The sequence below is a fragment of the Cupressus sempervirens genome, chromosome 10 (assembly GCF_028749045.1).
Source record: "Cupressus sempervirens isolate cs-2001-9-10 chromosome 10, ASM2874904v1, whole genome shotgun sequence".
In the NCBI taxonomy this organism is placed as follows: Eukaryota; Viridiplantae; Streptophyta; class Pinopsida; order Cupressales; family Cupressaceae; genus Cupressus; species Cupressus sempervirens.
In genome coordinates this window covers 536,625,354-537,202,069 of record NC_143127.1, presented here as the reverse complement: position 1 = coordinate 537,202,069, position 576,716 = coordinate 536,625,354, and the positions used below count along the sequence as shown (strand labels likewise).

The following is a 576,716-nucleotide window of genomic DNA, read 5'->3' as shown; positions in this document are numbered from 1 at the left end:
CATCAACAAAAGTGACTTCCACTTCATCAACCAAGCTACAGATTCCTTCTTCATCTACTAAGTTGAGTTCTTCAGTCATCACCTCTTTAATTTTGAATTCTATAGTTTTGAGTGCATCCATGGTAAGCTCTCTAGTTTTGTCTACTTTAGTTTTGGATTTTACAAGTTTCACTTCATCAATTTTGGATCCTTCTAGCATCTCTATAAGTATTCCATCAATCAATACTACATTAGTTTTTACTGCAAGTCTGAGTATGTGTCTACTATTGTTTCCATTTTGAGAACTAAAGCAAAAAGTAACCTAAGGTTCAACCAAGTACACAATTTTTGAAAGGAAAGGAAATAGAAGAAGATATAGATTTGGATGAGGAAATAGAAATTCCCAAATGGGATATCTTCAATCTTTCTACAAACCAAATGCACATATTTGGTGAAATCCTCTAGAAAATAGCCAAACAACAAAGATTGAGAGAGGAGAGAGATAGAGAATACAAGATCATAGATGATGCCAAGAATATTTTGAATGAGGCTATTAGAATTGAGGTTGATTCTTCTCAACTTATTTTGTTTTACCTTGGAGAGGCAGTCCAAAAGTTTAATGATGAAAATGAAGGTCAAGAAAAGCTGGTTGAAAAGGCTAAAAATAAATTCAATAATAAAGTGCTAGAGCACATTACTCAGCAAATAGCCATTCATCAAGTTGAGCTTTTGACAATTTTGGTCAATCTTGAGGCATCTTGTTCAAATGTGTCATCGCTTTTGGCAAAACTATGTGATGTCACTGAGTATAATAAGGAAGTTAAGGACAAATTGTCCAAAATTGATATAGATCTTAAAGCAAGTGCACAATAGCTGCAACTTGACCCTAGTTCAAGCTCTACACATTTTAAGAAGATTAGATTTTTTTCAGACTTGCAAGCTGAACTATTAAGAGAAGAAGCAAGGATCCACTCATCATTGGTTGATATACAAAATATGATCCTTCCAGTCATAGATGCTCTACAAAAACACATTATATATTGAAAGACTCTGATTCATGATAACAACTTCTCTGTTGCTAACCACATGATTGAACTATCAATAGAAGTGTGAATTGCCATTCATACATGCAAGGTATCACAAGATAATAGGGATAAAAATTTGGCAATTACCCTCAAGGTACACTCTGAATTCTTATCTCATTTTGGTGTCTCCATGCAAATATGTTAGAACAAATCTTTGGCATTACTATCAAAAAGGGGGAGATGAGATATGGGATAAAATTTATAGGGGGAGATAGTTACTATATGAGAGAAAATTTACATGTAAATAGTGGAACATATTGTATGAGGGAGAAATATGCTATGGTGAAGAAATACTATGTATATACCTTACAAAGATCAATTTTGAAAAAACTCAAAAATAGACCAAGCTAGTATCACATGGTGATCAATACAAGGTATTCAGATTTGGGCTAATAAGTGTTTTTGTCAGTAATGCCAAAGGGGGAGATTGTTGACAAATTAGTCAAGTTTATTATTAGTGACACACACTTATTTAGATTTTGTATAGCTACTAAGCTCATTAAACAGTTTATAGTGTTTCCCATGTAATTCAGTAGCCACCAAGTTCTATAGTTGCTACCGAGCCTTTTGGACCAATCTTAGTGGTTACCAAGCATATTTAGTTAGTGTGAAGTTCAACAGTTCAAACCAAGCATTTCAGTGTACACCAAGTTTATCAGTGGTTATCGAGTTCATAGTTCATGTGATGTGAAGCCTATGTTTATTGAGCATTGCAGTATCTACCAAGTTTGCAATTCAAGTGATGTGAAGCCAATGTCAACTGAGCTACTTCATGATAACCAAGTGATTTTGTGTTTGTCAAGTTACACAATATCTACTGAGTCACCAATGCAAACCAAGTTCAAGACTACTTGAAAGTGATCAGTATGGACCAAGCTTCTATGTCTACCAAGAGCATGATGATGCCAAGCAGTGATAGTGGAAGCCGAGTATCAGAACCTCACCGAGTCAGTCGTTAGAACCTGAGTACCTTCATGTGGGTTGACTTTGTAATATTTGTGTTAACTTGTGTCATGGCCAACTTTGTAATTTTGTAAATTAGATTGGTATATATATATATGTGATATATTGTATCATATCCAATGTAATGAGAAAAAAAAGTAAGAGCAAGGAAGTGCAAGAATGTGAATATTGTGAATTATAAAGGCCATATCAGTACAAGGAGTAGTAGTGAAAAATCTATTACAAAAAGGTGATTAGTACACTAAGGAATCTCTATCAGAAAACTCAATTGCAAATCAGAGATCTACTACTTCATCCTAACAAGTGAACTAGTCAAAAACCTCTAACAAGGTAGACCTAATAGTCTTTTCTAAATCTCTTCAGCAAGTGCATACTTCATTGTATGTTTCTAAATCCTCTCACAAGGTGGACCTAGCAGTCCTATTTTCTCCTAACAGGGCAAATCATCATAAGTGATCACTGTAAACCTTAACATGCCAACTTTATGCTATTGTACTAAAGTTTGTGAGTATCATCCCCACCCCAGTTTTACTTTCTATTTGGAAGGGTTCTGGGTCACCAAATCATTGTGTTCAAGTGTTATGGATGGTTTCATGTGTTTAGTTTCTCATGCATACAATTAGATCAGATGTGACGAATTAAGTGCTAATTGATTTATTGGATTAAGAATTGAAAATTGTTAAAGTTTTAGAAGTTGCTAATTCACCCCTCCCCTCTCAATAACTTAGCATAGTCTTGAATATTTCCAACATAACCCTCTTGAACTGTTAAGATTTCAATGGAAGGATTCGAGAAGCTAAAAATAAACAATCATCAAAGTGTGTACGTGCATGAGTGATAGGACTATATGCCCCCCATGTTAAAATGATTGAAAATTCCTCAATGGGAAAAATAGCTTTAATATAAGTGTACATACATCCACTAGAAATGTTTCTACTATGAAATTCCCCCAAGGGAGGACACTTCAAGGGAAATAAACAAATGATAGATAAGAGAGCATGAGAGGAATCTACTCACTTTGGAGTTAGTATTACTATATCATAATATTTAATATTATAACATGTATAAAGTGTAATCATTCAACAAAGGAAGTAGAAATACAAAACAATAGAGTAAAAGCACATAAGAGATATAAAGAAGACTCTTTTTGTAGTGACAACATGGAGACCAAAATGAATCAGTGCTACCATGTCACAAGAATCCAATCAAACTATATAAGGGCATGTATACAACATAAAAATTTAATAAAAATTGAATAGTGGAGATACAAATAGAAGAATGTGTACAACATATTTTATTAGTTTATCACTTTGCACCAATAGAGAAATAAGGATTATTTAAAGCAATCTAAACAAAGCATATTAAAAATAATAAAGTATATGGGAAATACAATACAAACATACAATAATAATATGCTAGAGAAGTCCTCACCACCTATGCTTCCTAGCTTGTTCTATATCATTAGGTAAAGGTAGGAAAATTGTAAGAGGAATAATATCCAACATAGTAAGAACAACCAGATCCACAAAATGACTCTAGCGGGAGTCATTGTGCTCAATACTAGGAGTAAGTGTTGGTGAAGGGGCATCCAAGCAAGAAATTGGCCACATGGAGACTCAATGCATGTAGGAGGGCTCAAAATCATCATTGAGGTTTAATTAGGAGGCCTTGATGCCAATCATGGCCTATTGTAATGATCAAACCAATAAAATGTAATAAATCCCAAAGATCCTAATAAGGACCTTAGGATCTAATGGATGTAAAGGGGGAAAATAGTACCCACATGGGACAAAAAAAAATTTAAGGGTCTTAGAGAGGTTGAATTATCCTTAAAGTACATTTGGTATAAATTTGAACAAGTTTTCAATCTATTTAAAGAAGGAAATGTAAGTTAGAAATTCAATTTTTAAAATTTTGATAGTTAGTTAGTTTTTGGAGGGAAACATCAAAACTACATGTAATTTTATTTTGTTAAGAGATCCAAATCTTTGGGTTTATTGGGATATTTTATATCAATCCTATAAGAGTCATGGAAGGCCATTTGTATTGCAAAGAAGTTGGATGTATAGACTAGATGGTGTGAATGCAATAAAATGTTCATTATCCTTGAAATTTCTTATGGTTCTTTGGGTGTTTTCCATTCTTTCATCATTGTAATGATCTAAGAAACTTATATAAATTCTATTTGATCATTTTTCAATGTCTTGAAGTTATTATTGTTGTATTCAAACAAAACTTGTTAACAAGGCTTCGGAAATTACATTAGTTTTTAACTAGTTTTGGTTCCTTTCATGAATGTAAGATCCTAATACCTACATGAGATGACCATATCCTAACATGTATGATATTTTCTTATCCATATTATGTACATATAAAGTGCAGTAGTTAGTCGTGATCACCAAATACATGTGTTGAAGGAACGTTAATTTGATGCTAAGGTATAAGAGTAAGAGATCTATCCAAAGGAAAGTACCTTTTATGTTTGAAATAGTCAGTATATGTTGAGATAATGGGCAAACCATTTTTTTTTGTTAGAATTGATATTTGAAGGCCTATGTTGATAAAGCCCTCGTTTTGAGGGTTTCTAAGGACCAATTTGGGGATTTTGGGTCTAAATTGTTAGAAGATGCAAATTTATGTGATAATCCTTTAATTATGATTAATTTAAGGTTCTATAAGAATTTATAGAGTTTGGTAGTAAGTTTTGTGCATAGTTCCTTTGTAAATATTTCCTCTTTTTGGGTCAAAACAAGTCACAATTGATTGGTTCTAATATTTGGTCCAAAACACTTGGTAATTCATGTTGTCCTACATTTTTTCACCACAAAATGCAAGTAACAGTACGAAATTTTTTCACTTTAGTTTCACATTTCTCTGAGTTTAGTTTGTTATTTAATTGGTTAGTATTGATCAACCAATCAGTACCAATTGATATAATAAATCCTTTTACTAAAGGCCTTTGTCAAGTCTTTTTCATTTTTCTAATTGTCGAACCTATGCTTGATTTTTGAGGCCTTCATCATTCTTTTCTTGGCTTTTGAGTTTATGTTTGTTAGTTTTTAGTCCTTTGGTCTTGCTCATGTCATGCCTTTCACTTTCCCTTTGATTCAGTCTAACCTAGAGCTCAATCAGAGTTGTTAGTCAAAAGTTATGGTCATTTTAGTGCTCCAAAAGTGGACCTTTTGATGCAACAACATAGATTAAAAATATGATATTTTTTATTAGATAAATAGGTTTTACAAGGATTCTGAAACCCAAGAGTTAAAACAAAACATGCTGAAAATAAGCATTAGAAGCCCAGCCACAAAAGTAACAAGACTAAAGGCTAATAATAAGCACTAGGCCTAGCCAAATAAACAAAGGCCAAAGAAAAGGCCAAACAAAAAAGACAAGACAAACAAAATAGTCAAAAACTAGAACAAAAAGCCAGCCAAAAATGAAAAAGATAGGAACTAATCCTTGATCTTTCTTTCTAGCTCCTGCATGACCTAGGTAGCCTCTTGGGCCATCTAGTTCTCCTCAGCCTCTTGCTAGTGAGTCCTGTGATCTTTTTAGTCCAAAGTAGAAAAAGTGATACTAGTGGTATTATCTTCATCAAATCTGTCTTTACCCCTGTCTTTTCCATCCACATCCCCTTGCATGCCTCTATCTTTAAGCCAATCAATTAAAGATAGAATGTTGTTATTAATCGAGTTGAGCAATGAGATCATTTGGCTTGACAAATTGTGATTGTAATTTTCCAGATTGTGGATCCTCCTTTCTGCCAAGCTATGCCTATCATCATAATCTATCCCTTTCTTCAGGCCCTTAAGATTCCTGGCTCCTTCCATTTGAACCACCTTCTCCTTGACCTCCTCTAGCTCATGAAAAAGCCACTTGATTGACTTGTAATTTTCTATCATGTTGTTGTAGGAATTATTCAAGAGGTTCATCCTATATTCCCTGACATTATCAAAGATAGCCACAATTGTAGGGTTAATGAGCTCTTCAAGACACGGTTCCTCCTGATTGTCCACTAGGATCTGGGGGTTCAACACTTCTCTAAAAATACCCATTTTTGAAGTCCTCACATTGAAATTTCTCCAAGTTTTCCTCCTATCTTTGGCCAGCACCTCCCCCCACCCCTAGCTCCAAAACTATCCTTTATCTACTCCTCCGGGTGGGTTTGGGGATGGACAGGGGAGAGAGGGAGTGGAGAAGAGTCTGGGTCCTGCTGCAACCTCTCATCCTCTGTGCCCACCCTCTTGCATTTCTTCCCTCCCTAGGTTTCCTTTTCTTCCTCATGCCTCTCCTTTTCCTCATCTTCAGACTCCATAGCCTCCTCTTCATCGCAGGTTTCCTGCACCTCCTTCTCAAGCTTCTTCTCACCATGATCTCTAGGGATTTTTCTTCTAGGGGTAATGAGGGAGGGTGACTTCTTTACATTAGGTGTAGCTTTTTTTACTAGAGAAAGTAAGCCCCCCTTTCTTATAACTAATGCTCTGTATATCGTTCAAGTCAGAGGAGTAGCTAGAGCTTTCAATTTCCTCATTCCCAACCTATGAAGGGATGTTACTTATCGTCTGAGCCTTGAAGTGCTCATAGATGAGCAGTAACAACCCCTCATGCAAAGCAGGGTTAGCAGAGGGTTTCTTTTTGAAGTTTGACACTGCCTTGCTCATAGAGTTCAATAAATAGAAAGGGAAAGAAACTTTGCTATCATGCCAAAAATGATTCAAAAGAATGAAATGGTGGGTTCGAACATGATCAAACCTAGGGTCAAGAGTAATGTACTTAATGACAGCACAAAAAACATACCTCCAAATCTTCATTATAGAATCCAGATCATAAAACGTATCACTCTTTTTCAAGGCATTCAACTCCTTAGAGTTTTCAACAAAGTCCATTGCACTGGCCGAAAGCTTTTTGCCCCTAAAGAACTTAAAGCCCACCATCAAAATCTCAGTAATAGCCAAAATCACCTCCTCTGCTATCAGAAAAGCTATCCCATTCACCTTGACTCTACCATCCTTCCACAAATTGACCATGTTGTTAGTCACATTTTGGTCGTAACCATGCAGCTTCATTATATACCTTGAAATCCTGCCCTGAATCAGCTTCTCCCACACTTTCTCCCTGCTTCTCCATTTCTCCATTTTTCCCACTAGTTCTTTTCTGCACCTTTTGCCTACCATATCGACACTTTGCTCTCCCACAATTCTAATAAGCACAACCCTCTGAAACCTCACCAGTTGATAGGGTTCTCTGTGTTTTAGAGAGAGACTGTAGAAATAAGCCTTGTTGTTGCTCAGGTTAAAAATGCAAAAAAAGACCCATAAAGTGTGCCGAATAAACTATAATAATTCCCACTTCTTGCATTTACCAATACAACCTTTAAGAGTCGTACCCTTTCCCCATAAGCCTTTCCTATTCATAATTGCAGATTGATCTCCTCCATACTCCCTTAGAGCTTATCCAGCACGATTAGGATCTTGACATCCACCAAAAAACTCTTTCCTAGTTGCTCGATCATTTTTTGGTCAGATTGGACACCATTATTTGCAAACCAATCTGCCATTGGGTTTGCTTCTCAAAAAATGTGATCAGTGACATGGATTCTATCAAATTTAGCAAGAGTCTCATGTGTCTCATCAATAAGATTTGCAATCGACCACAAATAAAGAGATTTTCTATTTAAACATTTAATAATTTTATTTGAGTCCCCTTCAAGCCATAGATTAGTAACTCCAACTTCAAAAGCCAGTTTCACCACATGGAAGGCCGCATTTGCTTTCGCAAAGTGATTAGTTTGATATCTTAGTGGGAGAGAGAAGGCCACTATTCCATCCCTGAATTCATTCCTAATTATGCCTCCACATCTCGAGGAGCCAAGATTTCCCTTAGAGGCCCCGTCAAATTTGTCTTTATGCCATCCTTCTGGGGGGAGAAGCCACTTGGCTTCCTATCTTTTAAACATTCTTTCTTTTTCCTTCTCCATTTTCCTACCACCCACTTCGACATCTCCCCCCTTCCTTACTAGGTAGTTTTCCTTTATATTTATGTGGATCTTCTTCCTGAGAACAATGGTTGGCTCCTCTCTGTCTCTAAAGATTCTATTGTTTCTCTCCTTCCATATGCTCTAGCAGTAGTGGGGTAAGATCCAAGTTCCTAATTTCTGCAAAATAGGGGATTTGAACAAGGATTTCCATTGGCAGAAAAAATCCAAGAGATTATTTGGCATGCACCAGCTAATCCCTAAGTCTTGGGTCAGGAATTCCCAGACCTCCCTAGAGAAGGAACAGTGAATGAACAAGTGGTTGCCAAATATGATGTTATATTTCTAATTTCACTTTCACTTTTTGATAAATATGACTTAAATTCACTTTTTGTTATGTTTTTAAGTTACTTTATTTTTAAATTTTTAACTTAAAGTGACTATAGTGCACTTTATGTTATAATTTTAAGTTGAGTTACTTTTTAATTTTCACTTAAAGTGACTATATAACTATATAAATTCAATTTAATTTTTGATTTTTAAATCAAATACTCATTTAAATGTTACTTTTTAAATGATATTTATGTATTGTATTTATAAATATGATATATCAATATTGTTTATAACCCATTTAGTAACATTTCTATGAAATTAAATTGAATAAATAGTTTTAAGTTACTAAAAGTGCACCTTTTATATGCAATTACATGTAAAATCCATCAAAACTAGATATTTTACATGTCTTTACATATAAAGTTCAACTTGTTATCAAAAGTGAACCTTTTTGATGTCATTACATCAAAAGGTTAACATGTAAGTGGACCTTTTTGATGTAATTGCATCAAAAGTTAAGTTTTCATGTCTTTGTATCTAAAAAGAAAGATGTCACTTAAAATATGCAAGTGACTCAAAAAGGTCTGATTTTAACCAAAAACATATTTTAATATGTGCAATGACCTCCAAAAAGTTCAATTTTGGGGAAAAACATGTCTTTGCCCTCCAAGAACCCGATTTTGGAGATTGTAAGAGATTTACTTGATGATTTTGCATGAGATTTTCTTCAATAGGGTTGTTTTTTCTTGGCAATAGATTTTCTAACATAAAAAATGGATTTATCTTGCTAAAAAATGTTTTTCCAAACTCTCTCCAAGGGCACGTTTTTGGAAAAATATTCAAAAAACACCATTTTTGGCTCATGTTTTTGCCCAAAGAGGAATCAATTTGGCACTTTAAGTGTTTTTCATTGCTTTGTGATACACATTTTCAAGTTTAGAAGCCAAAACATTTTTGTTTCATGTCTTTTTGTTAATCACGTTTTTGCTTAAAATGCTCAGAAAATTGGGGGTTTAATCTACTTTTGTGCGTTTTGAAGCCAGTTTTTTCATTTTGATCCATGTATATAAATTTGAGAAAGTTGTTTCTGCATTCACAAGTCAAAAATGACTCAAAAACATGTATTTTTTGGCCACGTCTTTGCAAAAATGGCCTAGATTTTTGCATAAAAATGTCATGTTTTTGTTCAAAAAATGACATTTCAGCCCATACATTTGGATCAAGAGGGGTCATTTTTGAGTTTTAATGCATTCTCTTATCTTTGGAGACCACGTTTTTGGCCTTCTCAAGTCAAATTTGACCATTGAATGTCCATTACATGCATGTACAGAAAAAGTCAAAAAGTTGCTTAAAAATTTTGATTTGAGGAAGAACTGGTCTTTAAGTCCATAAAACTTGCTATTTTGGCTCACAACCTCCAAGTAAGTGGACATTTTGAAACTTTCTCATCAATTCATGCTTATCTTGCTATTTACATGCATATTATTGCTTGATGATTGCCACTTGTTGATTTTATTACCATGGAAAGTGCATTTTTTCCTTTAAAAATGAATAATTTGTTATTTTTCATGTTTTTGGTTCTTCCCCAAATTCCAATTTCAAATTTGTGCATTGAAGTGCATTACATCTTGGCATATTTGACTCACTCTCCAAAAGTACATTTTTCTTTGTGTTTTATGCTTTGTGTTTGTTTGTCTATTTTCTCCACTTGGAGAAATTGCAAGTTCTTTCCCAAGAACTTGTTCCTGTTTCACTTCATGCGAGAGCATCATCATGTTTCACTTCCATTTTCTATTTCATAATGCTTTGTATCTCATTGAAAAAATGTGATTAGATGTTTTCCATCTTATTGACCATCAACACATGCATGTAATCTCATTTTCTACTTCCATTTTCACTCATCTCACTTCCCGTATCCACTTGCATGACATGATTACAAGAAAGGTCTTATGTGTTATTGCATCCAAAAGGTCTAATTTTGATTAAAAGTCACTTTTTAAAAAGTCAAAAAGATGTCATTTTCATCTTGCATGTACTTTGATTTCACTTTTTCACCAAAGATAACTATAAAGTTCATTATCCCTCTTCCATTTTCCATTTTCATCTCTCCATATGCATTCGTGCCTTCATGAGAAATTACATGTTTTGCATCTTTCCATGCTTTCCATCTAATCTTCCATTGGCACTTCCATATAAAATCCCATCATCTGCCTTTGCATCTCATCTCACTTTCCATCTCCCATTACATGTTGCATTTACATGTAATCCATTTTTTTTGCAATGACATTTGAAAGCCCAAGTCACTTTTTTAAAATTATCATTTCTCATGTGCCAAGCACTTTACTTCAAAAAAAAAGGTAAAGGTTTTGATGGAAAGTTATTATAAGTGTACATCCAAACATTATCAACAAGGTTTTCAAAGTGTCAAAGAATCCAGTTTGTGCTGATCTACAAAGGAGAATTCACGACAACTTGAGTAAGAAAAGTTGCATCACACCATGTTTTCAAATGATAATGAACAATTCATCAAAGTCAAAGGGTATCAAAAGATGCAACATCATGGTTATCAAGGTGAATGCAGCTATCCAAAGTACTGAAACTTTTGATCCTGTGATCATTCAGGATTACATCACCAAGTATAAGGCCCTTCAAAACATCCTATTCTCTTTCGTCTTCTTTCTTCTTATTTCATATTTGTAATTGAAGAGGTTGTATTACATGAAGATGTGTAATTACATGTAATGCAAGTTCCATGTGTATGTAAAAGATGTAATGCGAGTTGCACATGCAGTTGCATTTAACCTTATAATTTCTCTTTTAGTTAGACTAGGTCAAAGTTGGTTGAGTTGCTCCCACTTTTTCCTCCACCTTTTTCTCAATTCCTATGCCTATATAAAGGAGTGCTCCCTCATTGTAAAAATCATCTTTTGTTGTATGCAAGAAAGCTTTGCCACATTCATGCAAGCATAACTTTGATTGCATAGCATGAATTTGGGAGAAAAGTGAATAAAAGAAGCAATTGGATTCGAAGCTTTGACTAGAAGCAATTGTGATAGAGAAAATTAGAAGCTTTGACTATAATTTGTGCCTATTTTCTTAATTCATATTTTTATTGTGTGTTCAATAAAAGAGCATAGTGATTTAAGAAGCAATCAGAGCCAAAGCTTTGACTAAGAGTTGTAGAAATATATAGCTACAAGCTTTGTTTATAGCTTATACTTCTTTCTTAATTCGCAAAATAGTTAAGTATTCTGACATTTAGGAGTCTTTGTGCCCTAATTGTAAAGTTTTTTCATATAGAAGTATGACCAGATTTAGAGCCAAACTGGTAAATTTTCAGCTAGCCTTTGAGATTGTGAAGGTTTATTGGTATCATTATTTCCAACTTTTGATAGAAGTGTAGTTAGAGATTCACCTTGCCCATTACTCGCTCAACGAGTAAGTGGATTCTTTCTTGAAAGTTAAGAAGAAAGGAAATTTGTAACACCCTTCAAACAAAATCTCTCAACTTCTTGCTTACCTTGAGTTGATCTAAGGAACAATGAGAAGGGGGGGCCTTCCCTTTAAGGTAGGAGAGACTTTGTCTCACACGTTGTGGCTGGTCATCCTATTTTGTGACTGAATTTTTACCCAAAACTATCAGTTGCAAATGTCATGACCCCTCCTAAAGAGAATCCTATGATTATAACTGGATAAAATATAATAATAATAATTCTATTATCGATCATTCAAGAAAGAAATAATATTGATAAATACTTATGATCTATTTATTTCACTTAATCATTTGAATTATTCATAGTAATAATATAAATTATTATTATTCATAATAATAAGATTGAGATATAAGAATAAATAAATGTTACAATTACATTATAAACAAAAAGATAATAACATATCTAGCTATTATCACATTTGAATATAGATACTATTAATAAACTAATGATAATGAAAAAATTAAAAAATTTAAATAATAAATATATTATCTATTAATAAATATGATGCAATAGTTAATGATAGTACAATATGAATAAAAAGTCTAAAATATATTTAAATATTATATAGCAATATATGAGTCTTATAAACTATATCTCATAAATTATATACAAGTACCTTTATGGTATACGAATTCTATATAGTTCTACACACCATAACAAATACAATAAAATAACATAGCCAATGAAAAAAACAATAAACAAACCCTACCAAAAGAAACATCCTCTCACTCACCTAGTCAGTGATATTTATGTGGGTAGGTAAAGACCGAATAAGGCAGCAAGATTTCAGATTTTGAAAAGAAGAAACAAACAATGGATTGAGGGGAAATATAGCGAAGTCAAAAGTACTAGAAAAACATTGAATACAAAAAGATATAAATCGAAGCAAACAGTGTACAATCGTTAGATCACATTGATCAGTCATGGTAGGACAACATGGAGGTACAAGCAACGTCAGGCCTTATAACCACGTGGAATGAGTATTCCTTGATGCTCGAGCTCACATTCAATACCATAATCAAGATACATTACTATTGTTTCAATCTTATCGATATAAGGGAGAATTATTGTGTAGACACCTAAATCTGATTACACTGCTTCCGTAATCCTATTTAGCTATCTCTAAAGGAATCATTAATTAAATTCCTAATTAATTAATCCTTTACCATCCCCTAGCTGATTAATTTAATTAATCATCTATACTCCTAATTGATAAATCAAATAACCCATCATTTATCAATTAAATCCTATTCTTCTATCTAAATTCCAAATCCCCATTTATTAAATAAATCTATTTAATAAATCTATCCCTCAAAATCTAATAGCCCCTAACTATCCTAAATTCTCCATTTAGCCTAATCCACCCCATCCACCCATACTAACCTAGCTTAGCCACTAACTCACCCACCCTCATGAATGCCATCCACTTGCATATCTCTAAAAAGCTTAGTTTGATCCTAAATCACCTCTAATCCCCCCCCTAACCTTGTCACATTCCCTAAGCAAGCTTAAGACTTTCCTAAGCCAAGCAAAGTCAACAATCTCAACTTCCTCCAAAATATCCCAAATACCCAACCATGAATGCTCTTACAAGGCCATAAAGACTCTTACAAACCCATTCATTGCTCTTACAAGCCATTTATGAGGGTCTTTAAAGCATTGAGCCTCCTTTGTTGACTCATCCTTTCCCTTTCTTCCATCCACTCACTCTGTGACATGTGTCACTCCCTTATTGGTGCTAAACAAGCACAATCCATGTGCTCCCCTTTAAGTGCATCCTATTCCTCCTTAAGCTTTCATTCTCCCTACATCTTAGCCCTCAAACCCTCAAGCCCTTAGCCTATAAATTGAATCCCCTCCCAAGCCATTTCATCACAATCCATCAAGTAAAGTTATAATGCTATTTTGCAAAACAAAGCCATCAATCATACCTTCATAATGCCAAATTGAGAGCTCATAAGGCTACCAATTTGTTATTATCCATCTCCACCATTGAAGTAACTTTGAAGCTTGAGCATATATCCCAAATCTACATAATAGACTCATCTCTAAATAAAGTGACCATCCTCATTGGGAGAGCCATTTCATGGCTCATATTCTCATTTGAGGACTTCACTTTGTCTATCTCATATGTTATGATTTTTATGCTAGTTAATGCTTTTGTTTTTGAATAGATTAGTATTACTTGCTATCATATTTTCTCATATACATTTTGGCACGCTCGATGGGACCCCGCATTTGGGGCAATCTAATCATTTTTTTGTTTTGTTTGATAAACTAACAAAACTAACATTGTTTGCTTATAATTTTTTGTGTTAGGTTTGCTGATTTTGTTGTAGGTACACAGGTCACTTTTGAGAAAATGCGCTCTCGGCCATCTCTTCACTTTTCACTTTAGAAGACTTCAAAACACAAAACTTTTTGCATCCCTATGACCCCAAGAACGCGATCTCGCAATGCGAGAATGCTTCTATTCACCAGCGGGGACGTGAACCCGTGACTACAAGTTCGTTGTTCATCCCCAACCAGTTTCTACCATGTTTCCACAAAAAAAATTGCATCCCCACCAAACGTTTCTCTGTGGAAACACGAATCCACTGACCTATATCTCTATGGGAATGCTCTTCCAAGAACCTGCGAGATCGTTGTTTCACAGGATCACTCTGCAACTTTTTAACCTGCGACCTCAATTTTTATTCACCAATTTTCTATTTTGCATCCCCGCTGATTGTTTTCGTAATCCCGCCAATGTGAGATCACTATATTAACCCATGGGAATGCTGATGAATCCGCTTGCGGGATCGCTTTGTCGTGGGATCACTCTATGATTTTTTATCCCACAGCCATCTTTCTATAACTTTTCACTAGTTTTCTGTACTCGTGGGATCGCTACCTAAACTTGCGAGATCGCTGTCTAAACCTGTGGGAACGCTATTCTACCTGCAGGAACACTATCTAAACCTGCGAAAATGTTATCCCGCTGCTTATCCCTGCATTCTCACATGTGGGATCGTCAACCTGCGAGATCGCTATCCTAACTCGTGGGATCCTTAGGATATGGACCATTCTAAGCATTTTTACGCATATCAAAAATAACAAAAAAAGTTAATTTTTTTTTTCTCCCATAGTTAAGCTTTTATTTTGGAAGATTTTGGGTGACTAATCAAATTGCCTTTTTGTAGCATTGCATGTTGGAGCGTCTTACTAACCTAATCATGTTTTTTGCAAGTTTTTCTTAGAATGAACTTGCATGTTTAAACACGTCTTTCATTGAATGAATGTTTCTCAAATCACTCTCGAATGCCATGGATTAAAATCAACTTTTTATTGGCATGCATGCTTCAAACAAAAAAACACAATCTTGAATGCAAAGGATCAATTAATCATTGCTATACCTCACACTTCAACTTTGGGTTTTAAAAAGAATTCACTCAATCTTGAATGCCTAAAAATCAATGAACCTTGCATGGTTTTGACACACTTCAATAACGCTCGCATTTCTTATGTTGACAATCTCTCGATTTCCATTACACTAACAACACTGTCAAGTTGGAATGAACATTGTATGTCATAAACATGAGTGTCTTCAATCATAGCTTACAAAATCTAAATCATCAATTGGAATAAACGCGTGTCTTTTAAACCCAAGATCACCTATGTGGTCTTGTTTTACACTTTTTAGGAGGCCTACTTGGAGATTTCATCACCCCTTAGGATGACCTCAACTCTAGCATTTTGACGGAGTATAAAGATCAAGAGGTGAATCCAATGACACCTCTCTTGGGATCAAAATTATGTCACTCAGGCTAAGCCTCAAGGAACTTTACACCCTTGAGAAGTGAAAGAGGAGAAGTGGGTTACCGCTCCTCTCGGCTGTGTGACATCTTTTTGGTTTCATCTATAGATTTGGACCTCACGTACCTTGCGTATATCGAGGACTCCCTAGCTAAAACAAATTTCATCCTTGTAGAAAGCTTCCTAGGATGTTGGTGTGTTTGACATGCTTGCTCCAAACTTTTGTCTACTTGTTTGTTCATAGCATTTGAATGAATGTTTGCCAACTTTGGTCAAAATCCTAGGAAAACAAAAATCTCCCAGCTCAAGGCATACTTAGCATAGTCACTGCCTCATCAAAAAATCATCCAAGCTCCCCCGCCGCAACCGAATCTATCTAGTTCCTTGCTTTAGGACAATCTCAAATCCAAAGTCCATCCAAATCACCCCCCCCCCCCCCCCCCCAGCTAGCTAGCAACCCAATCCAAAATCACCCAAACCTTTAAAGAGTTGTTGTCGCTCTACCAAAATTTTCTATCCAATCAATCTATCCAAATCCCTCAATCTCCCCAAGGTTATCCCTTTTATAGAGCTTTGTCTAGGGTAATCTAGCCTTGTCACTTGTCATCCCTCATCACCTTAAGCTAAAGGTTGGGATCCACAAGTGGTCAATCTCGTGTCATGCCCATAGGATCATTAGTCTATCCTCAAGTTGACACAGCCACCACCAAATCCAGCACATAGGAAAGCAAAACCCTCACTTTTGACATCATACCCTTGAAGTATTCCATCCTTAGAAAAGCCTAAAATCCCCAGCCAATCCTCCTTAGGTTTGTCATACAGCTTTGACTTTCCCTAAGAAATCTTTGCAAACCCAATCCAAAGTCTGAGCTTAATCCAAATCCAACCATGAGCTTCCATGTTCATCCATATTTAAGATCCCATCCCCATCCAACTCATCATCAAAACATGAAATCCCACTCCTATTATGATGAGTTTTTTCATCCCACCTTTTCTCCCACCTCATCCTATTCCAATGATGATGATGATCTTGTCGACTATGACATATATATTGAAAGCCTTAGAGATATTACCCCCACCATCCTCCAAAATCCAAACATTCCTCCCAACTACTCCATCCCTCCTCCAAACATACCCACTAGCACTCCTTACCATGTCTTTGACAAGGGAAATCCATTATTATCTTCATCCTTACCTCCTTCCTATATTGTTCCCATATATTCCTCTTATACATTAGTCATACCTTCATCTTCCTCTACCTTCATCTCCCAGCCTCCACCATTCCAGAACAATTCTAGTAGCTACATCCCTAGTCCAAATCCACCATCCCAATCTCTTCCAAATCCTCCACCCAATCCTAGTTCTACAATGCATCACCCAATCCCCTTACTCCTCCTAGTCCAACACACTCATCTCCAAATAATTTTATAGGGAAGCCCAAAGCAATTCCATCTCCCACACCCATCACTCCTCTTACCTCGTCCTATCGCTACCATCCCTATCATATCCACCCCACTTATCAAACCCCTTCCATCTCCTACCTCCCATCCATGGAATCCCTCCAAATCCCATCCCCATCTCCTCCTCCTAGCATTACCCAAATCCCATATAATGAACCTAATGAGTCCATCCTCCATCAAACCATCCTCATTGCAGAACCTCCTACCCATCCATCTACCTCACTACAAGAGACCATCCATACTTCTCCTATCATACCATCCACTCCCCTCCATTCCTATCAAGATCTTGTCCAAAAGCATGTTGAAATATCCCCTAACACAATAGAAGATATCGCCATCCCACTTATTCCCCTACATGATCCACTTTTACCATCCCTTCCATATCTGAATCCCACCATCACACCTACTCCATCTCAAGATCCATTTCCATCAACCCATCCCTATCAAGATCCTCTCCTTCCATCCCCTTTGCTCCATGATCATAGATCTCCCATAATCCATGGTGATAGATCCATCAAAGAAGAAATAACTATCATATATGAAGCTTCGACTCCTTCAGCTTGTAATGGATTCACATCTTGTATTCCAAATAATGAATATCATATTGAAGAAAGAAATAAAAATGTATCTCTAGATGTTGGTATCCCCTCTATCCCTGCATGGTCACAAGTCCTTCCATCTTCACCCCAAAGTTCCCATCCATCTTATTCCACATCTATTTTGAGCCCTTATCCTACTCCTTATCTCCAACCCTCCATTTTGGGTCCATATACTCCTTATCCAAATCCTCCACCCTCGCCATCCATTTTGGGTCCTTATATACTTAATATGAATCCTTTATCCCCCCCATCCATTTTAGGCCCATATCCTTCATTCTCTCTATCCATTTTGGGCAATTATATCCATCCATATCCTATGTTCCAATCTATCCTTCCATCCCCTCAAATCCACTAGCTAGATCATCAAAGGCACTCACCCTTGAATCCCTTCCAACCTTTAAACCCTATCACTCCATCCACAATCCTTCCATCTCCTCCATGTTGTTGTTCCCATTCCATGGCTAATACAAGCATATTGGATGCCAAAATAAAAAATCATAAATCCAAAAATCCACAAAAATCCACATCTCAACATGTCCCTTCTATAATACATGTTCAAGAAGAGAAACATTTGATCCAAATCAAAGAAAAAGTCAAGAGGCCACAAAGGGCCAAGATGAAAAAGTCAAAATTCATGTGGATACCCAAGATGCTCATAAAAGAAATGCATCTCAAAGAACAATCTCAATTGGCATCCATTCCTGCTACTCAAAAAGCCTCATCCATCCATCCTTTATCCAAATCCCCATATATGCATCCTTCATCCCCCCAACCCCCTCTTAGTCCATATGCTTCTTACCCTAAATTTCCAATCCTCCATCTTCCAACTTTACTTGTAGTCCTTATCTTTCTCTTCCTCCATTTTCTCCTCAACCTCGCTCAATACCATATTTCCCACTACTTCATCACCTCTCAAGGTGTGTGCCAATGGTGATCTTTCCACTTTCCTCATCCATTTCCCCACCTATCTTATGTCTTCCCATCCATTATCTGTCAAACTCCCACCCACCATTCCACTTGTTCAATCCAATCCTTTTCCATTCATCCTACCAACATCTATGAGTAAAAATGCATCAAAAAAATCAAAACAAAAAAAAAACAAAAAAAAAAATGAAAAAATATCGTCCAATGGTGAAAACTTGGCAATTCAGGTGCCTTGGACAAGTACCATGGTGAAAACTTGGCAAACAAGCGCCATGCGTAATCCCTCCATCCAAATGCTCTACACACTTGGGGGCCCATTCCTTCACCCATCATACCCATCTCATCCCACCATACCAACCGCATCCTATCCATTTCACCCACCATCCTCCTTTGGATCTTGATACAAATAAAGTCCACCACCAGATACATGCTTTTGGTCATCCCTTTGACATCCATTTTCCATCAAAGTTTGTATCCACCTATCCTTTATCTACCCACTCTTTTATCCATCCAATCCCTCCATTGGCCTCATCCACCCATCCTCCTTATCCTTTGCCTCATTCACCTTTCCCATCTCTCCCTCATCCTCTTGTTGACCAATATTCAATCCTATCACATCCCTCACAAAAAATCCTCTTGAATAGCATATTATACCTGGGGGCACTCTATTCCTTGGAGACCGTGTCATGTCCATCTTTCCATCAATCCTTATCTTGTTGCATTTCTCTACCCAAGTCCCTCTATTCATTGTTCCCTTTTTCATCTATCCTTGCATCTCCCAACATTACCTCCATCTTTCCATCACCTGGTACATCCCTTGTCATTGGTATCTACCCCTTAGCTATCCCTCATCCTGAGCTTCCATTCGCTATCCCTCATCCTGAGCTTCCATCCACTATCTCCTCATCCTAAGCTTTTTACTCCCACTATCTTAAGCTTTTCACAAACCATCTTCTCCTTTTGAGCTTTTCATCCCCTCTATCTCCTTATCCCATGATTTTCCACTATCTCCTCATCCCAAACCTTTCATCCACTATCTCTTCATCTTTATCTATCTTGCCGCTATCCTATCCTACTGCACTTTTGTCTAGTAACCCCTTGTACATCGTTTGATCCATCAGTTGTATATTCCTTGTTCATTAGTCCTTAGCTTGGTCCAATTTTATATCTCTCCTCTCTTCGTGTCAGTTCTTGCTTGATCATAACTTGTAGTCCTCTTGGTTAAGTGCTTTAGCGAATCCTTGTATGAGATCCCTTGTCATCAAAATGTTGTCTTAAAGAGTTCTGCTTGCCTAGCTCATCCTAGTCCTCGATATTACTGATAGATCCTTGCAGGATGTATCCTTCCTCTCATCTAATCTTGGTCTGTAAGTATCCAGTCCTAATGATCTCTTTGGCAAAAGGTTAACTTTTTTATGGGTTTGCATTTTCTTTCGATTTATTTTCTTTTTGGGATTTCAAGCATGATTCTTAATGTATCTCTTCCAAGTGATTTGGGTTGTTCCCTCCTCACGATCACCATGCTCTTTTATATCATGGTGTGCTATGAATGGGGCGATTCGAGTGTAAGGTCTTGATCAAGTCTTTTATTTGTTTGTTTTTTCTGCTTGTGGGTTACCCAATGTCGGTTCCATGCTACTTCCTCTGGGATTCATGTGTGATGCTGGGGCAATCCTTGCATGTTTGTTTTGAGTCAGTTTGTCAATCCTCAGGACGGTTGGTTACACGACCTTGTTGTTCTTGGTAACCTTGACAATTAACCAACAGTCCTATAGCAAATCTAGTGCTCAACTACATGGTGGTACTTCTCTTTGAAGTATCCCCCTGCTCAAAAAGCTTCAATGGATTCCCTTCATCTCCATTATCCCCCATCCATATCCAGCATCTGTCTCTCCTATCCCAACTTATGCATCAATATCTCTTTGAATCAATCTTCATTTTTAGTGTTAGGGATCCACAATCCTAGTCTTAGGGATCCACCAATCCAATCAATCCACCAAGCCTCATCTTTCAAGATCCACAATCCTAGTCCTAGGGATCTCTGAAACCCATCTTTCGCCAATTTGACTCTTTGAAATCCTGTTGCCTCAACTTTCTCATCCCCTCATCCATCTCCCTATCCTGGATTCCTTTTTATAGCACTCCACTCCTTCATCCTCCCCCCAATCCTAGAAAGTCTTATGCTTGCTTCCTTTTGTGAATCTAACCTCCCTTTATCATTCTCCCATAGTGAGAGTTTGAGCTAATTCAGCCCCTTCTCTTTGCCAATCTGAGTCTCATTGCTTATCCTAGATTCTTGTATTTTTCAAGAAACTGTCAGGCCTTGCCTTCTCTTCTTGCCACCTTCTTGAGGGGGCATCTCTAAGTCTAGTCTCGCCTCTTCTGATCCGAGACTAGGGCAACCTTGTTGCTAAAACATCTTCCTCATGTCATCTCCGTTCGAACTTCTTTGAAATAGTGTTGTCTCAACACTATGTCAAAGAGGGGCAAAATGTAGACACCTAAATCTGATTACACTGCTTCAATAATCTTATTTAGTTATCTCTAAAGGCATCATTAATTAAATTCCTATTTAATTAATCCTTTACCATCCCCTAGCTGATTAATTTAATCAATCATCTATACTCCTAATTGATAAATCAAATAACCCATCATTTATCAATTAAATCCTATTTTCCTATCTAAATTCCAAATCCCCATTTATTAAATAAATCTATTTAATAAATCTATCCCTCAAAATCTAATAGCCCCTAACTATCCTAAATTCTCCATTTAGCCTAATCCACCCCATCCACCCATACTAACCTAGCTTAGCCACTAACTCACCCACCCTCATGAATGCCATCCACTTGCATATCTCTAACAAGCTTAGTCTAATCCTAAATCACCTCTAATCTCCCCCCTAACCTTGTCACATTCCCTAAGCAAGCTTAAGACTTTCCTAAGCCAAGCAAAGTCAACAATCCCAACTCCCTCCAAAATATTCCAACCACCTAACCATGAATGCTCTTACAAGGCCATAAAGACTCTTACAAACCCATTCATTGCTCTTACAAGCCATTTTTTAGGGTCTTTAAGGCCTTGAGCCTCCTTTTTTGACTCATCCTTGCCCTTTCCTCCATCCACTCACTCTGTGACATGTGTCACTCCTTGATTGGTGCTAAACAAGCACAATCCATGTGCTCCCCTTTAAGTGCATCCTAGCCCTCCTTAAGCTTTCATCTCTCCTTGCATCTTAGCCCTCAAACCCTCAAGCCCTTAGCCTATAAATTGAATCCCCCCCCAAGCCATTTCATCACAATCCATCGAGTAAAGTTATAATGCCATTTTGCAAAACAAAGCCATCAATCATACCCTCATAATGCCAAATTGAGAGCTCACAAGGCTGCCAATTTTCTATTATCCATCTCCACCATTGAAATAACTTTGAAGCTTGAGCATATATCCCAAATCTACATAATAGACTCATCTCTAAATAAAGTGACCATCCTCATTGGGAGAGCCATTTCATGGCTCATATTCTCATTGAGGACTTCACTTTGTCTATCTCGTATGTTATGATTTTTATGCTAGTTAATGCTTTTTTCTTTGAATAGATTAGTATTACTTGCTATCATATTTTCTCATATACATATTGAAGTTGAATTAAATTATTAATAAGAAAAAAATATTAAATTGATATATATATATATATATATATATATATATATATATATATAAAAGATTGGAATTAAGTTGTTATACAATGAGGAGAAATTTATAATTATAAATATAATTTATCTCCAAGTTATCAATATATAAACTGATATATTTATGGATTTGATTGTGGAAATTTGATCTCTTTTATCAATATATATTTAAAAGATTGGAATTTCTTGAAGACAATTACAAATTCCATATAATTTCAAGTATAAAATTAATTTTTGAAGTCTTTAAACTGGAATTGAGAGCAACTTGAGGTATAGCCCAAATTGGGTTCATTACAAAAAAATATCCACCCAACAATTCTCTTTTGATATGTTAGAGTAGAGCCAAATGGGTATCCAAAAAGGATATATTATTAGAATTCCTCTAGATAGAGTTGTAGAAAATAATTGTTTTCAGTCACCAAAGGGATAATTGTCAATTAGGCCTAATGTATCAACATTTTGAGTTTTCCAATGGAATAGATTGTTAAAAAATTTCAATTGTATTGTTCTAATGTGATAGGGTTGGAAAAAATGCTAGGAAACATTAGGATCCTTTGTTGAAATTCTTAGCATGGTTGGGGCTTTGAAACCCTTAATAGCCCTTAACAATTCAATTCATTGCAACATTTCAAGGTTTCACACAAATAATTTTGAACAATACCTTTCAGTCCACTTCTTCTCTACATAAAGTGTAAAATATTTGAAAAACATGTTAGGAAAATAATGATCCATACCAATATTCTCATTTTCATCATTACCAACCTGTGTATTATCATTAGCATCAATAACATCATCATCAAGGGTGTCTTCTTGGTCAAGATTCATCACAATCGAACCTAATATATGAATAGAATCATCATGTTTATCCATGAGAATATTATTAATACAATTAAATTCCTCCAAGGGCTTACGCAATAGTTGATCAAAGGAAGGGAAAGGTTGAGAAGATGATGTGGTTTAAAAAGAAAGAGCATGAGCCTTGGCCTTAGCTTGACAATTCTTGTGACACTAATGAGCATATTGATTACAAATGGTCTTACAAGAAAAAGTTGAACGATTATGATCAACTAACATAGGTTCCAAATAGGGAAAAATTATTGTTTGAGAGATGATATATGAAGGGGGAATAGGTAGAGTAGGTAAGATAGCTAGAAAATTATCAGCCTTATGAAGTCTAAGTTCAGTAATCTTATCTACTTTGTATCATTGATAAGATCACTACAGATTATTATGATGACTAGGTGGTTTTTAAGGAAGAGAAGGCCAAAATAAGTTTGTTTTAGCAAAATATATAGGGATAGAAGGATGATAAAGAGAATGATTGATGGTTAAAAATTCTTCATTGGGGGGAAATTTAATATATTTATGGATAGGAGAATCTATAACTTGCATGGAAGAAAGCCACATGATACCAAGTTTAACTTGAAAATTATCAAAAGTAGGGATAAAAATGAAGGTGGTATCTACAACTTTACCATAAAGGGTCATACAAAGAGATATACAACCTTGACCAAAATAGAGAAAACAATTTTAAGTTTGAATTCACACTTTACAGGTGTCATCAATATACCTATGTAATAGTGTACTAAAAAGATACTATTTTGTGATAACATTAATTGTAGAAGAAGGTTCAATAAAAACACCATGGAAAGAGATATAAGAAACCATAGAAGTAATATAAAGAGGATTATCAAGTGCTTTGATTGTCTTAGAATGATCAAATGTGATAGAGAGTGAAGATTTAGGTTCAAGTCGAGGAACAATTGAAGGGTAAAGTTGAGATTCAATATGATTAACCACATTATTAGCTTCTTCCACCTTGTCATCATAAGTGATATTAGTAATAGAAGAATTCATGGGAAAATTAAATTATTAGAAAAAAAAAAAAAGAGAGAAAAAAAAAAAAAAAAAAAAAATTTGTGGAGGAGAGAGAAAGTGACGAAAATAGAAGGAAAAATAATAAAAAAACTAAAAAATGGAGAAAAGAGGAATTTCTATTTTCAAGGTGCATGGGTGGCATAAATAGAAAATAATAAAAATAGTTGTCATTCCATTAATCGAGGTGTATAGGTGGCATCTTAGAAGTTTGTGGAAAGTTCCTTAAATCATGCATTTAATATTTGTTGGGTGCTTAGTTGTATTTGGGTGGGATTTAATATTTATTTAAAGGTAGTTGTATTTACGTTTTATCCCACATTGGTTGTGTTTGTAATGTCTTGGGTTAGAAGTGCCTATTTAAGAAAGGCCTATTATCATTTGTAATCAAGTTCAAGAAGTTGAAGAAATGGAAGTTCAAGGAATGGAAGCTCTTCTAATGGAAGTTCGAGAAATAGAAGTTCTTGAATTGTAAGCTCTTCAAATGTAATCTCTTGTAATGGATTTCAAGTATTAATGGATGCTTTATGAAGCATTTTTTTGTCATCTCTCTATCTCCATCTTGTTGCATTTTTTGTTGTTAGTTGGTACGGGTGGTGTGGCCCGTCATCAGTGGTATCAGAGCGGGAGTTCCTGAGCGTGCGGACAGATCACCGAATGTGAGGCAGTTTGCACCAGGACCTTGAGTTGGTTGAAGTTTGTCAAGAAGTTCTTGATTGTGTAGATAGATCACCGATTGTGAGGCAGTTTGCACAAGGTTCTTGTGTTGCATGAGATTTGTCTTCTAAAGACTTGATTATGGAGAAGAGAAAGAAGAAGATGACTTTTGTGATTGGATGGATTCTAAGGATTCCTCGACTTGAGAAATTTAGAGCAAGAAATCAACAATCATTGCTATTTGATTTGCAGAAGCAAGTGAATGAATTAGAAGCTGAGTTGCGAAAACGAAGAGCATGTCACCAGAAAAGAGATGTTGATAATTCCTTGGATGTGGAAAAGAAAGATGATCCAGTAGAAGAGCAAGAGGATGTAGAGGATATTATTTGCGAACTTAAAGTTGAAGAAGATGAAAGAAAAGAGGAAGAGCATCAAGATGACAAGATTTATGAACCTGAAGTAGATCAAGATGATTTTAAGATTGCAGTAATGGAGGAAACATATAGTGCCTTCGTTGGAGATCAAGCAAGTGGAGTAGTTGCATGCATTGTTGACGACATAAAAGAGGCAAGCAAAGATGAAGATGTCAAACAGGTAAATTCTTATGAATCATGGGATGTTGTCTTTGATATGAGTTTAAAAGATATTGATGATGGTTTGCATGAGGATCTTGTTAGTCATGTGTGGTATGCAAAGGAAGATTGGTATGGTGTTGCTGGGTTTATTACAGGTGTGATTAATTCAACAAGATTGGATGAGGATGAGAGTTATACTTGGATAGAGTTCATTGCGAAGGAGTGTTTTCAGCAGCAAACACTTGTTCCAGCTAGGTGTTGGAAAAGAAGAAAAAAGGAAATATATCAGCATCGGATACTTGTTCCAGCTATGTGTTGGAGGAAGAGGAAAAAAAATCTGTCAACAGTGGCTACTTCATTTTGTGAATCCATATTCACAAAATTTTTCCTACCATGGGAGTCGGATGCAGGAGCATCATGCATCAGCAAAAAAAAATGTGGAAGATTTGCATGTTGGTTTTCTTGTCCCTATTGAGGTCATAGCTTGTGGTGAAGATGAAGATGGTGGTATATCATTCTTTTGGCATCAAAGTGTGGGACACACTTTTCTATCTACCAAGGGAGTCTGATGCAGGAGCATCTTGCATGGGAAAATTAAATTATTAGAAAAAAAAAAAGAGAGAAAAAAAAAAAAAAAAAAAATTTGTGGAGGAGAGAGAAAGTGACGAAAATGGAAGGAAAATAATTTAAAATAGAAAATAGGAAAAGTGGAGAAAAGAGGAATCTCTATTTTCGAGGCGCATAGGTGGCGTAAAAAGAAAAATAATAAAAATAGTTGTCATTCCATTAATCAAGGTGTATAGGTGGCAATTTAGAAGTTTTTGGAAAGATCCTTAAATCATGTATTTAATATTTGTTGGGTGCTTAGTTGTATTTGGGTGGGAATTTAATATTTATTTAAAGGTAGTTGTATTTACCTTTTATCCCACATTGGTTGTGTTTGTAATGTCTTGGGTTAGAAGTGCCTATTTAAGAAAGGCCTATTATCATTTGTAGTCAAGTTCAAGGAATGGAAGCTCTTCTAATGGAAGTTCGAGAAATAGAAGTTTTTGAATTGTAAGCTCTTCAAATGTAATCTCTTCTAATGAATTTCAAGTATTAATGGAATTTTTATGAAGCATTTTGTCATCTCTCTTGTCTCCATATTGTTGCATTTTTGGTTGTGAGTTGGTACGGGTGGTGTGGCATGCAGGAGCATCATGCATCAAGAATAAGGTTGATTAATGACATATTACTAATATAAAGGTAAATGATTAGTGGAAATTTGAAAGTTCTTATTAGGAGGTGCAACATAATTATTCATACGATTAACCTTAGTATCAATAAATATAGAATTAGAATCAATAATCTCTTGAATAACATTTTCAAATCATAACACCTTTGAATATCATAACCAAGCGGGCAATGATAGTGACAAAAAGCATTTTGATCAAATGACTTAGATATTGGTTCACTAGTATGAATAGGATACTTAAGAGGAAGTTTAATAATGTTAGAATTAATTAACTTTGACATTACCACATGAAAAGGTATAAAGATAAAGAAGTTTATTTATGATTAGGATGATATATAGAGGAAAAATTAGGTGTACAAAGATGTAGTAGCCACTTGCTCATCTACTATTATTTTTGTCTTGTTGATTTTGATGTAGTTGTTAGATGTTAAAAGGTTATTTTTATGAATGATTATGTCACTCTTATCAATAGTAACATGAGACATTGGAGTGGTGCTCTCAACATGACTCATTTGTAATTGATAATAGTGAAGCACTGCACAAAGATGTGAGAAGGAAGTATACTCAAAGGAGAATCTTATTTCTAATATATTTATGCAAATTACAAATTAAAATATGTTGAATATGATTATACAGAACAAGATAATATATTTGAGCATATAAATGTTTGAATCTACCAATAAATTCACTAACATTTTCTTTAATATTTTGTTTACAATGCATTAAATCAATAAAAGAAATTTGAGAATTGACATTATTTTGAAAGTATTGAATGAAAGCATTGTCAAGACTTTGAAAGGAACTAGTAGATAAGGATGTAAAGTGAAATACCATTGCAAGGATTCGTCCCTAAAATTTTGTGTGAACAACTTAGTGTGCATGAGCCTATAGTCATGAGAAAAATCACTAGATATAGTTTGGAAAGTCCTAACATGAATCATGGGATCAACATTGCCATGATAAGTTTCGAGATAGGGTACCTCAATGTGTTGCATGATAAAAACATGAAACATGTCTAAGGAAAGGGTATTAGAAACATCACATTTAAGAATGGTGTACTTATATTAAGTTAATTGATCTTCTTGTTATTGAAAATTGGTGACCATTTGACCCAAGTTAAAAATTTTGGGATTGGAAGATGCAATAGTAGGTATAAAAATGTTAGATTTGTTAGCAATGTTGTTGTAGGAAGTAGAGATAATATTCAAGAATTTTGGTGATAGATTAGAAGGAATAGGAAGAGAACTAGAATATTTTAAAGGGAAGATATTGTATGAAGGAAATGAAGAAGGTGTGGAAATGGGAGAAATACTCATGGGAATTGTGGGGTTGGAAGAACAACACTTAGAGGATTAGAGAATTGTGTATAATTTATTAGAAGAAGTGGAAAATAAGTGAGAATTCAAGGAATGGAGGTTCAAATAGGAGTATAATTTTCAATGGTTATGGATGGAGGAGTGTATTCTAACTCTAGTTGAGCATGTATTTCCAAGTGAGATATACCACAAAAAGACAAAACAATATTATCTATTAGAAAGTAAAGTTTGTGAAAATAACTGAGTAGAGGGGTGGGGGGTGAATTGGATATATTCTTTAAAAAAATTTGATAAACTTTAAAAATTTGAAAACATATAATCAAAATATACAATAACCACAAGATGATAACCATGGAAAGTGACACAAGATATGTTAACTAGGGAAACCCTTGATCAAAGAAAAAACCCCAATGGGAATGATGCCCACAAGATAGTTTACTAATATTGAAAATTAATTATGAAAGGATGTGACATTTTTTGGATTCGAATTAATACAATAATTACATATGAGTCCCTTTTTGTAGACTTTGAATCCCTGTTAGGAGATTCCAACCCTATTAGGAGTTGATAAGAAGGCAATTGAACCCACTATCTAAATTGCTTTAGAACTACTTACTAAACAATTCAAGATAACCTATCTAGGAAAATGAATTGATTGAAAAGAAAACTTATCTTTCCAATATATTACCTTTGAAGTTTACAACTTATCCTCAACATCAATCAATGCTCTAACTTTCACAAATTTGCATCCAAAGCTCGCATAACATTACATTACATATATGACCATATATGACACTTTACAATCAAGTAAACATATTTCCTTTATACTAAGTCCTAATAGACAATTGATTCATCCTTGATACTTTTCCAATGTATGATGAATAATATAATACCATCATAAAATATTACAATTAGGTTCTAGACATTACATTACAAATTACATCAATTACATAATACAATCAACCTTGAAATAGTAATCTACACGTTAACCTTCACAAGTATTCACAAATTGAAAACCAAATTCTACCATCTCAAAAATAGCTTCACCAACATGTCTCTGACCAAAATCTAAGCCCACTAAACAAGATTCAACCTTTCCAAAAAGATACAACATAAACAACATACAGTTTCCTAAAACTATCTGCAACCAAACGTCTGCAAAAATTTAGTAAATCATGTATAACTCAATAACTCTTTTCGTGAACATAGAAGTAATTTATATAAAAATAAAAGAACATATTATTAACCCTACTGAAAGAAACTCAACAAACTCTAACCTCTCCAAACAAAACCGTCTATACTACTCTACCAAAAATATCTAGAAAGCTAGATAGGTTGTAAAGAGTTTTTCCTATTCTAATCTCCCCCATTGATCAACAATATTTTTCATGTTTATCTATCACCCATTAACATCAATCATTAAAATTTCTATCATGCCAAATCAATCATATCCAAAATAATCTAAAAAATCTCACCAAGTGTCAAAAGACACTATTAGACATTGCTCAAAGAGTTATCAATAACTCTACCCAAAAATGACTACTCCCCCAAGGAAACATCACCAACATACAATCTAGATGTAAGAATAAGATATGGATTTACTAGACTAATGCAATCTTACATCAACTACTCTAAAGAATTTTTGGGCATAACCCTAAGAATGCTTCTCGAGTACTCAAATGTATCCTTAGCCAAAGGATTTGTGGAAGTGTCTACAATTTTCTCCTTTGTGCTAACATAATCCAATTTGATTTCCTTCTTTTCTACCTTCTCTCTCATGAAATGATACTTTATTGCAATGAGCATAGTCTTTGAATGTAATATTAGATTCTTTGACATACTGATTGTACTTGTGTTATCATAATGTATGATAATATGTTCAATAAACTCAATCCCCATATCTTGCAACATCTACTTCATCCAAATAATATAATTACAATTGTTTGTTGCCTCTACATACTCTGCTTCTACTATATACCATGATATGCAATTTTGTTTTTTACTTAGCCATGAAACCAATCTTCCTCCCAAGAAGAATGTTTCACCACTTCTTCTTTTCCTATCATCAATATTTCATGGCCAATCTATGTCTGTGTATACACATGAAGTAAATTCATGTGATATATCATACCATAACCCACAATCTAATGTACTTCCAATTATTTGAATATCCTCTTTATTTCTTCCAAATGTGTCTCTTTCAAATCTACTTGGAATCTTTCTAAAATCCCAACTACATTAGATATATTTGATCTTGTATGGTTCAAATATTGCAATCCTCCTATCATAGATCTATATCATGTTTGTTCAATACAAGGAGATTCATCCTTACTAGATAATTTGCATCTTGTAACCATAGATGTCCCAACTTGTTTACAATTATCCAAGCCAAACTTTGTCAACAAGTCCTTTAGATATTTACTCTATGATATAAAAATATTATCCTTATTCTAATTTATCTACAAACCCAAGAAATATTTCATCTCATCGATCATACTCATTTCAAATTCATTCTTCATTTCTTTTGAAAATTTCTTACTAACTTCATCAATTCCTCTATAAATATTGTTAGCAAAAAATAAAACAATACTCTATAATAAATCACTATTATTTCTCAAGTACATGTTACTATTTGCATTACCTTTCTTAAATCCTAATTTTTTAAAATGCTTATCAAATCTTCTATACCAAGCTCTAGGTGCTTTCTTTAATGCATGCAATTCTTTCTTCAATCTACAAACCATACCTTTGTCTTCTATCAAGGGAAATCTATTTGGTTGTTCCATGTAAACTTCTTCCTCAAGATATCCATTAAGAAAAGTGTACTTAACACCCATTTGATAAACCTTAAATTTCTTGTTAGCTCCATATGCCAAAAATATTATTATTGCTTCCAATCTAGCAACAAGGGAAAATGTTTTTTCAAAATCAATTCTCTCTTGATGTGAATAATCTTTGCATACTATCCTTGCTTTATTCCTTACCACTTCTCCTTTCTCATTCATTTTATTTTTGAACACCCACTTTTTTTCAATAACATTCTTATCTTTAGGTCTAGGGACCAATTCCCAAGTAATATTCTTTTCAATTTTCTCAAATTCTTCTTTCATAGCTTTAATCCAAAATTCATCTTAATTACAAGTTTCATTTGTAGTTTTAGGTTCAACTTGAGATATCAAACATAATTCTCCACTTACCTTATTTCTTTTCATCACTCCTTTTTTTGCACTTCCAATAATTGGATTCATAGTGTGATTCCCTATAATATCTTTAGGCATTCCTTGCTCAATTTTAACTTCTACTCTAGGTTTAGATCTAGGTTCTTCTCTTGGTTCTTTTTTCTGCAAGTCATTGTTAGTTTCATAAAAGATTCTTGCTCAATCTTTTGATTGTTAGGTATTTTCATCAGCATCATATTTAGTTATTCTTTCCTGAATTTTTAACTTCTGATCAACTTCCACATTAGCACTTTCAACAAGGGTCTTCAATATCTGATTAAACCATCTATATGTCATACTCTTTAATAGATATCCAAGAAATATTTCTTCATCACTTCTAGAATCAAAATTTTCAATATCATATTCTCTTTTGATATAACACTTACTTCCAAAGACTCTAAAGCATTTTGTAGTAGGTGTATGTCCAAACCAAAGTTCATAAGGTGTCTTTGTTGACAATTGGCTATATATAGATAGGAAAATATTGTCATTAATGGTAACACATGATGTACATACTTGTAGTAAACCTTAGTAATGAAGGTACTTAGCTTTTAGGTACTCAAAAAATTGTCTAAGTATGAAAATAGTTTACAATAGTATATTGTTTTATATGTAAAAGTTTTTGGCATCATATTATGACTAGTGAGGTTAGATGGAGATAGTTTACATATTGGTGATGACATGTATAACCTCAGACATTAGTATAGACAGTATGGAAGAATGATAATTAAGATGTACATGACATCAGAATGAAAGGTAAATGAATTTTTTTGTTTACAAAATAATTACTTAACCAATTAGGGGTGACATCCTAGATCTTTACTCTAAGTTGGAAAAGTATATTGTGGTCTTAGTTGACCTAGCAGAAATTTGTGAAAAGGCATGGTATTTATGCAAAGGATATCTTGTGAGGTTGTGTGTTTTTTATGTGAAAGTGATATGAGAACTTTTATGAAGTGATATATGTGAAGTTTTTCATAACCTGATTTTGTGACATGAGATCGAGCTAAGGTCAGAGATTAGCTGAGAAGAAGTTACAACATTTATACTTTTGTATTTAAGGAACTTAAAGTTTAGTTCCCTGTTTGGGCAGTGAGCTCTTCTTGTAATTGAAAGTGCATGTTTGGGTGGTGAGCTCTTCTTGCATACATTATATGTAGTGCCTCTCCCATTTGACTTTTGTAAGTCATCCTGATGGATGCAACCTTGTTGATCTTTTGTTGTGATGGATCATGATTGTGACCATGAGTGATCTACACTATAGAGGTGATTTGATGTATGTTTTTGTATCAGTTTCTTTGATTATGCTTATGGCTAATTTATGAGATCATGATGTGATTTATGGTTCACTAAGGTTTGTGCCAGTGGTTACCAAAAATCAATGTGGTATCATGAGGTTGTTTTTTTTATTACCTTGAGACGTGTGTAGAGATTACATTGTGTACTTTTTACCTGCTACCTTGGACTAGGTTCCTGTAGCAATGGTTAGTCATGTTTATGACTATGTTCACTTATGTATTTTAAGTGCCTTTTCATGTTGTGTTAACAACCATTATTAAATGCTTAAATAATTAGAAATGGATTGTCCATGTTGAATTCATTGGTTATGTGTTGTAGATATCTACTTATGTTATGATTTACATGTTATGATTTACATGTTAGATGACTTGAGGGTTAGATGTTTACCTTGATTTCAGTATCATAGATGTTAGACTACTATGCTATTCAGTTGATCATATTGCATGACGATGCCATTTTGAGACGATAGTGTATTTTATGATGATATTTGGTTATCCAACATTTGGGCATATCACTGGTTATGTTATGTGATGGATTTAATGCTATGGTTTTTTACTTCATTCCTGTATTGTTATGCTTTATGTGAATGTGAGTGATGTAAATGGATTATTTCAATATAATTAAATAAATTGTTAAATTAGGTGATTTAATGCATTTATTGTTTTGGCTATGTTATTATATGCAATTACACTTGATCACTTTGTTTAGTGTGCAGGATTTATATCCCTAGCAGTGGCACATAGAGTTAGTGATTCAACAATTCATATTTTACCAATGTCGTCCCTGTATGGTCAATGTATCCTTAATTAAATGTTTACATTAAAAAATTTGGTGATTATTAAATCCAAACTCATTTGCATTATGTGATTAGACCAGTGAGTGTGTCTATGCATTTAGAGTTTTGCATTGTCACAGAAGTTGTTAAGGAGATTTTTGTGTTTTTGGGTTTTTGGGCTTTGTATTTGATTTATTTTAATTTCTAGCAACTTTTCCATAGATAAATTCCTATTTCTAGGAATAGCCTATTTTTGTTTGGGTTGATTCAGGGTTTAACTAAATTAGCTGGTTAATTGCCCTAATTGATTATTCACTTGAAAAGTGAATAAATATCCAAAAAGGAATTTAATTCCTCACTTCTCACTTTTGAATTAGAAAGTTGGAGAGTAAAACCCAAAATCCTCTTCATGAGGATTTACTATTTTGTTCGTTGTGGGAGGTACAGGCATGGGATCATCGTGAGGTTGAGCTCATTGGATCCAGCTCGGGGAAACCTTGGATTGCCACAATTTTCAGCTACTTTTGTGGGCTATTTATTTTATGATTCAGATTCTTGTTTTTCCCTTTTGGTTGTGAGGTAGGGCTTTTCTGTTTTATCATTTCTACTTTGTTTCAGTTCTATTTTTGGTAGTTTTTTATTTGGAGGCTGAGAATTAGTGTTCCCCTCCATTTTTGTATGTTAGTTCTAACCAGTTGGGTGGGTATGAATATTTTGCTATATTTTGGGATGAGGGTTTGAGGTTTTTCACTGTTATGTTGACCATTTTTGCATACAGTGTTCGAACTTGTTAATTTTTGGATCTTTGGAGTTTTTGTACCCAAAGGCCAAATGGGGTTTAATTTTGAAGTTTTCCCAAAATTTGGAGTTTTTACCTCATTTTGCATGTTGCCCTATTTTCTCAGATTTTCTTGGCATAATGTGGATCATGGACCTGAATGATCTATTTGGATATTAGTCAGACCACTATTGCACTTTTATGTTGCATTGGGATGTGTGTCACACCCGTACTCCTAACTTTGAGTTCGGTTGAGTGATTTTATGCCTGGTGTTATGTTTTCTTTTGGACCTTTGATTTTGTTTCATGGACACTAGAATTTGCGTAGAATCCATACTCTCGGATTGAGGCCAGTTGAGTGAGTTCATGATGTTTGGTCTTGTTACATCATTGGGATTCATGTAGAATCCATACTCCTAGATTGAGGCTAGTAGAGTGATTTCATGATGTATGGCTTTATTTGGCTTTGGGATTTGTGTAGAATCTATCCTCCCAAGTTGCTTTTGGTTGGGTGTTATATTTTGCATTTTTTTCTCATCCTATCCTTTTGTTTTGATCTTCATGATGGTGGTGCGCCACACATGAGTACGTGCATGTATATTTGTCAAGTGACTTGCGAGGCTCGATCTTCTGTGGTACTTTCGAAAGTTATGATCATTGGGGTTGGGATGGGTGTATGCATGCCATAGGTGTATATGAGAAATAAGCATGCAAGAAATACTAAATTAAGAAATCAAAAGCATTTACAAACTTTAAAAGCATAACATATATGCTAGACAAAGACAAACCCTCAATTAAGAATATGAACCATTAAGAGGTTCTCTCAATGAGGCCTTTCTTGTTTTAGGGATGAGTCTATTTGATAAATTTAGGATGTATGCTCACTTGCTTGCTCAATTGCTTCAATGGAGATGGATAATGGCAAATTGGTAGCCTTGTGAGCTCTCAATTTGGCATTACGAGGGTATGGTTGATGCCTTTGTTTCTCAAACTAGCATGATAACTTTACTAAAGGGATTGTGTTTAAATGGCTTGGGAGGGGATTCAATTTATAGGCTAAGGGCTTGAGGGCTTGAGGGCTAAGATGCAAGGATGGGGAAAAGCTCATGGAGGGCTCAGATTGCATGAGAGGAGAGCACATGGATTCTGCTTCCTTACAACCAATTAGGGAGTGACACATGTCACAAGGTGAGTGGGTGGAGAAAATGGCAAGGATGAGTCAACAAGGGAGGCTCAAGGCCTTAAAGACCCTCATAATGGCTTGTAAGAGAAATGAATGGGTTTGTAAGAGTCTTTGATGGCTTTGCAAGAGCATTCATGGTTTGGTGGTTGGGATATTTTGAGGGAAGACTTTTGCTTGGCTTAAGAAAGTCTTAATCTTGTTTAGGATTGTGCAAATGATTAAAGGTAGGATTAGGGTTGGGCTTATGATTAGATTAGGAATGTTAGAGATGGGCAAGTGGATGGCATTTATGAAGGTGGGTGAGTTAGTAGCTAAGCTTGGTTAGTATGGGTGGATGGGGTGGATTAGGCTAAATGGAGGATTAGGGATAGGCTTAGGATGAGGATAAAGACTTTCTAGAAGAGTCTAGAACTTCCTAAGATGAGGATAAATAAAGTTTATTTATCTCAAAGGTTTGGGTTGAGGAGATATTTATTAAAATATTTTTAATAAATATGAGGATTAATATTTAATCTTAATTAAATATTTTGAGTTGGGATTAGGGGTAGGAAATGATGGGATTAGCCTTTAATCGAAATTAAAGAAGGATTAGAAAATTTTGGAAGAGGTTAGTGGTCTTAAGGAAATTGGCCAAGTTTTGAGCAAAAAATAAATAAACTATTTATTTTGGAATTTTTGGTCAATTTATTAATTAAATAATTAATAAATAAGAAAATAATGTTTAAATAAGATTTAAACATTTTTGGGAGGGATTCCTTAATTAAATATTTTTAATTAAGATAAAGGGATTTAATGGCATAAAAATAAATAAATAAATAATATAATTAATTAATTAATTAATTAATAATGATGATTTCATCAAGAACTTTTTTCAGAAAATAAAAATACTTTATTTTCTAAGGGATTTTGGTGTCTACATTTTGCCCCTCTTTAACATAGTATTGAAACAACACTATTTCAAAGAAGTTCAGATATAAATGACACGAGGAAGATATTTTTAGCAACAAAGTTGCCCCAGTCTCGGATAAGAAGAGGGGAGACTAGACTTAGATGATGCCCCCTCAAGAAGGCGGTGGGGAGAGAAAATGAGGCTCAACGGCTTCTTGAAAAATACAAGAATCCGAGATGAGCAAGGAGACTCAGAGTGGCAAAGAGAAGGGGCTAAATTAGCTCAAAATCTCACTACGGGAGAATGATAAAGGGAGAATCAGAGGCACAAGAGGAAGCAAGCGTAAGACTTTTAGGAAAGATGGAGGACGAAGGAGCGGAGTGCTATAAAAAGGAATCCAGGATAGGGAGAAGGATGAGGGGATTATAAAGCTGATGCAACAGGATTTCAAAGAGTCAGATTGGCGAAAGATGGGTTTTAGAGATCGCTAGGACTAGGATTGTGGATCTCAAAAGATGAGGCTTGGTGGATTGATTGGATTGGTGGATCCCTAAGACTAGGATTGTGGATCCCTAAAGCTAAAAGTGAAGATTGATTCAAAGAGATAGTGATGCATAAGCTGGGGTAGGAGAGATAGATGCTAGATGTGGATGGGGGATAATGGAGATGAAGGGAATCCATTGAAGCTTTTTGAGCAGGGGGATACTTCAAAAAGAAGTACCACCATGTAGTTGAGCACTAGATTTGCTATAGGACTATTGGTTAATTTCCAAGGTTACCAAAAACATCAAGTCCGTGTCACCAACCGACTGACGAACTGACTCAAAACAAACATGCAAGGATTGCCCCAGCAGCACACATGAATCTCAGAAGAATCAAAGTGGAACCGATACTGGATAACCCACAAGTAGAAAAGGAAAAAAAAAAAAGAGTTCATCAAGACCTTATGCCCAAATTGCCCCATTCGCAGTATACCATGATATAGATCATGGAAACCTTGAGGAGGGAACAAAAAGATTATTTGGAAAATATACTTCAAGACCCAAAAGGGAAGATTCCAAATCAAAAGAAAGCAAAAATCCAAAAGAGAACCGTTTGCCAATGAGATGGGTGTGACAAGGTACTAACGGACCAAGATTAGACATGAGGAAAGCTATATCCTAAAACGATCTATCGGAGAGCACCTAAGCTGATGGATCTGGATTAGTGATGCACTTGGCAAGCTGAACTAAGAAGGATAACACTTTGGTGATAGGAGATCTAGCTAAAGGATGCATTTGGAATAGCTAACCAAGGGTTGTGTGATGTGTGCAAGGTGCTGATCAAGGATGAACTGACACAAAAGTTGGATAGATATAATGGTACTAAGCTAAAGAGAATGTACAAGCTGACAGACCAAGGTATGGTACAAATGTACAAGGTTTTTCATGTTTTGGTTTTTGTGAGATGGAAATTTTTTAGAGTGTGTTGGATGGATAGTTGGAGTTGATAGGCGAATAGGTAGATGGTTTGTGAAAAGCTTAAGGAAAATGGTGTTCTTTGTGTGCATGTGATAGGATACAAACTAGGATACAAGCTTTGGTATATAATACAAGCTAGAATATGGTACAAGCTTTGAACAAGATTTGGATATACAAGCTATGATACAAGGGATGATACAAGATTTACAAGCTGGGGTACAAGATTTACAAGCTGAGGTACAAGATTTACAGGCTGTACAGGAGGTATTTACAAGCTTCATTAGATTTTGAATATTTGGTTGGAACACCAAGGGAACAAGTAGGTGTTTTATGGGATGGTGGGTGAATGGATGAGGGATAGGATAGTGATAGATAATGGATTAGTCTTAGTACACAAGGTGCCTGAATTACCAAGTTTTCACAAAGGTACCTATCCAAAGCGCTTGAATTGCCAAGTTTTCACCATTGGACGCTTATTTCTCTTTACTATTTTTTTGTATTTTTCAAAAGCTAGGTATACCAAGGATCATCAAGCATAGAACCTCTTGAGATGAATGATGTTGGTAGGATCATTCAAGAGTTCTCCTTCTGGTGTAGATAGCTGATAGGATCCAAAGCCAAAGGAGGTAGTGACAACATAAGGACCAAGCCATGTAGGTTCAAACTTGCCTTTCTTTTCTCAATCTTCTTGGACTTTCATATTTTCTTTAAGGACCATGTTGCTTGGCTGAAAGTGTCAGGGAAGCACCTTCTTAGTGAAGTTCCTTTTGAGATGAGTTTGGTAGACCATGAGGTGATCATAGGCATGTTGTCGCTTCTTGTCTAGGAGATCTAGCTAGGTGAGCCGAGCTACTTTGTATTCTTCATCTAATATTTGTCCTCACAAAGATATGTGCAAGGAGGGAAGTTCAACCTCTATATGTAGTACCACTTCAGCACCATAAACTAGGGAGTATGGAGTTGTGCCTGTGGATGTACAGAAGGAGGTTCATTAGGCCCATAGGGCTGGATTTATTTGTAGGTACCAATTGCGGTCGAAATCATTCACAACTTTCTTTAGAATTTTGAGGAGGGTTTTGTTAGTTGCCTCTACTTGGCCATTACCTTGTGGGAAATATGGGCTAGAAAAGTGGTGATGGATGCAAAGAGAAGTGCATAGTTCTTCCATGTTGAGATTTTTAAAGTTACCTCCGTGGTCAATAAAGATGGTGGATGGGATGCTAAAGCGGCAAACAATGTGGTACAAGATGAACTTGGAGACCTGAACTCTTGTAGCTGAGACTAGGGGGACTGCTTCCACCCACTTAGTGAAATAGTCTGTAGCTGTTATTATCCATTTATGTCCATCAGATGAGAGAGGTGTGATAGTTCCAGCTAGATCAAGGCCCCAACAAGCGAAAGGCCAAGGTGGTGCAATAGGTTGTAGATCCTGTGCTGGAGCATGCACGAGATTTGCATGCTGCTGACATGGGAGACACTTTCTGACAAAGTCATAGGAGTCTTCTTCAATGGTAGGCCAATAGTAGCCTGCTCTAAGGATTTGTCACACTAGGACAATACCACTTGTGTGGGCATCGCAAAGTCCAGAGTGTACTTCTTTTAATGCCATCGTGGCCTCATTTTCATCTAAACATCGAGAGAGAGTATTGTGATAGCCTCAATGATATAGGGTATTGGGTATGATAACATAGTGGGATGATTTTTGGATGAGGTTTTGGCATTGGGTTCGTGTGAGGTGAGGGGATAGGATACCATCTTTAAGGTAAGCGTGGATTTCATTGTACCAAAGGGATTGAGGACCAACCAAGATGCAAACACGATTTGAATCCTCATTCGCATAGGCGGGTGTGAGGAGCTGCTTGACTAAAAATTCATACTGGGTAGCCACTGGAGGAATTTCCAAGAGTGAGCCTATAGTAGCCATAGCATTCGCTACTTTGTTTTGCATTCGAAGCACTTGTGTAAACTGAAGCTTTGTAAAATGCTAGGTTAGCTGATCAACTAGATCTTTGTAGGGTAAGAGCTTTTCATCTTTGGTTTGATATACATTTAGGGCTTGCTTGATGATGAGCTGAGAATCGCCAAAGATTTGTAACTTAGTGATGTTCCATTCTACAGCTATCTTTAATCCTGCTATGAGATCCTCATATTTAGCTTTATTATTGGTGCTAGGGAATTATAGCTTGAAGGCTTTTGGAATGTAATCTCCTTCAGGTGTGACCAACAATATTCCTGCCCCTGATCCATGAGATGTGTATGAGCCATCAAAATAAAGTTTCCATGGGGGTTGTTCTTCAATTAGATAGATATGCTCATCTAAAAATTATGTGATCAAAGGATATGTATCTACTAGAGGCACATCAGCTAGGTGATCTGCTATAGCTTTCCCTTTGATTGCATTTCTATCCACATACTGGATGTCAAATTCTCTAAGGAGCATAACCCATTTGTCCAAATAGCCTATAAGTACTATTTTGGAGAGCATATACTTGAGAGGGTTGATCTTGGAGACTAGTTGGATCATATGACTTAGCATGTAGTGGAGAAGCTTTTGAGTTGAGAAAGAAACTTCCAAACAAGCTTTTTCCATAGGAGTATAATTGAGTTCATAACCAACTAGGGTTCTACTGATGTAGTAGATGGCTCTTTTTTTGTTGTAGTCATTGAGTTGTGCTAGAAGTGCCCCTAGAGCAGTAGTTGTTGCTGATATGTATAAGATCAAGGGATGACCAGGAACTGGTGGAACCAAGATAGGGGGATTGATGAGATACTGCTTGAGATTATCGAAGCTGCATTGACATAAAGGACCCCACTTGAAGTTTTCATCCTTCTTTAGTAAATGTGCAAATGGTGTACACTTATCTGCCAGTTGGGAGATGAAGCATCGAACGGATTGAAGCTTTCCCTGAAGAGTGCAAAGCTATCATAGTGTCTGGGGAGGAGGCATTTCTAAGATAGCCTTGACCTTCTTGGGGTTGATCTCTATACCTTGTTTAGAAACTATAAAGCCTAGAAGCTTGCCAGATGTGACCCCAAAGACACACTTCTTGGGATTCAGCATGAGATGATATGTGGCTAACCTATCAAAGAATTTCTCCAGGTCAGCAAGATGATCCATGAATGTATGAGATTTGACCAAGATATCATCCACATAATCCTCCAAAATGCTATGGATAAGATCATGGAAAATGGTTGTCAAAGCTATTTGATAGGTAGCCCCTACATTCTTTAGGCCAAAAGGCATCATGTTGTAGAAAAAGGTTCCCCAAGGGGTAGTGAATGTTGTCTTATCCTGATCTTCTGCTACAACTTGATTTGATTATACCTGGAAAATCCATCCATGAGGGACAAAATTTCATGTCTAGCTGTAAGATCTATAATCATATCTATGTTGGACAAGGGAAAATCATCTTTTGGACAAGCGTTGTTAAGATCTCTGAAATTAGTGCAGATTCTGATGTCACCGGAAGGCTTAATGATAGGGACCATGTTGGAGATCCACTCTGAGTAGTTGATAGGTCAGATAACCTTAGCAGCTAACATTCTTTCTAACTCAACTTTGACCAGTAATGCCACCTTGGGGTGCATTTTTCTAAGCTTTTGTCTAACGGGCTTGATCTTTGGATCGATTGCAAGATGATGAACTACAACCTTTGGATCAAGTCCTGGCATGTCCTGATATGACCATGCAAATCAGCCAAAGTTCTCTCTTAAGACCTCAAAGAGGAGGTTAGCTTGGTCTTGCGATAGGGTGCAGCAATGTGAACAAGTCTGGGGATCTCTAAAGAACCGATGTTGACTTATCTAGTATCCTTAATTAGAATAGAAGACACCTCTGGTCAATTATCTTGAGGAGGCAATGCTAAATCCTCATGTTCTGCTTGTGACTTTGGATTTTCTTGTTGAGGGGCTCTCTTCGCTGCCTTAGCTAGTCTCAGATTCACCTTAGTTCTAGTTTTGGGTGTATTGGAACTAGGTTGGGGATTTTCTCCAAAATATGCTTTTGGATCCAACTTGTAGATATATGTTGAGTCTAGCTTTGTTTGCTTGTGAGGTGTTTCAGCTCCCATGAATCTCAGAAGTGCTTCCTCTGATGTGAACTCATCAATGTGTATGACACTTGGTTGGTCCCAATCTATGAGTTGTGGATGGGCGAGTGGTAGGTCAATGAAATGGATGGATAGTTCTTGGAGAACAGAGTCTTCGAGGAAGATTTGGTCTGAGATATCATCGTAGGCTCTCTTTTCAACTTCCCCAAGAATGTCTTCGATTTTGACAAGGTCGCAGTGAATGTTCAAAAAAGTGTGACCGTCTGTATTGGTGCCCCCAGTTGTGGGTATGCCAAAGCCAAGACCTGACTTCATTTCCCACTTATGTGCATTGATGGGGCATTTCATGCCTCTTTCTTCCGGTCCTAGACCACCACCTTGATAGTTCCATTTGTTAGTGATGAGCTTATGTTCTTGGGGATACTTCTGGCTAAAGTGATCAAGGCATGCTTGATTTCTTGGAGGTGCATCCTTATGTAACCAATTATTGATATCTGGAGTGAGCTCCTCGTGAAGAGGGATTTTTGAGGATACAAAGGTTGTTGGGCCAAACTGTTTGTATCGAGGAGGTGGAATCTCCTTAGCTTTGTGATATGTTGGTCGTCCATGGGTGTGTGGATCAAGTGGGAGTGCCCTGACAGCAAATGCATTTGACAGACTATACTTTCCACAGCCTTTGTTATTATTCTTCGCGGTAGATAGGGTGGAGGCGAGGATGGTTTATAGGTCATTACAAGTGTGGGATGAACTAGCAATGGTTGTGCTGATATCAATTCTAGGGCAATGGTTTGCATATGAAGCTTCAACCGCATTGTAGTAAGCAAAGGGTTCTGGATCGGCATGGATGGTTACCTCAGTGCCCTGATGTGAAAATTTGACGCACTAATGGTAAGTGGATGGAACACTTTCATGGCATGAATCCATGGGCGATCAAGGAGGATGTTGAATGGTAGGTTTAGATCAATAACATGGCAGAGTGTTTCTTGGATGACTGGCCCAACCTTGATTGGCAACCTTCTGTGGTTCTTTCCAAGTTGTCATAAGCTTTGATGGTGATAACCCCACTGATGATATCTGCCCCAGTATACCCAGCTTGTTTTATGAATTTTAGGGTACAAATATTCAAGGCTGATCCATTATCTATCATTACTCTTTTTATGGAAAAATTGGATACCATGATGGCTATGCGAAGCAGAAGGGTGTGATCTGGCTCGACCACAGGTATGTTGGTGGGTTTGAATGATAGGGCACATGAGGAGGATAGGTGTCCAACGAGATTACAAAAATTAGTAGCATTGATATCTGAAGGGGCATGAGATTCTATGAGAGCACTTTCAAGGATGTTTTTGTACACAAGACTAGTGTGGAGAAGGTCTAAAATGGAGATTTGGGCTAGCATGTTCCCAAGGTGTTCCAAGATATTGTATTGGCTTTTGGATGGACCTGATGATACTGCTGGGGTTGATAGTGCTAATGGGACTGATGGGGCTATGATTTTCAATTGTGCTCTTCTAGTGGTGACTGCACACTCATTATTTGGGCCTTGGATATTGATAACATTGACAAAAGGCTCTTTTTCAGATATACAACCGCTAAGGCTACCATAGTCTATGTAGGATGAAGTGTGGTCATTGTTCTTCCCATGATGTTGGTTTGGCTAGCGGTTGTTGGTATTGTTGTTCTTGGTTTGAATAGGTGCTTTTTTAGGATTTTGGTTGTTAGGAGGAAAAGCATTTTGATAGATCTGTAAGCGTGCATTGGGAGAGGTTTGGGCACCAACGATGATTTCTTTCTGATCAATGAGGTCCTGCACATAATCTTTCAGTTTCATGCATCTGAGGGTGGTGTGACCTTTTAACCTATGAAATTTGCAGTACTCATTATCTTTGTACCATGCAGCTTTGGATTGGCCTGGGTCAATTTGCTGGGTAGGAGGAAATTTGATGAGGTTTTCCTTAGTCAATTTCTCAAAAATGACATCCAATGGCTCACCAAGGGGTGTATAGTTTCTAGATGCAAGTTGGAACTTAGGCTTTGGTCCTATAGCTACATTGATGGCATTAGCTTGATTGCTAGACCCTTGAAATTTGGGTCTTCGATTGTGGCTTTGATAGCTTTGGTGATTCTGCTGTTGGTAGTTGATAGCTTGTTGATTGTTTGGTTGATACGGTGGGTTGGACTAATTTTGGGAAGGACCAATAATATTCACATGTCTTGTATCAATAACCCCATCGGTTGCAACATGCTTGTTTTTGTTCCAATACCTAGACTTGTCATTGGAATGTGATGGATTTTGGTTGGCCTCCTTGTAAATCTTGACCACACCATCTTTAATGAGTCCTTGCTCAAGGATCATTCCTTTTTCTTTGATATCTTTGTAGGTCTGCAAATAGTTCATGGTCATGTGGTGAGCCAAGCTAAGATGGGCATTATCAATAAACATTTTCACCAAATGGTTCTCTGGCAAGGTGCAAGATATGTGGGTGGTAAGGGTTTGCCATCTTTGTAGATATTCGGGAAGGCTTTCTCCACCTTTTTGCTTAGTGTGGACAAGATCAACTACTAAGAGCTCTGTTTCAACAAGATGGGCATATTGGGCTACAAATGCCTTAGACAATTCAGCAAAGTTTTTAATTGTGCCATATGGGATTCTATAAAACCATTCAAGAGCTGGTCTAGCCAAGCTTTTGGGAAAGAGGCACAAGAGGAAGACATCACTATATGCCACTTCTTGGCAGTGCATATAGAATTCTTTGATGTGGGTGACTGGATCTCCTTTTCCTCTGAATTTGTCAAACTTGGGTATCTCAAAATGCTTGGGGAATGGAGTCATAGTAATGGCTCTATCAAATGGATAAGGACACACAGTCTCAAACTTGAATGTCTTCAGATCATTCCCTTCTTAGATGGCTTTTAGAGCCGTCTTCATTTCTTCCCATTTTGAATTGATGGATGATGGCTGGGGTGCCCCCAATGTAGGAGTGCCCTGAGGTAGGTATGTGCTAAATGGGGCTACTGAATATGGATGGTTGTGAGGAATTTGTTGATAGGGATTGTACATGGCTTGGGCAACTGAATGGTGGATGATGGGTTGTTGAGGTGGAGGTGGCACATATTGCTGCATGTGTTGTGAGGCTTGCTGTTGATATTGGATTTGAGGTTGGGATTGAGGAACATAAGATGGCTATGAGATAAATGGATTGCTTTGTGGAGGTAAGGTATAAGATGGTTGTGAAACTTGGGGAAAGGATTGGGGAGCTTGTGGAACTTGACTTTGGATTTGAGGAGTTTGACCAATATATGTGGGTTGTGCCCCCATTTGGGAAGGTATCTGCATGGAAAAAGAGGCCAAGTATTTGGTGGTTGGTGGTGGTGGATTTCCTCCTAGAAGTGGCATAGAAAAATAGTTGGTAATATGAGGTAATGGATTAGTTGGTGGTGGAGGTGGTGGGAATGGAACTGATGGGGTTTGATAGCTTGGTGGCAGGATTTGAAAGCTTGGTAGAGTGGTGGCAGGAGCTTGAGTCACTTGAGAGCTTGGCAAAACATTAGTAGTAGCTTGTGGGGTTTGATAGCTTTGTGGAGTGAGGGTAGTAGCTTGTGGATTTGTGGTTGATGGCACTGAGCTCCAAGGACCTAGTGGAAATGATGGAATTGTGTTATGAGTTGAGGTAAACAAGTTGGGGGTGATGAAAGGTTGATTACTTGGCCCCATGGGTGGCATCCCTGTTGTATATTGCTGAAGTTGGCCAAAGATACTAGCACTAATTTAGGAGATGGGTGGATTTGGAAGGCTGGGTTGGAGAGCAGCAGTAGCAATAGTGAAGGGAGTTAATGGTGAGGTGTTTTGCGCAAAGATAGTTTGGAGTGGAGTGGTATGGACCAATGGTGGACTGGTGGTGGCTGGATTGGCTTGCAAAATGGATATTTCAACTTGGGTGGAGGATGGTATGTTTGGGTCTATTGGATCAAAAGGATTGGCTTGAGGCTCTTCTTTTGGCACATACTGAGGATAATTTGAATCATAAGAGCCTATTGGGAGTGGTAGTTGCCCAAAAAATGGGTGAGATGGATCTAATAAGGGAGGAGGTCTTCCAAATTTGAAGGCTCCTATATTTTCCCTTTGAAAGTTAGCCATGATTGTTTCTTTGTTCTTGTCTATAATGGCGTTCACCAATACTGCATTTCTTGGTTGGTTCATGAAAACTTCGATGTTAGTAGGTGATGGTATAGCTTTCTCTGGGCTGAAGGATGGTTGAGTGCTCAAGGGGAGCGATGCTATTTGATCCAAATGATAGGGTTCCATTGTTTCCTTCTTCTTCTTGGCTAAGCGAGTGACGGGTGGCATAAAAATGTCACTAGGGATGAGATGCAACAATGTTGATGGATGCAAAGGGGGAAGGCTTTTCTATGCAAATGATTTCCTAGGTTGAGGCAAAGCTATATGACAAACCTAAGGAGGATTGGGTTGGGGATTCTAACTTCAAAGATATGTTGCCAAAGCATGAAAGGTTTGCTTTCCTATGTGCAAGCTTGGTGGTGATTGTGTCAACTTAAGGATAGACTGATGATCCTTTAGGAAAAACACAAGATTGACCACTTGTGGATCCCAACCTTTAGCTCAAGGTGATGAGGGATAACAAGTGACAAAAGCTAGATTACCCTAGACAAAGATTTTTCAAAGGGATAAACTTGGTGACATTGGTGGATTTGGAAGATGTTAGGAATGGCAAACTCTTGGCAAGGTGACAACAATCTTGAAGGCTTGGGTGTGAATTTTTTGATTGCTGGCTAGATGGTTTGGTTCTAAATGAGATGGATGAGCTAAAATGCTTTAAAGGGATAACTTAGAATGGTTGGATTTCCTACAAAGATTACTCTAAAGTGAAATTTATGCAAGAAGATGTGGAAAAACAAGGCAGCCTAATAATAGAAATCATGCCTAGTTGGTAAGACATAAGTAGGGTTAACTCCTGGATGCTTGCTAAATCTGATTGTGCGATCTAATCAAGTGTCTTGACAAGTTTCATTGACCACTTTTTCTTCTACTTTGTGGAGTTTGGCAATTCGAGCACTTGGTGTTACTTCCTTTCTCTTGGCTGAAATTTCTTGGTATGCTTGAGAGGGCTTGAGTTTGGCTTTGTGAAACTTCTATTTGGGTTTGGGTTGTTCTGACATAAATTCCTGAATCTGTTTGGCTTTGAGAGATCGTGGTTGTTTTGCTTCAACTTGTTCAACTTCTGAAATAGGTAGTGGCTACGCTAAGTGTGCCCTAAGCTAGGATTGACCAAGTTTGGCAAACATTCATTCAACAAGTAAAAGATCAAGCAATAGATAGGAACAACCAGATAGAAGTTTTTGATTCTCAGAATCTGATACATGTGCTAAGTAGTGTGTATATTCTACAAATATTTTCATCAGTCACTTCAAACACATTAACATCCTAGATGGTTGTCTACAAGGCTAACAGTTGGTTTAGCTAGGGATTCCTCGATATACCCAAGGTACGTGAGGCTCAAATTCGTAGATGAAACCAAAACAATGTCACACAGCCGAGAGGAGCGATAACCCACTTCTCCTCTTTCACTTCTCAAGGGTATAAAATTCTTTGAGGCTTAGCTCGAGTGATAGAATTTTGATCCCAAGAGAGGTGTCTTTGGATTCACCTCCTAATCTTTATACTCCGCTGGAATGCTGGAGTTGAGGTCATCCCAAGGGGTGATGAAATCCCCAAGCAGGCCTCCTAAAAGCTAAGACAAGATTTTGGATCTTAATCTTATGCACCCAAGATTGCCTTGAAAGACAACAACGGGAGAGAAGACTTGGATGATATTGGGCTAAAAGACAGAGTTCTTTTCCAACTGATGCTTTAAGTTTTCTAATCTAGACTTTTTGAAAACACGCATGATTTAAGATGCAAAGGTTCAATTCCAATTTGAAATGCGCCAACAAAAGAGAAGTGATCGAAGAATGAATACATCAAGAAGATTTAGGGTCAACAAAAAGTAAACTCGTGCGCCCGGAGGCCCTCCACATCAAGTATCGATTGATTTTTTTAAGGCATTCAAGATTGAGTGTGAGTTTGTTTTAAGCCCAAAAAAAAGATGTGTGTAAAGCTCAATTTCAAGCGTGTTCCCGGAGGCCCTCCACGTCAAGATTTGTTCAATTTTTTTATGCTCAAATGAAGTGTTAGCGAGACTAATGTGCATTCAAGAAATTTTCTATCTTAGAAAAATCAATAAAAACTCAAGTGAGTGGAATTTGATTTTTGTGGAGCACTTAACACCTTCTTAAGTAGACCCATCCCCATATCTGGCACTGATATTGCAACCAATGGTTAGAATGATGGGTGATTAAAGAGGGTGAGTCTAGCAAAAAATTCACTCAAAGTGTCTTTATTTGTTTTTATAACTTAGAAAGTTTCTAAAATGTGGATTCTTTTTATGCCCCAAAGGATGAAGTGTGAGATATTGTAATGATTAATTGACCTTTTGCATTCAAGATTGTGTTTGTTGTTTTAAGCATGCATTCCAAGAAAAAATTGATTTTAATCCATGGCATTCAAGATTGATTTAAGCGACATACATTCAAAGACAAGTGTTTAAACATTCAAGTTCATTTTAGCAACATGCATTCAAAGACAAGTGTTTAAACATTCAAGTTCATTTTAGCAACATGCATTCAAAGACAAGTGTTTAAATATTAAAGTTCATTTTTCAAGAGCATTAAACCATGTAAGGAGAACTTGCAAGAAATATGGTTAGTGGTTTTGTAGATGCTCCAATCTGCAAAGCTACAAAAGCCAATTTGATTTATCACCCAAAAATCTCAAAAATTGAAGCTTAACTATGGGAAAAATAAAATCAACTTTTTTTTTTCTTTTTCATAAGTGTGAAAATGCTTAGAAAAATCTCTACTCTATAGAACCACAAAAAGTTAAAATAACTAAGCCACACAGATGCTAAAACATAAATGATGATGGTGCAGAGAGGCAAAAATAATCAGGCGGAGACGTTGAACTGCGGAGATGCTAAACTACGGAGACAATAGTTAAGCAGGCGGAGATGACAATTAAGTTGGCAGAGATGACAGTTAACTAGGCAGAGACACTAAACTGTGAAGATGATAGTTAAGTTTTTGGAGATGACAGTTGATCAGGCAGAGACGCTGAACTGCGAAGACGATAGTTAAGTTGGCGGAGATGACAGTTGATCAGGCAGAGACGACACTACGCATAAACAAAATTGATGGGCGCAGGTTTTTTTTCAAAAAAAAAAAAAAAAATTTGGTGTTTTTTGGAATTTTTAGGATATGTTTTCTTCCCAAATGTGTCCTTCAACCTGCAAAAATCAGAAAAACACCCTACAACCCACTCAAACAACAACAAATGTTAGATTTTTAGTTTGTAAGAACAAAACATGGATTGAAATGGATGAATGAATGACCCATAGTGGGGTCCCACCGAGCGTGCCAAAATGTATATGAGAAATAAGCATGCAAAAAATACTAAATTAAGGAATCAAAAGCATTTACAAACTTAAAAAGCATAACATATATGCTAGACAAAGACAAACCCTCAATTAAGAATATGAACCATTAAGAGGTTCTCTCAATGAGGCCTTTCTTGTTTTAGGGATGAGTCTATTTGATAGATTTAGGATGTATGATCACTTGTTTGCTCAATTGCTTCAATGAAGATGGATAATGGCGAATTGGTAGCCTTGTGAGCTCTCAATTTGGCATTATGAGGGTATGGTTGATGGCTTTGTTTCTCAAACTAACATGATAACTTTACTAAAGGGATTGTGTTTAAATGGCTTGGGAGGGGATTCAATTTATAGACTAAGGGCTTGAGGGTTTGAGGGCTAAGATGCAAAGATGAGGAAAAGCTCATGGAGGGCTCAGATTGCATGAGAAGAGAGCACATGGATTGTGCTTTTTTACAGCTAATCAAGGAGTGACACATGTCATAGGGTGAGTGGGTGGAGGAAAGGGCAAGGATGAGTCAACAAAGGAGGCTCAAGGCCTTAAAGACTCTCATAATAGCTTGTAAGAGCAATGAATGGGTTTGTAAGAGTCTTTGATGGCTTTGTAAGAGCATTCGCAGTTTGGTGGTTGGGATATTTTGAGGGAAGACTTTGGCTTGACTTAGGAAAGTCTTAAGCTTGTTTAGGATTGTGCAAATGATTAAGGGTAGGATTAGGATTGGGTTTAGGATTAGATTAGGGATTTTAGAGATGGGCAAGTGGATGGCATTTATGAGGGTGGGTGAGTTAGTAGCTAAGCTTGGTTAGTATGGGTGGATGGGGTGGATTAGGTTAAATGGAGGATTAGAGATAGGCTTAGGATGAGGATGAAGACTTTCTAGAAGAGTCTAGAACTTCCTAGGATGAGGATAAATAAAGTTTATTTATCTCAAAGGTTTGGGTTGAGGAGATATTTATTAAAATATTTTTAATAAATATGAGGATTAATATTTAATCTTAATTAAATATTTTGAGTTGGGATTAGGGATAGGAAATGATGGGATTAGCCTTTAATCAAAATTAAAGAAGGATTAGAAGATTTTGGAAGAGGTTAGTGGTCTTAAAGAAATTGGCCAATTTTTGGGCAAAAAATAAATAAATTATTTATTTTGGAATTTTTGGTCAATTTATTAATTAAATAATTAATAAATAAGGAAATAATGTTTAAATAAGATTTAAACATTTTTGGGAGGGATTCCTTAATTAAATATTTTTAATTAAGATAAAGGAATTTAATGGCATAAAAATAAATAAATAAATAAATTAATTAATTAATTAATTAATGATGATGTCATCAAGAACTTTTTTAAGAAAATAAAAATACTTTATTTTCTAAGGGATTTTGGTGTCTACAATGGGCACTTGTCGTAAGATGAGCATGGGTAGGGTAGGGTACCATATGGAGGGGGCTTCTATCTCCACAACCCGGTGTCTATTTCCCTAGGGTTATCATGTAGAAGCTTTGTAATCAAGTGATAACTAAATAAAATGTGTGAGTGTTAATAAAACTTAAAGATAATAAAAAGGATTCGCGATGTGTTCCTTCCATTGGGAAGTGGAGAGCTACTAGTGCTAACATGGGATTGGCAATGCTAAGTGACTCTCCATGATGTCAGCACCTACTTAGTAGCCTATTGATTGTCTGACTAGGACCTGTACTCCTTACATTGTCTTAGCTTCTTGATTACATCCATCATACTATCTAGCGTGAGTGTTAGCCATGGATTTTTTTTGTGTGTTTGTGGTTGGATCATTATCTCCTTTAGCATGGTGAGTGTAGACCTATGGGTACCATGTGGTTGGGAGGCATAGCTACCTATATCACTGCTAAGGACTAGTGTACATAGACAATCTTTTGTCATAGTGCGACCATTGCTGGATGTTTTCACTTGGTACTTCAGGTTTCGGAGTATGCTTTCTTGTGATTTATGCTTTCATTGGAATGCTTAGATATCATTTTTAGATGATGTTAGTTTATTTAATGCATTCTCATATTATGATGTTTAGAAAATGACTAGATGATGTGAATTGATGTATTGGTTTATCTATTGCTTATTGATGTTTAGCATGTGATAGGTGATGTTATCTACTTATAGGATTATCTTATGCTTTATTACTAGCATGTTAGATTTCCTTATGCTTTTATTGTAGCATATTTTAGTAGTGATGTCCCTATTATGATAGTATCGATGATCCAGTTGGTGGCTTGGGATGTTACACACGGGGATGGCTAAGACCCATGATGGTCTTATGATGCTATTAATGGTTGGGAGGAACCATGTACTTAGTTTGGTTGTTTAGTTATTGAGATGTATTTCTGTACATTGCAATGTTGCTTCTACTCACTGTGATGTTGCTTTTAGTACGTTCTTTACCGCTTTGGTTTAGACGGATAGATGTTCCTCTTTCATTGTTGTTTATGCACTCGAGTGGTCATTCCTCAATTTACGTGGATCTAGTACTCCCCGGTGTGCAAGTTTTCATATTTTTATGCTTTTTGTTTTTTGTTTTTTTATCGCGCTAATGTGTTTTCTCATGTGGAAAGGCAGTTCCTCACGTGAGAATGTACTTCCTCGCACGAGAATGTATTTCCTTGTGCGATGTGCAGTGGATTGTGGCACGAAGCCATGCACTTTCTCATACACTGTAATGCAAGATCTCATGCAAAACTTGAGACTAGTGCACTTTCTTGTGCAAGAAACAAGGGGAAGTTAGGCTTGGCCGAGGAAGGTTTGAAAGTTGGTTTTGGACACCTTATTGGATTTCACACCTTTCCAATTCAAAATATTCTTTCTTAGGGGTTTAAAATATATCGTTTAAGTATAAGTTGCTTAAGATATATTTTAATATATGCAACAAATCTTTTCAGATAGGTTTTAGACCTCTCCATGTTAAGATAAAGATTCTAAGAAATTTTAGGGCTTTAGAAATTCAAACTTAGCCAAATTTTAGGATTTTGCATTTTACCCTAGCTTGGTGTTTTGTTGATGAGTGGTCATTTCTTTAAGCTCTCATCATGTGTGTGGTCATTGTTGGCTTTTGTTTGTGTGTGTTAGTTTGTTAGTGGCATTTGGAGATTCGTTGGTTGTCAGGATTGTGGTGAAGTCTTCCATTGCAATCTTTGTGATCCCTATATGATGTTGTCATTTGCATTCATACTTGTAAAAAATATATATTTGTGCTTGTATTTCATCCTTGTTTCCAAGGATCTCTGAGCAGGGCATTACATTATACCACAACTCCTAACATGGTTAGAATCTTCTAACAGGGATTCAAAGTCTCCTAACATGGATTCTATAAATTGAATTTTCTTATTGACTCCTAACAGAGTCCATTGTCTAACAAGGAACGTAGATATTAGTATATCTTTGTGGGCATCATTCCCATCAGGGTTTTCCCTTGGCCAAGGTTTTCCTAGTTAACAAAATATGGTGTTATGAGTTCTCTTTGTGTACTTTTTCTATTCAAAATTGTTTGTTTACTTTCTTATGCATGGTTCAAAGTAATTAATAATATCTAGTTGGAAAAAAAAAAATTTAGAATATTGATTCACCCCCCACTCTTAGTATTCCCTATTTCTAACAAGCTTACCAGTCCCTTGTCTAATCTACACTTTGTTCATTGTGTATACTACAATGTTCACTACTTATCTCCAAAAGATATGTGAAACATAATTTTCAAACATCATTTCTCTAGCTACCCCTCCAACTAATATATTTCTCATTTTTTCTATCTCTTTTTATTTTGACATATTAGGGGTTGAAACTTGTCTCTTTATTCTATTATCCTCGCAAAAGATGTTAAAATCATTTGAAATGAATTATCCTCATCTATCTTACCTTAAGCACTTATTCTTCAATCCTGATTCATTCTATACTATATTCTTAAATTACTTAAACTTCTCAAGGGCTTAAAACTTTTCTCTAAGAAACACTACCCACATCATCCTTATAAAATCATCAATAAAAAGCATAAAGTACCTTTCTCCATAGAATAATCTAGTTCTTGTAGGACCACTCAGATCTATGTGCACATTCTCCAACTTTTTTGATGTAGTAAACACATTTTTTGGAAATTAACTATTCTACTATTTAGGCATCACAAATTCCTCACAGATAATGTTAGAAGGTCTCACTATCTTAGGAAAATCTCTAATTGCATGTCTAGTACTTATCTTCACAATGTTATCAAAGTTAATGTGATAAAATATCTTATGCCATAACCAACTATCATCCAATTTTTCTACCAAACATGTAATCTCAATTTGATTCAATTGAACTGCAACACCTTTTGTCCTTGCATCATTACCAATTAGCTTACCATCTTTATCCTTGATTATATAAGTCTTTTCTATGAATTACAACTGATATCCTTTATCCATAAGTTGTCCAACATTCAAAAGATTATCTTTCAATCCATCAACAAAGTAAAAATCCTTAGTGTTAGTTTTCCCATCAAGTGTAATAGATCATTTTCCTTTAATCTAACATGGTGCATCACTTCCAACTCTAACTATTCCTCTGTCATAACCATTGAACACACCAAAATTATTCATATCTCATTTCATATGATGAGATCAACCACTATATATAATCCAATCAGACTTTGTATTCTCAACCTGTGGTACTAAGGCTTTCTCTTCTACTACTTCTATTGTCACTTCTGTGTAGGACTCTCTTCTTTAGCAATAAATCCAAGTTCATCATCATCATCATTACTCTCTAATAATTTATTACCTTAAAATTAAATTCATCATCTTCATCAACATAGAATCAATCTTGTGTAAACTTTGACTTATAAGGCTTCCTAGGTCTTGTCTTCTTTTCTCTTTTAGGATAGTATGATGAAAAATGACCAAGTTCTTTGCAAGTCCAACAACCAAAAAAATTCTTACCTTTAGGTTCCCTTTTCATAAGTAATGCCAATCCTTCATCAATCTTCTTATCTCCTTTTTTTGGATATCAATTCTCTAGCATAATCTCCACTAGTGCTCACACTCCTAGTTAGTTTAGCTCTATCTTTATGTACACTAAAAGTTGTTTCTATTCTTATTTTCCCTTGTTCCAATTTCAATCTCTATTCAAATGCCTATAACTTTCCCAACTAGAGTTTCTTTTGTAAAGTTAGGGAAATAGGAATAATCTCTTCGATAGTTTCTACCTTGTTCTTGTAAGTAGGTAGAAAATATTTCAGTATCTTCCAGACAATATCATCTTCAATTACAACTCTAGCACAACTTTTAATCCCTACAGCAATCTCAGACATCCTACCAAAATAACCTCTAATTGTTTCATCTTCCTACATCTTAGCACTCACAAACATATATTTCCAATTCTATGGTTTAGATTTATTTACAAATGTATCACCTTCAAATAGAATTTGTAACTTAATCCAAATAGCTTGAGCAAGGTGTAAACCTTCTATCTCAATATAATTTGATTTTGGAAGGGTTGATAACAAAGCTTCTCTAGCATACATATTGTACATGAATAGATCCTTTTTCTCCTGCAAACAATTCTCAAACTCTTTCTCTTCAATAATTGTCTTTGTGTCCCTTATAATCATCAAATAACCAATTCCCATCCATAACAGATGTGTCTTCATCTTGTCTTTCCAATTGACATAATGTGGCACATCAAACTTCAAACTTTCCTTCCTGAATGTCTCCATTAATATTCTTAAGCTATTTAACTTTTCCTTCAAGGACCTAATTCTTTTATACCAATTATTATAAATTAAAGTCAACCAATATAACTGGGGGGGGATTATATGCTGTAAACAACTTTTATAAACATTAACAATTTTGATATATATAACCAAAAGTTACAATAACCACAATATAATAACCATGTAAAGTGACACTAGATATGTTAACTAGGAAAACCCTTGATCAGAGGGAAAACCTTGATGGGAATGATTCCCACAAGATAATGTACTAGTATAGAAAGTTCCTCGTGAAAGGATGTGACACTATTAGGAGTCAGATTAATATAGTTAGTACATATAATGTTAGAATACATGGTCCACCAATATAACTAGGAGGGGGGGTTTGAATCAATTATCCAACTAATATCACAATTATCAACCTTATTAAACTTTAACCATATGAGCAATATAATTAGAAACCACAACAAAATACTCATACACAATTAACACCAAATATGTTAACTAGGGAAACCCTTGATCAGAGGGAAAACCCTGGTGGGGATGGTACCCACAAGATGATGTACTAATATAAATATTCCTTGTTAGAGGATGGACCTTTTTAGGACTCTATAACAACATTCAGTACATATCAATCCAAGTTAGGAGACTTTGAATCCCTATTAGGAGTTGTGGAAGACAACGGGACCCACTTTCCAAACAACTTCAAGGTTAAGATCAATGAACCCACTATCCAAATGATCTCTATATTATTCCTTATAGAATAATAGAAATTATATTTCCTTCCTTTTTCTATCTCTTTCCTATTAACCAGACTTTTGGTCCTTCAAATCTTGCAACTAGATCACAAAACTTGCATCCAATAATCCCTTGGAACACTTACTCACATTTAGTAAACTCTCTTCTCCTTTTTGTACTTCATTCACTTACAACTTCCTTTATAAACAAGGAAAAAATATTTCCTGTATACTGTATCTTCAAAATAATTCCTTGAGTTAGCCTTGAGGCTTTCCCAATTAATTATAATGGAGATGCCAAAAATAGAAGCTCCATCTTCACTAGGTGTCTGTAGTAGTTAAACTATCGTCAGAATGAGTTTCTAATGCAAGAAAAGCTCAAAATTTAGAACTAGGAGTTAACTATTGGCACACCTATAAATTCCTCAAAATCTTCCATAAAATTACTAGAAAATTTCCCTTGTGCACTAGCGCACCTTGGAAGAAGGCTCCAAAAAATGCAAACATTTCATTAAGTGTTAAAATTAAAATTTTGGCTTCTGGGTTTTGTTCCACTTTACACCAAAGCTCAACTTGGTGATAAGTCAATCAAATAAAATATTCCACCTTTGGTAGATGTAATACCTTCTCTATATTATTGGGTTAGAGACCCAAGATGATCTCTCCAATTATGCTCTTAATGACCCTTTCTTTGGGAACATATCTCTCTACCAATGTCATGATTAGTTCTGAAGATTGTACTAATATTGGATGTGATGTTGCACTAACTAGTCCCAATTAGATCAAGGTGGATAGCATGGAAGACCTTTCTATTAGTTTTTTGCACAATGTCAGGAATGCATCCAAATTTGTGTGACCTAACTTGGTATCCCAAATCTCAGAGTACTCATCTTGGAATCATGATTTTGTTAGCACTCCTTAAAACAAACTCAAACAAAACCCAAAAAACCTTATTATCCAAAAAAAAAAAAAACCTAAATTAAACTCTAAAATGTAAAAAAATGGTGCACTTGGCACACCTGATAGGTGCACCTGGTGTGCTATTTCTTTATGACAATTTTGAGATATAGGGTGTGCAACAATGCACCTCGTGGGGTGTGCTGATGAGCACGCTATAATCTTTTTAGCAAAAAAGGTTCTCTTTTTAGGGGGGGTGCACAACAAAGCACCTAATTAGGTATGCTACTACACACCCTAAATGCATGTATGTTTTTTACATTTAAGGATTTTTCTCTTTTTTAGTGTTTTGTTCTTGAAAAAGGTAAGGGGCGCAGGAGGCACACTTGGCTTAATGCGGTGCTATACTATTCAATATCTTCAAAATGAAAATGAATGGATAGAAGGGGAGTCCCCTTGATGTTGTGCAACTATGCATTACTAAGGTTTATGCCCCTCCATTGAGTATTTTGGTACACTAGCACACCTCATGAGGTGCACTTGTGCACCTTTTCCCTTTGCATAAAGACTTATCTCTCCAAAACCTTGATTTTTTTAACAACTAGAGTTTCTGAGTTGGGACCCAAACATGAACTAGGACACTAGATAAAACCTTAAAAAGACTCATACCCTAGACTAGGGTTCCAAAAAGCCAAAAATAAAGTAGGGGTTCTCTTTTCTAGATGAAATGGGGTGTGTATTTTCAAACCACAATAAATAGCCTCGAAAAAAGGAAGAAATGAAAAAGGCATTCTTCATCAGCAAACAGTCATCTGACATGTGTCAAACACCAACTGAATCATGAATACTGCAAGTGTAGTTCGGATCACTTAGCAGTGAAAACCTCAGAATCGTGAACTCCAAGTTTAGTGTGTGTTTAGAGTATCCATTTCCTTCAACCTCTCTAAATGCAATCTATCAAAATTTTCTAATAGTTGGGAAATAATCTTCCACCCCATCTAATCCATTTGTTGAGAATCTTAATGAAAGTTGTTTGTCAATACTTTGTATCACCAGATGACAGAATCAGTTCTAAGGGCTCTTGGTGGGTTCTCACTTTTTATTTGAAGTCCTAGGCAATCTTTTGAATATTCACTCCATGTAGCTCATAATGTCACCACTTGATTCTTCGATGAAGCAATGTTTTGATATTGGATAGCTTATTTAGAATGCATATCCCTATAGTCAGGTTATCTTTCTCAAATTTTGTATAATCTTTCATTCTTAACACCCTTTTCCTTTTTTTTTTTTTCTTTCTATACCCTGGCCATGCTTAGATTGTGTGGCCAAGACATTTGTGTTGTTTCTCAAATTCAATCTTTAGTGAATATCCCTTGCATTCCTCTTTTAAGAACTTTTAGAAACTCTCATGCCAAACAATGATCTTAGCAATTCCTTCGAGAAGACCCTTATGTTTGAACTGATAGGGTTTGGACTATCCCTTTCTGCCATAGACCTTGGTTTGAAAACACTTAAGATAGTCAATTTTTACATTTGTAAAGTGTTGAAAACTTTCCAATTTGGGATTCTAAATTCATGACTAAATGTCCCCTATTAATGCAAGTAACATCTGTTCCTTAGTTGGTATAAGAAACAAAATCATTAAAATGTTTTGAGAAAGAAATACCTCTTCCCAAAAGTCAAGACCAAAAAGTGGTTTAATGAGATACATCAAGATCATATCTTGAGTGCACCTAACCTCTAGACTGACACAACTTTGAAAGAAAAAGAAACGAAACCCAAAAAAAAGACTGGACTCAAAGCAAACTAACACCTAACTAGAAAGACTAAAAGAAAAAATTTTAAAAAAACTTATCTACGGAAAACCTTGAATAGTAAGAATTTTTGGTGGTTTTTAGTAGATTTATCATGATATTTAATACTAAGGAACCACCCCATATAGTCCTAAGAAAAGTTGATTTGTCTTTGTACTCAAAAAAAAAAAATTGGACAATCTTGGTTCAAATTCTGAGCACAAATCACACAAAATTAGAAGTTGTGATAACTCTTCATGACCATGATTAATCCAAAAATAAGTTCTCTTACCTTTAGCATCATATTCAAATTGAAAATCATTGAACTAAGAGGGATAATGGAAATATATCACTTGATCTAGCGAGTCTCCCACCATAGGGGCACACTCACACATTGTAATCTCTCCTTCTAGTGGTCCTATCTCATGGTACACAACTTGTAATGTCCCCATCTTTTATTTAATTAATTTAATTAATTACTATATTACAAGGGAGAAGCTTCTAGAATGTGTATTAATTATTGGAAAGGGGGAAGCCTCTAGTAATTTAATTCTCTAGAAGCACAATTAATTATTGTATTGCTAGGAAAGAGTTTCTAGAGAGTGCATTAATTATTGGAAGGGGGAAGCTTCTAGCACTTGCAATTAATTAATATTTGGTTTCCTTCTAAAAGGGGTTAGGGAAAGTATAAATAGAGGTGGGAGCCTCATTTTTTAGCATGGGATGATTGTGAATTGCATTTGATAAAAGCTTGGAGGTGTAGATTTGGTCTTGACATTAGAGGACATTCATCCTCTCTTGTAACATTCTAGACATCATTCCCTTAGGGTTTGGCCTTCGAAATACATTACTGTGTATTTGATCTTATCATTTCAGAACTAATATTATTTCAGCATCGGTTCAATCATCAATTTGCATAAATTCCTTCTTGCTCATGTTATGTGGATTGAAACCTATGCAAAGACATTAAAATCACTTTCAACAATTGGTTCAATTTTTTGGGCATTTCCAGGGTGCCCATTATAGAGGTATCAGAGCTTTCTTGCACAATGTTTCACAAAGTGGTATTAGAGCCATTACTACAGTATTAGAGCTAACCATTATAGTGGTGTCAGAGCTGTTTCTAGGGTCCACAACTGTAATGTCCCCATCTTTTATTTAATTAATTTAATTAATTACTATATTACAAGGGAGAAGCTTCTAAAGTGTGTATTAATTATTGGAAAGGGGGAAGCCTCTACTAATTTAATTTTCTAGAAGCACAATTAATTATTGTATTGCTAGGAAGGAGTTTTTAGAGAGCGCATTAATTATTTGAAATGGGAAGCATCTAGCACTTGCAATTAATTAATGTTTGGTTTCCTTCTAGAAGGGGGTAGGGAAAGTATAAATAGAGGTGGGAGCCTCATTGTTTAGTATCGGATGATTGTAAATTGCATTTGATAAAAGCTTGGAGATGTGAGTTAGAGATTTGGTTTTGGCATTAGAGGGCATTCATCCTCTCTTGTAACATTCTAGACATCATTCCCTTGGGGTTTTTCCTTTAGAATACATTGCTATGTACTTGATTTTATCATTGTGACAACAAATATTATTTCAGTAGCAGTTCAGTCTTCAAGTTGCATAAATTCCTTCTTGCTCATGCTGTGTGGATTGAAACCTATGCAAAGACATTTAAAATCGTTCTTAGCAATTGGTTTAGTTCTTGGGCATTTCCAAGGTGCCCATTATAGTGGTATTAGAGTAGGTTTATAGTGGTATTAAAGCTTCCCATTGCAGTGGTATTAGAGCCATTACAGTGGTATCAAAGCTTGCTTGTAAAGTGTTTCACGAAGTTATAATTAGTAGGTGCCCATTACAGTGGTATCAAAGCTACCCATTATAGTGGTATCAGAGCTATAAGTCATGCCATCCTATCGAGATCTTATAGGGAATTTGGAACAGCTAGATAGAGGGAAAAGTGTTTGAAAAAATGCTCAAATGATTATTGGGTACATTAGAGGTGGGATAGTGTTTGCAATAGGAGTAGAATAGGTGAATGGATATGATGTTGTAGCTTGGCCAGATATATGGGCATCAATATTGACGATTTGTATGCTACTCCAATGTGGGAGGTAGTTGATTCCTTAGGTGGGATCAAGACAAGTACAGAAATGCACAGCTCTGATGTTGGTGATTTGGGCATTTTAGTGGAATTAGTATATGTGGGTTTACGCTCTAGTATTATTGATTTGCAATCTAGTGTTGATTCATGTGTGTAGAGTCAGGAGTCCACATATGAAGCTTTGTCAGGGGATGGTGATGCAACAATAGTGGGATTAGGAGAATGCGAGGATGTTGTCATATTAGTAGCCACTTTTGTGTTCGTTGAACCATCTAACGAGGAGTTTAGCAGTATGCATGCAGTTGTAGATGTGTGCTCTAATGATAGTGAATTTTTTATTGCTAATGATGTGAGTGATATAGTGACAGACTCATATTATACTATTGATCAACAAAGTGTTGATGTTCAATTCTAGGAAAGTACTATGTTCAACATGGAGGCAACATTGTCTTATGATAATCTAATGTTTGAGGTTGATGTTGATCACTCACCTAAGTGGAGTTAGGCTTAATTTTCACCATCTACAAAGATTCAATTTTGTGTTGCAGTAGTTGGGAAGAAGAGATTTCATAGATCTTCTATGGAGCCGCCTTCTGGTGACATTCTGATTTCTACATCATTAGCACAAGTTTTGGGTCCTAGGCTACAAGACATGTGGTTGGTCCTAATGATGCTCATTTTTAATTGGTTTAATGTCCATAGGGATGTCACATACTACTTCAATTGGGATCCGGGTGGAGGTTGGAGTTCATTGTATTGCTAGATTGCTTGAGGACAAGCAATTTCAAGGAGGGCCGATTGTAATGTCCTCGTCTTTTATTTAATTAAGTAAATTAATTACTATATTACAAGGGAGAAGCTTCTAGAGTGTGTACTAATTATTGGAAAGGGGGAAGCCTCTAGTAATTTAATTTTCTAGAAGCACAATTAATTATTGTATTGCTAGGAAGGAGTTTCTAGAGAGTGCATTAATTATTGGAACAGAGAAGCTTCTAGCACTTGCAATTAATTAATATTTGGTTTCCTTGTAGAAGGGGGTAGGGAAAGTATAAATAGAGGTGGGAGCCTCATTGTTTAGGATAATTGTGAATTGCATTTGATAAAAGCTTGGAGGTGTAGATTTGGTCTTGGCATTAGAGGACGTTCATCCTCTCTTGTAACATTCTAGACGTCATTCCCTTGGGGTTTGGCCTTTGTAATACATTACTGTGTATTTGATCTTATCATTTGAGAACTAATATTATTTCAGCATTGGTTCAATATTCAATTTGCATAAATTCCTTCTTGCTCATGTTATGTGGATTGAAACCTATGCAAAGACATTAAAATCACTTTTAGCAATTGGTTCAATTTTTTGGGCATATCAAGGGTGCCCATTACAATAGTATCAGAGCTTGCTTGAACAATGTTTCACAAAGTTATAATTAGTAGGTGCTCATTACAGTGGTATCAGAGCTTGCTTGCAAAGTGTTTCAAGAAGTTATAATCAGTAGGTGCCCATTACAATGGTATGAGAGCTGCCCATTACACAACTCCACGCACATAGGGAAACACTTTGGGCTCTACTTTAGGCTCCTTCAAACTAGAAAACTCAATCATCAGCCTTCCTTTGGAATTAAAGGTTTCATTAATATCATTGATCAAGATGTTTTCTGCCTCATATCCCAAAGAAGCTTGTTCAAAATCATACTTTCCCTCCATTGAAATCTCCCAATGGATTCTACATGACTCATTTATTGCATGGTTTGATATAATGTAGAATACCCACAAATGGACATTTCCTCAGTCAAGCTTGAGACCAAATTGAGCACACTATCCATCTCTTTTAATGAAATATCTTGTTTTGAGGGAAGTATCTTATCATTATCCAATGAGGAACCAATACCACAATAGGAAGAATTGTTATCTTCATCTTGATGATTTTTTGATTCAAAAATCTCACCAACCTTGAGATCTTCTACATTTCCATCACTTTTTGCAACTTCGTGGAGTTTTAAAACTTCAAAATTTTTTGTGTTTCAAAATTTCTTAGTATATCCACACTTATTGAAACATCAACACTTGGAATAATTTCTTCATTAAATGGGAACACAAACTCCTCTTGATCACCTTCATCATTTTGTCCTCCTGCAGATTTATCACATGATTCAAACACCATTGCACTAAAATGAAAAGGTTGTTCCTCCATGATTTGGGGAGGCTGATCCAAAATATCATTATCCACATATCCATTTTCACTTAGACTCGTACCTATAATACCATTATTCTTGTTGTTGATGTTACTGTAAAGGCCAAAAATTTTGCTCTGATTTTGAGAATAATTGTTTTGGGATACAAGTTTTCTTGGATGATCACCTTGATTTCTTAAGGAATTAAAATTTATTTTGATGATTTCATTAGATAAAAGAGACATCATCTCCTTTGTGGCCTTAAACTCTCTAGCCATATTTTTTTCTGCTTCAGTGGATGCAGCTGCCTTCTACTCAAAGAAAGTAGTCTTTTGAGACTCATACCTTGAATATGTGATTGTTGGCATTGGAGAAATAGTAACCTACTTTGTGAATGCATTAGCCTCTTTGAAGACCTTTTCAATGGTATCAATGTCTCTAAGGGGAGCCTTCTTAGAAAAATAGAAGTTAATGAATCCATTGTCCCAAAATAGATATGGATGGTAGCCTCTTGTGGTACAGTGTATGAAAACTCCATTCTTTGATACATCCTATAGAAGCGATGATTAAACTGTGAAATAGTCTCATGGGGATCCCTCTTGATTGAAATGAACTGATGATGTAGGATAGTTGGATCAATATAGATCTTAAATTTTTCTAGAAACTTGCTCTTAAAAGAGTTCCAATCCCTTAGTGATGCTGGTGGAAGATTGAGTTACCAATTGAATTTTGTTTCCCCTAAAGTGTAAGGAAAAATGTAGAATACCACATCCATATGCTAAATCTAGTTTCAATTACAAATCTCCTTGAAATTTTTAATATGATCTTCTACTGTTTGTGATTCTCCATAGATGGACCATGGGCAAAACTTTTCAAGATTTTTGGGCAAGTCATGCAATGGACCAGTTAGATTCAAAGGTGAACTTTGGGCATTGAAGAAAGACATGGTGCATAATGATGTGAATGTGTGAAGTATAATGTAAAGAGAATTATGATGATGGAATATGTAATGCAAATGGATAGATTTCTTGGTATCTCTTTATCACAATGATGCTTGTGAAAGTGACTAACTTCTAGGAACTTGCATTTATTCTGGAAAAGTGCACCTCTGAAGAAGCACACTTTGTCAAAACAACACACTAGTGCACCTTATGAAAATTCTCAAACTTAGAATTTTTTTTTTTTTTTAATTATAGAATTTTCAAACAGTAACTTTGGTTTTTTAACACAAATGATTTTTAGGCCCTCCTTCTAGTACCACTTTTGTTGAGCTATCATTTTGCACAATGCTTAATGGCAGAAATCCTTTCAAACTCCTCTCTTGAAAAGCTAGTCCGAGGATAAACTCCAAGGTTCTGGGTGATCTTGTGACCTACTGGAATCTGCTCAGTTGAAGATAAATGTGTTTGTTCACAAGGAGGCCTTTGCTAGTTCAAACCAATTTTGGATAAGATGACCAATCTTCTTATTGTTTCAAAATTAACCACAAAAGAGATATGTTTTTTGGTATTTTCTATTTTAATATGAATGTAATCTAACAATGCAACTATATGAATTCCTAATTTGATTGAGGGGTTAGTAAAGAAAATAAAAAAGATAAGGTGATAAGAAATTTAAGCAAATAACATGAAAGTAAGTCCTAATAGACATAAGCTACAGAAACATGTCTATGAGTTAAGATTTTGAAACAATCGATGGGTAACCAATGGAAATAGGAGTAGTGCTTCCTTAATTCTACTAATGCAATTGTCAATGGAAATTCAGTAATCGTAAGATGTTTCACTTCTCATCAAATCACAAGGCTACGAAAAGTGCAGTCACATGAGATGAAAAGCTATGTAGGAACAATATGATGATCTCTTCTCGAACTAAGTACGTCAGTAGAATTTGTAAACCTGAAGCAAACACAAGAATTAAAAGATTGCATAACCAAAAATAACACAATAAACTTTTGGCTCAATTACATTCCATGAACATATATCCACAAAATATAACATGCTTAGGGAAGAATCACTACACTCCAAATGTGAGCACTAAAAGAATATATTATTGCAAAATAATGGCAGCGACCTCAAATACATGTTACATTCCTAAATTTATAAGAAATTATTCTCATCAATTTGTGTTGAGAGTGAGAGATTTCTTTATGCAAACATATGCTTCTGAACTAACAAAGCAAATTTATTTATGTACAAACTGACTCTCTAAATGGTGTTGAGTAGGACTCCACCCTTGTTTATATCATTTAATGGGTGCATGAACCTTTACATGTCTTTAAAAAAAGAATGAGAAAATAAGAAGAAGAAAGCTATCAGACAATGTAGGAGTCTTTAGAGATGCCAAAAATAGAAGCTCCATCTTCACTAGGTGTTTGTAGGAGTTAAACTGCCATTAGAATGAGTTTCTAATGCATGGAAAGCTCTAAATTTAGAATTGGGAGTCAACTATTAGTGCACCTCTGAATTCCTCAAAATCATCCATGGCATTACTGGAAAAGAACACCTACACACCTCAGAAGTAGGCTCCAAAAATGTAAAATTTCACTAAGTGTCAAAATCAAAATTTTGGCTTCTAGGTTTTGGTCCCCTTTATACCAAAGCTCAGCTTGGTGATAAGTCAATTGAATAAACTGATCTACCTTTGGTAGATGGAATACCTTCTCTATACTATTGGGTTAGAGATCCAAGATGATCTCTCAAGTTATGCTCTTGATGACCCTTTCTTCAGGAACATATCTCTCTGCCAATGTCATGATTAGTTATGAAGATTGTACTAATACTAGATGTGATGTTGTGTTAACTAGTCTTGATTAGATCAAGGCAGATACCATGGGAGACCTTTCTATTGGTTTTTTTCATAGTATCAGGAATGCACCCACATTTGTGTGACCTATCTCGACATCCCGGGTCTCAGAGTACTCATCTTGGAATCATGATTTTGTTGGCACACCCTAAAACTTGAATACCATCGGCTTTGGAACCATCTTGTCAGCAAGGGAGGACAATAAGGAAGCCATTGAATCTACACAACAAGCATGTCCATTAGTTCAGAATTGAAGAAAAAATGATATAATCAAACCCTAAAATAGACTCAAAAGAACCCAAAAAACCTTAATTAAACCCTAACATGTAAAAAAAATGGTGCGCACCTAGTGCACTATTTTTTTATGACAATTTTGAGATATAGGGTGCGCAATAGCATTGATGTGCACCCTATAATCTTTTTAGCAAAAAAGCTTGTCTTTTTGGGGGGTGAGTAGTAGCACACCTAGTTAGGTGCACTACTACACACCCCAAATGCATGTTTGTTTTTTAAATTTTAAGGCTTTTCTCTTTTTTAGTGTTTTTCTCTTGAAAAAAGTTAAGAGAAATACGAGGTGCACCTAGCTTAGTGCAGTGTTGCACAATTCAATATCTCTGAAATGCAAATGAATGGATAGAAAGGGAGTCCCCTTGGTGTTGTGTAGCTATACATCACTAAGGTTTATGCCCCTCCATTGAGTATTCTATTGCACTAGTGCACCTCATGAGGTGTACTAGTGTGCCTTTCCCCTTTGCATAAAGACTTATCTCTCTCAAACCTTAATTTTTTTGACAACTAGGGTTTTCAAATCGAGACCTAAACATGAACTAGGACACTAGATAAAATCTTAAAAAGACTCAGACCCTGGATTAGGGTTCTAGAAAGTTGAAAATAAATTAGGGGGTCTCATTTCTAGATGAAATGGGAGTGCATTGTAAAACCACAACACTATCAAAGGGAAATCTTTAGGCTACTCAATGTAGACTTATTCTTCAAGTTCCCCATTCAGGAAGGTTGACTTAACATCCATCTGATATACTTTGAACTTTTTATTTATTTCATAATCTAAGAACATTCTTGTTGCTTCCATTCTAGCTACAGGGGCATAAGTCTCCTCATAGTCTATGCCTTCTTGTTGTGAGTAACCTTTGCATACAAGTTTGGCCTTGTTTCTCACAACTAATCCTTGTTCATTCATCTTATTTATGAATACCCATTTGGTTCCTATCACATTCTTATCTTTAGGTCTAGGAACTAACTCCCATGTCTCATTCTTTATAGTTTGATCTAATTCTTTCTTTATTTCTTGAATCCAATGTTCATCTTTACATGCTTCATCTACACTCTTAGGTTGAACTTGAGAAATTAAACATATCTCTTGATTTACTATGTTTCTTATCATCACACCTTTGTCTTTGCTTCCAATTATCTTCTTAGGAGGGTGATTCTCTGTCAGATTCTTATTAGAGGTAGGATTTGACATCTCAACTCTTATCTCATCTCTAGGTTCATATATCTACTCTCCTCTTTTCTCAATAGTTAACACATCATTTTGCAGATCATTGTTAGTCTCAAAGAAAAATTTTTCATTTTGTCTACTAATTCCAAAATTATATTCTTCTTCATCTGAATTATAATCTACCATCTTTTCCTTAGTTTCAAACTTTTCATCAATTCTTACATTTGCACATTCAACTATTTTCTTAGTTTTATAGTTTAAACATATGTATGCCTTACTCTTCAATGAATAGGCAAGAAACATACCTCCATCACTTCTAGGATCAAACTTGCTAATATCACTATCTCTCTTAATGTAACACTTACTTCCAAATATTCAAAAATACTTAACTAATTGTGAATGAGAAAACCATAATTCATAAGGTGTCTTGCTCATACCTTTTATGATCTGTAATGTGTTTAGAGTGTATACTATTGTATTGACTACTTCTCTCCAGAATGTCTTAGAAACATCATTCTCAAACAACATTGTTCTTGCTATCTCTACTACTTATTTGTTTCTTCTTTCAAAAATCTAAATTTTCTTAGGTTTTCTAGGTGAGGATAGTTGTGTTTTGATTCCATTCTCTTCACAAAATATGTTAAACTCTCTAGAGGTGAACTCTCCTCCTCTATCTGATCTCAAACACTTTATCTTAACATTGGACTCATTCTCAACTCTATTCTTAAATATCTTAAACTTCTCAAAAGCTTAAAACTCTTCTTTAAGAAATGGTACCCACATCATTCTAGTGAAATCATCAATGAAAATCATAAATTACCTTTCACCATAGAAGCCTCTTGTTCTTGAAGGACCACTCAGGTCTATGTGAATGATCTCCAACTTCTCTGTGGCAGTGAACTTCTTGCTAGGACAAGATATTTTCTTTTGTTTAGCCAAAATACATTCTTTGCAAAAACATTAGTAGGCTTTGTTATCTTAGGAAATTTTCTAACTGCAAATGTGCTACTAACTTTCACAATATTATAAAAATTTATGTGACAAAATCTTCTATGCCACAACCAACTAGTGTCCACTTTAACTACTAAACATGACATTTTAGTAGGATTCAACTGAAATGCATTACCTCTAGATCTTTTCATTGTTTCAATCAACTTACCATCTCTATCTTTGATAATGCAAGTCTTCTTAGTAAATTGCAACTAATAACCTTGTCCACCAACTATCCTACACTCAATAAATTATGCTTCAATCCATCAACAAAATAAATATCATCAATGTTATTTTTACCATCAAGAGTAATGAATCCAATTCCTATTATATGATAGGTTGCATTGTTACCAACTCTAACAATACCTTCATCGTGATTCCTGAACTTAAAAAACTTATTCATATCACCAGTCATGTGATGTGAACAACCACTATCAATTATCCAATTAGATTTCTTTTCAACTTGGGAAATTAAAGCTCTTTCTTCTCTAATTTCTCTATCAAGATCATCCTCCTTGATAGCCACAAATATCAATTCATCATCACTTTCACTTTGGCCTCTCCCATCAAATTATTCATCTTCATTTGGATACAAATAATTTTCTATCTCTTCTAGGCTTGAATTTCCCCTTATACTTTTTCTCTCTTTTAGGACATCTCGATGCATAATGACTAAATTCATCACAAGTCCAACATTTAAAGATTTTCTTTGGATATTTTTCTCTTCTCACAAAAATGGATATACCTTCCTCAATATTCTTGTGTTCATTAGATCCATTGCTACTAGAAAAATCTCCACATGTGCTTGCACTTCTTATCATATTAGGTAAAATGTTAAGGGCACTTAAAATTTTTTGCATTCTTGCAAGATCTCTAGATTGTCTCAGATCTACTGCTGCAGCTTCCAATCTACCAAGCAATGTTTCCTTGGTGAAATCCTTAGTGCAAGGAATAAGTAGTTGAATCATCTCAACCACTTGCTTGAATGGTGGTGTCAAAATTTTCAAGATCTTCCATATAAACTTATCTTCTTCCTTGGTTCCACCATGAGTCTTGATTCTTGCAAAAATCTCTGATATCCCACCAACATAACTTCTTACACATTCATCTTCCATTATTTTAGCATCTTGAAATGCACATATCCAATTCTACAATCTTACTCTTTTTGCATGTGTATCACCTTCAAAAGTAGCTTCTAATTCTTTCCAAATTTCATGAGGTGTTTGAAGCATCTTTACCTGACTATATTGGTTCTTAGGATGACCTTACGGGAATGCTTCTCTTGCTCTCATATTGCACATGAATAGATCCCTTTCTACCTCACTACATTCTTCAAGCTTTTCTTCTTTTACAATGTTCTTCTTATCTTTCATCAAAAGCCAATAGCCTAAACCCATGCATAGTAGTTGAGCCTTCATCTTCTCCTTCCAAAGTTGGCCCCATTAAATCTAGGACTATCCTTTCTAAAAAGATTCACCATCGATATCCCAAAGCTATTATTCTTATCCTTCAAGGAATTAATGCTCAAATACCAATTGTTAGGATATATAGTCCACCAATATAACTAAGAGGGGGGGGTTTGAATTAGTTATCCAACTAATATCACAATTATCAACCTTATTAAACTTTAACCATATCAGCAAGGTACTCATAAACAATTAACACAAGATATATTAACTAGGGAAACCCTTGATCAAAGGGAAAACTCTGGTGGGGATGGTACCCACAAGATGATGTACTGATATAAATAGTCCTTGTTAGAGGATGAACCCTGTTTGGATTCTATAAAAACATTCAATACATATCAGTCCATGTTAGGAGACTTTGAATCCCTGTTAGGAGATTCCAACCTTATTAGGAGTTGTGCCAACCCTATTAGGAGTTGTGGAAGACAATGGGACCCACTGCCCAAATAGCTTCAAGGTTAAGATCCATGAACCCATTATCCAAATGATCTCTACATTATTCCTTGTAGAATAATAGAAATAAAATTTCCTTCCTTCCTCTATCTCTATCCTATCAACCAGACTTCTGCTCCTTCAAATCTTGTAACCAGATCACAAAACTCACATCCAATAATCCCTTAGATCACTTACTCGTATTTAGTAAACTCTCTTCTCCTTTTTGCACTTCATTTGTTTACGGCTTCATTTACAAACAAGGAAAACATATTTCCTCAATACTTTATCTTAAAAATAATTCCTTGAGTCAACCTTGAGGCTTTCCTAATTAATTATAATAAGATAATTAATTAATTATAACTGCAATAGTATTGTTAGCTCACATTCTATACAAAACTTCACACATGCAATACTAGGGCTTGCACACTTGTTGGGTTCACCATATGACTATCTTATGTCACTGGTTGACTATGCATTTCTTCATTGCATCTCAAATGTAAGATAGAAAACAAACATCAAAACATTGGTCTCCAGTACTCTATTTCTATACCACTCTATGTAAATTAGGTACAACTTTCGTACACCTTCAACTTAGAATATATGCACTTAACCATGTCATCAAGAAATAGTCTATAAAATTTCCTTGATGGCACATCACTAGACAATCAAACCATTATCTGTACCAATAAGATCTATGTCTGCTACTTTGCTAGTCTTCATAGACTTACTACTATGTTAACATCAATGACAAACACAGTCATGAATGCAACATGTCAATACTCTCCAATACTTAGGATACTCCCCAAATGTAATATCATCATCATTCATTCTAACATATGAGTCCCTGTTAGGATATTCTAGCCATGTTAAGAGTTGTTCTAACCCTTTTATGAGCTAATAAGAATAAAATTGAACCCACTATCCAAATTTCTTCAGAACTATTCTCATTGAACAATTCAATATAACCTATCTGGGAAAATAAACTGACTGGAAGAACAACTTATCTCGCTAATACAGTTCCTTTGAAGTTCACAACTTATAATTGACATCAATCACTACTTTGGCCTTTACAAATTTATATCTAAAGCTTGAATAACATTTCATTAAATAATATATGACCATATATGACACTTTACAATCAAGGAAACATGTTTCCTTTATACAAGTCATAATATCCAATTGAGTTAGCCTTCAGGCTTTCTTAATGTATAATGAATAAAATAGGACCATCATAGGATATTAAAATTAGGTTCCACAAGTTACATTACAAATTCTATTAATTACAAAGTATAGTTGACCTTCAAATAGTAATCTAAATGTTGACCTTCACAAGTCTTCACAAACTAAAAATTAGATTCCACCATATTTAACATAGCTTAACCAACATGCCTCTGACCAAACTACAAGCCCACTAAATAAGCTTGAACCTTGTCCAAAAGATACAACATGAACATCCTACAATTTTTTTGTAAACTATCCTACAACCAGTCCTCTGCAAAAATTATTTAAGACATGCATAACTCAATAACTCTTTTCACAAACATAGACATAGCATCTATAAACATCTAGAGCATAATGTTAACCCCACTGAAAGAAACTCAATAACCTCTAACCTCACAAACAAAACTGTCTCTACTACTCTACTAGAACTATATAGAAATATGATATGTTGACATCATCAACAAACTAAGTCATGAATGCCACATATATGCACTCAATCATCTCCAAAAAAATTCTTAAAATTTCCATAAGGAATTCATTCCATTATTATCACCATGAATAATAATCTTCTTAATATCCTCAATAGCAGTAATACTATTAGGATTTTTATTCTCTTGCAAAATCCAATGGCCCAAATTATCTAATTAATGATAAATCATGTCACTCTAGAAATGACAAACTCTTGAGGATTATTCTTCATAATGGGAAGTGTGAGAATATTTATTTTGCATGATAGGATTAATATCATCAAACTAAATGTTGGTACCATCATAGGTCCTAGGAAGGAAAGAGGAATCATGATCAAAAGATGCCATGGGTCTAAAACTTCTTCTAATGAGAATGCTATAGGTTAGACTTAATGTGATTGATCAAAACACAGTCCAAGAAGATGTAGAGGATTTTGGAACAAGAAAAAATGGGAAAATATTGAAATCCATTTTTTCAGTATTTTATATGTTCTAGTATTTTTCATTTTTGGAGGTCTTTGGGGAATTTTTGGGCTTTGGCAAGGCTAAGAATTCATAGCACTATGCTTAAGACTTTAGATAATAAATGTAGAACTCTAGAATATCTTTCTAGAAATTTTGATGGTTTGTGATTTCGAGCTACAAGTATAAATTTACGACTTTACAAGTAGACGTAAATTTTAATATGGTTTTTTATAGTTTTTATAGTTGTTAGAGTTTATTTTGTAATTAATTAGCTTGTGGACTTTTCATTTTCATATCCAATGGATAATGGTGACCCTTGGGGTCCATCAAACTTGTATAAACTCTATTTTTCAAAATGAATGGATCACTTTTTGGTTTGCAAAACATCTACTGTTGCATTTTAATTGCTTTCAATTTAGTCACAATACTGCAGGTTCTACACCAATTATTGTAACCTAATTTCATAATTCAGATCAGTAATAAATCTCATATAAGGGGAGATCATAAAAGGAGACTCTAATGAAATCAAAGCACAAAAAGGATGTAATGAATATCTATGTAACAAGAAGAATAAAAGATAGATATAAATACAACAAGATAGAACAATCTAACTCCAAAATGAAAGAAGTGTGATGTAAGAGCATCTTGGGTCAATGGCAAATCTTGCATCAACAAAAAATATTTCTTTATTTTTTGCACCATTTTGTTGTTCATGGAGTAGATGTTGCTACTCATGATTTTAATTTGTTCTTCATTGGCATCTTATGTAGGACTCATTGTTCATCCTTAGCCTAAGTGTGTGGAATCTAATGTCTTTTTTGTGTGGAGTTTTGTGCCCCTTTCTTTGCTCTCTTTTCACTTCTTAGTTCATCATGTATAAAAGAGAGTTTCTTTCTATGTAGTTTCCTATGATGATGTGGCATCTTGTGCAGTCAAGGAATGCCTCTTGGATCATGTGCAGACCTATCCTTAAGAGTGTGGATTCTCTTTTGGTCATTTTTTGGTTCTTTGTTTTGTTCTCTAAGGCATGACCTATTTTGTAATTAATTACCTGACATGAAAATTGTGGTCTTGTTAACTTTATAATGCCTTGGACTAGGTTTAGGAAAGTAAGTATGTAAGTCAGGTAGTAGAGAAAAGAAAGAAGTATCAAGATAGTGATCTTTGATCTCTAGACTTGTAATTCTTTTTACATACCACAATTAAGAAGGCCTTATAGCCTTGCATATATACTTTATCATGTGAGTTTTCTAATCAATTAGTATTGATTCATGAATAAAGTTAGTTCTTTACTACTAGATCTATGTTTTCTTTTGTGTGTACTCTTGGAGAGGTGTTAGGAGACTATAATTGGTTCCTTCCTTTTAAATATCTTGCATCAAAGTGTCGCATATTGGGTTCACCAAAAATTTTAGGTGAAAAATGGAAGTGGTCAATAAGATCTGTATCAAATAAAACTTCTACTTTCTAAACATTCAAATACAAGATAAAGAGGGGCTTTTCAAACATTATTTTCAAAATAACCTAAGTTAGATTAGAAAAATCAAAATAGGATGTAGTAATGTCAATAATAAACACAAGTTATACTTACAAAGTATACAAGTAAGCACTTTTTCATGCAATGTTAATTAATTATAAATGTGCAATGTGAGTGTAAATTGAACCAATTGATTAAATGAAAAGAGTAAAATATGTTTGGGAGTTATATGTGTGAAATCAATCCAATTAAACTATGAAAATAGGTCTATTAAGAGATAAAAATAAGTGTTGAAAACTTGCATTGAAATATGCAAAGGAAATGCTTTTTCACTTTGAAAATTGTGGATCTACAAGTATAGATAATAATTTGTCTACAAATTGGTGATCAAAATAAATAGCCCTAAAAATCTCATATCTCTAGTTACAAGTTGATTTGGGTGACATCTACAAATAGGTTTATGAGATGATGAACATATTCTTGGGGCACTATAACAAATTTGACCTAGATTTTTCTAAAACTAAATCCACAATTCTAATACCTATTCATGTACATAAGAAAAAATATTTTTGTTCGGGGAAGGGGCTTGAATTCTTCAAGCACCCATTTAGGAATTAAACATAAAAATAAATGAAATATAAATCATGTATGGAACCAAGACAAATGTAAACATTCACCTCATTTGATTGAAACCCTTGTCAATAAGGATCTTACAATGCTTGACTTTAGTAGATGTTGAATCTTTAATGGATGATGTAGGAAATCTCCACAAATGTAATGGATCTACCAAAATCAAATCATGGAGCCATGGACGTAAAATGTTCATGTTGGAAGATGAAGAAGATCAAATGTGAGAAATGTAGATATCCTCCCTTGATGACCGATTAATGATTTGAAGAGGAAATTACTACAATGGATCCTTAAATCTTGAAAACTCCTTGAATTCTTAATGAAACTTGAAAATGCGTTGATTTTTCTATCTTGAGTGTCCTTAAGAGTGGTTGAGGTTTCGTATTAATGTCTATTATATGTGAAAATGAAGTTCCTAGGCATCATTTTATAGTACTTTTTGGGTGCAAATATAAAGGAATGTGATGGGGTCACCTGATTTACTAACTTAAGTTCATAAGCCAGAATTAGTAATGGGACCAAAAATGTCTAGGATACAAGTGGACCTATTCAATATATACTTATATAGGCCAAATAGGTTGACCTATTCTAGGGTTATCCTAATAAGGGGTAACCCCAAGGTCTCAAAAACTACATAGATGAAACCAAAAAATAAGCAATTGAGATGGACAAATAGTTTACTGAACTCAAATGCATCTATGGTCCATAAAATCACTAAAGGGTAGGAGCTAAAAGGTCTTAAATAATGAGTTCTTCCATTATAAGATGATAAACATTGTATTCATTTAGATATAGCTCCATCCCCCTTTTATGCATCATGATAGTCTTTATTTACATTTTGTCGACATTTTTGCTTTCATTTCATTGCATCTTCCTTTCTTTTTCTTCCTTTACGTATTATGTTTTCTCACTTTGACTCTAACATATAGTATTATGGCTAGAGGAAATCATAGACTCATGGGTTCCTTTGATTTTTAACCTCCATTATTTCCTAGGAATTTTTATGATACCCATATGCATCCTAATGATTATATTCCTCTTATGGAGAATAAAGTTTCACATTCTTCCCATGATAAAGATGAAGCATTAAATATTTCTTCTAGTCAAGCCCAAAAACTCACTCATGATTTTGAAAAATTTAAACATTGGTTATCCCAAGAAAATCATAATCTTGAAGCTCTTTCCACTATAGAATTTGTTGACACAAAAGTCTCAACCCCTGTCTGACATGTTATCCCCTAGTGACTTTGTGTAACATGGAAACAATATCAAAAGTGTGGGGCTTTGCAATTATACATTGAATCTCTAGAGAATGTCAACTTCCTCATAATCTAGGTGTACCCAACTAATACTTAGAGGGAAAAGGGAAAAGGAAACAAAAATTCAAAATGCTAAAGGGGAAAATATGTTGATGCATTAGATAGATGGTTGATCTACTTCTTCTAATAACTGCACTAAAATCTAATAGACTCTACAAGATATACCACTATACGTATCTTTCAACCTTAACACCATAAAATAAGCCAAGAAATCAACATAACCATGCAAGGAATACAATAGATTCACTTAACAGATTAGTTAATTGAAATGAACATAATCGTAAGGTGCTACAATTGCCAAAATACATCCAAGAAAATGAGGTATAAAAGATTGCACAAATTTAACTAGCTAAGATTGGATGAAACAATAATAATTTCTATTGAATAAGAGGAAAAAGCATTTACAAAGAATAAATTTGCAAAAGATTAGAGAAATTTGATCCCAAGAATAACAATAAAACTTGTCATTATGATGTGTAGGCATAACCCAGATACAACCTTGAGTTTAAACTCCAGCAACAATAGAGTTGAGGTGCAAAGGAAAGCAATAATTGAATATTAGAATGAAATATGATCATAAGGTGTCATCTATTGTTGGAAGTGATACGAAGAGACCAAAACAAGTGCACCTAGCCGCAAGAGATCAAATAACCAAAAATATGATTATTTCATACATTAAAGAGGCATGGAGGGCACTGACATCGTGAAAACAAGGTCTAAAAAGTTACTCAACATTGAAGAACTTTCTCTGATAGTGTGACATGGCCACACGAAGTTGATTCATGCTACTAGCAAAAAATGTAGGGAGGGATAATAGGACGTGTTATCTTCCTATAGTTGATCATGGAGGGGGGAATCTAATTTCCCCAAAAATAAATGTTGGTCATCGATGTAAGGCTTCTCTTTGAAATGGATGGCCTAGATGCAATGGGAATCTCCCCAAAAAGAGATTAAAATATAGTCATCGATGATGATGGTTTTATTTTCCAATGAACGATTGAGTTGCAATGAGGAGAATCCTCCCAATGAAAGAAACAAATAACATGAAAGGTGGGGGGCCCCACCACATGGCACAGTTATGGGTCTCATAGCCTTGTGAAAGCACTGTGGAGTGAGGAAACATCATAAAGGCAACATGTGGTAGCATGATGCAATTATGGGCTTTAGACCATTGAAGAAATAATGCATCTTGAGGAAATGCTAGAATGGAAATGCATGGCAACATCTCATGCAATTCCAAGATTTGGAGTCTCACAGAGACACTAGCATATGAGGATATGTTGGAATGGTGACACTTGGAAGCATCTCACACATTTATGAGATGAGAAGACCATCTCATGAAAACATGTGGGCCATTGATGTACTTTATTGTTTGACAAAATAGACATTTATCTTTTAATCTTCTGTTGAATCTCCACCATTGGTTTGTACATGTGCATGTTGAGCTAACCTAAGAGCCAGAGATGGGACCCCTCTACCACATGGCACAATTCTAGGTTCTAAAACCTTGGGGAAGCATTGTGGTATGAAGAAACACTAGAATGGCAATGTGTGGCAACATATCATATCTTCATGAAACCCCAGTGAGAAAAACATGAAGTCACAACAACTATAGATCTATTCTACAAAGGAATCTAGCTCATTGAAGGTTTTTTATGATTGGATATTAGTGATGGGTCGAATGGAGGCAAAAATAGCCAACATTCTTTGTGACTTAGAGGGGATGCTTTCTTGCTAAGAATAGGTCAGTGGCCTCAAGCAATCCACTGGGTGTGTAGTCACCAAAAAGAACGACACGCCATTCCACCTATAACTCCACAAAATATGCAAGTAGCAAAAAAAAAGCTTCAAGGAGCTCTAGAAAGCTTGAGACTATACATTCAAAAGGTGTCACACTCTAAACCCTTCTATCCAAGTGATTCCATGGGATGGGAATGCTTAGATTCTAGCTAAGATCTCCCTATCCACAAAGTGCAAGAAAGTATGTTTCAAGTATATGAGGGCTCTCAGTTGAGCCTTATAGATACTTTTCTTGCTAGTAAACCATGTAATAGGAGGTTTCTTTGAGACAAGATGCAAGAATGCAAGTGTCCACAAGAACTCCTCAAATATGCAATGCAAGCATGAATCTACACTCGAATGAAATGAACAAATGTAGCTAGAGTAACCAAGATGATAGTATTACAAACCAGTCTAGTTATGCTATGTGAGCTAGATCATAGGAAAGGACACTAAACCATTATGCAATATGATTCTAAGCTAGAAATGATATGGATTCTAGAAATTAGAAAAGAAATTCTCCACAAAAGCTCTTAAGGATTCAAATGGTAAACCTGTAGCATAACAATACTCAAGAGTGTGGATCCTTTGAGAAGGGGAGAGCTCTTTCTCGTAAAGATGTACATGTGGTGGAGATCAAGATAAAATGATTGATGATCAAGGGTGGATTTTGAAAATGAGATTGATCCATGTGCACACACAAGTCAACCAATAAACAAAGAGTTGACTTTGCATACGAGACAAAAAGAGTATTTTCCTTTAATTTGTAAAATAGAAATAATGCTTCATGTGTGCACAATTAGTGGGTTAGAAGAATGGGGGCTTTTATTTAATTAAAAGGGGGCATGTTATTTTAATCAAATAATGAACTTAGGATAGTATAGTCAAACTATAGGTTATAATCAAATTGATTGATTTTTATCAATTTGGCCTAGATAAATGATTAATTAATTTTGCCAAAATGCTAAGAAGGGGGCTAATAGTCTAGATGATCATTTTTAGGTGATTAAAGGGACATCTTTAGAAAAAGAACATTGTGCACATGCACTTCTTAGAAGATAAGAAACCTACTCTAATATTTACATAAAACCTTTAACCTCCTCTAAAAGAAAGTTTTAAGGTGAATCCCATTGACTAGGATTGGGAAAACTTTAACATTAGGCTTGGATAGCTAAAAAGCATCAGCCTCTTTATAATTGGTAATAATAATGGGCCACTACACATAGCATAAGATTTGGAGTGCCTACCAGGATTATCTCTATCAACATCCCACTTGAGGACAAGGTCTCCCTCCTTAAAGACTTTGACCATGGCCTTCTTGTTGAAATTCCTTTTGACCTATTGTTGATGTGCCTCAAGTGCATGCATAACTTGCTATCTCTTTTCTTCTAGCTCCATTACTTCAGCCAACCTGACTATCATATCATCATTTTCAACAAGCTCCAATTGATGAGCTATTTCAAGAGAGGAAAACTCAAGTGAAATAGAAAGCCTTTCTTCAATTCCATGTACTAGCATAAAGGGTGAGTTCCCAATCACTCTCTTGGGTGTAATTCTATCAACCCAAAGTGCAATCCTCAACTTGGTATGCCAACACTTCTAATTTCCTTCAATTATCCTCTTTATTATTTTGACGAGGTCCTTATTGGATGACTTATCCAAGCCATTCCCTTGTGAATAATAATTTGAGGAAATGCTCAAATATATTCCATGTTCAATGACCTAAGATAATATATGAGTTCCAACAAAAGACTTGGCATTATCAAATATGATAGTTGAAGGAACATCAAATTTGGTCACTATCCCATCAAGGAACTCAAACATTGAAGCCTTTCTTGCATCTCTCAAAGATACTTCCTCTGTCCATCTTGTGAAGTAATATGTGGTTTCCAAGATCCATTTGTGACCAAAACTAGAGGGTGGGTTTATGGAACCAATGAAATCCAAACCTCATTGAGAAAATGTTGATCAAATTGAATAGGATTAATAGGAAGGGTAGTCAATATTTATTTTCCTAAGATAAAGACATATTTCTCACATTTCCTCACCCACTTATAAGAATCATTGTATAAGGTTGGCCAGTAATAACCAACCCTCATTATCTTCATCATTATAATCCTAGCTGAGAAATGATTTCCAACAAGGCCATTATGGCATTCTTTTTGTTGATATTAAGGTCAATTTGTCTATTAGTAACTCACACTTAGTCATTATATAGTTGCTACTGAGTTTCTTACTTTCTATCGAGCTTCAAAACCTATGTACAGTTCATGTCATATGTAGCAGTATCTACCGAGTTGTTCAGTAGAAGTGATGGAAACTCTAAGTTTAATCAAGCTCCATAGTATCAACTGAGTTATAAAATGTTAACCAAGTTATTAGTGTTAATCATGTTCTCCAATGTCTACCAATCTTGTAGTGTTAGCGATGTGAATCTAGTGTTGACCAAGCCATGGAGTGTTAACTAAGTGTTTAGTATATGTCAATTTTTGTAATGTTCACCAAGTCACATAGTGTTGACTGAGCTCAAGCTACTTGGAAGTGATCAGTATGAACTGAGCCTCTTCATCAACTAAGTGCTAGATGATATCCAGTGTTGACAGTGGTTGTCAAGTATCAAAACATCACCGATTTTGTCTTCAGAACATGAGATACAACAATTGGGTTGACTTTGTGGATTTTGGTGAAACTTGTATTGTAGCCGACTTTAGTAAGTTATGATTTGGATTGGTATATATGTAAAGCATTATATCATATCCAAATGAGAGTATCACATGAGCATGGAATAAAAAGAAAAAGTGTGAATCAAGAAGGCTACAAGAAATATAAGGGATAACAAAGATTTATCTATCATAGCAAGGTGATCATTACAATTCAAGGAATCTCAACCAGAAAACTAGAGTTGCAAATCAAAGATCAGTCACTGGTTCATCCTAATATGTGCATCTATCAAATCTTTTAACAAGGTAGACTTAAAAATCTTATGTAAAGTATCCTTACTGAGTGCATACTTCATTGTATGTTTTGTAAATCATTTCACAAGGTGGACCTCATAGTCCTTATTGCTCCTAACAAGACAGATCATCAAAAGTGATCAATTGTAAGCCTTAACAAGCCAACTTTATATTGTAGTACTAAAGCTTGTGGGTATCATCCCCACCCCAATCTCACTTTCTATTTGGAAGGTTTCTAGGTTACCATATCTTGTGTTAAGTGTTATGAATGTTTTACTACTTTCATTCTTTTATGCATGCAATTAGATCAACATATAATATGAAGGATTAATTGGTGAAATAAGATTAAGTTTTATTGGTTCTTGATTCACCCCTCCCCTCCCAGTAACCTATCTCATATTTCCAAAAATTGGTATCAGAGCATTCTGGTTCTCATAGAAGTAGTTTAACAACTTGAGAAAAGATCAGAAGCAATGGAGGTATATAGGCTAGATAAGGCTATTGACAATTAAAATTTGGATCTTGAATTGGCCATTGGAAAACTAAAGAAAGCAACAAAAGCTTAGAGAAGAGAAGTGAAAGAAAACCCAAATTCTTGAAGATATAAAGGACATATTTATAAATGCATTAAGTATTGAACTTGATAGTACTTGACCTATTTTGGACCAGTTAGCAGAAGTTGTCCAAAAATTCAATTAAGACTTGAATGGACAGGATAAGTTGCTACAAAGAGTAGAAAGAAAGTTTGAGAACAAGGTATTGGAACAAGTGGGGCAGAAAATTGCAATAAACCAAGTAGAATTGTCTACTATTCTTGTTTCACTAGAGACATATGTAAATAATGTCACTTCATTATTTGTTAGGTTGTGTGATACATCTACCTTCACATAAGAAATTGAAGATAAACTATCAAAGATAGATGAATACTTGAAGGCAAGTGCATACAAATTGTCACTTGACCCAAGCTAAAGTTCTACTCATTATTCAAAGATCAAATTTCTGAAAAAATTACAAGAAGATTTATTAAAGGAAGAATCTAGGATCAGGGCCACACTTTCCAAAATCCAAGGCATGATTCTTCCAAACATGGATGCATTACAAACACACATTGCACATGCTAAAACACTCATCCATGACAATAGCTTCTCCATAGTTGATCACATAATGGAGTTATTAGCAAAAGTTTAGATTGCATTGCATGAAAGTAAGGTGTTACTATAAAATTAGGACAAAGAAGATGACATTAATATTGAAAGTACACTTTGAATTCTTGTCACATTTTGGTATTAACATATAGTATAAACCTTTGGCATTTATGTCAAAAAAGGGGGAGAAGTATAGATGAATGTATATATGTATAAAGAGGGAGAAGTATATGTAAAGGCATGTAAAGAATATATGTATGGGGGAGTAGTACTCCAGATATATAAGGCTAATGTGTGGGGGATTAGTATAGTATTATATAGATACATGAACAAATAAGTAGAAAATATCTTTTACAAAAGCAATTTTGAAAAATCTGAAAAATAGAGTATGTTACAGAGTTGTAGACATAGAATGGTGATAAAAGAATGTTCTTGAAATTTTGAATATTCAATTTTTGGGATGATAAGGGTTTTTTTCACTAATGCCAAAGGGGGAAATTGTTGACATTAAGTTCAATTTGTCTATTAGTGACTCACACTTAGTCATCATGGAGTTACTACCAAGTTTTTCAGTTGCTACCAAGCTTTAGAACCTATGTACAATTCATGCCAAGTGTAGCAATTTCTACCAAATTGTTTAGTGCAAGTAATGGAAACTCTAGTGTTAACCAAACTCCATAGTGTCAACTAAGTTACATAATGTTAACTAAGTTATTTAGTGTTAATCATGTTCTCTAGTGTTAACCATGTTCTCTAGTGTCTATCGAGCATGTAGTGTTAGCGATGTGAATCTAATGTTGACCAAGCCATGGCGTGTCAACCAAGTGATTCAGTATATGCCAAGTTTCACAATGTTCATTGAGTTAGATAGTGTTGACTGAGTTCAAGCTACTTGGAAGTGATCAATATGAACCAAGCCTCTTTATCAACCGAGTGCCATATGATGTTGAGTGTTGATAGTGGTTGCCAAGTATTAGAACATCACCGAGTTTGACTTTAGAACCTAAGTTACAGCAGTTGGGCTAACTTTGTGGATTTTGGTGAAACTTGTATTGTAGATGACTTCAATAAGTTATGATTTGGATTAGTATATATGTAAAACATTGTGTCATATCCAAATGAGAGTATCACATGAGCATGGAATAAAAAGAAAATGTGTGAATCAAGAAGGCTACAAGAAGTATAAGGGACAACAAAGATTTATCTATCATAGCAAGGTGATCATTACAATTCAAGGAATCTCAACCAAAAAATCAAAGTTGTAGATCATAGATCAGCCATTGGTTCATCCTAATAGGTGCATCAGTCAAATCCTTTAATAAGGTAGACTTAACAGTCTTATGTAAAATCTCATTACTGAGTGCATACTTCATTGTATGTGTTGTAAATCCTTACACAAGGTGGACCTCACAATCCTTATAACTCCTAATAGGGAAAATCATCAAAAGTGATCAATTATAAGCCTTAACAGGCCAAATTTATACTGTAGTACTAGAGCTTGTGGGTATCATCCCCACCCTAGTTTTACTTTCTATTTGGAAGGTTTCTAGGTTACCATATCTTGTGTTAAGTGTTATGATTGTTTTACTACTTTCATTCTTTCATGCATGCAATTAGATCATAATATTATATGAAGGATTAACTAGTGAAATAAGATTAAGTTTTATTGGTTCTTGATTCACCCCTCCCCGCTTAGTAACCTTGCCTACCTTATATTTCCAAAAAATTAATAGCCTACTGATCTAATCTGTGTTGATACACCTCAATAGGACTCTGTTAGAATCCTTCCTGAATAATATTCCATCCACCAAGACATAAGGAATAGACTGCACCCTGAACTATCTTCTCTTAGCTCTATTTAGGCCTTATGGATATCTTCTTTCTACCAAGAAGGTATTCATGTCATACAACCAGTCAATCTAATTTTCATCCTATGTTGGTTTTTCATCTTGTATCAAGAGGGAAGCATCTTCAGATGTCTTGAAAGATGAGACAATTTTCTCACACAATCTTTTTCCTCTTACAATCTTGGTAATCTTAATTTCAATGTCATGTTCCATGACATTGGTGATCTATTTAGATCCCTTTTTAGTGATATCCTTGTTCAACAAGAATTCCTTTACACTTGAATGTGGAACCAAGAGTTTGACCTTGTTATGGAACAAAAAATGTTTGAACTTTTTGAGAGCCCTTACAATAGTAAGAACTTTCTTCTCTACATAGCTATATCTGCTTACATAGCTATATCTGCTCCCATACTCCTTAAGTCCTTCACTAAATAAAGTAATGGGATACTCCAAATTAGCTTCATTTAATTGTGTTAAAAAAACTAGTATACTTGATTCTCCTCTAAGAGAATAGAGGATCAAATCCTTATCAAAGTTGAGATTGACAAGAGTGGGAGTTGATGCAATTGATTTCTTGATCTCTTCAAAACTAGCATTTTCTTCCTTGGTCCAAGTAAACATCATATTCTTCTTCAATGTGGTTGTGAGAGGCTTCATTGTAGAAGCAAGATTAGGAATGAACCTTCTCACAAAGTTGATCCTACCAAGAATAATATGCAATCATTCCTTGTGATAGTAAGTGGGAGGGAGGGAGGGAGGGAATTGTTTCCACCCTTTTTAGATATTTCATTAACCCATCTATTAACACAATGTGTCCCAGGAGCTTTCCTTGATCAATAGAAAATACACATTTTTTGGATTAGAGACACACCATACTCTCTACATTTGATGAACACTTTCCTCAAATGACCAAAGTGATATGTTACATGCTTTAAAAAGATGGTTATATCATCAATATATATCAACAAAAAAAATTCTAGCACGCCCTTAAAAGCCATCTCCATAATTTTTTGAAATGTAGCACCTGCATTGGATAGTCCAAATGGAATTTTACAATAGGTATAAATACCCCATTTAGTGGTGAAGGTTGTCTTGTATCAGTCTAACTCCTAAACTAAAACTTGGTTATGTTGGTGTTTGAAAATGTTACCCATTTCCAATTACCCTGATAAGAACAAGATGCATCTAGGGGCAGCTAACTCCCATTATCAACACATCCATTCAGACACCAGGCCAACTATAAGGCATGACCCTTCTTCTACTTCAGGCTCTGCAAAACCTAGGCGGGTGAACCTCTAGATTCCTTATATGGTACCAGTTGTCAAAGCATACACTGAATCTAATGTAAAGCAGATAGAAACCCTTATTTATCCTAATAAATTATTAAATAATGTATATCTGTAGTAGCTAGATGCAAAACAATGAAATTCATAAGCTGAGTGATGGCATTCTGTTTAGAGCTCTTCAACATGAAAGGGAAATTCATTTGATTAAAGATGTTGATTCAACAAAACCTCAAAAATGCAACAGTATAACCAGTGATCCTATAAATGATCAGTGCCTAATCCATTGGGAAATTCCATGAATTTAAAACATACATCTGTGACATCAGGACGTATCTCATATACCCAGACATCAGATCTATCCAACCACCTTGTGATTTAGACATCAGTGTTCATTCAGGTCTCATTCTCACAAAATATCCTTCTCAAACAACCAGTAACCTTGTTTAAACATACTGAACATTTACTTGGCCCTTTGGTCCAATAGCAAAATACATCAAACATACAACCTGAATGGGATGCAAATGGGTCTCAAATCTTTGTTTCAAAACCACATAAGACTTACAGATTGCTGAGACAGGAGACAAGAACCAGAACAAAACTAGTGAGATTGTTGCTCATATGTATTCATTTCCTTGAACTATACATTCAGATGCATAAAATTAAAACATGAAACAACCTAATATATCAGAACTATCTATATTATCTCTACAATGCTGTTCACATGAGAGTTCTACTAAAGAAAATGGTGTCACAGTCATGGAAACATGTCAAAATACTGGAACCAATGGTCTCACAGTGCAAAAATTGGAATCCCTAATGGTATCACAACAATGAACTTCTTCTTCCTAGAAACTGGAACCTTACAAAGTATCAGAGAAAGAAAGATATAGACAAGAAAGAAATCCCGGATCTGTTCTAAAAATGACAAGTGTCCACTTGAAAATCAATCTTGTGGCAACTGAAAAACCTCTTTCTTCTTTCATCCCTTCTGATCTGATTTTGTTTCATCATTAATCTGTAACAAACTCCTTGCCTAATGATGAAAACCCTTTACTTGCCAAAATATCTGATAGAAAACCTCATGTAGCTCAAATTGACTCATACCTGTGCAAAAACTGACTCCAGAATCGAAAAGTTCGTCTTCTCCCAATTCCGGCGATATATAACATCGCCTATTTTGCCTCTAGGAACCCCCCAAAAAATTAGTTTGAAAATGACTCCTCTGACTGAAAGCTCATGCCTGCACTTCTTTGAATTTAAAATTCGCAAAATTTAAATATTTTATAAAGTTTAAACTTTATAAAATGAAACTCTTTTTATTTAAAAAGTAAAAAAGTGTACACCAATGTTATGAGAAAATGATAATAAAAAAATAAATTTTTTATTACTCTTCACATTTTCCTTGCTCCTTAAAACTGTGGTCAAACCTCTATTGACCGATGCCACGTGTCACCTCTTGATTCGCTCAGGCCTGCACCATCCGCCATGTCACCAACTACTCTGAAACCACTTGCCACATGTCATTTCCTAATTCTCCCTCGCTATGTCGCTATCTGACTCAACAACCTCCACGTCATTGGCAACATGGTGATAGAACAACACGTGTCATCCTCTGCCACCTCATCATCCATCTTGGAACTTGTGCCACGTCAGCCTCGCTATCTCGCTATAGTTAATTAGCAAGCATCTTCCCATGGCGAGCTAACGATGACCCTCCGATCAGGACACTTGTCATCATCTAAGCGCATTTGAAACTGGACGCCACATCATTACCCATGTGTGCTCTGTCAAAATTTGGCTTCGCCTTATTGATGATGTCGCTGTGGGACCCCCAAGCCTGCGTGAGCTTCTAAAAAGCCGTGTCTTTCAAGACACCTTGTTATGTGAGCATTGGGGTATAAAAAGACGTCGATGAACATCCACATAATGCATGTGGGATATTGCATTGCCAATGTTTTCCTTACTCTGCGTCTTTCCTTCAAAGGTGCAGCTCTCTCACTGCAAATTCGTGGACAAGCTGCCTCTTATGGCCTTGCGTTCTTATTACTTGCATGATCTTCATGATGGGACGGCTTCCAAATTCGCTCATTCTTCTTGGCAACGTTCTTTTTAGTCACAAGTGTGCTTGTCTTTGCTTTGACCTGCGTGTTCTGTTCATGCTGTTAGCATTTTTATAAAAAAATGTGTGCTACTCTTGGGAATCTTGAATACCACCCCAAGCTTCTTCTGCAGTATAATTTCCAACAGCTGAAGCATCCTCCTCTTGCCTACATGGGATTGTTCTATGCTTTCACTAGTGCTCCGCAACCCCATGGCACTCTCTATTTTTTTGAAAACAATTTACTCATTTTCAAAACGTGAATTCATCTTTTTTGACTACAGCATGCATTATGCATCAGTCTGCTTTTCTTGAGTATTGTTGAACGTGGTAGCTCTTTTTCTGAGACTAGCGGCTTCAGTGCTGACTACGCCTTTTTATTGCCGAGCTTCTCCATCATTGGATACTTGGCGGCTTCCATCAGCGAGTTCAATTTTTTTTACCACAGGGAGGCTTTTTTGACTGCGGGTTAACCTTTAAATATGCTTTTGTGGGATTCTTTGCGGACTTCTTTGACTGATGACGCCCTTGTTTTAAATTATTGTCATTTCTTTCTAATTTGCCCAAACTGTAATGGCTTTTACTGGCACTAACTGGCAGCTTGGATGTGTGATATGGTCTTTTTGGTTTTGGCTGAGATGTCTTCTGCCAATACATGGATCTGCATTGGATTTTAACCTCCCGTGCACTTCCCATGAGCTTCTCTGTTCACTGGCATGGGACTTCTACTACGAGTTCTTTGAAATAAAATGTAGCCTGCTGCTACAACCAACCATTTTCCTCAGTTTTCTCTTTAGCTTGAATTAACATATCTTCATGCTTCCAGTCATGGATCAAGCATGGGTGGATATTTCAATAAAATGGAGCTATGAAGCTTGAAAATTACAAATCCCATCAATGTCTCATGTCAACATGACACAAAAATTGCCATCACTGGGGAGAACTTGATATAAAACATGTGGTGTAAGTCATGTTACATTCTAGCCTGTGTTTGATTGCATTTGACTATTCGCCTTAATGTGCTTTGCGTGAGTTTGGAGCTGGACTTCTATCATTTGGTGGCTTCTCTTTTATTATGCATTGCCTCTTCTAATCACTGTGGGTTCTAAACATTTTAACCCCTAAGGCTTCCTCGACTCTCATTGATTTCCCAGCTTGGCGTGAGCATCCTTTTGTTTGGTGCTTGCTTGTGTAGGGTCTTCATTTTTTAACCTGTGAATTTAGTGCCAGAGGGTCCCTTGACTGCCTTTGAAAACTGATCCAAATAGACAATCAAATTCTGAAAACTGGCACATTGAATCTTCGTACCACATTCTTGCACTCCATCGAATCACGTCTCATGAAAAATTTGGAGTCAACAGATATTGACCACCAAACTCGCTTTCTCAAATTTACCTACAAACAAACATATCAGAAAGCACTCAACTGGATTTCGATTTGGCTCTGAAAACTAGGCAAACTGACACTTTGAAAGACGAAAACTAGGACATTCATTCTTTGTCATGAGGACATTATGGATCTACGATTTAGGCTCATGAAAAAACACAAGACGCAAATGGCGGACGTTCAAAGTGGGCTACTCAAAATTTTGTAAACTAGGCATGCTAACAGAAAGCATTTTTTGTGAATGGAATTGACCTGAAAAAGCATGCAAATGGATTCATCATAACTTGCAAACTGGAACACTTAAAGTACTTTCAGTATAGAAAACAGGGAAACCAACCATTTGATCACACCTATCATAGATCAGGAGATATGACATCCCGAACAGGGGTTACAATCAATCTGCAATTACTGACACCAGTTAAAACTTATAAATTGCATTTGGAATCACGCTTGAAAACTGACCAAACGGATTCGTCATGAGCTGAAACTTGGAACATAACAATTCTTTGACATCTACAATACAACGCAAAAGAAAATTTCTCATTTGGGTCAACTGGTCAAAAGTTATTGCACATCAAACAAGGCTTCCCAGAATTAGGTGCAAAGTACAAAAGCCTGAAAACAGTAACTAACCAACTTTGAGGGATTCAAAACCTATTCAAACGGACTCAAAATGACTCAAAATCTGAGACATAGGTTCTCAGGTATGGACACTAGACACTCCCAAGGTGGTGAATCACAAAACATTTTTGGCTGCGAGATATTCATTTACAAACAAAGCCTCTTGTCGCTGTTTGACACTTCGGTGAAAATTACAATTTTGACAAATGCTTGAAACAAAACTTCGCCAAATGACTCAGGATGACAATTGATCTTCATGAAACACTTAGATGCACTGAATTAAAGGTGCTAGAAGCATTAAACACCTAAGGGGTCTCGAATGGATAGTCGGGTACAACCAAGCACATATGCATTTTAAAAGCGTTCAAGGGCTTGATTGTTTGCAAAAGTGCTAAAATTTGACCACGCAATTTTTAGTGCCAACAAGTTATAGCCTAAAAATCCATCTAAGAAATAAAACCTCTCTGAACCACTAACCTTAAACAAAATTTATTCCATGGAAGGAAGGGGATCATGGTCTTTAAGAGAAGCCTTATTAAGGTCCCTAAAATCTACACATAATTTGATTTCTCCACTCTTCTTTCTAATAGGAACAAGATTGGCTACCCATGAAGAGTGCTTGATAGGAAAAATAATATTGGCTTCTATAAGTTTAGATATCTCTTTTCTAATCAAGGGTTCAATCTTGGGGTTAACTAGCCTTTTCTTTTGTCTAACAGGCTTTGCATCATGGTTTAAATCAATGGTGTGTTGAAATAACCTTGGGTCAAAACCCTTTAAGTCTTCATATGTCCAAGCAATAACATCACTAAATTCTTGACATAAATTAATGAAAACTTCTTGTTATATCTTAGTGTATACCTTTCCCAAGGAAAGAGTCTTTTCATCAAAAATAGTGACATATATGTAGTCATCCCTCCTTGCAGTCAGGTTCAAGCCTTTGCTTCTTTCTTGATCATCAAAATTAAATATGCCCTTTAAAGTGACTAGACCTTTAGGCAACTTGTTGGAATTAAGACTCATAATCTAATCTCCATACTGACTTTATAGCTTAGACTAAATTTTTGCAAAAAATTAACAATTTGCAAATTAGAATCAAAGACCTACCAATTTGTGCAATTTTCTAGGACAACAAGCCTTGTAACAAGTCTAATATGTTGTTCCTTTACATCAGCAACATGTTCTAGTCTATCATAGTGAGCACCGATTGCTGCAATTCTATCAACATGTTTGTTTTTACTGCTAGGAACACTGTAAATATTGAATGCTTGGAAACTCTCAAGTAGATCCCAAACTCTATACGTGTATGACTTAAGAAGGTAGTTCTTTATGACATTCTAATTTCTGATTTGATTCACAACCAACCCTTTATCCCCCAAATACTTTCAAGATTTTTATACCTCTTTTTCATGCAAGTTGGAGACCTTGAGTCAAGGCTTCATACTCAGCCACATTGTTAGTGTAGCTGAATTAGGGTCTATATGAAAAGTAATATTTCTCCAAAATAGGGGAAACAAGCATTACACTAGCACCTAACCATTCTTATTCCTTGAGCCATCATGAACATATTCCAATTCCATTAGTATCTTCTTGTGCTTTAATGAGATTAGGGATAGGAGCACCCTCCTCAAATATACAATAAGTTCCAAGGCCTATCTCTTCAAATTCTTATATTGGGTCAATTTGGAAAGCATTATCCCATTCATCTTAAAGATAATCAAGAACCTTGATTAAGAGAGTAGCATGTTCATGAGTTATGCATTCCTGATCTTCTTCATGGATTATGCAATTCATATTTATGGGGCTAGGAGTATAAGTCTCTATGTGATTAAGGGTCAATGGTTTTTCCTTTATGGAAGGTTGTATTCCATATCTAGTCTTAAAGAACATGTAGGACCAATCAGATGTAATATAGCCACCAATTTGTGCAGTGAAGTCCCTAGATAAGCAAATATCAAAATGTGGAGGAAGCTCAACAACTAATATGTCTTGTATAACTGTACAACCAGGACATGTATGAAATTCCATCTTTATATGTTTAAACACTTTAACAATTGTAATAGAACTACCATCCAACTAAATAACCCCTTTAGCCATTGCTTCATATTTAGTACCAAGAAGATTAGCCACACACTTTGGCATAACCAGGGTGTATCATACAATTGTGAACTAATTTATTCCCTATAATCAAAGAGAGGTAAAAGGGGGAAGCTTTACTCTTCTTACTTTTTTCTTCTTCTATTATAGGTTTCACAAATCTTGTTGCTCCATCCATTTTAGTTGGTCCATTCTGCACTTTGACAGTCTTTAATTCTTGTTGTAGTAATTCCAATTCAGATGGTATTGCAAGAATATCCCACATAGGGACACTGATATTAGTCCTCTTCATTTGATCTACAATACTGAGAGGAGTGTATGTTGACTTGGTTGGAACCTTGGTGACCACAAAGTCTGGTCTATGAATAAGAGCAACATGTGGCTCTTTAGTCTTCTTGTTGTTCTAATTTTGCAATGGAGTAGCAACATTGTGTTGTACATTTCTACTTGTGGCATGTGGAATAGCCTTCAAAGTTGCAGCTTGACTTGATGAAGAGGATGGAGTATTCTCTATAGATCTCTTTTTGTTCCTAGTCTTTTGAGTTATTTCATCATTACCATCATGATTTACATGACAGTAATCTTCAAGCTGATAATTCATGAAAATGAAGTCCCCATGTTGTTGGGATTGGAAACCAATAGTAGGCTAATTAGCATCATCTTGTTGCCCTATCATTTTTTCTTGTATAGCCAAAGCTTGAGAATATTCCACTCTATGGCATATACATTGCTTATATGAAAAGTTACAAATTGAACAATATTCTTGTTCTTGAGCCAAATTATTTTGAGCAACTAGCGTCCTTTTTGGATTTGTACTTTGCATTAGCAAGGAATAAATTACCCATGAGTCAGTTTTGGTTGTGTGGAGCTTGACCATGATTTGGTTTCCTACTGAATGAATTATTTTGATAATTGGGCTAAAAAGGCTTGCTACCTTGAGTTCGTTGCCTCTCCAAAGTCACCATCTTGTTGCTCATTTTTTGCATCACTAAATTTTGATCCTAAAATCTTTTATCCATATCTTACATCATAACCTACATCATGGCCTCAATTTTTCTATCTCATTCAAAGATGTAGAAGTTGAAGGAGCTTTAACAAGAGGCTGACTTGTAGTTGTAGTTGGGATGGGAGTAATTGCAGGTTGGTGTGTAGGCATGTCAGGAAATAGTGACATTGGAGGCCTTGGAGCTAGCTTTCCTCCTTGGATTAGAGTGTTCTATGCCCTTATAGAAATTTCATATGTAGCTGGAAAAGTCTCTCCTCTAATGGTTTGCAGTGTGGTAGCAATATCACTATTAAAAGCTCTAAGATAATGCAAGAAAGTGTCACCTAGAGTAGGCTTCACTATAGTGGGGATTTTATCCCATGTTTTTGGCATCTATAACTAAAATCTATCATAAACTCATGTGGTGCTTCTTCATTGTAGTTAGTTTCTCCAAAAGTGATAGATGGTCACTTTTATCTTTGAAATGCTTGTATAATCTTTCTCCTAGCTCATCTCAGTCATGGATAGAGTTATGTGTTGTACATATTTGAAACTTCTTGGATGTGCTCTATTGGGGGAATTAAAGTTTCACCGGTAAAATCTGGTAGATTCTAAAGAGAAAATACTGGTATATCATGTCTTTCAGCTAAAACAAGAGGTTTTCCACCATTAAAGGTAGCAAACACATGATTTCTAGGGAGGTCCATGTGAAATAATAATCTATTCAAATAAAAAGATGGTGCCCTAGGTTGTGATCTATCAATTGGAGAAGTGGAAAGAGATCTAGTAGGTATGTGCTATTTCTGAACTCCTAATTGGTGATAGAGAGAGTCTACTTTTTTTTCTAGGATTTGAAAATGAAAGCTTAGTAGACTAAAAAATTACCTGAAGAAGATGCCCTTGTTTGAACCTTCAGCATAAATCACAACAATTCTGGTCTAAAGACCAAGATGTAGAGATGGAGTCATCAAGTGCTTGAATGTGAGCCTCTTGAACACTGAAATACTAAGAGTAGCACTATCTTCTCAATGTAGAAGTTGAAGTCCTTTAATTGACACCAAAAAACTAGCAGACTTCTTAGTAAGCTTGAATATAGTCCCACCAGGTGTGCCAAAAATGTGGTATGACTGGTGGAGGTTCTAAAAACTAATTTGAATCTTTTAATATTTTTCCCACCAAGCGTGCCAAAAATTGTTGACACAAAATTTTGCACCCTTACCCAATGTGTTATCCTTGGATGACCTTGTATAACATGGAAAAAATCTTAGAAGTGTGGGACTTTGCAATAATAGACTTAAACTATGGAGAAGGCCAACTTCCTTATAATCTAGGTGCACCTAACTAAGAATTAGAGCAAAAAGGGAGAAGGAAATAAATATTCAAAATGTTGAAGGGGAAAATGCAGTGATGCACCAGATAGATGGTCGATTTACTTCTTCCAATAATTGCACTAAAATCCAATAGACCCTACAAGATATACCACTATTTGTATTCTTTGAATTTTAACACCATAAGATAAGCCAAGAAATCAACATAACCATGCAAGGAATACAACATATTCACTTTTAGATTAGTTAATTGAAATTAAAATAATCATAAGGTGCTACAATCACCAAAATATATCCAACAAAATGAGGCATAATAGATTGCACAAATTTAACTAACTAAGAATGGATGAAACATCAATAATTTCTTTGAATAAGAGGCAAAAGTTTTTACAGAGAATAAATCTACAAAAGTTCAGATAAAAATGATCCCAAGAATAACAACAAAACTTGCCTTTATGGGGTGTAGGCATAATCTAGATACAACCTTGAGTTCAAACTCCAAAAAATATGGAGTTGAGGTACAGAGGAAAGAAATAATTGAGTATCAAAATAAAATCTGATCATGAAGTGTGATCTTCTATTAGAAGTGATAGGAAGAGCCAAAACAAATGCACCCAACCATCAGAGATCAAATCGCCAAAAAATAATCATTTCATGCATTAAAGAGGCATAGAGGGCATTGGTGTCATGCAATCAAGGCACCAGAAGTTACTTGGCATTGAAGAAATGGCTCAAATAGTGTGGCATGGTCGTACGAAGTTGATTCATGTTGCTAGAAAAAAATGTGGGAGGGATAACAGGATGTGTTATCCACTCACAACATGCAGGGTTGACCATGGAGGTAAATTTGATTTCCCCAAAAATAAATGATGGCCATTGATGTAGGTCTTCTCTTTGAAATGGATAGCCCAGATGTAGCAGGAATCTCCCCAACAAGGGATTTAAAACATAGTCATTGATGAATATAGGCTTTATTTCCAATGGACAGCTAAGATACAATGAGAAGACTCCTCCAAATGAAAGAAAAAGATAGCACAAAAGGTGGGAACCCCTACCACATGGTGCAATTCTAGGTCTTAGAACCTCGCAGAAGTATTGTGGAGTGAGGAAACACTAGAAAGGTGATGTGTGGAAGCATGATGCAATTTTGGGCTTTGGAGCTTTAAATAAATAATGCATCTTGAGGAAACATTAGAATGGCAATGTGTGGCAACATTTTGTACAATTTTGGGCTTCAGAGTCTTGTAGAGACACTAGCAAATGAGAAAACATTGGAATGGTGACAATTGGAAACATCTCATAGTTTTGTAAGATGAGAACACCATCTCAAGAAAAAACATGGGTCATTGATGTATTTTATTGTCTGATAAAATAGAAAATGATCTTTTAATCTTCTGTTGAATCTCTGTCGTCAATCTATGAATGTGCATGTTGGGATAACCTAAGCACTAGAGATGGGACCCCTCCACCACGTGGCACAATTCTAGGTTTTGAAGCCTTAAGGAAGCACTATGATATGAAGAAATGTCAAAATGGAGATATGTGGCAACATCTCATATCTTTGTGAAACCCTGCTAAGCTGAACATGAAGACATGGAAACCTTTGATCTCCTTTGCAAAGGAACTCAGCCCATTGAAGGTTTTCTCTGATCAAATATCAATGATGGTTTAAATGGAGGTGAAAATAGCCAATAGAAGCCTTAAGGAATATTATTCATACTAATACAATGTTCACCTCTTACATATTATTTCTTATCACATTGATTCCAATGTCAAAAAGCTTAGAGAATGTGCTCAAGATTTAGGCTATTTTTTACTTACTACAGGTGTTAAAACCTCATTGCCTATCTCTATTCCTTTTCCTAGTATCTCTACTTATGCTCCACCTCTCATCACCTATTCAATCCAAATTTTTAATCATACACATGTGAGTTTCCCTGATCCTATTCTTACTTCTATTCCTTCAAGTGTCCCATAAGTTTCATTACCTTCATCTAACCCTACTTATGATAGTGTTCCTTTTTTATATTCAACCATTTATTCATTAACAACAATATCCCTAATATTTAAATTTTTTCTCCTCTTATCATTTCTTCCACTAATATCACCATTAATATCTTAACTTAAACTACATCTTCTTGGAACAAAAGCTTGCTTCCTTAACTTAATATAAGTTCAAAATTCCTACATGTGATATTGCTAGTCCTTTGTCTATGGACATTATCCAAGCTTGTATGCCACAAAATATTGAGATTCCTTATTGTAAGGCTTATAATGGTAAGGGTGATCCTATAAATTTTTCTAAGACTTTCCAAAGCTTGTGTAGTGTTTTTTTCTCATGATTTTAGGTTCAAGAAAAAGTAGAACACTAGAACCTTTCAATACAATGATTTACAATGGTATTGTTCTTTGCCTCCTTATTCCATTGATTCCTTCCATAATATTGTAAGTATTTTTTCAAATGTCCCTTTTCTGATTTTATATGATATTTCAAGCCTCTAATCAGATCTTTAAGAACAAACAACCAATCTTTCAAAGATCCACCAATTTCTCAATAAACCCCAAATCGGGTATGCCAGAAATAGTGCCAAAAACTTCACAGCTTCACATATTATTAGTAAATCAGAAAGTGGAAATTTTTATAGAAATTTCAATAGAATAAAAGCCTACAAAATGACATTTTTATATCTTTATAACATTTACACAACAGCTCCCAAACAGAGGATAAAAACAATGCTCATCAGGCTCCCAAAAACAACATAGAATAGCCCGAAAACACCACAAAAACACTAATAATCTATCACAGAAGTATAATCACAATAAAATAAATATATTCAGATCTATTTTAACATCTAAAAGTCTGAAATACAGCAGCAAATCAAACTGATATGAAATACTCAACCGAAAACACCAAACTCTTACAAAAAGACACACCCGAAAAATCACAAATCTGCACTGTTCAACACAAAGGCAAACTCTGCATGAGCATGCACATGGAATGGCTTCAAACTCCCATCCTTAGCCTTCCTAAAAACCTAAAAACTCCCATTCTTGGGTCTCCTTCTCCACAGGTTTGGTAACCTCTGAAGAATAACAAAGAAATGAGCAAAAATCAAGTTCTGGAATGAGCCCAAAATGCCTCCAAACTCCTTAAAAGAGGGCATAACCCTAACTCACGTCCAAAAGGGGTTAATAAAACATATTTTAATAATAATTTTCATTTATTATTCCATTAGCTTCCAAATATTATTCCCTTTTTTTGAAACTTCACCTTTTTGGGCTTGCCTGCCTTAGAAAAGATAATTATTTTTAATTATTTCAAAAGGGGACATGACAAGTCCTCCCCTTCCAAATATTTCTTGTCCTCAAGAAATGGCTGAAAAATAAACCAATCAATCCACCTAGATCCCAAATGTAATCATGAACTATACTATTGTCAATTAACACAGGCTCCTGCAATATCCTCTGCAATATAACCAAGAGGAATCCATAATCAAACTGACAATTACTGCTCAACCAAACTCCAAAGTCACAACTTCCACAGTTAGAAACCCACGAGACACAAACTCTTAGAACATCAAAACCCAAGTAAAGTGGACAAATCAAACTACTAACACAGTAAATACCATCAACGCATTCCACTGGCCTATACGAAATGTACAATCCAACTCTGCAACAATGGTGAATGCTCCCGAATGAAACTGTACCAAGTATGGAGAATTCATACACTATACAACTCCTATAGTCAACACAATTTTGTAGATCACCAACCACTGTCTCATAACCATAACTCTCATGCACCCCTAATGGTGAAGAGCCATCACAAGATAAATAGCAAGAATTGGAACCCAAACCAAATTTTCTTGCCATCAACTCCTTAACACAAGGATCAAATGCTAACTGATGTACATACCTTGCAATATAATGTTGATAAAAAAAACCAACCTCAGTCAACAGCTCACCATGAACAAGTGATACAACCCACTATGATTGATCACCAGCTAAGTCAAGAGATGTCATAGCCAAAGGAGTAGAATCAATAACAACACCTGCTGAAGCATCACTCCAAAACTCCTGCTCTAAGTCATGTATTATCAAGCTGTCAACTATAGAACCTATCGCCATGTCATGCCCATCACAACTCTCATCCTGGGGCATTAAACTATCCCATAACTGATGATAAGCACTAGGAACCAAGGTACATCTCTGTATCATCATCTCATCAACATGGTCATCAAAGGTAAATTGATGAGCATACCTCACAATATAATGCTAATAGAATGCGCCAATCTCAGTCAGTGGCTCAGACTGCAATCTAGAGGTAACTAACTACAATCGATCACTAGCCAAGTTGGAATTGACTACTACCTCTAAAGAAATTGCCAAGGGAGTAGTATTACTAGCAGGAACCATGCCAACTATCATCTCACCAACATCACACATGGTCTTTGATACAACATCTCTAGTCTTCGTGCCATTAGTGCTAGAGGTCACCACCATGTTAGGCATACCACCACAATCTACTGCAGCACCCAACTCAACTAAACCTGACTCTAGTGGGGATGAACCTGATATGCCAATGTTAGTATCAAGGATGGATGCATCCCCATCTCCACTATCTTTGACAATCTCGACCATGGACATCCTTCGATCATTAGACACCACAGCTTGTGACTGTACAGAATCTAGTATAGACTATAGTTGATCTAACTCCATGGTCACCCTAGCCAAATGAAACTGTGACTCCTTGAAAGCCAACTGTGTACTCTCAAGAATCTTAGAAGTCACCTCAAGCTGCTTAGTAAGCTCACTCACCTCATCTTCCTTGGCCAACAATGCATCATATGTTGTACTACCCCACTCCATAAGATAATCTCTGTCAACTACCAACTGCATATAATCCTATCTTAGAATCTAGATAGCCTCCCATAAAGAGTGGAACTCTGTCAAGGAAAGATAACTACCTCCCTACTCATCACTAGTAGGAGAACCCCATCCATAAACTGCTAATAATTGACGAGCAGCATCAAAATGTTGGCAAGAGATAGCAATGTCTCGCTCACTAACTCTCAACTGATTAGACACATGATGGCACTAGCTTGACTTTCTCCTACAAACCTCCTCTGATGCACTGTCTAAAGGAGTATCCTCAAAGTTACTAGTCTCTAGATTATTACCATCCATATCCTATGAATCAACTCTAAAGCTCATATCAAAAAATGGAGTATCAAAAATTGTAGCACTTCTGTCCAACTCCTTTGTACCCAAGGAAACTAAGTCTTCAAAATTGCCCACTGCATCCTCCTGGATGTCATCAATGCCAATATGATCCTGGGACTCATCTGTACACACTGCCAACTATGAAAGATCATCAACACATTCCAGCAAGTATGGTTGACTAGATATATGAACAAAGCCCAGCACCAGTGTATAAAAACTAATACCAACATCAGACAAGCTGCTAGCACAAGAAAAGACAACATCATGCAATCTGCTAATCAAATCCATGATAGCACCCAAACAAACACTACTACCAAAAAGTGTTAAAGATCTCCAGTCAACTAAATCCCAAATGCCAATATAACAATCTCGAGTCCATATCTGTAAATTAGAATCAGCTGGTAACTCAAGAAAAATCCTCACTTGAGGAATATGACCCATACCAACTAACTCCACATACCTGTCATGATGAGATAATGAAGTCACAATACTATCTTTATTCACTTTCAGTTGGCTGGAAAAATCGTGTGAAGTACTACTAGCCTCAACCTCATGTGACGAAGCATCTAACTGTGCCTGGTACTCTTTCTCAGCAAAGTCATGAATGCTCAATGTCTACTCATCTCTACCAGGTATCTCACCATCATGCACAACAACATCCTCATAATCATCATCTGAACCCACTATGCTATAGTCACTACCTGTTGTAACTATACCATCCTGAATACCTGTGATATCACCCTTTAATGACTTGTATACAATTGTCTCAATTTGAGTATCAAGTTGACCATTACTATCAATCTGTGTAATATCCTTTCTCACTACCTCTTGTGGTGGAGTAGAATTTGAGACCTCTGCCTGGCTATAAGCTAGTTTCTCAAACTCCTCATGCAAGTTCTTGGTAATTGTGTCACCTGCCCTGTGAGAAAATCTGCCAAATAGAAATTTGGTCAACTTATCCACCTTAGTTGGGTCAAACAACATGTCATTCATCATACATTGGTGCTCAACCAACTGTTCAGACATGTCATGGCTTATTTTCCTAAGTTTATCTCGAATGTCTAAATAACCATCCTTTCTACTATTCTGACTCTGGATATCAATTGTCCAAGATCCTATCCTCTGAGACTCTGTACTATACCTGTCCATTCTGGATAAAGTAGAGTGTAACCCCAATAGGTTATAACTTCTTCAAACACCAAGAACTAACATGAAAATGATTAGAAGTAGCATGCAACCATAGATTTTGATATGCAGCTGATTAGAAGCAACATGCAACCACCAAATTCACCAAGAACTAACATGCAAATGATTAGAAGTAGCATGCAACCATAGATTTTGACATGCAGCTGATTAGAAGCAACATGCAACCACATAATTCAACAAGAACTAATATGAAAATGATTAGAAGTAGCATGCAACCATAAATTTTGACATGCAGCTGATTAGAAGCAACATGCAACCATAAATTATGACATGCAAGATTTGGGTAGTTGTCAAAACTGACATGCAAACTTCTACAAACCCTCAGGCTGGCAAGATCATAGCTCTGATACCACTAAAATGTCCCTTTTCTAATTTTATATGATATTTCAAGCCTCTAATCAGATCTTTAAGATCAAATAACCAATCTTTCAAAGATCCACTAATTTCTCAATAAACCCCAAATCGGGTATGCCAGAAATAGTGCCAAAAACTTCACAGCTTCACATATTATTAGTAAATCTGAAAGTGGGAATTTTTATAGAAATTTCAACAGCATAACAGCCTACAAAATTACATTTTCATATCTGTATAACATTTACACAACAGCTCACAAATAGAGGATAAAAACAATGCTCATTGGGCTCCCGAAAACAACATAGAATAGCTCGAAAACACCACAAAAACACTAATAATCTATCACAGAAGTATAATCATGACCAAATACATATATTCAGATCTATTTTAACATCTAAAATTCTTAAATACAGCAGCAACTCAAACTGATATGAAATACTCAACCGGAAACACCAAACTCTTACAAAAAGACACACCCAAAAAATCACAAATCTGCACTGTTCAGCACAAAGGCAAACTCTGCATGAGCATGCACATGGAATGGCTTCAAACTCCCATCCTTAGCCTTCCTAAAAACCTACAAACTTCCATTATTGGGTCTCCTTCTCCACAGGTTTGGCAGCCTCTGAAGAATAACAAAGAAATGAGCAAAAATCAAGTTCTGGAATGAACCCAAAATGCCTCCAAACTCCTTAAAAGAGGGCATAACCCTAACTCACATCCAAAAGGGGTTAATAAAACATATTTTAATAATAATTTTCATTTATTATTCCATTAGCTTCCAAAGATTATTCCCTTTTTCCGAAACTTCACCTTTTTGGGCTTGCCTGCCTTAGAAAATATTATTATTTTTAATTATTTGAAAAGGGGACATGACATTTTCATTCAATAATTTTAAAACAACATTGGTCCTCAAATTTCTTTGACTGATTTGATGTTTTTCAATCAATGTGTTTAAGAAAATACTAGTTACTTTGTTGGTAGATTTAAGCATGTGTATCCTCAATATTTATCAGGTTCTCAATGTTGATATACAATGCATTTTTATTCCCTATTTACAAAATGACTTTATCGATAAGATTCTCCTTACTAAGTTCTCTTCCTTTTCAAAATGATATGCATTTCTTCATCATTATCAACTTAAGGTGAGTCATTTTGAATGGATCATTTTCCATTGATAAGAGCAATGGCACATCCAATTTAAACTAGTTTCACAAACCTAAAAACTACAATAAATTAAACAAATCATCTAACATTATAGATGAACAAGTGCAACTCATTTATCCTATAGTTTTAGATCTTCTTATTCTTTTAATCCAATTTCTAAATCTTTGTATAATGTGATGTTGAAGATGATGAATGAAACTATGATTAAACTTTATTTTATCAAACTAATTGAACCATCCAAACCTTTGTCTTTATTATTTGATCCAAAAGATTTTTGTCGATTTCGTCATTAATCTTGTCATGATACTAAAAAATGCCCTTCCTTGAAAAATGTGGTTCAAGGCCTTATTGATTCTAATGCTATATGTATAGATTTTAATATAATCATGGAAATAAATCATTTGCACCTCCTAATCATGATTTACAAATTTACACTAATCATTTTCTATGTCATTAAACCAAAACTATTTAGAAACCTTCTTCTCCCACACACATTGATTATGATAATAATGTTGGTGAAGCCAATCATGTGGTAAATCAAGTTGGATATGTTCAGCTTGTGACTCAACATCAACCTAAATCTCAATCTTGTATCATTTTTAATCCTACTAAACAAATTAAGGCACCTTATCGTCACCTTTGCAACGTCACCAGGGTTAGTAGTGTTCCTCTCTGTGGTACCCTTATTGATCACACTTCCTTGACAAATGTGATAAATGAAAATAATATTTTTAGTAGATGATAGCATAAATATTTCTATGATAAATCTGATGTCTTGATCTAAACTTGTAATGGTTTCCTCTATCTTTCCCATTGTTCTATTTCTTGAAGTTGGTGGTAAAACCTTGGATACTACTTTCATTGTCATTCCTACTTCCAATCAATTCTAATTAAAACTTGATATTCTTTAGATTATGTCATATCCCCATTTAAAGATAGAATTTTAATAATAATTATGTAATACATAATATTAAATAAATAATGATAATAAATTCATATTAAAACTAATATTAAAATATAAAAATAGGGAAATATTATTATTTAATCTATATTATCCATGAAATAATATTTAGCATAAATTTTTTAATAACTAGAGAATTATAAAGTTACAATGATTAAATTGATTAATTAAAATACAAGAGATAATATTGTAGAAAGTATGCTAACTTTCTAAATAAAAATGAATAATAAATAATAATAAACACAAAATAAGTAAGCGAATAAATAATATAACATATAATAATATAAGTTAATTAAATCCAATGAAAATTTAACATATATTTAATAAAGAAACATGACTCCTTGAAATTAAGATATAAAAGGGAGGAGAGGTAATTTTAGAGAGGAGAAAAAAAAGAGATGAGAAGATAAGAGTTGAAAAAGGAAAAATGGAAGAGGAAAGTAATATGAAGAAAAGAAGGAAGTGACTTTCTCAAAAGGTATTAGTGATATTGAAAGGATGTGAATCTTCAAAAGGTTCGTAGTTATGAATAGTTGTGACTGTTCAAAAATGTTGTAATTATAAAGTATTGGGACCTTTGCAAATGATTTTTAATTATGAAGTGTTTTGACTTTTAAAAATGATTATAACTAAATTTAACCCTAAGAAAATGCGAATGGAAAATGGTGAAGGGCAAATTGGTTTAGTCTGCTAGGGCCTGCATGCCCTAGCCTGACCTATTTCTCATGCATTGTCCGGTGCTGGGTGAGCTATGTGCTCATGGACTATGTCTGAGGGCATTTTTGCTAGTGTGTAGGGTCTTGGCACGTCTTTGGCTGCAAGATAGGGCTTGCAGTCAGGTGTCAAGTTACTCTTGTTGCAGGGTGAGTACGAGCCCATGAAGGTGGGGGATTGAGGGGCTTTTGCCCTTATTTCCCTTGCTAGATTGCCAAGCCTAAGCTCGGGTTAATGGGGGATCTAGGGGTTGCCTCTCCTCATCCTTCAGGTGAAGATTTAGTGATGGGAGAGCTTGTTTCAGGGATGCATGATAGTAGCAAGGGTATGAAGGGTAAATCCCAATCAAAGAAAGGAGAGTCCTCTTCATATGGAATGCTCCGACTTCAAAAAATTAATGGGTGTCTACAGAAATCCGAGGTTCATCCTATTCTAGTAGTTCAACCTGAACAAGTTTTGGAGGATGTTGAGTACTAGAATAATCATGCTCTTATATGCAAATTTTTGGGCCTCTGCCTTTCATTTTCGGTGCTGGATTCTTGGGCTCGTCGGGTGTGGAATTCAGAAGAAGAGATGGAGATTTTGCTAGCAGCTAATAACTACTTTATGGTTATATTCTCTTGCATGTCGGATAGGAATAAGGCTTTTGAAGGCAGCCCTTATTTCTTTCACCAGGTGGGGCTATTCATCAAGCCTTGGCACACAGGCTTTAATTTTGCTGACGAGATCCCCTCTCAGGTTTTGGTCTAGGTTTGCCTACCAAGACTTCCTTTGGAATTTTGGAGGGAGGATATTCTTCACTCAATTTCGATGCTTCTTGGAAAACTTGTGGGATCTTCTAGAAGGAGAGATGGAGATTCTGCTAGCAGCTAATAACTACTTTATGGTTATATTCTCTTGCATGTTGAATAGGAATAAGGCTTTTGAAGGAAGCCCTTATTTCTTTAACCAGGTGGGGCTATTCATCAAGCCTTGGCACATGAGCTTTAATTCTGCTGAGGAGATCCCCTCTCAAGTTCTGATCTGGGTTTGCCAGCCAAGACTTCCTTTAGAATTTTGGAGGGAGGATATTCTTCACTCAATTTCGATGCTTCATGGAAAACCTATGGGATCTTCTACCCATATGCAAGATCGTAAGGTAATCTATTTTTCTCATATTTGTGCTGAAGTTGATTTGAATAATCCATTGCTAGACTCTATGGAGATTTATATGGGCTCTGTTTCCTAGATCCAGCAGTTGGATTATGAGATCCTCCCATTCAAATGCAAAAAAATTCATGAGTATGGACACCTATTACGTTGTTGTCCCAAATATAAGAATCCCTCCCTGGATGCTCCAATTCCCCCTAGGGAGGACAAAGGAAAGGCTAAAGCTTCTAATGGACCTATTGCAGTGAGGGATTTACTCAAGTTAAATCTCACAACAAGGGCAAAGGAAAGAGGAGAACCTAGACAAAAAGACAGATCGATGACACTTTTAATAGGTTTGATGCTCTTGAAAACGTGGACCAAGAGGAAGGTATCCTAGTTGAGCTCTCCCTGGAGGCCATCATTCAGCAGGAGAATCATGAAGGAGATATGTAGAGAGAGAATTAGCTTCTTGGTACAGGGGACCTACAGGCCGAGTAGTTAGATAATGATGGACCTCCTCTTATTCAGAATATTAGGGATCTTTGTCGAGCATAGGGTCTACAGGGACCAACAGGGGTGTCCAATGAATCCCATAGGCCTAAAGGGGCATCTGATCTTGTTAAGAGTAATAAGGCTTCTCTTTCTTTAGGCATTCAATAGAAGTCCTTCAAAAAGGGGCCTTTAGATAAACCAATAAAAAGTGGTAGGAAGATTGATCAGGAGAAAGTGAAGATAATGGGTAAAAATTTGGTGGAGTCTAGGTCAATATGTCCCATTGATTCTCATTTATCTTAGCCCCATAAATGATTGTGGTATCATGGAATGTAAGGGGGTTGAATAGTATCCCCAAACAAAAGGTTGTTCGTAGATTAATTGAGTCTCAATCTCCTTATATGGTCTTTATTCAGGAAACTAAGCTTTCTTTGGATGGTTTGGCTAAGTGTGTTGCATATATTTGGCCTCATGGCTCTTGGTAGGGGGTGGATGCCTTGAATAGTTCTGGAGGGGTGGCTTGCTTTTGGGACCCTAGGAAAGTCTCCCTTTTATGGTGGTTCTCCAGTCAATCATCCATTTCTTTGATAGCCACTAGCTTTGAGAATGGTGAAAGGTGCTTCTTATCCAACATTTATGCTCCTACAGACTTTGCAGGTAAATTTCAGTTATGGGCCCATATTAGATCCATTCGGTCCTTGGAACCTCTTCTTCCATGGATTATGGCAGGAGACTTCAATGCAGTCATTAACCTGGAGGAAAAAAGGGGTGGGCTAGCAAAGCTGGATCAATCATCTAATCTGCTCAGAGATATGATTGGCTTATTATTTCTCATTGATGTGAAGCCAAATAATGGAGTCTTTACATGGAATAATCAGAGATACGGTGGTGAGGCTATCTCGAAAAGACTTGATAGATTTTTGGTTTCTTGCTATGGGATGGACAATAGGTGGGTTATCAGTTCTGAAATTCTTGATTGGAGGGGATCAGATCACTGGCCTATTAAGCTTTCCATCACTTCATATAGGATCATCAAGAATCCCTCTTTCAAATTCTAGTTGATGTGGTTATGAGACTCATCTTTACCTAATCTAATGGTTGATTGGTGGTATGAGGGGATGCCTGATCATGGTACGGCCATGTATACTTTTAGTAAGAGGCTTTAGCATGTGAAGCACAGGCTTAAGAGATGGAATAAACAATGTTTCAGCTATCTACATGATCAGAAGACTGCTGCTCAAACCAAGCTAGATAATATTACTCGGTAGATTTGAGACCATGGGTTGAGCTTTGAGATGAGTGAAGCTAAGACTCTAGCCCTTAAAGAGTTGGAAGAATGTGAGCTTAGGGAGGAGATTTTCTGGAAGCAGAAATCTCGTATTAATTGGCTTCAGTAGGGGGATAGGAAAACTGCTTTCTTCCACAACTTAGTTAAGGCTTGACAGAATGGGAATTCTCTTTCCTCTCTTGTATTATCAAATGGAACTCAGATCTATTCTTTTGAAGCTATCTCTAGGGAAGTAGTTAAGTACTTCTTTGATCTCTTTTCTAGGGAGGAGCCTGGAGCTGGGCATGAGGAGTGAGACATTTTGGATTGTATCCCTCATCTTGTCTCTGCAAAAATGAATGAAGCCTTATTATATCCTATCTCGCATCTAGAACTAGAGAAAATTGTGTTTAATATGAAGAAGGGTAAGGCCCCTGGTGCAGATGGGTTTCTAATTGATTTTTTCCAAGAATTCTGGGAGATAATAAAGTATGATCTTCTAGATGTGGTCCAGGAATCACACAGGAATAAACAGATGTTGAAGTCTTTGAACTCGACCTTCTTGGCCCTCATGCCTAAGAAGGAAGGTGCTGATAGGTTGGATCAGTTCAAGCCCATAGCATTGTGTCATTTGGTCTATAAGATCATCACCAAGCTGATTGTAGAGAGGCTCAAATCATTCCTAAATCCTTTAATCTTTACAGAACAGGATGGCTTTGTGGATAGAAGACAAATTTTGGATGGAGTTGTGATAGCAACGAAGTCTATCCATTCTATGGCCAGCTCTAAGGAGAAAGCTATGTTTATAAAGCTTGACATGGCCAAGGCTTATGATCAGGTGAGTTGGGAGTTCTTACAAAAAATTCTTTTGAATTTTGGGTTTGTGGTGGAATGGGTTGAATGGGTTCTTAGCTGCGTGACCTCATCCCCCTTCTTTGTTCTCATTAATGAAGAACCTTCTAAGCTCTTTAGTGCCTCTCAAGGACTTTGGCGAGGTGACCCTTTATCTCCCTACTTATTCATTATCATGGCAGAAGGGCTTGGTAGATTTTATAAAGCTCAAGTTCGGTAGGGGTTTATCCAAGGGTGGAGTTGGAGTAATAACCTTCCTTTGTATTATCATCTTCAATTTGTGGATGATACTGGGCTTTTGGGCAAGGCTAGAATTAGTGAGGTAGTTAATATCATGAAAGCTTTAGATATCTATTTGAAAGCCTTAGGTCAAAAAATTAATGATGATAAGTCTTCTATCTATTTCGTTAACACTCCTAGGCTTATTCAGAATAAGATTGATAGAATTCTTAGGTTCCAGATTGTCTCTCTCCCCTTAATGTATCTTGGGGTCCCTCTGTCCTTGGGTGCTTAGTGTAGGGATTATTGGTAGGGGATTTTGGATAAATTTAGAAGTAAGGTTAGTCATTGGACTTATAGATGGCTATCTTCTATTGGGAGAGTGGTTCTTCTTAAGATTGTGGTGCAGTCTCTTCCCATTTACAGGTGTAGTGTCTAGGTTCCCCCTTCTAGTTTTGTGAGAGATTTTGATGCTTTATCTCAGCAATTCCTTTGGTCTAGCAATCTTCTTTCCTCGAAGTGGAGTCTAGTCAAGTGGGAGGCTGTGTGTAGGCCAAAGCATTTGGGTGGCCTCGGGCTTCATTTGATGGACCTTGTTGTCACTACATTGGCTGCCAAATTATACTGGCATTGGTGTAACAGTCAAGATCAAGAGTGGGCCAAGATTATCACCCACAAGTACTTTCCTAGTGCAGATTTCTTCGAGGTGCCACGACTTCCTTTGGAGGGTAAAGGCTCTTGTATTTGGATACTCTCAAGAGGGGAGCAAAAATTGTTAAGGAGGGGCTCTTCTGCATTTGTAATAGAGGCTTGAAACTATATTTTGGCAAGACTCATGGGATGCCCATCCTCCTATTCTTTCTAGCTTTCCCCAACTTATCCCCCTCTCCCAAACCATTTCTAATGTTGGTTGGATTAAGGTAGATCACTTTAAGATGCTTAAGCGCCTAGGAAAAGTTGAGATAACTTGCTGGAAGGATCCTTAGGAGTGGCCGATGGATGGATCTGTTGAGGATTAGGCTCTCCTCTCTCGTGTTCTGGAGGGTAGATTTTGTAGCTCTCTCAATGGGAGGGACAACTTAGCTTGGAGTCCAAGTCCAAAAGGTAAATTTTCAGTGGCTCAAGGCTATGCTATTCTTGACAGGAACCTTCATGGGTGGGCTGAAGTGCACTGGTGGAAGAAAGTTTGGAATAGCTTTTCATGGCCCAAGTGTAAATTTTTCTTATGGGTGTTGGCTCACAAGAAATGCATTACTTGGGAGAATCTCTGCAAACGAGGTTTTTAGGGTCCCTCGATTTGTGTTCTTTGTCATCATAATGAGGAGTGTGTCTCACACTTATTTTTTCTCTGCCCCTTCTCAAGAGAGATATGGCATAGATGGTGGGAGGCTTGGGGTCATGGTTGCTTTCATGCTAATTCTCTTATCAAATTCTGGGAAAGCTTGGGTAGACCTCTTGTGAAGACTTCTTTCTTACAAGTTTCCTACTTGGTTGGTCCAGTCTTCATTCTTTGGAACCTTTGGCTGCAAAGGAATCATAGGATTTTTTGTGATGCCAAATCTAGCAGTACCTAATTGTGGAAGTTGATTCTTAATAGGATTCAGGTGATGATATATGTAAAGTGTGATATGTCTGTTAATATTGATCCTGGGGATCAAGCTATTGTGAATAATTTGAACCTAAAGGATAGTAGGTAGGGAGGCAGTCCTAGCAATAGATTGAGCCATTGGAAGTAACGGGTGTGTAGAGATGGGAGGTGTTCACCTCCCGAGACTGGGTTCCTAAAGATCAATACGAATGGGTGTTCTCGGGGGAATCCTAGGCATGCCAGTATTGGGGCTATTGGTAGAAATGATGTTGGAGGTGCAATTTTTCTCCTCTTTGTTTACAAGGGTAAGAATTCTAATAATCTGATGGAGGCCCTAGCCATTAAGGTTGCTATTGAGCATGGCTGCTCATTAGGGTGGCAGAATTTCATCTGTGAGTCTGACTCATAGATTGTTGTGGATATGTTGAACAACCAGAGGCTGGATAATTTAGTTGGAAACTTGCCTCTTTAGCCAAAAAAATTCTTGGTCTTTTTAGATTGGTGGACTCTATCTCCTTTCATCATATTCCTCGCGAGTGGAACAGAGTGGGCGACTGTCTGGCTAAATGGGCTTCAGAGAATATGGGTAAGTGGAATATTAATGGTAGGGATGATTTACCCACTAAGTACTGTGAGATTAATTATTAGATGGTTCTGGAGGATAGGAGTTTGTAGTGTTGTATTGGGCCTTTGGCCTTTGCTTTGTTCCTGGCTTTTGATTGAATAAATTTTTACCCCTCTTTTTTCAAAAAAAAAAAGATTATAACTATGAAGTATTGTGAATTTTCAAAGGATTAATGTCATAGGATTTCCACAATCCATTAGAAATACAAGAACTTTTTCTAAAATTTGATTGTGGATGAATTTTTAGCATCAACATTTTGGATCATACATAGTGATCCATCATTAGGATGAAGGAGAGTGCAAGAGAATAGAAAAATAAGTAGCAGACTAGAGCAAACACAAAGATATAAATAGAGGAAGAGAAAATGGGGGGGCAAGAAGATTGAGAGGGGAGATCACAAGATAATAATAGTAAGGTGTTTAAATGTAAAACAAAGCAAAAAGAATTTTTAAAAAAAATGAAAACTAGAAGTTAAGAAAATTGCAATTAAAAATAAATGAAAATGAGCAAATAGGCTAATAACTAAAAAACATAAAAAAGTAAACAAGCCAAAAGAAACTAAGAAAAGACAACAAAAAGTAATAAATAAAAATCCACATGCTAGAATATATATATATATATATATGAGGGTATATATGATGATATATGTATACAAATGAAAATGAGCATAAAAGAAAATGCAAACAAAAAAATGATATTTATACATATAAATAAATTAATATACTTAAATGTGTGTGTGTGTGTGTGTGTGTGTGTGTGTGTGTGTGTGTGTGTGTGTGTGTGTGTGTGTGTGTGTGTGTGTGTGTTAGTACATACATACATAAATATATATAAGAATGTGTGTGTGTGTGTGTGTGTGTGTGTGTACGCATATATATAAAAGAAATATATATTCTTAACCATGAGAATCTATATATATATATATATATATATATATATATATCTATATATATATATATATATCTATATATATATATATATATATATATATATATATATATATATATATATATATAGATTCTCATGGTTAAGAATATATATTTCTTTTATATATAAATGTAAATTTATAAATATTTATATCTATATATATATCTATATATATATATATATATATATAAGAATATATAAATAGATTCTCATGGTTAAGAATATATATTTATATATTTTTTCTATATATGTGCGCACACACACACACACATACTTTTATATATTTATGTATATATGTATGTACTAACATTTTGGGTATATATGTGTATGTATTTATATGTATATATATCCTTTTATATGTATGTATGTTCAAACATATTTGGGTATATTAATTTATTTATATGTATAAATATCATTTTTCTTTTTTTCTTTTTTCTTTTTGCATTTTTTTAATGCTCATTTTCATATATATATATATATATATATATATATATATATATATATATATATATATATATATATATATATATATATATATATATATATATATATATATATATATATATATATATATATATATATATATATATATATTGGCGTGTTTCTTTTTATTTATTACTTTTTGTTGTCTTTTCTTGATTTCTTTTGGCGTGTTTACCTTTTTATGTTCTTTACTTATTAGTCTATTTGCTCATTTTCATTTTTTTTAATTGCAATTTCCTTAGCTTCTATTTTTTTTTTAAAAAAAAAATTGTTTTAAATTTAAACACCTTACCATTATTATCTTTTGATTTTCTCTTCCTCTATTTATATCTTTGTTTTTGCTCTAGTTTGCTACTTATTTTTCTATTCTCTTGCGTTCTCCTCCATCCTGATGATGGATCATTGTGTGTGATCCAAAATGTTGATGGTAAAAATTTAGACACAATCAAATTCCAGAAAAAAAATCTTGTATTTTCAAAGGATGGTTATTATGAAATGTTGTGACTCTTGAGAAAGAAGAAACAAAAGAATATATTTTATATTTTACTTATAAATAGCAAGGGAAGAGTTTTAGAAAGTAAATATATAGTTAAGATAATCTAGTAGGAATAATTCATTGAAGGGTCAACCAAGGATAGAGCCATATAAACCAAGAAAAGATGAATGTAAAAAAGGTATGTTTATGAATTATATTTTTTTAATGATATTTATGAATATGTTTATAGTAATGAATCATGCTTATGGATAATTTATACATATGTATATATAAAGGTAGAATTCTAAATGGATAATACACATGACTTAAAGGTTAATGATTTAAGATCAAGAGAGTCCCTTTTATGGAAGAGAGTGATCTTAATATGACTCTCTAAGACTAGAATATTCTATTGAAGGTAACATATGCAAATGTAATAGAGGCCCTGGATAGAGGATATCTCTTTCAAGAAGGACCTTAGAGGGAGCACTTCATAGAAGATAGAAAAGCAACAAAGGCTAGTACTAGAATTAATGATATATCATTCATGACCTAGAGATCCTGAGGAGGGTTATTGATCTTGATGTGGAGAAGTATTTAAAGTTGGATTAGGATAAAGGGTAGAATGGTAAAATTTGAGTTATTATTGCATAAATTCTAATGTCAATTTTGTATGTATTCTTGTCCTACTTAGTGGGGACATTAAAGATTAGCTTCGTGAAAGTTATGGCCTCTTTTATTCATAAATGAGTTAAATTTCCTCATAATGGAGAGATCATGATGATCAACTATTGCGGTTTCACAACACACACCCTATTTTCAAGATAAAAAATGGGAACTCCCTTCTTTTTGGTTTGTGGACAATAGAATATGTTCTCTAGAATAGGAAATCTCTCTATGTGCCTTAGAGGGAAGAAATATTTTAGTCCTTGGTCAAAGTCCACTCATTTAACACTATTCAAAATTAGGTTATCAAAGAGTTAGGTTTTCTCACCGAGGTCAAAAGTGCACATTGGGTGCACTTGCACACCTTCATGAGGTGCACAATGTGCGCTCATACATCAACTACCTGAGAGGTGCATATGTGCACTTGTGCACCTTTCACACCCTCAAGGGTTTTCTAGGAATGTACCTCTCAAACCCCCACTTCTATAAATAGGAAGACCCCCCTCTCAATTTTCCATTTGCATTCATCAACCTCTAGGAAATTGTGCCTTCTCACCTTGGTTACTGCACAGCCTCTCTTTGAATGTATAAGATAAAGTGATGAGTGCACATGTGCACCCTCATAGGTGTGCAAAGTGAAACATGTGTGCATATTCTATTTTCAAAATGTTGATAATCATGCCAAATGCACAAACCCAAAATTGCATATGCGCACATGCGCATGTGTGCTAGTTGTGTAGAGTATGCACACATACACTAGATTATCTATAAGGTGCACTAAGCATACCTTTCACACCTAAGTAGGTGTCTTAGGTGCACTAGTGTGTTGAATACAATTTTTGACCTTGTTTATAATATTTATGTCAATTTCTTCCATGTGTACTTGTTTATTTGCACCACTTAGGGTCTTTTTCAAGCTTCCAACACTGGCTGAAATTTGTCTCCTATATAGATTAAAATTAAATCTTTATCATCATCCATGGCAACCAAGATTGCATCAAAACCAAATACATTCAAATATTAGGGTGCGCCCAAGAAGTCCTAATTCATGGATAAAAACTCAAAAATTTGTGACACTTAGATAGGACACATTGATTGGAATACATTCTTGGTCTTATGCAACAAACCAAGAGAAAGGTCACGGATGATCTCATCATTGATTCAAAGCAATTTGATGAATGCAACTTTGCATTCAGTTTTTTTCCAATCATTAGAATTGATCATAACACTAGCCACTCACTATATACCTAAAGAGAATATCATGCAAAGCATTACTAGAGAGACCATCTTAGACATCCTCCTTGATAATATTGAAAAGGTCTTTCACCTACCAGATTAGATCAATACCTAAAGATAAATTATTATATAGAAGAAAAATGGTACTAGGACTATCAACTAAAGGCCAAAGACTTGGTGCAAGAAAAATACATTCTTACTAGGACCCCACCTAGTAGAAGGGTTGGAAAGGTGGACATGACATGAGGATACATGATAGATTACATTGATTACTCTATAGTTCTTCTAAAAAGAGCCATGGGACTCTCTACAATAGGTCATTTGGAAACATGGATGGTCCACTTCATAGAGACCATTAGGAGAGGAACCATGTTGATTGACTAGGCCATAATCATTAGCAACAACTTGGATGATCATCTCATCTTAGTGAAGATGAACCTATGGTTCTACATGACTTCTTATGTTGTATATCTTATGGTAGAAATGCCACCAAATTATTTGAGGTTGGTGAAGAGAGGGAGCATATAAGATGCCAATGCATGGTTGTAATAGTGTACCCTCAATTGGTCAAGAAGAAGCTCCCATTCAAGATCTTAGAGTATAGATTGGTGAACGAAAATTTTATCTTTGCCATAATCTGGCTCATTGAAGGGGATATGCCAAGAGAATATATGTTGAATTTTCTACTAGAGTAGTAAAAGTAGGTATTTATTTTATTCATTTTAGTACATTCATGTATATCCAAGTTCTTTGGACCTTCATGTTCCCAAAGAATCTTCCTTGTTATCCATCAAATAGGTTGATATTTCTTGAGCTAGCTAGGTAATTGTCCTTAGCTTATGATAGAGTGTGAAAGTAGGACAAGAAGACATGGGTGTGGCTGATTAATCTTGGAACCTTTGAGGTTAAAAAAAAGTAAGACATAGCCACCTTTCAAGTTAAAAGGGATCAAAATCCCTTGGATGAATATCCAGTAGATATCCCCTATTTTTAAAATATTAGAATGTTTCAACACCTAGTAGGGAGAGATTTCATACCTAATGTGGTTATTGAAGATCACTGGATGAACTGCATAGATGACTAGAATATTTGAATCAAGAACTATTATAGGATGAATTAAAGCTCACAAAAAAGACACTTAATCTAACCATGCCCCTAAATGTGTGAAATAAAGATAGTCTCGTTATGTTGGACCCGATTTACAATAGAAATAAGATCTTCAAGTGATCTATTACGAATGCACATATTGGTCATGAAGAAAATAATGATATTCACCATAAGGCAAAGCATGTTGTTCAATTGACCAAGGATTGGGTCGGACAACCTTTCCACCTAGAGCCAACCCCCAATGCACAAACTCTGCAAGAAACTACAAGGCCTAAGAAGGGTAAAGGAGATAAGGTCACAGTGCCAACTTACTTAGAAAAATCACTTGTAAGGCCAAAGGTTGTGTACTAGCATGAACAAGAAGTAGCAAACTTTTGTACCAATAAGCTGAAAGAAAAAAGAAGAAATAAAGTTGTTCAAGAGGAGGAAGCTCAACTAGAAGAGACTTAGCCCAAATTAGGCCTTTCCCAGGAAAAGGCAACCATATTAGTGCCAAAGAAGGCTAGGACTAAAATCATGGTGCTAGGTGAGAAAAAAGAGGAAATTAGAAAAGAAATACACCCCATCTCCTCATATTCTAGAGACCATACCTGAGGTAGAGGAAGAAGAACAAGTGGAATATATTTAATATCTCCACTTAACAAGAGGACCTAGTCAGAAAAGGTCATAGAAGAGGAGAGATGAAGGAGTGTGACCTAGAAACTTCCCTCTATTCCAAAATAGCCAATTTAGCTTGAAGGGTCTAAAAACAAGGAATAAGAGGGATGGACCAAGTTTTTAGAGGGGGGTGTCTTTTATGTCTTTAATCTCTCTAATTTTTATTTCATACCTATTGGGACTCATCTAGAAGGAAGAGTAATAAGGGACACCCTATTAAGAGAATCATCGGGTGAGGATTGGTATCAATTACCTCCACTCCCACAAGGACCAATGGGCATACTACCTCCACCACTAGAAAACCCAAAATTGCCTCCTCCTCCTCAGCCATCAAAATAGGAGGCCATCCCACTACCACCACCAATCACTGAATTTGATATTCAGATAGTAGGAGGGGATGACTTCCAATAGCTCTACACTAATGAGGTTTTAGAGAAAGGATAAATTTTTGAAGAGAGGGAATAAACACCACCTGTACAGGAACCAAAAACCTCTCCTTCAAGGATGATAGTATCAACTCAAATAGTTGAGCCATCAAGAAAAGAGAAGACCTTGAAGAGGGGTGATAGAGGAAAGTAGCTAGCTTTAGAGACAACCTCATTATCAAGCCAATACATGTTTCCTATGGGCACTACTTTGACATGGTTAAAAGTGAGAGGTATTGAACCATCAAAGGAGATATGTAGAATACATAGAGGCACAAGGATTGGAAGAATTGACGAAGCGAGTGAAAAAAATTGGCACCCATTTAGGGTGATCCTAAGAAATTGGCATTTGTCATGAGGAATCAAAGCTACAACAATTTGATAGCACATCTTGATATTCATCCTGTAGTGCCTACCCTCATTCACATCTTTTCTGGACATATTATTGCTATTATTATCAGACTATGATGGACTAGTTTTATGTTGATGGATTAGTGGTATTGTTTTGACACTATCAGACATTATGTTATGGATTTAGAGGTTATGAGATGAGATCATTTAGACTTTACATTTCATGCATACATGATGATCATTATATTTTTTTTTGACTATTGTTGATGATTAGTTGATGGTTATTATCTCATGTGTCTTATTATGGATACTTACCCCATACTTGCATGTGTATGGTGTGCATGTTTTCTTATTGTATGGCATTTCTGATGTGGTTAGGGAAGGGAGTCGTAGTCACCTGCTTAGTCAGGATCTACATGATGTACCACTTCCTGCCATTGTCTATTTAGCTTAGCATTATATATATTGTATGTACATGCATGGTTTTTTTTCTGCAAGTTGCAGGTACCGGGTATCGACTTCCCTGAATTGCCATGATGAGCATACCCTATTATACTATCTCAATGATAAGAGAAGGGAGATAAATTCTCAAGTCCAAATCCCAAACCTTTAAGCCAATTGTCCTAGTGAGGTAGGACAAGTATCTGGATATTTTACCCACCGAATGTGTCGGATGACATGATTCGTGATTTTTAACCCTTTAGACTGATTTTGAGTGATTTTCTCTATGATGGGTTTTCATATTTTATTCTTGGAGGTCTATGGTGAATTTTCTATTAATTAAGTCTTAATAAATAGATTTAATTAATAAATTAATTATTTGAGAAAATTAATATAAAATATCATGTTATTTGATATTTTGATTATAATTAATTAAATGAGAATTAATTGAGGAAAAGAAATAAATAAATAAAATTAGAAATTAAAATTAATAATAATAATAAAATAATAATAATAAGTAATAAATAAATAATAATAATAAAAGTTATAAAAATTAAAATGAAAGTTATAAAGATTAAAATGGAAGTTATAAATATTTAAATAGAAATTATATAAAAACTGAATTGGAGTTATAAGCTTGCATGGGAGGTAACACACTTTTCTATTTCTCTTATGTCAACAACACGGGGGTTAGTGCATCAATTAAGCACATTGTGTCTACAACCCTATGACTCATCTAGAAGGTTGGAAAAGACACATGCTTAGTTGGTGACACCTTCTAGCTATTTCTAGAAGCATTCTAGATGTTCCCTGAGAGCTCTTTATATTCAAGCATTCCTAAAAGCTTAGACATAGCGGTTGGAGTGCAAATTGGAGCGTTGGAGGACTCGAGAACTCTGAAGAAGGGAGGAGCTTGCTCTGCGGGTTTCTGAGGAAGAGCAAATTAGCATCAGAATCTGGGTAGATTCTTGTGATTTTACTTATGCTATTTCCGCATCATGCATTCCCTGTCCTCTTCGTGTCTTCCATATGTCTTCTGAAAAATTTCATAATTTATTATGCATTCTCAATATGGGTGGATTAATTTGTTTGAGAATTTTTATATGCATGGATCTAAAAAGAACACAGGGCTAGGGTTGAGATTCATAGTCAAACCCATTAGATTAATTATTGGAAATTCTGGGAGATCAAAGGTTTATGGGGGAATTCTGAAAAATTGAAGTTGTATTGATATATTGTCAATTTGCTTATATATATATATATATATATATATATATATATATATATATATATATATATATATATATATATATATATATATATATATATATATATAGTGATATTATTAATTCTACATATATTTGTATATATATATATACATACATATATATATATATATATATATGTACCTTTATATATATACATATATATGTATATATAATATATATTTGTTAAAAAACCAGATAACATACCCGTGGGCGAAAACATTTTAAGAAACATTTTAAACCAAATCGCAAATGGAAATCGCGTTAGCGATTTTTTAAAAAAAATAATAATAATAAACATTATAAACATTGATTCGGGGGGGGGAGGACGAGACCCGCACCCCCCACTGTGGTCGCAGTGTACCGCCATCGCAGGTACTACGACGACAGTGGTACATAGTACCATTGATGTCACAGGCCCTGCGACCGCAGGGTCCTACGTACCGACAGTCATATTATATAAATGTGTGTTGTTTTTAGAAAAAAATGTTTGCCATATTCGATTTTTATTTTGGCATTAATCAAATTTGATTAATTCGATTTTGTTAAATGATAAAATAATTTATATATTCATATATGTATTTATATGTATATATTTTAATAAAATATATATATATAAGTATGTATATAATATGTAAATACGATTATTTGTTTTCTAATTGTAAATTGATAATTGATTTATATCAAAGGCTCATGATTTAAATTAATTGTTTTATTTAGTACATTAAATATTGATTTGGTGGGGAACATTTGGATTAAAATTATAATTAAAAGAATGGATTTGTATTTATTCTAAATGTATAAATGTTCCTTCAAATTCTTTCTCTAAACTTGGGAACGTAAATCGAGACTTTAGCATTTAAATTCAAATTGTAAATTTAGCAAAACCAAAACATGTGTTTACATTGTGGATTCTTTATGCTATTATTTTGGGTTTTGGGTTGACTAGTGTTGACCGGTTATAGGACGTCTACCAGAGGCTTGGGAGTTATGCGATTGTGATGTCATGATGATGTTTTAATTTTGATCTTTATAAACCCAACCATGGTTATGTGATGGAATGATCTATGTATTGGATGTGATTACTGATTGTTATAGTTGAGATTCTTACGTATGAGACACTTGACTTAACCATTATTTTTTGTCATCGATAAGTTATCCTTGGTTATTTTCTAGTCGCCATGATGGGACTGTGATGTGGATTTATTCTTGATGATGTCATGATGTGACATGTTTGACTCAACCATTTTTGGAGTCTTCGATCAGTTTGATTGAGATATACTTTGGTTATTGAGAACCATTGGATACTTTGATTATCAGTGATACTTCAGTTGCCAATAGAGAGTTGTTGTGTTCATGATTTTTTATGGATGTTAGCTCATGGAGATTGGATGCTTTTATGCATATTTGATGATTTTATTTTGGATTATCTTTTGTGATTTTGAGATTTATGATTCCATGAGCATTAGGGTAGGATATCTGCATGTAGTGACGGGAAGTGGCTTGCAATGGGGGTCGGGGCCCTAAGAGGTTGCCAGGGTAACTCATTGTAAGTTGGATTAATAGGTGATAACATTCACACCTAATACTAATTAAATGAATGTAAAAAGATAAGTGTTTTGTTCTTGCCCATGCCTTGAGTGCTTGTACAGGCTAGGATGGGAGTAGTGAGACGCATGGTTGCGACCTTGCATTTCATAGTATGCCTCGTCAGTATGAGAGGATACTAGTGGCCGCATGAAATCAGTATGGACCCGTGGAGTTTAGCTAACTGCCAGGATAACTTGTACGTGATAATTGCGATGACACTTTCCCGCTTGCATAGTAGGTTCCTACATGTCATTGTGTGCCTCTGGGATTAGATGTCAAATTTTGTGTTTGGAACCTTTAAGTTAGTATACTTTTAGGATTCCTAGACTTATGGAGATTTGTGTATGTGTTATGGATAGCCTATTTGGGACTTGAGATTATCTACTCAACATGGTGGGAGTGGACCACTTAGGTACCACGCGGTCGGGTGGTAGTGTATTTTCCACTCTTATCATTTTGAGTTTCATTGAGACATCGTGGCTGTTGCATCCTTCATGATGGTGGATATGTATCCTTTTTCATTGATGATTAGCATATGTTAGATGATGTTATCTTATGCTTTTATTTGCATGTTAAGATTACTTTCTACATATGATGTTGTATATGTTAGGAGTGACATTCCTACTATGTTAATACCGATGATCTCTTCGGTGATTTGGAATGTTACGCATGGAGGGATGGCTAGGATCCACAATGGTCTAATGATGCTATTAACAGTTGGGAGGAATTGTGCACTTAGTTTATTATGTTTGATCTTTATGATGGTGTATCATGTGATTATCTTTACTTTGATGTATCATGGATTAGAATAGGATGATGTACCTTATTTTATGTATGTATATTCTTTTGAGCTTGTCATACCCTGTGACATGTACAGTGGATGATTGAGTATTTGAAATGTAATGTATAAACATTGGACTTATCATTATTATTTCATGTATGATAGATGTTTCTAGATGTAATCCAACGTTAAGGGATCTTTAAGAATGTAACATGTTATGTATGTTATGTTTAATTTCAGATGGACATTGCTATTGCTTCTGTTATTGTGCATAAGTTATACGTGGTGTTTACTTTCATTTTTAAAAAAAATGCTACTAAGCTTAGTGAAATTCTAGGTTAATTCTTTGGATCCCTTGGCAGGGCATTACACATCCTCCCCATATAGATGTCAAGGAAATTTCTCCCAAGGATTGTCATGTGAAGGAAGTAGTGTTGGGAAAGGCCACCCAGGACATAGCCAGAGTTTTGACCACCACATGTCTTAAACAAGTTTTTCAACACTTAGATGAAGATGAGTATGAGATTTTGAAGTTGAGAAAGAAAAATGATCTTCTATAGGAGTACATAAAGGAGATAGTTGGTCCATTGGACCCTAACCTTGTTGAGGTTTCCCTATTGATTGCTCTCAACAAACAAGCTCTAGCCAAAGAAAAGATGACTCATTTTTGGATGCATGTAAGAGCTGATGTCATAGTTTGAAGATAAGGGTGTACAAATTATTGAGTCTAATATGGACTAACTGCTAGGTATACAGAAGAAAGCCAATAAGTTGGTTACTATAGTAGACCAAAATTTTGAGCTAATGGATGAAGTGGCCACCTAGACCAAAGACCTAGAAGTATTATGGAAAATTAAAGGCTAGAGATACTGAATGTTGTTAGATATATATTTAGTGGAAGAGTTAGATAAAATAGATGACTTGATAGAGAAAATAATGGTTGATGTTCAAGTTGTATGAAGATATTTAGGATGTGAAGAAAAGGGCCCTCAATCAAATTTTGGAATCTAATAGGGACTATAGTACAGGTTTGGAGATTTTTGAAGATGATTCTAGAACTTGATTGTGCTCAATTGAAGTAATAGTGTGATTTTCAAGCTTTTTTTGAGACAACATCTTCAGAAGATGATCTTAGGCATAATTTTAGAATTGAGGGAGCACTCATAGAGTTAGACTCCAAACTTGAGTATTTTGCAAGGATCAGGCAAGAAGTTTGAAAGTGTCACTAAGAGGTGAGAATGAAGTATGAATCTTTTGACTTTCCTAATACCCTAGAAATTGTCTTCCTAATTTAAAAGTTCAAGGTGACACATATAGACATCATTTTGGTTGAAAGGTCACAAAACCCAATGTTGGAAGTAGAAATTTTTATGCTTAGAAAAGTTTTATCATTTTTTGTCATGTCACCTCTAAAGGTTCATAGGTGAGATAGTGAAAATGTGTGCTATTTTGTAAGGTGTGTTTTGGATCAATTGGTGGCATGGATAGTTAACTGTCAGTTCTATTTTATGAGTCTTTCATGCACTAAAATATATATTTTGGTGATAGTTTAACTTGTAGAGACATGCAGTGGAGCCCGAGTTTGCATCTAAAGAAGTATTTGAGACTCCAGATTGTCTACAAACTTCTCTCTTCTTATTTTATTTTTTAGGATTTTTTAAGTCATGTAAAGGTCCATGCACCATGTAATTAATAAAATAAAGAGTGTATGCCTACTTAAAACCTAGTTAGGAGTTTATTTGTATAGAATTTGCTTTAAAACAATGATTTTAGCATACTTTTTGCAAGAAAAAATCCATAGCTCCAAAATTTTCATTAAGGACGAGGTTTCCTATAAATATACAGATGTATTATGTATTTAAGGCTAGTATTTTGATTTAATAAAGTATGTTATTAGTGCTCTCATTCTATATGTAATGTTTCTTGCTGGAATGTGCATTTAATTTGTGAATTTATGTTCATGAATAGTGATGGAGCCAATGGTTCTATTGTGTTTTAATTCTTGTGTAATCTTTTGGCTTTTTTTTTCATTTGCTAACAAACTCCTCTATTGTGATGAATTGGAGATAGGATCACCTTTGAGTTCTTGCATAGAAATTTGCCTCATGTAAGTGAACTTTTTGTGGCTATATGATTTGATGAGTTTTGAAACATCTTACAATTTTCATTGTTCCCTTTGATGATTGTGTTAGTGGAGTTGAGGATGCAGTACTCCTAATTTCATTGGTTTTCTACTTGATCCTTTTCGAAGATTTAATTTGCAAAAACATTGTGGCTTTAACTTATGTCCATTAGGAATTTTATTTTCAATAATTTCCATTAATTTCTTGTTACCTAACTCTATTATTTTCTTTTTAACACATGGTTAGGATAAGATTTCATATAGTTGCATTATTAGAACTTGCATTCATTATAAAACTCAAAAAATACAAAAAATACATTGGTTTGTGGATTGTATTATTTCAGAAGTTTTGCAGATTAAAGTTCTAGAAAAGGCCTCCTTGTGAACATTCACATTTATCTTCAATTGAGCTACCTAGTAGGTTGAAAAAAAACCATCCAAAACCTTGGAGTTGGCCAATTTGATCAACTTTTCAAGGAATAAATTCGTAAGAGTTTCTATCATTGGCATCGTGGAAAATAATTAGTCAACATCAACCATAGTATTTATCTAAATTTCATATTTTGAGACTCTTTTGACCTTTATTTCCTTTGGCCTTCCATGCTTCAATCAATTAAACATCATCCTAACTACCTCTTTCAACATACCAAGCCTTCAAGATTAAAAAGGTTTCTGAACTGAACAAACCTAAGGATGATCCTAGTCATGGACTTCTTCCTACATTGCTTATTCCTTATTTATATGCTTTCATCCCACCTCCTATTAATTATCTACATACACTTCCTATCATCTTTCAACATTGTGTGGCTCCTATAATTTTTCCTCATAAATAATAAAATGACCTAATGTCAATTCATCATATCCCAACCCAAATATCTAGCCAAACAAAATATAATCATCATGCTTGTGATTATTGTTACAAGCATCATTCTAGAGAATGTAAAAATGCTTCTTAAAATATTTTATAACTACATACACCTCCTCATAATTCACTTTCCTTTGACCAAGTCATGCTTGAGCCTATGTAGGAAGATAATTAAACAAAGTTCAAATGAATAAACATGAAAATGTTATTTGTATCTTATATTTTATTGCAATTAGTCTATATGAAGAAAATACTCTTGATGAAGATATTTATGATACCAAAAATCATATTCATGCTAGTGATTCTAATGATTTTTATGAGACTATTGATATTGATCATTTTTTACCAACTATGCTTTCACAATAGTTATTAATCATGCCTAGTAATGAACACAAACTATCTACAAAATATTGCCCTTGTTTAGAACTGGCCATTGTTCCATTTATTATGCTTGATGTTTATCCTCTTCCAATTTTCCCACCTTCTCTTAATACTATAGATTGATAATGGGGTGTAGGTGATATACTTGACTAGCTTCCCCTATGTGGTAAATTCTATGTGTTTTCCTTTTGTAATGTGCTTCCTCATGATGTGCTTCTTGTTATGTCTTTTTTAGATTAATTTAGATGGACCTTGTTGTTTTATTGGCTCAATATGCTAAAACAATTGAAACTATAACAATTGTTTTTTTATTTGTATCTTACTTCTTCTATATGTTCTTACATGTTATTTTGTGCATGTGTCATTATTTGTGATTGTACCTTTCTATTGTCTTCTTGTGACAATCTAAAATTATAGTTGTGTGCAATGAAAAACTACCTATGGAGATCAAGCTCAAATATTGTTTGTTTGTGTGTGTGTCTATATATATATATATATATATATATATATATATATATATATACACACACACACAACATGCATGGTATCAAAAACTTGAAGTGAGCTAAAAATATCTCATCATAACATTGGATGAGCTTGGACAAGGGCACCGAAACCTTGTTGATTAACTCTGTGGGAGGTTTGTAGGTATGCCCTCCCAACACAAATGAATATCCCACAAATATTGAATGATAATACAACTTAAATTTAATTTAAATGAAATTAGTTATATCTAGTTATCCTATAGGCCTTTCAAAAAACTTAGTACCAATTCAACTTCATAAACATCAAAATAAATAACTTGGTGATCTCATTCAACTTCACAACTCAATATTGTAATCAATTTACTTCAATTTTTTATCTCACTATTCATGTTATTATTGAGCATTAGAAATATAAATTAGCTTTTACCTTACTATTAACTAGTATTTATCGAGTTGTAGTATTAGGTAAATATCATGAAAATCAACTTACAACACAAAATCAATCACACATTTGATACCATGATTCAACATAGAAACCCTGTAAAGGGAAAAACAACCTAGGATCAGCAACCCAAATAATTTCACTCTTCTAAAGTGAGCTTTGCTAGGAGAAAATATTATTAAAGGTTTACATGGATATTTTTAGTGTAACCTAGTTAGAGGGTTTTATATAAAGATCATCTAGACCCTATCACTCCTTGACCTTGTCTAAAAGAGTGGCCTACTCTAAAGTACTTACAAACATCACTAATCAATGTTACCATATAGGATTTCATAGACTTGTTAGTGTTAGGATTAACCACAGACAAAAATGACAGTTACATGCAAATATAACCAATATCAAAAAATAATAGATCACACAAAATAGAACACAAGACACAAAGATTTAGCATGATTCACCTGATCCCTGGGCTACTAATAGCAAGTCCAATATTATTATTATTTAGTGATTACAATTTGCAATCCCTTATAGCTCAATACCACCACAAGAAGCTACAATATCATCATACATCATGAATTCCCTAACCCTAAGCCTTTTTATACAAGCTTTTTCTACTTAAAAAATTAGGGCTAGAATAAGTCATCCAATAGAAAAATAGCAACCAACACCTTTTACAATATAAGTTCATTTTTGGCTTCAGAAAAACCCTCGCAAGGGCATTACCCCTCAACCCCACTCTGTACTGTGATAGGGAATGCATCTAGGGAGAAATTGCACTGAATAAACCTTCGAGTCTAATTAGGCTCAACATCACAACAATCTCCCCCTTGGAGACTGATCAGACTCCACAACAATAACCTTCCACTTGGAGACTGATCATAGTATTGTTAAACTTGTAGCTCCCACTGGAATATCAACCCACCTAGTTGTTCTTTTATTCTATTCAGTCTAGAAGACCAACTAAAGTTGAAGAGGAGTTCCTATTCTCCCTTTTTACTACCTTGGTAAACATATCTACTAGATTATCATCTTCATGTATCTTCTCTAGCTTTAACTGTCCATCATCTAAAACTAGTTGAATGAAATGGTACCACAATTGTATGTGTTTTTTCTTTGAATGTAGAGAAAAATTCTTTGCAAGATGAATGGAACTTTGACTATATATATATATATATATCCCTTTTTGGGTGTCCAATTCTTCCATGAAGAACTAAAGCCATATCATCTCCTTGGTTGCCTCTATAGTAGCAACATACTATGTCTCTATATTAGATAAAGCATTAACCTTCTACAACTAAGAAATCCAACTCACTATTGTCCCACCAAAAATATATGCATAACCTATAGTACTTAACCTAGTATCAATATACGTTGCCAAATTTGAGTCAACATGGACCTGCAAATTAGTAGTAGAGCCTCCAAAATGTAAACACTTACTGGATGTTGCTTTGAAATATCTAAGAGTCCATTTAACTACATTCCAATGCTCAATTCCTAGATGACTCATATAATTGCTAACAACTCCCATTGTATATGTAATATCTGGCCTAGTACATACCATAGCATACATCAAGTTTCCTATAGATGAAGCATATGGTACCTTGGACATTTTTTCCTCTTCTTGTGTCTTTGGACACATCTCCTTAGTCAACTTGAAAAGACCAGGTAATGGTGTGCTATCAGCTTTGCCATTCTCCATAAAGAATGGCTGCAACACCTTTTCAATATAATTAGCCTAAGATAATGTCAATTTTATGTGCTTTCTATCTCTACAAATTTTCATACCAAAGATTTGTTTTGCTGCCCCCAAATCCTTCATAGCAAATGAATGTGCTAACTTTTGCTTTAGTTGCTTAATGTGATCCATGTTAGACCCAACTACAAGCATATCATCAATATATAAACATAAAATAATGTAGTTGGCATCATCCAACCTCTTAAAATAAATACAATGATATGAATGACACCTACTATATCCATGCTCATGCATAAAACTGTCAAATTTTAGATACTATTGCCGAGGTACTTGCTTCAAGCCATATAAACTTTTCTTCAATTTGCGCACTAAGTTCTCCTTACCTTTGATCTCAAATTCATGTGGTTGTGCCATATATATCTTGTAATTCAAATCACCATGAAGAAAGGTTGTTTTAGCATCAAGCTGCTCCAAATACAAATCTTCAATAGCCACAATACTTAAAACAGTGTGAATAGAAGTCATTTTAACAACAAGAGAGAATATCTCATTAAAATAAATGGCTTTTTTCTATGAAAAATCCTTTTACAACTAACTTGGATTTAAATTTTTTCTTACCTTCATCCTCTTCTTTCAACCTATAAACCTATTTATTCAATAAAGCCCTTTTACCTGCAAGGAACTTGCATAAATCCCATATCTGATTTTTTAGCAAAGAGTCCACTTATCCTTTCATTGTAGACTCCCACTGAATCTTTGTATCCACCTACATAGCTTCATCGTAAGATTCAAATTCACTAGCATCAATAATTAAAATAGAATACAAAAAGGAGCAAATCTTTCTAGAGGTCTACTTAGCCTTATTGATCATCTAACATTCATTGGGTGTATGGTATTTGTTGTTGTGGTTGTTGCAAATCATGAGAAACTGCCAAAATATCATATTTTGGAGTATCATCCTGCACTACATAATCATTTTCTTTCTTCTCATGATGTTGTAATAGATCTTTGTACAACACTTTCTCATTGAATATGATATCCCTGCTTAAAATTCTACAATTTTCAAAATCCCAAAGCCTATAACCAAATTCATCAATGTCATATCCAAAAAATACACATTTCCTTAACTTAGCTTTCATCTTGGTTCTTTTTTTAGAATCTATATGTGCAAATGTTTCACAACCAAAGGTTTTGAGAAAAGAATAACTCAACTTCTTACCAATCAATGCTTCCTTTGGAATACCATAGCCCAAAGGAGTAGATGCGACTCTATTAATCAAATATATAGTAGTATTGATAGCCTTTGCCCACATGTTTAAGGACAGCCCATCATGCAACCTCATTCTCCTTGCATGCTCCACTATTGTTATGTTCATGCATTCAACCACTCTATTTTCATGTGGATTCCTTGGAATAGGTTTTTGTCTATGAATACCATTAATGGAGCAATAATCTCCAAATTTATGACTGCAACACTCACCACCATTATCAAATTTGAGACATTTTAATCTCTTACCAGTCTCATTTTCAACTAAGCATTTCTATTTCTTAAAAGTTTGAAATATATCAAATTTATGTATAAGGAAATAAACCCATACTTTTCTAATTACATCATCAATAAATGTAACATAATAATGAGAACTACCAAGGGAAGATACCTGAGCTGGTCCCCATACATCAGTATGTACAAGCTCTAATTTCTCATTTTTATTTTCCTTCCCACTCTTCACAAAACTCACTCTCTTTTGTTTTCCACACACATAACTTTCATAGAAATCCATATTGGCACATTTTAGACCTAGTAAAACTTTCTTTGAATGAAGTAATTTTGTACCTTTCTCACTCATGTTCCCAAGTCTGTTGTGTCATAGCATTGTACTAGAATCTATAATTTTATTTTTTTCTCCTTGCTCAACTATAGCAACTGTTCTTAAATATTATTTTTTCTCTAAAATAATCAATGTAGAAGGGAATAATATGACCTATACAAAGATATAAGGTGCCTACTTTCACACCTTTTGCTACTATAAGGGAACCTTTTGAATCCATCAAATTTTTATCATTAAAAATAACTACACAACCCTCATCACTGAGTTTCCCTGCTGAAATTAAATTCCTACTTAGTCTTTGAACATGTCTAACCTCATGTAGTAGCCAATGATTCCCATTTTGCAACTTAATCTTAACTTTTCCTTTTCAAAAAATCTAATAAGGTTCATTATCCCCTAAATAAACAAGCCCAAAATCCCCTTGGACATAATCAATAAAATAAACTCTATGGGGTGTAGCATGAAATGAAGCACTAGAATCTAAAACCAATGAATCATCAACACTTTCAAAAGAAATAAGCAAAGCATCTTCTTTGAATTTTTTACTTGCCACATTTTCATCCTTGTTCCCTTTTGATTTATCTCCTTCATTATTCTTTCAAGTCCAATAATCTTTCTTCTTATGCCCTAGCTTTTCACAATACTAGCAATCTCTCGGTCCTCTATATTGAGACCTCTTTCCCTTTGAATCTCTTCTTGATTTCTCATGATTTTCAAAATTATTTCCTCTCTCATGCATTCTACCTCTGATTTGTGCATTCAAAGTACTTTCTAAAGTAGATCCACTTGAGTTTTTCCTATGAGTTTCCTCACTCAAAATAACACCAATCATGTCATCAAATTTTAGGATATTAGATCTAGAAACAAAATCCCTCACAACCATTACCAAGCCATTCCAACTTTCAAGAAAAGAACAAAAAATCAAGAGAGCCCTAATTTCTTCATAAAATTTGACATTTATAGAAGATAACTGACTAGTAACAATATTAAACTCATTTAAATGATCCACAATAGATCCACCTTCTGCTATCTTCATATTAAATAAATGCTTCATCAGAAATACCTTGTTTGAAGTGGAGGGATTTTCAAATTATTTTGCTAGGGTTTGCATCAACTCTTCTATCATCTTTTCTTTTGTAATGTTAAATGTTACTGATGGTTTCAAGCATGTTAGAAATAGGGATTACTGGGGGGGTTAATCAGTAATCTACAAACTCTTGTTGCCAACTGGATATTATTAATTACTTTGAACCATATATAAGAAAGTAATAAAGTAATGTTAAATAGTAATAGTAACCATGCACAAAGATAACTTATAACACCATATTTTGTTAAGTAGGGAAACCCTAGCCAAGGGAAAACCCCAGTGGGGATGATACCCACTAGATAATATACTAATATATAAGTTCATTGTTAGACGATGGACCCTATTAGGAGTTTTTCCAACCCTGTTAGAAGTTGTAGTACATTAGATGCAAGATGAGCCCACTGCTCAAACATGCACTTCCAATTACAAGAAGAGCTCACTACCCAAACAAGTAATTAGACTTCTAGAATATAGGTTCTATAACTTCTTTCTTGACTAATCTCTGATCTTCAGCTCAATTGTTTTACAAAACTTTGCATATATTGCTTTCACAAAAGTTCGCATATAATTGCTCAACACAACATATCACAACTTCTACATTTGAATTCATAAGATGTCCTTTGCATAAATACCATACCTTTACACAAATTGATGCTAGGTCAGCTAAGACCACAATATACTTTTCCAACTTAGAGTAAGCATCTAGAATGGCAGTCCTAATTGGTCAAGTAATTATTTTGTAAATAAAATAATTCCTTTCCTTCAATTTCGCTATCTTGTTTTGCTGGTGAAACACAAATATCTCTTTTTTGTATAGTTTGTACTAATTTACAAGTTTATACACTTCATCATCAACATGTATGCTATCTCCATCTAACTTCACTAGTCATAATATGATGTCAGTAACAAGTTACATACAAAACAATACACTGTTGTAAACCAAATTCATACTTAAACAATTTTTGAGTACCAAAAGCTAAGTATCTTTATTTTTAGGTTTCCTATGAGCATGTACATCATGTGTTTCCATAAATGAAAAAAATTACATATCTTGATTAGCCAAATGTCAACAATCTCTCCCTTTGGCATTGATGGCAACAAAATAGGGAAAATTGGCAAGTATCAAAAACTTGTCAAAAACAATAAGATTACATTAATTAACTATTACAACTTGTCCATCTTACATATGCTCCCCCTTACAATATAATTTCATATTTTATAGTCTATCTTCTACTTTCTTTACCTAATTTACAATTTTCTTATGTATCTTCTCCCCCTTTGACATCAATGACAAAGGTTAGAATGTCAAAAACTGTCAAAAAAACTCAATTCTTCTACCTTAAGCTGATAGTATCTTCATGCAATCATCAAAACTTTCCTTAATATTGTTCATACCTTTTGTCCATGTATCCTTGGCTAATTTAGTAGAGGTGAGAATTGTAGATAAGTCATATGATGCAATCTCAATTGCATTAAGGTCAGAGTATAAAAAGTTAGAATAAGTGTCCTTGGCCTTGACACATTCCTCCAACTATTTCTTAGCAATAGATATTTTTAGAGCAATAGTCTCTCTAAAATCTGATGCTCTCTTCAAAATTTGTTCCTTCTAAAGTTCCAATTTCCTAATATCACTATGAATGCTAGCCACTAGTCCTTCAAAATCATCAATTTTACTAGAAGTATGATGTATTTGCCTAGATAGGGCCTTTAGCTCACTCATCTTACCTTCAATCTAACTATCAATATCCTTAGTTAACTTGTGAGATAGGGTACACTTAATATAGAATATCTTGTCATCTTGTTGATGTTTACCAAGTTCCTTGATACAAGTATCAAGAATTATCAAATTGTCCTTCATGTTCTAAAAAATAGTGCTAAACAAGTTAGCATCATGTGAAATCTGTGCCTTAGATTCTGCAACATTCAGCAAATTTGTAAATTCCTCATCAAAATATTCTAGCACTGCCTATGCCCTCTATTCAAGATCTACCTTTTTATGATGGACTGCCAAAGTACTATGTAATTTGTCAGTAACCTCTATCAAGGTTCTCTACAAGCTCTTCACTATCTTGTTATTCTCAATAAATTTTGATAAAGATGAGATCAAGTCAGTTTGATCATCATCATCAGTTGTTAGGCTAGAAAGTGAAAGTGGAGTAGATGAACTAGAAGGTTGAGTGTCATCTTCCCTTTGCTTCTTTTTAGCTACCTCTTTGATTCTTCTTTCTTCTTTCTCTTTCTCTTCTCTTTCTTTTCTTTTTTTTTCCGTCTTTTCTTCCTCCTCTATTTTCTTCTTATCTACCTTTGATTTCCTCTTCTTTTCTTCCTCAACTCTTCTTTTCATCTCTTCTTCAAGCAATTTATGCTTGGCCTCTTCTATTTTCCTCTTTTCTTCTTCTAATAACCTCTTCTCTTCTTCAATTTGCTTCAATTGATCTTCAATATCCTCAATATGAGGTTCATTCTATTCTAAACTCTCAAAAGGGTTAGTATCATCAATGTTAATAGTAACATTGTTCTGATCTATTTGCATTGTGTCACCACTTATTGACACTTTTGAGGTTTTGGGTGCTGGTGAAGATGTTGCCTTGGATTCTATCAACATCTAACTTATAGTTGCCGCAATTTAAGTTCTTATCTTGTCCTTCTCACCAACTATAAAAACAAATGGTCTCACCTTGTTTCTCAAGGTGTTAGATTGTTAAACAATCTCTTGACTTCTTTTTCTTCATCAGTCTTACATATTGTTCTTGTCATAGACTTTTGAATTTCTATGCCTTCTTCTCGAGTTGGTGCCTTCTTTTCAATGAGTCTATCATAGACTTTCTGGTTTACCATGCCTCCAATATCTTTAAGTTTTAGATTGTTGGCTATCATGTATCTCATAGTAGAGATATCAATATGATCTTTCCCAAAATTATTATAGAAGTCATTAAAAATTTTCATCAGCACAAAGTTGCCTTCATCAGCAATAGTTGAATTAATCTTCTCTATCTTTGGCTCCCAAGGTTTTCGAGATTTTCTTGTTTATTGTTTAGAAGTAGTTACCTTCTCTGTCTATTTATCTTGTTGTTCTTCTTCCTCTTCTTCACTAGATTCAATAGTTGTCAACAATGTATTTTGTCTCTTTCTAGGTCCAGTGGCTTGTTGCTTGACCCTTTTAGTCTTGGTGATCATAGCTTCCACTAATCTCTCTGATTTCCTCTTTGGCTTACTTGGTTGTATATTTAATACTGTTGCATAAGGAATGCTTCGTTCTGAAGATTTCTCTACAACAGACACTAATAAAGGTTGCACATTCATTATACCTTATTTCATAGTCTGCCTAACTACATGTGACTCACTCTCAACCATACCAGCCTCTGATATATCTTTCTTCATTATTGTCTCTATCTTCTTTTGAGATGCTTTCTCCAAAGATGCTTGATGAGCTGATTGGGTAATTTCATCATAAGTTCCAAATCTATACTTAGCATGGTCCTTCTCAAATTTCAACAATAAATTAATGTATCCAACTACTACTTCATCACTCAATTCATAACCTAAGGGATCAAGCAATTTTTCCTAAGGTTCTACTACTTGAATATAAGTAAACTTTGTATCAACCATAACACAAATATCTTCTTTAAATTTGTATATAATTGTCCAAAAGCTAAACCAAAGCTTCATATGTGGTCTCTTGAATTTTCACGCATGTCTCTATTGACTCTGTCGAAATGCCCACATCATAGTTGGCTGGCTCTATACGTGTCTCGATCCCACCTGAGAAATCGACTACCTTCTGCTCTGGAGTAACATACAAATCATCAATGTTGATGCCCATCTGTCTAGCCATAAGTTGCAACATCATATCCATTCGCCTATTCTGCTCCTATTGCATACGTTGCCTCTTCTCTAATGTACCCAATAACTGTCTGAGCATCACATCTTGATTTGAACTAATATACATCTTTATCCGGCTATCAATATGATCTCTACAGGATGGCAGGACTTATAGCTTTGATACCACTGTAATGAGCACCCAGGAATGCCCAAAAGCTGAACCAAAGCTGAAATTATATTAATTCTAAAAATGCTGCAATCAAGTACAAAGAGATGTATTCCAAAGGCCAAACCCTAAGGGAATGATGCCTAGAATGTTACAAGAGAGGATGAACGTCCTCTAATGCCAAGAAAGATATGTGATTCACACATCCAAACTCTTATCAAATGCAATTCACAATCGTCCGATACAATAATCCCATGCTCAACAATGAGACTTTCAGCCCTATTTATCCTTTTCTTCATCCTTCTGGAAGGAACTAAAACATTAATTAATTGTAAGGGCTAGAAGCTTCCTCCTTCCAATAATTAATGCATACCCTAAAAACTCCTCCCTAGAAATAATTAATTAAATCGAGAGGCTTCCGTCCTTCCAATAATTAATACATACCCTAGAAGCTGCTTCCTTGTAATTAATAATTAAATTAATTAAATACAAAGTCAACTTTAAATTGAATGACTTTATAAGAAATTAATTTAATTTTTTCTTATCCTCCACTTAGACTTTGGAGAACGTGAATGCCAAAAGATGGGATCATTACAAATCCGCCCTCCTTGAAATTGCTTGTCCTCAAGCAATTAAGTAACATAATGGACTCCAACCTCCACCTGGATCCCGATATGTGATATCCATATGGACATTAAACAAACTACAAATGAACATCATTAAGATCAACCACATGTCCTGCAAATTAGCTCCCAAAAATTGTGCTGATGAAGTATAAGTCTGAATGTCACCAGAAGGCGGCTCCATAGAAGATCTATGAAACCTCTTCCTCCCAACTACTGCAACACAAAACTGAATCTTTGTAGATGGTGAAAACAAAGCCCAACTCCACTCAGGAGAGTGATCAATATCAACCACAAATATCAAATTGTCATAAGACAATGTGGCATCCATGTTGAACATAGTACTATCGCAGAAGTGAACATCTACACTTTGTTGATCAATAGTATAATATGACTCTGTCACTATATCACTCACCTCATTAGCAATAATAGGTGTACTATCATCAAAGCACACATCTACAACTGCATGCATACTGCTAAACTCCTTGTTGGATGGTTCAACGGACACAGAACTGGCTGCTGCTAGGACAGTATCCTCGCATTCTCCTAATCCCATTATTGTTGCATCGCCATCCTCTAACAAAGCTTCATATGTGGACTCCTGACTATCACCAATATCATAGCCTGGTGGTGTCTCGATCCCATCTGAAGAATCAACTACCTTCTACTCTGGAGTAACATACAAATCATCAATGTTGATGCCCATCTGTCTAGCCATAAGTTGCAACATCATATCCATTCGCCTATTATGCTCCTGTTGCATCTGTTGCCCCTCCTCTAATGAACTAAGTAACCTAAGCATTGCATTTTCTTGATCTGGACTGGTATACATTTTGTCAGACTCTTTTCCCTTTATCTCGCTGTTCCAAATTCTCTATAAGAACTCCACAGGATGGCAAGACTTATAGCTCTGATACCACTGTAATGGGCACCCAGGAATGCCCAAAAGCTGAACCAAAGCTGGAATTATATTAATTCTAAAAATGTTGCAATCAAGTACAAAGAGATGTATTCCAAAGGCCAAACCCTAAGGGAATGACGTCTAGAATGTTACAAGAGAGGATGAACATCCTCTAATGCCAAGAAAGATATGTGATTCACACATCCAAACTCTTATCAAATGCAATTCACAATCGTCTGATACAATAATCCCATGCTCAACAATGAGACTTTCAGCCCTATTTATCCTTTTCTTCATCCTTCTGGAAGGAACTAAAACATTAATTAATTGTAAGGGCTAGAAGCTTCCTCCTTCCAATAATTAATGCATACCCTAAAAACTCCTCCCTGGAAATAATTAATTAAATCGAGAGGCTTTCGTCCTTCCAATAATTAATACATACCCTAGAAGCTACTTCCTTGTAATTAATAATTAAATTAATTAAATACAAAGTCAACTTTAAATTGAATGACTTTATAAGAAATTAATTTAATTTTTTCTTATCCTCCACTTAGACTTTGGAGAACGTGAATGCCAAAAGATGGGATCATTACACATTTTCCCAACTTTGCTACCTCTAGTTCAATCTCTAGATGAAGTTTTCAAATTATGGTGTTGTGAATAAGCTTAATTCAACTTAATTGAATCAAACTCGATTACAGACTGTGATCTTACTATCTCATCATCTTCTAGTTGTTATTTTGAGATGTCTAATCCTTTTACGAATTCATCATTGAGTTCTTCTTAAATTTCATTGACTACATTTCTTTTTTCCTCGTTGTCTTTCTTAGTTCTAGAGTTTCTCTCATGGTTCCTTCTATTATTTCTGAAATTTCTTCCATCATTCATTCTATTTCATAAGTTTATTCCATTGTTTCTTCTATCTCTAAAGTTTCTATCCATTCTGCAATATGTTGTTGTATGTTTAAAATTGTTACTTAACTAACATACTAGATTTCTACTTCTAAGATTCTACTAATCATTAGGTGCATGATAATTCCAAACTCTATGTCCAAAGTTGTTACACTTATAACACACAATCTGTCTTCTTTCTTCACAAGGTCTTCCTTCTCTTGATGTCCTTTCATTAGATCTTCTTCTATTTGTAGGGTTAGTATTTCTAAACATTCTACTATTCCTTCTATCATTATCATATTTAGGTTTCCTACAATCAATTGCTTTATGACCCATACCATGACAATTATAATAATAAAAATCCTTAACATGATTAAATGACTTATTTGTAGAATCTTTTTTCATATGACCTATTTCATTACATGAAAAACACTTACCTGATATAAATTCATACCCGGTTTCCTTAGGAGATTCCACTTGCTTTGGTTCATCCAATATCTCAACTTCCTTGTCTTGTCCAACTTCTTTAGGTTTATTAGAAGATTGAATGGATTCAATCTTATCATTAGATTTTTCTTTTTCTTTCAGATCTGATCTAATACAAGTTTTCTTTGTAGACATCTTAAATAGATAACTAAGACCAGTTTTATCATAAGTAGGTCTCTGTATTGACATTGAATTATCAAGATTTTCTCTACTAGAATAAAGCTTCTCAAGTTGTTGCTTGCACTAAGTTATGAGTTAACTCACCTTTCACAATAGTTTTGTACTTATGAAGTTCTTCATGATCTTATCTCAATGTTTCAAATTTAAATGTCTTCTTTGCTAGACTTACTCTAAGATTTGTATTCTCAGTCTTCAAATTAGTTTCAACTTTACTAGGATCACTTCTCAAAGTCAACTTTAGATTCGTAATTTTTAGTTCATGCTTCAAGATCTTATACTCTATCTTTAGCTTTGAATAATCATCATGACTAATTTCAGATTCAGTAGATTCAGGCTTGGATTTGAGATGTTCAATCTTTTCCTTCAATTGTCCAATATATACTTGAGAGTCTTCATAGCTATCCTTCAACTTATCTCTTTCTTCAGTAAGGAGATAAATCTATTCAAGTGCTTCTTCAAGGTTCTTCATCAACTGTTCCATATCCATAGGGATCTTACTCAAGTTGTTAAGCCTCTTTTGAGTAATTGTGCTATGATACCAATTGTTAGAAATAGGAATTACTTTGTTGGGGGGGCGATGAATCAGTAATCTACAAAATTTTGTTGCTAACTAGATATTATTAAGTACTTTGAACCATACATGAGAAATTAATAAATGAATGTTGAATAGTAACAATAACCATGCATGTAGGAATTTTCCTTAGGGAAAAATAACACCAAGATCAAGAAGCTCAAACACTCGCACAATATGGACCAATAATGGTTGATCAGAATAACAATAATGAGAATATCATATCTACATACTATATGCACCCTAAAATGGTCACCTTGACTATGTGCCCCGGTTTCATAATTATCTCAAGCTTGAATTGATATTTACATCACCATTTCCTTTGATCATATAAAATTATTTGAATGATTCAATTTATTTGAATTACTTAATTAATCATTATTATTTTACATCAAATTTCTTTGAATAAACTGGAGTTAATTTATTTAATTAATTTTAAATAAATGGTTGGATCATCTTGATTTTTGTATTATTTAATTAAAGGAATTTTCTCCCTTTTAATTAAATAAAATCCCTTCTCACTTAATTAATGTACAACAATTATTATTTTAATAGAAATAATTAAATAAATGTCACACACTTTATTCTATAAGAAAAGGGATTATTTAATATTTAAATTAAATAAAAACATGCCTAATCTTATAATTTTTATGGAGTTTTACACTCCACATCTCTTAATTAAATGCTAATTGCACATTCTCTTATGTGGGTCACACCTTTTCATTTAATTTTCATTTTCCCTCTAATTTGAGAATGCGTCTTGGCTTTGGTATATAAGGAGACCTCCTTCCTTCACTTTGGAGGAGGCAATTTTATTATCACCATTATTTGGAGCTTTCATGTGATTTCCTTGAGGACTTGGAGCATTCTTATGAGAAGATCACGACTTCTTATGCTACCATTATGATAGACATTTTTGGAAGCTTTCTTGGAGACTTGGAGATATCTTGCATGTTCATGATCATTTGAATCTTCCATTCATTGGATGTACTTTTGAAGACCAATGTTAATGTTCATATGAGAGCCACCACTTCAAGGCTTTGAAGGTCTTTGCACATTGATGATAGGAAGCTATGAGTTGATTCTTGAGATCTTACACTATGATGGTAATATTTTGCAGGATTTCAAGTATAAGGATTCATAGAAGTGTGTTTGCATATTTGTCCAAATTTTTCACACACATTTTTGGTGCCCACCATGGGGCAACCCACCTCTTTCATGCTAGTTTTGGATATTTTTGGAGCTAACCCTTTGTGTAGAGTTGCTTGGAGAAGAAAATCCTAGATTTTCAAACATTCAATCATATCTCCAAAACAGCTTGGTATTTTGGTCTAAAATTTTTTTGTAGGTTGGCGACATATTAGAGAAGTTTTAGTGAAATTTTTAGATTTTGTTGAGGTATTTTCAATTTTTTATAATTTTTTCTTGATTTTTCATGAAAAATCATTTTAGGATGCAAATTAGGACATTTTTTGGAAAAAAAATATATTTTTGGAAAGGTCTCTAAATTCTAAATAGGGTTTGGTTCTTTGTGTTTTGATTTCAAAGATCATATTAAGGCTCAATAATTCAACTTGCAAAAACTTGTCTGTTTTGACAAAATGGCTCTCTAGGGAACAAATGAAATTTTTTTTTCAAAATTCTAACATTTTTGGAAATATCTTTGATTTTTTATAGGGGTCTCTTTTATGCATTTAGGGTTTTGGATCCGAATTCATATCATATAGGTCCAATCTTGATGACTAGGTCAAAAATCAATATTAAAAAAGGGCATTTAATAAATAGCTTGCACTTAATTTTCACAATGGATCAATGCATGATGTGAACTTTCATTTGGGTTATTTTTTTATTATTATCACTCTTAAAATCAGATTTTTAGATCTAACCCTAGTTTTGCATAAGTTGAATATATATTGCATATCTTGTGTTTGCTTGTTTTGCTTGTTGCTTTGTTTGTTGCAAGTGAGCGTTCAACGTAAATAAAAGGTACAATAGAGAAAAGATGCATTGCAAAGATTATCAGGTATTTTTTTGGATCTCTATAACATTTGGATTTGGAACTAAAACAAACATCTCATGTGTTTGACTTGAGTATTTTTACATACTTTCATAGATTCACACTTCCTTTGGTGCTCTAAAATTGGATCTAGATTTGCTTTCACGCATATATGTTTCACATAGTAATTAGGCCCTATGAACACTATTTGGCAATCTTGAGGGATTGAGCTTCATTCACTTGCTTTACATGTGAAGCTCCTCTTAATGACGGATCCCCTTGTAGGTAGGGAAAGATATTTGTCATTATCTCACTATTTCGCTTGGGTTTTTCCTCAACATCCATTGGTACTTTCTCTTTAGATATTGGTGATGTTTGTTGTTGACTTTTCCAAAAAATTGGTGAGGTGATTTTGAATTTGCATGTCAAAAAATCTTGTTTGCTATGTTTGGGTGAGGTGAAGAGGCTAGAGGAGTATGCTCTATTCCCTTTTGGGCACATCAGAAACTTGAAACCCTTGAATCCAAACCAATTCCCCTTGTGGTACAACTTTGTCAGTCTTCCTTGATTAGAGAGGTTTAGCCATAGTGGAGACTCACTTTATTGGGTCAACCACATGGATGGAACTTCAAGCGATAATAGCCATTTTTGATGTGGTAGTAGCAACCGTTATATAAATGTCCTTGTGGAGGAAATCCCCATGGGTGTAGTCTTTTTTTGGGTTGTCGAATCTCCTCAATATCTCCGATTAATTAAATTCTCAGAATATGTCAATACCCTGGTGCACCAAGATTGGATTTCGCCCACTCTAGATTGTAAAAGGTGCAGAGTTGACCATTACTAAAAACCTTAGTGTCGCCAAATTTTCTTTTCTAGGACTATGTGCATGATTGAAAAACATTTTGAGAACATTCACAGTAGTGGTTCTAGGGATTAGATTCATGCTATTACACTAGTCTTGTTCATGCACAAGGTTTCTTTGTCCCTTGCCCATTGCTTGTAGATGTTTTCTTGAAATCCCTAATTGTTGTTCTATGTGCATAATTATTATTTATAAATCTAAAATTTCTCTTCATTAAAAAAAGACAATTCATCATTCATCATTTGGACTCTAGGGTAATTGTGTTTTTGTCATTCCTGAGTTGATTTGACCATTGTGGACCTAATCTTGAGCATCTAAACTTTTTATCACTTTGGATCCTTGCATCATAGCTATCTTTGAGTTAGTAAGTCTTGTCTTATCTTGTTGCCAACATCAAAACTTGCAAAGTTAGAGATTTCCCTAGTGGAGAAAGTTTTCTTTGGGATTCTTTGATTTCATCCTTGGATTTTGGGTATTTTACTTGTCTAAAGATATTAATTTATCTCATATTATTACTTTTTATTACATAACATTACAACTCTTGGATAATTCCACAATTGTGAGACCAACATTGGTATATTGTGTTAACCAATCGTGAGACCTCTATTGGTTGATTAAGTTAACAAAATTGACATACAATTACATTATTACACCTTATTAATTGGACAAGTGATTACTTTACTACCCAAGAGTGATACTAACACTTCTTTGAGTCTTCCTATTTACTAGTGTTTTCCCTCTCGTGCTAGTTACAACTAAGTTTCAAGTGAGTCATGGTAAACAATCTCAAGTTAACTTTGGTCAATTACCCTTAGTTCCAACTTGTCAAAAAAGTAAAGGAAAAGAACCTATCTTTGATCAAACACCTAAGGGAAAAACAAAATTTGAGTTTACTACTCCTAGCAATCTTAGTAAATTGAACATACCTAGGCCCTCTTCACTTTTTAAGCAAGACATGTTATTCACTGGAAGCAAAGATAAAAGCATGGATGAGATGATGAATGATATATTAGTGAGGTAACATGGGGTTAAACCTTTGGGATCTCACATAACTCATGAAGATATTGATGGAACTACCTTAGCAAAAAAAAATTTGGAGGAAATCAACACTATTCTCCATTTCTTGCTCTTCCTAGATTATCACCTATATCTTCTCACCCAATGGATGATAAAATTAGACAAGATGAACTGGAAAAGATAGCATACTTGGAGAAGCAAGAGAAACAAGTAGCACAACAAATCAATGAAATTTTGGCTAGGTCTCAAGAATTTCTCAACAAAACTCCAAGAACACCTAATGGTCAGTTTAGTAAAGTGAGTATGTATACGGAAGCCCAAGCTAGAAAAATGGCTAAAGATATGGCTCAACAAATGGATAATGATATTTTTTCTCAAAGAGGTAATGTTTCCCGACCTCCTATATCTCCTAGAGGTGACAAGGAGAGATGTCTTCTATAAGAAAAACAAGCTTACATGGATGCATTCATACAACATGAGGCAGAAAAGAGAGCTCATGAAATAGCACATTAGAAACTTTTGCATGGTGGTGGTAATGGTTCTCCACTTCCTTCTCCTCCTCTCAGAGTTACTAGACATATGTCACCTTCACAATCTTCTAAGGGAAATAGGAGACAACCATCTCCTCCTCCTAGTTATTAGCAAAGGCAAATGTCTTCTCCAAGGAATTCACAACAACACCCTCAATTCACTACATGTCGTTTTAGTGTGGATTATGCTTTATTAGAGCAAGACTCAAAATTCCACAAGTACATGGATGAATACATTCAGATTAATAAGGATAAATACTTCATGGATTTAATCAAAAAAGATGTTCAAGTAGCTTATGATTTTGATGTGAATAAGAATATTCAGAGACAAAATCCTTCATTTCAAGAACAAACTGAGAAAAATATGAAGATGTTAATGGATAAAATTACACCTAAGAATCCATTTTCTCTACAGAGTGTTTGTACTCTACCTTTTGAGAGTATTCTAGAGGTTGAATTCCCTAAGAAAATAAAATTCCTCATTATGATAAGTATGATGGGAATGGAGACCCTAGTGATCATGTGAAACAGTGTAATGTTTTAACCTTGGAATTTGCACATAAAGATGCTTATCTTATAAGATTATTCCCGAGGAGTTTAAAGGGTCAATATATGGAATGGTTCACTAAGATTACTCCCCCAATTAAGAATTTTGAGGATGTTGTTGAAAAAATTATTCAACACTTCTCTTACAATGTTCAAAAACCAGTTTCTATGTTGGATTTATGCAACCTCAAACAAGATCAAGGAGAACCCTTTGTTACATTTTTGCAAAGATGGAGAAAGTTATGTTCTTGTTACTCTAGAGAAATTCTAGAAAAAGAGAAAATTGATATACTTGTGAGTAATTTGGTTCCTGAATTAAGAAATGAAATTGGCAAATGGGTGTTTGAGACTTTTCATAATATGGTAGAAATAACTTTCCGTATTAAAGATGTTTTGAAAAAACAAGCAATTATCAAGCATAATGGAAACAAGAATAATAACAACAATGGAAATAAGAATAGGAGTACTTCTTATAAAGGGAATCAACATGTGGTTAATGATGGTATAGTTGATGCGCCTAAACCAAGAAGTTTACAAGTTATCAGATAGTGTTCATGCTATGAAACTCAAGCATCTTCTCAGCAAAATAATAGAGATAATTCTAGATATAATTATAGAAATCCTCAAGAGAGAAGAACTTTTACAAAGATTGGTAGACCTTATGAGGATGTTTTGGAAGAGTTGGTTGATGGCAAGCTATTAACTTTGATTGAGAATTGGTAACCACCTCCTATGAAGGGTCCATGTTGGAATGATAATGCCTATTGTAAATATCATCAAAGCAAAACTGGTCATACTATGGAAAATTATCAAAGGTTAAAACACAATATTCAGAATTTGATTGATAATGGAAAGTTGGTAATTGGTGGTGCCAGTCATGCTACTAATAATGATTGTCAAGCTTATAAGGATCCATTGTCTAAGCATGAAAAGGGTGAATTATCTAAGAATGGGAAAGGTCAACTAAATTATACTTATTCTAATCAAAATTATGGATATTCTAATGCAAACAGTGTTATCAACATGGTTACAATTAAGGAAAATGATAAGGATTCAAATCATCCACATAATCTTTCCTTACATATTGAAGTCATGATTCATAGAACTCTTGTTAGACATGTGTTGATAGATGGGGGTGTAGGGTTCAATATTTTTCCTTTCAACATACTTGTGAAAAGTTGGGATATTCAGAACAAGATATTGATACTAGATAGAAGGTTAGTATTAGAGCTTATGATGGTAGTGAAAGACAATCTAAACGATTGGTTGTTTTACTTATTTGGATTGAGTCTGTTGAGAGAGATATTCTATTTCATGTGGTTGATACTAGTACCTTTTCTTATAACATTTTATTGGGTAGACCTTGGATACATGAAATTAAATCCATTCCTTCCACATATATTTGGTGTGTTACATTTTCACATAATGAAATTGAGATGTGTATTTTAGGAGTTAATACTTTGGCTATCAATAATATTTCAGCAAAATCACATATGCCTCTGGATAGAGTTTCAGATGAGATAGTTGAAGAATCTGTAGAATGTGTGACAGAATCTAAGACACTTAATAGTGAAATGGAGGGACATGCGGTTGTTTCTTTGGTTGAACCTTTACTTCCTATGTAAGAAGTGGAAGAAGGGAGTGTTGTTAGAGATTGGATTTACAAAGAAGAAAATGATGATGGACCCATCTTTGATGTTTATGATGATGATGAGGAAGTGTATATACTTGATCAACAAGATATATGTGATGATTTGATCCCTTTTACTAATCTTCTTTGGGGAGATGGATATGGTTCAGTTAATGAAGCTTCATCTTCAAAAATTCAAAATGATTCAGATATACAAAAAAATGATGAAAGAGAATATTCAAATAAGTATGAATTGGATTTATCTTTAGTGCCTTCTACAGTTGATTTGGGTATTGATTTGATTCATGCTTATGATTCTCAACCTAGTACAATTAATGAGATTTCAAACTCACATATTTCTCATGAGCTAGATTCTCCAGTTATTAGACAACTTTATGATTCAAGAGAAATTGAGAGGAACTTGATAGACTCTGATTCTACAGTTGCTAGCAAGGATGTTATTCATATTTATAATATTGAGCCTTTAGAGGATGAGATTCCATCATTGAGAGTTACTCTTAATGGATTAGTGAAAAATGAAGATTACAAAGTTATGAGATTACAAGAACTTAAGTTACTTGATGCAAAGAGAAAAATTGCTTTTGATCACATGAGATTTTATCAAAAAAGATTGTCTAAGACTTATGACAAGAAAGTTTTCCCTAGAGATTTTTTAGTGGGAGATCTTGTTTTACATGAGAATCCTAAGAATTAGAAAAATAGAGCTCAAAAGGGAAAATTTGAGCCTAATTGGTTGGGTCATTTTATTACTACATTTGCTTTTGGATCGGGTGCCTATTTGTTGTCTACACCTGAGGGAGATCAACTCCCTGATCCTATCGATGTGCTTGATTTGAAAAAGTTATATCCTTGATGTTCATTCTTGCTAGTGGCATCTATACATATTTATGAGTCCTAAAAAAAATTTAAAAAAGTGATATATTCCAAAAATACAAAAACAAATTATAAAAGAAAAAAGAAAAGTATGGCATTTTTCAATATCAACAATGGTGTTCCTTAAATATCTTAAACACCAAAATAGTGTTTCTTAACACTACCCTGATAGTCTTTTCTTGATTATCATGCTTTAGTTGATACTTAATGTTGAGCTATGCTTTGATCTTTCTTGGTATGATGATTTTTCATTGCTATATATACGTGCTTACTACACTAAATCTGTATGTTTTTTTTTTCTATTCCCTCCCTAGACATTTTTGCACTAGGGGCATGTGGTTTTTTTTTTTTTTATGAGTGATTTGATTAGTATTGATGAGTGTCTCTATGGTTTTCTCTGGGATGCATAGCTAGAGAACTATGGACCATGAGACACATTTTTGGTTGATTTCTTGCTTGTGTGGTTTTGATCTCAAGACTCGCAGTATTTCTCGACACTACCAGATCCCATTCATATCATCATAGTTTCCTTAGTGACTAGTGATGATTGGGGGAAGCTTTCAATCACATTCATATCTTCAAATTGCTTTGGTGATTATGTTATCATTATGATACATTTTTTTCATTAGTTACAACACTTATTGGATTCTGAATGTTTACCGAGCTCTCACCGGAAGCCAAGCTTTACCTAGTTCTCAGTGTTTACCGAGTAATCAAGGTGAACAAAGAAGTCAGTGTTTACCGAGTAATCAAGGTGAACAAAGAAGTCAGTGTTTACCGAGTAATCAAGGTGAACAAAGAAGTCATTGTATACCGAGTAATCAAGGTGAACAAAGAAGTCAGTATTTACCGAGTGATCAAGGTGAACAAAGCAGCCAATGTTTACCAAGTGTTCAAGGTAAAGAAAGGAATCAGTTTTGATCGAGTGAAGATGTACTAAGATGTAACCGAGAACTTCATGATAACCGAGCTCCTAAGGTTATCAAGGAAATTAATTTTTACCGAGCTCAGACGGATATCAAGGAAACTAACTATCACCAAGTCACAAGGTTCTATCAAGTGTTTCCTTTGATCACCGAGCTACAGTTCAGATAGAAGTATTCACCGAGTGACATCTCTTCTACCGAGTCTCTAGTGGTTACCGAGTTCAGAACTACTCGAAGTGTTTAGTATGGACCATGCCTTCACTTCTACCGAGTGCATGACGATGCCGAGTAACGCAGTGGACGCCGAGTATCAGAAGGACACCGAGTTAGTTCAGTGAACCCGAGTTTTTACCTTGGGCCGACTTTGTGTAGAGATTTGCACTTGTTGTTTTGGCCGACCTTGCATGTATTGTTTATATGGATGGTATATATATGCAATGTATTGTATCATTCAAATATAGTTGTTATGGCAATGGTAATGAATGGAAATGTGAAAGTGTAAAAGTGTGAAAGTGCGAAAGAAATACATGCGTGCGAAAGTATGTGGGCTGAATTGTGAAGATATTCAGCAGGTCGAGTTTTGGAGCAGAAAAGTTTTATCTATCACATCAAGGTGAATCAGAGCATAGCGGATCTTATCAGCAATCAGTTGTAATCAGATCCACTGTTTCATTCTAACAGGTGAATCAGTTTTTGTAAATCCTTTAACAAGGTAGACTTAACAGTCTTTTGTAAATCTCCTAACAGAGTGCATACTTTATTGTATGTTTGGAAATCCTCTAACAAGGTGGATCTAGCAATCCTTTGTGCTCCTAACAGGGCAGATCACCAGAAGTGGTCATTGTAAGCCTTAACCGGCCAACTTCATACTGCAGTAACGAAGCTTGTGGGTTTCATCCCCACCCCAGTTTTACTTTCTATTTGGAAGATTTTTGGGTCACCAAATCTGTGTGTTCAAGTGTTGCAAATGATTTTATTTCATGCTTACAGTAGGTTACTTGGATGAATGGTGAATATATCAATATACAGTTTTATTGTTTGAAATTTTAGAAGTTACTGATTCACCCCTCCCCTCTCAATAACTTGTCATATCTTGAATATTTCCAACAATTGGTATCAGAGCTATAAGGTTCTCAAGATAAAAGTTTCACAGCTTGAGCAAAGATCAAGGACAATGGAGATATTCAAACTTGACAAAACTATTGAGAATGAAAAGCTAGATCTAAAAATGGCCATGGCTCAACTCAATGAAGCAAAAGAGCATCTTTCACAATCCTTGAAAAGAAGAAAAGAACTTGCAAAGCAAATGAATGACCATCAGTATGTTGAAGAAAAGATTGAAGATCTCTCACCATCAAATAGTTCAGATGAAGCTGACAAAGCAATCAAAGAACTCTTAGAAACGAATGGATCTCTGTAAGAAGAAGTAAGAAAGCTCAAAAGGGAACAAGGAATCCAGTCCATCAGGCTATGTGAAATCTTGGAGCAAAGGAACAAGGCAGCTGAAGACTTAGAGGTAAGGAATAATCAATCCTCTCAGCTTGAAAATCTTGTAACTCAATTATCTAATGCAAATGAAGAAATTATGAATCTGAGATCTGAGAATGAGAATTTGAGAAATGACTTAATTACTGAAAGACAAATCAATGCAAGCTTACAAAGTGATCTAATCTCTGAAAAACAAGTCAATGAGAGAATGGTAAAATCTCAAAAGGACATGGATCAATTGAATCTGCAAAATGAAGAAAACTTTCATAAACAAAATGGTAAAGCAGGCCTTGGATACAAGGAAGAAGGTGAATCCTCCAAACAAGGTACTCAAAAGAATCAAAAACCTACTTGCAGCCACTGTGGTAAGTTAGGTCATACATCTAATGGATGTTGGAGCAATGGAAAAGGCAAATTTAATGGAAAGTGCTACAATTGCAATCAGCATGGACACAAAGCCAATGAATGCAAAAAGAAATCAAAATTTGAAGGTAAATGTCACAAATGCCAAAAGCAAGGTCATAAGGCATCACAATGCAAATTCAAATCATTTAATCCAGCTGAACAACTTGTCAAAGCAATATTTGGTTGGGACTACAACACTTGGTGCAGATGTCATTATTGTGGAGAATATGGTCATACTGGCATAAACTGTGCAAGGCATCACCTAAGAAAAAGGGATACCACTGTAAGATGTTATACATGTACAGAACTTGGTCATATAGCTAAAAACTGCATGAACATAAAGAAAGTCGAGGATGAAAAGAAAATCAAAGTGGAAAATATTCGAAAGCAAATGAAGCAGCAATGGATTTCTAAGTCTACCGAGCCAGATAATTCAAGTGATGGAATGGTCACTCAAGAAGTGAGTGACTCTACCATTTCCAATTAAGACTCATCAGGATAAGATCAGGACTGTATCTACAAAGCAAATTCCTAAGCAGTCCTAGAATGAAAATATGATCAAATCAGTATTTCAGATACATCAGGATCATGGTCGGTACATGACCTTACCGAGCTCAGTCGGGTGCAATAAGGCCTCTTTCACCAAGTTGCACTTACCGAGCATGGTTGGTTCTTCTCTTACCAAGTTAAGAGTGGTTTAACCTATTTTCTTTTGGTCACCGAGTTGCGAAGTTTAAGCCGAGCTAGTGGATGATAGCCTGTCGATCGCAGCTACCTCCGTACTGAACATTAATGGCAAATTTTTCATCAAAAGGGCAGATTTCAACCTCATTTTTCACCGCGAATTTGAGATTTACAAAAAAAGGGCTTTCAAGCGAATTCAAGTGAGTTGAAGAGATTTTCCAGCGAAGTATTCTTACGAAATCTTCTTACTCACCGAGCAGCAATGGCTTCCGCAAGCACCAGCAGCAGCAAGGCGAAGAAAGGATCTGAAATGCTTGTGAAGGGAACGGAATGGAAGGCACTGACGTTCAAGCTTGTTCCTGCCATCGCTGAATCACTCGACCCGCATGGAGCTCAATCACAGATTCCTCCAAAGGTACTTCTAATCAATGATATTCATACTCATTTCAAGTGTATTGTGCAAGAAATAGGGACACTAGATATGGATAGCACCCTAGCCGAGTTATGCGTGGATGGAACCTTAAAACCTGAGTTCAAACATTTGGAAACCAAAGGCTTAACCCATATCCCGCATCTGCCAAGAAGTTTCCAAGTGAAATGGGTGAGGTATATCTTGAGCCGAGTACATAATGGTCAGTTGTGGTTGGAACAACCAGTTTTGATAACCAAGAAGATGATTCACAAAATCACGGGTCTCCCAATGCTCAGCAAAGCCAAAACCACCAAAACCCTAGGACAGGATGAGTTACAAAAGAAAACCCAAGCTGAATGGGATGGCAGAGGTTTAAAACTCAACAATCTTTCAGATATAGAACTGAAATTTGGTATTTATGTTATTGCATACAAACTGTATAGTTCCAGCAGGCTGAATAGTGTACCTTGCGAGGCTGTAGATTTGGCATATAAAATTGTAAAGAAAAATATGGAGTTTGACCTAGCTGATGTGCTATTAAAACAATTCAATAAAAATATGGAAAGCATAAGGACTGCAAAGACAAACCCTTGTAAATTTGGTTCTTTGCTAGTTTGTTTATTTTTCTATGTACAGAAATTCTTTCCATCCAAAGGTACAGTTGTATGGAGGAAAGATACTCCAATTTTGTATCAAATAAATGAATTCATAGTAGAAATGGGTATGAATTTTGACAAAGTAATGGATAATTATTTTGAAGATTTCAAGGAAAGGATGAACAACAGATTTAGAATACCTCCAAAACTTGTTGAAGAGTATAAGGATGATGTTTGTTTCATGGTTGACTGTGACAAGGTATACATACAGGCAGTTAGACCCCGAGTTGCTTGGGTGAAACCTCTTCCATATGAGGTAAATATTGATGAAACAAGGGATATCATTGAAGCACTAGTAAATGAGCCAGTAGACCCAAGGCAACGAATTTTTGGTACTTATGATGAAGCAAAGGCCAGAATTGAACTGGAAATCAAAATTCCACAGGCCATCAGCAAAGGTAAGAGGAAAGTGGCCAAACTGAAAACTGAAATGAGTCCTCTTATGGTCACCGAGGGAAAAGGTGAAGATAAAGAAAGTGAAGAAGAAGAAGAAGGAGAAAAAGAATCAGAAAAAGAGCAACCGGCAAAGAAGAAAGGCAAGGTAATCATTACCAAGCCCAAGAAGCAGCCTACTGCAGTATTCACTCGGAGAACGAGAAAAGGTATTCAAGAACCTGTATTGGTCAAACCTGCACCTACATTCGAGCAAAGGCTCAAATCATTGGAAGAAGGAGCTGGCATCGCAAATTTCAAGGCATTAAGATTTGAGACAAGGACTGATGCAGAGAAAATGCAAATTGAGGAACTGGTACTTAACAAAATGGGAAAATGGAAATACTCCCCAGACCAGATTGCTCCTCATATCTCTAAAGAACTACTGGAGAGAGTATAGCCAAGATGGGAGTTAGCCACCAAGACGGTAAAAGATATATATGAGCAATCCCTGAAGAATCTTCGGCCTAGTCTCACTGGAGCAGAGGTAAAATCTGAATTGAAAACCTATGAAGGTAAAATGATGATCAGATTCCACACTTGTTTGGTTTTGATCAAAGATATAGAGCATGTTGTAAATGATGCTACAAACATGTGGAAAAACATCTATCATCTACATAAGCCCAGTGTAGACCCAGTAGAAATAAAGGATGATGACAGCGGTAGCAGTAGTGATGAATCAGATAGCACTCCATCCATCACAGTTACACCAGGAGAGTTGCATGCAATGATGGAAGAGAAAGAGGAAGAAGACAAAGAGGAAGAAGCTGAAGAGGAAGATAAGGAGGATGATACGGTAAAAATTGCAGCAGCAGTTATTGCATCTCTTCCTCACTCCCCAGCCAAACTTGTGACATCATCAAGGTTGGAGTCAGTTTCAGCAGGTTCATCTACACCAGATTTACCATCTACACCTGCCATATCTCAGCTCCAGGTATCATCAGTAGAAGTGACTACCACTTCATCTACTGAGCTGCATCCCTCTTCGACTACCGAGCTGCACCCCTTTTCATCTACCGAGTTAGCCTCCTCGACTCCATCATCATCAGTTGGTATTGCTGTAAGTTCTCAAATTTTGACAACTCAAATTTGTTCTACAATTTTGTCGCCATCTACTTCAGGCACAGTGAGCTCAGATACTATATTACCGAGTGTATTACCATTTTTGGACAGCACTCAAATTTTTGACCCTGTACATACTTCTATTGGCACTCAAACCTCAAGCATCCCAGTTTTTACTGCTAATCCTTCTGTCTCTACTATTGTGTCTATTCCAAAGGTCAAACCAGTCATCTCAGAAGTCAAAAAAAAGCAACCATTCAGACTTATGATCACTGGAAAGGAAATTCCTGAAGACATTGACTTGGACACAGAGATAGTAATTCCAAAGATTGACTTTGATAATGCTACCATTGAAGAAATGAGGTATGCTAGTCAACTTATTGAGAAAAAGGCTACTTAGATGCAGTTAAGATCAGAAAGGGATAAGGAATATAGGATAATTGAGGAAGCCCAGAACATAATTACTGAGGCTATAGGTATTGATGTTGATACTTCTCAACACATTTTGATTCAACTGGAAGAGGCAGTTAATAAATTCAATGAAGATGCCTCCGGACAAGAAAAGCTAATTGAGCGTGCAAAAAAGAAATTTGATAATAAGGTATTAGGGCACATTGCCCAGAACATTGCAATAAATCAGGTTGCATTAACCTCAGTTTTGGCAGATATGGAAAATTCTTTTAATAATGTAACATCTCTTTTTGCTAAGCTTTGTGATGTTACCGAGTACACTAAAAGAATAAGAGAGAAACTAAATAAAATTGATGAAGATCTAAAGGTAAGCACACAGAACTTGAAGCTTGACCCCAGTTCAAGCTCATCTCATCACCTCAGAATCAAATTTTTGTCAGAGAAGCAGGCAGAGCTGTTGAGGGAAGAGGCAAGGATCCGATCTACATTGATAGATATCCAAAACATGATCATTCCCATCATGGATTCAATGCAGAAGCATATTGCACATTCAAAGACATTAATCCATGATAATAACTTCTCCATTGCAGATCATGTGATTGAACTTTCGGCTGAAGTTCAAATAGCTCTTTCCACCTGCAAAATTTTGCAAGATAATTGGGATAAGACTCTCCAGCTTATTCTCCAGGTACATTCAGAGTTCATCTCTCATTTTGGTGTTTCTATATAAGTATATATATTCTTTTATTCTTTGGCATTATTGTCAAAAAGGGGGAGATTATTGTTGGATATGTATACTATGGGTGAATAAGTGTTTTCTGAAAAATTGTACAAAGGAAGAGATATACAGCTCATGTAAATAATGTATGTACATTCTATGGGGGAGTTGTATATAACAAAGCTATTCTATGGGGGAGTTGTATATAACGAAGCTATGTATATTTAGAATCAGTCATCAGCATGTCAGATAAATTTTGTCTCATAAGTGTTTTTGTCACTAATGCCAATGGGGGAGATTGTTGGCATTATGATACATTTTTGTCATTAGTTACAACACTTATTGGATTCTGAATGCTTACCGAGCTCTCACCAGAAGCCAAGCTTTACCTAGTTCTCAGTGTTTACCGAATAATCAAGGTGAACAAAGAAGTCAGTGTTTACCAAGTAATCAAGGTGAACAAAGAAGTCAGTGTTTACCGAGTAATCAAGGTGAACAAAGAAGTCAGTATTTACCGAGTGATCAAGGTGAACAAAGCAGCCAGTGTTTACCGAGTGTTCAAGGTAAAGAAAGGAATCAGTTTTGACCGAGTGAAGATGTACTAAGATGTAACCGAGAACTTCATGATAACCGAGCTCCTGAGGTTATCAAGGAAATTAATTTTTACCGAGCTCAAACGGATATCAAGGAAACTAACTATCACCGAGTCACAAGGTTCTATCAAGTGTTTCCTTTGATCACCGAGCTACAGTTCAGATAGAAGTATTCACCGAGTGACATCTCTTCTACTGAGTCTCCAGTGGTTATCGAGTTCAGAACTACTCGAAGTGTTTAGTATGGACCATGCCTTCACTTCTACCGAGTGCATGACGATGCCGAGTAACGCAGTGGACGTCGAGTATCAGAAGGACACCGAGTCAGTTCAGTGAACCCGAGTTTTTACCTTGGGCCGACTTTGTATAGAGATTTGCACTTGTTGTTTTAGCCGACCTTGCATGTATTGTTTAGCCGACCTTGCATGTACTATTTATATGGATGGTATATATATGCAATGTATTGTATCATTCAAATATAGTTGTTATGGCAATGGTAATGAATGGAAATGTGAAAGTGTAAAAGTGTTAAAGTGCGAAAGAAATACATGCGTGCGAAAGTATGTGGGCTGAATTGTGAAGATATTCAGCAGGTCGAGTTTTGGAGCAGAAAAGTTTTATCTATCACATCAAGGTGAATCAGAGCATAGCGGATCTTATCAGCAATCAGTTGTAATCAGATCCACTATTTCATTCTAACAGGTGAATCAGTTTTTGTAAATCCTTTAACAAGGTAGACTTAACAGTCTTTTGTAAATCTCCTAACAGAGTGCATACTTTATTGTATGTTTGGAAATCCTCTAACAAGGTGGATCTAGCAATCCTTTGTGCTCCTAACAGGGCAGATCACCAGAAGTGGTCATTGTAAGCCTTAACCGGCCAACTTCATACTGCAGTAACGAAGCTTGTGGGTTTCATCCCCACCCCAGTTTTACTTTCTATTTGGAAGATTTATGGGTCACCAAATCTGTGTGTTCAAGTGTTGCAAATGATTTTGTTTCATGCTTACAGTAGGTTACTTGGATGAATGGTGAATATATCAGTATACAGTTTTATTGTTTGAAATTTTAGAAGTTACTGATTCACCCCTCCCCTCTCAGTAACTTGTCCTATCTTGAATATTTCCAACAGATTAGTGATGATTGTGTGATCTTTCCAATAGAGTTGCATTCATATCTTCATGGTTCTGACTAGTGAAGGTTGTGTAGCTCAGCTCAATGATTAAAACTAGGATCTTAATCTTGGCCAAAATGAGTAAGTACATAGAATAGAAAGAAGTGTCATATGGACATGAACATGCATTTTATCCCCTTGTCTTTTTGGAGGTTTTGATTTGTTTGTTTACCTTTTGGAGGTCTCCTTCATCATTTCTTTTCTATTAGCTTTGATCACGATTGTGCTTTTTAGTACACGTCACTTGCTTGTGATCTCAATTGAAATGTCATATCTTTCATAGTTGATGGTTTTTGAGGCATCTTCCCTCTTCTTCTTTCCATCTTCTTGTCTTTAATTTTCCCCCCTTCTTTCTTTTGATTTGGGGCATGATTTTCATGCTTATTGATTTAACCTTGGTTTCTTGATCTATATCTTGCTTATCTTTCATCATAAACCTTTTTCAGATTTGATCATATCTATCTTGTTCTTGCTTAGCCTTTCCTTCGTTTCGATTTTGATCCCAAGGGGCAAAGAACACTCTATTGAGCTTTATTGTTTGCAAAGTTGATTCAAAATCTACTCATCCTTTTCTGCCTAGGTTGGGGCAGATGATAATTGTACCTAGGGCAAGTCAATGCATGATTTTCCATTTTTTGGGTGTTGATATTTGTCTTTTTCCTTTATATATATTTTATGAATTTTATAGTTGCTAAAAACTCTTTGGGCAGACCTACATCAACATATTGTGTTACAGGCACTATAAGACCCCAGATGGCATGTTGAGGGAACAAGAGTCGGATGCTTAATCTTTATATATTTTTGACATAAATCAATCTTTATATACACTTTATTTTATAGTTATTTGACTTAATGTGTTTGTCACGTATGTGGACACACATTAGTCAAAGAGGGGCAAATGTATGCACCCTAAAATGGTCGCCTTGACTATGTGCCTCGGTTTCATAATTTATCTCAATTGTTTCCTTTGATCAAATAAAATTATTTGAACTATTCAATTTATTTGAATTATTTAATTAATCATTATTATTTTACATCAATTTCCTTGATTAAATTGGAGTTAATTTATTTAATTAATTTTAAATAAATGGTTGGATCATCTTAATTTTTGTATTATTTAATTAAAGAAATTTTCTCCCTTTTAATTAAATAAAATCCCTCCTCACTTAATTTTATGTGCAACAATTATTATTTTAAAAGAAATAATTACATAAATGTCACACACTTTATTTTATAAGAAAAGGGATTATTTTACATTTAAATTAAATAAAAAAACCCCTCATCTTATAATTTTTATGGAGTTTTACACTCCACATCTCTTAACTAAATGTTAATTGCGCATTCTCTTATGTGGGTTACACCTTTTCATTTAATCTTCATTTTCCCTCCAATTTGGGAATGCCTCTTGGCTTTGGTATATAAGGAGACCTCCTTCCTTCATTTTGGAGGAGGCAATTTTATTATCACCATTATTTGGAGCTTTCATGCGATTTCCTTGAGGACTTGGAACATAAGCTATGATGAAAATGCATGATGGGTCCTAGCTACTAGGCCATGTTAGGTACCCATGTACAAATGCAATGTTGTACATATAATGCAATGCAATCTCTCTAAAAAATGGAGAAAGAGGGAAAACCTCATGAGAAAAACCCTCCCCTAAAAGGAGAGATAAGTACGATAAAGAAGATAAAAGAGAAGAAGATTGTATGTAAGGAAAAGATCCCTCCCATAAGAAAGAAGAGAGAAATAAAGGGACTCCCCTTTTTGAAATGTCCTACACCCCCAAGAGATCTAGCAAATGAAGATAATTGACCTTAGTGAAGGGTTTGGTAAACATATCTACAACTTTCTCTGGTGTAGGACAATACTACAATGCAATGACCTACTCATGTATCAGCTCTCTAATGTAGTGCATATGAACCTCAATATGTTTGGTCCACTAATTTTGAACTAGATGTTTTGAGATCTCAATAGCACTCTGATTATCACAATGAATGATTGTGGGTTTAGGTATGACAAATCCAAACTCCTTTAGAGTATGTTGTAACCAAATAGCTTCTATAGTTGTAGTACAGCTCCTTGATACTTAGCCTCAATTGAAGAAAGAGAAATAGTATTCTTCTTTTTACTCTACCAATAAATGGGGCTAAAACCAAGATGAAATATGTAACCTAAAGTAGACTTGCAAGAATCAAGATCCCCAACATAGTTTGAGTCTGTATATCTAACCAACTGAAGTCTAGTACCTATTGCATATTGTATCCCATGTGTATGTGTATCCTATATGTAGTGCAAGATGCATTTAGAGGCCTTCCAATGAAGCTCATGTGGCTCTTGCATGAAGTGGGAAACCATGCCAAATGAAAGAGCTATGTCTAGGTGTGTATGTGTCAAGTAGATGAGACTCTCAACCAACTGTCTATACAATGTAGCATCAACAAGTGGAGTGGAACACTTGGCCTCTAACTTAACACCTAAAAGAAATGGAGTAGGAGCAAGCTTACAATCACTCATGCAAAAGAAATCAAGTACATCAAGAGCATACTTGGGTTTATAAAGTGTGATCCCAACTGAAGACTGTGTGATTTCAATACCAAAGAAATAATGAAGTAAACCCAAGTCTATCATAGCAAATCTATCCTTCAAAGAAGTCTTGACACTGGCATTAATGGATGAAATACTTCCTATAATGATCAAGTCATCTACATAAAGCATGAGTATCAAGTGTGAGTCATCCCTTTGAAGAATGCAGACATTCATATCTAAATGACACCTAGTGAATCTTGTTGAGAGTAGGAAGGAATCCATCATGGCATACCAAGCTCAAGGAGTTTGCTTAAGACCATAGATAGACTTTTTCAACTTGAAAACCAAAGTAGTATCCTAAATGAAACCCTGTGGCTGCTCCATATAAATCTCCTCAAGAAGATCACCATTCAAGAAGGCACTCTTCACATCCATCTAATGTACAACCCAACCGTGAGCTGTAATAATAGCTAGTTTCAAACAAATGGAGTTCATCTTAGCTACCGATGCAAAGGTCTTAGTATAGTCAATACCCAGAACTTGTGAGAAACCTTTAGCAACAAGTCCAGCCTTATACTTATCCACACTTCCATCTGCTGCAAACTTGGTCTGATAGATCCACTTATACCAAACCAATTTTCTTCCCTTAGGATGAGGAACTAAGTCCCAAGTGTTTTTTATTATTATAGAGTTATATTCTTCATCCATGGCCTTTTCCCATTCAGGAATCCCTAATGCTTCCTTAAATGATTGTGGATCATAAGCAATGGAAATATAAGCATGTGGAAATTATTTGTGTTGTGACCTTGTCCTCCTAGTATCTGAAGGATTCCCCACTAATGAACCTATTGAATCAAGTGTTTGTTGTTCCCAATGAGGTCTAGTGGAAGAAGAAGAAGGAATATCCTCAAATATTTGTGGACCCTGTAAAGGTGGTGTCCTGCAAGTCAATGTTGAAGGAATATCATCTTCCAAGTCACTATCATCACTTTCCATAAAGGAGGAAGGAGGAGTTGAAGAAGCAAAACTTGGGAAATTTATTCAAAGTGAATACTCCTCTCAAAGAATATTTCATGTGTCTCTAGATCCATGAGTTTGTATGCGTTAATGTGGTTAGGATATCCAACAAATATACAAGGTTTGCTTTGAGGTTCCAATGCCTTCCATCTTTGTGGAGATATTCTTGCCCATGCTGGAAAACCAAAAACTTTAAAGTGTTTTACACTTGATTTTCTTCCACACCAAGCTTCAAAAGGTGTAATTCCATCTAAGGCCTTATGGGGACTTCTGTTTTGGATGTAACTGGCACAAAATATGGCTTCTACCCAAAAAAACTTGATCTAGAAACTTATGTTGTAGCATACAAGTGGTCATCTCCTTAAGGGTTCTATTCTTCCTTTCAACAACACCATTTTTTTGTGGAGTGTATGCAATTGAATGTTGAAGATCAATGCCCTCATAAGTACAAAAGTCTATAAGCCTTGAGTTCACATATTCCCTTCCATTATCTGTTTGAAGAATCTTGATGGCTTTCCCTGATTGCTTCTCAACTTGAGCTTTGAAGGTGATAAACTTATCAAACATTTTACTCTTATGAGCAAGAAAGAAGACCCAAGTGTAGCATTAAAAGTCATCAGTGAAGGTGAGAAAATAGAGAGCCTTTCCAAATAATGGTACTAGAAATGGACTAGCTACATCACTATGAACCAATTCAAGAACAATAGTAGCTCTCCAAGACTTCCCCTTGTCAAACTTCTCTTTGGGATGCTTGCTTGCTTCAATACTTGACTTGAGGTAGATGTATGACCATATCCTTGTTGCTAAGTTGTCCAAACCTCTCATGCCATAGTTTAATTTGTGAATTTGAGTGGGTCAACAAGGCAAGTGGGCTTAGGCACAAAATGAGAAAAAGAATAAAGTCTTGTCTCATGATTAGCCTTTCCAATTGCCACCATAGAATCATCCTTGAGATTTTTCACCACAACTAAATCAGGAAGGAACTCCACCTTGTTGCCACATCCATAGTGAGTTATTTGGTAGATTGAAAGAAGGTTGGTGCTAAGGTTGGGAACATGAAGAACATCCTTGAAGATGTCATTGTCCAACTTAACATTCCCTTTTCCTTCAACTTCCACTTGTGTATCATTTCCCACATAGATGTAAGGTACATGTGACAATTTCAAAGAGGAAAAATGCTCCCTTGAAGCACCCATATGATGTGTAGCTCCTGAATCAAGAATGCATTCCTAAAAATTATTTGTACTTTCTACCAAAGCTTTTCCCTTACCTTTTGAATTGGTTGAGGATACCTTATCCTTATAGGCATTTGGTACATCAATTTTATGTTTCCTCATTATGTTTAGCAACTCATCAATTTGCTTATCCTTACACTCATGTTCATCATGACCATTCTTCTTACAATAGGCACAAATTTTCTTCTCCCTTTTGTTGAAGTTGTTTCCCTTTTCATTGTTTTTACAAAAAAAACTTGCCTTGTTGTGAAGAATATTGTTGTGTGTCATCTTGTGGCTTATCCTTCCACTGCTTTTTCTTCTTGTTGGAATTTTTACCACCTGGATTCCCTTGATTAGTTACCAAGGCTTTGGTTTTGGAAGACTAGAGAATTCCCATACTCACTAACTTTTCATGTTTTGAGACCAGCATTCTTGAAAATGACTCAAATGAAGGCTTAGTAAAGGCACTACCCATTGTTAACTTGTGAGTATTATAACTTGAAACAAAAGCAGCATATTCAAGAGGAAAATGAGTCCTCACATGTTTGATCAACTTTCCATCCTTAATGGGTTCACCACAATCCTTAAGTTGTGCCCTATACATGTCTTCTTCGGTAAGATAATCTTTGATGGTGTCAAAATTCTTAGGATCCAATTTGAAAAGATTTTCCTCAATGGTGTAGGCCATATCTTCATCTACTATCCCATACAATGCTTCAAGTTTATCCCAGACTTCTATTGGATTGTTAAGGTTCCTGATGTGATATTTGACAGGATCTAAGATATGATTTAACAAGGTTCCTAGGGCCATTTCTTATTTTGATGCCCAATCTTCTTTACGAGACTCATCAACATCATCATTAGGTTTCTTTGCTACACTAGTTACATAATGTAGCAAACCTTTTTCAACTAATGGTTCCTTTATCTTTTCTTTCCAAGTAGCATAATTATGTGGTGTTAACTTTGAAAAAGAACCCATAATGCAAAAGAAAGAGCACAATATCAAGGAGACACAAGAACACAAGTCACACCCCTTCCCCCCCTTTCACTCAATCAAAGAACACACACTCCCCCACCCCCCCACAAAAAAAAAGCTTTAGGAACTCTATATGTGGTGCATTTACAATAGGCCACTTGTCAAAATGGACAAAAGTGCACTTTTAATTTTGTTGTTTACAACCTCCTCTTGGAGTTCAAATCTGGTACTTAGCAATGTAGCTCAGATATACAACAATTTTGAAGTTTAATCAAAGCAATACAATGCAAAAAGAGGACCTATTTCTGAAAGTGGTATTTTTGTCCACATAAGCCCCCATAATCTGATTGTAGATCTAGAAAGTAGATGAAAAATTATGCACTTTCAAAAAAATAGAACCTAAATATGTGTCCAGATGAGCCTGTACAGAGCATTTGAAGTTGCAAAAAGTAGGATTAGACAGATACAATCACCAAAAACTAATTTTTCAAAAAATTATATGCACCAAAACCAAAAAATAATAGCACCACTAAAAAATTAAAGAAATTCTAGCCTAAATCAGAAAAAATTGCACTTGATTTAGAGTTTGGATGACTGAGATATGGCCTCCTAAAGTTGGATTGTCAAATCAAAACTACATATGGAGAGGGGTCTACAAAGGAAACTACTAGGTTAAATTTGACATCCAAATGGATGTCACAGTAGTGCAATATGGCCTACTAGTGACCGTTAAATGACTGTCAAATTTAAGATAGTGAAATGGTGACATCAGCAAAGAAAAGGCTAGCCAGGTTGATTATGCAGTCCATACTATACGGACTGTTGATGTGTATGTTCATATGGTGCTTACATGGAAAATCTATATGATGATGTGGTAGTATAGATGCTAATTGTATAGGTCATATGGCTTATGTGGCCACTGACTATGCAGGTTGTTGACATGGCGGTGCCACATGTCTGCTGATGTAGCTGACGACATGGATTTGACTCAATGTCTGCATGGCGATAATGTGGCCAACTTACATTGGCATCGACTTGTTATTGGGGGCCACTGTATAGTAGGTTGCATTGGATGTTGTGTTGGTAGTGAATGGGCTATGCAACGAAAGTCATGTGGTGGCTTCAGAGTGGCTAGCAAAGGTAAGACGTGCTGGGAAGTGGAAGTTGCCAGAGGTTGCAAGGGTGGTGCTAGTGTCACTAGAGAGGGGAGTCACCAGAGGAGTTGATTCATTGGTGGGAGGGGAAGGTGGAAATTTTTCGGTAGTATGACCGATGATGTGGGATATTAATCCCACATGCACCAAATGAGAGGGTGTCGTAGTGTTAAAAAATTTGGAGCCGTAGGAAGTTGAAATGGCTTAGAAGCCATGGGTTTTGTAAGCCATTGTGTTTGTTGGATGTGTCAGTTTTCCAGTTGTCATGTGTTGTCACTAGTGGTATAGTAAGCCAGTATGTTGTGGTCGATGTCTGTCATTGGTTGGCAGGAATATGCCATGGAATATTCTACGGGTGTCGAGATTTGACCACCTAGTTTGCCTGCAATAAATGCTCCTATACAAGCATAATGGCAAAATAAATTTGTAGATACAAATCTAAAAAAATTGTAGAGAAATTGTAGAGATACAAATAATTTTAAAAATGTAAATCTAAAAATAAATTGCACAGGTCTAAAAGATCATACCAATTTCGCAAACCGAGCCTTCAGGTTCTAGTTTGCAAAACAATTTTGCCTCAAATTTGACTATGGCCTAGGATAGGAAAATTTATAGTCAAAATTCATTGAATCAACACTCTGGATCAATGGTGAGGTTTTTTTTGGCTCTAGATGCTTCCACTAACTACAGATACTCTGGATTTGAATCGAGGTCCTCCGAGAGGTGAAACGAAAAATGGTCTCTAATGGCTATGCGAAGAGAAGCTCCCTCATCTTTGATACCATGTAAGAATTTTCCTTAGGGAAAAATAACACCAAGATCAAGAAGTTCAAACACTAGCATAATATGGACCAATAATGGTTGATCAGAATAAGAATAATGAGAATATCATATGTACATACACACTAGAAGTGCCTATATATAAAGGCATCTAGAATGACTAGGAGTTAGCAAAGTGATAAGCCTTACAACTAAGCACATGTCCAACAATAGTGGATTATCCTCCATTGAACACAAAATTTAGTGTGATGATGAGAGGATAAGCTTACATAGGTGTATCTCGTAAAGAGATGTTGTAGACACCATGTGCTTGATTAGAGTACAAAAAACTGTGTTGTCTACATGACAACTCAGATGATTATGCAAACTCATGTTTTTTTAAGAAAACAACTCATATAACTATGCATACTCCTAGGTGTCTATATTATAATTAATAAAATAATGTATTTAACCTAAGTAAACTTAAGTAAAGTGTAATAATAATTAATCTTTTACACTAACAATGCACAAAGATAACTCATAACACCATATTTTGTTAACTAGGGAAATCCTAGCCAAGGGAAAACCCCGGTGGGGATGATACCCACTAGATAATATACTAATATATAAGTTCCTTGTTAGAGGATGGAACTTGTTAGGAGTCAATGAGTAGATTCAGTATAAAGAGTCCCTATTAGGAGATTTTGAATCCCTGTTAGGAGATTCCAACCCTGTTAGGAGTTGTGTCAACCCTATTATGAGTTGTGCCAACCCTATTAGGAGTTGTAGTACAGTAGATTCAAGATGAGCCCACTACCCAAACATGCACTTCCAATTACAAGAAGAGATCACTATCCAAACAAGTAATTAGACTTCTAGAATATAGGTTCTATAACTTCTTTGTTGACTGATCTCTGATCTTCACCTCAATCTCGGATCATAAAAATAGCTTTACAAAACTTTTCATATATCGCATTCAGGAAAGTTTACATATAATTTCTCAACACAACATATCAAAACTACATTTGAATTCACAAGATGTCTTTTGCATAAATTCCATGCCTTTACACAAATTTTTGCTAGGTCGACTAAGACCACAATATACTTTTCCAACTTAGATAAACATCTAGGATGTCAACCCTAATTGGTCAAGTAATTATTTTGTAAACAAAATAATTCCTTTCCTTCAATTTCACTGTCTTTTTTTGCTAGTGAAACATGAATATCTCTTTTCTATACAATTTGTACTAACTTTTGAGGTTATATATGTCATCATCAACATGTATACTATCTCCATCTAACTTCACTAGTCATAAAATGACATCAGTAACAAGTTACATACAAAACAATACCCTACTGTAAACCAAATTCATACTTTGACAATTTTTGAGTACCAAAAGCTAAGTATCTTTATTTTTGAGGTTCATGTAAGCATTTACATCATATATTACCATAAATGACAATAATTGCATATCTTCATTAGCCAATTATCAATAAAGCATAATCAAATACTTCCAAATGCCTTTATGTCTAAAATATCCTAGCCCTCATCTATCATAGTTCCCTATTTCTTAGTTTTTTCTTCCAATGGCTTCCATAAATCCTTCTGATAAAGATAGTCCTCCATTTTCATCTTGCATAACTAAAACTTTTGCCCATTAAACTTCTCAACGTTCATCTTACCCTCATCTTCCATGACTCCTACTCAACCGTGAAACTCCCACTCAATCGTGAGACCTTTCTATAGAGGATAGCTATAAATAAATGATGGCAGTCTGGCTAAAAATAATGACGATAGTCTAGCTCCGATACCACTTGTCAGGATTAACCACAAAGATAAATAAAATTTATATGCAAATATAGCCAATATCAAAAAATAATAAAGCACATAGAAGAGAACACAAGACACAAAGATTTAATGTGGTTCACCCAATCCTTGGGCTATGCCCACCAATAGCAAGTCCAATATTATTATTATCCAGTTATTACAATCGACAATCCCTTATAGCTTAATACTGCCACAAGAAGCTACAATATCACCATACATCATGAAATCCCTAACCCTAAGCCTTTTTTTTAAAAGCTTTTGTCACTTACAAAATTAGGGCTAGAATATGTATCCAATAGAAAAATAGTAGTTGATGCCTTTTACAATATAAGGTCATTTTTGGCTTTGGGGGCACTGCCCCCTAAAAACCCCCATGGGGTCATTTCCCCTCAACCCCACCCCATACTGCGATAGGGAGCGCATCTGGGGTGCTACCCCCAAACCCCTATAGAAATAATATGGGGAGAAACTACACTGAATAATCCTCTAAGTCTAATTAGGCTCCACATCATAATCGTTAGGTCTACTTGGTTAAGAGATTTTTCAATTGAAATGCTAAGAAAGTAAAAGTCAACTGATCTATAAGATTTAGCACTACCTTACTTGTTTATATCTTAGTATTGCTCTGTCTTCTTCCATATTTGATTTCTACTTGGGTGATTCACTCCTTAACACTTTCACTTTTCTCTAACTCTACTTGATCTTCCTTCAACTCTACTTGGTTCACCTTACTTCTCTCTTTCTATTTACTTCACACAAATATCCAACTAAATAATATTGATCAACAACGAAAAACATGTTACAATATCTCCTTAAATAGTAAACTCTCTACTTCCAAATTCTTCCATATTTTGCTACTTAACCACATCCATAGACCTCATATTCAATTTACTTAGTCACCTAGAAAATAGAACTTTCATTGAAATTTTTTCTCATCCTTATCTTTTTTCAATCTCCAACATTAGATCTTCATTGTATTCTTCCAATTGTTGATCTTGTAACAAACTTTGACTTTCACCTTTGAACTTCTCGAACATTTTTTATTCTCACCATAAGTTGGCCTCATATTCCATCTTTCTTAACTTGTTCTTCCAGCTCATGCTCGATGAACATTACATTTCACTTGGATGATACATCAGTCAGTTAACACATGAATTACTTGGTTAACACTCTAGTAGCTTGAGCAATACTATACTCCCTTCACCTTGTCACTTAGTGTAGCTTGTATACCTTAGTGAATGCATAGACTTCATTATTACATTTCATGATTGTATGTTTGTAGAAAAATAATACCAATATTATATTATTAGTGACCAACTCATTCAAGTTCCCATTGAACACCATACTGACCAACTTTGTTGTCATCATACTTTGTTCAAATCCTCTTCATCAATCAAATGATATGACACTCTATTGAATTAGCATAATGTCTAGCCAACTAAGACTCTAACATGAATTACAACATAATAATTGATATGACTCTTTCACATACATTCATAGAATTCTCTATTACATCATCACTTGGGGCTAACAATCTCCCCCTTTGGCATTGATGGCAACACATAAACGTATGATATTACATTACAAAACACTACATAATATAATAAAATGTATGCATTAACAAAAATACAAATTTGCAACTCCATATTTTCATTCAAGTTCTTTGCAATAAATTTCATCATTAGGTGTACTCAATCTAATTCTTCAACAACATTAACCTTCAACATGTTTCCCCCTTAGGATATGATCTCTTTCTATTTAGAAGCATCTTCAATCTTTAGTTACTCACTCCCTTTGGTCATTTTCTCTCTTCTTGTCATTCACTCCCCCTTTGATATCAATGCCTTTGGGTAACTAAAAGTTTGAATGTGAATCTTATAAAACCTTGTAGTTATACATTGTACCTTGCATGTATTATTTACATCAGTTTCATTACAATTATTTTCACCACCTTAAAACTTCTCCTAAAGCATGAACTCTTGCATCAACACCACAAAGATATATTTGTTCATCCATGAATTGATGCAACATGCATCTTCACTTAGAGAATTTTGGATAGGGGAAGGACCCCTAGTTTACCTCTTAGATACTTGAGAGAATTTTTAGGCAATGACTTGGTAAGATGTCTAAAATTTTCTCCTTAGAATTTGCATATTCAAGCCTTACTGGTTTGTCTTATACATGGTCCCTCAAGTAGTGATTCTTGATTGATATATGTTTTTTCTTTGCATGCATCACCAAATTCTTTGATATATTTTTTGCACTAGCATTATCACAAAATAGTAATAGGCTTGGTTATATCTTCTTGCATTCTTTCAAAAAATTTCTTAATCTAAACAATATTCAAATAATTGTAGTAGCAACATACTCAGCTTTAGTAGTAGGTTGTGAAATGTAGCTTTGTTTCTTGCTCTACCATGTTATGAATATTTCTCCTAAAAAGAAAGCTACACCACTTGTGCTCTTTTTATCATCAAATTTACCAACCTAATCAGCATCAGTATATACTTTAAGAGTAAAGTCACCATCTTGTTTATACCATAGTCCAACATCTTCAATCCCTTTAAGATATCTAAATATCCTCTTGACAATAGTCATGTGTGTTTCCTTTGGATTAGATGAAAATCTTGCAACAATGCCAATAACATGTGCAATATCTAGCCAACTATGCACAACATATTGCAATTTACCAATCATTGATCTTTATTTAGTTTCATCTACATCAGTAATAGTGTCTTATTTTGACAATTTCACTCTAGTCACCATAGGTGTACTAACTTGTCTTGACTCATCCATTCAAATGTTTTCAAGATTTCTTTTAATAGACTTAGACTGAGTTACATATATACCATTCTTTGTTTGATAAAATTGTAAGCCAATAAAAAAAATTAATATCACCAAACATTGACATCTCAAATCCTATACTCATTTGATCATAAAATGACTTACATAGCAACTTTTTTCCACCAAATATATAATATCATCCACAAAAAAATAGTAATTGACACCATATTTTCATATTCACTTTTAAATATAAATTACTATTCTCACTTATTATAGCTAATCCAATCTTAATCAAATTAGAATGTAACATTTCATACCATGCTCTCAGTGCTTGTTTTAGTCCATATAATGCCTTGTTCAACTTGAAAACTGAGTTCTTCTAATCAGGTTCAACAAATCCATTTGGTTGTTAAATGTAGACTTTTTCTTCAAGTATTCCATTCAAAAATGCAAATTTCACTTCCATTTGATGAAATTTGAACTTTCTATAAGTATCATAGACCAATAATTCTCTTATAGCTTCAAATCTTGCCATAGGTGCAAAAGTCTCATTCTAGTCAATTCTTTCTTCTTTGGCATAACCTTTTCAAACTAGTCTTGCTTTATTTCTTACCACTTCTCCATTTTCATTCAAATTTTTCCTACAAATCGATTATGTTCCTATCACATTCTTGTCTATGTCTTCATACTAGTTTTCATGTGGTTCTTCTCTATCTAATCAATATCTTCATTCATAACATTTATCTAATCCTCATTTTTAAATGCACCCTTAATTATTATAGGTTCAAAATCATAAATTAAACATGTATTTTCTTTCAACTTACTTCTTGTCATCACTCCAACACTATTGTCTCCAATGATTTGTTTAGGTGAATGATTATTTCTCACATATTTGGTTGACATAGATTCAGATCTCTAATTCTCGACATTATTATCACTCGGTTGGGGTTCAGCTTCCTACTCGGGTTGTATTGTGTATTGCTTGGGTAAACTAGGTTATTGCACAATAGCTCTCTATTGTAACTCAAGTAGTGTATCAGGTACTTCTTTATAAACATATACAAATATATTGTAGTCTTTAGGTTCCTTCTTACTTTCTACATCATTCTTATATGAAAACTCATCAATCCTTACATTTGCACTTTCAATCAGTGTGTTACTAGCTTTTTTTCAAACATTTATATGCTTTTCTCTTGGATGAATAGCCAAGGAAAATACCTTCATCTCATTTTGTATCAAATTTACCATTCCTTGCATCCTTATTAATGTAACACCTAATTCCAAAAATATTGAAATAACTTACATTAGGTGTATGACCATACCAAATTTCATAGGGTGTCTTGTTTATTCCTTTCTTCAACTAAACTCAGTTGAGAGTATAGACTGCAGTGCTTATGGATTCTCTCCAAAACATCCAAGAAACTTATTTTTTAATCAAAAATTTCCTTGCATGGTCCACAATTGATATGTTTCTTCTCTTAGAAAATATATTTTGTTGTGGTGTTCTCAATGTAGGTAACTGTCTTTTAATACCATTCTCAACACAAAAGTTAGAGAATTCAACATACATAAATTCAACACCTCTATCAAATCTTATACATTTCAATTATTTACCAATTTTTTTCTTGAATCTAACCTTATACCATTTGAACATATCAAAATCATGTGATTTTACCTTCATGAACATGAAAATTATCATTTTGATGTAATTATCAACAAATAATATGAAGTATATGTCACCCTAATAACTTTCCACTCTCGTTGTTCCATAGAAATCACTATGCACTAATTCCAAAATATCATTAGAAGTTTGTGACTTACTTGAGAAACTTGACTCTATCATCTTACTGAGCTGACTTTCTTTACACATAGCATTCTCAAGTTTATATAGATTCAGTGAGCCTCTAACTCTTTACTTTCTACTAACCTTCACCATGTTCTCAAAATGTACATGACACAACCTCTTATGCCAAAACCATACATCCTCAACTTTATAAAATAAACATGTATCCAAATAATTAAAAAGATTACCTTTATTTTTCATTCCAGTTCCAATCAAATTTCCTTCATCATCAAAGATCTTAACTTTTCCTATTCTAAACTCCATCTTGTGACCTTAATTGTTCAATTAAGTGATGTAGGAGCATCCAAGGGTAGTTGGCTATCCTACATGATTAAGGGATTTTATTAGAGTTGAGTGGAGCTATTTGGGTCTTTGTTAATTATTTTTGATGTATTTAATCAATGTTGTAAGCCTTTAAAGGCATTTGGTATTTAATTTATGTTGGAGGCCAACTTGTGGCTCTTCAATTAGTTAATGTAAGGGATATTTAATTTGTAGCTTGCTAGACTAACTTGTGGCTTAGTTTGGTATAAGTAGGGGGTATTGTGAAGTCTTTAGTCATTATTCATCCATCTTGGTGAAGAGGAGGTGGTAGAGGAGAAAATTTTGAGAAGGGCTAGTAGCTGAGGCTTGGGAATCAAGGAGATTTTTGGGTTGGATTGCCAATACCAGTTGGATCTTCCTTGGAGGTTTCTACCATAGTGTGGATCTAGACTAGCTAGGGTTTGGATTGGATCTTGAGGGATCTTGTAGAACTATTAATTGCTTTATATCTGGTTGTAACTAGGAAGGCCTTACAACCTGGCACATTACATGCAATAAGTTATTTTATGAATAAGGAGTTGTGATTTAATATTTGATCTTGCATTTTTATTGTATTTCTATTGTATGGTTATTTTTTGGGGACAAGGACATGTCCTTTGGAGATTCTCATACCTTGCACTACATCAAGTGGTATCAGAGTGAAGGTTGTTCCTAAGTGTGTAGATCGAGCATAGAAGTTGAGGACATTTGCACCAGGATCTTGATCTCAGAGGATTTGCAAAAGTATTGGAAGATGCATCCAAGAAGATCGGACCCTAGGGAAATTGGTGATCATGGTGATGATGTGGAGGAAAGGATCTCAGAGAAGATTAGAGAAGAATTCATATCTAAGATTGCATCAATGAAGAGTGACATGATCGCTGAAATTATGATTGCTTTAGGTGGTGTACCTTGGCATGTGGGTACTAAAGATGGTTATGAGGAATTTTTTGATGACTTTGAAGTTGCTAGATCAAATGGTGAGGAAAAAGTTGATCATGTGGAGAGACCTATGAGAAATAGGGTTGGTCAGTTTGCTAGACCTAGATCTTAGTTGAAGTTGAAGCATAAGATGAAAGTTTCTAATTTCTCGAGTACTTTGAATCCTAAGGAGCTAATTGATTAGATTAGTGAATCAGAAGACTAATTTGAGCTTGAGGATATTAAATATCCACTTAAAGTAAAGTTGGCACAAACTAAGTTGAAGGGACATGATGCTCGTAGGTGGAAAGAATTGCAAAGAGACAGAGAAGAAGAAGGGGAAATGAAGATCACTAGATGGAGATTGATGGAGACTAAGTTAAAGGATAAGTTCATTCCTACTAATTGTGAACTGGAGTTGTTTAAGAGGTTGCAAAATTTGAAGCAAAAAGATATGACTATGAAGGATTATACTAAGGAGTTCTACAAGTTAACTATTGGGTCTGGACATAGAGGATTGTCAAAGGAAAAGGTAGCTTAGTACATTAATGGTTTGAGATTCAATATTCAAAATGAGGTTGGTATGTTGAAGATTTCTTCAATTGAGGATGCTTATCAATATGCTATGAGAGCAAAAGAGAAGCTGAAGGGGAAGAATCAAGGTAGTTCTTGAGGGAAGGATAAGTAGGACTACTCAAAAAAGGCTAAACCAAGTACAGAAAATGAGCCAAAACCTATTGAGCATAAGAGAAGTACAAGTAGAGGTGAGTTTAAAGGTACTTGTTTCAAATGTCATGAAGAAGGACATAGATCTTGAGTGCCCATAGAAGGCTGGTGACATAAGAGTTGTAGTTGTGAATGAGGTTGAAGACCATGAACTTGAGCAAGAAGAAAGTTTATTGGCTCGATGAGTATTGGTTATTTAGAGGACATCAGAATCTTGCCAAAGGAGTAATCTATTTAGGACTCATTGTAAATCTGGTGGTAAAGTCTGCAATGAGATTATGGATGGTGGTAGTACTGATAACCTTGTTGCTAAGGAGATTATTTAGAAACTTGGTTTGAAGAGAGTGAGACATCCTTATCCTTATATGATTGGCTAGTTGTGAGGTGAGCATGCTTTGGAAGTGAGGGAGCAATGCCTTGTTGATTTCCAGATTGGGTAGTATAAGGATCAAGTGTTGTGTGATATTATTGGCATGAACAGTTGTCATGTGTTGCTTGGTAGATCTTGATAGTATGATTGGAAGGTTGTGCATGATTGTGTCAAGAATGTGTTTACAATTGTGAAAGGTGGCAGGGAGAATTCCCTAATTCCTTTGCAAAATGAAGAGGTCGATAGAAGGAACTTGAGTATTAGTATTCAAGTTGAGTTGATAAATTCTAAAAGGGTTAGCAATCAGTGTGGATAGAAAACATGTGGAACACTTAGGATGGAGGTGAAGAAGAAGAAGAAGAGAAAGGGAAAAAGTGTACAAGTTGAGGACTTGGGGGACATTAATGTGAAGAATCACTATGGGATTTATGTGTTGGATCATAGACGATGTTCTTCCAGCTATTGAGGGCATATTTTTGCACATGGGGAGTCTGTTGCAGGAGCATCCCAGGGTAGTTGGATATCCTACATGATTAAGGGATTTTATTAAAGTTGAGTGGAGCTATTTGGGTCTTTGTTCATTGTTTTTGATGTATTTAATAAAGTTTGTAAGCCTTTAAAGGCATTTGGTATTTAATTTCTATTGGAGGTTGACTTATGGCTCTTCAAGTAGTTAATGTAACTTGGGATATTTAATTTTTAACTTACTGGACTAACTTGTGGCTGAGTTGGGTATAAGTAGGGGGTATTATGAAGTCTTTAGTCATTATTCATCCATCTTGGAGAAGAGGAGGTGGTAGAGGAGCGAATTTTGAGAAGGGCTAGTAGCTGAGGATTGAGAAACAAGGAGATTGCTTGGTGGGATTGTGAGTACCAGTTGCATCTTCCTTGGAGGTTTCTACCAAAGTGTGGATCTAGACAAGCTAGGGTTTGGATTGGATCTTGAGGGATCTTACAGAACTATTACTTGCTTTGTATGTGGTTGTAACCGAGAAGGCCTTACAGCTCAACACATTGCATGTAATTAGTTATTTTATGAATAAAGAGTTCTGATTTAATATTAGATTTTGCATTATTATTGTGTTTCTGTTGTATGGTTATTTGTTGGGGATGGGGACATCTCTTTTGGGGATTCTCCTACCTTGTACTACATCATTGAGAAACACTCAAAATATTTCATTTTAGTCCTTATACCCAGTATGCATTATCACATATGATTTTATCATTCAACATTAATGACCTGAACATCATTACATAACTTGATAGTTCTGCCATCATCAATTTTTTCAAGTTTGTCAAACTTACTTATGTCATGTGATGTGAGCATCCACTATCTATGATCCATGTATCATTCTTACTAATATGTGAAATAAGATATTTTTCGCTCTCATTCCTTTCTCCATTCGGATCTTCTTTAATAGCAAGATAAGCCATCTCAACTATTTCTTTCTCATCATCAATACTGGACTTGACATGCTCCTCTTCAGCAATGTAGCATGATTTCTTTCCTTTGTCTTTGTAGTTCTTGTTCTTCCTATACTTGTGATCTTTCATGTCATTTATGTCACTCTTACTTTTTTTTAGGACACTAAAATGAACAACTTCATTGTTGCACTTAAAATAGATCAAGGGTGATTCACCTTTGTATTTACCTTTTCCTCTTAATAATCTCCTTACAAGAAATGTTTCAATATCATCCATACCATCTTCAAATTTAGGTTCAATTTCATCTTTACTACTCTTCTCTTTCTTTGAACTACCAATAGTTAGTGAAGACTTAAAATCATTTCCAAGTGTAACCAATTTGTTATCATAATTGCTCAACTTAAATGCAGTCAACCAACAAACTAAACTATTAAGTGTCAAATCATTGCAAATAAATTTATGGTATAGATGGGTAGAAGAGTTCTAATAACATTACTTACAATATCAAAATCACTAAAAACTCCTCCAACATATCTGATTGCACTAACAACTTTTTTGATTTGGTTTACATATTGTGCAAGATTCTCACCTTTTTTCATTCTCATTTCATCATACTTGCCTCTTAAAATCTTTGATTTAGCTCTCGGCATATTTGGATCTCCATCGTGTCCAAGTGCCAATTTGTCCCACATTTATTTAGCATTAGCGCAATTATTGACTTCATCAAATGCAAGATCATTCAAGTTATGTACAATCATCAGACTATTATGGTCTTTCTTCTCATTCATTTTCTCTAAGGTCATAGGAAGTAGAGGTGTAGTATGGGTTTTATCCTATCCTACCCAAAATGGTATCAAAATGTATGGGTGGGTAGATTTACTCTTCGGATAGTGTAAAACCAGTTATACTGCCCAAAATCTTTATTGACAAGGCCCTTGCCTATCCCATAGTTGGTTGGGTCTTTAAGGGTAGTCGGGTTAACTTGTATACCCTTTGAGACTATACAGGTTAAGAAATAGGTAACCTGTATACCCTTTGAGAGTATATAGGTTACGAAATATGTATACCAGCCCAATTTATGTATATAATGTACTATCTTATACAAGTTACAAAATGGGACTGATACTGACTGAAATGTACTTATGACAAAGGTAAAGATGCCAGCTCATAAATGTAATGTATGACGAAGGTCAAGATACCGACTCATGGCAAAGGGGATAGGGCAAGCAAGGGTCGACTATATAGGTTATGGGTTACGAAAGATCTCGACTCATGGCAAAGGGGACATAGGCTATGAAATAGGTATCCTGGCTCATGAGCTCATGAGGAGGATGAGGATGAGAGGGAATAGAGCTACTAATTGGGTTAATGGAAGCCAGCTCACAAGTATAACAAATCCAACTCATGAAGGTATCAGTACACTTTTTCGTTAGTTCATGGGGACCCTTGTAAAGGTCCATACCGGCTCATGATGAAGGAGTTTTATGGTTAGCCTACGTAAGAGGATCCCTAAAGAATATCAAATATGGGGGGCTGCCAACAAGGTGAGCTTAGCCATGGGGCCCTAATTATTCTTTAGAGGAAAAGCTATGAAAAGGTCTATATCCCTAAAGAATAACAAAAATGGTGGGGGTATTTTTTCATTATCCAACTAGTATGTAGTATTATCACCAATTCTAGACTAATATAGCCTCATTTTTATTTTTCATGATGAGAAATTCTCCTTGTTCATCTTTGGTACCTCTCTCTTATACATATTCATATCTTTAGCTCAAGATCCTTCGAAATTCTTCGTCCAAGCACTGTGCTTTGATACCAATTGTTAGATAAATTAGAGTGGGGGGAGGGGGTGAATCAATTATTTCTAGTTATCCTATAGACCTTTCAAACACTTCAGTACCAATTCAACTTCATAAATATAATGCCCACCCCTACTTGACTTTTCTGTTGTAGTGTCGAATTCTTTTAGCTCAGTTTTCTGATTATGTTTTATGATTATCAGTGCTTGGTTACTAAATTTCATTAGATGTTGTTTTATACTTAGTTGATTATATGTGATGAGTTACTAGTTATTTAATGTGTTTATGATTATTTTGATGATGACATAGGTATGTTCAGTTAGTGATTTTAGTTATCTCATGATGGTTAGATAGATGGATTTATTATATACAGTTTCTATGGTTACCTACCACATACTTGCATGTGTATGGTGTGCGTTTATGTTTTCATTATGTTTGACATTTCTGATGTGGTTAAGGAAGGGAATCATAGTCACCTGCTAGTCGAGATCTACATAATGTACGACTTCCTACCATTGTCTATTTAGTTTAGAATATTGTGTTTGTACATGCATAGATTTTATGCAAATTACAAGTATTGGGTATCAACTTCACTAAATTGTCAGGATGAGTGTACCCTATCGTGGTATTTTAATAGTATAAGTGGGGAGATAACTCTTGAGTCTAAATCCTAAACCCTAAGCCAATTGTCCTAGAAAGTAGGACAAGTATTTGAGTTAGTTTATCCGTCTAAATTCATCAAGTATCATGAATTTGTGATTTTAACCCTGGAGTTTGATTTTGTCCTTTGTCTTCAATTGAGTTGTCATTTTTGGTTTTGTGGGTATGTGATGATTTTCTGTTATGATTAAATCAAATCAAAAGATAATTTAATGAAAATTTTATAAAGAAATTTGATATTTAATTATATTTAATCAATTTTAGAAATTAATTAAATAAAAAGAATTAAATCGAAGAGATTTTATTAAAGTTCTATTTTTGACATATTTATATTTATTTAATCTAATGATAATTATTTAGGAGTTTATTTTAATAATAAACTCTAAATAATGTTATTAATTAAGTTAATAAATATATTATTAAAAAATGTCTCGTGAATTAATTAAATAAAAGAATTAAACTTAAAGATTTTATCAAAGTTCTAATTTAGGCATATTTATATTTATTTAATTTAATAATTATTATTTAGGAGTTGTATTTAAATAATATTATTAATTAAATTAATAAATACTATTAAAAGCGTCTCGTGATTTAATTAAAGTGAGTAAGCAATTATTTAATTTTTTTTTTAATTAAATTGCATAAAGCTTATGCATGAAATTAAAATATCTTAAATTAATTAAAGAGAGAAAGAAAATTAATTTAATAAAGATATTTTGTAATTAAATATCTAAAAGAGTTGGGCATGAAAAGGTAAAAGGTAATAAAGTAATAAACAATAATTGATCAACAAGTTCCCTCGCGTGATTACAGAATCAGAGCCCCAAATTAAGGGAGAACTCTTTATCAAAAATTGGGTGATTACACAATTAGAGCCCCAAATTAAGGGAGAATTCTTTATTAGAGATCTAGAGCTCATTTTGCAATTACACAAGTTTGAGAAAGCTAATTTCCAGGAAGAGGGTTTTCGAAAAAGAAAGAAATTCTTGTGTGTTTTGTGCATTTATAGTTTTAGCATTAGATCCAAGTAGGATCTCATGGTTTATTTGTATAATAGTTTTTTGTACTTCGAATTCTTGTCTTCTTTGTGTCTGGATAAATCTATTTTTTAGAATTTTAGATTTGGTTGAAACCCTTGTGTTGAAATTTATTGTTCTTGTTCTTGATTTTGTCTGTGAACGAATTAATTAAATTGAAACCCTTGTTTGTTAAATTGAGATTGGAAACCATCGTTTGATTTAAATTGGGTGATTCGTAATGATTTGATTAAATTCGAGATAGGGGTTCTAAAAAGAAAACTACTTTTAAATTACTAAATTTAAGTGTTTAAATTTCATTGCTCTATTAGATCTAGTTTGGAAAGTTTTCATTTTTAGTAAGTTTCCATTTTTGGAAAGTTTTCATTTTTAGTAAAGTTTTCATTTTGGAAAGTTTCCATTTTTAGTAAGTTTCCAATTTTTTGAAAGTTTCCATTTTTAGTAAGTTTATTTTTTTAGTAGATTTTAATTTTTGGAAAGTTTCTATTTTTAGTAGGCTTCTATTTTTGGAAAATTTATGTATTTAGCATGTTTCCATTTTTTTGAAAGTTTCCATTTTTTTAGCAAGTTTCCTTTTTGGAAATTTTTTTCCAAAGTTTAATAAATTTAAAATTATTATGATAATAATTGATAATAATAATTATTATTAATTTTAATAAGTATTGTTAAAATTTAAAATTTAATTATTTGAAATTTTGATTTATTACTTTATTATAAAAATATAATTCTAAAGTAAATTAAAAATCAAAGAAATTAATTAGGAGAATTAATGTTTTCTTTTATAAACTTGGATGTGTTTATATGGTTCAGATATATGAAAATGATTTGTAATACTAGGGAAATTTTATTATTCAAAAACCTTAGTAATTATAATACTTTGAGAAAATGAAAACTAAAACACTAATTGAGATCGAAAATATTATCAACTGTAATATTTGAAAATGAAAACTTGGAAACCGATAAGTGAAAATTAAATATGTGTGTCTTCCAAAACCTAATGTATTATGAAAAGTTACTATTGTATGTTTTGTATGAGATGTGTGATTTTACTGATGTTGGGTTTCGAGGTCGACTTAACTTTGACCAAATCAGGATGTTTACCAGAGGCTCAAGAGTTATGTTTTGTGATGTCATGATGATGTTTTAATCACGATCTTTTATACTCAACCATGGTAATGTGTCTTGTATGCTCTATGAGGTGTTTTGATCTATTGATTGTTATTGCTTTCCAGTATTCTTGTGTGAAACTAAGGTGAGTGGTGTGACCTATCTCATATAACCTTTGAGTCTTCAGTCGATTGTATTTGGATTACTTTTCAATTACTGGTATAGGACTAAGGTGTTTGTATGATTTGTTTTTGGTGATGTCATATTGTGACATGGAATTGGTTTGTGTAATTGATTTTGGGATCAGTCATGTTAGTATGATCATATTGGTGGAATATGTGATTATGATCAATGATTTTTGGTACTTTTTAGTTTCTTGTTTAAAAATTGATGTATGGTATGTGGTCTTTTGTAATCTTTTGATTGTATTGATCTTAGGGTAGGTTATTTGTATGTCATGTTGGGAAGTGGCTTGCAATGGAGGCCAGAGCACTAAAGAGGTTGCTTGGGTAACCCATTGCAGGTTATGTTAATAAGTGATAACATTTCATTAAATGGATTTAAAATGAAATAACAAGATATTGGTACTACAGAAAGTCACTAGGGGGTCGGAGGATTAAAAGACTACTCGGGTAACCTTAGAGCTGACTCGTTAGTATGCTTTGTTTATACGAAAGGATACTGATGCTGCATAGAGACAATAGGGGGCTGGAGTCCAAAGAGGTTGCCAGGATAACCTTAGAGTTGGATCATGCAATGACACTTACCCACTTACATAGTAGATTTACTACGTATATGTGTTGCCTCTAGGTTTAGTTGATACTTGTGTCTTGGTACCCTTTGAGATAGTTTTCTTTTAGTTGATTCCTTGAACCTAGATGTTGATTTTGACTTTTGAGTTTTTTATCATGCTTGGGACTTGAGTTTATCTCCTTAGCGCAGTGGGAGTGGACCTTTTGGGTTTCACGAGGCCAAGTGGTAGTGCATTTTCTTATACCATTGAGATCTGACTGTCAGATGTCATTGTTGGATGTGTTTGTGCAGATGTTTCTTTTTATTTGGTCTTGTATTTCTATGATGGATGGTTATACTCTAAGTGTATCTTATTTGATACCATAGATCTTACTAGATGATGTAATCTATTTCATAATGTATATTATTTCAGCATCTCATACCCTATGACTTGTATAGTGGATCATTGTGCATTCTGTTTATTGCCAAGTGGTATTCAAGATGACTGTATATTATTTAAATGGATTCATACATTTACATTATTCTTAGATGTGGATTTATTATATATTGGATTTAGTGTTAATTAAACTTAAACATGATTCATCGGCATGGGACCCTTAAGAGTTGTAACCTGTTTAAGTGATGTTGATAAATTTGTGTATGTTAATTGCTTCTGCTATTCTATAACTGTTGTTGTTGCATCTTTATCTTTAAAAAAATATGCTTGTCAAACTTAGTAAAACTTTAGGTTAACTTCTTTTGGGTCATATGATGGGGCGTTACAATAAACATCAAAATAAATAACTTGGGGATCTCATTCAACTTCATAATTCAATCTTGTAATCAATTTACTTCAAATTGTTATCTCACTATTTCTATTACTAATCTGTATTAGAAATATAACTTAGCTTTTACCTTATTATTACATAGTTGTTACCAAGTTGCAAAATTAAGTAAATATCATGCAAATTGACTTGCAACACAAAATCAATCACACATTTGACACCATGATTTAATACGAAAACTTTGTAAAGGTAAAAACCACCTAGGAATAGAAACTAAAATAATTTCACTGTTTTGAAGTGAGCTCTACTAGGAGCCAACCTTGTTAAAGGTTTACATGCATCTCTTTAGTGTAACCTAGTTAGAGGTTTTTAACATTGAGATCATCCAGACCCTATCACTCCTTGATCCTATATAAAGAGTGACCTACTCTGAAGGACTTACAAATATCACTAATTGATGTTACCATATAGGATTTCATAGACTTATTAGGTCCACTATGTTAAGATATTTTTCTACTACAATGGTAACAAAGTAACACTCAAATGATGTGTAAGATTTAGCACTACCTTACTTTCTTTGATCTTAGTTGTGTTGTGTCTTCTTCCTTTTCTAATTCTCTGCTTGGATAATTCTTTCCTTCACACTTTCACTTTTCTCTAACTCTTCTTGATCTTCCTTCATCTCTTCTCAATTCACCTTGATTTTCTCTTTCTCTTTGCTTTGCATAGACCTCAAACTAAACAATATCGATCATCAACCAAAAACTTGTTCAAGCATCTCCTTAAATAGTAAACTCTCTGCTTCCATATTCTTCCATATTTTGTTGCTTAACCACATTTTAAGATCTAATATTCAATGTACTTGATCATTTATAAAATATAACTTTCATTGAACATTTTTCTCATCCTTATCTTGTTTCAATCTCCATCATCAAATCTTCATTGTATTCTTCTAGTCATTTATATTGTAACAAACTTTGATTTGCATCTTTGAACTTCTTGAACATTCATTATTTTCACCATAAGTTGGCCTCAGATTCCATCTTTCTTAACTTATTCTTCCAACTCATACAAGGTGAATGTTAAATTTTAATCAAATAATTCAGTTAACACATGAATTGCTCGTTTAACATTGCAATAGCTTAAAAAATATTGTACTCCTTCTTTGACCTTGTCACTCAGTGTAGCTTGTATATCTCAATAAATACATAGACTTAATTATTACATTTCATAATTGTATGATTGTAAAACAATCAAACCAATATTGCATTGTCACTTTCTGACTCATTCAAGTGTCCATTGAATACCATACTTATCAGCCATGTCATCATCATATCAAATCCTCTTCATCAATCAAATGATATGGCACTCTACTAAGTTAGCACAATGTCTAGTCAACTAAGAATTTGACATCAACGACAACATAACTGATGTGACTCTTTCACATACACTCACAAAATTCTTAATTACATCATCAGTTGGGGCTAATAGATAGATTCTTGATAGATTGACTAGCATGACATACAACTTACTAAAACTTTCAATGTCATCTTTCATGTCACTTTATTTGTATGGTCTATAGTAGGATAGACAATATTCCTGAGCTATGCGGTCACACTTTGTGTAGTTCACTCCAAGCCATACAATCTTACTAGCTAAGGAAATCACCTCTCTCAAGCGAGTGAGCAATGTCTCTTTTATCTTAGTTTTGGATATGATGAGGACTTAAGTCACTTGGATTCCCATTGTTTTTCTTGTCTCCTTAAGCTTGATGAGATCATCTTATATATTTGATCTACTTTACCATGAACATGAGATTTCCTCACAATCCTGCTAAAGTGGGGGGTAAATATATAGTCTTAGAAAGATAGCACACATTATTTTGGAAGCTATAGGATAATTTGAGCCCCGTTTTAGTGATCTTCTTGATTTTGGATGTATTATTCTTGATTTTCCACTTTTTTAATTTTTCCCTCAAACTCTAAATTTCTTATGAATCTTGTGATTTCCATCTTCAAATTAACCCTTTTGGGTATACGTTAGACTTGGGTTGACCTATATTTGGGGGTTTCATTTCAGTGGGTTTTGGGCCCTATGCAGGGTATTTTCATGTTTTTGCCCAATTTGACCAAACTTTATAGTTTAACCTCCAAAGTCACTATAAAAGGAGGCATGCCTCCCCTCATTTTGACATCCACAATACACAAGCTATCTCATCTCAAGAAAGTCATCACACATTTAGAAGAGAAAGAAATCAAGTGCAAGGTGCATTCAAGAGGTTTTTGGCGACTTCTAGAATTCAAGTATTTGGCTCCAAGATTTGAAGACTATCATTTTTCCAAGATCTCCAAGTTCCTTTCCCATCTATTTCAAGGCAAATCTTCTATTTATTATGTGATTTTCATTTCAATGATGGATTATCAGAGGAATTCCTATTTGGTAAAGAACATCCACATCCATTATTTTTCTCCATACATCCTATCAAGCATACATACATCCATGATATACAATTTGGAAAGTGTATATCTATTTTAATTGTGAAGAAATCCTACAGTTTATCAATATGGCATCCAAGAAAGCTAGCATACAACTATTTAGATATAGAGGATTTGTGTCCATCCACAAGAGTCTGACAAGAAAGGTAAATAATTAAATTTATCTTGTTTTACATGCTTTATTTATTTCAGTTTAAGGTTAATTCCTCTATAGGGGCTTGACCAAAGTTAGCCCCATACCCCAAATAATTTCCCCTTTTCTTATGTGCAAGTGTATATCTGTAGAGTTTCACATTTAGAGTTGTAGATTTGGAAGTGCAATATCAAATAGAGTCCTAAGACCTTCATATTTGACCTTTCTAGTTATAAGTTGAATTTTTTTTGACCCATTCTAGGTCTATGTTGAACCTATTTTGACCCATGCTAGGTAAAGGTCGAACTTATTTTGACCTATCTGTGCAGTTCTTAGATTTTCGTTGTTGAAATGTACATAATTCAAGTTTCCAAATTTGGAACAATTTCTACTTCTAACACAGTTTGATAGGGTTTTTACAAATCTAAAGTTACTTCCTCAACTAGCTCTCAAGGTAAGTATTCCATCACTCTTTCCTTTTGTAGTACTTACTTTGATGTTTCATATATGATATCATTGCATGCGTACTTTCTTTCTGTTATGTGCACATACATTTGACTTCTATATTTTATCTCCTTACATAGATAGAAAGGACTCTATAATATACATCCCTCAAGACACTAGATCCTACATAACACCCTTTCATATACTTTGGTTGTGCTAATCAGATCCTGGTCTCCAAAGGGGTTATATTTCAGCACCCCTTCTAATGTATGTGTGAAGTGGTGGTGCACCATTGATTACCATTTCCCATATTACAATACTATAACCCAAATGAATCACATAGTTCAATGTTTGATCGTGCATCATCCATATAGCCAAAATAATAAACAAAGTCCACCTCCGATTAAAATAATAGTGAAAAAAATGTCACCATGTTAGGAAAGTTAGAAATTGTTATTTTATCAACTAATTAATCTATTCAGTTAACGTAATCATATAGTTGGTTAGATTTAATTAATTGTTTGTTAATTTTATTATTCTAGCCAATTAGTCTTATCACAATTAATGTTATCCATTCATTATCAGTCAAAACCCCTCAATCTGAACTATTTATTAAAGTCTAGAAATCTATTAAATGAAGGTGATTCTTTAGTAACCATGATTCTCAAATCTTTGGTTTATCATATCAAAGAGAAAATCTAAGATTCCACAAAAAGAAGAGACAAGGAAGAACTTTGGTGATATATCCACACTATTTTATTTGAATTATGTTAAGATGCATATATCATGTTTTCTTTCTTTCTTAAATGTGATAAGAATATATGCATAAAGTAGGATATATTGAGGTTACATAATCTAATTTATTTTTAAGCTATTATCCCTTTAATTCCCCAACTTTTCCTCTTTTTACAAGAATGATAGATCATAGTTAATGCATTGTAGAGTCTTTATGGGAAAACCTAGGCCAACAAGAAAATGGAAAATCAATTGTTTCTCTAAGGTCTATTAGAGTTTGTCAAGATATACAATGAAAGGGATCTTGGAGAGGAATGAAAATGGAAGACAAATAAACAAAGAAAAAAAAATTCACCAACAAAGGAAGCAATGTGGTTTATGAATAAGTTAACTCCAACATGGATCGATTTGTTAGAAAACAACTAAGGATTCTTGATGAACTTGAGCTTTATAGGGTAAGGAAGAACCTATAACTTACTATATGTCATACTTGTCATCCATACAACTTGATGTACTTAAAAATTTTCAATTTTATGTATACTCATAATAGTCATGTAATAGTTTAGTATCCACATACATTGAACATTGTAAGTTTGATGCTTTTGCATCCTCATTCATTGACTATTATAAGTTTTTCTACTTTTTATGCTCTGACAAGACCAAGATTGATCTTTTAATTCCTATTTTGCAAAACATTTATACACTACCTTTAGTATAAAAACCTCTATTCACATTGATTATCGATATATGGATTGTAGGCATTTATAAACACATAAATTTAAAATCTATTGGATATTATGGTTGAACATAGAATAGATTCTCTTTTAAGATTTTTGACTTAGATTTTCCATTAACATTTGATCGTTCCTATATCATTTAAATAAATAATTGAATTTCTCAATAGATTCTCTTTAAGTTATTTTACATAGATTTTCTACTTGGAATCCATTATTCCTATATCCTTTTAAATGCAAATTGATTAAATTCCTTTGAAGTCAACAAGGTACACAAACTTACATGTGCTTGGTCAATGACCAAAAGGATGGAGTCAATTGGATATAATAAATTAAATTAAATTTAAAAGTTCAAGATTGAAATCTATTATTAAAAGCCACCTTGATCAATTCGAAAAATTCAAATGTAGTCCATGGTATTAAATAATAGATCTAAGGTTTAAAAATATAAAGTTTTAATAATAAATTTTCAACAAGAGCTCTAAGCAAGCTTGATTCCATGCCTTAAGATATAATGTAAGTATTTGGGAGGTTTTGTAGACTTAGTGAGTCGTAAGGCAAAAGAAATATCCACAACCTAAGTAGGCAGTGGTGTTTGCATGTGTTAAAACACACAAATAATTATGTGAGATATTAATTTTGTAAAATTATGATTTCGATGATTTATTAATTAAAATCAAGAATAATTATTTTAAATACCTAAAATACCTCTAAAGATATATCAAATTTAAGTTGATATATTTGTATTAAAAATATTTTATTTTGTGTCATAAATTCTTTATAAGAAGTTTGAAGAATTACTTTTATTTGTATAAGAATTATTTTATTTATCTTTGTTTGTGAAAATTATATCTAATATTTGTTTATATATCTAGTAAGTTTGAGGGGTAGTATTAGTTTAACAATTTGTAAAATGATAATAAAAAATTAGAGCAAGATTATAAAATAGTAGCTAGTAAAACATAGTGTAAACTTAAAAGAAATAACATTTTACAATTGGCAAAAATAAACATCAATGTAAAAATAATAATAAATATATATATATATATATATATATATATATATATATATAATAAGAAATAAGAAATACTTAACTTAATATTTGAACTTGGGAAGAAAAATGAATTGTGATAATTAATATTGATTAGACGTTATTTTTGTTCAAACTATTGTGAGGTGGAAGATAAAAACATTACTTTTTTTTGAAAATCTAAAGAACTTGTCACAAATATGGAAAAGATAAAGTTGTAATTAATGCATTCATTAAAACATGATAAAGTTGTTGGAAAATATTTGTATTTTTGTTAGATAAAATTGAATTTTCTCCCTAGGAAAATACTCATTAGACAATTGAAAAAATAGATTTAAAAATATAGAAGCATATAATTTTAGAAATAGAACAATTGAAATAGTTCGAGACTATAATAATATCAAGACATCTAATATTGTGTGTTCAATTAACACAAAGTCATGTTAATTTATAAGGTCATTCCATTTTACACTTATTAAAATAATCTTAAAATATACACAATAAAAAAATGAGAATTTCTTTTATAAACATGTGTCTATAATGTAATATATAAAAAATAAACAAGTGTCAATAGTGAAAAGTACTTGCCTTTGCCTACACAATATTACAATGACAGTAAATTTATTTGCTTAGAAGTTCATGAGTTAGACATAGTAAATTAAAGATAGAGTTAACAATTATTTGAATCAAATTCATTATTAGAGGATCATAGATATATTTTTGTAAAATCTAGATATATTTTTGTAAATCTAAATATATTTTTGTAAAATCTAAAATAATATCTATTAAAGATGTTATAATTTTATTGATATTTATTTTATTTTTCAATACGTCCACTCTCAATGTTTATCCTATTCATATTCATATTCTAATAATAATTATAATGTTTTAAGGAGTATAATACTTAAGATTTTCATTTATGAAATATAAAAATTTTAGTTATTTTAATTTAATTTCTATTTATATTTATTAATTTATTTTTTAAAGATACTAAATTGTATACAATCAAATAATGCTAATGTTTGTAATAATAATGAAATGAACAACTTATTCTTTTATATTTATTTAGAGATATATGCTTTGATTTAATTTTTATTTGATTTTTTAAAAATATAAATTTAAATTCTTATATATTTTTTATTTGAAGACTTTGGTGGAAGGATGTGATGGCTCATACTCGTAATGCTCCCAAAGGAGAAACCACCATAAACAAAATTCAAAAAATAAGACTAGTTACTTGTCTAGGAAACCCGGCGTAACCCTTTCTTCCAACTTTTAAGGGACTTTTGACTTTAATTTTATTAGACGGTTGGATCCAAAAGTAGTTTTAGTTTTGTTAAAGGTAATTTAGAGATTTTAGATTTTGGTAAGTAAAGATTTAATTATGTGTGTTTAAGGGGGTATGTCTCCATATTATTAATATTTTTATTATAAATTATCATAAAGCATAATGCATATTTGTAAGTTACTATTAGTAAATTATTTGAAGTCTTATTTACATAATTACAATTAATTTATGAAATATATGAAAATACATCTTATTGTATTTGGCGTAGGTTAATATTAGTACAATCACTTTTACTTAAGTAGTGATTCATCTTTTTTCTTCCAACCAATCACATCTAAGTATTTTTATTTTAGATTTCAATTTTTATTTTTTCTAATGTATATATAAAAGAATTATAATTCCTAAAATTTCTAAAATTATTTTATTTCAATATGATTGGCTCATACATTTGGGTCTTATAGGAGTGGATTTCTATGAAGCATATCCATATCGTGAGGTAATATTTTGGGAAGGATAGATATATGAAAATATTAAATGATTCAAATATATCTTTAAGGGTTTTGAATTCAAATGCTAAGACACTAACTATATATTTATATTATAAATTATAAATTATTTTTAATGATAATCAAATATATTTTAAAAGCTTTTGAATTCAAACCAAATAAAATACAATGTCAATAGCTAAGATTGTTGGAATTCAAACACCATTGAGAGGGAGAGGGGGGGTGAATCAATGGTTTAAAATACTTTTCAAAACTTGAAACAATCTCAAGTTATAAAATTTAACACATGAGAAAGATAAGTAATGCATAACAAGGTGACAATATTTTAACGTGGAAAACCCCTTAGGGTAAAAAAACTACTTTAAATCTAAAACTTTATTGGCCTCTTGGGAAAATCTTTTAGAGCTACAACTTTGGGAAGCAAAAACACCCTTTTATGAAACACCAATTTCAAGGAACTCCAATCCCTTATACCTGAAGCACCAACTTCAAAAATATAAGAAGCACCAACTTCCAAGTTGAAGAAATGGGATACAAAATCAAAGGATCATCTCTGTTACAATACAAATTATAAATCAAGAGTTTAACTCCAAGTTGAAAACATAATGTAGGATATAGTTCTCTTCTTCTCTCTTTTGCTAATTCTTTTACATCAACGAATTACACCAAAGTGTACAAGTATCTTTCTGTAATGTCCCCATTTTAGCAGTTGACCAAGTGTGTGTGCGTTAGCCTTCTTCTACATGGTCCCGAGGGCTAACGAAGGGTTTAATGGGATCCTGGAGTGTTTTGGCCTAGTCATTTCCAGTTTGGGCCAAAATGAAGTTGATTTACTCAGTTTCAGGCATACTTACTATTTTTAGTAAGTCGGCAGGACACAATGCAGGTCAATTTTGGTGATTGGATTTGATACTCCTCGGTGATAGCTTTCCGATGAGCTATCACTCGCATTATTCAGAGTCCGATTGCTAATACATTTTAATGCCTGAAGTTTTATTAAAGTAACGTCTAATTTAATTGTAAAATATTAAAGTGTTACTTTAATATTTATTTTATGGGGATGTGTACCCAAGGGAGACATAAGGGGTATTTTAATATATGTTTTATATACTACACATCTTTTATCCCACATTGCCCATATGAGTTGAGCGGACCCTTAGAAATAGAATAAAAGGAAGCATTTGTGGCTTCATTAGCCAGGTTGAATATGAGAAGAAATTGGTGTGTGAGTTGAAGCTCCGTTCTTGGCATTTGAGGACGTCTATCCTCTCTTGTAACATTCTAGACCTCATTCCCTTGGGGTTTGGCCTTTGGAATTCTTTGTTATTGGCTTCATTATCAGGCAATTTAGTTGCATTTCCAGCTACAAGCAGATTTGGTATTTTGCTCATATCTTCTTCACTACTTTTCCGACGCTTATGCCGCTTTGAGGGAATGATATTACGAAGGTAGTGGACTGATTGAAGGACAAAGCACTGTAGCAGCAAGTTCAAAAGCATGGGTTGGAATATTATGTCAATACTGCCAAAGTAATTAGTGAGTTGATAAATCTGCCATGTATTTGGTTTTATGAATTCTGAAAATAACATTTTATTAGCAGCAGTTCATTTCCACTTTGCATATTATTGTAGTTTCTTTCTTGTTTATGTTGTATGATACCAATTTCATGCACAAAACACAACAAACAAATAAACATTTGATTTTCGGAGTTATAAGGGGTTTAAAACATTAAACGGAGAAATAAGAGGTTGAATGCAAACTGTTTGACAAAATTCCTTTCAGCAAATTGGTTTAGTTTTTTGGGACATCTAGGGGTGCCCATTCCAGTGGTATCAGAGCTATAAGTCCTGCCATCCTATGGAGGTCTTATGGGGAATTTGGAACAGCCGGATAGAGGGAAAAGTGTTTGATGAAATGTCAAAACACTAAAATCAGAAATAAAAAAAACACAGGCTAAGCATTTATGTTTGAGCATGCGACAGGGGCCTTATAATTTCCGTGATACCAGAGCAAGACAAAATAGGATTTCAGACTTGCAAAGCAAACAGTCTAGTACATTCGTGTAGGGGGACATTGAATCCAGCCATACAGACACAGAGGAGAGCAGCATTCCTAAGGATGATAGATCGTTGGCACGCTTGACAAGGGCCCAAAAGGCAATCACATTTAAGATCAAGGGTACTATCCAGGGGCAAAAAGTGATATCTCTTATTGACACTAGGGCTACACATAACTTCATAGATGCATAGTTGGTAGCCAGGAGAGGGTTACAGACAGAGAAGCATGATGGGTTTAGAGTCATGGTGGCTAACGGTGATAAATTATTATGCACTCGGAAAATATCTAATCTTCACATCAGGTTTGGAGATGGCTACGAGTTGAAGGATGAGTTCTATGTTGTGGACATGGGAGATTATGATGTCATCCTCGACATGACATGGATGGCTTCACTAGTGGAGTTTATACTCAACCTAGCAAAATTGGAGATGAGATTCCAGCATGAGGGCAGAACTATGGTACTTAGAGGTCTTTCAGATGGAGGTTGCAGAGTAGTGTCCTTGGCGAGAATGCAGAGACTTTTTCGTCATGATGACATAGAGTGGGCGACAGAATGCTACATTATGCAACTTCACCAGAGCCACAAGAAAAGAGTCATCCACCAGATATCCAGAAGATACTTGATAGACACGCTAAAGTATTTAGCGATATTCCTCATGGGGTTCCTCCTAACAGAGGGATGGAACATGTTATTGAGCTCGAGGAGGGAGCCAAACCAGTTATGATTACTCCCTATCATCATCCTAAGAAACACAAGGATGAGATAGACAAGGCGATTAAGGATTTGTTGGAGATGGGGCATATCAAGCCCAATAAGAGCCCCTTTGCTTCAGCAGTAGTATTGGTAAAGAAGAAGGATGGGACGATGCGCATGTGCATCGATTACAGGGCACTGAATAAGAAAACAATTAAAAACAGGTATCCCATTCCTAGGATTGATGAGCTGATTGATGAGTTGCATGGGGCATGCTTCTTCACCAAAATTGATTTGCGATCCGGATACCATCAGATCAGGATGAGAGCAAAGGACATTGAGAAAACAGCCTTCCGATGTCACTATGGCCACTTTGAGTTCATGGTTATGCCATTTGGTCTAACCAATGCACCCGCTACATTTCAAAGTTGTATGAACCAGGTATTCAGGAAGCAGCTGAGGAGATTTGTCTTGATCTTCTTTGATGACATCTTGGTCTTCAGTAAGACCTGGGAGGAGCACTTACATCATCTAGAGGAGGTGTTATCTATTCTGGAGAGAGAGTCATTGTATGCCAAGGAATCTAAATGTGAGTTTGGCATGACTGAGCTCCTTTACCTTGGGCATATCATTAGTGCAAATGGTATTCGGGTTGATCCCGAAAAGATTAGAGCTATTGTAGAGTGGCCTACTCCCACAAACCTTACACAGCTTAAGGGATTCTTTGGTTTATGTGATTTTTATAGGAGGTTTGTTAAGGGATTCTCATAGATTGCTACACCCTTGACAAATCTTACCAGGAAAGGAGCCTTCGTGTGGACAGGGGCAGCACAGAGGTGTTTTGAGCATTTCAAGCAGGTAATGTCTTCATGTCCAGTTCTAGCTCTATCGGATTTCACAAAGCCTTTTGAGCTTCATTGTGATGCATCAGGTGATGGGATTGGAGCAGTATTGATGCAGGAGAAACACCCCATTGCATTTGAGAGTAGGAAGCTCCGGGGAGTTGAGAAGAGTTATTCTGTCTATGACCGGGAGATGTTGGCCATAATGCATGCATTGGCCAAATTTCGATCATATTTGGTAGGTGGATGTTTTGTGATCAAGACTGATCACAACAGTATTAAATACTTCATGAGCCAGCGTGATCTTAATGACCGGCAACAAAAATGGGTGACTAAATTGCAGGCTTATGGATTTGACATAGAGTTTGTCAAAGGTAAGAAAAATGTGGTGGCTGATACCTTATCTCGGAGACCTCACTTATGTGCTCTGGCAGAGATTTCAGGAGATTGGAGAGATCGGATTATAGCAGAGTATGTCGGAGATGCTTGGGCTTCTGGATTGATTTCAGGTACCATACAGGATGATCACTATGAGGTGATAGATGGATTGATCAGAGTTTAGGACAGGGTTTATTTGATTCCGTCATCACATTTGAGAGAGGCGATACTGAAGGCATTTCATGATGCACCCACAGTTGGACATCCGGGGGTCTTCAAGACCTACAGGCAAATTCGAGAGCAATTTTCATGGAAAGGGCTCAAGGATGATGTTCAGAGGTATGTCAGGGAGTGTGTGGTTTGTCAACAGAATAAGGGAGAGCACACATTTCTTGAAGGTTTATTACAGCCCTTGCCCATTCCTAATAGGAAATGGGAAAGTATTTTGATGGACTTCATCACTGGTTTACCACGAGTGCAGGGAAGAGATTACATCTATGTGGTGGTGGACCACTTGATGAAGTTTGCTCACTTCTTTGCTATTTCGTCCACTTACACAGTAGCACGGGTGGCAGATCTTTTCTTTAGAGAGATATTCAGGTTACATGGGCTGCCCAGATTCATTGTCAGCGACCAGGATAGTAAGTTTATGAGTGTTTTTTGGCAAGAGTTGTTTAGGTTGTGTGGTACAGATCTTACACCTAGCACTAGTTATCATCCACAAACAGACGGGCAAACAGAGATTGTGAATAAATGGGTGGAAGGATATTTGAGGAACTATGTAACTGCACAGCAAAAGGCTTGGATCAGATGGTTGCATATGGGAGAGTATTGTTATAACACCACTTATCATATGTCCATCAAGATGACTCCTTTCATGGCACTCTATGGTTATGAAGCACCTAGCTTCATGGATTTAGTTTTGGGGGACAGTAGAGTGCCCAAAGCCAAAAACTTATTGCAGGATAGTCAGGACATCCTGAAAGTGCTCAAAGAGAATATACAACAGGCTCAGAATCAACATAAATTGTATGTTGATCAGCACCGAATAGAGCGTAGCTTCGAGGTAGGGGATATGGTGTACTTGAGGCTACAACCATATAAACAGTCATCGCTCAAGAAGAGCGGAGCTGAAAAGTTGAAACCTAGATTTTATGGTCCCTACAGGGTGATTCGCAAAGTGGGCAAAGTCGCCTATGAGCTTGAGCTTCCAGAGGGCAATCAAGTGCACAATGTGTTTCATGTGTCTAGGCTTAAGAAAGCCATTGGTCAGAATGTAGTGCCTTCTGCAGATTTACCCCCTTTGGATGAGGAGGGGAAGATTGTGTTAGTACCCGAGGCTATTCTGGACACCAAAGAGACGAAGCTTAGAAATAGGATAGTGAAGGAGTATTTGGTCAGATGGAGAGACCTGCCGGAGGAAGATTCTACATGGGAGAGTGAGCAGGTTATTTAGCAGGTTGGACTGAGATTGCTTGAGGACTATAATGTCCCCATTTTAAGGGGGACATTATAGTCCTCAAGCAATTTCAAGGGGGGCAAACTGTAATGTCCCCATTTTAGCAGTTGGCCAAGTGTGTGTGTGTTAGCCTTGTTCTACATGGTCTCGAGGGCTAACGAAGGGTTTAATGGGATCCTAGAGTGTTTTGGCCTAATCATTTCCAATTTGGGCCAAAATGAAGTTGATTTACTCAGTTTCAGGCATACTTACTATTTTTAGTAAGTCGGCAGGACACAATGCAAGTCAATTTTGGTGATTGGATTTGATACTCCTCGGTGAGAGCTTTCCGATGAGCTATCACTCACATTATTCAAAGTTCGATTGCTAATACATTTTAATGCCTGAATTTTTATTAAAGTAACGTCTAATTTAATTGTAAAATATTAAAGTGTTACTTTAATATTTATTTTATGGAGATGTGTACCCAAGGGAGACATAAGGTGTATTTTAATATATGTTTTATATACTACACATCTTTTATCCCACATTGCCCATATGAGTTGAGCAGACCCTTGGAAATAGAATAAAAGGAAGCATTTGTGGCTTCATTAGCCAGGTTGAATATGAGAAGAAATTGGTGTATGAGTCGTAGCTCCGTTCTTGGCATTTGAGGACGTCTATCCTCTCTTGTAACATTCTAGATGTCATTCCCTTGGGGTTTGGCCTTTGGAATTCTTTGTTATTGGCTTCATTATCAGGCAATTTAGTTGCATTTCCAGCTATAGGCAGATTTAGTATTTTGCTCATATCTTCTTCACTACTTTTTCGATGCTTATGCCGCTTTGAGGGAATGATATTACGAAGGTAGTGGACTGATTGAAGGACAAAGCACTGTAGCAGCAAGTTCGAAAGCATGGGCTAGAATATTATGTCAATACTGCTGAAGTAATTAGTGAGTTGATAAATCTACCATGTATTTGGTTTTATGAATTCTGAAAATAACATTTTATTAGCAGCAGTTCATTTCCACTTTGCATATTATTGTAGTTTCTTTCTTGTTTATGATGTATGATACCAATTCCATGCACAAAACACAACAAACAAATAAACATTTAATTTTTGGAGTTATAAGGGGTTTAAAACATCAAACGGAGAAATAAGAGGTTGAATGCAAACTGTTTGACAAAATTCCTTTCAGCAAATTGGTTTAGTTGTTTGGGACATCCAGGGGTGCCCATTACACTTTCAATGAAGTTACTAGATTATGAAATGTATAATCAGATCTCAAAACAACATATTTGAATGCAAGAAGATGACTTGAGTTAATGCCTTTCAAACTACCAACTTTTTTGAAGTGATAAATCCTTGTTTCTCTTCAAAATATTAAGTATCAAATTATGTAACAATTTGTCGTTAAAGGATCTGATTGAATATTCATGTAAGTTTCTCATATCTAAAGGTATATAAACCTTCTTCAACCTCTTATATACTTCTGCAATCAATATCAATTCATATATAACAAATTAGAAACAAATATCAATACCCTATCCTTTGATGTCTTGTTGATCTGCAATAAAACCTTCCAGTCTACAATCAATTTCTCACAATCTTTGTACGTTCCTGCAAGAACACATATACCATCTTTTCAAGGGATGAATCCCCTACTTATAAATGTTGATTGTAGAAATTTTGGAGATTGTTACATACCCCAAAATGTAATTAGACCAAAAACTGCCAAAACTTTCAAACTTCCATAACTAGTTTTTAACTGTCTATGGTCGACATTGTTTTTCTTTGTTTATACATGTGTTATCAAAACACTTACTCAAACCCATTTGAGAGGACACAGAGAGCTTTCTGAAAAGGTATGCTAGTTGGGGTCTAGTTGATAAAAAATTATGTCAGCTTTCACATAGACTAAAACTATTTTTTTAAACCACTTCTTAACCAAGATGAACATTAAGTGTTAATTGTATAACACTTAAGTGCATGTATTAAATTTGTTTAGAGCAATGTTGAAAGACATTAAATAAAATAATTGTGTGATATTAACCATACCATATGTCCATTAGAATTTCATTTTGTGTACTAAATGACTGATGACATTCTACATTGTATATACTAATATCACAATTAACTGTCATAATGATTAAGAGATCATATGGATGAATTATTGACATTAATGACAAAAATCAAATACCAAATACCAAGGGTTCAACATACTCCCCCTTTGGCATTGATGTCAATACCAACTTCTGCATTAATTTGTATCATCTAAATATCCATGTATACCTATATATCCATGTGCACCTCCCCATTGACATACCATATCAACTTCATTTTTCTCGCCCTTTCACATCAATGAAAAATGAGATATACCAAGGTTTCAGTGAAAAAATAATCTAAACATACTCCCCCTGACACCTATCGCTCACTAATTAACTTATTCAAGGGAAGAGAGGGATAAAACCCCCAATCTTGTTCTTAAAACTTCAAACACTTCCTTTGGTAAAGGCTTTGTAAAAATATCAGCCAACTAATCAGTGGAAGGAATAAACCCCAAAATTACTTTACCGTTTAACAAATACTCTATCCATAAATCATCAACTTTTGCCTCATTATAATTTTTTGGTTCTATTTCAGAAAGCAAGCAAAGGTTAGCATGTTCACCTGATTTAGATGCCATTTTTCTTGTTTGAATACCTGCACTTTTATCCCCTAAAATATGGTCTTTGGGATGATACTTCTTTAGCATTTTACCAATAGCTTTTGTTCCTGATAGATCTATGATAGGAGCCTTTTGTTCTCTTGTTCTTGTCATTTTTGCAATAGGAAAAGTCTATTTTTCTGTTTCGTCTTCATTCTCATCTGTTTCTTTTTCATATTCTAACTTGGCCTCACTTTTTCCCATATTTTTGAATAAGAGTATTTTATGGATTCACTTTCTTATCCTACACAACTTCATCCACTTTGACATGTATGCTTTCAATAATTTTATTCAACCTTTTGTTAAAACATTTGTAAGCTTTACGAATATCCTAAAAATATTCCTTCATCACAATGTGAATCAAAACTTCCAATCTTATCTTCCAAATTTTTAATAAGGCATTTACTACCAAAGATTTTAAAATTCTTAACTGAAGCAAGATACCCATACCAAAGTTCATATGGAGTATGCTTAGTTTTTACCTTGAGTTATGTCCTATTTAGTGTGTACATTATTGTATGAACAATGTCTTTCCAATACTTCTCTGAAAGTTTGGATTCATCTAACATAGTCCTTTCCATCTCTTTCACAATTCTATTCTTCCTTTCAACAACCCCATTTTTTTGAGGAGTCATGGATGTTGCATATTGTCTTTTGATGTCATGTTGTTCACAATAGTTAATGAACTCTTTAGAAGTAAATTTGCCACCTCTCTCTAATCTTAAACATTTGATCTTCATATACGATTCCTTCTCCACCATCTTCTTGAAAATCTTAAACTTGTTAAAGGCTTTTGATTTATGTTTCAAGAAAGTAACCCATGTCATCTTGTAATAATCAACAATTAATAACATAAAATACTTCTTGCCATTAATAGACAATGTCCTTGTAGGACCGCATAAATCAATATGCACCAATCATGATGGCTTAGAAGAATAATCTTCTTTAGATGAAACAAAAACATTTGTTTGTTTAACATGTAGACATCCTTCACAAGTAATATTGGTTGGTTTGTGTATGAGTGACATACCTCTTACTTTTGGGTACTTACTAACTCTCACCAAGTTGTCAAAATTTAAGTGTCCAAGCCTTTTGTGCCATAATTGACCTTCATCAACCTGTGCCATAATTGACCTTCATCAACCTGTCCCATAAGAAAAACACTTTCATGATTGTTAGTATTTGTGATGTCTTTCAAATTGTACACATTTCTTTTAGATCTTTTACCTTTTGCAACAAATTTTCCTATTTTTTATTTTATTTGACAACCATTTTCATCAAGTAATACTTCATAGCCATTATCACAAATCTAACTTACACTTAGAATATTGTATTTTAATCCTTCAACATAATAGATATCATGTATAGGAATTTTGTCACTAAGCATCAAGGAATCTAAACCTTTAATTTGTCTAGAGGAGTAATCACCAAAGCTTATACACTTGCCAAATTTGTAAACTTGTTCTTATCACCTGTCGTATGTTTAGAGAATCCACTATCTATAATCCATAGATCTTTCTTTTTAGAATATAAAGCAACTTGCACAAACATAGACTTATTCTTTAGCATCCATTTCTTAACCACGTTAACCTTTTTGTTGTGTTCTAAATCTGCATTTGATTGTTTTCTTTGAAACCACATAAATATACAATTTTTCTTAGTATGCCCAAAAAGGTTACATTTGTAGAACCTTAGAATATTCATCTTTGAAAAAGAATAACCATGGTAAAATACAGTAAATCTCTTTTACTCAAATCTACAATTTCTTAACCTGTGTCCATATTCATGGCATACAAAGCAATACCCATCAAAGGAAGGAGAAAATCTGATTTGTGATCTTTTATCCATGAAAGAAGAAATTGAAAACACTTGCTTTTTATTATCATTAGAGACTTGTCTAAAATATGTACATTTTACACAATCTAATTTTGGAGTAGTGGATTGCATATTTGAACTCATATTTTCAAACTTGAATATTTCAAAGAGAGGTTTATCCTTAGTGTTACTAGAACATTTCCCATATTCAAATCCAATTTCGGTTAGATTATATGACCTTCTTTGTTTACTTAACATTTCATCCAAAGTAGTATTTTCATATTTTTCAAGTTTCTTTTTGTGTGTTACTACTTCACTTTCCAACCTTGTACATTCTTCTTCTTTTGAATTCAATTTATTCTTAGTAACATCAATAATTCTTCTTTGTTCCTCTAATTGTAGTTTTAAATTTGCAATTTTATGATTTAAATTCTTAAAAATCTTTATCATAAACCTCTTTATCCTTTAATAATTTTTTTCTCTTGAATATTCAAATCTCCTTTTAGTTCTTTGATTTTCTTAAGTGCTTAAAAATACTCGCATTCAAGTTTAGACTCGACAAATTCTACATCACTGTCCCTTTCAAGTTCTTTACATGTAGTTTCTATAGCCATGAAAAATACTTCATTTTTACAACAATCAAGATCACTAGATTCACCATCTGTTAGATCAGCAATTAGACATTTCTTCTATTTAGAAACAAACTTTCTTTTTAAAAACTTCTTCTTACTAGTGCTTCTTTCATCTTCATCTTCATTAATAGGTGGACATTTAGAAACAAATTGTCCTATCTTACCACAATTAAAATACTATAAAGGATGTTTACCTTTGTATTTACTTGAACCTTTTCTCAGATTTCTCGAAAGATGTGCTTCGAGAACTTCAAGGCCCTCTAATTTAGATGAAGTCTTCTTATACTTCTTTTCAACCTTGAATTTTGCTTCTTTGCTTTTAGATTATTGTTTTCCATCTTTCCTGATCTCATAGGCTACTAGAGCTCCATGAATATCATCCATAGTGTACTTTTTTATGTCTTTGGCTTCGTCAATAGCATAGATCTTGGAATCAAACTTATCTGGAAGTGATCTTAAGACTTTCTTCACAACATCTATATCTTCCATCTTCTCTCCAAGTCCTCTTACGACATCTACTATTTCTTCAATCTTTACTAAGTAGTCTTCTACCTTTTCATTGTCTATCATCTTCAAATATTTCTTTTAGATCTTGGATCTTTGCTTCCTTAACTCTATCATTTGCATGATAAGTATTTCTCAATTTGTCCCACACTTCTTTAAAAGATTTGTAATGCATAACCTCTGAAAAAACATCTTTAGACAAACTGTTACAAATTGTAAATTTAGCCTTCATATCCATTTCATAATTCTTTTTAGCATTAGCATATATAGAAAAATTAGTAGGAACATTAAAAGCATTCTCAATTGAAGCTTATACATCAATACTAATAGACAATAAGTATGTTTTCATCATGACTTCCCAAAAGACATAATCTGACCCAACAAATATTGGAACTTTTGAAAAACTATCTTGAGCCATAATGACAAAGTATTCCACCCAACCAAGACCCACCCAAGGTGGTTAAATCTGACAAAGGGAACTTGGTTCTGATACCACTTGTTGGAATACAAACAACACTAAGAGGAGGGTTGAATCAGTGGTTTAAAATACTTTTAAAAACTTGAAACAATCACAAGTTATAAAATTTAACACATGAGAAAGATAGGTAATGCATAACAAGGTAACACAATATTTTAAAGTGGAAAACACCTTAGGGTAAAAAACCACTTTGAATTTGAAACTTTATTGGCCTCTTGGGTAAATAGTTTGGAGCTACAACTCTGGGAAGCACCAACAACCTTTTGGAAACACCAATTTCAAGGAACTCCAATCCCTTATACTTGAAGCATCAACTTCAAAAATATAAGAACCAACTCCCAAATTGAAGAAAAGAGATACAAAAACAAAGGATCATCTTTGTTACAATACAAATTATAAATCAAGAGTTCAACTCCAAGTTGAAAACATAAAGAAGGATATAGTTCTCTTCTTCTCTCTTTTGTTGATTCTTTTACATCAACAAATTACACCAAAGTGTATAAGTATCTTTCAATGAAGTTATCAAATTATGAAGTGTATAATTAGATATGAAAACAACAAATTGAATGCAAGAAGATGACTTGAGTTAATGCCTTTCAAACTACCATTTTTTTCAAGTGATAAATCCTTATTTCTCTTTAAAACATTAAGTATCAAATTATATAATCATTTGTCATTAAAGGATCTGATTGAATGTTGATGTAAATTTCTCATAAATCTATATATAAAACTTTTTCAACCTATGATATACTTATAAAATCAATATCAATTCATATATAACAAATTAGAAACAATATCATTACCCTATCCTTTGATGTCTTATTGATCTGCAATAAAACCTTTTGGAATACAACTAATTTCTCACAACATATGTACTTTCTTGCAAACACATGTACCATCTTTTGAAGGGATGAATACCCTACTTATAAATATTTATGGTTGAAAGTTTGGAGATTGTTACATACCCACAAAACATAATTAGACCAAAAACTACCAAAACAGTCAAACTGTCATAATTGTTTTTTAACTGTTTTGTGGTCAACAATATTTTTCTCTGTCTATACATGTGTTATAAAAAAAACTACTCAAACTCATTTGAAAGGACACGAAGATCTTTCCAAAAAGGTATGATAGTTGGGATCTAATTGATAAAAAAACTTTCACATAGAATAAAACTATTTTTTATAACCGTTTATCAACCAATAAGAACATTAGGTGTTAATTGAATAACACTTATGTGTGTGTCTTAAATTTGTTTAGAACAATGTTGAGAGACATTAAATAAGATAATTTCATGATGTTAACAATATCATATGTACATTAGATTTTCATTTTGTGTAATAAATGACTAAGATATCTAACATTTTGCATTGTATATATTATTATCACCACTAACCATCATAATGATTAAGAGATCATATGGACATTTTATTGACATCAATGACAATAATGAAAGACCAAATACCAAGGGTTCAATAAAGATATTGTTATATTTATATTATAAATTCTAAATCAATTTTCATGATGAATATTTTTATATTAAAAAAAAATATTTTATAAATATTAAATATAAAATTATTTTTAAAAATAGAATAATAGTTTTTTAAAAATTAGATATTGAATATTAGTATTTATTATATCTATTATTTTATGGAAAATATTAGAATTAGAATTTAATTATATTAAATATTAGTATTACAATCAAATAAATTGATTCTTTTATAATTATTAATTATTAAGTTTAATATACCATTCTATGTAATTAAACTATTTTAAGCTTAATATACTATTTTATCTAATTAAACTATTTTATGTTTAATATACTATTCTATTTTATTAAACTATTATAGTTTACAACAAATACAAGTCACTATGTGACACTTGTTATAATACTTTTCTTATTAAAAAATATTTTAAAACATAAATAATATAGAAATTATTATTAGATAAAATAATAATTTAAAACTATTCGACGTAAACTATTAATATTTGGCAAGATAGGTAATGTAATAAAAAATTGAATTAGTTCATATGCTTAAAACTCAGTTAGATTTCATAAGGTTGTGTCCACTCAAATTTTCTTCAAATCCACTCTATGCCTCATTGAATTTAACCAATAGAATGAAACATAAATAATTTTAACAATTAGAAAAGTTAACTATTATGCATCTTACTATATCAAATAAAAAATAATAATATAACAAAAAATAACTATAACATTTGATTAGTTAAAATTAACTATTTTAATTGCTATTTAAATTCACGAAACAAAATTATATTATATGATCTCATTTGAGTTTATACTTTTAATTACATTGTAAATAAAAATACTAATTTATTTATTCTAAAATATATATTTTAAATTTTATTAAATAAAATATTAAAGTTAAATAATTTGTATATGTTTTTAATTAAATAATTAAAGTAACTAAAAATAATAATTATAACTTCTTTACAATTTTTATACAATATATTTAACCATATAATTTTATATTATATAGATTTATACTAATAAAATATAATAAATATATTAAAATTAGAATTAAAATATTGGTAAAATAATATTTAACACTATAAGTAAATTTATAAATTTATTCAATTTAATTGAATGCATGTTCTATAGTATAGTTGGTAATAACTAGTTCATATATAATATAATATAATAAATGGAAGTCAAGAGTTATCAAGGCTTTAATTTTTATAATATACAAATTTTTAATCAATTATTAAATTAAAGCCTCAACAACTCTCACCTTTCATGTGTGTGTGTGTGTGTGTGTGTGTGTGTGTGTGTGTGTGTGTTTGTGTGTGTGCACGCATGTGCATGTGCATGTGCATGTGTATGTGTATATATGTATATGTGTGTGTGTGTGTGTGTGTGTGTGTGTGTGTGTGTGTGTGTGTGTGTACACACACGTTAGTAATGGTGGCATGTCAAAAGTGAAGAATCAAATTATTCTTTATTTAACTTTAAAATTAGTTTAGCTTACTAAATAGTGTGTGATGGTGAAGTGTTGAAGTTTTGGTTGCATTATTGTAATCAATTATTAAATTAAAGCCTCAACAACTCTCACCTTTCATGTGTGTGTGTGTGTGTGTGTGTGTGTGCACGCATGTGCATGTGCATGTGTATGTGTATATATGTATGTGTGTGTGTGTGTGTGTGTGTGTGTGTGTGTGTGTGTGTGTGTGTGTGTGTGTGTGTATTCACACACGTTAGTAATGGTGGCATGTCAAAAGTGAAGAATCAAATTATTCTTTATTTAACTTAAAAATTAGTTTAGCTTACTAAATAGTGTGTGATGGTGAAGTGTTGAAGTTTTGGTTGCATTATTGTGCCAACCAAGGTAGAAATCCCATTTGGGATGTTAACTTTTAATTCAATATATCATCTTAAGTATTTTATATTTAAAGATGAACACAATATTTTTCAAAATAGTATAACATATTTACTTTTAAAGTATATATATATATATTTGTATTATTTTATGAAATATAATTTAAAATAATTCAATTTAACAAATATTAATAATTAAACCAATAAATATTATATTGTATTTATAAAACTTTGAGAATAGAATTTGGACAACAATTTGTTTTCTTATGTCAATTGAGTTTAGAAATGGTATTTAATATTGTCAGTACTATGAATTAATTTAGTTTCATTTATTATTAATGTTAATAGTTAATTATGTCTAAAGAATCATGTCAGTTATCTATAAGAAAGAGGTTGAACTAAGTATCTAGTGCTTTATTCTATTTAAGATTGGGATCTAATATGGTTTTCTATTAGGAAACAAAATTGGAGTTTCTACCTAATAGTAAATTTGGTCTAATGCATTCTTATGGTTAGAGTTTAGTTTGGTTAAATTATCAAATATGTTTACAGTCAACTTATTATACATACAAGATATAGTTTTGATGTAGGAGCATCTTGGGGTAGTTAACAAGCTTGCATGTTGTTGATGTAGAAGCATCAAACTTGGATTTTGTTGATCTATGTTTTGCGTGGTTACGGTTATGTTCAAGGCATATTGGTGGACCTTGTCCTATGTGTTATAGTTTTTTTTATCAATAAAAGGCTTAATGCCTTATATATATATATATATATATATATATATATATATATATATATATATATATATATATATTATACAGTAAAAACTTTTACAAATTTTTATTCCCCATTCAAAGTGAAGATACTAGGGGGAAAAGAATGGGGAAGAAAACCTCCAATGTTGCCCGGGATATTTAGTGCCCTATATATATGTAGATACATTTGCCTTTCATGCATGTCAAAGGTCTTTGAGAGGGCATACACTCCCTTACATTTTCTTCTCATATATATTAGATGGATTAAAAAGGTATGTAATGCCCCATCTGGAGATCCTTGGAACAAGGATTCAATACAAGCCAAGGTTTTTTTTTTTGACAATTATGAATGCACATGACAACATCATACATGGATCACAAAGATTGCAACAAAAGACTTCACCAACAATCCCAACAACCAACGGATCTTCAAGTGCCACAACCTAACTGACACAACCAAACTAAAGAACAAAAACCCAAGACGACATTAGAATACAAAATCTTTGATCTATCAAATCATGGAACCACTAGCATTCCTAAAGGGTACTCAAAAGTCCAAACTACATTCTCTGAAAAACAATGGAGATGCCCCCTGTTTTTCACGCAAGAGAATAACAACTAATAGTTTCGCATGATGAAGTACCTCTTCACTTGAGAAAGTAAACTAAGCCACATGAGGAAACACCATCTTGCACGAGGACATGCTTGGCTCAGTAGCCAAAACACCAAAAGTAGTGTGGGGTTTCGCACGAGGTTTAACCAAGCCACACAAGGAAACCCAACACAACACACAAACATTTGCATTCTCGCACAAGAAAGTACAATTTCGCATGAAGATACAAATCAGTAAGCCAAAAAACATGAAGGTAAAAGGATAAGAAATATATTTCCTCCACACCAGGGAGTACTAGATCCATAATCGAGGCAAGGACACTTGAAACAATAGTTATAAGATAAAAACTGCATCTAACCATCTAACATAGCAGTAAAGGGAAAAAACTGAAAGAAACATCGTAGTGTATAGAAACAACATCACAATGTAGTAAAGTAATAAACTAAGTAAACAGTTCCTCCCAACCGTTAATAACATCATAAGACTATTGTGGGTCCTAGCCATCCCCCGCATGTAACATCCCAAACCATCGGCCAAATCGTCAAAGCTATCTTATGAGGACGTCACTACTAAAATGTGCTACAACATAAGAATAAGGAAATATAACATGCTATAAGTAAAGTATAAGATAATCCAATAAATCAACCACGTCATCTATCATATGCTAAACATCATATGAATAGGAAATATAGCATGCTAAATGCAAGCAATAGATACTCCAACAAAGCAATTCACATCATCTAATCATATGCTAAACATCATAATATAGGAATGTGTCAAATAAACTAGCTCATCATCTAAACATGATATCCAAGCATTCCAATGAAAGCATACTCTGGAATGCGAAGTATCAAGTGAAAACATCTAGCAATGGTCACACTAGGACAAAAGACCGTCTTTGTACACCAATGCCTAGTAGTGGTATAGATAGCTATGCCTCCCAACCATGTGGAACATGTAGGTCCACTCCCACTATGCTAATGGAGATAATGATCCAACCACAAACACACATAAAGCACAACGTCCATGGCTAACACTCACGCCAGATAGTATGATGACTGAAACCAAGATCATGGACAATGCAAGTACAAAAGGTCCTAGTCAGACACTCAATGGGCTACTAAGTAGGGGCAGACATCATGGAGAGTCACTTTGCATTAACAAGCCCAAGCTCAAATCGTACAGATTCAACTCCCTCAATGGAAAGGCTCTAGCACAGATTATTATCTAAAGTTTTATTACCACCTAGTGTTTTATTTAGTTATCACTTAATTAAAACTTCCTTTGCCAACCCTCTGGGAGCAATGGTCACACTAGGAAAAAAGACCATCTTTGTACACCAATGCCTAGTAGTGGTATAGATAGTTATGCCTCCCAACCATGTGGAACATGTAGGTCCACTTCCACTGTGTTGATGGAGATAATGATCCAACCACAAACACACATAAAGCACAACGTCCATGGCTAACACTCACACCAGATAGTATGATGACTGAAACCAAGATCATGGACAATGCAAGTACAAAAGGTCCTGGTCAGACACTCAATGGGCTACTAAGTAGGGGCTAACATCATGGAGAGTCACTTGGAATTGACAAGCCCAAGCTCAAATCGTGCAAATTCAACTCCCTCAATGGAAAGGCTCCAGCACAGATTATTATCTAAAGTTTTATTACCACCCAGTGTTTTATTTAGTTATCACTTAATTAAAACTTCCTTTTCCAACCCTTTAGGCACAACGATCACTAGGCTATGAGATAGAAGCCCCCTCCATATGCTACCCTACCCTACCCATGCTCATCCAATGATGAGTGCTCATAAGCATGCATATTCCCAACCCAACCCTAATGATCATAACTCTTGGAAGTACCACAAAAGATTGGGCCTCGCAAGTCACCCAAAAAATGTATGTGTTTGTACTCGTGTGTAGCACACCACCATCATGAAGATCATGACACAAGGAATAGATGAGAACACAAGATAAATATCACTCAACCAAAAATAAACTCGAGAGTACGAATTCTACACAAATCTCAAGAAAAATAAAACCATACATCATGAACTCACTCAATCGGCCTTAACTCAAGAGTATGGATTCTACATGAATCCCAATGATGCAACAAGACCAAACATCATGAACTCACCCAACTAGCCTCAATCTAGGAATATGGATTTGACACAAATCCTAGTGTCCATGGAACAACAACAAGGGTACAAAAGAAACAATAACACCAAGTATAAAACCACTCAACCAAACACAAAGTTAGGAGTACAGATGCAACATGCATCCCAATGCAAACTTAAAATTGCAACAATGGTTTGACTGAAATCCTATGGATAATCAAAGTCCATGACCAACATCATGCCAAAAAAACTCGAGAAAACTGGGTGACACACAAATCGAGGTGAAAGACCTCAAAACTCAAAAACTTTAAACATTAAAACCCATTTGGTCTTAAGGAAAAAAGCCACAAAAATCCAATAAAATCTGGGTTTGGAGTCTGTATGCAAAAATGACCAGCGTAATAGTGCAAAACCCCAAACCCTCATCTCGAAAAATAGGGAAATGCTCATACCCACCCAACTGGATAGAGCTAGCATACAAAAATGGAGGGGAAGACTAGTTCTTAGCCTCCTAACAAATGGCTACCAAAAACTAAAGCTAAAATGGAGTAGAAACAATAAAACGAGAGAGTCCTACCTCATAGCCAAAAGGGAAAAACGAGAATATAAACCATAAAATAAAAATCTTGCAAAAGTAGCCAAAAATCATGGCAATTTAGGTCTCCCTGAGCTGGATCCAACGAGGTCAACCTCGTGATGATCCCACGTCCGTATCTCCCACAATGAACAAAACAACAATTCCTCATGAAGAGGATTTTGGGTTTCACTCTAAAACTTTATAATTCAAAAGTGAGAAGTGAGGAATTAAATTCCTTTTTGGATACTTATTCACTTTTTGAGTGAATAATCGATTAGGGTAAATAAACAACCAACCTAGTTCAACCACGAATCAAGCCAAACAAAAATAGGTTATTCCTAGTAACAGGAATTCATCTATGGAAAAATTGCCATAAATTAAAATAAATAAAATAAAACCCCAAAATCACAGAATTTCCTTAACAATCTTCGCAACAATGTGAACCTCTAAATTCACAAACACGCTCACAGGTGTAGTCACATAATGCAAATGAGTCTGGATTTATCAAATCACTGGAAGGCTTAATTTAAATATTTAAATAAGATGTGTCAAACATACAAGGATGACATTGGTAAAATATGAATAGTTGAATCACTAACTCTATGTGCCACTGCCAAGGATATAAATCTTGCACACTAAAATACATGATCAAATGCAATTGCATATAATAACTTAGCTGAAGCAATGAATGCATTAAATCGCCTAATTTAACCATTTATTTAGTTATACTAAAATAATCCATTTATTTGCATAAAGCATAATAATGTAGGAATAAAGTAAATGACCATTGCCTTAAATCCATCACATAACTTAATCAGAGATATGTCCAAATACCAGATAATTAGATATCATCATAAAACATATTGTCATCTCAAAATGGCATCATCATACAATACGATCAAGTGAACAACATAATAGTCTAACAACTATGACATTGAAATCAAAGTATAACATCTGATCCTCGGGTCATCTCAAATGTAAAATATAACATGAGTAACAAGTATCTCTCAGATCAAAATATAACAAGGTAAATATCTGCAACACAAAATCAATAAATCCAACATGGACAATCCATTTCTAATTATTTAAGAATTTAATAATGGTTATTTAAACAACAAGAAAAGAGAACTTAAAACACATAACCAAACACAATCATAAACTTGACTAACCACTGCTACAGGAACCTAGCCCAATGTAGCAGGGTAAAAGTACATAGTGCAATCTCTGCACACATCTTAGGGTAATCCTAAAACATCATGATACCAAATTGATTCTAGTAACCACTAGCACAAACCTCAGTGAACCATCTAACACATCATAATCCCATAAATAAGCCATAAGCATAATCAAAGCAACTTATATGGTAACATAAATCAAATCGCCTCAAGGGTTTAGACCACTCATGGTCCCAATCACGATCCCTTCTCAAGGAGATATCAACAAAGTTGCATCCATCGAGATGACTTACAGAAGTCAAATGGGAGAGGCACTACAAGGTATACCTTCCTTTACACAATGATTGATTATTTATTTAAAAAAATATTTTGAAATTTAAGTGGTATATAGAATTGCTTTCACATACTCTCAAATCTTCTTTCTTATCTGATTCTTTACCTTCTCGCTTTTTCTTCATTGCATTTGAATTCTAGCTTCATATACCCTCTCTAAAATCCTTTGCACTTATATAAGAATCCTTCACCTCCCTTATTTTATAACTGTAGAACACAACTTATCTTGACTAGGATTGTTATTAGATAAAATCCACATCTTTTGATAGATAAATAAAATCCAAATCTTGTGAGTAAACTAAGAAAATAGTGCAAATTTTTGTATTAAGTTGCTACTTGATTATCTCGATGATATAATAAGAAAATATTTCCTCTACATTTTATATTATTTAAACCACATTTTTAGACATTTTTTAGATTTCTATGCATTTAAAGTTAATCATTAGATTTTATAATGAATAATTATTTAAATTAAACCTATTCATTAGCAACTGATAATTTGATATAAGATTCTAATTTATATTACTTCTTTGATGATTGGTTGGTATTTTTAATGTTAGATCTTCCCCATTAACTCCTAAATTTTCCAAAGCATCAGCTTCTATATTTCCTTCTTTGTATATGTCATCTATTAGTCTCCTATAATTTATCTAATAATTGAATGACTTCTTCCAATTTAGAATTTAAAATCCAATCCGAGATGTTTTTTTTCCTTAAGTGTAAAGGATAATTTGAGGTTCCCCTTCAATTATTAACTTAGAAATACATCCCTCCAAACTTAGCTTTAAACCTTCTATGAGAGCTTCTAATTCTACCATATTGTTGGAAATCTTCTATAGGTGTTTAGCTTGTTTGACCATCTAGGATCCAAGCTTATTTTGGATAACACATCCTAATCCAACAGCCCCAAGATTACCCCTTGAAGCACTATCAAAGTTTAATTTTGCCCATCCAGCTGGGGGAGGTTCTCATTTGCAATTGATCCTATCTTGTTTATAGGCCTTAGTATAAGTTATTGGAGGGTTGATTAAATTATGCCATTTTTTCCTCATATTTGTGCCTCAATCAGAGAAAGAGTCCTCTTATTTGTAAATATTTCCTAAGTGATTGTTTTCTACCTCCAATATACTTTCCTCCATTTTTTTGAGAAGTGTTTGGATATCCATCTTTTCTTTAGTGAGAATTATTTTGTTCCTTTCTTTCCATATTTTCCATAGGAGAATGGATGGTGAGATTTTCCATAAATCAGTGTATACCTTTGACGAATCTTTTTGAGGCCAAATTTTTTAGAAATTCCATAGATTGTTCATTAGATAAGTTTGCCAATTAAGCTTATTACATAACCATTTCAAGCATGGTTAGAGAATGATCATTGGAACAATAAATGTTCTGCAATTTCATATTTGTTTTCACATAACACACATCTTGATGGCCTCTCAAACCCTAATTCCATAAATCTATGTGCAGTTAGGATTATGCTTTGTAGAGAGACCCATAGGGAAATACCCGCCTTTGGGAGACATATTGTGTCCCAGCATAAGTTGAGTGCGATTTCCCTCTTTTCCCATCCTTGGGAATTCACTATTTTTTTATAACCTTTTTTGACACTATACTTTCCATTCTTTTCTCCTAACCAAATTAGTCAATCATTCCTTTCTTTATGATTTACTTGTCTATTATTCAAAAATTGTTCAAAGATTACTTTTTCTTCCTTTGATAAATTTGATTTTAGCATAGATTTCTAGCACCATCTTCGATATTTATCTTCTTTAATTTCTTCCTTATAATCTTTAACATTTGGGGTCTGTGTTTATCTTCCTATTCATGATTAGAAGGATGAGTTGGTGTGGGATAGGTGGATCAATGGTTAGTTCTCGATCAAGTCTATCTACTAGCTCATCTTCAAAAATGATTAGACTACGATAAGCTAGAGAAAGATTTGGGTTAGTTAGTTACTACCAAAAGTGAACTTTTTTGGTGGACAGTGATGCATGGCAAAATCCTCACAACAGATAACCTTCAAAGATAAGGCTTACTAATCACCAACAGATGTTATCTATGCAAGAAATTAGAGGAATGCATAACACACCTCTTTCTGGAATGCCCCTATACCCTTGAGGTCTGGTCCTACATCTAGAAAAAATTCTTGATTGATTAAGTCATGAATAGAGGAATGGAGCAATTCGTGGAGAACTAGAGTTGCCCATTCTACCATCCCCGCCTCAGAATCCTTTGGATTTTCCTCCCCCCACATGTTTTCTAGGGTGTTTGGAAGGAGAGAAACAACTGGGTCTTTTGTGAGGAGGAAAGGGGTGAGGAGATTGTGGGAGAGATCCTAGGCAAGCTCATTACTGAGAATGTTATGGCAGCTAAAGTCAGATTGCCATAGGAACCCCCGAGTAGGAAAGAGGAGGATATTATTGAGAGATGGAATATTCTTACCAATTTCCATAAGTTTGACAACTCAAAGGTGGTTTCTAGAAGAAATACATGTTGGAAACCCCCCACTAGCCCTACTGTCAAACTAAATTTTCATGGGGCAGCTCTTAAGGGGTTTGTAGCAACGGGTGGTGTGCTACAAGAAAAAAAAGTTGATGTGTTGGTTGCCTATTCGAGAAGTTTGGGTCAAGGAACCAACAATGTGGTAGAAGCCACCACCTTACTATGGGGGCTAAAAATTGTAATGGAAGTGAAGTTCAAAAGACTTACCATTCAAGGGGACTCTAAATCCATCATTGATTCGGTTCAAGGATGGGCTCAACCTAGTTGGACACTAAGGCACATCCTAGGGGACATATGGCATTATCTTATTATAGCACACTTATAGGGAAGGCAATGTGGTGGTAGATGCCTTAGTAGGGTGCGGTTTTGATTTCATGAACATTAAAAGTTGGAGGAGTACGAAAATGCTACCCAAGATTGTGCATTCCCTTGTTTGTAGGGAAAAGGCCTCACTAAATTAGGTTAGATGACTCTCCAACTTTGGAAAATGGGCATTTTTGGTGGGATTGCTATTACTATGATAGCTAAGGTTGCCATTATGTTGACAAGACATCTCGCAAAGGGAAATTATACTGATTGCATCATGAAAAGGCATGGAAAAGGTGAATTAATAAATAATACGAGATTTAAAATTAACACCATTATTGTATGGTGTTATGGCATGATTAAGGAAAAAGTTCACATTAATACCAAGGCCAGATATTTATGGTAATATGTGTGGAATCCTCACACTCGTCATAATGATACCACTAACTAGCCTATACATTGTATTCATAGGCTCGTGAAGAACAAAAAATGAAAGCTTTTATCCACCAGTTCTATTTTTAAGCCTGCCTTGGCAATTTTCTGGGTGCAAATGAGAATTACTAAGATTATGGAAGGAGATTTGGTTGAGGAGAAAGCTGCCACGGGTGAGGACCTTAATAGATTGGAGCCCACAAATTTGGAGGACTGCTCCAAGAGGAAAACCACTTAGATTATGCTTAAGGAAGGAGGGTTTGTCCCCTACATGTAGGCCATGATGGGGTACAATGAAAATTGTTCACAATAGTGTCATGCCCAGACTATGAGGCATAAACACACACAAATTTTTATTATTATTATTTTTTTAAATTAATAGTTAGAATGCTCTAAGTTTGATAAGTTTGCGATCACAATTTAAGTAAGGTTCTCTACACTAGTTAAATGAATACTCTTGTTATTAAATTGACATCGACAAAAGTTATAATATTACATTAACTTAAAACAATATGAAGATTAATTAATTAACAATGTAAATGAATTCGAGTTTAGTTTAATTTGAAAATATCTAATCAATAAAATCTACATTAAGCTTTAAATAACCAATCCACCCTTAAATTAAAACTAATTAATATTCAAGAATAACTAAATCAACATTAATATTAAAACAACTAAATTTTACTATCATAATAAATATATAAAATTTATTAACTTTAAACATTTTGACAATTTTAACATAATAATTAACTATCAAAATCTTACCAAATTTAAAATTTAAACAACTAACAACTAACTGAATTCTAACTAATCATGAAATTTAAAACTTTCTAAAAATTATTAAATAACTAAATTAATTTAAAAGTAAACTAACAAATCTAATACCTACTAACTAAAAAAAAACCTTTATTAAATTAAAACTAACATTACAAAAATTTAACATAAATCTAAACTTATTTAAATTTAAACTAACTAAAAAAAAGATAAATTACAATACTAACCTAACTAACCACAAACTTATAACTAAAATAATTAACAACTAACAATACAAAATAAACTAACTAAAAAACTAAACAAAAACAAAAACAACCTAACATCTATCTTCCCTTCACATCCTACCCTACTCCTTCCCTTGCATTTTCCAACGCCCTGCATGCTGTCCTACCCAACTGACATTGCGTCAGTAAGCCCCCAACAAAAGTGACCCACATCACATTCCCCCCCCATCCCATCCTTCCAAGCGCTTCCCCAAATGCTAAGCGCTCTGCCCAAAGCGCTACGCAGACCTGGCCTAAGGAAGAAAACATGCGTAGGTCCTTGCTTGGGAAGGGTGGCGGCTAAGTTGCAAGGGCAACCAAAGTTTTAAAAAAAAATTTAATCCTTGCTTAGCCTGCAAAAATTTAAGGAGAGGAGCAGGTGACATCATCCATATGATGATAGTTGACTTTGATAAAAAAAATTTAAATAAAACCATTTTAAAATGCATCTTCAGAAGTGACGCCCAAGGAGGAAGGGAATGGATTGATGACATAAAGTTTTAAAGGTAAAAAAAATAGATATTTAGGATATGATGTTTTATATATATATATATATATATATATATATATATATATATATATATATATATATATATATATATATATATATATATATATTTGAATTTTCTTTGTTAATTTAACATGTATATCTATGTTTTTCTTCTATTTTGTTTTACTCCAAAATTTAAATAAAAAGGATAATTTAAAGAATATTCTCTGTTGTCTATTGTAAATTAATTTGGTTTCCCATACAAAATACAGAGAGTTTTTACTCTCTTGAAACACTTTTTTTTTTGAAAATTTTTCTAAGTATAGATTTACAAGGCAATGTATTCTTGGATAGATTTAAACACATTGATACAATAGTTTGTGTCACATAAATACATGATTAATTTTATCTCCTAAACATCCTAAATTGAACTATCAACCATAATCATTTTTCTTTTGCTTAACATAAATTTTCATTTTGAACATATAAGGAAACTTGAAAATTTTGCTCAATTAAACCATTATCAAAAGATCTTATTTCTGATGTGCATCCATCTAATTTAAAATTATGATTGAATCACATGATAAACAATTATACTCAATCACCATTTTTATTGGAAAACCTGATTCAAAGGCTCAGCCGAGAAAGAACCGGGAAGAAAACTCGACTTCGTTGCCATTACAACAAAGTTTTAAATACAAATTACATAGGATATCAATCCCAAATTACAAAAATTTAATTGAATTTTCTTCATGACCCTCATCAAGGGATTCATAACAATTTCTGCAACACATTTCTAGAACCATGGAGGGAACATAATCTGATCAGGTGACCACAAGCATGACCAAGAACAAATCAAACATGCATATTCATACAAGGCTTTCACAATAGGATTCACAATGAATCAAAACTAGGGAAAGGTGGATTTTTCCAACAAGAGATGTCAGACACAACACCAAACTAGGTGTCGAATCAGGGCTATAAATCAAGAACTTCCGTTCTTCCATTCTTACATGTCAAAACTCATACATGGTTTGTGTTGAGAGGTAGGGGCCCATAACACCCTATCCGCTCTCCCTCTTCTCATCCTGAGAAGAGACTCTACACTGGTGGAGTCCAACTAAAAGGACCTTTCCCAAAATTGGCCACTTTTTCCCTCTCCAAGGGCGAGTAATGCCAAAACACCCATGCAAGAAAATCTCAAAATTCAAACATAAACAAGAAAAGAAAACAATAAAAAAAAACATGGTTTTCAAATCTTCCCAACATACCCACAATCATACAAGCATTCAAACATCAACAAGGTAGCATAAGCATGAGACAAACATGAAAATCTGAACAAGGGAGATGAGAATTCCTACCTGCACAAAGAGGTAATGACAAATGAACAAGTTTGAGTAGAGCTTTTCCCTTCCTTGCTTCAATCTTCCAAGACTCCTCTCTAAATGTAGAGATTGAGTAACAACCCCTACTACTCCAAGAAGGGCCTCTAAATAAGCCTCCGACTCAACAACCCAAAAGGATCAATAACTTCTCCCACCCACCTACAAATCTAGAAGCTCCTAACTCAACCCATACTATGGTTAACCACTAAGTGGAGGTGAGGTGAGACAAGTCATGGTAGCCATAGTCAATTTTCGCACAAAGGCAAAAATAGACTTTTTGAGTGACCTCAAAAGTCAATAAAAGGGGCTTAGGGGTTGGAAAAGACCCCCAACCCATACCCATACCCCTTGGGTATAAATATTTCATGTTTTAAAGCCTTTGGAATAGGTTTAGAGACAAACAAAAGCTAGGAATAAAATAGGATCATCTAGCAACTCAAAAATGTAGATTAAGCACTAATCTGGATCAAGGGTGACTAAACTCGATTAAGAACCCAATTAGCAAACTGACACTAACTTAATTCGACTTAGGTCCAGATGTTATATATCTAACCCTAATCAACACACTGAAGAGCATACACAATTCATGAGTGTCAAGCGACACTAAAAGAACATAGTTACGAACATTAACATTTACTGATCACAGAAAGATACATACATATATCTCACAATTAAAATACTTGAATTATGAACAACAAGGTTTCCAAAATTAGCACATAGAGATCAGTTCTGTTCCTTCGTCGATTTTCTCAGCTAAAATATCTGCACACTCATTGCACACATCAGTAGTCCCATAAAATCACACACACACACACACACACACACACACACATATACGTATCAAAAATTCACATAAATTGAAACATACATCAATCAAGGTTTCTTTCATCCTACTTATATCCTTAATCATAAAGATTCCAAAATCAATGTATTAATCCTATATTTTATTTTATTCATCAACATACTTATACATGAAACATTAAATGACAAACATCAAATATATTTGAAAGTAACATCGCACAGCATGAAATAATATAATATGTTCTAAGCATCAGATAATGTCTCGACATCTCGAGTCATGAGTATCAAAATGATAAAGTAACAACTAAGGCTACGAAGGGTCAGGGCGAGGCCTCACAAATAGTTTGTCGCTACCTAGAAGGATAGGTGAGTCACCATTATTGGCATTTATTTTTAGGTGAACGAAGAAACTATTGCTCTAGTGATAGGTTTAGAGATGAAGGGTAGGAAATGGTAGAAAATCATAAAGGTGGTAGATGAGGTGAGCCTGTCGAGTTTCTTCAGAAAGAATGAGGCTCTTGACTGGTACCGACAAGGATTTAGGAGAGACAAACTTTCAGAGCCCTAGGATGATGTATGTTTGATGGTAATGAAGTATTTGACACTGGAGGGTAGGTGCGATGTGTATTAATTTTATCATTTCCCTCTACTTAACCATTTTTGTAATAGGGAATTGTTAGTATTCTTTTCTTCTTGTTGCATGCCCTTGAGGACACTATCATTAATGTAAGAGATAAGAAGGAAAAAAGAGGCCAATTTCACCATTTTTCACCAAGGGCTCATGTTCCACCTCTTCTAATTCCACCTGGTCCTATGCCCTCCTAGTGTAATTTCCATCGATAATATCCTCCCATCTAGGCCCCCCCTGCATTTGGAATTTGCTAGTGGTAGCCAAGGCCCCACTCCTCAGACCTCTCCTAGCAAAACCCTTACTAAGGGAAGGAAAAAAAAAATTCTAACCCTTGAGTGAGAGCCCAATAAAAGAATTAAAATGAATAAGAGGGTGGAGGTTGAAATTAGTGACTCAGACGAGGAATTTTGTGGGAGTAGAAGAAGGTCGGGAAGAATTGCTAAGACCCGACGTCGATACAAACAAGTGGTGAGTCACTCTCATGAAGAGAAAGAGGATGATATCAACTCTTATGAGAGTGATAAGAATTTGGGGGATAGTGTGGATAAGGGGAAAGAGGAGATGGGTAAAGATGTGGAGAAATGGGATGATACCCTTGATGGTACCTGGGACTTTGAGGTAGATAACACTACGAAGGATCCCTACCCTAGTCCCGCACATGTCTCTGCCACCATCACCCTGCCTTCCATTGTCAACTAGGAGCACCCCAATATCACCAATGCCTTCCTTGACACTATTTCCTCCCTAGTTGGTAAAGAGGGCCAAGAGAACCTGAAAAGCCATGCTAACATGTTTGATGTGCAGGTTAAGCAGAACCCCTTAGAGAATTGTTGTAGGACCCTAAAGCTAGAAACCAAGGAGAATGAACTTATTACCCATAAGGAATACAAGGAGCTGATGGACAGGTGCATGGCAGTGGAAGAGGGATTCAACCTTTTCTCCAAGTTCACTTTCAAAGTGACGCACGCATTGGCTACCACTCTTCAGCTGTTGGCTAATAATTTAGAGGAGGAGAACCTTGGAAAGGAGGACATGAAGCTTCTTTATAGCTTCCTTGCTGCTAACTGGGCCAAGGTTCTCATGGCTGGGAAGGGAAAGGAAAAGGAGGCTAGTTAATGGCTTTTTGGTTTTTGGTACTCTTCTAGTCTCTCCCCATCTGTTGTTGATGGTTTTATTTTTTATGGTGAACTTGTTTATGGGATATAGCTGGTACAATGTGATGACCACCTACAAGCAGTTTGTTAATTTGTTAAATTATGCTGGTTTTAAAAGTAGGAATACTGGTAACTCTATATACTGTTATATTATTTTTTATGCTTTTGATATGAATTGTTAGGGGGACTGTTTGGTTGTGTGTTGGTTGTCATCTGGTCTTGTGCTAGTTGCCAGGAGGTTTTTGATGGTTTTTCCACCACTGTTGTAAAGGGCTAGCCCCCTAGTTTTTGGTTGCTTTTTTATCAAAAACATTTGGGACCCACTAACTAAATAGAAATTTTTTTATGTTGATGGGTAAATTAGATCTATCTAGAGGCTGTAAACCATTCCAAGAGTTCTTCCCAAAAGAGTGTTTCCTGCCCATTGCCTATATCCTAGATGAGATTGTTGGTTATTAGATGTTGACATTACATCATGAAATTCCATACTTTTGATCCTTTAGGTGGCTTTTTTGTTCAAAATAAGGATATGGTTATTTAGATATTTATAATAAAGGATTTTTGCCCATTTGCTTTCATGTTCATGATACATTCTCCATACTAATTTATCTCCTAGAGCTTCATTTTCCCAGCTTAAGTTTTTAATGCCTAATCCACCATGTTCTATAGGTTTACAAATTTGATCCCATTTTATTAAAGCTTTTTTATTTTTATCATCTTTACTTTGCCATAAAAAAATCCTTAATTTACTACCAAGTTGTCTTTTAATGCATTTTGGTAACAACAAACATGACATTTGATAAGTAGGTACATGACTAATAAAATTGCTTTGATCATCATTGATATACCAACCTTTGTTAGCCATTTCCCTTTCCAACTTTCTATTTTTTTCTCTAACTTTTTTGATATTTACTTCCATCTCTTACTCTCCCTCGATCCCTTTTCCACTTGAATCCCAAGGTACTTGCAAGGAAATGTTCCTTTATTGAAATACATTATGTTACATATATTCCTCTCTAGATCTGGATTGGTATTAAGGAAAAACATTTTTGATTTATCTGCATTTACTTTTTGACCTAATGCTTTCATATATGTTTTTATGATATCCTTATAATAGCTGGCTTCCTCAACTGTACTTTCACCTGATAAAATTGTATAATTTGTGAATTGTTGGTGTGTTATCCTAGCCATGTCCTCTATTACTTTGACTCCTTTAATTTTTCCATCAACTTTAGCTATCTTTATAGTTCTACCAAAGGCTTCTGCCATGATGATGAAGAGGAAAGGTGATATTGGATCACCTTGCCGTATTCCTATTGTTATGTTAAAAATTCTTTCAGATGTGCCATTGATTAGTAGGGATATCTTTGGAGTTGATATACAATTGAAAATTATGTTAATCTATTGCTTCGAGAAGCCAACTGTTTCCATTGCTTTACATAGAAATCTCTAATCCACTCTGTCATAAGTTTTTTGGATATCTAATTTCATTAACATACAAGGTTCCTTGTTAACTTGAGCTGAATGAATTAGTTCCTAAATAATAATTATCCCATTATAAATAGATCTATTAGGGGCGAAACTATATTGTTCCTCTGAGATTAGATCATTTAGTACTTTTGAAAGCCTATTTGCCAAAGCTTTTGACAATATTTTATATATATTGTATTACACAGTGCTATTGGTCTGAAGTCCCCTGGTGTTTCATGGTCGAGTTTCTTAAGAATAAGGGCAATGAATGTGTTATTAATCTCTGACAGTAATGTACCTAAATTTTCGGTTGCTTCTGTAGCCTCTGATATATCCTTACCTAGGACAGCCCAACATTTCCAAAGAAAAAAGCCTGAAAGTCATCCGATCCTAGAGAGTTATCTAGGTTAAGAGAAAATATTGCTTCTTTTATTTCTTCTAATATAAATTTCTTATTTAAATTTTTGTTGTCTTTAGTGGATATTAGTTTAGGAATATTTTTTAAACATTTTATCTTGTGCTTCATAATCAGAGTATTCATAATTGTTTAGGATATCCGAATTGTATTTGACAAAAGTTTCTGCGATTTGATTAGGGTTTTCTATTTCTTGATGCATGCTATCTTTTTTTTTCTGGAATTCCATTAATAATTTGTCTATTTATCATACTATTGTGGAAATTTTTTATGTTTCTATCTCCTTCTGTTAACCATATTTCTCTTGATTTTTGCTTCCAGCATATTTCTTCTTTAGCCAAAATAGTTTCTTGTTTTACTAATAACTCTTTTCACTTTATGTATTTATCATTGTCCATACCATTTTTTATGACTTCCTATGTGCTATAGTTAGTAGTAACTAGTATATATATCTTAAATAAATCTATCTAAAGAAATGCTGAAAGATATCCACAGTAAAATAATTCTAATTTAATTTACTTCATCTAAAATTATTTATATTTCCTTTATCTCCATTTATTTAGCTTTTTGCTAACTTAAGCTTTTTATTTTAATTTCTTAAAAAATGGATGATTTATATTTCCAGATATAATAATTTATATGGATATTTTATGTGGTATTTATTAAATTATTTTAAAAAGTATATTCTATTTATAATAAAATTTAAACTTTTGACATGTAGATGGTTGTCAAATTTAACCTAGAAGAATAAAAGTTAACATTAACACTATCACACCATCTCACTCTCCCATTCTACCATTGTAGAATGCCTATTGACATTAATAATTTATTATTTTTAACCAGTGTTAATTGTTAATAATCAACAAAATTTAATAGATTCCACAATCATTATTAGTAATGTAAAATAATAAAATACTCTCCTAAAATATACAAAATATGTAAGAAAGGATTAATATTATAATTAGATAAATTTGGTTATATAAATATGTAAAAAATTATGATATTTATCTTTTACTTTGATTGTAATTCAATGTCATGTGCACATTCCTAAAATCTTGCCGAAAAAAATGAAACATGGAGGAGCCTCCGAAAAAAGGGGCCCTATAAGACAAAACAAATCAACCAATTAATTTAACAAAAATAATTTTAATAATATATAAAATTAATAAAGAAGCATGATAACTTTAGAAATATTCCAATTACTAAAAAATAGTCTTTTATGATCAGTTGAAATCAATTTAGTAATTGTACTAATTGTGCACATGTGAATGCAATAGTGGCCTATGATAAGTACAAGATTAGTTCTATATGTTCGAAAGAATAGAAAACTTAAGGAGAATAAATATATAATATAATAAACAGTTGAAAATATATAATAGTTATAAATATTTAAAAATGTAATTTAATACAAAAATTATTTTAAATGACTATAATTTGAAATATTAATTTTGAATAAATATTCATTATATTGTGTTGTACAAAAGATTAAAAATACATTTTTTTTACAATTTATTAACTTAAAAAATGTGCATGTACACTATAAAAGAAATATTCATTTTTATTTAATAACTAGTTAAGAGTAACAATTCAAAATGACACAATAGTCTTTTCAAATTTAATTATGTAATTTATTAAGCTCTCAAACTAACATAAATTGAATGGGAAAAAAAAAGTTCTATTTTTTAATCTTCCTCCTAACATACAAAGTCACCATAATACACTTTAATCTCTTCAAAAAAATTTAAAAATATATTATACAAAATTAAAAACCTATATTCTGCATGAAAAAACATTATATAAGAAAGATAAACAATTATATATATATATATTGGAAAAGGGGTAAAAATTTATTCAATTAAAGCCAAAAATTACATGAGGCCTCAGGCCCAAAAGAACTAGACTCAAACACAAGAACAATTAAATCCTATCCTTTTTCACTACTGCTCAAAAATCCCAATATACTCAGTAGGAAGTCCATCCCTTCCTAAAATATCCCAACCATCTCCTTTCTTCAATGCCCATTTTGCCATGACATCAACCACTCCATTCCATTCCCTAGGAATATGATAGAAAAAGATCCAATCCAAAAAACTACTCAGATAAAAAATCTCTCTAATAATAGATGCTAATTGCTAGTTAACATCATCCACACTCTAGTTATTGATCATATCCACAACAATTTGATTATCTGACTCACACATAATCTTCCTCCAACCTAAAGAGCATCCGTGCTCAATAGCTATCTTAATGGCCAGGGCCTCCATTAGGTTATTGGAATGAATTCCTTTATAAACAAAGAACAGAAAGATAACATTACTGTCCTTACCTCTTCCAATCCCCCCCACACTTGCCTGCCTAGGGTTCTTGTAGGAGGATCCATTACTATTAACTTTAAGGATATCCATAAGCGGTAGTCTCCATCTCCCCACCCTACAAACCTTTCTCTTGAGCGACTGAGATCTCTTACCACTTGTGCATCCCAACCCTTTGTCCACCAGTCCCAAATTCCTGACTATACTATAGTCACTAGGGTACAGAAGTTCAGTCATATCACACTTGGCATAGATAGTTTCATGGAGTCTGCTCAGAATCATCTTCCACAGTCTAGTGACTCCCAAACTAGAGTTATAAAAAATCTTGTGATTATGTTCTAGCCAAAGATTCCAAAGAATAAAAGTAGGTCCAACAACCCAAGCCACCTGGAGGAACATTGTTTTTATCGGAGGTCTACTAAGGCTATCCTAAAATTCAATAAGAGACTTAGCATGAATGCACCCATGATACCATGCCTCCCACCACTTATGCCAAATTTCTCTAGAAAGAGGACATAAGAAGAATAAGTAAGAAACACTCTCTCCATTCAACATACAAAGGTAATAGAGAGAAGGTCCTTGGACCTCTCTTCTCTGAAGGTTATCCCAAGTAAGACATTTCTTCTGAATAATCAACCATAAGAAAAAATTACACTTTGACCAAGAAAATTTATTCCAAACCTTCTTCCACCAGGGAACTTCAATTATTCCATGACATTGATTATCCAACCAAGCATAACCTTGGGCCACACTAAACTTGCCTTCAGGACATGGACCCCAAGCAAGGATATCCTTGTCTTTAGAGGAGTTGCATAGCCTATCAGAGAGGAGACTAGCTAGTTCAGCTCAAATCTCTAAGGAACCCCCTAGAGGCCACTCACATGGATCCTTCCAACAAGCCACATCCACCAATCCACACCATTTGATAGCCTTGAAGTACACCACCTTGGTCCATCCTATAGCAATAAAAATATGACAAAGGGGATGGAAGTGGGGGTAACTAGAAAGAATGGGAGGATGACCATCCCAAGAATCCTACCCAAATAATGCACTCGATCCCTCGTTACATATCCAAGAAAGGCCTTCCTTGATAAGAGGGGATCCCTTTTTAAGAGTACCCCAAATAAAGGAACCATTTCCATCTAGAGCCAATCTAGGAATATCCTGATACTCCACTCTCAGAAAGTACTTTTGGGCCATAATCTTAGCCCAATCCTGATCCTAATTATTGCACCAACTCCAATATAACTTAGCATCTAAAGCCTTGGCATCAAGAGCCATACATTTAAGGCCCAGACCCCTAGCAAACTTCTGCAAGCAAACTATGTCCCAATTAACTAAGCTCCACTTTGAAGAGAGAAGATTGCTTGACCAAAGGAATTGTTGAGACAGAGCATCAAATTCTTTCATAACCCCAGAAGGAGGAGTTTGCACAAGACACCTATAAATGGGAAGAGCCTGAATCATTGTCTTGAGGAGGATAACTCTCCCAGCAAAAGAAAGCCACCTATGAGTCCAATGGCTCACCCTACTACAAAATTTGTCCAAAACATCTAGCCAATACTCCTTTTGCTAAGTCCCCAAAGCTAAGGGAACTCCAAGGTAAATCAAAGGAAGAGAGCCAATTTGAAACCTAAGAATCTTGGCAATCTTGAGTTGGATCGGCTGTGGAGTATTAAAGAAATAAATAGATGATTTACCTTGATTAATATTTTTCCCAAAAGCTTTCAAATAAGTGTCTAAAATCATTCTAATTTTTTTTGCCTCATTTATTGTAGTCAAGCCCATTAGTCCAGTATCATCCACAAATTGGAGATGCGTGTACGCTGGAATATTATTGTTCCACTTCCACCCATGTACAAGCCCTTGCTTGGCTTGAAATTTTATAAATTTGCCTAAGCCCTCTGCCATAATGGTAAAGAGATATGGAGAGAGAGGATCTCCCTATTAGAGTCCTCAAGAAGCAAAAAATAGCTTAGTAGGTTCTCCATTAATAAGAATTGAAAAGGATGGGGAAGTCACACAACTGAGAATCCACTCAACCCATTCCACATCAAATCCAAAAGCTAGAAGCACATGACTCAAGAACTCCCAACTAACTTGGTCATATGCTTTTGTTAAATCCAACTTAATAAACATAGCCTTTTCCTTAGACATGGCCATAGAGTGGATAGCCTATGAAGCAATAACCACCCCATCAAGAATCTATCTACCACCAACAAAGCCTCCCTGTTCCACAAATACCAAAGTAGCCAAATAAGACTTGAGCCTTTCAGCAATCAATTTGGTGATAATTTTGTAAGTAACATTGCATAAAGAAATAGTTCTAAACTGATCCAAACTATTAGCCCAATCAATCTTGTGAATGAGAGTCAGGAAGGTAGCATTCAAAGACTTGAGCATTTGTTTATTCTGATGTGATTCCTGGACTACATCAAGAAGATCAAATTTAATAATCTCCCAAAATTCTTGGAAAAATTTAATGGGAAAAGCATCTAGGCCTAGGGCTTTACCTTTCTTCATACCAAAAACCACCTTCTCCAGCTCTTCAAGAAAAATAGGCCTTAACAGATTCCTATTCATATTGCTATAAACAAGTTGGGGAATACAATCTAAAATAGTCCTTGTCTCCACCATTGAACTAGGTTCCTCCTTAGAGAAGAGTTGGGAAAATTATCTAATGGCCTCTAGAGAAATTGCCTCTTTGGATGACATTTGATCTCCATAAGTAGAAATGAGAGAAGAGATAGAATTACTAGATCTACGAGCTTTAATCGTGTTATGGAAAAAAGCAATGTTTCTATCTCCCTCCTACAACCAATCCACAAAACTTTTTCTTCCAAAATATTTCCTCCCAAAGCTCCCATTCCTCTAACACCCTTAGAGCTAAGGAGTCTTTAGAAATTAAATCTAGAGTCATTCCTTGGTCCCTGATTTGGTGAGTGACACTATCCAGCCTAGCCTAGGCCAACCACATTTGGTCTTTGAAGATTCCCAAAGCATTGTTTATTCTACATTTTAAGCCTAAATTTCACATGTTGAAGCCTCTTCTCGAAGGAGAACATGGTTGTACCATGAGGAGGCTTGCCTTCATGCCACCAGGCTATCATAAGATCCTGCAGAGAGGGATCCCTCAACCACATCAGATAAAACTTAAAAGAGGGATTTTTAGAAACCTTAAAAGGAGTGATAGAAAGCTTAATAGGCCAATGGTCAGAGCCTCTTCAATCAAGAAATTCTAATTTGGTAGACCATTTGATATCCATCCAAAAGCAATAAACTAGGAACCTATCCAACCTTTTTGAAATGGCCTCCATCTTGCTCCTTCTATTATTCCAAGTGAAGGTACCAGTGCCAAGTTTAACATCAATGAGGTTCAAAGAACCGATATTATCTCTAAGCATACTTGAAGAAGTGCCCAATCGAGCAATCCCACCTCTCTTTTCCTCTAAACTAGTAGCAACATTAAAATCTCCAACCACAATCCAAGGGAGGAAAGGATCTAAGGAGCGAAAAAAAGGTGATATGTGACCACATAAGAGATTTATCCTCCAAATCATTAGGAGCATAAATATTGGAGAACATGCACCTTTCTCCCGTCTCAAAGTGGGAAGCCAAAAAAGAGATAGAGGACCCAATTGAAATCCACCACAAAGTAATCACCTTCCTAGGATTCCAGAGACGGGCAAGTCCACCTAAGCTACCTTGAACACCCACTCCCTGCCAACTACCATGGGGCCATAACTTTAGCCCACAACTATCCAAATCATCAACTATAAGCTTAGTTTCCTGAATGAAAACAATATCCAAAGAATGAGATTCTATCAATCTACGAATAACCTTTTTTCTAGGGATGTTGTTCAACCCCCTCACATTCCAGGAGAGAATAATCGTTTAGAAGGTTGCGAGAAGTGGGAATTGATGGGCTTCACAAACCTTACCTCAACTAAAGTCTCTCCCATCATCTTAACCTTCTCTTGATCAGTCTTCCTTCCACTCTTAGCGGACTTCTTTGAGGGGCCTTTTTTTGAAGGGCTTTTGTTGTATGCCTAAAGAAGGTGTAGCTTTAGTACCTTTTGTGATGTCTAGCATCCCTTTCTAGATAGGGAGAATAGGATCTGTGATATTTGGGGTGCCCCTAGGTTGTGACCCTCTAGGGACATCACAATTTTTCTCTTGATCCAATCCATCCAAAAGAACTGGTTGACCTTGTTCCTCTTCTGATACCTAGGCTAGACTCCTTACCTCCCCCACCTAGGGCCCCTGTAGAGATCCATCCCTCGAGGGTAGCTCAACTGGTATGCCTTCCTCTTGTACAAAATTATCCATAACATTAAACCTGTTAAAAGTGCCATCATTTTGTCTGTCCATCTAGGTTCTCTTCTTCCCTTTTCCTTTATTGTGTGGCTTAACTGGGATAAAACCCTCCTTGTCTATAGACCCCTCCAACATAGGGGCCTTACCCTTATCATCCTTAGGGGTAATAGAAGCAAATGGTTGAGAGAATTTATTTCGGAGACACCTACGTTGTAAGTGCCCATACTCATGGCATATCTTGCATCTAAAAGGTAAAGTTTCATAGTCTAACTATTGAATCCATGAGGTAGGGCCCAAGCAAATTTACATAGAATCAAGCAATAGATTATTAAGATCAACCTCTACACAAATTTGTGCATATGAAATTACCTTATGATCTTGAGTTTGTGTGGCCAACCCTACTAGTTTCCCAAGCAAAAGCAAGATCGAATGAAGAATATCCTCTCTCCACAATTCTAGAGGTAGCCTTGGTAGACAAACCCACATTGGGACTCGAGAGGGAATCTCCTCAACAAAGTTAAACCCGATGTGCTAGGGTTTGATAAAAAGCTCAACTTGGTCAAAGAAATATGGACCACCATAAAACACCTTATTCTTGTCTATCATATTTGAAAAAATAACCATAAAATAGTTGTTGGTCGCTAGGAGAATCTCCATATCCCCTTCAAGATTCCAAATCCAATGCACCCATGGTTCCAACATAGGAAGAGAAAGACGGAGACCCAAAAACTTATAGATGAGTGCATGTTTGCCCTAGTATTTTACATCCTTTGAAATCCACTCTAGTTGAATAACCAATACTAGTCGACCATTAGATCGCTTCAGAAACCCATTCATCTTCTTAATACAGACAAAACCCTTCAATGATGAAGCATTCACCCCAAATGGGAGACTATCATTCTAGCCCTTAGCCCCCGCCCGCATCAACATGGAGGAATCAACCATCTCCATATCAGCAAACAAAGTTTGAGACACAAGAATATCTGATTGCCCTATGTCAAAAACCTGAGAAAACTCTAGCCCCAATCTGAAATCTTCTTACCTTCAAGCACTAGCAAATTACCCTCCACAAAGCACAATAGTAGAGAAGAGGCCACACACTCTAGGTAGCCCCAGTCGACCCCAATCCCACTCTTTGGCAAAAACCCTCAAATCCCCCAAAAAACCCCACACCAAACCTGCAAACACTTCCCAACCCCACCCTGCAACAACAACAAACCCTAGCACCGGAACGAAAGCAACAAACCCATCCAAAGGAGAGCAACAACAGCGAGTAGGAGTAGGCATAGGGCACGTAGGCCCTAGTCACACCTATCACCAATCGTCGAGAGAGCCATCACTGCTCTATGAAAAAATATAATAAACTATATTTTAAACATTATTACAAAAAGTATTTTTTTGTTCAAAATAAATAATAAATAATGTACTTGATATATTATTTATTAATACTCATTTAATTATTGTGTAGATTAGAAATGATAGTTAAAAATAATAGACAAGCTTAGAAATGTCTCTTTAGTTTTAAAAATAAATAAGAAATAATATATTTGTAAAAAGATAATTTGTAAATTAAGTAAAGCTGCAAAGTAATTATTCTTAAATGAATATGATTTGAAACAAAATTAAATGATCAAATATGATTTAATATTTTATTTTAATAAGAACTTAGTTAATGCAATTAATATTGTTAAATATCAAAATTTTATATAATATAAGTTATTTCATATAATTTTGAAAATGTACTAATTTTAATAAACATTTGAATTTTATAATTGAACTACTTTACAAAATTACTAGTTAATAATTACTATAATTGAATTTAATAGAAAATAAATCAATGATCTATAATCATCAATAAAATCTATTCAATATATAAATATTATATATTGATAATATCTAATATATATTATTTAAAAAATTTATTTAAATTTATAATTCTATAATAGTAATCTCAATTCTTATATAATAAAAAATTAATAAAAATATAGTAAAATAAATTATTGGTTAATACAAAATGTTTAATAGATTAATTAATTTGACCAATGAAAATTTATAAAATAGATTTTAGTGACAAAACTTTTTAACCAATGAGAATTATGGAAATTAATTTTAAAAAGTTAAAAATTGTATATTTTACTTTATAAATGTCATAATATAATAATATAATTAAATGACTATATTTTGCTTGGCTAATATTTTATTTATTAATCACTAGTTAAGTTTCTATCATTGGTTATAGCTCTAGGCCTTCCAAACTAAAAAAATGTTTGATTTATTTTGATATCAAGAGAAATAGTATAATAATTATATAGTAAAGAGACATGTTTTAGGTGGTCAAATATTTAACAATAATAAATATTAATATATTTTTAAAAATTTAATTAAAATTAAAATTAACAATTCTAATAAACTCACTATATTTATTGACTTCTATTATGGTAAAAATTTAAAAACACAATAAATATTGACAATAATAGTAGTTCTTTTGTAGTTAAATACTAGTTATATATATTATATAATATATATAAAGAAGGCTTTAATTTTAAATGTAATCTTTAAAAAAAAAAGTAAATTAAAGCCTCGATATATCTAGGCTTTCTTTATATGTAATATATAATAAATATAGCTAGTAGCATTTGGAGGGGAAAGCCTTGACAAGAAAATCACAAATTGGCTTTGTATTCATATATAGATTATATTTTTATAGGATTACACATATAACCAATCTTAGTGTTTTAGATTAAATTAAATTTTCAATGTATGGATTAAGGTTCCATGATATGCTATAATATTCAAATATGGTTAGCGTTAGTGTTTAGATTGGTTTATTATTCAATTAGCGTTTGAACTTAGGGTTATTGTTCAATTTTTTAATGGATATTATTTCATGTTCTCATTACCTCATATCTCTCCTCCCCCGCTTTTCTCTCTACCTCATCCTTTTCTCTCCCCTTCTATCCATATCTTCCTCTTAATTAACAAATATCTCCAATTAATGTTGAGTTTTGTGTAATATATAATTATAGAAAATGAGTCACTTTTTGTTTTATTATTTTATGAAATCACTTCACGTGTTATGATATGACATGTCTAAGATTTATTGCAAGATTTGTGTTTGTCTACTAATAACAATATAGTTCAATTATCTATAATGGCTAACTATATTTAGAATTACAAATAAAAAATACCGAGGGAATGAATTTCTATATGATATATGTAAAGGCATAACTTCATTCATGTTTAAATGAGATTTACACTTGCACTAAATTTTGAGTCAATATTTATATTTAGTGTTAAGAATCTATCAGCAATATAAATGAGAGTATGTTTATAGATAATAAATTAAAATACATTTCACTTTTATTTGTTTAATTATATAATGGTTTCGACTTAGGAGATTTTATATGATATATATTAAGATCTATATAGTTGTTACAAAAATAATTATAATTTAACAATGGATATTATAGAAGTGGGGTGAGTGTCAAAATAAGTATAACATTGTCATTTTACTTTTTCTAATGTTGGATTCCGTTTATGTTTAAATGATAAAATTATAAGTTGACATATTCATTCAAAGACATATGCATATAGTTACATATATTTTATATAATACACCTATATACGCAGAGGACATCTTTTAAAAATATAATTTATTAAAATTCATTTCTATTTTTAATATTGGCATGCTAACACAACCAAAGTTTTCAAGATTGAAGGATAATAAAATTAGATAAGTATTATTTGATTTTTTTGACTGATATTATTTGCAATCACATAAAATATTTCAACAATTCATTTCAATTTTATACCTTTAAAGTAATAAAAGTTACTTCTTCAATACATTTATTGGTAATGATTTCAATGGAAAAAGCACACTTATCACTTGTTTATTTTTATTATTAGTGCTTAGAAATTTTTTTGTTCTAAATATGATAGATATTTATTATAAAGAAATATATAATTATTTTTTATCTATAAATTATATCTATTGAATGAAATACTTTCAACCAAAAAAAATAGTGATCAGGATGTTTAAACAAACATATACATGATTCCAATTGAAATTATATGACAATCCAACATAGAATACTAAATATAAACTTCAATGATTCTATATATATTTCGACATAATGTCTTATTTCTTTTAAGGGTTTATACCAATTATATATAAAATCGTCAATTAATCAAAAAGAAAAATACTAACAACAAAGACTAATTGTTCCGACAGAGTGACTTAATGAAATAATCTCCAATTAGAATAATGTTCCGGCCTTCATTTTCATTATGATCATGCTAAACTTCTTCCATATATTCTAGAAATCGAGAAACTTGATTATACATCTCCTTCACCTTATCTGCAACAATTTGCATTTGCAAAATTTCATTATTAGAAACATAACCTATTAACAATGTTGTAGTTTCAAAATGCTCAATCATTTGGTAATAACATTGTAACACATAATTATCACATTTATCAATTGGTGTTTGAGGGAAGCCATTCGAGTTCACAGAAACACCAAGACTTGGCACAATAGTTTCAAATTAATTTTTTGAAAGATCCATTTTTTATAGATCTTTTCTAGAAACACAAATATTTAAAAAAAAATTGATTATAAATTATTAGTTTCACAGAAAAAATAAGATATAATCAAGATATAGAAAAACTCAATGAATAACAGGCAAGAGCCTAAAATATAACGATAAATTGTTGGCCTCTTATTTGGGGGGTCTTGGGTTTGAATCTACTTGAGTTAAATAAATAAATAGTAATAATTAACCAAATACATAATAATTAATCTTGGCTTCAATCTCTTATCGATTTAAAAAAAAACCTAATGACTAACAATAATAAAATATGACATAATTATATTGAGTTACACACATTGATCAAAGAACATTTTTTTTTGCAATGAATAGAAAGATACATACAATTAATGAACATTACATGGAGAAAATAAAATTTGATATGAAACTATAAAAATGTCACAAATATATGATTTTATGAAGCACATTGAAAAAATAAAAGATAAACTACCATTTTTTAATGAAAAATGGTAACCTTATGTGATCTTTTAATGTGAAACAAATAATGCATATATTTGCCAATTTACAAATTGTTAAATGAAATAAAATATGTAAATTGCACATTTGAAAAAATGAATATGATGTATAACACATGTCAATCCAAAAGTTAATGAAAAACTATTTCAAGTAAATATATTTAACTCTTATGTAAAATATCGATAGGTTCAATGATTTATTTTTAACACCATAATTGTATTGTTTTAGAAAAAAACAAAGATTCAATTTTTTAAATTAGAATCACTATCATAATCAAAATGAATAATGTTTCATTGAAACACATAAAAATTTGTGGGATACAAAACTGAAAACACAAAACATATGAAATTTCCAATATAAACTACCAAATTATATAAAAATTGAAAATATTTATGTAATCTTTTCTTGTGAAAGAAAAAATGTTTGCACTTGCCAATTCTCAAATTGTTAGACGAACAAAAAATCCAAATTGTGTATTTGTAAAAATAAATTTGACATTTAACATATGTCAATGAATTTTTTTCAACTAAATATATTATGTTGGAAATATAAAACAGGGAAAATAAGATGTTGAGGGGGGGGTGTGGGGAATCAAGATCTTCAAAACTTTTATCACTTTAAACATAAACCATGTTCATACATATTTCACCACACACATCTTTTCCTTAACCTTAAACTTTTGCATGCAACATCATATATCAACATGTAATACCGAATGTAACACCTAATAACATGAATAAAATATGTAATAAAAAAATCTGCACATGACACAAAGATTGGTAACGCATAGTCCCTCCAAGGTGAAGGTAAAATTGCGTTGGGGATGACACCCACAAAATCTTCACTATTGCAACAATAAAGTGTGCCTATTAGGGCTACAAAGTTTGGTCACTTCTGATGATCTACCCTGTAAGGGGTATTCCTTGTTAAAAGCTTACAAGACTTATTTAGTCTAACTTGATTAAAGGATTTTAACTACACAATTACATTGTTTAAAAAAAAATAAAGATTCAAAAATTCTAATTAGAATCACTATCATCATCAAAATGAACAATGTTTAATTGAAACACATCAAAATTTGTGGGATACAAAACTAAAAATGTTGAACATATGAAATTTCCAATATAAACTACCAAATTATATAAAAAATCAAAACGTTTATGTAATCTTTTATTGTGAAAGAAATAATGTTTACACTTGTCAATTCTCAAATTGTTACAAGAACACAAAATCTAAATTATATATTTGTAAAAATGAATTTGACATTTAACATATGTCAATCAAAATTACAATGATTTTTTTTTTCAACTAAATCTATAATACATTGGAAATCTAAAATAGCGAAAGTAAGATGCCAAGGATGGTGTGGCGGGGGTGGGGGGGGCAGGGTGTTGAATCGAGATCTTCAAAACATTTACCACTACAAACATAAACCATGTTCATACATTATTCACCGCACACATCTTTGCCTTAACTTTAAACTTTTGTATGCAACATCATATATCAACATGTAATACCAAATCTAACATCTAATAACATGAATAAAATATGTAAGAAATTGCAAATCTACACATGACACAAAGATTGGTAACACAAAGTCCCTCCAAGGTGAAGGTGAAATTGCAATGGGGATGACACCACAAAAGTTTCATTACTGCAACAATAAAGTGTGTCTGTTAGGGCTGCAAAGTTTAATCAAATTTGATGATCTACCTTGTGAGGGGTCTTCCATGTTAAAAGCTTACAAGACTTATTTAGTCTACCCTGATTAAAGGATTTTAACTACACAATTAAGTGAGCACTCTATTAGGAGATTTACATAGGCCTATTAGGACCACTTTGTTCAGAGATTTACCCTGAAATACTTGCTAAACTGTATCGATACCTTGATCCTTCAGTTTGCACCTGAATGCTAATGACAAATCTTTTGTTTACAATCTGATATCACGTCTTTGTGATAGATCTTCAATAGCTTCTCTCTCGACTGCTCGGTCATCTTACTATTCCTCAACACTAAACTCTACTAAATTCACCTTTAGCTTTGAATCCAAACTTCTAACTCACAACCACACAAATTAGGTCTAAAACTCTTCTTAAATAGCCATCTAATGAAGCTTCTAGATCTCAACAAATGATCTAAACTCATCCTTTTTTTCTCTTATTCCTTCCAAGTTTCTAATTGGTCAATCACCTTTCATAGGGATTAGTGCTCCTCAATTACATGCATAATTGACTACTTTATTAACTCCTCAATCTTAAGAATACACTTCAAGCTCAGAAAAAATGGTTTACATCAATGTTTGTTCCATTCCAAATATTTATACAAAACTTTGTTACTTGGCACATATACCTTACTAATGCTCGGCGCATACTGGTTCTTTATTTTATTACTCGGCTTCAACTATGCTTGAATTTCATTGAACTATTTGGATTCTTCATCACTTGGATCATATGTTTCCTCTTGAACAACTCAACAACTATTGGAGTACTCAACGACACTTAGTTTGCTTGATAGTAACTACTGCTTGACAACAACTAATTATTTATACTTCTGCTTTACATAGTTCGGCCTGTGTAGAGTGGCTTAGTTGAAGTGTTGATCGACAAACTCTGCCTTGTGAATGACTAAGTGTTTTGCACTAATTGACAATACTAGATTGCTTTTAGGGTCAACATATAATTCTTATATAAAACTTTGAAAAGTTCACTAATTTTATTTTAACATCACAATTACATTATTTTAGGATAAAATAAAAGAGTTAAATATTCTAATTAGAATCAATATCATCATCACATCAAATAATGTTTTGTTGAAACAATATAGAATTTGTCAGATCCAAAATGTCAAACCAACAGAGATGTTCATAAGTTTAATGTTGCAAATACCATGTGTTTGTAGCTCAACACCTTATTCTTTGAAAATCACAAGTAGTTTGTGTCCATGTTGGTATTTGATCTACGACAATCTTCCTTATTCTTTCACAAATTGGAAGAGTTGGGAAGACCCCTTGAGGTCCCCATCTATCTACCACATGTTGATTCCATAGGGTGTTTTGTAATCCACCAAACTATAACCTAAAAATTTGACCATGATAATGATAACTCGATAGACATTGAGTACTAGTTTGTAGAGATTGAAGCATTTTTTCTAACTAGTTAGAACCATTTTCTACAATCTGCATGGGATAAGGAGATTTCTCAATCTAAACCTTCGCAGGAACAAAATATAGTTCTACAAGATCACAATGTTCACAACAAACCAATTGTGAAAAAATAGGATCCTAGTAGAGTGATCAAAATTTCAAAGAGTTGGTAGATAAAACTTTAGCAAACTTTCTTCTAAAAGATATCTTTTAGAAGTCAAATAATTTGTTTTTTCCTCAATGTATATTCTTTGAAGATCAAAATGATGAAATGTGTATTCAACTTTAATCGTTCTTTGTCTCAACACTTTTATTCCCTTCTAATATCTAGAAAGAAAGAAAAATATAATAAAAGAGACAAAACATAGATTCTATCTATTTGAATAAATATTTTGGGTTCAATCAACTTGAATTCTCTCACATAATAACTTAAAAAAATTCATTGACAAGAATATTACAATATTCAATTAGAACAATGAGCTTTCAATGACCATTTATTTTGGTTAGAAGTAGTCTAAAAAAAATTCTTCTAATTTTTGGTGAATGTTATCATTTTTAATAAATAATACTAGTATACTTTGCTTATTTTGTCATAATATCGTAACTTCACAAAAAAATAAAAAAAGGAGAGTGCAATTCACAATGAGAAGGATGAACATCGAAGTAGAACAATCTTTCTTTTACAATTTTTGGCACCGAATTTTTTTATTATTTTTTGATGAAATACAATAAGTCCTAAGTTTATAACACGTCAATATACAAATGCATATAATTCAAGTGTTGTAGAAAGGACCGTATTATACCATACAAAAATGATATTTTATTTCAAAATGTTTTGTTAGTTTATTTCTAAAGCTTTAAGACTTCTTTCATCAACTTTTCTTTTTTCTAACTATTTCCCCTTCTTTAGTTTCTCATAATGGTCGTAAGAAAATGGTGGCATTATCTGTAGACCCTATAGTGATTTTACACGAGAAATCATAACAAATGTCATGCCTATTCTTTCTCTTGGTTCGATATCAATTGTTGCCTTTTCAAGTTTCAAACTCTGATATTTGTGTATTGTCATGCCTAGGCCAATCTCAATGGTATTTGAGTGGTAGAACCTCTTTGTACAACACTAACATGCACTGTTTAAGAATGTCCACTATGGAATGGCAAGCCATAGTAGATATCAAATTTAACCATGACATACAAGGGTAGTTCAGGTGGTGTACTAATTGGCTTGTAGAATATTTCCTCAACATAACCCAAAGCTCCATTTATAAGACCTGCTTCTATCCACAAATTTGATGCGAGCATAACTCCCGCTCTCCTTGTAATCAATAATTGAATATCAAGTTCATCTGTACAATTATCATCTACTGGACCATAGTTCGACAATTTTGTAGCAATAGCATGTGCAATAGGTTCTCTAAGAGAATGAAGCTTTGTTCGATTATGTTTGCGAACATGATCACTTATTGAAAATAAATGAACATTATTGTCAAAGTCTTCATTTATTATTGTTGGAATATTGCATGTTGTTCGTGACATCAGTAATTTCCAGTCATCAATTGTTGGTTGAGCATCTCTAAGATTTGCAAGCAATTAACGAAATTTATTCTGTTCTAGATCCTCTCCCTCTTGTCTATAAACTTTTCCAATGTGATTATGACCTTGAAGTCTTCCCATAGTAGCTTTGCACGTGTTCTACTATCATATGTTACTCTATCTTTTATGGGAAGGAGCTAACCAAGATCACCAACTAAAATCACTGAGATTCCTAAAAAAATGTAGCATATAATTAGTAACAATTTAGTAAATTAATAATTTAATCTACATGTTAATTTTTTTTCTTGTAATGTATTCAATATAAACTTAAAATAAGAACACCTCCAATTTTAATATTGGAATTTTGAGGAAATGTTTGACAAAGTCTGGAGCCTATAATCTCACTATATTTATTGACTTCTATTATGGTAAAAATTTAAAAAGCACTTAACTCTGTGAAGTTTAATGACTAGTTATTATGCTATTTGTCTATAGCTCTATAGTGAAACTAAAAATAAATATTAGTAATAGTAGTAGTTCTATTGTAATTAAATATTAAATGATTTGAAATAATTGACAATAAAAAATAAATATTCAAGTCCAAATCACTATTATAAGATAATTACATTTAATTAAAATCAATTGAATTTAAGCTTACTAATGTTAGAATTCTTATGAGATGAGCCCAATTGTACATTTAAGTTTTATACCCTTCTCTTCAATATAGTAGATACTTCTCCACAATTTAGGACTCTCTCTCAAGTTTAAGAGGCGACATTGAAATAAACTTAAAATAGCTAATAAATATAATTGATAAAAAATCATCTTGAATTTGTAATTAAAAACTGTACAAAGAAAAAAAAACGAGGAAATTACTAAAGTGATACGTGGTATCCAGTCCTTGGTAAAAATAACTAAGGCCGTGTCATGCTTTGTCCACGATGGTTGTGAATCGTATTTATAAATGCATATTGGCGCGTATAAAACAGTATCTGTATGTGTACTTGTACGTGGATAAGTAGGCATGGGAGCTTTAGCTGGAGTTGGTTGGGCGTGCCAAGTGCACTTCCATTCTTGGGCGGGCAGGAGGACTGGGAGCAGAAATATAGTTAGGACTGGGATTGGGACCAGGAAGATGCATAGGATTGGTACTCTTACTTCCATCTCCATCACCTGCAGTTGCCATGAAGAACAAAGCTCGACATTAAGAACAATTCAGAAATGTGGAGTTGTTGCTTGTCTTCGAGCAAATAGGTATTTTTTAACTTCTTCTGCATTTCTATTGTCCATATCGTTTTCACACTTGAATTTATATAGATTTTTAGTTAAAAAAATGAGAGATTTCATAAATAAAAGATAAATGACAATGACTATCATCTTAGTTACAATCATAAATAATCATTCGTGATCATTTTTATATTAGAGTAGAAAAGTTACAACGTCACTGGTATGAGAATGTGTGCATAGAAAAACCAATTTTTTCTTGAAGACAACACTCTCAGACATTTGGGTTGGTTGATAGTGTCATGCAAGTGTAGTAAGCAAGTCTTCGCACCGTGCTACTAATAGAACCCAAGAGTTTCTGGGGAAGTTATTCTTGGCACTGTACTTATGTGAGCTACTTATTCATAATTACTTCTAAGGTTCTGTTGCTGCATGCAAATTTTAAAGAAATTTGAAAGATACCGTGTTTGAAAATTTCCCAAGGGATGAAAAGAGCACCTCTGAACACTATTTGGAGAGGCCCCCATTCGACATTGAATATATGAGTACCCAGTGATTTTGATGAGAAAACTCTTGCTTGCAAGTGTGCTTTGCTCCTTTCATTTAGCTCACGCCTCCATTTGTAGCCCTTTACGAGCAGTTTTGGTAAGTTCTTGATATATCAAGGGGTTTATACCAATCTGCATCTTATCCAGAAATAATGTAACAGCCTAGTTTAGAGGCATGTATCTTGTTCCCAGTTGACTATCATGATTAAATAAGTGTTGCTCCATGTTTTAATCATAACAAATGCCCTCCAGGCTGATTTTCAGACTTTGGTCAATCCATTTGTCCTGTTTACCTAACTATTTCTAACTGCAATTTATTCAGATTCCCCGCATGTTCAGAATTGCACCTTCCAGATAGCCATTTTAATAAAGCCATATTCCACAACTGGTTGACTATCACGAGGTTCCTAGTGTTGCTCTATATTGTTGGTATCATAATGTACGAGTGTGTAAAATCTCAGACCCCAAGGAGTCCATTTAGACTTTTAGTATTTTGATCAAATTGAAATGAAATGTAGTTATTTGTGGACAGGTCATATTGCAGATGAAACGGAACAAGGGATCAAAAGCTTTCATCCTAGATGTAGTCAAAGGAAATCGCTTTGCAGGGTGAATCTTTGTATGTCAAATTGTGTGCATGCCAGTGGCTAGTGTTCAGTGATGTGATTTGGTCAGTTTTTAAGGGTGATTTTGGTGGCTATTTGCTTATTTTGTGAACTTTCTGGGAATGGTTGAAAATTGGACTTTTAACGATCAAATGTTGTGCAGATTTGATCCAGAGATATATGAAGTTGCTCAGATACTTTTCAGAGGCCAGGTCGTTTGCAAATGATTTTTTTAAAGCTGAGCCTGCCTGTGGACCGGACTTGCCTTATCAAGCTGCAGCTTCAAGGTGTTATATATATATATATATATATATATATATATATATATCAAGATTGGGGTATAAGAGAAATTCTGCAGATCAGTAAGCTAATTTATGATCTGCATGTGATTATACGGGTACCCAGACCTATTAGTAAAAAGGGGGTAGACATTTTAATTCATCGTTTGATAATGTTTTAAAGGGCATTGCTAAATATATTAGCAAACAGGCATAGTGCTGCCTGGCCCATGCAGATAAAGCATGTAGAAGGAAAGAATTTAATATTTGTCAAGCTCAAATGAGTTGCAGCAGTGTAGGTAATTTTAAAATATAAAAAATCAAAATGAGGGTTTAAGAATTCTAAGATTCGAAGTGGATAAACGTGGTGGGCAACTCTTCTTATTGGACATAGGAAATAGAATATATTTTTATTGCCACATGTTCACAGCTCGCTAGCTTGCAAGTCCATAACCAAAAATCCAAATTTGCCTGTGATGCTGTGATTAAAGGCTAAGACATTTAAGTGTTTTAAATAAATCTGGTGGGCCTAGATGTGTTCGAGGAGGAAAGGAATTTAAAAATCTTAAAATGCCCCTGCCACATGGCTTTGTAATATCCAACCCGGATATTCCCTCTAATTTTTCCTCAAATAAATTTCAGAATCATAAACAAGAATTATACATTAATAACTAGTAAATAACCAGCAACATTAACCAGTAAATGACCAACAAATATTCCAGAATTGGTTATTTCATTATAAACCAACAATACAATAACAATCCAATCATATAAGCAGCGGTAACAGTTATATTGGATAATCAGAAATGAACCTAAAATGCAACTATGAACTCCATCACAAATTCACCACAACTGATGAATTGGGGCTACATCTAATCCATCCAAGAAGAACTTGAGGGTTTGCGTCCTCGCTGAAGCTTTCTTAATTTCTCGAAGAGAAATCTCAAACCAAATCAATATCCAAGCATGCTCAAAATGAACTCCCCATCCTTCTTTTCTGCTCAAAACGGTGACCCTTCAGTTTCTTTCTGTTGTTCTTTCGTCTTTTTTCTTCTTGTCACCTTTAACCCACATTATAATATTAATCTGACCCATTTAATAAATTTGCATTAAGCTTTCTTAAGCCAAAATCAATATTTTATGAATTTGTCTTCAGAATTCCTAATGTCCCAAAAAGGGGACATTACAAGTCCTCCCTCCTTGAGATTGCTTGTCATGCAATCAGTGCTAGGATCCCATAAAAATCTGCAAGTAGCCCTATAGCCCAATCTAAAAATTACTGCTACACCCATCTGCTGTGCTACTTTGATTAAAACTACTCCAAGTTCAAGACTGTATAACAATTTGTCATAATCGTCAAGAGATAAAGCACTCCTCCTATCAACTCCTGGATCCTAAATCAACCTCAGAAAAATGTTCCAACAACCCACTATGCTACTCTGATATAAGTAATGGGTCCAAAATTGTGAAGCCACTCATTAATAGCTACTGAAGTAAAGTATTAATCATACCAATACCAGGATCCCTCACAATTATACTATCACGACCATCAGAAATGAGAAGATATAAATGTCTCGAGGAGCTATTAATACTGGACAACTCTCTATCTTTGAGTGATCTTTCATGAAAATGCATATTAATCTCCATCATAACTGTCCATCCTGAACTGCAGATGAATGAATCAAACTACTCAATAGTTGAAATCAATACCAAAGGTGCAGAGGGGCCATACATTCCATCATCAGTATGAAATACACCTGGGTACATCGCTGTCATGAGTAAAGAACGGACTAAGAATCCATCCCCTATGATCAAATTATAACTCCCATTAATTCTCAACCAAGATCTATTCAGCTGGTGAAGCAAGGAGTCTATCCAACTCATTTGTAAGTTAGAAACTTAAACCATGTGTAAGCTGATCGGAGAATGAGAAACATTGTTAAATCTGAAAATCGGGTCACCATACCAATCTTGTGAACAAAACTCACCACTAGGAACTGCAATTGGGTCCCACATTCTTCAGTCAAGATCATCCTCATCACGGAAATAAGAAAGATATTCTATATTCAGCTCAAAAAGTGGATTGTCAAATGTCCAATCAACATCCACCTCAAACAAAGAATTATCGACTAGCTTAATATGATCCAAAATTTTGTTACTTGATCTCTTGGGGCAGCTATCCAAGTCGTAAGTCTATTGAATGCTATCAAGTTCCTTAATCATTTCTTGGAAAAACTCATGCCTTCCTTTATCCTTCTGTTCCTTAGATTGTTTGGTGCCAACAATCTGATTTTCTGTTTCATGAAGAGCATCCAATGTATTATTCAATGCTTTCGGAACAACATTAAGCTTCTTGTTGAGCCTATTAACCTCATCTTTTTTTCCCTCAATTGCTTAGCATATATTCCAACAACCTTTATGATGGAATCTCTGTCTGAAAGTAGACACAAGTAATCTGATTCAAAAGTCTCCTAGGCTACTATAATCCTTATTCCCTTTTGCCTCTTTTCCATTTGTGCCTTCCTATAGAGATCCTCAACGATTATGTGAGTATTATCAAAACACACTAAGGCTGCAATAATCATATCTTCATCAACTTTCAATTGTTTTTTCAAAGACTCATTGTTACTCTAGCATACTTTTTCTAGTTGATCATCCATAACACTCATCTTGAAATTCTGTTCTTGATTGTTCCACTCAATTAGTATCATATGTGAGTTGCTGTCATAAAGAATACACGATTCAGCAGTCCTCACAAGGATGTCATCAGTGTCATCGTAGGCTTCAAGCTCCCTGTTTGATTGATTTGTGTTCAATGACAAGGTGGCTGTCATGTCATCAATTTCAAGTAAATTTTCATCATCTGAAGTCTCTAACACACTCTCTCTCATTTGACCATCCTTGCTTGGTATGTTTGACTTTGTCTGTGGCTTGTCCTCCATTTTGGATGTAACTTTGTCTTTAGCTTCTCCAAGCACTAGTAATGATTACACATTCAATTCAATATCATCTAGTGTGAAACCAAATCCACTCCCCTCCTCTATAGCCTGCCTCTCCAAATCATTTATGTCATCCACTTCAAAAGCTCTGCCTCAAATCTACCTTAAATCAATAGAAATCAATTTCAAGTGTTTGGAAGACTATTTCCCTCGACAAAATACAAGTGAAGAAATGAGAGTGATATTAATTTGGGCTGTTTTTTTCCTTTAAGAGCTGTTATAAAACTACGATTGAGTTTTTAACAATAACTTGCCGAGTTTTTGGCAAAAACTTGATGAGATTTTGCCAGAAATTTGTAATGAGTAGAAGTTGTAAAAACTTCCTAAGCTAGAAAACTCGACTAGTTTTTGCAACTCGGAGAGTACTGTACCAGTAGTACATCTATGCATTTAGTATTTTTACCAAATTAAAATGAAATGCAAATTATTATTTGTGGACAAGTCATATTGTAGATAAAACCGAACAAATGACTTCAAGGATCAAAAGCTTTCATCCCAGATATAGTCAAAGGAAACTGCTTTGTAGGGTGAATCTTTGTATGTCAAAATTATGTATATGCCAGTTGCTAGTATTCAGTGATGTGATTCGGTCAGTTTTTAAGGGTGACTTTGGTGGCTATTTGCTCATTTTGTGCACTTTTCGGGAATGGTTGAAAATTGGATTTTTAATGATCAAATGTTGTGCAGATTTGATCCAGAAGAATATGAAGTTGCTTTGATCCTTTTTAGAGGCCAGGTCATGTGAAAATGATTTATTTTAGCCGAGCCTGCCTACTAACCAAACTTACCTTATCAAGTTGCAGCTTCAAGATGTTTTGGATCTTGATATATATATAAAACAAGATTGGGGTATAAGAGAATTTTGCAGATCACTAAGCTAGTTTATGGTTTGCATGTGATTATACGGGTACCCAGACCTATTAGTAAAAAGGAGATAGACATATTAATTTATCATTTGATAATGTTTTAAAGGGCATTGATAAATGTATTAGCAAACATGCATAGTGCTTCCAGGCCCATGCAGAAGGAAATAATTTAATATTTGTCAAGCTTGAATGAGTTGTGGCTGTGTAGGTAATTTTAAAATATAAAAAAATCAAAATGAGGGTTTGAGAATTCTAAACTTCAAAGTTTATAAAGGTGGTGGGCAACTCTTCTTATCAAACATAGGAAATAGAATATGTTTTTATTGCCACATGTTTGCAGCTCACTAGCTTGCGAGTCCAGAATAAAAAATCCGAATTTGTCTGTGATGCTGTGATTAAAGGCTAAGACAATTAAGTGTTTTAAATAAATTTGGTGGGCCCAAACGTGTTAGAGGAGGAAAGGAATTTAAAAATTTAAAAATGCCCTTGCCACGTGGCTTCCTCTTGCATCCTCGCAAGCCAAATAGAGGAGGCTGAGAGAAGGTGGCAAGGCAGTGAGGAAGATCAGGTAGAGGGTTGTTTGCCCTAAATTTTGGCACTTAATGATTGTGTTGCTGTGGTAGGATACAAGGCGTGAGCATCCATCAATTTGTGAGCAAGGGTTCTGTTTCAATATTATTGCTTTAATGCTTTGGTAAATATGCTTGCAAGATGGGAAAGTACTAATAGGGAATGCCTTTGCTAGAGTATCTAAAAGAAATAATTAAACTCATGGTGCACAGTTGGGGCATTTCAAATCAGGTTTTGGCATATAGCATTGCATAGAACTGGGTGTGGGTCGAATATGTAAGAAATGATTGCCTCACACATTGCCACGATTATTGGATTTGTGCTTAATGGAATGCAACATTTGTAGGGTAGGCATTAATTGCAGGTTGCAATATGAATTTTTTGAAAAGGCCTATGAATCTCTCCAGTTAGTGCAAATTACAGGTGTAAAGTCGAACTCCACAACCCGTGCTAGAATCGTTCTTGCATGTTTGAAGGTGTTGAAAACTTTTGAGCAAATGCACAATGGCACAATTAGCAAGTACCGAGCTAGATTGAGTGGACCTTATTGGGATTAGAAATATTGTATAGACGCCCCTCATTGTGCAAATGTTGTTTTAACAAAACAACTTTGAGAAATGGGATCCATCAATGCTTGTTTTAACAAACATAGGAGCACCCCAACCAGATGTAGCTAGCATTTGATGGATCACATCATAATGCTAAAAACTTGAAGAGATGTCGCTTTCACTCACCTTTAGCTGACTGGTCACATGATGCTTATGTAACCTCTGCCTCGTATGTGTAATGTCCCCATTTCTATAATAGAATTTGATGATCAATATAAAAATAAAATAATAATAGCCTATTAAATAAATAATAATATTAAAAAACCAATAAAATAATATAATATGATATAACAATAGAAACAAATAAATAAATGAGATATAGTAATCTCAGTTGAATATATATAAGCTCAAAATATATAATAATAATATATTAGTATATTATTAACAATATATTAGTATATTATTAACAATATATTATTATATTATTAACAATATATTAGATAATAAATAATATTTTTCTAATGAATAGTATAAATACATATCCAACATAATTTATCATTGATGTATTATAGAAAATAAAATATTATCATTCTAATAATAATAATAATAAATGAATAAGATAATAAATCAACCTATCAATTTGAATAGGGCAAAAAAATCATTTTAATAATGAAGATAACGATTATATCTGAGGATTTATAATATGCATCTAATGACCTTGGACGTAAGCAAATCTATGAATTTGCTTCTTATTGACCATCACCAACAGAGATTGATATTAGCAATAATAGAAATTGAGATGAATTGGTCGATAATCGCAATTAATGGATAACCAATCTAGAACTAGTTATGTTAGGATGCATATATAATCAGTTGCTTACATCTCTAATCCACTAAGAGGGCTATGTCCCTTCCAACTTGTTGACTCATCTTCACCTCAAGATATAAGCGGTCAATCCCATATTTCATTCAAGGATGAAACTAGGGGAATGAAGTTTATCTTTGACAACAAGAATACTTTGTCTTTGACGGCAAGAAGAAACAAGGATCTCCTAATCATTGCATAGAGAACAGGATAACAAACAAAAAAGGAGGAAACCTCATTGAACAATACAAAAACTAATTTAAGCTCCTCACAGAGTGAACATGACAGTATTGAAAACGCAAAAGATTAGTCATCGAATTAGAAAGGACATTCAAAATAGAAATCAATAGTCGATAGGAAGAGCGTTTAGAGAAGTCAGATAACATACGAACATCAATTTGGTTCACATGTGAAGTCTTTGCTAATACAAGAAATGGAAATAGAAGGTGGTAAGAAAGGATAAGGTGACTTGATTGTCATGTCCTCAAATTTTAATGTTCTAATTTAGTTTAATTAATTAATTAATTAGTCCTAGAATATAAATAATATAATAAAAGGACCTTTAATTAGTTACTTTAATTAATAAATATAGGCCCCAAGTTAATAATATTTGTATTTGTGGTTTCGATTGATTTAGTATAGGTTGGACCCATTTTTATTTTAATTGTTTCTGTAGGTGTTGTTGTTGGCTATCTTTGTAAACCTTCGGGAGTTCCTCCGAAGGGTATTTAAGCACGACATGTAGGTGGTGGCATGCGATTTGGATTATTTTCTTTTTGCTGCAAATTCCTGTTGGAGTTCTCTATTCACCATTTTGGAAGTGAAGATCTTCCCTATTTGGCTAGTGCAGTTTCGGTAGGATTCAAATCTCACCCTATTTCGATTCTTTGTATTATTTTGCTTTGATCTGGCAAATTTGTGCACCATCTTCATTTGCGATTATAAATATTGTTTGTGGAACTTCCTCAATTCTATTGGCATCCATTTGTTCTTGCAATTTGGAGTACATATTTAATATCGTTGATCATTTGGAATCATCTGTGTATAAAATCAGTATTAGTGAACTCATTGGCATAAAAGCACCATATGGCTCCACATACTTCACCAAACTACCAGAGTCACTTCTGTATAGACTCACCCAACACCGTATGCCACTCTCTCTTCACTACTTCGTACCCTCCTAATACACCGCATAGGATCACCCTACTGCATGACCATTTGCATTATCGTACGACCTCCTGCATTATCCTACGACCTGTGCTCCACACCATAGAAACTACCTTGACTCTAGCCGTACGGTCTCCTAGGAAAACTGTATGGGTTGTTTGTTTACCAAATTAACAATGTTGAGTGTCGTTTCGAAGTGTGTTCAACTTGCAACCTGTGCGCTCCATTAGAGTATCTCAAAGTTTTCCTTCAGAACATTACAGTGGTAACAGGGCGATTGCCTTCAGATCGGGATTGCCTCTGGACAGAGATCCCCTTTAGTCAGATTGCATTCAGCCTGAGATCGCCTTCGGGCCGAGATCGCCAAGATCCCCTTTGGAAGTCATCGAGTTGAGTTCCCCTTTGGGCCGAGATTGCCTTCGGATCGAGATTGCCTCCGGACAGAGATCCCCTTCGGGTCGAGATTGCCTTCAGGGCAAGATCGTTGAGATCCCTTTTGGGAAGTCATTGCCTTCGGCTCGAGGTCTCCTTTGGCTTGAGATTGCCTTCGGATTGAGGTTGTCTCCGAATAGATATCCCCTTCAGGACGAGATCCCCTGTGGGTCAAGATTGCCTTCGGATTGAGATTGCCTCTGGACAGAGATCCCCTTCGGGTCGAGATTGCCTCCAGACATAGATCCCACTCGGGCTGAGATTGCCTTCAGGCCAAGATCATCGAGATTCCCTTCTGGAAGTCATTGCCTTTGGGTTGAGATCCCCTTTGGTTCGAGATTCCCTTTGGGTTGAGATTTGCTTCTGATCAAGATTGCCTCTGGACAGAGATCCCCTTCGGGTCAAGATTGCCTTCGGATAGAAATCCCCTTCGGGACGAGATCCCTTTCGGGCTGAGATTGCCTTCGGCCGAGATCGCCTTCAGGACATTACATTGGTATCAAAGCTGCTGATCTTGCTAGCTTGCTAGGATAATTGAAAGATTTTGGTATTTGGATCACACTATGGTGTTGAACAACGATGGAGAGTGGTGGTGGAAGGCACTACAAAAGATTTGCAGAGAGCTCAGTGAGGGCATTGATCTTCCCTTAGATTTATTGGAAGTATTTTTGTGTAAGGTGAACCAATTACCTTCAAGATTTATACAGAGAATCCTCTCGCTGATTAAGGGTGCCTTACGTCGACTGAGACTTTTGAGACACCATGACAGGAAAAAGAGGTTGGCAATTGCTGCATGTCTCAGTGAGGTTTTGAGAATTTCGGCTCCTAAAGCTCTGTATGATGATAACACCATGATAGAGATATTGCATTTGATAGTTGACAGCTTTTAGAGTTTTAATGACTTCAATAGTGACCCTTTTGGTAGATCTAGAATATTGGAGAATTGTGCGAATGTCAAAGTAACCTTCTCTTAGATTTCGAATTGCAAAATTTGGTCCATGATATGTTTCATTACTTCTTGGTCACCATCAAGGAAGATCATGATACTAAGATTTCAGTTGCTATGGAGAGTCTTATGATTTTGTGCATTGAAGAGATGGATGAAATATCCTAACCGGTCACATCTATGTTATGGGTTGTTAGTAATCTAGAATGCGTCCCCTCTATGGCAGCATATAGACTGGTCAGTAATGTTTTCAAGCATTGTGAAGAAAAACTAATATCTCATTTGCACAAGCGGGAGAAAATGGATGATAATGATAAGGGTGATGCATTACGTGAGGAGAATGAAGGCATGATTATAGGGATGCTCCAAGAGGATTTGCTAATTCTTTCTACTACACCAACATGGGGAGAACACCTAAAAAATGAAGATACTTGCATGGATCTTGTGAAGACATGGACAAATCAAGTTGTGCCCATCACCGAAGTTGTGCCCATCGTCGAGGCACTATTTGTCGTGGAGGTTCTATCAGTTGCTAAGGTTGTGTCCATCATAGAAGCTGTGTCTGTTGCTGAGGCTCAATCTGTCATTGAGGCTATGTCCGTCATTGAGGTCGTGTTTGTTGTCGAGGTTGTGTGTTTGTTGTTGCAGCTTTGGAAGAGTTTATAATCCTCCATCTGCTAGTGAAATAGTCCGTTTACCGAATCTAGATCATCGTCCTTTGATCCACCTTCCAACTATAGGACTCCTTCCTCATCCGGTTCCATCTGCTTCTTACCTTCATCCTCACCTTCTGAATCGAACAATCCAACTTCTTCTCCCAATTAAATGATCTGATCCTCACAATGCCCCAACTATGAACAACACTCACAAACATGGCTACGACTGCTAAACTCCCAGAAGAACCTAGGAAGGAGAAGGAAAACGGAGCAAGTGTAGTAGACCCAATAGTGCTAGCTCTCACATCAGGAAGGCATCTGGCGGTTGTAGAAATGGGTATATTGGGAACGATCCTCTTAGACACAATTGTGGACGAAGGTTCGGGTGTAAATGTCCTACCAGAAGATACCTGGAAGAAGTTGGGATAGCCAACATTGTGGCCACCCGCATTCCAATTGCTAACTGCAAACTAACATGACATTAGGCCTCTTGGGATCCTGATGGCACAACCAGTGACTATTGGAACACAACTGTTTCTGCTCGACTTTGTAGTCATACCGCTAAAAAGAAGGGGATATAATGCCATTCTGGGACGAGGATGGCTCATACAAGCAAAGGTTAAACATGACTAGAAGAAGAATACACTATCAATGGAGAGCAGAGGACGGAGATTCATTATTGATTTACACACAAATGGTGGGAGAAGAAGCTAGATTGTTTGATTCAAAAGGAGAGGACAAAGGGAAGAAGCAGATGGAACCGGATGAGGAAGGAGTCCTACAGTTGGAAGGTGGATCAAAGGATGATGATCTAGATTCAGTAAACGGACTATTTCACTGGCAGATGGAGGATTATGAACTCTTCCAAAGTTGCAACATACTAATGATAGCGTAAGACGGATTTTCAAAAGAATTTAGGGAAATAAAAGAAGGGAATGTACAGTTGGATGAAACACCTGCACATGTATTCAGTAAGGAAAAGCTAATAAAATATGAAGAGGCCACAGTACAAACCATGAATCTGAGAGATGATACCTAACCAAAGAACATATTGGTGGGAGATAACTGGAATCCAGTTTTAAAAACAATTGCATTTAAAATAGTATGGCCTTTTAGGAGAGCAAAGCAAGTACACCGTACAGATAAGCGTCAAAAGGAATTCTGTCCATACGGGCACGTGTGGAGGAGAGTAAAAGGGAGTACGGTCGCCATAAAATAGGGCCGTACAACCTATCAGGAGCGTAAGCAAGAAAGGAAGGTAGTAAAGAAAAACAAAATGCTGTATGACCTAGGAAGGATGCCGTATAGCTAGGCAAAAGACGGTAGGAAATCATAGGTGATCCACTGTATAGCCAGACAGGAGAAGATATTGTACATGACGCACCGTATAGCTCAAGAGGGGAATAAGTATCACCATATGGGTAATAACCAGCTAGTGAATTGGACAGTATGGACTCAAGGAGAACACAAGTTAATGCACCGTACGACCTTAGGGAAATCGCAAAGACTGTACGGTAATTTGGATGTTCAGGAAAGGTTGTACCAAAATCCAGAGAGAGGGATGACCCACACGGAGAAGAGAAGAATATACTGTATAGCATAGGGCAAGGGAAAATACGGTACGAACTGGAGGCACCATACGGACAAGAAGCATCACCGTACAAACGGTGAATTATAAAAAGGAAACTAGGAACAAATAGACCATACGACCGTATGGACAAAGAGAACACATGCGTATGGACCGTATAGACATATGGGCTTAAGGAGCACAAAAGGAGTGGAGCGTACAACACAAGGATAGTGACATACTCTGCCGTACAGGGTTAAGTGGTGATATAATAAAAGGGATCAGAGAAGGACAGAGGTACAGTAATAAAGTTACCCTTTGGAGGCCGTACCAGAGCATTCAAGAGGAAGGAGGAGCTGTACTCTTCAAGAAGCAGGAGGTTCTAAATAAAAAATGACGACAATTCAAAACAGTTCAGAATGAGTAACGTATGATACAGAAGGGAAGGGAAAGACATAAAAAAGTAGTAAAACATAAGCCATTGGTAGAAAGAGTATCAAATCGAAATAAAATCACAAAAAAAGTGTGTTCCATGGAGTTTTTGTGCATTTGAGAGTGCTAATTTGGTCTTGGCAGTGCGCTTGGGGCTCTGCCTCAGGACCCCGCGAGGGCGTTGCCCCTCAATCTTGCTGGGGGCGATACCCTTAGACCCCTAGTCAGTGCAGTTATCAGTCGTGGGAAGTGTGACCAGTTGATGAGACTTGGAGCCGCTGCAGGCATAGAGTGTTTGTGTGCCAGAGGTGGAGAGAGCACTAGAGCAAGCCTTTCGAGAAGGGTGCTACACTTCAAGGCACTCAGAGTAGGTGTTGGACATGAGATTGTCTTGGTGGATGTATGGAGAGCTCGAGAGGAGCTGACCATCCGGTTGGAGGTAGTGGAGCGACACTTGGCTCAACGTACCCAGGCGTTGGAAGCAAAGAAGGCGGCATGAGTGGCTATCAAGGTCAGATTGGCTAAGGTGACAGTGTTGTGTTAGTAGAGGCTACAAATGCAACGTGTTTTTGGAGACCAGTTTGGTGCAAGCACGGGAAGAATGTGAATATGATGTGACAACATTAAAAATAGATCTATCTTGTTATAGTTAGTTAATATTCCATTTTGTTAATTTGTCTCGAATATTTTGTAATTGTCGTCCAGAGACAACTTTTCTTTTGGGGGGATGATGTTGTCGGTAAAATCTATATTATAGTTGATGGGTAGAATAGTATCCTAACGGGCGTGTGACGGTTGAGTCACCCCTTCGGAAAGGTATATGTACACCATCTGGAATGGATTTTGGAGGGATCATTGTAATCAATCATATCGAATATTGTAGTATCAAATAATAAAATGAATACTTCTATGTTACATGTTCTTGTCTATTGTCTGAATGCATTAATAAATCGTTTACTTGTACGGTAAACATCTGTCACCGAAGCTATGGCCATTATCGTGGTCATGTCCGTTGCTAAGGTTGTATGTCTATAATAGTGGTTGTATCCGTCACCATAGTTGTGTTTTTTTTCATCACCGTCACCGTGTTTGTCAGTGTCATTGTGTCTGTTGTTGTCATCGCCGCCATGTCCATCATCGTCATTTGTTGTTGTCATCATTGCCATGTCCATCATCGTCATTGTGTCTGTTGTCATCACCCCCGCCATGTCCTTTGCCAAGTCCATCATCATGTCTATTATTGTCATTGTGTGCGTCACCAATGTTGATTCTGTGTTCTTCATCGAGTTTGTGTCCGTTGTCGTACTTGTGCTCATCAATGTTGTCATGGTTGTGTCCGTCATCATTGTGTGTTAGTCATTGTGGTTGCGTCCATCGCAATAGCTATGTTTGTTGCTAATGAGACATTGCTCGCTATCGAGGCTCTATCCATTGTTGAGGCTTCAGACAGGGTTTTGTGTGCCACCGAGGTCTTATCTGCAGCTAAAATTTTGTTTGCCGTCAAGGTACTCTCCGTCGAGACTTTCTCTGCCAAGGCTCCCTTAGCCGAGGTACTCATGGTTGGGGTTCCCTTTGTTGAGTTGGTTCCCTTCACTGAGGTAGTCTTCGTTGAGACTTCCATCGTCATGACAACCTTCATCGAGGCTCTTGTTGTCAAGGTACTCATGGCCGAGCCCCCTTCGTTGATATTTTCATCACCGAGGCTCTCTTTGTCGAGGTTTTGTCCATCGAGAATATAATCGTGGTTGTTGTAATTGTGTCAGTGGCTAAGTTTGTGCCAGCATCGGTGTCTAAGTGTATGACCATACCCAAAGAGATTTTTGAACATAATGACGTGAAAGATTTCATCAATTTGCGTGATTGGGATCCTGCTGAAGGGCACGACAATGTTTATATCAGAGTGGCGTAGCTGATGCCTAACAACAATGTGGTACAAGGTAGGTTTGATGACAATTCACTCATCTTGCTTGCATGCTTGGTTTGGGATCCTGGTGCTGACAACAAAACCAATGTTAAAGGGAACCCCCATAATGTTCTCAGTGTGTGGGATGAGAGCAAGGCTGCTAATCTTCAGGAGAGCATGGATAATAATCTGGAGTCACATAAATGGAATCATGAATCTAGAGAATAGGGCAAAGGTTGTTTGCAGGAACAATTGCTACTGTTGATTGATGATGGAGTCTATCTTCCAACTATGCTCAAGGTATGCATAACTGCAATCTTTCTGTATGAGGGACTTTTGCATGAGAGCAACATGATCTGTCTAAGTTATGAGTTTTCAGAAGAGATTGATGAACATGATGACATTGATGTATTTTATGATTGACATCTTTGGGATCTTGGTGACTCAGGACACTGTAATGTCTCGTTCCCCTATGTTTCCTCCACATGAGGATTTGGTCAATTCGCAATTCAAATTTCAGACTGAGGGAAACAAAAATTGAAATGGCCGTACAATGTAGGAAGGTTCGTACATGTGCCACAACAAGTTGGGAGGGGAGAGACAGAGGCCGTACGATGTATGGGAAGTTTGTATGCTGAGCTCCAAATGTCGTACGGAATGTAGTTGGGTGATGGTCGTATGGTGAGTGCCAAGGGAGTGTGAGCCATACGGTAGAGGGGTGTGGGGCTGGACATACGGTAAAGGGCTGTATGGTAGGAAGGAGTGGGCCGTACGGTGGTTGGAGAAGGTCATACAGTTGTTAGAGAGGGCCATACGGTTACTGGGGGTGAGTAGAATGATTGCCGTATAGTGGAGACAAGGAGATGGCTGTACGGAGTGGTGATGGGCTGATGTATGATGATTTGTGCTAATCCACAGTGACAGATGGTGTGCGGATCGGAGGAAAAGAACAAAGTCCTATAACCAAAACTTATAGATCAGAGTTTATGAAATAAATCCAAACAAGAATGGAGATTTGAACACAAACAATCTTTAATTAATATATGCCAAAAGATGATGCTCCGATTAGCCAAATCCGAGTGAAGTATTACATACAACGAAATAGGGTGAGAGTTGACTCCCACTGAAATTGAACAAGCCAAGTAGGGAAGATCTTTCACTTCCGAAATGACAAACAACAGAGAATCCCAATAGGAATTCACAGTACAAAATAAATATTTAGAATGCATACCTAAAGACTACCTACAAGCTGTGCTTAAATACTCATCAGGCAAAACTTTTTGAGGGTGTACAAAGATAGCCGATGGCAACACAAACTCCAAAAACAAAACAAAAATTGGTCCGAGATATATTAAATCAATCGGCCCATTAACAATAGTTTGATTAATGATTTATTTTATAACGGGAACATTACAGTCCTCCCGTCCCAAATTTTGCTTGTCCTCAAGCAAATGCAATGCTGGGTGTTGAAGAATGTGCTCGCCCTCCCATGTCGCGTTGACACACCAAATATTCCTTCACCAACGCAGGGCATTCTCACGTACTTTGATGATCGTAGTTGGTTTCAATATGAGCTTTCCTTCTTCATTGAGTGGCGAAAGGTTTGTGGCTATTGTGACGTTCTGCCCCATGGCCTTCTTCAGGCATGAAACATGAAAGACTTTATGAATACAACTCCCCTCCAAAAGTTTCAGCTCGTAAGTGACTTCACCAATGCAACGAACTACATGACAAGGGCCATAAAATTGTGGCTTCAGTTTTTCTTTCCCCTTTTCCTTCAATGAGGATTGTCGACATGGCTGGAGCCTAAGATAAACCAAGTCCCCTACTTCGAAACTCCTCTTTATACGGTGTCTGTCAGTGTACATCTTCTGTTGATTTTGTGCTCGTTGTAAGTTTTCCTTAAGGCATCTGAGGATGTCCTGTCTCTCTTGAAGCCAGTCCCTCGCCCTCAGTGCACGACTATCACCTAGAATTGTGTCAATGAAGGAAAGGGGTTCGTACCCGTATAGAGCTTTGAATGGTGCCATTCCGATGACATGTGGTACGTGGTATTGTAACAATATTCCCCTAGGTGTATCCATTTGACTCATGCCCTCTTTTGTGCCAAAATGTCGTTCTGAAGGTAACCTTTTAGCCACTTGTTCACAATCTCTGTTTGTCCATCTATCTGAGGGTGGTAACTAGTATTTGGTGACAATTCTGTCCCTGTCAACCGAAACAGTTCTGTCCAAAAAATACTAATGAATCACCCATCTCGATCACTGACAATGTTTCGAGGTAACACGTGCAGATGAAAGACTTCTTTATAAAACAGATTGACAACTTGTGTAGCTTGAAAATCTGTGGGGATGGCGAAGAAATGTGCGTACTTTGTCAATCTATCAACCACCATAAAGATACAATCTTTTTCGTTCACCTTGGGAAGTCCAGTTATGAAATCCATTGAGATACTTTTCCACTTATGTTCTAGAATTGGCAGAGGTTGCAGTAACCCAGGAGGTAAAGTATGTTCGGATTTGTTCTGTTGGCAGACTGCACACTATTACATTTTGAAGAAGCTTGAGTGTCCTGCCAAGGGTGAGTCGTGTACCTCATTCAAGATTTTCTACTTCTATTTGGATTCCGATACTAAAAATATCTGATTCTTATAGTAAATGATGTCATCCACCACTTTGTACGGATCATCCTGAGTGTTGCCATCCATTAGCTCATAGGCAAAGGTGTTTTTGGAATATTCTACCAACAAATGTGCATATTAGTGGGCTGAAATCTGAGTTAGTAAGCAGATGGCAGGTTTCTTGGATAAGGCATCTACAACCACATTGTTCTTTCCTTTCACATATTCAATGTCAAAATCAAAAGCCTAAACCTTGCTTACCCATTTTTGTTGCCTCTTGTTCAAATCCCATTACTCCAAAAAATATCTCAAACTATTGTGATCCATACGAACAACAAACTTGGCACCTACCAGATAATGTCGGAACTTGGTTAGTGCATGTATGATGGCCAACATCTCTTTGTCATAGATGGAATACAAGCGTTCTGTTTGCGTAAGCTTCCTGCTCTCATAGGCTATGGGGTGTCTATCTTGCATCAGTATTGCGCCAATGTCTTCTCCGGATGCGTCACACTCCATAATGAATGGTTGAGTGAAATTAGGTAAAGCTAGCATGGGACAAGTGCTCATTGCTTCCTTCAGCTTATCAAAGGTGAGTTGTGCCTTTTCATTCCATTTGAAGTACCCCTTTCTTTTCAGATCTGTTAGTGGTGCATTGACCTGAGAGAACCCTTTTACAAACCTCTGGTAATAACTGCATAGTCCAAAAAACCCTCACAACTCTGTGAGTGATTTTGGGGGAGGCCAATCAAGGATAGCCTGAATCTTCTCCTGATGAACTTGAACGCCATATTTATTGACACTATGTCCCAGGTACAATATTTCTATCATACTGAATTCACAATTGGATTGCTTGGGGAACAAAGACTGATCCTTCATGATCCTTAGGACTTTATCCAGATGTTTCAGGTGCTCTTCCCATGTCCTACTATAAATAAGAATGTCATCAAAAAATACTAGTATGTATGCAATTGTTTGTTGGAGATGTGATTCATGCATGATTGGAACATAGCAGGTGCATTCGTTAATTTGAATGGCATGAGCAGGAACTCATAATGCTTGTAGTGACAACGAAAGGTCGTCTTTTCCACATCTTCCTCCCTCATACGGATCTAATGGTATCCGAAATGAAGATCTATTTTCAAAAAATAGACTGCACCATGCAATTTATCCAGCAACTCAGCGATCCTTGGAATGGGATATCTATTCTTTATTGCTTTTTTGTTCAGCGCACGGTAGTCCACATACATGCGCATCGTCCTATTCTTTTTGACCAATACCACTGACGATGCGAAAGGGTTAGAATTGGGACGGATCCATCCTTTCTCTAGCAGTTCCTTGAATTGTCTTTTCAATCTCATCTTTGAATTTCTTGGGATGGTGGTACGGTGTGGTTATGATTGACTTGGCTTTTGCTATTAACTTGATAGTATGTTTAAACCCTCGATGAGGTGGTATGCCCGAAGGAATGTCTATAAATTTTTTATCATGGTTGGTCAAAATCTTCTGGAGATCATCATCCTGGGGAAGTGTCCATTGCCCTTTTATAGGTTCTGCCGAAACAAAATGATGTGCGGCCCAAGCAACATCATCACATCGAAAATTTGCCTCCATTGGCTGTGTAGAAACTTCCTTCGAACCCTTATTTGCCATTCCGTGGAGAACAACCTTTTTTCCATCGACAACAAAAGTGAAATCCATCCGTTTGCAACTCTGAGTGTATTCATGAAGTGTCTCCATCCACTGTATGCCCAAAATAATCTCCATGTCATCAAGGTCCACTATGAAGAAATCCTTGGTCATCGTATGATTCGCCATTGTGATACTTAGCTAAGGAACAAGGTGTGTGTAGGGCAGAAGAGTCCCTCCGACAACCTTGACCTGGAATCCTGCGTGTGTCTCCCTAGGTAGACCACTTCGCTTCACCAGAGATGAGTTTATGAAGTTTAGAGTGGCTCCTCTATCAAGCATCACCATAACCCTTTGTACTTGAAGGGTTCCTCGTACACGAAATGCTGTGCACCTCAGGCTATCAGGTAGGGCGATAGTTCCTCCTCGGCGTACTAATAGTACAATTCTTTCCATATGGTTCAAACTAACCATGTTGGTGTCGTCGTGATGTTGATTGTCTTTGGCGGGTATTTCTTCTTGTTTGTCTTCATCATCGGACACAACCTCAATGTAATGGATCTTTCCTTTTCCAAGGCATTTGTGGCCAGGTTCCCAAGGTCCCTTGCAATTGAAACATAGTTTCTTCCTTTGGAGCTCCTGTTTGGTGGCTTCGTCCAATGATGGCTTCTTGGGTAGAGGTTTGTTATCTTTGTCCTCGAAAACACCGATAGTTTGGAATGTGAGTAACTTCGCGAAGATGATGCCGATGATGCCATACTCTGTGCCTTCTTAATGGCCTTCGATAGGGTAGCAGGATTGAACCCTTTTACCCAACCTTTTAGTGGTTTTGTCAGTCCGTCCATGAAGAGCACTATCCGTCTTCTTTCAGAAATGTCTGTGATCAAAACAGAGTTTTTGAAATTCCGCAATGCACTAGTCAAACGATCCAGTTTGTCTCAGCTGTGCCAAATCTTTGAAATCGAGTTCCGGATCTTTACCATCAAATCGATCTATCAATCTTTTCAGCGAATTCCACATAAGTATTTATTTGATCATGCCCTAGTGTGATGGTGCCGTGGTGCCATCATTTATGCACTACTCCCTCCAAGTGCAATGCCACAAATTTAATTGCTTCTTCTTCTGGCATGGGATTAAGCTGGAAGTAAGTATCAGCCTTCATTACGCATGCTTGCACAGATATGGATCCAGACCTGTCAAATGGAGACAAATTTACTTTACTGAACTTCCTCCTGAGATCATCATTAAAATATCCTCTGTTTCTGCCTCCTGAATATCTCATTCTTAGATCTGCATAATCTTTGTAGGATATATCTTTCTCAAAATTTGTATTTTTCTAGTCTTTTCTTAGTTGTTCTTGCATTTCCTCAAAGGTCGGTTGCTTCCCTCTGGGTGGTGTCTCTGTCCGTGGGGGAAAAGACGGTATGGAAGGTCGAGAGCGTGTTGGATGAGGGTTTTCTTTACCTGACACCGAGTCTGGGCTGTGACCATTTTGTTCTCTGGATATTTTATTGTCTGCCAACTTCTTGAGAGTCTCTTCCATGAGTCGTTGAGGATCATTGATTTGTGCCTGATTCTTCGCAAGTTTTCTCAGTAGTGCCACGAGTTCTGCAGCTATGGGTTTCAGTTCGGCGGCCATTATATCAATTGAATGGGTTCTTCTCTTTCGGCTATGAACTCTCATTTATTTTCCACAGGCTGGCAGGATCGAAGCTCTAATACCACTGTAATGTCCCGTTCCCCTATGTTCCCTCCACATGAGGATTTTGTCAATTCGCAATTCAAATTTCAGACCGAGGGAAACAAAAAATGAAATGGTCGTACAATGCAAGAAGGTCCATACATGTGCCACACCAAGTTGGGAGGGGAGAGACTAAGGCCGTACGGTGTATGAGACGTCTGCATGCTGAGCTCTAGATGTTGTATGGAATGTAGTTGGGTGATGGTCATATGATGAGTGCCAAGGGAGTGTGAGCCGTACGGTAGAGGGGTTTGGGGTTGGACGTATGGTAAAGGGCCATACGGTAGGAAGGAGTGGGTCGTACGGTGGCTGGAGAGGGCCCTACGGTTGCTAGAGAGGGTCGTACAATTATTGGGGTGAGTAGAATGATTGTCATATGGTGGAGACAAGGAGATGGCCGTACGGAATGGTGATGGGCGGATGTACGATGATTTGTGCTAAGCCACGGTGATGGATGGTGTGCAGATCGGAGGAAAAGAACTAAGTCTTGTAACCAAAACTTATAGATCCGAGTTTATGAAATAAATCCAAACAAGAATGGAGATTTGAACACAAACAACCTTTAATTAATATATGCAAAATGATGATGCTCCGATTGGCCAGATCTGAGCGAAGTATTACATGCAACAGAATAGGGTGAGGGTTGAATCCCATTGAAACCGAACAAGTCAAATAGGGAAGATCTTTCACTTTCGAAATGATGAACAACAGAGAATCCCAACGGGAATTCGCAGTACAAAATAAATAATCAGAATGCATATCTAAAGACTACCTACAAGCCGTGTTTAAATACCCGTCGACAAAAACTTTATGAGGATGTACAAAGATAGCTGACGGTGACATAGATTACGGAAACGAAACAAAAATGGGTCCGAGATATATTAAATCAATTGGCCCATTAACAATAGTTTGATTAATGATTTATTTTATAACGGGAACATTACAGACATGACAATAATTTATATCAAAATGGCGCAGCGAAAGTTTGATGGCAATGTGGTGCTACAGAGGATTGATGTCATTTCACTCGTCTCGTCTGCATGTTTGATTTGGGAGCCGAGAGGTGTTGGTCTTTCGTTTGATGACAGATTGCTTGAGGGCAAGCAATCTTTGGGCAGCGAGGATTGATCATGTCCCCAAATCTTAATGTAATAATTTAGTTAAACTAGTTAATTAATTGGTCCTAGAATTTAAATAATATAATAAAATGACTTTTAATTAGTTACTTTAATTAATAAATATGGGCCTCAAGTTAATAATATTTGTATTTGTGGTTTTGATTGATTTAGTATATCTTGGACCCATTTTTATTTTAATTGTTTCTGTAGGTGTTGCCATTGGCTATCTTTGTAAACCCTCGGGAGTTCCTCCGAAGGGTATTTAAGCACGACATGTAGGTAGTAGTTGGCATGCAATTTGGATTATTTTCTTTGTGCTGTGAATTCCTGTTGGAGTTCTCTGTTGTTTTCCTTTTCAGAATTGAAAGATCTTGCCTACTTGGCTAGTGCGGTTTTGGTAGGATTCAACCCTCACTCTATTCTGATTCTTTGCATTACTTCGCTCGGATCTGGCAAATCCACACACCATCTTCATTTGCAATTATAAATATTGTTTGTGGAACTTCCTCAATTCTATTGGCATCCATTTGTTCTTGCAATCTGGAGTACATATTTAATATCGTTGATCATTTGGAATCATTTGTGCATAAAATCAGTTTTGCTGAACTCATTAGCGTAAAGGCATTGTACGACTCCACATAATTCAACAAACTACCAGAGTCACTTTTGTATGGACTCACCCAACACTGTACGTCACTCTCTCTTCACTACTTCATACTTGATACACCGCACAAGATCACCCTACCGTATGACCTCCTGCTTTACCATACGACCTGTGCTATGTGCACCACACCACAGGAACTACCTTGGCTCTATCTGTACGGTCTCCTAGGAAAACTGTACGGGCTATTTGTTTACTGTATTGACAATGTTGAGTGTTGTTTCAAAGTGTGTTCAACTTGCAACCTTTGTGCTAAGTCAGAGTATCTCAGAGTTTGCCTTCGAAACATTACAATGGTATTAGAGCGATTGCTGTTAGATTGAGATTGCCTTTGGACAAAGATCCCCTTTGGTCGAGATCGTCTTTAGAAGCCATCGAGTTGAGATCCCCTTCGGGTTGAGATTGCATTTGGATCGAGATTGCCTCCGGATAGAGATCCCCTTTAGGCCAAGATTGCCTTTAGGCCAAGATCGCCGAGATCCCCTTAGGGAAGTCATCGCCTTCGGGTCAAGATCCCCTTCGGGTCGAGATTGCCTTCGGATCGAAATTGTGTCCGAATAGAGATACCCTCGGGTCAAGATTGCCTTTTGGTCGAGATCATCGAGATTCCATTCGCATTGAGATCACCTTCGGATTGAGATTGTCTCCAGATAGAGAGCCGCTTCGGGTTGAGATTGCCTCCTGACAAAAATCCCTTTTGGGACGAGATCCCTTTTTGGCTGAGATTGCCTTCGGGCCGAGATCGCCTTCTGGCCGAGTTCGCCTTCGGGACATTAAACTGATAGAGAAGAACTAATTACATTAAAAGAAGATCCTTAGGCCACATCACCTCAATATATGGTGCATAAGCCATGTAATTAAAAGGAACAAAGATATATAACGTGACAACCCCCAATCATTATTACGGGTATATAAGGATTTTAGTGCATGTGTAGAGAGTGGTGTAAGACTACTTAGGTGAAGAAAAGGGGAGAACATTGGCTAGTAAAATAGAGGGAGCGTTGATGGTAATAAGAGATCAAGTTTTGAAAATAAATAAATAAATAAATATATATATATATACACACACATTTGAAGATTAAAGAAAAATAATTAAATCATTAATCATAACAAAATAGATTTCTAAATAATACTAAGGGTGATGTTGAGCAAGAAGCACATATACTACTATTAAATAGAACTCTATCAACTTATTAAATAATTAGAAGACTACCGTATGCATCTTTTATGAATCCAATTGGAAATTAAAAGTGGCATAAGAGTAAATCCTAATTAGGGACATTACACTATGCAAGCTCACTGCCTTACTATTTGCACTGTGATAGGAAATTGAATCAAAACCGCTCACCACAAGATTGCTCACTACATGTGTGCTACTATCCTTGCACACATCCACGACTGAGATACAACCAGTTGGTACCTCAACCGACCCCTCAGTAGGAGCGGAAACCCACACAGTATCACACTCCTCGCATGAATCTACTTTCCCCTGAATTGAAAGTCCCTATACATCATGATCTTGGGACCCATCCAAAAGCTCCTTAGAGTCATCACCTGATAAGGGATATCATACCCGGTGCAACTCATAGCATCATCCAACAAATCAATAGAGGTGTCCATACTCTTTGTATCTACATCTCCTAACAGATGCTCAATTGCCATCACTTGACTTTGCACACATGACTCAACATCATGCTGTGAATCAATAATGCTAGAGCATGATCCAACACCTATTGACTCTGCTGTAATACCCAGATCACCAACATCACAGCTGGGTGAATCCATACATGCATCGGTCCCACCTGAGGAAGTAGCTGCCTATCGCTTAGGAGCAACACTACGATAGATGACATACAAATCTCCATTAACAATCCCCTCTTTGAGAAAGTTTGAACAATCAGCAATAACTACAACATCAACTACCTCTTAACTAATCTCAACGACTATTCTGGGAGCCTCAACTTGCTGAAGCTTAGAGCTGCTGTCCACCAAGGGCATTGACACATCTACTGATCTTTATGAAATGAGTCCATCATCAACACTGTAGATAGGACTAGCAGGTCCTATACTAAATACAGGTACATCTGCATCATGGACACCTGTAGGGGAAAACTCACCTTCCTTCCTGCCGACCTTCTAAAGACGGAAACCATATACCTCACTGCCTTCTCAATCGTCTCTAGATTAGACAAGCTCTCTGTCATCCTTTTCTGATTAAGCATAAGTTTCTCCATACTCTCCCTGAAGGCATTTATTTTCTTGCTATTCTTTACATTGCTCCATCGGCTCACTAGAATTGCTAGTCCTCTTGTGTCTGTTCATGGTTGGAAACAACATGAGTGCCGAACACTCCAATTGCTACTGCAGATATGAAATAAGAAAGAACTTCCTACCCCACATAATGGTAGGAGATTGCTTTGATGCCACTGAAATGACCCCTGCCGCTACCAACTTGACAAATACCAATTTTCTTTACTTTTCAAATGTTTGACATTTTGTCAAACACTTTGCATGCAAGCTTAAACTTGCTGTACTTTATTTTCAGATTGTGCTCTTTAAGTTTGTAGGCTACAATTGAGGTCATTGAACTCTTCTAGCAATGCAAGGTTGTTATAAAAATGATATAATAGTTTTTTCAGATCTTTGAAAAACAATTACATGACTGAAATTAACTATTACAGCTAATAGACATAAAGATAAACATATGTCATGCGTCTCAATATGCACTTACAACCACTAGGCATTTCTACAAACACTTAGGCATGCATAATAATGACTGAAACACATAACTTCAACTTGACAATTTATCAAACAATTGTTATGCAATCTTGTAACCCCAAACCATTTACAATGACAATTAATAATAATTGCAACTTTGAAAATTCAACTACAATATAAACCAAATTACAATTTGCACCTGCAACCATCAATAGCGTTTGGTAGAAACTTGCAGTAGTACAATACCCACATACAGGTCAAAATTTGCAGGTCTTAAACATTATAATGACTGCCCTTAAAGTCCCACACAAATATGGAAACACAAACACCGATATGCAGCTGCCTTAGCGTGGAAAACTCTTAATTTCAGATGCTGGTATGCAACACACTCAGACATTCAATTTCAGGTATTATAGATGCCTGATTTTCTTGCACTTACACACCCTATATTGCAGATATCTCAGTGTACCAACAAACAACAGTTTGGGCATTGGGAATGCGGTAAAGACTCACAATTAGAATTGCGATGCTTGATGCCAAACTCAGAAACAACCAACAGCAAATACCAGATGCAAAATATGTGACAACCCTAGCAATTAAAAAGTCTTCCCAGTCACAAAAACCATAGAATGGAAGACACCAACCAATACTTTTCTCAGCCACGGTAGCAACAACAGAGAAGATGCTCAGAAAATCAGAGTTGAAATCGCAGTACAAAACCACTATACTTCAGCAGTGGAATTGAAAATTCAGAAATTCATAAACCCTCACCAAAAAAAAAAAAAAAAAAAGCCAAGAATGATTTCTTTTTCTCCACGAATTCTCTTTTATAGTGCAACTTGACTTCATCGCAATTTTCACTTAAATGCAAACTTTGCTTTTGGTTGCATATTTGAATTTGTAGTAATATAAAATGATAATCATTTCCTCCCAAAACTTTAATAACTTCCTTGGCATAGGCTTCCATGAATTAATTAAATAAATGTCCCCTTCCAATGATGACTCAACCCTCAACTTAAGTGAAATTATAACTTAATAATAAGCTATTTAATGATTTAATAATAATTTGGCCACTAAAACAATAATAACTCCCAAGATACTTATCCTTTAAATATGCTGTTTGAAATAGGAGTCACTCCTATTGTTTCCACATGTGACCAAATGCAATTTCCAAAAATAGAAAGTGTCCCTCTCAATGATCATCCAACTTGCCATAAATAGTAGGTGCATGAAACTAAGCCCAAACAAAGTCCAATCCGAGTCAAACGAAGAATAAATTGGAGCATAATGAATTTTGATGTAATGTTCCCATTTTTGGCCAGTTTGTGCGGTTGATAGAGTAAGCTCATCATAGCGACCCACGTGAACTGACAATTTGTTTTGGGGGTCTCAGTTATGGATTTACTATTTTTAGTAAGTCTATTTTAGTAGTTGCTATTCTTGGTAGTGCAGTGGGTGGCTTGGTAGTTGGTCGTCACCTGCGGTTGATTAGGCTAATAATTGCATGAGCTCTTATTTATTTATTATTCATTGAGTTGCATTATTATAATAATGCTTATATTATTATAATAATGACCTTTAGAGATATTTCTAAAAAGCAAGTTGGAAAGTTTCTAGTGTTGAGTTCTTTTGAGAAAATTCCACATTTTCTAAAGTCGAGTTTTATGAAAACTTTTGCCAATGAAAGCTTATAAATAAGAGTTCATTTCATTGGGAAAGACATGCTAGATTATATATTTGATTTTGTGCCTTGTGGCTTTTTCTTGGGTTCTTAACTATATGCCCTTGCTGATGTATAAGGGTTGGAAATTCTGAGAATTGCACTTACAATTTAGCTGCTGAGGTATAGCTACAATTGTCTAACTTCTCTACTATTCATCACTGTATCTAAGAAGTGGTTTCATTCCATTACTGAAGTATAGTGGATTTGTCATTGGTTAGATATTTTCTTTATTGTGTTCACTATGGCTAAGGAGATTGAAATATAGAGAGGAGTTGACTGTATTTGGGTTTCAAGACTTGGCGATTGAATTGAGGTATGATTGGGATATTGGTGATTTTCGTTTTTCATACTAGAGCTGCATGTGGGACTGAATTTAGTTTGGATGCTAAAATTTGCAAGTAGTACGGACTGCAGGACAAGCATTTGGCCTGGGAAGTATCTAACGCAGGCCTGGCACTTTGGAATTAGCCTGCGGCCAGCATGGTGCAAACTGTGATTTGATTGGGGCTGGATGTCCTTGATGTACTGTCCAAAATTTGCATTGGGAGCAATATAAATTGTCACCAGCTTAATGCGATCGAGTTTGGAATTGTGTGGGAGATGGAATTGGTTAACGTTGTGTTAGGGAGTCGCCTCTGATATGTATTTTGGATTTTCCTTTCAATTGGCAACACATAGGAATATGCTACAGGAGTCAAGTTTTCATTATTGATTGAATACTGGCATTCAGTTCATGATAAAAATTCTATCTTTCCATTCTCCTTTAAAAAATTATAGTAATTTTGGAAGTTGTGTTGTTAAATTAGTATTCTCTTTGCATTATACGTATCCTTAGAAAATTGAAATTAAAACAAGGGAACATAGAAACATTGTCCATAGGTACAGATAATTCTGTTGGGCTCAGTTTTTATCTTATTCGGTGCTGACTTTGAAGATTTTCAGATCTGATTTCTAGAATGTCCCACACTTTATTTTCTCTAGCTATGGACAGACATAGGACTGACAATTCTAGAAGTCAGTGGAGTAATGAGGAAGTTAGCGTAAAAATGAATGCTTTGTAGGAGAGTATGGAGAAACTTAAGCTTCATCAACAGAGGTTGGCAGAGAGCTTGTTAGATCCAACAATAGTTGAGAGAAAAACGAGGTATATGGTTTCTGCCTTTAGAAGGCCGATATTGAGGTTGCAGGGAAGGAAGCTTGAGTTTTCGTCGACAGGTGTCCATAATGTTGATGATGGACTTGTTTCACAAGGACATATGGATGTGTTGGTGCCTATGATGGATAGCAACATTGAGCTTCAACAGGTTGAGGCTCCCAAAGTAGTTGCTATGGTTAGTTCAGAGGCAGTTGATGATGTAGTTGTCAATAACTTTTCAGACTCACCAGAGGAGAGAGTTGTTATTGGTGACTTATATTGTAGTGTTGCTCTAGTACAGGAGGCGGTTGCTTCCTTAGGTAGGACTGAGGCACGTATGGAGTCACCCAACTATGATGCTAGTGATATAGGTGTCACAACGAAGTCGGGAGATGTGGATGCAGATGGTATGGACATATTTGATGATACTATGAGCTGCACTGGGTATGATATCCCTTATCAGCTATTGGGTGATGATTTCGAGGAGGTTTTTGATGAGTCTCGAGATCGATGTTTTCATGATCTTACGTTTGAGGTGGAAGATGAGACATGCGAGGATATCGATATTGCGAGGGATTCCATTTCTTCGGATGAGTTGTGCGAGGATGATGGCACACGTATGGGTGATCTTATAGTGGGCGGTTTTGATTCAGTTTCCTATCACAGTGCAGTTAGTGAGACAGAGAGATTGCATAGGAGTCAAGGTTATAGAGACATTATGTGATCAGTTAGTTGAAGGTGAGTGATAGTGACATTTCTTCAGCTCTTGGGCATCATGATGTTGTTCGTCAGATGCTAGCTACATCTAGTTGGGGTTCCCCTATGTTTGATGAGCACGGTGATGGTACTCTTTCTCTAGCAGAGGTTCATGCGCTTCGAGAGGTTGTTAGGATCTTGAAGCATAATTACTCGTAGCTAGTTGTTGACCGGGATTGCCTTCTGGAGTGGGTTAGCACTTGTCATGAGACATTGTAAAGAAATAGGAGGTGGTGGAGCTCACCCAAGAGCTTGAGGTGACTGTGGACTCTCCTCAGTGTACTTTGTTGGTTCCCAAAACCATAGATTGGAATCCTACGAGCCTTGTTCGCTCGATGCAGGGATATCCAACCGGTAATGGCCAACTTGATGGGATTGATCGATGCGATCCAAATCCCCTGCACTTTTGGCTCTGCAAAACCAAGGTGGATGTACTTAATCCTGAACAAAACACTTAAGTGCAAGATGCTTGTAACAGATCGATTACAATGCGAATGCGATGAAAGTTTTCCTAACGGAAAGAATTATAGAAAACTTTAAACTTGCAAATAAAGAATCAATAATAATGAATATATGAATTTTTTAAATAAAGGTAATTATTATAGATGATTGCAACAAATGAATATATTAATTCTTCAAAGGGAAGACATGAAATTATTGCGAGCATATGGATTATGAATCAAGAGTAATATAAAGACCAGTGCTTAATTAAATGGGCAAACATAGTCAATATTATAAGTTGAAACCTACAACTTTATAAAGTTCAATATACTTAAAACTATAAACAATTTTAACTATTCAGACGTGACGGATCGATTATATAAACGTAATTTTAAACTAGTCTAGGATGCACTTTAACTCATGTGATATAGAGACAAACTAGACATAAATACGGAAACAATTAAATATTTCACAATATCTATATTTATCAAATTTAAAATGCAATAATGACCCAGTCCACTTATCCGAATTTTAAAATGCCTATAGAAAATAAATAAAATATTTATAAAGGACACAACTTAATAATAATTTAAAGCTCCAATGCCAATAAATAAAGCAGATACACTTACAGATTATGCTAGAAATAAAACTTGCACCAGAGACACTCCTTATTTATGATCCATCCAATGCATTTCAATTCTAGAATCGCATATGAATACATTCAATAATCCACAATCCATGGGCTTAGTTCAAAACTTCGTTTCTTTACCAATGAAAGAATAAAATATATCAAAGCACACATGTATAACAAATTTTTAGAAAGTATATATGAATATGTCTATGAATTGTGTCTTTTTTTTACATCTATATTTATAAACGTGAAAAGATATGAGATTTTTCCAAAACGTCATACCATTTCCAAACTATAAAATAATTTGTATGTTTCATTAAATCATATGAAAAGTTAATGCCTACCGAACACTAACTTATATCCAATTTGATTAACGTTTGGAAGATAATAAAAACTTGGTAGGATTATTTCCGTGCTCCAATTGCACCAATGAGTTCTGTGCAATGAATCCCTATGTTCTTTCACGCACACGCCTTTCTCCTTCTGCACAAGCTCTACTCCGTTCGAACTCCAGTTTCTTCAACAATGTCAAATGTATTTTATCGGCATCTACAATCTTATAAAGGCACCATGCCATAAATACATTGCGCCTTTTCATGATTCTTCAAATTCCGAGTTCAAAAACTTCAATACTTTTGGTGCTAACTCCATACTTTGCCTCCGTAAGCATTCATTCAAAGGCACCCGATTGGAGGTATCGGGAGAGGGAAATCAACAATATGAGTTTTGAATCATCACTCTCGAGCCCGTCTGACTTGATTTTATGTACACAATTCCTCCTAAATACCCAGTAAAGCTTCATCCCGCTATGCAATCTTTAGACCTGTAAAAACAGAGAATGTCATCAAATATTTGCATCCGAACAATACCAGTATGTCAATACCTCAAAATCTTTGCAACTCTTATCAAAGAGTCTTTTGAATGCTCCTTCGTTGTGGTTTTCAGTCACTTGCGAAAATCATCAATGATGCTGCTTAGAATTCCTAGAATATGCTTCAGATGCTTCCAGAATTTAACAGGTCTCCCAACTCTATGAAATGATTATCTTTGCTTATTAAAGCCACTTCCCGTGGATACAATTAATGATGTAAACTTTCAGTTTTGCTGCTCTGTGGCATTAAATACCCCTATAATTGTCGCTTGAAGAATTAAAAGTGAAGATAATATAACACCTTCTGATTCTGGGACCATGTTTCTCCATATGCAGATTGCTTTGGACGCTTTTTAGTCCACGTGACAGAGATCCCATATTTGTTATAGGAATTTTAGTTGCTTTATCATGGCCCCATTCAGTAGATGAATGTCAAGCCTGATTTGATATTTCCTTCACATGCCCTATTAATGTTATCATTGAAAATATGCCAGAAAAATATTTCAACCAATCCCAGATTTAATATGCTTAAAGAAATTTTTGATAATGAATTGCTCCATAACACATATAGTATTCCTATAAAGAATACTCAATTTCTTCTATTGCTGCTTTCTTCAGGCAATAGCTTGATTCTTGTGTAGACAACATAAACATCCAATTCATAAATATTCAGAATACCCTGACTCTTCATGCTTACATGAACAATCTTTATAATATCTACAGGATGAAAACATGAAATAGGTTCTTAGAAAATGAATCACTGAACTATCCAAAATAGTAGCGACTTTAGGACTATAAGAAATTGGCATGAACTATATGATTTAGGAGTGTAGGGAATATATGTTAGATATAATCTTCAATGATATAAATATGAGAGAAAGATAAAAAAATTATAAAAGGTGCTCAAGTGGATGCCCAATATTTTGGGCTCCATCAGTGGCTCTCATTGGGGACATATGCCCCTTGTGGGCATAGTGAGAATTCCAGTTGTCTTTGGAGGAGCAGACTGAACATCCATGCTTAACATGGTGCACGGTGAAATTGGTGGCCCCAGGCCCCCCAAAATGAACACTGCACCTTTCCTCTATCGAATACATAATTCTGATCATCTAATATTCTGAACCTTGTTGAAGTAGATACATCATGTTGTTCCCTAGTAAAATCTGATCAGTTAGAAAATAACAAATAATCATCACATGACATATGCATCTCTTGTTCAAGATTATAATTTACATTTGCCTTACCAATAGGATCATTTGAGAAGAAATAAATTTCATCATCATTTAATCCAAAAATCTAATCTCTTGCTTTTTTGATTCAATCAATATACGTGGAAGAAAAATCTTCAAAAGAACGATGATGAAAACCTAAAAACATCTCCCTAAGCATATTGTTAACAAATATTACCACAGGGTCTTCAAGGATACTTACCTCGGTATACTGCTGATACTTCATACATGTATCAAATGCATTATTCTTTGTAAAGTGCCTTGACAATTTTTGAAGTTTTATCTCTGTTTTTTTGCCTTAGGAATTTTGTCAAACACTTCCCTTGCAGCCTCAGTTTGCTGATGTTTGTTGTTTTGCTATGATTTTTGAATGCCAATGATATTGATGAATACAAATGATTGCAAAATAACTAATTGGAAATCAAAGTGATATGCAACTTCTTTTTATTATTTTCCAAATGCAAGTACATGAAATTCTGACGTAAAATGCACAGCTACAGCCAAGAGTTATTTTCACAAACACTTGGCATGCATCCTATGAATGACTATGCAATGAGACGTTTTTACAAACATTTGGCATACAAACTGAACAGCTGAATTAAGTTGATTTCCTTTCAATACTTCAATGTTTGCAATGACTGAATACTTTGGTAACAAAAAGACATATATTACTTGTCAAATGTAACCATCTACAATTGCCAAATGTAAATACCAAAAGAACCTGGAATAAGTAGCTGAGATGACATGCTTTTTGGCTTTGCTTTTTTCGGATTTGCTTTTTCGAATTGCTTTTTCGCTTTGCTTTTTTAGACAGCTTTTTCGGATCTGCTTTTTTCGGCTTTGTTTTTTTGCTTTGCTTTTTCGGATCCGCTGCGAAAACTGAAACCTTTCTCCTTGCCAACTGATGTCAAAAATTAGATGCACGGGCTAAACAAAAATCACTGAATATTATCTCTCAGTTAATCACAAATCAATTGGCTGAATACCAATTCCTCCAGTCCCAACTAGGGTTGATATCTCACAACCGAAATTGGCACCTTAGAGTCTTCAAACCCTTAGGCAAGTATGCAAGCACTAAGGCTCTTAGCACAATAGATGAATATGCAACTCAAGATGTGTAAAATGACCCCTCAAAGGCTCTTTATAAAAATTTCACAAGCAACTCCAAGAAGCTTCTAGAGGAATCCAACACTTTATTCTTTTAAGTGACTTTTTGATATTTTATTATGTTAGTCACTTTAATATTAAATCAATTAAATATAAAGTTACTTTTTAATATTTCATTGTTTAGTAACCTTGTAAATAATTAATTTAATATATCTTTTCCCCCTTATTTCTTCCTTTTTAGCCTCCAGAGAAAATAAAGGCTAAAATAAAATAAGTAGCTGGTTCCTGTCAAAAAGGGGACATTACATTCTTTTGTGCAATACTTACTAATTGTGCTTCATCAATGCAGTCCTTGGTATTTGACTTTTGTTTTGTTGTTGAGAATTTATTAAGTGTATTGTGATCTTTGCCGAATGGAAGGTTCGTATGTATGTAATTAGTCATACTTGCATCAGAACGAGTCACCTTTTTTTTATTTTCCTTTTGCACACAATCTGCCCTACATTTTGAATGATTCTCCTCACAAGAAAATTTTGAATATAACCCGCATTCAAGCATTATTACTTCTGTTTTGTCAAGAATCTGATTAATTGAGATATTTGAAAAATTTTCAAGACTAACATCCAACACGTCCTCCTTATTATGTACATTCGATTCCAGCTCATCTTCACATTTTTAAATGCAAATATGGATCATAAAATGGATTGGAAAATGGCTCTTCCTCTGAATATATTTCTCCACACATGCTATGATTTTCATTATTTTTAGAATCATCCTTAGGCATGTTATCATAGTGCTGATATATTTGATATAAAAAATCTTCTTCAAACAATGGACTGAACATAGAATGCTCGGGCATATCTCTGAGAGATCCTTAATCTGACATTTTCTCATGCTGTTCTACTTCACTTTCACAAAATATTATGTCAGGATTCTCTATTGTTTCACCGCATAGGGTGTCTAAAATGATTTGGAAGTCCTTCTTGGATGCATTTTCTTTCTTTTCATATATGCTCACATTGTCCTTAAGATCTAGAAGTGTATAAGAGCTATATTATTTATTCTCTTCTACTAGTCCATCATATATGAGATCTGAAAATTCTTTGAAATTGTATCCAAATTGATCTGTTTCTATACATAGACCACAATGAACATCTTCAACAAATATATCATCTTTCTGAGAAGTGTATGATCCTTCTGGTTCATTGGTTTCCTCCTCATGAAAGTTGTATGGATTTGACAAGTTGAATGAATTTTCCTGTTCAATGAATCTATCATAGGGCACATTTATTGTCTTATTAGTTTGCTTTTCTTTGTGTACGAGAAGAAAAATTTGATCACCCTTTTCAATATATTTTTGATATTCCATGTCTAACAAGGTCGAAATCTCATCCACATCGAGAGAATCCTCTTCATCATTTCCATGATCTTTGTAGTCTAATCCCTTACTAGTTTCATCATGATCAGATTCTTCTTCGATTGGATCCAAAACTTCTTCTACATTCGAATCTGAAACATCATTATGCTCTTCTATTACTTTAGTATCCTTTTCATCATCTTTAATAGCTTCTTCCCATATCTGAAGAAGAAGCTTTATATTAGGGTCCTTTGGTGAGATTCTCAACTTAACAATTTTGTTCAGAAATTCCTTGTAAGGAGGTTTGAGGTTTAATGGAATCTCATGGTAAGTGTTCATCATCCTCAAAAACAAATGTGTTGAAGTCTCGCCTTCATATCTTTCTATATTGAAAAAGGCATCAAGTTGAGACATGTCAGGATCCTCTTCCATGCCGCAATTTTGATCTTCATATTGTTCATAACACATCTCTTATTCATGACCTGCATCATGAAATACAGCAAGGAACCACTTCTTCAATTCCCTCCATGATGAAATACTCTGTGTCGGCAATAGGTCAGATGCTTCCTTTGCAAAATCTTTCAAGGTTTTGACAAAAAGCCTCATTGCATGACTTTCCAAATCCATCTTGTATGCATGTAAGAATCCGTAAAAAGCATTTAAATGATTGAGAGCACATTCATTGCTATCTCCATAGAATTTGGGTGCAATAAGTGAGAGTCTTAAATATAAGCCATTAGGATCATATTTGAATCTTCCTAGGTCCAATGGTCTATCTTCACATAAAAAATATTTTTTCCTTTTCTTTGGTTGGAACATTTTGCAATAACAATATCTGCTCCTTCAAGAATAAGATAAGTACATCTCTTTGAGTCACTTCCCTCAGCTGAGTCACTAATGATCCGGGCACTCCTTTTGTTAAAGTACCAATCAAAATACAATAGGGTCGCCACCTCTAAATGGAGGAAATGAATAATCTTCAAGAATCTGAGTTCTTCCTTCTAGCAGAGTATACCTCACCAAAGATTCAATCTGTAGAAAAAGCTTAAAGAAAAACATACAATGCTTCTACAAGATCAAATCTTTATAAAGCAATTTAAGATTCACAAAAAATTCATGAGAGATCAAAATCTTCAAGGAAATTAAATGCATTGTAAAAAACTTATCAATTTAGGATTTCCAATATATCAAAATATTTCAACAAATTAAATAGAACCTAACTCTTACTGATCTTGAAATGAAAAACTCTTAGGGTTTTTTTTGCAACTCTCCCCAATAGAGTTGCCAATCTGTTGGTTCCCAAAACCACAGATCAAAATCTTACGAGCCTTGCTCGCTCGATGTTGGGATATCCAACTGGTTGGCCAATTTGACGGGATTGATCAATGCGATCCAAATCTCTTGCACTTCTAGTTTTGCAAAACCAAGGCAGATGTACCTAATCCTGAACAATACACTTAAGTGCAAGATGCTTATAGCAAATTGATTAGAATGTGAATGCGATGAAAGTTTTCCTAATGACAAGAATTACAGAAAACTTTAAACTTGCAACTAACGAATTAATAATAATGAATATATGAATGTTTTAAATAAAGGTAATTATTATAGATGATTGCAACAAATGAATATATTAATTCTCCAAAGGAAAGACATGAAATTATTGCCAGCATATGGATTATGAATCAAGAGTAATATAAAGACCAGTGCTTAATTAAATGGGCAAACAGAGTCAATATTATAAGTTGAAACGTACTTAAACTATAAACAATTTTAACTATTCAAACGCGATGGATCAATTATATGAACGCAATTTTAAACTAGTCTAGGATGCACTTCAACTCTTGTGACATGGAGACAAACTAGACATAAATACATAAACAATTTAATATTTTACAATATCTATGTTTATCAAATTTAAAATGCAATAATGACCCAGTCCACTTAACAGAATTTTAAGGTGTTTATAGAAAATAAATAAAAATATTTATAAAGGACACAACTTAATAATAATTTAAAACTCCAATGCAAATAAATAAAGTAGATACGCTTACAAATTATGCCAGAAATAAAAATTGCACTAGAGACACTCCTTACGAATGATCCATCTAATGCATTTCAATTCTAAAATCGTATATGAATATATTCAATAATCCACAATCCACGGGCTTAGTTCAAAACTTCATTTCTTTACCAATGAAAGAATAAAATATATCAAAGTGCATGTGTAACAAATTTTTAGAAAGTATATATGAATGTCTATGAATTGTGTCTTGTTTTTACATCTATATTTATAAATGTGAAAAGATATGAGATCTTTCCATAACGTCATACCATTTCCAAACTATAAAATAATTTGTATGTTTCATTAAATCATATGAAAAGTTAATGCCTATCGAACATTAACTTATATCCAATTTGATTAATGTTTGGGAGACAATAAAAGCTTGGTAGGATTATTTCCGTGCTCCAATCGCACCAATGAGTTTTGTGCAATGAATCCCTATGTTCTTTCACGCACATGCCTTTCTCCTTCTGCACAAGCTCTACTCTGTTCGAACTCCAGTTTCTTCAACAACGTCAAATGTATGCTATCGGCATCATAGGGGCTCTACAATCTTATAAAGGCACCATGCCATAAATACATTGCGCCTTTTCATGATTCTTCAAATTTCGAGTTCAAAAACTTCAATACTTTTGGTGCTAACTCCATACTTTGCCTCCGTAAGGGCCCGTTTGGTTGCTGGAATATAAATTAAGCATTGGCATTCGGAATGCTGACTTTGGGATTTTGGAATTCGGAATCAAGATTATGATTAGGGAATTTGATTTGAGACTGTTTGGTTGACCATGAATTCCTAATGAGAATACACATGTCCTCCGTTTGGTTGCACATTGTGGAATTGGAATACTAGCTAAAATAAACATTATCTTTTTTATTTATTTTTTAAACATATGAAATACATTTATAATATATCATTTTCACAATATATGATTTAATTAACTGATTAAAACCATCCAAACCAAAGAAACATATTGCATAAATCGTTACATTATAAATAATTTGCCAATCTTTTCTTTTATATACAACATATATTGTAGGCAATAGTTATAAAGTTTGAATCATGGTTGCTGTTCCGTTGCATGTGTGTGAATGGATACGTAGTTGTCGAGGTACTATGCGAGAGTGGTGGGCACAGACCCCAGTGAGAAGCAGATTCAACATGCAGAGCCCCGCCTAAATCATGCGTGGATCTGGTAACTGTCGCCACAGCCCTCCACTGGTTCAACACACATAATCATCCGTGGATCTGGTAATCGTTGAGAAGCAGATTCAGCACACAGAGCGGACCGACGTCAATACCCTCTTTTTCTACTGCTGCCAACGGATAGTTTTATGTCACCCAACCGATTAGAAAGACCGGATGAGAGAGAACGAGCCCAAACTTCAGGAAAGAAAATACCTGCATAGAGTAACCGCAAGTGGGAATAACCAGAGGTGGGAAAAACCAGAGGTGGGCAAAAAATCTGAGGAAGTGTGCTACGAAGATTAATACCCAAGAATCGAGCGGGAAACAACAGAGGTCATCCGGACCTCAAGAAAAATTTATGTTTAATTGTTGTGCAATGCTCGTTTTGTATAAAAATGGAATTAAAATGAGAATACCACCAATTTCACCTGTTTAGATGGAAGACCAAATCCAAGGTTTAGAGGTTAAATGGGCATACCGGATTCTCATTTTGTCTAATTCCAATTCCGGTTGTGCCGACCCAAACAACGAATTAAAACTTATAAGAATTTGAAATTCTAATTCCATTTCAAATCCGGCAACCAAACGGGCCCTAAGCGTTCATTCAAAGGCACCGGATTGGAGGTATTGGGAGAGGGAAATCAACAATATGAGTTTTGAATCATCACTCTTGAGCCCGTTTGACATGATTTTATGTACACAATTCCTCCTAAATACCCAGTAAATCTTCATCCCGCTATGCAATCTTCAGACCTGTAAAAACAGAGAATGTCATCAGATATTTGCATCCAACCAATACCAGTATGTCAATACGTCAGAATCTTTTCAACTCTTATCAAAGAGTCTTTTCAATGCTCCTTTGTTTTGGTTTTCAGTCACTTGCAAACTCCTATAATCATTAATGATGCTGCTTAGAATTCCCAGAATATGCTTCAGACGCTTCTAGAATTTAACAGGTCTCCCAACTCTATGAAATGATTATCTTTGCTTATTAAAGCCACTTCTTGTGGATACAATTAATGATGTAAACTTTCAGTTGTGCCGCTCTGTGGCATTAAATACCCCTGTAATTGTCGCTTGAAGAATTAAAAGTGAAGATAATATAACACCTTTTGGTTCTGGGATCACATTTCTCCATATGCAGATTGCTTTGGATGCTTTTTAATCCACGTGATAGAGATCCCATATTTGTTATAAGAATTTTAGTTGCTTTATCATGGCCCCATTTAGTAGATGAATGTCAAGCCTGATTTGATATTTCATTCACATGCCCTATTAATGTTATCATTGAAAATATGCCAGAAAAATATTTCAACCAATCCCAAATTTAATATGCTTAAAGAAATTTTTGATAATGACCTGCACCATAACACATACAGTATTCTTATAAAGAATACTCAATTTCTTCTATTGCTGCTCTCTTTAGGCAATATCCTGATTCTTGGGAAGACAGCATAAACATCCAATTCATAAATCTTCAGATTACCCTGACTCTTCATGCTTATATGAACAATCTTTATAATATCTGCAGGATGAAAACATGAAATAGGTTCTTAGAAAATAAATCACTAAACTATCCAAAATAGTAGCAACTTTAGGACTCTAAGAAATTGGCATGAACTATATGACTTAGGAGTGTAGGGAATATATATTAGATATAATCTTCAATGATATAAATATGAGAGAGAGATAAAAAGACTATAAAAGGTGCTCAAGTGGATGCCTAGAATTTTGGGCTCCATCATACTTAGTGGGCTCTTCAAGAGTCACAATCACGATTGGATGAGGTGATCGTGGAGTTGGAGCATGTTCAGACCACACCAGCCCTAGATCCAGTTCAGTTGCATATTGTGGTTGGTGGTGTGTTTGCTTCTATGGTTGGGGATGATGTACATGATGATATGGCTGACACATCCGTCCAAGATATGGGTGCAATAGTTACGGATGAGATGAGAGTATCAGGGAAGTTGGGTTCTCATGCTAATTTGCTTCCTTTTGCTGGAAGCGAATCTATTTCTATCTCATAGAACTGATAGCATTAGATAGTTGGCAGTGCCACATTTTCAGAGGGATCACCTGTGGGTTGCAAGGGAGCAGGTGGATGCTTCCACATATAATTTCTACTGCACAGTGTCCTTCATGGAGTATCTATTGGAGAGTTCAGATGTGAGGGAGGATTCATACATAGTGTTTGAGGGTACTCTCATTCGAGGCTCTCATGCTATTTAGAGGTTGGTGGGAAAGATTGTAGAGACTCTATTTGCTATGCTTCCCCACAAGGATTTTGAGGTTGGGTTTGTTGAGAGGGTTGCTCAGGGTCCTGCCTAACCAATATTTCGAAGTTAGAGATTGGAGCCATCTTTTGATTCCCAGTTTGATGATGATGAGCCCTTGATAGAGATTGAGAGTTTTTATTAGCATTACACTGTGAGGAGTGCTCATCATTTTTCTTTTGACCACAGGTAGGGGACTTTGTTTCATGTCGGTGTGGGTTGGCTCCAATTTCATACCATCAATTATAGGATGGGTTAGCACCATCTTTTGCAGATGGGATTGATAGTTGCTTCTAGTATCTACACACCCTGAACATTTTAGCAGAGGTTGGAGTTGGTGTTAGCGATTTAGGTACTTGTGGTTTTTACCATCTCTATAACGCAGTTGGGTGTGATTATCAGTTTGATGGGAACTCAAGTGCGGATAGAGTTGGTATTTCAGTTGTGTTGAGTTCCGATGGGTTGTTTCCTTCATTAGCACCTCAGGTCAGTTTTCAGATGATTTTGATGTTGATGTCCGTTATTTGGGTGTTGGTGCTATAGGAGTTGCTTGTACACAATAGGGATGGTACATAGTTCTACCTTTGGGATCCAGGTGGATTGTGTGTTCATTTTGCTCTAGGATTGCTTGGGGACAAGCAATCTTAGGGAGGGAGGATTGTAATGTCCCCGTTTTTGGCCAGTCTGTGCAATTGATATAGTTAGCTCATCATAGCGACCCTCGTGAGTTGACAGGGCATTTTGGGGGTCTCAGTTATGGATTTACTATTTTTAGTAAGCCTATTTTTAGTAGTTGCTATTCTTGGCAGAGTAGTGGGTGGCTTGGCAGTTGGTCGTCACTTGCGGTTGATTAGGCTAATAATTGCATAAGCTCTTATTTATTTATTTATTATTCATTGAGTTGCATTATTATAATAATGTTTATATTATTATAATAATGACTTTTAGAGATATTTCTAAAAAGCAAGTTGAAAAGTTTCTAGTGTTGAGTTCTTTTGGGAAACTTCCACATTTTTTGAAGTGGAGTTTTATGGAAACTTTTTGCCAATGAAAGCTTATAAATGAGAGTTCATTTCATTGGAAAAGACACGCTTGATTATATATTTGATTTTGTGCCTTGTGGCTTTTTCTTGGGTTCTAAAAAGTATCCCCTTGCTAATGTATAAGGGTTGGAAATTTTGAGAATTGCACTTGCAATTTAGTTGCTGAGGTATAGCTAAGATTGCCTAACTTCTCTACTGTTCATCACTATATCTGAGAAGTTGTTTTCATTCCATTGCTTAAGTATAGTGGATTTGTCATTGGTTAGATATTTTCCTTACTGTGTTCACTATGGCTAATGAGATTGAAATATAGAGAGGAGTTGACTGTATTTGGGTTTCAAGACTTGGCAATTGGAGTGAGGTACGATTGGAATATTGGTGACTGCCATTTTTCATACTGGAGCTGTGTGTGGGACATAATTCAGTTTGGATGCCAAAATTTGCAAGTAGTACGAACTGCAGGACAGGCATTTGGCTTGGGAAGTATCTAACGGAGGCCTGACACTTTGGAATTAGCCTGTGGCCAGCATGGTGCAACTTGCGATTTGATTGGGGCTGGACGTCCTTGATATACTGCCCAAAATCTGCATTGAGAGCAACATAAATCGTCACCAGCTTAATGTGATTGAGTTTTGAATTGTGTGGGAGATGGAATTGGTTAACGCTGTGTTAGGGAGCCGCCTCTGATATGTATTTTGGGTTCTCCTTTCAACTCGCAGCACATAGGAATATGCTACGGAAAGAATCAGGTTTTCATTATTGATTGAAAACTCTATCTTTCCATTCTCCATTAAAATTATAGTAATTCTGGAAGTTGTGTTGTTACATTAGTATTCTCTTTGCATTATATATATCCTTAGAAAATAGAAATTAAAACAAGGGAACATAGAGACATTGTCCATTGGTATAGGTAACTCTGTTGGAGTATACATAGGATTTTTACATGTGAAGAAGACAAAACCTTCCCATGGCCAAGCCTCTGCCTCAAAAAACCCTCTATCCACAATAATTAGCCTGTGAGGATCAGGATTCAGAATAATAGGCTAATCCCTCAAACTTTGATGGTGGCAAAAATGGGGACATTACAATTATAAACTGCAGAACATAGAGGCAAAGGTGATTTTTAGGCATCATATGTGTGAAGACAACACAAAGGTCTATTTTCTATTAGGCATCTCATATGGTGTTGAAAACTCTCGATAATATCATTCTTCTTCCTCCTTTCTCCTTTTTATGTCTTTTATCTCCTCTTTCCCTTTTTTGGTTAGATTGGCATATTTTTCACACATTCTTTGTTTCAATGTGCACATCTCTTTGCCATAGGCATTGGCTCTTCCATTGGTCACTTATTCTTCTTCCATCCATAAAAGTTTATCGTTTTCTTCATTCTTTCATTTTGTGTTGGTGATTTACTTTGGTCTCTTTGTTCATAATCCCTTCTTTCTCTTGTGGTTCACTCTTGTTATTTTTCCATTATTTTTAATGACACTTCACTTCTCCATCTGAACTTAATGCTCGTGTATTTTATCTGGATTTTGTAATCCAACTCCCATTTAGCTTCCGTTTTCGGATTGTTGCTATTGTGAATATAGACTAGTTGCCAATTCTTTCCTTTCTCTTCCTCTTTTGGCATTCTTTGTTGTATGTTTGTCCTTAACTATACATATTTTACATAGACTTAGTCACTTTAATGGTGTCTACTTGATCAATTGACCTTATTCATCTTCAATTTTTTTCCTTTTCCACTTACTTGGCTATGCAGTGCCCTCTCCAAGTGCTTGAGTTTCCATCTCTTCCATGAGTCATGATTCTGATCCTTGAAATTCACTAGCAGTAATGTACAAGTCCATTATATTCAACCCTAGTCAATTCTGCTGGTTGCTTTAAGCTTAGTCTTCAATAGTAATTTTTAACTCTTTGTTGCCCATTTAAAGTGTTCTTTTGTGAATTCAATTTGTAATTTTCCATATTTAAAGCAGAAATACAGAAGTGTTTACCGAGATTTTTGTGTAATCATACAAGCACAACCAGAATCTAAGAGCAGATATAAAAGATGATAAAAATACCACTGTTGAAACACGAAGCACACAAGGACTAGATATAAAAGAGGGTTTCATAGAAAATTCAAAGAATGTTTATGAGAAAATTGTTGGAGCATATTGCAGCAGAATTGTGTAAGAGAACGAGGAGAATGCAGATTAGATGAAGAAGATATAAGTATGACTAAAAAGATGTGTGAAGAATAAGAATGAATGTTATTATTCAAGAGAACTGAAAAAGATGTGTGAGTAGAGTCAAAGGAGATGCACGAGCAGAGTTAAAAGAGATTTATGGGCAGGTCTTTGAAGAGATTGTTGGTTCCCAAAAGCGCAGATTGGAATCCTACGAGTCTTGCCAACTTGATGTTAGGATATCCAACCGGTTATGGCCAACCTGATGGGATTGATCAATGCGATCCAAATCCCCTATGCTTCTGGCTCTGCAAAACCAAGGCGGGGGTACCTGATCTTGGACAACAACCTTAAATCCAAGATACTGAAAGCAGATTGGTTAGAACACAAATACAACGAAAGTTTTCCAAATGGCAAGAATTATAGAAAACTTCAAATTTACAAATTACGAATGAATATATGAATGTTTTTGAAATAAGGATAAGTATGGATTAATGCAACAAATGAATATATTTATTCTTCAAAGGAAAGATATGACATAATTGCCAGCATATGGATTGTGAATTATGAAAAATATAAAGACCAGTGTCAAAGGGTGATAGAGTCAATATTATACGTTTAAAACATACAACTTTATAAAATTTTTACGCACATCAATAATAAATGATTTAGTAATCAAGATGCTGTTGTCGGTAAAATGTATAGTGTAGCCGATGGGTAGAGTAGTATCCGAACGGGTGCATGATGCTTGAGTCACCCCTTCGGAAGGGTATATATACACGTCCGAGATGGACTTTGGAATCATCATTGTGATCATTGTAGTCATTGTATTCGGATTGTAATCATTGAGTGCATATATGAATAAAGTATCTGTTCTGCATTGAATCGTGTTATACTATGTGTTAAGTTTCTTATCCTGTACGGTAAACATTTGGCACCGTTGCCAGACGTACCTAGAATGAAGGAATGATATGAAAATTAATGCCGAATTTGCTTAACAAGGATAGGAACAAGGTGAAAGATAAGGAAACAGTACAACACATTTGAAAAAGAATTGAAGGAAGAGCAGTACTTCACCAAGCGCAAGGGAGTCATATAGTACAGACGCCAGGGAGAATTTCTAGCAAGTTGTGTATGGAAAATAACTGCCTAACGGTTTGTGACTTATTCACAAAACGATAAAGAAGTGACAGTGATGCAGTCAGCCCTAGAGCTTTAGATGGAAGCAGAAGCGGAATTGAAGATTAGGAAAGAACATGTTTACAGGCTACAGGTGGAGCTGAACGAGTTGAGGGCATGGACAACCACTACGCCAGGGATGCATCCCTTTGTCTAGTACTTATGCATTGATGTATTTTGTTATTTTGAATTTTGTTGTATTGTCGTCTGGAGACGACTTTTCTTTTGGGGGGGATAATGTTGTCGGTAAAATGTATAGTGTAGCTGATGGGTAGAGTAGTATCTGAACGGGCACGTGACACTTGAGTCACCCTTTCGGAAGGGTACATGTACACGTCCGAGATGGACTTTGGAATCATCATTGTCATCATTGTAGTCATTGTATTCGGATTGTAATCATTGAGTGCATATATGAATAAAGTATCTGTTCTGTGTTGAATTGTGCTATACTACATGTGTTAAGTTTCTTACCCTGTATGGTAAACAGATGCGACAGATCAAATATATGGGCGCAATTTTAAAATAGTCTAGATTGTATTTTAACTCATGTGGTTTGGAGACAAACCAGACATAGATTCAGAAACAATTAAATATTTCTTAATATCTATGATGTTTGATTTTGAAATGCTATAATTGATCATGTCCACTCATCTATCATATAAATTATTTATAAAATTAAAAATAATAATTATAAAAGACGAAACTATATAATATTTTAACTCTAGGGCTTTATGCAAATAAAATAAAAATTTCTTACTGATCATGCAGGAAATAAAATTGCACTGGAGACACTCCTTACGGATGATCCATCCAATGCAGTTTGACTCCAGAATCGCATAAGAATTTATTCAATAATCCATAATCCACGGGCTTAGTTCAAAAAATCATTTTTTTACCAATGAAAGAATAAAATATATCAAAGTGCATATATATAACTTGGATATGTAAAAATTTGTAGGAATATGAATTGTCCAAATTGTAGTTTACATCCCTTATTTATAGCCAAATAAAAAAGTGTGAAAGGTTCCCCAAACCATCGTGCCCCTTCAGAAATAAAACTAATCAATCTTATGATTTGTAATCATATATTTATCTTCCCTTCTCAAATAATTATGGATTAATAGAATGGAACACTTAATGAACTCCTCTAAAAGGAAACATTTATCTCTAACTGCACTATATGGTATTTCTTGAATTTATTCCTTTAACTAACATTCTCGTGGGAAGGCAATTTGCAGGGACCCTTCTAGATGATTCTAATCATTCCATGCCGAGCATCCTGCAAATATTCTTATCGTCCAAAATACTAGCCCTTGGGCGTCTTCAATACTGATAAGGAATCTGCGTATCTCTATATTTTAGAAGACATCGAGCAAGGCTAGCTCCAATCATCGTGCAACTGGGCTATTCATGTAGTGGGCATATCCTTTAAACCACTGAGTCTGCAAATCCTCCCCAAGTGGGATTTGATTCATGAATTTGTGCTTTCCTGTGGTTTTACTTGTAAGATTAATATTATGCTAATACTGGAGATGTTTGCTTTTGCGATATCACACATGTGGGCTTCAATATTTGTCTCCTTTCACTGGTGTGTCTTAGACATTTTTGCCTTCATCATCAACCGCAACAGACCCTTAAATACTCCTGCGAGATACCAAACTTTTTGGTGAAGGTTCCTTTCATCCTGAATGCATCATATATATACCTGCCGCAAAACATAAATATTCATTAGATGCAAGTCACTGAACAAGACACGAACCCATACTACACAATTAGAATTCATCATGATTTCTAGAATAGTTCCTTCCACTCCTCCAAACATGATATCTGACGTGGTCTATGAGAGGATAATATACTCTGTTCACCAAAACTATCTGTTTTATCCTCTTCATCCTCTGATATGGACGATTTGCTTGCAAAGTGACTTCATAACATTAGATGTTGATGCCTTAGATGATGTGTTCTTTACATCGAACATCTGAAAATGCCACCACAGGTGCTGCTACTACATAAAACTTATTACTTTGATCTACTTCTGTTATTCTAGCTTCTCCATTCTTAGTTACCGGTTAGACATTTGGGTCAAAGCTTGAACATTGTTACCACTATGCACCTGCTTCACATAAAACCAGTCCTAATGAAAACATCCCATACTTGCTGTTCATAATTTGCTCATCAGATCTACACACCCCTTCACTTGGCACCTGTTGTTGACAGTATATAATTTGATTGATTGGAATGTTTTCTCTTCCAACACTGATATGTTCCATTATAATCATTTCCATATTACTTTGTCATTTCCATATTACTTTGAAACAAGTGACAATTTCTGGACTAAATCGATTATAGTATCAAAACCAAAATTGTTTTGTTCCTGGCCATCACTGCTGTTTATATGATGTGATTGTGACTATAATTTTTTCTTGTTGTCTGTAGATAACAATACAATTGTTGATGCTGTAGGTAAATCTGGGTCTATATCTTTTATTATTGTACAATATATTAGTATTTCCCAAGTTCAGAAAAATACATACATATCCTTATCAATCAAGTAGTGCCCAAATTGTCCAAACTTCTTATATGTTCTTGCTGTTGAATGCACTACTTCATCTATATAATATATTCCAAGGATTGCTTTAAGATTGTTGATGTTGATTCATAACATTGATATTTATAAATCAAATCTACCAGTTCTCTTGGTGTCTTTGATGCACATCAATAAGTGCCCTGTTACCAGGCAGAATCATGGCTTTTCCTTCTATTATATCCTTTGTAACAAAAATATAAGGCTGTAGGTAATCGCCACCAATTTGGATGCTACTCATAGACAACTCAGTTCATGCTAATTTCCAATTTTTTTATATCCTCGTGCATATTTGCATAAATGAAAAATGTTGAGTGGAGACTATAATTTGCAAAAAAATTATGCTCCATCAGTGGCTCTTTCTAGGGATGTATGCTCCCTATGAGCATAGCGAGATTCCAACTATCTTTGGAGGAGCAGACCAAGCATCTATCCCTAACATGATGCAAGGTGAAAATTGGGTGGCCCTAGGCCTCCCAAAAAGTGAACACTACTTCTTTGCTCTGTCGAACACTTGATTTTGATCTCGTAATAATTCATTGCTTTTGATCGTGATATTATATCCTTGCTTTGCCTGATTAGCTATTCTAGCAAAATTTAGAACATTGCATAATCTTTCATCTTCTTTCATCACTTGTCTTGGATTAGAATTTATCTTTGTCTTATCAATAAGATTAATAGAAAAGAAATAAATTTCATCATCAATTAATTCAACTATATGATTTCTTGCTTCACTCATTTGATCAATATATATTGGAGAAAAATCTTCAAAAGAAATGTGACAAAATCTTAAAAGCATTTCCTTAAGCATATTATTAACAAGTGTCATCACAGAGTCTTTAGTGATACTTACCTTGGTATGCTGCTCATACTTTATACTTGTATCAAATACATTATCTTTATGAGCAATACTTATCAACTCTTCTTCATCAATGCAATCCTTGGTATATGACTCTTGTTTAACCTTTGAGAGATCCACATGCACGCTGTGTTGCTCACTATATAGAAAATTCCTTGAGTCGTGCTCTTGATTAGTAATACAAGCATCTGGATTAGTTTTTTCTGTACAACTTGCTTGATGTCCATACGCTAGATGTTGTTCCTTACAACAAAGAGGCTTTGAAGATTGCTCACATTCAGAAACTATTACTCCTCTTTTATCAAAAATCTGATCAGATATGACTGTTGGAGAATTTTCAGAATCACTCTCGTATGATTGTACTTGCTGATCATAAGATGAACTAATACGTATTTCATCTTCTAATTGCACATCATGAGTTTTATCCACTTCAAAATTGTCATCAGGCATGCTATCTTCATCATGATGCTGATGGATTTGATTGCAAAGAAAAGCCTCTTCAAACAATGGATTTGAGAAAGTAGAGACCTCGGGCATATCTTCAAGAGAACTTTCATCTGAAACTTCTTCATGTTCATATGTTGTACTTTGCTCTACTTTAACTTCACAAAATATTCTGTCAGGATTCACTATCACTTCACCACATGAGGGGCTTGAAATGATTTTGAAATAATTCTCGGATGCACTTTCTTCCTCTTCCTGAATGTTCACATTTTCCTCAAGATCTAGAAGTGTATAAGAGCTATATTGTTCATTCCCTTCTACTGGTTCATCATATATGGGATCTGAAAATTGTTTGAAATTGTATCCAAATAGATCTCTTACTATACTTAGACCATAATGCACATCTTCAACAAACATGTCAACCTCCTGAGAGTTGTATAGTCCTTTTGGTTCATTGGTTTCCTCCTTATGAAAGTTATTTGAAGAAAAAATTGACCACCCTTTTTAACATACTTTTCATATTCCATATCTAACAAGGTCGAAATCTCATCCACACTGAGAGAATCCTCTTCATCATTTCCATTTTCTTCACAATCTAATTCCTTTCTGATCTCATCATGATTGGATTCTTCTTCGATTTCTTCTACATTTGAATCTGAAACATCATTATGTTCTTGTTTTACTTTGGCATCCTTTTCTTCATCTTTAATAGCTTCATCCCATATTTGAAGAAGAAGCTTTACATTAGGTTCCTTTGGCGAGATTCTCAACTTGACAATTCTGTTCAGAAATTCCTTGAAAGGAGGCTTGAGGTTTGATGGAATCTCATGGTAAGCATTTAGCATCCTCAAAACAAATGTGCTGAAGTCTCGCTATATTGAAAAAGACATCAAGTAGAGACATGTTAGGATCCTCTTCCATGCTGTAGTTCTAATCTTCATATTGTTCATGGCACATCTCTTCTTCATGGCCCACATCATGAAATACAGAAAAGAACCACTCCTTCAATTCCCTCCATGATGAAATACTTTGCGTCGGCAATAGGTCAAATGCTTCCTTCGCGAAATCTTTCAAGGTTCTGACAAAAAGCCTCATTGCATAACTTTCCAAATCCACCTTGTATGCATGTAAGAATCCCTAGAAAGCATTCAAATAATTGAGAGCACATTCACTTCTATCTCCATAGAATTTGGGTGCAATAAGTGAGAATCTTAAATATAAACCATTAGGGTCATATTTGAATCTTCCCAGGTCGAGCGGTCTATCTTCACATAGAAATTATTGTTTCCTTTTCTTTGTTTGGAACATTTTGCAATAACAATGCCCACTCTTTCAAGAGTAAGAAAAGCACATCTCTCTGAGTCCTCAACAGAGTCACTAATGATCTGGGTACTCCTTTTGTTAAAGTACCAATCAAAATACAATAGAGTCAGACCTAGCAGAATTGTGTTGCAAAGCAAGGATATAATATCATAGAAAATATAAATATATCATGATCAAACCTATCTTCTAGAAAGAACATAGAAAATTCAGACCTATCTTCTATTACTTCTTCTTCGAACAATGGGTTCAAGAATATAGAGAATTCAGCCAAATTATCATGAGAGCTTTCATCTAGATCAGCAGATGTTTCATCAAATAGTGTACTAAATTCATCCTTCTGGGAATCATCATCTTCTTGACCAATAAGATGGATATCTTCATCAGCAATATATCCTAAGATTTGATTCGGGAATTTTTTTGGACCATTTATTTCAATATGTTTCCGATATTCCAGATCTAACAAGGCTGAATTCTCCTCCACACTAAGAGAATCCTCTTCCTCATTATCAAATTCACTATCATCTGTAGGCATATAAGTATCATCATGGGTTGATTCTCCTTCAGAATGTTCAAAATTTTCATCTCCATTTGAATCTGAAAGTTCATTTGACTCATATGTTACTTCAGTCTCGCATTCATTTTCCTCTGCAACTAGTTCATTATCCATAAGTTTGAGAAAGTTAAGAAACTGATGATCATATAAGCGGCCTAATTCTCGGATCCTGTTAAGAAGATCAGATGATGGAGATCTATATTCTAAAGGTATTTCTTGATAGGCATTAAACATCCTTATAAAGAATTGTGTTGCAGATTCATCTTCTTACTTTTCTAAGTTCAAAAATGCATCCAAAGGAGATATATAACTTAAACTTTCATCTAATATTTGAAAAAGAAGCTTCAAATCTGGATCATCTGGCGAAATTCTTGTTAAGTATTTAACCCAATAACATACAGGTCTGAAAGTGCAGACCGCACTAGACCTTCTTACCTTAAATATCCCAAGTGTTTCTTTGAATAATATAACCTTCTAGAGAGCCAGTGACTTCTTAGAAATTGTTTGGTAATAGTTAACTAATCTAACTCACTTTGTTAGTTAGCAAATGTTATAACTTTCCTTACTAATCGCCGATTTCTAGATGGGTTATATTTGTTAACTTAGGAAGGGATATGTCCCTCAAAGGGACATACCCTTAAGTATCGATATTTAAGGAGGTTATTGGTGTAGTTTTGAGGACACACAATTACAATCAGTCTACTGCTCTAAGCCTCAATATCCAACAATTACATTGCAGAGATACTCCCATTTAATCAAAGGTTGATTATTCCTTCTTGCATCGGCATAGAGAAGTTCAGTGTTCAAACACACATTACACAATTAGGTCCGTTTCTTCAAGCAATATCATCCTATTGATCTATTATAGAAGTATATAATTTTCTGATCAGAAATATAGGTGTCAACTTTCTCAATTTTCAGATTATTAGAAGACCATTCTTAGTGATCAAGGACTGAAATAAAAGTCTGATTCAAAGGATACTGAATTTGCAGAATCTTTACATGGTATTAGAGCTCTGGTAGTCTAACCTAGGCTTTGCAAAATTCAGTTATCAGACTTCATATATATCTAGCAACTATCTCCTATCTTCAATGGCATACACAATCAGACCCGAGGACAGGTTTGATGGAAAAGAACACTTTGAGGCCTGAAAATTCAGAATCATGATGATTCTTGAAGAGAATAATGTAAGACAGTTCATTGACAAAACATCCCAACAACCGTCAGTTAAACCTCATAAATCTATTTGGAGTAGAGGAAATAGAAAAGCCATTCAAATCATTTTAGATGGAGTAAAAAAATGATATCATACCTATGCTTACAAAACATCAAACTGCTTTTGATATGATGAATGCATTACGAAATGCATATGAAGTAAACAATGCAACTAGGGTTCTCACACTGAAAAGACAACTAAATCACATTTAGATAAAGAAAGGAGAATCGATAAATTCTTACTTCTTAAGGGTTGCTGGCATTAGAGATGAACTATCAAGTATAGGAACCACTATTAGTAACACAGAATTAGCACTAATGTCTATAGATGAATTGCTAGATTCATGGGAGACATTTGCACAAGGAATAAGTGCACGAGATAATCTTTTGGACTTCAATAGACTTAAGAACGATTGTCTTCAAGAGGAATTCAGAAAACTAAAAAAAGGAGGGAAACCGAAAATAGAAGATGAAGAACTTCATGTTCTTAATACAAACTCCTATAAGGGCAAGACGAAGCATTTCAAAAAGAAAAAGGGAAATCAAAAGAATGGGAAACCCAAGAAAGATCTATCTAAAATAAAGTGTTTCAAATGTGAAAAATTTGGACACTACAGATCGAATTGTCCTGAAAATTCAAAACAACAAGCAAATTGTACAAATGTTATTTGGAAGAAGATACCTATGATCTTGAGAACTGTGTTTTATACTCCTTACTATCAAATGAAATTTCAAACAAAGCATGGGTAATTGATAGTGGGTCTTCTAGACATATAACGAGATACAAAGAAACACTAGACTCTTTATTAGAGAAGGTTAACAGTGAAGTTACCATTGGTGACAATTCAACACACTTTGTTGAAGGAATTGGAAATTGCACCTAGAAACTAAAATCAGGAAATACTCTTCTTCTCAAAGGTGTACTCTACGTACCAAGAATTAAAAGAAATCTAATCTCAATTACAACACTTGAAAATGATGGGCGTAATGTTGCGTTCATGGATGGAAAAGTATTAACTTGGGAAAAGAACTCCTCCATTAAGAAAGTGAAGTTAATTAGTCAGAGAAAAGGATATTTGTATGAATTGAATACATAATCTAGTCGATCTATTCAAGCCTTAGTTCATGAAGCTGCAGACATAAATGAAATATGGCACAGAAGATTAGGGCATTTAAATTTCAAAACTTTATCAACTATGGAGAAGATGGTTACTGGATTACCTAAACTAAATAAAGACCATTCAAGTATTTGCAAAGGGTGTGCTCTGGGTAAGAAGACTTGAAGTCCTTTTCATGATAATATTAGAAAGACAAGTAATGTACTAGAATTAATTCATTTAGATTTACGTGGACCTATGTCTATTCCTTCTCTTGGAGGATTCTGGTATTATATCTTGTTTATAGATGACTTCTCTAGGAAACCATGGATTTACTTTTTAAAATGCAAAGAATCATAAGAAATCCTATAGAGATTTAAAGAATTCAAAACATTAACTGAAAACTTTTCAGGGCATAAAATTAAAACCTTTAGAATTGATAACGGAGGAGAATATACCTCAGACTTGTTTAAAAGGTTTTGTAAAGAACTAAGGATTAAGAGGGAGTACACTGTTCCTTATAATCCATGACAAAATGGGGTAGTAGAAAGAAAGAATAGGAAAATTATAGAAGCTGCTAGAGCCATGATTTTTGATCAAAATGTGGAATATTATCTTTGGGTAGAAACCTCTTGTACTGCTGCATATATTCAAAACAAAAGCCCTCACTCCTACCTTAGAGATAAAACTCCTAAAGAAGTATTTATTAAGGTTAAACCCAATATAAGTCATCTTAGGATTTTTGGATGCCTTGTATATATCCATGTTCCAAAAAAAAGAGAACCAAGTTAGAACCCTCTGGGAGGAAAGGTATTTTTGTAGGGTATAGTGAAACATCTAAGGCATATAGGATTTTCATACCTGGACAGAAAAGTATTTAACTTAGTAGGGATGTAATCTTTGAAGAAGATCTTGCATTTAAAAGAGCCATAAGTTCTGAAGAACCTTCTCCTTTATCTAGTTCTAAAAGAAATAGTGAATCTGGGTCCCAGAGGGAGAACTTAGAAGAAATCGAAGATGACGTTCAAAATATGAATCTTGAAGAAAATCAAAATTCAAAGAAAAAACCACTTTGGGCCATTAAAACAGTCAAGGCAGATCAAGACTTTGCTGCACCTTCCGAAACAGTTAGAGAAAGTAAAATACCTAAAAGATTCTCTAATTATACAACAAACATGAGTGATTTATCCAAATCAGAACCGACCAATCCTTTTGATGCTATTAAACATACAGCTTGGAGAGAAGCTATGACAAAAGAATAGCAATCTATTATGAAAAATAATGTTTGGAAAATTGTTTCAAGACCTAAAGGAAAATCTGTTGTTTCTTCCAAGTGGATATTTAAAATAAAGCATGTTGCTGACGGTAGCATTGAAAAGTATAAAGCTAGATTTGTAGCTAGAGGATTTCCTTAGAAGGAAGGGATTGATTATGAAGAAACCTTTGCTCCTGTTGCCAGATATACCTCCGTAAGAGTAGTCTTACCAATTGTAGCATCAAAGGGATGGAAAGTACATCAGATGGATGTAAAAACAACATTCCTAAATGGAAAGATTACAGAAGAAGTATATCTGGAGCAACTTGAAAGATTTGAAACTCATGATCCTAACGGTTTTGTTTGCAGGCTCAAGAAAGCTCTCTATGGGCTTAAACAGGCTCCCTAGGCCTAGTATGAAAGAATTGATAAATATCTCACCGGCTTAGGATTCTCCAAGAATGGAGCTGATCCCAATTTATATTATAAAAGAGATAAAGATGATATGGTAAGATACTGTATGTTGATGATTTACTAATAATAGGTGATGATCATCTCATAGATTAGTGCAAGAAAGATCTAACTAGAGAATTCGAGATGAAAGATTTGGGACTCCTTCATTACTTCCTAGGATTGGAAGTATGATAGAATTATGACAGTATCATACTTAATCAAGGGAAGTATACATCAGACATTTTGAAGAGATTTGAAATGTGGAATTGTAAACCTATGTCTTCTCCAATGGAGACTAATCTACATTAACTTAAGTAAGCAACAACAGAATCACCTTCCATAGATTCTACTCTCTACAGACAGATGATTGGGTCCCTTATGTACTTAGTAAATACAAGACTGGATATTTGCTATGCAATTAATGCCTTAAGTCAGTTTATGTGTGAACCAAGGGAGATTCACTTAGTTGCGGTTAAACACATTATGAGATTCTTACAAGACACTCTTAATTTTGGACTCAAATACAAGTTGGCTTATACTTACATGGATTCACTGATTCAGAGTGGGGTGGAAGTGTTAAAGACAGAAAAAGTACTTTAGGATGTTGTTTCAGTTTAGGATCAACGATGATATCTTGGATATGCAGAAAGTAGTCTTTAGTAGCTCAAAGCTCCACAGAAGCCAAATACATTGCAACAATGATGGCCTCTCGAGAAGCAGTCTGGCTAAGAAAGTTACTTGTACGATTATTTGAGCAAGCCATGAATCCTACGATTGTTCATTGTGATAATCAGAGTTCCATCAAGCTTTCAGTGAATCCAGTTTTCCATGACAGGTCCAAGCATATTGGAATTCCTTACTATTATGTAAGAGATATGGTAGACAAGAATTTTGAAAAATTAGAATACATTTGCACTGCAGATTAGACAACAGACATACTCACCAAACCTCTATCTAGAGTGAAGATAGAACACTTCAGGAGGAGACTTGGTATGGTTGAGTTGTAATCCATTTGTACTTTTTAAATTATTAATAAAATAATTTTATTTTTGTCAAGCTATTGACTGTTATGGGCTCCGCCATTTGTATTCATTATTTAAGAGGTGACGATCTCTGAGATAATGAACAATTGTATAAAAGACATTATGAGAGATGACGATCTCTTAGATAATGTGCTAAATAGTAGAGTTCTATTGCAAGATCTAGTTGAGTTTTAGATTGTATTGTGATGTGGACATTGCTATGCCTATGACTCACAATTTGGATAAAGAAAGAATTTTAGTATTCTCCGAGTTTATCTTGTATTCTGGTAGATCTTAAACTCAGGATCTTGTTGTGATATAGAAATACTAGTTTCTATGAGTCACAACTTCAATAAATGAAGAAATTAAATTACTCTTCAGATTTATCTTGTATCTTATCACTAGTAGCAGTGATTTGTCATATCACAAGTTTAGTAATATGACATTGTATCATGTGTTTTATGATACCAAATGCTAAGAAGATTCAAACAGATATAGAGTATTAATTCTTGCTTATTCATCTGTACTGATGTTGCTAGATATAATATCTCTTTGTATGATTATCAGGTTAAGAGGGAGTGTTAAGAATTTAACCCGATAACATACAGGTCTGAAAGTGCAGACCGCACTAGACCTTCTTACCTTAAATATCACAAGTGTTTCTTTGAATAATATAACCTTCTAGAGAGTCGGTGACTTCTTAGAAATTGTTTGGTAATACTTAACTAATCTAACTCGCTTTGTTAGTTAGCAAATGTTATAACTTTCCTTACTAATCGCCGATTTCTAGATGGGTTATATTTGTTAACTTAGGAAGGGACATGTCCCTTTGAGGGACATACCCTTTAGTATCGATATTTAAGGAGGTTATTGGTGTAGTTTTGATGACACACAGTTACAATTCAGTCTACTCCTCTAAGCATCAATATCCAACAATTACATTGCAGAGATACTCCCATTTAATTAAAGGTTGATTATCCCTTCTTGCATCGGCATAGAGAAGTTTAGTGTTCAAACACACATTACACAATTAGGTCGGTTTCTTCAAGCAATATCATCCTACTGATCTATTACAGAAGTATATAATTTTACGATCAGAAATATAGGTGTCAACTTCCTCAATTTTCAGATTATTAGAAGACCATTCTCAGCAATCAAGGATTGAAATAAAAGTCTGATTCAAAGGATATAGAATTTGCAGAATCTTTACAATTCCCAACTCACGAAACTTTCTTATCAATTCCTTGCGTGGAGGCATGATGTCTGAAGGGACCCCCTGAAAAATATTCACCATCCTTCTGAACAAATGTGTCGATGTCTCGCCTTCATATCTTTCTAGATTGAAAAAGGCATCAAGTGGGTGTATGTCTACTTCCTCCATGGTGTAACATAAATATGCTTCCTGGTGTACATATTCTCCATAGTACATGATCAAATTATTTTCTTCTGAGTCTTCTCCCTCAGCAGAGCTACCAACTAAAAATTGTATTGAATAGAGTTGCCACCTCTTTCGAGGAATGTATTGATTTGTTGATCTTTTGGGTTCTCACTTCCAACAGAGTACACCACTAAACAAACTGATATAACTCCTTTTTAATTCTAGTCTTATGAAATCTGAAACTCTGGGTAACTGCACAACACTTGTTGCAAGCAACTCTTTCCAGCGGAGTTGTCAATCTGTTGGTTCCCAAAACCGCAGATTGGAAATCCAAGAGCCTGCCACTTCTTTGATAGGATTCCGCAATCAGTTCTGGCCAACAAACGGGAATACTTCTCGATTCTCCTACACTTCAGGCTCCACTACACCTAGGTGCGTAGACCTTTTCCTCGAACTTGATCACTTGGTAGCGAATTTAAGCTTTGGAGTTCTCTGGCTAGCAAGGTCCTTGAATTCGATGAAACTAAAACTGAATGTTGAGTACTTGAAATAATTGAATGTTTTGTATAAGGTTTGTTAATAATGAAATTTGATGCTTGTAGGAAGGAAGATATAGATTTTTTGACTTAAATAATAGAAAGACTAGTGCCTTTGTTCATCCGGGCAATAGAGTCAACTTCAGTGAATTTTCACATACAACTTTATAAAGTTCTTAAGCACTTGAACTACCAACAATTAAATAATCAAGATGCGATAGACCAAATATTATGCAATCTTAAATTAGTCCAGATTAAGCTTTAACTCCTTTGGTAGGGAGACAAGCGGGACACAGATACAGAAACAATTTAATATCTCACAATATCTATGATGATCCAACTTAAAATGCTAAATGACCATGTCCACTTATCCAACATTTAAATTGTACACAAAATTCCAAAATATAATTACAAAGGACGATTCATCTGTAGTTTAAATCTCCATGCCATTTAAAAATAAACAAAAGACATCTTATTTTATTATAAAAATAAAATAATAGAATTTATATTACAAAGCCATATTGAGCCCTTATTCCTCCATACAAATAGATATAAAATGCTTTTGCTGAATGTGAATGTTCTTTGAATATCTTTTGTCTTCAACTTCTAACTTGCATTTATACCCTCCTAATGGCTTTGGATGTAACTTTTCAAATGAAAAGTCACATTTCTTTTAAATAGATATTACACCTCCTGATTAATTAATCACATTATTACAAACTCTACAACAGTTAACAATTATACTTTATCAAGTGATAATCACTTTACTTCTGAACATTACGGATGAGTATCATTTTAATATTTGATGATTGCCATAAGTCTCTTTGTCTTGTTCTTCTGAATATTTTTGGCGATGATATTTCATTCTCCCGTTTATATTTTCTAACCTCTGACAGCTCCTTGGATAACATGGATTTGAATGCTCGGTGCAATTTTCTTTCCAAATTCTACATCTGCCAATTGATTCATATTCAAAAGACTATGATTTTCGATTTCTAGAGGTATCGTTTGGCATTGAGTGTATGTATATTGCTTTTGCTTCTTACAAACCGTCCGACAGGTGGGCCAAATTTGCAGAAGCAAAATCCTCCTTATAGTCATGCTTCAATTCTCTGGAGATTCTTGAATGTTCAATGGACAGAAACTTCTGCTGCTTTGCATAAACTCGTATGCTCCTTGCTTGGCATGATGGGGTATCTTTCTGATTACCGTTTTAATATCCCATGTTTATTGGTTTATATAAGTTTTCAATATGCCATCCATATGCCAATCCTATTATGCTATATGCCGGCAATCTACTAGATGGAAAAAGTAAATTATCTTCAGATGGTTTTCATGTCTTCAATCTATATATGGTTAGGGAATATCGACATGAGACAGTCCACGTGATCCTTCTCTGACTTTCTTTTGTTCCTCTCCTGCCGTGGACTATAGATCCCTTGTTTATATTGCCACAAAATTTGCACAGACCAATCAAGGAAACTTCAAGGTATCGATTTTGCCTTATTACGTAATATATGATTTGAGAAATCATCGCACATCCCAACAGTGCTGGGGCCTGACTAAGCCAACTCGCAAATATTAAACTGAATCAATAACAAACATGTCTGGCCTTTCATGGATGCAGGTATATCTACAGCAAGTACGAGAATTCATATAGCTCCTTCATTTGACTGAATATTGTGTTGTTCCATACATATGCATGAGAACAGGGTCCTGATGAAATTACTGAGCCAGACATGCCATTAAATCTGCATTCATTTTTCTTGACAATCCTCAATTCTTAGTATGCTTCCATCTTATCTGTAGAATTTGTCCTGCATCTGCATATATCTCTGAGAGATTGCATTAGAGGCTGAATATGAACATAGGACTGCAATAGATTGATGATAGTTGTTTTTCTCTTAGATTTACAGTTTGAACATTGCTGTGAACTTATAATCAGTTGGAAAATGAAAATGGAAGGTACTGGTATGTTGTAATATGTTCTGGCTCAATAACTTAGAGATTTCAGAATAGACCATGTACATCATCTGATTTATCAAATGTCTCTTGAGACAACAAAACAAATTCAGGATAATGCATAAATGGAGACCCAAAATTTTGGGCTCCATCAGAGATTATGAGAAAAATTGTGAGCAGACTTTAAAAAGTTTTGTAGCAGACTTAGACAATAATTATTTCGAAAGAAGACATTGGTGAAAGTGCTATAAGCTGGTTTGTCAAAGAAGACATATATGATACATCATTGAAGAGCAGATATGTGAGAACAATGATATGTTCAATCAAACTCTATGAAGTTATGGTGAAATGCTCCTCAGTCATTGAAGAAGTTTTATTTAACAGGGCAGATATTATGTATGGAAGAATATAATAGAAGATTATTCCAGGAAGATTTGTGGAAGAATGACTTTCAGACTTATATGAGTAGAATTATAAAGCATGTATAAACGGATTTATGAGGCATATTTGAATATATTATTTAAGCATATATAAGGAGATACATAAAGAATATGTTAGCAGATTGGGAAGAAAGTCATGTAAAGATAGAACAATGATATGTTCAATCAAACTCACACAAAGTCATATGAAGACCAGATATGTGAAAACGATAACATGTTTAATCCAACTCTATGAATTTATTGTGAAATGCTCATCTATAATTGAATTAGTTTAATTTAATAGGGCAGAAATATGTATTAAGAATATAATAGAAGATCATTGAGTAGAATCATAAAGCATGTATAAACAGATTTATGAGACATATTTGAATATATTTATAAAGCATATAAGCAGATTCATAAAGAATATATTAGCAGATTGGGAAAAAAGTCATGAAGATTATTCTTCAAGGGACTGATTTCAAGAAGGAAAGTACATCTACCTTCAGATTTTGTGAAGACAAATATCATCCATTGAAGATTTTGGATGTTGGTGCTTCGTAAAGAAGAGATTGGTGTGTAAGAACCCCTATTGGCTCTAACTCCCAACTTGTACTTTCACTCAACACATTTACTCAAGCAGTTGGCATACATGCATTCTCTGATACCACTATAAAACCCCTGCTAGTTCTGATTCAAATTACATGCACATGACACATATATAGCATAGGCATTCGGTCAAACACTTGTCAAACAAGAATATGGTTATATCATTCTGGAATATAAATTTATTTCTCAAAGGCATTACATCAAACACTTTGTGTAATATCCTTTGTCAACAAGTAAATCGCTGTTCTGAACTTGATTCAAGTGGTTTGCTGTTGTAGACTGAGTAGAAAACCATGACATCATAGTACAAGTGTTTAAAATTTCATTGCTTTCAGACTTGCATATTAATAGTTTGTTCACAAAAGACAATAATGCAGATTTAAAATACTGTATCAGATTGTCACAACTTTAGCAGACATTAATTAGAGCTAGCAAAGGATGATGCCATTATCATACCCAGTGGGCATAAAGGACTCTTATATGGTCGGTTTGACCTCCATAGTAGGCCATCACTATTTGGAGCTGTTACTCTTCACCATCACTGTAGGGATGAGAGTTTTAATCATGGACAGAAAATATATTCACAGCACTTGAGATTTTGATAATGAGCAGCAATGGTTATACACAACACCTCAGACTTAGAGTGTCAGTGTCCCTTCTAAACCACCACTCTGACTCATAAGTAAATCTGGGCATTTTTATGTCCACAATCATCTGCAGATGTGGCTCTTGGTATTCACACCAGACTGTATTTACGACAGCAAAGATTTCAGCTATGGCTTCTTCATTTGCGACAAGGATAGCCAATAGAATTGCTCCTTTCTGATTTTTTTTGCCTAGAACTATATTCTAAAGTATTGAACACAATAATCCTTCAGCTGTAACCATAGTTCAAAATAGTGCCGATAAGTGGCCAATATATCAGTTTCTCGCAAGAAGTTTGAAGTGGCAAGAAAATACAAGGTTTTTGCACTAAAATCTCAGCCGAGAAGTGGCATACTTCTCCCGAGAGGTTGAAAAAATCCCACGGGCAGCCCAACGAGTTACCATTTAGTGGCCCATTTAAAAATTTGCAGCCTTTGGAGGAGAGGAGAAGGGTTTGGTTGAGAGAAATAGTCATTGAAGCCTTGTAGATTGATTGCAAGTGGATTTGAAGAGATTTTTCAAGAAAATACCGATTTGAAAGAGGGTGGTTTTGCTTCGAGATTGGATGACATTCAGGAGGAGGGTAGTGAGAGCGAGGACACTAAGAGTGAGGACAGAGATGATGAGGAGTCATTGATAGAGCCAACACTAAGCTACATCTAGGATAGATATTGAGACACAACTACAATCACAACCATAGTGGACAGTTAGGGCTAGACACCCTCCCACTCCCATAGTTTTTACTAGAGCTACTGGTAAGGGGAAGAGAAAGATGTAGAATAATTTTATATTGTACTTGACATTTGTATTTGTTTATCTTTTTACAATGACAATTTGCTATTTTTAGTTTGCTTCAGAGTTCAGAGTCTTTGACTACCTCGACATTCCACACGAGGATGGGATTTTGTTACATATTGCATTTATATGATATCTAGAATAGTTTGTTTGGTTTGTTTTCTCATTTACAAACTCATTAGATGCATCTCCTTATTGAATTTTGCAAAAAAAAAATGCATTTTAAATTAAATTTAAGTCATTTTAAAAATTCTTGATATTTCTCGAGAAGTTACCAATTTATCTCCAATATTTGCCGAGAAAACTTTTTTTTGCCTCGCTCATAAGTTGTAGAGAATGAGATTTTGAACTATGGCTATAACAGTAAAATCTAGAAATATTTCTCACAAAATCGAAACTTGCCTTTGAAATTCATGTGGGAACTCTAGATGAATCCATTCTTAATGATGGGACGGGTTTCCCTCCAACCTTCACTACTTCCAAGGGTTTTTGTCCTTCGAATATCCAGTCACTGATTTCCAGCAACAATGGAGAAATAGTTTCAATATCCCATTCTCATAACTAATGGAAAATGAAAGGACAACCTTGCTTATATAGATTTTTTAACTACTGAATGCTTGTCCTTTTAGCAATGTGGGATAAAACAATCATTATTTTAATTCACCCTTCTGAAGTAGCTTCTTGAACAAGCTGGAATAACTAAAGTGACTTTATATTATGACTTTATTGTAGTCGCTCCTTAATTCAATTGTATTATTATAACTCCATTAATCATCGCAAATCATTTCTAACTTCACTAGGAGGTAGCCCACTACATTCACTACTAACCAGAGTGTCTTACTAAAACTAGTGAAAGTCCATCTCTATCAACCCTCGGTTTACTATAATTAGTAAATCCTTGAATACTTGATCAAAACAAAGGTGCCAAGGGTCATCATCACAAGTGAGGCTGATCCAGGTGTCCTGCCAAGTATAGAAATGCTAGATAAATAACTTACTATAAATAGTAAGTGTACCAAACTTACCCATATGAAGAGCAATCTTGAACACTTTTGACCTTCGAAAGGGAAACTCTTGTTCTACCAATAGGGAACCCTCTAACCATCTGACTTAGCCTGTGAGGGCCAATGATAGGCTAATCCAAACAAACTCTAATGCTCACAAACATGGGGACATTATAGCAGAGTAACAAGACTTGCCACGAGTCAGGTGAGTTGTCCAAGTCGGCGAGTCGAGTTACCTTGGCCGGGTCAAAATGACTCGTGACCCTAACTCGGTGGTCAACTGGGTTGACTCGCCCGACTCTCATGACTCGCAGGTCACGATGCACGTGACTCGACACCAACTTGGAAAATCCGGACTCCAAAAAAATTAAAATTTTGCTTTTTTTTTTCTACATTTTTTTCCTACTTTTTTTAATGTTTCTTTTACTCATAACCCTTAAAGGGCTTTCATAACACTCTAATGCGAGTGTTGGTCCATGCTATCAGCAGTGTTTTTTCCCCTCATCTCCTTGAAATTCTCCCCCATTTTCTCCCACTAGCTCTTCTCCAACAAAGCCACAGACCTATGAAGCAATACCCCAACCTGAAAGATCCAATATACCTTTTGATAGAAAGGCTTCATAATTCTATGCTCCTGCCTATGAATATTCTCCACTCCTCCCTCACTTTGCTAAACCTTTAGATGAAGCTGAAGATGAAGATTATGTTGAGTGGTCAACTAATAGGACTCCAAGATCATTTTTTAGAAGATGGCATTTATTAATATTATTATTAAAGGGGCTTTCATAGACTTGTTTTAACTTAAAATATGTTTGGAACATTTGATGATGACTATTGGTGTGATGGATTTCATGGATTTGATATACATTTTGATGGATTTCATGGATTTTATATATCTTGTTTGCTATTTCCTTGAGCTACTATTTAGTATTTTACCTTTGTACTTATGTAATCAATGTATGTGAACAAATTACCTTCTATTTCATGATGTTGTTCTATCTTTAGGCTTTATTCAATAATGGGTGCATGGAATGTTCTTTAAATCCTAAAAAATCTCTAAATTTCAAAGGTTTTGTCACTTTGCCGAGTCATTGCCGAGTCATGTGCAAGTCTGAGCCAGGTTATGGGTTGAGTTACCCTTGCCGAGTCAGGGTTGGGTCCGAGTCTCATTACTTTGCATTATAGTCCACCCTCCCTCATATTGCTTTTCCCCATGCAATCATGATTGCAAAGAAACACCATTACATTTGAAGTAAGAAAACAGTGAAATATCCCACAGTAATACTGTTAAAGCACTAACATAAGAACAACTACACAAAAATGAACAACAACCCAACTATCCAATCTCTATGCATTGAAATTGTGCATTGGAAAAAAATCATGTACATGAGGATCGAAAGTGAAACTACAAGTAATTCTATAACATCCTATTTTTTCCCAACCTTAACTAACAACTATCATATCATTGAACACTGTTACTTTTTCATATTCATGAGCATGAGAAGGCAGTTGTAAGAGCTATTATACATGTTCATATGAAAGTGATCAATGGTTATAACATATTAATTGAATCCTAGATAATTGAAAGGAGAATAACTAGTTATTGGCTTGAATGGTTATAACAATATCAAGTATCTAAACATATCTTCAACTGAACTTGCAAGTGCATAAAAGTAAGATACCCGATGAAAGAAGATAACTTGAATACAGATCATAACTCTGTCTATTGCAAGTCCTGGCATCTAGTGGAGAGGGGAAGCATTGTTAGGGGCTTAACCTCCCAACCGTGGACCCTTAAGTATCCCCACACAATCTCAACTCAGAAAGGCCCTCCCTACCTAAGATTAGGCATGCGACACCCTTGTTCTGCCACTAAGCATCTTGGTGCAAGAGTGTCAATTATACAACTGGCTACGCTATGGAGTTCTTCCCATCAGCTCGCCATCCAATTGCAAGCTACCTGATCACCCATCGCTCGACTTGAAATCAACAATAGTACTATTTGATCACCATGAGATGACTCAGTCTATATTTATTTGTTGAAGTCCATCACCTATTTATTTTGTTTCCGATTTCTTCTCTTGTCTTGCAGGTGTTGATAGTCCTACAACAACAATTTAATTTGGGATTAGATAGTTATAAATATAAATATAAATATCACAAGATTAGATTTAAATTACTAAGAATGATTTTAAAGAGGGAATTTATCTTGATATATCGTGGTGCTCTCTTCTCTTTTGATAGGTGTTGCTTGACTATTATGAATAAGCTTATGAGATATAAGATCTCTAGAATGCTCTATCAATAATGACAACATTCTACAAGAATGCCTTTAACCACAAGTGGCAACAATCTCCAAGAATGCCCTTTGCCAAAAATGGTGACATTCTTCAAGAATGCCCTCTTCCACGAGTGGCAACGCTCACTAAGAACACCTTGATGAAGCCCTGATTTTTTGCTAAAAATTTGGGGACTCCACTTGAGAAATATTACTACTTGAGAAAAATGTCATTGATGTCTTTTGAAATCCCTGAAGATATATGTATATATATTTATTAGTTATTCTGTACTTTATGTAAAAAATCAAAGGATAGTTATATGCTCGAACCTGTGAATATCACTAGGCAGCAATATAAAGACATTGTGAATAAAGAATGAAAATATTTGCATAGGAAGGGATTCAAAGCAACACGTGTGAAGTGAAGGCTCTAATATTTCCTGCAAAGAATCAGAAGATGTGAGTTCAATTTCAAAATTCACTTCAAATACAATCACACAACAAACAAAATCCGAGCACATTGAGAGGGACTAGGATCTTATTATACAGAGCATCCAATTCTACAACAATAAGAAATTAATTTGGAAAGAGGTAAACTAAAGCCAAAAAAATATGTTGCTCCTGATCACGTTACCAAGGATGACACTTTTTCTCCAAAGGTTGAGAAAATTGATTCAGAATTATATGTTCAATCCAATGCAAGCATTTGCGTCTTCTTGATTGGTACAGAAAATATTCAGAGGTCACATTTGGGCATATTGGAGTTTACATTTTAAGATTTACAAAGCTTAGTGGATATGAGATTTGCTGAGAACAATGTCAGAGAAGATTGAGTATAGTTAAACTTCTATGTTCCGCGACATTTGGGGGACGGGGATGGGAGGACAGTAGGGGGCACATTTCCAGGACATTCCCTAGAGTGCCAAAAATAGGGGATAGTAAGGGACGACAATGTACAATTCATATATATGTATGTATGCATGTATGTATTTTTTTAAATGTATTAATATATTATACATTTTTTTTGTTCTATATAACTCTTAATAACAACATTTCTTAGGAAATCAGCAAATGTCTTGTCTGAAACACAAAATATGCTTGCAACTCCATCACTTTGATGCATGCATGAAACATATATTCAATTTAGTGACATCTTAGAACCATTAGTTAATATCAAAGCCCACTTGGATTTGTAAATTTGTTGTCTTAAAAAACACATTGACTTGTGTTGATTTTTAAAATGTTCTGCAGTATTTTGGGCAGGGGGGTGCGAAAATGACAGAGGACAGGTTTCCTGAACGTTTCCTAGAGGGCTGAAAATAGGGTGCTTGCCTTGTGTAACATAGTTAAAATTCTATTTTGCTGGTTGTATTCTCTCCTTGCTGGCCATATCTTTTCCAGCCAGCCAAATCGCTCCTTGAGGGTCAACATGAGGATCCTAGGACAACCATTGGTTTAAAGGAGCTGGTATCTGCAGTCACTAAAACTCTTAGCTATTGTTTGACACTTTTAGACCCATCCATACCACTAAGACCATGCTTTTGGAACTTTTACTTGCTGATTATTATAGCTGCAGTTATTTATATTCATTACCAGTGAAAGGGTACATTGTATTTTGTTTATTATCAGATTTATCCATTTGGGTATCTTCTGTTTTGTCTTTGTATCATACTTTCAGTTTTGGAGTGTTTTAGAAGAGAATATTGGAAGCATTTTCCTTTATATTTACTGCCATAGAATCACATATGTTGTAATGTAAATCATTCTTTCTATTCTATTTATCAAACATTCTTTAACTTGAAAGCAAAACTAAAATTTAGACTAGAATAGAGTTTCATATAACAAGAAAAATCTTGAAGAAACACTCTTCAAATAACTAAAACTAATCAATAGTGCTGCATATTACAAGCAAGATCCTAAAGAAACATTCTTCAAATAAGTACAATAAATCATGGTGGAGAGATGTAAGAAAAAGACCACTTCATTGCATCTTCTTGCGTTTGCATTGAGTCCCAAGTATTATAATCAACAACTCCCTACTTGCACAGGAGTTACCCCATGCAGAGATCCCAAAGTTGCTCAAGGGCAATCCAACACTTTGCAGACTCTTTCATCGTGACATACGACCTACAGTGAGGGTTGAATTCACAATTGTTGTAAGCACAAATGATTGTGGTCTTCAAAATTTTTGGGACAAGTATAGTGTTGATGCTTATATGGTAGTACTTCCATGGAGAATCATACTGGCACTTGCAACCTTTTTCCATCAAAACTTTGTTGCAAGCTCTTAGTTTTATAAAAAAATCTTCTATTTCGCTTTCAATTTTACCATCTTATTTACAAGTTCTGCTTAATCTGAGAGGAATTGGAGTAAATGGGAAGGACTCGGTGTTTTTGCATTCAAACATGTGGATTCTCACACAATTTTTTTTACAAATAGGGGGAGACAAAGTAAGGGATATTGATCCAAAGCATGCCTACTTGGATGTTTCAGTTTTTGGCCTTGCTGGGCTTGGAGTTGATGATGACCATAAGCCACCTAGTGATCATGAGACTGAGAATGCTAGTACTGCTACCAATGTTAGTGCCAATGTCACTAGGTGATTATTCTAATTTACCACAACATATGGAGGACGATGATATTTTTGATGACTGTAAGATATTTGATTAGTGATGGCTGATTGTTGGCGCTTGACAGTATTATTTTTTATTCTTGAATTAAATTATTAAAACATTAATATGGTGGTTTATTTTGCTATGTTTTTTGAACCAAAACTTTAATATATATCATGACAGTCGAGTTTTAAGTATTAATATGGTGGCATATTTTGCTGAGTTATTTGATTATCAGTATAGTGGTGTATTTTTAGCTTTATTACTGCTGCATAATGCAAATTATTATTATTATTTTTATATGTTTTCTACGTATGAACCCAAAACAAATCCAACCCCCTGAATTTTTTTTTACATAACTGTCAAACCCAAATTCGAGCCTGAACGTGAACTTGCGACTTAGGTGTTTTGTTCAAACCAAAAATTAAGCTCTCCATTCTCATTGTATTGTTTTCCTTTTTGCTGATGTTGAAAGCATAAAAGTTTTGGTCTTCTGCACGTTCATTATTGAAGGCCCCTTGCGGGATTAGAGTTGCTGTTATAGGTCCCTTACAACGGTAGCTTATAAAAGTCACTATAAGAGGGATGTCAATTCATTTGGGTTGGGAATATCTACATTATTTTAAGTGCATGGGGATAGTAGATACTAGAGACAGAATATTAATATGATTCTTTTATTCACATATACCAATTAGTATTGGAATTTACCTAAATACCACAAACTCTTCTGTTTGGTGAACATTTGGAAAACCCTTCTTGCTTGGCTTTAAGAAATTGAAATAATCCCTAGAAAATTTGAAATTTATTGCTTATCTGGATTTACATGAGTGAATATGCGTGGACTTTTATTCTGACAAAAATTAAAAATCCCAGAATATTTTATTTACAACTACCATATATCACAAGGAAAATTGGTACTGAAGAAAGAAGCCATTCTTTTAGAAAACAAGCTAAACAAATTTAACGATATCAAACCTTTATGTGAAATAAATTGGTATATTGAAATGAACTTACTCATTAAAGTCCTTCAAATTTATTCTTATATAAGATTTCCAGAAAATTAATCGTGAAATAATTTGGCTTGTAAATATTATTTGGACTATTTAAATAAATGTAGATTGACTGCCACTATGTAGAAATTTAGAATAATCTACTTCTTGTTAATTTTGTGCTAACTCTAACTTGATTTTGGATCTCAAATAAAACTTATAATCCCAGTTAAAATAAGTAATTATCTTAATATAGAGTAGAAAAAAAGAGTGTAGTTGATTTTATGTAGAAATTGCAGCAGTGAAATATTTAAATTATAATATATGATTTTACTACTTTTAATTGCTTGGTATGATAATGGTGCAAGTCCAAACATAACCTTCATTGTACATCAAACTTTATCTTGCATAATTCTTATTATGTCAGTTCTTTTTTTGTCCTTTTTAGTTTAATCCTCTACATTTTCTAGCAAAATGGTCTTTCATTGGGTATACTAGTAGCAGTTAGACTGTTGTTTCTTTAATTTCAGTGCAGGACTGGCACTAGAGATGGCACGCATGGCACTGGATGAAGGTATTTCTTTGGTATGATTCAGCCAACCCTCTATCTTGTATGCCTTTTGCACTTGAAAAACAAGATGGATGATGTTAAATAAAGTGAGTAGAAGACAGAATAGTGAAAGCTGTAAAGTTTCTGCAAATTCTGTGTGATCAAACTTAGATAATACCTTCTATTGTGCTTGCTGAACATGATCTTCCTTAGTTCTGACTTGTATAAAGAGATTTCAATAATATATATATTATTCTGAAATGTTTTACTTCTGCAAGTATTTGTATAGGGCAGACTTGCTTAAAGGAGCAGACTGTATGTTCTTTTTGTGTCCTTTCACTACAACCACACCCTATTAAATATAGTAACCAAGGGGCATGTCCTTACAAAGGACATGTCCCTTCCAAAGTCGGCTTTGAATGCTCTCTCAAAATCGGCAACTTTCCAAGGAGAATTTTAGTTTAAAACCTAAACTAACCAAGAAGATTAGTTAGTCATAAACCATGTTGTCCAAGAGAGATGCCGATACCTATCAAGTAGAGAAGACAAATATATAATGACTTAAGAAGGAATCTTATGCAAGAACAGATTAGTACAATCTGTAATCCGACTAGTATGATTTGAAGTTACAGAATTAACACTCCCTCTTAACTTGATAACCATACTGAGAGATATCATATCTAGCAACATCAATTAAGATGAACAAGCAAGGATTGATACTTTATATCTATTTGAATCTTTTTAGCATGCAGTATCATTGAACACATGATGCAATGTCATATTACTATACTTGTGATATGACTTATCACTTGTACTAGTGATATCAGTATTGCATGGAATGCAACATACAGGATAAAATACGGAGAATGATTAAATTCTTCCTTTATCCAAGTTGTGACTCATAGGTACTGGCAGGCCTACATCACAACACGATCCCGAGTTAAGATCTACTAGTTCGCAGAATAAATGCTGGAGAAAGATTAAATTCTTCCTTTATCCAAGTTGTGACTTATAGGCATTGTAATGTCTATATCACAATGTGATCTTAAACTCATCTAGATCTGATAGTAGTTCTCTACTATTCAACACATTATCTAAGAAATCATCATTTCTCATAATGTCTTTTATAATAGTGTTCATTATCTTAGAGATCGTCACCTCTTAAATAATGAATACAAATGGTGGAGCCCATAATAGTCAATAGCCTGACAATAAAATTATTTTAATAATAATTTAAAGAATACAAATGTATTACAATTCAACCATACCAAGTCTTTTCCTGAAGCGATCTATCTTCACTTGAGAGAGAGGTTTGGTAAGAATATCTGCTATTTGATCTGCAGTGCAAATGTATTTTAATTTTATAGTATTCCTATCCACCATATCTCTTACATAATGGTAAGGAATTTCAATATGCTTGGACTTGCCATGAAACACTGGATTCACAAAAAGCTTGATGGAACTCTGATTATCACAATGAATAATCATAGGTCTCATGGCTTGACCAAATAGTCCTACAAGTAACTTTCTAAGCCAAATTGCTTCCCGAGAGGCCATTGTTACTGCAATGTATTCGGCTTCTATGAAACTTTGTGCTACTGATGAATGCTTTCTACATATCCATGATATCGTCGTTGAGCCTAAACTGAAACAACATCTTGAAGTGCTTTTCCTATTAGTGAGTCTGTGTACTCATGAAGGTCCAATTCGACTTTCTCATACTTGAGCCCAAGGTTAAGAGTGCCTTGTAAGTATCTCATGATGTGTTTGACTGCAACTAGGCGAATCTTCTTTGGTTCACACATAAATTGACTTCAGGCATTATTAACAACATAGCAAATATCAAGTCTTGTATTTACCAAGCACATACGGGATCCAATCATCTGTCTCTAAAGAGTAGACTCTATAGAAGGTGATTCTGCTGCTGCTTCCTTAAGTTTATGTAGATTAGTCTCCATTTAAGAAGACATAGGCCTGCAGTTTCACATTCCAAATCTCTTCAAGATGTCTAATGTATACTTTCCTTGATTAAGTATGATGCTGTCAAAATTTTGCCATACTTCTAATCCTAGGAAGTAATTAAGGAGTCCTAAATCTTTCATCTCAAATTCTCTGATTAGATCTTTCATGCATTGATCTATGAGAGTATCATCACCCGTTATTAGTAAATCATCAACATACAGTATCAAAATTACCATATCATCTTTATCCCTTTTATAATATAGATTTGGATCAGCTTCATTCTTGGAGAATCCTAAGCTGGTGAGATAATTATCAATTCTTTCATACCAAGCCCTTGGAGCTTATTTAAACCCATAGAGAGCTTTCTTGAACCTGCAAACAAAAACTTTAGGGTTATGAGTTTCAAATCCTTAAGGTTGCTCTAAATATACCTCTTCTGTAATCTTTCCATTCAAAAATGTTTTTACATCCATCTGATGTACTTTCCATCGTTTCGATGCTGCAATAGCTAGGACTGCTCTTACAGAGGTGTATCTGGCAATAGGAGCAAATGTTTCTTCATAATCAATCCCCTCTTTCTGAGAGAATCCCTTGGCTATGAAGCTGGCTTTATATTTTTCAAGGCTATTATCAGCCGCATGCTTGATTTTAAATATCCACTTAGAAAAAACAATGGATTTTCCTTCAAATCTTGAAACATTTCGCAAACATCATTCTTCATAATGGATTGGTATTCTTCCATCATGGCATCCTTCCAAGCTGTATGTTTAATAGCATCTGAAACATTGGTTGGTTCTGATTTAGACAAATCACTCATGTTTGCTACATAACTAGAAAATCTTTTGGGTCTTTTGCTTTCTTTGAAGGTTCCAGATGGTGCAACGAAGTTTTGTGCTTCCTCTACTATCTTAATGGCCCAAAGTGGTCTTTTCTTTGAATTTTGAGTTTCCTCAAGAAAGAGATTTTGAATTTCATCTTCAATTTCTTCAATGTTCTCCCTCTAAAACTGAGATTCGGTATTTTCTTCAGAACTAGGTAAGGGAGAGGGATCTCCAAAACTTAGGGCTCTTTTGAAAGTTAAATCTTCTTCAAATATTACATCTCTACTAAGTTCAATATTTTTTTGACCAGGTATGAAAATCCTATATGCTTTAGATGTTTCATTATACTCAACAAAAATACCTTTCCTCCCGGAGGGTTCTAACTTCGTTCTCTTTTCTTTTGGAGCATGTATATATACTAGGCACCCAAAAATTCTAAGATGACTTACATTAGGTTTAACCTTGGTAAAGACTTCTTCGGGAATTTTATCTCTAAGGTAGGAGTGAGGACTTCTGTTTTGAATATAGATAGTAGTACAAGAGGCTTCTACCCAAAGATAATATTCTAGATTTTGATCAAATATCGTAGCTTTCGCAGCTTCTATAATTGTTATATTCTTCCTTTCTGCTACCTTGTTTTTGTTGTGGATTGTAAAGAATAGTATACTCCCTCTTAATTCCTGTTTCTTTACAAAAATCTTTAAACAAATTTGAGGTATATTCCCCTCCATTATCAGTCTTAAGAGTTTTAATTTTGTTTCCTGATAAGTTTTCAGTTAAGTTTTGAATTCTTTAAATCTCTTAAGTATTTCTTTTGATTCTTTACACTTTAAGAATTAAATCCAAGTTTTCCTAGAGAAGTCATCTATAAAAAGTATATAGTACGAGAATCCTCCAAGAGAAGGAACAAACATAAGTCCACATAAATCTGAGTGGATTAATTCCAAAACATTGTTAGTTTTTCTAGTGCTATCATGAAATGGACTTTTGGTGTTCTTACTTAGAGCGCATCCTTTGCATATGCTTGAGTGATCTTTATTCAACTTAGGTAAACCAGTTACCACCTTTTCCATAGTTGATAAGGTTTTAAAATTTAGATAACCTAACCTTTTGTGCCATATTTCGTTTATATCAGCAGCTTCATGAATTAAGGCTTGAATAGGTTGACTAGGCTCTGTATTTAATTCATACAAGTATCCCTTTCTTTGACCAATCAACTTTAATTTCTTAAATGAAGAGTTCTTAGACCAGGTCAATACTTTACCATCCATGAATGCAACATTATGTCCATCGTCTTCAAGTGCTATAACAAAGATTAGTTTCCTTTTTATTCTTGGTACATAGAGCACTCCTTTGAGATATAGAACACTACTCGACTTCAGTTTCAGGGTCCAATTTCCAATTCCTTTGACAGAATGTGCTGAATTATCACCGATGGTGACTTCGCCATCAACTTCTTTTGATATAGAGTTTAGTGCTTCTTTGTATCTTGTAATATGTTGAGATGATCCACTACATGCCTTACTTGAGACTTCATTCGCTAGTGCCGAATACAATACATGATTCTTAGGGTCATAATTATCTTCTTTCGTAGTAATGTTTGTACAGTTTACTTGCTGCTTAGAATTCTTAGGGCAATTAGATCTATAGTGTCCAAATTTTTCACATTTGAAACATTTTATGTTGGATAGATCTTTCTTAGGTTTGTCATTCTTTTGATGACCCTTTTTCTTCTTGAAGTGCTTCTTCTTACCTTTATAGGAATTTGTGTTGAGAACATGAAGTTCTTCATCTTCAGTTTTCAACTTTCCCCCCTTCTTAAGTTTTCTAGATTCTTCTTGAAGACAATCTCCCTTAAGTCTATTGAAGTCAAGAAGATTATCTCTAGCACTTACTCCTTGTGCGAATGTTTCGTATGAATCTGGTAACCCATCTATAGCCATCAGTGTTAGTTCCTTGTCATCAATTATGGTTCCTATACTTGCAAGTTCATCTCTTAGACTGGCAACCCTTAGGAAGTAAGAATTCATTGATTCTCCCTTCTTTATTTAGTTGCCTTTTTAGTATGAGGATTTTAGTTGCATTGTTGACCTCATATGCATTTAATAATGCATTCATCATATTAAATGTTGTTTGATGTTTCATTAGCATGGGTACTATTTCATTTTTCACTCCATCTAATATGATCTGCACGGCTTTCCTGTTTACTTTACTCTAGATAGTTTTATTAGGTTCAATAGCAGGTTGTTTGGAAGCTGAATCAACAAACTGTTTTACATCATTTTCTTCAAGAATCATCATGATTCTGAATTTCCAAGCATCAAAGTGTTCTTTCCCATCAAACTTGTCCTTGGGTCTGATTGTGTATGCCATTGAAGATAGAAGAATGATGCTAGATATATATTAAGTCTGATTGTTTAATTTGCAGAGCTTGGGTTCGACTACCAAAGCTTTGATACCATGTAAAGTCTCTGCAAATTCTGTGTGATCAAACTTAGATAATACCTTCTATTGTGCTTTCTGAAGATGATCTTCCTTAGTTTTGACTTGTATAAAGAGATGTCAATAATATATATATTATTCTGAAATGTTCTACTTCTGCAAGCATTTGTTTAGGGCAGACTTGCTTAAAGGAGCAGACTGTATGTTCTTTTTGTGTGTCCTTTAACTATGACCACACCTTGTTAAATATAGTAACCAAGGGGCATGTCCTTACAAAGGACATGTCCCTTCCAAAGTCGGCCTTGAATGCTCTTTCAAAATCGGCGACTTTCCAAGGAGAATTTTAGTTTAATACCTAAACTAACAAAGGAGATTAGTTAGTCATAAACCATGTTGTTCAAGAGAGACGCTGATACCTATCAAGTAGAGAAGAAAAATATTTAATGACTTAAGAAGGGATCTTATGCAAGAACAGATCAGTACGATCTGTAATCAGACCAGTATGATTTAAAGTTATAGAATTAACAAAAGCTATTTTGCTCTATTTATAATTCACCATTTTAATAGCTTTAAATTTCCTTCTTTCGAAAGATTGACTGATATTAAAATATCACAACTAGATTAGAATATAACCTTTACAACACAATACTTCCCTCTCCCACCCAAGGATTTCAAAAAGTAAATGCCCTATGCTTTACCTAAACTACTTTTTTTTTTGTTTTGATATAGGCAAAATAAAAATGAAAATAATGAGGGGTAGGGCTAGTATTGTAATGTCCCCGATTGGGAACCATAGGGCTATATGCATAGTTCCAAAAATCGCCATGAAATCGCCGAAATCGCCGAAATCGCGATAAGATTCATGGCTCTCGATTTTTTTGGAATCGGAAATCGCTGGTGGCGATTTTTTCGTGTGAATCACCTGAATCGCCTGAATTGGCGATTCATGGCAAAAATCGCCAAAATCGCCATCGTGAATCTCCAGAAATCGGCCGCGGCAGCAAGGATAGAAACTTCAATTTTTAAAAAAAAACACATGTTTTATTTGCTTTCTAAGTTGACTTTCCTCTTTGTTATAACCCAGGCCCTAGCGACATTCGTGAGCCCATCTTATATGCGGGAGATATGGCTCGACAGTCCTCTAGGACCTACATTAGACGCCTTGCTACTAGGCAGACTGGATACTCAGAGGCTGAGGCTGAGGCTGTAGCCGAGCTTGAGGATGATGTTGAGGATGATGATGACTATGAGCCTGAGGCTTGAGCTGGAGCCTTGTTTTTATATTTTGTTTACAGATATTGATACTGAATCATTGATAGACATATGTTTCAAAGTTTCAAACTTTCATGGATCTTCATCTTAGATTCTTACATAAATTTATGATTTGATGTCTTATGGATCATCTTACATACATTCTATGATTTAAATCATTATGATCATTTGATTTCTATTTACTTCAGCTAGCCTACAATTTACATTTTAGAATCTTAGATAACATAGTTACGTATGTGATGGATTTTATGTTTCATGTTTATGTATGTTAAGTTTTAACTTCTATTTGATGATGTTATAGTGTGCTTAAGTTATATTCAATAAAGGGTGCATGAAATAAGTTTTAAATTGTTAAAATCTTTAAATTTAAAGGGTTTTTTCAAATTTGCCGATTCATTGCCGATTCTTTGCCGATTCACGATTCGATTCGGCCTTGCCGATTCCGATCCGATTCCGATTCACGTTTCTATGGCTATATGTAATTCACCAAACATGTGCAAGCTAAAATGACGAATAAATGCCAAATTTGATGTCAAACTCTGCTAATAGTAATGCCAATCAGCAAATAACAATCTTATAAAACTCCTATCCATCAACTTGAAGTCCTTCAATAAACTGCTACAGCAATATTACTTAACTCACAGCCAATGATCAATACAAAAAAGTGTTACTTACCAAATCCTAACATGTATGCTAAACAACAATATGATAAACAACTTATACACTCAGATACACTCATGAAGATGACTGATAATGATTGATCAGAGACAACAAAAGTAGAATATCACTGCCAATTGAAATGTCCAACACAATATTTTCTGCAACAAAATGCTGAGCATGTATATATATGTCTGTGCAACTTAAATAATAATATTGACCAATGAATTTCAAATGCTGTTATGACTGCAAAATATTTAGAGGGAATCTGATCATCACTACTAATCCTTATAGCTGGACTGCATCTTATATGGCTGGATGGAGTGATGGAAAAATATTCACCTGAACCATATCCAGCTTGACAAATTTGTGGTATTCTTGACACCCTTCTATATCAGCAGGACAGAATCAGATTAAATGCTCACTCAGAATAAGGCACAAAACAGTTATCATACGCTGTGTCACAGAAGGCCAAATATGCTCAACAACTCAAATATAAACATATAATGCTTATTTAATATATAAGAGCAGCAATACAGTAAACACATCAGTGATGGGGAAATAACAGCACCATTTATGTTATGAAAATAGCATTGACTTACAAGAGGTGGTAGTACCACTAGAGATGAATTCTAAATCTTATAACTCACACCATGTTTACCGTATGGATTAATTAAGCAACGCACACAGGAATTCGATACGAACACCGAACAGCAAATAACAGAACTTCTATTATTATTCACATATGCCCACAGTACATCATGCTTTTCTCATATGATAATGATAATGATAAGATATGTTATATTTACAATGCTTCCCGAAGGGGTTATAAATACTTTCCGACGAACCTTCCCGAAGGTATCCGTCGGCCAGATACATTATGCCCGCTACAAACTGTTTACCGTCGGCTACATAACAAGAACTTTCCCAAAGGGACCCGTCGGCCGATACACAATTTCTACCGACGACATCATTCCCCCCAAAAAAGAAAAGTCGTCTCCTGACGACTACAAAACAAAACTCAAACAACTAATACAACAATATTGATCTGCCATATTACTTTTACATTCATCCCGTTGCATCTATAGCCTTTGTTAACACAATACTGACTCTTCAAGCTGACCTTGATAGCCACCTGTGCTGCTTTCTCTGCTTCCAACTCCTCGGTACCCTGAGCCAAGTGTCGCTGCACTGCCTCCAACTGCATGATCAACTCCTCCTGAGCTCTCTACGCATCCACCAAGACAGCCTCACAGCCAACACGTGCTCCCACTGCCTCTGGTACACAGAAGGTCCATGCCTGCAGCAACTTCAATTCTTCTCAACTGGTCAGACTCCCACGACTGATATCCGCAACGATTGGGGGTCCAGGGGGCAACGCCCCCGGCGGGGTCGAGGGGTAGCGCCCTCGCAGGGTCCTGGGGGTCGAGGGGCAGCGCCCCTCGTCGCCAAGACCAAATTAGCACTTCGTAATCCACACAGAAATGCACGGAACACACCATTTCTGTCATTATCTGCCGATTCTGCACTCTTTCTAGCAACCACGGATACATCCCCTTCCCTTTGGCATCATTTGTCACTCATTTTGAACAACTTGATTTTGTCGTCGTCTTTTTTTTTTTTAGAAAACCTCCTGTCATCCTTCTGTGACTAAATCCTTACGGCTTCCAACTTGACACAATCTAGATTCCAATCTGCTTTAAAAAAAACCGTACTGCAATATCCCACCGTCTGTACTTTGAAGGTGGCAACCGTACATTGCCTTAAAACCATACTTCAAATTTGAAACCCGTACTTTGTCTGAAAAAAAACAGTACTTCACAAACCGTACACCATTCTTCAGATGTTAAAACCGTACGGTATTCCTCCTTTTATTGTGAAATCCGTACGGTGGTGCTCCTTCCTGCATATATTGCATACCGTACAATGCCCTTCACTGTGAAATCTGTACGGTATCGCTAAAATCCGTACTTTTAACAATGAAAACCCATACGGTACTATGCAATCCGTATCTTACCAATGGAAAACCGTACGACGCTGAAAAATCCGTACCTTGCCAATGAAAAATCGTACGGTGCTTCAAAATCCGTACTTCACTTATAAAAACCGTATGGCACTTCAAGATCCGTACTTATGAAAAACCGTACGGTGCTTCAAAATCCGTACTACACTTTTGGAAAACCGTACGGTACTTCAAAATCCGTACTTGTGAAAAACCGTACGGTGCTTTTTTTTTTTTTTTGCAACAGATCTCACTTCTGGAACAATTATGTACAATATTTACATATATACAGTACTTACAGTCTTCTCTCAGTTATTCGTCCACGGGGGTGCGTTACTTCTTTCATTGCAGACATTCAACTTCGACCTCTTCACTACATCGAATACTTCCTTTCGGTCTAGCATCCACTGTTTTATTGCTCCGTTATTGCTTACTTCTCGCATCTGGTACGGTCCGACCCATTGAATTTTGAACTTGCCTGGTTTGATCTCATTCCGATCGTCGTACTTCAACACCCACTGTCCGAGTTGAAACCTGCTACGCCTGTTCTGTGTCATCTCCATATCGCCCAGTTTGTTCCCGAAGCCCCGTACCATGGACTCCGTCAATTGCCCCTTCTGTCCGTCAATAACACTTTCACTCTGTACTGCTACAACTTTTATTGAGCCCTTCCTCTTTGTTGCCTGTGCAGACGGTATTGTGTGTCTTCCTGGCTGTCGGTACCTTTCTGCTATATTTGTGGTTCGACGTAATACTTTCTTCCTGCGCAGTCGTACAGTAGAATTTTTCCTTCTTTTGGGTTCGTACTATATGTTCTGTCCTTCCATTTCAGTCATATCCGCATTTTCTTCTTCGGCTTCTCTATGTTGCTTCGAACATTCATTTCCTCCGTCGGCTTCTCTGTGTTCCTTCAGACATTCATTTCTTCCTTTCTTACCTTCGTCGATCCTTAGCATATTACAACTTGGAAAGAGCTCATAATCCTCTATCTGCCAGTGGTAAAGACCATTTACTGAATCCAGATCATCATCTCCTTCCAATCGTAGGACTCCCTCCTGATCGGGTTCCATACTCTGCCTCCTCTCATCATCTTCTCCTTCGGAATCCGATGATAGAGCTTCTTCTCCAACCATCTGAGTGTGTAGATCAATGACACACTTCCGGCCTTTGCTTTCAAGTGATAAAGTATTTTTCTTCCAATCGTGTTTTGCCTTGGCTTGTATCAACCACCCCCGGCCCAGAATGGCATCATATCCTCTCCGCTTCAGTGGGATCATGACAAAGTCCAACAGGAACGGTTGTGTTCAAATCGTCACTGGTTGTGCTGTCAGGACTCCCAATGGCTTGATTCCATGTTGATCGGCCATTAGCAGCTGGAATGTAGGTGGCCATAACGTCGGCTGTCCCAACTTTTTCCAAGTGTCTTCAGGCAACACATTGACACCGGACCCTCCGTCCACAATTGTTTCCGTCAATACAGTCCCGAGAATTCCCATTTCGACGACTGCTGGATGGCGTTCGGATGAGAGGGCTAACAACATCGGATCTTCTGCACTTGCGCCACTTTCCTTCTTTTTGTGCACTGTACTTGCTCCACTTTCTTGCTTCCTTCCATGTTCTCCTGGTAGTTGAGCAGCGGGAACAATGTTTGTGAGTGCCGATCGGAGCTGAGGCATAGTTAGCAACAGATCACTTATCCTGACAGGTATCTCGGCTTGCAAAATTTGCCGGACAATGTTCTGTTCTGCGCAGTCCCGTATGGAAGTACTCGGCGTGTCCTTCAGGTGTGCCGTTTCTGCCTATGTTGCTTTCTGGATCTCTACCCGTGCTTATTCCAGTCTCTTCTTTTCTTCCGCCGGGTCGGGGTACACTTTTGCTTGCTTCCGTGTGATGGCCAAAACCTCTTCTTCGTTCGTCCCAACGGTGATCAAGTTTACTCCCGACTTCGGACACCTAGCATCTTCATGATCACCAGGTCCACACCATCTACATAACAACTTCGGTGTGTTCTCTGTTGTACACTCTCGGGCGAAGTAACCCTACAGATTGCATGCGCGGCATTGAACTATCGGCCGACCATTCGCATCATACTGAATTCGACTCCTTCCGCCATTATTGTTGTTGCTGGTATTGTTGTTATTTTGACCGTGCCGGTTGTTTCTGTATCCACCCGATGTGGCACCTTCCGTACTGGTGTTCCCGTTCCCTCCGGACGGAGAGGCCTCCTGTGTCAGGAACACTTGCTGCGGTGTTCTTGTTTTCAAATTGAAAGGGCATTCCTTTATTGAGTGTCCCATAATCTGGCAGATCTCGCAAAATTGCTCTTTTGGGCAGGGTCCCTTCATATGGCCTTCCTTCTTGCACTCCGTGCACCATAGTTCATTGCCCTTAGTTTCCTTGTTCATGTTCTTGAATTCCTTCATCATCCGAATCATGTCTTTCTGAAGGGCACGAACCTTCTTGTTGCTTCCTTCGTCATTGCTGTTGCTATCTTCTCCTGAAGGCTCATCGTCATCTGAATCCGACGAGCTGGTCTTCTTCTTCTTCTTTGTCTTCTGGTCACTTTCGAGGTTCATTGCTCGGTTGTAAGCTTCAATGTATGTCGATGGTGGCACAATCTTCATCTTCTTCCGCAGCTTCGGGTGAAGGCCTTCAATGAACCATCGTTTCTGTAACCCGTCAGCTGGCTTATTCTCCATCTTACTGATTAAGTCCTTCAACCTCCTAGCAAAGACCCGTACAGTTTCATTCTTCTTTTGCTTGGTATTGAATATCTCTGCGACAATTTCATTGTCATCACGCAAAAGTTGAAATTCTGCGATGAACTCCTTAATGTTATCCCAACTATTCAATTTCTGTGGATCGGCATCAGTAAACCAATCAATGGCAACACCCCATAGGGTTGCGGGAAATTGTCGGATCCATTCGTTTGTATCTGTTATGCCATTCGCCCTCCAGATCGTTTCACATGTTTTACAATGTCGAATGGGATCAGCTGCTTCATCACCATCAAATTTAGGCAATTTTTCCTTCGGACCTGCCATTATTACTGTATGTCGAGGGTTTTGTTGTGTACCTGTGCTGTTTTGCACTCCCGCACTGTTTTGAGCACCCGCGCTGTTCTGTACACCCGCGCTGTTCTGTACACCCGCGCTGTTCTGCACACTCGGGTTGTTTTCTGCTTCCGCGCTGTTTTCAACACCCGCGCTATTTTCTGCTTCCGCGTAGTTTTCAACACCCGCGCAGTTCTTTGCTTCCGCGCTGTTTTCAACACCCGCGCAGTTTTTTGCTTCCGTGCTGTTTTCAACACCCGCACAGTTTTGGACTTTCGCGCTGTTTGGTGAAGAAGAGGGTTTGTCAACCGTAGCTGTCCGTTCCGGAAGTATATCTCGGACGAAGAGGTCACTCCACGCTCGTGCTCCTTCTGTACTCCGAGCCGTGCAAGTCGATCTGCTTCCGTCAGGATTCTCTTCCCGTGGCGTATGCAGGTTCAGAAACTCCTCCCTCGCTTCTTCCACCAAATCAAGCCGTTGTCGAGTCTCCTGCAACAATCCTTCCGCACTCTTGCTTCCGTTAGAAATCTTCTGAAACCTCCTTCGACGCTCTATCTGCTGAGCCAAAATTAAATTTTCCTGCGCAACGCGTATGCCATCTTTTTCCTTTAGCTTACTCTTGTCTTTGTTCAACTGATTCGGCATTTAATTCATCTCCGCCTGCTTGCGTGCCAGATCCATCGGGTAACGGCGCCAAATGTTTACCGTATGGATTAATTAAGCAACACACACAGGAATTCGATACGAACACCGAACAGTAAATAGCAGAACTTCTATTATTATTCGCATATGCCCACAGTACATCATGCTTTTCTCATATGATAATGATAATGATAAGATATGTTATATTTACAATGCTTCCCGAAGGGGTTATAAATACTTTCCGATGAACCTTCCCGAAGGTATCCGTCGGCCAGATACATTATGCCCGCTACAAACTGTTTACCGTCGGCTACATAACAAGAACTTTCCCGAAGGGACCCGTTGGCCGATACACAATTTCTACCGACGACACACCACACCAATTGAAATATTGAAATCAATACACTAATCATGATAATAATGGGGAAACAACAACACAATGTATGTAATGAAAATATCACTGAATTACAAGAGGTGGTATCATCACTAGATATGAATTCTAAGTCTTATAACTCACACCGCACCAACTGAAGTATTGATATCACACCACACTGCATTTATGACATCTGGAACTATGATTTGAACAAATCCAAATCTTCAGAGTAGCAACAACATCGAAATCTTTTCCAAATTGTCAAATCTATGATTGGGCAGGGGCAATAGGAGTAAAATGATGGCTGGAAACAACCAATCAATATACGAAAATGACAAAACTGGATTATTTTCTTTGAGCAATTGCTTTCTCTTATGTCTTTTGGGCCTTCTATTTGAATTTACCTTTTCCCTCCAAGCACTAAAAAAATAAAATTATTACATTTTTTAGGTACAAAACTAATTGGAAAAATTGAGCCCAAATATAATATCTCCTTGAGCCTAGTCAGCGGAGGTGACCGTCAGCCTTTTTATTGGGTTCTCATTGTCTTATGGATATTGGTAATAAGATTCCTCAAATCTTGGACTGCATTGGTTTAGTGTTTCTTGGTCTTCGTTGATGGCATTGAGTCAGGTTGGCATTATGTATTGTATTGATGCTTTTTGAAGCCTTTTTGGACTCCTGAGGTGTCCTCCAAACTTCTTGGAGAGCATGTCTATTTATAGTAATTCTTTGGGTTAGAACCAGTCTTCATCCCATTGTCTTAATTACTTCTTGACATTCTCATATTTGGTTTCCAATGCTTCCACAATTTTTTTTGCAACTCAATGAGAGTATTAAATTATACTTTTAACTTTTAAGTATTAATATTAATGTTATATTATTTCATTAAGTGTTATTTTTAAAAATAAAGTCACTTTATGCCCCTAAAGTTGATGCCTAGGGAAGGAGACTTTCCCATAAGACATTTTCATTTGTCAAAATATGCTTTTGGTGGGAAATTAATTATTTTAAATCTTGATTTGACTTATATTCCCTTTAAAGCTGTAAAAAGAGGTTTTGGCTCTTATTTTGGGTATTTAAAAGAGTGTGCTATGAAATGTTGTCGAATTGAACCTAGGAATTCCTCCTTGGATCTTGTGAGAATGAAAACCCTCATTCAATATCTAGTTTCAGATTTGGAATACTATCCCAAGCTAGTTTGTAGTGGTTTTACACTGGAGTCACCATTGTTATTCAAAACGAGGTTTTTTGAGGTATTTTAATTTGCATATTTGTAAAAGTTTATTGCTAATAATTTATAGTTTTGTTTGGTGTGTTTGATAAAGACTCGAGGTTGTTTCATTTAGCTGGCCCTACCATTCTAGGAGGAGATGGTATCACATGTTTTGAGTTGAAGAGGGTTGAGATTCGGTTCAAAATATTTGCTGATGTTTGTGCATATTTCTCAGTAGCTGGGAAATCACATTTGAGTGATTTGGGTGACCATTTGCAGGAGGATTGAATATTCTAAAGGGCCTACAATATGTCTTTAGCTAGGTATGATAGCTGTAGGCAAATGGCTTAAGTTTGGGGATTATTTTATGAGGGCTGGCTCCCAATCATTCCCCATCAATTCGATACCATTTGACATTGAATAAGTGAAGTTTGATATTCTTTCTAGCTGGTCGCCCCTATTTTAGTGTTTTTGACAATGCTGGGATTGGTTGAAATTAGTTAGCAATATTTTGAAATATCCCCGTGGATATTAAATGCTCCAGATTTTTCCAAATGTTCCACAAAATTTATACAAACATTTTACATGCAAAGTGACCTGTATTTATCCAGTAGATTATACTGAAAATTGTTTACCGTATGGGGTAAATAGATTAATGCATACAGACAATAGACAAGAACAATAGTACTCCTTTTATTATTCGCATATATGCCGAAGAGATTACATAGTGCTTCCAATGAGGATTACAATGATCTCGGATGGTGTATATATACTTCCCGAAGAACCTTCCCAAAGGGGCTCGTCAGCTACATAACAATTACCGAAGGGCCGGTCAGCTACATAACAAGAACCTCCCCGAAGGGGCTTGTTGGCTATTTTAGAATTTTATCGACAACATCATCCCCCCCAAAAAGAAAAGTTGTCTCTGGACAACAATACAACAAAACTCAAAATAACCAAAGTACATCAAGACATAAATACTAAACAGAGGGATGCGTCCCTGGTGTAGTGGCCGTCCGCGCTCTCAACTCGTTTAGCTCTGCCTGTAGCTTGTAGACTTTCTCTTTCCTAACCTTCAGTTCTGCTTTTGCCTCCATTTGAAGTTTTAGAGCTGACTGCTTTGCAATTTCACCCAACTCTTTCTCCTTTCCTGCTGCCACTTGTTCCTTTTCAGCTGCCAACTGTTCATTTTCTACTACCAACTTCTGTAGCTGACTTTGTCTATCTAACAGGGCTGCCCTCTCAGATTCCCAGGTTGTCCTCTCTGAGGCCAACCTGGCAGCTCACTCCTCTCGAGCCCTCTCAGCTGCTACCTCATCTGCTTGGCTCCTCCGAAGAGTGTAATATGCCTCCCTGTATAACTTCACTACCTCTTGAATCAAAGCCTCTACTTGGCTCTCCATCTCATAATCTCTCGTCATGGCCCAGTGTTGTCGCATCTCTGCAGTCTCCACATCCGACCATCCCCGCTCCTCAAAACAGACTGTAAAGGTAGCTAGGCATCCTAATCTCATAAAAGTTATGATTCCCTCCAACTCCTTCACTATTGCATCCAATGCCTGAGTCTCCGCCGAAGCTAACACCTGGCGAGCCCTCGTCACTAGAGCTGCTACATCAGCAAGAAATGCCTCTCCATCCCTATCTCCCGTGCTACTGGATGTTCCTGTTGCACACCCATAGCTGTCTCTACTGCTTCCGCCATACGTTCAACAACACTATACGACGGTCTCACATCTTGAACTGGCTTAGCTACCTGTGCCTGCTCAGTGTCTTCCTCTAGAATGTCGTCTTGTGTCGCTATCTGCATATAGGCCATCCGAGGGATTGAAGTATAGTGGAACCACGTACTCAAATAAGTACTCAACCTCTGAGTTCTACTCTCCCTATCACGTTCAGGTGATGCTGAGTGCTACATCTACTGTAACTACTGCATCCGACCCTACTACATCCAAGTGCACACCAGGTGTAATCTATGAAGGGGCTCGTCGGCTGTTTTACAATTTTACCGACAACAAAAATCATATAATATTCTGAAATAGAGATCTGAAATTAAATATGAAGATAAATCATGACAACCTTATTTTCCAAAGAGATATGGAATACCTCTATTACTGCAAGTTTATCTTCAGACAAAGACTTCACAAATTTTCCTATCTATGAACTCTATCACAAATCCACCAAAGAAATGAATTGGGTTTTCATTCAATCCACCAAAGAATCCCAAAGATTTCCGTCCTTAGATTGCAGAACTGAAAACTAGAAGCTCCCAAATTCTCCAAGAGAAAATAATAAACCAAGCGAGATCAAAATGAACCTCTCAATGTTATTTAATAGCACACCCTTGTGACTCTTGATTTTCCCTCTGCTCATCTCTTGGCACCTTTTCTTTGTGCCTTTATTACCATCCTTAAATTAGAATGACTTACAATAATTTTTCAGTAAGGTCCATTAAAGTCATTTTAATAATTAAATTAAGCTGCCATTAAATTTGATATATTTGGACAACTTAAATATTAAATTGACTTTTAATCTTCCCAAAGGGGGACATTACAGTTTACCCTTCCTGAAGTTTGCTTGTTTCAAGAAATTTGCACCTGCATACTGAAACCTGCTTGGATCCCATTTCAACCTCAGGAATTTTGCTCTGCCAATATGCTATGCTACTATGATATAAACATCTCTATGCTCGAAGTTGTGAGGCCACCCATCAAAATTCGACTAAAGTAATGTACCAAACATACCAATGCCAAGATCCCAAATATCATGCTATCACAACTGTCAAATATGAAGAGATAGTAGCATATCAAGGATCTATCAACACCGAACAACTCTTCAACATGGAAAACCATATCAACCCATCCTATGCTGATGGTGTAAAATAGAACATTTCCCGTAAGTCTGAAAACTCTAAGAGAGCTGAACTCGATGTCAAGTAATATGGTCTGCCAAGGTAACTCAAGAAAGACCACATCAATAAACTGCCTGCCAAGGTAACTCAAGAAAGACCACATCAACAAGCACCATGCCAATCATGATCTTGGGTAATTGAAAGAATAATCCATTTAACCGAAAAGTAAGAATCTCAGTATCTCCTCTCATGACATCCCAATGCTATGTAATATAGCCTGCCAAGATAACTCAAGAAAGACCACATCAACAAACTCTCAGCAAATCATGATCCCGGGTAACATAAGGAATAATCCATTCAACCAAAAAGTAAGAATCTCAGTATCTCCTCTCATGACACCCCAGAAAAGAATCTGATTCATCATTGTCGAGGGACTAGAATAGAAGTCGTATAACCAACCCTTACATTAAATACCAATTGTTACCTTTGTGGTCAATCATTAAAATTTAAAACCATGACACTAACAATCAACCTCCATATGCGAGTATCCCAACAATCCCAATTCTCTCCAATCAATTCATCATCCTTTGAAAGAACACATAATAATGCTATGAAGTGACTGTAGTAACTCAAATTATCCCATGTGAAAGTGAAGAATAACTGAGTTGTACCCACAAGATGTCTCACATCTAGCTATACTGATGTCTGCAAGTGTGCAAAAATAAATTGTTCAAAGGCTGAAGTCAATACCAATAGTGAAGAGGAACTAGTACAACAGTGATCAATCTGAAATGCCACCAAACACATAGAAATCATGAGTAGGGAAGTAGCTGAAATCTATCTCTTTTGATAAAATCATATCTTCCATTAATCCTTAACCAAGAAATTCTCAGCTGCTGAACCACAGTATCCATCCAACTCATCTGTACATAAAAATCCAAACCCATGTGTAAGCTGATTGAAAAAAGGGCAGCGGTACTTACTCTAGAAATTGATCCCACTACAATCCTGTGACCAAAAATTATCACTAGGAATTGCACATGGGCCCAAATCCTTCAATCAGATCTATTCTCATCACTGGAGTAAAAAAGAACTCCCTCATCCAATTTGAAGGGTGGTTTATCAAATATCCAATCAACATCCACCTCAAACATATAATTGTCAATCAACTAATAATTCTCCTTTACTTCAAACTCGTACAAAACCGGTCTAAATTTTTATTACTTGATCTTTGAGGACAACTATCAATTCATAAGTTTGTTGTAGGTTGTCAAGTTTCTTAATCACCTCCTTGAAAAACTCAACCTTTCATTGTAATTCCCCCTCTTCTAGTTTGAGGAATAAATGCTGAAACCTGCAGCAAAATCACGAGTACATGATAAAAATATATATAATCAGGAAATCAAGATCCTGCAATATGTTAGTAAATACTAAGATAATTTATTATTGATTTGGTACTACCCCTTACTAACCTTTTATAATCCTTAGAACGGACTCTTCTCAGATTTACCTAACCCTCTTGTGAGAACAATTCTCAATTAGGCAATCGTCATATGAGGAGCGCTTCCCTAAGGCCTCTGGGATCTCTATTAATGAGCATACTCATTAACAATCATTACTTGGTAGAGATCCCACCTCTATCCAACTCTAGTCTCTAACATATGCATATGATTAACCACTACAATACATATTGTCTCTAGAGATTCTCAATAAATCTCCCTTGGATGCGACTTTCATATAGAATGCCCTCTAATCTTTGAGCTCTCCTTATAGAGAAAGTCGACATTCAATGATGAATGTCCTCTGCCCATCTTGATGGGTCCCTATGAGACTATAATGTTATCATTGTAGTCGGTAAATAATTGTAATGAGCTGACGGGTAGGATAGTATATATTATTTGTTATGTAGCCAACTTGTGCCCGACGGGTTCCTTCGGGAACCTTCTGAAAGGCGCTTCGGTGAGTATTTATACCCCCTTCGGGAAGCATTGTAAATATATCATATCATCGAGCATAATGTATTGTTTTGGCATATGCGAATAAAGGAAGTAGTTTTGCTATATCCATCTATTGTTTGTGTACATCAATCAATTAATCTATGCGATAAACATTTGGTGCCGTTGCCCGATGGACCTTGTACGACAATAGAAGGATGAAGACTAAATGCCGAATCAATTGAACAAGAATAAAAAAAAAGTTAAAGGAAAAGGACGAATTACGCACAACGCATGAAAATTTAATTTTGGCACAACAGGCTGAACGTAGACGGAGATTTCAGCAAGTTACCGATGGACATAGAAGCACTGAAAAATTGTTGGAAGAGACTCGACAGTGGCTCGATTTGGTGGAAGAAGCAAGGGAGGAGTTTCTGAACCTGTATATGCTGAGGGAAGTGAATCTAGATGGAAGGGGATTGACTCGCACGGCTCAGAGTGCCGAGGGAGCACAAGCGTGGAGTGAACTCTTCGTTTGAGATATACTTCCGGAACAGACAGCTTCGGTTGACGAAAATCCTTCTTCACAAAACAGCGCGGGTGTCGGAAACAGTGCGGGTGTCGAAAACAGTGCGGGTGTCGGAAACAGCGCGGGTGTCGGAAATAGCGTGGGTATCAAAAACAACGCGGGTGTACAGAACAGTGCGAGTGTGTGGAACAACACGAGTGTGAATAGTATAGGTATACAGAACAGCGCGGGTATTCAGAATAATGCGGGAGCAAAACAATGCGGGAGTACAAAACAACGCGGGAGTGCAAAACAGCGCAGGTACACAACAAAACCCACATCAGTAATAATGGCAGGACCAAAAGAAAAGTTGCCTAAATTTGATGGTGAAGGAATCGTCGATCCGATTTGACATTATAAAACATGTGAAATGATCAAGAGGGCGAATGGCATAACAAATACAAACGAATGGGTTCGACAGTTTCCGACCACCCTACGGGGTGTTGCGATTGATTGGTTTATTGATACCGATTCACAAAAGTTAAACAGTTGGGATAACATTAAAAAGGAGTTCATCATAGAATTTCAATTCTTGCACGACAATAATGAAATTGTAGTGGAGATATTCAATACTAAGCAGGGGAAGAATGAAACAGTCCAAGTCTTCGCAAGGAAGTTGAAGGACTTGATCAATAAGATGGAGAATAAGCTGGCTAATGGGTTACAAAAAAGATGGTTCATTGAAGGCCTTCACCCGAAGCTGTGAAAGAAGATGAAGATCGTGCCACCATCGACATACATTGAAGCGTACAATCGGGCAATGAACCTTGAAAGTGACCGGAAGACAAAGAAGAAAAAGAGCAGCTCATCCGAATCAGATGACGATGCATCTTCAGGAGAAGATAGCAACGATGATGAGGGCAGCAGCAAGAAGGTCTGTGCCCTCCAGAAAGACATGATACGGATGATGGAGTTCAAGAACATGAACAAGGAGACTAAGGGCAATGAGCTATGGTGCACGGAGTGCAAGAAAGGCCATACGAAGGGATCCTGCTCGAAAGATCAATTTTGTGAGATTTGCCAGATTCTGGGACACTCGGTAAAGGAATGCCCTTTCAACTTGAAATCAAGAGCCCCACAACAAGTGTTCCTCACGTAGGAAGCGTCCGTGTTAGGAGGGAGCGGGAACACCAATACGGAAGGTGCCACATCGGGTGGATACAGAAACAACTGACGTGGTCAAAACAACAACAACAGTAGCAATAGCAGCAACAATAACAACAACAACAATAATGGCAGGACGAGTTGAATCAGTATGATGCGAATGGTCGGCTGATAGTCCAATGCCGCACATGCAATTTGTGGGGTCACTTCGCCCGAGAGTGCACAACGGCGAACACACCGAAGTTGTTATGCCGATGGTGTGGACTTGGCGATCATGACGATGCTAAGTGCCCGAAGTTTGGAGTAAACTTGATTACTGTCAGGACAGACGAAGAAGTTCTGGCAATCACGCAGAAGCAAGCGAAGCTCTATCCTGATCTGACGGAGGAAAAGAAGAGACTGGAGGAAGCTTGGGCAGAGATTTAGTGAGCAACATAGGTAGAAACAACACACCTCAAGAACTCGCCTGGTACCTTCGTACGGAACTGCGTAGAACAGAATATCGTACGGCAAATATTGCAAGCTGAGGTACCTGTCAAGATAAATGATCTATTACTCACTATGCCTCAACTCCGTACGACACTCACAAATATAGTCCCGAATGCTAACCAGTAGAGTAAGGAAAGGAGAAATAGGGGGCGCAAGTGCAGAAGACTTGATGCTATTAGCTCTTTCATTCGGACGCTATCCGATAGTTGTCGAAATGGGCATTCTCGAGACTGTGTTAACAGACATGATCGTGGATAGAGGATCTGGTGTCAATGTGCTACTAGAGGATATCTGGAAAAAGTTGGGATAGCTGACATTGTGGCCACCTACCTTCCAGTTGTTAACAACCGATCAACATGGAATCAAGCCATTGGGAGTACTCATAGCGCAACCAGTGACGATTGGAACACAACTGTTCTTCTTGGACTTCGTCGTGATTCCCCTGAGGCGGAAAGGATACGATACTATTTTGGGTCGGGGGTGGCTGATACAAGCCAAGGCAAAACACGATTGGAAGAAAAATACTTGATCACTTGAAAGCAAAGGCCGGAAGTATGTCATCGATCTACACACTTAAATGGTTGGAGAAGAAGCTCTATTGTCGGATTCCAAAGGAGAAAAGGATGAGAGGAGGTAGAGTATGAAATCAGATTAGGGGGGAGTCCTACGATTGGAAGGAGATGACGATTTGGATTTAGTAAATGGTCTTTACCATTGGCAGATAGAAGACTCTGAACTGTTTCAGAGCTGCAACGTACTGACGATAGAAGGACATGGTACTGATGAATTTTCAAAGGAATTCACCAAGATGAAGGAAGGAGATGCGCCATTGGATGTGACACCCGCACATAAGTTCACTGAAGGGGAACCCATCAAATATGTAATGTCCCTTTTTTGACAGGCACTAGCTACTTGTTTTTTTTAGCCTTTAATTTTCCCTGGAGGCTAAAAAGGGAAGAAATAAAGGGGAAAAAATATATTAGATTAATTACTTATAAGGATATTAAAAATAAAATATTAAAAAGTAACCTTATATTTAATTAATTTAATATTAAAGTGACTAAAGTAATAAAATATCAAAAAGTCACTTAAAAGAATAAAGTAATAGATTATTCTAGAAGTTTCTTGAAGTTACATATGAATTCTTTATAAGGAGCTTTTGGGGGGCATTTGAAACATCGGGAGTTGCATAATCATCTATTGTGTTGAGAGCTTTAGTGCTTGTAGGTTTGCTTGAGGGTTTGAAGACTCTAAGGTGCCAATTTCGGTTGTGAGATATCAACCCTAGTTGGAGGAGTGGAATTGGTATTCAGCAAATTCATTTGAGCTTCATTCGGTGTTAATTTTTGTAGGAGTTTAAGGCTGTATGGCTAGGCCTGGGAAGGCATTTTCGGTACCCATAAAAAAAATCACAAAAGTTGCTACATCAAATTCGCAATGTAGCTGGTTTGATGTGATTTTATCCTGGGCATATAACGTCACTTCCTAGCAATGATTATAACAGGTTGAAGAGGTGCAGGGTGACTTAGTTTGGTGCAGTTGTACATAGCAGAAGTTTCCAGCATCATAGTGGATAACAAGAAGGTACAGGTCTGTACTAGTTTAGTTCAGCAGTAGAGATACAACAGTGAAAGGAAGTAATGCACAGATCGAACTAGAAGACAGAGTGTGTAGAAGCAAATCCAGGGACAGCTAGTACTGTTGGTGGCTTTCCAAACTCAAGGGAGACTACTTAGCCATAAACATCTTCAATACTATTCCAGGTTCTCTCCTTGTTTTACAATTGTGAAAGGAGGTTCATTTTGATAGGAATTTATTGTCTTGCCAAGTATTTGTGCTAAACATTCAGTCATTTAAGGAAATCAGTTAAAATTAGCTGTTCAATTTGTATGCCAAATGTTCGATAGAATGCCTCATTGCATATTCATTCATGGAATGCATGCCAAGTATTTGTGAAAATACCTCTTGGCTGTAGGAGTACTTTTCATATCAGAATTTCATGTATTTGCATTGAAAAAAGAAATAAAAAGAAGTTACATATCATTAGCACTTCAAGCAGTTACTTTGCAATCATTTGTTTTTACCAAAACATCATTGGCATAAAAAAAACAAAACAAGCAAACATCAGCAAACCCAGGTTGCAGGGAAAATGTTTGACAAAATTACCAAGGCAGAAAACAGGGATAAAACTTCAAATTTGTCAAGGCACTTTGTAGTGGCATCAGAGCTAAAGTTCTTGCCATCCTGTACGGGTTATGAGTGGAGAGTTTCCAAATGTTCCATTCATAAATCCTTTGGATAAATTCTATAACAAGGCAAGAAAGGGCTTAAGTCCTTTAGAACTCATGGAAGAAAGAAGTACCCAGCAAATGCTTAATGCTCTTGCAAGAGAGCAACATGAGTTGAGAGATGAAATGGCAAGAGGAAGAGAAGAACTGTCACATATCCTTGGACAGCTAGTAGATAACAGAAACAATGGAAATGGGCAGAATGGACAAACTAGGGGTCAAGAAAACAATGACACAACTCAAAGCAGTGCTAGAACAGCAAGTAGAGCTACTCCTAGGCCTCTTATGCCTACATTTTTGAGAGAACAGGGTGCTGCAAATCAGGACCAGCAAGTAAGAGAAGAGGGATATGGTGATTATTTGAGGGAGTACAACTCTCTAGGTGACGATTTCAAGGCTGCCATGTCACTAGTAGACTTTTGTGGTCGTAAATTGAGAAATAGACCAAGAAACAATCAACGGGGAGTGCAAAATCAAGACTTGCAGCATAAGGTGGGAAAGCTAACCTTACCATCATTTGATGGAAGTAACAAAGGTACAGCTAGAGCTTGGGTTCAGAAGCTTGACACATATTTGCAGCTCAATCCTATGTTGGAAACAGAGGCTATCCAGTACGCCACACACCATTTGGAAGGTGAAGCACATGAATGGTGGTACCATGGACTTGTCACCTTGGGGCATGCCAACATTACTTCATATTTGGAATTCACCCAGAAGCTCATTGACAGGTTTGATTGTAAGGATCCTGAACTCCACTTTAGGGAGTTAGCACAACTCAGGAAGACTAATTCAGTGGATGCTTACATCACAGAGTTCCAACGGTTGGCAGTTATGATGACAGATATTTTAGAACAGCGGTTGGTTATGCTCTTCATTGAGGGATTGACAGAGCCTCTTCGTGGTTGGGTTAAGGCTTTCAAACTAGATTCTCTCTAGGATGCTATCATGAAGACTAGAGACATCGAATATTCTAAATCTAGCATCAGGGCTCCTAGCAAGCCTTTCACATCCCATAAGGATAAGGGGAAGAAGCCATTCCAAAAGAAGAGTAATAAGGCGAACTTTGATGAAGCCTATAGACAAGAGTGTAGGCTTAAGGGGATTTGCTATCATTGCAAGGAGAAATGGACTAGTGGGAAAGGCTTACTTAATTGAGGTGATATCAGATGATGAGAGCAGTTCTGAGGAAGAGGAACCTCAAAGGGAAGACAATAATGGTTCAGATGGGGAAAATCATGATGAGATCATTGCTTCTATCTCCAGTGCTCCTAAGTTCAGCTCTTTCAAAGTTCATGGGGTCCTACAAGGTCATCAGATAGCAGTATTGATTGACAGTGGAGCTACTCATAACTTCATTGATGCATCATTGGTGAACAAGCGACAAATTCCTCTAGAGGATTTTGAGGGATTCAGTGTGATGGTGGTTTATGGGCGTAAGATAGCTTGTACCCAGTGGATTCCACATTTGTCTATTACGATGGGTAACCACACAGTTACAGATGATTTCTATGTGGTTGACTTGGGTGATATCCATGCCATACTTGGGGTCCAATGGTTGCAGTCATTAGGGAAGTACTCATAGAACTTCCAAACCATGGAACTTAAGTTCAGAGATGCTGATGGGCGTAGAGTGGTGCTTAGAGGTATGGCATCTAAAGCACCTAAGATTGTTTCAGCTAGACGTATGGAGAGCATTTTTAGGCATGATGACATAGTTTGGGCAGCGGAGTGTGTGATCACTCTTAAGGAATCTACAGATTCAGGACAGCTAGTTCACATTGACATCAAGGAGCTATTGGGCAAACATGATAGGGTTTTTGGTGAGATACCCCCAGGGAGGCCACCAGACAGAGGCTTCGAGCATACTATTGAGTTGGAAGAAGGGCCCAAGCCAGTGATTACTACCCCTTATCATCATTCTAAGAAATATAAGGATGAGATCGAGAAAGCAATCAAGGAATTGCTTGATATGGGGCACATTCGTCCTAGCTCCAGCCCTTTCGCTTCTTCAGTGGTCCTGGTGAAGAAGAAAGATGGGACCATGAGAATGTGTATAGATTACCAAGCCCTCAATAAGAAAACAATCAAGAATAGGTATCCGATACCTAGGATCGATGAGTTATTAGATGAGTTACATGGGGCAGTATATTTTTCAAAGATTGATCTTTGATCAGGTTACCATCAGATTAGAGTGAGGGAACAAGATGTGCACAAGACTGCTTTCCGATGCCACTATGGGCACTATGAGTTCTTGGTGATGCCATTTGGATTAACTAACGTACCTGCCACATTCCAGTCTTCTATGAATCATATCTTCAACAAACAGTTGCGTAAGTTCCTCTTGGTATTCTTTGATGATTTGCTCATATACAGTAAAACTTTGGAAGAACACTTGTAGCAACTTGATGAGATCCTTACCATCATGGAGGAGCAGTCCTTGTACGCTAAGGCTTCAAAATGTGAGTTCGACCTTAGAGAGATTCTTTATTTGGGACACGTGATTAGTGCAGAGGGTGTCCAAGTGCACCAAGAGAAAATATAGGCTATTCTTGATTGGCCCACACCATGGTCACTTACAGAGCTATGGGGCTTCTTCGGACTGTGCAGTTACTATAGGCGTTTTGTTAAGGGGTTCTCACAGTTGGGGGCACCTTTGACAGATTTGACCAAGAAGGGTGCATTTTGTTGGATAGCAGAGGCGCAGTGAGCTTTTGATAAGCTCAAGGAGGTGATGAATAGTTGTCCAGTGTTGGCACTTCCTAATTTCACGCAGCCCTTCACTCTAGAGTGTGATGCTTCAGGGGAAGGTATTGGTGCAGAATCGACACCCTATCACCTTTGAGAGCCGTAAGTTGAAGGGAGTTGAGAGACTATACTCCATCTATGATAAGGAGATGCTTGCCATTATGCATGCCTGTATCTAGCTGGGGGTAAATTTGTGGTAAGGATAGATCATAACAGTCTCAGATACTTCTTAGGGTAGAAGGACTTGAACGAGAGACAGCAGAAGTGGGTTAGCAGGATACAGGCATATGATTTCGATATAGAGTATGTTAAGGGGAAGAAGAACATTGTTGCAGATGCTCTCTCCAGGAGGCCTTCAGCTTGGTCACTTTCTAAGATTTCGGCAGATTGGAAATCCATCTTACTGATGGAGTACTCCAAGAATACATTTGCTTGTGAGTTGATGGATGGACTGATTCAGGATGATAGGTACAGGATATTTGATGATGTGATTTACTACAAGGATAGGATCTACCTGGTACCAGAATCAAAATTGAAGGAGAAGATACTACAAGCTTGCCATGTTACACCCCTAACAGGCCATTAGGGCTACTTCAAAACATATAGACAGATTAGAGAGAGGTTTTCATGGAAAGGCCTCAAGGATGATGTGTTGAAGCATGTGAAGGAGTGCGTGACTTGCCAGTAGAATAAGTCCGAGCATACACATCTAGCTGGGTTACTTCAGCCTTTGCCCATTCTTGAGTAGAAGTGGGAGAGTATTTCAATGGACTTCATCACAAGCCTACCCAAGGTACAAGGAAGAGATAGCATCTTTGTTGTGGTAGACCGGCTCACAAAATACGCACATTTCTTTGCTATTCTGACAGAGTACAAGGCTTCACAAGTGGTTGAGCTATTTTTCAGGGAGATCTTTAGATTGCATGGGCTACCTAAGAACATAGTCAGCGACAGGGATAGCAGGTTTATGAGTGCTTTTTGGCAGGAGCTGTTTAGACTGACAGGCACTGAGTTGACACCTAGTACCAGTTATCACCCTCAAACTGATGGGCAAACATAAATTGTTAATAAGTGGGTTGAGGGGTACTTGCATAATTATGTGGTAGGACAACAACGAGCTTGGATCAGGTGGTTGCATTTAGGAGAGTATTGCTACAATACCACACACCATATGTCCATTGGAATGAGTCCTTTCAGAGCCTTGTACGGGTATGATGCACCTTCATTCATGGAGATGGCTTTTGATGAGAGTAGGGCACCTAAAGAAAAAATTGGATTCAGGAAAGCCAAGATATATTGAAGGCACTCAAGGATAATCTGGTGATGGCACAGAATCAGCAAAAGATTTGTGCAGATAAACACAAGGTTGAGCGCAGTTTTGAGATTGGTGATATGCTATATTTATGACTGTAGCCTTATAGACAGTCCTCTCTTAAGAATAGTGGACCAGAGAAACTGAGACCAAGGTTCTACGGTCCATGCAGGGTTACCAGGGTTACCAAGAGGATTGGGGAGGTAGCATATGAGTTAGAGCTGCCTGCGAGCAGCAAGATTCATAATGGATTTCATGTTTCATGCCTCGAGAAGGCATTAGGTCAGCAGGTTATCTCTTCCACAGACCTTCCACCATTGGATGAGGAGGGGCATTTGGTCTTGGTGCTTGAAGAGATCATAGATGTTAGAGAGAGGAAATTGCGGAACAGAGTGACTAAGGAGTACTTGGTGAGATGGAAGGAACTGCCTGCAAAGGATGCCACATGGGAGAATGAGCAGATTTTACAGCTCCTGAGTTTGCAATTGCTTGAGGACAAGCAATTTCGGGAAGGGAGGACTGTAATGTCCCCTTTTTGACAGGCACTAGCTACTTGTTTTTTTTAGCCTTTAATTTTCCCCGGAGGCTAAAAAGGGAAGAAATAAAGGGGAAAAAATTATATTAGATTAATTACTTATAAGGTTATTAAAAATAAAATATTAAAAAGTAACCTTATATTTAATTAATTTAATATTAAAGTGACTAAAGTAATAAAATATCAAAAAGTCACTTAAAAGAATAAAGTAATAGATTATTCTAGAAGTTTCTTGAAGTTACTTATGAATTCTTTATAAGGAGCTTTTGGTGGGCATTTGAAACATCGGGAGTTGCATAATCATCTATTGTGCTGAGAGCTTTAGTGCTTGCAGGTTTTCCTGAGGGTTTGAAGACTCTAAGGTGCCAATTTTGGTTGTGAGATATCAACCCTAGTTGGAGGAGTGGAATTGGTATTCAGCCAATTCATTTGAGCTTCATTCGGTGTTAATTTTTGTAGGAGTTTAAGGCTGTACGACTGGGCCTGGGAAGGCATTTTCGGAACCCATAAAAAAAATCACAAAAATTGCTACATCAAATTTGCAGTGTAGCTGTGTTGATGTGATTTTATCCTGGGCATATAACATTACTTCCTAGCAATGATTATAACAGGTTGAAGAGGTGAAGGGTGACTCAGTTTGGTGCAGCTGTACATAGCAGAAGTTTCCAGCCTCATAGTGGATAACAAGAAGGTACAGGTCTGTACTAGTTTAGTTCAGCAGTAGAGATACAGCAGTGAAAGGAAGTAATGCACAGATCGAACTAGAAGACAGAGTGTGTAGAAGCAAATCTAGGGACAGCTAGTACTGTTGGTGGCTTTCCAAACTCAAGGGAGACTACTCAGCCATAAACATCTTCAATACTATTCCAGGTTCTCTCCTTGTTTTACAATTGTGAAAGGAGGTTCATTTTGATAGGAATTTATTGTCTTGCCAAGTATTTGTGCTAAACATTCAGTCATTTAAGGAAATCAGTTAAAATTAGCTATTCAGTTTGTATGCCAAATGTTCAATAAAATGCCTCATTGCATATTCATTCATGGGATGCATGCCAAGTATTTGTGAAAATACCTCTTGGCTTTAGGAGTACTTTTCATATCAGAATTTCATGTATTTGCATTGAAAAAAGAAATAAAAAGAAGTTGCATATCATTAGCACTTCAAGCAGTTACTTTGCAATCATTTGTATTTACCAAAACATCATTGGCATCAAAAAAACAAAACAAGCAAATATCAGCAAACCCAGATTGCAGGGAAAGTGTTTGACAAAATTACCAAGGTAGAAAACAGGGATAAAACTTCAAATTTGTCAAGGCACTTTACAAAATATGATGAAGCCACGCTGCAAGCCATGAATTTAGGAGATGAAGCCGAACCACGAAACATACTGGTGGGAGATAACTGGGACCCAGTACTGAAGGCAACAACATTTAGGATATTTTTGGAGTATAATGATGTGTTTGCATGGACATACAAGGACCTGAAAGGAGTACCCCCAGAACTGTGTGTGCACTGCATCCCGTTGATCGAAGGCGCAGTACTTGTACGGAAGCGGCCCTACAGGATGAACAAGAACTATGCGGCACGGGTTACGAAGGAAATCAACTGGATGCTGGAGGCCGGCATTATCTTCAAGGTGCAGACTAGTGAATGGGTGTCCCTGATAGTAATCTCACTAAAGAAGGATACCACTCAGATTCGGATATGCGTTGATTTCAAATGCTTGAATGTAGTCACCATCAAGGATCCGTTCCCGATCCCATTCATGGACAACATCTTGGAGGAGGTAGCGGGGCATGAGATCTACTCATTTATGGATGGTTTTTCTGGATACAATCAAATTTCAATCGTAGAGGAGGATAAGTTGAAGACGACCTTTGTCGTAGAAGATGGGGTGTACGCCTATAATCGAATGCTGTTCGGTCTGTGCAATGCACTTGCGACATTCTACCGAATCATACTACACATCTTTGATAAGATGTCCGTCGGAAACTTCAAGGCATTTCTGGATGATTGGTCAGTGTTAAGTGCGGAGGAAAAACATCTGGTAGCATTGGGCGAATGTATGGAGAGATGCCGACGTGCGCGCCTGGCCCTCAACCCAAAGAAGTGCAGGTTTATGGTTCCCTAGGGAAGGTTGCTCGGACACATAGTCTATAAGGAGGGGTTGAAGACAGATCCGGATAAGGTGAGAGTGATATTGGAGATGTAGCTGTCTACCAATGTAACGAAGGTAAAATCTTTCCTCGGACATATAGGCTATTACAAACGCTTCATCAAATTTTTTGCCAAGGTAGCATATCCGCTGGACAGGTTAACGTGCAAGGGAGAATTATTCCGATGGGAAAAGGATCAAGATGAAGCATTTAAAGGGCTCAAAATGCAGTTGGCTACGACACCCATCCTGGCGTATCCGGATTGGAGCAGAGAATTTCATGTACATGTCGACGCGTCCAATTATGCAATTGGAGCAACACTGGCACAAACAGGTACCCACGGGCTGGATCAATCGATCTACTTTGCCAGTTGACTACTATCAAAAGCTGAACAGAATTGCAGTACGACCGAACAGGAGGCTTTGGGGATGGTCTATGCAGTACAAAAATTTCGTAATTACTTGTTGGCGACACCGTTTGTCTTCTATGTTGACCATTAGGCTCTACTGTATATGATCAACGAACCTGTCATTCAAGGAAGGATCAGCCGCTAGTTACTCTTGTTGTAGGTGTTTACCTTCAAGATCATTGTATAGCCAGGAAAGAAACACGTAAGCGTAGATCATCTGTCACGTATCAGAATAGGAGAACCGAAAAACGGTGTGAATGATGACTTTCTTGATGCACAATTGTTTCAGATTGCTGCACTACTAAAGTGATACACAAGCATTGGCAAGTACCTGTCGACAGGATAGTTTCCAAGTAGCATTCCACTGAATGAAAGACAGAAGTTGGTAATATGGAGCCAAACATTTCAGCTAATTAATGGGCTATTGTATAAAATGGGACCCGATCAGATCCTGAGCCGCTGTGTCCTAGAGGAAGAGATCCCACGGGTACTGAGGGAAGCGCATGAAGGACCGACAGGAGGACACATGGGGCCGGACACAACTGCACAAAAGATACTCCTGGCAAGATTATGGTGGCTAATGGTACACAACAACGCTAGGGAGTGGGTCGTTGCATGCAATACATGTTAGCGAGCTGGGAAACCTTTGAAGAGAGACTTCATGCCTCTGACTCCCTCTCATGCTCAGGAGCTCTTTGAACGATGGGGTTTGGACTTTATTGGACCTCTGAAGACGAGCAGAACTAGAAGGTGTTGTTATATCGTTGTCGCGATGGAGTAGTTGACCAAATGGGTGGAGGCACGTGCAGTACCAGACAACTCAGCGGTAAGCATAGCAAAGTTTATTTATGAACAAATTATTACTAGGTATGGATCCCATTGCAGTTAACGAGTGATAGAGGAGGACATTTTGTAAACCATGTTATCTGCCTGCTCACCATGGAGTTCAAAATTCATCATTCGTAATCAAGCCCGTACTACCCAAGAGCAAACGAATAGGCCAAGGCTACCAATAAAGTCCTGGTATCGATTATATACAAATCTTGCACGGTCGAAGGTGAGGACTGGGAGGAAAAATTACCCTCCGCCCTTTGGGCTTATCGCACGGCGTATAAAGTCACAACGGGGCACATGCCGTTTCAACTGATGTTCGGACAGGAGGTTATAGTACCAGCGGAATTCATGATACCAAGCCTAAGGATTGCACTGGAAAACAAGTTAGGAGACATGGAAAGCTTAAGGGAGCGACTATACAAACTAAACAGGCTAGAGGAGAAGCGATTATTGGTGCAGTGGGCAATTGAGGTAACACAAAACAGGTGGAAGGCATGGCACGATAAGCACTTGAAACTGAACAGGTTTCAACCCGGACAGTGGGTGTTGAAGTACGACGGCTGGAATGAGATCAAACCAGGCAAGTTCAAGGTTAAGTGAGTCGGGCTGTATCAAATCCGGGAGGTAGGCGACAATGGAGCGGTCAAGTTATGGACGCTCGATGGACAGGAAGTTCCTGACATAGTCAATGGGTGCAGGTTAAAAATTTATCGCACGCCTTCATCACCTCAAATTGTGAGGGAGTAATAGTATTGTATCGGGGAAAAAAACAAAAAACAAAAATGAGAGAGAGAAAAGATTGTACGGATTTTTAACCTTGCTCACCGTACGGATTTTTCATATTATAAAGTCTGGCAAGAGCGTACAGATTTTTTTTATATTAAGTCTGAAATTGGCATAAAACTGTACGGTTTCTTTGACACAAGAATGTACAGATTTTTTCTAAAGTACACACTTTCACAACTCCATTATCCGTACAACGTATGGACCCCCTCAGGTGCATGAAATTGTCGTACGACGTTTAGAGGTCTCAGGTAATAACAATCAGAATAGAGGGTTATAAATTTTTTAATACTTCTAAATATGAAGAGTCAAAAAGACGGCAAGAATTTTAAGGCTGATTGCAGAGGAGAGAGGGCTTTTGATGTATGGACGAAGACTACGAGTTTTTAGAGTTCCATTTGTTGTCATCAGAACCTCCGAAAGGGAATGATAGCCCTTGAATACAAACTTTGACTGATTTATTTGAAATACGGACTAGAAAGAACTTGATGATGCGAAGAATAAAGAAGCGAAGAGTATCTTTTGGAAAAAATGAATACTTAAGAATGAAGTCTGCAAGGTGGTCATTGAGGGTGGATCTGTCGACAATTTAGTTTCAGTCGGAGGAGGATGACAACGTACCTGAGGATCAATCTTGTCTTTTTGTTTTCAAAGATGACTTTCATGTGGACAAAATGCTATATGATGTGGTGCCAATAGATGCTTTTCATTTGTTAGCATTGGCGTCATGACAGAAGGTAATTAATTCATCGCGATTGAGGCAATACTTACGAGATACAACATGAAGGAAAGAAGCATCTCAAATTGTGGAAAGAGCAGAAGCACGTATCTCTTCCTGAAGCGACAAGCCAAGAACTAAGTTAATTGATTCAACTGCACCCTTTGCAATTTGCCGTACGAGTTTAGGGAGCAACCACAGAATTTGTCTAACTCACCGTATAGGTTTTTGAGGAAAGCCATTGGTAGTGTACGGATTTTGGTTGTACGGTGTGTGAATTTTGGAGAAAGTTAGACTTCGGCAGCGTACAGAAATTTCAATTTTGGATGCAATGTACAGATTTTTTTAAAGGAAGGCAGCATATGGAAATTTCAGTTTTCAATACAATGTACGGATTTCTAAAGGAATGGCCAGTGCACGGGTTTTAGCAAGCAGTATACGGCTTCTTTCATATAGTCACAAAACATATTTTTTCATGTATTCATAGTACGGATTTTTGGAGCTAGCACATGATTCAGCACAAAATTTTGGAGAAGATTGCAAAACTTAAGAGCCAGGCGTACGGATTTATTAGTTGGCCTTGGAGTGTTTCAGGAAATACCACCGTACTGAATTAAAATATTATTGCCGGACATTACCGTACTAATCCGTACGCTTGGAGAAAGAAGAATATAATAATTGACCTACACGAATATGGAGTCTGCAGGCAAGCAAAAGTGGAAAAAGCAATTTTAATAGTCTAAAGTTGGGGAGGGCATGAACATGTCTAGTGCGGGAAATCAGAATGAAGGCACCAGCAACAAGTAGAAGCGGAAACCCCTGACACCTGCAGCAGTCGAAATCACACCACAAACTACATAATTTGAGGGGTTGAGTGGAATAGATTGTAGAAGATGGTGGCAAGAAACCCTTGATACGCATCCAGTAAAAGCTAGCATCAGAAGAGCGCAAGTAGAATGGGCTATTCAAATGCCTGTTTTTTGCATTCGAGACTATGAAGGGTTCCTGCGCGCCATGATTGAGACCTATGGTAGAGCTTCACGAAGGAGCACATTTGAGTATTTAGATAGGGACTTGGTGGTCTCATTCAAGACAGCTGATTTCACACGAGTCTTTGGTATTCTAGAGCTGTAGGGCAAAAAGGTTCAACTGAAGAAAATTTCTAAGGAGGTAAAGCTATTTTTGATTAGATTGGTATGTGGAGATATGACGGAAGTAGAGCAGGTGGCATTGGCTGTGACATTGAAGGGGAGGGGTTAAAAAAAAACAGACATTTAGGAAGGACCATGGTGATGCCTGATGGACTTGGTCAAAAGCAGGCACGGGATCATCTAGGGCATCTGATATCTCATTTCCATAGGTATCTATGATGAATGGAATAATGAATGGAAAGGTGTACGATTGGGCGTCCATGCTGGCCGAGCGTATGCATGAGTTCATGGCCCTCCAGCATAAGACATTCTATATGCCTCACTATGCCATTGGCCTCTTCCTTGATGCGGCAACACGGATGATTCCAGTAGACGAGTTGGAGGCAAAACTAGGACCACTTGCTCTTGGAGAACCCTCGATCATGCGGTGGAAGCACTTGAATAAAGCCATGGGGTAGAAAGGTGCTGCAGGACAGAAGAGGCCTCGGATGGACATGGGTAGTGATACGGACAGCGGCTGTCAGGAGACATTTTCAGAGGAGAATAGTATAGGGGACGAAGGAGGGGAAGAAGATGATGATGAGGAGGTTCAGGTTGTCATGGCTACCCCCTTGTTGTTTCCGCGCAGTACAGTTCCTATTACTCCCTGTTTGGTGCCAGCAAGTCTACACATGGCTTACATTCCAGGGTTTGGACCCGAACAAGCAGTCACAGTAGGAGCACCATGGCAGCATGGGTAAGGACTTCTCCTATTCGGTCGGGAGTTGGGTTTGCCGTGGGATTTGCTTAGATGACAGCACCCGTCAACCGAGGGACTTTCTCAGCCCCTATTGAAGCACTTCCGGTAGCAGCACCCGTGGCACCTGCTGTATCTCAGCCAACAACAGATGTTGCCCTAGTGCAGCCAACAGGAGTTCCCGTAGCGCAAGAAGCAAGAGTTTCCGAGGCACAGCCAGCAGTGGAAGTCACTGTAGCTCAGCCAGCAGGAGTTCAAGAACCTTCAATAGAGAACGTACCTGACAGAGGGGGGGAGACGGCCATGGAGGTAGCCAATCTTCCAGCACTGGAGTTAGCAGACGAACATAGTACTTCGGGTGTACACTTGGAGGTCGTAGGATCGGATGCAGCGGTGATGGTGGATGCAACACTTTTGGCATCACCAGAGCATGATAGAGTTGCATTCGGGAGGTCAGTACTTTTTTTAGCACGCGGTTCCACCGTGCTCCGAATCCTAGGATGGCTTATGTACCGACTCCTACGCGAGATGATAGTTTCGAGGTAGACACTTAGCCACAGGTAGCACAGCCCGTTCCAGATATTGGACCGTCGCATTGTACTGTTGAGCGTATGGCTGACGCCATGAAGATGGTTATGCAGGGACATTCATCAGCATGGGAGGCAGGAATGAAGGAGGCATTTCTTGCCGACTTTGCAGCTCTAGCCTCACGGGCTCGTCAAGTGTTGGATTCCATGGAGACTCAGGCATTGGATTGGATTGTGAAGGAGCTAGAGGGAGTCATCTCGTTCATGCGAGTTGGATGCCCAACTGTCTTTACGGTCTGTTTTGAGGAGCGAGGTTGGCCGGATGTAGAGACTCATGAGATGCTTCAGGAGTGGGCCACCACAGCGGGTTTTGGTGTGGACAGCCGGGTTGAGGTTTTGTTCCAGGAGATAGTAAGGTTGCACAAGCAGGCGTACTACACTCTTTGGAAGGCTCAGGCAAATCAGGTAGCATCTGAGAGAGCTCGGGAGGAGTTAGCTGCCAGGTTGGCTTCAGAGAGAGCAGTCTGGGAATCTGAGAGGGCGGCCTAGCAATCCGAGAGAGAAGCCCTATTAGCAGAGAAGGAGCAGTTGGCAGCGGAGAAGGTGCAGGCAGCAGCGGACAAGGAGAAGGAGATGGGGGAAGTTGGAGCGATGATGCAGTCCGTGTTGGAGCTTCAGATGGAAGTGGAAGCAGAGCCGAAGGTTCGAAAGGAACAGGTTTACAAGCTTTGGGCCGAGTTGAGCGATCTGAGAGCACGGACCTGTCCCCCTGCATAGCATCTTGGTCATTCCTTGCACAATTTTGATGTATTGTCGTCAGGAGACGATTGTTTTTTTGGGAGGGGATGATGTAGTTGGTAAATAATTGTAATGAGCCGACGGGTAGGATAGTATATATTATTTGTTATGTAGCCGACTTGTGCCCGACGGGTTCCTTCGGGAACCTTCTGAAAGGCCCTTCGGTGAGTATTTATACCCCCTTCAGGAAGCATTGTAAATATATCATATCATCGAGCATAATGTACTGTTTTGGCATATGTGAATAAAGGAAGTAGTTTTGCTATATCCATCTATTGTCTGTGTGCATCAATCAATTAATCTATGTGGTAAACAATCATCTCTATTAATAAAAGATTAAACAATCTAACATATATAAGCCATACCTCTGTAGTATGTGACTACATGCTTCTCAAAACATGTAAATTGGTTATTCTTTAATTTTCTATCATCCCTGGAGTTTAAGTTATTCATCTTTGTAATATATTAGTGTTGTTGTCTTTGTATTTTTATCAGTCTCAATAATCCAGCTATTATCACTGTTTTGTGTCTCCCTGGTATAAGATCATTCTGCAAACTTGGCTATTTCCTCTTTTCCCTATTGGTTGTTCCTCCAACTGCTGTCCCTTTACTTCTTGTTGCAGTGACTTGAGATTACTATCACTATGGATATTTTCGTAGTGCTTGGTACTGTATTGATGTCTTTTTGTGGTGCTCAACTTCCAACTTATCGCCCTCTGTGTTCTGTATGCCTGATTTTATCGCTGTTTGTGCTGTCACATCTTGTATTAACTTGTGTATCCTCTTACGATTAATGTTTATTTTTCCGTGTAATGTTTGCTGGTGCCGAATGTCTTTTTATTCCGTTGAATTACTTAATAGTGACTTATTTATTCTGGTCACTGTTTATGTTTACTTTTCTTATAATAATCTTCACTTATAGTCACAAATCCAATTATATTACTGCTGAACGTTTCAATTAGAATCTCTGCTTATTTGCCGTCACTGTCTTTTATAGAATTGTCAATGTCTTTTTTTCATTCTGCTTTTGTTCGCTGGTGTCCAATTGGCTTCCCTGCTGTCCACTCTTATATGAGTGGCAGCAGTTACACTGGTAACCACTGGTCGCTAAGCAAGGTCGTGACCATTGGCCGCAGCTTGGTCATGCGACCAGTGGTCTCCCTCTTTTTTTGTTTGTCTTGTAATTTAATGTTTTATCTATTTTTTGTATTTATAATTTTTAATATCTTACTTGCATTATATATTACATATTTAATATATATCAATTATTTGTGTAGATTAATATGAACATCTAAAAGAGGATTTCATAGATTTATTCTTACATAATTTGTTTTAATAAATTACATACATATTCATTTTGGGGTTATTACATTCCTCCATTTTTCTGCTCCTTGAAATGATTAGCAACAACAATCTGATTTTTTTCTTCTTGAAGACCCATCTCTGTATTCTCCAACATCTTTTGTGTATCCTTAAGCTCCTTAATGAGTTTATTGACCTTATCTTCCTTTTCCTTCAATTTATCAGCATATACTTCAACAATCTTTAAAATATGATCAATGTCTGAAACAAAATAAAATAAAATTGATTTCATTGATTTCAGAGCCACTTTGACGACTTGCAAATCTTCAAAATAAGAATCACTTTACATATCCTTTTGCCTCCTTTAAATGTCAACCTTCCAGTTTCTTCAATGATCTTGTGTGTGTTATCAAAGTGTATTAAGGCTGAACCTATCATATCATTGGTGATCTTCGACTGATTTTTCAAAGTTTGTGTCACAAAACAATCATCTTGGAATGCATTGTTTGACTGGTTCCCCAAAGAACTGTCATGCATAAATGTATTGCTGCTAGAAAAAGCACATGACTTGTCATACCTTTCAAGGGCGATGTCAATGTAATCATAGACCTCAAACTCCTTCTTTGATTGACTTGTATGCAAAGTCAAGGATGCTGCTATGTCATCATTTTCAAGAAATTTCTTGTCATGTGAAGATTCATACACTTCATTGGAAACATCTGCAGGCTATAGCATGCTCTCTCCTTGGGTATGACCATCCTCGTCAAATGTTTTGTCAATAACTACTTTCAAGTCACCTATATAGAAATTTATATATCCGTTATATATAATCATAGCTGAATCCATCTCCTCACAAGCATTTGTGTTTTCCTGTTGAAATAAAACCTTGAGATTTCTTTCTTCTTCATCGTTGGTCCAAGCCTCTTTGGCTGCCTTATCCTCCTTACCAGCACCACAATTGTCACTAGCTGTCCAAGTGTCTTGACATGTGAAAGAAATCTGCTCCCTTCTCATTTGGTTCTTACTTTTTTGGGGAAATCTTGCAACCTATAAGCCTGTTGAGATAAGTTCATTTCAATCATATGCTTCTTAGACCTATCAATCTTCTTCTCAATCAAATCTTTGAGAGCTCATAAACCATAGATGAGATATTTGCCTCTTTCTTCAACTGGTCAACAGATTTGATTGGAACTGCTTGGAGATATCATCATCCTCATCTAAGATTAGGAACAATATTTTGCACACAAACCCTCACAATGTCTAGTTGTAGTTTTTTTATTTTAGTTAAAAAGAAATCAAACATTTTTGGAATTAATTTATCACATTTTAGATCCAACATAATTATTGGGGGATATTTTACTACTGGTAGTTTTGTGAAAATCAAGTCGCAAAATAGGTAGACCAGCTACAGCATGTGAGACAAAGTCTCTCCTACATTAAAGGGAAGGCTCCCCCTTCTCATTGTTCCTTGAATCAACTCAATCTAAGCAAGAAGTTGAGAGATTTGTGAGGGATGTTACCAACATTCTTTCCTCTTAACTTTCAGGAAAGAATCCACTTACCCGCGGAGCGAGTAATGGGCAAGATGAAATCTCTAACTACACTTCTATCTAGTAGCTGGAAACAATGATTCTAATAAACTAACACTAGCTCAAAGTTTAGCTGAAAGTGTACCAGTTTGGCTCTAGGTCCTGTTTGTCTAATTTATAAGAAGAATCAATACAATTGGGGTGCAAAGACTTCCAGAAGTAGATGATATCTATTCTATAAGATAAACCTCTACCATTAGGATGCTAAAACTTCCAGAAGTAGGGAAATTCAAACTATTTTTCATGAATTTGAGATGGTAACACAAGCCACAATCAAAGCTTCTAGTCTATGTATTACCACAATTGCTCCCAGTCAAAGCTTCGGCTCCGATTGCTTCTTAACTCACTATGCTTTATTATTGAATACACAATATTAACATGAATCAAACACAATATACACAAATTGTAGTCAAAGCTTCTAATTTTCTCTGTCACAATTGCTTCTAGTCAAAGCTTTGAATCCATTGCTTATTTTATTTATTTTTATCCCAAATTTATACTACAGAATCAAAGTTATGCTTGCACAAGTGTGGCAGAGCTTTCTTGCATACAAAAAAGATGGTTTTTACAATGAGAGGGCACTCTTTTCTATATGCAAAGGAGTTGAGAAAAAGGAGGAAAAACTGGGAGCAACTCAACCAACTTTGACCCGGTCTAACAAATAAGAGAAATTATTGGATTACATGTCATTACACATGTAAATTGTATTACATGTAATTACACATTTTCATGTAATAGATCCTCTTCAATTACAAACATGAAAGAAGAAGAAGAAAGACGGAAGAGAAAAGAAACAATCCTAGGGATTTTGTTCTAAAGGGCCTCGTACTTGGTGATGCTATCTCAGATGATCACATGATCGAGAGTTCTTGTATTTTGTGCCACTACATTCAGCTTTATAATCACGGTGTTACGTCTTTTGATAGCCTTTGACTCTCTTTGCTGAATTATCCGTTGTCATTTGAAAACTTGATGTGATCAAGCTTTTCCTCATTCGAGTTGTTATGAATTCTCCTTTGTAGATTGGCACATTATGGAGTCTCAAACACTTTGAAAACCTTCACGATGGTGTCTAGACACAAACTTGGAATAACTTTCCATCAACAACTTTAACTTTTCTTTTTTGTCTTTTTTAAGCAAAGTGCTTGGCGCATTCTATCACGAACTCAGGTTTTCAGACAACCATTGGGAAAATGGAGACCAAATGAATTGCCACTTCTTTGGTTTGAAGCATGCCTTCTTTATTGGATGTCTTCATTTTTTATAGAAATTCTAACATATCTTGACTTGCTGTAGCATGAAAGTTTCAATGGGATTGAATCCATCATTGGAAGATATGGATTCTGACTCCATGAGAATATTGACAAAACGAATCTCCAAGGAATAGTATATTTGGAGTATTGATTAGATACTCATAGAACATATGCAATGAATTGGATGTGATATGGAAAGTACATGCAGAGGGCTAAAATGAGACTTAGGAAGATGGATGGCATTTGGATGTGATATGGAAAGTACATGCAAAGGGCTAAAATGGGACTTAGGAAGATGGATGGCATGTAAATGCATATGGTAAATTGACGAGTTCTTATAAAGATGCCTTGAGGAATGAAGGATAGGCGCATGGCAATGCATGTAAATGATAACTTTTTACTTTAAAAATGTGACCTTTAGTAAAAGTCGGGTTCTTTGGATGTCATTCCATGTAAAGTGGATTACATGTAAAACAAACATGCATTTAGGTTCGGAAGATGGAAATGCATGTAAATGGGAACAAAGAATGAGATTGCATGTAAATGCAGATGGAGGGTGAGCTTACATGCATTCCCATGTGAAGAATGAGATGGAATGTGTTATAGCATGTAATGATGGAGGTGGAATGAAATGATGCACTTGCATGAAGAGGTGGAAGGTGGAGTGAAGTGAAATGTGCTCAAGTTCTTGGGAAAGAACTTGCAATTTCTTCCAAAAGAAGAAAAACGAGAAAGCAAGCAAACAAACAACGAAAACAAGCACAAAACACACACATGCCTTTGGTCTTAAATTCAAACATGTCAACAAGCAAGTTGCTTTCAAGTGCAAATTCGAATTTGGAGTTTGAGAAAAATCCAAAAAGTGTGAAAATGAGAGTTTCCATCATTTTTAAAGAAAAAATGCACTTTTAATCTTTTCATGGCATATATATGAACAAGTGAGCAACTTCAAGCTAAAATATGCTTGGAAATAGCAAGATAAGCGTGGATTGATGAGCAAGTTTGAAAAAGTCCACTTACTTGGAAATCAAAGAGCCAAAATAGCAAGAATCATAGATTTTAAAGACCAATTCTCCTCCAAATCCGGATTCTCAAACAATAATTTGACTTCTTCCACACTTGCATTCAATGAATATTAATGAGCAATGAAGGGTTGAATTTGACATCAAAATGCCAAAAACGTGATCTTCAAAGGCAATAGCATGCATTAGAACTCAAAAACAACCCCTATTGATCCAAATGTTTCGGCTGGAAATGTCATTTTTTGTGTTTTTAACAAACATGTGCCCTTTCATGCAAAAATCTGGGTCGTTTTCACAAAAACGTGGCCAAAAAATGCATGTAAATTGATCATTTTTGACTTGTGAATGCAAAAACAACTTCCCCAAATGCTAATACATGGATCCAAATGCAAAAATGTGGCTCCAAAATGCAAAAAGTGAATGAAGAACCCAAAATTTTGGGCATTTTTAGCAAAATCGTGATTCATAGAGGGCATGAAATGAAGCGTTTTTGACCTCTTAAGGAAAAAACGTGTTCTTCAATAGCAAATAAATGGATTAAAACCTCAAAACGACTTCTATTTGAGCCAAAAAGTGATCAAAATTGCCCTAAATCTGGGCATTTTTTCACAAAAACGTGGCTCAAAAATGCAAAAATCTCGGTCAATTTTGTCTTGGATATGCAAAATAATGAACCCCAAATGTATGTATATGCATTAGAACTCAAAAGCGCCCCCCTTGTGATGCATTTCAAGCCATTATATAGGCAGATCTAAGCATTTTTGATGAAAAACGTGTTCTTGGAGGAGGAAAACATCAAATTTTTTGCCCTTGAATCTTCAATTTCGTGTTCTACGAGGGCATATGCATATATTAAAGGAAAATTACACCTTTTGGGATGCATTGCATATTTTAAAAACATGTTATAGTCTCCTTATTCAAATCATACCTTTTGGGTGCAAATGCATGTTTTAAAAACATGTAATGGAGTCCTAGAGCAAAATTGCTTCTTTTGGGTGTAATTACATGTTTTAAAATCACCAAAAGAGACTCCTTGTTCAAATCACACCTTTTGGATGCAAGTACCTGTTTTAAAAACACATGTAATGGAGTCTATAAGAAAAATCACATGTTTTGGATGCATTTGCATATTTTAAAATTTGCTCTCAAATGACCCTTAGTGCAAAATCACACCTTTTGGGTGTCATTGCATGTTTTTAAAACACTGCATGTATCACCTTTTGGGAGTTATTGCATATTTTAAAACACATGTAATGAAATGTTTATGTGTTTAAAAATTGCCTTTTCATTTAAAATCACACCTTTTGCATGGAATTGAATATTTTGATGAAAATGTGCTTGTAGACATGTTCTGCACAACTTAAGTGATGAATTAAGCACATGTCAATTTAATTTTTGAAGAAATATTGCTCAAATGAGTCATAAATAATATTTACACTATATAGATAAATATATAATGTGTAGGCAAGAGCCTATAACTCAACGGTAAATTGTGAGCCTCTTATCCACGAGGTCTTGGGTTCAAATCCACTTGAGTTTAATAAATAATAATAATAATTAATCGACATATAATAATAATTACTCTTGGCTTTGGCCTCTTATATATATAATGTGCAAATATCGTTTTAAAAGTAATAGTTACTAAGATGTTTTGAATTAAAATTCAAAAATAAAATTAAACTTTATAGTTTTTTTTTTATTGGTAAACGATCGAAGCCTAGATTAATTATTGTTATTTATTGTAATTAATTATTTTTATGTGTTAAGCAAATTCGAACCCAAAACCTCCCACATGAGAGGCTCACAAGTTACTGTTGTGTTGTAGGCTCTTGCCTTATTAAACTATATAGTTAATATAGTCACTTAAGTAAAAAATTAAAAAACAACTCAACTTAAAAATATAAGATGAAGTATTCTATAGTTACTTTAAGTGAAAAATTAAAATGATAAAGTAACTTAACAACATAACAGAAAATGAATTTATGTTATATTTATCAAAAAGTGAATGTCAATTTCAAAATATAATATGATATTTTAATTCGTGCAGTTGCACCTAGAAAGTCCACTTTTGAGCACTAAAATGGTCATATCTTTTGATTGCCAACTCAAATCAAGCCCTAAGATATACCGAATCGAAGGGAAAATAAAAAGCAATAACTTGTGCAAAATCAAAAGACCAAAAGCCAACAAACACACTCAAAATGAGAAAAAAGATGTTAAAGGCCTAAAAAATAGGCATAGCCTCAACAAACAAAAATTAAAGACTCGACAAAAGCGTTCAGTAAAAAGATTCATTATATCAATTGGAATCAATTGGTTGATCAATACTAATTAATTAAATAATGAACTAAACTCAGAGAAATGCGAAACTAAGTTGAAAAGTTTCATATTGTTACCTAAACTTTGTGGTGACAAAATGAAGGACAACAATAATGACAAATCATTTGGTTCTTGCCATGATTTCTAAAATTGTAATGATTCAAGTGGATCTCAAAGACCTCAAAAATTCAACCCACTTAGAATCTCTAAAAAATTGGTATTGATGTATAGAGCACAATGAAATGTCCCAGATGCAACTTGAAGCATGTCAAAAGGATTTCATATGCTTGAGATATGATCAGTCAATAGTTTGGTCAAACAAACGAATAACAAGTTGACCAAAAAGGCAAAAAATTGATTGTCTCCAAATTGGTCAAAAAATGTCTCAAATCAAAGAGCTTGTCAAGAGCTTTCCGATGAATTTTGAGCGGACCAAATCTGAGTCCGTATGCAAAAGTTATGACCAAACAAAGTTCTGCAGTGAAAGGTTGACCATGTGGACCAGTGATGATGTCAGCATGACATAGAAAAAATGGTGACATGGAATTTGACTAATCATAAGGTGATGATACGTGGCAAGATGGTGAGTTTGTTGAGATGACATAGTCTAGTGCTGATATGTGGCAGCCTTCGAAAGCAATGAATGGAACACTCTTTGCATAATACCCGACCTTACCCATAGGCCTTAAAGGGCAAGAGTGATTTATGTCATAAGGCTCTTTACACCATCAAAAGTTTTTTTCTTCTCATCCTCATGAGTTACTCATTATGTTTCATAACTAATTTCTTTTTTTCATCAACTAGTGAGTGAACCTCATCTAAAGGTAAGGCGGTGGGTGAAATATCCCCAATGGATATCTTTCTCCAAATTTCTAGAAATGTATCACATAAATTTAAACATATGATTTCATGCAATGTATTTCAAATCAAGTGACAAAATACCAAAAAACACCTAGTTAACAATAGTCTCAGAAATATTATAGCATTTCAATCTTGAGAAGTACAATAACAAGATCCAATAGTAAACACATAAAACTACAGTTAGATAGGATAATATGAAATAAATATTCTAAGCACAACTGAGATACTTGTGTGATATCTACAACAGACAATGGGTTTTCATCTATTGCTCCAGGGGTGAGTGCTTTGGTCTTCAAATTGGTTGAAAGATGAGCTTCCAAATTCTCCAAGAGAAGAAATTAAAACATAATCCAAGAAAATCAAGTTTCCATCTTTTAATGGCCAATACAGTGACTTCAGTTTTCTTGCTTGTCTCTTCATCTTTTATTCTTTTAAGTAAAATGTCCTTTGCCCACTTAAGAGAAATAGAGCCCCTTTTAATAATAAAGTGACTTATATATGTGACACAGTGCAAGGCAGGAGAATCCCCAAAGGAGATGTCCTAGCCCCTAGCAATTAACCACACAGTGGAAACACAACAACAAGAAACAACGATGCGAGATCTGATACAAGTCACAACTCTTTATTCATGTAATAACTGATTACATGCAATATGCCTAGTTGTAATTCCTTCTGAGTTAGGGCCAAATACAAACAACAATTACAAAATCAGTTTTGCAAGATCCAACAAGATCCACTTACAAATCCAAACCCAGCTAGTCCAGATACACAACTGGATAAGAACACCAAGAAGAATCCACACTTGTACCCTCAAGTCCACCAAGCAAGTTTTCACACTGTAGCCCTAGCTCTTTAAATTTTGCATCTACCCTTCATCTCCTTCTCAAAGCTGGAATGATTACTACTTCCTAAAGACTCCACAAAACCCCTTACTTATACCCAACTAAGCCACAAGTTGGCCTAGCTCATTACAAGCTAAATTAAATCCCTTACATTAAATATAGGTCAAGCCACAAGTCGGCTACAACACTAAATTAAATACCCATAATTAAATGCCAAAAGTCGGCTCACAAACAACTCGACACCAACAAAAACCAAGACCAAGCCAAGCACCAATAAATTCCTAAGCAAAGCCAAGCTCCATAGACCATGCCGAGTTCCAGGCCATGCCGAGCAACTATAGACCATGCCGAGTTTCTAGATCCTGCCGAGTTTCTAGATCCTGCCGAGTTCCAAACCATGCCGAGTTCCCAGACCATGCCGAGCTTCCAGACCATGCTGATTTTCAGACCATGACGAGTTCCCAGACCATGCCGAGGTCCCAACACTTAACCAAAATCCCTCCAAACATGCAGGATTGCAAGCAAACCCAAGATGCTCCTGCATTAGACATCCCAAGTTCGGAAAGATGTTCTCAGTAGTTGGAAGAACATCTTCTGGGATTTAACACATAAATACTAAACTGGTTGTTCACATACATATCCATCAAGTCTTCAACTTGTACACTCTTTCCCTTGTTCTTCTTCTACTTCTTTACATCCATCCTTGGTGCGCTACAGGTCTGATTTCCATACTGATCTCCAACCTTCTTAGAATCCGCCAACTCAACTCGGCTACCAATACTTAGGTTCCTCCTACCGAGTTCTTCATTTTGCAAATGAATCAGGGAAAACTTCATGCCACCTTTCTCAATAGTAAATACATTCTTGACACAATCATGCACAGCCTTGCAATCAAACTACCAAGGTCTACCAAGCAACACATGACAACTGTTCATGTCCACAATATCACACAACACTTGATCCTTATACTGTCCAATCTGGAATTCAACAAGACATTGCTCTCTCACTTCCAAAGCATGTTAACCTTGCAACCAACCACTCCTGTAAGGATAAGGATGTCTTACTCTCTTCAAACCAAGTTTCTAAACCATCTCTTCAGCAATAACGTTATTAGTACTAACACCATCCACAATCACCTTGCAGACTTTACCACTAGACTTACAACAAGTCTTGAACAAACTAGTCCTCTGACAAGATTCCAATGTCCTCTCACTAACTAGTACTCACCGAGCCAACAAACTTTTTCGTTGCTCAGGCTGACTATCTTGAACTACAACCTCATTCGCAATAGCAGTTGTCCTACCAATCGGACATTGAAAAGACCTATGCCCTTCTTGACCACACTTGAAACAATTACCTCTGAAGCCACCTCCACCTGTTTGCCTTTTTTGATCAACAAGTTTCGGTTCACCCTTTGCACTCAGTTTAGCTTGTGCCAAGCTATCTTGCTTCTCCTTCCCTCTAGCATTACCTTGACTTTTCCTTTTCAACTTATCCTCTGCCTTTAGGGCATACTGATAAGCATTCTCAACTGAAGAAATATTCAGCATACCAACCTCATCCTAAATATTGAATCTCAAGCCATTAATGCACCGAGCTACCTTTTCCTTTGACAATTCCCTATGATCAGACTGAATAGTCAACTTGTAGAACTCTTCGGTATAATCCTTTACAGTCATATCTTTCTGTTTCAGATTTTGCAATCTCTTAAACAACTCAAGTTCATAATCCGCTAGAATGAACTTAGCCTTCAACTTAGTCACCATTAATCTCCATCTAGAGATCTTCATTTTACCTTCCTCTTCTCTGTCTCTTTGCAGTTCCTTCCACCAAAGAGGAGCTTGTCTTTTCAATTTAGTTTGTGCCAACCTTACTCTGAGTGGATCCTCAATATTCTCAAGCTCAAAGTAGTCTTCCAATTCACCAATCCAATCACTCAGGTCTTCAAGAGTCAAAGTATCTGAGAAATTAGAAACCTCCATCTTATGTTTCAGCTTCAACTGAGATCCAGGTCTAGTTCCAATAGGTCTCTCCACACGATCAGTTCTATCCTCACCACTAGATCCAACAACTTCAAAGTCTTCAACAACTTCCTCATAACTACCTTCAGTACCCACATGCTTAGGTATGCCACCTAAAGCACTTACAATTTCAGCAATCATGTCACTCTTCATCAATGCAATCTCAGATTTGAACTCTGCTCTTATCTTCTCTGAGATCCTTTCTTCCATAGCATCAATAAGATCATCAATTGCCCTATGGTCCAATCTTCTTGGTGGCATCTTCCAAAATTTATCAAACCCTAAGCAATAGATCCACCAATCCAGAAGATCAATCAACCACAAGATCAACCTTCTCTGCAAGTCCTAGTGCAGACTGCCTCAGCTTCAGTGATCTGTCTACACACTCAAGAAAATCTCACTCTGATACCACTTGACGCAGTGCAAGGCAGGAGAATCCCCAAAGGAGATGTCCTAGCCCCCAACAATTAACCACATAGTGGAAACACAACAACAAGATCTGATACCGGTCACAACTCTTTAGTTATATAAATAATTGATTACATGCAATATGCCCAGCTATAAGGCCTTCCGCGTTAGGGTCAAATACAAACAACAATTATAAAATCAGTTCTACAAGATCCAACAAGATCCTCTTGCAAATCCAATCCCAGCTAGTCCAGATACACAACTGGATAAGAACACCAAGAAGAATCCACATTTGTACCCTCAGGTCCACCGAGCAAGTTTTCATGCCGCAGCCCTAGCTCTTTAAATTTTCCATCTACTCTTCATCCCCTTCTCAAAGCTGGAATGATCACTACTGCCTAAGAACTCCACAAAACCCCTTACTTATACCCAACTAAGCCACAAGTCAGCCCAACTCATTACAAACTCAATTAAATCCCCTACATTAAATATAGGTTGAGCCACAAGTCGGCTATAACACTAAATTAAATACCCATACATAAATTAAATGTCAAAAGTCGGCTCGTAGACAACTCGGCACCAATAGAAACCAAGACCAAGCCGAGCACCAGTAAATTCTTAAGAAAAGTCGAGCTTCATAGACCATGCCGAGTTCCAGGCCATGCTGAGCAACTATAGACCATGCCGAGTTCTGAGACCCTGCCAAGTTCCAGACCATGCCAAGTTCCCAAACCATGCCAAGCTTCCAAACCATGTCGGGTTTCAGACCATGCCGAGTTCCCAGACCATTGAGCTCCCAACACTTAACCAAAATTCCTCTAAACATGCAAGATTGCAAGAAAACCCAAGATGCTCCTGCATTAATATGTGTGTCTTAATTTAATAGTCACTTTATTAAATAACTATTGAATCTTTTGTCATTAAAATAAATAACCAATTGAACTCAAAACATGTGCGAGGGCTCATTGGATAGGTCTTAGCGAGCCGCTCCAAGTCCAATACTGAAATGCCAAAAATACCAAACTCTGCTCACTATAAATATTAAGTATCTTGGAAACCTTCGAAAATCACTTTGATAGGATTGAAAATGGAAGTGCCAATGTTGAATCTTGCATTGGTCCCTGTGAAGTCTTGGTCATATGACCATGGTGAAAATAGCTAACGACGCGTTGGGAAATAATGGCCAGAGAAAGGGGACATTATAGTGGGTTTAGGCTGCTATCGAAGTCATAAGCTTGTTTAATGCTATCAAGTTCCTTGGTCACCTCTCGGAAAAATTCTGTCCTTTCCTTGCTCTCTTAAGAATCCTGGAAAACTTCAAAAATCACTTTGATAGGATTGAAAATAGAAGTACCAATGTTGAATCTTGCATCCCTGTGAAGTCTTGGTCATATGACCATGGTGAAAATAACTAATGACGCGTCGGGAAATAATGGCTAGAGAAACGGGACATTATAGTGAGTTTAAGCTGCTATCGAAGTCATAAGCTTGTTGAGCTATCAAGTTCCTTGGTCACCTCCCGGAAAAACTCAGTCCTTTCCCTACTTTCCTGTTCCCTGAACTGACTAGTGACCAAAATGTTATTTTTTGCTTCTTGAAGGGCAACGTGAATGTTATCCAATGTTTTCTATGCAACATTAAGCTCCTTGTTAAGCTTATGAATTTCATCCTCTTTTTTCCTCCATTGATCAACATATATTTCAGCAACCTTTAAAATGTAATCCATGTCTGAAAGTAGATATAAACAATCTGATTTCAAAGACTCAAAGGCTACTTTGACCCCCTAATTCAGCAACATAAGATTCACCTTTCATTCCCTTTTGCCTCTTTTCCAGTTGAGCCTTCCTGCAGAGATCCTCAATGGTTGCGAGGGTGTCATCATAACAAACTAAGGCTGCAATAATCACATCTTTAGTAATTTTCACCAACTTCTTCAAAGCATCCTCATTGTGAAGTGCATTTTTCGATTGGCCATCCAAAACATCATCATTCTGGAATACCATTTTTGTTTAGTCCTCTAAATTACTATCATGCCTAAATGAATTGCTGCTATAAAGAACACATGATTCATTACTCGTCACAAGCATGTCATCAATGTCATCATAGGCCTCAAATCCTTTTTTGATTGATTTGTATGCAAGGGCAAGGTTTTGGTCATGTCATCATTCTCAAACAGTTTGTCATGATCTTGAGATCCTAAGATGCTCTCACATTGAGTAAGACTATCCTCAACAAAATGCATATTAATTATAACCTCGAAATCACCAATGTAGAGGTTTGTATATCCCATACCTTTCACAAAAGTTGGAGTCATCTCCCTACCAATATTTGTGTTATTTTGTTGGGACAAATTTGTGAAATTCCTTTCTTCTTTATTGCTGATCTGAATTGCTTTGGCTGCATTATCTTCATCAGAATCCCCACAAACATGATTAGGTGTCCAAGTTTCCTAGCGAGTGAAACAAATCTGCTCTCTTCTCATTTATTCCTGCTCTTTTCTGGAGATCCCACAACTTGTAAGCCTATTAATTCAGTTTTAATCATGTGCTCCTTGAATTTTTCAATTTTATAACTATGCTCAACCAATCTTTTGGAGAATTCATATGCATCAGGTGATACGACGTGCTCCTTTCTCCAAATGGCTAACAAAGCTAATTGCAACTATTTGCATGTATCTCCATTTTCATCAATGATTAAGGACATCATGGTGTGCATGCAAGCCCTCATATTGTTTGGATGGATGCTTCCGGATTTCAGTTAAGAAGCAGTGAAACATTTGAAGAATTAAATGATTATATTTAAGGTCAATCATAATGACAAATGATTTGACCTTTGTCAGAACTTCTAAGATCTTAACCTTCTTAATAAATACAAGGCTTTTGTAATCATACAACCCTTGAAGGCTCTTCAGAATCAATCGTAAAACCTCTCTCAGTCTGTCATTGTTATAGGCTGCTATAGGAGCTGTTATCCGATTAATCTCACTGAGACATGAAGCAGCTGCAAGTCTAACATTGTTATGTGGATGTTCCATTAACTTGTGTTGGACCAAAGCAAGCATTGTAGGCTTCAAGGCCACATTCAGGAGCTTACAATCTGATTGATCAACTTTAGATAGATATGAATCTTATTTTTCTAATCAGGGAGAACACCATATAGGGATTTCATGGACTCCAATTGTAAGCCAATCATATACAACCAATTGCCCTCTTCCTGTTCTTTCTGCAAGTCTCATAGCTAATTATCATTGAATGTGTTATTAAATTCTTTCGAAAAAACATTTCTTTTCATATTTACCATCGTAAGACTTGAAGATTTCTCATTACCTTCCCAAATCACAAATTTGCTTGCAAGATGGAATGCTTAGTTTTGGATTTGCAGCTAATAAAACATGTAACATCAATGCATAAAAGAAAACATAGGAATTTTGCAAACTTCAAAATGAATATTAATCTAAGAGAATACCGTTCATCTTTTTCTGACCCTGAATATTATGTAATAGTGAGCAGAAAACTTCAGCTCTATGTCCTCCACTATATATGATAGTGAACAACAAGAAGTAAATTCCTTTAATCTCAATAACACTCGAGACTTGTTCCCCACATTAAACTCATTGTATATTGCCAAAGTCTGTAGATTTCATGGCTGAAATGTGAAACCCTTGACAGAGATTGAAGACTAGAAGATTCTAATTGGATGTCTCAAGAAATAGTGTTAGCATTGTTCTAAACAGAGATGTGTAGTTGAAGATATGGACTTTGAAACATTAATTCAGTTTCTCTTCTAGCGTATAGAGAATTCTTTTTGGCACTCTTGTTTACAAAAGGAAATTAGGATACAGGACAGAACCAACACACCACAACCATGAACAAACAGATCCAACAACTCTTCTATGATGTAAGCCAACCTTCAAAGAATTGTTTACCGTACAGGTAAAATAAATGAATGCATACAGACAATGAACATGAACAGCAAAATTCCTTAGATTATTTGCATATCCCAGACTCTTAAGATTAATGATAGAAGATGATGATGCTTTACAATGATCCCAGACGGGATATAAATACTACCGCCGAACCTTTCTGAAGGAGTCCGTCGGCCACAACATTACATCCGCTACAAACTATTTACCCGTCAGCTACAAAATACAAAACACCGACGAAAGTCATTCCGTCGGCTACAGAAACACCGCCAGAACCATCCAGTCGGCTGACACCATCCCCCCCAAAAAGAAAAGTCGTTTCCTGACGACAAAATATTCGAAACAAATTAACAAACAAAATATATTAACAAAGTGACTACAACAAGAGAAATCCGCTTCTGTCACATCACTTCCACATTCATCCCGACCGTCATACTTGAGTACCAACTACCCCAGCGGAAACTTGTTGAGTTTGAGATGTTTTTCATGCCAGGCCTTACGTCTGTTCTGTGTCACCTCTGTTGCCCACTGTGCCTGCGGTCGTCGCACATCTAACTTATTTCCTTGCTGTCGGCACCCTTCAACCAATTTTATGGTGCGATGCATTCTTTTCTTCTTGTGTGGTCCGTTCACCGTGTACCGGACGATGGAATTTTTCTTTTTTCTAGGTCTGTATTGTATGTCCTTCCCTTCTTCAGCCATAACCTCCTTTGCGTCATCTACTTCTCTGTATTCCTCCGAACACTCATTTTTCTCCTTTTTCTCACCTTCGTCGACCCTTAGCATATTACAACTCGGAAAGAGTTCGTAGTCTTCTATTTGCCAATGGTAAAGGCCATTCATCGAGTCTAGGTCGTCGTCATTCGGTCCTCTGTCTAGTCTCAATATTCCTTCTTCGTCCGGTTCCATTCTCCTCTTTCCTTCGTCGTCATTTCTTTCGTCGTCACTATCGGCTTCACCTTCTGAGTCTGACGATGCTGCCTCCTCACCTACCATTTGTGTGTGTAGGTCAATTATGAATTTTTTTCCTCCGTGCTCCTTTGATAGGGTATTTCGTTTCCAATCATGTTTTACTTTTGCTTGCACCAACTAAGTCCGTTCGAGAATAGCATCATATTCTTTTCTTTTCAATGGAATGACCACAAAATCCAATAGAAATGGTTGTGTTCCAATAGTTATCGGTTGTGCTTTCAAGATTCCCAACGGTTTGATTCCATGTTGGTCTACCGTGAGCAACTGAAATGTAGGTGGCCACAGCGTCGGCTTTCCCAATTTCTTCCAAGTATCCTCCGGTAAGACATTCACGCTGGACCCTCCGTCAACAATTGTCTCTGTCAAAACATTTCCCAAATTTCCCATCTCGACGATCGCCGGATGTCGTTCGGATGTGAGTGCCAGCAGCATTGGGTCTGTTGTCATCACTTCCCTACTATCCCTTCCTGTGTCCTCCGTTGCTTTCGAAAACGGTGTATGATTCAGAATGGCCATCCGTAACTGGGGCATTGTGAGAAGGAGGTCACTTATCTTGACCGGTATCTCCGTTTGTAAGATCTGTCGTACAATGTTTTGTTCTGCAAAGTTCTTTGCCAAGGTGCCGGTGATGTCCTAAAACTGAGATGTCCCTGCCGACGATGCCTTTCCAATTTCCGCCTGCATTTCCCCCAATTTTCTTTTTTCCTCCACTTGCCTCCGTGTAATTGCCAGTACCTCCTCTACATCCGTGCCGACAGTGATCAAGTTTACTGTAGACTTTGGACACTTGGAATCTTCATGATCACCGGGTTTGCACCATCTACATAATAATTTCGGTGTGTTTTCCGCTATACAATCCCGCACAAAATGACCCCACAAATTACATGCTCAGCATTGAATGATCGACCGTCCGTTTGCATCATACTGAGTTCGACTTCGGCTCCCATTATTATTGTTATTATTTGTATTGTTGTTATTTTGCCCTCTGTTATTATTCCTGTACCCTCTGGATGTGGCACCTGTGCTATTCGTATTTCTGCTAGTGCCCGACGAGGAAGCCTCCTGTGTAAGAAGCACCTGCGGAGATCCTCTTGTCTTCATGTTAAAGGGGCACTCCTTTGTTGAATGGCCCATGATTTGACAAATGTCGCAGAATTGGTTCTTTGGACATGATCCTTTAGTATGACCGTCGGTCTTACACTCCGTGCACCATAGCTCATTGCTCTTTGTCTCCTTCTGCATGTTTTTAAACTCCTTCATCATGCGGTTCATGTCCTTCTGTAAGGCATGGACCTTCTTGCTACTGCCTTCATCGTCGCTGCTATCTTCTCCGGCAGGCTCGTCGTCATTAGAATCAGATGAGCTAGTGTTCTTCTTCTTTGTTTTTTGCTCACTTTCGAGGTCCAATGCTCTGTTATAAGCTTCCGTGTATGACGACGGTGGCACAATTTTCATTTTCCTTCGCAACTTTGAGCGTAGGCCTTCTACGAACCATCTTTTCTGAAGTCCGTCTGCTGGCTTACTTTCCTTTTTGTTTATCAAGTCTTTTAATTTCCCAGCGTAGACGCGGACAGTTTCGTGCTTCCCCTGCTTGGTATTGAAAATCTCTGCTACGATTTCATTATCATCCCGCAAGAGTTTAAATTCCACCAGGAACTCCTTTTTAATGTTATCCTAGGTATTCAGCTTTTGTGGATCCGTATCCGAAAACCAATCAATCGCCACACCCCGTAGGGTTGCCGAAAATTGCCTGACCTATTCGTTGGCATCTGTGATTCCATTTGCTCGCTAAATCGTCTCACATGTCTTACAATGTCAGATAGGGTCGGTTGTACCATCACCCTCAAACTTCGGCAGCTTTTTCTTTGGGTCCCGCACTCCCACACTGGAGGTCTGCACTCCCACACCGGAGGTTTGCACTCCCACACCAGCGGTCGGCACTCCCACACCGACAGTCTGAACTCCCACACCGGCGGTCTGCACTCCCACACCGGCAGTATGAACTCCCACACCGATGGTCTGCACTCCCGCACCGGAGGCGTCGACAGTTATGAACCTTGGTGAAGAAGAAGGATCTTCTGAAGTTGTTTCCCGCGGAAGTCTATCCCAGACGAAGAGGTCTCTCTGCGCTCGTGCTCCCTCGGCACTGCAAGCCGTGCGAGTTGATGCTCTTCCGTCTGAATTTTCCTCCATCGGTGAACACAAATTCAAGAACTCCTCCCATGCTTCTTCCGCCAATTCCACCCGTTGCCGAGTCTCCTCCAACAATTCTTCGGTGCTCCAGTTTCCGTTGGCAATCTTCTGAAATCTCCGTCGACGTTCGGCTTGCTGTGCCAGAATTAAATTCTCTTGCGTAGTACGGGTTCCATCTTTTTCCTTGACCTTATTCCGATCTTTGTTAAGCTGATTTGGCATTAATCTTCATTCCTCCCACCTTCCAGATTCATAAGGCAATGGTGCCAAATGTTTACCGTACAGGTAAAATAAATGAACGCATACAAACAATGAACATGAACAGTAGAAATCCTTAGATTATTCGCATATCCCAGACTCCTAAGATTAATGATAGAAGATGATGATGCTTTACAATGATCCCAGACGAGATATAAATACTACCGCTGAACCTTCCTGAAGGAGTTCGTCGGCCACAACATTACATCCGCTACAAACTATTTACCTATCGGCTACAAAATACAAAACACCGACGACAGTCATTCCGTCGGCTACAAAAACACCGCCGGAACCATCCACTCGGCTGACAAGAATGGCATGTGATATCCATGGTCAACACTTTTATTCTGGTTTGCTAGGACTTCTGAATGAACTGCTTCAACTGTAATGGATTCATATAATACCAGTCCAAGGTATATATAGAACTATAAAATCCCACCTCTAGTACAACTAAGAACCCAACGTAATTTGGCCTAAAAGTCTTCCGCAACACTTGTGAAGTTCCCAGGACTCACACAGCTTGTATTAATGATAGATGACAGTCCTAACTCCCTGTAATACATATGGCCTACAAATTTTTGAAATTCATTGAATTATAACCTAGAATTTGTACAGACAGTGCCCACTTTTGGTGTTTTAAAACGTGACAAACAAGATTAGTTAAAATTTGACAAACAAGATTACTCTCTAATAAGGTGGTTTGTATTGGATTTTTGGTTTCTTGGTCCAAACATCTGATCTACCGAATCCATAAGGCTGGTTCTCTTTTTACCCTAGGAATTATAGGACTATTATGATCGGACACATATTTGCTACACTGTATGCTACGACCCTCAATGCTATGTTATCTAGAGAGCTTGACAAGAAAGGTTGTCGAGTTAGAGGTCAGGTTGGTTTCTGAGATGACTATTAGACCATGGATCATATTTTCACTTTATGGGCTATTATTGAGGAGGCTAGACACAAATTGGAGAAAGTTTGCTTTGTTGATTTTTGCAAGGCTTTTGATTTTGTTACTAGGATGGTGTTATTTCAGAGGCTTCGGGAGATTGGGATTTCTGAGATGTTACTAACTGCTATCATGAGATTATACGAGACTGTGGTGGGTAGATTCAGGACCCCTGATGGTTACTTAGATCCGATCCATAGCACCATTGGGGTTAAACAAGGCTGTCCTCTCTACCCCACTTTGTTTGGTTTGTATATCAATGAGCTTGAGGATTTCCTTTTGAAATCTTTGCTCCCAGGTGATGGTTGCTATTTACACCAGGTCTTGATCTCCATTCTTGTTTTTGCAAATGATGTGGTGATGGTTGCTACTTACACCAGGTCTTGATCTCCATTCTTGTTTTTGCAAATGATCACCTAGAATTTGTACAGACAGTGCCCACTTTTGGTGTTTTAAAACGTGACAAACAAGATTATTTAAAATTTGACAAACAAGATTACTTGAGCAAATAGGAAAGACTAATTTTGCACGAGTATGAATATTAAAACTGGATGTTCTCTAATTCCGTTCACTATTGAATAATATAAATAACCTCAGTTTGGTGCAATATAGAACCACTTTACTTCAAAAGACACAGACTTTGATATTCCTTTAATGCATATGATGTTGGGACAGGGTTCTTCAAGTGACCTCTTGAAGTCTGGTGCTATTCCTAGGAGAGACTCATTGCTGGAGATGTTTTCTCCTAATCAGAATTCGTGTAACACAGCTAATGTAATGATGGTGGCTTCAATGCACACTCTTTCCTTGTAATATCTAGGTCTCACAAATAATATCCATTCAAATCTTTCAATGAACTATTTGATTACAATGTTCTTGGCAAAAGGTTTTGAACTATAGTCGACCCTATATAAAATTTCAACCTTTATATTTCACACAATTGCTTGGAAACTCCTCCGTAAAGCCCAATCAACAACATATCCAAACACAGTGAAAATATTAAAGAAAAATAAATTTATAAGCTCAAGCGAAGGCTTCTAGTACTTTGTATTATCCCTGACCGGATATTTCCCCAAACCTTAAAAAAATCTCAGAATTTTTTAAACAAATAGTTTCATACAATGTATTTCAGATTTCATCAACAAAACCCCTAGTAAATAACTAGATAAGAAGAAGTCTCAAAATGTTATTGCCATAAATCTCCAACAAAAATACATTTTTCGTAAATAATATTTCATTGAAGTTCTTCAGAAAATTCTGAATCAAATCCATTTGAAGATACAATAACTACAAGAAGACTGGATAATAGAAAAGATAAACTCGGATTACAATGTGAACACTCGCACGATGTCTCCAACTAACAATGGGTTTCCATTCACTGCCCAAAATTGAAGGTTTCCATCTTCTCACTTGTTGGAAGCTGAAACTTTAAAAAATAACTGTCCAAGAGAGAAAAATGAAATCCAAACCATAAAACCAAGTATTGAAAATGGGCTCCCTCTGCCCTCTTCCCTTTTTAACCACAAACATGTGACTTTTCACATTCCCCTTTCTATTTCTTTATTTTCCTTTTTAATGTAATACTTTTCCCCCTCTTAAGGAAATAAAGTGCTCATAGATAATAAAGTGACATTAACGATATGAACCTAAGTTATAAAGTCATTTTATAATAAATCAGTTAATTCTTCAGGCATTAGGATCTCTAATCAGTTGGACTCGAATATGCATGTGTAATAGCTTGTTGGAAAGGACTCGACAAGATGCTCCTAGTCCAATCTTGAAATACTAAGAACGCTGAGCCTATTGACTAACTAAACATAGTAAGTGTCTAGAAACCCCACTGAAACAACTCAGTTGGCCAACAACTAAAACTATGTAGGCCAAAAACTGCTCTGATCTCATAGAGAATGTGGTTTTCCCACGACCGAGGTAAAATGGGCTAATCAAACTCACTTGCCTAGAAAGGGGACATGACATACTTCATCTTTAGTAATATTGTTTCTCACTGCACAACCCAACACTGCATACATGAGCTTCTCAGGTTGAGTCAGCACTAGACAATGATCCCCAACACTAGATGCACCAATACCAGCGCCCTCAATTTGCTCTTAGCAGATGAAACATTATTTGAACAAAACCGCTCCAATCCAAAAATATTTCAATTTTATAACATTAACCCATAAATTAAAAAAAACAGATTTTCTTCAAATATTTTTCCCACAACATAATCTCTGTAATGTTCGATATACTTGTTGTGGTTTACTTAAAATCCTGATAAATATATAATATTTCAGGATCTGTGCTTAACTTAAGAGTTTGAGACCCACCTTAAAAATAAACTGGTAGTAATAGAGGGACCTTTCAAATACTATATATGGCCCATAATTGATTAAAATCTTCTTCACTTTGCAACTATTAATCCACCATGATTTTCTCCAAAAATAATACGAAACGACAATAATGTAGCAACCCAAAGACACATTTAATAAATTAATTCCTTTGCTGACCCTAGTCAGTAACCTTTGTGAAATATGCCGATGAAGACATTTGTGCCCATTATTAATTATGGCCAAAAAAAAAATTACAAATGTTGAATTATAGTGAAATATGCCAGACTTTGATCGGCCCTACTCAATTAATGAACAAAAACAATATGTATATTCTTGATAGAAAACCCCACACTTCTATCTTTTCATAGCTTTAAGTTATTAAATAATCCTGTGTTATTTTTTCCAAACCCTAATAATTTGTTAATAAAAACAACTTTCTTCAATCCTGATGGAAGCAAAATTTGATTGTCCAGTATGCGCCTAAATTTTAGAATAGATGGCTCAAATAAGAATTTTATGTCCAACTTTAATCAAAATATGACTGCACTTTTGTGACTCTCGAAATCTCACAGGATGATAGGAAAAACTAGCGTTGATACCACTAAAATAACTTGAAAGGATATTTTTCCCCAAATTTCTCAAGCTATATCACAAAAATTTAAATATATGATTTCATGCAATGTATTTCAAATCAACCAGAAAAATATTAGAAAATATCTAGAAAAAATAGTCCTAGAAATATTATAGCATTTAAATCTTCAACTGTATAATGACATGATCCAATTGTAAACATTAAAATCTATAGTCAGATTGGTTAATATAAAATACAATTTTAAGCACACACGAGATAACCATGTGATATCTCCATTAGACAATGGGTTCCATCCACTGTCTCCAAGCTCAAGGCTTTTCATCCTCAAATTGGATGAAAGACGAGCTTCCTGTGAAAATTAACACTGTTGCAATCACTGATTATTAATCTCCTATTTTAAACGATTATTAAACTGCTAGAAACAAATTCACAGCTAATATCGAAAAATAACACAATTGCAACTTCACCAATAAAATATGGAAAGAAATTCATAACACAAAGAACACAATATTTTTGGAAAAACCCCTAAGGGAAAACCAGTTCTGTAGATGGAAAATATATTAACTTCAGAAAATCAAGAGATACAAAATTCCTTGCCTCTCACTGGTAGAATTCAGACAACCTCTTGATTTTTCTTGTTGATATCCTCCACTGCTATCCCCAACGCTATCACTACGCCCTTGCTAACACTGCAAGACTGTTTGCTATTCCCAACGCTATCATTGCGCCCTTGCTAACACTGCAAGATTGTTTGCTATCTTTGCAAACTCATTTGCTAACACTGCAAATGCTTTTACAACTCTTGTTGTTCTCTGTTCTGTTATGTTCTCCAAATGCCTCCCTTGACCCCCTTTTATACTACTTAACCAAGAGGTTTCTAGTTGCTTCTTGATAAAGGCAACTCAACCAAGAAGTATCTAGTTGTTTCCTAACCAAGAAGTTTCTAGTTGCTTGTCGATTAAAACAACTTAACCAATAGGTTACTAGTGGCTTCTAGGAGTCAATTGATTAACAAATAATTATTTTTTCGTAACTCTAATTATTTGCCAATTAATCACATGAGGACGAACAACTATCCAAGCTACCTAGAACTAACACTCCCTCTTAGTGAGGAAGCTGTTCTGCATGCACCCAACTCATCTCTAAAGAAGATGAATTGCACCTTCCCCAATGCTTTTGTTAGAATGTCTGCTACCTGCTCCTTCGTAGATATGTACTGTAGTTGAACAACCCCTCGTTGTACACAATCTCTGATGAAGTGATATCTGATGTCTATATGTTTAGACCTATCATGAAACACTGGATTCTCAAATAACTTGATGCAACTCTGATTGTCGTAGTGTATCACAGTACTCTCAACCTTTTGACCAAACAAAGCTACTAAAAACTTCCAAAGCCATATAGCTTCACATGTCGCCATGCTAGCTGCTATGTATTCTGCTTCTGTTGAACTTAGAGCCACGAATTTCTGCTTCCTGCTGAATCAAGATACAACTCCTAATCCCAAACTGAAACAACACCTTGAAGTGCTCCTTTTGTTTGTTGTACTTCTTACCCAATCTGCATTAGTATAGCCCATCAACCTGATATCTTCACCTCAGACATATCTGATACCATACTCAACTGTACCACGCAAGTAACGCAATACATGCTTGGCCGCTGTCCAATGCATTCTCTTTGGTTCAACCATGAATTGACTAAGAAAGTTTATTGCAAATGCTATATTTGGCCTAGTGTTGACCAAATACATAAGCAAATCAATCAACTGTCTGTATAAGGTGGGATCTACATCCTTCTCCTTAGATGTATCTACCTTCAGCGAATTCATGATCATGGGTGTAGACATGGCTTTGCAATCCTCCATCCCGAATCTCTTCAAGATTTCAATGCAATATTTCTGTTGACCAAGGAAAATCTCCCCATCTATTTGCCACACCTCCATGCCTAGAAAGTAGTGCACGAGTCCTAAGTCCTTCATCTCAAACTCTTCTGCAAGGTCCCTCGTGCAGTCTTCTATGAGCCCTAGTGAACCTATAAGAAGCAAGTCGTCCACATAGAGAACAAGAATGAGAATCTCACCCCCAACCACCAAGTAGTAGAGGTTAGCATCCGCTTCACTCTTCACAAAGTCCATTCCCTGCAAGTATGTATCAATGCGCTCATACCACGCTCTGGGAGCCTGCTTGAGTTTGTACAGTGCTTTCTTCAATTTGCACACGTGGGTCCCTTTGCTGTATGCTACTAAGCCTTCTGGTTGCTCTATGTATAGCTCCTCCTTTTAACTCACCATTAAGGAATGCTATCTTGACATCCATTTGATGGATCTGCCATCCTATCTGTGCTGCTAATGAGATCACAACTCGTATAGAAGTATACCTGGCCAGTGGAGCAAATGTCTTCTCATAGTATATTCCCTCCTTCTGAGAGAACCCCTTGGCCACAAACCTTGCCTTGTATTTCTCAATGCTGCCATCTGCACCATGCTTTATCTTATAGATCCAATGTGATCCAAGTACTGCTCTATTTGTTGGCCTAGGAACTACTTCCCACACATCATTCTGCATTATTGATAATACTCCTCAACCATAGCATCTCGCCATACATGATGCTCTGCAACCTCCTGATAGCTAGAAGGTTCACTATCTACCAAGTTGCTAACTAATGCCACATAGTCATTGAACTTGGCCGGTTGTTTCCGCTGTCTAGTACTCTTCCTAGGAGCTCCCACAAACTCCTGAGTATCCCTTTGTGCCTCTTGATTCTTGCTGCCAATTGTAGTGGATGAGATATCAACCTCTAAGTCTTCTAGATGCATTTCCTTTTGCACCTGCTGCTCCATGCTCTGTGAAACTTCACCACTTGAGCCTACACTTGTACTGGTAACCGTACTTGTGCTCTGTTGCCCTTGACTAGACCCTGGAGCTTTTGCTAGCTGCTTACTTTGATCATCTGCTAGCAAATCTCTAAACCTTCTAAATGCCTTGTCCTCCATGAACTTTACATCACGTCTGACAATAATTCTTTTGGTCCCTGGGATAAAAATCCTATATGCCTTTGAGGTTTCACTGTACCCAACAAAGTACCCCCTCTCTGCAGTCTGATCTAACTTGGTACGTGTATCACCTAGAATATGACAATATGCCAAACTCCCCAATATTCTGAAATGGCTAACATCAGGCTTCTTACCTATGAAAGCTTCCTTTGCTGTCATCCTCCTTGGCACCTTGTGTGGAACCCTATTTTGAATGTAGACTGCTGTACTACATGCCTCTACCCATAGGTAGCGGGGCATATCTTGGTCATGTACAGAACTTCTGGAAGTTATTTCCTTTGTACTCGCCTCCATTGTCTGACTGAAGAACCTTTATCTTCCTTCCTGTCAAGTTCACTAGAGCCTTGAGCTCTTGGAATCGACTGAAAACCTCATCCTTGATCTTCAAGAAGTATATCCAGGTCTTCCTGGAGATATCATCGATAAAAGCAACATAATACTCATATCCTTTGATAGACTTTGTCAACATCGGTCCACATACATCTGAATGTACTATATCAAGAACACTTTTAGATCTGGTGTCACTCCTTGGAAAAGATGCTTTTGCAAACTTCCCCAACACGCATCCTTTACATACATCATCTTGCTTTGTGCTCACCTCTACAATACGTGTCACCATCTCACGAAGCAATTTAAGTGCTCCATGATGAATATGGCCCATCCTCCTATGCCATAGCTCTCCAAGATCTCTAGGATTAGTGATGCTCATGAGTGCCTTTAGAGTATCAAACTGTAACTTGTAAAGGCAACCACTCATAACTCCAATAGTTATGGGTGATTATCAATCCTTGTGCTTGATCAACATGTGTCCCTTTAAAGAGTACATTATAACCCCTATCCTGAAGAACAAATATGGAAATCAAATTCATAACTAAGCCTAGCACATGTAATACATCATGAACTGGAATTATCTTTCCATTCTCCGTCTGAAACTGAACAGTCTCTTTCCCAATTGGGTTGAGCTTGGACAAGTTTCCCATAGAAATCTGGATATTGGTGCTCTCCTCCTTATAATTGGAGAAGTACTCTCTAACTCCTGTCATATGAAATGATGCCCCACTATCTATATAGCAGATAGTCTGTGAAGTTGAGCTCACCATACAAGCTATAAGTGCAAACTCATCTTCCATTCTACTGGAGAGTCCATCTACACTTGCTGAAGTTGTCACCTGCTTCTTTGCCTTCTTCCTTTCTGGGCAATCACTGACATAGTGACCATACTCGTGACAACCAAAGCACTTGACCTTAGAAAGGTCCTTCTTCTTCTTCTCACTTTGTGAGTTCGATCCTCTGCTAGATCCCTTCTTTGCTTTCCCTTTCCCCACTAGGGCAATGTTTTCCTATTCCACCTCACTTTTCTGACTCTTGTTGGCCCCATTGACAAGACTTAGTCTAAACTCCTCTTGAGTGAAATCAGTCCATAGTCGATCCCAACTTGGTAAGGTATCTCATCCACTGACAACATGAACAGAGACACTCCATTGTTTAGTAAACCCATTCAGGCTATTCTCAGTAGCTTGTCATCATGGGACTATCTCCAACAATTGCTAACTCGTCCTTGCCAAGTCTAAGCTTGGTGAGGCAACTTGTAACGTCTTCTCCCTGGTTCATTTGGGTATTCTTTAGCTTCTCTCTGAGAATCATCTTCCTGTTGATGGTAGCATTCTGGTATAGATTCAGAATGGCGTCCCACATCTTCTTTGCTTTATCTAGCTCTGCGATATGTGGAACAATATGATCCTTGACACCATCAAGGATAATCTTCCTCGCCTTGGCATCATCCTTATATGTTGCAAGTTGTATAGCATCTGTAGCTACGAGTGGTAGCATAATCCTTGATACCATTCTCTTCCAACAATAAAGAAATTTTGGCCTTCTAGACACCAAAATTTGAGGCACCATCCAATCTATCCTAATCTCTCAAACCAGCTGAAGCCATCTCAATGGATTAAAGCAATAATAATTCTGAAGAGATCACATTTTCTTTCCTAGGGCAAAACTTTTCTACCCTCAACAATGCTCTGATACCATGTGAAAATTAACACTGTTGCAATCACTAATTATTAATCTCCTATCTTAAACGATTATTAAACTGCTGAAAACAAATTCACAACTAATATCGAAAAATAACACAAATGCAACTTCACCAATAAAATATGAAAAGAAATTCATAACAGAAAGAACACAATATTTTTGGACAAATTGTCCTTGGAAAAACCCTCAAGGGAAAAGCTGTTCTGGAGATGGAAAATATATTAACTTAAGAAAATCAAGAGATATAAAATTCCTTGCCTCTCACTGGCAGAATTCAGACAACCTCCTAATTTCTCCTACTGATATCCTCCACTACTACCCCCAACGCTATCACTGTGCCCTTGCTAACACTGCAAGACTATTTGCTATCGCTACAAACTCATTTGCTACTATTTGAAATGCTTTTACAACGCTTGTTGTTCTTTGTTTTGTTCTGTTCTACAAATGCCTTCTTTGACCCCCTTTTATCCTACTTAACCAAGAGGTTTCTAGTTGCTTCTTGATAAAGACAACTCAACCAAGAAGTATCTAGTTGTTTCCTAACCAAGAAGTTTCTAGTTGCTTCTCAATTAAAACAACCTAACCAATAGGTTACTAGTGGCTTCTAGAAGGAGTCAATTAATTAACAAATAATTATTTTTTTGTAACTCTAATTATTTGCCAATTAATCACATGAGAACAAACAGTGTCCAAGCTACCTAAAACTAAAACTTCCAACTTCCCCATGAGAAGGAATCAAAACATCATCCAAGCATGTTGAAATAAATCAAGCTCCCTTCCATTAATGGCCAATGCAACAACTCTTCAATTTCCTCTGCCTGTCCCTTCATCTTTTATTCTTAAGTATAATGTCCTTTTTCCAATTAAGAGAAATAAAGCTCCTCTTAACAATAAAGTGACTTATATATGTGTGTGTGTGTTTCTTAATTTAACAAACAATCTTTTGGCATTAAAATAAATAACCAATTGAACTTGGAACATGTGTGTTGTCTCTTTGGAAAGGTATCAGTGAGACGCTCAAGTCCACTACTGAAATGGAAAAAATACTTAACTTTGTTGACTTACTATAAATAGTAAGTATCCTAGAAGCCCTAAAAAATCACTTTGAGAGGTTTGAAATTGAAATGTCAATGCTGAATCTCGCATTGATCCCTTTGAAGTCTTCGTTATCCCACATGACCATGGTGAAAAGGGCTAAGAACACATCAGGGAATAATGGCTAGAGAAATGGGACATTACAATGGGTTTAAGATGTGTTTGTCTCTTAGGAGCTAAAAGGTTCATGCTCCAATCCTTTTTAATGGCCCCATGTAGAAAATGTTGGTCAAATGCCTTGAGCCAACCTCTTTGTGGCTCTTGTAGTCCCTCTATAAATAGCATGACCAAGTATTTCTTTGTCACATTAAGAACCATTATAGAGTCTTAGAAACTCAATAATAAAGGACTCCAAACTGCCCATCTGTCTAAGATGGGCAGGTTCCCGAAACTATGATTCTGGATCCTCACAATCAAATCATCTTATCAACTTATCTGCAAGCTATTGCAATAATAAAATTATGATACAGGGTGACCATCCCATGATGCCACCACTTGTGGGCAGCCGCATCTAAATGCAATGCTGCAAAATTTATAGCATCCACCTCTGTCGTAAGCCTAAGTATCAAAAATGTATCAACCTTGCTGATTTATGCTCGAGCGGTGACCTTCCCATTACCATCAAACATGGGAAAAGTTAGCTTACTGGTAGTACGCTTCAAATCAGCTTTGTGATTCCTTTGCAATCTCTCCTGCTTGAGTGTACTATGCTCTTTCTTTAAAGTTAGAAATTTGTTAAAGGGCAAGTGATTCTTAACTACTTGAGGAAATACCTCCCACTCATCATGCATAGCCATCATATTATCAACAAAGTCTCCACCTTCCTCCTCCTCGACACTCCCTACCTCAAACTCGCTCCTACTGCCACTCTCTACATCGAGGAGTCCTAACTGCACTACCATGCTCATCTCTGTCTTGGTTTTGTCCTCTAGATAAAGACATTTGCTGAGTGGCAGTAGTAAGCTGCTGCAAAACAGTAGTCAACTGCTGCGAGATCTCTAAAAAATTCCATATCTTCCCTATCCCTATCATTATCTGCATTCTTGGGTGGGCTGCCCCTCCTCTTGTCACCCATTGAGCCTAACTATGTTTCTTGATCTATTCTGTTACATCCCAAATTTTTGGCCTAATTTTAAATTTATTTATAGCTGTTAGACTAAACGGATTTTCTTTGATAATCATGTGAAGAAGGTAGTTAAATATATCCGTTGTATTCATTATGTTAATTGTTTAATGAAGATGGTCATTATCCATTATTTGTCATGTGATGTTTAGCAATTGCTTGATTTTGGAATTATGGTTACTAATTTCTTTATCTATATTAAATGTTATTATGAAATTATTATGGAACTTGTTATTATTGTGGAAATATTGCATGAGTGATTGCAGGAGAAGATGAAGGTGGGAAGCATTGTTAAACGGGATCAACGGTATGGGATACTAGCTTAGTCCAATTATTAGGTTGATAGGTATGACCTTAAATTGCCTTGGTAAGGACCTAGTGACTTAAACTTCAGAATACAATTGATGGACCTGCATGAGCTATTAAATAAACATTTTAAAACATAAATTAATTTAGTTAAAAATAATACGTACCTCAAAAGATTTTTGATTGATCTTTCCACCACATCATTATAATGTATACCTATGTACATACACATAGATATAAGAATAAAGTGACACCATAATATTATTTTTATGATAATATGATGCCGCCTCATAAGTATATCTATGTGCAAGTAGATAGATATAAACTATAATTATTCATGATTTATAACCTTCAATCTTTTTCCATATTTATTCATTTTTTTTCTTTCTAGAAACTAATCGAACACTTGGCATATTTATTTGGCATCCAAGAGTCAAGTTTCTTCTTTTATGTTATGGCTTCTTGGAAGCCAAAGAGACATATAACCTCTTTATATTATGAAGTCGAGAGAGGTAGAAGACATGATTTTTCATCACCCGACTTCCTTGTTTATCACCCCGACTTCTTTCATAATACCCGACTACGGTTTTCATAACACCCAAATAGCTCTGTAGTATACCACTTAGTAACCATTGCATTACTTCCCTCCCATGATTTCCCTGTTATACTGATGTTTTGCTGAAATCATGAACAATAATCATACTGGGAATTAGCGTTCAAGATCTCTTCTATAAAGAGTGAGGCGGATTGGTAGCGTCCAGCGAGACTCCATTCTTTTTCCAGATTATACCAGGTTATGTGGTTATCCAAAATCCAAGCATTGCAATATGTTTTCTTTATCAGTTGTTACAACATTCCGATTTATATAGTAGTAAGCTACAGTTTATATCATGATGCAAATCATCCTGCTTAATATCATAGGTTAGACCTTCTCTAAGTTAGAGTTGTTTATGGAAAATAAAAGCCAAGTAACCATGTTATGAAATCATAATTTATTTATGCCACTGAAAGTCAGAATCAAATGATATTTTTTTGCAAGCCTTTAAGAACGCGTTCTTTAAATCACAGATTGTGATAAGATGGAAACGTATAATATTCATGAATCGGTTGAGGATCAATGGACAAAGCCGATTGCTCTGAGATTTGAGAACTTAGGACTCACCGGCTGTATAGCCATGTAAAAGGTGAAGAGGTGAGATGGAATCTGCTATGACATGAAAATAAAAGTCAGACATGATACAATAAATCTAAATTAATTTCATTTAATAGCTCATACTCGTCCATATTATTGTTCCCCTATTGTCAAGTCAAGCGGTGGTGATTGGGTCATTGAACCCATTAGAAAACCTTGGCCAAGATTGTTTTAAGGTATGTTTTCCATCTATGATCACTTGATGTCAGTAGAGCTAGTTATTTAGACATGTCCATCCATAACTGTGCGGACATTCTAAACATCAAAATGCTCAGGTGGTTGGACTAAAAGTATCCCAAGCCTAGTCCCGGGGTAGGGAGGACTTTTCTATTCAATAGATTGTGTGGGGATAAATATTGTCCGAAGTTGGGAGGTTAAGCCTAAGTCAATGCTTATCCTCTTATTGAAAGCCGAGGCTTGCACAACCAACTAAAGATTCACCGAATATTTCTTGTATGTTCTTTCTTTTTTATATTAAGCATTTACTTTACTTATATGTATGGAAGGATAGTAAATCGTTATTTCAGTTATTACAGTTATTTCAGTTAATCGTTATTTTAGTTATTACAGTTGATCATTGTTACAGTTAATTCAGTTAATCGTTATTATAGTTATTACAGTTGATCATTGTTACAGTTAATTCAATTAATCGTTATTATAGTTATTATAGTTGATCATTGTTTCAGTTGATCATTGATGTAGTTATTTCAGTTGAGCTTTGTTATTTAAATTAATCGTAGGTAGTTAAAAGCAGTTAATGTCCCATGAAAAGGAATTCAGTATATTTGTTCAATAAATTGTTAAGGAAAAATCCTTCTAGTTCGCCTTTATTTTGTTATGAAAATTCGTTTGTTACATATTCAATTAGATATCTCAATAAACTGTTCAAGATTCAACTAGGGTTTTCCATATTTCTAATCAAGAGGGAGTTTGTGAAAGGTAGAGAAATTTGGGCACTGTGAGGAGAAGATTCCCAAAATGGGCTTTGTTCATGAGGGAGCCTCTTGGAACTTGTTTCTACTTGACCACAATAATTCTACCATTCATTATGGAAATGGAAAAAAAATGACCAACAAAGATCCATCTAGTACTTAATATTTAGGATCATTGTTGGTAATACAGGCATAATAAATGGCTAACATTTTCTTAATTCATGTTTTCTTACTTGTGTCATCGCAAAACATGTATTTTGGTAGGGATCGTCACAATTGGTGCACTTCGTGTCTTCACATATTCATGCATATGTTTGACCTTCCTATATGATATAGTGGTATAATAAAAGTTTTATATCGAGTTTAATTCAATATATGAAAGATTTATTTTTATGAAGTTTATATGAATATAACCTTAATACAAAAGGGATTAAGATGTTTTAGCCAATTCTCTTGTTCACTCACTATACTCCCTCACTATACTCCTAGGAGTTGATAGATGGTGTTATGTAGGGGGTGCAAAGTAAAACAAAAGAATATATTGGTGTCATGTGCTCTATGATAAGTAAATCCACGCTCTCCTTAGGATGAGTATAGGAGCGAAGTAAGGAATCAAGGTTAAATTACATGTTAATCACTAGAGGCATATATCATTACATAAAAGTGAGTTGTTGACATTGTAATGGATGAATAGTTTGTGATCGTACTTTGAACGTGACTTTGTTTTAATAAATCCTGACTAAAATGATCAAGCCATAGGAATCACTTCACAAATAACCAAAGTCATTGATTTTAAGATTATAAGGTGTTGAGTGAAAATTAGAAATTGCTTGAGGGCAAGCAATTCGAGGAAGGGCAGACTTGTCATGAGCCCAAAATAATAGGATATATAAATATTTCAATAATATATTATTATAATAGTATTATAAAAATAATAACATTTAAGTATAATAGAATCTATTATATATAATGATGTATTTGCAACAATTTACAAAGATAAATTTAATGCAATTAAATATTAAATATTAAATATAGTTGATCATAAAATATGAAAATATTATAGTATATATAAATTTACAAATATAATAATATTATATTTAATAATGTAATAATATAAACATATATTATTTAGATTAACAATATAATAAAATTAAGGAGATGGAAAGAGACACCATTTTACATGTAAGAAAATAAATGGAGAATCATATCGTGAAAAAATGCGTTTAGAAAATGGGTTTATATCATAAATCGACAAAAACTAAAAGGATGATAGAAAAGGGTCATCATAGACTGCTCTTCTCCCGTGAGAATAATAGCTGTTTGGGTCAAATCTTTGTGTTTGCATGTATTACCCAACCTTGTAAGATGGTAGGAAACCGCTTTGATACCATTGTTAGAACCCCGATGGCTCGACTACTATCTCAACTGTGTCTGAATGTTGTTTTAGAATATATATTTTAAAAGATTCCTTTGACAAAATAACAAATGTTGGAATTCAAAATATAGGAAAACTATGCACCAAACCTCCCCTATCTATTCTTCATTAAATGAAAATATTTACAATGTACAATTCATGCAATTATAATTCACTAAATGCAAGATGCTGAAACCTGTCATCACACATGGGTTATAGGACTTCATAGAATGATTGTAAACAATTCTGAAAATGACGCCAAAGTTGGAAATAGATGTGAAATGCACAAACAGTCCCAAAACTTGACTCATTGTACCCTAATATCACCTATTTGTGCACTCACGTGGGCCCTTTATGACCTATGGCTTCCTCCAATTTCCAAATGCAGGTCTAAACACTTGCTGCAATCTGCATTCAAATCCTTCACATTGCCTTATTTCAAAATTCTGAATGATTACCATCTATTAGTCTTCAGTTCTTCCAACTATTGATCTCCAATCTTGGTCTCTGAATTAAGACCAATGCCTACACAATCTCACTGAGTATTTCACCAGCTCAAAGTTTTATAAGTTATAACTGAGTAGAATTTGACAAATTCTCAAAGCCTAAAACTCAAACCCTTGTCTCCAACTCTCAACCAAATCAACAAAAGCAAATGGACAAGTCAAGAATGAATCGTTTTTTACCAATGAAAGCTTTGATTATTGCCAAGAGGAAGTCAACCAAAAGGCTTCACTTTTACACCTTTCATAACTTAAAACCATACTTAGCTTTTATTTATTTGAAACTGCTGTTGATATTTTGAAATATAATATTCATTTATCTTTCCTCCAACACTTAGGTGCCCAAGTGACACTTTATTAAATAACCATTTAATGAACATGTCACCTTATAATAAGCTTACTTAATTATTAATTGAGTTTAACTTAATTATTAATTCAGTATAACTTAATTAATAATCATTGTTGAACCAATAGCTTATTGATTCCTCTGGATAAATAACTCGCAATCTAGATACTTACTGCCTAAGCCTGACGCCTAAGTGTGCTGCCAAAAATAGCAGCTAGCTTAAAATGACTTACTACAAATAGTAAGTCTCAGAATGAAAGCTCTGACAATGTCACCACAACTCCATACTGCTACCAACTATTCAAGTTCCCTGCTAAGGATAGAAACACTAACATTTTCTGAAATAATCACTTACTATAAATAGTAAGTGTCCAGTAAGTGTCCAATCTGACTCAAACAAAGAGCATTCCTAAACACCTCTGTCCTCTAGAGTGGGGAATTATCGTCTGACTCGACCAACTGAGACCCTCTATCCAACTGATTAGTCTATGAGGATCATTGATAGGCTAATCCTCAGTCCAACCCACAATGAGCTTAGATGGGGACATTACAATGTACCCTAGTGGAGTGGGGGTGTTCCCTGATTTTTCTTGCATAGATTGTGCCTTCCAATCTTTGGTTTTGCATATGTTTCCATCTATTTTTGAGCCATAATTTTCTGAATTTAATAGGAAAATTAGGCCAAATCCACAAAAAATAATTATATGTCGAAAAGAAAAAGTCTTTTAAATAAACCACCGATTTTTTTTGGTTTATGGAACCTAAGCCTAGGATTGACTGAAGCCTGGCTGACAAGCCTTGTTGAAAGCAAATAATCAGAATTTTTGGTGATTGATGTTGCCATGATCCATCATATTTGTGTTAAACCTATTTACAAGATGTAACCCAGCTTGTTTCGCTTCTTGAGGGAAAGCTTCTAGAAAATCACTCCACCAACATCAATGACACCACCTTACTTCCTGCAATTACTTCACAGATGGATCTCCTACTTGAGAATATGGCTGGGAGGAGAACTGGGGGTAAAACTTATAACTTTATAGACACAGGATATCACTGCCGCCAAGGTCTAGGCTATGTTTTAGTTTCATTTTCCTTCTCAAATGTGTAGAGATTATTTTCAAATGTTTCGTAATCCTGTTTAGGTCAAGGAAGCCTAATTTTGTGAGATAGGAAGTATAGTTTATAACCAGCAACATAAGCGGACCATTTGTTTAAAAGATGGTTCAAGTTGATCTGATAAGCTGTCCAATCCATTTTATTGCCATATATAATTTCAAGTTGTGTCCATCAAATCAGTCTATCTGTTTTCAGAGTTTGTTTTCTTCTGTTTGAGATTTTTTTTCCATTTTTCATTGTTATGTCTGCATTTGATGGACTTTGACTGTTTAAACTTTGTTTTGTGGAGAGCATCTTAACAGTTGGAGATAACAATGACTACACCAAATGCATTACAGGTAGGTTTTGCATTTCTTGAATAACTTTTTTTTTTAGACAAGGACTGGTCTTATTTGTTGATACAGTGAAATAATTTTATTTTACTATTAACTTACATACAATCATTTGATGTAGTTCAGGTGATAGCAGAACTTGTGCTTGATTATCCCTCTGCTTTGATTGGGGTAATTTACTGTTCAATCTCCTTTTATCTACGTTAAACTTGTAAGATATAAACAGTATGAAATAACTAGTTTGTATGCATGTGTAATTTAATAATTTAGTGTTGTGGTAGTGCTCTGCTGAGTTATGTGACAAAAGTATAATTTTTTAAAGCAAAATGAGGTGATGAGCTAACGCTAATTTATATCTTTGAGAGTCTTCCAATCTCTGTGAGTCTCACAGAATCTCAGACCAAGATGCCAATTGTGAGTGTTTGGGCCTTGACTACTGATTTGCTAGTTTTTGTATTTAGAAATATGACTTGTGGGGCTCCATTGCTAGTGTGAATTTAACTAATCTGATGTATTTTTTTATTTACACAATTCAACAAACTTATGATTTGGATAGCTGCCCCAAGAAATTGATGGAACCATTAGATCACCACGATGAGGTGGAAGACATTTAGTTGGTTAACTGTTTATTTGAGACAGATGCTGATTTGACTTTTGATAATCCAGTTTTTGAAGTGGATGAGGAAGATCCTATTGATTCACATGACGAGGATGAGATTGATTGCAAGATTTGGGGCCCAGGTCTATGCACTAGTGTTGGGACTTGGTCATGAGTTTATGACGATGGGGTGATTTCCAAACAAGATTGTAGGAGGATGCACATCTATTCCCATGATCGGATGGTTAGACTAGTTTGTGATCTAGGAGTTAACAAGATGGATACTATGCATTATGTGGAGCTGGACTATGTTGAGTTGCTTTAGTATTTGAGACTTGACACAATTTTGTTTAGAGTAGTGCAAAAGACAGAAGCAACAATATCTCTCAGGATGACATGGGACCTAGGGATTATAGTGATAGATGAGTTGCATTCTTATTTTGGGTACCACATTATGGCAGGTTCCGACTTCAGAGCTACCAATATGGGTTACATAGATGCTAGCAGATGTATATGGGATCATAGTATTGGTTTAAGGACTCATGATTGCTTGAGTGAAAGAAGTCTCAAGGAAGGAGGATTGCAATGTCCCCTTTTTGGGACATTAGGAAATGAAGGACATATTCATGTAATATTAAAATTGACTTATGAGAACATAATGTAACTTCATTAAAAGGGGTCAATTTAATGTTATAAAGTGGGCAAAAGTGACAGAGGAAAAAAACGAAAAGACATGAGAAGGCAGCCAAAGAGTCATTGTCTGAGTATTAAAGGAGGAAGTCCCATTCATTTTCGGCATGTTTGAATTTTGGAGTTTGTTTTCAGATTTCTCTTGACAAAAGGGGAAGCTTTAGCTTTCAATTTTCTAGCACCTGAGGACAAAAACTTTCAGGTTCTTCTCAGTTGATCGGACACCAACTTACTTCAGTTTGGAGTGGATTTGAGATGGAATTCACCATTGTGCTTACATGTTCTTTTTGAGTTTACCAATCTAACCATGTAACTATTTTTAAGATTTGATTTTATGCATGTTGTTGTATTGGTGGTTTGTAATACAATAACAACTGTAAAGTTGTGTCAAAATGAGTATTTTAGTGAGCATCCACTTGTTCATTTCCTGGTTTTTTTGCACTATATACCTGTTTATATTCTGAATTTTCTGTAAGAGAAAGATTGGGCAAAATATCCATTCGGGATATTGCACAACTGATGTTGAATTGAGTTTGCATCCAATTCACCACATAGAACCTGAAGGTTTCCATCCTCAAGATCCTAAAATGAAGATGAAGCTTGCCAAAGTCTCACCAGGAGATATCTGAAATCAAGTCACAAATCCAAGCGTAACTCAAATGAATGAAATCCTCATCTTTCAATGCCCAAGTAGCGACTCTTCAACTTCCCTTCCCTGTCTCCTTGTCTTCTTGCCAATTAGTCCCGTATTGATTCCTCTTTATTAAATAATATAGACTTAAAAAAAAAATCTGCCTTAAGTCCCCATAAGTCAGTTTTAATGTATATTTGGGCTGGTCTATTAATTTTCTAATGCCTCAGAGAAGGGGACAATATAATCCTCCCTCCTTGAGATTGCTTGTCCTCAAGCAATCAGTACCAGGATCCCATATCATTTTGCAAGTTGACTTGTAGCTCATACTAGTATCTGTGAAATAAGAATGCAACCCTTCTAACAATAAGATCCGTGGGTTTCATGCCAACCTGTAAAAAATTGATGCACCTATTTGCTACGTGACTCTAAATATGAATGCATCTAGTATCATACAGGGAGGTGACTTGTCGTAATCCACAAACTGAAAGGCATACATTTTGAACTCTTGGATCCTAGACAAGCCTATCAAATTGATCTTGGGCATAGAAATAGATGCCCAATAATCCACCATCCTCTTGAGTCAGCCAATTGAACAAATAGATGCCAAACACACTCCCCATATGCATGAAAATCAACTCATCAAATCTCCCAATGTCGCTACCATAACTTGGATCAACAACAAGAATGTCAACAATGTCGACACTGTGCCACTGAATTGGAAAGATAAACATCTCATATGGGATATCCCTCGAGTAAAGATCACTCCATAGATTTGCAAACAACTCAATACTCCTTGTAGACCATGCCAATTCTGAAAATATAACGATAGATCAAGTTGGAGAGTCACTGATAACTGAAGTAGGCATAAAGATAAAATCACCAATCGATAAATAGACTGCTGTCACGTCATAAGAACTCAGTGGCAAGTCTATAGTTGAGCAGTAGGAACCTTCATTGCTCACCAAATACAACTCTAGACTTTCTGATCCACCACAAAAGTTATCAATCAAATCATTCTGTTTACCAAAGAAATGATCGTCACCCAATTAAATTTCAGAATTGGTATCACTTGATTCATCCTCAACCTTATGTGGAAACATTGGTACCTCATGATAATGTGAAGGCATATAATTGTTGTTATAAAAAATCAGAATTTTTGAATCTAACTTCTTGCTGGTCATTTTGTTCATTGTTAGCATAAAATGTCTCCTTTGAATAAGGAGAGGTGGGAATTATTTGTTCGCTTTAATTTTCATCAATGGTGTTGATTCCCTCTAACATTTGTATGATCTCTTGGGTTTTTAAATCAAGATCACCTTCCTTGTGAGTGGTTGCCATAGAAATCTGATGTTCAGTGTTGTATAATGAAATATCTAATTGTAAACATAGCTCATCTATCTCCTCTTTATCTTCTGCATATATTTGATGGCCATATTTCTATCTTGGAGCAGCTTCAAGTAATCTGATTTCATTCTTTCTACTGTCTTTTTAAAAGTTTGAAGGTATACGCTATTGATTCCACTCACAATCCCTTTACTCTTTTCCCTAATTTGAACTATCCGAAAGGTTTCTTCACTGTTTTTAAAGGTGCACTTAAAATGCATTAAGGGTCCAATAACCTAATTATCCGATAGTTTCAGCTTGTCCTCCAAATTATACACCCCAAATTCCTCATCTAGACAAAGAAGTTCCGATTGACCCTTCATATTAGACTCTATATAAACCAAAGAACCAAAACTCGAAATTGGCAAGGCGTACTCGAATCGTGAATCGCCTATGAATTGGCTACGAGTCGGCAAAGTGAGAAAACCCTTGAAATTTAAAGATTTTAATGATTTAAAGCTTTAATCCATGCACCTTTTATTGAATATAACTTAAGAACACTATAACATTATCAAACAGAAGCTAATAGACATAAACAAGAAACATAATTGATAAATCCATCACATACGTAAAATGCAAAATGTAGCTTAAGTAAATAGAAATCGTAGGATCATAACGAGTCATGACATAGATATATAGAATTATAAATGTTGTCAAAACATAAATGTATGTAACATAAAGGTGCATAAAACTAATGACATAAAAATCATAAATGTATGTAAGATGAAGATCTATGAAACCTATGTCTATCTATAAACAAAATGAAAAAACAAGACTCTAGCTCAAGCCTCATTATCATCCTCAAGCTCGGTCGTAGCCTCAGCCTCTAAGTTTCCTGTATGCCTTCTACAAAGGCGACTAAGGTAGGTCCTAGAGGACCGATGAGCCATAGCCCCCGCATGTGAGATGGGTGTATGAACATCACTAGAGCCTGTGTCTATGGCATGCTCTGTGCGTGCACGTGTGCATCTGCGAGTGCCTGAATGTGCTCTAGCCTCCTCCTTTTCCATGGCCACAGCCTCAACCTCTCTATCTACCTGGTCAACCCACTCATGGTCTTCCTCATTGAAGACTATTGCATTTGTAGCCTCAGTGAGCCACTTTGACTCTGGATCAATCATTCTAGAATGATTGAAGAGGAGTTAGCAGCCAAAATATATCTGGGCCTAAGGCGGACGTTGGAATGAACAAATACAAGATTATTTGACCTCTGCACAAACAACTTGTTTCACCTCTTCGAATGGATATGCTAGAACATGGACCAATTGTGCTCACATCTAGAAGCGCTCCTAGGCTGACTCAAAATAGGGATGACAATCTTTTGAAGATTTGGGGTTGAGGGCCCAAACATTTGTCACCACCTGTCTAAAATAACAGAAAAGAAAAACAATTAGTCTCATTTACAAGTACAACTTTAAAGCTAAATTACAAAATCAAAAACTAAAAATGCATAAGTCATAACAATTAACTTTTAAGAATATATTATTTTACCTAGCTATAATGATGTTTGAGCCTCTATGGCTATCCTGCTAGAGAAAATCGACCCTTATTATTGAATTTGTCTAGCTTAATGATTGTAGCCGAGGCACTACCATCACTGTTCAATCTCTACTTGATTGTATATAGGCCGGTCAAAACCTCCTCATCTGCCTTGAAGTCAGGAAGGAAATGATATAATGGATTTAGGTAATAGGCAGCTGTATGGATGGGCCTGTGGAGCCAATTCTACCATCTCCTATCAATAATCTCCCAATGGGGCCATACTTCTCTGACTTTCTTGCATACTGGGCTCTAATGGCTTACTTGGCCCTATCCATGCCCTCATATATGTAGCCCATAGAGGGCTTCTCCCCATCAATTGTTTGTAGGAGAGATACAAGGCACTCACTGATCTGCATATAATGTAAAAAAAACATTTGGGTCAAAACTAAATGATTAAACAATTAAATAATAAATACTAATACTAAATGTTAAATTGTAAGAAATTTACCTTGATAATTTCTTTAGTAGGTGCCCAAAAACCATCCTCATCAAAGAGGCAATTTGCCACATCTATCCCTGCAGTGGTTGTAGCATAAGAAGAGGAAATCCACTCCTCCCCAACAACGGTGCGCCTCAATTCTTATGTTGATGTCATCAAGGTCTTCAGTGTGATGAAATTCAAGGCAAACCTTGTGATGTCAGGACGAGCTAACTCCCTATTTCTGATGTATTTCCTCATTGTGCCTTGCATGATTGTATATAAACTTGCATATATTTTTGGCCCTTTCTATGCATGATTTGATCCACTCAATCTTATCAATGTCCTCCAACATGAGGCCAATGCAATGTGCGGCACAAGGAGTCTAAATTATTGTGGGGTGGCTCTCCATCAATAGTTTACCTTTACACATGTTGAGAAACTTAGAATTAGAAAAGTTCAAAACTTGATAAGTTAAACTTAAAACTCAAAACTTTACTTGCAGCAACATAACTTGTTGCATTATCCGTCACCACTTGCACTACATTTTCTTTCCCTACCAGCTATGACTTCCTCAATAACCTCACATAAGTATGTGGCGTTTTTGACATGAGAGGAAGCATCAATAGATTTGATGAACATGGTGGATCTTACAAAATTTAAATACAACAAAACAATTAATAATCATGGATCATCAACAAATTATCAATCAACATATCAAAATTTAAATAATTCAATCACAGATCACAATGCATGTAGGAAAGTAGAATGATCAATCACCTCTATAGGAAACAAGAAAATTTAGGAGTGTTCTATTCCTCTTATCCATCCAACCATCAATCATGACAGTGCAACGCTTTACGGCCCATTGCTTTGGGTGGTCCTCTAGCTCAACCTTCATATCCTCTACCATCTCATCTAATTGGTAGCCACTCAACTCAACCTTAGTAGGGGCTTTAAAGCCCGAACCACAAATAGTTACCACATCTATCATGCCTTGCCAATAAGGAGACCTGTCACATGTATAGATTATGATTAAAAATTTAGTTGTCAAATCATCATGTAATATGAATCAATGATTACAAATATAAAAATAATTTAAATTTAACTTCAAACTTAAAGAAAACAAATAAAAAAGAGTCAATTACCTAGTTGCAATAAATGGAATGTTGCAGAAGTACTAAAATTTGCAATTTTTTTTTCTAGCAGCATCATGAATCTCCTTGTTCAAAGTACCCATGCTCTCAAGAGAGGGTTGTGAGCCAGGAGTAGTGCACAACACAGAGTAACTATCCAATCTGGACTTCTACACTCTAGGCTGAAATGTAATAGGCCTAGGCTCAGTATAAGAACAACTACCAGAAGCACAAGAACTAGCACTAGCACTAGCACTAGGACAAAAGGGAGGCCTAGAAGAACCCTTTCCAACACAACACACGGATGCGGATGTGAATGCCGTAGCATGGGAGCCAATAGCACCTAACTGTTCAAGTTGTCTTCTCTTATTTAACTTATCTTGTTCCAATGCCTCTAATACCATATAACATTTTCATTTTGCCTCAACGCTTTGTTGAGTGTACATGGTAATATCATGTCCAGGTATACCTACAATATGGTATTTGAATCTATAGATGCCATCTGAGTTTATTTCTTTACAACATTATGTTTGATGTTTTACTTTTCTAGGAAAATCTTTGGTATAGATCCAAGCTTCGTCCTTTTAGGCATTGTGAAAAATGAAAGTTAAGGCTGCTACAATAAGAAAAATCAATAAAAAACTTAAACTAAAAAAACAATAGCAAACCCTACATTATTTTTGAGCAAATTGTACAATGTAAAATTAAATAGAGGTTCACAAATTTGTTATAAAAACATTGTAAGGTTTGCAAGATTGCACCTTGCAATTTAGTCTAAAAACATGTAAAAACTAAAACACATTCAAGATTTACAAATGAAAACTAAAATCACTTGACAAAAGAATGAAAAATGCATTAACGTACAAAAAAAAATCAACACTTACCTCTTGCAAATGAGTTGAGGAGTGTTTTTCTTGGCTCCTTAATGCTCCCAATGCAATCTTATGGCCTCCCCAAATTGATTTTTGATCTCCTTGATTCTTTTCTTTCTTGCTGTTTGCAACCCAATGGTTTCTCCTTTCTCTTCTTCTCTCTCACTTTTCCTCTCTTCTTCTCATGCTAAATAATTAGAAGGCCTTTGAGGGTTATAATAAAGAAGAAAGGCAAAACAAAAAACATTATAAAAATATGCATTTTTAATGTTTTTAAGTCATCCCAATTCCTTGCCGCATGGCCGATCTTTCGAGTTGGTTTTTGGGCAAATTTTCTGGTTGTTGGATGAACTGACGGTTTAGGCGATTCAAGAGATTTTTGAGGCAAAAATCGATGATCCAATCTAATGAGTTAGCAAAAATTGCCCATGCCTAATTGGATCGCTAAATCACCAAAATTGACGAATCGCGATAATTTTCGTTACTCTAATATAAAATTCATCTTTCTCTAACTCTTGAATGCAAGATTGGGCATGCCTTAGGTTCTACAAATTTTCATTTTCACAATTGTTTTCCATTTGTAAATGTATTGTCTCGTCAACTATGATATTATGGTTTTCAAATAGTTCCTCCACATGGAGAGATTCATTTTCATCTTTAGAAATATCTTGTAGATATACATTCTCATTAAAAGACTTGTCAATAACCACTTTGAAGTCACCAAATAAGATGCTAGTATCATCCTTACTATCACCCATATTGGTTTCATCTCACAAAACTTTTTCCAGCCGCTGAGTAAGACACGCATTTTATCTCTGTCTCTTATTGTCATCTAGTTATGCCGACGTTGCTAGTTCTTTTGCTCGATATACAATGACGACGAACAAGCGCGCGCTTTATGTGCGCCGAGCCCTAGCTTAGCTGTAAATTATTCTGGACAGTGCACGGGGCAACTGCTGCAACTGGAGCTTCGAGGTTGAACGAGAAAAGGTTAAAAGGAAATAACAAGAAACAGCGTGGACGCTTCTGTAAGAAACAGTGGGACCAGGGCAGCAGACACAATACCAGACAGGGTTCAGATCCTAGGTAGGCCCGTTTCCAAGGGTAAAATGAAGACTGGGGCCCAGCCCACAGCAAGATAGTGGCAGGCCTTAAGCCAGGGGTTTCAAGGTGCACTTTCCGGTTTTGTTTTATATATTTGCTTTTGTTAGCTTTTGTTTCGCCCTTCTTTCTTTTGATCAATGGAAAAACAAATTGAGGATACACAAATGAGAAAACAAACGGTGGATATGCAAACCATGGAAAAACAAACCATCTCATTGGTAAAAAACGGTCAAGAAATTATGGTACACTTTGAAACTAACCATTTAGGGCAAGTCAAAATGGCATCACTTGGCAAGACAGGAAAATATATCTGGGTCAATGTTAAACAGTTCAAGGGCATTTTAAAACGTAGACTTGCTCGTATGAAAGGGTCACATGAAAAGCAGAAACACGGGTAGAGATTGCATAAACAAGTCAAAATGTGCCCTCCTCCACACTTAAGTGGTGACAGTCATCTGTATGGTAGCAATAACTTCGGTGAGTCTGTCAGTTACAGCCCTACCTCCACACCTCTCGCTTGGTGCCCAGATCTTTATGTGCAAGAACTTTTGAGGGCCAAGAGGAGGTTGGAGCTCCTAGAGGCTAAGGAGCAAGAAAGTTACCACAATATACAGGTGCTAATTGTAGCAAATAAAACTCTTGTAGACGATAACAACACTTTAAAAGCTCAAATCTCAACGCTGCAAGAAACACTTTTAGCTGGGAAGTTTAAATGGCAGAATATGAAGGATGAATGGAAAAACCTGAATGTGACATTGGAAACAAACAAGGTCACAGCAAATACCGAGTCATCTCATAATAAGGAGAAAACGATTCTTCACACTAGTTCGCCAGGAAAGGCAGATGGTGAAGAGAAGAGAAGGAGTTTTGCAGAAGTCACCAAAACTTGGGACAAAAACAGCAAACACCCTGATATGGCAAGAGAAGAGGCAAAGATTCGTGTGAACACGCAAGACAAAGAGGTCAAGGAAAGGCAGCTTAGGGCATCCAATATAATTATCAAGGGGATAAAAGACTATGGGGAAGGCGAACATACCCTTGACCTAACGAGGGATTTCCTACAAGATGTGCTGTTGTGGCAAGGACAAATCTGCCAAGCTTGGAGGGTTGGCAAACCACATGCTGAGAGAAATAGGCCAATCAAGGTAGTCATGCTCAGCATTAGCGACAAACAAAATCTACTTAACAAAAAACAGCTCTTGTGGGGTTCTCGCTTCGTTTTAGAGGAGGATTTAACTATGAGACAGCAAGTAGAAAGAAGGATGGAAATGGAAAAAATCAGAACAACTAGAAATGAAGGCAAAATAGCTTGGATGTTCAAGGGAAAAGCAGTTATTGCTCATTTTGGCCACCGCTACAATGAAGGGCAGCAAGAAGGCAACAAAGGTGCAACAAAAAACACCTTAACAGGCAGCGATACAACAAGATCCATAATAACACCTAGCGATAATAACTCAACTTTGAGTCTTTCGCATCAAAATAAATAGCAATCAAGCTTAACCCAGGCGTCCTTAAGTTTAGTTTGTTGGAATTGCAGAGGTTATCCGTGGAGACGTGGGCCTGGGTTAGGGCCTATTGCGGAAGGCAAAGACATTATTTGTCTCATAGAGACACATGAGCATGAGGGATGTAAGACCCCATTGTTTGGAGGCTACTGGAAGATGGCAGTGTGGAATGAGGCAGCGGGAAATGGTAAAGGTTATGGAGGTATAATGGTTCTAGTAAAAGAAAAAGAAGGTCGTGTCATTCAGCTGGAAAAGACTGATTCTAATAAACAATTTATATGGCTCAAAATCGTGGAAAATAACACTCTTCTCAGGATTGTAGCTTGTTACTTTGCTCCACAAGTATCTAAAATTTATAAAAAGTGTGGTTTAGATCACAATGACCCTTATGCTACGTTAAAGAAAGATGTTGCTGTTTTTTCACAACGTGGGGATGTCCTTCTCGTTGGAGATTTCAATGCTAAGACAGCAAATTGGCAAGCAAGTGTTTTCAGCTCTGAAGTAAGTGATAACCCTATTTGGCTCACAGAAGAGAGAAATCATCCATGGGATAGAATATCCGAAGATGCTAAAGGCTGCAATCATTTTGGGGAAGAATTGATCACTTTGTGTGGCACATTTGATCTAATAATCTGTAATGGTTTGGCTAGATGGGCTAAGTCGGGCAATTTCACTTGCAACACATACAACGGGGCAAGTGTGGTAGATTATGTAATTTGTTCGTAGCATTTGTATAACAATATTGAAGAAGTTGAAATTGGAGAGCACATTTGGGATCTCAAATCAGATCATAGACCACTGTACGTAAATTTGTATTGGGCAAAGGATAGACGGATTGGGGCAAAAATCCAAGGCCCTCAACACCCACCTTCTTAGGGCAGAATTTTGTTAACTTCAGAAAATAGTAACACTTTCAGGGCTACTCTTGAGGAACTTTGTATGGGACACCCTATGTATAAGCATGGTGTTAATAGTCATGATTTATCAAATCTGATTCACAAGGCTCTTTCAAAATGCAAGAGAGCAAAAATAAGAAAATCTGAAACTAATTGTTTTCTAGCCAATGCATGGTTTGATAAGGAATGCAAGAGGGCTAGGAGAAATCTAAGGGAGTCAAATAAAACTAACCTTGACATTAAGACCTACAAACAGATCCTGAAGAAGAAAAAAATCGATTTTATGTCCACAAGGAGAGAGGAGCTAATTTTCTTGGGCAGAAATAATCCCAAACGTTTTTGGAAAGAACTCCAACCAAGGAGGAAGCAAACTGAAAATAATATTACTGCCACCCAATGGTTTGATTATGCTAAGAAACTTTATGAACAAGAGGGTGGAGTGGGACAGCCACCTTTGGTCAATGATACCACAAATATTTTTACTGTGCAAGAGATAGAGACAGGGATTAAGAAGTTGGGTGGAGGCAAAGCAAAAGACCTTGTTGCGCTTCAAGCTGAATATTTGACGTGGGGTATGAAAACTCTTGCACCGCACATCACTGAAATCTTCAACAAAATCTGCCAGGAAGGGTTTCTGAAAGATTGGACAATCAGCCTTGCAATACCACTTTTTAAGAGTGGTGATGTTAACAATCCCTCCAACTACAGGACTATAATGATCAATCCCCTCTTTGCTAAACTTTTTGGCAGTATGATAGAAACTAGGATCAGCAAATGGGCAGAAGAAAATCATAAACGTGCTAAAGGGCAAGCTGGTTTTAGGCCAAAGCACTCGACAGTGGATCACTGTGTCACTCTGAGACACATTATTGAAAAAGAGTGGGAGAAAAAGGAAGAGGTTTTTTGTTGCTTTGTTGACTTCAAAAAGGCTTTTGATACCGTTCTGAGAGACAATCTTTGGTTGAGGATGGAAGAATTGGGTATTCCTAGGCATCTCAGAGCTGCTGCTCATAGGATGTACGAAGAGGTGAAAGTCAAAATCAGAACTTCAGATGGCATTTCAGAATGTTTTAGGAGCGATATTGGGGTCAAACAGGGCTGCCCTTTATCCCCTACTTTATTTGGTTTATATATTGACAAACTGGAAGAGTGGTTAAACACGCAAGAGCGTGAAGGCATTCGGCTAGGGGAATTTGTTATAAAGCTACTCCTATATGCGGACGACCTCATTTTAATTGCCAAATCTGCTTGTGGTTTGCAAGACCATCTATCTTCTCTTGAGCGCTTTTGTAGAATGGTGGGGATGCAGGTCAATATCAGCAAAACCAAGGTTATGATTTTCTCTAATAATAAAAAACAGCATCAACATGAATTTTATTACAATGGAAGTGTTCTCGAAGAAGTTGCGGAATATAAATACCTTGGCATCGATTTCAACAAAAAACTAAGCTGGTCTAGCTGCAGGTATAAAAGGACATTAGGTGGATGGAAGGCTTTCTACGCTCTTCAGAATAGGTGCCGTGAAGCGGAGTTGTGGGATTGGAAAACTATTCAAACCTTGTTCGGTCTTCTTGTGCTGCCAGTTGTTCTTTATGGGTGTGAATTATGGGCTAGCAGCACTACTATAGTACAATGGAAACAAATCGAAGGAATCCAAAAGTGCTTGATTACAAGCAAGTTTAAAGTTAAAAGCACTGTTCCATATGACATCATGCTAAGTGAAATGGGGGCTGCGCCTATCGAGGCACTTGCTATGGTTCGCCTTTTAAGCTATCTAAAAAGAATCGAAAAAATGGAAGAGGATAGATGCCCGAAAGTTGTCTTTAGGGACACACTATGTAAGCGAAAAAGGACATGGATGCAACAAAACATCAAGTGGATGAGTAAATGGAATATTCATTTCAATATGTGCCCCACAAATAATAAAGAAATAAAGGTCTTTGTTATGGAGAAATTCTACAAGAGAAATTGGGGAAGCGAGATTGGGAGGAAGAAACTATATTATATAAATGAGTTCAACCCCACTTGTGATCAACTCGAAAAAGTGTACATAGGAGCCAACATTTCTTGGAGAGCTAAAATTCTTATTGCTCAGCTGAGAACTAACTCTCACCAACTTCGTTGTGAGACCGGGCGTTGGAAGAGGCCAAAGGAGGCTTGGGAAGAGAAAATTTGCAGATTTTGCAATTCTGGGAAAGTGGAAACTGAACAGCACTTTATTCTAGAATGTGAGGCCTACAAGGATAGCAGGGATAAGTTTGCGGATACTATATGTGACAGTTCTTGGCATAACCTGTTCAACGAAGAGTACATTGAGCAATTGGGGGGGCTCATCATTAGTCTACACAAGAGGCGAACAGCGCTACTTAAGTCTGCTTGAGTTGTCTTGCTGTCCCATAGGCTATTTTTAGCCTCGTGGACGTTAAAATTTTATCTATCTCTATCTATCTATCTCATGGTTTTTGTTATGTTGAAGATGGACTATAGAGTTTTGAACTTCCTCAATGCTGATCTGCACTTCTTGAGCTGACTCTTCTTTCTTTTTCTTCTCACAAATGTTACCAAGAGACCAAACACTCTTGCAAGTGAAACAAAGTTTCTCTTTCCTCATTTGATTCTTGCTCAAATTCGAAGATCCTCTAGCTTGTATGCCCATAGAAAACAACTCATTGTCCATCATGCATACTTGAAACTTTTCAATTTTATGCTCAATTAATTCCTTTGCAAGCTTATAATTCATGAGTGAGATTTTATATTCGCTTTTCCAAAAAGCCAACAAATCTAATTGTAACTGTTTGCATAATTTATTATCCTCATCTATAGTTAGTGACATGATAGTTTTAATGGATATTCTGACATTGTCCGGATATTGCCTCCTAAATTCACTCAAAAAACTATGAAACAATTGAAGAATCATCCTTCATGACCGAGATCCAACATGAGGAAAAAATCTGGTTTTTGCCATAAGTTATAAAATACTCACTTTCTTACCAAAGGTAGGGCCCTTGATATCATGTATCCCACATAGGCTGTCCACAATAAGTTGTAATACCCCCTTTGATATGTTGTCATTGTAAGCTGTGACCGATGTTATCCTGATAATCTCATGGGAAAGAGGCAATCATTAGTCTCACATCTTCTCTTAGATGCTCCATTAACCCATATCACACAAAGGCAACCATTGAAGGCTGTAAGGCCCAATTTAATATCCTCCAATTGAACTAATTCACTTGGGTTAAGTGTAAATCCTGAGATTTCATGGACTCCAACTGCAAACCAAAGATATACAGCCCATTCTCTATTTTGGTCTCATTCTTTAGGTCTCTTAGCTGTTTTTTATTAAAAGTCTCATTAAATACTTTGGAGAGTACCTTGTGTTTCAGATTTTCCATTGTTTGAGTTTTGAAGATTGTCAAATGATTTGCACACAATCACCGAATGGTTTCACTTTGAACTTGTTTTGGATCACAAATAATTTGGATACATAAGTATTGAGAAATAAAAAACTGGAAGTTCTTTGCCCAAATTCGATTGGCTTTCACAGTAATAGTCACAGAAGGAATCCACAAGTATCATAGATTGATTATTTTGTGCTTCAAGAAAATTGGAGATAGAGTCATATTTACTCAGCTGACTTACTGAAAGTTTACTAGAGGTTTGCATTAATAGAGCTGCAAGTGAATGTCACATTTCAAAATGAATCTCGAGACTTATTCATGGCCATAGGCATAGGATAGTTCCAATGACAACTATCTCACTTAAAACCAATAAGAATTCAGTCTAATTACTTTCCAAATGCTGCAATGACATCATATATAGAAAATATATTTCCAAGTGTGGATAAAATGCTTGGTTCACTATATAAAATCTTGTATGATCTCTCTCTAATCTTAAGTTTGTGTAACAGAGACTCCTGATGTACCAAAGTTTCTTAGGAATTTTGAAAACAACCATGAGATTCATAACTTCAGAACATTCATTACTTTCGATTTAGAAATCATTTTTTGAATCCTCCAACAACGATCTTGAAGTGAGACCAAATCACCAATGAGAGATTGAGTTGCCTTATCTGGTTTGCTTCACAGCCTTTACTCAGTTAATATAAAACTCCTCCAAAGATGATCATGAAAGGGAGGCTGTAATTATTGTTGAAACTCATGACCATGGGAAAACCGTGATTGGAATGATGATTCCAGCATTAAAAGTAGAACCACCTACTTCCTAAAATCACAAATAATATTCTTGATTGATTGAAGCAGTTGGTATTTGGGTTTGATAAGAAAATCCCCATTGTGTAGCTCTTTTCTATTGATGTTCCAAGAGGACAGGGAGAAGAATACTCACAACTAGTCCTAGAAAGTATAACCAGCTGCTTTTCAATTAAACATACACAAGGCACACTGCCCTTTCCTCAGTTGTATGCTTTATATACTTCGAGCAATGAATACTGCTTAATTTATTGAAATAGTGTCTCTTGTACTCATGGATGTGCTTGACTCGAACATCAAACGTTGCATCAATGCTCAGCTTAAAACCATTTATTCCTTCGACATTGTGGAGATCCTCTTCCTAACCACCGTTAAAGAAACATGTAGGCTCATTTATCAAGACTGTCTTTCACTACAATTTGGGTCCCAAAGCTTGCTGAAGGAATCAACACTACACAATGAATTCCCTTATTGTCAATAATGGCTAGACTCGTTCAACATGTACTTGAACAATATATTTAAGAGGAAGGAACATGCTTCAAGAATTTTGAATACAAAAAATGGAAGCCAATAGATGCTCGAACTTCTTTATGTCTTCACACCGAATGTGTACCAAGGAGTCTTCGTCAAGATGTCTTGAGTTTGTATTAGAATAGACTCACGCTGCAACGCACAAACACCCAATATTCATAAAATGCACTGGCATTGATCAAGGCTCTTCTTGTGGATAAGAACCACAAAACCGTTTTATTTAAAGATGACACCTTTCACTGTTTGAACAAGTTGTTATACCTCAAGTACACCTTTTGCCAAAAATATCAAATTTATTTTCTGAGAAAATGTGAACAACACTTGTCGAATCCTTAACTCTTCTCTTCTCAGCACCACTTCACCCAAGGAAACACCTAGAGGTTCTGTAATGACATTGTCCATCTTTGTAGAGGAATGATATATACAATTGCCTAAAGTGATGCCAGAAAGTCTGGCTTTTTGCAGACACTCAATTACATAAACCAACACTTGCTTAACTAAATATTGTTTTCCAAAAAGATTAATTTAGAACTTTATAGAATATGCTTATTTCACGGGAAATATTGGTTGCCAATGCACTATTTTTGAGATGGCTTAAAATTTTATTTATGCCTCATTATTTCCGTACGACACTTTCACACAAGAAATGGTTTCCCCAATCCCACAAAGGCATCCATGGAAAAATCAAATATTATGATTTGAATACTAATCTATGAACAATATTTTATACTCCACCCGATGATAATAGATAAAACCCACTAAAATTTCTTCTCGTATTGGGCTCTGCAGATTTAATCTTCAAATTTCAAACTCCATATCTTAATGGATTTACTACATTGAAGGAAGAATTGGGGCCCACGTCTCCTTATAAATAATTCAGCTTCCTTAATTTTCCCAAAGAACCACCATGCTTTTTATTAGAATATTATTTATCCATGGCAATGTAATTACAACATACATTAGAAACTCCCAAATGTACGTGTAGTAAAGGAAATGAAACATCAACTTTTTCTCAATCTTGCTTGTGCCCTGCAACTTGGACAACCCTCAAAAGTTCCCACTATTAGAGTCAACTCTTAAAAAATTTAATCTTCATGTATCACATATTCAAACATCAATAGTTGGACTACTAAATCAATTCATTGAGCAACTTGGTAAGAATTATATGGTGCTTTGCTTCTTATGTCCAATGAGTTAGAATTGGTTCCATGACTTAGTTGTTCAACACCTTCCTTCACAGGTAGTTGTATCCTAGAAATATTTATATGTTTAGATACAAGGCCAACATTACTTTTAAAGTCAAACTCTAATATCTTCTCAAACTTGGTATTATTATTTTTCTACAAATTTCAATCCTTCAAGATGATAGGATACACTACTCTGATACTACTATAATACCCCACTCCAGATATTCTTCCAAAAATTTGGTGAATTAATTTCAAGAAAATCAATAAATAATTTCATTTATAGTTTTCAGCAAACACCAAAATAATGCCCAAATAAAATATACTCATGAAAAGCTATTGTATTATAATATTCAGCAATACAAGAACTTCATAAATGTTCCAATCTTAAAAACACTAACAACAGTCAGATTGGATAAGCAAGAACCTAAAATATAATTGTGAATTCCTTTGTGAATTCACTACAACTGATATTGAATTGGGTTTGCATCCAATCCACTACATAGAACCAAGTTTCTGTCCTCAGTATCCTGAAATGAAGTTGAAGCTTCCCACAAGTCTCACCAAGGGACATCTGAAATCAAATCACAAATGCAAGCATAGCTGAAATGAATGAAGATCTCATCTTCTAATACCCAAGCAATGACTCTTCATCTTTCCTTCCCTGTCTCCTTGTCTTCTTGCCAATTGTCTCTCATGAATCCTCTTAATAATAGTAAATTTTTTTTTTTATAGTTCTGCTTTAAGTTCCCATAAGTCAATTTTAATATATATTTGGGTTGGCCTCTTAATTTTCTAATATCCCAAAAAAGTAGACATAACAAAATTGTCTCAGATCACCTCAAAATGAACTACACTAAAAATTACCTAGGTCAAATGGCCTCTAAGTTCCTTTCATGTCTTGGTTAGCCTACGAGATCAAGGGGAAATAGGCTAACGGCAAACTCATACAACTCTTGCTAGAAAAGGGGACATTACATCGGTGTATTAATGCTTTTACAATCTATCATATAAAACTTCTTTAACATATCTTGCACATACCTAGCTTAACAAATAAAATCTAGCTATAAGATTGGTGTATCTTATGTCAATAAAATAAAGCATTACCAATTAATGAGTAACTTGAAATCCTTCTCATCATTGCCTCTTTGAATTCTTTCTTCACCATGCTTGAGCTTCTTGTATAGATTAGATCGTCAACATATAGATGCACATCAAATGTTTTCATTACCTTCTTGAAATATATTGTAAGCTCACCCTTGTTTCTTACATATTGATTGGCTGAAAATCATGTATCAATTATTGAATACGATGCTGTTGGTACTTGCACATTCCTTCATCGTTGTTTTCCTCAATTCCTATGGCTGATCCACATATACTTCCTATTCAAAGTATCTCGTAAAATGTGCATGGTTTGTATGTAGCTAGTATACTTTCCATCCTTTTTGTGCTGCTAATAATAATAACAATCTCATAGTATCACGGCTTTTAATAGGCATATAGATCTATTAAGTGTCAGCAGGATTTTGATGGTTTTGCTGTTGAAAGTAGGCATCTTTTAGATTATCTTTTTATTTGGGTCTATTCATAGTGCATTAGATGTATTCTATGCAGAATTTGTAGTTGTAGTTGAAAATGATGACATTAATGGTTGGCTTCCTATTTGTAGAGTTCTTAAAATTACCGCCTTTGCTAATTTCTTATGTGGCATATTTTAATCTTTTTAATGAGACATTTTTATTGATGCTTATATATGATGATTTATAATAGACAACAGTTGTTTTCAAATAGCTTTCCCTAATATGATTAATGGTTCATCCATGGATGGATTTTCTTGATAGGCTGGTACTGTATTGACATGTGAAGATGCAAAAAATGCTGAACTGGCTGGAGCTAAATTCCTGATGAGTCCTGCAATAGTCAGTGTATGCTCTCCAAAGATTCTTATTGCGTATTTTTAAGAAATTCAAAATTAGCATTATTGCACAAACATTTAATATGCATTGCTAGTAAAGGATTTGCACATATGTATATGACAGCGTACAAGTTATACAAATAATATAACCTTGGTAATATTACTAGTACTTTAACTTTGATGGTTGTTTTAGTAAATTGTAATCATAAAATATAATATCCCCATTTTTATGCCATCCCAATTCACAAGAATTGGCCAATTTTTAGGGTTTTACATTGTTTTGTGGTTTTGCTAGGAGTTTTCCAATGTTATTAAAGAGGTTAGATCTTTGTTTTAGGGGGTTTAATTTTTACTTCTATTTGTAGTAAGTGTTCGCATAGCATTGACCTTTCTAACTATTTTGGGGTTTGTTTGTCATCGGTAAATATTGTGTAGCCAACGGATTGATGCCATCGGTAAGTGTTATGTAGTTGACCGGCCCCTTCAGGAAGGTTCTTGTTATGTAGATGACTGACCCCTTTGGGAAGGTTCTTCGGAAAGTATATACACACTCTCTGAGATCATTGTAATCATCATCATAAGCATTATGTAATCTCTTGGCATATGAAAATAATAAAAGGAGTACTGCTGTTCTTGTTTATTGTCTGTATGCATTAATCTATTTACCCATACGGTAAACATTGTTCTCTTTGATCCCTTGAGAATATTGCTATTTATAGAAAGTGCTTGCAAGGCACCAACCTTTTTGAGTTTTTAGAGTTTGTTCTCTTTGATCCTTGGAGAAAATTGCTATTTATTGCAAGTGTTTGTATGTCACCAATTTTCTAGGTTTTCTTGGGTTTTGTCTCTTTGGTTCCTTGATGACATTGCTATTATAGTAGGTTCTTGCATGACACCAATCTTTTTGTGTTTGCTCGACATTGCTCTTTATTGTATGAGCTCAAGTTGGTCCTCAGAGAACATTTACTATATATATATATAGTCAAGTCTGAGTCAAAGCAAGGGGTATGTTTTTGTTTTGCTTGCTTATTTTTGAAGAAAGTTGGAGAGGTTTTCCCAAGAATGCAAGTGCATATCGCATCCATTTCACTTTCCACCTTTCAATGCAAATGCATCATATCTTTCCGTATCCCACCAATTCATGTCAAAGCATATTGCATCCATTTCCTTCATATGCAATTACATATTGAGAGCGATTACATGTAATCTCATTCTTCATCATCAATTACATATAATTCCATCCTTCATATGCATTTACATATAAATCCATTTTCCAAACCCACTTACATGTAATCTCATCCTTCAAACCTAATTGCATGATTACATCAAGTCATGATTACATCAAGTCATGATTACATGTAATCCACTTTACATGTAATTGCATTTGGAGAATTTGACTTTGGTAGGTGGTCACTCTGTAAACACCAAAGTTTCCATTCACACACATTCATATGTATCCCAACTTGCATTCTTGGTCATACCCATGAAAGCTCATCTTTGCCCACATACAATTCACCCTCGAGAGCCAGATTTTGACCCTTTTCGCCCAAATACATATGCTTGTCATGTAATATTCCCATCATTAAATAAATATTTAATCAAATTTTTGTTAATGGGCCGATTGATTTAGTATATCTTGGACCCATTTTTATCTTGTTTTCGTAGGTAGGTGTAGCCGTCGGCTATCTTTGTACACCCTCGAAAAGGTTTCCGTGATGGGTATTTAAGCATGGTTTGTATGTAGCTGTTGGTATGCAATTTGGATTATTTCTTTGCACTAAGAATTCCCATTGGGATTCTCTGTTGTTCGTCATTTCGGAAGTGAAAGACCTTCCCTACTTGGCTATTCCGGTTTCAGTGGGATTTATCCTCACCCTATTTTATTGTTGTTTACTTACTTGGGATCTAGCAAATCCGAAACACCATTCTTGTCTGGATAATATTTATCTGTTACTATCTTAATATATTTTGGTGTCTTCTATACATTTACTTCAAGTCTTAGCATTAGGGGAGAAGCAACACCATACTGCATCACTTTTGTCACCATACATCCACATCCCACGTCTCCAGCACACTACGACATCTTCCATACACCTCCTTGAGCTTTCCCACATACTATTGTACGACTACCACTGTTGACTACATGACTTCTTCTATCCTCCATTGCACAACTCCCCAACACAACTGTACGACCACCATCGTTAATTGTACGACCTTCCCTTACTTCCACCATACAGTCTTGTCCTTGATACTGTACGACCCCCTTGCAATATACTCTGCTCCCACCATATGACCTTGTCTCTAATACTGTACGACCTTGCAATACTCCCACCACACTGCCTGATCTGTGATACCGTACGGCTACCCACCCATCTCCCACTGTACGACCTCCATTATTCTCTCATTGTACGGACTCTGGAAGTCACCCATCAGCACTACGACAGTCGATTTCGGAGTTGCAGATTTGGTACAGAGAAAGGACTCTTTTGGTCATTCGGGGAAAAGAACATTACAGTGGTATCAAAGCTTAGTTATTCTGCTAGCCTGTGGAAGTGTATGCAAGTTTACACCAGACGGAGAAGGCAAAATAACCTTGTTGGTAGAATGATAGATCATTAGGATCCTATGAAATAACTCATGAATCTTTTAAGAGAGCTGAGTAGAAACCAAATGCATATCAACGAAACCCAAAGGCTTATGCGGGAAACTCTACAAAAACTGGCCAAGGGAAAGACAACAAGAGAAAAAAATGGGCATAGTGACAACTCTACTTCAAGAAGGACAAACTTTCAACCCGCTCACTCTCGACCCTTGATACCCATCTTCCTTCCAAGGACTGAAGCACTACACAGAGAAAGAGAGCCCCACTTTTCAGGAAATGCAAGAAAAACTTTGAGAAGATTGGAGGAACACGAATATGGAAGATGATATATCTTACAGAGACTATGTTGATCTAAGAATGAGATATACAGGTGGGGGAAATCAGGGTTATTTTAATGATGATCTTAGGAGAAAGATCAGAAAGGTAAACTTAGCACCATTTGATGGATTTGGAGCCATCACTACATAGGCATGGGTTCTAAGGGCAGACACCTATTTCCAACTCAACTCGATGCCCAAAGAGGAAGCAATCAAGTTCGCAACACTCCATTTGGAAGGAGTGACACAAGAATGGTGGCACCATGGATTGGATACTCTTGGCCACGACCAAGTAACACCTTATGTTGAGTTCATTGAGAGACTCATTGACTGTTTCGATGGGAAGGATCTTGAACTAAACTTCAAAGATCTAGCTCAGCTAAGGCAAATTGGTATGGTAGACAATTACATCACTGAGTTCCAAAGGTTGTTAGTATTAGTCATAGACATCTTTGAAAGACGTCAAATTGTGTTATTCATGGATGGGCTGAAAGAGCCTTTAAAAGGCTGGATCAAAGGGTTCAACCTATGCGAGCTCAACGAGGCTATTAAGAAGGTACGTGACATGACCACATCTTCCTCCAAAATTCACATAGCTACGCCAACACCGTCCCCACGGGAAGACAAAGACAAGGGGCCAATTCAGAAAAAACCTTCGTTTGATGAAGACTCTTGGCAAGAGCTCCGAATGAAAAAGCTTTGTTTCACGTGTAAGGAACCATGGGGACTAGGTCATCATTGCCTTGGGAAGGGAAAGATTCATTATTTTGAGGTGTTTCTTGATGATGACGAAGGACAAGTACTTATAGTGACTGGTGAAGAAAGTAACCAGTAGGAGAGAATAAGTGCCCTAATACAAAAAGGGTGTTCCATTGCTACCCTCACTACAATGGATGGAAGTAGTATCTTCAGGGTTCGTGGCACACTTCACGGGAAATCATAGTCATGATTGATAGTGGCGCCACACTCAATTTCATCATTTCATCTTTGGTCACCAGTGAGGGCTTGCATGCAGTAGAACATGGAGGATTTGAGGTTAAGGTTGCCAAAGGAACCTTGTTACCTTGCACTCATGTGATCCCACGACTAAAAATTTCCATGGGAAACTATACTTTGAAAGACGATTTCTTTGTCATAGACTTGGTTAATACTAATATCATATTGGGCATCCTGTGGATGGAGACCCTTGACCAGTACACCCAAAGTTTCAAGAGGATGGACTTTTCATTCAAAAAAATGGCAAGAAGGTGCTGCTAAGAGGAATGTCAAATAATCGAGGGAAGTCACAATGTCATGTCCCCATTTTGGAGGGAATTTGATTTAATTAATTTAATTAATTAGGTTGTCCAAAATAATGAATATTTTATGAGGATGACTAATTAATTATTTTAATTAAATAAATAAGTGGTATTAAGTTAATTATTTATAAAGTTATCAAATAAATAAATATTAAAAAGTAACTTTATATTTAATTAATTTAATAAAGTGACTTGAATTATAAAATATTTTATAAAGTCACTTAATAGATAAAATAAAATAATGTTTTAGAAGTTTCTAGAGAAAGTGGAGAAAAAAGAATAAATAGGCACCCCGGGCTTCATTCTGATCATCCAGTTGTTTATTTCTCTCTTGACATCATATTGTGATTCAGTCACATAGTCTATTGTGGAGCCAAGTGGTTTCAGATAGTCAGTTGATCTTTGGGAACGAAAACTCCCTTGGATTTGCATAACTGAGGAAGTGAAATATCTTCTGAAGGGTTGCACATTTGGAGGTGATACTTCAGTCACTTCAGCTAAGGCATCATTGGGCCTAAGGCCATTTTTTAGCATTTCAGCATTTCAGGAGGCATTTTTAGCAGGGCCGAAATTATTGGAGGTCATTTCTAGTAGGTCTGAAATTATAAGAAGCCATTTTAAAGCAGAACCAAAAAAACAGGCCAAAAAAGCAGTATGAAAAAGCAGGCCAAAAAAAGCAAAACCGAAAAAGCAGGCCGAAAAAGCAGCTTCGAAAAAAAGCAATCCGAAAAAGCAATTCGAAAAAGCAAAACGAAAAAAGCAAATCTGGAAAAAGCAAGTGGAAAAAGCAGATCAGAAAAAAAAAAAAAAACAAAGCAGAAGGGGCAGCATTGAAGAAAATTATTGCAGCCATCTACAATCAGGTTCACTTCTCATTTGGCATATTTTCTGAGAAATGTAGGTTTTCAGCTGAGTACAAAATATAGCTTCAACACTTCACTATTTCACATTGTACTTTTCTTTGTTTGCCATTTGGCATTATTGGTATCAAAGAAAGGCTAGGATTTTGCAATTGAAAGAGCATTGTAATTTTTAGACTATCTATATTGCAAATCTAGAGTTTGATGATCAACTTATTAGTTTGCATGCCAATTGTTTGACAAAATGTCAATTGGCTGTAAGTTCTCTTTTTGATATAAAGAATGTTATAATTTTGCATACTAAGTGTTTATATTAATGACACTTGGTTGTAAGTGCATTAATGCCATCTTAGGTTGCATCCAAAGTATTTGTCATAATCACTAGTTGCTGTAGCTGCATATTGCAAGTAGTTAAGTCTCATATTTCTATTGAATATTGTCAAAATTAGTTGCACATTCATGTTAGGTCATTGTTTAGATAATTTGGAGTTTTTTTTGTAAGCATTCTCTTTGATGCAAATCGAAACAAGAGTCATTGCAGCAATCTGAAAAGTTATATCAGTCATATGACCCCTTGTATGCAAAGTGTTTGACAAAATTCTTCGGGCCTTCAATCAGCATTTTAAGGTCAGAATTGAGAAGGATTATTACACAAGAAGATGGAGGCCATTTTAAAACATGATGAGATCCCAACCGTTGGAAGTAAAAACATGAAAATCAACGCCTTGCCCCATTCCTTGGATAATTGGCAGGCCCATCTATTGATCGAGTACTTCAAGAACCATTTTGTGTGTCAGTTGATGAATGACTATATACATGATGAAAGATACAAAGTTATTGATGATATCATTTACTACGGCAATAAGATCTACTTGGTACCTGACTCGAAACTGAAGAAGCTAATTACAAAAGGTTTCCAAGTATCGGATTTGCATTTGCTTGAGGACAAGAAAATTTTGGGACGGAAGGACTGTAATGTTCCCATAATTAAATAAATTTTTAATCAAGCCTTTGTTAATGGGCCGATTGATTTAGTATATCTCGGACCCATTTTTATTTTGTTTCCGTAGGTAGGTGTAGCCATGGGCTATCTTTGTACACCCTGGGAAAGGTTTCCTCGACAGGTATTTAAGCACGACTTGTAGGTAATTGTTGGTATGCGATTTAGATTATTTCTTTGCATTGTGAATTCCCGTTGGGATTCTTTGTTGTTCGCCATTTCGGAAGTGAAAGACCTTCTTCCCTACTTGGCTATTCTGGTTTCGGTGGGATTCATCCTCACTCTATTCCGGTGTTGTTTACTTTGCTTTGGATTTTGCAAATCTGGAACACTATTCTTGTCTGGAATATATTTATCTGTTACTATCTCAATTTATTTTGGTGTCTTCTATACATTTTACTTCAAGTCTTAGCATTATTGGAGAAGCAAAATCGTACTGCATCACCTTCATCACTATACATCCACATCCCTCGTCTCTAGCACACCACGACATCTTCCATACACCTTCACGAGCCTTCACACACACTACCGTAGGACAACCACTGTTGGCTACACAACTTCTTCTATCCTCCACTGTACAACTCCCCAACACAACTGTACTGCCACCATCATTAATCGTACCTTCCCTTACTTCCACTGCATGGTCTTGTCCTTAATACCGTACGATAGGCTGCTCCCACTATGCGATCTTGTCTCTAATACTGTACGGCTCTGCAATACTCATACCATACAGCCTGGATTGTGATACCGTACAGCTACCCACCCATCTCCCATTGTACGACCTTGTTGCTCATCTTTTCTGACTGTACAATCCTATAATCTGCTACACCATACAAATTCCATTATTCTCTCACCGTACGGACTTTCGAAGTCACCTATCAGCACCGTGGTGGTCGATTTTGAAGTTGCAGATTTGGTATAGAGAAAGTACTCTTTTGGTCATTTTGAGAAAAGAACATGACATTCCAGTTCATTTCCAGCCATTATACGTGCTCCATAAGTATCTAATCCATACTTCGAATACCCACCCTTCATGGATTTGTCATTGTAACTCAAATCCCAAAATTTTCAAGGATTCAATCTCATTGGAAGATGTTCTCATCTTCATATTGCGGCGCACTCTTCAAGACATGTCACAATTTCCTCAAAGAACAAACGACATCTTGTCAAGAAGATATGCTTTAGATCCGAAGAAGCAGTAATTCATTTTGTCTCCATTTTCCCAATGGTTGCCCGAGAACTTGAGTTTGAGTGTGAATGTGCTAAGCACTTAGCTTCAAAAAAAAAGATGTTAAAGGTGCTAATGGAAAGTTGTTTTGAGTTTATAGTTGGACACCATCAAGAAGGTTTTCCAGGTGTCAGAGATTCCAGAATGTGCCAATCTACAAAGGAGAATTCACAACAACTTGAATGAGGAAAGCTTGATCACATCAAGTTTTTAAATGACAACTAGAATCTCATCAAAGAGGATACAATGGTGCAGAATACAGGAATCTTCGATCCTATAAGTATCACCAAGTAAAAGGCCCTTCAGAAAAATCCCTAGGATTGTTTTAATTCACTTCTGTCTTCTTCTTTCTTTATTTTCATGCATGTAGGTTGGAGAGGATGTATTGCATGAAATTGTGTAATTACATTTAATTCGATTTACATGTGCTAATGGAAAGTTGTTTTGAGTTTATAGTCGGACACCATCGAGAAGGTTTTCCAAGTGTCAAAGATTCCAGAATGTGCCAATCTACAAAGGAGAATTCACAACAACTTGAACAAGGAAAGCTTGATCACATCAAGTTTTCAAATGACAACTAGAATCTCATCAAAGAGGATACAGTGGTGCAGAATACAGGAATCTTCGATCCTATAAGTATCACCAAGTACAAGGCCCTTCAGAAAAATCCCTAGGATTGTTTTAATTCACTTCTGTCTTCTTCTTTCTTTATTTTCATGCATGGAGGTTGGAGAGGATGTATTGCATGAAATTGTGTAATTACATTTAATTCGATTTACATGTCCTTATGACATGTAATGCAATAATTTCTCTAATTTAGTTAAAAAAGGTCAAAGTTGGTTGAGTTGCTCCCACTTTTTCCTCTTTTTTCCCAATTCCTTTTCCTATATAAAGGAGTGCCCCCCATTGTAAAAATCATCTTTTGTTGTATGTAAAATAGCTCTGCCAAACTTGTGCAAGCATAACTTTGATTTTGTAGTACCGATTTGGCAGAAAAGTGAATAAAAGAAGCAATTGGATTTGAAGCTTTGACTGGAAGCAATTGTGATAAAGCACATTAGAAGCTTTGATTGTAATTTGTGCCTATCGTCTTTGATTCGTGTTATTATTGTGTGTTCAATAATAGAGCATAGTGAGTTAAGAAGCAATTGGAGCCAAAGCTAGCGATTGTGGTGATACATAGACTAGGAGCTTTGAGTGTAGCTTGTATTACCATCTCAAATTTCAGGAAAAATAGTTAGAATTCCCTACTTTTAGAAGTCTTTGTGCCCCAATGGTCGAGGTTATTCTTATAGAATAGGTTAAAACAGGTCTTAGAGCCAAACTGGTATGTTTTCAGCCATCCTTTGAGTTAGTGTTGTTTATTGGTATCACCATTTACAACTTTAGATAGAAGTGTAGTTAGAGGTTTCATCTTGGCCATTACTCGCTCCGCAGGTAAGTGGATTCTTTTTCGAAAGATAAGAGGAAAGAGTCTTTGTGATACCCTTTCAAATCTCTCAACTTCTTGCTTACCTTGAGTTGATACAAGGAATGTTAAGAAGGGGGAACCTTCCCTCTAAGGTAGGAGAGACTTTGTCTCACACGCTGTAGCTGGTCTACCTATTTTGTGACTAAATTTTACCCAAATTGTTGCTTGCAAAATATCCACCCAACATATCATAAGTTGGAGGTCTACTGTTCAACCTTGCTTGGAGGCACTTGTAGAATTCACGTCAATCACTCTGCAAACTTATGGGGTTATAAGTTTTACAATGAGCGACATTGGAGAATAAATTTCAAATATCGACCTCCAGTGAAAAATTTATGCAATACCATAAATATGTTTTTCACAAAAATATTCAGACATGACTCTAAATGTATTCTGAGGCTCCCTTTGGCTTAGTCCTGCTGACTACTCTCATGGTTTTGCCATAAATTATTTATTCTTCATCAATGAGTGGGTTTATTTTGAAAAAATATTAATTTATCCAACCCTCAACTATAGTTAATGCTATAGATTTATATTATGTTCTTATTTCAAGCTCAATGAAAATAAGACATAACAATCATCTTTGCACTCAAAAATGACTTCCAAGAGGAAATTATTTGTTCGTCTTTACTTATTCTCCACAATGGTTATTTACTGATAACTCCAAAGCCTTCGTATTTATATTATTGTCCCAAAAATTGATCGCCGACTTAGATAATCTGTTAATTTAAGATCTTCTGTGAAATAAAATATTCAGAATGGCTGACCTTCCAAAGCCTTCGTATTAATATTATTGTCCCAAAATTTGATCACTGACTTAGATAGTCTGTTAATTTAAAATCTTCTAGGAAATAAAATATTCAAAATGACTGACCTTAATTTTTCAACTTGTGCAAGATAAAACTCCCAAAATCATCAAGATCTTCGTTTCCCATATTTTGACACGCTGGATCAGCTCTGATTAGAATTTTTCTATAAATATTTTTTTGATTGAAACCATTGACTGTGCCAAACAGGATGGCAAGATTGATGCTCCAATACCACTGTAATATTTTGGATGGATGTTCTCCCAAACTTATCTCAAGAACAAATTTCAGAATACTACCAGATCGCTCTTATGCAAAAAACTTTTAGATTTGACAAGCAAACAAATAACAATTGCTTATATAGAAAACCTTAGAAACTTCTATTGTATTATAATATTCAGCAATACAATATGTAACAACCACCTTTTCCAGGTTTTAACTAACAACTAGCATATCATAGAAATACAGTTACTTCTTCATTTTTATGGGAAGACAGTTATAACAGTTATGTTCATGTGAATGAGATTTATGGTTACAATCAGTGAATCCGAAATTTCATAACTAGCAATTGATAGAATCATCAATAAATCTAAATGAAAAAATTGAACTTTAAATACTCTAAATTCGGAAACCAGAATTCTGCCTAGGGCAACATCTACAAAACCCAGATTAATCCATATATACCGCTTAGGGAACAAATAGCTATACCACTTATTGTAAAGACAAATACCATCAAATGCCACTATATCATCTAGGGCATCAAATACCACTGTATCATTTAAGGCATCAAATACCATTGTATCATTCCTTTTCTTTCTATTGCTAACTATGGCAATAACATACAGTTAGAAGATATGCTCACATTCATTATTCACATAAATGAAAGATTGAAATAACAATCCATCAGATAAACCTAACTCTTGCATATAGATATATTCCATGTTCAGTTGGAAGATCAACTGATCTAACTGGTTATCAATTACATTGTTGAAAAATGTTGCTTTCATTAAAGAAAATAACTGAATCAATGATATAAATCAATCCATCATATCTTCTTCTTGTATAAACATTATAAAAGTAAAATACTTGTTACCAACAAATGTTTGAATGCATAATTTATCTTTGTCTGGTGCATGTCCTGACATCTTGTGGAGAGGGGAAACATTATCAAGGGCTTAACCTTCCAACCATGGACCTTTAAAATATCCCCACATAATCTCATTCGAGAAAGGCCTTCCCTACAAGGAAATTCTCCACAATTAAATCATATTCCTCAATATAATAATAATTATCATAACAAGTTATTAATCTAAATAATCACAACGACTAACCGCCTTTTCAATTTTCATGAATTCATGATGAATAACCAACTTTCCAAAATAGCATTAAAATATCATCATAACCATTAGCTAGCATGCCAATCTTCATATGAAATTATAACGATTAACCATCTTACCATTTTACATGATTGTAACTAATTTTATTTGTCAACAAACTTCACATGAAACCTCAATGGTTATTTGGACATTTCAAACGGAGCCAAAATTTGGGATGTAACAAGCATGACCAACAAAGTTCATATAAATTCTTAAGAATACCTTATTGCATTACACATCAACAATACAATAACCAATAATAAAAAATCCAATCTTAAATAGAGTATTATAGTCAGATTGAAAAACTAAGAAAGAACTTGTAAGCTCAACGTGAACTCGGTCTCGAATCCATTGCAATGATGCATCGAGTCTGTGTTCAATCCACCAGAAATGGCCTGAAGGTTTTTATCCTCAGGTTTGAATAGAAACCTATAGCTCTCCAAGAGAAACTCAAAAATCAAAATCGAAAATGATAAACTTAGCATAATCTAAGCATGACCAACCTTTCAAGGACCCAATATGCGACCCCTGAGCTTCGTTCTTCTCCTTTCATCTTTTTCTTTCTTTGTCACCTTTTAATCCCCTTTAAAATGTAAAATTGACCCGTTTTATAAATTTTTTTAAGCTCTCATAAGCCAAATTTAATATTTTATGAATTTAATGTTAGAATTCCCAATGTCCCTAAAAGGGGACATTACACTCTTTTGGCAATTTTGGGTTTTATTTTCTTGATTGCAAGTACTTGATTTGTGAAAGTCTTGAACTTGTAATTAGTTTTTCTTGTTTGTTTTGGTCTTTTTGATCTCCCTTTAGTGTCTTAGATACTTCATCCTTTTATTTTAATGTTTGAGTTAGTAAACACAAGTTATGTTTTGAAAACACGTGTTTTTCTTAAAGAAAAATATAACTTATAATACTTGTAATCAAGATTTGGATTTGTAAACCCTGGTTGCAAGTAATATATTCTTTAAGTTTGTAAAAACATGTTAATTGTAAAATGAATTCTGAAATTCCACTTATCTAGTTGGGTGTGATTTTTGGAATAAATTGCAAGGTAATAATGTGTAAATGGGATTCTAAACCCCGATTGCATATTATGATTGATGACTTCTGTTTACCGCATAAGTTAATTAAGAAATGAACACAGATAATGGACACGAACAATAGAACTCTTTAGATTATTCGCATATGCCAGAACATTACATTATGCTTCATTAGATAAGATGATTTACAATGATCTTAGACGGGGTATAAATACTCTTCGCCGAACCTTCTCGAAGGAGTCTGTCGGCCACAAACATTATGTCCGCTACAAACTATTTACCCGTCGGTTACAAAATACAAAACCACCGACGACAATCAAGTCGGCTGACACAGTTTCTACAGATGACATCAACCCGTCGGCTACACAATATTTACCGACATCATCCCCCCCAAAAGAAAAAGTCGTCTGCGGATGATAATTACAAAATATCTGAGACAAAATATATTAACGGACTAATTAGAACAAGATAAATCTGCTTCTAACACATCACTTTCACCTTCGTCCCATGCCTGTAGCCTTTGCTAACACAATACTGCCTCCTGAATGAAGCTGACCTTCATAACCACCCGTGCTGCTTTTTCTATTTTCAACTTCTCGGTACCCTGAGCCAAGTGTCGCTGCACTGCCTCCAACTGGATGATTAGCTCGTCCCAAGCTCTCCACGCATTCACCAAGACAGCCTCTCGGCCAACACCTACTCCCAGTGCCTCGGGTACACAGACACTTCATGCCTGCAGTAGCTTCAAGTCTTCTGAACTAGTCACACTTTACGACTGATATCCGCAACGATTGGGGGTCCAGCGGCGGGGTCGAGGGGCAGCGCCAAGACCAAATTAACACTCCGAAACCCACACAAAACTGCATGGAACACACCATTTCTGTCATTTTCTGCCGATTCCACACTCTTTCTGGCAACCACTGATGCTTCCCCTTCCCTTTGGCATTGTACATTACTTATTTTGAACTGCTTGAATCTGTCATCATTTTTTTTTTCTTTGGTTCCTCGCTCATCCGCTGTTGTGCCTCTTTCCTATCCTGCCGGTTACTCCCTCCGCTACAACATGCAACTACGTGGAACAATCTTCCTGTTCTGTATTTAAAATCGAAGGCAACAATGTTTACCCTAATGCAAACTGAACCTGAACTTGATTCCTCCAAATAGAGAGAAAATTATAGTCTAAAATCTCAAGGCCACCATGAAATTGAAGTGGAATAGAATACAAAACGCACGGAAGAGGAGTCTACAAAAGAACATAGAAAGCTCGCGAGAGAAAATTCGTGGGAAGCCAAAAAGAACCACACGGAAAAGGAATAAATCGCCGAAAAGAAGCCGGCGAAAAATGGACTCCACGCGCGCGGGAAGAAGGTCCGCGGACATATCTGCGGTGTCCATCACGCCAGACGGTCACACGCAGAAGAAAAGAACGTGGGAGGTTTAAAAAAGCCCGCGGAAAAGGATAGTGCCGGGAAGGGAAGAAGTTTAAAAAGCCAGCAGAAAGGGACCAATCTCACGTGGAAAGAGGAGACCCCACGAAAAATGTTTCCGCGGATAGTCTGCTCATGGGACATGTGTCCGCAGGACAGTCCGCTTGCGGGACAATCTGCTCGCAGAACACAGTCCGCGGGAAATTCATTCTTCTTTTCTTCTTTTCTTTTTTTTTGTTTTTTTCATTTTTTAATTTTTTTTAATAAATACAGAACCTTAATTTTGCCTCCAAGCGTCGCCGTTCTGCAATGACAATGACAAGGGAGTCATCTGTTCATTCTGTGACGGTGATGGCGACGGCATCTTCCTAGCACGGTAGGATCTGTTGATTGCGTGAGGTACATCTTGCCCTTTCAACATCCCCAACTTTATCACTCGATTGTCGCCGACCTCCCGGATCTGATATGGTCCAACCCATCTTGCCTTAAACCTTTCCTGTTTGATTTCATTCCGACTGTCGTACTTGAGTACCAACTGCCTCGGCTAAACCCTGTTGAGTTTGTCATGCCATGCCTTATGTCTGTTTTATGTCACCTTCGTCGCCCACTGTGCTTGCAGTCGTCGCACATCTAGCTTATTTCCTTGCTATCGGCACCCTTCAAGTAATTTTATGGTGCGATGCATTCTTTTCTTCCTGTGCGGTCCGTTCACCATGTACCGGACAGTGGAATTTTTCTTTTTTCTGGGTTTGTACTGTATGTCCTTCTCTTCTTCAGCCGTAACCTCCTTTGCATCATCTGCTTCTCTGTATTCCTTCAGACACTCATTTTCCTCTTTTTTCTCACCTTTGTCGACCCTTAGCATATTACAACTCAGAAAGAGTTCGTAGTCTTCTATTTGCCAATGGTAAAGGCCATTCACCGAGTCTAGGTCGTCATCATTCGATCCTCCTTCTAGTCTCAATACTCCTTTGTCATCCGGTTCCATTCTCCTCTTTCCTTCATCATCATTTCTTTCGTTGTCACTGTTGCCTTCACCTTCTGAGTCTGATGATGCTGCCTCCTCACCTACCATTTGTGTGTGCAGGTCAATTATGAATCTTTTGCCTCCGCACTCCATTGATAGGGTATTTTGTTTCCAATCATGTTTTACTTTTGCTTGTACCAACCAAGTCCATCCCAGAATAACATCATATCCTTTTCTTTTCAATGGAATGACCACGAAGTCCAATAAAAATGGCTGTGTTCCAATAGTTACCGGTTGCGCCCTTAAAGTTCCCAACGGTTTGATCCCGTGCTGGTCTGCCGTGAGCAACTGGAATGTAGGTGGCCACAATGTCGGCTTTCCCAACTTCTTCCAGGTTTCTTTCGACAATACATATACGCCAGACCCTCCGTCGACTATTGTGTCTGTCAAAACATGTCCCAAAATCCTCATCTCGACAACCATTGGATGCCTTCCAGTTGTGAGTGCCAGCAGCATTGGGTCTGTTGTCATCACTTCCCTACTGTCCCTTCCTGTGTCCTCCATTGCTTTAAAAAATGGTGTATGATTTAGAATGGCCGTCCGTAACTGGGGCATTGTGAGAAGGTCACTTATCTTGACCGATACCTCCGTTTGTAAAATCTTCCGTATGATGTTTTGTTCCGCGTAGTTCCTTGCCAAGGTGCCAGTGATGTCTTTTAATTGAGATGTCTTCGCGAACGATGCCTTCTCAATTTCCGCCCGTGCTTCCCCCAATTTTCTCTTTTCTTTCGTTGGGTCTGGGTACACCTTCGCTTGCCTCCGTGTAATTGCCAGAACCTCCTCTTCATCCGTGCCGACAGTGATCAAATTTATTCGAGACTTTGGGCACTTAGCATCTTCATAGTCGCCGGGTCCGCACCATCTGCATAATAGTTTCGGTGTGTTTTCCGTTGTACAATCCCACGCAAAATGACCCCACAAATTACATGCTCGGCATTGAACGATCGGCCGTCCGTTTGCATCATACTGGGTTCGACTTCGGCTGCCATTATTATTGTTATTGTTCGCATTGTTGTTATTTTGCCCTCTGCTATTATTCCTGTACCCACTCGGAGTGGCACCATCAATGTTTGCATTTCCGTTCCCTCATGACGTGGAAGTTGCCTGTGTAAGAAGCACCTGCGGAGATCCTTTGGTTTTCATGTTAAAGGGGCATTCCTTTGTCAAATGGCCCATAATCTGACAAATGTCACAGAATTGGTTCTTTGGACAGGATCCTTTAGTGTGACTGTCGGCTTTACACTCTGTGCACCACAGCTCACTGCTCTTTGTCTCCTTCTGCATATTTTTAAACTCCTTCATCATGTGGATCATGTCCTTCTGTAGGGCACAGACCTTCTTGCTACTGCCTTCATCGTCCCTGCTATCTTCTCCGGAAGGCTCGTCGTCATCAGAATCAGATGAGCTCGTCTTCTTCTTCTTCTTTGTCTTCTGCTCACTTTCCAAGTTCAATGCTCTATTGTATGCTTCTGTGTATGACGACGGCGGCACAATTTTCATTTTCTTCCGCAACTTTGGGTGTAGACCTTTCACAAACCATCTTTTCTAAAGTCTGTCCGTTGGCTTATTTTCCATTTTATTTATCAAATCTTTTAATTTCCTGGCGTAGACATGGATAGTTTCATTCTTCCCCTGCTTGGTATTGAAGATCTCGCCAACAATTTCATTATCATCACGCAACAGTTGAAATTTCGCCAAAAACTCCTTTTTAATGTTATTCCAACTGTCTAGCTTCTGCGGATCCGTACTAGTAAACCAGTCAATTGCCACACCCCGTAGGGTTGCCAAAAATTGTCTCATCCAGTCGTCTTCATCAGTTATGCCATTTGCCCTCCAGATCGTTTCACATGTCTTGTAGTGTTGAATGGGATCAGTCATACCATCGCCATCGAACTTTGGCAGTTTCTCTTTTGGTCTTGCCATCACGATTAGTTTCTGTAAACAGGCATTGCTCGGTCTTACAACACTGGTGCTCTTCACTCCCACACCGACGGACTGGTCTCCCACACCGGTGGACTGCACTCCCACATCGGCAGACTGGTCTCCGACACCGGTGGATTGCACTCCCACACCGGCGGACTGTTCTCCCACACCGACGAACTCAACAGCTGCAAACCTTGGTGAAGAAGGGTGTTCTGAAATTGTCCTCTGCGGAAGTATATCCCGAACGAAGAGTTCACTCCACGCTCTTGCTCCGTCGGCACTCCGAGCCGTGCGAGTTGATGCTCTCCCATCTAGATTCTCTTCCTTTGGCGAACACAAATTCAAAAACTCCTCCCATGCTTCTTCCACCAATTCCACCCGCTGCCGAGTTTCCTCCAACAATTCTTCCGTGCTCCAGTTTCCGTCGGCGATCTTCTGAAATCTCCGTCGGCATTCGGCTTGCTGTGCCAGAATTAAATTCTCTTGCGCAGTACAGATTCCATCTTTTTCCTTGGCCTTATTTCGATCCGTGTTAAGCTGATTTAGCATTAATCTTCATTCCTCCCACCTTCCAGGTTCATAGGGCAATGACGCCAAATGTTTGCCGCACAAGTTAATTAAGAAATGCACACAGATATTGGACATGAACAGTAGAACTCTTTAGATTATTCGCATATGCCAAAACATTACATTATGCTTCATCAGATAAGATGATTTACAATGATCTCAGACGGGGTATAAATACTCTCCGCCAAACCTTCTCGAAGGAGTCCGTCGGCCACAAACATTATGTCCGCTACAAACTATTTACCCGTTGGCTACAAAATCTTTACCGACGTCGGCTACAGAATACAAAAACACCGACGACAATCAAGTCGACTGACACAGTTTCTACCGACGACATCAACCCATCGACTACGCAATATTTACCGACGACAACTTCATTACTTTTAATCGGAATTTAAAAACTGGATTACAAATGAGTAATCATTTTTAAAGGTAATTAATCAAAATGCATGCAATTGAGGTTTTGTATCCCCAATCCAAGTGAGTCATTCTTCTAAATAAAAAGTCTTTTATAAAGCATTTTATATTAGGATTTTTGAACCGGAATGCATATTGATTTTTTTCCCTGAACACGCCAAAATAGGCTTTTGAAAGCTAAATGCAAGCTTTTTTCAGCATTTAACGCCAAGACTGAGTCTCTAGGATGCATATCTGTGTAGTAGAGACCCAATCATACTAAAATGCCTTGCATTCCCGTCATTTGTCCATGCATCTTTGACACACACAGGTTTTCATACATTGTTGCTTGGCGTTGGAAGACTTACTCAAGGCCATTGGTTTTTTTGAAGAGGGATTTGTGTTGTTTATTTTCTTTGGACATCCACACATTTCCAACTTTGGGCATTGAATTTCAGCCTTGATTTTTCTTAAAGTTTGGCATTTTTGTTTAGGTATTGTATTTCTTGTTTTTGTTGTTGTCTGATGGGTTTTTGTTTGCAATGTGGTTGCAATGTAAATAAATGCAAGATTTTGCAGTTGTTTTTAGTTCTTTCACCTCTTTGTTTTTCCCGAACAAGCTTCTCAATTTGAGAAAATAATGATTGCTGAGAGTGACATAGCTTGAGTAATTCCAATCTTAAAATTCCAAGTATATGGCATTTTTCTTAGATGCAATCGGGTTTCGAAAATCTGAATACATATTTAAATTTTCAAATGAGAATGTTCTTCCCAGTCTATACTTGGGATTTTGAATCCCGATTACGAATTCAATTCTCAAGTAAAGAGGAGCTTCCAAACACTGCCTCAAGGATGAAATTCCTAGATGATGTTCCCATTTGCAGTCATTTCCAAAATCCAAATTTGGATTTGAAATCATCTTCAATTAAAATACTAAAGTTTTTACCCTACTTGAAGTTGGGATTTTAGAAGTTGAATGCAGGTGAAAGCCCTTCTCCAATATACATATAATCCAGTTTCTAAATCCAGATTACAAGTAAAATTTATCTTCCACAATATATATATATATATATATATATATATACATATATATATATATACATATATATGTATATATATATATATATATATATATATGCATTTGCATTTCCCATAGCTGAGTCCAAATGTGTATGTTCTACCTGCAATGCCCGTCAAAAACTCCTAAATTCTTCATTGCCCTCATTATTAAAGTTGATTCTTTCCTTTTTCCTTCAAATTTGCTTGTTTAAAACCCCTATATTCGTGTTCTCCACATGCATAGCTCCAAGTGTGCAAAGTTAAAGCTTGAAAGATTATGTTATGGCTTCTTTGATAACTAAAGAATGACACAAAGCAAGAACAACATGATAGAGCCAACAAAGAGAGGGATAAGTGATAAAATGATTGAGACCATAAAATGCTTTCAAGACTGATACAGTCATGAAACATTCAAAAGATACTTTCCTAGTAAAGGCCATTGTGATGCAGGGCAATCAAGGATGCATATTCGTATTCGAGGTCAAGATGCTTCCACCAAATCTGAGTATGCCCAAAAATGGATGTATATTCATGAACAGGAAAACAGAACCCTCAACTCCCTCCTTGGTACATGCACTAAACACTTCTCATTAATCTGCAATGTGTTGTGCTTGTGGAAACAAGGCTACCAAGTGTGATAAACTTTATGCATATCTCTGCTATGTGGTGAATCTCTAAATCAATCAAACACTAAAAATGGAGACTTTTCTTTGCCAAAGCAAGACTTATTCAACAGCAGTAAAACAAAACCCTAGACCTCAATGCAACAATTTTCCTTCCTTTCTTTTGTGGCATATAGATGAATGACCAAAATTCATTAGTATTTGAACACTCTTATTTTTAAGAATTCTGAAAATGAACTAAAAACAATTAAGACATAATTTATGGAAGATTATCATATGCAACTTAAGGCTAAGCTAATATATACCTTCTAAAACTTTTACGGGACTATATAGTCTAAGAGACTAAAATATGTCAACAATTAATTTATGCTAGACTATGATATTTAATCACACAAAAGTCAGTTCTTTCTTTGTTCTTCCTAAAGTGAATTTCTAGCTCTTTCACGAGGTTTCTTCATGATTTTGTGTATCATCTTTAGGAATTGTCCATGGTTTTTGAACCATTTAATGCCATTTTAGCCATAGAACTCTTACACTTTTTTGAAGGTTAGTAAACACTTAATGAAAAATAGAACATGTTAGGGGCTCATGACTCCATAAGGACACCCTAACATTGCTGATGGAGGTCCCTGATTTGAGTACCACCTAGTCCATGCCCTATCAACATAGTAACTAAGGGAAGCTATTTCATCTAAGTTGGTGTGGTTTAGGCTAGGTGTTACAAGGTCACACATAAATGGGAAAATGGAACCTATGAATAACTGATAGGTCAGCAGTAGATAACCTGGCATAGTAAGAGGTGGTCCTGGGGTCAATGTGTTGGGTTTAAATGGTTTTCGACAATGTGTTGGGTTTACAAGGTTTACAACCTGTTTGAAAACACAATAGGTGAGAGAAAGATTGAGCCAAGTTTGCATCTAATATAAATAATGCAACACCGGTTTTCCAAATATAATTAGTTCCAGCAATCAATGGTTACAATTGTCTAGATTGAGTTGAATATTAGTGCAAAACCTATCAGATAGTAGCAAATACTACATTAATATCCTATGATTTTGAGATATTTGAATTATCAGTAGTAAATTGTAGATATTCCTCACAATTTTTATAGTAATGATAATACTTGTTTATAGCTAAATATATTTAGTTTTTGTTATATGCAATACTATTTTGTGAACACTTAGGTTTATTGGCTACAATTTTGATGTCCTCAGGATATTTTGGAGATTTTCAAAGACACTCATATTTTATACATCCCAGGTGCAATGACACCAACAGAGGTGACGATTTACTATAACTTTACTGTTTCCTTGAAACAGATACTAGATAATTGTTTTTTTGATTTTTTTTTTTATTGTTGTCAGGAGTTTATATGGAACAAATTGTGATCTTATTATGCATTGGAGAATGTATTGTTTGTACACTTTCCAATTCTGTGTCTTAATTCCAATAGATTAGTTATTAGAAATTCGAATTCTGTTTCTGCAAGTGACCTATTCAATTGTGCAGGTACTCAATGCTCATGCTTTTGGTGCTAGAATTATTAAGGTGTCGCTCTTTGTCATCTTAAGCTTTCTTTTACTGATTTCTTTTTGTTCTTTTGGGAAGCCCCCTATAACAAAAATTGAAGTTAAAAGACTCTAATCATAACAATATTCACTTGTTAATTATAGTTTTTAGAGGCTCTTCACACCTAGTGAATACAAATGGAAGTGTGTTTAAATATGCAATAGAAACAAATCTAAAATGAACCCTATAACTAACACAAGGACACAAACATTGTAATATCCTAGCGCATATAAAAGAAAACGATAGACAATGATAGACAAGCAGTTTCAATTTCAAACAATGGACATACAAATATGAGTTCTATTTCAATATAATACTGACTACAATACCAGGACAACAAGACGTTTTGCACCTTATTCTTTTAATGATGATTCCATGCGAGTTTGTCACGTCCCTTCCCATTGAGTAATATTGAACTCCTATTCTTAGCCTGTTTCCTACTGCATCCTGATAAGCTAAGAGATTTAATTATGTGGGATGTGGGAGTCGTAATATGGAGATTAATAATTTAATTTGTCAAAGGTGCATACCATAGTTTCACAAATCCTCACATTATGTACTCAAATTTTGGTTGACATTATTATCTGAGGTGCCATGCTGGACTTATCTGCCTGATGGATTGTACAGATGGCTTGGTTGAAAATAATGATTTTGGTCTTAGTAAACTGAACTACTGGCATCCACAGGCATTGACAATATCACTGATTACTGTTGTTACCATGTGACAACCTTCCTTGCTTGGTAACGCTCCTTGTATGGCCATTCGGTGTTGTAAGTGAATATTGGTGGTAAGTGATGCAAGTAAAGAGATACTAAGCCAAACTGCAATTCTTAATCGCATTTTACTCTCATAACATAGACAGAATAGAGGCAACTTTAAACAAAACCCATAAATCACTGAGATTCACATTCGTGTAGCAGGCCCAATTCAATTAACATTTCATATTAAATATCAGAGAACATACTCACAGTAATTCAATACCCAAGATACCACTTTGCAGAATTGACATCAAACTCAATTGGCTTCAAATTTACTACCACTGATATGGAATAATAAAAGCCAACAACATCAAATACAATTTCTGTCCGAGAAATGACAAAACCAATATCAAACAAAAGTGAATCCATACTACCGTCACATTCTTTTGAATCTTTGAAGTACATAATTGATTCATTAAAATCAATACAGTCATCTTTACCCAGTTTGTATAAAAAGTGATGCCCAATTCCATAGCATGATAAACCCTCTTGAGTTGGCTGTTATAGTTCTTACCATTATTCTTCACCTAAAATCTTGAATTGGTTTCCAAAGACATTATCAAAATCAGTTCTAAGAGCTCGTATTAAACCCACACCACATTATGTTATGAAAAAAAACCAAAATCAGAAGTTTCTAATGCCAAATCAGCTCTAAGAGCTCGTATTAGACCCACACCACATTATGTTATGAAAAAAAACCAAATCTTCATTAATATGGAATTGATTCCATGAAACATTTCAAAGCCCAAACAAAATCAAATTTTATTTCAAACTGATAGCAAGTAAATTTCAGTGCATATAAATAGGGCAGAAATATCTATCATTTGTATTTCAGATGAAATAAAAATCTTTCCATGGTAAGTATGAAAACTGATTTTTGAATTGATGACGTTTAATTTTCTATGCCCAATATCCTGAAGCAAAATCTGTTCTCACATAACTGATTCATATATATGAAATAAACAGATTTTGAATTGGTTCATATTCTAATCATATCATAGGTTATAATTTGCAGCCCATAATATGGTGAGAACAATGGCATTGTTTATGAATCAGTTTTGATGATAAGGAATTGATTAATGCAATTCCAACTTAATGAAAACCCGATAACAAACTGAAATTAATACAAGAGCAAAAGGGAACCAATGCAGATTTAAAACCAAATAAAAGCAGATCTCTTCCATTCGACAAAACTGACTTTTCCAAATTGAAATACTGACCACCGTGCAGGACAGCCAGAGGATTCAAATTTCACATTCTTTCTATCCTATGTTTTCTATTTCTGCAAATGATTTGCATCCTTTTATAAAACATGACATGGATTGACTCTTCGACTTCACGACTCTTCACTATATGACCCTTCAAATACCACGATTGTTCATAATATCCATGTGGTGCAATATTGCAAAATTAACATTTTGCAATATTGCACAATTGCATTTTCATTTAATAGAGTTTTACAAACAATTTTAACTGGAATTATTTTTGGGCTTTAATATAGATAGAAGATTAAAATGAAACCAAGGTGCTCCTTGCACCATACTCACAAATTTTGAAAAATTTCCATGTCCCATGGAAATGAACTGGAATGACCTGCAAGAAAACAAGCTGTTCTTTGTCTCTGCCTCTTCAACTTCTCTTCATCTTCATCTCCGCTGCTTTCACTCTGTGCAGCCAATGTTTTGTCCAATCTTTTGACGACTCCTACCAATGGAGTTAATGGTGGCTGTCCCCTAGGTGCTATACCAATCCACAAGTCTACTCCTTGAAATGCTGCATCACACAACAACAACTCTGTCCCTCACTTGGGAGTCCTCTCTTGCCTCTCTCCCCAGTCTGTTGGCGACATACTAGACCAACTCCTATGATCTTTTTGGTAGACCTCCATGTCCACCTCTTGCAGGGAGTGAATGTGCACCTACAACCAGAAAACTTCATAACAGGAATCCAATAACCAAATGACAAGGCTAGGTCCTGATGTGAGTCCATCCCTCACACTCTCAAGATCTTCCTGCTGTGATATCAAATTTGATGCAAGTAAAGAGAGACTAAACCAAATTGCAAATCTTAATCTGCATTTTATTGTCATAACATAGACAAAGTAGAGGCAACTTCAAACAAAACCCATATATTATATAAATTCACATTCCTGTAGTAGGCCTAATTCAATTGACATTCCATATTGAATATCAGAGAACATACTTCCACAGTAAATCAACACCCAAGATACGACTTTGCAGAATTGATATCAAACTCATTCGGCTTCAAACTTACTACCACTGATATGGAATAATAAAACCCAACACCATCAAATACAATTTCAGTTCAAGAAAAGACAAAACTGATACCAAAAAAAAAAAAGTGAATACAAGCTACCGATTCACATTCTTTTGAATCTTTGAAGTACATAACCGGTTCATTGAAATCAATACAGTCATCTTTAACCAGTTTGTATAAAAATTGATGCCAATTCCATGGCATGATAAACCCTCTTGAGTTGGCTATTATAGTTCTTTACCTATGTCACAAGGTTCGAGTTCGAGTTTGAAGACAATGAAATTCGAATGAAGTTCAGCAAGAGAAAAAAAAAAACTCCAAAAAAATTCGACATTAAATTCACTATATCTATATATATGTATATCAGTGTTTTGGGGCTCTGCGAGTTCGAGGCAGAGGTGGCCTTTCGGAGGCAAATGGCCTCTGGACTCTAACTCGGTTGAGTCCTAGCAGAGTCCACGTGGACTCGCCGAGTCCAAGGACTCTGCTGAGTCCCAAGCCCAGGACTCTCCCAAATTTTTAAAATTTTTTTTAAAATTTTAAAATTTGTTAAATTTATTTTAATTTTTAAATTAATTTTTTTAAAAGATAGAGATTTCTAGGGGGTGTTTTTTTTTTTTTAATTCAGTGTATATTAATTCTGAAAATGATGTTGTGGTATGTCAGAAATTTATTAAGGATTGAATCTTAAATCTTAAATCTTCAACTTTATATTATGTTATTCAATTTTTTTCCTTTAGAAATTCACTGTTATACATATGTGATCTATGCAAAATTGTGTATGAGTGTTAAGTAGCTTCTATTTATCTCAATTATTGTGTATTTGATGTTAATTGACTAATTGATGCATGAAAAATCGTTAAATCCTTAAAAATCTTTGAATTTCATGGGTTTTTTGATTTTTTCAGTCCTTGCCGAGTCTGAGCCGAGTCCGATTTTAACTTTCTAAGTCAAAGGTGAGTCCGAGTCCTGTAACTATGATATATATATATATATAATAATAATAATAATAATAATAATAATAATAATAATAATAATAATAATAATAATAATAATAATAATAATAATAAATCAATTAAGTTGTCAAAATAATTTTAAAATACTAATATGAAATTATATTATACTATCAAATTAAATAGTCAAATCTTTTATTTTATTGAAACAAATAAAATTATATTAATTGTACATGAATATAAATAGAAGTCACTTATTTAATTAAAATTATTAAAATTAAATCAACATTATTAAATTTGGATACATAATAATAAATTTAAAAATAATGTAATATAAATGTAGTAAAAATTAATATATCAATTGTATGTTAAAGTTTTTATAGGTCGCCAAGTTTAGACAGATTTTCAGTTCCGTCATATGTAGTGTGTGATGGAGTTTTCCTTCCAAGCTCGGGGCACAGTGATTTTTTTTTGTATAGGGTGTGACGATTTTTTGTGTGGAATACATCATTTTCCCCATCACTGCCCGAAAATTGGCTCTCGTGTAACCTACTTAGAAATGTTCCGGGTAAAACCAAATCATAGTGTTTGTTTCTAGCACAGTTTCTACTTGAATGGGCTCATATACTCATCGAAGTAGTTAGCAATGGATTTTTTATGAATCTTGAACACAAAAGCACACAAACTTTGTGTCGTATGAATATATAGATGAACGAATGTTTTTAGTTTTATAAGTTTGGCAATTTTCAAACTTCATACACAAAGTTTGGCGAACCCTGTGAATAGGTTCTTACCATTATTCTTCACCCACAATCTTGAATCGGTGTCGAAGACATTATCAAAATCAGAGTTTCTAATCCCAAATCAGCTCTAAGTGCTCATATCCAAATCAATGCCATTAACCCACACCAGATTATGTTATGAAAAAAAATCAATTTTGCATTAGTATGGAATTGATTCCATGAAACATTTCAAAGCCCAAGCAAAATCAGAATTTTCTGCAAACCAAATTCAAACCGATAGCAAGTAAGTTTCAATGCATATAAATAGGGCAGCGATATCTATCATTTGTATTTCGAATGAAATAATAACCTTGCCATAACAAGTATGAAAACTGATTTTTGAAACGACAACCTTTAATTTTCAATGGCCAATATCCTTAAGCAAAATTTGTTCTCACATAACTAGTTCACATATATTGACATAATCAGATTTCGAATCGGTTCATATTCTAAGTATATCATAGATTATAATTAGCAGTCCATAATATGGTGAGAACAATGACATTGTTTATGAATCAGATTTCAGAATAAGGAATCTATTAATCTAATTCCAACTCAATGAAAACCCGCTATAAAACTGAAATAATACAAGAACAAAAGGGAACCAATGCAGATTTAAAACCAAATAAAATCAGATTTCTTCCATTCAACAAAACTGACTTTTCCAAATTGAAATATTCAGCGCTCGGCAGGACAGCCAGTGCACAGAGTTTGGACGGATGGATTGTTGTTCATTTTTGTGCAGCTGTTATGATCGTTGTGCTTCATCAATGTTGCTGCACTGTGGGACATTTGACAGGTTTCATTTGGACCTCCGGTATAGTGGAATTTCTTGCAATCATGATTGCTTGAGGACACAATTTCAGAGGGCGGACCATAATGTCCCCATTTTCATGAGCCTTGGAGTTTGAGGGATTAGCTTATTTTTGTGTCCCTCATAGGCTAATTATTGTGGATAGAGGTTCTTCCAAGGTAGAGATTTTTTAAATGGAGGTTTCTATCTTTTCTAGAATTTTGTCTGTTCCATTTTGGTCTTTATTTGGCTCAGACTGGACTTCGTTTGGGCTCAGTTTCATATACTTACTATTTATAGTAAGCTTTCTGTTGATTGAAAAGGGCCCTTTCTATGTTTAGTAAGGCAGACCTACTGACAAAGGATGCAGTGATTGACTCCTTCATTCAGACAGAATCGAGAAATAATGAGTATTTATGGAGTTATGCTATTCTAATAAATAATAAAGTAATACTTTATTAATAATTAATCTTTAAAGGCATAATATAAAGTTTTATGTGCACTCTGTATTTAATGGGACCATGACCCTTCATTGAAGTGAATTAAAGTGCAAGTAATGATTTTAATAGTTGAAGCCCATTTATTGATGCATTATATAAAGTCAAAAAGAAAATATAATGTATGTTTTAAATGATTATTAAAAGCATTACTTTTGAGGGGAGATTTATTTCTGCATTGAATGAAGTTGGGCAAAAAAGAATTTATATCATTTTAAATGATTAAAACTGCACACGAAGGAAATAGAACCAAGTGGGAAAAATATATATAAAGCCTCTCCATGGAAATGATTTTACTATGTGATTAATGCACTTTGTTTGTGTTCTTGTGAAGACTGGAGTTTCCAAGGGTTTCACCATTTGCTTGAAGATGTAGGACTAAATAAAGACATAACATGCACACAAGAGAAACCATCAAACTCAAAGGCATGCACAATAAATCCTAACTATAACACTAAAGAAATTGAGATAAAAAGGTAAGAAAACAAGCCAACTCCCTCAATTTGACAATTGTGTGCTTTCTTGTTACTCCAAATGTATGGATGTAGCTACCATGTTGACAAAATGAAGGCAAGATGATAACTATAATGATGATGAGAATGTAATGTTCCTATTATAAAATAAACCATTAATCAAACTATCGTTAATGACCCATTTTTATTTTTCCGTAGTTTGTGTTGCTATCCGCTATCTTTGTATATCCTCGGAAAGATTGCCTTGACGGGTATTTAAGCACGGCTTGTAGGTAGTCATTACGTATGCAATTTTGATTATTTCTTTGTACTGCGAATTCCTATTGGGATTCTCTGTTGTTCGCCATTTCGGAAGTGGAAGACCTTCCCTACATGACTATTTTCGGTTTCGGTGGGATTCAACCCTCACCCTATTTTGTGGCATGTAATACTTTGCTCGGATCTGGCAAATCGGAGCATCATCTTTCAGCATATATATTACTTAAAGGATTATTCGTATTCAAGTCTCTAACATTGTGTTTGGATTTCATCTAAAGCTATTGTGTTTGTGTATGAACAAGATTGTATTCAAAGTTGGGCTTAGATACTTAATCGCATGACCTTCTGTCATTCCCTTACTGCTCACTCCTTGACAGTACGGCCTTCACCCATCTGTTCATCCATATTACTCTGTTTCATTTGTACGACTCTATGTTTCCGCCATTGTACAGCCTTGTCCACATCTTACCTTCCCACTGTACGACCTCCTATCCTCCACGTCCTCCCTATATCATTCGTACGACCTCCCTTGCAATTGTATGACCACCTCTAAGCACCGTACGACCACTTCTAAGCATCGCACGGGCTGCCCATACTACCGTACGAACATCTTCCTGCTCCACTGTAGATTACATATTGTAGGGCTCTCTTCCCTTGGCAATTGTACATCCTCTTCTTAATTTTGTACCACCTTCTAGCCCTCTGTATGGCCCCTCCAACAATGCCATTACAGTGGACATAAGACACAAGAACATTGCAGTGGTATCAAAGCTTCGATCCTGCTAGCTCGTGGACAATGAATGAGAGTTTATAGCCGAAAGAGAAAAAGAACCCATCACGTGGATAGAATGGTTGCCAAACTAGAACCCATAGCTGCCAAACTCGTGGTACTACTGAGAGAGCTTGCAAAGAATCGGGCACAGATCAATGACACTCAACGACTCATAGAAGAGACTCTTAAGAAGTTGGCAAACAATAAAAATATTTGGAGAACAAAATGGTCACAGTGCGGACTCAGTGTCGAGTAAAACAAATCATAAGACACAAGAACATTGTAGTGGTATCAGAGCTTCGATCTTGCTAGCCTGTGGATAATGAATGAGAGTTTATAGCCGAAAGAGAAAAAGAACCCATTCCGTGGATAGAATGGTTGCCAAACTAGAACCCATAGCTGCCAAACTCGTGGTACTACTGAGAGAGCTTGCAAAGAATCGAGCATAGATCAATGACACTCAACGACTCATGGAAGAGACTCTTAAGAAGTTGGCAAACAATAAAAATATTTGGAGAACAAAATGGTCATAGTGCGGACTCAGTGTCGAGTAAAACAAATCCTCATCTAGCACGCTCTCGACCCTCCATGCTATTTCTTCCCCCACGGACAGAGACAGCAGCCGGAGGGAAGCAACTGACCTTTGAAGAAATGCAAGAACAACTAAGAGAAGACTGGAAGAATGTGAATTTTGAGGAAGATATATCCTACAAGGATTATGCAGATCTGAGAATGAGATATTCGGCAGGTGGAAACAGAGGATATTTTAATGATGATCTTAGGAGGAAGTTGAGTAAAGTAAATTTGTCTCCATTTGACGGATCCAGATCTATATCCGCGCAAGTGTGGGTAATGAAGGCCGATACTGTAATGTTCCCGAACTGTTTCAGAGATGCTCTCGAAAGTTTCGAAAATTTTTCGGAATGGTTTCGGAGATGCTCCCGTGTTGCGCGGTCACAGCCCATGTTACGCGGCCACTTTCCCGAACGGTTTTGGAGATGCTCCCGATGATTTCTTTGATACCACTATAATCTTCTTGAACAGTTTCGGAGATGCTCCTGAAAGTTTCGAAAAATTTTCTAAACGGTTTCGGAGATGCTCCCGTACTACGCAGTCATAGCCCATGTTGTGCAGCCACTTTCCCGAATGGTTTCGAATATGCTCTCGATGATTTCTGCTTTGATACCACTGTAATGTTCTTGAACGGTTCCGAAGATGCTCCCAAAAGTTTCGAAAAATTTCTTGAATGATTTCAGAGATGCTCCTGTGCTACGCGGTCACAGCCCGTGTTGCATGGCCACTTTCCCGAATGGTTTCGGAGATGCTCCCGATGATTTCTGCTATGATACCACTGTAATATTCCCAAATAGTTTCGGAGATGCTCCCGAAAGTTTCAGAAAATTCCCCGAACAGTTTCGGAGATGCTCTTGTGTTGTGTGGTCACAGCTTGTGTTGTGTGGCCATTTTTCTGAATGGTTTCGGAGATGCTTCCGATAATTTTTGGTCTGATACTACTGTAAAGTTAAGAAGGCAAACTTGGCCCGAAGGGAATTTCGGCCTGAAGGGTATCTTGGCTTGAAGGGGGATCTCGACCTGAAGGCAATTTCAACTCGAAGAGAATCTCAACCCAAAGGGGATCTCGACATGAAGGCAATCTCAGCCCGAACGGAATCTTGGCCCGAAGGGAAACTTGGCCCGAAGGGGATCTCGACCCGAAGGCAATCTCGGCCCAAAGGGGATCTCGACCCGAAGGCAATCTCGGCCCAAAAAGAATCTTGGTCCGAAGGAGATCTCGACCCGAAGGCAATCTCGGCCCAAAAAGAATCTTGGTCCGAAGGAGATCTCGACCCGAAGGCAATCTCGGCCCGAAGTGGATCTTGACCCAAAGGCAATCTCGGCCCGAATGGAATCTCGACCTGAAGGGGATCTCGACCCAAAAGCAATCTTAGCCCAAAGGCTCTGATACCACTGTAATGTTCTTGTCCACCTCTGAGATTAAAAAACAATGAAATAATGGTGTTGCCTTACAGGAGAATGACCGTATGTGTGAATGGGCAGTCCGTACTATGCTGAGGGAGTGTTTTGGTGGCCATACGGATGGTATTTGGACAAGCCATACAGTTGATTCAGTAGGTCCGTACAAAGGACATCAGAGTGCCGTATGGTGAGTTCAAGCAAGATTGTACGAACTATTTCAAAGGCCCGTACAGTGAGTATGAGCCGATTGTACGGATGATTGCAAAGAGCTGTACCGTGTTGGTTGAGCCATGTAGTATTTGGTGGTTGGAGCCGATGAGATGTGGGATGAATGAAATCGGGTGAATGAATTCAGTACAATCAATATTAAGCTCGATTGATATAGATGTAAATATTTGCAAACATTAATATAGAATAAGAATTACTGATTGATATAGATGTAAATATTTGCAAACAATAATGGCACTCCAATTTGCTAGATTTGAGTCAAGTAATACACAGGTGGAATAGGGTGAGGGTTGATTCCCACCAAAATCGCAAGAGCCAAATAGGGAAGATCTTTCACTTCCGAAGTGGCGAACAACAGAGAATCCCAACAGGAATTCGCAGTGCATAGAAAATAATCCAAAAGCATACCTACTACTATCTACAAGCCGTGCTTAAATACCCTTCGGATAAACATCTTGAGGGTTTACAAAAATAGCCGACGGCCAAAACCTACAAAACAATTAAATAAAAATAGATCCGAGATATACTAAATCAATTAGAACCCCTATATACAAACATTAATAACTTGGGCCCAAATTAATTAAAATTGGGAATATTACAAATCCTTGCCGTGCAAAAATTGCTTGTCCTCAAGCAATTCGCAACTCTAGGATCCCAAACCGTGCGTTGATGTGGATAGCCATATTTGCTGGAAACTCCATGCTTCTTTAGGATCACATGAGCATGATTGAATTCAACTGAGGTTACTAGACCACCATTAGGATTCCGATGCACCACTCTGATATAAACGTTGTCGTATCCTGAGTCATCGGGATCCCAAGGATGCCAATCATAACATATATCGATGTCATCATGTTTATCAATTTCTTTGGGTATGGTCATACACATAGATGGCGATGTTGGTACAAGCCCAACAATTCTAGCTGTAGATAAAACCTTGGTGGCACACAAAACCTTGGTTGAAACCTTGACGATGGATTGAGCCTCGGTAATGAGCAATGTCTCAATGATTGTAGCTGCACTGACAGACACACAATGATGACATGGATGACCACGATGACAATGACGTGCACAAGCTTGATGATGGACACAGACTCGGTGTTGGTGATAGACACAAACTTGGTGTTGGTGATAGGCACAGACTCGACATTGGTGACGGACATAAACTCGTTGATGGACACAAACTCGGCATCGGTAACGGACACAATGACGGTGACTAACACAACGATGGGGACAAATGCAATGATGACGACGAATAGAATGACAATAATGATGGTGATGGATACAATGACGACGACGAATACAAACTCGATGACGATGACGAACACAACAACAAAGACAGAAATGATGGTGGTAGACATAATAGTGATTGACATAAACTTGATGACGATAATGGACACAACAACATTGACGGACATGATGACGATGGACATGGTGATGGACTTTGCAACAGACATGGTGACGATGATAGACATGGTGACGGCCACAGTGATGGTGATGAAAACAAACACAACTATGGTGACTGATACAACTACAATGACGGACATAAAACCTTGGTGATGAACATGATGATGGACATAGCTTTGGTGAAATACACACAGTTTCGGCAACAACCTTGGTGACTGGCATAACTTGATATGTACATGTCTTCACAAGATCCATGTGAGCAATTTCTTCAGTTTTTGGGTGTTCTCACCCAGTTGGTGTAGAAGAAAGTTTTAGCAATTCCTTTTGGAGCGGCCCTATAATAATGTCTTCCTTCTAGTGTAACACATCGTCCTTATTGCTACCATCTATTTCTCCCACTTGTGCAAATGAGATATTAGTTTTTCTTCACAATGCTCAAAAATAGACTGACCAATTTACACGCGGCTATAGAGGGGACACATTCAAGATTACGAACAACCCATAACATAGATGTGATGGGTTGGGATATTTCATCCATCTCAATGCACAAAATCATAAGACTCTCCATAGCAATTGGAATCTTAGTATCATGATCTTCCTTGATGGTGACCAAGAAGTGATGAAACATATCATGGACCAAATTTTGCAATTCGAGATCTAAGAGAAGATTACTTACTTTGACATTTGCACAATTCTCCAATATTGTAGATCTCCTACCAAAAGGGTCACTACTAAAGTCATCAAGACTCTGAAAGCTGTCAACTATCAATTTCAATGTCTCTATCATGGTGTTATCATCATACAGTGCTTTAGGAGCCGAAATTCTCAAGACCTCGCTGAGACATGCTGCAACTGCCAATCTTTTATCCTTGTCATGGTGTCTCAAATGCCTGGGTTGACTTAAGGCATCCTTAATCGGCGAGAGGATTCTCTGTATAAATCTTGAAGGTAATTGGTCCACCTGACACAAACATACTTCCAATATATCTAATGGAATATCAACACCCTCATTGAGCTCTTTGCCAATCCTTTGTAGTGCCTTCGCCTTCAACCACCACTCTCCATCGCTGTTTGGGGCCATAGTGTGATCCAAGTACCAAAATCTCTCAATCATCCCAGCAGGCTGGCAAGATCACCAGCTCTGGTACCACTGTAATGTTCCCAAACGGTTTCGAAGATGCTCTCGAAAGTTTCAAAAAATTTTCCAAACAGTTTTGGAGATGCTCCCGTGCTACGTGGTCACAACCCGTGTTGTGCAGCCACTTTCCCGAATGGTTTTGAAGATGCTCCCGATGATTTTTGTTTTGATACCACTGTAATGTTCTTGAACAGTTTCGGAGATGCTCCTGAAAGTTTCGAAAAATTTTCCGAACGGTTTTGGAGATGCTCTAGTGCTGCGTGGTCACAGCCCGTGTTGCGCAGTCACTTTCCCGAATGGTTTTGGAGATGCTCCCGATGATTTCTGCTTTGATATCACTGTAATGTTCTTGAACGGTTTCGAAGATGCTCCCGAAAGTTTCGAAAAATTTCTCGAATAGTTTCGGAGATGCCCTCGTGCTGCGCAATCACAGCTCGTGTTGCGCGACCACTTTCCCAAATGGTTTCGGAGATGCTCTCGTGCTGCGCGGTCACAGCCCGTGTTGCGGGGCCACTTTCCCGAATGGTTTCAGAGATGCTTCCGATGATTTCTGCTCTTATACCATTGTAAAGTTCTGAAGGCAAACTTAGCCCAAAGGGCTCTTAGCCCGAAGGGAATCTCAGCCCGAAGGGGATCTTGGCCTGAAGGGGGATCTTGACCTGAAGGCAATCTCGGCTCAAAGGGGGATGTTGACCTGAAGGCAATCTCGGCTTGAAGGGGATCTCAACCAGAAAAGGATCTCGAGCTGAAAGCAATCTCGGCCTGAAGGGGATCTCGACCCAAAGGCGATCTTGGCCTAAAGGGGATCTCGACCCAAAGGCAATCTTGGCCCAAAGGGGATCTCGACCCAAAGGCAATCTCGGCCTAAAGGGAATCTCAGCTCAAACTGGATCTTGACCCGAAGGCAATCTCCGCCCGAAGGGGATCTCGGCTCGAAGTGGATCTCAACCCAAGACAATCTTGGCTTGAAGGGAAATTCAGCTCGAAGGGGATCTCGATCCGAAGGAAATGTCGGCCTGAAGGGGATCTTGATCCGAAGGCAATCTCGACTCGCAGGGAATCTTGGCCCGAAGGGGCTCTTGACCCGAAGGCAATCTCGACCCAAAGTGGATCTCAACCTGAAGGCAATCTTGGCCCAAAGGGGATCTCGACTCGAAGGCAAGCTCGGTTCAAAGCTCTGATACTATTGTAATGTTCTTGTCCACCTTTGAGATAAACAAACAATGAAATAATGGTGTTGTCTTATAGGAGAATGACCGTACGTGTGAATGGGCAGTTCGTACTATGTTGAGGGAGTGTTTTGATGGCCGTACGGATGGTATTTGGACAGGTCGTACGGTTGATTCAGCAGGTCTGTACGGAGGACATTAGAGGGCCGTACGGTGATTTCAAGTAGGATTGTACGAACTATTTCAAAGGGCCATATGGATGATTGCAAAGAGCCATACGGTGCTGGTTGAGCCATGTAGTATTTGGTGGCTGGAGCCAATGAGATGTGGTACAAATGAAATCGGGTGAATGAATTCAATACAATCAATATTAAGCTCGATTGCCTTTGCCAGAGATATCAATAAAACTAGTACATGTATAGAATAAGAATTACTGATTGATATAGATGTAAATATTTGCAAATAATAATGGCACTCCAATTTGCTAGATCTGAGTCGAGTAATACACAGGCAGAATAGGGTGAGGGTTGATTCCCACCGAAACCGCAAGAGCTAAATAGGGAATATCTTTCACTTCCGAAATGGTGAACAACAAAGAATCCCAACAGGAATTTGCGGTACATAGAAAATAATCCAAAAGCATACCTACTACTACCTACAAACCATGCTTAAATACCCTTCAGATAAACATCCCGAGGGTTTACAAAAATAGCCGACGGCCAACACCTACAGAACAATTAAATAAAAATAGGTCCGGGATATACTAAATCAATTAGAACCCCTAAATACAAACATTAATAACTTGGGCCCAAATTAATTAAAATTGGGAACATTATAGATACTTACTTCCAGCTTAATCCCATTCCAGAAGAAGAAGCAATTAAATTTGTGGCACTGCACTTGGAGGGAGTTGCGCATGAATGGTGGCATCACAACACCATCACACTGGGGCATGATCAAATAAATACTTATGCAAAATTCATTGAGAGATTGATAGATTGATTTGATGGTAAAGATCCAGAACTCAATTTCAAAGATTTGGCATAGCTAAGACAAATTGGATCGGTTGACCAGTACATTGCGGAATTTCAGAAACTCGCTGTTTTGGTCACGAACATTTTTGAAGGAAGATGGATAGTGCTCTTTATGGACGGATTGACAGAACCACTAAAAGGTTGGGTAAAGGAGTTCAATCTTGCCACCTTGTTGGAGGCCACTAAGAAGGCACGGAGTATGGCATCATCATTGGCATTATCCTCGCGAAGTTACTCACATTCCAAACCAACAATGTTTTTCAGGGACAAAGATAATAAACCTCCGCCCAAGAAGTCGTCATTGGATGAAGCCAACAGATAGGAGCTCTGAAGGAAGAAACTATATTTCAATTGCAAGGGACCTTGGGAACCTGGCCATAGATGCCTCGGAAAAGGGAAGATCCATTACATTGAGGTCATGTCCGATGATGAGAACGAACAAGAAGAAATACCTATCGAAGACAACCAACATCAGGATGACACCAACATGGTTAGTTTGAACCGTACGGAAAGAATTGCGGAATTGGTACGACGCAGAGGAACTATCGCTCTAGCTAGTAGTCCGAGGTGCACAATATTTTGCGTACGGAGACCCTTCAAAAACAAAGGGTTATGGTGATGCTCGATAGCAGAGCCACTTTAAACTTCATAAACTCATCTCTGATGAAGCGAAGAGGTCTACCTACGGAGACACGCAGGATTTCAGGTCAAGGTTTTCGGAGGGACTCTTCTGCCTTGCACACACATTGTTCCTCAACTAAGTATCACAATGGAAAATCACATGGTGACCGAGAATTTCTTCATAGTGGACCTTGATGACATGGAGATTATTTTGGGCATACAGTGGATGGAAACACTGGATGAATACACTCAGAGTTTCAAACGGATGGATTTCACTTTTGTTGTTGATGGAAAGAGGTTGTTCTCCATAGAATGGCAAATGAGGGTTTGAAGGAAGTTTTTGCACATCGGATGGAGGCAATTTCTTGGCATGATGACGTTTGGGCCACACATTGTTTTGTTTCGGCAAAACCTATAAAAGGGCAATGGACACCTTCCTAGGATGACGATCTCTAGAAGATTTTGAGCGACCATGATAAAGTATTTATAGACATTTGTCTTGGCATACCATCGCATCGAGGGTTTGAACATACTATTGAGTTGGAAGCAGGAACCAAACCGGTCATAACCACACTGTACCGCCATCCCAAGAAATTCAAAGATGAGATAGAATAGATGATTCAAGAACTATCATAGAAAGGATGGATCCATCTCAGTTCCGACCCCTTCGTGTCATTCCTGATTTTGGTCAAAAAGGACGGGACAATGCGCATGTGTGGACTATCGTGCGTTGAACAAAAAAAAGAAGAATAGATATCCCATTCCAAGGATAGATGAGTTGCTGGATGAATTACATGGCACAGTCTATTTTTCGAAAATAGATCTTTGTTTTGAATACCATCAAATCTGCATGAGGGAGGAAGACATAGAAAAGACGGCTTTTCGTTGTCACTACGGGCATTATGAGTTTCTGGTCATGTCGTTTGGATTGACAAATGCACTTGCTACATTCCAATCATGCATGAATCGTATCTTTAACAAACAATTGCGTAAGTTTGACAAATGCACCTGCTACATTCCAATCATACATGAATCGCATCTTCAACAAACAATTGCATAAGTACTTATTGGTATTTTTTGATGATCTTCTTATTTATAGTAGGACATGGGAGGAGCATGGGAGGAGCACCTGAAGCATCTGGATGAAGTCCTAAGGATCATGGAGGAGCAGCCTTTGTTCACCAAGCAATCCAATTGTGAATTTGGTATGACAAAAATATTGTAGCTAAGGCATGTTGTCAGTAACTATGGAGTTCAAGTTCATCAGGAGAAGATTTAGGCTATCCTTGATTGGCCTCCCCAAAAATCACTCATGGATTTGTGAGGGTTTTTCGGACTATGCAATTATTACCGAAGGTTTGTTAAATGATTCTCTTAGCTCAATGCACCCTTAATGGATTTGACAAAGAAGGGTCTTTCCAATGGAATAAAAAGGCACAACTCACTTTTGATAAGCTGAAAGAGGCACTTGTCCCATACTTGCATTACTTGATTTCACTCGACCATTCATTTTGGAGTGTGACACATCCGGGGAAGGCATTGGCATGGTACTGATGTAAGATAGACACCCCATAGCTTATGAGAGCAGGAAGCTTACGCAAACAAAGCGCTTATATTCCATCTACGACAAAGAAATGTTGGCCATCGTACATGCACTAACCAAGTTTCGATAGTATTTGGTAGGTGCCAAGTTTGTCATCTGCAGTGATCACAATAGTTTGAGATATTTTTTGGAGCAATGGGACGAATGAGAGGCAACAAAAATGGGTAAGCAAGGTTCAGGCCTTTGATTTTGACATTGAATATGTAAAAGGAATGAACAATGTGGTTACAGATGCTTTGTCCAGGAAATCCGTTGTTTGCTTACTAACCTAGATTTTAATTGATTGGAAAGCACATTTGTTGGTAGAATATTCCAAAAACACATTTACCTGTGAGCTAATGGATGGCAACACCAAGGATGATCGGTACAAAGTGGTGGATGACATCATTTACTATAAGAGTCGGATATTTTTAGTGCCAATATCCAAATTGAAGTAGAAAATCTTGAAGGAGGTACACGACTCAACCTTCGCAGGACACTCAAGCTTCCTCAAAACTTACAGAAGTCTCCCGGAGAGGTTTTCATGGAAAGGACTTAAAGGAGACGTATTGCAGTATGTAAGAGTGTGTGGTTTGCCAGTAGAACAAATCTGAACATACTCTACATGTCGGGTTATTGCAACCTCTGCCGATTCTAGAACATAAGTGAAAAAGTATCTCAATGGATTTCATAACGGGGCCTCCCAAGGGGAACAAAAAGGATTGTATTTTCGTGGTGGTTGACAGATTGACAAAGTACACACATTTCTTTGCCATCCGTTTAGATTTTCAGGCCACACAAGTTGTCGATCTATTTTTTAAAGAAGTCTTTCACTTGCACAGGTTATCCCAAAACATTGTCGGTGATCGGGATGGGCGATTCATCAGTATCTTTCGGAAAGAACTCTTTTGATTGGCAAGGAGGGAATTTTCACCAAGTACTAGTTACCTTCGAAACTATGTTTTTGCGCAATGACGAGCGTGGGTCAAGTGGATACACCTAGGAGAATATTGTGACAATACCACGTATCACATGTCCATCAGGATGGCACCATTCAAAGCTTTGTACGGGTACAAATCCCTCTCCTTCATCGACACAGTGTTGGGAGATAGTCACACACCAAGGGCGAGAAATTGGCTTCAAGAGGGACAGGACATCCTATATACCTAAAGGAAAGCTTGCAACGGGCACAGAATCAACAAAACATGCACGCCGACAGACACCGAATGGAGAAGAGTTTTGAAGTAGGGGACTTAGTTTATCTCAGGCTCTAGCCATTTCGACAATCCTCATTGAAGGAAAAGGGCAAAAAAAATTGAAGCCCCAATTTTATGGCCCCTATCGCATAGTTCGTCGCATTGGTGAAATCACTCACGAGTTGGAACTTCCGAAGGAAAGCTGTATTCATAATGTCTTTCATGTTTCATGCCTGAAGAGGGCCATGGGGCAGAATGCCATGGTAGCCACAGGCTTTCCATTGCTTAGTGAAGAAGGAAAACTTATATTGGAACCAGCCGAGATCATTGAAGTACATGAGAAGACCCTGCAGAACCGTACGGTGAAGGAAAGGTTGGTGCATTGTAAACACTTGCCATTGGATGACGCAACATGGAAGAGCGAGCACATTATCCAGCACCCAGCATTGCATTTGCTTGAGGACAAGCAAAATTTGGGATGGGCGGACTGTAATGTTCCCATTATAAAATAAATCATTAATCAAACTATTGTTAAAGGGTCGATTGATTTAATATATTTTGGACTCATTTTTATTTATCCATAGTTTGTGTCACCATTGGCTATCTTTGTACACCCTCGGAAAGTTTTCCCCAACAGGTATTTAAGCACAGCTTGTAGGTAGTCATTAGGTATGCAATTTTGATTATTTGTTTGTATTGTGAATTCCTATTGGGATTCTTTGTTGTTCGCTACTTCAGAAGTGGAAGATCTTCCCTACTTGGCTATTTTCAATTTCAACGGGATTCAACCCTCACCCTATTCCGTGGCCTGTAATACTTCGCTCGGATCTGACAAATCGGAGCATCATTAAAGGATTATTCATTTTCAAGCCTCTAACATTGTGTTTGGATTTCATCTAAAGCTATTGTGTTTGTGTATGAACAAGATTGTATTTAGAGTTGGGCTCAGATACTTAACCGCACGACCTTCTATCATTCTCATACTGCTCACTCCTTGATCCTACAGCCTTCACCCATCTGTTCATCCATATTACTCTGCGTTTCGTTTGTATGGCTCTATGTTTTTGCCGTCGTACGACCTTGTCCACATCTTACATTCCCACCGTACGGCCTCCTATCCTCCACATCCTCTGTATATCATTCGTATGACCTCCCTTGCTAACCGTACGACCACCTCTAAGCATCGTACGGCCTACCTTCCCACCGTACAACCACTTCTAAGCACTATACGGGCTGCCCATACTACCGTACGAAGATCTTCCTGTTCCATTGTACATTACATACCGTACGACTCTCTTCCCTTGGTAACTATACACCCTCTTCTCAAGTCTGTACCACCTTTCAGCCCTCCGTACGACCCCTTCAACAATGCCATCACAGTGGACATAGGACATGGGAACATTATAGAGAAGATTCAAATGATGAAGGTTGGTTTTGGATTGAAGATTTGATTTTTGTCCTATTTTTGTGTCCCTTATTTGTGCATTCAATTTGCCCTCCACTGAATGCACAAATCAAGGACAAAGTGTTAAATTTATAACAGTGATATCATACTGGTCTGAGAGTGGAGACCACACCATAATCTTCTTCCTTTGCATACCATTTTATAGCCATTATATACTTTACACTTGATAAAAGGAGAGACGACGATCCTTGGAAAATATTAATGTTTAGCACTAACCATAACTTAATAGTTATGTATGTTGATATTTATATTATCTCCATTGGTCGGCAATTTATAAAAGTGTAGTATGGGCCGACCTAGAGAGGGTCATGTCCCTTTGAGGGACATGCCCTTTAGCCATGGTATAATAGGTAGGTGTTATTGTAGTTTGAGGATACACAATTAACATAAGTCTGCTCCTTCAAGCAATATTGCCTTATATGAATTTATTGCAGAGACAATTAAATTCAGAACAACATTCACTATTCTGATAACGCTTCCTACATTCAGAAGTTAAATAAGATTATCCACAGCAACTCAAGGATATTGTAGAAGTCTGATTTTAGAACATAATTTAGAGAAACTTTACATGGTATCATAGCTCTGGTAGTCAAACCTAGGCTCTGCAAATTAATTTATCAGACCTTATATATATCTAGCATCATTCTCCTATCTTCAATGGCATACACAATCAAACCCAAGGACAGATTTGATGGGAAAGAACACTTTGATGCCCGGAAATTCAGAATCATGATGATTCTTGAAGAAAATGATGTAAAACAATTTGTTGAATCAGCATCCAAACAACCTATAGTTGAACCTCATAAATCTATCTGGATTAAAGGAAATAGGAAAGCCATTTAGATCATATTAAATGGAGTGAAAAATGATATCGTACCTATGCTAACAAAACATCAAACAACATTTGCTATGATGAATGCACTACTAAATAAATGAGGTTAACAATGCAACTAGAGTTCTCACACTAAAAAGGAAACTAAATCACATACAAATAACGAAGGGAAAATCAATGATTTCTTACTTCCTAAGGGTTGCTAGCCTAAGAGATGAACTTGCAAGTATAGGAACCATCATTAGTGACGTGAAACTAACACTAATGGCTATAGATGGATCACCAGATTCATGGGAAACTTTCACACAAGGAGTAAGTGCCAGAGATAAACTTTCTGACTTCAATAGACTTAAGGGAGATTGTCTTCTCGAAGAATCCAAAAAACTAAAAAAAAGAGAGAAATTGAAAATGGGAGATGAAGAACTTCATGTTCTTAATACAAACTCCTATAAAGGCAAGAAGAAACATTTCAAGAAGAAAATGGGTAATCAAAAGAATGACAAATCTAAGAAAGATCTATCCAAAATAAAGTGCTTCAGATGTGAAAAGTTTGGTCACTACAAATCTAATCGCCCTGAGAATTCTAAACAAGTGAACTGTATAAATGCTACTAGGGAAGAAGATAACTATGATCCTAAGAATCATGTATTGTATTTGTCACTATCAAATGAAGTATCAAATAAAGCATGGGTGATTGATAGTGGATCATCTCAACATATTACAAGATACAAAGAAGCACTAGACTCTATATCATAAAAAGTTAATGGCAAAGTCATCATCGATGATAATTCAGCACATTCCGTCAAAGGAATTGGAAATTGCACTTTGAAACTAAAATCAAGAAATTCTCTTCTTCTTAAAAGAGTACTCTATGTACCATGAATAAAAAGAAATCTAATCTCAGTTATAGCACTTGAAGATGATGGACATAATGTTGCATTCATGGACGGTAAAGTAATAACCTGAGCTAAGAACTCCTCAATTAAGAAAGCAAAATTGATTGGTCAGAGAAAAGGGTATTTGTATGAATTAAGTTCAGAACCTAGTCAACCTATTCAAGCCTTAATAAATGAAGCTACAGACATAATTGAAATATGGCACAAAAGGTTAGGACATCAAAATTACAAAACCTTATCAACTATGGAGAAGATGGTTACTGGTTTATCTAAACTAAATAAAGATTACTCAAGCATATGCAAAGGGTGCGCTCTGGGTAAGAACACCAAAAGTCCATTTCATGATAGCACTAGGAAAACTAACAATGTTTTGGAATTAATCCACTCGGATTTATGTGGACCTATGTCTGTTCCTTTTCTTAGAGGATTCTGGTACTATATTCTGTTCATAGATGACTTCTCTAGGAAAACTTGGATTTACTTCCTAAAATGCAAAGAATCAGAAGAAATCCTAAAGAGATTTAAAGAATTTAAAACCTTAACTAAAAACTGATCAGGACTTAAAATTAAAACACTTAGAATTGATAATGGAGGGGAATACACCTCAAATTTGTTTAAAAGGTATTGTAAAGAAATAGGAATTAAGAGGGAGTATACTGTTCCTTATAACCCGCAACAAAACGAGGTAGCAGAAAGGAAGAATAGAACAATTATAGAAGCTGCAAGAGCTATGATATTTGATCAAAATATAGAATATTATCTTTGGGCAGAAGCTTCTTGTACTGCTGTCTATATTCAAAATAGAAGCCCTCACTCCTACCTTAGAGATAAAACTCCTAAAGAAGTCTTTACTAAGTTTAAACCCAATATAATTCATCTTAGGATTTTTGGGTGCCCTGTATATATCCATGTTCCAAAAGAAAAGAGAAGTAAGTTAGAACCGTCTAGGAGAAAAGGTGTTTTTGTAGGGTATAGTGAAACATCTAAAGCATATAGGATTTTCATACCTGGACAAAAAAATATTGAACTTAGTAGGGATGTAATTTTTGAAGATGACTTAGCATTCAAAAATGCCCTATGTTTTGAAGAACCTTTTCCTTTACCTAGTTTTGGAAGAAATACTGAATTTGAGTCTTAGAGGGAGAACATTGAAGAAATTGAAGATGAAATTGAAGTCTAAGATAAAATATTTTGAAGAGATTTGGAATGTGGAATTGCAAGTCTATGTCTTCTCGAATGGAGATTAATCTACATAAACTTAAAGAAGCAATAGCACAATCACCTTCCATAGATTCTACTCTCTACAGATAGATGATTGGGTCCCTTATGTACTTGGTAAATACAAGACCTAATATTTGCAATGCTGTTAATGCCTTAAGTCAATTTATGTTTGAGCCAAAGGAGATTCACCTATTTGCAGTCAAACACATTATGAGATACTTACAAGGCACTCTTAATCTTGGGCTCAAATATGAGAAAGTTGACTTAGATTGGGGTGGAAGTGTTAAAGATAGAAAAAGTACTTCAGAATGTTGTTTCAGTTAAGTATCAACAATGATATCTTGGATATGCAGAAAACAGTCTTTAGTAGCACAAAGTTCCATAGAAGCCGAATACATTGTAGCAGCAACGGCCTCTTGGGAAGTAGTTTGGCTTAGAAAGTTATTTGTGGGATTATTTGGACAAGCCATGAATCCTAGATTATTCATTGTGATAATCAGAGTTCCATCAAGCTTTTGGTGAATCTAGTTTTTCATGATAGGGCCAAGCATAATGAAATTCCTTACCATTATGTCAAAGATATGTTATTGTGAATCCAATTTTTCTAGGCTTATTGATCATAATTGATGATGCTAGATATGTTATCTCTTAGTATGATTATCAAGTTAAGAGGGAGTGTTAAATTTATAATAGTGATATCATACTGGTATGAGAGTGTAGACTGCACCATAATTTTCTTCCCTTGCATACCATTTATAGCCATTATATACTTTACACTTGATAAAAGATAAGGAGGCGATCCTTGGAAAATATTAATGTTTAGCACTAACCATAACTTAACGGTTATGTTAGTTAATGTTTATATTATCTCCATTGGTCATCGATTTATGGAAGTGTATTATGGGCCGACCTAGAGAGGGTCATGTCCCTTTGAGGGACATGCCCTTTGGTCATGGCATAATAGGTAGGTGTTATTGTAGTTTGAGGACACACAATTAACATAAGTCTGCTCCTTCAAGCAATACTACCTCATACAAATTTATTGCAGAGACAATTGAATTCAGAACAACATTCACTATTCTGATAACTCCTCCTACATTCAGAAGTTAAAGGAGATTATCTACAGCAACCCAAGGATATTGTAAATATCTGATTTTAGAACAGGATTTGCAGAAACTTTACATAAAGTGGAGGGCAAGTGGTAGCAAATTGATAGGTAAATTGGAGGCCAAATTAGTGGAGAAATGAATGTGGAAAGATGGTTTAAATCATGAAGCATGATTATACAAGATTAGAAGCACAATTAGGGGGAAGTTTAATTTGAATTTAAAAACCTAAGTTGCCGGTTCAGATTTTGGTTTGTATGCAGGTTTGACATTCGCTCGATCTTTTTTTTGTTGGGTTCGTTTGTACAAGATTTTTTAAATTTTTAAATTTTTATATATTAAAGCAATTAAGAAATGTACACCATATATAATCATGATTTAGTTCAAATAGCATGACAAAATGTCACAATACACCACTATATCAATGTTTCAATTCAAAAATAGCAATGCCAACATTAGTAATTAGTAATCACTATCATTTATGTGATCAAAAATCATCAAAGAATTCCTCATCATTAGGAAGTTGTAGATTAGAAGCAAAATTAGTTCCACTAGCATCACTAGTCTTAGCTGTAGCCTCAGGATCAGCTTCAACATCACTATGTATCTCATCAGAATATTCACCATCATTAATTGCATGTGCATCAAAGTAGGCTTCCAACTCTGTAGATTCTGGTTCAACATTCCATTATTTTGCCTTTTTTTTTTTTGTAGGTATTCTCTTTGTGAGTTGTGAGCCTCAAGTTGGAATGTACAAAGACCAAGTTATCTGTCTTCTTGGAGATTAGTCAATTGTGTTTTATTGAGTGGATGAAGAAGTATGTCCTTGCCTCGTTTTTGTATCTCTTTTATTTCTAGCTTTTCCTATTTTCTCTCTTTCCCAGACCCCGTTTGGTGTCTTGTTGTGGGTGGCCTTTTGTCTTGTAAGTTTCTCAGTCTAATAAATCCTCGTGGTCTTTCATTGGACATTAATAAATTTATTTTATCTTATCTTATCTTATCTATCTTAGATGATGATGAACTAGCAACCTATCAAGATATACAAATTTGAAATTATAGAGTGAAGAGTTTTGAATATTTATGAACAAGAAATTACAAATTAGAATCTTACGATTAAAGAACTTACCCGTGATAAAAATTTTATGGCAATGGGTTGCAAGTGCTGGTACATTTATCCATGGAATTATCACCATCTATGAGCATCAACATTGTTCTTGTCTTCAAGAGCATCAAGACCACAATCATCGGTGCTTGCGAAGCTCATAAATGTAGACCTCATTGTAGGTCGTAGGTGTTCGGGGAAGAGTCTTAGAAGGGCTGCCTTGTATCCTTGAGAAACTTCAAGATCTTTGTATGGGGCAACTCTAGTGGTACTCTCCTTGAGGACTACTTGGCTATAGAACCTAGGGGTCAATGCAAAAGCAAGTAGATGCAAAGGGGTAGTCATTTTGTTCCATCTCTCTACCATGATTACTTGTAGCTCCTTGAAGAACCTTTCATCAAGATCTTGCTCTCTCGTTTATGATGGTTCTAATATCCTCAATCATGGAGTCAATGCTATCATATACCTCACCCAAGCAAGGCCTATCCATGTTAGTGTATTGGATCATGCTCAATATAGGCTCAGTGAACTTTAGAAGGTACTCAACACAATCCCACCAAGAGTCTCGTAGTATCCTTTCCTTAATGACAGCTGCCCTTTCACTATTAGATTGTCTCCATATGCTCCAATTAGCACTGGTTACCATTCTAGACAATGCCTCTTTAACTTTGACAAGGTGTCTCAAAACAATAGTAGAGTAAAAATTAAAAATCAAGTAATCTATTTAAATTTAAAAACATAAAAAGTTTACTAAACTTATGTGACTAGATTTCTAAACATGTTTAAATTATAAACAATTGAAGTTACTTTTAAGAGCTCCAATTTCGAGAATTGTCTAAATATGGCTTGCATCATATGGTGTTTTGTGACAAACATTTGGATATTGTATGCCTCTTCATACATTTTTTTTATTCCCTCAACCTTAGTGCCAATTTTTGTAGCATTAGGTTGAGCGAGTGCACAGCACACGGCTTCCAAAAAATGTGTTCATACCACTCTTCAACCAATAAGCCAACAACCCTACAATTCTTGGCATTGTTGATTATTACTTGAACAACATTTGGAGGGCTAACTTGTTCAATGGCTTGGATGAGAATCTTTGCAATGAAAGGACCATCCTTTACTTAACCTTCACAATCCACAATTCTCAAGAACATTGCACCTCTTGCAGACATTGCAATAATATTCACCAAAGGGCGGTTCCTTGCATCTTTCCATCCATCTAATACTATTGTGACACTTGTTTCGGTCCGTGAATCCTTGATGGGCAACATGGTAGCCTCTACACGGGCCACTTCATCATCAAGTAAAATGGTGCATACCTTATCATAACCAGGGCCCTTGAATCCCTTTGGAGCCTCATTAACTCCTCTCACCATGTATTGTCAATATGGTGAACGAACAACATTAAATGATAATCCATTTGCATATAAACATCTGGCTATGGCTTGATCAACAATGTCTCTAGCTTCATTTTGAAATGATGCTTCCAATGGTCCCATTGCTTTTTTACTTGCAAGTTGTTGTGGAGAACATAAGAATGGATGACCCTTAGCTAGTGGTTCATTGGTAATGTAAGTTGAAGACATAGATGACATTTTCCCTTTCTTTGAAGACCTACCACTTTGCAACGGATGAGCAACACTTGCCTTCCCAGCAACTTCATCTGCTTGCTTTTGTTCTTGAATGTATTTGTTCACTAGGTGGTTTAGAAGGAGGGTTTTAGGTAGCCTTCCATTTACTCTCGGCTTCCCTATACAAAATTTAATGCCCTTCTAAGGAATATAGAACAAATGTGCTTTCACTCTACTATAGGAACTACTCAATTCCTCTTTGCAACGGCTACAAATCCATACACAACCTCCTCCGCCTGGCATTGGTCGAAGTATTTCCACGTATTTCCATAAGGGGGAGCATCTGTTCATTTTGAAGTGGGGGTTTCCAGTGCCAAAGCCACTTGCAACCATTCTTAGAATGATAGAATCTACAAACAATAGACAACAAAAAATAAAAAAATAAATCGATATTAAAATTACTAAGATATTAAAAAGTTACAACAGATTCCTTATTCATATCATTATTTCTTCTGGATTTTGTGTATTAGAGCTCAAATTCCATAAAAAACTAATAAATAATTTAATAAGATAGTATTTAAATAATTTAATAAGATGGCATCTTAAATAATAAATCTTGTTTGTTAATAATAAACAAAAATTCATTACAATTAGACTCCTAAATGACAGATAATAAATTAATAAACTTGCAAGTCTGAATACCTGTGTTCAAAGCCTCTAAATATGATTGTAAATGTTGGTGTAAATTTAACTTGCAACTTGTAGTGATGCACCCATAACTTGCAACTTGTAATAATGCCTTCGTTTTTGCTAGATTCCGTCGGGTATTACAAACACCAGATGTCATCGGTTATTAAAAACTCCAGATGTGCTCATTTTCTCTAGAAACTGTTGTTTCTACACACTCCAAATGCTGTCATTTTCCCTAGATGAAGCATCAGGTGAAGCCAAAGCCAAGGCAAATACAACGGCGTTTTTAGGTTTAAATTTTTTCAATGTCACACAAAGCCAAAGCCATTTTTGGGGGTTAAAAAGTCAATAAAGTCGGTCAAACAAGACGAATTTGCCCGGATGAAGGCAAAATCGACTCTCGCTCACCTTACAATTTATAAATTTGCTCAAAATTGTTAGACATTCATCTTGGGTCCCACCTGACAAATTTTCATCAAATACATCAAATAAATAACAAATACGAGCCGAATTTGAACCAAATTCAAATATTAGGTGAATCGACTACTAATTTCAGGGCTAGACCTACGAATATGGTAAGTTAGTTAAAAACTCATACTTTCCCAGCAAAATGGAAATAGTAATTAGGAATTTAGAAAATCCCATAAATGATGCAAATTAGCCAATTAACTAATATAAATTAATTAATTGTGAAAATATAGGAAGAGGTAGAATAAATAAAGTCAATTTATTTATGCGATTAGGACTTAGGGATAAACTATATGTTATCTATCTCAAAAGGATAAATTAATTGATCTTCGACCAAAATGATGGTGTTGATGTGAAATGGGATTGATTTTGATGATTTAATGAGGGTTTAATTAGCCATTGAGGGACCCAACAATGCTCGAGATTGTTTTGAAAGTGTTTTGAAAAGGTTTCATGGGATCAAAATGGTGTTGAAATGATTGCAGTTGACTAGCAATGATTTTGAAATGCTTGACATGATTTAAGTTGGTTTTTAGCATTTTGATAATGATTTGGAATACAATCAAGATGGCCAAAGTGGTCAAGATTATGATGCAAGATAAAGGAAATGTTAGTAAGAAATCGATTGGTAAATGACATGAAATAGAAGACATGTTAAAGGGGGACACACAAGTGTGAACCCATTTTGGGTGGTCTATAGAAGAATTGAGAATTTTTCCATGTTATTGCAGCCATTTGAGTTGGTGAAATATCCAGTGATTTTGACATTCAACTGAGCTTCATCCAGGAGTTCTATTTGTGCATAAAAGTGAAGTATGTCATCTAGGCTTTGAAGGATTAAAAGGTACATTTACAACAGACCTGGAGATACATTCTTGGAGCCATTCTATATCAAATTTAAGTATTCAATAACTACTACAATACTCATGTACTTTGAACAGTAGATGCTACAGTAATTTCCTTTTGGCATTTGGGATTTATATCAAGCAATGGTTAAAGTTTGTCAAGTGCAGAATATTAAGGGAATTTGATTGCCGGTTTGTAGTTCTGAAATTTATTGTTATAAGAGCTTTCAGAGTTGCAGTTCATTCCAGATTTTTTTTGTTCTTTATATATGCCACTATTTATGTTGTTATTACTTGCATCTCTTTCAATTAAAGGAAGTTTGGAGTTAACATGCCAAGTATTTGTGAAAATGCCCGTTGCCTGTAGATGCACATTTTACATGTAGAAATGATATGTTTGCATTCAAAGGATTAAAAAAGATTGTATTTGTATCTTAGTACTTTGCTTAGATATTTAGTAATCTTTTGCAAGCATCTAAGCTACATTTGAAACCATTTCAAGCAACCAAAAGCAATCTGAAAATAAACGGCAGCAAGATAAAGGTTTCATGCAAAGTGTTTGACAAAATGTCAAATATAAAAAATTGAAATAAATTCGGTGTTTGTCAGAGGTGGAAGTAGCAGGGTTCTTACAATCTATAGCCACCCCTAATTCATGAGTGAGATCATCTACCACATCTTCCTTTACCCTCAACGTATCATAACAAGTGCAACCCCACTCAAGAAGATAATGTTTGATAAGTAGGAGATATTTTCCATTGCAACTCAAATTGTGATATTGCTATCAGGATGCAACTACATAGTTGAATCGTAATAGAAATATACAAGATAATCTTTGTTAGCCAATAAGTACAAATAGTTTTGTTTCATTATTTTGATGGCTCCTCAAAGTGTATGAAAGGCTGCCATCACAATGCTCATCTTTCATAGACTCATAGGAGTGCACCAATCATACAACCAACATCTGACAAGCAACATCAAAGTGCTCTATGGTTGTGGCAATCATTCTATCATGAACCTTAAGTTGCCTAGCCAGATGATGTCTCTGAAATTCATGACTCCCATGCAAGTATTCTAACCCAAAATCTGCACTGTGATATGAGACTACATCTACAACACTCGCCTCATGAAAAGAAGCATCAAGTGTGCTATCATCAACACACACATCAACCACTAAGGTACTGCTGCTAAGCACCTCAATGGATGGCTCATCTGGTAAGGTAGAATATGTCGGTATGACAACCTCTTTGTACACTCCTACTTCCAATGGAACCGTAGTCCCTCCAAATCACGATCTTGGGAGATATTGCCAGCCACTAAGCTTTCTGATGTATAAACTATGGTTTGATTTGAAAAAGCCCACTGATCATGGCATGAATCTTTATCAACTAGTGCATCATTGATACCCAAAACTGAAGTATTGACATTAGAAGACTCCACAATACTGTCATCCTTTGTGATATCACCATTTTAGTATATAATTTAAATAATAAATAAATATTATATATAAAGTAATATTAATAATGATATTAAAATAATAATATTTATTATATTATAATCATATAATAATATCATATATATCGTATTATAATAATAATAATCTAATATAATTATGATTAAGATATATTTTAAATGTAGCAACATGCTATATTAATAAAGTATTATAATCTAATAATATAATTGATATATTATTAAATTAATATATGTTATAATATAAATATTAATATAATATATTTTATGATATTAATTAATATAAACTAAGCTTATTAATATAAATATATAATTAATATAATTATATTTTTATTAATATAATATAATTATTATATTATGAAAAGACATGACTCTTAGAATTATATATATATATATATATATATATATATATATATATATATATATATATATATATATATATATATATATATATATATATATAGAATACAAATTTTGGTAAGGGGATCATCATATGGAAAATAAATAGAAAGAATATATGATTTTGAACTCAAAATTTATCTTATTAAATACTGATGGAAAAAGGGGTCATTATAATTGGTATCAGAGTTAGTTTTTTTACCAGCCTGTGAAGTTTTAACAGAGACAAATTTACAGTCTATAAGATTCAAAAGGGCCAAAATAACAGTAATTATCCAAGAATCTACATGTCTAGTGAAGTATCTACAAGACAACATGTAGAATGAAGTTGCAGTGTGGTGAAAAATGTAGAGATAATCACCAGCAAATAATGGAGCAAGTCTATTGCAAAAAGACAGTGCTGAATTCCATGATTTTGTTTTCCAAAAAGTATTTGGTGCATCAAGTTTACATGGATTCTTGAGCATGTCATAAACAGAGAGAAGGTAGGAGGCAGTGCCATGAACCATTTAAATTCCACAACTTGCGGCCTCAAACTTGTTTTTGCCCTTCCAATTTCTGAAGACTACAAAATACCCAAATGCATACAGGGCTGCAAAAAGGCTGATAGAGACCACAAGCACAGTAGAATTCATTTCCAACAAGGAAGAAGACTGATTAATTCTTGACATACCTGAGCAAAATTGAGGATGTCAACTTCGTTTACAACACCTGCAAAAATTCGATCAAATAAAAATCTCTGTGTGGGAAGGTATATCCAATATGAACGAATGTGCGTATTATATTGATCTCCACCAACTTTGAAAATGTTGCTCAAGTTACTTGAACGAGGTGATAAGCTTGATGTGCCAAACAATTTTCGTCACACAACCAACAAATCGGTCAATTACCGAGCGTACCTGTTGAATAATATATAGAGCAAATTGGAGGTGGTTGGTAAAGGTTTAAATGCAACATAAAAAAACCTGATGTTGGCTTTAGCCGCCCATTTTATTAAATAAGAGAGTGTACAGGATTTAAAAAAAGTACGGATGAACGCAGTTGGCAAGGAGAAAAAATTAAACACATAGAGATAAGATAACTAGGCATAAAAGCTGGGCTAAGAGTGTCTAGGGGATTGAATTGCATCCTATCAGCGGTGCAGGCCTGCCCCAGTTATTTAAGAAAGAATTTGAGTGATTTGGAGTATGAATACATTTTGAGCTCTAAATGAAGTAGAAAAAGAAGTAAATTAAATCTATTTGTGATGAAAACCGATTCATGAGCATTTTTCAGAATTTGAAATAGAGAGAAGTGTCCAAATCAATTTACAGCTCAAAAAGTGCAGAAAAGGTATTGCTAAAAGAAGAACAAATTGCCATATTGAAGGGGACATTTTCTGAAGAAACTGATTATTGATTGTCCATCCTAATGCTGTTCCTTTAAGCTCTTCTTTGTAGTATGAATTTTCTGGAAACTGCAAAAGGAAAAATGAGAAAGAAATTACATTACTATCCTTGAGTGACTGGGCATTACAGTATTTATGCATAAAGAGAGGGAATATCTAAGGCATCTCCAATTCAACAATGCTGGCAACTTACACGAGTAATAAAAATTGTGTGGTGGTTCGATTGTTTTCATGGCCTGGCTTAGAAGAAGCAAGCTATTAGAATTGGAACTGATCAATATTAAGTTTTGTTTCTGGTTCTCATGGCCCAGATGAGAATTTGTTGAGCTCACATAAACTTCCACGAAAAAAGCATCCAGAGGGGTTTTCATTGTTAAGCTCGGGCTTATTTTTCAACAATTATCTATAAATTCAAGTCAAGAAGATCAGAAAGCTTGTGGATTGGAATGGCTGGTTGAATTCTCCGGGAGACTTAACAAAGGGATCAATCACTAATATAAAGTGATTTCATCATGGGAATACGGAGAGGTATGTTTAGGTATGATCATATTTTAATTGCTATATTGTATTATGTTATCCTACTTATTTATTTATAATATGAAATGAAGAGTTAACTTATAGTTGCTTATGAAATATACAATGAGAAGATATGTATATATTTTTGTGATAAGATTGATGAAATTTATATTTCTTGATTCATGATTCAAATGATGATAACGGTAGGCATGATTGGAAGAATTTTTTTTTTTTTGCATAAAATTTTGAAAACTCCATGATAAATAAATGTCTCACATGGAGACATTATTCAAAATATTTATGCTTAAATTCATGATGGATAGGGAATGTGCATAGGGTGAGGAGTAAATTGGTTGCATTGGGGCATAGGAATCCCAATATGGATTTTAAGATCCCAGGGAGCCCCAAGTTGAGCATGTCCAAACATGAGCAGCAGTAAACCTTCCATCCATAATGAAACTAAAACATGTATTTAGTGGGCAGGCAATGTGCACAGGGGGAGGAGTAAATCGGTCGCGTAGGGGTGAAAAAAATTCCAATATGGATTAAAGATTTGAGGGAGCCCCAAGTTGAGCATGTCCAACCTTGAGAAGCAGTAAATCTACCTTCCACGTCAAAATTAAACATGTTCCTAGTGGGTAGGGAGTGTGCATAGGAGGAGGAGTAAATCAGTCGTGTTGGGGCAAGAGAATCCCAATATGGATTAAAAATTTGAAGGAGTCCCAAGCTGAGTGTGTCCAAACTCGAGCAGCAGTAAATCCACCATCCACTATGGAATTATACACCCTATTATAATACTAGCTATAGAAAATATGCATCTTCAAGAACTTTTTTATTTCAAGACAAGGGAAAGGAGCATGACATTCATGATCAAAGTGGTAAAACATTTCCTTACCCTTTTCTTATGTCAATTTGTAAGCTAGATTCTAATATGTATATTATGTGTCTACATCGTGTCTTCGTGTATCAATCTGTTTGCTTCATGTCTTCTTCGTGTCTTCATGCATTCGTGTCTACCTCGTGCTTGCATCGCGTCCTCATGCATTAATGTGTCTACTTGGTGTTTTCATTCATATGTTCTTGTACATGCTATTATATACTAACATGTCTACTTTGCAAGTGCCTAACACATATGTAGGAAAGAGAATGAATCCAGACTATGAATTAATAAGGATCAAATCAATTGCTTGAGGACAAGCAAATTCGAGAGGGAGGACTATGATATCTCCATTTTAGTATATACTTTAAGTAATAAATAAATATTATATATAAAGTAATATTAATAATGATATTAAAATAATAATATTTTATAAAGTAATATTATATTATAATCATATAATAATATCATATATATCGTATTATAATATTAATAATCTAATATAATTATGATTAAGATATATTCTAATGTAGCAATGTGCTATATTAATCAAATATTATAATCTAGTAATATAATTGATATATTATTAAATTAATAAATATTATAATATAAATATAAATATAATATATTTTATAATATTAATTAATATAAACTAAGCTTATTAATATAAATATATAATTAATATAATTATATTATTATTAATATAATATAATTATTATATTATGAAAAGACATGACTCTTAGAATTAAAATATATATATATATTGAATGCAAGTTTTGGTAAGGGGATCATCATATGGAAAATAAATAGAAAGTATATATGATTCTGAACTCAAAATTTATCTTATTAAATACTGACGGAAAAAGGGGTCATTACATCCTTGCATACAATAGCTTCTATCACCTGATCATACGAGGAAATTGGACTGCTTTTGCAAAAATCAGAACTATTATGGGGATAACCTTTGCATGCAATCTTCATTCTGTTGCAAGCTATGAGCTAATCTTTGTAGTGAAAGCATAAGTTTTTTGCTAGATATTATTCAAGATGCTCTCCACACTTGGCTGCTCACATTTCTTTGATTTTCTGTTTTGCTTGCCACAATCCATCTGATACTCCATATAGCAATCAAAGGAAAGATCATTTCTAATATTCTGAGGAAGTGCAAGGTACTCTCTATAAGAAACCATAACATCATTTTCAAAGCCCATAGTTCACAAATGCATCAATCTAACCCTTTGTTCTGAATGTAAGAGGCTTCCCCAATACGATGGCACAAAACCACTCTGATACCACTATAAGAACTCCTGCCAGTTCTAACTCTGATAAACACCAAATTGTTACACTTTTTTTTTGTTTGACATTTTGTCACAAAGTTTGCAAGAAACCTCAATCCTGCCAGTTTTTATCTTTAGAATTGTTTTGACTTGCTTGGAATGGTTTCAATGAAGTTAAAATGCTTGCAAATGATTACCAAGATATGTAGGAAAAGAACAAAAATGCAAATGCAATCCTTTTTTGACTTTTTGAATGCATAAATATGATTTCCACATGTAAAATGTGAACCTAAATCCAAAGAACATTTTCACAAACACTTGGTATGCGATCAAATAAGCTGATTATGAGTAGTTAAGCTATGACATTTATCTTCTTATTCCACTTCAAGAAATCAAATTGTTGAGGAATAAATTAATTACAATTTTAAAGAAAACCTGGAAATCTGAATTCTTTGTAACGATTGAATTCCCAAGAGATACCACAGCTTGGTGGAACGGAGTCTTCTTTGTCGCCAGTGACTGTAATCATTAATGTTGGCACCCAAAGATCAAAAACGTGCCATACCTTTCAAATGCTGGCCTAGAATTAATAATGCTGCCTCTAGGTACTCAAAAGAAGCCCTCTACCAATTCTGATTTTGGTACATATAACCCATGGCTATCATTTACTGGAATTAAACACAGGAACTCCTCAATTTGAATCAGAATTCGAAGCACAAATGGATGGCTCAAAATGATGTGACCTTTAGGCACAATCTCACTAGATAGTTTCACCAATTCAAAGTGCATTATCTAGATAGAGTTCCCAATTCCATCAGATAAAAATATCTGAAAACCCTTGGCTCTCAGCCCTTTACAATTTCACCAAAATAAGAAAACAAGCAACACGAATGAATTCATTTTCACCAAATGAAGGCTTTTTATAAATGCCAAGAGGAAGTTGACCCAAAGCTTCAGTCTCACACTTCTAATAGCTTATAGCCATATCATAGTTTTTTTACTGTATTCACTTTTTGATGCAAAGTTGACTTTAATAAATTCATTAATTCCTTCAACTTTGAAACCACCACTCATAATACGATTAATAACCTATAATAATGCCTTTTTAATGTCCCATGTTGACTTAGGGAACTAATAAATAAATAGGCCCATCACTATGACATTTATTTAATTCACTTATTATGTCAATTGACCCCATGTAAATAAAACTCTATATTATAACTTTTAATAATTAAATTATTAATAAAGAATTCTTTATTAATAATTAATATCTTAAATCAGAGCCAATAAACTTATTCCACTTCGTCAACTAATGAACTCCACTAATACCAAGTTTGGGTGCATTGCCAAAAATGACAACATGGCATAAACGACATAATATAAACAAAAGGTCCCTCAAACTAGGCAAACTGAAAATTGAGTCAATATTGTGCATACCATGAGCCTAGGTGCTTTGCCAAATATATCATTGACCCTAAATCGACTAACCATAACAATTAAGTTTATGAATAAGTACTCCAGTCAATAATACCCAATCTCAACACTGTCTCCCAACTGTTTAGGTGCCTAGCTATAGATAGAAACCCCACGTTCTCCTCAAATAGACACTTACAATGAATAGTAAGTATCTCGATCTGATTCAAATGAAGAGAAACCCTCAACAACTCCATTAGCCTATAAGGGCCAGGAAATAAGCTAATCCTTTGAATGATGACACTTATAGAAAAGGGGACATTACACTTCTACTGGTGACTTGATCTTGATATCTTGGTCTTCTAGCATGACTTGGGTATATTTGTCTTTGTCACTGTCTTTGCATTGTCGTAGATAAATATTGTGTAGCCGATAGGATGTATGTCGTTAGTAGATATTGTGTAGCCGATGGGTCCCTTTGGGAAGGTTCTTGTTATGTAGCCCACGGGTCCCTTCAAGAAGGTTCTTGTTATGTAGCCGACGGGCCCTTCGGTAATTGTCATGTAGCCGACAGACCCCTTCGAGAAGGTTCTTCGCAAAGTATTTATACACCCTCTTGGCTCATTGTAAGTCATCATCATAAGCATAATGTGAGTCTTTGGTATATGCGAATAATAGGAGTTCTGCTGTTCTTATCTATTATCTGTATGCGTTGATTTCTTTACCCAGTACGGTAAACATTGTTGGGGACCGAACCCGGGTCACCCGCATGATGGGCGGGAATACTCACCACTATACTACAACGACCAGTGTACGGATTTGAGGAACCAAGTGCATGATCACCACCATACGGAATTGAAGATTCAGTTCTCTGAGAATGTATGGATTGGAAGAATTTGCCTATTTACAACCATATGGAATTGGAGGATATAATTGCAGGTTGCTGCCGTACGGATGCTGCATGAAGTTGGAGGTTGTTTTTATGCACTATACGGATTTTGGAAGAAGGGTTCCTTGGTTACCTTCATGCTTTGCTGGCGTATGGCTTTCATATAGATCTGGAGCCTTTGCAGATAAAATATACATTAGCGCAGTACGAAAATTGCAATTTATTGGGCACCGTATGTTTGAAGAGAAGGGCAGAAGGAAGTAGTCAGAAGAGAGGAGCAAAAAAAAAAAAAAAAGAAATGACGATAGATTGAAATAGTTCGGAATGAGTAACGCATGATATCAAAGGGAAGGGAAAACATACGTAGTTGCTAGGAAGGGTGAGGAATCGGAAGAAAATCACAAAAATGGTTTGTTCTATGCAGTTTTGTGTGGGTTTTGGAGCGCCTAGGGCGCTGCCCCAAGACCCCACGACCCCACTGGGGGCGATGCTCCCTAGACCCCCAGTCGGTGCGGATATTAGTTGTGGGAAGTGTGACCAATTGATGAGACTTGGAGTTGCTGCAGGCATGGAGTGTCTGTGTACCAGAGGCACTTGAAGTAGGTGTTGGACGAGAGGCTGTCTTGGCGGATGCATAGAGCTCGGGAGGAGCTAATCATCCAGTTGGAGGCAGTACAGCAACACTTGGTTCAGGGTACCCAGGAGTTGGAAACAAAGAAAGCGGCATGGGTGGCTATCAAGGTTAACTAAGGAGACAGTATTGTGTTAGTAGAGGCTGCAAATGCAACATGGTTTGGAGACCAGTTTGGTGCAGGCACGAGACAAATGTGAAAGTGATGTGACAGAAGCAGATTTATCTTGTTGTAGTTAGTTAGTTAATGTATTTTGTTTGTTAATTGTCTTAGATATTTTTTAATTGTCGTCCGGAGACGACTTTTTCTTTTGGGGGGGATGATGTCGTAGGTAAATATTGTGTAGCCGATGGGTTCCTTTGGGAAGGTTCTTGTTATGTAGCCGACGGGTCCCTTGGGGAAGGTTCTTGTTATGTAGCCGACGGGTCCCTTGGGGAAGGTTCTTGTTATGTAGCCGACGGGCCCTTCGGTAATTGTCATGCAGCCAACGGACCCCTTCTGGAAGGTTCTTTAGAAAGTATTTATACACCCTCTTGGGTCATTGTAAATCATCATCATAAGCATAATGTAATGTCTTTGGCATATGTGACTAATAGTTCTACTGTTCTTATCTATTATCTGTATGCGTTGATTTCTTTACCTAGTACGGTAAACATGCACTTCCATTTTGATTTCCAATATTGAACTTCTTGCTTGTCTTGATGATAAATAACTAACGATTGCCTTGATGATGCCTCCATGTTGACCTTGTGTTGTAATCATCCTTGCACATGAATTGTCCAGCTCCACGCCATTCTGTTTACTTGTCAAACTCCACTTTGAGTTGGGGATTCTTCAAACTCGGTAGCCTCATCTTCCAGGCATCTTTTTCCCATTTCATATTTACAATTTAGTCTGCATAGCTAGGTAGGTGATCTATGCAGAGACACAACATAGCTTCCACCTGGGCAACCATTGTGAAGTTTGCTGTAGTAGGATCCATTTCTTCTCTTGTAGCTTCCATGTCCTCTAAAAAGGTCTTGACAATTGTTTCCAAGTCATGCATCGTTCCCCTCTTCGTAGTGTGGTATGTCAGTTGCGTTGATGATCTTCATATCTTTAATAATGTTGTTGTACATTTCTTTAATCTCTTTTTCAATGATTCGAGCCCCTTAGATAGCGGCTTGTATTTTGAACACCTTTAGTTCATATTCTTCTTCATGATAAACAACATACCTACATCTATTGTTTTCAGAGGATTCTCAGACAAAAATATAGAAATACGATACTCTTCTACCTTTGAGATCTAGATGACTATTGCAGCCCATTTGCCCTCATCGGCTTCACAAACTGGTAATTGAGTTTGAAGCTGTCCTTGCAAAGCATCCACATCATTAAAGACCACATTGGATTGTTGAATAAATTTCGTTCCATCTTTAATTACACCATCTATCCAACTATCTATTGTGGCTGCTACAGAATTACCTGTTTGTAATTGGTTTAGAAGCCTTTTTCTATCCAGGGAGCTTGGATCCAAAGCTTGGGGTACTTGTACTAAGGGTAATGCCCTACAACCTTGAAGAGAATCAATATATTTGGCCATAGCATTTATTATCTATTTGAGCTCTTACTTCTCTTTGTCATCCTGTGATTGCATGAGTATGTGCTGAGTTGAGTCTTCTAACTAGTGTTACTTGGTTTCCCTGTTTAACACACCTAGGTCTACTTTGGTTATCTCAAAGCTATTAATATCCAACTCTGTAGACCCTTCCTTAGGCTTGTAGAGGGAGACCCTAGCCACGACCTCACTTGTTTTTGAGTCTATGAAAAGTCTAGCTACATTTTTTACTCTTTTAGGCTTAGGGGTCTTCACCATGTATTCACTTAACATGTCATGAACTGGTATGGACACAGGTACCAAACTGCGCTTCTTGCTTATTGAATTAGTGAGCCAATTTGACACTCTCGATGATTCTTCCTTCCTCCCTACATCTTTTGTCAGGGGTCACCAATGTATTTACCACCTGGACAACATTGTCCACCAACCCTTGAACTTGTTGTTCATTGTCTACAGACATAACACTCTGTTCCTTATCTTTGTCCAAATCTACCCTGATAGGTTCTTGAGTTGCCATCTTTTTTTCCTTTGTGGTTTAGTTCTAGATCTAGTCCTTTGTACTATAGATTGATTTTCAGTTGGTTCAGAAACCAGCTCTTTCAAACCTCTTTTCCTTACTGCATGACCAACATAAAGAACTATGTTAGAAATAGGAGAACACTATGGATTTTTATCCAATCCTTTGGACTAGGTCACAGATGTTTTCTCCTTTATTTTTTGTTTTAACCAAGCTTTAGTGCGTTCAGTAACAACTTAAGTTCTTTGAATAACATCATCTTCTTCGTCTGGGGCCCAATCAATGGTACGCAAAATTATTTCATTTACGTTCAGGTAATCTGGTTCAACAACGTTTGAACCATCATCATGTACCCCATTTATATTCATCTTCAATTGAAAAGAGGTGACCTAGGACAATTAGTACCTGGAGTGATCTCTTCTACTTGTCTCTCTTTCATTGAGACAATCTTCCCAACAGTCCTCAAGTTGGGGGGATGGTGTAATTTGACCTTTCAGTTCTAGTGCCTTTCTTGCAAATCCCTTATTGTCAAACCGTCTCCTTTCTTGATAAAACTTGAAATCAAAACTACACAAGTCACAACCAATGTTGATATATCCTCCATTTGTTAGAAATAAGGTGTCTCAACGTTGGATAATTTCTATTCTTACTAATTGTTTTGTAAATGTATTTTTTGCAAATAATGTAATTAAGTGTGAGTGTACATGTCTAGTTGGCATGTTGATGTGTCACTCCACTTGCATGTGTTGGCATCTTAAATTGTGTGTGAGGAAATCATGACTGAAACGGTTATGATGGATTTCTATGACGTGTAAGAGCTATCTTTGGAAGATTTAATTGTGTGTAAGGAAATCATGACTGAAACGGTTATGACGGATTCCTATGACGCGTAAGAGTTATTTTTGGAAGTTGTCCTTAAAAATATTGAAAGCGCATTATATAAGCACTTTTAGGGCTGTAGATAAAAAAAGTGTGAATAGTGTATTCTTGGTAGCTACTAGATAAGTCTTTTGTGTCTTGAAATAGCTTGCACTGCAAGTGTGTTGTAACCTTTGAGTTGAAGATAATACATTGTGGAGGTTTTGGAGGGTTGGGGTTGTTTTACCAAAAGGTTTTTCCCCACCGACATATCTTTGTGTTTGTGTTATTATTTCTCCATCTGTTTTCTGTATTCATGGTTGACTGCAATATTATTGTTTACATAATATCAAATTTGAAATTGTAAGGATTTATAGGAATTTGCACAATACTTTCCTTAAGGGATTAGTGTAAGAAGTTGTTTCCGCACCTGTGTTTCCTTACACCATTGTTCTACAAGAAAGCTTACCAAGTTTAATAAGAAAAACATTTTCCCACTTCCCCTTGTGAAGGAATCTCTTGACCACAATGGCAAGTTGTCTACACAATCTAGCCAACACAAAACAATCTATAGAGAACCTAGGCAACCTCACAAGTTCCTCTCCCACCTTGATATAAGTGAACCTAGGAAATTGAATATAAACACTGGCATATGTTTGGACCAGTTGTTGAGCTTCAAGTGAGATTATTTGTTCAAGCACACCAACTAGTTTAAAGCACAATTTACCCATAAAGATATCATGAACCCTTCTGTAATCTGCAAGAAATCGATTTTTCTACAAGTGACAGTAGTTATAAATAGTGATATCCTCATCCCATGGTTCATGCAGGACAGCTGCAAGGTTTTGTGTGCATGCCAAACAATACATCAAATATGAAGACATAAAGAAACCCTTTTTAATTGTTTGGGTTAACTTCAAGTGCTCTATTAATGAACTTGCAATCAATTCCCCCAAATCCATACATTGTTGCCCTTCTAATATGAAATCTATGTAGAAATACATCCACTCTTCAAAATGGTAGGCATCAGGAGAATCTCTCACCTTGTGCCGAAGGACTATTAAATCATGTATGTGGGGTTTCATATGACCTTTGTTTAAACTCGCGGGTAAATGAGAACCAACTCTATAGAACTTTTTTGTCCAATGTCTAGCAATGACACTACATTATTTATTAGGTGCTTCATTGAATTTAGCAAGGGACTGTGTGGCAGTGAAGTTTGCAAAAGACTAGTTAGGAATTTTGAAGAACATTATAGTCTCACGGTCAACTGAGATTAGTATTCCCCCATCATTTTTCTTTATACACTTAGACTTAACGTCATAGTGATTCACATACTCTTGTATCAGCTCAGGGCTTATTGATGCAAGAGCACCAGGAGATCAAATTCATATTCCAAAGATATCTATCTATGGTTAAAGTGCTATTAGAATCAAATCATTAAATGTCATGATAGGGGATTATGGGATTCAAATTTACCATTTATTGATCTTATGTGTCTATTCACAGTAGAAATGTAATTCTCGGTGATAGCTTTATCAACCTGACAAAACCAATCTATCAATCCTTGTTATAGAGAGTCGGTGATTAAGTTAGTTTCTGGTTCGGTTTTGTTGGTTATCAAACTATTTTAGGCATGAAGCCCGATATGTAAAAGATTGGGCATTTTGGTAAAAGAGGAGGAGAACCCGGAAATAGAGGGATGCAAATCATGTTCTTAACATAGAGGAAGCCAATTTGAAAGGGAGGAGATAGTGATAGGAAAAAAGGCCAATAGTAAAGGGAATGGTCAGGCTTAGTATAATAAGGGAAAACATTTTGTAAAACTGAGCATGATGGAATGAAATTTTGGTAGGTTTCTGCATTTTGTGTTATAAGCTATTGTCTTCATGGTTCTTGAGAATGGAGAGGGCCCGATAAACAACAAGAAAAAGAAATCAGGTTTGGAATGTAGAGTGAGAGTTGATAACAAGAAGAGAATTTGGGTGTAGTTGTAGAAAGGAACCAATATGCAAAGGGAGACCTCCTAGTGACATGTTTTGATGGGGATTCGAACAAACCCTTGTGATTTCTGTTAGCAAATTAGCAAACCCTTGATTTTAGGCTTAAAATCAGCATCCCACTGTACGAACAGGTTGGGGAAGTGAGACCTAGTGAATCTCAAAGGTCTTCCAAAAGGGTATCTGAATATGAAGTTAGTTTGCCACCTCATTAAGCCTTTTTCTGAGTTAATTGCCAGAAAGTGAATTTGGAGGCCTAATTCCTTTTAGCCCTTCTAGGCCTGAATTGGAGCAATTTCTTGAAATCGATATAGATTTCAATGGATTTTTTGTAGGTGAACATTGTAATGGCCTCAAAACCCTAGGGACAATCCTCTCCCTTCATGTTGAGTAGATTATGACCATATGTGGGTATTTGGTGTAGGTGTTCCATAAAGTATCTAAGGAGTATGGCTAGGACAAAGCTAAGTTCTACATTGGTGTGGACAAGTTGGAAGAGGAAAGGATTGGAGTTGTGATCCTTCCAAGTTGGTGTTAATGCAAGAACCCTATTAGGCTAGAGAAAATGCCTAGAGAGGACACTAGGAGAAGTTAGGGCTAAGGAGCAAAACTTGTCCTTACATAGAAGAGAAGTCACAAAGCTGATATGCAATGGAACAACATGATAGTAAGGGGAGAAAGGAAATGTGGTTTGGAGAAACCTAATAGGGAATAGAAGAGGGAGCTCGGGTTCTTGTAGATGGAAGGAGCCCGATGACAATGAAAAGAATGATGTCATCAATAAATATGGTATCAGGATGTATGTCATCGGTATTAGGATGTATGTCATCAGTATCGATCGACAGGATGTGTATCAGGATTTATGTCCTCGGTATCGAGAAGGTTTTACGTCGGTATCAGGCAGGTTCTTATTATGTAGCCGATATGTTGTATGTAGTCGATGGACACCTTCAGGAAGGTTCCTCAAGATGTATATATACCCCCTTCGAGATCATTCTAATCATGATATCATAAGCATAATGTAATATCTTTGGTGTATGCGAATAATATAAGAAGTTCTGCTATTTTGATCCATTGTCTGCATGCATTGATTTCTTTACCCAGTATGTTAAACATTTGGCGTCGTTGCCCATGAACCTGGAAGGAGGGAGGAATGAAGATTAATGCCAAATCAACTTAACAAAGATCGAAATAAGGTAAAGGGAAAGGACGAAATACGCACAGCACAGGGAAATCTAATTTTGGCACAGCAAGCCGAATGCACATAGAGGTTCCAAAAGATTGTCGACGGATACAGAAGCACGGAGGACTTGTTGGAGGAGACTCACTAGCAGGTGGAGTTGGTGGAAGAAGCAAGGGAGGAGTTTTTGAATTTGTATTTGCCGAGGGAAGAGAATCCAAACGGAAGAGAATCGACTCGCACGGCTCGGAGTGCTGAGGGAGCAAGAGCGTAGAGTGAACTCTTCGTCCACGATAGACTTCCAGAACTGACAGATTCGCTTAATGGAGATCCTTCTTCACCAAAAAGCACAGCTGCCAGGATACAAACCATTGGTATCGGGATACCAAGTGTCGGTGTCGGGATATCAAGTGTCAGTGTCAGGAGACCAAGCGTTAGTGTCGAGATGGCAAGACCAAAGGAGAAGTTGCCTAAATTTGATGGTGATGGAGCAGCCGATCCCATCCGACATTGTAAAACATGCGAAACAATTTGGAGGGCAAATGGCATAATAGTTACAAACGAATGGGTCCGGCAATTTCCAGCCACCCTACGGGGTGTTGCAATTGATTGGTTCGCCGATACAAATCCCTAAAATTTACCACTTGGGACAACCTTAAGAAGGAGTTTACTGCTGAATTTCAACTGTTGCGCAACGACAATGAAATTGTAGCAGAGATATACAATACAAAGTAGGGGAAGAATGAAACAGTCTGAGTCTACGCCAGGAAGCTGAAGGACTTGATCAATAAAATGGAGAATAAGCCGACTAATGGGCTACAGAAAAGATGGTTCATTGAAGGCCTTCACCCGAAGCTGTGAAAGAAGATGAAGATCGTGTCGCCATCGTCATACACTGAAGCGTACAATCGGGCAATGAACCTGCAAAGTGAGCAAAAGATGAAAAAGAAGAAGAGTAGCTTGTCGGATTCAGATGATGACACATCTTCAGCAGAGGAAAGAAGTGATGATGAAAAGGTCAGCAAGAAGGTTAGCGCCCTCCAAAAGGACATGATTCAGATGATGAAAGAGTTCAAGAACATGCAGAAGGAGACCAAGGGAAACGAGCTATGGTGCATCAAGTGCAAGAAAGACAACCTTACGAAGGGATCTTGCCTGAAAGATCAATTTTGCGAGATTTGCCAGATCATGGAACATTCAACAAAGGAATGCCCTTTCAACCTAAAAACAAGAGCAACGCAACAAGTGTTCCTGACACAAGAGGTATCCGCATCAGGAGGGAATTGGAACACCAGTACGGAGGGTGCCATGTCGGGAGGATACAGAAATAATCAGCGAGGTCAAAACAACAACAATAATGGCAGTAGGAGTCGAATCCAATACGATGCAAACGGCTGGCCCATAGTTCAATGCCGTGCATGTAATTTGTGGGGCCACTTTGCCTGAGATTGTATAATGGCAAACACACTGAAGTTATTGTGCAGGTGGTGTGTTCCAGGAGACCATGACGATGCTAAGTGCCCAAAGTCGGGAGTAAATTTGATCACCATCGGGACCAATGAAGAGGAGGTTCTGGCCATCACATGGAAGCAAGCAAAAGTATACCCCAACCCAACAGAAGAAAAGAAGAGACTGGAGGAAGCGCGGGCAGAGATCTAGAAAGCAATGCAGGTAGAAAAAGCACACCTGAAGGACACTACTAGTACCTTCGTACGGAACTGCACAGAACAGAACAGAACATCGTACAGCAAATATTAGAAACGTAGGTACCCATCAAAATAAATGATCTGTTGCTCACTATGCCTCAACTCCGTACGACAATCATGAACATAGCTCCAACTGCTAAGTTACTAGCAAAACAAGGAAGGGAGAAAGAAGTTGGTGCAAGTGCAGAAGATCCGATGCTGTTAGCCCTCTCATCCAACAGTTTTTGAAATGGGAATTCTCGGGACTGTGTTGACAGACACGATTGTGAACGGAGGGTCCGGTGTCAATGTGTTACCAGAGGATACTTGGAAAAGGTTGGGACAGTTGACATTATGGCCACCTACATTTCAGCTGCTAACGGCCGATCAACATGGAATCAAACCATTGGGAGTCCTAACAGCACAACCAGTAATGATTGGAACAAAGTCATTCCTGCTTGACTTCGTCGTGATCCCGCTGAAGAGGAAAGGGTACAATGCCATTCTGGGCCGGGGGTGGTTGATACAAGCCAGAGTTAAGCATGATTGGAAGAAAAATACTCTATCACTTGAAAGCAAGGGGCGGAAATACGTCATCAATTTACACACTCAAATGGTTGGGGAAGAAGCTCTATCATCATATTCCGAAGAAGAGGATGAAGGGAGGCAGCGTATGGAACCAAATCAGGAGGGAGTCCTATGATTGGAGGGAGACGACAATTTGGATTCAGTGAACAGTCTTTATCATTGGCAGACAGAGGACTATGAACTGTTTCAGAGTTGCAACATACTGACGATAGAGGAAGGACACAGCACTGAGGGATTTCCAGGAGAATTCACGGAGGTAAAAGAGGGAAATGTGCTGCTCGATGAAACACCTGCCCATGCATTCACCGAAGGAGAGCCCATCAAATACAATGAAGCCACACTGCACACTATGAATTTGGGGGACGAAGCTGAACCAAGAAACATACTAGTGGGAGATAACTGGGACCCAGTATTGAAGGGAGTGGCATTCAAGATATTCTTGGAATATAAGGATGTATTCGCATGGACATATAAGGACCTGAAAGGAGTATTGCCAGAGTTGTGTGTGCACCGCATCCCGTTGGTCGAAGGAGCTATACCTATATGGAAGCGACCCTACAGGATGAATAAGAACTATGCGGCACGGGTTACAGAAGAGATCAACTGGATGTTAGAAGCTGGCATTATTTTCAAGGTACAGACCATGAATGGGTGTCACCCATAGTGATCTCACTGAAGGACACTAACCAGATCCGGATATGCATTGATTTCAGATGCCTTAATGCAGTCACGATCAAGGATCCATTTTCGATTCCATTTACAGACAGCATCTTGGAGGAGGTAGCCAGACACGAGATTTACTCATTCATGGATGGATTTTTCGGATACAATCAGATTTCAATCGCAGAGGAGGATAAACTGAAGACAACATTTGTTGTGGAAGATGGAGTGTATGCATATAACTGAATGTCATTCGGCCTGTGCAATGTGCCTGCTACATTCCAGCGGATCATACTACACATCTTTGATAAAATGTCTGTTGGAAACTTCAAGGCATTCCTAGATGATTGGTCGGTATTTAGTGCCGAGGACAAACATCTGGTAGCACTAGGCAAATGTATGGAGAGATGCCGACACGCGCGCCTGGCCCTGAATCCAAAGAAGTGCAGGTTTATGGTATTGTAGGGAAGGTTGCTCAGACACATAGTCTGTAAGGAAGGATTGAAGACAGATCCAAATAAGGTGAGAGTCATATTGGAGATGCAGTTGTCCACCAATGTAACGGAGGTAAAATCTTTCCTCGGACATATAGGCTATTACAGATGGTTCATCAAACATTTTGCCAAGGTAGCATACCTATTGGACAGGTTAACGTGCAAAGGAGAATCGTTCAAATAGGAGAAAGAACAGGATGAAGCATTTGAAGGACTCAAAGTACGATTGGCTACGACACCCATCTTGGCGTATTTAGATTGGAGGAAAGAGTTTCATGTTCATGTCAACCCGTCCAACTATGTGATTGGAGCAACCTTGGCACAGACAGGTAGCCATAGGTTGGATCACCTGATCTACTTTGCTAGTCGATTGCTATCAAAAGCCGAACAAAATTACAGTACGACTGAATGGGAAGCTTTGGGGATGGTCTACGTTGTACAGAAATTCCCTCATTACTTGCTGGTGACACCATTCGTGTTCTATGTCGACCATCAGGCTCTGTTATATATGGTCAATAAACCTGTCATTCAGGGAAGAATCAGCCGCTGGTTACTTTTGTTGCAGGAGTTCACCTTCAAGATCATTGTACGGCCTGGAAAGAAACATGTAAGTGCAGATCATCTGTCACGCTTCAGAACAGGAGAATCGACAGACAGTGTGAATGACGACTTTCCTGATGCACAGTTGTTTCAGGTTGTAGTACTGCCTAAATGGTACACGAGCATCAGGGAGTATCTGTTGACGGGATAGTTTTCAAGTAGCATGCCACCAAATGAAAGATGGAAGTTGATGTTGCAAAGCCAAACGTTTCAACTGATCAATGGGCTGTTATATAAAATGGGACCCGATCAGATCCTAAGGCGATGCGTCCTGGAGGAAGAGATCCCAAGGGTATTGAAGGGAGCACATGAAGGACCAAAAGGAGGACACATGGGGCTAGACACAACCGCACGGAAGATACTCCTGGTAGGACTATGGTGGCTGACTGTACACAACGATGCCAGGGAGTGGATCGTTGCATGCGATACATGTCAGCGAGTCGAGAAACCTTTGAAGAGAGACTTTATGCCTTTGAATCCCTCTCATGCCCAAGAACTCTTTGAACAATGGGGATTGGACTTCATCAGAACCTTGAAGGCGAGTAGAACCAGAAGATGTCGATACATCGTCGTATCGACGGAGTACCTAACCAAATGGGTGAAGGCACGTGCACTACCAGATAACTCAGCGGTAAGCACAACAAAATTTATTTATGAGCAAATTATTACTAGGTATGGGATTCCATTGCAGTTAACAAGTGATAGGGGAGGACATTTTGTAAAGCATGTTATCCGACTGCTCATCACTGAGTTCAAAATCTATCATTCATTATTAAGCCCGTACTACCCAAGAGCAAACAGATAGGCCAAGTCTACTAACAAAATCCTGGTATCAATTATCTACAAATCCTACATGGTCGAAAGTGAAGATTGGGAAGAAAAATTACCCTTCGCTCTTTGGTCTTATCATACAGCGTATAAGGTGACAACGGGGCACACGCATTTTCAATTAATGTTTGGGCAGGAAGCAGTAGTACTAGTGGAATTCATGATACCAAGCCTGACGATAGCACTAGAAAACAAGTTACGCGACATGGAAAGCTTAAGGGAGCGGTTGTATAAATTGAACAAGCTGGAGGAGAAGCCATTATTGGTGCAGTGCATGACAGAGGTAACACAAAACAGGCGTAAGGCATGACACAATAAGTACTTGAAACTGAACAGGTTTTCACCCGGACAGTGGGTGTTGAAGTACAACGGCCGAAATGAGATCAAACCAGGCAAGTTTAGGGTTAAGTGGGTCGAGCCATATCAGATTCAAGAAGTGGGCAATAATGGAGCAATCAAGTTATGGACGCTGGATGGACAAGAAGTTTTAGAAACAGTGAACGAGTGTAAGTTAATGATTTATCGCATGCTAGCTAAGTCACCATCAGCGAATATTAAGGAGCAGTAGTATTTATCAGAAAGAAAAAAATAAAAATAATTAAAAATAAAAATGAAAAAAAAAGAAGCAAGCAATACCGTACGGTCAAGTTACCGTACGGCATCAAGGAGTTAAGCACCATACAGTGCTTTTAGTGATCATCGTACAATTTGAAAGTGATCACCGTATGGCTTGTAGGCACACTTAATTTCCACCGTACGGCTTTATATTGTATGATGTAAAGGATGTTTAAAAGACACATAATCCGTACAGCCTTTTGCAAGGTAAGGTATTATGAGCTTGAGCACCGTACGGACGCATAAGGAGTCTCTGGAAGCATGATAATTCTGGAGGCATAAGTAGTTCTTGATGCACTATAATTCTGGAGGCACATTTACTTGTTTGAGGCTAGGAGGTCACTGTACGGATGTAGGACGAAGTATTGCGAGTGCCAGTGATCACCATACGGTTGAAGCAGTGTATCACTGTACGTCATTTCAAGTTAAAGCATCGTACAACATTTCCGCCATATCTTTGCAAAGTCTTTAAGGGTTCAAGCATTGAACTGTATAGCCCCCTCTTCTACAGAACAAATCACTCTTGGAGGCATCATTAGACTAAGACTATACGGCAAGATTAGGCAACTTAGCACCACTGTATGGCGTTTATTGCTTCCACATTCGCAGGGCAATTTGGATACTATACAAAGTCTTCCAGTAACGTTCGTACGACAAAACCAAGCAGACATTTGAGCATTTCACCGTCCACGGCAAGGTCAAAGGCAATGAGTATTAACGTTACTAGATTGAGGCAAATATATTCAACACCATCACACCGTACAACAACACTGGTATGCTAAGGTCAATTCATCCTTGCTCACGTGAAGCATGTCTATAGGTATGACTACTCTGCAGTTGAATTTCCCTAGCTTGTGAATAGTGGTTTTGTTGAGTTGTTGGAGGTGAACATGACATAGTGTCCATACGGCTAGGCAGAGGGGGATTTTCTAGTAGGTAGCTGTACACAAAAAAATAAAATTAAAAAAAAATAATAACTGACCTAATAGTGTAATATTTAGCAAACTGATATGCAATCAGTCGGAAAGAGGGCTTGGAGGAAGCAACTGGATTAGGATTCAGCTATGAACCAAGATGTGCAGGCAGGGCCTTCTGAAGTACGGCCACGTGGGAAGGACAAGGGCAAGCAAAGGGCCAAAGTGCAGAATCAGCCGGATGTGCAAACAACACCACAGAATGTAGTTTTCGAAGGGTTGAATGGATTGGACTGCAAGAAATGGTGGAGTGAAAATTCAGATACTTACCTCATGAAAGCAAGCATCTGAAAGGCCTAGGTGGAGTGGGCAATCCGGATGGCACTTTTCTGTATCCGCAATTTTGAGGGAGTCTTGCATCCTATGATTGAGGCTTATGATAGGCATTCTCGGAAGAGTTCAGTTCCGTATTTGGAATATGACATAGTAGTATCATTTTGGCTAGCCGACTTTACTAGAGTATTCGGTAAACCAGGAATGGCACAAGGAGGAAAGAAGATTGATAGTAAGCCCAAAAAGATGGATAGGAAAAGAAAGTTACAGCTGGTATAGTTGGTGTGTAATGACCAAGTGCAGCAGCAGGTGGATACCCTTATTGGCACTTCGAAGGGAAGAGGGTTGCGGAAGTCTGATATTAGAGAAGGCCATTGGAAGTGCCTTATGGATGTGGTAAAAAGTATGCTTACAGGGTCCAGCAGGGCATCCGACATTTCCTTTCCACTGGTCAGCATGATGAACGGACTCATGAACAGGAAAGTGTACGACTGGGCTTCTCTTTTGGCCACGTGCATGGATGAGTTCATGACTCTGCAGCATAAAACGTTTTATATGTTGCACTACGCCATTGGACTCTTTCTGGAGGCAACTGCGAGGACGATACCCAATGAGAAGCTAGAAATTAAATCAAGTCCGGTGGTACCTAGCGAGCCTCCGGTAATGCAATGGAGGCATTTAGACTCACCTACAGGACAGAAGGGTGTTGACCATAAGAGGGCACAACAGGAGATGGAGGAATCAGGCAACACGGATAGCGACCGCGAGGACACATCTTGTGAGGAGGACGATTCTGAGGATATGGAGGTGGAGCAAGATGAGGAGATGATGAGGAATTCGGGGTAATTTCAGCAACTCCACTTTGCTTCCCGTGACAGTTGATGGCTGCACCAGTGACTACTACACCATCAATCCCGACATTTTCAGCTCTGCATATGCACACCACGGATGTTCGCATTCTGGGGTTTGGACAATTTCGGCATCCAGTGGTGATGACCCCAGTCACTCTTAATCCCAGATCACGGATGGCAGTAGTAGGATTAGTTCCACACTCAGTGCCGGTCTAGACTTCAGTTAGCCGAAGGACAACATCACCAACAGGTATGCCTACGGGTATGCAACCTACAGGATCATAGCCTCAGCCAGTGGTTCAGGAACAGACTCCCATACCTGTAGCAAAGAGTTTGCTTCAGCCACCTCCTGTAGTAGAGCCGGTAGCAGAGGGAGGAGTCAGTCAGGGAGGCATGCAGGAGCAAGTTCGTCTAGAGGTAATTGGGACGGATGCAATGGTCACCATAGTCAACACTCTGTTGGATAAGGATCAGGATACTGATTTCAGTATTCCGAAAGTGGAACCCCAGGTCCCAGTAGTGGAACCGACAAGCTTAGCGAGTCGGGCAAGTGAGTGCTTGAGGCGACGACTACTTGCCCCTATTGCTAGAGGTCCTTCCATTTAGTCTCCCATGAGAGAGCACATGTACTTGGAGGCCATTTGGTCAAACAACGAGGTAGTCAAGGTATCGGCTTCACCAGGGGTGGAGGATCAAAGTGCAGCAGTAGCAGAGAAAGTAGATGAAGGGTTGCAGGTGTCAGACCCTCTACCAGTAGCAGAGGAGAAGGATAAGGATGTTTGTTCTCGCCTGGCTGTCATCGTAGAGCAGAGCAAGTCCTTGGCAGAGTTAGTGCTTACAGAAAGAAGAAGGGCAGAGGATGGGCAGGAAGCTCGGGAAATGGTAGGATAGGCTCTGGAGGAGATGGCTGACCGACTTGCCACCTAGCAGATTGCATGGGAAGCAGAGTGGACAGCCCTGTTAGCACAACTCGAGGAAAGTGCATGAGGGAAGCAGCAGGTGGAACAGCAGGTAGCAGAAGCAGAGCAGCAATTGGTAGAAGCTCTTCAGGAGAAGAACTCAGCAAAAAGGCTTGTGATCAGAAAGAAGCTGAGTGTCAGGAGGTTGCATTGATGCTGAAGGAAGTAGTGGAAGAGAACTCTCAAATTAGAGCTGATTTGAAGGTCCGAACAGAACAAGTGTATCAACTTCAACGCAGCCGGTCTTCATAGTCTGAGACATAGCCTTCTGGTTCATGATGTCTAAGTCTATGTTATTTTATGAATAAATGTAGTTAGTTGTTGAGTTTTGTTGTGTGGTCGTCCGGAGATGACTTTTTTTTTTGGGGGGGATGATGTCATCAGTAAATATGGTGTCAGGATGTATGCCATCAGTATCAGGATGTATGTCGTCAGTATCGGGAAGGTTCTATGTTGGTATCGAGAAGGTTCTACGTCGATATCAAGAAGGTTCTTATTATGTAGCCAATATGTTGTATGTAGCCGACGGACACCTTCGGGAAGGTTCCTCGAGATGTATACATACCCCCTTTGGGATCATTGTAATCATGATATCATAAGCATAATGTAATATCTTTAGCGTATGCGAATAATATAAGAAGTTCTACTATTCTGATCCATTGTTTGTATGCATTGATTTCTTTACCCAGTACGGTAAATAGTAGCATGGAAAAAAAAACCATCTTGCATATGTGTAGCCACATGTCAATAAAATGGAAATTTTGTAGGTTATGCATTTGGATTATAATCGAATGTCTTCCATGTTTGATATGCATTTCTTTTGTGTTTGAAATTGATGTGTAACATGATAGGAAGTGGGCCTTGGCCAAGTATGGCATATGTTTCATAATTGAAGAGAATAGAATTGAGGAATTCAAGCATCACCTAGAGTAAAATGATTTTTGTTTGAAGCATTCTTGTTGAGATTCTCAATTGGAAGCAATCTCTGTCTATAGATAGAATCAATTTCTTGATTCAAAAGGTTTCCTTGAGAAGAAAGATGCATTTGTGAGCCTGCCTCAGTTTGATTTACATCACTTATAGCCATGGGAGGGAAAGATGTCGCTATTAATAGACCACTATCAAGAATTTCACCAGCAAAGGGCTCCTCTAAATGCTCATACAACTTATCATGTATATCTTCTACATTGACACCTCTTAAGTTTGCATCATTGATTAACGGCCCTCTGCAATTCATATTGCTAGTATTACCAAAGAAATGAAGGGACGACCTCATAACTCCTTTGCAGTGGGACAACAATGTAAAGGAAAAAGGAAAGGAAAAGAAGCTGGATAAAGTAGTTAAAGATTACCTTGAACCTACTGAAACTGGCCAAAAGGAACTTCTTTGAACCCCTTGTACCTTACCTTTGCAGTCAATTCTTGAAAAAGATTATCAACTTACCACCTTGGGAAAATAACTTTTACATCTAAAGAGGCAATTAAAACAAACCTTAAGAATGGGAACTAGAAAGATTTGCATGTCGTGAGTGCTGTCTTATTTGACATTTTATGACAAGTTTAATTAATAACAATCTTTTTACTTATTTACCCCTACTACATCATGATTACTTCGCATGCAACAATCCTTTTTATGCCCAAGAAATTTGTCATGTACTTTTTCATTTAACCTCAACTTTAAATGATGACCATACAAAAACGCTATGGTGAGGTCTCCACTCTTTTTGTTGCCATGTCATCGTCATCATACCTCCCCACTTGGCATATCTCCCTAAATTCCCCTGAACTTTGCTAAATCAACACAACACTTCACTGCTAGTTGTTGAGTACCGAGACCTGTGACCATTGGCATGTGAGATACACTCGTATTATTGAACTAGTTTGAACAATTTTGAACCAAGTTCAAATTGGTTCAAATGGTTTGAAAGAGTTCAAAGGTTCGAAACCTTTCACTAAAGACACTGAATTACAAGGACGTGACCCAAGTTAAAACTTAAAACTGACCAACCCAAAAGATACTTCTTTAGCAAAGTGTAAAGATGACAACCGATTGATGTGAGGACATTAAGGGCTTAGTCTTGAATTGATGGTTCAAAGTCATTAGTTCAAATAGACACTAAAAATGGATACAATGTGAGTCAAAAATACGAGAACTAACACAAATCATTCAACATCTTTTTGCCAATGCTCAACAAACACCCTTGAACTCATGATTCTATCATTGCAAACCTGATTCCTAGTGAAACCAGATTGAAATGTTGAAAGCATTCCATGTTTGCCACAAGTTCTACTTTCTTATTTTCACAGTAGATCTTCTGTGCTAGTAATTGAGTCACTTTATTCACACCTAGATCTAACCTGCCTTGGGCTCCTTGAGCCCCAAGGAGGTTGGAATTCTGACCTCATTTAAGCTCAGCCAAGCTTCGTGCCTTCCAAAAATTGCCAAGTGTCCATGGCTTTACTTGACTTTATCCTTTACATCTGCATTTGTTCATTAGTGATTATGTTCATCTTTCTAAATTCTTTACCCTAGCAATTGTCTTTGTTCATCAATCAACCTCCATCATGTATAGACTTACAAGAATTTGTGGCTTGAATGTTGATCTGAGATCAATCATGTCTTGGGTGGAAAATGACCATCCTTTGGTTGCCTTCACCTAGCATGGAGTGGAAACTTCTCATGGCTTGAGCTCCACACATGGTTGAGGCAGAAATTGTCTATTACTTGGGCTCACACACAAATCCACCTCCTTGATTAAATTTTCTTGCCAAATTCATGTATACCATGTCCCTCACTTAATCTTGCTAGCCCTTATTTCATTTTTCCCTAGTTGCAATATGTTGGATTGATCTAAAATTTGATATTCTTATAGCGATTTGATCAAGTTAGGAAATCACTTACAATCTCTTCCTAAGACTCGAGCATTACAAATCGACTAAGGATTTGAACTGATAGGTCAATGGAAAGTTATTATCCCTTACAAGGCTTCGGTTGTCACCCAAGGCAATCTCTTCAGTACAACTTTGGCCAAGACTTGGACTTCTAACACCTTGAGAAGTTGCTTCACTACCACTAAGACTACTAAACTAGCAACTACTAAAGTGGAAGGATAGGGTCCCCATTTGAAATGGGGTGATGGTGTGGAAATGTCATAGGAGGTCTCCTAAAAACTAGTAAATTGTCTTAGACCATTAAGAATGTCTTAGAATGCATAATAAGCCAACTCCCAATCTCCTCACAAGTAGGGATCCTCCTAAAATATAGGAGATTATCTTTGAACATTAGGAATGGCTTGTAAAGCCCCCTACTGGGCTCCAAATATCCTAGTTGGGTACCCTAACCACACTATTGACTTATAGTAACCACTAATTGTAGACTAACCCTTGTTGATGACTAAACTTTGTAAAGAGGGGACATTATGTTCATAGCACTACAACTTTTAGGTTGGGTTGTCACAACCCACCACCCTTTGTAGCGATCAATTTTGAGACCTCTGCTATGATATAATGCAAGGCAACTACTATGCCAAAAGTCCGACATGATGGTGATTGAAAATCATGAATATTAAGAGTGTGGTTTTGGTCCCACTAGAGTGCCTTATACGCTAACTCCCTCATGGTCATGTTCTTGCCCAATCATGAGTAGGTCCTAGCCTAGAGTATATGCCCAAAAACAATCCACCAATCCACCTGACCACAACATTTAGGCTAGGTCATTAAAGATGCCTTGTCTAAAAAATTGTTGTCCTCAATTTTGAATTCACAAAATTAGACAACCCCACACAATTTTTCTCATCAATTTGAAGGAAAATTTCTCTAAATTTGGTGTTTAAAGGATGTTTTCAAAGGTAATCAATTGCACCTTGAATTGGCTTAGATTTCTCATCTTACATATGCCATTTTTTGAAGCATTTTGTTAAGTTTTCCTTTTTTCTCGCAATAACAAGTTTTTCTTCCTTGAGTGCAACTGCTTGATTTTGGTAATTTTAGATTCTTGATTTGATTTTTCTTGATTGTTTGCCGAGTTTTTGGTTTTAATTTCATCCTAGGGTTATTGCATTTTCAATTCCACTCGTTTCAAGCTATCTTGGGCCTTAATTGGAATTGTATTTCAAGAGTTATTAAAACATTAAGTACATTGCATGTGGGCTTTTTAAGCTTGACTACATGTCTTCATTCCTTGTTTAAAATGTTGCATAAGTGTGCCTTTTATTGGGCTTTACATGACATCTTTGGTATCATTTATGTCATGTCCGCAAATTTTAATGTAATAGTTTAGTTAAATTAATTAATTAACTGGCTCCAGAATTTAAATAATATAACAAAGGACCTTTAATTAGTTACTTTAATAAATTAATATGGGGCCCAAGTTAATAATATTTGTATTTTTGGTTCCGATTGATTTAGTATATCTTGGACCCATTTTTATTTTAATTGTTTCAATAGGTGTTGTTGTTGGCTATCTTGGTATACCCTTTGAAGGTACTTAAGCACAACGTGTAGGTAGTAGTTATGCGATTTGGATTATTTCTTTGTACTACGAATTCCTGTTGGAGTTCTGTATTGTTCGCCATTTTGGAATTGAAAGACCTTCCCTACTTGGCTATCATCCCTCACCCTATTCCATCTATTACTTAGCTCGGTTCTAGCAAATCAGAGCATCTTTCTTATGTGCAAATATTATTGTTTCTGGAATACATCTATCTTTATTCATGTTTCGTGTGTGGAAGTGTGCACTCTGTGTTTCTATTGATTCCTCCATGGTCGGTCAACTATTGCATCCTTCCGTATGCATACCCCTATCACCTGTCAGCAACCATCATTTGTACCCAATTCACTGTCACTTTACAAACTTGCAGTAGCAATTGTACAGATCATCCTACGGACTGTATAATTGACCGTACGACCCTTGCCTTGCTACACCGTACGGTTGCATTCATTGACCATGTAAAGACCCAAAGTCAGCTCCAATAGAATTACCAGTGATAGGGAACAAAGTTTTTGATTTTATTTGAAATTCAGTAGTTATGGTGAGTACAAAGTATTTTTCAGTTCTAACAATTACCTTTAAACTCCACACATAATTTTATTCAAGAAAGAAAAGACAGAATTCCATACATTATTATAATAGAATTTCCAACTTAAAACAATGGTGGAACCTAATAAAATCTGCAGACCTTAACCTTGCTGCTGCTGGTTGGGAGGGGAGGCCACACTATGTGATAATAACAGTCCTCATGCAGCAAAACCCTGAAGAATTACATAACAGGTCCGTCTGATCACCCTACATGTCACCAATATGTGCTTGCGGCCAGAAATTACGTCCAACAATGATGTCTTGTAGAGTCCATAGTGTTGGCGTTGATTGTAGTCTTGTGTTATAATGTTGCCGGCTAGAATACCAGTCGATCAGTCTATGACCTTGGACATTAACAACAATTACTCCAGTTGTCACCCTTAGCAATGTAGTGGAGTCACTAAAAATACTATCAATCAATTTGCAAATTGATTACCAGCATGCAAACATGACAAGCAATTTCCTTCACAATAAAAATCTCCAAAGCCACAGTGGATATAGTGGGAGAAGCGGGTAATTGTTTACCTCAGCATTATTATCAAGAAAACTCAAAATTCCTTCAAACCCTTGGCAGTCGATATGAGCAATAAAATATATTAAATCAAGATGCTTTCTCCTCCTCCAAATAGCCATATTTATACTACAAAGTTGAACCACTTAGCTTCAAGCTCACACTCTTCACTTTGTTGGTTCCCAAAACCACAAATTGGAAATCCAAGAGCCTGCCACTTCTCCGATAAAATTTCGCAATCAGTTCTGGCCAACGAACGAAAATCACCTTGATTCCCATTTATTTTAGGCTCCGCTACACCTAGGTGGGTAGACCTTCTCCTCAAACCTGATCACTTGGTTCAGAGCTTTTCTAAAGCGAATTCAAGCTTTGGAGTTCTTCATCTGGCAAGGTCCTTGAACTTGATGAAATTGAAACTGAATGCTGAGTACTTGAAATAATTGAATGTTTTGTATAAGGTTTGTTAATAATGAATTTGATGCTTGTAGGAAGAAAGATATAGATTTCTTGACTTCAATAATAGAAAGACCAGTGCCTTTGCTCTTCTGGGCAATAAAGTCAACTTCAGTAAATTTTCACGTACATCTTTATAAAGTTCTTATGCACTTGAACTGTCAACAATTTAATAATCAAGATGCGACAAACCAAATATTATGCATTCTTAATTTAGTCTAGATTGAGCTTTAACTTCTTTAGTGGGGAGACAAACTGGACATAGATATGGAAACAATTTAATATTTCACAATATCTGTGATGATCGAATTTAAAATGCTAAATGAACATGTCCACTTATCCGACATTTAAATTGTATACATAATTCCAAAAAATAATTACAAAGGACAATTCATCTGCAGTTTAAATCTCCATGCAATTTAAAAACAAACAAAAGACTTTATTTTATCATTAAAATAAAATGATAGAATTTATACTACAAGTCATATTGAGCCCTTATTCCTCCATACAAGTAGATATAAAATGCTTTTTTGCTGAATGTGAATTTTTTTTTGATATCGAATCTGTTTTCTTGCTTTTTATAACTTAAAAATAGAACCAACGTGACTTTTGAACTTGAAACGGGTGTGACTATAATATAACCCTTTATTAATCATAATTTTCTAAATAAACTTTTAAACTCGAATTAATGATTTATAATGTCCACTATACTGTTTGGTGATATAGGTTAACCAAACATGCTTCTTCATTAATCGAGGACATAATCTGTGTCAAAAACTCCTAAATATTATTCTTCAATGTGCTGACGAAAGAAGATATGTTGCTCCGTGTATATTTTACCACATCTTATTTGTGTGGGATGCTGGATGAAAATATGGCATGGGGCTTCTGAATTGATATTTGTCTTCATTTCATAAATCCATCACTACCCTTTGTTCAAAATTGTGGTCGCAGAATTCTATAGACAGCAAAGACATCATTGTGGGCATGATTTGACTCCTTGTAACATTGTTTTGGAATTCTTGGGCAGGATATTCTTCCAGTCACTATATGCTCATGTTCTCACATCATCTTAATATATCCTTCAACTGTGGATTCTAGCGGCTCCATTTGTGATGTAAAACTTCAAATGGTCTCCGTGCACTTCAGCAAACACAAGGCACTATTTGCAAAAAAAAAATTGTGGGTTCCTGAAATTGTTGTACCATTGTATCAAGTTCAGATGCGTATATCACTCAAATGAGTTTGTTTGCAGAGGCAGATGAGTTCTGGAAGGAAGAACCTTGTATTCATGAAGCCATTGTTCAGAATTTTTGCAGAGCTACAGCCAAGCGTTCCACTTGTAATTTATGCATGCAATCTTGCCCAACTTCTCAAATACTGTCTACTCCTGTTGAATATTAATCTTTTACCTTCGCTGATGTGGTTGTATAACTTTGATCAGTCTTTGAAACACGCTATCACTAATGGCACTTTAATTTAGTATTGTGTCTTTAAGGATGATGATATTGTTATTGTTCTTTCCTGAGAATTTATGCAACTCATTTCTTTGATTCATATTATCCAGTCCGTACGGTTCCAAGTGTGTTTTCTCTGCTGCTTCAGGTCTCATCTTTGCCACTTTAACTTAGTCTCATCTTAGAGATGATCCCAATATTAACATCAGCTCTCTATATACCACATAGAGTTACAGATGAGTCAATACAAACTTAAACTCAACTGATATATATGCCCAAACACGATTCCTTTTGAGGCTGTAAATATTTTAAATACAATTCCCGGCTTACATAGCTTCGAAAATATTATACGCTGAATCCCTCATAGTTTTGGTAGAGATGAGCATAATTAGTTGATTGAACGAATACAAATCTAAAAGTGCCTATGATACAAAGAATCTCCAATTCTTAGTTTCTAATACTAATTTTCCATCTTTGCTCACTTTTCACAAAGAAAATTGGAGACTAAATTTTAGGCTCCATCACACTTAAAGGCAACTTTTATAATATAAAGTCATGACATTTTATACTATAAAATACAATGATAATAAATAATAACCATTAAACCACAATATTCCGAATAAATATGACATCCATAATAATGCATCAAGAGATCAAATGACAAACCAATGTTCATCATGCCTGAATTGCACACCCAAAATAGTAATCGTCCGAAAGTGACTTACAAAAAATAGTAAATCCAAAAATAGCAATATCCGGACTAAGACCCCCAAATTCAAACATCAACTCACGAGGGTCGTGATGAGGATCTAACAAAGCTACATTCTAGAAACCTGCTAAATTGAGGACATTACAGTCTTTCCTCCCCAAGATTGCTTGTCCTCAAGCAATCGCAATCCAAGGTGTTGTAGAATGTCCTTAGGCTCCCAAGGAGCATCCTCCTCTGGTAAGTTTTGCCACTTAACCAACAACTCATGAAAAGTCCTCCGTCACAACTGTCTCTCTAGTATCAAGAATCGCCTTCAAAATCAATTCCAATCTTCCTTCGTCATCCAATGGAGGCAATATACGTGATGGTATCACATGACTGCCCAAAGCTCCCTTAAGGAGAGAGACATGGAATACATTATGAACCTTGCTATCCTCAAGCAAACGCAACTCATAAGCCATCTCTCCAACCCGTCGTATGATACGAAAGGAACCATAATAACATGGCTTGAGTTTCTCAAAACCACTCTTTTTGATCGAAGACTCTCAATACGGCTGCGACATCAAATATACCATGTCACCTACTTGAAAAATCTGAGTTGTTCTCCTCTGATCAGCATACTGCTTTTGCTGATTCTGTGCTCTCTATATATAGTCTCTCAAGGACCTCACTACATCTTAACTATCCTGCAACAAATCTCCCGCACTCAGTACTCTGCTATCACCACATAACAAGTCTATAAAACTAGGTGTATCATACCCGTATAGAGCCCTAAAAGGCGAGATCTGTGTAGTTATGTGATGAGTGGAATTGTAACAATATTCAAATAAGTGAATCCACTTTACCCAAGTCTTCTGTTGAGAAGAGACATAATTCCGCAGATATCCTTCTACCCACTTGTTTACTATTTCCGTTTGTCCATCAATCTGCGGATGGTAGTTGGTGTTAGGAGTCAACTTAGTCCCACACAATCTAAAAATCTCCTGCCAAAAATGACTCATAAATCTACTATCACGGTCACTCACAATGGTTTTAGGTAAACCATGCAACCTGAAAATCTCTCTGAAAAATAATTCAGCCAACTACATGGCTGAATGGGTAGTGGTAATAGGGAAGAAATGAGCATACTCATGAGCCTATCTACCACCACATATATGCAATCCTGTCCTTAGGCTTTAGGCAAGCCCACAATGAAGTCCATGGAAATTCCCTCCCACTTCCTATGAGGAATAGGAAGTGGTTGTAATAAATGAGCAGGATATGTGTGTTCATGTTTGTTTTGCCGAAAAATCGAACACTCTCGGACATAGTGATGAACATCAGTCTTCAATCCCTTCCATGTAAATCTCTCCCAAACCTGTCTATAAGTCTTGAAAAACCCGGAGTGACCAGCCATAAGAGAATCATGAAATGCTCGCAGGATAATCTTATGCACATCTAACTCTAGAATCAAATATATCCTCCCTTTGTAGATAATCAACTCTCCTAAAAGCAAATATCTATCATCTTGAATACTACCATCCACAATACCTATTGCCCACTGATCCCTAGCATATTCAGCTATAATCAAATGTCTCCAATCCTCTGAAATATCAGAAACTATACACAGGTGAGGTCTCCTTGAAAGAGCATTTGCAACTACATTTTGAGTCCCCTTGATATAGGAGATATCAAAATCATAAGACTGTAGCTTGCTGACCCATTTCTGCTATCTCTCATTCAAATCCCTTTGCCCCATTAAATGTTTCAAGCTATTATGATCAGTCTTAATGCAAAACTTGCCGCCCACCAAATACTACCTAAATTTGGCCAAAGCATGCATGATAGCTAACATCTCCTTATCATAAGTACTAAAAGTTTTCTCAGGACCCCGCAATTTCTCGCTCTCAAAAACTATGGGATGTCGATCCTGGGAAAAAATGACACTAATACCCTCTCCAGAAGCATCACAATGCAAAATGAAAGGCCTAGAAAAATCAGGTAAAGTCAATACTGGACATGAAGTCATAATAGTCTTAAACTTCTCAAAACATTCTTATGCCTAAGTCGACCATTGGAAAGAACCCTTATGGGTCAAATCTGTAAGGGTAGCAACCTGTCATGAGAAACTGGCCACAAACCTACAGTAAAAGGCACAAAGTCCAATAAACCCTCTCAATTGTGTCAAGGTCTTAGGTGTAGGCCACTCCACAGTAGCACGGATCTTATCTGGGTCCATGCGAACTCCATCAACACTAATAATATGCCCGTAGTAAAGCAACTCTGTCATACCAAGAGCACACTTGGACTCCTTGGCATACAAGGAAGCCCTATCCAATATACCCAAGACTGTATCCAAATAAACAACATGATCATCCCAAGTCTTGCTATAAATTAGAATGTCATCAAAGAAGATGAACACAAACCTGTGGAGCTGACTGTGGAACACCCTGTTCATGGTAGACTGAAAGGTAGCAGGAGCATTGGTAACACTAAAAGGCATGACCAAAAACTGAAAATGCCCACAGTGACATCTGAATGTTGTCTTCTCTATATCCTTCTTTCTAACTCGGATTTGATGATAGCCGAATCTCAAATCAATCTTCGAAAAATACTCAACCCCATGCAATTCATCAATGAGTTCATCAATCCGTGGAATGGGATACTGTTTTTAATGGTCCTCTTATTCAACATTCAATAATCAATGCACATCCAGAAGGTGCCATCCTTCTTCACTAGAACAACTAAAGAAGCGAACGGGGACTTACTTGGCCTAATATGCCCCTGATCAAGTAGCTCCTGTATGGTCTTCTCAATATCATCTTTGAGCCTCTTTGGATGGCGATAGGAAGTTATCATAATAGGCTTAGTGCCTTCCTCCAACTCAATAATATGCTCAATCCCATGATCCGGTGGCCTTCCAAGGGGTAAATCATTAAACACTTTAGATTGTTTAATTCTCAACTACTGGATATTTGGATGATATTCTGCCTCAATATTCTTTTGAGTAGGCATAATCCTGCACTCCACTACCCAATCAATAATATCCTCATGATGAACCAATGTTGCATGCACCTAAGGGAGATCTGTTTCAGCTCATCATTATGGATTGCGTTAAGAACCTGGGGTTGCCCATCCTTAATGAATCTCATCTCCATCTTCTTTGTACTCAAGTAGATATCCTTAAGTGTGTGTAACCAAGCCATACCAAGAATTATATTTGTCCCCCCCATGTCTACCACATAGAAATCTGCAGAGAAAGCATATGTATTAAGTTTCACATGAAGATTTGTAATCATCTTGTTACACTTCAAGGTGTAACCATCTGCTACCTAGACCCGTAGACCCTCAAAATCCTCAATCTACATACCTCTCCTGGTAAGCAACCGTACATCAATAAAATTATGAGTGGCTTCAGTATCAAATAAAGCAACAATACCCTATCCAACTATGAGCCCACACATCCTGAAAGCTCCCTCCCTCATACTAGATAAGTAATCTACCTTGAGATTGGAATCGTCCCACCTCATCATCAACATCATCACTCCTATGCTGATCCTGATCAAAAACCCCAGAATGCTCCTGAAATTCAGTACTACCATCATCATCGTAAAACCACTCCATCATCCCATTTTTACCCTTAAGCTTCATAGGACAGTCATGGTCGACATCATAAGGACCCCTGCAATAGAAACACAACTTCCTCCTTAAATTATTAATTGTCTCCCAGTCCAAATGTGCTACAGCAGGATGCTTACCCTCAATCTGCTCTCTCCGGGGAGGTGTCCTATCATAGGAGGACATAGCAGGCTTCGAGGAAAACTTGCCTTTGGGTGTAGAGGCCTCTATATTACAGGCCTTTTTCATTGCCTCCTGCAATGAAGGGGGGTCTAATGACTTGAACCACCCTCTGAGTGGCTCAGCAAGACTCTCAATGGAAAGCATAACCCTCCTCCACTTAGATGTCATACACCATCACTGACAACCTCTAGAACTCACTGATGAATGCCTCCAAACCAGTTGTCTGTTGTAATTGAGCCAACTCCCTGAAATATACCTTAGGATCCTTCTTATCAAAACGTCCTATGAACCTGTCGACAAACTCTTGGTATGATATGATCTAATTATGATGGAGAGATACTAAACCATGATACCACCAATTGTGCGCAACTCCATCAAGATGTAGCACAACAAACCTGATGGTGTCATCCTTAGTCATAGGATGCAAAGTGAGGTAGGTGTTGAGCTTGTAGACCCAAGCTCTAGCAGTCACTCTACTGCTTGCATCAAAATAAGCGAATGTCATCTTACCAGTTGCTTGCTAAAGCTCAGTATACCTAGGCCATTGTCCGTCAGTAGCAGGCTTACCCCTGGAATGCTCACGCTTTTGTGTCAGATATTTGTCAAAACTCAAGTTATCCTTTAATGCCTGAGGAAGAGCATCCCACTCATGAAAATGAGTCAGTACATCATCAACAAATGGGGCGGTGTTAGAAGTGGTGCTAACCGCATCTAACTCTGGTCTCAAGAAGGTGGGTCTCCGTGCCCTATCCTAAGCACCAATAAACCTTGTCCTGTCCACCTTATCATCCATCCTGATATGATCCTTGATCCGATGCCTGTCATCGGCCCTGGGCCCAGCATCCACACGTGACCGATGGGAACCTACAGACATATCACGAGCCCTCTGTCTATCTCGATCCCAAGGCAAAGCTAATAGCTGCAAAGTGTCAGATTACTACTGGAGAACACCTGTCATTTGTTGTTGCCCAGTTGCAATATTTCTAAATACCTGCAAGGCATCTCTATCAACTTGAGCATCTGTAGCTTGTTGCCCATGCCACCAGAAGCACCCAGACTACCCACAAAACCAAACTGAATCTCCAGCTCTCCCTCTCTGGGAGGTAAATTTTGATCCCGTCGGGTGTAGTGCATGCCTGGCACAAATCTTCGATCACCATCCATGTTCTCAAGATGCCAAACAACTAAAGATATACTTATGAAGTAATCTGAGCCCAATTCCTACAGGTTGGCAAGAAACCACTCTGATACTACTGTAAAGACCCAAAGTATGTTATGGTTTGATTTTATTTGAAATTCAGTAGTTATGGTGAGTACAAAGTATGTTTCAATTCTAACAATTACATCTTAACTCCACGCGTAATTTTATTCAAGAAAGAAAAGACAAAATTTCATACATTATTATAATCGAATTTCCAACTTAAAATAATGGTGGAACCTAATAAAATCTGCAGACCATAACCTTGTTGTTGCTGGTTGGGAGGGGAGGCCACGCTATGTGATAATACCAGCCCTCACGCAGAAAAACCCTGAAGAATTACACAGCAGGTCCATCTGATCACCCTGCGTGTCATCAATGTGTGCTTGCAGCCAGAAATTACGTCCAACAATGATGTCTTGCAGTCCACAATGCTGGCGTTGATTGCATTCTTGTGTTATGATGTTGCCAGCCAAAATACTAGTCAATTAGTATACCACCTTGGATGTTAACAGCAATTACTCTAGTTGTCACCCTCGGCAATGTAATGGAGTCACCAAAAATGTCGCCCTCGGCAATGTAATGGAGTCACCAAAAATACTACTAATCAATTTGCAAATCGATTACTAGCTTGCAAACATGACAAGCGATTTCCTTCAAAATAACAATCTCCAAAGCCACAATGGATACAATCAGAGAAACAGATAATTGTTTACTTCAGCACAATTATCAAGAAAACTCAGAATTCCTTCAAACCCTCAGGCAGTCGATATGAACAATAAAATATATCAAATCAAGATGCATTCTCCTCCTCCAAAAAGCCATATTTATACTACAAAGTTGAGCCACTTAGCTTCAAGCTCACACTCTTCACTTAAAGGCAACTTTTATAATATAAAGTCATAACACTTTATATTATAAAATACAATGATAATAAAGAGTATCATTAATAACCATTAAACCACTATCTTCTGAATAAATATGACTTCCATAATAATGCATCAAGAGATCAAATAACAAACAAATGTTAACTGTGCTTGAACTGCACACCCAAAATAGTAATCATCCAAAAGTGACTTACTAAAAATAGTAAATCCAAAAATAGCAATATCCAGACTAAGACCCCCATATCCAAACGTCAACTCGCGAGGTTTGCAGTGATGAGTTGACAAAGCCACATTCTAGAAACCTGCTAAATTGGGGACATTACAGACCATACAGCCCTTACCTTACTACACCGTATGGCTACACCCATTGATCGTACGGCCCCCCCTTGCTACACCGTACAACTACACTATCTTGTTATGACTGTATAGTTTGCCTTGTTGCTACTGTAAGACCTCTACTCTTCCCTCCGTACGGACATTGGGGCTTACAGAAGTTGATTTTGACTTCGATGGTGCATTTTTGCAAAGATGAAAGACACCCTTGGTCATGTTTTTGGAAAGGAACATTTCAGTGGTATCAGAGCTGGTGATTTTGCTAGCTTGTTGGGAGAATGGAGAGCTTTGACTTGGATTATACTATGGCTCAGTTTCGAGCAGATTGGAGGGCACATTTGTTAGGTGAATACTCTAACAATACTTTTGCATGCCAATTATTGGATGGTCAAGTACAAGATGACATATACAAGGTGGTTGGCAAAATCATTTACCACAAAGACAAAATCTACTTGGTACTTGAGTCCAAGGTGAAGGAAATGATTCTAGAAGAAGGTACTTGCACAAATATCATTGAATCAATGCTCGACGATCAACTTGATGGAAATTTGGGTTTTACCAACGACCCTTCGAATTAGCAAGCTCTACCGGTAGTTGTTCAGTGTCTTGGTGATGTGGATTCGATAAGGATTATTTGCAGGAGCAATATTTACATTTAATTGATTATGAAGTCTATTCCCCAGTGGCAATCATGATGAATTACACAGATGAATTTCAAATTTGGGATCTTGGTGACTCGGGACAGGACAATATTTATATCAGAGTGGCGTAGCGGATGCTTAACAACAGTGTGGTGCAAGGGAGGTTTGACGACAATTCACTCATTTCACCTACGTGTTTGGTTTGGGATTGTGGTGACTTAGGACATGACAATATTTATATCAAAGTAGCGCAGCGAAAGTTTGATGGGAATGTGGTATTGCAGAGGATTGATGTCATTTCATTTGTCTCACCTGCACATTTGATTTGGGACCTTGGAGTTTTTGGCATTTCGTCTGATGACATATTGCTTGAGGGCAAGCAATATTTGGGCAACAAGGATTCATCATGTCCCCAAATTTTAATGTAATAATTTAATTTAATTAATTAATTAACTGGTCCCATAATTTAAATAATATAACGAAAGGACCTTTAGTTAGTTACTTTAATTAATTAATATGGGGCCCAAGTTAATAACATTTGTATTTGTGGTTCCAATTGATTTAGTATATTTCAGACCCATTTTTATTTTAATTGTTTTCGTAGGTGTTGCCGTCGGCTATCTTTGTAAACCCTCAAGAGTTCCTTTGAAGAGTATTTAAGCATAGTGTGTAGGTAGTAGTTGTTATGCAATTTGGATTATTTCTTTGTACTACGAATTTTTGTTGGAGTTTTGTAATGTTCGTCATTTCGGAAATGAAAGACCTTCCCTACTTGGCTAGTGAAGTTTCAGTGGGATTCATCCCTCGCCTTATTCCATCTATTACTTAGCTTAGTTCTAGCAAATTGGAGCATCTTTCTTGTGTGCAGATATTATTGTTTCTGGAATACATCTATCTTTATTTGTGTTTTGTGTGTGGAAGTGTGCACTCTATGTTTCTATTGATTCCTCCATGGTCGATCAACAACTGCATCCTTTCGTACGCATACCCCTATCACCTATTAGCAACCATCATCCGTACCCATTTCTCTGTCAACGTACAAACTTGCAGTAACAATTGTATGGATCACTCTGCGAACAATATCATTGACCATACAACCCTTACCTTGCTACACTATACGGCTGCACTCATTGACCATACAACCCTTGCCTTACTACACCGTACAGCTGCACTCATTCACTATGCGGTCCGCCCTTGCTACATCGCATGGCTACACAGTCTTGTTCTGACCATACAACCTAATGTTGTGATAAGAGGACATTAAAATTTGGAAAGGTGGGGATTTTTAAATGCATTACACATCCAAAAATCTATGTATGTATTTTTAGTAACTTATGACTCCATTTAAGAAGTCTATCCTTGCACTATTTAATTATGTTTTGACTTGTAATGACAAAACAAAAGAATATTTTTATAAGGATGTTGTTTTTAAAGACTTTAAAATATCACAAAAGACTTTTTAATGAGCATCTTTCTTTTGCAAATGACTCCCATAATCCCCTAGTTTGTGATAGAAGGCTAAGACAATGATTTGTATATTAAATCGTTTCCTAAAGCTCATGTTTACTATAAAATGAGAATTAATAACTTGCAAATGCTTTTTCTATGGGCATTGGTGACGATTTTGACTTGTAATGCATATCATAAATCGTGCCTTTACTTATTAATGAGTTTTAGTGACTTGTGAAAGGGATGTAAAAGCCCGTAATTGTTCAAAGGCATCTATTTTACCTTGTAGTACATATTACAAAGCTTGTCCTTACATAAATCAGTATTTTGGATGTATATTGATTTTTTGAAAAGTCGTTTGTACTCCTAACGCAGTCACAACGATTTGCATTGGCTTTTAAAAAACCCACCAATGCCTTCTACAAGCCATTTTTAATTGATTACAAGTCTTTGGCACTTGCTTTGAGTCTTCAAAATCCCATATAAGGGATATGAGCTAGAACGGGTTATAATTGCTTTGTAACATCTCCTACAAAGCCTGTCTTAAAGCCTTATAGACTTGGTTTTTGTAGAGTCTGTTCTTAACTTGCAGTGTTTACAAAGAAGCCCATCGAGGGCATAAATAATCTTTCACAAGCTTGCCAAACCTTTCTTAAAGGTTGTGATTTGTTGTATAGAAGAGGAGCTCCATTTTTTATATATGCATTCCATCCTTTAAAACCCATTTTTATTACTTTTGACTACTCCAACACTTGCAACGTCAAGAACAAAGCCCATATATGGCACAAAATGTGGATTTTGGAGGACAAAGGTCGTGCATGGTGAGAAGAGATAGTTTGAAGTGTGCAACTTTTCATACAAATCATGTTTTTCTCTTGAAGGTGTCATTTTTCTTCCCCATTACATTTCAACTTGTAATGGCATCAAAAATCAATGTTGTGGAAGTTTGAATGGGCCGTTGGCTTCCTATTTTCTTGCATTTTGGCTTTCATCCATGGCCATTTGTTAGAGATTTGTAGAAAACTAAGTTTTTCTTTCATTCTTGGGAAGATTTTGTCAATTTTGGTTGTCTATATAGCTACAAATTGGAGATCTTTCCTAGATCCAAATTCATCAAGATTTAAGAGATTTGTAGTCTTTATATGAGAGCATTGCTTTTCAAAATAATGCAAGTTCTTCCCAAGTTGTAATACAATTCCTTCCCTTCATGAAAAGGCTTCAAACACTCTTTTTTTTTGGCATAAAAAGAAAAAATTTTTCCCCCTATTTGTAATTTGAGCGAAAAAGTTCATTTACAAGCATTTTCTAAGCACATTTTGACTCTATTTCAAAGCTGAAAATGGACTTCAAAAACCCATTTGTAGGCGGCAAGTACTTTCTACAAATACTTGTAATGGGACTTAAAAAATTCCACTTGAAAGAGTAAAGTCTTCCCACTCATCTATATATGCTTGTGTAACGAGGAAAAAGAGTGAAAAGAATTGAGAGCATACAAAGCTTTCGAGACTGATTTTAAGCAAGTGATTTGTTGATGCCATCAATGCAGAAAAAGCAAGGAGAAAGATTCATATTCCCATTCATGATGCTTTCACCAAACTTGAACATTTCAAACATGGAGCATCTTGTAGCAGTATGAAGACTGACAAAGGATGATATAGCAAAAGTCATGTCTTGTCAAACACTTAGTCATTTGTCATTTTCGCATGCTTTATAAATACGTGCAGCTTTGTTGACAATTTGTATTGGAAATTTCAATAGATTAGAAGGCCAATTTTTTGTGGAATATCAAAAGTGCTTTCATTTGTGACATTACGGAGGGAGAGGTTTAGGATAACGAGTAAAAGGTGGCTTACCCTTGTTATTTCAAATCAAATAGACGAATCAGGGAGAGATTTACATGGAAGGGACTTCAAGATGACATCTTGCCACATGTTAGAAAATCCTGACTTCTTAGTAGAAAAAGTAAGAGCATACAATCTCAAAAAGATAAATACATCCCATAAAAATTCATTTATAAATTGTAACTAAAGATTTTAATTATTACGAGTTGGGATTTTTCAAATTAAATTTTTTTGCAAGGTGATTCTAGTTAAGACTGAAGGAATCAAATAAGTGTGTAAATGAATTTCTTGGCCTGGTCATGATTGTGCCATGATCACTTAGGTTTTCCTAAGTAGCATGAGGGAATTGGAGCCATCTTTTATTTAAAAAGGGTTTGCATGGATGATGTTGTTTGGGATGAGCTGCGACTTCTTGGAAGTTGATTTAAATGTAGCTTTAGTGAGACAACGTTTGGTAAATTGTTAAATATTGTAAGGTAACTTGGAAGGGTTTTTGGATCACCATTAAACACCATAGTTGCCTAATGTTATCTATCCTAGCTGTTGCATACTTCAGGTCTTCCTCTTTCCCCTAGCCAGAAGGACTTCGACTTTTGCACGTAAATGAGATGTCATATAGGTCAATAGGTGTGTCGAAGGAAAATAAAATAAGTCTATCAATAAGCTATGCAAACAAGCTATGGGTCTTTGTAATTCCTCATCATCTTAGTCAAATGAAGAATTAGTTATATCATGGGTCATAAAAGTGAAAAAGAATCTGAGAGTATATTTGAATTTTTCTGCAAAAGGCTACAATAGCTTCTATATCTCTATATCGATATTTAATATGACAATTGATGTTATGTGAACAATTAATATTGATTTATGGGATCCTTATGAAAATTCCATAGAATTTCTTGATTCTTGTAATGGACAATGTATCTGTCAAATGATATAATTAACATCTGAGATGGTAAACAATAAAGAAAATAGCAGCATCTAATGACCCCAACTAGGACCATACTTTGCTCTAGAATTTCTAATTAGGGTTTAAATTGCATTTGGGAATGGCAACTTGTAACATTCTCTACTAGGAGAATGCCAATTCCCCAAGGATTAACATTCATTACTATGCATTTAAATAATATTCGTTGGTTCATAATACATAGTTAAGTGTTAATTCCATCTCTCCTAATCATTGATCTTAAGAAGGATGGTAGAACTACCATGCTTGGGCATAGAAACAATCTACGAGAGAGCTCCCTCAAGTTTTCTTTCCCATGTTGAGACCCACTCCCATCACAAACTCCCTATCCTCTTAGTTGTATTAGTGAGTGATTAAGGAATTAGCTAAGCCTATATTATGATCATTTTTATTTTACAACTAAATAAATAAACATATATGATGTAAGGCTATATAATTCTGATTTCATTCTTATTGACAGATATAAATAATATTTATATATATAAATATATAGATCATATAGGAATTCCTCATCCTTAATAGAATTCAACTATAATATCTTGTAATTTAGTGTTGATTTATAATGAGCCACAAGAAAGCCATCTATAATATAATATTATCTTCATAGAAGATAAATATATTCTTGTAGAATGCCTAATATATGTATATATATAATTCATTATCATTAATAACACACACACATATATATAAAGTCCATCTATATTTCTAATTTCACTATTATTAATATATATTTTCTGACTTCAATGTTATAATTTACAAAATTTTATGTTTGTATCTATTTAAGACCATATTTATTGATCTATAATTTCCATTAATCTGGACATATGCATATATATATATATATATATATATATATATATATTCTTCTATACGATTGTTTTTCTGACAATTAGTGGGTTACTCTTACTCCAATCTGCAAGATGTATTTATATTAATCTCCTCCCATGAGATCGACTTTCATACTATATCATATAAGATTGAATGGTAACATCTTTGGAATTTAAGATACTCGTCTCTTCATAATTTCTTCACACCTCTTTCCTTATCTGTTATTTCCGTTATATGGTAACCTGTGACTTAGTCACCGTTCAAAAGCAATGATAATTTCTTTGATGGCTATGTGATAGGGTTGGTTCTGTCACTGTGTTATAATGTTAGTTTTTGTTCTTTGTTTTCTGCATCTTAATGACATTGGTATGATGTTTTATATTGTTTGTTTGCACTTAAATACAAATGGCACCTCTTCTACGTCTATGTTGAAATTTGATGCTTGATTGTTTGTTGTTTATAATTAGCCGATAGGCTTTCCCTATGAGGTTGCTTGCAACCGGAAATTGACTCATAGTGGTAAATAAGTCTCAGAAAACCGTTTTCAGATCATGTTTTAGGCAGAATATAGTTTCTCGATCATGGCTTAGACATGAGAGTTTAGCGTGACACAATGGTCATATGACGACAAGGTTGCAATGTGTATCAGAGCTGTTTCAAATGACAAAAGATGTGTGTCAAAACAGAGCTATCTTGCACGCATAAATTATATAACCACCACTACTAGTGTCTCGCACCTGCAACAACATATGGCAAGGCTATTTCACCATGCCTATTCATTCGCCTCATAGTTCTGCTCACATACTGAACAATTCACTATCATTTTTGATCTGGCTTTTAGACTAGATCACACATTTAATCATTGCCTTCTGACCCAGTTTGGTAAACAAGGGCAAGATGGAATTGGACCTCCTGTTTGCATTCTACATAACTTGTTCTTGAAATCGAAAATGGATTCCATGCTTCTGGGCATCCCATCGATCATGTGGTCTATGAATGCAGATCAAAATTTTAATTGCAAATTAGCTGTCAATTTGGGGATTGCAGTCTAAAGTGTAAAAGGAGCACAAGATTAGTTCTTCACATTTACAATGCAAAATATTTTGCTATTTAAGAATGATCACAATAAAAAATCTTCAACAGCTCATGGGATTTTTGTCTGATGGCCCATCTACATGAGCCCATCCTTCCATTCTCCTATTTGACTGTTGAAGACAACATCACTACCTGCAAACGAAATAGAAAAGAATAAAGATAATGTATCAGGTCGGAGAAGGGTAAGCAGTTACTTTTTTGATATTTAATGTATCCATTTTAATTTTTGGATAATGTTTTTTCTTTATCTTTTCTTTTCAGCTAAAATATATATTTGGATTTTAATGTGTAGTTTATGTTTTTATTATTTATTTCTACAAATAAATCTTTATCTTCTTTATATATTGAACTATGTCTAGGAGAAACAACTAGATGTGGCTGCCGCCCATGTTTGTATTGTCATGTCACGTCAAAAAGTCCAATTCCCAGTCATAAGAAGCTCCAAAAAATGATAGCACGTGATTTAATAGCTGATATTCTTTAGCTTTCTTGGTTGTTGATGGCCTATTTGTACAATATGTACTTTTTTTAGTGAGCAGCTATTAGGGGTGAACATAACGGGTTCCAGGTGAATGTTTAAAATGACACTTTTAGACCACTCACACTCTATGAGTTCTACAGACAGCTCCGTAAATGTAGGAAAGCCGAAAGGCTAGCTTTAAGCTCTTTGTTCACCTATGGAGGTTCACTGAAAAAATGACAAATTTTGACATACATATTAGAAACTCTACACGAAGTTAGCTTGGGCGGCTGCTGCATTGTTTCTCCTATTTGTTTATTTTTTAATTTAATTATTTTTTAAAAAATATTTCATTTAGATTTTTAATTATTGTATATTTAATATGTATAATATAATGATAATTATTAATTCCAAGTTTTCAATATGTTTTTTTTTTAAATAATATAATTTTTAAAAAAATTTATTATTTATATTGAATATAAGATTTATAAAACTGAATTGAATTATGGTTTCTTTTTCTAATATTTTTCCTTTCTCAAATTTTATTGTCATCTAATGAAAGATCCTTGATGGATCACTGCTGCTAATCTGCTGTAGCTTTATTATATTTTTTTCTTTTTAATTTTGTTTTTCCTGTTTATTAAAGTTTTCTTGCAGAACTAGACGGAAATGCAGAAGAGTTTGTTTGTTTTTGCGTTTTTGATGATTATTCAACATAGAAATGAGAAGGAGCAAATGATATGAAAAGAGTCTGAAAATAAATAACAATATGCACTAAAATCAGAATTGATACAAATCGTACCAGGCAGATCTCTAAATTATAGAACCAAATAAAGAATTCAGTACATTTTCCCTAACAATGATGCCAAACTGGCTAATGGAAAAGGACTGTGAACATGCATAAGTCTGCTGCTGACTATCCGACTATATTTCAAAGTGCTGCAAATGGCGGCTACTGCTGCAAGGCTCACTTTCCCATGTACCAATAATCGTGCCCAACTAAACAATACTGTGGACCCAAGCTGAAATGGCGTCCTCCTTCCCTGATAACAACTGATACCACTGAAAATTCCAAGACCAAATACTGCTGAAGGTTACGTCCCAGCCAGTAAATACCCTGGGGTTTGCGTCCCAGAATAAAATCGCCCAAGCAAAGCAAATTTGTAAACAAGTTTAAAATGCATAATATGAATGAGGAATGGCGCCTCCATCTCCTTATAACCCCTTCCAAAGCAAATCGAACCCTAAAGTGACTCCAAAAGGCGTTGGGTTACAAAAGTGATTTAAGTCTTATTTTAAAGTGGCAATGTTACTAAAAATGACCCTTTTTCTCCATAGACATAAATCCGTTCACTAAATCGCCCTGAGACCAAAGAGAAAGATATAGAAAAGTTCAAGACCTTTCCAACGAGCTATCACACCAAGGGGTATGCATCCAAATGAGGTCAAAATTCCCCTTATTACTCCAAAATGGCTATTAACTTAGCCTTATTTAATTATTAAACGCTAACTTAGGAAATATTAAAAATATAACCCAAATAGCTACAAAATGCCCAACTGACATTACAAACCATAAAATCATCCTGTCACCTGTCTGTGACTGAAGTCGGAAATCAAGGATCCACTGGCAGTCTTATCCCTAAAATCTAGGGATGCTCCTAAATTTTAGGAAACAAGCTCTATCCCTCTGAAACTGAACCCAAAGAGCAAACTCATGGAAACCCAACCCTGTGCATGATCATACCTCCTAAAAAGTAGGAATGAACCACATAAATATAGGAACTATCTCCTAAAAACAAGGAACGTCTCCCAACTGATCACTAACCACCAGAACACCAAGTCCCCAACACTGAATAACTATACTAGGTCTCTATCCAACCCTATCAGCCTACAAGACCCCATAATAAGCTGACTCACATGTCTCTGCTAGACTGAGCTAGAGTGGGGACATGACAATCCTCCCCTCTCGGAGATGCTTGCCCACAAGCAACTGTAATGTTGGATGCTATAAAATGCTCTCACCCTCCCAGGTGGCATCCTCTATGGGAAGATCTCTCCATCGAACCAAATACTCTTGAATCACCTAGCTTCTCAGCCGCTGTTCCCTCACCTCAAGAATCTCATCAGGGACCAAAATCAATTTACCTACCTCATCCATAGGAGGTAACTCGGGTGAAACCATAATATGCTGTCCAAGGGCCTTTTTCAAGCAAGATACATGAAATACATTATGAACTCTGCTGCCAGGTGGTAACTCAACCTCATATGCAACCTCTCCCACTCGCCTGAGTATCCTGTATGGACCATAAAAACGTGGTTTGAGCTTCTCAGCTCCCCCCCTTTTTAGGGTGCTCTGTTGATATGGTTGTAAGCGCAGAAAGACCATATCATCCACCTCAAATGCTCTCTCAATCCTGTGCCTGTCAGTGTACATCTTTTGTTGATTTTGGGCCTGCTGTAAATTCTCTCTAAGAGATCTCATGACATCCTGATTTTTCTGTAACCAATCTTGAGCCAAGGGTACTCTACTGTCACTAAATGCCAAATCAGTGAAAGATAATGCCTCATATCCATAGAGAGCTCTGAAAGGCGTCATGGCAATGGACATATGATGCGTAGTATTATAACAATACTCGCCCAAATGCAACCAACACACCCATGCTTTTTGCTGTCCTGACACATAGTTACGCAAATATCCCTCAACCCACTTGTTGACTATTTCTGTCTGCCCATCAGTTTGAGGGTGGTAACTAGTACTAGGTGTCAACAAAGTACCTGCTAGCCTAAAAAGTTCCTGCCAGAAAGAACTCATGAATCTGCTGTCCCTATCACTCACAATGGTCTTGGGAAGACCATGAAGTCTAAACACCTCTTTGAAGAATAACTCAGCCACCTGAGATGCTGTAAAATCTAACGCAATCGGAAAGAAGTGGGCATACTTTGTTAGCCTATCCACAACAACGTAAATGCAATCTTTCCCCTGAACCCTAGGAAGACTTGTAATGAAATCCATTGAGATCCCCGTCCACTTCTGTTCCGGTATAGGTAATGGCTGCAATAATCCTGCTAGGTAGGTATGCTCCGACTTGTTCTGCTGACAAGTCATACACTCATGGACATGGTGTAAAACATCGTCTTTGAGACCTTTCCAAGAGAATCTCTCACGAACCGCCCTGTAAGTCTTACCATATCCTGGGTGTCCTACTGTAGGAGTATCATGAAGAGCATGCAAAATTTGTTTCTTCAACTGAGAACTTGGAACAAGGTAAACCCTGCCTTTGTAGTAGATAATATCATCTACCACACTGTATCTGTCATCCACTATCAACCCTTCCAAGATCTCACAAGCATACTGATCCTTGGAGTACTCAACTAAAAGTTGAGCCTTCCAATCCACTGAAATCTTGCTCAATGAACATAGGGCAGCGAATGAAGGTTTCCTAGAGAGTGCATCAGCCACAGTATTATTCTTCCCCTTTATGAATTCGATGTCGAAGTCATAAGCCTGAATTTTGCTAACCCATTTTTGTTGTCGATCATTGAGCTCTGTTTGATTTAGGAAATACTTCAGACTATTATGGTCTGTTCTCACCACAAATTTGCTGCCAACAAGATACTGTCTGAACTTAGCTAACGCATGCATAATAGCCAACATTTCCTTATCATAGGTAGAGTACAACTTTTCATTGTTTTGCAGCTTCCTACTCTCATAGGCAATGGGGTGTCTATTCTGCATCAACACTGCTCCTATACCCAAACCCGAAGCATCACATTCGACGACAAATGGCTGCAAGAAATCAAGTAGTGCCAAAACGGGGCAAGTACTCATAACCTCCTTGAGTCTATCAAAGACCCCCTGTGCTTGTTTAGTCCATCTGAAAGCCCCTTTCTTAGTGAGATCTGTCAAAGGTGCTGCCAACTGCGAGAAACCCTTCACAAATCTTCTATAATAAGCACACAATCCAAGGAATCCTTGTAACTCAGTAATGTTCCGAGGAACAGGCCAATTCTGAATTGTTTGAATCTTCTCTTCATGCACCTTCACCCCCTCAGAACTGATCACATGACCCAAATATAACACCTCCCTCAATCCAAACTCACATTTGGAGAGCTTAGCAAATAGAGACTGACTCTCCATTATGCTAAGTACCTCCTCGAGATGTCTGAGGTGGTCCTCCCAAGTACTGCTATAAATCAATATGTCGTCAAAAAACACTAGAACCGATTTCCTCAACTGCTTGTTGAAGATATGATTCATGCAAGACTGGAAAGTAGCTGGTGCATTGGTAAGGCCAAAAGGCATTACCAGAAACTCATAGTGCCCGTAGTGACAACGGAAGGCAATCTTGTGTACATCCTCTGCCTGTACCCGTATCTGATGATAGCTTGAACGAAGATCAATCTTAGAAAAGTAGACAGCCCCATGTAACTCATCTAACAACTCATCAATGCGCGGAATGGGATATCTGTTTTTTATTGTCTTCTTGTTCAAAGCTCTATAGTCTACACACATCCGTAGAGTCCCATCCTTCTTCTTAACCAGCACTATAGAAGAAGCAAAGGGGCTGAAACTAGGCCGAATGAAACCCATGTCCAATAGCTCATGAATAGTCTTCTCAATTTCATCCTTATAGGCTCTAGGATGACGGTATGGGGTAGTAATAACTGGCTTCGCTCCATCCTCCAACTCTATACCATGCTCAAACCCTCTATCTGGTGGTACTCCAGGAGGTATATCACCAAACACTCTACCGTGACGACCCATCACTGGCTGAATGTCCACATGAAATACATGATCATCCTGAGATATGGGTGTTTTGGATTTAACCAAACAGTGTGTAGCCCAAAGCACATCATTATGCCTAAGGATGGTCTCCATCCTGCGAGAAGTCACCTCTCTAGGTCCACCATCTGATGCTGCCCTCAAAATCACCTTCTGCCCACCAGAAAGAAACTCTAATTGCATACGGTGGTGATCAATAATGTAACGCCCAATACCTTGTAACCACTACATGCCCAAAACCACATCATAATCTTCTATGGGAAGCACATAGAAGTCATCAGTCAAAGTATAATCTCCCATCTAAATACTAAGTTGTGGAATCCGCTTGGTACAACCCAAGATAGCACCATCAGCCACCTTCACTCCAAAACCACCAAACTCCTCGTACTGTAAGCCACGCCTCTCAACTAATTTTTGATCAATAAAGTTATGTGTAGCACCTGTGTCTACCAAACTGGTGATCTGCTTACCCTTAAGTGTACCTTTCAACCGAAAGGCATGAAACTTAGGATAACTGGAGAGGGTAGCCATAGCTACTTTAGCTGATGCCACAGGCTCAGGGGTGTCTAACTCCAACTATGTCTGAAACTGCTCAACATCCTCTATATTATCCTCAATATCAGTATCAGGAACCTCCTCATCCCCTAACTCAGAAGTCACCTCAATCAAATGAACCTTTCCTTTACCCATACAACGGTGTCCTGGTTCCCATGGTTCTTTGCAGGAAAAACACAACTTTTTCCTCCTCAATTCATTCCTCGTCTCCTGATTCATCCAAGGAGTTTTAGATGAGGTCCCTCCTTTGTTCTGTGACGTATTGGCCTTCTGTGCAGGCTGTGAATCTCTAAATGGTTTCTTATCTGCCTGATAAGAAGTGGGAACAGTATCCAGTCTCAATGTCACATCAATAGCCTCCTTAAGAGTAGCTGGTTGGAAAGCACGTACCAACCCCTTTAGCGTATCCTGAACAACATCACACTGCGTTTCTGGGGCATATCAGGTACCATAACTACAATATGTTGGAACTCATTAATATAGGCTTCTGCATGACCAGTTTGTTCAAGGTGAGCCAACTTTCTGTAATAAAGTTCTGTATCCTTACGGTCAAACCGTGCAATGAGTCGCTCGGTGAACTCAGCATAGGAGTGAACTAAGGCATGATCCTGGGTGACTAATCCATGGTGCCACCAATCATAGGCAATCCCCTCTAAATGCAACACAGCAAACTGAATAGCCTCACGCTCAGGCATGGGCCTTAATGAAAGATATATGTCTAGCTTGTGGACCCAAGCTCGTGCGCTAGTGTCTCCTAAGCCATTATATGGGGCCAATGTAATCTTCCCAGTAGCTCTGTTGAGGTCATAATTCTGCTACTGCTGTGGTAGTCTATTACCACGATCTCCCCTGAACCTGTTTGTATCTCTACGCTGTGCACAATACTGGGGAAGAGGGAAGACATCCCTAACCTCAGGAGGTAGAGCTCTCCACTCAGCTGTGGCCGCCAAAACTGACTCCTGAAACCCCACTTCTGGTGGTTCCACCTGTGCTAGCCGTTCACTTGGTATGAATTGGGGAAGCAATGGCCTATTTGTAGTAGGTGTATGATGACGATGCCTCCTATTGGAATGAAGGGAGCTCCCAATTGAAGAATGGGACTGATGGCTGCGCTGACTACCAGCCACTGAAACTGATCTGCCTTGCCTGCCTCTGTGTCCACCCATCTCCAAACGCTCCAAGGTATCTTGTAATCTGTCTAATGCCTGAGCAATCCTAGGCTGAGTAGTGAATAGGGTCCGCACCATCTCTCTTTCTTTTGCCTCTATAGGCATGCCGTCACCAGCAGCACCCTGTGCCTCACCCATAGTTGGTATCTGTGTGTCTCTGGTGGCCTCTGCTTGCCACTGGTTTCTCCTGCGCTCGTAGAACCTGTGTATTTCTCCACCAGGATGCATAGATTTGTATTCAATCCACCAACTAGTGACTATCCAGATGCCAATGTGAATTATCAAAACTTTTTAGCCAATACCCAGATGCTGAAATGAATTATCAAAACTTTTTATCCAATACCCAGATGCCAATATGATTTAGCAAAACTTTTTAGCCAGCACCTAGATGCTGAAATGAATTATCAAAACTTTTTATCCAATACCCAGATGCCAAAAACTGTTGTAACAATTTCTCACAAACCCTACAGGTTGGCAGGATGTAAGCTCTGATACCACTGAAAGATCCCTGATGGATCTCTGCTGCTAATCTGCTGTAGCTTTATTATATTTTTTTCTTTTTAATTTTGTTTTTCCTGTTTATTAAAGTTTTCTTGCAGAACTAGACGGAAATGCAAAAGAGTTTGTTTGTTTTTGCGTTTTTGATGATTATTCAACATAGAAATGAGAAGGAGTAAATGATATGAAAAGAGTCTGAAAACAAATAACAATATGCAGTAAAATCAAAATTGATACAAATCGTACTAGGCAGATCTCTGAATTGTAGAACCAAATAAAGAATCCAGTACATTTTCCCTAACAATGACGCCAAATTGGCTGATGGAAAAGGACTGTGAACATGCATACGTCTGCTGCTGACTATCCGACTATATTTCAAAGTGCTGCAAATGGCGGCTACTGCTGCAAGGCTCACTTTACCATGTACCAATAATCGTGCCCAGCTAAACAATACTGTGGACCCAAGTTGAAATGGCGTCCTCCTTCCCTGATAACAGTTGATACCACTGAAAATTCCAAGACCAAATACTGCTAAGGGTTACGTCCCAGCCAGTAAATACCCTGGGGTTTGCGTCCCAGAATAAAATCGCCCAAGCAGAGCAAATTTGTAAACAAGTTTAAAATGCATAATATGAATGAGGAATGGCGCCTCCATCTCCTTATAACCCCTTCCAAAGAAAATCGAACCCTAAAGTGACTCCAAAAGGCATTGGGTTACAAAAGTGATTTAAGTCTTATTTTAAAGTGGCAATGTTACTAAAAATGACCCTTTTTCTCCATAAACATAAATCCGTTCATTGAATCGCCTTGAGACCAAAGAGAAAGATTTAGAAAAGTTCAAGACCTTTCCAACGAGCTATCACACCAAAGGGTACGCATCCAAATGAGGTCAAAATTCTCCTTATTACTCCAAAATGGCTATTAACTTAGCCTTATTTAATTATTAAACGCTAACTTAGGAAATATTAAAAATATAACCCAAATAGCTACAAAATACCCAACTGACATTACAAACCATAAAATCATCCTGTCACCTGTCTATGACTGAAGTCAAAAATCAAGGATCCACTGGCAGTCTCATCCCTAAAATCTAGGGATGCTCCTAAATTTTAGGAAACAAGCTCTATCCCTCTGAAACTGAACCCAAAGAGCAAACTCATGGAAACCCAACCCTGTGCATGATTATACCTCCTAAAAAGTAGGAATGAACCCCATAAATATAGGAACTGTCTCCTAAAAGCAAGGAACGTCTCCCAACTGATCACTAACCGCCAGAATACCAAGTCCCCAACACTGAATAACCATACTGGGTCTCTATCCAACCCTATCAGCCTAGAAGACCCCATAATAAGCTAACTCACATGTCTCTGCTAGATTGAGCTAGAGTGGGGACATGACATCTAATATGAAATTGAATTCCAGTCTTGTGTTATTGTTACGAAGAATAAAAAGTGAGCAAAGTTTTTGTGGAGGGATTGGTTTTAGTTTGTTGCATAATATTTTCTTTTCATAGGGTTTTGTAATATATTCCTACAACTTCTATCCACTTTTTCTCATTGACATAATTGACAACATGATGTGAGGTAAGCCATATGCTATGGTTTCAGTGCTAATTTTTTGTGTAATCTTTGCATAGCTAGATCATTTTTTTCCTTTAGTTCATTCTAAAGTAGTTTTCAAATTATCTTTGAATTCTTGGTTTTATATTAGGATGTTTTCATATATCTAATATTGTAACACCTAGTATTATCTATGCCCCCTTGTTTCTTCACATAGAGATAATTTGAAATGTAAATTATTTGGTAATGTTTTTAAAAATGTCTCGCACCCATAAACAACCACAAGAAAATAGTTTTTAGATCATAGTTTTAAATTATTACTATTCATCCATCACTTGCAATAATAGAATAGTAGGACAATGTGGACATGCGTACCCAATAATTGTAGTTGTGCACACTGCATTTATTCAAACCACGACATTTTAATCTCATGGATGATCTGAGGGATGGAATTTTTACACCAACCAAAAGAATTTCCCTAAAAGTTCCTAGACAGCTTTTTGCCAAATTAATTTTCAGAGAGAAATCTAATGTAGATAGCATTCCATAAGTTGAAATCTTTGAACCGTGAGCCATCTTGTCAAATAGTTGGCATTCATGGTTTGTGCTTACACATGAAACATTCTATGTGACTCGTCTCTTTAAGGCATCATGTTAAAGAGTTCACATATTTTGTTTCTACATATCTACCAAAGTCCTCAAATGATAATAGAGGGAACAACTCATCTGATTTTGCTTTATCTATTTGAAGTTTTTGCTTTATATTTTCTACCTATAAAAAGTTCATCATATCTTGGTAGTTCAATCTTTGTTTTATAGTGTTTCTAAAGAATCAATCTTATGTAGTTACTTTCTTATAATTTGGTTGGTTAATCATTATATTCTATAAAATGTAGATATTTTTAAAGAAACCGCCCTTTTAAAAAATATTTGTATCTTTAACGTCAAATGTTTAATGCATTTATATATAATTACTACATATATATAATTCAAACAAATAGTTGTCTTGATCCACAAACATTGATGATTTAAATAGTATATATTTAATTTTTTATCATACTTTACTTATCTTCTAAATGTTATTGGAATTTATGGTCTCTTTTAATTTATTATGGCTCTCTTTGATAGAAAATGCAATTAAACTCATGAATATATACATCCACACCTCCATGTCTTGCACTTTGCAATGAAAAACAACAATTGTTATAATATTTGATCATGTGGGCATTAGTAAATAAAATAATTTTATTTGAAATTTATATATATTATATTTTTTTGCCTTATAAACTAAAATGTAAGTCATATGAAAAAGGAGCTAATCACCCTTTAGAATTAAAATGTTTAATAAAGTGAGTACGCTTTTTTGTAATCAGATAAGAGCATTTAATTTTTTATAAAGCTTTGTCAAAATAATGATATGGCATAAACTATACTCCCTTACTTTGTATGAGTTTGAATTGACATTCATCCATTCTAAGAGTAAATATTTAAAAGCTATAATTAAATGTAACAAAGATATTTGAACACTATTAACACTAAAATACAACTTATTTAACAATATATACTCATTTTATACAATATTGTATCTCAACGGCTTCTTATCTTAGTGTACCTAAGTCTATTTAATACTTCGAATGACCCCATGAATTAAAAATACAATGCAAAACTTACAAATTTTTACCTTGTAAATTAGCCCAAACTCACCCAATATTTCTTTGATCCTAAATGCATTGATCTCGATTTCCTCAGGTTAGGGGAAATGAATTGCAACAACATTCATTGGACCATCCAATCAAATGCAACCACACATATCAAAAAGATATCTCAAAAGTTTGAGATGTCTGTACGATCACATTTAATCGTTTTCATTAAATTCATTTTGTAATTTCATAGATCTTCCAAAACCTCATATTTAGTTGTATGTTTAAATGTTTTTTATTGTTTATTGATATTCACATAACTTCTTATTGTAATATTTGGTTTCAGAAAATCTAGGGTTATTGTATTGAACTATAATATTTTATGTTTTTTAATAATCGATTTACTTCAACCATTCAATGATTCGAATACCATTTAAATGTTTGAGATATTCTAAATCTGACACTTGTTAATGATTTTCTTAGATTGTTAATTGGGGAAAACATCTAAGTTATGCTAAAAGTGTCTTTTAAATTATATTTAAGAATGATTAATGATAGCAATGACTAATTATACGTTTGGTTTCCATGAGTGTGTCAAAAACTAAGATTGGATGGCTAGGTACTCTGAAACTTAACATGATTTTGATGAATTTGTTTCTAGAGTCTATATTAATAAATTCCTAATTCAGAATGCATTTGTAGTAGGTTTTTGAAAAATTATTGTTGAGTCAATATGAATGAACTTGAGGTAAGATGTATGTTTTTTTAATCAAACTATGATCCCCTACTAAAAATAGAAATCAGATTTATTTTTTATCAAACTATGATTGCCTACTACAAATTGAAAATAGATCCTACTTAATCTGAGTTCTCTACTTATTTGGGAAATGACTAGCTTTTAGTTTTATTATTTTCTCGTAGGTATATTCAACATTGTCTAAAGACGGAAGAACAAAACTTTGCAATACAATCAATTACCATAAACTTTCGTTTGAAGAAAGTGATTTCATATTACTCTTAGAAGCATGAGATCCCATTACTCAAAATCCTCAATTTCTATCAACAATAGTTGTAAGTGTTCTCCTTAATTAACAAGAGAAGTTTTGGAACATTCTTGATAGTCATTAAACCAAAGACTTTGTATCCTCTCATTTTAGTAATCATGTGATAATATATACTCTTTAAGAAGTTATTAGTGACATTTCCTTTTCTTATGTACAACTTCATTTATTTTTTTAAATCAAACACCTATCGGCGTATCCCATGCACCTCCCTTCAGTGCAAGTGCTAGTTCATATAAACAAATTAATAATAATTTATGTTGTATGTGTTAGTCTTATGCTGAATGGATGTAATTGATCTACTGACATGCTATCCTAGTATTAAAAATTATTACTAATTATTAATTATTAAAATATTACTATAAGTCTAAGTTGCCGGATTCAGACCCTGGAGCTCGGGTCCGGGTCCGGATTCGAGCCCGGGTCTGCGGCGGACCTGCGCAGGTGGGGCCAAAAAGTGGCCCAAAAAAGCATTAAAAATATGTTTTTAAATTTTTTTTTTTGCCAAACCCTAAAGTAAGGCCTATTAGATGCATTTCATTCATCTAATCTCTCATTTGCTTTGTCATTTTGGTGTGGCCATTTTGCAAGTTTGAAGAGAAGGTTGTAGAGATTGTTTGTGAAGTCTCAAATCCTTCAAATAATCAGTGTTGAGTGTTCTAGGTATGCATTTGATCTTTCCTTTTGCTTCTTTCATAGTTTGTTTTTAGTTTTTTTTATATTTATTGTTCTAAATTTTTGTCAAGTTTTGTATAAGTTTTGACATATTTTTTTAATATGTTTTTATAGATTGCAAGAATCCAAGAATGAGTAGTCAGGGTTCAGTGGGTGGGGTGGGATCCCAAAGATTTAAAATTGATAAAGGCTCTCTTTTTTGGAAGTATACAACAAGAATTGAGCAATGTGCTGGTGGGGGAGGGTATATATGGAAGTGCAATTTTTGCCAAAACCAATATAGAAGCTCCTATTTCCGGGTTAAATATCATTTGATAGGTCCACCAGGTCAAGGGATTTCCATGTGTGACGGGCCCCCAGAGGGAGGTAAAAAAGGGGCTCCTCAAATAGCAGGCATGTTAAAAGAACAAGAAGAGGCTGATAGGTTAGTGTCAAAGGCAAAAAAAGATAAGTCAAAGCAAAAACCACCAACACCACCCTCCCAAACAATTAGTAAACCACATCCCTTCCTACCTACCCCATCTATGGATGAAGATGAAATAGAAACACCTGCATCCCGCAAGAGAGGCCCATTAGATATGGCATTTGAAAATGACAAGAGAGAAATTGCTGACATAAAGATTGGGCGTTGCCTCATTACAAATGGTGTTTCATTCAATCTAGTGAGATCCCCTTATTGGAGAGAGATGGTGAAAGCAATAAATGATGCACCTCATGGTTACCAATCCCCTGGATATGAAAAGTTGAGAACCACCATATTGCATAAGGAGAGAAAGAATGTAGAAAACCTCCTCAAACCAATAAGAGATTCTTGGATCCAAATGGGGGTGAGCATTGTCTCTGATGGATGGAAAGATTGCAAAAACCATCCATTAATAAATGTGATTGTTGTTTGCCCCAAGGGGGCAATGTTTTTGAAGGCGGTTGATTGTGAAGGGAAAGTAAAAGATGCAAATTTTATTGCCCAACTTCTCATTGAATCCATAGAGTCCGTGGGAGCTGACAATGTTGTCCAAGTAATAACGGACAATGCTAAAGTAAGGCTGCAGGTGCTTTGGTAGAAGCATGATATGAGCAAATCTTTTGGACACCATGCACTGTCTACACCTTGAACTTGGTGATGAAAACAATGGGCAGCCAAATTGAATGGATGAAAAATGTATATGAGGAGGGTGAGCAGATCCAAATGTTTGTGACAAACCACCATATGTCACAAGCAATTTTCAGAACTTTCTCCCGATTGGAATTATTGAAGGTAAATTTTAAACTTTATTTAGCTTCATTTATCATTTTAATTTGTGTCATACTTTACAAAATTTAATACATATTCTTAAATTTTTGTCTTATCAACTTATCATATTAACTTACAATTTGAATTAACATGGTAATAAGTTGCTGAAACAAGGTTTGCTTCACACACAATCATCCTTAGACGACTTGTGAGGGTGAAAGAGGCATTGGATCAAATGGTTATTAGCAACAAATGGGGTGGATGGAAGCAAGCTGATACAGAAAAGGCCAAAATTGTAAAGGATTTGATCTTGAGTGATGATTTTTGGAATAGGGTGGAATATGCATTAGAACTCACCGAGCCCATCATGTCTATGCTTCGGTATGCCGACACGGATGAGCCTTGTTTGGGGAACATATATGATGCCATGGACTCCATGCTAGAAAGAATAAAATCAATAAGTTCAAATTTTTATACAATACTTTATCCTTGTTTATTGAGAGATTTTGATTTTTTATTTTAATTAAGTTATTAACACTATATCAAGATAACTTACATGTACATCATTTGACATCCCAGGTCATTCAGAGGAGAGAGCAGTATCCTGATACCTTGTACAGTAAGGTGGAGAAAATTGTTCTAAATCGTTGGAACAAGATGACTACACCGTTACACCTCCTGGCATATGCACTTTCTCCTAGATATTATAGTAGTGAGATACTTCCTATTCCTGGTAGAGTGGCACCATATAGAGATCTTGAAGTTGTTGCTGGGTATACGAGGGCACTTAACAGGCTCTTTAGTGATCTTGATGTGGCATCAAATGTTAGGAGAGAGTTTGTTGATTTTGTCTCAAGCAAAAATGCAAAGCCTGATGCAATCAATGACCAAAGTAGATTGGATGCCATTGGATGGTGGTACTTACATGGGGAAAGTTACATGTATCTCCAACCTCTTGCCATTAAGATCTTGTCACAAGTATGTATTTAAGTTTTTTTTCCTTTTCTTATGGCCACTTAGCTTGTCGAATTAGCACTCTTAAATTCCTATTGTATTGTAAAATTACTTAGCTAATTTTTTAAAATTTGTTGGTTGTCTCTCTAGGTTGCGAGCTCTTCTGCTGCTGAGTGGAATTGGAGTACATACTCCTTTATCCACTCAGTGAAGTGTAACCGGTTGGGTTCGAAGAAAGCAGAGGACTTGGTATTTATTCACAACAACTGGCGCCTCCTATCAGGCAAGGATCCAGGATATAAGAAGGGACCAGAGAAGTTGTGGGATGTGGGATGTACTACCTAAGACTTCTAACTTGGATATGACTATCCAAGATATATCTAGAATTTCCTTGCTAGATGTTGAGGAGGACGAGGAGGAGGATGTGGCTGCATTTGGGGCTAGTGGAACCGGTTTGGATTCCAATGATGTGGAAAATGTCAATGATATAGATGAGGATGAAACCATTGATCCCTCATATTTTGACGACCCATTTGACCCTTGAAGAGCATTTGCATCTTTGATAAACTATGTTTAAACATTTGTCATTGACTTATTGAGTCATTTATGATTTATCACTATGTTTCACAGTTTCAAACTTTATTAAGTCATAATTTATTATCTATCAATTTGATGAAGTAGTCTATGTTTTGAAATTCCATTTTGCATTTTAGTAATTCAATGTATGATTTTATTTACAACATTAGCATAGATTAATGAGTGAGTATTTAGTGTTTATCTTTGACATTTGGCATTGATCAATAATCAAGTAACATTGATATATTCATACTATGGAATGACTTACTTTTACTTTTACAACTATGTGAGTTTTTATTTTTTTTGCATATATATATATATATATATATACTCACGAACCCACCCATGAACCCAAATGGGGCAAAAAAAAATTGCCTAAACCATCGAATTGAACCCCAAACCCGAACCTGTCCCCAAACCCGAACCCGTCCCCGAACCCGAATCAGCAACTTAGCTATGAGTTAATCTGTATTTTAAGAAAAATATATATGTCGTAACATATATTGCTATTGTACACCTATTAGGCCTGACACAGCATTAGTATAAGATATTTTGTCAAATGCATAGCAAAAATATAAGTAAAATTAGATCGGTTCATTTCACAGGACATAACTGCACCTGAAGGTAAATTAATGTAATTTTTGGTTGTTTCTCATTCTAGCTTCTTTTAAATGCCTTTCTTTTTCTCATTTATGAGACGTATCCTTGCATTTCTTAGTAAAATTAAATTTCTATATAAAATGTTGACAGAGGAATGTCTGAAATGTTTGTTTGACTTATAGTACGGTAAAATTCTTCTAGACATTTTTTAAAAACTGAAATAATCTATCATGCTTTGAGAAACTTACTGCAAATGTTTTAACATAATATTATTGCTGAACAAGTTTTCTGTATTTAATCTGTAATCTTCCATATGTAATCTTGATAATGTATACAATTTGCATAAATCAATAGCCAAAAAAATTCCCAAGTTTGAGAAACATACATAATGCATGTTTGAGCTCATTTTCAAGTAACTTACATACACAGAAGCCTAGTGTTTGGTGTTTTTTAATTTTCACGAGTATTATGCCTATGCTGCAAAACTTTATATTATCACAGCTAAGACAATTTTAATAAATAAGAATGCCCTTCTGGTTGGTATTGGTCTTTTGAATGCCTTTTTTCATTTTAATTTATGACTTATGGTGCTATATATTGGTCTTATGGGTTTGGTATTATGTCCAGATCTACCCTGTCACAGTTCTAGGTGGTGAACAATATATACAAGCACTGAGAAGACCTTTTCATCATATTCCTATGGTTGCCTCTCAGGGAATTACAATGGGTTTGTATTCTAATCGGTACTCAGTGATTGTATTTTTCCTGAATTTTCTGTGCAGGTAGTTTCTTCAATTAAGTTGTAAAAGGTTGCCTTCTTAAATAATGGGTGCCTAAATATTTTTATATGGTTACACAATGCTTTATAAGCTGTAAGTGTTAAAAGCATAGCTGTGCTGTAATTACATAGAGACAAGAATCAAGTAATACTCATATATTTGTGGTTTGCAATTTTTTTAATCCTGAGAGATACGCCTGATATACAATAGAAATTTGTGCAACCTTGAAAAGACTTATCGCATTGTATCTGAATTTCATTTGATATTGATTGGTACTGATCTGAGTTCTGTTCATTATCACTGCATTTTTTTTGTCCTTTTGGTGCTTGGTACGTTACATTTGCCCAGCTAAAACTCTTTAGAGCTCCAATGCATCTGCTCCACTGCTCTCACATCAGATCTGGCAAGACTATTGCGGCCAACACTCAAAGAATGAAAGTACTCAAATGCCTCCAATGTAATGCACGACGTTAAAACCCCATCACCTTGCAAAAGCATTCACCGTAGAGTCTTCAATCACTCATTCTGTCAACATCATAAATGATCAACCATAAATCATGGTGTCCATTCATATTCTTATTCCCATTTGACCTCCTTTCCTAATATTCAGGCCATGCTAAATTGTCATTCGTCGACTTATAAATAATATTCAATGACCAAATTTAAATTTATTTCTATGTCCGACATTTCTTACAAATAGCATGCATAGCAAAGATGAATCTTTATGCCCATTGGGGAGTGAATATAGAAATATCTTATAAAATCACAAATGTACAAACATTTCTTTTGAAGAAGACATCACAAATGTCCAACCACATTGTTGAATTGCAAATGAGAAACCTGGATGGTTCCGCCAAAACACCTACTAGGTTGGAATCTTTCACTATTGAAACTAATCTCCTCAAAAATGTTTTTGACCTCCAGAAATTGAGACAAACCAAGTTCGGTCTTTTGAACCACTAGGGTTTCAATCAGAGAAATTGAATATGCATTATACCAAATGAGCACCCAAACCCTTTTTATAATCTTTTCAAGAACTTTCTAGAAAACACAGTTATAACACTACATTAATTAAATGTCTCATTTCTATAACATTCCAAGTCCCAAAGTAACGAGAATTGGAATCGGATAGGAATCGGCAAGGCCGAATTGAATCGGCAAATTAAAAAAACCCTTGAAGTTTAGTAACTTATTTCATAAACCCTTTATCACCGATTTGATTCATCGATCCACAAGAAATCGCTTGGCTTGAATCAAATCGCCGAATCGCATGAATCATGTGAATCGTCGTGATTCTCATTACTATGATTTTGACACATAAGACCACTTTTTCCTTTTTAGTGCCCCAATGTTTAAAACTTTTCATACTAGTTCCAACGAACTATTACACTAAAATACTTTAATTAAAATAGCAACCTTATAAAATTAATCAACATAGCTCACTATTACACCCAGGTTGCAAAAATGGTCAAAATGCATTGGAATCTAAATCTGACTATGCAAGAGTGATACAAATGATTAATGATGCTAATGTAACCCAACGATATGACTTAATATAAATAAATGCTCTCTACATCAATTGTGGAAAACCCACATAGAAGTTGGAATTAAAACTGAAGACGTCATATGAGCCCGCTAAGTCTAGACTATGTGGACTTGCTAGTAACATCAAATAGCACTTTGATAAGGATGACCCATGCCCAAAAGTTTAGTGCCAACTACAAAGCAAGGAAACCTGAAAATGCGGATATTACATCCTGCACTTGACTCAACTAGTGGGAGTTAATGAAGAGACATGTCTCTCCATGCCTCATCCACAATATAAATATTAGAGAGATTGCTGCCTTTGAAAAACTCAAACTGAATAGGCAATGCCATTACATTTGGAGTGATCCTCATAAAACAATATGGCATCAAAGCCAAGATGCAAATGAATAGAATGAAAGAGAAATGGGGAGTGCATAGCGAGTACCATCTCTTAGTGCAAAAAGAAACTAAGTCTAACCAAAGTTTATGCAACAACCATTCACACATTGTTAGAAGCAACAAGCAGTCATCGATCATGAAGGAAGATTTCATTTCATATATTCAGATGAAACCAAATAATCAGCTTGAGCCATGAACGTACAAAACATGGATGCAGATTTAAATTAAGTAGACAAAGTCTCAATATCATGGCAGAGAATATGAAATGAATGTTAAGGTGCTGATTTGAAAAGCATAGGTGTGCGATGACTTCAATCATTGATTGGGCCTTGTAATGGAGGAGTGCAGCGTTAACATTAATTACTGACAAGCATTTGCAGTTACTTCTCACAAGGCTTTCTATCGTTGACATACTCGTTTTGGTATTGGAAACAATTATTTTGCTAGGTTTTGGATTTTGTCATTGTGGAGGTACCTGATGTTGAAACATTGCATGTAAACTATGAAAAACTGTTATGCTTAGCTTGATTAATTGCAGTCCTTAGACTAAATCGAAACATGCTTGGATGATATTGTCACATTACCTAGACTGAAACATCACATTTTGGCACAAAGACACCGCAAGGGAGATGAAATTGACGCAATAATTACCTACTTGTCAACTTGTAATTCTATGTGAATTTCAGCACGACTGCACATTTAGATGGAATCTTTTGTTTTGACATAAGTTTCAAGAAAATGATTTTTTTTTCTTAAAATCATTTTATTCCATAAGGGATTTGAAAAAGGAGGAAATGAATAATAAGGGGGAATATACAAAGAACGGAAAACATAAATTGAAAAAGGAGTGAACGAATAATACGATGCATACAAAGGATTTGTACAGCAAAACAAAGGAATGCTTACCAATCAATTGTATGCCAAGTGAAGATGGTGGAATCCACCAGTGATGCTAGTGCAGTATTAAATGAAGAAATATATTTGAAAGCAGCCCATAAAAGGACAAAGCAATTATAAAGGAAGTGACAAGAAAATACATTTACGCGGACCCATGCTAACAAGGGGATAATTAAGAAGGATGACCAACTTATATAATTTAAAGGTATACGAATTTGTTGATATTATATGGTCTCCATATTAATAGAAATCCGAAACCCAAGAAGGGTATGAACTGATCGTGCTTACTCTCATAAACTATTGTCTATGCATACCACATAGGTATAGAGGGACCCGCCACTAATTGCAGAAATTAATTGGAGTAGATTTACTATAAAGAGATCCATAAAGATAAGAGCTTTTTGCCTTGATCTTTTCCAAGGATGTGCTTGCAGGAAAAGGAAGATTGATATCAAATTTAGAGGGAGTGACACTTCATCAAAGACAACATTGGATGAAGAGCTCAGAAGATTTGATATTCAGAGGGAGTCTAAAGATCCATGTGTGTAATTGCATGATTTTAATGGGCCTACCCCCTATGTACATCACGAGGAAGTGATGACTTCCAAATGATTATCAGTTGTATATATAGAAGTTATTGAAAGGTGGCAATTTTTCAATAACTTAATCTTCTTTTATGATGGACATCTTATGATGCTTAAGCTCATCTTGATAGATCATAACTTGCATGGTGGGTTAAGTTCCTTAAATAGACCATGGCCTTCTATTGTAGTGGTGTTGGCTAATTATTTTGTAAGCCACTGTAACCACGGCTTACAAAATGAGAACTTTAGGCAACGGGGTCATGAGATAAATCTCTCCTCTTTGCAATAGGGAAGGCTCCCTTCTTACCATAGTTGGCTACAACAGAGACCTAACTGGAATTAACAAATGGGTGATTCACGAGATCAATTCCTCTTCTTTTAGGAATGATCTTATACTAACAACAACTATTTGCAATTTAACAAAAGGAATCTATTGCTACGGTAATACCGGTGGCTTAAGGATTGATGTAAGAGCAACATTAAGACAGGAGTTATAATTTAACTTATGTGATTGATAGTGAGAACCCGAAGTCTCCTACAAGCAGTCTTCTTGGATCAAAAGAACAAACAACTAACAAAGTTCAAAGTCTTTGATCAAATATTCAGATATGAAATTATATACAAAGAAGTAAAGCTTAAAGTCTTTAATTCTTAGTACTTGCAGCCATTATCAAACTAAATCAATCTTGTTTTTGAAAGTTCAATGTCTTTCAAAATCAACACTAAATTCTTGAATGATTCACAAGAAGTAACAAAGATGAATCAATCAATGCAACGAAAGAGACAAAGATTAACTCCAAGTATCACAACTCAAAGTTTGGGAAAAACTTGCTTCTTTATTCACTTCAAAGATTTGCAACAAGAAATACAAAGCCTTCTAGTCACAAGGCCAACCTTCTCCTATAAAACACAAGATGATTATTTATAATGAGCTCTCTTCTTTATATAGGAAAAATGAAAAGAGAAAGGTGGAGGAAAAAGTCGAACAACCTCAACCACCTTGTCTTATCTCTAACTAACTACTATGACTTTATTCAAAGTTGCATGCCTAATGCAATTGCAACTTAACTACATGAGCTGACTATACAGGGACATCTTTAATTTTGTATTTACAACATGAATGCTCTTTACATGTAGCTTCTCTATTACTATTCTACTTAAAATATATGTAAAATTGAAATGTTCACAATGTTTCAACAATCTTTGCAAATTTTTGCAGTGAGTTTTGCACAACCTCAGCATCAGGCTCACCATTGTACTCAACAACCATTATGATCCTTTGATATGTGTTGACTGCCTCCAAAACTTAATAAAAATTTCCTTTTTACTTTGTAGTTCATCAAGTGAACACTTCCATCTTGCAAATGTATTCATTATACTAAGATTGAAATCATCCACTTCAACCTGCAAGTGAATTGCTTCAGTGAACTCTGTAAGGATATCTTCTTGTTACTTGAGTTCTCCGTTCTTAGTAATTACTTCACATGACATCTTTTTGTAGCATCCATTGATCATGTGTTCTTTCTCACCAATCTTCATCATTGTTGCCTTTGCATCCTTCATGAGTTGTTGCAGAACTTGTTCTTTGTTAATCATCAAATACTCACCTATTTGGAAGTTCTTTATCAAATAAACACATAAAATGCCCAAAGAAGGCATCTTGAACCCTTCTGAAGTGTATCCGACTTTGCCTCAAAGGCAATTGCTCATAGTACTCCCACACATGAACTATGGACGTCATGTTTTGTTGACAAACCAGAGAAGGTACCCAAGGCAGCAGCAATATATACCATGTAGGAGTTCATGTTAAACACACCAGTAGACAACACGTTCACCAATTGCTCAAATATTGAATCACTTACTAATTTAGCCCAAAACACATTCTTTTTCGACTTTATTATAAGTGAGATGTACTTATACATCCAAGGTTCAAAGGTGTTTGAATCCTTGAGGCCTGCCAAGCGATTGAGCAATGTAATGAGATCATTGATTTCTTCTTTGAAATCACACCAACGCACACCCTTTACTGATCATGTGACGATATTTGGCCTCTTGGTGATTAACCAGTTATCATTGACAAACTTGGTGCAATAAGCAGTATCCTCATTCCACCACTCCATAGCCTTCTTCCTTGTGATATTTGTAACAACTGGAGTGTGAGGAACATGACAAATATGATCAATAGTCTAAGGATCAAGACTAATGATAATATTACCATCTTGGTCTTTGATGGTTCGAGAGGTTGCATCAAAGTGTCTTGCACATGCAAGGATGAATTCATGAGCTGCCAAGAGGAAAGTGGACAAAAAATGAATGTGATTCCACTTGATCCACACCATATCCTTAGTAGTTGCAGCATCAACTTTTGCAAGGAAATCTTCAATGTTCATATGAGAAATATTAGTATCTCGTACTTCATCACAGTATGATGTTACTTGTGATGATGGAATGGAGTTATGATATTGATCGTATTGGTACTTCATCTTCTTTTTATCTTTGACCTTTGCTAGAGGAGGCTCTCTTGACATTGCAAAATGGTACACCTATACATCACATGAAAATCCCATAAAATGAGAACGTCTTCATGTGAATGATCCATAACAAGATTTTGACAAGTTTTCGACAAGATATGGATGGAATGATTAAGGACAGAGAATGAACAAATGGGTCAAGCTCATAATGGCTAAAATATGAGTAAAATAGTCAAAATTGGGTTTTTGGAGTGAATTACATATGTAGCCAGCAAGCTTGGAATTAAGTGAGCATGGGGAAAAATGAATAGCACATTGAGCATCTCATGTTTTAACAAGTGCAAAATGTGAAACTCTATCCGCTAAGCATGTGGGAAAAACTTCAACAATAAGGAAGTCATATGGAGATTCATGGAATGCGTAATGATGAGGTTTTAACTTGCATTCACATGTGAGGGAAAAGCGAACTTATCTTTCTTTTAGAAACGGGATTTTACACCTGACTGCATATGCAAGTAAGACAAGTGCTTGCATATGCAACTTGGAGAAGAAGACGGAAGATAGAAGGAGCAACTTTATGTACACAAAAGAAATGCAAATCTGAAAATGGAAATGACAAAGATTTGCAAGAACTTTCAAGGAAAATATATATAAATGCCTTAGAATAATAACCAAGGAAATCTTACCTCAACTCCACCAAGAATGAGAAAGACAAGTCTTTATCCAAAACTTTGAGCAAATCTGAAATAATCCAAGAGATTTAGGATTTTAGATTTTTCCAAAGTCAAAGACTTAAATAGATTTTGAAATCCACACAATATGGTTTGAATTTGGACATGTGGAGATGGTTAGAGAAATGCAATGCCCAAAATGTAGAACAAACTTTGACCGAGCAACTCCAAATGCAAAGACATAAAAATGGCGTCAAGGGCATAGATTGGCTTGCTAAAATGATGAGAAACAAGCTAAAAATTGAAACCCTTACCTTAGAACTCTCCTGGAAAAGTTCGAATGTCAAAACGCATGAGAAAGCAAGGTATCTTGGTGGAGATAAAGCCCAAAACAGGCTGTTTTTGCCCAAACCACCTTTAAAATTTGTCGCCTATGCCTTTAATGGGGCAATCACAAAGTTAAAATGCCTTTTAGAGAACTAACATGTCACAAACATATGCATGTTGGATAAAAATTGCCGCCCATCTCTTGGTGAAAATACCTTGCAACAATATGCCCAAAAACTTCTCCACAAACGATGAAGGTTTAAACACGTTTCTTGAATATAAATGCATATACCAACAATATGCAATAGCATCAAAAATCACCACTTTATGATGACTTATTCAATTGCTACCTTTAAACACATTTTTGAAGAACAAATACATTTACCAAAATGCATGTGATAGCATAAAAAATCGCCACTTTGGCTCTTCTAGAGGAAAATGCATTTTGGAAAGGCATTCATATGTTGTAAACATATGCATTTGCTTAAAAAATTGCCACCAAGATTTGGGGATTAATGACTTAAGTGAAGTCACATATTTAGAAAGCATTTACATGCCTTCTCGTATATACATATTACAAACTCTTCAAAAATTGCCTCTTAGTCTTAACGCATTTCTTATAGGCATTTACATGTGTTTGTTACATATGCAGTTGGCCTTCAAATCGCCACTTTTGCCTTGCGCTTAAAAGAGAATTTTTTTTTTTAAAATAAAAAACATATGTATTTGGGTCTAAAATCCCCACTTAAGCTTAATATGAGTAAAGAACTCATTTTCAATTAACATTTACATGTAATAAGGACATGCAAATGTATTTTAAAAGCCTGCTTTAAATGATGATTAAATATAAATATGCACTTGTTTATTAAAAATGAACTTTAAATACAATAGCATATGTAATCACATTTAAAAAAACACACTTTTAACGATGCTAAGACTTGAAATTTATTGGGAGTGGTTTTTTAAGAAGTGTTTTGCATGTGGATATATGCAACATGAAATAAAAATCCCACTCTACACACTTTTTATTTTTTTGATTGGTAAACGGCCGAAGCCTAGATTCATTATTGTTATTTGTTGTAATTATTTATTTTGTGTTACGCAAATTCAAACCCAAGACCTCCCACATGAGAGGCTCACAAGTTACCATTGTGTTGTAGGCTCTTGCCTCCCACTCTACACACTAAAGTTGTCTCATGTAATTATATTTAATATCTAACTATAGCTTTTAATAAAGTAACATGAAAAATAGTCTAGAATAAAACATAAAAAAACTATGGCTAAACCAACTCGGAATGAGTTGAAATTTTAAAATGAACTACCAAATCCAATTTAACTATTAAATATAACTTAATGTCATGTAATTGTTAATAAAAAGCCCATTTTTATGAGTTTTTAATAAAATATGTAGTTGACCTAAAACCCCCCACTTTTTCCTTTATAAATAGAGCTAGACAACTCCGATTTGGACCTAAGTTAGCTCAAATCGAGCGGAATTCCAAGGGTTATTCACCAAAGGCAAAAACAAGACCAAAAACTATTTACAACACAAAGAAAAACAAAGAAAGGATGTGAAGAGCCACCAAAAATCGAGTGTTTGCAGTACAAGAAGGAAAATTCTTACCAACGAACAATTGAGGATAATCTCAATGGAAAACCTTCAAAAGAAACAGACAAGACCACACAAAGAACAATTCGAAGATAATGAATTGTTTTCATGATGCCCCATCAATGCATTTAAACAAAGAGAATGCGCCTACAAATCCATGAGAAAATTGCATAGGATTGCCTCAATTTTGTGATGTCAAAAATTAGGACAACAAGTGGACATTTTATGATGTCTAAGACAAATTAAGGTAGATGATAACTTGTATGGTGGATTAAGTTCCTTAAATAGACCATAAGGCTATTGTGATGGATGTCTTATGATGTCTGAGACAGATCATGATAGATTATATTTTGCACGGTAAATTAAGTTCCTTAAACAAACCATGAATGTTCTACGGTAAGTATTATTGAGGATACATTATCTATGGACATTTTGAGTACTTGGCGAATATCACATGACTTGATATTCTAAGGCTATTACTTTTGATATCATGAGATGATATCTAAATGGTGGATATCTTCTGAGCAAAGGTATCTTTAAAACTTGTCATTCCTGATTTTGAATTGAGGTAAATTATATCTTGTGTTTATCCTCCCTAGCTAAGAGGGAGTGTTGATGTTTGGTAGCTTTAGTTGGATAAACATATGAGAATACACACACACACACATTTTGAGTACTTGGTGAATATCATGTGACTTGATATTCTAAGGCCATTACTCTTGATATGATGATATGATATCTAAATGGTGGATATCTTTTGATCAAAGATATCTTTAAAACTTGTCATTCCTGATTTGGAATTGAGGTAATATTATATCTTGTATTTATCCTCCCTGACTAAGAGGGAGTGTTGATGTTTGGTAGCTTCAGTCGGGTAAACCTATGAGACAATATATATATATATAATGAGAATGTGTTAGTACATGTTTCTCTATGCCTCATCCACAATATAAATATTAGAGATTGTTGCCTTTGAAAAACACTTACTGAATAGGCAGTGTCATTACATTTGCAGTGATCCTCATAAAACAACAATGAATATGATATTATGAAGTATTAAAAAATTCTATTTGTTGGTGCCTACATTCAAACCCGAAAGGGAAACGTAGATTAAAAGGTAAAAGGGAAACAATTGCTGAGATTTATAATGTTCATGGGATTCTACAATCTTAGCTGCACTATCAAAAGTGGCATCCTCAAAGTGGAAGGTGAGATGGTGATTTTTCAAGTATAAAGTGAATGGAAGGTGAAGAAAAAGAGATCAATGCAGCATTATCTTGCTGGCTGCTTACATCAGCTCCTCTTCTAGAGTCTAAGAGGTGGCATGAGACTTCAAGAGGGAAGCACTATGATATTAGAAGTGGTGATTGAAGCAAGGGGATTCACTTTCAAGGTGGTTGCTGCAAACAGGGGAAGACTTCTCAATACATTTAGCCCTTTAAGGAGACCTTAACCTATCAAAATGAAGGAGAAATATGTATAAAATATAATTATTTTAAAAATTTCTCTAGCACATTGTATCAGGTGTGAAGCTCGGTATTTTGTATTCTTGCCTAGTTCAGTATATTGGTATTACTATTACCAAATACTTATCGCTGGTCAATCAATGATTTTCTCAAGATTCGGCACTTGTTGAGCTTAAAAGGTCCAATAAAGTGGTGGAAAGTTTAACTCGGCAGCTGGATAAGACAAAGGAATCAAAGGTGAAGGCTGATAAGGCCCCTGCAATAGCCAGGCTCTGTGCAGAAGAGCTGGTTGCTGTAAACATGAAAAGTAAAGAGTGTGGCATTACAGTTTGGCAGACAGAATTTGATTCTGCAAGAGAGCATTATAGTTATGTTGCAGATGAGTTAGAAGTTGCAAAGCAGGAGCTTCAAAAAATCAAACAACAGTATGCAAGTTCCTTGGAAACCAAATTGTCAGCAATCAAACAGGCATAAGATGCAACTTTTGCAAAATAAATGAATGATTATAGAGAAAAGAAGATTCCAATTGAAATTGCCAAATCTTATGAATCACTTGCTCCTGTTAAATTAGCTTCGATAGAATCAGAGAAGCAAAATGTTGCTATTCTAAAAGACAAAAAAGTTGATACACTTAAATCTGCACAGAGTGCAGAACAGATAAATAATACTATGATTGCTTTGAAGGAGGAACCTGATGCTTTGAAACATATTGGGCATAGTTGGCCAAAACAATTTTTGAAGTGGAAAATTTGCAGGAGGAATTAGATTTATCAAAGAGTCCCAGTCCAAGGAAGAACCTTAGATCTTGTTTTGATGCCAATAGAAATCTGAGTGTGGTAGAATCAAAGACTCAAGTAGAAAAAACATGTGCAATGCAAATTCTTTAATATAATCTATGCTTGTGGAGCTAGGGGAAGCAAAATAGAATCTGCAGAAAGTTACAGAAGAGAATCTTTCTCTGAAAGCTTCACTTAACTGCATAAGGGAAGAATTGGAGCAGGTAAGCAAGGAACTTGGTGAATTAACTAACAGAGAGTCAGAAGCAGAAGTGATAGTAGCATCTTTAAATGCCGAGCTTCATAAAAATAGGTCATGACTAGCAGCTGGTGGAGCAACAGAAGCAAGTGCAAAAGATGCTACATCATGTCTATCACTAGCTTTACAAAAACTGGCCTCTGAGGGTGAAGAGGCTAAGAAAGATGCAGAAACAATGAGAGAAGAAGCTCAAAAGGCAACCGTTGCAGCCATTGAGAGTAGATTGCAGGATGCTTTAAACGAGGCTGACACAGCAACTCTTGAGGCTGCTAAAATTGATACAATGGCAGTGACACAGTGTATGTGTCTTCAAGAGAAGAAATAACAATATGCCATGTGCTGATTAAGAGTATGAGGACTATCAAACTCAGTGATAGTCATAATATCTTACCGCAAAATGCAGTCCAAACAGAAGGGTGATATAAAGAACTGTTTGACAGTCATTCAAGACAATAAAGAATCACTTTCAGATATAGATGAAAGTCCATACATGGATTGAAAAGGGTAGTGCAGTTTGAGAAGCAATGGTGGTAATGTGGGAGTGCTATAGGGAAGTGACATTGTGTATAGTGATTGGAAATGTCAGTCAAATGCCTAAAAATATTCAAGGCCAGCACAAAGTGCATGGGATACATGATCCCATGGATCAATGGTTAATGACAAATCTTTTGAAGGGAGTGCTAGGTAAAGAGGACCACATCGCATGATGACAGTGAGGAAGAAATTGGAAAGATAGTCATATTACCAAATTTGTGTAGTGGATTAGGTTAGGCACTAATGACAATGCCACAGTTATGATCCAGAAACAGTCTTCTATGATTGTAGATGGTCATAGACAAGGCACAGCCATGCGCCTTCAAGAAATCACGACTAGATTAAGATGATAAGATGCTTCCACATAAAGAAACAGCTAACATAATTAGATCTTCTACATATTGCTTTGCCCAGAAGACAAATTCTTCTTTGCTTTCTTTGTTGAAGCTTATTTAGGAGACAGCTCTATGAGCTGCTTTGATTCCTTGGTAAAATTTTATGAAGCAGATGAAACCTTTGATGAGGGAGACATCATGTTTGAAGGCAGGTAATGTCAAAAGGATAGTTTTCACGAGAAAAGCCAGTCCAATAAAGTTACTAAAAGAATATCACAGGGCCAATATAAGTATGGCAATGCCATGGATATAAGAGGACAGAAAAGTAAAGAAAACAATCTGATTGAGACATCTATCACAAGAATTTTGATAAGTCAAGAGTGAAAGATATTTTAGAAGTACGTTGGTCAAGAGCCAAGGCATGTGGTAGAATGACAAAACATGCATGACAGTCCCAAGCATGGTTGTCAAAGAGTAGAAACATGAAGAGCAAAAAGGATAGGAAAGCAGTGTAGCTGTGGGTTTTTGAGCTTTGGATGCCACAAAATATAAAAGGCTTGATACTATGTATGTTAGTGAGCTACATATGCCAGTTTTGGAAGGGATAAACAACATTACAGGTGGCAGATTTCTAATGGTGTTTTGAAGGATAGAATAGGTTACTTGGGCACATGGTAAAAGCCTAACCTCGAATATCCCCCAAACCATCCTTGGATAGTTAGACTCTTGTAACCTTTCTAGCACACATCCTACTTGAATGGGAAGCAGTAAGAGGCAGATTATTGATGGTTATAATCTTAAAGAAATGAGACAGAAGTCCCAAGTATCCAGGAGGAGTTGGGTGACTTGGAGAACAGTTAGAGCACATGAAAAACATATAGGAGCTGGAACAGTTTTCAAAGAAGTAACATAAAATCTTAAACTAAGACTCCTCAAGTGGGTTTTGACTCAGCATATAGCATTTATTTTGACCTCACCTGTGTCCTATATTCTCTCCCATGCTTGGGATAGAAAAAAGGGACACCTAGGTGAGAGTAAGGGTGGGAGTTCTTTCTTTTCTGGGGTAGGTGTTGTAGCTCAAATAGGAGCTCTGCCTAGCAAAAATATATCGTAACTAATCTTTCAAGACTGAAAAACAGATATTTTCAGGACTATCTTGATGTAAGAACCTCTTTTTCAATAAAATGAGTTAATTTGTCTTCTCGGGTGCTGTGTTGTGTGTACTCATGAATCTTGGTGTTATTTTCTATTATAGCAGTCTGAAACATTTATGTTTCAACATGGTAAACTTTGAGTTGTTTATAGTTTAGACTCACTTATTGTGTAAGTTGTGTGTCAAAAAGAAGTTAGATAGGTCTCTCCAAATATTTGGTGCCATCACTCCATATAGTAGTAGATTTGATTTTACGTATCCTCTTTCCCTTTTCCCAGCAAGTAGTAGTTTTACGTTAGGTACTAAAAAGGAACCAACCTACTTGGAGCTCACTCCAACAAACAGGCAACCCATAGGCCCATGAGAATTTTTATGTATCAACAGATAGCTAAGTGAAGCATTGTGGCAAGGGTGCATATCCAGTTGATAATTGGAATATCAACCCACTTTTAAGGTAGATGAGAAGTTAAGAAGACAAGGTGGAAGAAGAGAGTTGGAGATGGACATGCTAAACTTTGAGTTGTATAAAGTTTCAACTTGCTTATTGGGCAAATTGTGCTTCAAAAAGAAGCTGGATAGGTCTCTTCACATATTTGGTGCCATCATTCCATATAGTAGTACATTTCATTTTAAGTATCATCTTTCCCTTTTCCCAGCAAGTAGTAGTTTTACGTGAAGTACTAAAAAGGAATCAGCCTACTCGGAGCTCACTCCAACATACAGGCAACCCATAGGCCCAAGAGAATTTTTATGTATCAACAGATAGCTAAGTGAAGCATTGTGACAAGGGTGCATATCCAGTTGATAATTGGAATATCAACCCACTTTTAAGGTAGATGAGAAGCGAAGAAGACAAGGTGGAAGAAGAGAGTTGGAGACTGTAGAGGTGGAAGGAAAGGGATGGAAGCCAGAGTTTGGAAAGCACAATGAAAAAGAAGAATCAAGCTTCTCATTCCATTACTAATACAATTCTATTAATATTCCATTTCCATTATATCCCTTCAACAACTTACCTCTTCCAAAGACCTAGTGAAAAAGGTTGATGGATTGGGCATTGCGAAAAAGGTTCATTTTATTATGCCCCAGTGCATAGTATTTTGCAAGTCAATATTTCTGCAATGCATTCTCTAGACCAAGTTTGTTGCCCAAATCTTGTAATCTCTAGACCAAGTTTGTTGCCCAAATCTTGTAACTGGAAATTACAAGTCATCCTCATTTTTTTTCTTTCCATACTTGGGTCTCTCAGTGACAGTCCCTTTCCACGTGATATTTTCCTAATACGAGCATGTTTCTCAAAGAGGGTTGCTTTTGTAGGTCTTATTGGACATTGGCAATCTTTGTTATCTTGAGGCCAGTTTTTTCTTGTAATCATTTGCTATATCTGTTGGCTGGCTAGCTTTATTTAGTTACTCTATGTACACCCTGCCTTGTCTTGAAAGATATAGCATTAATGGAATTTACTTTGGGGAGATTTACCAAAAGAATTTTCAGGTCAATTGGACCTCCCCCTACAATGTCCTATCCTGAAAATGGTCTTTAATTCTATTTCTTACAGATTATTGATGGCATCATGTCTAACCTCATTATCTCTAACACATTTGGCCGTATTTTTGAGAATTCTTCTAGACTGAAGGTTTTTTCCCACCAATTATGAATTGATTTAAACTTCAATATCTTGTGTCGCAATAGCACCTAGAATCTATGTACCTTTATGAGGAGGAAAATGAAGAGTTCTTTATGATCAGTTGTTCAATTCACTGTGAAAGCTAGGGGAGGTTTCAGTACTCATATAGGCATGGTAGGCTTTTTATGCACTTTCATCAGTTTTGTTCCTCTAAGGGTGTTTGGTCCTTTCCTTCTGAAATCCATCATTCTCTAGTGTAGTATATGAATGGGAACCTCCTGTGCTATAAGGATGATTAGCTTATTTTTTTCATCCCATCTTCAATGCGCAGGGATATTTTATCCTTTGGATTTGACTAGAGGATTACATGGTTGGGAAGAGATTATCGAGACACATTTAGCTAGTACAGGATAATTCTATTTTTCACATGCCATGCACTGTGCGTCTGTTTCTACCTTCCACCATGGCATTTCTAGTTCTAAATTCGAGGATTCTGAGACATGCATGTCTCTCCAGTTGGGGAAGATTCATCAGCATTGTATGTCAAGAGAGGTCTCAGAAAAGTCTTGGTTCTTTGGACATCTTTCTACTATTGCCCAATCAAAACCCTTAGCTCAGGGGGGTTTTACTATGAAAATTATTAGATCTTACATTGATCATTGGCAGTGCTGGTTCCTAATGGTTTTGGAAACCCTCCTACTTCCAACATGGATGCATATATGTCGGGCAATTCTCAGCCTCCCTACTAATCTATGATATTCATTGGCTTCATTTTGTTATTTATGTATAGCGGGCCTTCCCTCGCTTTGCTATTTATGATATACTTGTATCCAATTTCTAGGTTCTTCCCATCTTCGGTCTACTTCCTATTCTTGTGCTTAAAATGTAGTCCCATTCCCATTTTAAGTTTCTTGGGTTCTTTTCTACCCTTTATAGATGAACTGATTCCAAAACTTTCATTTCTAACACAGCCAACAGAAAATTGTTCAAGATGCAGGAGCTACTTACAGATTTTTAAAGAAATCATTTAACGAAAACTCAATTCATTCTATTTGTAATGTCTTGGACTTTTCCCATTCAACCCTTTTAACTTAGAACGACTTCTTTGAAAAGTTTGAAATGATTCTATCCTTGACTTGAATTTTATGATAAATATTTTATTTACAAAATTCTGTCAGCAACTTAATGGATGTAATATTATTATTTACTTTTTCATACTATATACTGCAGGTTGATTTGTCATTCTCGATATGCTTTGAATTTGTTACCATTTGTCTGTATCATATGCTAACTTAGATCCACTGTAGGTTCTGAAGCATTCGTATGGATTTATTATATATGCCATCTTTACTTGCAAACTTGATGGTCCCTGAATTACTCATTTACATTTGAGACATTCATAAATACTTACTTTGGCTTTCTCTACAGAGAATATGGATTTGTATATCAGAATGGGAGCTTCAGCAGTAGTCTTGTCTGATGCCATATTTAAGAAAACAGCAATGGCCACTAGGGATTTTGATTTAATAAGAAAGTTAGCTGCTTTAGCTGCTTCCAAAGGCAAAGCAGCTGTAAGCGAGTGCTGCAGCAGCTCCGCATGAGCAATTTCCAGTATAGATGTAATGATTATCAACGTGTAGCGTTGAGTCGCCATAAATTGTATGTTATAGTGAGAAGCACTTTTCCTAATATGGTCGCAGCATCAGAGTCTCATTGATATACTACAGAAGTTTCATCTCAATTCGAGAATTTAGTTATTCTAATGAAAGAAAATGAAATCGAAAGAAACAATAAACTAATTAATGAATCATCTTAAAGTTAATATTTATTTAAAAAGAAAAATAAAAAGTCTAGCGGTGAAGAATTGGGGTGACCTCCATATAGGAGGTAAGTTCCACTCTCACCTACTACGCTTTGCCCCAAAAAAAATTAATACATGTAGCTTAAACATTTTTAACTTTTTGAGGTGTAATATAATTTGTATATATCATTTAATCTTAAAATTTGTGTTTTGTGTATTGATTTTTAATTTTTCTATTTTGTTTATTATTACTCTAAATTATAATTTGATTAAAGAGTTACTTTTTAATGAATATTTTGACAATCAATTTAATGCAACAAGATAAAATACCACTATAGAGGAGTAAAAAATATTAAGTAAATCTTATTTAAAATTTAAAATTTAAAAAATATATATTTATATTAAAAAAAAAATTATACAATCATACATTAAAGATAAATTTGTCTATTGTTTTTAATTTATATATTATATTTTATTATTACTCTAAATTATAATTTGATTAAAGAGTTACTTTTTAATGAATATTTTGACAATCAATTTAATGCAACAAGATAAAATACCACTATAGAGGAGTAAAAAATATTAAGTAAATCTTATTTAAAATTTAAAATTTAAAAAAGATATATTTATATTAAAAAAAAATTATACAATCATACATTAAAGATAAATTTGTCTATTGTTTTTAATTTATATATTATATTTTAAAATTCAAAAAATATAGTAACTTTATTAATTGTTTTTTAGAAAAAAAAATATTTATTAAATTGATGTAGATAATTAATTTTAAAAAGTAGTAGAAAAATTTAAAATTGTCTATAGAAGTAAAAAATATAAATTATGTCATAATAAAAATCTATTTTCAAATTTTTAATATAGTTTATTTTTAGTTTTAATATTTAGTTTGAAATATAATTTTAATTTTCATAATTGAATTTGTTAATTTATTTAATTATATTTACACTTAATTTTTTATAGCTAATTCAAAATTTTCAAGTTGAGTTTACCTTTTACTTAATGTTATTGTTTATAGTACTTAAACATGAAGAAAAAGTGAATAGAGAGGAAGAGAGAAGGTAGAGGTGGATAAAGAGAACATATATAAAAGGAAAAGAAGAGAAGAGCCTAGGGAGGAATAAGAGATAAGAAATAAATAAGACAAATCAAGATATATATATATATATATATATCCACTTAGAGAGTTATCTCCTTCTCTCTACCTCTCTATATATCTCTCTTCTCTCTTACCTTTTTGTTAAGATGATGGAGTGCACCATACAGTGCAAGAAACCTCATTGTGCGGTGACACAATGTTCTCTTGACATGTCATACAGTGGTGTCATGTGTGGTTTGTACAACCGTACGGTGAAGCTTCATGGTAGTATGGTGAAGTAGTATGACAAAGTTGGTAGGAGTGACCGAGGGCCAAAGGGAGTGCCTGAGGCCCTAATGTCGAAGGTTGAAAAGAGTGACCCGATGCTAAAGGGACTGCCAACTAGAAGAGTGATCATCAAATGGATGAGTAATCGTTGGGATTGTAACCGTTTTTGTTATGTGACAATTAATGCACCAAATTGCATAATGAATTGCAAAGTGTATAAATGTTTACAAGAAGTTGTGGCTGTGAAAGTCAAGTTGATTGTAAAGACAATCTGAGCTTGTGAGACTATTTAGAAACCAGAGTTTGTTGTATGTAAATTATTTACTATCATACAAAATTTCTCAGGGCTTTTTGGGTGGTGGGTTTTTCCCAAAAGGGTTTCCCATGTTAAATATGGTCTTCTGTGTTTATCTTGTGCGCATATTGTTTTTCTCTATTCTTCTTTTTCCTATGCATCTCAATTTTCTAAAGTAAATTTGCAATCTGTTATATTTCCCCTGTAAATTGGCATTTGGAAGGCATTTTCCGCAAGTAGCTTTTCTAACACTTTTCTCCTCTTCATCTCTGTTGACTTTTCTCTTCTCTTTTTCTACATTTCTCTTCATCTACACTTTTATATTTATTTTTATTACTCTTTCTCCTTTGCTCCCTCTACTTATGCATCCATTTTTTTTATATTAAATCAATTAGATTCATGTAGTCAATTGTCATAGTTAGTTAATATTTCATTTTATAATTTTTATAATGTCAAGGATAATCTAAGTCCAAAAGTATGCAAATAATTGTTAATGATAAAATCTATAAATTTGCAATTTAAAACAACCTCAATTACCTCACAGGGGTATTTGGTAAACAAAAACATAATTGATTGACTTTATTCAGTGTACCCATTGTACACTAATTGCTACTTCATATCTAGATATTATTCGATGTCTACTTATGTAAAATGAGAGTAGAATTATATTAACATTTTAAGAATAATTAATAATAATTCTAATTCAAATGCTATAAAAACCTTTTTATGTAAAATGAAAGTAAAATGGTATTAACAATTTAAGAATAATTAATAATAATTCTAATTCAAATGTTGTGTAATAAATTATTAAAAATTTAAACAAAATATATGAATCACAAGGTCTCTTCATAATGGTGTCTTGATTTTATAGTTCTTGTACAATAGTTATGGTCGAATTTCACCCAATAATATAGTTTTTTAATAAATGAAATTAATTTACACAATATATGTTAGTGTGTTGACATTTATTCTTCAATTTTTTATGGTTCTCTTCATTAGATAAACATTATTTTTATGGGTTACACATTTCATAGAAGGCGTATTATCCAACTATAATTTTGTATAAAACTTAGATCAAGTAAAACAATGCAATTATAATGGTGATTGTAAAAAAAATTCCACTTTCGAAATTATATTCTCAATACATGTCTCTTAATTAAATGATACTACCTCAACCATTAATGTATATTTCCCACTTCTTAAAAATGTCCTCAAATTTGGTTTATCATTGTAGAAAAGGTGGACTTCATGAATAGCCAAAGAAAGTTGCAAAAGATCATGTGTGTGTCTATTACTAGGATAAAATTGGTCTATTAATGATAATGAGAGGGAAAATAATCATCACATAGGTTACTACTTTTTAGTCTATCCCTCTATCCCTCAACGTCTTCATTGTTTTGGTTTCTATACTAGTCAAAATTGTAAAAATTTCATCTTTCCAAGCCAAAATGGGTTACAAATGTGTCAAACTTCAAGCTTTAAAAGTGTCTTTAAATCTGATGTCTAGGTCAATAGTTATGAGAGGTTAATGAAATCTTGCAAAACATGTGTTTTCAATTGGAACATTAACCTTTAAACACTAAGAGGTTAAGAAATGGGCTCAAAACATGTAATCTCATTCTAATTATTAACCTCCCTACCCAAAAAAGGGTTACGAAAAGCACTCCAAAAACATGTTTTGAACACCAAGCATTAACCTCCAAAACATGTGTTTGATGGACTACCCAACAAATGGTGCCTCACAGGAGTCTATGTTCAATATGCAAGTGCGATGGATATGAATGCAAAATGTGAACTAGATGAAGGGAGAAATCACTCTCTAGATTAGTTATCTTAGAATTGAATGGAGAAAATAAGGAATGAATGAGGATTGTTAAAAAGATACAGAATGATTGAATTCTCGAATATAAGTGTGTCAATTACGCCTTCACTATCACCTTTTCTATCCAAAGATCAAATTCTAAATGGACCTGTGGTCTCCAACTATGTGTTTTATCAATAGCAATAAAGTGAAGCATTGAATCATCAACTTATGTAGCAGCCTCATGTCGACTTGTGAAGTGTTTGATAGAATGTCTTGAACAAGAGTTGATGTGTGGAGGGTGATAACTCGAGGAGCAAATACAATCAAAAGGGGGCGAAGAAACTGTGGGCAGATGGCTGACGACTGTGATAATAATGTGGCAAAAGGTTATTTACTTCGGCAATTCTCTATTTACTCTGCCAGTCAAAGCTTTCACCATGGTCACAAGTAAATTTGATTTACTAGCTAAACATACAGTGAAAACTGTAAAAGATACAACTTCACAACTTAAAAAATTTATCGGCAACAATTTATGTCGAGTGATAGGCAGTGGGTGTCAAGTGAGCTTGGCACATTAAGTAGTCGAGTGGATGTTTGCTTGATAGCAATGGATGTTGAGTGACTCGGTCACTAAAGGGAGATGGAGCTCGACAACAATGCTCAGTCAACACTAAGATTGAGTGAAGTCGGTCGACAAAGAGACCAAGTGAGCTTGGTAAGACTCGATAGGGAAGGGACTGAGTGAGCTCAATAAGCATGAGAGAGGAGCCCAAAGGACTCAGCTATAACTTGGCAGGCACAGCACAAGCAAAGTTGACCAAGTTAACACAATAGGGGTTCGGTTATCAAAGGGAACCGAGTGAGCTACCAACAGACAAACTATTTGGACTATTCTACCATTAAAACATAGAGATGATAACAAAGAACATGCAACTCTGAACTTCTTAGATACTAAGCACCATGCAATACAAAATAGGTAGAAATGAGACAACAATGAGAATATGTCTTCTTGCTTGCTTTCTATTCATAAACTGATTCAACTAAATACAAATCTAGGAGCATAGGGCTTCAACCAGAAACAAAATACTTTAACCTACAACTTCTACTTGTAATATAAACTTGCAACACTACAAGGTTGCATACAATAATGCTTGGAGCAATCATTGCTTCATAGGAAAAACCAAAACGAACTTACAGAGAATAAAGAGATCAAGGTTGTGCTAATGCAACCTTTTTCTAGCTCTCGTTCTCTCTTAACTCTCTGCACGTCCTTCTCCTTCTGTTCCTTTCTCTGAACTGTTGACCTTCTATCCTTTCACTTTGATCGAATGAATCAGACAACTTTTCCTTTTGACATGTCTCAAAAATGTTCCCTCTCATTTCAAATTTCAAATTCACCTATCGAGTTAAATGTATCAAGTGGGTAGGTGGGCATTTGGCTCAAAGGTAACTAACCTTTTTCAACACTCCTTTGTCTTGATCCAAACAAATGAAACCAACTACACCATGATTGTTTCTTAGACACACATAAGTAGCTATGCCCAATGGCTTAGTAAAAATGTTTGCTAGTTGTTGCTCAGACTTACAAAATTCTATTTTGATGTCTCCATTCTCCACCAACTCTCTAATGAAGTTATGTTTGATTTCTATGTGCTTGCTTCTCCCATGGAAGATTGGATTCTTAGACAGTGCAATTGAGGAAATGAAATCACAAACGATTGTGGTTCCATCCTCTTGCCTTTTGTTCAAATCTGTCAAGATTCTCCTTAACCAAATAGCTTGACATGTTGTTGCATTTGCTGCTATGTATTCAGCCTCTAATGTAGATTGAGCAACAACAGGTTTCTTCTTGGATGCCCATGAAATTGCACCCAAGCCCATATGAAACATATAACTGGAAGTGCTCTTCCTATCATCTAGTCTTCCAACCCAATCACTATTAGTATAACTAACCAACATAAAATCATTATCTGCAATGTACAAAATGTCAAATCCCTTGGTACCATTCACATACCTTAGGATCCCCTTTCCTGCTTGCAAATGGAAATCCTTTGGTGTTTCCATAAATCTAGAAATCAAACTTACTGCATGCATCATGTCAGGCTGAGTTGATGTCAAATACATTAAGCTTGCGACCATACTCTTGTATAATGTTGGATTCACACTTTTTTTGCAATCTTCCTTGCTCGACTTCGGACCTACTATTGTTGGTGTTGGGATTGCCTTACTATTCTATATTTTAAATCTCTCCAAGATCTTATTTGCATACTTTTCTTGAGAGATGAAGATGTCATCATGCATTTGGTTTACTTCTATACCTAGAAAGTGCTTCAAGAGACTTAGATTTTTCATTTCAAATTCATTCTTCGTGGTATCTTTGAACTTGCCAATTAGGAAATTGTCATTTCCAGTAAAGATTAAGTCATCTACATATAAGGCAACAATCAATACCTTGCCATTTGTTGCCTTGATGCAGAGTGTAGGCTCACCATCACTTTTGCTAAGCCATTGCTCATCAAGTATGAGTCAATTCTATTGTACCATGCCCATAGAGCTTGCTTGAGCCCATATAGAGTTCTCTTCAATCTATACACCTTGTGTTCTTCACCTGCAACTTCATAACTAGGTGGTTGCTCCACATATACCTCTTCTTTCAATACACCATTTAAAATGGCAGAATTCACATCCATTTGGTATATCTTCCATTTGTGTTGGGTTGCAATTGCTCTGACAACATGCACGGTTTCCATTCTTGCAACCAGGGCATATGTCTCATCATAATCTCTGCCATAATGTTGCTTGTACCCCGTGACCACTAATTGTGCCTTATGCCTATCTATTTTTCCTTCAACATTGCACTTGGTCTTGTAAACCCATTTCACTCCAATTACTTGTTTCTTGGGAGGCAAAATAGTTAACTCCATGTTTCATTTCTTTCAATAGCATCTATTTCGTCATCCATGGCATTACACCATTTATCCTCTTTCATAGTTTCTTCAGAATAGATTGGATAACTATGAGAAAATAATGCAAAATTTACACTCTCATTATAATCTTCATCATACCTTTCTTCTTGGTATATCTCCCTGATACTCTTTTTCTTTCTTAGCAATAGGGAGGCAAGAGTAGGATCTGAATTTTTAGTATTGTTGATGCTATTGTTTTGCATGCCAACTTGGGGTTGTCTTGAACTGGTAGGAGTGAAACTCAGCATGTTTAAGGTTGCTTTCCCTTTTGCCTCTGTCTGCAACTATCGATGTTTTCTGCTTCATCATCTTGTTGATCACCAATGTCATCTTCTTCTTCAATGGTCGACACTTTACTTGAATTGCTTAAAGATTCATCTACTAAGCCATCTCATGACTGATTTTCAAGAAAATCCACATCTCTTGAAATGATGCTTTTCTTGGTGATTGGATCATACAACCTATAAGCCTTTGATTTCAAGTTGTAACCAGTGAAGATACACTTCACACCTTTGTCATCCAGCTTTTGCATTTGTTCCTTTCGCACATGTGCATATGCTACACATTCGAACACTCTCAAGTGTTCAACCATCCATCTATTTCTTGACCATGTCTCAAGAGGAATCTTGTCATGAATTGACTTTGTAGGACACATGTTTATCAAGTATATTGTTGCTGCTACAACTTTTCTCCAATGTTTAGTTGGGAGTCTCTTTTCTTTCATCATACTCCTTGCCATCTCAACAATGATCATGTTTTTCCTCTCTGCAACTCCATTTCACTGTGGAGTATAGCTGGTTGTAAGCTCCTTCTTAATGTCATTCTTCCTGCAAAAATTTACAAACAAATTGGAGGTATACTCTACTCCTCTATTTGACCTGTCCACATTCTTTTTCAGCCAAGGCTTTAAATTCAATAAATTTATCAAATGCTTCAGATTATTTTTTCAAGAAACACACCCATGTCCTATGACTTAAATCATCTATGAATGTTATAAAATAAGTATTCCCCCTAATAGAAGTGGTTTGCATAGGGCCAACTAAATCAAAATGCACCAATTCTAATGGTGCCCTTGCTTGTGTAGAATTACCAAAATTAAAGTGAAGCCTATGTTGCTTACCCAAAAATACAAGTCTCACACTTGTCACGTGAATCTACAATGCTTAGCAAACCATCTACCATTCTTTTCTTAGACAACAAATTTAAACCAGCAAATTTAACGACATCAACTTTCGGATAACGGAGGAGGTTATCGCAGCTATCACAGAGATCCCAATCGAGGGTTTCAAATTCTACAGGGACAAGAAGCTCTCAGCCAATGCGGTAAGGGATTTTGTGGAGAGTGAGAAGGAATTGAAAGCGTTAAAAAAGCTCGACACCTACTATGTCCCCGACTCCATGAAGAAACGGTGGAGGTATGTATTGAAAGCTGTCATTGAATATATTACTTTGGACCCAAGATTTGATAGAGCCCGCACCCACCACTGTTATTTTAAATCATTTTTAGAAGAAAGCCAGAATTTCTTTTCCTTTTTATCTGTTAACTTCTATGAGTAAGGCGATGGACAACTTCAAAAAGAAGCCCATTGCAAAATCGGCTCTGCATGAAGGGTTGTTGCTTCTTATCCATGAGCACTTCAAAGCCCAGACCATCGGTAATGCCCCCCCTCAGACTAAGACTATGGAGTCTGGAAGTTCCAGTTACTCCTCAGACTCGGATGACATTCAGAGCCTCAGTTCTGAGAAAGGTGGAGTCTCCTCCTCAGGGAAAGCTACAACTGTTAAAAAATCCCCCTCCCCTATAACCCCAAGCAGAAAAAGCCCTAGGGATCTTAGGCAGAAGCAGACTGAGAAGGCTGAGGGGGGTAGCAGTGATGATGAGGAGGATCCGGAGTCTGAGGAGGTGGTGAAGGAGACGCAGGAGGAAATAAAGGTCGATAGTGGAAGGAAGAAGCGCAAGAGGGAGAGCCTAGAGGATGTGCGCTCTCATTATGAGGAGACGTCTGCGCTGCCCCTTTCTCCTATCCATCTCCACCTTGAGGATCAGAAAGAGGAGAAAGCTGGGTATGCGGAAGGGGAAGTGCAAACCAATGACAAGAGGAAAGCATGGATTAATTTCAATGTCAAGACCGCCAAAATGGGAATCTTTAGGGAGGCCATGAATCCCCAAATCCTAGTGGATAATCAAGAAGAGCAGTGGCTGGAAGAATTAATTGATCCGGCAATTGTGGCTATTTCGGACAGAGCCAGGGAGACAGGGATGAATCTCTTAAATAATGCTCGCAACAACATGATTGATAATTTCAAATCAATCAAATGGCTCTTCCATGAGCTCGAGGAGGTTAAAGACTAGGTGAAACATATTGAGGCAACAAGGGAAGGAAAGGATGCCAATAGGAGGACAGACTCAGCCGATAGGCTCACTCTAGCGGAACAGAGGATACACAATCTGGAAAACTACAATCATAACCTTGCCAACTAGATGTTTTCCTTGTTAAGTTGCATCAACAACAATATCATCTCTCTCATGGGCTGGATCAAAGATAGAGAAACGCACGATGATGAGGATGGAAATGACAGAGACGAGGCTAGAACGGAGGATGACCCTGCAAAGGACAAATCCACTCCTGCACAGGACCAGGGGAATCAAAGAGGGCAACAGATGGAAACGGAGGAGAATCAACAGGCCTTTGAGGCTGCTCAAGTGATGCAGGATCTAGAGCGAAAGAACGAGGAATAACTCTTGCCTGTTCTTTTTTTTTCGTTGTATTTTGGCTTTTTGTACTAGCTTTTGGCTATGGCTTTGTCTATTTCTTTTTCCTAGTCTTTTCTCAGAACTTTTTCCTTTGGCTGGGCTTAATGCTTATTATCAGCCTTTGAACTTAAACTTTTTTGGTTGGGTTGTCACGCTTATTATCAGCCTTCTTATGTACTAACTTGTGGGTTTCAGGTTCCCTGTAAAACATGTTTATCTAATCAAAAACAAAGCCAAGATGTCCATACCTGAGATGCCATAGCTTGGAGGGGTTTTCAATCACGCTCCTAAGAGCTAATTGTTGATGTACTGTTGTACGTGCATGCTTGGGAGGTGTAGTATTGACTTAAGAAGAGTAGCATGTCTCTATCTTCAAGGGGAACATCAGGTTCGTTGTCATTTGGACTGCTGCAAGTATTCTCTTACTGCCATCCTTTTCATGAATGACACACTTGTCATTTTCCATCAACACCTTATAACCATTTTGAATGAGTTGTCCAACACTCATCAAGTTGTGCTTCATACCCAGGGAAAAATATACATTTTTTATCGCCTTCTTCTCACCTTTCTTGGTGCAGACCACGATAGATCATTTGGCCACAGTGAGAATGGTTCAATTATTTCTCATCTTAATTTCAGACTTGAAATTTATATCAATGAAAGAAAATAAACTTTCATTGCCACTCGTGTGGTTGCTGCAAGCATTGTACAAGTACCATACCTCAGGGTTGCCTTCTTCACCAATGTTACACATGATGAAGGTTGTGAGATTGTTTGCATTTCCCATGTTCACATCAGCCACATTTGCATTATATATTGATTGATCACCTTGCTTCTTCGAGTATTCACTTGTATAATGTCCAAACTTATGACATTGATAGCATACCACATTGCTCTTGTTGGAGTTGTAATTCTTCTTACCTCCTCTAGAGTTGTTTTGAGAGCTGCTTGCACCCTCTTGATTGCTTGCTCGTCCTCAATTTTTTGCACCAACATTCCTTTGACCATTTCTTCCATGACTTCTATTGAAGCTATTTCTTCCTCTCCCCCTACCTCTTGAATTTTCTTGAGCTTGAAAGATTGCTCTTGGGAAGGTGCAGTTGACCTGTTAATCTAGTGCTCATGGGTTTGAAGAAATCCCATCAACTCATCCATGGGCAATGTGGTGAGGTCCTTTGCTTCCTCAATGGTTATCACAAAGTTGTCATATTTTTGAGGTAAACTCTTCAATATCTTCTCCACAATCTTTTTCTCTTCATAATCTTCTCCATTTGATTTGAGCTAGTTTATCAAGTAGAGATTCTTGAGCTAAATTGTGCAATAGGTTCATTATCCTTCATTTGTAGCTTTAGTACTAAGACTTTATCGGTCCCTTTGAATTTTGTCTCAAGAATGTCCCATGCTTCCTTTGAGTAATTTGTTGTTGCAATCTTGGAAAAAATAGTTTTTATCATTGTTGTGTCAATCAGACTTAATGCTTTTGCATCCTGTCTTCTTGACTCCTTCAACTGAGTCTTCTGAGGGTTGGTGAAGGCAACATACTGTGATGGGTGGGTTACATCATTAAACCCATTCATCACAAACTCCCACAAATCATTAGCAACCATGATGGTTCTCATTTTCTTTGCCCATGTATCATAATTATGTCCATTAAAGGATAGTGGTTGTTGCAATGTCTTTCCTGCATCTCCTACCATGTTAAATATCTAGAAAAAAAACCCAAACTCATGAGGATGTGAGGCCTCAAAGCTCTAATACCATGTAAAAGATATAACTTTACAACTTAAATTTTGTTTGGCAATAGTTAATGTTGAGTGGCAAATAGTGGGTGGTGAATGAGCTGGGCACATTAAGCAGCCGAGTGGATGTTTTCTCAGCAATAATGGATGTCAAGTGACTCAGACACTAAAGGAAGATGGAGCTCGGCAACAATGCTCAGTCAACACTGAGACTGAATGAACTCAGTCAACAAAGGGACCGAGTGAGCTTCGTAAGAGTCGGTAGGGAAGGGACCAGGTGAGCTCAGTAAGCACGAGAGAGGAGCTCGATGGACTTGACTATAACTTGATAGGCACAACACATGAAAAGCTGACCAAGTTAACACAAAAGGGGTTCGGTTATTAAAGGGAACCGAGTGAGCTACCAATAGACAAATTGTCTGGACTTCCACCATTAAAACATAGAGATGATAACAACGAACATGCAACTATGAAATTCTCAAATACTAAGCACCATGCAATACAAAATAAGTAGAAATGAGACAACAATGAGAATATGCCTGATTCAACTAAATACAAATCTGGGAGCATAGAGCTTCAACCAGAAACAAAATACTTTAACCTACAACTCTACTTGTAATATAAACTTGCAACACTACAAGGTTGCATACAATAATGCTTGGAGCAATCATTGCTTGATAGGACAAACCAAAACAAACTTAGAAAGAATAAAGAGATCAAAGAGTGTGTTGTTGCAACCTCTATCTTGTTCATGTTCTCTCTGAGCTCTCTACACTTCCTTCTCCTTATGTTCCTTTCTCTAATCTGTTGACCTTCTATCCTCTCACTTCGATCGAATGAATGAGACAACTTTGCCTTTTGACTTGTCGCAAAAACTTTCCCTCTCATTTCGAATTTCTAGCTCATCTACCAAGTTAAATGTGTTAGGCAGGTAGGTGGGCATTTGTCTCAAGGGCAACCAACCATTTTCAAAAAAAAACTATGAAGCAAACATGACCAATGCAGATACAATCTAGTTTGAGAAATCCATATCAAACACTTTTCTCACTATGAAAACTACAGAAGCTGAGGAAAAAAAAAGCATGAAGATCATTTGACTGAATATCCCAAGCTATCACCTACTTTCTCTATAAAAGGAGCACACACCAAGAGAAGCAGAGGAGATGTGCATTCACAGTAAAGAGTGGTCATTCATTTGAGCTGAGGTGACTTCACCATCTATCATAATTGTAGGATATGTACATTAAAAATAAATGATTTAGTGGCGGTACATGCTAAAGGAGTCAAACAAAAATGTTTGATTCAATGTGGAATTTGGTTTTGTTGTTCTTTATCAATATAACAAATGAAAGTGTCATCAATTGAGCACTTATGCAAACCATTGTTCTAGGGAACAAAATGAGCGGCTCTAAACTTTAAATTCCTTCTTTTCTTAAAAGAAAAATGCAAAGGACATTCACCATAAGTAAGATAATATGCTATATCAAAGTATCATTCATTAGTTGTGCTGACAAAGAAAACCTTTGATAATTCTTTAGTTAACACATCTTGCCCTGATTCATTTTCAGCCATAAGCTGACATAAGCCTTTGCCTCGAACCAACTTTGTAGACTTAATTTCAATATTATATTCTTGAAAAATTTCAATATCATATTCTTGAAAACTTTTCAATTCACTTGCCTCTTTTAGTTCCAAACTCTTGTTGTGTCAAAATGGATTTGACAGTTGTATCAAGAACAAGAGCCACCACATGTGAATTCAATATATAAAATCTAAATGACTTAATTGCTTTCACCACTGCAAAGGCATTCTTTTCCATCAATATGTATTTTAGTTGATGTGATTTGAGCAGACAACTCATAAATGCAATAGGAGATTCTATATCTTCAGCATTCTTCTACATGAGAAGAGCTGATATAGCATGCTCTGATGCAAACTATACAAGATAAAATCCTTGGAGAAATTAGGATAAACTAGTTCTAGCGCATGTGCAATTGCTTCCTTGATCTCTTTTAAGGATTGCTTTTCTCAGGACTCCAACGAAACATTGTTGATCCTTTCATCATATTTGAAATATGAAGAGCCTTTTCTGCAAAATCTGGAATGAATCTTCCCAAAAAGTTTACCTTTCTAAAGAAAGAATGAGCAATTGTTTTATTAATTGGTAGAGAAAGACCTTGACTAGATTTTACCCTTTCAGGATCAATCTTGATTCCTTCTTTAGATACAATATGTCCTAAAAAAATTCCTTTTGTAACTTCCAACACAGACTTATTAGGATTAGGAGAAATCTTGTCTCTAACTATTTTCTAATACTTGATGTAAATGATGAACATGATCCTGCATCTATCTAGAAAACATGGTAAGATCATCCATATACACTACAATGATTTTCTCCTTGATATCATGAAAAGAAAAATTCATTGCAAGTTGGAATTTAGCACCAGCGTTTATCAACCCTAATGGCATCCTATTGTATGCAAACATACCTTGTGGAGTTGTAAACATTGTTTTGTACTGATCTTCATCTTTAACTTTAATTTGATTATAGCCTAAAAATCCATCAAGCATGGATAACATTTGTGAACCAGTAATTGTTTCCAATACATGATCCATGATTGGTAATGGATAATTATCCTTCAAAGACGCCTGATTTAAATTGTGAAAATCTACATAGATAGGAATCTCACCATTTTTTTTCCTTTTAGGAACAATATTTGCCACCCAAGTAAAATATGGAATTGGAAAAATTATATTTGCATCTAGCATCTTTTAAATATATGATAAGATAGTACCATAAATCTTGGGAATATACTGTTTATATTTGTGCCTGAATGGAATTGCACTTTCTTTTAGAGGATTGTCATCTTGCAACTCCTTTGGATGAAAAGACTTTTGATCATCATATGAATATGCTAGAACATCCCTGTATTCTTTTAGTAGATCAATAAAATAATCCCTTTCTTCAGATGTGCAACACTTATTAATGTTCATGAACTTTGGATTAGCATCAAATCTAAGATTGTATTTCTCAAACTCCATTGCTGAACTTGATCCAAGTTTTTATTGATTTTTAACATATTGATCATATTTATCAAACAATCTTTCCAAAAAAACTAAACCATGAGGAATCTTGTTACCTTTGAGCTAAATGAAATCTTCACCTATGATAGGATCCTTACCATGAACACTATCTCAAGGAGGTGGACTACTTCCTTCAAAATAAATATCATCAAAATTTTCTTTCATCTCCAAGAAATTAATAATTTGATTATCATTATTGAAGATTTTCCAGTACTCGTAATTTTCTAGAACACTGGGATGAAAAATCAATTGAATAGAATATCTATCTTGTTCAAAACTCTCATGAGGAACTAAGAGTGTTTATGAAACAAGGGAATCAACTTTAGTGTTAAATTCTCTGGGAACCATAGAAATATTGAAAGCATCAAATCCATTAATAAAATCCCAAACTAAATTTCTACAATGCTTAAGTTTGTCATTCTTTGTTTGACATTGATTTTGTACTTGACATGCCATGAGCTGAACATCACTTCAAGCATGCAAATTATGAATTCCTTTTATTTGTGCAACATTAATACCAAGTATCAATGCTTCATATTCTGCAATATTATTAGTGTTGTCAAATTACAACTTGTAAGAATAAGGGAACATTTCTCCTTCTGGTGAGATTAGGACCACCCTAGCACCAACACTAGTTGATGCACAACTCCCATCAAATTCTAAAATCTAGACATCATTAGTAGCAACAACTTCATCACTTGGCTGAAAAACACTTGTGACATCCTCCTCGTCCATAGTAGGATGCATAACTTCCTCAACTATGGTAATAGGATTTGTTGGTACAAAAACCTCCATTACATCTTCACTCACATTTGCAAATCTATCACTATCTAAAATACAAGATGTAATAAAATCATTGGAATGATAATCTGCAACAAATTCTGAAATTTCATGAGCATGAAGGTAATAGTTTCTCATTCCAGCTGATTTGAAAATAATTTCTGCACGAAGATCTTCTGATTTGATGATTGTGTACTTAGTATCTCTTTCAGGAAGTAGTTTTTGCATAACACCCTTAATGGTATTCTTTCTTCAGACATATCCATGCTAAGTTCTCCTCCTATGTCTTTACAAAAATTATGGCCTAGCAACATGCCATAAGAAGCAGGAATATCAACAGCCAAAAAAGTCATTTTGATTTTCTTCTCAGGGAAGGACGTGAATGCAAATTGAGCATCTTTAATTTGACCTTGAAGAGGAACTTGTTTATTCTCCCATGGAATAAAAATTTCCAAAAGTCTTTGTTAAAGTAAGGCCAAGTGCTTCTGCTACCTTAAATGATATAACATTATCAAAAGTGTCTGAATCAATAATACAGTTACTCAACCTAAATCCATTGATGAACAAGGAAGTATAGAAAGGTTATATCTTTCCAAGAACACTTGAGGGAATAGTAACTAGATTATTAAGGAGACCTTTAGGTTCTGGAACAACACTTTCTGTTTGAGTAGGTTGAGACTCTTTAACAAACTTATTAAGCCTCTCCAGTTGATCTCGATAAGCTTGTAGGTATTCAACCTGAGACATCTAAATTTTGGTTCTTTTAGGATGATCAATGATGTCAAATTCTTGAAAAGAATTAGCCAATGAAGAACTAAAAGTTTCAACTTGAGGCTTTGGATTAGGAACGCTAGGTTTTTGTATACTAGAAGCAATGGGAGCGGCAGATGTACTTACTTGATTACTTGCTCCATCTTTTGGAAGGGTTGGCAAAGGTGTTCCCCTTTTAGCAAGAGTAATGAGTGTTTGAGCATCCATTTTTTCCTTTGCATCTTCTTCTTCTTGTCTTGCTAGTTGTGTTTGGGAATGTTTCATCACAACACACACATGACTGAAGCTATCTTTAGGATCTCAATCTTCACAATAGACATACCCAATATTATAATCTCAACTAGTTCATTACCATCATTGTGTGGAATAAAAATATCTTCCTCCTGATAATTCTCTAGTAGAGAATGAAACTACTCATTCTTGAAGTATCTCATAGCTTGATTGCTTGGTAGAGCTTCAAGTGCAAGCCTCTCCAAAGGAGGGGGAAGCTTTGCCTAATTTTTAGCTACATAATGTGCAACATTAGGAAATGACCTTCATGGAATATCTTTGTACGGAGCTCTGACAGAATTTTGAGACATTTTCTTTTCCAAAGTAAGTACACCATTTTCCAAATTTTGCATCATAGAATATGTATTTCTGGCAGTGGAAACACCATTGGAATTGCTAAAATTTTCCTTAGAGAGATCTCTTTTTATCTTACCAGCCATGATAAAATCATCTTCAATTTTGGTCGTCAGTGTTTGTGATGTAGCAAGATCAAGAGGAGCAACCCTGCTCAACAAGAAACTAACCTCAGGAAGCTTGAGTATTGATAAAGACAAATTTTAGATTTTCAGCAGTGGTTGTGAAGAAGTAGGAATTCGATTAGCCAATTTGTTAAACTTGGCAATGAATTCCTGCATGCCTTCTTGCACTTCTTTCTTCATTTGAGTAAGTTGTTTGAGCACAACATGTTCATCTTTAGCAAGCTTGAAACTTTCTTCAAACTTAGTCTTCGAAGAATCATAATCAGTGATTGCACCAGTAGCTAAGTTGTAGAACCAATCTTCTACAATTTCTTGTAAAGTCTCAATAAAGAGTCTTACAAAAAAATCTTAATGTTCCACATCAAGCATGCCACATGCTATGTAAAATGTTTGACATGCTCATCAATATGTTATTTACCATCTCCATAGAATTTGAGAAATTATTTCACGAACCTTGTGGTAAAGTGTGTAGAGGTGGAGCAATATTTAGAGGATCAAAAGTTGTTCCCCATGGACTGGTCGTAGTAGGAGCAACTTGATAATAGGAATATGAGTATGAGTAATGGATAAAGGTTTAAGGAAAAATTGAAAATCTTCACTAGGTACAACGGATTTCCTTTTAGAAGGTGCATAACTTGTAGTTTGAGAAAGAGAAGGGATTTTGGTGAGTAAATCAAAATGAGCTTGTTGAACCTAGAATGATCCAGCGGAGCTTGACGAACCTTTAGTCTTTGTTTTCCTCGAATACACATACTCAAAACTAGCCAGTGTGATAACTATTAAATTACCAAAAAAAAAGGGTGAAAAACCTCAAACGAAAGAACGAGACTTCCAAATGTGTTTGATCCCTAGTAGAGTCACCAAAAACTATTGGTTAAAATTTTTGTAAGCCATTGTGACCACAACTTACAAAATGGGAACTTTTAGACAATGTCGTAGTGAGATAAATCTCTCCTCTTAGCAATAAGGGAGGTTCCCTTCTTACCATAGATGGCTTCAACAAAGGCCTTACTGGAATTGACAAAGGGATGGTTCACTAAATCAATTTCTCTTTTTTCATAAATGATTTTCTACTACCAACTAATACTTGCAATTAAAAAAAATGAATCTAGTGACCTTAAAATAATAGTTATACTTAACTTGTGTTGTTGATAGCAAGAACCCAAAGTCTCGTACAAGAAACCTTCTTAAAAAGGGAAAAACAACTAACAAAGCTCAGAGTCTTCAAATCTTAGTACTTGTTGCCACTAACAAACTAGATTAATCGTGTTCAAGAAAGCTCAAAGTCTTTCAAAAAAAACATCAAACATTCAAATGTCTTTAAAGAGAGAAGTAATAAAGATGAATGAATCCAAGTAACATAAGAAACAATGATCAATTCCAAGTATCTCAACACAAAGTTTGAGGAAAAACTTGCTTCTTTATTTACTTCAGAGATTTGCAACAATAAATACAAAGCCTTACAATTACATACCCAACCTTCTCCAATATAGAAAAAGATAATTATTTACAATGAACTGTCTCCTTTATATAAGAAAAATGAAGAGAGAAAGGTGAAGGAGAAAGTGGAACAACCTCAACTACTAATACTTATCCTATATAATTATTTTGACTTTACTCAAAGTTGTATATCTAATGTAATTACAATTTAACTACATGAGCTAATTACACAGGTATATGTTATCTTGTACTTACAACAAAGATTATCTTTACATGTAGACTTCATATCACTTATCTACTTAAAGTGTGTAAAATATGATTTGGAGTTTTCACATGGAATCAACCAACTACTCTCCAAACTTTTGTAGGGACTCTTGTACAACCACAACATCTAGTTCTCCAGTGTGTTATAAAATCATGATAACTTTCTTGAATGTGCTTGCTTCCTTAGACATTTCCTTTTTAGAATCTTCCACTTGATTATGCAAATTCTTCAATGCAAACTTCCAATTTACAAATGTGTCAAGAACATGGATGTTGAAGTCATCCAACTCAAGTTGTAGGCTAGTGGCTTCTGCAAACTTTATGAGAACTTCTTGTTGACTTCTTACTTTTCACATGGCAACTCTTTCAAAGCTCCTTTGATCTTATCTTCTTGAGTAGACACTATGAGTACCATTGTGTTTATCTCTTTAATGAGTTTTTGCAGAACTTGTTTCTTATTTTCTATCACATGCATGAAGTCATGGTACATTTCAACAAATGTGATAACATTATACTCACATATGAAGTCTAAATCAACTTCCATCATGTTGTTCCAAGCACCAAAATCATCATCTAGCAACTCAAATTGACGACTAAGTGATTTGAACATGTCATTGAGTTTAGCAGAGATTTAACTTTCTTTCTTCAACTCTTGGTACACTTCTAGAATCACTTGGATTCCATCTTCTTGAATATTTCTACCCCATTCATCAACAATATGTGCCTTTTTCTTCTTCGTCTTTGTGCATACAACTGAAACAAGTTCATAGGCAATAAAAAATCTCTTCATCTCTTCAATGATCCCCAACAAACAAGCATTCACTTCTTTAAGCTTCTCTTTCTTTTCTCACAATTCATCATTCTTTTGAGAAAGAAAGTTTACCACCTCATGTGCATCTTGTAGATAGCTTAGCGTTGTTTTCTTAGCAAGTTCTACTCTCGCATATGTTTGGTAGATTTCTCCATAAGTAGTTCAACTACTTTAGCATACTTGATATGATTATCATTGACCACCACTCGAGAAACTATTTTAGCTTTCTTATTCTTTGAAACCCTTGGCTTGCTTACTTGTCTATCATCTTCTTTGAAAGGAATTTCTTCTTTCTTTCTTTTGTGTGTAACAACACTCAACCATGGAAGAAGACTGAAAGAAGATGCACTTGTTGAAGCAATAGTTACCATAGTCAAATCAAGATCACCTTGCACTACAGTAGAAACGATGGCTAGCATCTCAGTTTGAATGGCCATAGGAGGAGGAGTTTCATGTGTGACCTCAGTCATAAATTGTTCAAACTATGTCCAAGTTACATGTAAAACAATGATGTAGACTGAATAGTGGTAGAAGGAATAGACAAAGAATATGCATCAAATACATTTTTAAAAATCATATTGATCTCCTTGTGCTTCTAATGTAGGAGCAGTTGAGGATATGAGAAAAGTTGGTATAATAGTCATGAAATCCTCAAAGGATGAATGCTTTATGGAGAATGCACCCATAGCAATGTCTAAAGGCTAATCATGAGATTCATCTAATACTAGAGCTGAATTTGGAAGAGAGATTGCAACAAGAACTTCTCGAGGATATGAAGTAAGAGGTGATGACTCATTTGATTTCCTCGCTTCAGCATCACTTGAGTCAACTTGAATTGATTGAGATCTAATCTCTTTCATTTCAAGTACTCTTAAATCTTTTCCTCCTTTGATAGACATCTTAGGAAAACTTTGAACATGGGGTTCAAATGTAGATGAGGATGTACCATCTTTTCATTTACCCTTTATCTTTGATCTCAAACCAATTAGACTAGCAGGATCAAAAAAAATTTAGGCTTTATCTTTATACATTTAAGATCCCTTCTCTTCATCCATGTATTGGTATTAATGAGAATAGACTAAAATCTATCCCAAATGGATGTATTTTATTTTCATGACCATGTAGGAGGAACAATGGGTAACTTCTCTACATCATGCATAAAATATTCAAGATCCAAAATTTGATCATCATCTTCAAAACTAAGGAGAATTAATGCCAAGTTGATATCCACAATCTACTTCACAGTTAATCGGGCATATTTCATATACCATATTTCCACCTTAGTACATCCATCAATCCAGATATCTTATAGGCAATATATGTGCAAGAATTTCTTCCTTGTCTTGTCATGCAATCCCGTCAAATCAAAACAACTTCTAGGTGCAACCTTTTTCAACATGATCCTCTAGAGTTCAAACTCCACATTCTTGGCCTTAGAAACAATGTGTGTTGAATATCCTTCAATATTTAATGGGCTTTGAGATGAATTCCCCACTCTAAGCCAGTGCAAACTAGACTAATAAGCTTGGACTTCCATAAGATGTCTTTCCAAATCCATCAGTATAATTCTATTAGTAGAATACCTTGGTAATGTGTATGGTTCTCCCTAAAGAAAACAACTCACAAATATGTAAACTTGAGAAAAACATGCAACCATACTCATTAACCTTATTCCATGCCCCATCATATACTCATTCATTAGGAAGCTCTTTATCAAACAAGCACATAAAATGCCCAAAGAAGGCATCCCACTTCTGAACTGTATCTAATTTTGTTTCAAAGAAAATTGTTCATAATATTCCCACACATGAACTATAGACCTGTCATGCTTCGTTGATAATCCAAAAAAGGTACCTAGAGAAACAACAATGTACACCATGTAGGAGTTTATGTTGAACACACCGGTCGACAAAACATTCACCAATTGTTCACATATTGAATCACTCACCAATTCAACCCAAAACATGTTCTTGTTTTACCATATTATGAGTGAGATGTACCTATACATCTAGAGTTTGAAGGTGTTTGAATCATTGAGCCTTGCCAAGTGACTAAGAAGTGTGATGAGGTCATTTATTTCTTCTTTGAAATCACATATACAAACTCCCTTGACCAACCATCTGACAAGATTCAGTATCTCAATAATTAACCAGTTATCATTCACAAACTTAGTACAAGATGGAGTAGCCTCATTCCACTGCTCCATATTTTTATTTCTTATCATATTTGTAAAAATTGGAGTGTGAGGAACATGAAATATATGATCAATAGTCTCGAGATCAAGACTAATGATAGTATTTCCATCTTGATTTTGTATGTTCCGTGAAGTTGCATCAAAATGTCTTGCACATACAAGGATGAATTGCAATTCATGAGCAGTCAATGAGAAGGTGGACAAATGATGAATATGATTTCATTTGATCCACACCATCTCTTTGGTACCTGAAGCCTCATCTCTTGCAAAAAAGTCTTCAATGTTGATATGAGAAATATCAGTATTCGTACTTCATCACAATATGAGGTTATTTGTGATGAGGGGATAGAGTCATGATATTGATCATACTTGTACTTCATCCTCTTTTTGTCTTTTCTTTCTGCTAGAGTAGATTCCCTTGACATTGCAAAATGGTACACTTGCGCAACTGTTACATGAAAATCCCACAAAATGGGAACATCAACATATGAAGGATCCATAGCAAGATTTTGATGGATTTTGAGCAAGGTATAAGTGAGAAAATGGATGGAATGAACGAGGATAGATAATGAACAAATGGGTCAAACTCAGAATGGCTAAATTGAGTAGATTTGCCTAAAATGAGTTTCTAAAGATGAATTACATATGTGACCAGCAAGCTTGGATTTGAGTGAGCAAGGAGAAAAATTAGTTAACACATTGAGCACCTCATTTTTAAATAAGTGCAAAACATGAGATACTATACAACAATCATGTAGGAAAGACTTTATCCAAGGGTAGCCATATGGAGATACATGAAATACATAATGGTGGGATTTTAACTCACATTTGCATTTAAGAGAAAAGAAAACTTATCTTTCTTTTTAGAACAAGATTTTACACGCAACTACATATGCAAGCAAGATGAGATCTTGCATATGCAACTTGGAGAAGAAGATGGAAGATAGAAGGAATAACTTCAAGAATGAAAATATACAAATTTAAAAATGGAAATGTCAATGACTTGCATGAACATTCATATATACAAATGCCTTAGATAAAATAAGAAAAAAAAAATTACCTCCACTCTGCTAAAAATGTGAAAGACAAAAACCTTGTCCAAACTTTGAGAAAATCTGAAAAAATCCAAGAGATGTTTGAATTTTAGATTTGCTCAAATCAAGACTTAAATAGATTTTGAAATCCTCATTACATGGTTCAAATTTGAACATGTGGATGTGGTTAGGGAAATGAAATGCCCAAAATGTGGAACAAATGTTGACTTATTAACTCCAAATATAAAGGCATATAAAAATGGTGTATAGGGAAAGAAAATAGCTTGCAAATTGATGAAAAAATGGCTTGAATCCAAAAACTCACCTTAGAACTTTCCTTGCAAAGATTTAATGCCAAAACGCATAGGTATGGCATAGGTATGAGTTGTTTGTGATGAAGAATATGCCCCAGAAGGGTTGTTTTAACCAAAACACATATATTAAACTGCATGCTATGCTTGCAAAAATTGTCACTTGCCCTTAGATAATGAACTTGCAACCTAGAAAAACATATTTTCCATATGCATTTTGGACAAAAAATACCATCCTCAATAGATAGAGCAAAAAAACATGTTTTAGGAAGAAATTTTCATATGTAAATGTTATTTAAATTACCAAAAAATGCTTTAAAGGCTAGACACATTTTAGAAAAGCAAACACGTGATATTACAACATGTAAATTCACCCAAAATCACCACTAATAGAGAGTTTCCTTCAAACACATTTTTGTAAATAAAAAACATATGCTAAAATGCATAAAATGGCATAAAAAATCGCTACCTTTGACCTTATAGAGGAAGACACACATTTAGAGTTCATTAACATGTGTTAAAAGTATGCAAACCCAATGGAAAGCACCACCATATGTGATGAAGATAAAAACACACCTTTTGAAGCCAAACACGTGTACTTTAAAACATGTAAAATGGTTAGAAATCACCACTTTTTCCTTGAATGCGTTTTATATAAGCAAATACATGTGTTCTTTAAACCATATGCTATTGACTTAAAATCACTACTGTGCCTTTAGTTTAAGGGAAAACACATTTTATAATTAAAAACATATGTATTTGGGATCAAAATCCCCATTTTAAATTAAACTAGATAAAGAACTCATTTCAATTTAACCTTTACATGTAAATGAGTTTCAAAAACCCACTTTGAATGGAGATTAAAAACATATATGCATTTAATTACTAAAAATGAACTTTTAAACACAATCACATATGTAATCACATTTTAAAAGCACACTTTTAATGATGTTGGGACTTATATTTTATGGCAAATGGATTTTCATGAAGCAATTTGCATGTGGATATATGCAAAATGAAATAAAAAACCCACTTATGCACTTAAGTGATCTCATGTAAGTATATGTAATATTTAACTATAGTTTTTGATAAAGTAACATGGAAAATAGCCTTGAAATTATTCATAAAACATTAAAAAAAACTATGGTCAAATCAACTTAGAATGAGCTAAAATTTTAAAATGGAATACAAAATCCACTTTAAATATCAAATATAATTTATATCGCGCAATTGCTAATAAAAATCCCATTTTTATGAGGTTTTTAATAAAAATATATAGTTGACCTAAAAAACCCCACTTTTTCCCTTATAACTTGAGCCAGACAACTCTGATTTAGGCCTAAGTTAGCTCAAATCGAGCAGAATTTCAAGGGCTATTTACCTAAGGGGAAAAAAAAAAAAAAGACACCAAAAACTATTTACAACACAAATAAAATCAAAGAAAAGATGCAAAAGTTTTCCAAAAATTGAGTGTTTGCAATCAGAGAAGAAAAACTCTTACTAACAAATAATTGGGGATAATCTCGACAGAAAACTCTTGAAAGAATGCATAAATAAGACTACACAAAGAAAAATTTGGGGATAATGAATTGTTTTCATGATGTCCCATTAATGCATTGAAACAAAGAGGATGAACCTACAAATCCATGAGAAAATTTTGTAGGGTTGCCTCAATTTTGTAATGTAAAAATTGAGAACAATAGGGTTATGGAGAGGTGATGGTCTAACATAATATTTGTTGACATAACATAGAATATGGGAGAATACTCAGAGAAGCCAATATGATTGAAATAATGCCCCAAGTTATAGCATCACATAAAATGAAACAAAATGATTATAAATAGCACACAAATTGGTTAAACATTGAATCATATTTGATATTCCCTATTAGACATATATTGAAAATGTGGAGTCAATGGAAAATGTTGTGACCTTTGTATAGATTCTCCTTGATATACATGTCAATCAAATCCTTTGGAGCAACATTGCGGAGATAGTTAGGAGTATCAAACTTTGCAATAATGGAAATCGGAGATGTTATTGGTAGGTCAATTGAATTACAGAAAGTAAGAAAACTACCAACATAATTAAATTGATGAAATGGTTAGAAAAAAAGTACATTGAATTGCAAACTTAGAAGATGCTTGAGTTTATCTTCCATAGGAATTGAGATTTTCATAAAAGGAAATGATAATCATTTGTTTCATGGGATAATTTAGGACTGGAAAGACTCAATGGTTGCTTCATCAAGATTCATCACCTAACTTTTGTCTCAGAAGATTTAAGTTTCAAGTCATATATTGTAAATCGTGACTTTTGTCATTTTGGGTTAATTTTGTAGATGTTAATTAACCTCTCTCAAAACATGTAAAAGGGATTTAGTTACTAACCTGAAGATGAGGTAGTATGTGAAGAACCCTATAAATATGAGGCTAATTGTAATGAAAGGGGGGGACTTTAAAAAGGGAAATGCTGGAGGAATTTTCAGTGAACATTAATTAACTTTTGATTCTCCATTTTGTGTGATGATTTTGAGTTTGTATATTCTCAGAGTTAATAAAGAGTGCATTTGTTTGTATGTCCAAATGTCCTCTTGAGTTATGGTCACTAATATCTCATATGTTAAATTGGAGATTCTTTTACATTTATGTGGGTCATAAATATTCTATGTAATCGGTGTAGTGAAATACATTCATGTCTTGGTATCTCAATGTGAATTAGAATGGTGTAATTTTTCATATGTCAAGGTTTATTATCCATTCTTTTTCATCTATGCATGTTGTGCTAATTATCCCCTTTCTAATTAAGTCGATAAGCTTATTACTAAGAGCATGTCCGCCAAAATATTTTGATAATCCGTTATAGTCAGATGCCTGAGAAAATGAAAATGTTGCCAAAAAATCATGAAAAGTGAACACATAATTGTTGTCAGTAGCGCACGCATCGATTTTTAATTTTTAAGATTTATTTTGCACAGATGTGATAGAGATTTCCTTTGGCAAATCAAAAGTTGGTGCAATTAGAAATACCAAGCAACTTTGTACTAACAAAAGAGGGAAGATATGAAGAAAATATTTTAAAAATAAATTGAAGTGGATTATTCGTTACAATGAAAAGTACAAAAATCAAAATAACATCATACATTCCATCCTAATGCTAAGATCAAGAATGTTGATGGAGCCACAAACTTATAGTGAAACATTGTGCCATTAAAAGTACACAGCGATGTCCAATATTTTAGCACCCTACAAATCACTAATAAATTAGAGTCATTGAATAATTAAGAGATATATAAATTTAATCTAATAGTTTTTGACAACCCTATATATCATTTATAGTTTGTTCATGTTTATCTTGGCACTAATTAACTTTATAAATAAAGTAGAAACAACTTCCATAACAAGATCTATTAAAATAATGGAATGGGGGAGTAACATAAATTTGTAATATTACAAATGGTTTCTTATTAATGTGAATTTTATAAAAAAAATGGAAGTTCAAAGTTTTTGACTCGTATATAATATTTTTTTTTAAAAAAAAATATTATGTTATGCAACGATGATGAACCACTTATCATCCAATGTCTCATCTAGTTTTGTAAATATTGTTACAAGGATTTCCTATAGAATACACTTCTTATATTATTGTGTTTATTCTATTAATAATATTATTTAATAAATTATTTTTATATATAATATAAAAATTATCTTATTACATTAATTTTGCTAATAAATTTTTTATTATTGATAAATTATTTTAATCCAAAGAAATATATTATTTTAATTACATGCATTCTAAATATCATTAAAATTGTAAAAATATGTAGGTATACAATGTAAATGAAACATAGTAAGTGTATAATTTGATTTTTTGTTAAATATTTAGTCAAGAATTTATTAATATTTGCTAATTTATAAATTTATGTAATAAGTAACATATGAAATTTTAAGGAAAATTAGGGAGAGAGAGTGTGTAGATATCTACATGCATATTAATATTTGCTAATTTAAAAATTTATGTAATAAGTAACATATGACTTTTTAAGAAAAATTAGGGAGAGGGTGTGTGTAGATTTGTCAGCCTTGAGGCTTTCTCGATTTAAAATGAATAATATAAGACATCATTAAGATATTACATTAAAATAAACACTTCTCATTATGATTTTATCAAAAGTCATCTCAGACAAAACAACATGTTGAACAGACTTATAAGTCAACTCAAATTGCATATCTAATTTTGCTATCTAGAACACAGAATATTGATTGAATATCAAAGTGGGGAAGTGTTGTGAAGGGAGAGAAATATGAAGAGAAGAGAGGAGATGGGAGAGATGGAGAGAAAAAATGATATAAATATATATCAATAGTTGATAGATAGATGGATAGATAGTAGATAGATAGGTAAGCAGGTAGGTAGAATTAAATACTTTTTAGAAAATGCATAGATAAGAAAATCATCTCATAAAAGAAAAATGCATGGATAAAACAATCATCTCAAAAAAAACTTCTTCAATAATTTATTAAATAGAAATAAACCAATTCAAAGTTAGTGAGTATAAGTTTTCTAACAAACAAAATTATAAAGACAAATCAATGTGTTAATTATTATTTTTTGACTATTTTCTATTGTGGTCTAGAATTCTTAATAATATCTAAGGGGGGAAGTTGACATGTCCTCCATGGGGATCTCTAATTTAGGCTATTCTAAAGATTGAGGAAAATAAAATGAATAGGGTTGTTTTTGGATTTGTGAAAGGGCACAAAATCTTTGTTTGGGTTTGATTCTTGGGGTGTCACTCTCCACTCATTTCTATGTATCCACACTTATAGAGCCTTTGTGATAGGTTGATTGCAAATAGTTTATGTAAGGTGGTTCTCTATTTTGATACTCTTTCCTACTCTAAGATATAGTATATAAAATATATACTTGTACCCAAGATTACTTAGAAAATATTTGCATGTACAATTCAGTGAGATTGATGTTCCTTGGAAAAATAAATGAATCAAATTTATCACTCAGAATTTTGGCATTTTTTCATAATTTGTATCATAAAGGTGCAAATTGCAATGGTTTGGGGTATTCTAATTGATTATTTTTCTATTTCAATTTACAAATATTTACTAAAAAATTGATAGAACATCAGAAAGGTGTCTCAATAGGTAATAATCACTTATCCATATTGATAAAATGTTAGACATTGTGTTTAAATAAGATGACTCCATTAAAAAATCTCGATAAAACATTAGGTGGTAAGTATTGACACATGTTCTTATAAGAAATTTTGACTTAACTTGCTCATCATAGTTTCATTTTAATGTTGTATTGAACTTTCTTTCCAACACTAGCTTTTATAAATATTTTCATTTGTGTCATAGCACGTAGTCTATGTTCTTGAAGCTTTTTTTTGTCTATCATTGTGTTTAATTGAGCACTTGTAACTCACAGTCCAAGTAACTTCAAATTATTCAAATCGACATTACCAAAATATAATAAAAAGTAAATGTTGTATAATGCATAATACTAATAAAGTTTGTCTTCAAGATTTCATATATAACTCTTATTAGCAAATAGCTCAAAAAAACGTAGGTATCTTGGGCATAGTTCCTTAAATTCTTGAACACATACTAACAACCTTTATAATACACAAAGAACAAGGCATCTAAGCCAAAGTTTATAAAATTGAGATAAAACAAATTTTAATTTGTTTGTTTTAGAAGGCTAGGTTGTCAATTTCATATAAGATGAATAATATGAAGGTGAACCCACAATAGTGGGTTACACTTTTTTGGAGGAAGAAATTCCTCCAAAATCATGAAAGATGGATTTTTGGCCCAAAAACTTTAGATAGAAAGTAATAATATATTTTCAATAGAAACTATAAAAGTTTCATTCAAAACTAAGTAAACACAAAAAATTGGCCTAAATAGATATAGATAAAGATATCTTGGGTATAGTTCCTTAAATTCTATGAAGACATACTAAAAACGTCTATAATACACAAAGAACAAGGCATATAAGCCAAAGTTTATAAAATTGAGATATAACCAATTTTTATTTGTTTGTTTTAAAAGGCTAGGTTGTCAATTTAATACAAGATGAACAATATGAAGATAAAAAAGCGATGGAGAGGTGAAAAGATTGACAGTGATTTAAAAAAAGGGAGGGAAAATTAAGAGAGAGTGTGTATATGAGGGAGATAAATATGAAGGGAAAGGCAAAGAAGAAGGAAGAGGGAGGGAGAGAAATAATAACAAGAGATAAGAGAGTAGGGAGATGAAGAGATAGAATGATATAGATAACTGAGGTTATATATCTAGTATATACATAGATACGTAAAGTAGATCAAAGAGAAATTGAGCAAATAGAATATAGACAATGAGAGGTGAATGGTAAAGAGAGAGGTAAGATGAGGTAGAGATAGGGAGGAAGAAAGGAGTGTATGTGTGTATAAGAAAGATATACTAGAAAGAGTAGGGAGGTAGATAGAGAAAGTATGAATTACATAAAGACATATGGATATAGAAATAGAGAGAGATAAAAATTCACAAATATTCCACAACATAATTAATTGACATATATTTCACTATTGGTATAAACACTTTACCTATATACCTATAGATTTGTTCAAATTTGAGATTTAATATTCAAATATTGATCTTATTGATTCTAGGTCATTATTTTTATGATTTTTTCTATTTATATCCATAAAAGAATTTGTCACACAAAATAGCATGGTCTAGAAAGAGGGGAGGGGGATTTTGATTTATTGATTTAAAATATTTAGGTTGTCCAATTAAAATAGGAAATAATAGTTAGGGAGATAGATAATTATAATGAGAGATAAGGAGAGAGTGAGGGGGTCCCTAGTGAGAAAATTGAATAATATAAAGAAAAAAGACAAGTAGAGAGGTGAGAAGATTGATAGAGATAAAAATATATAGGGTTCAACATAGGGAGAGACAATGTGTAGATAGATGGATCAAAATTGAATACCAAAGTGGAGGATAGCTATGAAGGGAGAGATAAAGTGGAGGGTCTAGTGGGAGGGATTGAAATAGGAAGAGGAGACAAGAGACATAAAGAGAGAGAGAGAGAGAGAATAAAATAGATATATGAGGTGATAGATGGATATTGAATAAATAGATCGATAGAGTATATCAAAGATAAATAGAGGAATTATAAAATAGATAAAAAGGAGCTAAAGGTAAAGAGGAGTAAGACATGATAGGGGCATGGAGGGAGAAAGGACTATCTATGTGTGTGAATAAGAAATATATAAAGATGGAGATAGAGAAGTAGACATGGAGGGTTTATGAATAACTATTCAAGAATGTCATCAAAATTATATAATATTATCGGCTTAACCCTTGCACCCTTCAAAGGTGCAAGCGCTAGTAATTATTCATCCTGAAATCTCATTTGATGCTCGTATGTCTATTAGTGAGGTTTCCCTTGTTTACATTATATGCTTTCTCTTTTATGTACTTTTTGGTTAAAAGTAAACCTAAAATTACAAATACACCCATCATATGAGGGAGTTGCCCCTCTCAAATGCAAAGGAAGATTATAATTTGATAATGATCAGTTTCGATCACTTCCCATAGGGCAAACATGGTCAATTTTACAGAAGCACTTGTAGTGACAAATATGTTTACCAAAACTCTTATACTTAGTTAAGACCACCATTTGTCATTAAATTTTTTACTCACAATTCAAACAATTATAATATAGTTGAAAGTAGATTTTGTATTTGCACATCTAAGTAATTACAAATAAGAAAATTTTCTATGGATGAGGTGTTTAGAGAGATTTGAAACATAGGGTATACTTTTCATTGTTTATATCTATGTCATAAATCAAGGGTGCCAATTGTGTAAATATTGGAGGGAGCTATAAAGTACTTTTATACTTCAATAAAAAATTATAATTTATTAAAATTTCATAGAGCTTGATTAAAACAATCATACTTACTTGTAGTGGGTTCATTTGAACTTAATGGAATGTTGAGGCTCATTTAGATCGACATGCTATTTAATCTCTTGAGGATCGTTGATGCATCAACTTCTGGGAGTCATAACTTTTGACTTGGATATGGGTTTTAGCTAAAACTTTATAGGTAGTTACGTGAGGATGAATTATTTGGATTGCCAATCGAGCTTGGCTCGATAGGTGGTTGTTTTGACATCTTTCTAGGAGCCTAAAATTTTGTCTTGACCCCCGAAATTGGTTTTTTGTGTTTTTTTGTTTCTAGTTTTTTACAAAAAGTTGTTTTTGTAATAAATCCAAAATCATATTTTTTATTTCATTGATTAGTTGGCAATTCATCTTGCCTTAGTTGGGGGCTTTTCTTGGGAAAAATTGAGATTCGTAGGATGGGTTTTGGAAATTACCAAAATGGAAAAATTTGTTTTCCCCAAAAATATGCCAAATATGGTAATTTTTGAAATTGTAACAAGTAGTTGTTTCCTTTCATTATAGAGGTAGAGTAGAGTTGGAAGAATTGAATGAAGAATCTGTCATTCTGAAAATCTGTGTTATTATTTTTTGAGTTATTATCATTGAAGGGGTTTGAGCTACATCATTTGGTATCAGAGTAGGAAGATGACTAGGAGAGGAAGAGGAAGAGGAAGAGGAAGAGGAGCTACATCATTTGGTATTAGATGAAGAGGGAAATCGAAGAGGCGCTAATTAAAATGAAGAAAATAAAGAACACTTGGAAGAGTTGAGCTATGAAGATAGAGCGTTTCAGGCTTTAGAAGGTAAAAATGAAGGAATCAAGATTGAAGTTTCAAACTATGTTGGTAATCTTAAGCCAAAAGAGTTGATAAAATGGCTAAATGAGATGGATAATTTTTTTGAATGGAGGCCTATGGCCGAGGAAAAGAAGATGAAGTTTGCATGCACGAAATTAAAAGGACATGCAATGAAGTTTGATTAGTTGGCAATTCATCTTGCCTTAGTTGGGGGCTTTTCTTGGGAAAAATTGAGATTCGTAGGATGGGTTTTGGAAATTACCAAAATGGAAAAATTTGTTTTCCCCAAAAATCTGCCAAATATGGTAATTTTTGAAATTGTAACAAGTAGTTGTTTTCTTTCATTGTAGAGGTAGAGTAGAGTTGGAAGAATTGAATGAAGAATCTGTCATTCTAAAAATCTGTGTTATTATTTTTTGAGTTATTATCATTGAAGGGGTTTGAGCTACATCATTTGGTATCAGAGTAGGAAGATGACTGGGAGAGGAAGAGGAAGAGGAAGAGGAGCTACATCATTTGGTATTAGATGAAGAGGGAAATCGAAGAGGCGCTAATCAAAATGAAGAAAATGAAGAACACTTGGAAGAGTTGAGCTATGAAGATAGAGTGTTTCGGGCTTTAGAAGGTAAAAATGAAGGAATCAAGATTGAAGTTTCAAACTATGCTGGTAATCTTAAGTCAAAAGAGTTGATAAAATGGCTAAATGAGATGGATAATTTTTTTGAATGGAAGCCTATGGCCGAGGAAAAGAAGATGAAGTTTGCATGCACGAAATTAAAAGGACATGCAATGATATGGTGGGATCACCTCTGGAAGGAATGAATAAGAAAACAAAAGGAAAAGATCAAAGCCTGGAGCAAGATGGAGAAAAAGCTTCGGGAAAAGTTCTTACCCTTGGATTACTCACAAACCCTATTATGTAAGTTCTAGAATTTGAAGCAAAATTTGTCTTCTATACAAGAGTACACAAATGAGTTCTATAAGTTATCCATGAGAATAGAGCATCAAGAAGATGATGAGTAGGTGGTTGCTAGATACATGAAATGTCTTAAATTCTCTATCCAAGATTAACTAAGCATGCATCATGTTAACAATATGGACTACTACAAGGGAGCTTCCTTATTTAGTTGGTATGACATAATTGTTGAATGTGTATTTCGACATGCAAGGACTACCTATTGTTTAATCAATTTGTTGCTTTGTGGATGTTGTAATGGGGTAGTTTGGTAGCAATTCTGGTGTTTGGATTCTATGTTGGTTGACATTTATTAAGGGTTTACCTCTTTAAACTCATAGTTATAGATGCCTTAAAATGTTATATTGATTATGAATTATATTTTACTATTTTTGTCTTAATTAATTAAATAAAAAATATTATATAGTTAATTTATGTCATTCTCATTTTAAATTTTAATTTATCATTTCCCTCTATTTCTTAGAAAAATGCTAATTATTTAATTATCTAATTCCCTCTAATATTTTTTAGTGGCTACTTATTTAATTATTTAATTCCTCTCCAAATTTAATTAAGTGATAGTTATTATTTAATTAAATAATGATTCATGTCTTCATTCATTGTGATTAAATAATTTTTTAATTTTAGTGGCAATATCTTTTATGATTAAATAAATTATTTAATTTGTTTAACTATTCCCCATCCTAAAAAAAAACTATATCATTCTCAAATAAATAAAATATTTTTTAATATTCAAATACTGTGAAATGATGCAATTGCAAAATTAAATGTTGCATATGTCAGATTCTCAAATATTTAACAATGATTATGTGCATCTTTTATTTAATTTTATCTATATGTTTTATCTTTCTATGCATGTAGGAAAATTTGATATATTTGCAAGTCAAACAATACGAACAAAAAATGTCACATAAGCCAAATTTCTAGCCATGCTCACTAATTAAATGATGTAATTGACTAATAAACAAAATGTATAATTGTTTTACATTTTGTGTTTTAATTTTTAAAATTTTCTATTAATTTTTAAGTTTGTAGATTACGATTTTGGTTACTAACCTTCTATTTTTTAAGTTTAATGAACCCATGCGTGTTACCTTATGCGCTTGCACTTGGAAGGGTGGACCTAACATTGAGCTTAATATCATCTCCCCTTGCCTTTGGTATCTTGGGTGCAAGAGAAAAGTGACATTGGTACTAGCCTTTTTCTTTTTTAGAAAGTAGCTTGCCTTGGTGGAAAAAGAGGTACTCACCCTTAGGGACAAACATAAGCAGTGTTTTTCTTCAACTTCTACTCAAATGTTCATCAACAAAAGTTGTGAGCACTTGGTGATGTATTATATATTCTGATAGTACCACAATATCCACATTTGTATGAATTGTGTCAACCCCTTTAACTAGAGTTGGGACATGCTCTTAAGTGAGTCATTCCCACAGGAATAAACACCAAGCCCTTCAAGTTACTCCACTATGGACAATTTTGTTTTAGTATCCCAAAAACCATACTTGTTGATTTAGGAAGTGATGAGCATACCTCATATATGTTGAATGATGAAAAATGACAACTCAATGTACAATGAGTCTACTGTACATGAGCTCATCGTACGGTGAAGTGTGGTGAATCCACCATACATGTCATAATTATGTGTACGACTAAGGAGATATGTCGAGTCTAGTATGTTGAAGTGGTGTGGCGAGGGTAGTACATTGAAGCCAAGTACAGTGAATCCAGAATGAGTACCACAGTTCAGTGTTAGTTTCAGTATGATGTCACTTTTAGTACAATGTCATGTATAGTACCAATATGGTGATGGTAAATGATGATCCCTGATTTTTGGATGAATGGAAGTCGGTTGACCATTATGTAAAGTGACGGTTAACAAATTTTGAATTTTGTAATGAATTGCAGTGTACAAAAATGGCTACAATATTCGTAAGGTGTATGATGTGGTGAAAATCAAGTTGATTGTAAGGCAATCTAGATCTATGTAAAAATTTGGAGTTCATTGTACATTAACATGTTTTTTGGGTGGTTGGTTTTTTCCAAAAGAGTTTCCCACATTAAATCTGACATTTCATTGTGTATCTTGTGTCTGGTATTTTCATATTTCATTTAGTTGCACGTCTCCAAAATTTATTATTACTTCTTTTGTTGTCAATTTGACATTTGGCAAGCATTTTTGCACCATTACTTTCCTAACAATATATACCCCTTTTGCACCCTTCTTAGTGTGATACAAATTTCCTCTATTAAGAGTCTTCAACCTTTGCAAGATCAAGCGTGTCGTGTTGTGGGAGTGAGTGCCACTTGATTCTCTATCCACTTAGTTTGTGGCAATTTATTGTTACGAGGGCTTCAACGAGAATCAACCATTCCTAGACTAGATTTATATGTTTTAATGTTTGTGCAAATTGTTAAGACGTGTAAATTCAATTTGACCTCCAAATTGTTAGACACTTTCTTTACTTTTTGAGGATAAAAAATAGCCATACTATCTATCGTCTCTTTATTGTGCTTGTAATAATTTATTTTTTTTGACAAAACTAGCCAAAACTTGCAAAACACATTTACAAGCGAAACGATATAGTTGTCCATTCATCACATTCTCAATTTTCACCACATTTGAAAAAACAAATTAGCGCATTTAATTGGCCTTTACCTGCATTTGCCGGATTCTACTACGCATAATCTTGAGCATTGGACTCAGGTATAGAAAAAATTCACCAGCCGAAAAATGATCATTCAACGCATTGTTTGAACATTTTACCAAACTAGAAAACTTTATTTCTTACATCATTTGTTGCGTTGGACTCTAAACAACGTATTTGCGTCCTTTTGCAATGCAATTTCCATTTCCAATTATTCATAGTAATTGTAGACGAACATTGTGATCCATATACACATCCCAATCACCATCGTTGTAATTGGCATATAGAAATCTGTATTTTCCTTTAGGCTTTGCACAACATGGTCAATCAATCCTTCATCATTCTACACTTAGGTCAAACCTTACATTGTCAGTCAGATTTTTCTATTACCTTCAGGTTTCCAATCATTGGATTATTAACCATTTTAGGCTCTCCCGCCTCGCATATTCCCAAAAATAAAATAAAAAATGAGAACATAGGTCTCGCCTTCCCTTGATTTGAACATCCATAAGATTATCTTTTTGCCATCGTATCATTTGAGTCTTTCTTTAGTGGTTGATAGGACATATTTGACCCTTCTTCTTTAGTTTTCCCTTGTCAAAATCAGCATTACCAATATCAAACCCTAGCTCAAATCTCTAGAAAAGGGTGAGACTCCACTTTCTACTATTATCTTGAAGTTAATTATTAATGTGTTCTTCTCAAGCTCTAGAAATTTTAGAAAATTTCTTAGGAAAATTTTTGTCGTTTAGTAATAATCTTAGTTTGCATTTTTCCTTAAACAAATTTAAAATTCAATTTTTTTTCTTTTCATCATCATTATAGTTATCAATTTAGCTTGCAATAATCAAATTCTTTTAAAAAAAGAACTTTCTCTTTTAATTGTTATTATAGTCAAATCATTTCATCTTGCATTTGTCTTTAATCAAATTCTAAAAATATTATATAAAAAAATCCCTTTCAATCTTCATTATAGTCAAACCATCTTATCTTGCATTGTCCTTCATTTCCAAAAACTTGAAAAATACCAAAAACATAGTTTATAGTCATCCATGCATTTTGACATGCCAACTACACATTCCCAAAAGGAAAAACATCAAAGGGACTCTACACATGATCCAAACTTCAATCCAACTAGTATAATTGACTTCAACACACCCATAAATTCATGACTACCACCTACAAGGAGAGCTACCCCACCTCCTTATAATGATCAATATACGATGGAAAACATCCATGCCAAATTTACTCAAGAGGAAATAGACAATGGATCAAAAGACCCTATGATCTTTTCCATGATCAATGCATTATTATTAGCATATCTCAATAGGTACTTTCATCTACTTTCCCTAAATGAGGTCGAACTGCCACCTAGTTTTGACACATCCACCATTGTAGAGAATGGAACACACACCCAAATGCAATTGACTAAGGTTGCACAAAGGTTATCATCATCCCAAGTGTTCACAAGTATGCCATCAAGTAGACGTTGCATAACGCTACCCATGTCATGAGTTCCATAATATTTTGTGGGAATTAATACTTAATAATCTCCTCTTTCAACATCATCTACCATTAGCAACCCTATGTTAACAAATCAAAATAAAAGTTCCAATATGCCTTTAACTACACCAGAAACAAACAAAAATGCAATCTCTCAATATATGGCAATGACTATCGCATGAAACAATGTCAAATTAGGAAAACACATCCATTCCCTTGGGACTAATCAACATAAATGCTCAGATCAATACTACCTCACAATGTGCAACCTCAAATCAAAATTCTAGCAGCCACAAGATTGTCCCTCAAGGATTTCCCTCAAATGAAAAGCCTACTATTTCACAAATTATCTCTCAAAGTGTGCCTCCAAATCAATATCCAAGAAATCAAATTCATGGATATCAAAGGGCACCATCAAATATCAATCTTAGTGGATAAAAGATCACAACTATATCTCAATCCAATCACACAAATTCTTTTGAATAAACAAATCTAGAATTTAAGTATTTTATGCTAGCCAATATCTGATGTAGGAGCATCCTGGGTGTAAGAGCAAATCTTGCATCACCCAAAAATATTTTATTTTTAGTCTTTTATATTTTAATAAGGACTAGTAGACAGGGGGGTTGCTATTTCTGGGAACTTTCTATTTTTAATAAGTTTTTCAACGAGCTTGAAATGTTCTCATTTTCTACATAAGCATTCATTTTAGAATTATAAGCCTACCATAAAAATCTCATCGGTCCAACTTAAGTATCAAATAAGTTATTGTAGATTTTTGGTGGAAAATTTAGGAGAAAAATCTTTAGGTTCACAATTGGAGGCCTTAAAGTGCCCGGATGAGGTTTGAAAACTTGATGGAAGGGCACTTGTATCACTCTGATCTTGTAGATCACGAGCTAGCATTTCTAAAAAGTGGTTAGCCAATCAGAGCAACAGTCCAAGAGTTATGGCCTTCCAAAGTTGGGCTACCAAAATTTCTAAAAATAATTTGTCAAAGATCTATTTAGCCAACTCTATATGTATTGTTAGGGTCTATCGGTCCTAGGTATTAAGTTTGAGCATCTAGAACCTTCCTGGGCAACACAAAATTGCCTATTTAAGAAAGATTCGAACATTGTCTACGACAACTTTGTGTGGTAGTTCGTAGCTTAGTCTTGTAGATTACTATATTGAAGGGGCCCTTGTGGGTTAGCATATTGTTAGAATATATGGTATGTTTCAAATAAATTGCAATGATGAATGGTATTTTTTTCAAGGTCGTTCTACTTAATACATCTACATGCCTATTATGCTTCTCCTCACTATGTGATATTTCTAGGCTACCCAATGTGGGCTCATTTTTCTACTTTGTGAGTCATATAATAGTCATTTCCCTTATCTCCTCATCTAGGGAGAAAGGACCTTATTTCTGTTTCCTATATGTATAGAAAGATCCAATTTACTCTCGTTTTTGACTTGTTTTCTTTTATATGATGACATGTTTTTTTGCATAGATTTATTATTTTACATAAAAATTAACATCCCAAGTGCAATATTATGTTTTCCAAAAATCACATGTTTAGTATAAATCAAAACCACTTAGGGAGGCATAACGTGTCACAAATCTCTTCTTGTTCAATGTATCCAATTACCCTTATGAACTTGTATTATTTTATAGTTTGATGTTATATATTATGAATTTATTGTGTTACATAAGGATTAATATCCTCGGTGCAATGTTATGCTTATAAGTGCATATTTGACATATATTTGATTTTATTTCTCTTTTCTCTTTAGGATTTATTCTCATTTTGTTATTCCTTTTGTGACCACAAAGTAGGAATAACATGGTATCCTTTCATCATAATTTCCTCTCTCTCTCTCTATATATATGTGTGTGTGTGTGTGTGTGTGTGTATTTCTTTGTTTCATACAAGATAAAAAGTTTCATTAAAAAACTCTTTCCATGCCTTGGATTTGAGTGTTTGTCATTTGATAATCATTTATAACATTATTATTTTTCTATCATTTACTTCATAATTGATATCTTTTATAGAATATATGTTACACATTGGTTTATAGATGGGATTTATATTGGATGTAGATGAATGAGATGTGATATGTATTGAGACATTGATAAAGGGTGATCCCCTTAATACCATAAACCCATAACATAAACAAATAAATTACATATTCTAGCAACAATGCATTCAAGATACTTACCCCTAAATGTATTAGTGGGAATAGTATGCTTGGAGTCATAATTCATCATGGGTGGCATAAGTATAATTAGCTTCGTTATATTGTTCTAAACTAGAGGCTTTGCATTTGTCATAATTTTTGAAGTGGTCCATGATAATTATATGATCTTTATTTGATGTTCTATAATTATTCTTAGCCTCTATTTCCCACTGCTTGATGAGTTATTAGACATTGCCCTTAAGTTGATAATAATTTGAGGTTTTGTGTCTTATTGTCCATTGGTATTCACAGAATTCATCTTTCCACCATGTAGGTGTGAAGGACCAAGTTCATAATGTCACACTTTGAGTAGCAGTACCATGAAAGACTAAAATAACTTCTAAAGAACCACCTCAAGAGGTTTTGTGAGAGGCATGTAGGTACATCAATGGGTTTGCCTCCTCAAAGAAATTATTGTTAATTAGTAGTGTTGGAAAATTGACTCTCATTGCAAGGTGGATTATTATTAAAATTAGAAACATTAACGTTTGATATGTCTTGAATATGTATGACTGGTTGTGCTCTATTACTTTATTTAGCATCCACTATGTCATCGATAATAACACTTTTTATTTTTGGACTAATACTTGGATTTGTCATACAATTGGTTATATGAGTTATTTCCATTATTCTCTTTAAATAGCTTAATCTGATCTTTGTCCAATAGTTGCCTCTCTACTTTTAGCCCTTTCTTAATGACATCTAAAAAAGTATCTAGTTGTTACATGTGTAAGGCATACATCACCTCGAGTGTACTTTTTTTAATAAATATTTGGATTTTGTCCTTTTTGGCGATATGCCACAAAGCCTTGGTAGAAATATTTCTCCAACATTGTAGAAAGCATAAAAAATTTCCCCATTTCTCTATTTGGTTGTGCAAAGATCCATAATGGTCACATCGTTAATTATGTTATGTGAATAGTTTGGGACAAACTTTCCAACTAGTTTGTTCCATGATCTTATGACTAGGGGTGAACATGGAAACCATTCCATGGTTGGCCCACTAACCCTCCTTGTGAAGAGGCACATTAGGTATCCATCATTGTGGGAAACCTCAATCCAAGTTGCAAAGAACTCTCTAAAGTGATTTGTGGGTCCCCTTTCTCCTTACTTTTATCAAACTTAGGCATCTCAAAATTTGAAGGAAAGGGTGACATGTACAGTGATTTGTCAAATGGACATGGGCATAGATCTTCAAACGAGTATGTCTTTTTCAAGGCACCAACTTTGAGAGTTGTTATTTGTTGTTGGAGTTTTTGCACATGTTATGCTAGTGGTTTCATTAATGTTAATGGGGGCATGCGTATTTGATCCAAGATTAAGATTAATGAAAGGATTCCCACTTTGGTATGTTGGGACCCAATCATACATCTATATTGGTTTATGGATGGGATTTATATTGGATGTAGATGGATGAGATGTGATATGTATTGAGATATTGATTAAGGGTGCTCCCCTTAATACCATAAACCCATAACATAAACAAATAACATACACATTATGTTATTTGGAATTACATATCCTATGATGTATGTTTCCTTCTATCCATCTATGTTGTTGCATGATTCTATGATACATCTTATTTGTTCTTTATGGTGTTTTGTTTTGTGTAAAGCTCTTATGGCCATTACTTACAATTCTTATTTATATCTTACAAGATCTTGTTTGTCACATTATAATCCACCATATATTGTTGATTCCTAAGGAAAATTTGTCTATTAATGTCAAAAACTAAGTCATTTTCTAGGCAGAGTTGGTCATTCATCATTATGACTAAGCAATTAAATTGGGCCAAGCAAATATATGGAGTTGTGTACTTATTTAGTTATGATAGAGAAATAATTAGAGTTGAGTATACATCAACATCGTTGATCAAATAGTATAGTCTAAGTAATATAGAAGTTGATCCAGACATAAGAGAATAGAGTATAAGCCAAGCAATTCGATTAATGACGTACTTAGTATGAGGCAAGGATTATTATCAATTTTGGATGCAAAGTGGATAATGGATAGTGAGTTGTGGATCTAGAGACATCCTAAGATGATTATAAAGGAAGGATTCATTTCCTAATTCTAAGATAGAGAGAATATATTATTACTATCATTTTTGAATGTGAAGTGGATAGTGGATTAGAGCGTTAAAGGTAGAGACAACCCAGTAGTGGATTGGAGAGTTAGTGACATATCATATCACAAAGGTGATCAATGAATTGGATAGAAAATATTTGTTATCAACATTCAAGTGCAAACCGAAGGATCTAGTACTAACACATTTTAACAGGTGTTTGTTAGCATGAATGGTAATGGTATTCCTTTGGGGAAGTACCCTTAAGCATTGTCAGAGTATGTGGAGATTGTTAGCATGATTGACATGTTGTATTCATGATTGTGCTTGTCATTGATGACAACATAGTAGTATTTATGTGAAGATTGGCAGAGAAGAAAACAAAGATCAATGTTGTATGGATGGTGTATTGCAGATAAAGTAAAGTGCAGTTATGGACATCTCCTACAATGTTTCCTAATGATGAGGTTAAGTGCATTGGAAGTGAGCCGAAGACATACATAAGATATGCTTGATTTATAAATAGCAATATACAAATAGAGCATCTAAGAAGCAATTTCTAATGATTTATTTGTATCTCTTTACTAAGGTAGAATCATGATATACGAAGTTAAAAAATGATAATAGATAGCCCGATGATGATGTCAATGAGTGCACAAGGTTTGGGGTTACACGTATGAGAAATTGTAAAGACGGTGAGCCGACAACTTTGTGTAATTGTAAATTAATTAATTATCTTAATGTGGTCCTATTATTAATTGGGAAAGCCTCAAGGCTGACTCAAAGAATTAAGTTTGAGGACATGGAATAAAGGAAGGAAGTTTTTCATGTTTGGAAAAAGAGATGCTACTTGGATTATGGGAACAAGAGAAGAGTATTTGGAAAATGTGAGTAATTGATCCAAGGGATTATTGGATGTGAAGTTAGTGATCAGGTATCAATCAAATGGAAGAGTAATCTTGTTGATCGGACAGAGGATGAGGAAGTGCAAGTACAATTCATTTCTATTATTCTACAAGGAGTAATATGGAGATCAATTGGATAGTGAGTTCAATGATGTTGCCCCTGAAGCTATTTGGATAGTGGGCCCATCTTCCTTCTAAAACTCCTAACAGGGTTGGCATAGCTCTTAACAGGATTAGAATCTCCTAATCAGGATTCAAAGTCTCCTATCAGCGACTGATATGTACTAAATGTATTTCATTGACTCCTAATAGGGTCCATCCTCTAACAAGGAATATTTATATTAGTACATCACTTTGTGGATACCATTCCCACTAGGGTTTTCCCTCTGATCAAGGGTTTCCCTAGTTAACATATTTGGTGTTATTGTGTATGAGTATCTTGTTACGGTTGTTGATTATATTGCTTATATAGTTAAGGATTAATAAGTTTGATTTTTTTTATAATAGTTGGATAATTGATTCACCCCCCCTCCCCCCCTCTTAGTTATATTAGTGAACTTTTCTTTCTAACAATTGGTTTCAGAGCATTAGGTCCTCGACAAGAAAGCTTAACAACTTTGGGAGATCAATGGCGAGTCACTTTAGAAATAAAGTCCTATGTTTGATGGAGTTAACTATGATAGTCAGAAGGAAATGATGAAGACTCATTTTCTATCTATAGGTCCAGGATATTGGCTTTTGAACAAGAGTAACAAAGCTATTGTGGAAGAAAGCAAGCTTGAGGAATGCAGTGAAGCAAAAAGAGATTTGTTTATGTGTAATATATGAGCTAGAAAAAATTTATTGAAAAATCATCTTGAAAATGAATATGGTCAAGTAAAATCACTAGAGACATCTCATTAAACTTGGAAAGCTTTAGAATCTACATTTGAAGGAGATAAACACGCTAAAAGAATGAGATTACAAAATTGGATATGTTTTTTTCATGAGGCTAAAAAGATGGAAGATGAATCTATCCTAGATCTATTAGAGAGAATATTGAAGTTTTCTTTGAGACTAACAATGACTTGCAGAATGCATTGCTCCTAGCAGAAAGAGCCCTCGAGGCTTAACCCCCAATCCCCCCAAGTCTAAAGAACAGGAGGAGGAGGAGCATAATGTTGAAGAAGAGGAAATGGAGTCAGAGGAAGAGATGATGGGGAAGGACATTGAGAAGGTTGATGAGGATATGACAATTATGCTAGGGAACCCCAAGAAAAGGAAGGTCGAGGAGGCTTCACTGCTGGAAGAAATGAATGACTAGACTCTTGCGATTTTGGGCCCTATCCCTTCTATTTCTTTGCCATAGGGAAAAATAGAATTACATGTGGAAGACAATGGGGAGATGGTTTTGAAATACGGGAGGGGGTCATGGAGAAATTTCAACACTAAAATGGAAAAGATGGGGATTTTCAGGGAGACAATGAACCCCCAAGTGATGGAGGATAAAGAAGGGAAAGTCCATTTTGATGAACTTATCGACCCGACTCTGGTTGCAATTTTTGACAATGTGAGAGAATATGGGCTCAATCTTCTTAATAATGCTAAAAATAGCATGATAGATAACTTTATATCTATCAAGTGGCTATTTCATGAGATAGAAGAGCTCAAGGAGAAAAGGAGCCAAGAGGACGACCATATGAGAAGCAGTGGCCAAGGATACCATGCTGACCAGGAGGATCAAATCTCAAAGGTTGAAAAAAGAGTTCTAAGGATGGAGACTTGTAATTAGAACCTGGCTAATCAGGTGATTGCAACTTTGAACACCCTAAATGAGAATATCAATAGTCTAGGTGAATCACTGAAAGATGATGGATTTGGTAGGGAAAAAAAAGATAAGACCAGTATGGACTTTGGGCAACCCGAGGGAGAAACGAAAGAGACCAAGGGATCAGCGAATGATCTGAACTAGGACTAGGTGGGCGTGGACAACCAGAGCGCCAATGAAGCTATAGAAACTCTACAGGTTCTAGATAGGGAGAACTAATAGTTATAGTTTTCATTTTTTGTTTCATCCTTATCTAGCATTACTAGCTTTTGTTTCCTAGCTGCAGGCCTGTCTTTTGGTTTTGGCTTTTTATAAGCAGATGCATAGTAGCTAGACTTTACTTTTTATTTCTATTTCAATTATTTTGTAAAAAAATTGGGTTTTAGGATCTCTATAAATCCTATTTTACTTAATCAAAAACAAGGACTTGCAGAATGATGTACGAATTATTGAGAAAAGAGGAGAACAAAGAAGAGATAAGAGTTGAGATATCAACTCCTACACAAAATAAGAACTTGGCAAAGAATCACCCTATAGAAAAGATTATTGGGAGAAAAGAAAAAGGAGTGATGACAAGAAATAAAGTAAATGAAGAATTATGTTTTCTTTCTCAAGTTGAACCTAAGAGTGCAAACGATGCAAGCAAGGATGGTCATTGGATTCAAGCAATGAAGAAGAAACTAGATCATATTGTGAAGAATGAGACGTGGGAATTTATTGCTAGACCTAAAGACAAGAATGTTATAGGAACTAAATGGGTATTTAGAAACAAGATTAATGAACAAGGTGAAGTTGAGAGGAACAAAGCTAGATTGGTATGCAAAGGATATTCATAGCAAGAAGATAGATTATAAAGAAATGTATGCCCCTATAGCCAAAATGGAAGTAATAAGAATGTTCTTGGCTTATGCAGCAAATAGGAAATTTAAAGTGTATCAAATGGATGTCAAGTCATCCTTTTTGAATGGAGAACTTGAAGAAGAGGTTTACATTGAGCATTTTGAAGGAATTCCTTTGACGAAAGAAAAAGATATGGTATGCAAATTGAAGAAAGAACTCCATGGTTTGAAGCAAGCACCTAGAACCTGGTATGCAAGGTTGGATAGGTATTTTGCAAAATTTGGATTTACTAAAGGTATGGCAAATAGTAATTTGTATTTGAAAGAAATTGAAAATGGTTTGTTGATTATTGTAATATTTTTTGATGACATAATCTTTGGAGGTAATGATGAAGCAAGTGATAAGTTTTCTAAAGAGATGAAGAATGAATTTGAGATGAGTGTGATTGGTGAGGTGAAGTTTTTCTTGGGTTTAAAGATTGTGCAAAATAGTGATGGTATTTTCATGTCACAAGCTAATTATTTGAAATAATTGTTAAAAATATTTGGCTTGGAAAGTTGTAAGCATATTGATACACCTATGGTAACTAGTCATAAGTTATCTAGCAAGGATGAGACACCTATAGTTGAGCAGAAGAAGTATAGATAAATGATTGGAGGTTTGCAATATCTAACTCACACAAGACTAGATATAGAAAATGTAGTTGGGATAGTAGTAAGATTTCAAGCTGGTCCTCAAGAATCTCATTATGCAATAGTAAAGAGGATATTTAGATATTTAAAGGGTACACTTAATTATGGATTATGGTATGATAGATCATGTGATTTCACTTTGTGTGCTTATATTGATGTGGATTAGGTACATAGTATGGATGAAAGAAAAATGACTAGTGGTGGAGCATTTTTCCTTGGAGGAAGATTGGTATCTTGGCTAAGAAAGAAAAATGATTGTACTTTACAGAACAATTGAAGACAAGTATGTAGCAGCAACAAACAATTTTAATCAGATTAGGTGGATGAAGCATATGTTGAATGATATTGGGATAGTGTTTTTAGAACCTATTATCATACATTGTGATAACAAAAGTACAATAATTATGTCTAAGAATCTTGTATTGCATTCTAAGACTAAGCATATATCTATTAAGTATCATGTTTTGAGAGAGAAATTTGCAGAGAAAGAAATCATATTGGAGTATGTCAATATTGAAGATCATATTGTAGCTATCTTTACAAAGCCTTTTCCTAAAGATAAATTTGAGTACCTATGAGGTATGCTTGGGGTTATGCCCCTACCTACTTCTAAATAGTTGATGTAGAGATTGCATCAGTCCAGTGGTACAAAGAACTATTGTTTGACTGAATTGAATTTTGATGCTTCCTATATTTGAGAGTATCTGAGATGAGAAGAGACATCTAGGAATCTTGATAGTTGATTTAGAATAGTGTCTTTGGACACTTGAGCTGGTTGAATATTTGGAGTAGATGATTGACATAATAAATCCTTTGTCAGGGATGTCAATGGGGGAGACTATGCATGAAAAAAAATTCTTAGTACTATTGGGGAGAGATTTCATAGAGAAGTACCATGGATTACCATGTATAGGGGAGAGATGTATTAATGGGGGAGAGATTGAGATCTCTTATTTATAATGATTCAATGAGGAGATACATTGAATATGGGGAGAAGTTGAGAGTTGTTCCTGAGAATCCTAGTGTAAACAATGGATGTTGATGCTAAAGAAAGAGATGCAGATAGAGTAGTGTTCTAGAGGATTTTAGATTTGATTGATGAAGAGGATTTGAAAAGATGAGAACAACAAAAACTATAGCAGAGTTTTGTTTTGGTATTCTTGAAACTTAGATGTTTTTCATCTTTGTTGCCATCAATGCCAAAGGGGGAGATTGTTAGCATGAATGTTGATGGTATTCCTTTGGGTTAGCATGCTAAGCATTGCCAGAGCATGTAGAGATTGTTAGCATGATTGACATATTGCATTCATGAATGTGTTTTTCATTGATGACAACATAGAAGTATTTCTATGAAGATTGGGAGAAAAGAAGATAGAGAACGAGGTCATACAAATGGCACATTGCAGATAAAGTGAAGCATTGTTATGGAAATGTTCTACACTATGTCTTGATGATGAGGTTAAGTTTGCAAGTAAGTCGAAGACATAAAGAAGATATGCTTGAGTTACAAAGAGTAGTATACAAACAAAGCATCTAAGAAGTAGTTTTTGATGATTGATGTGTATCTCTTCATTGAGATAGGATCATGAAATGTGAAGTTAAATAGTGATAGTAGATAGCATGGTAATGATGTCAACAAGTGCACAAGGTATGAGGTCGCACGTGTGAGAAATTGTAAAGACTGTGAGCCAACAATATTGTGTAATTGTAAATTAATTAATTATCATAATGTGGTCCTATTATTAATTTGGAAAGCCTCAAGGATGACTCAAGTAATTTTTTTAAGATATGGTATAAAGGAAGGACGTTTTCCTTGTTTGGAAAAAGAGATGATGTGTGGATTATGCAAACAAGAGTACATTATTTGGTAAATGCAAGTGAGTGATCCAAGGGATTATTGGATGCAAAGTTGGTAATTTGGTATTGAGATTAGAAGGAAGAGCAGTTTGATTGATAGGACAAAGGAAGAGGAAGTAAAAATACATTTCATTTATATTATTTTGTAAGGAATAATATGTAGATCAGTTGGGCAGTGAGTTCAATGACCTTTCCCCTGAAGTTGTTTGGATAGTGGTTCCATATACCTTCTACAACTCCTAATAGGGTTGAAATCTCTTAATAGGGATTCAAAGTCTCCTAATAGGGACTAATATGTACTAAATGAATTTCATTGAATACTAACAAGATCCATCCTCTAACAAGGAATATTGATATTAGTACATCATTTTGTGGGTACCATCCACACAAAGTTCTTCCCTCTGATTAAGGGTTTCCCTAGTTAACATATCTGGTGTTATTGTGTATAAGTATCTTGTTATGGTTTTTGATTACAATGGTCATATGGTTGAGGATTAATAAGAGTGATATGTATTATAATAGTTAGCTGGATAGCTAATTCACCCCCCCTCCCACCCCAATTATATTATTCAACTTTACATTTGCAAAATCATAGTTTGGAATCAGCAAGAACCACTTGGGATCATGCACTTGCTATGATCACCCAAATACATAAACCTTTTATTTAAAAATATGGTTTCATTCCACCCATTCCACCCCAACAACATCCATAAGTGACAAAAACAAAGGAAAATATAATAATTATTACATGCATATTTTCAATGGAGTAAAGAAAAAAAGAACAAGAAGAATGTAATAGAGTTTAGAGCTCAGAAGAAGAGTTTAGAAGGCAGTCATAATGTAGAAGGAAAATAGGGTATGACACTAAAACAATCAAACTACTAAGAGTCATGTGTATGTATTGTTCCTTTTTTTTTTTAACTAAGTCATAGGCTTAAGGGGGGTACTCATGTGTGTAACCATGAAAAAGTATTTTTGTCACTAATGTCAAAGGGGGAGCTTGTTTGTCTCTCTAACTATTTTTTTCTATTAGTATCAAACACTTAGTCATTTGTAAGGAAAAGTTAGACAGCCATAATTGTGACCGAGCTACTCTATATAGGTTGAGTCATGAGAAAAGACTTGTTTATACCAAGCTCTATAGGAGTCGAGAAAGTATATGATTGTTGAGTATTTTCAATGTAAGTTTATTCTAATTTTAACTAAGTAGTTTGAGTATGTTGAAGCCGAGTTATATAGAAGGTATCGAGCATAGTAGAGACTGAGTGTCAGAAGCATATACAGTGAGTGTTAGTGTCAAAAATAGTAAGTGCAAAGCAATGTAGAATTTACATTGAAGTCAAAAATGATACAAAATTTCAGGTAAACTATTTCAAGACAACATGGAAATGATATTTAATATTTGTAGATCTTTTTACAGATAGTTTTATGAGTTTAATAACGTGGATCAAAGATCCCTATGTTTTAGATTACGGTAAAAGCAAGTTTTGAAGGGACCCTGAAACCCTTTAACAACTAGGGAAAACATAAAGCAATAAAACCACTAGGAAAGAAGTCTTGAAACCAAAAATAAAATCAAGTTTTACAGGGACCTAAAACCACAAACATAGTCCAAAAGAAGAGAACCCAGGTTTTACAGGGACTTGGAACCACTAAAATAGTTTAGACTAAAAACTAGTTAACAAGACCAAAAACTAGTACCAAGTACCACATCCAGAAAATAGGACCAGAACAGGACAAAACCAAAGAACACAAACCCAAGGCAACTATTATAGCTCTGTAATCATCTTGACAGTCTCTTTACCAATCACAGTAGTATCCTAGATGGAATCAATAGCCGAAGCAGCAGCATCTTTCAGGGCTTTCTTCCTCGAGCTCTACCTAGTTCTTTTGCTTGGACCCTCAGGAGATATAATTTCTTCTTTGACTCTTTTGCCAAGGCTCATAGTAGCAGCAACATAGATACTAGATGTGACCTATTCCATCCTTGTTCCACTTTCCTTGATAAGTATTCTGAGATTTTGTTCATATTTTTTGAGTTTATTAGGAATATCTCCCATTTTCTCTTTCAATGGCTAATTTTGGCACGATCGGTATCCTAGATGTGTTGCAGAGTTTCCACTTTCTTCTTCAACCTCATCAATTCATTATAAATCCAATAATCAACATGGAGAATGGAGTTAGCTTTGAGCTTGGTAGAATGCAGGAAGGAGAGCTTGGTTTTCCTCTGCAGAGAATCAGTGGTACCATCTGCAAACTCATGAGGAGGGGAGAGAACCATATCTACATGTTCCTCCCTATCCCTCTGTTCCTCCTCCCTAGTCTCAACATGAATCTCATTCTAAACAAGGTCCTCCTTGTCATGACCTCCAGTCTCTATAGCAGGTAAGGTAGGATTAACCATTTGATCCTCCTCTCTCACCTCAATAGGATTCACAGTAAGAATATCTTTGTCTTTAACCCCTCCACCAGAAATAGTCTGAATGTCCTCCTTCTTAGGGTTGCTTTGTTCTAAATTTCCTTCACTTATGTATGTCTCATTCCCTGTCTCAATTTTTTCTTTGGTCTCCGGATATCCTTCCAAATTTGAGCTAAAGTCCCCAACATTCATACCATCCTCTTCTCACAGATATCATTCTCTGAGCTAACAATATTCTCAGAGTTAGAAACCTCTTCCACAACTTATTTCTAAGTATTAGAAACAAGTTAGAAACCTCTTCACAACTTGTTTCTCTGAGCTAACAATATTCTCAGAGTTAGAAACCTCTTCCACAACTTGTTTATAAGTATTAGAGGGTTTACGTTTGGGGTCCTTTTCTTTTCCTTTTACACTGCTCTCCTTCTTAATATTTTTTGAGTGAGAACCCTTATGTTTTTCAGAGGGAGTAGAGGAAATAGATTTATTTTTACAATAACCCTCTATGAGAAGAATTAGACCTTCATGCAAAATAGGACAAGACTCCTTCCTATGAACATTCAAACTTTGAAGCAAAGAAAACCGCAGATAGAAAGGGAAAGAAAGTCTATCCTTATGCATGAAATGATTGAGAAAAACAAAATGAAATTTATGAACCCTTTTATTTCTACCCTCGAGAATGAAATACTCATGAATACAACATAGCACATCCTGCCAAATTTCTTTTATCTGCTCCACATCAAAGAAATCTCCATTCTTTTCCAGTTGTTTCTCCTCAACATCTAACTTCAAAATTTTTTTACAGGCAGCATTGGAAATACTAGTCTATTTGGTGAACTTAATGCCATCCATGGGGAGCCCCGTGATCTCAGCAATAAAATCCTCTGTTAAATTCATAGTGACTCCATGAAGAAGGACTCTGTCAGTGGACCAATTATTAAAAAAAGCATTCGTGATATGGGGTTTAAAACCATGCAGTCTCTCCAAGTAACTGGTCACCTTCCCTTTCTGTAAGATGTTCCAGACTTCCTTCTAAGCCTTCCATTCATCACACTTTTTAGGTTCTTGCTTCCATGGTTCACCCCCCATATTCAAAAAATAGATAGAGACAAGAACCAGAAAAAAATAAACATAGAGAGCCAAATTAAAATAAAACGAGATTTTAGTCACTTAAAAAGGAGCTCACTTATTCAATGATATGTACAAAGGCCACATTACATTCATATGAGTGTACTTTCTTGGGGAGGGTGATCTGACAGTCGTAAGGTCACTCCAAGAAATCATTAACTTTCTAATCCGAGCAAATCTTTCCCACTTTGGAGTGAATGGCATCATAATTAATGATAGCTTTTAAATCAACGTGCTTGTTTAACTCATCAAGCCACCTCACCTTATATCCCAACTATACCACATGATTGGCTATCCAGTTAGCAGCCCCATTGGCCTCTCGATAAGTATGGAAAGTGACAACTTTTTCAAATTTATGTATTAGGGATTTGATCTCCATGACTGTTGCTTCTATCGTCCATGAAATTGAAATTTTGTTATTCAAAATGTTAACAATATTCAAAGTCACCTTCCAACCATAGATTAGGGTATCCCAAATCAACTGCAATCTTTATAGTGTATAGGGCAATAGTAGCTTCAGCAATATGACTGTTAGAGTGACCTATAGGAATTGTGATCGCATCTATTACATTTCCCTCAGCAATATGACTATTAGGAACTGCGATCACATCTATTACATTTCCCACATGATCTCTCAAAACTCCTCCACATCTCGCTCTTCCCGAATTTCCCTTAGCGACTCCATCAAAGTTCCCTTTAATCCAACCATTGGGAGGAGTATTCCATCTTATGGTCAGTCTTGGATTTTCAGTTTTCAAATTAGGATCTTCAGATCGCAAAGGAGTATCAAATTGAAATGTTGGACCAATTTTCCTCAAAGAAATAAAATTCTCCTTGAAGGCTTTAATGATATTTTTTCCAAGCACCCATCCTAGTAATTCTTTATTTTTGAATATTCTATTATTTCTCTCTTTCCAAATGCCCCACCAGAGATGAGGAAGAGTTAATTTCCAAAGAAATTGAACATTAGAATCCTTCGAAGGACAATTCCAACTTTTAAAAGAAAGTTCAACATTGTTTTGGTGAACCCAAGTCAAGCTCTAGTAGTTAAGAATCTCAACCCAGACTTGTTGAGTATAAGCACAATACATAAACAAATGATCTCTATCTTCAAAAACATTTTTACATAAAGAACACCTATTAACCACATTAATGCCTCTTTTTTGCAAATTGTCCAATGTTAGAATTTTATTTTGAAGCATTAACCAATAGAAGATATTAATTTTGGGTATGAGACCCTTAATCCAAGCATAAGACCACAAAGGATGATTGCCCTTTTCCCTAGAAGAAAATATAGTAGAAACTTTAAATAGGCCACTTGGATCAGCATTCCATATTATCTTATCTTCAAGATATGGATAGAGAGAGACAACATTTAGAGACAGTTGAATGTTATTGAAACCTTGATCAATATCGGGTAAATTCACCCAGGAATTATTCTGCCAATAGTGAGATACTAAAATGCCATATCTCTGTTTGCATATATCAACTTGGGCCTTATCCTTAAAATATTCAATCAGAGGATGATCCTTTAACCAAATATCTTCCCAAAATCTCACCTTGTACCCATTTCCAATTTTCCAAAAGCACCCTTTTACAAGAGTCTTCTTTGTCCCTTGAACAGCTCCCCAAATGATAGAAGGATGAATAACATTAGGAGAGGAGAAGAAATCAGCTAGAGAATTAACATTGAAAAGGTACTTATGTTTCCAAATGGTACTCCATTCCTGTTATCATGATAAGTTCTCCATCCTTGTTTAGCCAAGAGAGCTTTATTCATACTTCTAATTTTCCTAATTCCCAATCCTCCTTCACTAAAGGGCTTACAAACTTGATCCCAAGCAATTAAATGCATTCTCTTTTTGTCCTTAGTGCCAGACCATTAAAAAAAAAATTTGAATTTTTTTGATAGCCTCTACAAATTTTAAAGGAATTCTAAAAAGACTCAAGGCATAAGTAGGTATGCTTTGGAGACAAGCTTTGAGAAGAATTAATTTACTTGCCTAACTTAGAAGATTACCTTTCCAACTTGCCATTTTCTTGTTAAAATTATTAATGAGATCAACCCAAAAGGAATTAGGGACTTTCAAGCCTAGAGGAAGACCCAAATAGGTTGAAGGGAGAGACCCTATTGAACAACCCAAGATCTTAGCAATTTTATTTTTTCTAGGAATAGGGGTATTGAAAAAGAAAACAACACTTCTATTCCAATTAATCAATTGACCTGAGGTTGAAGAATATAAATTAATGGCTTGCTTAAGACTTCTAGCTTAAATTTAGATTTACCCATAAAAATAGTATCATCAACAAATTGTCCATGCGAACAAATAAGATGGTGGGAAGAGGGGTACAAACCCTTAATGACTCCTCTTTGGACCAAATCCTGCATATGTCTCCCCAAACAGTCAGCCATAATAACAAAAAGAATGGGGGATAAAAGATCACCTTGTCTCAAACCCCAGGAAGGATTAAAAAAATGAGAAGAGCTACCACTAACCAAAACCACAATAGAGGGAGTTGAAATCAGCTGAAGAATGACACTAACAACCTTTTGGTCAAAGCCAAAAGCACATAAATTTTTTGAGAGGAAAGCCCAATCAACTCTATCATAGGCCTTGGCTATGTCAACTTTCATAATGAAGCCTTGATTATTAGAACACGACAAGGAATGGATATTCTCATGAGTAGAGATAAAAAAATTAAGAAATTGTCTTCTTGGGATGAAGCGATTTTGCTGATCAACAATGATCGAAGGAGTCACCAGGAGCAATCTGGAAGTGAGCAATTTAGAGATAATTTTATAGAAAGAATTATAAAGGCTGATCAGTCTGAATTGATCAGGAGAGTCAGCTCCAGTTTTCTTAGGAATCAGGCAAAGGAAGGTGGAATTTATTTCTTTCAACATCTATCTTGCTCCATAGAATTCCTTCACAACATCACAAACATCTTTTCCAACAAGTTTCCAAAGTCTCTAGAAGAAAAACATAGAAAAACCATCTGGACCAGGTGCTTTGTCTCCTCCAAGAGAGAAAAAAACTTTAAAGATTTCTTCATCCTTTGGAATTGAGCTTAACAATTTATTTTGTTCCTTCGTAACCAATGGAGGAATCAATCTTAGGAAATTAGCCTGGTTATCCAAATTAATATTAGTTTCAACAGTCATTAGAGAAGAGAAGAAACTCACCATTTCACTCATAATTTCCTTATGCTCAGTAATTTATAAGTCTCCCTTTTTAAGATGTGAAATGTGAGTTTTGGCTCTGTTTTTAAGGGTGGAAAGATGAAAATTTTTGGTATTTTTATCGCCTTCACGCAACCATATCAATCTAGACCTCTGTCTCCAATAGATTTCTTCTTTAGTAATGATGTCATGATATTGGACCAACTTTTCATTTTCTTCTAAAAGAAGGTCAGGAGTATATCCTTCTTTCTGAATTTCGTCCTGAATTTTTTTGATTTCCTCCTTCATAGCATTTTTATTCTCAAAAATATTTCCAAAACTATTTTTATTCCAAATTTTAACTTCCTTTTTGACATTTTTAAGCTTAGAGGCAACTCTAAAGAGAGTTGTACCTTCAATATCAATACTCCACCATTCTTCCATCTTAATTTCAAATAGTGGTTGTTGTATCCACATCTTTTCGAATCTAAAAGGAAATTTTTTTTTCAAATTAATCTTTGCAGCAGTGAAAATGAGAGGAAAATGATCCGAACCAATTCTCTGATAGGCTTCCAACTTACCAATAAAGTCTTTAGTCTAGTCAGAAGAAATAAGAGCATGGTCTAACCTCGCCTGAATGAAATCATTACCCACTCTCTTATTACTCCAAGTAAACTGGATTCCTTGAAGATCCATATCCATCAAATCCTCCTTTTTTATAAACTCCATAAGGTTCAATCTCCCCTCCAACTGGGTAGCATTACCTCCCATTTTTTCATGATCATAGAGAGGAACATTAAAATCTCCCATAATTATCCATCATCCATAATAATCATTACTTTTAATATTGGAGATAGCATCCCAAACCTTTTTCCTTAGGTTCTTGATGTTGGGAGCATATATATTAACAATATACCAACCCTCCTTTTGGTCAACACTGGTAATACTGGCTATCATAAGATATTTACTGGCAAATAGAATTGTTCCAGAGTAACAATTCTTCTTCCATAACATCAAGGTTCCCCCTGAAGCACCCTCCTAACTATTAGCATTTATTGAATAATTTTTAAAGGCTTTAATCTGCTCAACTTTCTCTTTATCCATCTTAGTTTCTTGCAAAAGAAGGAAATATGGCTTTTGTTCTCTAAAAAAATTCCTAACTACATCTAGTTTATGGACACTATTCAGCCCCCTAATGTTTCAGGAAATAATTTTCATTTCTATCTTTTAGGGGTAAAATCTAGAATAGTTGTTTGCCTACCATCGGCAATATTCTGCATACACTCTAACTCTCTAGTTTTCTTAAAGGTTCTTCTACCAGGATGGCCTGGGGTCCCAACATCTAGTTTCACCTTGAGTTGCTGATCCACTCTATTTCCAAATTTTTATGGGGTAGATGTCTAAGGTTTCGCTTTGGTTTTTTGATCTATTTTACTGCTTCTAGTCTCTACCCCCTTCACAACTGTATTGCTCTTTTTCTCAGCCTTTTTCCTTTGATTTGGTTTAAGCTTTGAGTTTACTCCCTTTTCCTTTGAAACTTCTAGGATCAGAGGATCATCTCTATAAGTATCAAAATCATCCTGATAACTTAATGAGTCAAACACCTGAATCTCCCTGGATAGAGAGCAATGTAAATCTCCCACCTTAGGTTGGATTCCAGATTCAACCAAGATTTCACCCTCCTCAAGAAAGATCTTCTCATCTACATCTTCCCACCGATCTTCCATCTTTTGGTAAATAATAATTTGTTTTGTTAAATCAGCCAAATCATCTATACTTTGTTTAGGCACCATGGATTTAAACTGAGATCCATTCCCTTCTTTTTCAATATTAACTCCCTTAGTATCCGGCTTAGAAACATTCCCTTGCTCATGAATGTTCTCAATAACCTTTTTCACCTCAGCATGTTGAGCTATTAAGTCCACATTTTTCTTTTGCTCTTTTGGATGAGAAACTTTGGGTTTCCAAACTTTCTTTTGCTAGATTTTAGCCTTTTTCACCTCCTTTTCAATGTTTGTTAAATTTTTACTTTTGGTAGGACAATTTTACAAAGATCCCTATGTTATGTAATGAACAAATTAGATGAAGAGGTGAAACAAGGAAGCTATTGGAATACTTTAGAATAATTGAGAGGGGGGTTGAATCAATTATCCAAGGTCCAAATGTCTAGATAAAACTTTTCAAAACTTAACATATTCATATCCATATATCCTTATCATGCATGCATCCAATAATTCCATAACTTAGTAGGTTATTGTTCTAGGTCAGAATAACTTTGTAGAAATGTAAACATTAAACAACACAAAATCAATCACACATTTTGACATAAATATTTTACGTGGAAATCCAATCTAGGAAAAACCACTAGTAACATGCTACCAATTTTCACTCTTCTGAAGTGATGCCTTGTGAAAGGCCAACCCTGATAAAGGTTACAATACACACTATTAAATGTGACCTAGTTAAAGGATTTCAATCACCCTGTTAGGAGTGAGCCTTGTTAGAGGACTTTAGAACATTCCAATAGAATGTCACCTAGTTAAAGGATTTACAAATGACTATTAGGTCAACCTTAATCCAAAGGATTTATCCAAATTGATACAATAGTTAAAAAGTAATAGTAGGACTTGATCTAATAAAAAATCACTACTCACTTAGAGATTATGGATCTTTGGTTTAGTCCTTCATTATGCTTGGCATTCGTACTCTTCATCTTTGACAGCTTGTTCACCCTTCAAGCACTCATCCCCTTAAGTTGTCTTTCTTTGTATGCCAACTGTAGACTCTTTAATTTGGTCACCATATCAAGCAACACCCTAGACTCCTTATCTTCCTCAGGTTCTCTCACATGACAATAGTTGCTTTTGGGCTTGTATTCCCTTATAAAGAGAATTTAGGTATTTTTCTGTTTAACCACAATCATCCATTTTAGGATTAGGTCAAATTCATTGAATCCTCCTTCTTTCTATTTTGTTCCCTCTAGAAACTTCTACAATCCTCTTTAAATTCACCTCAAAATGGTTTATCTTGAATTTTGTGCCACCATCTCATCATAGTTATCTTTCACATACTTCACATAATTCAATAAATCAACTTTGTGAGCTAAGATTCAATGAATCTTCAATCAAACTCTTATTGCTATCACTTGGCAATAACTTACTTCTGATGCTCAGTGCACACTTGGTTACTTGACATCCACTAGAATTTACTCGCCACATACTATCTTTTTACAATCACTTGGCACATGCTAAATTTACTTGGCATACACTGTTTCTTCACTTTGCTCGATACTAGCTGATTTTTTGCTTAACTTGAACTAACATTGCTCGGCTCCTACTGATCATCTCGAACAAGCTTAGTAGACACATTTTGTTTTCCTTCTTCTTTTTGACTTAGCTAGTGTATCCATCTATTTTGACCTTAAGTAGATAAAAAATACAACATATCATCCATGTCGTACTTGGTCTTAGTGCTCCTTTTACACATCAAATAACTTAACCTTTCTCTAGGTACTCTTGTTATCATATCTTTTCAAATCCTCTTCACCAATAAAAAAAATGATATCATTCAAACCAAGTCTTACTAGCAAGTAGCAGGTTTGACATCATTGAAAAAATAATGATTTTTCTAGATTCCACACATCAAACAATCTCTTTTCAATGGAAGCATGTAGAAAACTCTTTATGAAATTTGTAAATAGGGAAGAACCTGACCTATTTTGACATATAGGGAAGATAGATGGTAGTGAAGTATATGATGATATGAAGGAGTGAACAAACTATATACAATTCAAGAGTGATTGTATGAACATTACAAAAGAGGCAAAGAGTTCTACTATTCTAGAATAGAGAAAGCAACCTAGTCATGAAGTGGATACAAAAGATTTATCAAATCAGAGATCATATTAGATTGGAAAGAGGATATCCACTATCAACTTATCATAGAAAACTAAGGATAAGGTACTAAATCAGTTTTAATAGATTGAGTCAAGGTAAATCTCTTAACAGAGTGGTCTTGATAGATCTTTGTAAATCTCCTAACAGAGTCCTTACTTTTTGTAAGTGTAAAATCCTCTAACAAGGTGATATCTAACAGTCTCAAAATCTTTTAACAAGTTAGACCCCTCATAGGGTAGATCATTGATATGGTCAAACATGCTAACCCTAATAGGTTAACTTTATTACTACAGTAGTGAAGATTTGTGGGTGTCATCCCCACCCCAGTTTTACCTTCATTCTAAAGTGTTTATGGGTAACCAAAATCTTTGTGCCATGTGATTACTTTTCATGGATGTTCTTGATAGATTAGATCTATATGCTATTACAATTTGATTATATAAGTTATGTGTGCATATGAAATTGAATATGAGATGGTAAATGTGGTGAATGCATTATACAATTGTTGAAAAGGTTAAAGTTTTATAGATCCTAATTCACCTCTGTCCTCTCAGTATCTTAGTGTCTAATTAATACTTCCAACATTTACTTGCTAATAGTGTTTTAGGGTATAAATCTCTTAATGGAGTGGTCCTAATAGGCCTTTTGTAAATCTCCTAATAGAGTACTCACTTAGCTACTATTTTTAAATCCTTTAATCAAGGTAGGACAAAATAATCTTGTAAGCCCTTAATAGGGTAGACCCCTCACAGGGTAGTTCATCAAAAGTGGTCAAATTTGTAGCCCTAACAGGAGAACTTTATTACTACAGTAGTGAATATTTTGTGGGTATCATCCCCACCATAGTTTTACCTTCACCTTGGAGTGTTTCTACATTACCAAATATTTTTTTCAAATGTGTTATGTGTTTATGAGTTTTATTCATGCAATTAGATATTAGATCTAATGTTATGTGAAGTAAATGATTGCATTGATATGAGGTTAACTTTAAATCAGGTTATATGATGGAGACATTAAATGTGGTTCATGTTTGAAGTGTTTTGATTCACCCACACCCCCTCTCAGTGTTTTACTTGACCTATTTGAATTCCAAGAATTGATATCATAGTTGTGTACTCTTGGCAGAAGTCTAACCACTTGGGATTTAAAAATCTTGAAGATGGAAGTTGATAAATTGGGAAAGATCATTGAGAACCATAAG

The 576,716-nt window shown here is 35.9% G+C and overlaps 1 protein-coding gene and 1 pseudogene across 4 annotated transcripts; both read left to right on the top strand.

Moving 5' to 3' along the window:
* Nucleotides 1–231,605: 231,605 nt before the first annotated feature.
* LOC149535014 (uncharacterized) lies at nucleotides 231,606–518,475 on the top strand. Of its 4 annotated transcripts, XM_089806710.1 has the most exons (9): nucleotides 231,626–231,977; nucleotides 300,545–300,599; nucleotides 373,186–373,221; nucleotides 373,342–373,386; nucleotides 391,758–391,841; nucleotides 412,069–412,134; nucleotides 412,364–412,402; nucleotides 501,689–501,788; nucleotides 517,901–518,475. In XM_089806710.1, exons 1-9 carry the CDS (start codon nucleotides 231,748–231,750, stop codon nucleotides 518,071–518,073), a joined length of 828 nt encoding a protein of 275 aa, XP_089662836.1. In that variant the 5' UTR covers nucleotides 231,626–231,747; the 3' UTR covers nucleotides 518,074–518,475. The 4 variants fall into 4 exon arrangements, with proteins under 4 accessions (XP_089662839.1, XP_089662838.1, XP_089662837.1 ...); XM_089806712.1 differs by lacking the exon at nucleotides 412,364–412,402 and having other exon boundaries at nucleotides 231,621–231,977; XM_089806711.1 differs by lacking the exon at nucleotides 373,186–373,221 and having other exon boundaries at nucleotides 231,624–231,977.
* LOC149535015 (WEB family protein At1g12150-like) lies at nucleotides 511,565–513,151 on the top strand (annotated as a pseudogene).
* Nucleotides 518,476–576,716: the final 58,241 nt, after the last annotated feature.

Excerpts from the sequence above, each read along its gene's own strand:
- LOC149535014 (XM_089806710.1), top strand. The coding sequence starts at position 231,748 with ATGGGAGCTTTAGCTGGAGTTGGTTGGGCGTGCCAAGTGCACTTCCAT. Across the intron at positions 391,842-412,068 it reads TGAGTCCTGCAATAGTCAGT|GATATTTTGGAGATTTTCAA; the intron begins GTATGCTCTCCA and ends TGATGTCCTCAG. Across the intron at positions 412,403-501,688 it reads TTGGTGCTAGAATTATTAAG|ATCTACCCTGTCACAGTTCT; the intron begins GTGTCGCTCTTT and ends TATTATGTCCAG.